We start from the raw sequence: 576,716 nt of genomic DNA, 5'->3' as shown, positions 1-576,716 counted from the left end.
TTTTTTGACAAATCCGCGAAAAATGTGGCAAAAAATTATAAAAATACCGAATAACGGGAGATACCGTTATGTGGGGACTATACCAAAACGTGGACCTAACATACAACGTTTCGCCACCTGAGCTAGACTATATTGTGACAACATATACCAATTTTTAGACAAATCCTTGAAAAAATTTGGCAAAAATCATCAAAGCACCGAATATCGGGGGGACAGACAGACAGACGGACATCGTTAAATCGACTTAGAATTTTGTATTGAGTGATGAATATATATTCTTTATGAAATACAATTACGATACTACAAGGACTATATAGAAGCACATCAATTTTAATCGCATAGGTGTTATACATAGTATGCTTTTATGTTACCTTATGTTTTGCCAGTCTTCGCATGGTAGCTTCTGAATGAAGTTTTCGCTACGAACAATAATTCTTCATCCTGATGTATCATCTTTAGAATTTTTTATTTCTCAATCTTGTGCATGCCGAACACCGCACACTGTTCTCCCACATGCAATGTTAAACTGGGTATAAGTGGATATGTCCCAACTAAAGGCATCCATCCACTGCTACCTTTCAATGGGAGGGGGGCAAAAGGAATGGTTATGGCCATACACATTTTTACTTTATCTCCGTTTGCTGACATAATTTTTTTAGTCAATTCCTGTAATCTTCCTTTTTTCTTTTCACTTTTTTTGTTTGTTTTGTATTATTTTCTTTTTTTTAGTACATCCTTATATGACAGGCCATATCCATCTCCCTTTCATGCAATGGTCAAAGTATTGCTACACATATGTCGCCGCATACACACATATGTGCATTGAAATCTATGTGGATTGGAAAGTATGTGTGCATGTGGGACTGAAAATGTATTTAAAATTTTTCTATAATTGGTTCTAGGGGAAATTGCAGTTTTGAGTTTAACTTCCGTAACTTAATGAATTGTCAAATGGTTTTTACCCAACTTGTCTACACTTGGCTATTTTAGCTGCTTTTTTTGTGTTTTTGGTTTCCTTGTTTTAATCTATTTGCGTGTGAGTGTGTGCGCGGTATTCGGAGAAATGTATGGAGAGAGTTGAGAATTTGTTTGAATGGATTTTGTTAATGGAAATTTCCCTTTTTAAGTAAATTACTAAAGTGGACTTAAATTATTTTTAGAATTATTATGGATTGCTCGACAGCACTCAATACTAAAAAAAAGGTCATCTCATTTATTGTCGATGTTATAATTGGCGAATAGTTTAGACTTTAATAGACATTTGATATTAAAAATTGAAGTTTTTGTAAATGTTAAGAGTTTGCTAATGGTTTATTTGGTCAGATAAAAATCATGAGAGGTAAAAGCATGTATGTGCCTGAAACTTACCTAATCGTTCAAAATTTAGATATAGCTCCCTTATATATCTTCGTCCGATTTGCCTTTTATTGTGCACCAAACGTGTAATATCAGTCCGAATTTTGCACGTACGATCAGATTGGACCTGAAAATAAGTATGCCAAATTTGATCGAAATCGGTTCAGATATAGCTATAGCTCTCATATATGTTCATCCGATTTGCTATTTTTGTTCTCCGCAGCCGTAATATGCACTCTGTAACAACAATATTTGGGGAATTATATCAAATACAGCTCAGAAATACATTTGCTAAATTTTATCGAGATCGGATATAGCTCAGATTTGAATATAGCTCGCATACATAACTTCGTCCGATTTTCCTTTGATTGTGCACCAAACGTCTAATATTTGTCCAAATTGGATGAAATTTAGCACTTACGATCGAATTGAGTCTAGAAGCTAGTATGTCAAATTTGGTGAAGATCGGTTCCGATATAGCTTTAGCTCCCATACAAACTGTTCATCCGATTTGTTATATTTGTTACCCACAGCCGTAATATGCACTCCGTAACAACGGTATTCAGGGAAATATATCGAATACAGCTCAGAAATGTCTTTGCCAAATTTTATCGAGATCGGTTCCGATTTGGATATAGCTCCCATATATATTTTTATCCGATTTCAAATTAATTGTGCACCAAATGGGCAATACAAGTCCGAATTTAAAAGATACAAATGCTTCGGCATATTTAGTCCTTTGAACTTTAAATTATAATCATAGCGTGTATGATTGAATTCTCCCATAAAAACTTTTAATTTGTTATCCGCAGCTCTACTAAATTAGCAAAGTGGTGTAGGGTATCATAAAGTCGACCCCGCCCGACTTTAAGTCTTTTTCCTGGTTTATTATATATATGTGTGAGTGTTTATATAAACAAATTCAGAAAAAAAATTAATAACATCACATTTACTACTTTTTGTCAGGCGATCTTTAAAAAAAATATTATGTATATATTCTATAATAATCCCAAAAAAATCCATATCTTAAAAATATTCAAAATATTTTTTAAAAAATCCTCGATTTTTCTCCCGTAAGGATTTTAGTAAAGACAAGTAAAAAAGGTACTTTAATATCCCCGACCATTAGGAAGGAACTGGAAAAAACTTACAAAAAATCTTCGAAAAATCTTCGAAAAAGACCGTTTAAATGAAAACGTTATATGGGGCAATACGAAGACAAGGCTGCATAGACATAGGCTGTAGTACCCACTTGGACTTTCAGATACGAAATGAGAAAAAATTCCGATGAATAACGTCGCTAGAATCATCAAAATACCCAATATCGGCTGGTATCGTTGTATGTTGGCTATACGAAGATGTTGACCTGCTTACGCAATTTTTTTCAGAGGCACGATAAATCTTGAAGGAGTATCCGATTTGGTCCAAACTGGGTACATCGTAATATTTTTGTCAAACTTAGATCGAGTTCGGAGATGGGCAATATCGGTTCTCTCCTTCTGGTACCTCCCCCACAAAAGGTCGAAATTTTCAAAAAAAAATATATTTTTTGCACAGAAAGAGAATGTATGATCCGATTTTGCTCCAACTATGCAAAACTTAATATTTGCGTCAGTGCTAGGTCAGGTGTGAAAATAGACAATATCAAGTACCTCCCCCAAGAATGGTAAAAATTTTGAATAATTACACCTCTCACAAAATGCGATGTAAGAGTCTGATTGTCTTCAAATTTCACACATTCCAATATTTATATTAACTCAAGGTCTGGTATTAAGATGGAATATGTCGGTCCACTCTTTCTGGTACCTCCCCCACAAAGGTCGAAAATTTCAAAAAATATTTTTTTTTTTGCACAGAAAGAGAAAGTGTAGTCGGATTTTGCTCCAACTTGCCAAATTCTAATATTTTCGTTAGTGCTAGGCCAGGTGTAAACATCGACAATATCGGTCCACTCCATCAAGTACCTCCCCCACGAATGGTAAACATTTTGAATAATTACAACTCTCATAAAATGCGATGTAAGAGTCCGATTGTCTTCAAATTTCACACATTCCAATATTTATATTAACCCAAGGTCTGGTGTTAAGATGGAATATATCGGTCCACTCCTTATGGTACCAACACCACATATGGTTGAAATTGTCAAAAATATATATTTTTTGCGCAGAAAGAGAAAAAATAATTCGATTTTGCTCTGACTTTGCAAATACTAAGATTTGCGTAAGTGCTAGGTGTGGTGCGGAAATGGACAATATCGGTGCACTCCTTTAAGTACCTCGCCCATAAACTGTCAAAATTTTGAATATCCATGAAGTTCATAAAAAGCGAAATCAATATCCGATTCCATTCCACATATGGTACATCTCAATATTTGCACAAGATCTGTTATAAATATGGTAGAGATCGGACCATTTCTTTTGCTATCTGCTCCACATGGGGTTCAAGATTTTGAAAAAATATAACGCTCAAAGAAAGTGAAATAAGCTTCCAACTCTCTTCAAATTTCACAAATACAAACATTTTTGCTAACCCCTTCTGGTACCTCACCCACAAAATTTCGAAACAACTCAGCGATTCTTTACAACTTGCTATATCTTAATATATGTCTCTCAACCAGAATCCTGATATAATTATGGAATTTATGGTTTTCCATAAATTGGATATAAATCTACGATTTTCTTATATATTTATAATAATATTTATATCATATTTATTTAGGTCCGATACGAAATGGACAATATTGATCCATTATTTCAAAATCCACTCCGCTTATTTCGCATTTCAAAACTTTGAATCCATACTGAGGGAGGCACCAGATTTTGTGTTCATACAAATATTGCCATATGTAAAATTTGAAGAGAAGCGGATGCCTACTTCGCGTTTTATGGGGGATATAAAATTGTGACCAGTTGTGGAAGAGGTCTAGTACCTCTGTCCGGAGGAGTGGTCTGATATATTACATCTTCACACATCATCTTGTGTTGATAGGAATGTTGGGACCTGACGAATTGGAAAGAAATCCTCTGCTCATTTCGCGTTTTATGAGCTCCATGGTTACTTAGGATTTTGACACTTTGTGTTGGAGGGGTGGGTTTATATTGCCCATAACTGATACAAATAATAGAATTTGCAAAGTTTGTTCAAAATTGGGCTATCGTTTCTTTTTTTATGCTCTACATGATTTTCTATAAAAATGTTAAACTTTTGTTTTGGAAAGGTACTTGAGGAAGTAGATAAAGGAAGTAGATATTGCCTATCTCCGATCTTAGTATAAGTTTGACAATAACATTGGAAATCGGATAATCTCATTTGGGAGTTATCGTGTGCACTAACCAGAAACTCGGACACCCCTAAATGAACTTCGAAAGTCCTAAAACGGATTTGGCCCAAACAGGCCTGGGGGCCAAAACCTTTATTTCATCAAAACGATATATAATCTCCGTAGGCTGTGGCCTGAGGATAAAGATACAAAAATTGGAGGAATATCGGAAAACATGGATCCATTTAGAAATACATTTACAAAATTACATATGATAAAATTTCAGCTACATTGGTTGCAGGAAATTCTGTCAATTCTAGAGATCTCTGAAAGAATTTATATCTCTATTCAATATTGTGACCCTGTCTTGACTTCAATAGACAGACTGACCTCTTTAAATCGCCTATGAATTATATTCTGATAACTAACCTTATAGGGTCTCCCAAAATTGTTTCGAGGCAATGGAAATGGAATGACCAATTTATAACATTCCACATTTTTTAGGTTGGATCGCCAAAAATGTATAGATAGAACATACGAACAGATACGTACTGTTAATAATATTCTGATCGTAATTCAAAGTATCTGCAAATTTCTAAGACTGGCATTATAGATCTTCTTATAGAAATCATTAAAATTTAGACACATTTTCTGAACTAACATCAGTTCAACTTACATCATGTGTAAAGGGTTTTCTACAATATGCACACACGAGAGTTTATTAAAATTCCTTCCTAATACATTCTCGAAACATCCTTCCTTGCATATGATTTACAACTTTGATCATCCAAAAATATTCTAAAAAAATGTACTCACTTTCCACCAACCTCAGAACATGTCATTAAATTCTTTCACTAACCCTTTCCAAATGTGCCAACACTATATTGTCCTCGCAATGTGGTCTCTGGAAACAATTTATCTTTGGAACAACAAAAAAAAGCTCTTTTACAACTGCATAATAAATGATGTTCTTTTGGTAATTTTTAAAACATTAACAACAATTGTTACTGCCAACGAGAGAGAGAGTCAAAGGCAAAGCCTCGGAAACCTGTTTGTGTAGCGGTTAACGCCCCATTTTTGGCGAACACCGCTGCAGAAAGAAAAAACCCGAAATGGAACAAACCAACAACGAATGGTGGTCATAAAAGACAAATGTTTTCAAATCAACGCCCAGTTGTCCAGTGACCGGGCACAAATGTTGTTTGGCTGCAGTTTTTTTCCAGTTTTCGTTTTCGTTTTTGTCACAGTTCCATAACGATTTCATAATTCATTTAACAAACTAATAAAGCTGATGTCGCGTATTCTACAGCAACAACAACATCAGCAGCAGCAACCACACACAGTAGCCACATCATCCAGGAATGGCGAGGAAAAATAGCAAAATCATAACCACGAAAACCCCTCTCGAAAAAAGGGTTGTAATACCAAAAGAATTACAAAAGTCCTTTTTTTTTTTGTTCCGCTACTACGCTTGCAATTGTTCACACACTCATTTCGAACACGCCTGGCCAAATGCATGGGCAAACAACGGGCATTTTTATCATTAGCAAGTGATTTGTGCAATATTTTGATGCCTGTTAACTGCCAAACAAAGAATCCAATTCTCTGAGCGTTGCCTTGCAATTCGATGCTCGACGGCATCAATGGTGCGAACACGAGGAACATGACATCCGTTTAATGTCTGATTATAAGTTTATTACCATCACCACCACAACCGTAACCATCCGTTGAACCCTTTTTTAGTTTTTTAATAGTTTCGATGTCTTGTTACTTTATAGTGAAATTTATTTCGGGTGTGATGGGTGCACAGTGGTTGGAAGGTATCTTGAGGGTACAGGAGAGAACAAGAAATGAAGAAACCTCATTTTGTTGGAGTCGTAAAAATCCCCGACTGCTTCTCCGAGTATATCTTCCATTTTGCAGATAATTATTAAAAATATTGGTGAATTCTGGCAGGAAAAAATGTTGATTAAAATTTAACTACCAATTTCCTGTTAGCGGACGGTGATATGGGGCCATAAAATAAAAGTTTGGTTTGTATACTCAAAACCTATTTTGTTTTGAGCTGCACGATTTAAATGTTTTACCCTCCAGAAAATATCGATCAGAAATGTGGACTAGAAATGCTTTATTGTGTGGGGCTTATTAAAAAATATCGTATACATTGAAAATCTTAAGGTAGGTTTTCCACCCCTTTTAAAACAAAATACAAACTTATAGCCATAGTGATCGAAACAACTAAAATCTGGACAGGATATCGTTAAATGAGGTCTACACCGAAATATTTATCTGCGTTGACAAATTTCTGTGAAGACAAGCTCTTCCACCTTAGAAGCCAAAATGTTACACTAAAGCCAAATCGATTGGAAAAAGTCTTCTTGATCCTCAAAATGGCTTAAAATATAAATTTTTTGTAACTTTTTTGCAAAGAACCCAGAACAGCAAAATTGTGAGGAAATTCGTACTAAAGTACGAAAATGTACAAAAAATTTAATACTTTGTATTGAAATGAGAGTCACTGGTGAAGTTCAGAATATATGCACCAAAGGTTTTGTAGAAATTCAAACTTTAAAGTTACAAAAAGTTCTAAAATGGCAATACACTTTTAAAATGGTACTATTCTGTGAACGGTTAAAACCAAAACCTTGAAATTTGGTATGCGAATTAAGGTTGAAAAGTGATTTAGATATAGGAAGATGGTTTTGGAAATGTGTACTAAGTTTGAGAACTGTGCTAAATAGTACTAAACAGGAATTTCCTAAAATTTTGTATTGGGGTTGCTCTTGGAGGTAGGTTTGTTAAAAAAGGTACTTTTGGAAATAAAAACTATTTTATTTGGTACAATTTGGTACTGGATGAACAGACAGTGCCCGAAATCTGAAATTTAGTAATAGGGTAGCTGCTCATGCATATCCTGCACATATGGACGAAAAGTATTAAACAATACTATATGTGGTACAATTGGATAATGGGTGAAGAGATAATGTTTGAAATATGAAATTTGGTATTAAGGTGTGGCCTGGACATATGGAGGTGGTTACGGAGATCCTTACATATTGTACGAAAAGTACTAAATGGTACTAAATTTGGTGTTGGTTGAAGGGATAGGAGTACAATTCTGAAATTTCATGTTTAGGTTACTGAACCTACCTGTTGCTGGTAGGTTTGTGATTAAGAGTGGGGTTTGGAAATGTGTACTACAAGTGCACGAAAAGTACTAAACAATACTATATGTGGTACAATTTGGTACTGGATGAGCAGATAGTGCTTGAGATCTGAAATTCATCCATCATCCAATATTTGTACGAAACGTACACCACTACCAGAATTAGTGGTAATTAGAAATATTGGGATATCCCAAACTTTAAGACAATTGGGTCCTTATTTCACAATCTAAGTCTAAGTTTGATAATAATACTACGAAATACCAAGTTTGGATAAAATCTGCTACTTTCTTCTATAGTTATAGTGCGCACTAGGCAGACAGACGGACGGACGAACACCGCTAGACCGATTCCAAATATCCTGAAATGGATTTGGTCCAAAGAGTCCTAGGGTCTAAAACCGTTCTTTCGATGAGGTTTGTTTTGGCCGTATCAAATGATATACAGGGTGGGATAAAAAACTGCAACGAAGTCAAACGCCAACATTAGTGCCAACCTTGCTTTCCAAAATACTCCAGACACAATAGTTCAACAGATTGGTATCCAGAGATTTTGGTGGCCATGGGTGACGCGTGCGGCCAAAGTGTTTGCGTTGCTTTAATAAATCCTCCAGAGTATTTATCATATTCGGCATTTATTCTGATGCCACGGTCGATTAATACGAGCGGAGTGCGAACATCGGGTGTTATGGCGGCCCACAAAATCACCATCACCATGGCCGGCGCTTGAGTTCTGGTGGCCAACCGAAGGCGCACATTTACCGCTGACCTCTTTGGCAAGTTAACACGATAATTTTGTTTGTTTACGAACTGCTGGACAACAAATGTTTTCTCATCGGAGAAAACTAAATTCGGCAGTTCACCACTTTCGGCCAAGCGAAGCAACTCTTTAGCTCTTTTGAGTCTATTTCCTTCTGTTGCGGTGTAAGTTTTAGCTCTTTTTGGAATTTCAATGGCTTCACCCCGAGCTCATTTTTCAATATTTGCCGAATGGAGTACTGCGACATGCGTGGCACTGCGACGCGGTTTTCGATCAAGTCGCCTCTTTACTTTTCGAACCATTTCTGCTGACATTGCTGTTTTTTTTTTCGTCCACTTCCTTGACGTCGGTCTACGCTTCCAGTATCACGGTAAGGAGCGATGGTACGAGACACAAAAAATTTTTTCACATTTAAATGCTGGAGAGTGCCCTAACGATAGCCATTTGTGTTTTTCCAGCCAAATATAAAAAATCACACTATCACACTTGAATTCCATCACGAATAATTTTTCATTTCTGGAAAATTCTCACCAAAGTGCTCTTGTACGCTTGTAAACAATTTAATGAGCTGTTACTGGAATAATTTTAACAGCTGTCGGACGAGTGGCCTAGAAATGACAGCAGTCTGAAGTTGCTTGCATTTTTTTCATTTCACCCTGTATTTTGCTCAGGAGCGCGGTTCGCTTGAATTCGAGTGAGTTTCACACTTTGAACAATTTCGAGCGAGTTTTCGGAGCCCCGGGGAAAAATCATTAAAATGCCAAATATCGTTAGGGACTGTTATATGAAGGCTTCAAAAAAATCAATTACGAACTTTAAATATAATATTTAAAATAATCCGATAGAAGTGTTTCATAATTCGTCACAATACCGAATATCGGGAAGTATCGTTATATGGGGGCTACACCATAATGTGAAACATCATGGAACAGTTTTTGTAAGATTGTTTTCCACCTACCCTTTTCCATGATGACTAAAACGTAAAAAAATATCTTCGGTCGCACATCACGGATATACGGGACCTATATGACTCATTGTAAATGGACCTAAAACACATTTTATTAGTATTTCATTATCCTACTTCATAGGTTCCGGAAAATAGAGAGATTTCCTTAGACAGACGACATACGGATAGACGGTCGGACATGGCTGAATCGCCTAAAATTCTTATATTGAGGTGTTACAAACGGAATGACACACCTAATATAACATCTGTTGGTGGAGAGTATATATGTATGAAAATCAATATGATGAGTTGATGATAATCCGCTCAAAATTCTACATTGCCTGTTTATATTACAATATATGTTCGGTAATTTGTACATAAGAATGTGTTCCAGGACTTGGTTCTTCTGTTTGTAATTTCATTCTCCTCCTAACTACTGTGCAATTCTCTAGAATTTCCCAAAAATCTACGCGTTATTGCAAAACAACCCTTTCTCCCAGGACTACAGGACGAACTATTCATCCATAGCGTTTAATAATTTTTAATCACGTGTCTTCGTGTGTTTTTTTTATTCCTTCGTCCTTGTCATCTGACATTATGTGGAAAATACAAAAGGCCGCGACAACCACGATAATGTTAAGGATATTTTTCATTTTATTACAGGACGAGAGGCAGAGAGAGAGGGAGAGACAAAACAAATAACGTGGTATAGAGATAGTTACCGCCAGTTACTGCCTCCACTCACTCAACCCTCTCCTCGTATCCTTTGGCTGCCGTTAATGTTGTTTAATTAATTATGTAAACATAGCGCTTTGGACAGGGCAACAACAAAAAAGGGGTTTTATGCCATCATTTGTCTGTTCTAAACCTAAACGCAAGCAAGAAACTAACGGCAGGCTGGCTTTTAGAGCGAGCGTTAAAGCGTTTATGGAAATTAATTTGCAACTTGGGTGGAGGTACGAACGCACGCCTTTGATGGGCTATGTGTGAGGGTCGCTTCTGTTACCGACGAATATTTGCTGACATTCAATAAATGTGGATAAATGAAGAGATTAACATTTCTCGTGCCCATGATAATGACAATATCTGTGTGGAGTGCATGTGTGTGTGTGATAGCGAGTGTTGCTTTCTATGGGCCATGTGAAATTCGAAATTGTTTCAAAATGAGCCATAAACCCTTTATAATATTCAAATATGCATTTCCTTATTGTCATTTTAAGCATATCTAATGGGTTTTGGGTGGGTTCCGCAGTTAATGGTTTTAAATAAATATTGGTTTTTAAAAACGTACATGAAATTATAATCCTTTTTGCTTGAGTCCGTGCTAATTCAAAATGCAAATATAATCAATATTGTTTGATAATACGGAATCTAGGAATTAAAGATTTTATTTGCGGATGAACGGCATATCTACATAAATCATTATCAACCCTAAAAATCAGAGCCCAAAACGAGGATTTTTTTTAATAATTTTTTCCAAACACCAACAGAGCCAGAAACGTGGATTTTTTAAAGAATATTTTTTCAAACACCAACAGAGCCAGAAACGTGGATTTTTTAAAGAATATTTTTTAAGGACCAACAGAGCCACAGATGTGGATTTTTTAAAGAATATTTTTTCAAACACCAACAGAGCCAGAAACGTGGATTTTTTAAAGAATATTTTTCAAAGACCACCACAGCCAGAAACGTGGATTTTTTAAAGACCACCACAGCCAGAAACGTGGATTTTTTAAAGACCACCACAGCCAGAAACGTGGATTTTTTAAAGAATATTTTTCAAAGACCACCACAGCCAGAAACGTGGATTTTTTAAAGACCACCACAGCCAGAAACGTGGATTTTTTAAAGAATATTTTTCAAAGACCACCACAGCCAGAAACGTGGATTTTTTAAAGACCACCACAGCCAGAAACGTGGATTTTTTAAAGAATATTTTTCAAAGACCACCACAGCCAGAAACGTGGATTTTTTAAAGAAAATTTTTTCAAACACCAACAGAGCCAGAAACGTGGATTTTTTAAAGAATATTTTTTCAAACACCAACAGAGCCAGAAACGTGGATTTTTTAAAGAATATTTTTTCAAACACCAACAGAGCCAGAAACGTGGATTTTTTAAAGAATATTTTTTCAAACACCAACAGAGCCAGAAACGTGGATTTTTTAAAGAATATTTTTTCAAACACCAACAGAGCCAGAAACGTGGATTTTTTAAAGAATATTTTTTCAAACACCAACAGAGCCAGAAACGTGGATTTTTAAAGAATATTTTTTCAAACACCAACAGAGCCAGAAACGTGGATTTTTAAAGAATATTTTTTCAAACACCAACAGAGCCAGAAACGTGGATTTTTTAAAGAATATTTTTTCAAACACCAACAGAGCCAGAAACGTGGATTTTTTAAAGAATATTTTTTCAAACACCAACAGAGCCAGAAACGTGGATTTTTTAAAGAATATTTTTTCAAACACCAACAGAGCCAGAAACGTGGATTTTTTAAAGAATATTTTTTCAAACACCAACAGAGCCAGAAACGTGGATTTTTTAAAGAATATTTTTTCAAACACCAACAGAGCCAGAAACGTGGATTTTTTAAAGAATATTTTTTCAAACACCAACAGAGCCAGAAACGTGGATTTTTTAAAGAATATTTTTTCAAACACCAACAGAGCCAGAAACGTGGATTTTTTAAAGAATATTTTTTCAAACACCAACAGAGCCAGAAACGTGGATTTTTTAAAGAATATTTTTTCAAACACCAACAGAGCCAGAAACGTGGATTTTTTAAAGAATATTTTTTCAAACACCAACAGAGCCAGAAACGTGGATTTTTTAAAGAATATTTTTTCAAACACCAACAGAGCCAGAAACGTGGATTTTTTAAAGAATATTTTTTCAAACACCAACAGAGCCAGAAACGTGGATTTTTTAAAGAATATTTTTTCAAACACCAACAGAGCCAGAAACGTGGATTTTTTAAAGAATATTTTTCAAGGACCAACAGAGCCAGAAACGTGGATTTTTTAAACAATATTTTTTCAAACACCAACAGAGCCAGAAGCGTGGATTTTTTAAAGAATATTTTTTCAAACACCAACAGAGCCAGAAACGTGGATTTTTTAAAGAATATTTTTTCAAACACCAACAGAGCCAGAAACGTGGATTTTTTAAAGAATATTTTTTCAAACACCAACAGAGCCAGAAACGTGGATTTTTTAAAGAATATTTTTTCAAACACCAACAGAGCCAGAAACGTGGATTTTTAAAGAATATCTTTTCAAACACCAACAGAGCCAGAAACGTGGATTTTTTAAAGAATATTTTTTCAAACACCAACAGAGCCAGAAGCGTGGATTTTTTAAAGAATATTTTTTCAAACACCAACAGAGCCAGAAACGTGGATTTTTTAAAGAATATCTTTTCAAACACCAACAGAGCCAGAAACGTGGATTTTTTAAAGAATATTTTTTCAAACACCAACAGAGCCAGAAACGTGGATTTTTTAAAGAATATTTTTTCAAACACCAACAGAGCCAGAAACGTGGATTTTTTAAAGAATATTTTTCAAGGACTATCAGAGCCATAAACGTGGATCTATTAAAGAATATATTTCAAGGACTATCAGAGCCAGAAACGTGGATTTTTTAAAGAATATTTTTCAAGGACTATCAGAGCCATAAACGTGGATCTATTAAAGAATATATTTCAAGGACTATCAGAACCACAAACGTGGATCCCTTTAAGAATATTTTTCAAGGACTATCAGAGCCCCAAACGTGGATCTCTTAAAGAATATTTTTCAAGGACTATCAGAGCCATAAACGTGGATCTATTAAAGAATATATTTCAAGGACTATCAGAACCACAAACGTGGATCCCTTTAAGAATATTTTTCAAGGACTATCAGAGCCCCAAACGTGGATCTCTTAAAGAATATTTTGCAAGGACTATGGATCCACAAACGTGGATCTTTTTAAGAATATTTTTCAACGACTATCTATTTTTTCATGGACTATAAGAAACGTAGATTTGTATAACATCACCCCTCAAACACTTATTTTTTCAAATTATTGGAATATTACTTTTTGGAGAAATTTATGACCGAACCCGAAATTCATTAAATAACAGGATATTAACAAAACATTAAAATCAACAACAAATTAATTGATTTGCTTCCTCTTCATGTGTCTTTCATAGCCAAAAATGAAAAAAAGACAAAACAAATTGTGACAATCCTTAAAATTCCAATTCATGACACAATCCATCTAAATTGAAATGAAAAAAGGGGGCGATGCCAAAAATGACCAGCGGCTATTAAAATGAAAACGAATGCGAAAGGACGCACATGTGTTATTCATCAAAATACATGGGTACAACAAATAGAGGACCTTCGAAGCGATGCCATTCAAATATTGGGTACAAAAAGCTTAAAGCTACTACATAAAAACTCAATTAGATTTGTTACACGCCCAATTATCAGGCGGGCAAAGACACACACATTGACAGTCCACCAAAATTCGGTTTTATCAAAATTCGCCTGATCTCCAAATGTTGCCCCAAAGATATCCTCAATATTCGCATAGCTATATAAAATGTTAAGGACATCATGTTTTTGTCTAATTGATTGCCCGAATATCCTTGTTTCCTGTTGGATAATGAATTTCTATAAAAATTAATACAACAACAAGAAAATATTGTTTACAACAATACATTGGCAAGGTAACGGTAGTGTGGGTGTGTGTATTTTAGAGAATTGATGGAGAGCGAGAAAACTTGGCCATAACTACGTTGTACAGGTTGCCAACAAAATTTGTTGGCCACACAAACACCCTCGTAATTTTGGCCAACAAATATTGGCTTGTTAGCTAAGGTTATTTATCACCAAGGAGAACCGTTGCAACTTGTCTTGTCCAATCGTAAATTAGAAAATGCGGATAATGGGAAAGAAGATAAAAATAAATGACTTTACAATAAATAAGTTCACAGTACTGAAGCCAAAGGAAGGAGATTATATTGCATAATTTACAAGCATTGCCATGGGTGATAAACCCAATTTTGCTTCGAATTTCAATAGCAAATCAGCGACCTCAAGAAGGTCTTCTGTCTGTAGAAGAACTGTATTCTGACTTTAGAAGACCTGTAGGAGGTCTTCTGTCTATAGACGACCTGTAGCAGGTCTTCTGATAATAAAAGACCTGCAGAAGGACTTATGTCTTTAGAAGACCTGAAAAAGGTCTTCTATCTATAGAAGATCTGGAGAAGGTCTTCTATCTATAGAAGATCAGGAGAAGGTCTTCTAACTATAGAAGACCTAGAGAAGGTCTTCCATCCATAGAAGACCTGGAGAAGGTCTTCCATCTATAAAAGACCAGGAGGAGGTCTTATATATAGAAGACCTGGAGAAGGTCCTCCATCTATAGAAGACCTGGAGAAGGTCTTCTATCTATTGAAGACCAGGAGAAGGTCTTCTATCTATAGAAGACCTGGAGAAGTTCTTCTATCTATAGAAGACCAGGAGAAGGTCTTCTATCTATAGCAGACCTGGAGAAGGGCTTTTATCTATAGAAGACCTGGAGAAGGTCTTCTATCTATAGAAGACCTGGAGAAGGTCTTCTATCTATAAAAAACAGGAGAAGGTACTCTAGGTCTTCTACTTATAGAAGACCTAAAGAAGGTCTTCTATCTTTAGGAGATCAGGAGAATAAGGTATTCTGTCTATAGAAGACCTGAATAAGGTCTTCTGTCTATAAAAGACGGGCCTTCTATATATAGAAGACCGGTCTTCTATCTATAGAAGACCAGGAGAAGGTTCTCTATCTATAGAAGACCTGGAAAGGGTCTTTTATCTATAGAAAACCAGGAGAAGGTCCTCTAGGTCTTCTACCTATAGAAGACCTAAAGAAGGTCTTCTGTCTATAGAAGACCTGAATAAGGTCTTCTGTCTATAGAAGACGGGTCTTCTATTTATAGAAGACCTGAAGAAAGGCTTCTGTCTGTTCATAGAAGAAAGGTCTTTTATACATATAAGACATGTCTTCTATTCATAGAAGACAGGTCTTCTTTTTATAGAAGACAGGTCTTCCATCTATAGAAGACAGCTCTTCCATCTATAGAAGACAGGTCTTCTATCTATAGAAGACAGGTCTTCTATTTGTAGAAGACAGGTCTTCTATCTGTAGAAGACAGGTCTTCTATCTGTAGAAGACAGGTCTTCTATCTGTAGAAGACAGGTCTTCTATCTGTAGAAGACAGGTCTTCTATCTGTAGAAGACAGATCTTCTATCTATAGAAGATCTGCAGAAGACCTGCAGAATGTCTTCTGTTTATAAAAGACAGAAGTACTTGGAACAGCTGCTGCTGCAAAACTTATTAATTGTTGATGAAATCACCCCATCTGTGAATTCCGATATTGACCTCTCACTTGAGCGGATTAAAGTGGATTTAAATTAATTTTTAAATATAATTCAAAAACAGCAACACTACTTTAAGTCATATCTTCATGCTGGATCTGTTTTCGAACAACTGGCAGCATCACTTAATCCTTTAGATTGTCTGCCGAATTTGTTTACATTTTCAATGACCCATAGCGGAAGACAAACACTGGCGTTAATTGTTGCCTCACTAACTCCTTCGTCTTAGAAACGCCGAAATTAACACATCCAAACATTAATAACTTATAAAACAATAAAACAACTTGGGAACATTTGTTGCATGCCTCCTCTCTCTCCCCCTCTTGACTTAAGTATTGGGGGATTAAATTAGTTGGCGACTCGTGACTTGTTTTAAGTGGAATGGAACATTCTGTTCTAAATATGTTTATTTCCCACTCAATGAACGGACCTCCTCCCCTCCGTAACCCACGTTGAATGATTTGTCTGCTGTGTGTTTCGGTGTTTGATGTTCCAATAAGAAAGACATCTCCAAAAAGGATGGCGGGTGGTAGGATTAAAAACATTGACACCAACAATGACATCGGTCCCATCACTATCATTGCCCCAGTAACAATGACATCCTAACACCAGCGCCCTCCCCACCCCCTCTTGCTATACCAACGTCAAGTGTTGATGTGGAATGACAAAAGTGTGGCACCCGCCACCTTTAAGGAATGCCTCCATGGCAATGACGACAATCGCAGAAGTGTGTCACATTTGACGCTTCAATGGTGTACAACAAATGTATGTTGTCTCTTCCTACAACCCCCTCTTCCCCTCATGCGTGTAAAGTGTATGTCGACAATTAGTTGAAGGAGTTCTCTTTTGGGGAAGGGGTGGCAATGTGAAACTGTTACCTTAACTCCTAAGTTTCCTAAGAGTTTGGAAATATTTTTTTTTTTTTTTTTGGAAAAATTTTGTATACATTTTGGGGTGATAGGATTTTTGCCCGGCGGAAAAGAGATGAATATACCATACATTTTAAATAACATAAAAGTGGCGTTCAATATTGGTCGTTTTTTTGTCTTCTATGAACAGATAAGAGACCTTCTTGAGATCTACCAAAGCATGATCGATATTTAATGATTCTGGAAAGATTTCATGATAAAATGTTTCTTACGATTTTCTACATCGTAGATATTCGCATTATTAAAATTTATATTCAGGTATGCAGCTGTAGGTTTTTCCAGGCATAATATGTATTAATTTGAAACAGTTGAAGATATTTCCTTTTTTTACTAAAAATCGGTCCTTCGAAATTATAATGGGGGTCCTTGCTCTTTACCTTTTCGTAAAAAGGAGCTAATAAAAAATATGTAAGCTGTCTTTGATTTTAAAATTATTGAATTGAGTAAAAATTATATAAATCATATATAATCTTAAATATACATCATAAAATCTTCTACATTTAATCAGCCGATCGAGTAATAAGGAGGGCTGTCACGCGCTAAGAAGGAACAATGGGGAAGCGTGGAATGAAGGTGGTTAGCACTTGTCACCAACAAGTGTTCCCCTCTTCAATACTCAGAGTCAGTCCACTTCTGTAAAATACGATTGCCTGGAATCCCTATGAGAACTGAATTATATTTAAATCTGATCATACTAAATCAATCTGAAAATCGCTTGAGTGTACATGGGGCAAAGGAGAATCCCTGATTGTGACTAGTTCTAACCGACGTAGTCAAAAATGCGTTTCGAACCCAACAAACCCAACAAAAAATCAAGTTTTCAAGCAAAATTCGATAAAATGTACAATTTCTATGGAGCTAAAACAGAAGGCACCGGGGTTCAAAATCTTCAGTAGTATTTCATGTTTTTATACCCTACACCAAAAGGTGGTCAGGGTATTATGTCTTTGTGCATTTGTTTGTAACAGGCAAAAGGAAACGAGATAGACCCATAGTTCCTTTTGATGATCTGCATAGAATCACATTCTGAGTCGATTTATGCATGTCCGTCTGTCCGTCCAAGTATTTTTATAAACAAAGTACAGTTAGCAATTATTGCCCTATCCAATGAAATTTTGCACAAATCATTTGTTTGGCCCAAGGACGAACCCTATTGAAATTGGAGATAATCGGTCAAAATTTAGATATAGCTCCCATATATATCTTCGTCTGATTTGCCTTTTAAGATATAGCTATAGCTCCCATATATATTGTTCTTCCGATATTTTATTTTTGTCCTTCGCAGCCGTAATATGTACTCTGTTACAACAATATTTGGGGAAATATATCAAATACAGCCCAGAAATATATGTGCCAAATTTTATCGAGATGGGTTCAGATTTGGATATAGCTCCCATATATAACTTCGTCCGATTTACCTTATATTGTGCACCAAACGTCTAATATTTGTCCAAATGGGATGGAATTTGGCACCTAGGACCGAATTTAGACTAGAAACTAGTATGTTAAATTTCGTGAAGATCGGTTCAGATATAGCTATAGCTCCCATATATACTGTTCATGTTACCCACAGCCATAATATACACTCCGTAACAACGATATTCAGGGAAATATATCAAATACAGCTCAGAAATATCTTTGCCAATTTTTATCGAGATCGGTTCCGATCCCATATATATTTTTATCCGATTTCAAATTAATTGTGCACTAAATGGTCAATACAAGTCCGAATTTGAAAGATACAAATTTTTCGGCATATTTAGTCCTTTGAACTTTAAATAATAATTATAATCGTAGGGAGCTCTACTAAATAAGCAAAGTGTTGTAGGGTATCATAAAGTGGGCCCGCCCGACTTTAAGACTTTCTTTACTGTTTATTTTTATTTTTTTTTTTTTTTTTGGAAAATGTCATAAAAAAAGCATTCTGCATCAGTTTTCATCGTGAAGTTAAAAAGCAGCTAAATTCAACCTGGCCCAGTTTTTATTATCCTCCACCATTTTGAAGGAAGTTCAAAATTTGAAAACAAAAAAAAAATCAGTAGAAAAATACCTTTAAAATGAAACCCTTTATATGGGGGCTATACGAAAACGTGTTCCCTCAAAAGAATTTTTTGTGATAGGCTGCAGTAAGGATATCAAACTTTAAATACGAAATTTGAAACAATGCCTTTGAGTAATGCCGCTAAAATCCAAAATACATAATATGGGAATGTATCATAATATGGAGGCCATATGAAGATGTAGACCTGCATAGGTAATGTTCTGTCATAGGCTGTCATACCCATTGCGAACTTCAAATATAACGGCGGTACCGTTATATGGGGGCTATACGAAGACGTGGACCTGCACAGACAATTTTTTGTCATAAGCTGCAGTATTCATTCCGAACTTCAAATACTAAATTTGAAATAGTTGAAATAGTAAAAATTGTCGCTAAAATCATCAAAATACCGAATATCGGGAGGTACCGTTATATGGGGGCTATACGAAAACGTGGACCTGCACAGACAATTTTTAGTCACAAGCTGCAGTGTTCATTGCGAACTTCAAATACTAAATTTGAAACAATTCCGGTAAATAATTTTACTAAAAGCATCAAAATACCGAATATCGGGGGGTACCGTTATATGGGGGCTATACGAAGACGTGGACCTGCACAGACAATTTTCTGTCTTAGGCTGTAGTATCCATTACGAACTTCAAATACTAAATTTGAAACAATTCCGGTAAATAATTTCGCTAAAATCATCAATATACCGAATATCAGGAGGTACCTTATATTTAATGTCTTAGGCTGTAGTTTCCATTACGAACTTCAAATACTAAATTTGAAATAGTTGCGGCAAATATTGTCGCTAAAATCATCAATATACCGAATATCAGGAGGTACCGTTATATGGGGGCTATACGAAGACGTGGACCTACATGGCCCATTTTCAATACCAAAAGCCCTGTAGACAAAATACACATTGCAGAAAGTTTTTATCAATTTACTTCATTTCGTTCGGAAGCTAGAGTGATTTCCTCAGACGGATAGACGGGCATTGTTAAATCGACATAAAATTTTATGCTTCTAGGTCCCCAACATACCTTTTGTAGATCTTTAAAAAGTCTTCTATAAAAAGTAAACAGTTTTAAGATTGGCTATAGGGAGGCATTTATAAAAAAAAATTAAAAAGAGAGTCCCTTCTAAAGTTCTCCTATAGGGATTTTCCGTTCGAATGGTGGAATCCAGTTTGGGTTACCCTTTTTCAATGAATTGTATGCGTGTTTATTTGAGTTTTCTCATACCATGGAAATGAGTGGTTGAATGGGGGGGTGTGGAATTGTAAAGTGAAACATTTTTCATAAATGTCATATTCGTCCGCACACAAACATAACCCGGTGTTGCATTGTCTCCCCCACCCTGATAAAACTTCAATATGTTTTGAAGTTGTATCACAACGCTCGTGTCACTTTCTTATTATGTCAGACATATACATATAGTTTTGATTATGTTGCAGCACGCACTGTTTGAGTTGTTGTTGCTTCTTTATCCCGCTTGGAGCGTGAATTTGTTTATTTTTGGGTTTGTTGTTTTGTTGGTGTTATTAAATAAATATACAAAGATCAGGACAATTTTACATTAATTTCTGAGTGCAAGTCTTTTCGCCTTGTAGAAGAAGAAATGGAGCGGGTTAAAGTGTTACAACATTGTTTCAAGTGTTTGGTAGTTGTTGTCGTGTGAATTAGTTACAGTATATTAGTCTGAAATTTAAGGAAAACTATTCGGTTTTACATTTTTTCTAACACGACAAAAGGAATATTTCCAATTTTGAAAAAAATCTCTTACAAGTTTCAATATAAACGGCGTCTTAAAGGGGAGTTATGAAATATCATATTTTATGGTCCATAAAAAGCAATTGTCTGTTCATAGCAAAAGGATAGACAGGGGAAAAGTAATTTTCAGACACCAAAAACCCCTTAGAGGTAAACTCTTTTTAATCGGAAAAAATAAATATTAAAAATCTCTAAATAATGTTCAATTAAAATAAGTAACGAATTATTCTTGGTTTTTTTTTGGAACCATAGATATTGTAGTAAAAATATAATCTTAATTTAAATTTAATTCAAAATTAAAATTTAATGTAAATTTAATTTAGGTGGGAGCCTGTACAACCTTGCTTCAGAACTGTATTTTAATAATTTTTAAATTTTTAAATTTGGTTTTTTTCTATTTAATATCTGCTAGATACCTAATTTTATGAAATAAATTTAAAACAAGTTAGAAAATATCAGGTGGCTTTGCCGAGAGATGTATACACTCAGCCAATGTTCGATTATTTAAATATTGTATAGAAAAATTGTAAAGAATCGCCGATTTGTATCGGAGATTATGACAGATAAAAGTATTGAAAATTGTGATCGTTTGTATTAGAAGGGGTTCGCAGATATATATCATCTTCACAACAGACTTTGTGGTAGCAAAAATGTTTGTGTGTGTGAAATTTGAAAAAAGTTGAATGCTCTCTTTGTGTGTTTTGTTTTTCAAAATCTTGGACCCTATGTGGGGGATGTACCCGAAGAAATGGTCCGATTATTTCATATCTATAACAGATCTTGCGTAGATGGAAATATTGAGATTTACTAAGCCTGAATGAAATCAAATGTTGATTTCGAGTTTTATGAGCTTCGTGGATATTCAAAATTTTGAAACTTTGTAGGCAAGGTGCCAGAAGGACCGATATATCCCATATTCACAGCAGACCTTGTGTTAGTAGAAATAATGGGATGTGTGCAATATGAAGAGAACCGGATGCTTATTTCGGATTTTATAATCGTTTTGGTTACTGAAAACTTTGACCCTTTGTGGGGGAAGTACCAGAAGGAATAGTCCGATCTCTAGCATCTTTATAAGAGATCTTGAGTTGATGGAAATATTGGCATGAACCAAGTCTGAATGAAATCCAATGTTAATTTCGCGTTTTATGAGCTTCGTGGATATTCCCAATTTTGAACCTTTGTGGAGGAGGTACCAGAAGGAGTGGACCGATATATTCCATCTTTACAGCAGCTCTTGTGTTAGTAGAAATAATGGGATGTATGAAATATGAAGAGATCTGCAAGCTTATTTCGGATTTTAAAATCGCTTTGGTTATTCGACCCTTTGTGGTACCAGAAAAGGATGGTCCAGTAGCAACTACAAAACCATGGTTTGTTTGGGGTTTTGGTTCCTAAATATTTTGCTATCATCTCTTAAAACAATAGGTTTCTATTCTGAGCCTAACCCCATGTAATATTTCGTGAGGATCGGTACCAGAAGGAATAGTCCGATCTCTACCATCTTTATAAGAGATCTTGTGTTGATGAAAATATTCAGATGTGCCATGTCTAAATGGGATCGAATGTTAATTTCGGGTTTTATGAGCTCAATGGATATTAAAAATTTCGACCTTTTTTGGGGGAGGTTCTAAAAGGAGTGTACTTATATATTCCATCTTAACATCAGATTTTGGGTTTTGCGATGTGTGCAATTTGAAGACAATCGGACTCTTGCATCGCATTTTATAAGAGTTGTAATTATTCAAAATTTTGACGCTTTGTGGGGGAGGTACTTGATGGAGTTGGCCGGTATTGTCCATTTTCGCACCTAATGTAGCACTGATGCAAATATTAGGATTTGCAAAGTTGGAGAATTATTGATTCTCTTTCTGTGCAGAAAATATTTTTTTCTTCCAAATTTCGAGCTTTTCTGGACGAGGTACAAGAAGTAGTGGACCGATGTATTCCATCTTAACACCAGAAAACAATCCGACTCTTACATCACATTTTATAAGAGTTGTAATTATTCAAAATTTTGACCTTTATGGGGGAGGTACTTGATAGAGTGGACCGATATTGTCTATTTTCGCACCTAACCTAGCGCTGATGGAAATATAGGATTTTCAAAGTTGGAGCAACATCGGATTATCCTTTCCTTTTCTGTGCAGTAAAATATGTTATAGAAAATTTCGACCTTTTGTGGGATAGGTACCAGAAGGAGTGGGTCTATATATTCAACCTCACACCAGACCTTAAGTTAATAGAAAATATTTTTATGTGTGTGATTTGAAGATATTCGGACTCCTACATCGCATTTTATTAGAGTTATAATTATTCAAAATGTTGACCCTTTGTGGGGGAGGTACATGATGGAGTGGCAATTGACAATTTTGCCACCTGACCTAGTTTGATTATCCTTTTTTTTTTTTTTTTTGAAAATTTCGACCTTTTGTGTTGGGGGTACTCCGAACTCAATCTAAGTTTGATAATAACGGACGGACACCTCCAGATCGACTACAAATGTCCTGATACGGATATGGCCCAAGGAGACCTAGTGTCTAAAACCTTTATTTCGATTAGGCACGTTTTGGCCGAATCAAATGATATGAACCCTATCTAGGCCATATGGTTAAGGATATAAAAACCCCCTAAGCTCATGCATCTAATTATTCTCGAGATTTGGGATTAGAAATATTGTTGCATAAATTTAGTTTTGAAAAGCCTTATTTCCGACCTTATTTGCCTCAGACCAACTTAAATGGTGAACGACTCTTTTTTTTCAATTTATAAAATAGGCATTTTCTTTTCAATCTCTTTGATTTTATAAAATAAACTTAAAAAAATCACATCAATTCTCGAAGATTAGTTTATCGAAACCCCAAGTTTTGAAATCAAAATTCACTCACCTGCAAATTGATCGACCACAATTGAATCAAAATCCAAAGTAGGTGTCAAACCTCAACAATAAAATGCAAACGCATTTAGCAGCAGCAATCTGCAGGCGACTGCTGCTACTCAAATCAAATCCTGTAATTGAATATTGGATTTGAAGTGAAATGAAATGACAGTGGAAGTGTCGGCTCGACAATGGTCATAGATGTAATAAAAAATAACAACAACTGTACCAACAACAAACTGTCACACACATATGGTCACATAGAATGCAAGAAATAAAAATGCAATAACAAAAGGAAAAACAAAGAAATTTCCATTGGTCTAGGATAAAAATCGCAATACAAGAGAGAAGTGATAAAAAAATGAGAAGAAGAAGAAAAAGTTGGCAGCCCTTGTCAATTGCATTGGCAAAAGAAAGAAAAACGCAAACAAAAAAGGCAAACGAAATCAGTTAACAAGAGTTGCGGCCAAACCAAAAGAAAAGAAAAGAAAGCAAAAGCTTTTTCCTTTGTAAAACATCGCAAGCAACAGCAAAAAATTCAGAACCATCAAATGCCAATGATAGAAATACAAACAACCGGCAACAACTCAGAATTAACAAAGAAATTGCAATACACGCAAAAAACTGGCCTGCAAATAACAGCCAACACAAACAAAATGTGACGTGACGTGGTCCAGGACAAAAGCTAAACTGCAAAGGACTACAAAAGCAAGAAAACAAGTGAATACCAATTCGATTTGGTCTTCCTTCCAATAGGAATGCATAATTTACATGTGTATGGGTGTAGGAAGGACAGGAAAACTACGAGGATGGGTTGGAGAAGAATATTTTTCAAGGACCAAGAGAGCCAGAAACGTGGATATTTTTCAAGGACCACCACCGCCAGAAACGTGGTTTTTTTAAAGAATATTTTTCAAGGACCAACAGAGCCAGGAACGTGGATTTTTTAAAGAGTATTTTTCAATGACCAACAGAGCCAGAAACGTGGATTTTTTAAACAATATTTTTCAAGGACCAACAGAGCCAGAAACGTGGATTTTTTAAACAATATTTTACAAGGACCAACAGAACCAGAAACGTGGATTTTTTAAAGAATATTTTTTAAGGACCGACAGATCCAGAAACGTGGATTTTTTAAAGAATATTTTTTAAGGACCAACAGAGCCAGAAACGTGGATTTTTTAAAGAGTATTTTTCATTGACCCACATACCCAGAAACGTGGATTTTTTGAACAATATTTTTCATTGACCCACATACCCAGAAACGTGGATTTTTTGAACAATATTTTTCAAGGACCAACAGAGCCACAAACGTGGATTTTTTATAAAAATATTTTTTCAAACACCAACAGAGCCAGAAACGTGGATTTTTTGAACAATATTTTTCAAGGACCAACAGAGCCAGAAACGTGGATTTTTTAAACAATATTTTTCAAGGACCAACACAACTAGAAACTTGAATTTTTTAAACAATATTTTTCAAGGACCAACAAAGCCAGAAACGTGGATTTTTAAAAAAATATATATTTTAAGGACCAACAGAGCCAGAAACGTGGATTTTTTTAAAAAATATATATTTTAAGGACCAACAGAGCCAAAAACATGGATTTTTTAAAAAAATATATATTTTAAGGACCAACAGAGCCAGAAACGAGGATTTTTAAAAAATATGTTTTCAAGGACCAACAGAGCCAGAAACGTGGATTTTTAAAAAAATATATATTTTACGGACCAACAGATCCAGAAACGTGGATTTTTAAAAAAATATGTTTTCAAGGACCAACAGAGCCAGAAACGTGGATTTTTAAAAAAATATATATTTTAAGAACCAACACAGCCAGAAACGTGGATTTTTAAAAAAAATATATATTTTAAGGACGAACAGAGCCAGAAACGTGGATTTTTAAAAAAATATATATTTTAAGGACGAACAGAGCCAGAAACGTGGATTTTTAAAAAATATATTTTTAAGGACTATCAAAACCAGAAACGTGGATTTTTAAAAAATATATTTTTAAGGACTATCAAAACCAGAAACGTGGATTTTTAAAAAATATATTTTTAAGGACTATCAAAACCAGAAACGTGGATTTTTAAAACATATATTTTTAAGGACTATCAAAACCAGAAACGTGGATTTTTAAAAAATACATTTTTAAGGACTATCAAAACCAGAAACGTGGATTTTTAAAAAACATATTTTTAAGGACTATCAAAACCAGAAACGTGGATTTTTTAAAGAGTATTTTTCATTGACCCACATACCCAGAAACGTGGATTTTTTGAACAATATTTTTCATTGACCCACATACCCAGAAACGTGGATTTTTTGAACAATATTTTTCAAGGACCAACAGAGCCACAAACGTGGATTTTTTATAAAAATATTTTTTCAAACACCAACAGAGCCAGAAACGTGGATTTTTTGAACAATATTTTTCAAGGACCAACAGAGCCAGAAACGTGGATTTTTTTAAACAATATTTTTCAAGGACCAACACAACTAGAAACTTGAATTTTTTAAACAATATTTTTCAAGGACCAACAAAGCCAGAAACGTGGATTTTTAAAAAAATATATATTTTAAGGACCAACAGAGCCAGAAACGTGGATTTTTTTAAAAAATATATATTTTAAGGACCAACAGAGCCAAAAACATGGATTTTTTAAAAAAATATATATTTTAAGGACCAACAGAGCCAGAAACGAGGATTTTTAAAAAATATGTTTTCAAGGACCAACAGAGCCAGAAACGTGGATTTTTAAAAAAATATATATTTTACGGACCAACAGATCCAGAAACGTGGATTTTTAAAAAAATATGTTTTCAAGGACCAACAGAGCCAGAAACGTGGATTTTTAAAAAAATATATATTTTAAGAACCAACACAGCCAGAAACGTGGATTTTTAAAAAAAATATATATTTTAAGGACGAACAGAGCCAGAAACGTGGATTTTTAAAAAAATATATATTTTAAGGACGAACAGAGCCAGAAACGTGGATTTTTAAAAAATATATTTTTAAGGACTATCAAAACCAGAAACGTGGATTTTTAAAAAATATATTTTTAAGGACTATCAAAACCAGAAACGTGGATTTTTAAAAAATATATTTTTAAGGACTATCAAAACCAGAAACGTGGATTTTTAAAACATATATTTTTAAGGACTATCAAAACCAGAAACGTGGATTTTTAAAAAATACATTTTTAAGGACTATCAAAACCAGAAACGTGGATTTTTAAAAAACATATTTTTAAGGACTATCAAAACCAGAAACGTGGATTTTTAAAAAATATATTTTTAAGGACTATCAAAACCAGAAACGTGGATTTTTAAAAAACATATTTTTAAGGACTATCAAAACCAGAAACGTGGATTTTTAAAAAATATATTTTTAAGGACTATCAAAACCAGAAACGTGGATTTTTAAAAAATATATTTTTAAGCACCAACAGAACCAGAAACGTGAATTTTTAAAAAATATATTTTTAAGCACCAACAGAACCAGAAACGTGAATTTTTAAAAAATATATTTTTAAGGACTATCAAAACCAGAAACGTGGATTTTTAAAAAATATATTTTTAAGCACCAACAGAACCAGAAACGTGAATTTTTAAAAAATATATTTTTAAGCACCAACAGAACCAGAAACGTGAATTTTTAAAAAATATATTTTTAAGGACTATCAAAACCAGAAACGTGGATTTTTAAAACATATATTTTTAAGGACTATCAAAACCAGAAACGTGGATTTTTTAAAAATATATTTTTAAGGTCTATCAAAACCAGAAACGTGGATTTTTAAAAAATATATTTTTAAGGACTATCAAAACCAGAAACGTGGATTTTTAAAAAATATATTTTTAAGGACTATCAAAACCAGAAACGTGGATTTTTAAAACATATATTTTTAAGGACTATCAAAACCAGAAACGTGGATTTTTAAAAAATATATTTTTAAGGTCTATCAAAACCAGAAACGTGGATTTTTAAAAAATATATTTTTAAGGACTATCAAAACCAGAAACGTGGATTTTTAAAAAATATATTTTTAAGGACTATCAAAACCAGAAACGTGGATTTTTTAAAGAATATCTTTTCAAGGACCAACAGAGCCAGATACCTGGATTTTTTAAAGAATATCTTTTCAAGGACCAACAGAGCCAGATACCTGGATTTTTTAAACAGTATCTTTTCAAGGACCCACAGAGGCAGAAACGTGGATTTTTTTTAATATTTTTCAGAGATCATCAAAGTCGGAAACGTGGTTTTTTAAGAATGTCTTCTCCAGGACCAGCAGAGTCGGATACCTGGATTTTTTAAACAATATCTTTTCAAGGACCCACAGGGGCAGAAACGTGGATTTTTTAATATTTTCCAGAGATTATCAAAGCCAGAAACGTGGATTTTTTGTAATATATTTCAGAGATCATCAAAGTCAGAAACGTGGATTTTTAAGAATATTTTCCAGAGACCATCAAAGCCAGAAACGTGGAATTTTAAGAATATTTTCCAGAGACCATCCATGTTTTCTGTACCGATCATATACCTCTTTATAAATCCAACCCCCCACAAATCTTAGGCAAACAATATGGAAATTTCAAATTTTATTGGTATGAAAAGGGCTCCGGCCACCAATCCAAAGGAAAACTGCAATAAAAGCCCTGTGTTGCGCTAACAAACAGTGGATGGGAAAAAAATTGAAGGAAAAAACCCCATGTCATGTCAATGTGATGTTGCAGTTTTTTGACATTTTTTGTTGTTTTGGAGTTGCAAGGATGCTAGCGACAACCTGCTTCCACCAAAAAGGTTTTTGGGCAATGAATGACAGCCGGCCGTTTTCAACCCAGCATTCATCTCTTCAAATTTGTGACCCGATGAACAAAACAAAATCGAAGAGGAGACAGCAACATATTGGTCTTTTGCATAAGCTGCATTAATGGAAAGGATGTGCAAAAAAACAGCAACAACAGCAACAAACATCCTGATTGCAGCCTGTAAAAAATGCCAATAAAAACACCAACCAGCCAACAAAGAAAAAAAAATGAAACAAAGGCGTGAAAAAAGTACTCAACAAAAATTCAAAATTGCTATTTGCACTCAATAACAACAACCGTCAGCCAACAAACACCCCATCATCCAAGGACCATTTGTTGGTCGGAAAATGTTGCACTTGAAATGTTGTTGCACCCGCTTTGCCACCCAGTTATCGGCAGCATTATCAACGCCAATGGTTCTACGACACGCACACATACACACATGCATGAATGTTTGAACGGTTGGGGTTTATTGCTTTCTGTTGCTGCTGCTGCTTCTGTGCAACTGCAGTGGCAATAGTATTGGTTAAGGCATAAAAACAACAACACCAACAAACATGTCCAGCGTTACAACCAGAACCATTCTGGCCACAAGCGCTGACCCAACTATATTGGATACCCACAAAAAATGCTTGAACAACCAACATTCACAAAACACAATTGGGTAACACACAGTGTCATTCACACACACACAGGCCGGAGTGACATGTGTAAGTGTGTGTGTGGGGAGAGAGATGGTGTGGGAGCATAAGGTTTGGTTAATGAAGATTTCGAAATGATAGAAAGTCAAGAGCAGAGATATAAGCCACTTATACAGGGTGAGATGAAAAAAACTACAACCAACTTCAGACTGATGTCATTTCTAAGACACTCGTCCGACAGCTAAAAAAAAATATTCCAGTGACAGCTCATTATATTGTTTACAAGCGTAGAAAAGTATTTTGGTGAGAGTTTTCCAGAAAAAAGGTTATTCCTGATGGAATTCCAGCGTGATAGTGTGATTTCTTTGAATTAGGCTGGAAAGCCACAAGTGGTTATAATTAGGGCACTCAAGTATTTAAATGTGAATAAATCCGTGATGCTGGTAGCCCGACATCAAGGAGTGAAAGGAAGAAAACAGCAACATCAGCAGAAATGGTTCGAAAAGTAAAGAAGCGACTTGATCGAAACTCGCGTCATGGGAAATATTCTTAAAAATCCAAGTTTTTGGCTTTGATGGTCTCTGGAAAATATTCTTAAAAATCCACGTTTTTGGCTATGATGGTCTCTGGAAAATATTCTTAAAAATTCACGTTTTTGGCGCTGATGGTCTCTGGAAAATATTCTTAAAAATCCACGTTTCTGGCTTTGATGGTCTCTGGAAAATATTCTTAAAAACCCACGTTTCTGGTTTTGATGGTCTCCTGGAAAATATTCTTAAAAATCCACGTTTCTGGCTTTGATGGTCTCTGGATAATATTCTTAAAAATCCACGTTCCTGGCTTTGATGGTCTCTGCAAATATTCTTAAAAATCAAAGTTTCTGGCTTTGACGGTCTGTGGAAAATATTCTTCAAAATCCACGTTTCTGGCTTTGATGGTATCCTGGAAAATATTCTTAAAAATTCACGTTTCTGGCTTTCTTAAAAATCCACGTTTCTGGCTTTGATGGTCTCCTGGAAAATATTCTTAAAAATCTAAGTTTCTGGCTTTGACGGTCTGTGGAAAATATTCTTCAAAATCCACGTTTCTGGCTTTGATGGTCTCTGGAAAATATTCTTAAAAATTCACGTTTCTGGCTTTGAAGGTCTCTGGAAAAGATTCTTAAAAATCCACGTTTCTGGCTTTGATGGTCTGTGGAAAATATTCTTCAAAATCCACGTTTCTGGCTTTGATGGTCTCTGGAAAATATTCTTAAAAATCCACGTTTGGGCTTTTATGGTCCCTGGAAAATATTCTTAAAAATCCACGTTTCTGGCTTTGACGGTCTGTGGAAAATATTCTTCAAAATCCACGTTTCTGGCTTTGATGGTCTCTGGAAAATATTCTTAAAAGTCCATGTTTGGGCTTTTATGGTCCCTGGAAAATGTTCTTAAAAATCCACGTTTCTGGCTTTGATGGTCTCTGGAAAATATTCTTAAAAATTCACGTTTCTGGCTTTGATGGTCTCTGGAAAATAATCTTAAAAATCCACGTTTGGGCTTTTATGGTCCCTGGAAAATATTCTTCAAAATCCACGTTTCTGGCTTTGATGGTCTCTGGAAAATATTCTTCAAAATCCACGTTTCTGGCTTTGATGGTCTCTGGAAAATATTTTTAAAAATCCACGTTTCTGGCTTTGATGGTATCTTGAAAATATTCTTAAAAATCCACGTTTCTGGCTTTGATGATCTCCTGTAAAATATTCTTAAAAATCCACGTTTCTGGCTTTGATGGTCTCCTGGAAAATATTCTTCAAAATCCACGTTTCTGGCTTTGATGGTCTCTGGAAAATATTTTTAAAAATCCACGTTTCTGGCTTTGATGGTATCTTGAAAATATTCTTCAAAATCCACGTTTCTGGCTTTGATGGTCTCTTGAAAATATTCTTCAAAAACCACGTTTCTGGCTTTGATGGTCTCCTGTAAAATATTCTTAAAAATCCACGTTTCTGGCTTTGATGGTCTCCTGGAAAATATTCTTAAAAATCCACGTTTCTGGCTTTGATGTTCTCCTGGAAAATATTCTTAAAAATCCACGTTTCTGGCTTTGATGGTCTCCTGGAAAATATTCTTAAAAATCTAAGTTTCTGGCTTTGACGGTCTGTGGAAAATATTCTTCAAAATCCACGTTTCTGGCTTTGATGGTCTCTGGAAAATATTCTTAAAAATTCACGTTTCTGGCTTTGATGGTCTCTGGAAAATATTCTTAAAAATCCACGTTTGGGCTTTTATGGTCCCTGGAAAATATTCTTAAAAATCCACGTTTCTGGCTTTGACGGTCTGTGGAAAATATTCTTCAAAATCCACGTTTCTGGCTTTGATGGTCTCTGGAAAATATTCTTAAAAATCCACGTTTGGGCCTTTATGGTCCCTGGAAAATATTCTTCAAAATCCACGTTTCTGGCTTTGATGGTCTCTGGAAAATATTCTTCAAAATCCACGTTTCTGGCTTTGATGGTCTCTGGAAAATATTCTTAAAAATCCAGGTTTCTGGCTTTGATGGTCTCTGGAAAATATTCTTCAAAATCCACGTTTCTGGCTTTGATGGTCTCTGGAAAATATTCTTCAAAATCCACGTTTCTGGCTTTGATGGTCTCTGGAAAATATTTTTAAAAATCCACGTATCTGGCTTTGATGGTATCTTGAAAATATTCTTCAAAATACACGTTTCTGGCTTTGAAGGTCTCCTGGAAAATATTCTTAAAAATCCACGTTTCTGGCTTCGATGGTCTTCTGGAAAATATTCTTAAAAATCCACGTTTCTGGCTTTGATGGTCTCCTGGAAAATATTCTTCAAAATCCACGTTTCTGGCTTTGACGGTCTGTGGAAAATATTCTTCAAAATCCACGTTTCTGGCTTTGAAAATATTCTTCAAAATCCACGTTTCTGGCTTTGATGGTCTCTGGAAAATATTCTTAAAAATCCACGTTTCTGGCTTTGAAGGTCTCCTGGAAAATATTCTTAAAAATCCACGTTTCTGGCTTTGATGGTCTCTGGAAAATATTCTTAAAAATCCACGTTTCTGGCTTTGATGGTCTCCTGGAAAATATTCTTAAAAATCCACGTTTCTGGCTTTGACGGTCTGTGGAAAATATTCTTCAAAATCCACGTTTCTGGCTTTGATGGTCTCCTGGAAAATATTCTTCAAAATCCACGTTTCTGGCTTTGATGGTGTCTCGAAAATATTCTTAAAAATCCAATATTTTTAAAATTCCACGATCCACCGCCACAAAAACTCGCGTCGCAGTGGCCGAACATATAGCAATATTCCATTCGGCAAATATTGAAAAATGAGCTCGGGGTAAAGCCATTGAAATTCCAAAAAGTGCAAGAACTTACAACGCGACAGAAAGATGAGAAAACATTCGTTGTCCAGCAGTTTACAACCAAACAAAATGGTCGTGTTTACTTCCCAAAGAGGTCAGCTGAAAATGTGCAACTTCGGTTGGCAACCAGAACTCAAACGCCGGCCATGGTGACGGTGTGCACCGCCATAACAACCGATGGTCGCTCTCCGCTCGTATTAATCGAACGTGGCATCAGAATAAATGCCGAATATTATCGCGAAAATATACACCCTTCAGAATATTTTCGCGATAATTAAAGCCTTGGGCACGCAAACATTTTGGCCGCAAACCTTGGACATTCCAATAGCATGTGATGGCGTGGGCTGCCGTAACAGCCTATGGTCGCTCTGCGCTCGTATTAGTCGACCGTATTATTCTGAATAAATTCCGCATATTATCACGAAAATTTTCTGGAGGGAGTATTAAAGCTTTGGCCACGCAAACATTTTGGCCGCAGACCTTGGACATTCCAACAGGACTCAGCACGCGCCACCCAAGAATAGTTGCAAAATGAAGTTCTTCCCTTCATTTCAAAATCTCCGGATACCAATCCGTTGGACTATTGTGTCTGGAGTAGTTTGGAAAGCAAGGTTGGCACTAAAAAATACCAAAGTGTCGATCACCTCAAGCAAGCGCTTCGCGGGGAATGGGCCAAAATATCGCAGAGCAACATTCGGACATCGTGTGACGGTTTCATTGGCCGTTTGAAGGCCATATTTCGTGCCAAAGGCGATCAATTCGAACAAATCGACTTCTTCTAAAATTTGATGCTATTTCCGAAATTTGTTGCTTTTATTCAATAAAATTAAAAAAAAAAAAAAAAATATATATATATATATAAAAATTATGTCGTTTGACTTTGTTGCAGTTTTTTTATCTCACCATGTATTTATCTAATAGATTCTTCAGGCTCCTGATAGAAAATTTAAGAAATTTAAAATTCCCCCAAATTATCATACCAACCCCCTCCTGTTGGGTGCACTTTCTAAATTTTTTACAGAAAAACCCCCAACGACTGGACGCAAAGTGCAGGCAATAAAAAATAATAAAATTTCACCAAATCTTCCAAAAGAATGGCTTATGGCGGAGTGCAAATCTATTCACAAGTGGACTTTGTGTGTTGGGCCCCTCTCTCTCTCCACCACCTGATTTTTTGCCGTTTCTCGGTTTGGGAAAAAAATATAAAAAATTGGGAATTGTTTTAGACGCAAACTACTAGTATGGCCACGGGACAGACAGCGAGTACTACAAAACCCGGTATCAGGAAAACCCCAACCAATTGGAATGGTTGTACGACTAGTACCGGAATTTGTTGGCGTTGAAATTCCACTGCGTTTTCCCCCTTTGCATATCTACGAGTACATGTATGTATAAGTGTGTGTGGTTGTATGGATCTGCTGTTATTTTTGTTGTCATGCCATGTTTTAAGATTCTAAACAACGATTTCGTTGTTTAAGGATATTGCAGTCCAGTATTGCTTGTTCCTGTTCTATTTCATGGTTGTTGCTGTCGCTGTTGTTGTCATTTTTATTTGTTATTAGAATTGCTACAAGCGCACTTTTAGTCGCCCTACAATTGCAATTGATTGTTGCAGAGGCTGGGGTGGTGGGGGTCCATGTCACAAAAAAATAAGGCAACACCAACCCAATCAAATGGTTTTGAGTTTGTGGTGCAGATATGTTCATATGTATGTGCAGTGCACTGGATGTTGTCGAAAAAGTAATAAAGTGGATTAATTGACATGAGTTTTAAATTAAAGGATTTATGAAGAACTGGAATGCATGGGACACATAGCGGCGAACATATATTACTTTTATTTTGAATGTAATGGGGGAGTTAGAATTGGATTGGGAAAATTGAGATATTTTGCAAATATAAATATGGATTCTGCATTCCAATTACAAGGTGGACTGGAGATTAATATTACACTATGCAGCACAAAAACACAATAACTAGAGAAGAAACTTAGCAGATTAGGAAAGTGGAGATATAAATAAACACGTACAAAGGCGTGGATTTTTAACGAATATTTTTCAAGGATTATTAAGGACAGAAAATATGATTCTTTAAAGAATATTTTTCAAGGACCAAACGTGTTTTTTATAACATATTTTTGAGGATCAACAGAGCCAGAAACTTGGATTTTTTAAAGAATTTTTTTGAAGGACCAAACGTGTTTTTTAAAGAATATTTTTCAAGGGCGAACAGTGCCATATAGGTGGAGTTTCTAAAGAATATTTTTCAAGGACTACCCCAGCCAGAAACTTGAATTTTTTAAAAAATATTTTTCAAGGATCAACAGAGCCAGAAACTTGGATTTTTTAAAGAATTTTTTTGAAGGACCAAACGTGTTTTTTAAAGAATATTTTTCAAGGACCAACAGTGCCATATAGGTGGATTTTCTAAAGAATATTTTTCAAGGACTACCCCAGCCAGAAACTTGAATTTTTTAAAAAATATTTTTCAAGGATCAACAGAGCCAGAAACGTGGATTTTCTAAAGAATATTTTTTAAAGACCAACAGAGCTAGAAACGTGTATTTTTAAAGAATATTCTTAAAGGACCAACGGAGCCAGAAACGTGGAGTTTTTACAGAATATTTTTCAAGGACTATAAAACCACAAACGTGGATTTTTTAAAGAATATTTATCAAGGACTAATAGAGGCAGAAAAGTGGATTTTTTAAACAATCTTTTTCAAGGGCAAACAGAGCCAGATATTCGGATTTTTTAAAGAATATTTTCTAAGGACCAACAGAGAGAGAGATTTTCTTAATGAATATTTTGCCGAGCCAGAAACGTGGATTTTCTCAATGAATATTTTTTAAAGACTAAAAGAGCCAGAAACTTGGCTTAAAAAAAAATATTTTTTATATGCTAATAGAACCAAAAATTGGATTACTACTACTAGCAGAGGCAGAAATGTGGGGTTTTAAGGAATATCTTTTCAAGGACTATCAGAGCCAGAAACGTGGATTTTTGAAAGAATATTTTTCAAGGACCAATAGTGCCAGAAACGTGGATTTTTTAAACAATATTTTTCAAGGAATTTTTTTCAAGGACCAAACGTGTTTTTAAATAATATTATTCAAGGACGAACAGAGCCAGAAATATGGATTTTTTAAAGAATATTTTTCAAGGACTAACAGTGCCATATAGGTGGATTTTCTAAAGAATATTTTTCAAGGACTACCCCAGCCAGAAACGTGGATTTTTAAAAAATATTTTTTCAAGGACTATCAGAGCCAGAAACGAGGATTTTTTAAACTAATTTTTTCAAGGACCAACAGAGCCAGAAAAGTCGATTTTTTAAAGAATATTTTTCAACGATTAATAGAGTCAGAAACATGGATTTTTTAAGAAGAAATTTGAAGTAATACCCACAAATCCGGATTTTTTGAGAAAAAAAAAATTCCAGGACACTGAAAACATTGAAATATTGAGATGTGGCAAGTTTGAATGAAATCGGATATTAATTTTTCGTTTTATAAACCTCTTGGATATTCACAATTTTGACCGTTTGTGGGGGAGGTATCTAGCTCGAATTAAATCGCTGACTTGTCTTGCATTTTATGAGAGTCGTAATTGTTCAATATTCTAACCGGGAGACACACCGGATCTTGGTTTTATAAAAAGATTGTGATATCTGAAATATGAAGAAAAAAAGTTAAAATTATTTAAAGTTTTGGGAGGTACTTGATGGAGTTTGCCGATATTGTCAATTTTCGCACCTGACCTTGCATTGACAAAAATATTGAGATTTTCAAAGCTTGAACAAATTCGAATGATCCTTCCTTTTTCTATGAGATAATTTATTGTCTTGAAAATTTTGATCTTTCCAATACTGCCCATCTCCGAACTCGAAGATTGATAACAATTTTAGGATGTACCAAGTTTGGACTCAGATGCTCCCTTCGAGAGTCATCGTGCGCACCAGCCAGGCAGACGGTCGGATACCCCTGGATAGACTCCAAAATTTTGAGACGGATTTGGTCCAAAGAGAACTGGGATCCAAAACCGTTATTTCAATGAGGCACGTTTTTTGCCGTTTCAAATGATATAGACGCTCTAGCCATATGGCTGAGGGTATTAAAAGTATGTGGAAAATCAACATAATATGGATTAGTATATTTTTAAATTTTATTTTCAAAATATTCTAAATAATAGATTTAAGGTAAGGTGTATTACTATCCAAAGGTAAATGTTACTCTAATAAATATGAGATTTATATTATCTGTAATTTGGGTGATGTGAGCGCCAAGGCACAAAATAATCTGACGTAATCTTCACGCTCCCAAAGTTAGTATTGGTTCTTCACGACTCACTTGTTTATAATGACCAATATTAAAGGCCTACGAAGTCTCCCGCAAATATTTGAAGGCATCAATCGAAAATGCAACCTTTCCTTGTGGGAGAAATCCCTTAGAAGGTCATGTTGAAAGCACCCTATCTGATGCAGTGGGTCCGTGAAAGCAGTTTGTCTACCCCTTTATAGAGATAGCGTCCATAAAAGCTTTTAAGTTTTAAGGAAAGAGTTCTAACTCCTAATGAAGATAAAAATAAAAAAATAAATAAATAATAAAATAATAACGCTCCCTTTGAAGCCCCTTCTCTAAGAAAAAGGGATCTTAAAGATTTTCTGGGAGATGGATAATGATTTAAAAAAAGAAAGCACCCGTTTTCAGAGGAAGTTTCATTATTTTCATGAAGAGAGGAAGTCTCGTACAAATTCCTAACATAAGTCTTCTAAAAAATATCATACTCAGAACTCCGAAAATGTAACCTAGATTTTTTTCCAATTCATCTCTTAATAACTTAGTCAAATTTTCCCTACAACATGCCATAAAATCTGTACTGGCCTTTGCATACAAAAACAATTGGGCCAACATTTTGTCAAGCTACAAATGCAACACCCCAGGAGTCCATTTAATTAATTTTTCCCCAAAGAGAAAAAAAACTCACCATCATCACATCTACCGGATACAAAACATTGGCGGCCATCGTATCCTGGAAATTTCGATAAGAATTACCACACATATGAAATTAGTTGAAGCTGCTTTCAAATTACAAACGAAAATCCAAAATCCGACCACACAATATGGTTTTTAATTAAAAAATAAACTCCAAACGAATGGACGAACATTAATGAAATGAAAAAGCTTATCATCGGGCAAACATCAAAAACCACATGTGGACACACAAGCACAGCAGCAGGCACACACACACATGCAAACATATCTGTCATCGTATATGTGTCCAAAAAAAACTAAAATCAAGTTAATCCCAAATATTAGGCTAATTACATTGTCAAATGTTTACATACAACGTCCATAGTCCGCACAATCCTTTTTCCCCTAAAGCCACTCTCTTTGACTCTCGCCCCTGGGGGAGGATGTGAGCAACAGGAAATGCTGCACAGATTAAAAGTGAAAAGTCAACGGAGGTAGTAACGCAAAGGGTTAATTATAATTAAAAATTTCTCAAATTCTTCCAAAAATAATGGAGGAGTTGAAGGTAAAACAGGATGGGATCACAGTTAGTCCGTACTTCACAATAAAATCGAAATGAAAACACCAACAGCCTCCTGCCTCCTGCTACAGTTTGATCTACTTTCGGAACGAATGGGCGATTTGTTTGAAACTAAAGCCCCCGGATCGTTGCTAAACTCCGTTTTCCGCCATCGTTTAAGCTTCAAACGTCGTGAAATCGTTGTGGAACGAATTTTTAAAATCCAGGATTTCTGCTGATCTGGCAAATGCACCAGTTTTACGCCCACATCAACAAAACTTCCCAGAAGTTTGCTTTAGGGAAATGCGATTTCTTTTTACCTGGGGTGTGCATTTTTCGTGTGACCGTTTTGATTTAATCCCTAGGGAAATTGACTTCTTGTTTTAATCCTTTGACAAATGTCCTTTAAGCCTTTCGCCTGGCAAGGATTATCCAAATGGTCAGATTATTGACAAATCTTGCTTCCGCCCGCCCACAAACTCAATGAGTTCTCGTTATTTAAGGAGTTAAATCCATTACGACAATTTGGAAGTATAGGATCGGTAACGAGGAAAAGAGAGGGAAATAGAGATCATATTTCCTAAAGGATTGTGAAGATAAATGCTTGAAAATGAGCACACGGAAGAAATGACAATGCTTGTTGTACGAGTAAAATACTGCTACGAAGAGTATTATAAAGGAGTAGGTTTGCGTAGTCATTTTATAAGATACTAGCAAATACTCGAAGTAGCGGGTATGCGGAAAAATGGATTTATATTAAGTGAATTTATGTATAATCCCAAATCAAAAAATTATCTCACTCCTACCCACCAAAAATGAACCACATGAGCAATTTTAAAATTCTGGCTTCAGCCGCTTCGTTTTGTACAATTTACCAAATTTTGTATCTAATACCAAATTTAGTACCAATTGGTACTAATCGTACATATAAAAATTCATACCAAAACCATTTTATATCTCAACGCTACAGAAATTCTGACACCAAAGCCAAAATTCGGAAATCCAAAAATAGATTATATTTTTGCAATATTTAATATTGTACAATATTTAATATTGTACAATATTTTGCCTTTTGCTCTATTGTAGTACTTATTTTCAAAAATAATTCCAAAGTTCAGGACTTCAGCTTTATAGGTTCACCTAAATCTAATTTGTTCAAAATGTAGTTCAATTTAGTGTTCAAAGTCTCCTACATACCACAATCCTATACTCCCAGAGTAACTCCAATTGTAAATTTCGCGATTTTATCCCAATCGGTTCGCCTTACTAAAAATTGTACCAAATTTAGTACCATAGCATAGATCATTCTTCTATGCTTCTACACTTCAACAGTAATCCAAATTCAAAATTTCAGGATTCCAGGTCTACACCCAAATTATACTAAATTTAGTACATTTTAGAACATCTTATTTTCCAATTGCAGGAATCCAACACTACTGGTCCACCAAAGATTTGAAATGTTCCAAAATTAGTACCAATTAGTATACATAAGTACGAACTTTTACCACTTCCTTCATATATCATCCTATCTCCAAATATCAAGCTTCCATATCAATTGAATCTCCCAAAAAAATTAAATTGTACCACATTCTATTAGAAAACTTATTTTAAAATTTTCTGGATTCCAACCCTCCCGGTTCAACCAAAATTTAAAATGTACCAAATTTAGTACCATTTAGTATAGATAAGTACGAATTTTCAAAACTTCGCACATACCTCATTCCCATAATGCAATAGTATTATTATCTCCAAATTTCAGTGTTCTAACAAAATTTAAATTGTACCAAATTTAGTACATTTTAGTACAAATAAGTACACATTTCCAAAACTACCTACATCATACATTCCGATCGAAATCTTACTTTCGCATTTCAGGATTCCAACTATACCAGCTGTCCCAAAATTTAAATTGTACCAAATTTAGTACCATTTAGTTCACATAAATTCGATTTTCCAAATTGCCTACATTCCTCAGTCCTAGCAATCAATAGTAATTTTATTTCTAAATTTCAGATTTCCAGCTCTAACGGTTTAACCTAATCGAAATTTACCAAATTTATAACCCTTTTGCAGTTTTCGTGCAACTGAGTACAAATTTCGAAAACCTCCCGCTTATTAAAATCCTGCACTCCGCCAATAATATAAATTTCAAATTTCAGGATTCCAACTCCGTCTGTTCCTCCAAATTGTACTAAATTTAGTACTGTTTAGTACTTTTTGTACGCACTTCCAAAGCTACCTCCTTACATCGATCCTACTCTTCAACCTTGATGCTTATTCCAAATTTCAAGTTTTTAGCTCTAATGTTCCACACGATGAGAAATGGTACCAAATGTAGTACATTTTAGTACTTTTCGTAAATTGGTAGTGTACATTTCTTAAATCCCTTTGGTACATTTATCGTACAATCCATTAGTGACCCTCATTCCAAATTTAAGCTAGCTCTTCTCATACCGTTCTACTAGAAATTTCCAAAAACCCAGCCTTATCTGGCCCCTTCGGGCTTGCTTTAGCCAGATGCTTGCTTTAGCCGTTTCATCTGGGCGTTGATGAATTGTTAGGTCAGTCAGTCTGTAAATTACTTCACTTTTTTATTAATTTAGCTAGAAATTTAAGAACAGATTTTTTTCGGAGATGGGCAATATCAAATAATATCAAATAATAAAAATATCAACAAATCAAATTTTCATAGAAAATAATTGAGGTAATAGAACAAGAAAGGGTCATCTAATTGTGTTAAAATTTTTCAAAAATTATATTTTTATCAGTGCTAGGTCTGGTGCGAAAACGGACAATATCAGCCCACTCCATCAAGTACCTCCCCCACAAAGGGTTAACATTTTTAATAATCGTAACTCTTATAAAATGTGAAATAAGTGTCCGATCGTCTTAAAATATCAGACATTTCAATATTTCTATAAATTTTGATTAATCAGAAAGCTCATAAAACGCTAAAAGATTCTTGGCTATTTGATATTCTATTAGCTTAAAATCTGGTGTGAAGATGGAATAGAACGAACGACTCTTTCTGGTAACTCTCACACGACGGGTCAAAATTTCTCTTCTATATCTATAAGAGGAAAATCTTTGTACGTTTGTTTATAAATTATGGACCCAAACGAATATACATTTGCCAAATTATATTGAAGTCGGTTCAGATTTGGATTTAGCTCCCATATATATTTTCGACCGATTTCGTTTATTTGATGCACCAAACACGATATGTATGTTCGATTCCAATATGATTTGGAATTTGATCAGAAAATATATTTGACAAGTTGTATAAAATCGGTTCAGATTTAAATATTTGGTACAATAATAAATTCGCCAAATTATATTGAAATCGGTTCAGATTTGGATATAGCTCTCCTATATATTTTTCGCCCGATTTCGTATATTTGATGCAGAGATTCCAATGACACTCGGAACGGGTAAGGGAATTTGGAATAAAAATAAATTTTCCAAATAATATTAGAATCGGTTCAGATTTGGACATAGCTCCCATATACTTTTTCCGATTTGGCAATATTTGATGCACCAAACACGATATGTATGACCGATAAAACCAAATAGGATAGCGAGACGCACCGGGCTCAGCTAGTCTCTCATAAAATAAGAAATAAGTATCTGATTCTCTTCAAATTTCACACACCTAAATATTTTTTTATTAAAAAACATAAAACCGTTAGTGAATATCGTAGATATCGGCAAAATCCTTCTGATAAGGGATAAACATTTTGAATAATCATGAAGCTCACAAAACTTGAAATAAGCACTCTATTCCTCTCAAAAAGGGCACATCCCAATACTGCTATCGACACAAGATATGTTGTGAAGATGGGATAAAAGAGGCCACCTTCTGGTACCTCCCCCAATAAGGGGTCAAAATTTTAAATAATTTTATCTCTCATAAAATACGAAATAAGCTTATGATTCTCATATCTATATATTTCTACTAACATAATATCTGTAGTTAATATCGTAGATATCGGCCAATTCCTTCTGGTACCTACCCTATAAAAAGTCAGAATTTTGAATATCAAAAGCGTTCATAAATAAGCATTCGATTCTCTTCAAATTTCACACATCCCAAAACTTTTAATAACGGCAGATGTGCTGTGGCCGATTTTTATTGGTTCACCGCTTTTAGTACCTCCCCATAAATCGTCATACTTTTCAGTACTTATATCTATTATTATAACTTGCGGAACAAGTCTCTCAACAGAATATGGCATTTATTGGTCCGCACCATCGGGCATTTCCCTCACCAAAAGGGTATTTGCAATTTTTATACCAATATATTTATTATTATTAGATGAAGTGAAATACTACGGTCCGCCAAATCTGAAACCTCATGCACATTTCAATATTTTATAAAAATTATCATATATTGCATATAATTTGATGGAAATAGTCGATTCAGTCCAAATCTGGCATGTTGTAATATTTATAGCAAACTTATGTCTGATACCCAATTGAAAATATTGCACCACCCTTTCGGAACCTTTCCAAGTCAAAAAAAGTCAAAATATATATTCAAATAAACAGACATTGGCTGAGGGTATTTACTTCAATTCGCCACGAAGACGAACGAAATTCCAACTCTGTGGTCCTTGGAACGTCGTTGAATGTAAAGGCAATTGCTAATATGCCAAAAAAAAAAGTAATGATGAAATTGAAATAATTTTGCAATATTTGGCTGAATGATTTATCGATATTTCAAATCAATTCCGTCAATGCAATTCCGTTTTATTTGTTTTCCTTTTTTTTTTTTTTTTTGGTTTTGCATTCTACTTTTGATTGAAGTGTCGTAATTTGTTTGCAATATGACGGCTTGTTGTTAAAGTTTTTTTTTCGTTTCTTTTTTTGTTTTGCCAATTGTCAGTTAGTTAGCTTGACTTTTCCTTTGGTAGGGGAGAACACACACACACAGGAAGCAGAAGAAGGGCTTACGGTAAATTCTTTGTCAGTTGAAAGTATTTCCACAAACCACTGACAACTTGAAGCAAACAACGCCAAAAATTAGCCTTGAATGTTTACCGTCAGCAGCCACCGAATTTGTTGTGAAGTTTTTGAGGCGAAAAGTTATGGCTCCGGTGGCGGAGCGAAATTGGAAAATAAATAAGAACTGTCAAATGTTGATTAACATTTGACAACCTCCTGGCAAAGGCAGTAGCGGGTAGTAACGAAGGAAAAACAACGAACAAACGATTGTGATTATTGCGAAATTGTTTAGCTGTAATAAACTGGAGTAGGCTTGGAGAAAGGGTGAAATATTTTGATTTTTTATGAAAGGATCCAATATTTGGTGATGTTTGTAAACCAGTAAAGAAAGTCTTAAAGTCGGGCTGGGCCGACTTTATGATACCCTACACCACTTTGCTAATTTAGTAGAGCTCCGCATAACAATTAAACGTTTTAATGGGAGAATTCAATCATACACGCCATGATTATAATTATAATTTAAAGTTCAAAGGACAAATTATGCCGAAGCATTTGTATCTTTTAAATTCGGACTTGTATTGCCCATTTGGTGGACAATTAATTTGAAATCGGATAAAAATATATATGGGAGCTATATCCAAATCGGAACCGATCTCGATAAAATTTGGCAAAGATATTTCTGAGCTGTATTCGATATATTTCCCTGAATATCGTTGTTACGGAGTGCATATTACGGCTGAGGAGGACAAAAATAACAAATCGGATGAACAATATATATGTGAGCTACAGCTATGTCTGAACCGATTTCGATCAAATTTGGCATACTTATTTTCAGGTCCAATCTGATCGTACGTGCAAAATTCCATACTATTCGGGCTGATATTACACGTTTGGTGCACAATAAAAGGCAAATCGGATGAAGATATATATGGAAGCTATATCTAAATTTTGACCGATTTTCTCCAATTTCAATAGGGTTCGTCCTTGGGCCAAACAAATGATTTGTGCAAAATTTCATCTGGATAGGGCAATAAATGCGAACTGTACTTTGTTTACAAAAATACATGGACAGACGGACATGCATAAATCGACTCAGAATGTGATTCTATGCAGATCATCAAAAGGAACTACGGGGTCTATCTAGTTTCCTTTTCCCTTACAACGGATTTCATTTAAGTGGTATTTTTAGACTTATTTTTTTTAATTATTCAAGATCCACCTTGTGGTGTAGGCTATAAAAAGTAAAAGAAGTATATAAACAAGTACATAAGCGGCTAAGTTCAGCCGGGCCAAACTTTTAATACCCTTCACCATTTAGGAGGATCTTGAAAAATTAAAAAAAAAATAAGTCTAAAAATATCACTTAAATGAAATCCGTTGTATGGGGGATGCACGAAGACGTGGACCTGCATAAATAATTTTTGGTCATAGGCTGTAGTATTGATTTCGAACTTCAAATACGATATTTGAAACAATTCCGCTAAATAATGTCGTTTAATATCATCAAATTTGAAACAATTCCGGTGAGTAATGTTGCTAATATCATCAAAATATGAGAGCTATACGAAGACGGGGGCCTGCATAGGCAATTTTCTGGCATAGATTGTAGTACTCATTACGAGCTTCAAACTTTAAATACGAAATTTGGGACTATTCCATTGAAAAAATGTGCCTAAAATCATCAAACTACCGAACATTGGGGTGTACCGTTATATAATATACGATATCGTCGGCCTTTATAGACAATTCTCTTGCAGGGGGTGACGTACTCAGAAGCAACTCCTGGTGCGGATTCAGAGACAATTCCATTAAAAAATGTGATTAAAATTATCAAAATATCGAATATCGGGAGGTACCGTTATACGAAGTCGTGGACCTACATAGACAATTCACTTACAGGCGGTTAAGTATCCACAAAGAACTACTTTTGTAGAATTTCAGAAAATAGAATTGAAAAATGTGCCTAAAATATCAAAATACCGAATATCGGGGGACCGTTATAAGGGGGCTGTACGATATCGTGGACCACTATAGACAATACTCTTCCAGGGGGTAAAGTACTGAGAAAGATCTCCTTTTGTGGATTTGCATTGAAAATTTTGGCTACTATCACCAAAATACCAAATATTCTGGGGAGTACCGTTATATGGGGCCCATACGATATCGTGGTCCGATATAGCCCATCTTCGAACTTAACCTGTGAGTGAGGGTCACTCTTGGTCCAAGGATGTTAGATAAGGCTGGGTTTTTGAAAATTCATGCCAGAATGGTACGAAAAATACAAAATATTGTACCCTTTGCATTTGATGGATGGATGTAGCAAAGGGTTTTTGGAAATTCGTACTATAAGTGTTAGAAAAACACTACATTTGGTACTATTTCAAATCAAGTGAATGGTTAGAGCCAAACAACTTTAAGTTTGGTATGAGAATCATGATTGAGGAATAGGGTCGATGTTAGGAGGGTGTTTTGGAAGTGTGTATACGAAAAGTTCTAGACGGTACTCAATTTAGTACAATTTGAATTTGGACGAACGGATGGGTCTGGAATCCTGAAATGTGAAATTAACATTACTGGCGGAGTCTAGGATTGGGATATGGTGGTAGTTTTCGAGTTTTGTACTTATGTGTATTAAAGGGTACTAAATTTGTTACTATTTCGATTTTGGGTGAACAGATGGAGCTGGAATTTTGATATTTGGAAATTAGATTACTATTGTATTTTTAGAATTGGGGTATGTAGGATGTTTTGGAAATTCGTGCTTAGGTGCTCTAACTGGTACTAAATTTTGGTACAATTTGAATTTGGGTTCACCAAATCCTGAAAGGAGGCCTGAAATTGCGATTACTGCGGTAGTATAGGATTGGGCTAGGTAGGAAGTAAATGGTACTAAATTTGGTACAATTTAAATTTTGGGAGAACCAGCAGAGTTGGAATCCCGAAGTTTTGAAAATAAGATTTCTATGGGATTGTGCGATGTTGTAATAGTCATGGACATTTGGACTTATGTGTACTAAATGGTACTATATTTGGTACAATGTGAATTTGGGTAAACCGATAGAGCTAGAATCCTGAAATTTGGAATTTAGACTACTGTAGATAGGGTATGTAGGACATTTTCGAAATTCGTACTGAGTTGTAATAAATGGAACTAAATCTGATACAATTTTCACTTTGAGAAAACCGCTAAAGTTGTAATCCCGAATTTTTGAAAATAGGATTCTATTGGATTCTATGTGGTCATGGATTGTATGTGGTCACGGGAGAACCGAAATTCTGAAATTTGGAAATAGGATTACTATTGCAATGTAGGACTGGATTATGTAGGAATTCTTAGAAATTAGTACTTGTGTGTGCTAGATGGTACTAAATTTGGTACACTTTGTATTTGAGCGAACTAATAGGGGTAGAATCCCGAAATTTGGTATTAAGTTTACTGTTGGAGTGTAGGATTGGGGTAAGTAGATAGCTTTGGAAAATCGTACTTACGTGTACTAAATGGTACTTAATTTGGGACAAAATGGAAATGGACAAAGCTATGGATCTGAAATCCTGAAATTGTGAAAAAAGATATCGATTGGATTGTAGGTTGTTATGAAAGTTTGTACTTATGAGTAATAATTAGTACTAAATTTGGTATAAATTGGAATTATGGTAAGCAGATGGGACCAGAATTCTGAAATTTGGAAATAGAATTTCGAAGATATTTTATGATTGAGGTATGGAGACATTTTTTAAAATTTGGAGTGCAGGATTGGTTTATATAGGAAGTTATGGAAATTCGTACGTAAGTGTACTAAATTTGGTACAATTTGAATTTGAGTGAACCGATATGGATGGAATCCTGAAATGTGGAATTAGGATTTATGTTGAAGTGTAAGATACAATATTTGATACAAATTGGATTTGGTGATCCCTAAGAAGCTGGAGTCCTGAAATTTGGAATTATTTTTGGAACTAAGTACTACAAGAGTACAAAAAATAATAAATTGGTACAAAATTTGGTATTGATTGTACGGATAGACTTAGATTTCTGAATTTTTGCTCTTGAGGTCAGAAGTGATGTGTAGTGTTGAGATATGGAGGTAGTTTTGGAAATACGTACCGTAGATGTACAAAAGGTACTAAATCGTACTAAAATTGTAATCATGGTCGATATCGGTGTGTAGGGTTGAGATATGAAGTGGTTTTGGATATGAATACCTACGTGAATGAAATGTACCAAATTGTACTAAATTAGCATTTTTAGTATTAGTATTAGCCGCAGCGTGGCGTAGTGTATAATTATACTAGACACATCTTAAGTATTTTGCCAAATTTTAAAGATATGCGTAAAATAATATGGCCTGATCTCTAATATAGGTATATAGGTATGGTGGGGTTAAGAACGATATGACAAATTTGATATACCCTCTTTGCTATACTCCAGGGTATAATGAATAAAAATTTCGGCAATTTCTTAGAATCCTCTCTATTTTACATTCTATGTGTTCTGCAAATTATTAACTACTCTTAAACTAGTTATCCTTTTTCCGAAATAAACAACATGCCCAAGTTACCAGGGAAATTGCATACAAACACATGCGTGTTCCTACTACTCAAAGGATTAGAGACTCGAACACCTCACTCCTTTCTGTTTCATGCCGCTCAAAACTACAACAAATATCGAATTCTAGCCCTTAGGTGTGATATGTAAATTTCTCAATCACTCTCGGCCAGCCCACGCTCTTCCTCTCGCTCCGCTACTCGGCCGCCCGTTCTGTTTGTTTATTTGTTTGTTTGTTTTTCAATCCTTTAAGCCTTTCCCCGTTTAGCCTTTAAAACGGGGTTTAACTTAATTGCCCAAATGACATTGAACTACAAAATTGTCTTAAGCCTTTCTTAACGAACGTTCACAAAGTGATCGCAATCCGCCCTCATTAAATGACCCTTTTGCTGGGCTGACTGGCCGGCCGCTTAGTAGCGATTTTAACCCTACTGCCATAGACACAAGAAATACCTCAGACCTTTTGTCTGTTGCCATTAGGGCCATAAAACGCAAAGGACCACACAAAGACCGGGCAACAACAGCAAACAATGAGGCCAATAAAGTTCACAAAACGAAAGGAGTAAAAGTGTAACGGAACGGAGTGAGCGATCGCTCCATGGAGTACCTGCAAGGCATGCGCGGCCGGATTAATGAACGGATTGAACTCATTAGTTGTGTGGGTGTGCGTGTGTGTGTGTCCGTACTCCGCGTGGGTGGGTAGTATCTGTGAAATGCGAAAGAGTTGAACGAAGAAAAGGGTTTTCCATTTGCTCGCGATTTCTTCAAACAAACTTCGAAGTAATTTGAATAACAATAGACCGACCCCGGAATCCTGATGTTTGAGTGTGAAGAAATGGAATGAAAATGAACGGCGAACGACGTAGGCGGTAGGGTAATTTAGTGCAAGGTCATTAACGAGTTGACACACAGCTGGTGAGAGTATCGACATCTAGGCAATTAGTATCGATATTAGTAGGCGTACATTGTGAATCACCAGATTTAGAGGCGAAAGAAATTCCAGTTTCATCGAAGTGCATGGTGGTGGCTGCCTGCTATGACTGTTAAAATTACTGCCACCAAATTTTTTCTTAAAGAAGTTTATATTTTTATACCTTCAGCCATACGGCTACAGAAGGCATATATAATTTGATACGGCCAAAAACGGTTCAAGACTTAGATCAAGTTCGGAGATGGCCTATATCAGTCCACTCACAAAAGGTCGAAATTTTCAAAAAAAATATTTTACTGCCCACAAAAAGAGAAAGGATTGCCGATTTTGCTCCAACTTTGCAAATCCTAGGTCAGGTACCTTCTCCAGAAAGGGTCAAAATTTTGAATAAATATAACTCCTATAAAATGGGATGAAAGAGTTCGATTGTCTTCAACTTACACACATCACAATACTATTAGTAAGCCAAGATCTGTTGTGAATATGGAAGCTGTCGGTCCACTCCTTCAAGTACCTCCCCCCAGAAAGGATCAAGATTTTGAATATCCATGAAGGTCATAAAACGCGAAATTAAAACCCGATTCCATTCAGACCAGACAAATCTCAATATTTCTATCAACACAAGATACTTTCAATACCCTGAACCTTAGGTTAGGTTCAAGATTGTTTTCTTTAAACTTAATATACCTGTAAGACCGTTTGCATCAAAAAACCATAAAGTGAATGAGGCCGTTATATGGGGTCATACCAAAATGGGGACCTCTATAGGCAATTTTATAATTCAAGGTTTGTCATCTATCAAATCTTCTAAAATATCAAATTTGACTAGGATTATCAAAATACCAAATATCGGTGTGTATAGTTATATGTGCGCTTTAGAAAAACGTGGAACTAAATTACAATGTTACTCCACCGGAGCTAGAACCCATTATGACCCACAAATACCAATTTTTAGACAAATCTGCTAAAAAATCTGGCAAAAATTATCAAAATCTCGAATATCGGGAGGAACCGTTATATGGGGGCTATACCAAAACGTGGACTTATGCATGTAATGTTTCACCACCGGAGGTGGGTTCTAGCTATGACCCACAAATATCAATTTTTAGACAAATCTGCGAAAAAAAGTGACAAAGGTCATCAAAATACCGAAAATCGGGAGGTATCGCTGTTTAAGGTCTATACAATAACGTGGACCTATACATACAATTTTTCGCCACACGAGGTAGAACCCATTATGACCTACAAATTCCAATTTTTACACAAATCCGTGGAAAATCTGTCAAAAAATCATCAAAATACCGAATTTTGGAAGGTGCCGCTATATGTGGGCTATACCAAAACGTGGACCTATAAATGCAATGTTCCGTCTGTGAAACTAGAACCCATTATGATCTACATATACCGAATACATGAAAAAAATGAGGCGAAAATCTTTAAAACACCGAATATCCGGAGGTGCCGTTATATGGCGACTATAACAAAACGTGGACCGATATATCTCATTTTCAATCACAACCATCCTAGACACAATACAAATTGTTCTTTCAAATTTTGAAGGTCTATGCCAAATGATGTGGGCTGTATCGTGATTTCAACAGAGACAGACGGACATCATTGAATCGACTTAGAATTTTATGCTGATTATGAAAATATATACTTTATGGGGTCTATGATAAATATTCAGGGCTGTTACAAACGGAATCACAAACTTAATATACCTTCCTTTCCAAGGTGGAGGGTATAAAAATGGTAGAGATCGCACCATTCCTTCTGGTACCTCCCCCAGAAAATGTCAATGTTTTGAATAACCAAAACGATTATAAATTTCTAAATTATTCCGAATGTTCATATTTCACACATTGCAATATTTTTTATGAACACAAGGTCTGGTGTAAAGATGGGATATATCGGTGAACTCCTTGTGGCACCTTTCCAACAAAGCGTCCAAATTTTGAATATACATGAAGCTCATAAAACTTAAAATTAATTCTGGTACCTCCCCCACATAGAGTTAAAGATTAAAAAAAAAAAAAAACAAGTTAAATAGCAGTGAGTTCGGCCGGACCGAACTTTGAATACTCTCCACCATTTGGAACGAATTTGGAAATTAAAAAAAAAAAAATAAAATCCTTAAAAAATTCTTTTAAATTTTAAAATACCGAATATTGCCGTTATATTGGGGTCTATACGACGTGGACCTACATAGGCATTGTTTGCCATTAGCCATTACCATATTCAAATTCGAAACTTGAAATAAACGGTGAATAATGTAGCTAAAATCATCAAAATATCGTATATAGGGAGGTACCATTATATCGGAGATGTGCGAAGACCTGGACCAGCGTAGACAATTTTCTGTCACAGGCTATAGCATCCCTTACTATCCATTACTCAAATACGATATATCAAACAATTTTGGTGGGTATTGTACCTAAACTCGTCAAAATACCGAATATAGGGAGGTACTGATATATTGGGCCTATACGAAGACCTGGACCTGCATAGGCATTTTTCTGTCACAGACTGTAGTTCCCATTACGAACTCTAAATACTTAATTTGAAATAATTCCGGTGAATAATGTCGCTAAAATCATCAAAATACCGAATTTTGGGAGGTACCGTTATATGGGGGCTATACGAAGACGAGGACCTGCACAGATAATTTTCTGTCATAGGCTGTAGTATCCATTACGAACATCAAATACCAAATTTGAAACAATTCCAGTGCATAATGTCGCTAAAATCAACAAAATACTGAATATCGGGAGTTACCGTTGTATGGGGGCTATACGAAAACGTGGACCTGCCCAGACGATTTTCTGTCTTAAACTGTAGTTTCCATTACGAACTTCAAATATCAAATTTGAAACAATTCCAGTGCATAATGTCGCTAAAATAAAAAAAACCGAATATCGGAAGGTACCGTTATATGGGTGCTATACCAAAATGTAGACCTAAATGGCCCATTTTCAATACCAAAAGTCCTGCAGACATAACATATATTTAAGTAAAATTTAAGTAAAATTTTATCAATCTACAGTGGTGGCCATATCATATGCAACTGAAATCTAACCTTTACCAAAAACCGTGAAAAATTTTTCTGAAAACAAAATTATGCAATTATTTTTTTAAATATTATTTTTTATTGCTTGTAGTTTAAGAAAAAAACATATACTCCATAGATATTCAATTCATTTATAAAAAAAAAATAGAAAAAGATATTCAGTCTTATTATGAAGTGGCCAAAACATATGCAACTAATTAAATCGAGCTCAGTAAAGTGCAAATAAAGTTAATATTTTGTTGCAAATCCGTTGTTGTCGATTACAGCCTGACATCTTCGAGGCATTGACGCTATAAGATTGTCAATGACGCTTTTTGGGATTGATTTCCAGGCATCTTCCAGCCGGCAAAATAAAACATCTAAACTTGTACAATTTTCTCGATCAATTTTATTGTTTACGATTTCCCACAGGTTCTCTATTGGGTTTAAATCTGGGGATTGGGGTGGCCATTCCATTACCGTAACTCTATTATCGGCAAACCACGATTTGACCACCTTCGAAGCGTGTTTGGGGTCGTTGTCCTGTTGAAAGACCCACCGCAATGGCATATTATATTCTGCGAATGGGAGCATTACCCTTTGCAATATGTCTTTATACATAAATCTATCCATAATACCAACAATTCTATGTAGGGGGCCAACTCCAGCACCAGAAAAACAACCCCACACCATTATATTGCCCCCTCCATGCTTGACCGTTTTTTTACAGTAACGTGCTTCGAGTCGTTTTCCTTCTGGTCGCCTTACATAGCACATGCCATCGCTACCAATGATGTTAAATTTGGACTCATCACTAAATAATATAGTTCTCCATTTACTCTCTGTCCAATTTATATGAGCTTTAGCAAATTCCAAACGCTTTTTCTGGTTTCGCTTCGATATCAGTGGTTTTTTTGCAGGACGTCTTGCGCAGAGGGAGGCTTGTAAAAGTCTTCTACGGATGGTGCGAGCAGAAACTGGCAACTGAAATCTTTCCACTATCTTAGAGGAAGATATAAATGGGTCTTTTTTCACGTGTCTGATTATTAATTTGTCCGTCCGATCGCTTGTTTTTCGACTTCGACCACCACGGTGTATAACAGAGACTTGTGAATTTTTTTTGTAATTATTAATGATGCGCGATATGGAGCTTTTATGAACGGTATATTTCTCGGCAATACATTTCTGTGATAATCCAGAAGAATACGCAGTCACAATTCGTTGTCTGAGCTCAAATCCAAATTTATCGCGTGCCATTTTTGACCAAACTCTATTGTAGCTTTGTGAAAAAACAACGCAATAAAAATGTGAAGGTAGCTTTAAATCTCTTTACGCAGTGTCTCTAGCTAATAATAAGAAGAACAATCGAACAAAGGAAATTGTAAAAATGCCGTTATTTAAACCAAATATATAAAGTTGCATATGTTTTGACCACACCAAATTTCATATTTGTCAACAAAACACCTGTGAACATAGAGATATAAACAAAAGCTGCACATTTTGATAATAATTTGAAATCGTAAGAACGTATTGACTATAATTAACCCATCTTTATATACTTCGTTGTGAAATTTACAAATTTATATAGCCTTTTAACGTAGATGAATCTTAGTTGCATATGATATGGCCACCACTGTACATCAATTCGTTCGGAAGCTAGAGTGACGGATAGACGGACGGACATCGCTAAATTGACATCGAATTTTATGCTGTATACTTTGTGGGGTCTAAAATGTAAATTTCGAGGTGTTACAAACGGAATGACAAACTTTATATACCCTCCATACTACGGTGGAGAATTTTACTAATACTAATATGTTTTTACTAATATCCTCCTCGGAAACGGTAAATATTTTTCTCTTGCTCTTTTCGAATAAGAAAAAACTTAAATAATATATAGTTTTGAACAAAAAAATGTTATCAAACTGAAAACAATTAGCAAAAACTTACATGTGATTTTTTATACCCTCCACCATCTAAATACTTATGATAGACCCTGCAAATTGTGTATATTCTGGATCAGCGTTGATTTAGCAATATCCGTCTGCATGTCTATCTTACTGTCTGTTGTAATCATTCTAACTTGCGAAAGAATTGAGATAGAAGGTTAAAAAATTTGTTTTCGTATAGCCCCCATATAACGTTTCCTCATTTTATCACAATTGGTAGTGTGTAGGTTGTAGGCCCTCGCCCACCGCCTGATTTTTATTAAAAAAGTTATTAAAAATGTTTAAAATTACTTTTTTCCCAATGCTTTTAATTTGTTAACAGAGCTCTGTCGATAACATTAAAATTGAACTCTCCCAAAAATATTAAAATTTATCCTCGGGCACATTTTCTCTTCAGAAGTTCTGTTTCCAGTAAAAAGCAATTTGAAGATCATATGTTGTGACCTGGCTGAAGGAGAATTTGTTGCCACCCCAATGGGATATTAAGGATACCGATATGCTTTAAACAAGTGTGTTTTAATGACCCAAATATTTGTTAATAAATTTTATTTCCACAAATTTAAGATTTCAATACTCATTAATTCAAAAGCATAGCTCTTAGATTTTATCCCGCAAGCAAGATACCAAACTTTTGTTATGTAACCATACATTTCCTAATAATACGTTTTAATTTATTTTTCAATATCGCAAAATACTATCAAATTCCAATTGCAAAATTTCTCCAAATGTAATTTAATAAGATATTCATTTCCTAGCCAATCAAAGGGTTGGTCATAACTAAATAAACCCCCCAGAAGCGAAAACATCCATTTTTTTCCTTACCTCATTGTTTTTGTTTTATTCCCGTTTTTTTATTAATGACTCAAATTACAAAGTCCTTTGTCCACACTGGCTGTCATGGCAAAGATTTATCCGATACGTTGGCCAAATGATAAAGCGTTTTCCTTTTTATCTCATTTTTCCTTTATTTTCCTCGCCATGCAAACACATGTGATGGTCATCTTAGGTTATCCTCCGAGTTCCCCTGCATCCTTATTCAACATATATTTTAATTCATTTTATTACCAACACTTACATGGAACACTTGTCCTGTCTCTTGTTCTTCTATGCTTTGTTTCAGGACATCTAGGGTGATTCTGGTTGCTTCCTTAGAGTTTGCTCCTGCATGCATTCTATTCTATTTTTGTCCTGTATATGTTATGGTGTTGACCCGTTGTCATGGCCATAAAAATATGCTCTTTGTGTGCTGTGCAACCCTATGCCAGGAGGACATTAGTTGTGTCCGGTGTTGGCATCGGCCCACCTTTTTTTGTTTTGCCGTTTTTGACCTGAGAATGAGACATGCTTTTAAAAGCCAATTACATGCGTTTTGAGTGTGTAAAATTGTGTAATATGATTTAAAATCCTTTCATTAAATTTTTCTCATCGTCCATTTTTTAACCTCTCGGGCAGCTTTCATGGACACATATGTTAAAGGCCCCGGAACCCCAAAGTCCTTGTGATGGTGTCCTTTTTTTCGCCGTGTGTAATTGAAAAGGTGCATACTCATCGTATTAGTTGTAGTGAGGATAGAATAGCATGTTCATATTGTGGTTGCCAGGATACAGACAGGGTCAGTGCGAAAAATAGAGAAAGTGTGTGAGCGGGAGAGAGTGAGCGATGGAGAATGAGATTTTCTGTGTAATGATGATGATGATGCTGGCATAGAATGTGAACATGACATTTTGTTGTAATCAAATATTTTTGCTTGTCCTCCAGTTATGAGAGCGTATTTATTAATTTAATTTTTGCACTTTATTAAATTTGATTTTATTATCGTCCTTTTCAAGGACTTGCTGCAGGTAATAATTGCATTGTGAGAATATAATATAACAATTGGGGTCATAATAAATTGGTGATAATAAAGAGGGCAAAATAAACTCGCTGTGGTGGGATATGGGTTGACGAAGGTTTTGGGTTGAGCGAGCAGATCGGTCTCATTCAGGAGGAGGTGGCATTAATCTGTAGAAGGATTTTTAAATGTCAGTATATTTTCGGTCATTGTGAGGTAATATTTTTAGTGGTCTCAGATAAAGTTGATGAATAAAAATCTTTGAATGAAACCAAATTGTGACCCTTTTTGGAGGAGATACCTTAGGAGTAGACCAATATTATCCACAAATTCTCATCTGAACTAAGCCTGATATAAATATTACAACGTTCCCGATTTGGACCACTTCCTTCTTTGACTACTTCTTGATTTGACTACTTCCTTCACTTTATATGAGATAGGTGATAATATTTGGAAAATATTGGAAATGTCTGAGGGTCAGATAAAAAAGCTGCAACAAAGTCAAACGCCATAATTTTTAAATTTTTTTAAATCTTATTGAATGATGGCGAAATGTATCGGAAATAGCATCAAATTTTAGAATAAGTTCAGATTCGTAAAAATTGGACACCTTTGGCACGAATTATGGCCTTCAAACAGCCAATGAAGCCATCACACGCTGACGAAATGTTGCTCTGCCGTATTTTAGCCCATTCCCGGCGAAGCGCTTGCGTCCAAGGTCTGCAGCCAAAATGTTTGCGTGTCCAAGGCTTTAATACACCCTCCATATATTTTCCAATAATATTCGGCATTTATTCCGATGCCGATGTGGCGGCCCACACCGAAAGTGCACATTCTCAGCTGACCTCTTTGGCAAGTAAACACGATTATTTTATTTGTTTACAAATTGCTGGACAACGAATGTTTTCTCATCGGAGAAAACCAATTTCGCCAGTTCACCACTTTCGGACAAGCGAAGCAACTCTTTAGCTCTTTTGAGTCTATTTTCATTCTGTTGCGTTATAAGTTCTTGCACCTATTGGAATTTCAATGGCTTTATCCCGAGCTCATTTTTCAATATTTGCCGAATGGAATATTGCGATATGTTCAGCTCAAGAGCCATTTTTCGGACACTGTCACGCAGGTTTCCATCAAGTCGCTTCTTAACTTTTCGAACCATTTCTGCTAATGTTGCTGGTTTCTTTCGTCCACTTCCTTGACGTCGGGCTACGGTACCAGGATCACGGTAACGAGCGATGGTACGAGACATTAAACATTTATTCATATTTAAATGCTGGAGTGCTCTAACGATAGCCACTTGTGGTTTTCCAGCCAAATAAAAAGAAATTACACTATCACGCTTATGAGAGATAAAGGTATTGAAAATTGTGACCCTTTGTTGGGGGAGGTACCCGAAGGGGTTGGCTGATAAATGCCACCTTCACACCATATATTGTGCTGAATGAAATCGGAATCGGATTCTTATTTCGCACTTTATGCGCGTTTTGAAATTCTAAATTTTGACCCTTTTGTGGGGGAGGTACCAGAAGGTGTGTTCCGGCATGTCCCATCTTCACATCAGATCTTGTATTGATAAAAGTATTGCGATGTGTGATATTTGAAGAGAATCAGGTGCTGACTTCGAATTTTAGTTAGTCAGTCATAATTATTAAACATTTTAACCCGTTCTAAGGGAGGTACCAGAAGGAATGGTCCGACATATTGCATAATCACATCTTAGTAGAAATATTGCGACGTGTAATATATGAAGAAAATCGGACTCTTATATCATATTTTGACCCTTCGTGGAGGAGATACCGGAACTCAAAATATTGACCGCTTTGTGAGGGAATGGTCCGACAAATTGCATCTTCACACCAGACCTTGTGTTAGTAAAAATATTGCAATGTGTGAAATTTGAAGAGAATCGAATGCTTATTTCTTATTTTATGGGGGCCACAATTATTTAAGATATTGACCCCTTTGTTGGGGAGGTACTAGAAGAAGTGGTCCCATATACTCCATCTTCACACCAGGTCTTATGTTAATACAAACATTGCGATTTGTGAAATATTAAAATAATTGGTCTCTTATTTCACATTTTATGAGTGTTATAATTATTCCAAATGTTGAACCTTTGTGGGGGAGGTACTTGAGGGAGTGGGCCGAGATTGTACATTTTTGCACCAGACATAGCACAGATACAAATGTTCGGATTTTCAAAATTTGCACAAAATTGGATGATCTCGTCTTGTTATATATGGTAAATTTTCTCTGTGAATATTTTGACCTTTTGTGGGGGAGTTCCAAAGAAAGTGGAGGAATATTGTAAATTTCCGAACTCGATATAAGTTGGATAATAATATTACGATGTAAGTTTGGGCAAATCGGTAAATCCCTTCAAAATTTATCGCGCCAGACAGACGGATGGACGGACAGATGAACTGTCAGACAGACGGATAGCCCTAGATTGACTGCAAATGTCCTGAAACGGATTTTGTCCAAAGAGACCTTGAGTCTAGAACCGTTATATTTATCCTCTGTATCCAGATTTATCCTCTGTATCCATATGGCTGAGGGTGTAAAAAGACTGCCAAATTATTTTGTATAATGGTGTGAATGCTGAGCTTTATCTAATCCATCGGACCGAACAAAATAATACATTGTGTCTTCGATCTAAGGATCAACACTGATTCGAAAAAGGTCAGTGATTCCGACTTCTTTTTTGGAAACTAGACTGAATTCGAACCAAAAGTTAATAAATATTGTTTTATAAAACTCAAAGAAAGAGTTAATATAAAATTACGAATTATTTAATAATTTTCGAATTCCGAATAAATTTAACATGTATAAATTCCTGGGGTTCAGGAGAGATATGTTTTATTGAATTTTTATACCTATAGGAAAATATTATGACAAAACATTTTGCAGGATATTTTTACTTGTTACGTTTCTATTCAAATGAAATTTTTAAGCATTTTTCGAAAAAAGACCACGTTGGAGACTCGCCTATGGATTAACATTTTCAACCATAATAGTGCTTGTATTGCCCCCAGTCATACTGACAACGACACAATATATCTAAAATCTTAATCTAAAAGAAATCTTAATCTAAATATTTCGAATTTTTAAAAATGTGATAATTGACAGATGACTTGAAAAGTATTTAAATAAGATTTGACAAGTCTTCCAAGATTGTAGATTTTTCTATAATTATTTTCAATATCGTTGGTGAAAACTTGGCCACGATAACATAACTTCCTTTTTCCATTTACACCCACAGTACCCTTATCCCATAAAGAAGCATATCAAAATAATTTTAACACACATAAATGTGAAGTCACTGCAATTAAACAACACTTCCCAAGTACGTTATAACTTCAAATGAAAAAAAATAACAATTTCGTATTCATTTGTTTATCTACTTAGCAGATATTTCGCATTTTTATACGCAATAAGACGATAATGGCTAGGATCATAGCTCCATGCATTCACATACAAAAACAAAAGTCCAAAGTACCAAGGGTTATATCTGCTCCAGGCTAACAGCAACAAATTTCCACATTTGTTATTATCCGCTTTAATGGATGATGAGGAAAACAAAACACATAGATTGCGATTTAATACCGCCTTCAGGCTAAACAACATCGCCATCGTCATCCACGTTCCGCGTCATTATGTGCAAAAAAAAAATAGAAAAACAGCCGGAGAACTTTTTGCAAATCCTAAAGGGAGTACTTGAATAAAATGTGTTAATATGTAATTTTTTTTGGATAGGAATGGGGGTTGGATGGATGTTGGGATTTCGCCGTCAAATGTCCACCAGACACGACATGTCCCAGTAAATTTACAAAAAAAAACTTTATAAATATATTATGGAAAGAATATTTATTGAAGGATGGTTTTCTTCATATGGCAAGTCGAATATTTTTTTGGAAAATGTCTTGATATAGATAGGTCATTAAATAGATTTCCTTCCAAACTCTTTTAAAAATCGAATACCTTAATAATGCCCTATATTCACCGAATGAATGCAGAATGTGTATAAAATGGTAGACAGAAGATCTCTGAACGGCCTTCAACAGAGGTAAGAGCACAAAAAAAATTTATGTTGGCCTTCCAATGGACCAATATTCATCAATATTCAAAAAGAGAAGACTTAAAAAGTTGTTCTTTAGTTCTCTAGTTGTTTTCTCTGTAGGTATCTAACAAGTATATTGAATAAGTCTTGGAGGTAGTCAAACTTTTAATGGGAGAAGGTCGCCTATTTATAGAATATCTATGATATTAAAGAAGTCCTTCAAAGAGGTGTCCACAGGAACACTACAATGAGAACAACATCTATTTAAAGGTGCTTCATGAAGTCTTGTACCTAGAGAGGAAATCCAGGGGGTGTTTCAAATAAAAAATATACCAAAGAGTTATTTAATGACAAAAATGCATTCAGAGGACCTTACGGAAGCCTTTCTAATAAAAAAGTGACACAGGAGATCTTTTATCGGGAAAATAACTTCAAGAGCCCTTTTATCTTGAGGAAACCCAAAACAGATCTTTAAAAAAGAGATTACTATCAGAAAATCTACCATCCGTAGGAAAACCACAGAAGGTCTAGAGGACTCAGTCAGAAGAGCTGCAAACTATGAAAGACCCTGAGCATATATTCTGTTTATAGAAGATTTCCAATGATCTACTATCTGGAGAGTGGAGTTCTGGAGAATCTGAAGAGCTCTTCTATTAATAAATAGTGGGTATTTGAACTGAAAAGGACATACAGAAGATCTTTTTAGATTTTATGAAAATGTTCCGAGGGACTTCTCCTGTAGAAGTCATTCAACCTAAAAACATAAGGATATCCCCAATCTACAGACCTTGCTTTCCAACCTTGCTTTCCTATGACCAAACTACAGAAAACACAAGAGAAGTTCTCCGTGAGGTCAATGACAAATAAAAAAGACTGAGTCATCTGTATTTGGAAAACGTTCTGATGGCTTTTGAACTAAAGAGGTCAATGTCCTCAGTCAATAGAAAATCACAAGGACAACTTTTGGCTAGAGGCAACTTTTAGAAGATCATCTAATTTGAGACCATCAGGAGATCTGCTGTTGGTAGACACTTAGATTTTTTTTTTTTTTAAATAAATTTATTTAGAGCCTTCCGTTTTTCCACTATTATAAAAGAGATCAAAAACAGTAACAAAGTCAAACGCCATAATTTTTATTTATTTTTTTATTTGAATGAAAGCAGAAAATGTCGGAAATAACATCAAATTTTAAAATAAGTTTAGATTTGTTCGATTTGGTCACCTTTGGCCCGAATTATGGTCTTCAAACGGCCAATGAAACAGTCACACGCTACCCGAATGTTGCTCTGCGGTATTTTGGTCCATTCCCGGCGAAGCACTTGCTTGAGGTGATCGACACTTTGGAATTTTTTAGTGCCAACCTTGCTTTCCAAAATACTCCAAACACAATAGCCCAACGGATTGGTGTCCGGAGATTTTGCTGGCCATTGTGCGCTGGAAATGAATCGAGGAACCTCATTTTGTAACCATTCTTGGGTGGCGCGTGCTTGGTGCAATGGTGCTGAGTCCTGTTGAAATGTCCAAAGTCTGCGGCCAAAATGTTTGAGTGCCCAAGGCTTTAATACACACTCCAGAATATTTTCGCGATAATATTCGGCATATATTCTGATTCTGGTGATTAATACGAGCGGAGAGCGACCGTCGCCTGTTATGGCGACCCACACCATCACCATGGTCGGCAATGACTTCTGGTGGCCAACCGAAGGTGCACATTTTCAGCTGACCTCTTTGGCAAGTAAATACGATAAGTTCGTTTGTTAACTAACTGCTGCACAACGAATGTTTTCTCATTGGAGAAAACCAAATTCGACAGGTCACCACTTTCGGCCAAGAAAAGCAGTGTAAGTTCTTGCATGTTTGGAATTTCAATGGCTTTATCCCGAGCTCATTTTCCAATATTTGGTATTGGAGTCCTGCTAGTAGATCTGAGATGAAATTCAAAGGTCGTTTTGGAAATTCATACTAAAAATGTAGAAAGAGCAATAAAAAGTACCAATTACTATTCAATCGTCTGAAACGACCGCGAAAAGCTACAGCTCTGATTTTTACACCCTTAGCCATATGGCTACAGAGGGTATATATCGTTTGATAAGGCCAAACGAGCCTCAACGAAATAACAGTTTTTGACTCTAGGTCTCTTTGGACCAATTCCGTTTCCGTTTCTTGAAGGGAGAATCTGATTTGGTGCAAACTTGGTGCATCGTAATATTATTGTCAATCTTAGATGGAGTTCGTAGACGGGCAATATCGTTCCACTCCATCATAGAAAAAAATTGCAGTATAGCACAAGAAAGGATCATCCGATTTTCTGCAAATTTTGAAATCTCAATGTTTGTATTAGCCAAATCCATCAAGTACCTCACCCCACTTTGAATAATTATAATTCTTATCAAATGCAAAATAAACATCCGACTCCCTTAAACTTTCAGACCAAATATTTCCACCACACAAGATCAGGTGTGAATTTGAAATATATCGAATCGCTCCTTCCGGTACTAGCACAACACCTGGTGTGAAAATATATATCTGACCACTCCTTCTGGTACCTCCCTCAAAACGTGTCCAAATTTTTAATTACTTTCAAACTTGACACATCGTAATATTTCCATCAACATAAGACCAGGTGGGAAGAGAGAATATGTCGGACCACTGCTTCTGGTACCTCCCACACAAAGGGTCAACATTTTTAATAAGCAATTTTCCCACTCATATATGAATTTATTTAATGTTAAAAAATCCGCCGAAAAATGTTTGCTGGGAATAAATAATTCCCCACTTAACAAATAAATACGATTTAAACAACCAATCCACAGCAAAAAAAGGGGCAAAATGGTGCCAACCATTAAATCGCAAACGGCGTGCCGAAACACATACGTACAAAGTAACAATCAGCGACAACGAACATTCGCTTGTATTTCGGACCGAAAACTACCTTAAGGCTATAAATGATTTTGCTAATTCGTATTCAACGTATGATGAATGCATCGGTTTCCGTTCATGTTTTCGTCGATTGTTTGCTGGAAACCCCAAAAACGGAAACAGCAGAAAAAAAAACTCAAAACAATGTCGCTCGTATGTGATTCCAAAAAAAAAAAAGAAAAAAATCTGCTCAATAACACCATTAAACATATCTTTTCTAAAAGCATATAAATGACACAACAAATCACACATAAACTTCTTGCGATGTTAAGGCGCTTTCCACAAAGCCTTTTGGCCTGGGGTCATGTCGGCCACATGTCAGTCTTGGAGGAAAGCAGGAAAAAAACTCCACAATGGTTTTTCGAAACAATCATCTAACTTTGCTTTTACGGCCAAAGCCAAAAGGAAGTTAAGTTTTGATTTTTGCGTCGGATGCGTGGGTTTTACATGCGTGTTGCATGTTCGACCATTATTTGTGGCCTTTAAGTATATCCTTTTTGTTGTTATTTTCAACTTTTGTGCGTCTAACACGTTTACACACATACATACTTGCATGTGAGGTTGTTATAATCTTCGTTGTGAGTACATGGCGTTCTTGCTGTTCGTTATATGAACTGAAGTGGTATGGTTGGCTTATTCTTCTTGATTTTTTTGATAGCAATTAAAATCTGCTTAATTTGTAGCACATGTTGTTAGCACTGTGGCAACAGTTCTGGTAACAATGGTAGCAAAGGCAGCCTTGGTAATAATAAGAAGAGAATTGATAATTTTAGACAGCCATAAATAAAGCCATAATATTAAATATTTTATAAAAGAACAAGTTAAAAAGCATTAAATTCGACCGGCGCGAGCTTTGAATACCCTCCACCATTTGGAACAAATTTGTAAATTTTCAACAAAATAAAATTCGTTAAAAAAAAACCTGTTAAAATCTTAGTGCCGAATATTTTTGTTATATTGGAGTCTATACGACGTGGACCTACATAGGCTTTGTTTGTCATAAGCCGTTACCATATTCAAATTCGAAACTTGAAATAAACATTGAATAATGTAGCTAAAATCGTAAAAATACCGTATAAAGTGAGGTACCGTTATATCGGAGCTATTTGAAGACCTGGACCTGCATAGACAGTTTACATCATCTCAAACAATTCGGTGAGTATTGTACTTAAAATCGTCAAAATATCGAATATAGGAAGGTATTGATATATGGGGTCTATACGAGGACCTGCATAGACAATTTTCTGTCACAAACTGTAGTTCCCATTACGAATTCCAAAGACGTAATTTGAAACAATTCCGGTCAATAATGTCCCTAAAATCATCAAAATACCGAATTAAGAGAGGTGTGCTTTTATGTGGGCATATGAAGACGTGGGCCTACATAGACAATATTCCATCGTAGCCTCTAGTACCCATTTCGAACTTTAAATACGAAATTTGAAATAATTCCGATGAATAATGTCCCTAAAATCATCAAAATACCGAATATCGGAGGTACCGTTGTATGGGGGCTATGCGATAACGTGGACCTATATTGACAATTCTCTTCCAGGGGGTAAAGTGCTTAAAAAGTACTTCTAGTATGGATTTTTGACAATTCCATTAAAAAATGTAGCCAAAATCATCAAAATATCGAATATCGGGGGTACCGTTCTATGGGGATTATACTATCTTGTGGACCCATATACACAATTCTCTTTCAGGGGGTAAAGTACTCAGAAGAAACTCTTTCAGACAATTTCATTGAAAAATGTAGCTGAAAACATCAAAATACCAAAAATCGGGGGTTACCGTTATATGGAGGATATACGATATCGTTGACCTATAAGGACATTTCTTACCCAAGGGGAAAAGTACTCAGAATAAACTCCTTGTGAGGATTTTCAGACAATTTCATTGAATGATGTGGCTAAAATAATAAAAAAGGAAGGAAAGGAACCTTTGTATGGGGGTTATACCATATTGTAGACCCATATAGAAAATTATCTTTCAGGGTGTAAAATGCCCCGAAGGAACTCCTTTTGTTGAATTTCACTGGTAAAGTACTCAGAAGATTTTCAGACAATTCCATTGAAAAATGTCCCTAAAATCATCAAAATAGCGAATAAGGGGAGGTACCGTTATATGGGGGCTATACGATATCGTGGACCTTCCAATGGACCTAGACAATTCTCTTCCAGGGGGTAAAAGCTCCAAAGAAACTCCTTGTGTTCATTTTCAGACAATTCCATTGAAAAATGTGGCTAAAATCATCAAAATACCGAATATCGGGGATGCCGTTCTTAGGGGGGTTATACGATATTGTGGTCTTATAAAGACAATTCTCATCCAGGCGTTAAAGTACTTAAACAGAACTCCATGTATGGATTTTCCGACAATTCCATTGAAAAATGTCCATAAAATCATCAAAATACCGAATAAAGGGAGGTTCCGTTGTATGGAGGCTATACGATATCGTGGACCTTTCAATGGACCTAGACAATTCTTTTCTAGGGGGAAAAAAGCTTTGGAGGAACTACTTGTGTTAATTTTTAGACAATTCCATTGAAAAATTTAACTACAATCATCACAATACCGAATATCATCCGTCACCGTCACAATACCGTTTTATGTGGGCTATACGATATCGTGGACCGATATAGTCCATCTTCGAAGTTGACCTGCCCGTAGACAATAGACTGATCTGCACAAAATTTTAGTATCCTGTCTTTATTTGTTTTGACTCCAGCGTGATTACAACAGGCTAAATCGTCTTAGAATTTTATGTTGATCAAGAAAACAGGGTGAGGTAAAAAAACTGCAACAAAGTCAAACGCCATAATTTTGAATTTTTTTTTTTAAATTTTAGTGAATGAAAACCAAAAATTTCGAATAAATTTTAGAATAAGTTTAGATTTGTTCGAATTGGTTACCTTTGGCACGAATTATGGCCTACAAACGGCCAATGAAACCGTCACACGCTGCCCGAATGTTGCTCTGCGGTATTTTGTTCCATTCCCGACGAAGCGCTTGCTTGAGATGATCGATACTTTGGTATTTTTTAGTGCCAACCTTGCTTTCCAAAATACTCCAGACACAATAGACTAACGGATTGGTATCCGGAAATTTTGGTGGCCATTGTGCGCTGGAAATGAAGCGAGGAATCTCATTTTGTAACCATTCTTGGTTGGCGCGTGCTGAGTGCGATGGTGCTGAGTCCTGTTGGAATGTCCAAGGTCTGCGGCCAAAATGTTTGCGTGCCCAAGGCTTTAATACACCCTCCAAAATATTTTCGCGATAGTATTCGACATTTATTCAGATGTCACGGTCGATTAATAAGAGCGGAGAGCGACCAACGGCTGTTATGGCGGCCCACTCCATCATCATGGCCGGCGCATGAGTTTTGGTGGCCAACCGAAGGTGCACATTTTCAGCTGACCTCTTCGACTGCTGGACAACGAATGTTTTCTCATCGGTCACGGAGAGAACCAAATTCGGCAGTTCACCACTTTTGGTCAAGGGAAGCAACTCTTTGGCTCTTTTGAGTCTATTTTCTTTCTGTTGCGGTGTAAGTTCTTGCACTTTTTGGAATTTCAATGGCTTTACCCTGAGCTCATTTTTCAGTATTTGCCAAATGGAATATTGCGATATGTTCAGCTCACGAGCCATTTTTCGGCCAGTGCGACGCGGGTTTCAATCAAGTCACTTCTTTTCTTTTCGAACCATTTCTGCCGATGTTGCTGTTTTCTTCCGTCCATTTCCTTGACGTCTGGCTACGCTACCAGTATCACGGTAATGAGCGATAGTAAAAGACACAAAAGATTCATTCTCATTTAAATGCTGTTGTGCTCTAACGATAGCCATTTGTGATTTTCCAGCCAAATATTAAGAAATCACACTATCACGCTTGAATTCCATTACTTTTTTTCTGGAAAATTCTCACCAAAATGTTTTTGAACGCTTGTAAACAATATACTGAGCTGTCACTGGAATAATTGTAACAGCTGTCGGACGAGAAGCTTAGAAAAGACAGCAGTCTGAAATTAGTTGCAGTTTTTTCATCTAAGCTGTATATTCAGGTACGCTTGTACCTGAAAACAATTTAAATAAGCTTATATTTTACCACAGGTTATTAAAAATATGTTTCTTTTTATTTTAATTAGCCCCAGGAAAAATTATGGAGACATAAAAGATAAAGCTAATTACTTAGGCAAATGAAAACACAACATACCTAGAAGCTGAAAGTGTTAAAACATGACAAGGAGGAAATTAAAAACAAGAGCAAAAAGTCATGCTGTGATTTGTATAATAGGGTGAGACAGAAAAAAATTATTAATAATTGTTAAAAAAATTATGATACGATTTTAAAAACAATTTTGGAAAATTAATTTTTTAATGCTGACCTAAAAATATTTTTTTGTATTTTTTTTTTAATTTCCTCACAAATAAAAATAATTATTTTTGAGTTTTGCGAGATTAGGGTGAGATAGAAAAAATATTAATTATGGTTAAAAACTTATTATACGATTTTAGAAACTATTTTGGAAAATTAATTTTATAAAGCTGTCATAAAAAATTAATTTTTTGTAATTTTTACTAATTTCTTCACAAACAAAAATAGTCATTTTTGAGTTTTGCCTTGTTGAGATTTATTCCTATAATTTTTAGTTTTCTTCTTCATTACTCCCCAATATAACACTTTTCATACGAAAATCAACTTTATGAATATTTCAGCTATGAATTTAAATTTTCCACATCGTTTCCCACTTTTAATGAGCCACAAATATGTAATATTGGTGGCAAAAGTGTCATTTTGACACACATACACACACCATCACCCCATATTCAAACAATTTACACATACATATATACACCCACCAACACATGACAACTTTATGATAATATTTACTTGAAAAAAAAAACAGAAAACACGAAATATAAAATAAATTAAAATTAATATATGTCATGTTATTATTATTGGTGGCATCAATAAAATTGATTTGTTCATAAATTATTTAAAATATTTTTATAAACTTCTTGCAATTGCATTATTATTTGGATATCAGCAATATATCTGAAAATTTTTTTTGGAATATTTGGCCACCGACAAACAAAAACCAAGTGTTTTAACATAAAACTATTAAAATTTAATTTGGTTTTAATGTCATTATGTAGATGACTGTGTGTGTCGCACACACACACACACACATTATTGGCTGCATTTTATGGGGGAAAATAGATAAACAAATGCAACTTTATTTTTCAGGGTGCAGAATATTGATGGACAAAAATTAATTGTATGCAGAGCTAGTAAAACCCAATAAAAGTAGAGTGAAATGAATTTGATTTTATGACACACATACATAGGTTAATTTTGCGATGATATACATATGCATTTTTTAAAATTTTATTGAATGAAAGCAAAAAAATGTCAGAAATAGCATCACATTTTAGAATAAGTTTAGATTTGTTCGAACTGGTCACCTTTGGCACGAATTATGGCCTTTAAACGGCCAATGAAACCGTCACACGCTGCCCGAATGTTGCTATGCGGTTTTTTGACCCATTCGCGGCGAAGCACTTGCTTGAGGTGATCGGCACTTTGGTATTTTTCAGTGCCAACCTTGCTTTCCAAAATACTCCAGATACAATATAGGGTGAGATTAAAAAACTGTAACCAACTTCAAACTGCTGTCATTTCTAAGCCACTCGTTCGACGGCTGTTAAAATTATTCCGTAGATAGCTCATTATATTGTTTATAAGCGTACAAACGCATTTTGGTGGGAATTTTCCAGAAAAAAAATATTCGTGATGGAATTCAAGCGTAATAGTGTGATTTCTTTATATTTGGCTGGAAAACCACAAGTGGCTATCGTTAGAGCACTCCAGCATTTAAATGTGAATAAATATTTTGTGTCTCGTACCGTTATACTGGTAGCGTAGGCCGACGTCAAGGAAGTGGACGGAAGAAAACAGCAACAACAGCAGAAATGGTTCGAAAAGTAAAGAAGCGACTTGAGCGACACCCGCGTCGCAGTGTCCGAAAAATGGCTCGTTAGCTGAACGTATCGCAAGTTAGGCAAATATTGAAAAATGAGCTCGGGGTAAAGCAATTGAAATTCCAAAAAGTACAAGAACTTACACCGCAACAGAAAGAAAATAAACTGAAAGGAGCTAAAGAGTTTCTTCGCTTGGCCGAAAGTGGTGAACTGCCGAATTTGGTTTTCTCCGCTCCGATGAGAAAACATTCGTTGTCCAGCAGTTTGTAAACAAACAAAATGATCGTGTTTAGCTGCCAAAGAGGTCAGCTGAAAATGTGCACCTTCGGTTTACCACCAGAACTCAAGCGCCGGCCATGGTGATGGTGTAGGCCGCCATAACAGCCGATTGCCGCTCTCCGCTCGTATTAATCGAATAAATGTCGAATATTATTGCGAAAATATTCTGAAGGGTGTATTAAAGCCGTGGGCACGCAAACATTTTGGCCGCAGACCTTGGACATTCCGACAGGACTCAGCACCATCGCAATCAACACGCGCCACCCAAGAATGGATACAAAATGAGGTTCCTGGTTTAAATTCAGCGCACAATAGCCACCAAAATCTCCGGATACCAATCCGTTGGGCTATTGTGTCTGGAGTATTTTGGAAAGCAAGGTTGGCACTAAAAAATACCAAAGTGTCGATCACCTCAATCAAGCGCTTCGCCGGGAATGGGCCAAAATACCGCAGAGCAACATTCGGGCAGTGTGTGACGGTTTCATTGGCCGTTTGAAGGCCATAATTCGTGCCAATGGTAACCAATTCGAACAAATCTAAACTTATTCTAAAATTTGATACCATTTCCGAAATTTTTTGCTTTCATTCACTAAAATTTAAAAAAAAAATGTAAAAATTATGGCTTTTTTGCAGTTTTTTTACCTCACCCTGTAGATCCACGATATCGTAAATCCCCCGTATAACCGTACCTCCCGATATTCGTTAATTTGATGATTTTCGCCAATTTTTTCAATGGAAGGTGACCAATTCGAACAAATCTAAACTACACCAAAAGGAGTGCACCGATATTGCCAATTTTCGCACCTGAAATAGCACTAATGCAAGTATTTGGATTTGCAAAGTTTGAGCAAAATCGGATTTCTTACTGTGGCAACGTCTTGAAAACTTCGACCTTTTGTTAGGGAGGTACCAGAAGAAGTGGACCGATATTTTTCTTCTCCGAACTCGATCTAAGTTTGATGATAATATAAAGTTATTGTGTGCTTCAGCCAGACATACATACGGACCTACATCGCTAGATCGACTGCAAATGACCTGAAAGAAACCTAAGGTCTAAAACCGTTATTTCGATGAGTACATTTTGGCCGTATCAAATGATATATACCCTCTCTAGCCATATGGCTGAGGGTAGAATAATGTGATGTGAGAAATATTCAAAGAACCGAACTCTTATATCACATTTTATGAGAGTTATTATTAAACAAAATGTTGACATCTTGTGGGAGGCCTAAAAAATCTGATTATCCTGATAAAAATCAGATTATCCCTTTCTCTTGCTGTGCAGTATATATTTTTTTTTAATTTCGACCTTTCGTGGGCGAGGTACCAGAAGGAGTAGACTAATATTGTTCATCTCCGAACTCGATCTATGTTTGATAATAATATTACGATGGACCAAGTTTGTTTTATTTTCGTAGTTGGCAGCAACAAGGATATTTCCTTCGTATTTTATGGGATTCAATATTTTTCAAAATATCGACTACTTGTAGGGGAGCTCTGTGAGAAACTTTGAGTTATAGACATAAGACAAAGGGTATACAATAGTTAGCCCTTTACGGGGAGGACCGAAGACTAGATATGATGGACGTTTATTAAAATAAAAGAAATAGTGGAAATTAAATATTCCCACGGTGTTAGCTCCCAATAGGGTAGAAGCTTCGAACATGTCAATATTTATATATAAGGTTATGCCAGGCTTAAAAATCGATAATATAGGTTTAGCCTTTCCGGTATCTGGTATGCTGTTCTGTTTAGTACGGCGATGGGATATGCCGTTCCCCTTCTTTGCTACGGCCCTCATTTCTGCTGGTATTTACCCAAAAAGAGAGGATATCCGCTCCAAACTAAAGATGTCATGAAATTTACCAAAAACCTATAATGTAATAAAATTGACATTGATTCGTCTATTAATGCTGCCATAAAGCGTCGAACGATAATCGGCAATTTGTTACAATACGAAGAGTTTAACCGGTCCTAATTTTACACATTGTATTATTTGTATATCTTAAGGACGGTTCGAAGTAGGCCTGCTTGTTCTACTTCTACTCTCCCCACTCAATATGAAGTAATGACTAGAAGGACAACGGTGGCATATTTTCTATCGAAATTAAAATTTTGAAGTCCCACATCTGTAAGCATGGAAGACAACCTTTATTGCATTATAAATACAGTTTTGGCTTTTTTACTCAACTTCTGTGGACATACTTCTTTTCATACAATTTACGATCCATGACTTTTACCAAAATGGTGTCCTTATCCTTTAATTTTATCCAAAAATATCTTCCAAAATTTCCCCCACATCCTTTAAAACCCAAAAAGCTCCCACACTCATAAACCTTGAATTTGGCATTCCAAACATACATCCACACATTTCACAATCACAATGTATCCACAAAAGCCTAAAAATTTGTAAGTTTGTCGTTCGCTTCATTTTTTGTCGGTCTGGCCGCAATTATTAGGACAAACCAGAATACAACGTGTCCATAATGCATGCACTTAACAACACTACTCTACCCAGCAAAATGCAACTCCCACAAATGGTCTGCAAAGGATGATGGCCAACAAATGTTGCATTTTTTTCACGAACAATTTAAATTGCGTGGGAAGGCTGGCGGGGCCGGCGAGATATAGCCGAAAAAAACAAAACGAATGAAAATGATTTTTTTACGTGTCCACATAAAATTAACACACACTCAAAAAATGTTTATAATGTTTCCCAATGAAATGTATAATGCACAAAGGACATGCTGTGAACATGTACATATACAAAAACTTTCGGTCAGTTAGCCATACACACAAACACACACACACAATTGCACTTGTCCAAAATGGCAAATGCATGGATGGCCAAAGTGCGTACATGTGGGTGTGTTGTTTATGATTTTATTTTTACGTTTTCTTTTTGGGCCACAGCAACAAGAAACAGACACCATTTGCTATACTTTTGTGGTGGAAAAAAGAAAACCAAAAAGCCCGGTAACATCAACCGAAAACCAGTAAAAATTGAATGCTGTGAAATAACAACATGTGTGCATCAACAACATAAAATTTTTTGGTTTGAACTGAAAAAGTGAGGAAAAAGGAGAGAGAGTTAAAATGCGGCAAAAGTCGGCGATCTTGACAGTGATACCTCTTTACACAGTTAGATATTTTGCAGAGATATATTCTGGAGGTAGGGACGATATGAAGAAAAGGACCATAAGAATATATCGGCCATTTATTCGAATCCAAAAAACAGTTTCGATCTGAGTATGTTACACACAATTATGTCAAGGTCCTCGGAAAAATATTGTTTAAAAAATCCAAGATTTTTGGTCCTTAGGTCCTCGAAAAATATTGTTTGAAAATTCCAAGATTTTTGGTCCTTAGATCTTCGAAAAATACTGTTTAAAAATTCAAAGATTTTTGGTCCTCGAAAAATAATGTTTAAAAAATCCAAGTTTATTGGTACTTAGGTCCTCGAAAAATATTGTTTAAAATATCCAAGATTTTTGGTCCTTAGGTCCTCCAAAAATATTTTTTTAAAAAATCCAAAATTTTTGGTCCTTAGGTCCTCGAAAAATATTCTTTAAAAAATCCAAGATTTTTGGTCGTTAGATCCTCGACAAATATTGTTAAAGAATCCAAGATTTTTGGTCCTTAGGTCCTCGAAAAATATTGTTTAAAAAATACAAGATTTTTGGTCTTTGGTCCTCGAAAAATATTGTTTAAAAAATCTAAGATTTTTGGTCCTTATGTCCTCGAAAAACATTGTTTAAAAAACCCACGTTTCTGGCTTTGATAGTCCTTGAAAAATATTTTTAAAAAAATCAACGTTTCTGGCTTAGATAGTCCTTGAAAAATATTTTTAAAAAAATCAACGTTTCTGGCTTTGATAGTCCTTGAAAAATATTTTTTAAAAAATCCACGTTTCTGGCTCTGTTGGTCCTTAAAAATATATTCTTTATAGGATTCAATATGGTTTATAGGTTTCAATATCATTTAAAAAAACCAACTTTCCTGGTCTATAGGTCCTTGAAAAATATTTTTTAAAAAATCCACGTTTCTTGGTCTATAGGTCCTTGAAAAATATTTTTTAAAAAATCCACGTTTCTTGGTCTATAGGTCCTTGAAAAATATTCTTTAAAAAATCCACGTTTCTTGGTCTATAGGTCCTTGAAAAATATTCTTTAAAAAATCCACGTTTCTTGGTCTATAGGTCCTTGAAAAATATTCTTTAAAAAATCCACGTTTCTTGGTCTATAGGTCCTTGAAAAATATTCTTTAAACAATCCACGTTTCTTGGTCTATAGGTCCTTGAAAAATATTCTTTAAAAAATCCACGTTTCTTGGTCTATAGGTCCTTGAAAAATATTCTTTAAAAAATCCACGTTTCTTGGTCTATAGGTCCTTGAAAAATATTCTTTAAAAAATCCACGTTTCTTGGTCTATAGGTCCTTGAAAAATATTCTTTAAAAAATCCACGTTTCTTGGTCTATAGGTCCTTGAAAAATATTCTTTAAAAAATCCACGTTTCTTGGTCTATAGGTCCTTGAAAAATATTCTTTAAAAAATCCACGTTTCATGGTCTATAGGTCCTTGAAAAATATTCTTTAAAAAATCCACGTTTCAAGGTCTATAGGTCCTTGAAAAATATTCTTTAAAAAATCCACGTTTCTTGGTCTATAGGTCCTTGAAAAATATTCTTTAAAAAATCCACGTTTCTTGGTCTATAGGGCCTTGAAAAATATTCTTTAAAAAATCTACGTTTCTTGGTCTATAGGTCCTTGAAAAATATTCTTTAAAAAATCCACGTTTCATGGTCTATAGGTCCTTGAAAAATATTCTTCTTCTATTCTTTAAAAAATCCACGTTTCATGGTCTATAGGTCCTTGAAAAATATTCTTCTTCTATTCTTTAAAAAATCCACGTTTCTTGGTCTATAGGTCCTTGAAAAATATTCTTTAAAAAATCCACGTTTCTTGGTCTATAGATCCTTGAAAAATATTCTTTAAAAAATCCACGTTTCTTGGTCTATAGGTCCTTGAAAAATATTCTTTAAAAAATCCACGTTTCTTGGTCTATAGGTCCTTGAAAAATATTCTTTAAAAAATCCACGTTTCTTGGTCTATAGGTCCTTGAAAAATATTCTTTAAAAAATCCACGTTTCTTGGTCTATAGGTCCTTGAAAAATATTCTTTAAAAAATCCACGTTTCTTGGTCTATAGGTCCTTGAAAAATATTCTTTAAAAAATCCACGTTTCTTGGTCTATAGGTCCTTGAAAAATATTCTTTAAAAAATCCACGTTTCTTGGTCTATAGGTCCTTGAAAAATATTCTTTAAAAAATCCACGTTTCTTGGTCTATAGGTCCTTGAAAATATTCTTTAAAAAATCCACGTTTCTTGGTCTATAGGTCCTTGAAAAATATTCTTTAAAAAATCCACGTTTCTTGGTCTATAGGTCCTTGAAAATATTCTTTAAAAATCCACGTTTCTTGGTCTATAGGTCCTTGAAAAATATTCTTTAAAAAATCCACGTTTCTTGGTCTATAGGTCCTTGAAAAATATTCTTTAAAAAATCCACGTTTCTTGGTCTATAGGTCCTTGAAAAATATTCTTTAAAAAATCCACGTTTCTTGGTCTATAGGTCCTTGAAAAATATTCTTTAAAAAATCCACGTTTCTTGGTCTATAGGTCCTTGAAAAATATTCTTTAAAAAATCCACGTTTCTTGGTCTATAGGTCCTTGAAAATATTCTTTAAAAAATCCACGTTTCTTGGTCTATAGGTCCTTGAAAAATATTCTTTAAAAAATCCACGTTTCTTGGTCTATAGGTCCTTGAAAAATATTCTTTAAAAAATCCACGTTTCTTGGTCTATAGGTCCTTGAAAAATATTCTTTAAAAAATCCACGTTTCTTGGTCTATAGGTCCTTGAAAAATATTCTTTAAAAAATCCACGTTCTTGGTCTATAGGTCCTTGAAAAATATTCTTAAAAAATCCACGTTTCTTGGTCTATAGGTCCTTGAAAAATATTCTTTAAAAAATCCACGTTTCTTGGTCTATAGGTCCTTGAAAAATATTCTTTAAAAAATCCACGTTTCTTGGTCTATAGGTCCTTGAAAAATATTCTTTAAAAAATCCACGTTTCTTGGTCTATAGGTCCTTGAAAAATATTCTTTAAAAAATCCACGTTTCTTGGTCTATAGGTCCTTGAAAAATATTCTTTAAAAAATCCACGTTTCTTGGTCTATAGGTCCTTGAAAAATATTCTTTAAAAAATCCACGTTCTTGGTCTATAGGTCCTTGAAAAATATTCTTAAAAAAATCCACGTTTCTTGGTCTATAGGTCGTTGAAAAAATTCTTTAAAAAATCCACGTTTCTTGGTCTATAGGTCCTTGAAAAATATTCTTTAAAAAGTCCACGTTTCTTAATCTATAGGTCCTTGAAAAATATTCTTTAAAAAACCCACGTTTCTTAATCTATAGGTCCTTGAAAAATATTCTTTAAAAATCCACGTTTCTTGGTCTATAGGTCGTTGAAAAATATTCTTTAAAAAATCCACGTTTCTTGGTCTATAGGTCCTTGAAAAATATTCTTTAAAAAATCCACGTTTCTTGGTCTATAGGTCGTTGAAAAATATTCTTTAAAAAATCCACGTTTCTTGGTCTATAGGTCCTTGAAAAATATTCTTTAAAAAATCCACGTTTCTTGGTCTATAGGTCGTTGAAAAATATTCTTCAAAAAATCCACGTTTCTTGGTCTATAGGTCGTTGAAAAATATTCTTTAAAAAATCCACGTTTCTTGGTCTATAGGTCGTTGAAAAATATTCTTTAAAAAATCCACGTTTCTTGGTCTATAGGTCGTTGAAAAATATTCTTTAAAAAATCCACGTTTCTTGGTCTATAGGTCGTTGAAAAATATTCTTTACAAAAATCCACGCTTCTTGGTCTATAGGTCGTTGAAAAATATTCTTTACAAAAATCCACGTTTCTTGGTCTATAGGTCGTTGAAAAATATTCTTTACAAAAATCCACGTCTCTTGGTCTATAGGTCGTTGAAAAATATTCTTTACAAAAATCCACGTTTCTTGGTCTATAGGTCGTTGAAAAATATTCTTTACAAAAATCCACGTTTCTTGGTCTATAGGTCCTTGAAAAATATTCTTTACAAAAATCCACGTTTCTTGGTCTATAGGTCGTTGAAAAATATTCTTTACAAAAATCCACGTTTCTTGGTCTATAGGTCGTTGAAAAATATTCTTTACAAAAATCCACGCTTCTTGGTCTATAGGTCGTTGAAAAATATTCTTTACAAAAATCCACGTTTCTTGGTCTATAGGTCCTTGAAAAATATTCTTTACAAAAATCCACGTTTCTTGGTCTATAGGTCGTTGAAAAATATTCTTTAAAAAATCCACGTTTCTTGGTCTATAGGTCGTTGAAAAATATTCTTTAAAAAATCCACGTTTCTTGGTCTATAGGCCGTTGAAAAATATTCTTTAAAAAATCCACGTTTCTTGGTCTATAGGCCGTTGAAAAATATTCTTTAAAAATTCCACGTTTCTTGGTCTATAGGTCGTTGAAAAATATTCTTTAAAAAATCCACGTTTCTTGGTCTATAGGTCCTTGAAAAATATTCTTAAAAAAATCCACGTTTCTTGGTCTATAGGTCCATGAAAAATATTCTTTAAAAAATCCACGTTTCTTGGTCTATAGGTCCATGAAAGATATTCTTTAAAAAATCCACGTTTCTTGGTCTATAGGTCCTTGAAAAATATTCTTTAAAATATCCACGTTTCTTGGTCTATAGGTCCTTGAAAAATATTCTTTAAAATATCCACGATTATTGATCTATAGGTCCTTGAAAAATATTCTTTAAAAAATCCACGTTTCTTGGTATATAGGTCCTTGAAAAATATTCTTTAAAAAATCCACGTTTCTTGGTCTATATGTCCTTGAAAAATATTCTTTAAAAAAAACACGTTTCTTGGTCTATAGGTCCTTGAAAAATATTCTTTAAAAAATCCACGTTTCTTGGTCTCTAGGTTGTTGAAAAATATTCTTTAAAAAATCCACGTTTCTTGGTCTGTAGGTCATTGAAAAATATTCCTTAAAAAATCCACGTTTCTTGGTCTATAGGTCCTTGAAAAATATTCTTTAAAAAAATCCACGTTTCTTGGTCTATAGGTCGTTGAAAAATATTCTTTAAAAAATCCACGTTTCTTGGTCTATAGGTCCTTGAAAAATATTCTTTAAAAAAATCCACGTTTCTTAATCTATAGGTCCTTGAAAAATATTCTTTAAAAAATCCAAGTTTCTTGGTCTATAGGTCCTTGAAAAATATTCTTTAAAAAATCCAAGTTTCTTGGTCTATAGGTCCTTGAAAAATATTCTTTAAAAAATCCAGGTTTCTTGGTCTATAGGTCCTTGAAAAATATTCTTTAAAAAATCCTTGAAAATGTAGACAATTCCAATATAATTTTCATAATTTCACAAAGTAGGGTATGTTACACACATTTATGTCCAGTTGTCAAAAAACAGCACAACGAAGCAGTAAAAAACTCAACTCTACTTAAAATTCGACCAAATCGAAACGACACAAAATAAAAAAAACACACCACACAAAACAAACAAATCCCAACCAAAATCAGCAACAAAAAATTCTTTTTATGATGAACACATAGACAGACAAACAGACAGACAATGTGCATTACTTTGCAAGTTCCATTCCATGTTTTTTTTTTTTGCTTCCCAGCTTCGATTGCAAAGTCCATTTGTTGGCTCTAACAAGTTGCAAATTTGCTTATAGCATAAAATATACATTCGTTTGCCCAGATACCACAGCAAGGACTCACAAAGATACCCCCCTAAAAACCATATATGGATGGCCGCAAAAAAGTCCACCACAAAGTTAACAAAACTACAAAAACCTATACAAACACACGTAAGCACACACACACACATACATGGCAAGGATGATAACCATAAAAAATATCATAACAATGTTGCGACGAACAAAAAAAACTACTGCACTTTAAGTGCAATATCAACTTTGCCTTTTTTCCTCTCTGTTGCATCGCATACATTTACATTTCAATATATGTGGGTGAGTCTGAGAGTGTGTGTGTGTGTTTGTGCGGTTGGATGTGTGTTAAGCACTTGATGTTGTATTCATCATCAATTCGAAGTTCATCAGGCTGAACAACACATCAGATGTTGCACCACACATTTACGTCGAAACTTGGACGATGAACAAAACCAACAAATCGTGGCAACAAATGGAACATATTTGAAATATTTTTGAAAGGAGGGAGGAGGAAAAGTAAAAAACCAATAAAAAAAATTAAATCCGGAGTTATTAGTCTTAATATCCTTGAAAAAATCAAAAAATTCACGATTATTGGTCTATAGGTCCTCGCAAAAAAAATCAAAAAAGGTCTGACTATTGGTCTATAGGCCCTCGTAAAAAAAAAAAACAGAAAACCTCTGATTATTGTTCTATGTGTCCTTGGAAAAAATATTTTAAAAACGATTACTGGTCTATGGGTCCTCAAAAAATATCCTCGATTGTTGGTCCTTGAAAAATGGTCTACAGGTCCTTGAAAAATATTCGTTAAAAATTCCACGATTACTGGTCTACAGATTCTTTAGAAAAATATTAAAAATTTCGGGTAAGATATAATCTTAAAAAAATTCACGATTACTGGTCTACAGATCGTTTAGAAAAATATTAAACATTTCTGGTAGTCCGGGAAAAATATATTCTTAAATAAATCCACGATTACTCTAGACCAGTAATCGAAATTTTAAAAATTTCTGGTAGTCCTTGAAAAATATTCTTAAAAAATCCACGATTACTGGTCTGCAGATCCTTTAGAAAAATATTTAAAATTTCTGGTAATTCTTGAAAAATATATTCTTAAAAAAATCCAGGATTACTGGTCTACAGATCCTTTGGAAAAATATTACAAATTTCTGGTAGTCCTTGAAAAATATATTCTTAAAAAAATCCACGATTACTGGTCTACAGATCCTTTAGAAAAATATAAAAAATTTATGGTAGTCCTTGAGAAATATATTCTTAAAAAATCCACGATTACTGGACAACAGATCCTTTGGAAAAATATTAAAAATTTCTGGTAGTCCTTGAAAAATATATTCTTAAAAAACTCCACGATTATTGCTCTACAGATCCTTTAGAAAAATTTCTGGTAGTCCTTGAAAAATATATTCTTAAAAAAATCCACGATTACTGGTCTTCAAATCCTTTAGAAAAATATTAAAAATTTCTGATAGTCCTTGAAAAATGTATTCTTAAAAATATCCACTATTACTGGCCTACAGATCCATTAGAAAAATATTTAAAATTTCTGGTAGTCCTTGAAAAAAATATTCTTTAAAAACCTCCACGTTTCTGGTTCTGTTGGTCCTTGAAAAATATATTCTTTAAAAAATCCACGTTTGTGGCTCTGTTAAGTCCTTGAAAAATATATTCTTTAAAAAATCCACGTTTCTGGCTCTGTTGGGTCCTTGAAAAATATATTCTTTAAAAAATCCACGTTTCTGGCTCTGTTGGGTCCTTGAAAAATATATTCTTTAAAAAATCCACGTTTCTGGCTCTGTTGGGTCCTTAAAATATATTCTTTAAAAAATCCACGTTTCTGGCTCTGTTGGGTCCTTGAAAAATATATTCTTTAAAAAATCCACGTTTCTGGCTCTGTTGGGTCCTTGAAAAATATATTCTTTAAAAAATCCACGTTTGTGGCTCTGTTGGTCCTTGAAAAGTTTTGTTTAAAAAATCCATATTTCTGGCGCTGTTGGTCCTTGAAAAAATATTCTTTAAAAAATCCACGTTTCTGGCTCCGTTTGTCCTTGAAAAAAAATATTGTTTAAAAAATCCACGTTTCTGGCTCCGTTGGTCCTTGAAAAAAATATTCTTTAAAAAATCCACGTTTCTGGCTCTTGTAGTCCTTGAAAAAAATATTCTTTAAAAATTCCACGTTTCTGGCTCCATTGGTCCTTGAAAAAAATATTCTTTAAAAAATCCTCGTTTCTGGCTCCCTTGGTCCTTGAAAAAAAAAAATTCTTTAAAAAATCCAAAAAATAAATATTCTTTAAAATATCCACGTTTCTGGCTCCGTTGGTCCTTGAAAAATATTGTTTAAAAAATCCACGTTTCTGGCTCCGTTGGTCCTTGAAAAATATTGTTTAAAAAATCCACGTTTCTGGCTCCGTTGGTCCTTGAAAAATATTGTTTAAAAAATCCACGTTTCTGGCTCCGTTGGTCCTTGAAAAATATTGTTTAAAAAATCCACGTTTCTGGCTCCGTTGGTCCTTGAAAAATATTGTTTAAAAAATCCACGTTTCTGGTTCTGTTGGTATTTGAAAAATATATTCTTTAAAAATCCACGTTTCTGGCTCTGTTTGTCCCTGACATTTTTTTCTTTTCCAACTCCTTCCTCCACCGCCCCTCGTCGTTTCGTCATCTGTTCAAAAATATCCTACAAACACTCTGAACATGTCTGTGTATTTTTATATATCACTGCAAACATAGACAGCCGTCATTTATCGTGGCTATAATGGTGGTCATCAACACGATTGCCACGTTTTCGCTTGTCTCTATAACTCCACCAAAATCCTCAAATAAAATATGACCTAACCACCACAATTTTCTTCTGACGTCTTGTCCATGGACGTGCCGTGTCCGTGTCGATGTGCCAACGTGTAGTACATCATCGGAACGGAAGTAGACTCTACAAACATTGATTTCGGTTATTGCCATTGTTATTCTTAGTGTTCGTTTTGGTTGCATTTCCCCTGGACATGTGGTGGTGACTAGATGGATGGACGGAACTGGATGCAGTCTGACCAGCATAAGCCATTGTTTGCTGGTTTTCTATGCATATTCCGTTGCGGTTTAAAAAATTTAATAAAACCCCCTCAGGAAAACGATTGTCTTTGGAATGGGAGGTCAGGAGGTTTGCCAGACACGGCAGGAATTATGTGCTGGCACATGGTGGAAGGAAGGGGATGTAAAGAGTAATGGCTGAGAGGGGTCTTAAATTAAGATAAGAATTTATTTAGGCAAACAAAGCGGAATGGCAACTAAGACCCTTTTTAGAAGAAGATGGGCTTAATTTTTGATTAAAAAAAATTAAAAAATTACTATTTTCTCAAAAATAAAATTTTTCCCTTCATCCAGAATCCGGAAGTTTTAAATGAGAATCCTTGTCAAGGTTATTTGTAAATTTTCAGATTGATAACTATTGCATCGCAATGGATCCCGTTTTCCATAATCTTAGCTCCTTACGAGCATTCAAACTCACAAAGGTATATCTTCTTTATTCTAACGCCAAAAATGTCCACCTCCATGTTTTTGACACCAATAAAATTCATCCGACACCTAAACATTTACAAATCATAGTTACACCACAGTAATGACCACTTTATGATGACAACGTGAAACCATGATTATATTTTGCAACCCCAACCCTCATCCACACCCTCTCTCACACACACAAGCCAATGCAACCACCTTTGGACCCCACCCAAGGAAAACTATACTTCCCAACTTACTACCCAATTTCCATAGAAACACCCTCCCACACATTCAAGTACTATAGGCCTGTTAATCATAAAATAGATTTATTTGCTAATGTCTGGGCACAATTCTGCTGGTAATATGGCTGACCAGATACAAATACAATAACACTTTAGCTTTTCCCCCCAAAAACAAAAACCAACAACTATGTCTATATTCATATACAAACCCGCATTTGGATATGGACACACATACACGCATGAATGAAATCGGCAAATTACAGCTAACGCATGTCTCTGAGTTAAGTGGTGTTGCTCATTGGGGTAGTTGGCTTAATTTTGGGGGTAACATTCATTGAAGAATGTTAGTAATGTCCAGTATTAATGGTAGCAGAGATAGGCAATATCACGTTTTTATCGATTTTTTTTAAAGAATTTTCACTGAATCTAGTAATATTTCCGAAAAGATCATCTTAAAATTCTGAATTCGTTCCAACAGTTCGTGTGTTTTTATACCATCAGTCATAGGGCTTGAGAGGGTATGTATCATTTGATACGGTCAAAAGTGCCTAGTCGAAAAAAGTCGACAAAAGGTCGAAATTTTTAAACACTATATTTTCTGCACAGAAAGAGAAACAATAATCCCATTTTGCTCCAACTTTGCAAAACCTAATATTTGCTTCAGTTTTCGGTCAGGTGCAAAAATGGATAATATCGGCCCAGTCCATCAAGCGCTTCCCCCACAAATGGTCAAAATTTTGAAAAATTACAACTTTCATAAATTTTGATGTAAGAATCCGAGTGTCTTTAAATTTCACAGAATCTAATATTTATACGAACCCATGGTCTGGTGTTAAGATGGAATATATTGTTCCACTCCTTGTGGTACATCCCCCACAAATGGTCGAAATTTCCAAAAATATATACTTTGCAAATCCAAATATTTGCGTCAGTGCTATGACAAGTGCAAAAATGGACAATACCGGTCCACTCCATCAACAACCTCCTCCACAAAGGGTAAAAATTTTGAATAATTACAACTCTTATAAAATATGATGTAAGAGTCCGAATGTCTTCAAAAAAGGTCACAATTTTGAATATCAATGGAGCTCACGAAATTTACATCCGATTCCATTTAGACTTGGCACATGTGATTATTTGTATCAGCACAGGATCTGTTACAAAGACGGTAAAAATCGGACCATTCCTTCCGGTACCTCCCCCACAAAGGGTCAAAGTTTTGAATAATTAAAATATTTATGAAATCCGAAATAAGCATCAGGTTCTCTTTATATTTCACACATACAAACATTTTTGCTAACACAAGATCTGTTGTGAAGATGGGATATATCGGTCCACTTTTTCTGGTACCTCCCCGACAAAGGCTCAAAATTTTGAATATCCATGAAGCTCATAAAAAGCGAAAACAACATCCGATTTCCATTTAGACTTGGCACATCTGAATATTTATATCAAAGGATCTGTTAAAAAGATGGTCGAGATCGGACCATTCCTTCTGATACCTCCCTCACAAAGGGTCAAAGTTTTGAATAATTTAAACCTTTATAAAATCAGAAATAAGCATCAGGTTCTCTTTATATTACACAATTACATCGGTCCACTGATTCCACTAATACCTCCCCTAAAAAGGCTCAAAATTTTCAATATCCATGAAGCTCATCAAAAGCGAAAACAATATCCGATTTCCATTCACACTTGGTACAACTCAATATTTTCATCACCCTTGTGGTCTGTTCTGTTATAAAGATAGTAGAGATCGGACAACTTCCTCTGGTACCTTCCCCACATAGGGTTCACGATTTTGGGAAACAAAAGCCTCAAAGAAAGCGAAATAAGCAAATTCACACGTGCAAACATTTTTGCTAACACAATATCTCATCTGAAGTTGATATATTACTGCAAACCCCTTCTGGTACCTCACCCAATATTTATATCAAGTTTGAAACTTGTTATATCTAAGTATTTCTCTCAACCCGAAATCAGAGATGAAAATGAAATTTATGATTTCGTATAAAATTGGATATAAATGTTCGATTTTCTTATAATTTTACCTATACCAATATTTTTATCTGTATTAGATGAAGTATTGAAATGGACTACTTCGGTCGACTATATCTGGTAACTCATGCACATTTTAATATTTTCTAAAAATTAACGCATATCTCATATAAAGTTAAGGAAGTAACCATTATAGTCCAAACCTGGCACATCGCCATATTTATATCATATTTATTTCGGTCCGATACGATATCGTCAATATTAGCTCATTTCTTCGAAACTTACTCCATTGAGGTTCAACTTGAGATTTGAATAATCATAACACAAGTCAAAATATATGTTATTAATCGAACATTGGCTGAGGGTATACATCTGTCGGCAAAACCTACTGATACCTTTTAGATTGTTTTTTTTTTAATTTACTTTTTTTCAATCCGAAAAAAAGTATTTTGACCTCAAACCCCTTTAAAATAAACGGTGACGCATAAAACAATAAAAACAACACGCATAGACACAAATGACCAAGTGACACATGAGTGGTTTGTCCAATAACGTGTCTATGCAACCATGCAACAGAACAAGAGCAACAACTACAACAACATATCGGCTGTGATGTCTACTCTCATCCACAACTTGTGGTATAACCATCCAGACGATGGCATTTTTTGGATGGCGGCGTTTCATTCACGGAAAATTGTCGTAGAAAAGTGTCAAGTGATCTCAAATCAGATGCAATTGCAGTGACACATACGCGTTGTCGTATGTATCTCCCCACCTCCCCCTTTCACAGCAACGAATTGAATGCCATTACCGCATGCGGAAAAAAATACACATCCATAATGGTTTTAGTTAGAGCATCGTTTGGTGAGATTTTATTTTTCTTTGGTTGACGATAGTATCTGTTGTTGGCGGGGTATAGTCCTTTTTTGGGGGGTTTTGAAAGGCGGGGGTTGGGGAAAGGAATTTCTGCATTGGTGTTACCATAAAATGCACATGTCGCTTCATGTTCTCACACAAAACAATATTTAAATACACGGCAGATTCTTTATTTGTAACGGTTTAAAAGTTACAAAATATGGTACCCTTTGTATCAGTAGAGCTAGAACTCTTAAATTAATGAGGGTCACTGATGAAGTGAGGTGTACCAAAGGGTTTTTGGAAATTTTGCATTATAAGTGTACGAAAAGCATTAAAATGTACTAAATTTCGTATCATGTGAACGGTTAGAGCTTAAAACTTTAAATTTGGAATGGGGATCGAGGTTGAGAAGAGGAGTTGATGTACCAAAAGTACTAAACGGTACTAAATTTGGTACAATTTTAATTTGGAGGAACGGATGAAGCAGGAATCCTAAAATAAGATAATAATGTTACTGGTGTAGTGTAAGTTGGGGTTATGGAGAAAGTTTCCGATATTCGTACTCTTAAATTTGGAATGAGGTCCACCGATTAAGTGTATGACAGATGTACCAAAGGGTTTTCGGAAATTTTGCATTATAAGTGTACGAAAAATACTAAAATGTACTAAATATGGTATCATGTAAATGGTTAGGGCTAAAAACTTGAAATTTTGTGTGGGAAAAGATGTTAAGGAGAAGAGACGATGTACCAAAAGTACTAAACGGTACTAAATGTGGTACAATTTAAATCTGGACGAACGGATGGATCTGGAATCCTAAAATAAGAAAATGATGTTACTGGCGGAGTGTAGTATGGGGATATGGAGAAAGTTTTCGATATTCGTACTTATGTGCATGAAAAGTACTAAATGGTACTATTTCGTTTTTCGTTAACCGATGAAGCTGGAATTCTGACAGTTGGAAATAAGATTATTATTGCATTGCAGGACCGAGGTATGTAGGTAGTTTTGGAAATTCGTACATAAGTGTACTAAATGGTACTTAATTTGGTACGATTAAATTTTTGGGTGAACCGGTATAGTTGGAATCCTGAAAATTGAAAATGAGATTTTTATTGGACTGTATAATGTAGGTAGGTATGAAAATTTGTACTTAAGTGTACTAAATGGTACTAAATTTGGTACAATTTGGATTTCCGTGAACCAATAGAGCTGGTATCCTGAAAATTGTTGGAGTATTGGATTGGATTGGGTTATGTAGGAAGTTTTGGACATTCGTACTCCTGTTTACCAAATGGTACTAAATTTCGTACAAATTGGAATTGTGATGAACCGATGGAGCAGGAATTCGGAAATTTGGAATGAAAGTCACTGATGGAGTGTAGGATAGATACACCAAAGGGTTATTGGAAATTTGAACTTTAAATTAACTAAATGTTCTAAAATGTTACTAAACTTCTAAAATGGTAATGGTATGGTGGATGAACAGATAGGGCTTGAAGTCTAAAATTTGGTATTGGGGTAGCTGCTGCCTGGACATATGGAGGTGGTTTCGGAAATGTGTTCTATAATGGGACGAAAGGATGAAGGAATAGAGATACAATTCTCATATTTGATATTTAGTTTACTGATGATATTTGTGTTGGAGACTTGACGGAGGTTTGGAAATGTATGAGACACATTTTCAAACCTTTGGACAATAAGTACTAAATGGTACAACATTTGGTATAGGATGAATGTGAATGTTAAGATGAAATTAGGTATTGGCTGAAGGGATAGAGCTGAAATTCCAACATTTGATATGAGGTCTCTGTTGGTATCTGGGATTGAGATAGTAAGGTGGTTTTTTAAATGTGTACTTCAAGTGCACAAAAAGTACTAAATAGTACAATATTTGGTACAATTTCGTATTTGGAAAAGAGAAAATGCGTGAAATCTGAAATTTGGTATTGGGGTGGCTGTTCATATGTGGCCTGGACATACAGAGGTGATTTCGGAAATGTATACTATAATTGTACAAAGAGAACTAAATAGTACTAAATTTGTTATTGGGCTAAGAAATAGAGCTGAAATCTTTAAATTTAATGTTGAAGTCTTTGTTGGTATCTGGTATTGAGGTATGGAGGTAGTCTTGAAAATGTGTCCCAATATTTGTACGAAAAGTAATAAATCGCACTAAATTTGGTATTTGGTAAATTGATATTGGTTGGTTTCTGGAATTAAAATATGGAAGTGGTTTTGGAAATGTGTACTATAACTTCACGAAGAGTACTAAAAAGTACGATATTTGGTATTGGCTGAAGGAATAAAGCTGATATCCTGAAATTTAACAAAGATTTCACTAGAAAGGTGTACTATAAGTGTACACAAAGTAGTAAACAGTACAATATTTGGAATTGGTTGAAGGAATAAAACTGACATTCAATATTAGGTCAATATTAAGGTGCCTATTGAGATATGGAAGTGGCCTTGGAAATGCGTCCAATATTTCTACAAAAGGTACGATATAGTACTAAATTTGGTATTGGTTAAAGGAATAGATCTGGAATCCTAAAATTTGAAATGAATGTCACTGTTGAGGACCTGTTTTTGGATATTCGTAGTATACTTATTCTAAATGGTACTAAATTAGGCAATGTAGGAAATTTCAGGGCTGAAATCCGCACATTTTTACGAATGTGGTACTTTTTCCGAATTCGCTGAAAAATTTCCAATAATTTAAAGATAATTTAATTAAATTCATGTCCGCCCCGAATCCCCTCCAATTGACGCATTGGAAGGTAACATTGAGGGATTTATTAGTGAGACACCGCTAAAATGTTGAAAAGAGTCTGCCAAAATTGGAGTAAGCGGAGGGACCATTTGGAGCGCAGTCGCGGTCTCCGGATACCATTCCGTTGGACTATTGTGTCTGGAGTATTTCGGAAAGCAAGGTTGGCACTAAAAAATACCAAAGTGTCGATCACCTCAAGCAAGCGCTTCGCCGGGAATGGGCCAAAATACCGCAGGGCAAACTTATTCTAAAATTTTATGCTATTTCCGATATTTTTGCTTTCATTCAATAAAATTTAAAAAAGAATGTAAAAATTATGGCGTTTGACTCTGCTGCAGTTTATTTTACCATGGGTTACTTGATCGAATAGACCGATAGTGTCCATTTTCGCACCTGACCTAGCACTGATGCAAATATTAGGATTTGCAATGTTGGAGCCAAATCTAAATATTCCGTCTCTTTCTGTGCAGTTACTATTTTTTTTTTTTAATTTCGTACTTCTGTGGGGGAGGTACCAGAAGGAGTGGACCGATATTGCCCATCTCCAAACTTGATCTTAGTTTGACCATAATATTACGATGTTCGAAGTTTGGACCAAATCGGATGCTCCCGTCGAGAGTTATCGTGCCCACCAACCAGGCAGATAGACTGATTGACTCCAAATGTCCTGTAACGAATTTGATCCTAGATCTAGGGTCTAAAATAAGGCACGTTTTGGTCGTATCAAATTATATATAGCCTCTCTAGCCATATAGCCGAAGGTATAAAATCCAGGAGTTGATTGAAAGGGTTTTCTGAGGTTATTACCATTATGAAAACTTGGACCTTTGAAATCGTGTTTTGGATGCGAATTCGAAAAAGTGCTTTAAGTTGGTTGATAGTCTGGATGAGATTTAACCAGGAGTCAGTTTAGTTTGTTTGCTGGTGTAATAGTAATTATTATCAGTTTAAATTCCAGTTATCCAAATTTTGTTCGATTTTCTTAAATTTGAATCGAACTTAGAACATTTTTTCAAATGTTGTTCAAATAAGTGGCACTTCCAGTTAACTTTGTGTTATCTCCACACACACACACACACTCATCACTCTTAGTTTACTCAATCAATTAAAATCGAATTTGGAGCATATCAACGTATCCTAAATTTCAGCTCTTTTGTTTCGCTATATCAAATTGTTGCATGACGGCAGGTGGACACACACTCATACACACACACACATCCGAACATACATTGATGGAAATGGACATGGAAAAGTGTTCTCACAACTCACTGGGAAAAATGTCTACTAATTGCAGCAATTTAGCAACTGTCAACAAAGAGATGAGTGCAACAAGAATCGCATAATCAGCCACAACCACCAGCAATTGCAGCAGAGTTAAATTGCAAATGGCAAGAGCAAGAGCACAACACGAACATGTAAAGATACCATGGCAACCACAAATGTATGCAGGAAGCAATAGAGAGAGAGGGGGGGAGAGAAAGGTAAAAATCAACTGTAGCAGTTCAAAACAAGAAAAAAGTTTTGCAAATAAAACACTTTTTTTCCGAAATTGTAACAAATTTTCCTCAAAACAACACATTCCCTCCCTGACATGTTAGCCACCTTTCCATCCTCCCCACTTGCCAACCAACCAACCAACCATTCATCCATTAGAACAAACCAATGCAACCCGAATGGCTGTGCAGCTAAATGACTGACTTATGTGCAAAAGTTAAAAACTTTGCAAAGTTTTAGTTTTGTAAAAAGGTTTGCAGCCAATAATTAGTGTCGGACTCAGGCTCTGGCATTACCGGCAAAACCCCAAGCAGATAAATGAACGTTATCTGATTGCAATGGTCTGTCACTAGGCAGTTTGGTTGACATTTCGTAATGGACATTTGTGTGGAAATTTGGAGAGGAACTTTGAAATACAGGCAATTTTTTTTGGTTGAGTTAAGGAATAATAGGAATATTATGTAGGAAAGAATTAGCGGATTTATATGACTGAGGGTACAGCCTTTGAACCTAATTTATATTTCTAAGACAAATTAAAAGCCAAAATTCTCACAATATTCTGATATTAGTTGCTATTAGCGTTTATACATAAAATAGATGAAAATACCAAAATTTGGGAAAATGAAATGAATTTTCGCTCATGACTAAAGTGTACAACACACTTCAAATAGGGTTATTCTTTTAGATCCTTTAAGATCAACATAAAAACTTTTTCAAAAAAAAAAAAAAAAAAAACAGGTAATTAAAAAAAATTACTAGACCTTTATTTCAATTCGTTCGATATTATTTAATATTTGAAGATTACCAAACCAAGAACCAAATTCGGCAGTTCACCACCTTCGACCAAGCGAATCAACTCTTTAGCTCTTTAGAGTCTATTTTCTTTCTGTTGCGGTGTAAGTTCTTGCACTTTTTGGAATTTCAATGGCTTCACACCGAGCTCATTTTTCAATATTTGCCGAACAGAATATTGTGATATGTTCAGCTCACGAGCCACTGCGACGCGGGTTTCGATCAAAACGCTTCTTTACTTTTCTAATAATTTCTGCTGATGTTGCTGTTTTCTTCCGTCCACTTCCTTGACGTCGGGCTACGCTACCAGTATCACGGTAACGAGCGATGGTATGAGACACAAAAGATTAATTCACATTTAAATGCTGGGGTGCCCTAACGATAGCCACTTGTGGTTTTCCAGCCAAATATAAAGGAATCGCATTATCACGCTTAAAGTCCATTTTTATATAAAAATATCAAACGTGGATTTTTTAAAAATTATTTTTATATAAAAATATCAAACGTGGATTTTTAAAAATTACATTTATATAAAAATATTAAACGTGGATTTTTTAAAAATTATTTTAATATAAAAATATCAAACGTGGATTTTTTAAAAATTATTTTTATATAAAAATATTAAACGTGGATTTTTTAAAAATTATTTTTATATAAAAATATCAATCGTGGATTTTTTAAAAATTATTTTTATATAAAAATATCAATCGTGGATTTTTTAAAAACTATTTTTATATAAAAATATCAAACGTGGATTTTTTAAAAATTATTTTTATACAAAAATATCAAACGTGGATTTTTTAAAAATTATTTTTATATAAAAATATCAAACGTGGATTTTTTAAAATTTATTTTTATATAAAAATATCAAACGTGGATTTTTTAAAAATTATTTTTATATAAAAATATCAAACGTGGATTTTTTAGAAATTATTTTTATATAAAAATATCAAACGTGGATTTTTTAAAATTTATTTTTATATAAAAATATCAAACGTGGATTTTTTAAAAATTATTTTTATATAAAAATATCAAACGTGGATTTTTTAAAAATTATTTTATATAAAAATATCAAACGTGGATTTTTTAAAAATTATTTTTATATAAAAATATCAAACGTGGATTTTTTAAAAATTATTTTTATATAAAAATATCAAACGTGGATTTTTTAAAAATTATTTTTATATAAAAATATCAAACGTGGATTTTTTAAAAATTATTTTTATATAAAAATATCAAACGTGGATTTTTTAAAAATTATTTTTATATAAAAATATCAAACGTGGATTTTTTAAAAATTATTTTTATATAAAAATATCAAACGTGGATTTTTTAAAAATTATTTTTATATAAAAATATCAAACGTGGATTTTTTAAAAATTATTTTTATATAAAAATATCAAACGTGGATTTTTTAAAAATTATTTTTATATAAAAATATCAAACGTGGATTTTTTAAAAATTATTTTTATATAAAAATATCAAACGTGGATTTTTTAAAAATTATTTTTATATAAAAATATCAAACGTGGATTTTTCAAAAATTATTTTTATATAAAAATATCAAACGTGGATTTTTTAAAAATTATTTTTATATAAAAATATCAAACGTGGATTTTTTAAAAATTATTTTTATATAAAAATATCAAACGTGGATTCTTTAAAAATTATTTTTATATAAAAATATCAAACGTGGATTTTTTAAAAATTATTTTTATATAAAAATATCAAACGTGGATTTTTTAAAAATTATTTTTATATAAAAATATCAAACGTGGATTTTTTAAAAATTATTTTTATATAAAAATATCAAACGTGGATTTTTTAAAAATTATTTTTATATAAAAATATCAAACGTGGATTTTTTAAAAATTATTTTTATATAAAAATATCAAACGTTTTTTCCTGGAAAATTCTCATCAAAAAGCTTTTGTACGCTTGTAAGCAATATCATAAGCTGTCGCGGGAAAAACTTTAACAGCTATCGGATGAGTAGCTTAAAAATGACAGCAGTCGGAAATTGGTTGCATTTTTATCATCTCACCCAGTATATAGTCCAATCCTGGCACATCGCAGTATTTACATCACAATATGAAATGGACAATATTAGCCCATTCCTTCGGAAACTACTCCACAGAGGGTCAACATTTTGAATAATCATAACACAAGTCAAAACATATTTAAACAATCGAACATCGGCTGAGGGTATACATCAGTCGCCTAAACCAACTGATACTTTTTAACTTGTTCTTCTTTAAAATCACAGTTCAACCGTCTCGACAGCACTATATCCTTCGATTCTGCCATCCATCCAATTGTTCTCCACTTAATCTCTTTGATTTACAATGACATCGGCCTTTTGTAAACTTTGGCCAAATAATGCCACCACAATTCGCGAACATACATGGAATTGTCCGATCTCATTGGCACCCATGACCAATGCCAAATGTTATCGATTCATGTCCGGACATTGAAAATAATGTGGCCGCTGTAAATTTTGTTGCTGTTGGTTGTGTCCTTGCTGCTTCTGCTGCATCTGTTGCTCCTGCGAGAAAACAACAATTTCAGCCAACACACATAACTCATTAATCATTTTCATAAATCCTCAATAATACCAACTTCATTCAACATATCAACGGCGCTGGACCAGATGTGTTGACATATTTTTCCATTTTTTTTTGCAGGCCTTAAGTTTTTGTGTGCGCGTTTTTCGGTGTGGTTAGAGTGAAGAAAATGGAAACAAGTTTACGAAGAAGTGGAGCTGCATGGCCCATTTACGAACTAACGAACCTACCTACCTGGCAAAATACACATAGGTGTTAAATTTTATACTTTATTATCGAATATCGCTGGGTACCGTTATATGAAAACAATAGGCCAATATGGACAATGTTTTGGAACTGGTTGTAGAACCCAGTAAAAATTACAAATGCCAAAATACCGAATATCGTGCGACCGAAGCTAGAATCTTGCACAAGGTTCAGTCGTGGTGCGTGGGCTGAAGTGCAAGTGTAATAAGGCTGGGTTTTTGAAAATCGTACTAGAAGGGTACTAAATTAAAAATTTAATACTTTGTATTGGACAAACGGAATTGTGAAATTTGGAATGAAAGTCGCTGATAGACTGCAGGATTAATGTAATATTGGGTTTTTAGAAATTAGAACTTTAAGGCTATAAAAAGTTCTGGAATGGTACTAAACTTCAAAAATGGTACCATTGGGTATTATGTAAACGGATAGAGCTTAAACCTTGAAATTCGGTATGAGAATCAAAGTTGGAAAGTATGTTTGATATATGAAGGTGGTTTGGGAAATGTGTACCAAGTGTGCAAACTGTACTAAATGGTACTGACTTTGAAATGGTTTGGTTAAGGGTGAACAGATAAAGCTGGAGTTTAGAAACTTTGTATTGGCTTCCCTGATGCTGGTAAGTTTGTGATGAAGAGGAGTTTTCGGAAACATGTACAAAGTTTGCGAACTGTACTAATTGGTACTAAATTTGCAAGATTTGATTTAGGGTAAACGGATAGAGTTAGAATTTTGAAATATTGAATTGGGGACCATTTTCGTGGTAGGATTGTGATAAGGAGTTGGTTTTGGAAATGTGTACTACAAGTGCATGAAAAGTACTAAATAGTACTATATTGGGTACATTTTGGTATTGGGTTAACAAATAGAGCTTAAAATATAGCCTGGACATAAAATTCTAAAATTTGATATTTAGATTACTGACAGTATCTGTGTTTGAGATTTGCTGGTGGCTTGGAGTACGTCCCATATTTGTACGAAACGTAAAAAATTTTAAAAAATTGATATTGGGTGAAGGAATAGAGCTGGAATCCCGAAATTTGATATTGAGGTCTCTGTTGGTATCTGGTATTGATTGGAGGTGTTTTTGAATATGTGTACTATATTTGTACGAAAAGTACTAAGTGGTACTAAATTAGATGATGGGTCAAGGGATAGAGCTCGAATACCGAAATTTGATGCTGAGGTCTCTGTTGGTATCTGGAATTAAGATATGCAAATGTTTTCGAAAATTTGTACTAAGTAGTACTCATTTTGGTATTGGGTGAAGGAATAGAGCTAAAATCTTGAAATTTGATATAGATAGATCTATAATGCCGAAAATTGATATTGAGGTCTCTGTTGATGTCTGGTATTGATTGGAGGTGTTTGAATATGTGTACTATAGTTGTACCAAAAGTACTAAGTGGTACTAAATTGGATGATGGGTCAAGGGATAGAGCTGGAATCCCGAAATTTGATACTGAGATCTCTGTTGGTATCCTGAAATAAGATATGCAGATATTTTGGAAAATGTGTACTATAATTGTACTAATAATACTAAGTAGTACTAATTTTGGTATTGGGTGAAGGCATAGATCTGAAATCATGAAATTTGATATAAATTTCTCTGTTTCTGTTTGTGGTTAAGATATGAAGTTGGTTTTGGAAATGTGTATTATAATTGTTCGAAAAGTACTAATTAGTACTAAATTCGGTATTTTGTGCAGGCACAGAGCTGGGATCTAAAAATTTGATATTAAGGTCCATGAGCTTGTAAGAAAAGTACTGAATAGAAGTAAATGTAGTATTAGAGCGTATATCCCGAAATTTGATATGAATGTCTCTATGGCTGTTGGTGTTGAGAGAAGAAGCTAGTTTTGGATATGCGTACTATAATTGAACTAGAGGGTACTAAATTTGGCAATGAGGGAAATTTAAGAGCTGATCTTAATTTGATCTTAAGGTCGCTGTTGGTATCTGAGGTTGAGACATGGAGATTGTTTTGAAAATCCGTACTATAATTGTTCGAATAGTACTAAGTGGCACTAAATTGGCCATTGACTGAGGGGATAGAGAACTTGAATCCCTAAAAATGTTATTGAGGTCTCTGTTGTTGTCTGGTATTGATTAGAAGTGTTTTTGAATAAGTGTACTATAATTGTACGAAAAGTACTAATTGGTACTAAATTGGATGTTGGGTCAAAGGAAGAGGTGGAATCCTGCAATTTGATATGGATGTAAATGTTTGTGTCTGTGGTTGAGATCTGGAGGTTATTTTGCAAATGCGTAAAATTATTGTTCGAAGGGTACTAAATGAAAAAAAAAATAATATCTGAAATTAAAATATACAGGTGATTTTGGAACTGTGTACAATTATTGTACAAAGAGTACTAAGTAGTACAAATTTTGGTACTGGGTGAAGGAAGAAATCCGAAATCATGAAATTTGATGTTGAGTTTACATTTAATGTCCGTAGTTAAGATATGGAGGTGGTTTCTGTACGATAATTGTTCAAAACGTACTAAATGGTACTAAATTGGGTATTGGGTGCAGGGATAGATCTATAATCCCAAAAATTGATATCTAAGTCTCTGTTGGTATCTGGAGATTGTTTTAGAAATGTGCAATTAGTGTGAAATTTGAAGAGAGTTGGATGCTTATTTCGCTTCCATTGAACCCTCAAATTCTTGAACCCTATGTGGGGGAGGCACCTGAAGTAATGTTCCGCTCCATACCATATTTATAACAGATCTTGTGTCGATGGAAATATTGAGATGTAGCAAGCCTGAATGGGATCGGATGTTAACTTCGCGTTTTATGAGATTTATGGCTATTCAAAATTTTGATCCTTTTTTGGGGAGGTACCGGAAGAAGTGGACCGATATATCCCATCTGCACAATAGATCTTTTGTTAGTGGAAATAATGGTATGTGTGAAATATAAAGAGAATCTGATGGTTATTTCGGATTTTATAAATGTTTTGGTTATTCAAAATTTTCACCCTTTGTGGGGAAGGTACCAGAAGAAATGGTCCGATCTCTACCGTTTTTATAACAGATATTGTGTTGATCGAAATATTCCTATGTGCCAAGTCTAAATGGAATCGAATATTAATTTCGCATTTTATGACCTCACAGGATATTCCAAATTTCGACCTTTTGTGGGGAGGTACCAGAAGGAGTGGACCGATATATTCCATCTTAACAACAGATCTTGGGTTTATAAAAATATTGGAATGTGTGAAATTTAAAGACAATTGGTTTCTTGCGTCACATTTTATAAGAGCTGTAATTATTCAAAATTTTGACCCTTTGTGGGGGAGGTACCTGATGGAGTGGACCGATATTGTCCATTTTCGCACCTAACCTAGCACTGATGAAAAAATAAGGATTCGCAAATTTGGAGCAACATCGGATTATCCTTTCTCTTTCCGTGCAATAAATTATTTTCTTTGAAAATTTTTACATTTTGTGTGGGAGGTACCAGAGGGAGTGGACCGATATTGCCCATCTCCGAACTCGATCTAAGATTGACAATAATATTACGATGTACCATCTTTGGATCAAATCGGATACTCCCTTCGAGAGTTATCGTGCGCACCAGCCAGCCAGACAGACAGACAGACTGACATCGCTAGATCGACTCCAAATGTCCTGAAACGGATTTTGTCCAAAGATACCTAGGCTCTAAAAACGTAATTTCGATGAGGCACGCATAGCCATATGGCTGAGAGTATAAAGAGGATACTGAGCTTCACGTCAATCCATAAAAAATTCTTTATTCCATGTAGTTGCATATAAAAGATCAGATTTAGCATACCCACTATATCCTAAAGAAAAGCAAGATATACAAACCAACCGAATGCCGCATCATTTGTGACCAAATAAAATGCAGTTGTCATGGAGAAAAACACAAAAAAAAACGAAAAGCAAAAGCACACAACAAAGGAGACAAAAATCTGGACAACCATTGAAGAACGTTTTATGACAAAGACACAAGCGAGCCAGCAACCGAACCAACAAAAGCCGCCAACCGAACACAACACACAAGTCGGAATGGCGGCGCATTGCATTGCAGCAGTCAAAATGAAAGACATTGCCAAATAAAAATCCGGGCGCTTTATCACAGTGATTATTATCAATAAATGCTTGGACAGCAGCAACAACAACAACAACAACAACAACAGCAGTGAGAACTACAATATCATTTGTCCCAAAATGAAAAAAACAACTTATGGCTGAAATAGCTATGGCCAGTACCGCCTGACCTGCCTTCCTTGTCTACCCGAATAAAAATAACCACACACTATAAGGCAATAACCTGACGGACAACTGGCTCTCAGCAGAAAGAACAAAACCCGAATTCTCAACTTGGCATGACAAAATGCCTTAACAACACAACCACACACTACTGAGGCTGTAGTTGTTGTTTGTTGCTGCTGATGCAGCTGATGATGACGATTCGTATGATTCCACTTCCATGAAAGCCATGGAACAATGCAATGTCGTCATAATGGTTTCTTTTTTGGTACCATAGCCTGATACCCAATGATGACCAACAACAATAATGGTTTGAAGCTTCATAGCTCCTCCACCATGAGCTGATGTTGCTCGCTCGCTCTCCACTTGTATTCGCTGATTTTTTGTTGTGGCAAAACCCAAAAAAAAAAGAAAAAACGACAATATTCGCCAAAAAATGGAATGCAATATGGCGACCGCAATACATACGCACAACGCAAAGATTTCGCAAATAAAAATGAGAATAAAAACAAAACAAATGAAAACCCCGAAACGGAAAGAAAAATCCCCACTGTTGGTGTGTGAGACGCGTATGCCTGGATGAATGGTGGACGACCGACCCACCATTGCAATTGACAAAGGACAAAAATAATGAAAAACAAAGAAAGAAAACTCACCAAAAACCACGAGACATTGTACAAACAGAGAACAAGCATTTGCATGGATCCATTGATACTCCATCCTTTATTTTTTTCGTTCGTTCGTTGCATTAAAACGCAATAAATGCATGGCAGTTTGGGTTGGACAATTTACTGTAGGCTTTTACAGCGGTCAATATAATTCATAATTTAGTTGATATTTGGAATTTTAAAGAAAAAATTTAAAAATACTTACTCTTAGAAATATACAAATGGATCACTGTTGCTTTAAAGAAATAAAAGGGATTTTAGGAAATTCATGCCGAGAGCCCCTTGAAAACTTTTCAACAAAATTCATGATTCATAATTTTAAAAAATTATAGATACCAAATAACTCACCAGAAATGCCTAAACACTTCAATTTCTTCCTTCATTAGAATTTCTAAAAATATACTGAGGTTTGCAAAAATTGGACCTAATCGGAAAGATAGAATTAGTAGAACAGGTTGCAAACAATGGACAAACATTTAAATTTCCTTCAAATTCGAGGTAAATGAAAAAAATCCTTCTTGAATTAAATTAATTCTTATAATCCTTAAAAATATTACCCGTGTGTATGTGAGGTACTTGAAGTATTAACACTGAATATTCCAGTATGGCACTCTATCTGACTAGGGTAAAAATATTGGAATGTGTAAAGTTAACAAAATAAAAAGTATCAATCGGTTTTGCCCACAGATGTATACCCTCAGTCAACATTCGATTATTTAAATATATTTTGACTTCTGTTATGTTTATTCAAATTGTCGATCCTCTATGGAGTAAGTTCCGAAGGAAAGGGTCAATAGTGCCAATTATGATAAAGATATTGAGACGTGCGAAGTTCAACCTGATATTGGCAAAATTACCAAAAATTTGAACATTAATACCAATTCATATATTTTTTCTGGTTGAGGGATGTATTTAGATATAGCAAGTTGTAAAGAATCGCTGAATCGCTAAAGAATTCGTAAATGACAAATAAAAGTATTGAGAATTGTGACCCTTTGTGGGTGAGGTACCAAATACCTTCTCAGATATATATCATCTTTACAACCGGTCTTGTGTAAGGAAAAATTTTTATATGTGTGAAATTTGAGGATTATGATATTCAAAATCATAAAGCTCATGTGGGGGAGGTACCAGAAAAAAATTATGCGATCTCTATCATCTTTATAACAGATCTTATGTTGATGAAAATGTTGAGATATATCAAGTCTGATATATCAAATAATCAAAATTTTGACCCTTTGTAGGGAAGGTACCAGAAGGGGTGAACCAATACATCCCATCCCATCACAGCAGATCTTATGTTAGTAGAAATAATGGTATGTGTGAAATATTAGGAAAACAAGATGCATATTTCGAATTTTATAATCGTTTTGGTAATTCAATACTTTCACACTTTGTGGGGGAGGTACCAGAAGGAATGATCCGAGCTCTACTTTATCTATAACAGATTGCCGTCTGATAAAAATATTGACATGTGCCATGTCTGAATGGAATTGGGTGTTAATTTCGCGTTTTATGAGCTTCCTGGATATTCAGAATGTTGGATCTTATGCAGGGGAGGTATCAGAAGGAGTGGAGCCATATCTACCATCTAAGGCTTTTTTAAAATTTAAATTTTAACCTTTTGCAGGGGATATACCAGAAGGAATGTTCCGATCTCTACCATCTTTATATCAGATCTAGTGTTGATAAAAATATTGAAATATGTCAAGTCTTAATGGAATCGGATGTTAGTTTCGCGTTTTATGGGCTTCATGAATATTCAAAATTTTGACCCTTTGTAAGGAAAGTTAACCGAAGGAGTTGACGGATATATCCCATCTTCACACCAGACATTGGGCTAATAAAAATATTGTGATGTGTGTAATTTGAAGAGATCCGGATGCTTATTTCGGATATTATGATCGTTTTGGTTATTCAAATTTTAAACCTTTGCAGAAAAACGGACTCTTACATCACATTTTATAAGAGGTATAATTATTCAAAATGTTGACCCTTTATGGAGGAAGTACTTCAAACGGATAATGGAACCGTCACACGCTGCCCGAATGTAGATCTGCGGTATTTTGGCCCATTCGCGGCGAAACGCATGCTTGAGGTGATCGACACTTTGGTATAGTCCAACGGATTTGATACTTCCACTATTTGGAAGAAACTTGAAAATTTTCAAAAAAAAATCCCGTCAAAAAATATGAAACTCATCGAAATACCGAATATTTGGTAGTACCGTTATATGGGGGCAATACGATATCGTAATCCTGTATAGGCAATTCTCTTTCAGGGTGTAAAGTACTCATAAAGAACTCCTTGTGTACAATTTCAGACAATTCCACTGAAAAATGTCGTTAAAATCATCAAAATACCGAATACCGGGGGCTATACGATGTCGTGGACCGATATAGCCCATCTTCGAACTTGACCTGGCTGCAGAGAAAAGACAGATCTGTGTAAAATTTTAGCTTCATAACTTAGTTCGTTTTGGCTCTAGCGTGATTACAACAGACGGACGGATGGACAGGGCTAAATCGTCTTAGAATTTTACGCTGATCAAGAATATATATATTTTCTTGGATCTAAAATTATTATTTTGGAGAGTTACAAACGGAATGAAGAACTTAATATACCCTCCATACTATGTATTGTGGAGGGTATAAGAACATTCGTCAGTCAGACCAGAATTGGACTAGGTCAATATTAACCACTTGTGTTACAAACAGAGTTATTTTTAAAAATTTTGTTTTTGTTTTTTTCCGAGTTCATGCCATAAATGGTACATCCATCAATTTGAAATTGGAAGACTTAGTTTGAAGGTGCAAGCTTCTATCATTTTTACCCAAAAAAAAAACAATTTATGTTTTGGTTGCAGGACAAATGTCCCTTCAACCTTATTTCGACCAGTTTGCTGATTTTCGTTTTTTTTTTTGTGTCATACAGTCAAGTTTGTCTAGGTCTTTAACGAGGTATCATTATTTTATTGAGGTATCCTAATCTATGTTGATTTAAGGATTAAGATTCTAGCAAGCTTAATTATCCTTAATCATTCTTTCCCTTCAATATAATAACAAACGAGTTATGGACAATGTGAAAAACTTCTTGAAACACACATTTTGTTAAATTCACTTCATCTCAAAAGAATTAAATCCAATAATTGTTGTCAATTTATGGAAAGGCAACAAATAATAATAATAATTATAATGACGATGATGATGCTGATGACGATGATTCCGGTCATGGCGTAGCATGGCATTGCCTGCCATTGGACGATTCTGTTAAAAAATTAACTTAAAATAAAGAGTAAAACCGCACTGAGTGCGGTTATTGTGGTTAACAAAAAGGATTAAAAATGACAATATGAACAACTACAAAAACAGCAACAACAACAACGGCCGCCGACGCCGCCACAATGGACAACGTGTCGGGTGGGTGGTGGCAGCTACAATGCCGGCAATACCGGCAAAAGTTCTGCGGCAAACGGATCAAACAAGCGGCAGCAACAATAATACGAATTAAAAGGTTTTTGCATTGACAACTTTTTAATCACTTAATCAATATAATCAAATTGAATGCGGTCAAAAGGATTTATAAAAACCCATTCATATACCGCAGCGGCAGGCGGCAATGACAGCAACAGCAGCAGCAACAACTACAAACAGCCAACCAAACAAATATTTATTGGAGAAAGCCAAAGGCAAAAAGTATGCCAGAGCTAAAGCGCGTACAAACAACGCACCGGAAATAACAGAAATCGCATGAATTCAATAACTGTCAGAGTGACAGACAAATGGACGAACCAACGAACACATCACTTGATGAGGTGACATATTGCAAAAAAGCCATTCAAAGAGGGGATTTATGTTCGACGAATTAAATTAATTAATATCGGCCATAATGAATAGAAATTCATTAATCGAATCATCTGACAAGGCCAGCGATTAACTGTCACTACTACAATGGACGGTTGAACAAAACAAACTTTAAATGTTCAATGTCAGATGTCAATATGTAATTAAAAAGCTATTTTTGGGCAAGGGAAGGGGTTAAGGTGAACTTTGGGATTATTTTGGAAATATTACAATTAGAATTTTCCAGAAAAAAAATTATTCGTGGTGGAATTCAAGCGTGATATATATTCTTTATATTTGGTTGGAAAACCACAAGTGGCTATCGCTAGAGCACTCCAGAATTTAAATGTGAATAAATCTTTTGTGTCTCATACCATCGTTCGTTACCGTGATACAGGTAGCGAAGCCTGCCGTCAAGGAAGTGGACGCAGGAAGAAAACAACAAGATCAGCAGAAATGGTTCGAAAAGTAAAGTAGTGACTTGATCGAAACCCTCGTCGCAGTGGCCGAAAAATGGCTCGTGAACTGAACATAGCGCAATATTCCATTCGCAAATATTGAAAAATGAGCTCAGGGTAAAGCCATTGGAATTCTAAAAAGTGCAAGAACTTACACCGCAACAGAAATAAAATTGACTCCAAAGAGCTTAAGAGTTGCTTCACTTGACCGAAAGTGGCGAACTGCCGAATTTGGTTTTCACCGAGGAGAAAACATTCGTTGTCCAGCAAAATGTTACTAAATTTGGTATTGAGTGAATTTATACAGATGGAATAACGAAAATTGTTATTGAGGTCTGTTTAGGTATCTGGTGGTGGTTTTGCAAATTCGTACAGTAATTGCTCGAAATTCTAGGTCACTATTCTAGTATCTAGGGTTTACATATGAAGACTATGAAATAGTTTTAGACAGAAATATTGGATGTTGGTCCATTGTGCAATGGCTTTATTAATAAAACTTCAAACTGAAAGGTTTTGAAAACTTTTTGAAGTATAAGATAAACACTTTCCCATTATTCTTTCCGAAAAAGAAAAATTGAGTAATACGAGTATATAAAACTTAGAAAGTCTGAAAATTTGGTGCGATGTATGTTTTTGTACTTTTGATTGAAAACCTAACAAATTGTTTATTTTGGGCCAATTTGAACGAATCTTAAATGGTAAAGTAAATTTTTCGCTGACGAAGTAACGGGTACTTACTGGTAATAAAAATGTATTAGTCTACACTTTTGGTACCTCCATCACACAATTGGTCAAAATTTTGAAAAGTCATAAAAATGATGTACGATTTTTTAAAGAATATTCTTGCAAGCTCTTCCCGGACAAATATTGTCGGTTTTTTTAATTTTGTGTTCAAGATTTTTCCGAATAGGAATATTTATTTATACAAGGCCATACAGGGAAAATACTGTGATTTTTTTCTTCCTCGACGAAAATCTTTTTACTGCAAATTTCAGATCATTAAGCTCGTCTCGAAAGAGAAAACAAACACGAAAATCTCGAATGTTTGAAGATATATTCTCCAATGGAAAATGTGGATTATTTTATATACTACTTTCGAGATATACCCGTACACAAATCTTGGAATTTATTTTAAAGTATTTTACAGGCCATTCCGAATAAATCTTGTATTTTTTGAAGGATTTTTAAAAATGGTCCCGAACAAAAATCTAGACTTTTTGAAGAACATTTCTACAAGGTCTTTATTTATAAAATCGTAGATCTTTTTGAGTATAGACTAATCTAAACATTCAACATGTATAGTAATTTTCAAAATATAACCCTTCCAACTTTAAACAACCAACTTGCCTGAGAGAAGCCTAAGGAATTATTTTTGCCGAAATTTTATACCCCGTAGAAGAGGCTGTGAACAAGGAAAAGTGAATATTTGTTGGAAGTTTACAACACATGGATCCTCTGAAGAGAATTGAATTGCTCCTTGAAAGATTTACACTATTGAATTCCCTAGTAGAGACGTAATATGGACCGAAACAATCAAATTGCTGGCATTATGTATTATACATCAAATTATATCAATAACATATGTCAATATGTAAAAACTATATTTAAATCTTACCTTTCTTTTTTTAGTTTTCGTAAAAATCGATGAATATCTTTAATTATTAAATATTAAAGTTTAATACATTTATTACTTTGAAAGAAAATGCTCCAAAAATATCGTGAGAATGAGAGAAATTGCAACTCCAACAATATGTAAACAGAGAGAGAGCACCAAGGTAGATGTACTAGCAAGGTAGATCTAACAGGTAACCGCATCGGCGAATTGCTACAACAAAGCAACTTTTGTGGTCCCCTCAAATGTCAAAATTGACATCTAAGGCGAAAAACATAGATTCGCCATGACATTTAAAGGTTGCGGCAAATTTGTTTCAACCAATCAGAAACGAGGTGTTTGTTTACATTTTATTTTGTGTGCCTCTCGTCGTAAACGAACTTCGCAATAAAAGTTTTTATTGTAAAACAAATAAGAGTAAAATAAGTATTAATTGTAGTATTGCGATATTTTTTAAACCAAGAAACTTTTAAGACTATATTTTACTGGTTTAAACCGAAAGTTTTCCGGAACTGCAAATGACAAGAGTGGAATTCTTGCACTACTTCCCGTGATGTGCTTTGGGAATCTTAGATGTTGAGGCTAACTTAATTCTTAAAGCTGCACTCCATTCTATACTCCTTCCTTCATTTTCTTTTAATTATTTTTACTGGTTTCACTCTTAACTTGCTCTTATATTATTTGAAATATTACAAAAATATTTTTAGGGAAGACAACATAAACAAATTTGTTGTTGCATTCATTTAGGGCGAATTCTTCATTACAACAATTTGTTTTGACATTTAATGGTGCCGTCAGCTGGGCTGATGCGATTACCTAGTACACAAGGTAGATGTACTAGGTAATCGCATCAGCCCAGCTGACGGCACCATTAAATGTCAAAACAAATTGTTGTAATGAAGAATTCGCCCTAAATGAATGCAACAACAAATTTGTTTATGTTGTCTTCCCTAAAAATATTTTTGTAATATTTCAAATAATATAAGAGCAAGTTAAGAGTGAAACCAGTAAAAATAATTAAAAGAAAATGAAGGAAGGAGTATAGAATGGAGTGCAGCTTTAAGAATTAAGTTAGCCTCAACATCTAAGATTCCCAAAGCACATCACGGGAAGTAGTGCAAGAATTCCACTCTTGTCATTTGCAGTTCCGGAAAACTTTCGGTTTAAACCAGTAAAATATAGTCTTAAAAGTTTCTTGGTTTAAAAAATATCGCAATACTACAATTAATACTTATTTTACTCTTATTTGTTTTACAATAAAAACTTTTATTGCGAAGTTCGTTTACGACGAGAGGCACACAAAATAAAATGTAAACAAACACCTCGTTTCTGATTGGTTGAAACAAATTTGCCGCAACCTTTAAATGTCATGGCGAATCTATGTTTTTCGCCTTAGATGTCAATTTTGACATTTGAGGGGACCACAAAAGTTGCTTTGTTGTAGCAATTCGCCGATGCGGTTACCTGTTAGATCTACCTTGGAGAGCACAAAACACACCGAGAACGAACGTCGACGTTGACAGAGAGAAAAACATAACACCGGCATGAAGGAGACCGCAAGTGCATTTTTTTACAAGCAGTTCACATTATTAAGCATTAAATTCACAATTTCAACACTGATAACACTTTCAAAAGATATTTAGCACTTCAATTAATCACACTGACTCGAATTCACATGCAATAATTACTTAAAAATAACCGAAAATACCGAACGCGACGCGAGCAACTGATTTTGCAAACTGTTGCAATGAAAGTTCAAAATAAACTGAAGAAAATGAGAAAATAATGTTGTCAACTTTCATTTTTATATTAAAAACTTCATGCGAATGAAGTACAGTATGACTTCGATAAATAGCATGTTCGGGACTAGACGAGTTAAGGCGGGGTACAGCAATTTAAGTTCCTTCTTATAATTGATTATGAAAATATTTTGTTTTTAGTTTCAAAACAATATTACATAACCAAAATTGGCAGAAGTCGGGCACATTTAGAAAAAAAATTGTAATCAGCTGTTAGCTCTACCTTACCTTTTTAATGTACCATGGTTAAAAATATTTCAAATTCTCTTGTACCAAAAATTCATATTTTAAACTTAATGAGAAATAAATCTTACAATTATTGTTTATTATATTGTGGAAAATAATCGAATAATTCCATTCCTATTTTGTCGGACAACCTTTAGGTTTATCCGCCTAATAAGGGTACTCCCTAATTTTCGGTATTTTTAAAGTTTCTATCCCTACGTCTATGCATTGTGTGTACACAATAGATTATAAACCCTTTTCATAACCTCCACCACAGTAACACCTCGAAAAATATATTTTAGACCCACAATGTATATATATTCTGGATCAGCATAAAATTCTATGTCGATTTAGCGATGTCCGTACGTTCTAGCTTCCGACGAAAATAAGTAAGTTGATAAAAATAAATATTATGTCTGCTGGACTGCAGGTAATGAAAACGGGCTGCAGGTAGGTGCACGTTTTAGTATAGCCCCCATATAATGACACCTCCCTATTTTCGGTATTTTGGTGACTTAAGTGAAATTATTCACCGGAAATGTTTAAAATGTGGTATTTAAAGTTCGTAAAGGATATTACAGACTATGACAGGAAATTGTCCGTGAAGGTCCACGCCTTCGTACAGCCCCCATTTAACGGCACCTTCCGATATTCGGGATTTTAGCTACATTTTTTCCGGAATTGTTTCAAATTTGGTATTTGATATTCGTAAAGGATATTGCAGCCTATGACATAAAATTGTCTGTGCAGGTACACGTCTTCATAGATTCCCGATAGATTAAGACAGAAAATTGCCTGTGCTGGTCTAGGAGGTACCTATTCGGTATTTTGACGATTTTAGCTACATTATTTACCGATATTTTTAAGTTTCGTATTTGAATTTTGTAATGGCTTATGACAAAAATTCCTCATCGAATAGACCCTAATGTAAGCACAACATTCGGTAATTTTAAGATTTTAACAGAAGTTTTAATGGATTTTATTTATTTATTTATTTTTTTTTTTTTTTGAAAATTGCCAAATTGGTTCAAAATGGTTAAGGGTATTCAAGGTTCGGCCCTATCGAATCTACAACTTTTTTACTTGTTTTATTTTTCAAAAAAAAAATTATTTTTGTTCCATATGGAAGATACTGTGAAGATTTTAGAACATATTATAACTCTATATTCTGGGGTTTTATTTGAAAAATTACAAGGTTGGGTACTTCGAAAAGGGATTGCCCTATTGCCCTATTGGAATTGGAAAATCAGGGTATCTATATGCTTTCGATATGATTATCTACACCTAATAAGGTATACAAATTTCAAAATTGTCTCAATTATTATAATATATTTCAATTACAAAAATTTATTTTTTTGGTATTATTTCTATATATTTTCAACACACAAATAAATGTATTGTCCAATGTCTATCTTAAAATTGTTGAACTTTGAAGTTTCATATATACGACGTATTTGGGTAATTTCATATAAAAACATGTGTTTTACTTGTGTTTTGAAAAATGACGACTGAGTATGTCGAATTTTAGGTAAAGCTGATATATCTAAATTAGTTTTTGAAGTTTTTATAAAAATGGACTATAATTTTTGCTGAGATTTTTTTAGAAGCATTGCCTTTTTAACTAGTTTTTGTGAAAAACGTTTCAAGATATACATTAAATGTAAGAAATTGAATATTAAGGGAAATATTACTAACCCAAACTTTTGTCCCTCATATCTCCCTCTTCATGTTTTCAATTTGGACAATTTTCTATGTAGTTTAATTTGTTGTAGTTTTGCTTGTTTTACCTTGTAATTATTATACTATGACCTAAAATTTATGATTTATAGTATAATTTATATATTCAGTTATACCTGCCTAATAATAGCTATCCCTATTCTACGTATTTTGTTTACAAATGTTTAAATCAAAGTAAGTTGACAACATTGTTTTCTCCTATTCTTCAGTTTATTTTGAACTTTTGTTGCAGCCGTTTGCAAAATGTGATTGCCGTGACGCGTTCGGTGTTTTCGTGAAATTTAAGTATTTATTTAACATAAATTCGTGTCAGTGTTATAAATTTAACTGCGAAATATCTTTTAAAAATAATATTATTGTTGAAATAGTGAATTTGATGTTAGAAAATGTGTATTCCTTGTTAGAAATTAATTTGTTGTCTCCTTCGTGTTGGGTTTTCGTGTTTCTTTCTGCCAATGTCGTCGTTCGTACTCCGTGTGTTTTTTGCTCTCTGTTTATATTTTGGGCTTTTGATCTCTCTCGCTCTCGGATTGTGAAATTGAAAAGGTATGTAAAAGAATGCATTTTTTATATGGAGCGGGTCATTGGGCTTAGCTTATGAATGCATATTTTAAATTGTTACAATCGAAGAGGGAGGGTGCGTCTTTGTCTAATACATACGATATTATTTAAGAATTGAAATGAAAGAGCAAACGAAAATCGTTCATGGAGATTGGCATGTAACATTTGTGCAGGATAATTTTCATAGGGCTATATTTCTTTAGATTTACGAAACATTGAATTTTTCTTCAAAATAACATTGGTAAACCTAGGACAATCATGAGAATCGACATCATCGCTCGCTACTTGTTCCGCTATAACCCTGGTAGAAGAGTCTCATACCGCATTATCAGTCGAGTTGGCATTGAATTCTATGCAGGCATTTTTCAATGTTAAGAGCAACATTGCCTTTTCATCAAGTTTATGCCAATTCCCTAAACTTTTTAGATTCACAAAAATTTAAACAATTGAACATTTAGAGAAATTCTGTCGCTGTCAAAACATATCATATGTTTTGATCTCCCTTATGTTTCTTTTAATGCATACCATTTTCTGTGTGGATCTTATTTAATTCAATTTGTTGTTATTTTACCTTGTGATTATTATATTATCAACTAAAATATATTATTTATACCTCTCTATTAATGAACAAATATCTTGTAATAAACTAAACGCAAAAATGTCGTAGGGTAGAAACTTCCGCCCTGTTCTATTTTTGTTCCTAATTCTTAAATCAAAGTAAGTTGACATCATTGTTTTTTGCTTTTCTTCAGTTTATTTTGAACTTTCGTTGCAGCCGTTTGCAAAATGTGATTGCCGTGACGCGTTCGGTGTTTTCGTTAAATTAAAGTATTTATTTAAGATAAATTCGAGTCAGTGTTATAAAATTTATTGCGAAAAATCTTTTAAAAAATTTATTATTGTTGAAATAGTGAATTTAATCTTAGAAAATGTGTATTCCTTGTAAGAAATTAATTTGTTGTCTCCTTCGTGTCGGGTTTTCGTGTTTCTCTCTGTCAACGTCGGTGTTCGTACTCCGTATGTTTTGTGTGCTCACTGTTTATATTTTGGTCTCTTGATCTCTCTCGCTCTCGGATTGTGAAATTGAAAAGGTATGTAAAAGAATACATTTATTAATGAAGTGGGTTTTTCATTTTTTTAATGAAGGGGCTTAGCTTGTGAATGAGTATTTTAAATTGTTACAATTGTAGTGGGAGGGGTACATCTTTGTATAGGTACATCGATATTTTGTAGAATTGAAAGGAAAGAGCATATCGAAACAAATCGTTCATGGAGATTGGCATGTCTTTAAAATGTTAACATGACAAGTTACATATTTTCAAAAATTTATAATAATATTAGATTTTTGTTAGATAATTTTAATAATATTCTTATAGATCTTTGATTTTTGATTAATGTTGAGATTGAGAACAAAATATTTGAGAGATCTTTCAAAAATTTGATTAAAGACACAAATGTTTGCCCAGTAGTAAGTACCAAGCCCAATTTTTGTGCAGGAAGATCTATGAAAATGGTTTGGTTTTTACATGTGCAATAAGAAGCTAAGAATTCTATGGATACGGTTTTGAACAATTCATAATTCTTGAACCGAAAGTTGATGTTGTTGATATGTCTACCTACACACATAATGTCTTCGGCAATAATACTGGCAACGATTACAGGGTGAGATGAAAAAACTGCAACCAACTTCAGACTGTTGTCATATCTAAGCAACTCGTCCGATAGCTGTTAAAATTATTCCAGTGACAGCTCATTATATAGTTTACAAGCGTACAAAAACATTTTGGTGAGAATTTTCCAGAAAAAAGTTATTCGTAATGGAATTTAAGCGTGATAGTGCAATTTCTTTATATTTCGCTGGAAAACCACAAGTGGCTATCGTTAGAGCACTCCAACATTTAAATTTGAATAAATCTTTTGTGTCTCCCACCATCGCTCGTTACCGTGATACTGGTAGCGTAGCCCGACGTCAAGGAAGTGGGCGGAAGAAAACAGCAACATCAGCAGAAATGGTTCGAAAAGTAAAGAAACGACTTGATCGAAGCCCGCGTCGCAGTGACTTAAAAATGGCTCGTGAGCTTAAAATATCGCAATATTTCATTCGCAAATATTGAAAAATGAGCTCGGGGTAAAGCAATTCGAATTCCAAAAGTGCAAAAGAAAGAAAATAGACTTAAAAGAGCTAAAGAGTTGCTTCGCTTGGCTGAAAGTGGTGAACTGTCGAATTTGGTAAAAATTGATGCTATTTCCGACATTTTTTGTTTTCATTCGATAAAATTTAAAAAAAAGTTTAAAAACTATGGCGTTTGACTTTGTTGCAACTTTTTTTATCACACCCTGTACAACGTATGACAGAAAATTGTCTATTCAGGTTCAAGTCTTCGTATAGTCCACACATAGCGTTACCTCCCTTTATTCCGTATTTTGATGATATTGGGGACATTATTCACAGGATTTTTTCAAATGTTAGTATTTGAAGATATTAATTGGTGCTACAAAAATTACATAAACAGATGCAAGTCCTCGCATAACCCGCATATAACGGTACCTCTTGATATTCAGTTTTTTAATAATTTTAGGGACATTAGTCAACGGAATTGTTTCAAATTTCGCATTTGAAGTTCCAAATGGGTACTAAAACTTATGACAGAAAATTATCTATGTAGATTCTCGTCTTCGTATAGATCTAATATAACGGATCTCATTTAAGCGGCTGTTGTAGTTTTTCTGAAAAATTTTCAAATTTCTTCCAAATGGTGGAGGATATTAAAAGCTGTTTTTTACTTGTTTCTTCTATATATAAATCTCAGTTAACTATCAGAGGCTTGTAATAATGTCCCTTTGTGCATTAAACTTCAACAGAATTCAAATATTCTGTACAAATATTTCATTTGTCAACTGAATCCATCAGCCTTTTGTTTGAACGTCAATATGATTTGTCGAGTTCAGTTAATTTTGCAAATGAATCACACAAATATAGATTGATTCTTGAACATTTGTTTCCAGTTTCTCGCATTTTCAAAGGTCGTCCGTGTATATGAGCATTTTCATTTAAACGAATTGAAAAGCCAAACGAAAATCCAACAGATTAATAGTGTCATGTTGACATCAATTAAAAAAAAAATACCCAGGATTAACAGTGTTCCACGAACTGCATGATTGGGGGGAGAGCCTAGAGATGATGTTACTCCACACATCTAAAACTTCACCAATCATATTGATTGGAAATCTATTGCACCTTTGCCTTTTTTCGGACGGTATTCTAACACGGATACATTCTGATTGAATCAAATGGTATCATGCTTTAATAACTAAACGATATGAGAGTCCTTGCCAAAATCTGTGACTATTCTTCCCAAAATCTCTTCATTACATCCATGTTGGAATTTGTCATCTTGAGTGAAAAGTTTTGCCATTGCGATTATTGGAATGGTTCTTCAATGATGCTTTCTGCAAAGGATATCTAGTTTATGAACCTCCACAACTCTAGGATGTCTCCTCTGGTTCTTTATTAACTACAACTATTTTTGTTAACACAAAAAATTCTTGTGTTTACCCTTATGTGGTGGGGCGGGGTTGACAAATGTTTCCAATGCTGATGATGACGACGATGATGACAATGCTCTGTTGATGCCAAAAATTGATGATGACTTCTGGAAGTCAGTCATTCCTTTACTCAGTTAACTAGTCATTGTCGCATCTCCTCAACTAGCATTCGAACCATCGGAGCAGTTATAGTAAACTTGTAGTTCAGATGTTATTTTGATTCTTGTCGTTGCCGTTGTTTTTGTTATTGTCCTTAACTCTAGTTAGTTAGTTAGTTAGTTCATGTTAATTGCTAATTGGCACTACAAACATTGACTCAATGGCTTTAACGAATTGGCCAAAAAAAACTGACAGGGTGTATCATCTGCACCATGGAAAGCTTTACCAGGAATTTTGGTATTAACAATGTTATCATAAACGTATGTAGTGCATGTTTGTGTGTGTATGTGTTTGCAAATTAATTTGAAGGATAACAAGTGTAAGGGAATTATGTTAATCATGGGATTGTGAAAAAAAGGGGATACTAAAGTTCGATGTTATGATTTTAGTTTGGAGAGATTTAGGATTTAGAAACTAAAATTGAACCAAGAGAGTATCAGTTGGGTGTGGGTCTCGGTTGGATCCAATACTATCAGGCGGGGTATCGGAACACAATAATATTATAAAAAATTTGAAATACAGCCCAACAAAAATTCCCATTATCAAAATATGGCTTCCTTAATCCATTTCTGGTCCATTGTTTATTTTAATTTTGCAAGGTAATATCCCCCAAAATAAGTAGTTATTTTTGTTCAATGTGGAACAGGGTATTATGTCTTTATGCATTTATTTGTAACAGGCAGTTGGAAATGAGATAGACCCATAGTTTATTTTTATGATCTTCATACAATCACATTCTAAGTCGATTCCCAACTTACCAAAAATACAATACAGCTTGAGAATAATATTATGAAAATAGTTTATCATAAGAATTTTTCAACAATGCAAGGGAAACACTTTTTTGCACAAAATTTTGTAATTTAGGACCATTTCCGGACGAAACTCTAAGGTAATGATGAATAATAATTCTGGGAATCTGTAGTATATATTATTTCAATCTCATTTCAGAATAGAGACGTCAAAAAAGTTGCAAGAATTCAAGAGAAGTGAAGAATTAGTGGAGGAGATGCAGAAGCTCAAATAATGGGAAAGAAAGCATCTAGGTACCAAGGCAAAAGGAGGCAGTGAGAGTCAATGAATGAAATGTGTAAAATAATTAAAAAAAATGAAAAAATAACTATTTTATAACATTGAAAAAATAAGCTTGATATAATAATACTTTCGTAAGCTTATTCTGCAATTACAAGAATAAGCTTATGAATAAGGGTTCCGTTTCGATTATTCTATAATTGTTAAACAAGCATTTCTCAATACATTCTCAAGATTTTCTTAAGCTTAAGGCTTATGTTTGTAAGCTTATTAAAATATTATTCTCAAGTCAATTTGGTATGTTGGGTTTATTCATGTTCATCCTTCTGTCTGCCAGTCTGTCCATGTATTTTTGTAAACAATGTACAGGTATTAATTATTAAAATTTTAATTAAAATTATTAATTAACAATGTACAGATATTACGTATTAATTGTCCAATTCAGATGCAATTTTTCACAAATCCTATGTTTTTCCCAAGGACGAATCCTATTGAAATTGGTGAGAATCGGATAAGATTTGGATATAGCTCCCATATATCCGATGTCCGATTACATAAACATTGTACACCAAATCCGTAATATCAGTCCGAATCAAATATATTTTAGCACACAAGGCCAGATTCAGTCCAGAAGTAGGTCTGGCAATTTTGGGAATATTGATTCAGATTTAGCTATAGCTCTCATATATATTTTAGTCCGATCTCAAGTTAATTTTGCGCAATATATGTAATGTTCGTCCAAATGAAGTGGATTTAGAGAAAATCGATTCAGATACAGCTATAGCTTCCATATATACGTTTCATCCGATTCTGTGTTTAATTTTGGTACTAAATATCACTTACAGCTCAGAAATACCTCTGACATATGGATCGATATCGGTACAGATTTGAACATAGCTCCCTATACATATCTTGATCCGTTTTGACCCAACAAATTAAATATATTCTGTATCAGTGAAAAATTCTAAGTCGATTATTCGATGTCCGTCTGTCTGTCCGTCGGCCTCTTGCAATCACGCTATCTATCGAACGAATATAGATAGAAGGCTAACATTTTGGTAGTTGGTTAGGTTAAGTTCGTAAATGCGTCCTGTAGGTCCATGTTTTCGTATGGTACCCATGTAAAAGTTCCTCCCATTATTCGACATTTGTATGGTATAAGAGACATTATAAACTGGAATTGTTTCAAATTTCATATTAGAAATTCCTAATGGATACTACAACCTATGACGGAAATTTTTCTATGTGGACCTACATTATCACCTTAGCACCCACATAACGATACCACCCAATACTCGGTATTTTGATGATACTGGCGAAATTATTCAGCGCAACTGCTTCACATTTTGTATTTCAAGCTCCTAATGGGCACTGCAACCTATGACGGAAAATTGTCTATGTAGGACAACGCCTTCGTATAGCCCCCATATAATGGTCCCGATATTCGGTATAATTATGATTTTAGTGACAGTTTTTACCGGAATTGTTTCAAATTTCGTATTTGCCGTTCGTAATAAGACGGACAATTGTCTATGCGGGTCCACGTCCTCCTAATCCCCCATATATAAAATATTAAGTATTTTAATACTACTACTAGCTTCTTCTTTATACCCCAGCCATATGCATAGAGAGAGTATATATCATTTGATACGGCCAAAACGTGTCCCATCAAAATAACGGTTTTTGAATGTAGGTCTCTTTGGATCAAATCTGAGAATACTTGAAGTCGATCTAACGATGTCCGTCCGTCCGTACGTCTGGCTTGCAGACTGGTGCGCACGATAGGACTATCGACTCGAAGGGACTATCGGATTTTGTTCAAACTTGGTACATCGTAATATTATTATCAAACCTAGATCGGGTCGGAGATGGGTAATATCGGTCCTCTCCTTCTGGCACCTCCTCCACAAAAGGTCGGAATTTTCAAAAAAAAAAAAAAAATATTTTACTGCACAGAAAGAGAAAGAATAATCCGATTTTACTCCAACCTTGTAAATTTTAATATTTTCATCAGTGCTAGGTCAGGTGCGAAAATGGTCAATATCCATCAAGTATCTCCTCCACGAATGGTCAAATTTTTGAATATCCACGAAGCTCATAAAACGCGAAATTAAGATCCGATTCCATTCAAACTTGGTACATGTCAATATTTCTATCAACACAAAATCTGTTATAAATATTGTAGAGATCCGAACTTTTCTTTTGGTACTTCCCCCACAAAGGGTCAAAGCTTTAAATAAACAAAACGATTATAAAGTCCGAAATAAGCATCTGGTCTCTTCATATTTCACACATCCCATCATTTCTACTAACACACGATCCGCTACGAATATGGGTTACATTGGATGGGTTACATTTCTTCTGGCATTTCTCCCACAAACGGTCCAAATTTTGAATATCCATGAAACTCATAAAACGCGAAATTAACAACTGATGCCATTCAGACTTGGCATATCTCAACGTTTCTATCAACAAAAAATCTGTTATAAATATGGTAGAGATCCGAACATTTCTTCTTGTACCTCTCCCACAAAGGATCAATGTTCTGAATAACCAAAACGATTATAATTTCCGAATTTCATATTTCACACATCCCACTATTTCTACTAACACAAGATCTGCTATGAACATGGGATATATCGGTCTACCCCGATATGGGGTTCAAGATTTTGAAAAACAAAACGCTCCAAATTTCACACACACAAACATTTTTGCCAATATAAAATCTGTTGTGAAGATGATATATATCTGCGAACTCCTTTGAGTACCTCGCCCACAAAGGTTCACAATTTTCAATACATTTATCTGTCATAATTTGCGAAACACGACAGCGATTCTTTAGAACCTGTTATATCTAAATATTTGTATTAACCAGAAACCTGAAATATGGAATTAATAATTTCACATAAAATTGGATATAAATGTTCGGTTTTCTTGTCATTTTGCCCAAACCAATATTTTTATCTGTGTTAGATGAAGTATGAAAATGGAATACTTCGGTCGACTATATCTGTTACCTAACGCACATTTTAACATTTTCTAAAAATTACCACATGTCTCATATTTAATGAAGACAGTTGTCGATATAGTGCAAACCTGGCACGTAGCAAAATGTATATCATATTTATTTAGGTCCGATATGAAATGGACAATATTGGTTCATTCCTTCGGAACCTACTCCATAGAGGCTCAACTATTTAAATAATCATAACAGAAGGCAAGATATATTTAAATAATGGAGCATTGGTTGAGCGTATATATCTGTCGGCACACCGTCTGATACTTTTTAACTTGTTTATCTGTGAGGTCAATTATTTACTTTGAAAATTTCGACCTTTTGTGGGGCAGGTACCAGAAGGAGTGGACCGATATTGCCCATCTAAGAATTCGAATTAAGTTTGATAATAATATTATGATGCACCAAGTTTGGATCAACTCGGATACTTCCTTCGAGAGTTATCGAGCACACCAGCCAGACAGACAGACGGACGGACGGACATTCCTAGTTTTACTCCAAATGTCCTTAAACGGATCTGGTCCAAAGAGATTTAGGATCTAAAATCTTTATTTCAATGAAGTACGTGTTGGCGGCCAGAAAGACAGACGGATACCTATAGATCGACTCCAGATGTCCTGAAAAGGGTTTGGCCCATAAAGACATACTGTCAAAAACAGTTATTTCGTTGAGCCAGATTTTGGTCGTATCAAATGACATATATCCTCTCTAGCCATATGGCTGAGGGTATACAAATTACGTTTTGTCGCACAGTGTTATTGTTTAAAATAATGATTTCTCCATTATACTATTTAGTAGAATCGAGTCAGAAGCTTTAAAATAACCCCTCAATATATTCCTCTGTAATACACCTGCCAAAATTCTATGAAATGATGTAACTATTTCATTCTGAAAGATTTGGGCTCGCGCATGTATAATAAACAACAAATCCGAAATAAAAATTTTTAGTGTAAATTTACCATTCTGAATTGAGTGGGTATTGCACAACAGCTCCAACAGCTCTACAAAGGTATCTGTTGTATCGATGGTACACAAAGTGAAAGAAAGTTTTACAGAAAACAAGCAAAACATGCCTGTCGACGAACAATTGCATGGTAGTCGAAACGCTCTCTGGATAGCTGGCTGGCTGACTGACTGGTTCACTAAAGCCAAAAGCAGCGCATGTTACAAAACCGCGACCACAATGAACGCAATGCAACGCGTGTTCCATGGAAACGCCAAAATGTTCACAAAAAAGCACCACAACGGAAAGGAAAATTGGGCAAGGGTGTTAGCTTGGTTGTGCCTCTCAGCGAGGGGTGGGGGGAGTACGGGGGAAAATCGGAATTCTGAAACTGATCGTATCGGTGCTGCTGATGGAGTTCACAAAACAAAAATATACAAAGGGATTGGGTGCTGCTGGAGAATTGCAAACAAATACAATGATTGCAAAATGGAGTGAAAGTATATCTGAGTGCCTTGCTGCGGGGTGCATTGAAATGCATTTTAAAGCACCTCCATGTCCCTACCCATCCTACCCAAAATCAATACAAAGACAAACGAAAAAATGGAGGCGCAAATTTTCGGCTTGTATTTGGTTACCAAAACAACAATGCCCACTACCACCACCACCACTAGCAGCAGCAACAACAAAAACAATGGCACACAACAACATTTCGCGAAAACGCGAACCATCATCATACAACAACAACAACTACAAACATTGTTTTACTTGCTGCCAAATAAAATCGATTTTGAATGTTGATTGTATTCACACAAAGGGCCAGGGGAGAGGAGCAATGGGGCGGAGGAGAGAGGCACAACGACATCCATCCATTCACACAAAACCCAGGCATGAATCCCTTTCACGGCAAGGCCTTCATTCCATGCCAAATGCACTGCACGCCAATGCAATGCCAGCCGCCATCGTGTGATGCATTTTCGCAATTAAATGATGGAAATACATGGCAAGAACAACAACAGCAACACTAATACCAACAACAGATAACGCCAGGCCAGGCCATGTCCTGTGACAGCGGCATTGGCTGATGGCTGCTGGCAAACACAAAATAAACCAAAGCGCATAGCGACACCACAGAAAACGCACAAATTTCAAAATAAAAGTAATTGAAGCACTCCACTTACTATTCATTCGTCAGCCAAACACAGAGGAGGAACACAAACAAAAAAATTTAAATGTGAATGGCCCCAATGAGGATAAAAAGAACGGGGAGTGCGGGGAAGGATAACCAAATGGAGGATACCGATATTTTATTTGAAGCTGTTATTCTACCTCCAGGTATTTTGCAAGGTGTTTGGGTAGGTCCTTCAGAAGACCAACGAATTTGGGAGAGGAAATACCAAGAAGTAAGAAGAATGCACATATTTTGTGAATTTAGTGGTTTACAATGTCTAACTGCAGACTTTTGCATAAACAACAGATAGAAATAAAAATCGGAGTTTTGACGGCAAAATACATTCCATCCATCATAGGATGGAGGGCTATTTATACCCTTCACCACACTGTCTTCAGGGTACTATGTCTTTGTACCTTTATGCGTAACACAGAGAAAGAAGCAAGATTGACCCATAGTTCTTTTTGATGGTCTGCATAGAATCGATTTTTAAATGTCCGCCCGTCCGTCTGTCCTTGTATTTTTGTCACATTTATTGCCCGAACGCTCGAAATTTTGCACAAATCATTCGTTTGCCCAAGAACGTACCCTATTGAAATCGGTGAAAATCGGTCAAAATTTAATTATAGCCCCCATATGTATCCTCTTCCGCTTTGCTTTTTATTGTTCGCCAAATGTGTAATATTAGTCCAAATAGGATGCCAAGTACGACTACATTGAGCCTAGAAATAAGTACGTCAAAATTGGCGAAAATCGGTTCAGATAAAGCTATAGCTCCCTTATATATAGGATGAGATGAAAAAACTGCAACCAACTTCAGACAGGTATAATTTCTAAGCCACTCTTCCAACAGCTGTTAAAATTATTCCAGTGACAGCTCATTATATTGTTTACAAGCGTACAAAAGCATTTTGATGAGATTTTTGCAGAAGAAAAGTTATTGGTGATGGAATTCAAGCGTAATAGTGTGATTTCTTTATATTTGGCTGAAAGCCACAAGTGGATATCATTAGAGGACTCCAGCATTTAAATGTGAATAAATCTTTTGTGTCTTGTACCATCGCTCATTACCGTGATACTACTAGCGTAGCCCGACGTCAAGGAAGTGGACGAAAGAAAACAGCAACATCAGCAGAAATGTTTCGAAAAGTAAAGAAGCGAATTGATCGAAATACGCGTGGCAGTGGCCGAAAAATGGCTCGTGTGCTGAACATATCGCAATATTCCATTCGGCAAATATTGAAAAATAAGCTTGGGATAAAGCCATTGAAATTTCAAAAATTTAAAGAACTTACACCGCAACAGAAAGAAAATAGACTCTAAAGAGCTGCTTCGCTTGGCCGAAGGTGATGAACTGCCGAATTTGGTTTTCTCCGATGAGAAAACTTGACAAAGAGGTCAGCTGAAAATGTGCACCTTCGGTTGGCCAACAGAACTCAAGCACCGGGCATGGTCATGATGTGGGCCGCCATAACAGTTGATGGTCGCTCTTCGCTCTTATTAATCGACGGTGGCATAAGAATAAATGCCGAATATTATCGCGAAAATATTATGGAGGGCGTATTAAAGCCTTGAGCACGCAAACATTTTGGCCGCAGACCTTGGACATCCCAACAGCACGCTCCACCCAAGAATGGTTACAAAATGAGATTCCTCGCTTCATTTCCAGCGCACAATGGCCACCAAAATCTCCGGGGTCAAAATACCGCAGAGCAACATTCCGGCAGCGTGTGACGGTTTCATTGGACGTTTGAAGGCCATGATTCGTGCCAAAAGTGACCAATTCGAACAAATCTAAAATAATTCTAAAAATTATTCGCGCCACCCAAGAATGGTTACAAAATGAGGTTCATTTCATTTCCAGCACTCAATGGCTACCAAAATTTCCGGATACCAATCCGTTGGACTATTGTGTCTGGAGTATTTTGGAAAGCAAGGTTGGCACTAAAAAATACAAAATACCTTCGCCGGGAATATGCCAAAATACCTCGGAGCAACATTCGGGCAGCGTGTGACGGTTTCATTGGCTGTTCGAAGGCCATAATTCGTGCCAAAGGTGACCAATTCGAACAAATCTAAAATTATTCTAAAATTTGATGCGATTTCCGATATTTTTTGCTTCCATTCGATAGAATTTAAAAAAAAAATGCAAAAATTATGGCGTTTGACTTTGTTGCAGTTTTTTATCTCACCCTGTATATCATTTGATACGGCCAAAACCTGCCTCATCGAAATAACGGTAGGTCCCTTTTGTTTAAGTTTCAGGACATTTAGAGACAATGTAAGGGTGTCCGTCCGTCTGTCTGGGAGCGGTAATTCTCCAAGAGAGCATTAGATTTGATTTAAGCTTGGTACATCGTAACATTATTGTCAAGCTTAGGTCGAGTTTAAAGATGGGCTATATAGGTCCCGGCACTTCTGGTACCTCCCCACAAAAGAACAACATTTTCATGGAAAACAATTTTTCGTACACAACAGGAACCGATCATCTAAATGTTTTGAAATTTTGCAAATCCCAATATTTATGGCAGTGCTATATAAGGTGCGAAAATGCACAATATCGACTATCATGTACCTCCTCCAAAAAGGATCAAAATTTTGTATAATTATAACTCTAATTAAATACGAAATAAGCATCCGATTCTCTTTAAATTGCATGCCTCTAAATATTTCCAACAATGGAAGTCCTGATATGAAGGTGGGATATATCGGTTTACTCCCTCTGGTACCTCCCCTTCGGAGGGTCAAAAATTTGAATAATCCTTTCTCTTTTAATTTGCGAAATAAGCATCAGATTCTCTTCAAATTTTATAAATGACAATATTTTTGTCAACACATAATCATGTGTGAAGATGGAATATATCGGTTCACTCCCTCTGGTACCTCCCCCGCAAAGGGTCTAAATTTCGAACATTCATGAAACTCACAAAAAACACGAAATTAACATACTATTCTATTCAGACTTCAATTTTTACGCTTTCCAATGTTTTTATTAACAAAATATCTGCCTGAAGATGATAGATATCGGTCCAACCCTCTGATTTGCTCCAAACCTGGTAAATCGTAATATTATTGTCAAACTTAGATCTAGTTCGGAGATGGGTCCACTCCTTCTGGTACCTCCCACACAAAATGTCAAAATTTGCAAAGAAAATAATTTACTGCACAGAAAGAGAAAGGATAATCCGATTTTGCTCCAACTATGCGAATCCTAATATCTACATCAGAGCTAGGTCAGGTGCGAAAATGGACAATATCGGTTCACTCCATCAAGTGCCTCCCCCACAAAGGGTCAACATTTTTAATAATTATAACTCTTATAAAATGTGATGTAAGTGTCTGATTGTCTTCAAATTACACGCATCAAAATATTTGTATTAACCCAAGGTCTGGTGTGAAGATGGAATATATCGGTTCACCGTTACTGGAAGCTCCCCCATAAAGAGTCAAAATTTTGAATAAATATTTTTCTTGTAATTTGCGAAATAAGCATGCCATTTTCTTCAAATTTCATACATCCCAATATTTTTGTTAACACATAATCATGTGTGAATATGGAATATATCGGTCCACCCCTTCTGGTATCTCCCCCACAAAGGGTCAACATTTTGAATATTCATGAAACTCATAAAATACGAAATTAACATCCGAATCCATTCAGACTTGGCACATCTCGATACTTCCGTCAACTCAAGATCTGTTATAAAGATTGTAGAGATCGGACCATTCCTTCTGCTACCTCCCCCACAAAGAGCCAAAGTTTTAAATAACCAAAATGATCATAAAATCCGATATAAGCATCCGGTTTTCTTCATATTTCACACATTCAATTATTTCTACTAACTCAAAGTCAGTTCAGTATTTATATTTTAACTTAAACCCCTTGCCTAAGCCTCATTCATATTATTGTGTTATTCCTTACTGTTTCGGAAAAGTATAGAACAACATCCACATGTTGATCTTGGGTTACCATCATGCTTAGCTTTTGATTGACACGGCCGGTCAACCAACCGAAAACATGGAAAGAGTGTGAATTTGTATTCGGCTTGATTTTCCATTAAAGTATTCATTGAATATATAAATTTTTTGGCAATTCTTTCTTTTAGCCGAAAATGTTTTTGTGTCAGGAATTTAAAAACGAAAAAAGTGTGCCGGACACAAAAGCACACACAACAACAACGACAACAAAATCTCGATTTGCTATCACATAGCTCATCACCAGAGTCCATAGATTTTCAGAGGTTTATATTTTTCGCAGAGAGCTTTCTTTCTTTCTCTTTTTTGTTGTAATGTAAAATGTAAATTTTCATTAATTAAATGCATTTCTATTTGATGCACACATACACATGCGAACACTCATGTATGTGTGTGAGAACATTCATTCACATCCTAGTACAATTACATTCTGTTCAACCGGTAGCGTCAACTATTTGCTTGCCTTTGTGTGATGATGACATATTGGGGTTTGACTAAAAGGGACTTTTGTGCGGTGGCCGTTTCACACATATGTAAGGATCCGCTGTATCCCCAGCTTTGAGATATCGTGTGTAATGATAAAACAAATGTATCTATGTGTCCAACAGCTCCAATACTTAGAGTGTCACATTAATGCATTAGTGTCAAATGTGTGGAGATATGATATAGTTTTGGTGATTTATAAAAAGTTCAATTGATATTTGGCTCTTCATTTTCCTTAAAATAATTAAATTTTTTTGTAAAAAAATAATTTTTAACGAACTGTCGTTACTAGTTTTGTGTTGTGGTTCATGTAAAATTATGTGTAATTTTCTTCTAACTATGTGAATTATTACGAATTTAGACGAACGAAGAATTGTTTTCGCTTTTGGAATGGGAACGGACACACAAGAGTGCCTCGATGAATGTCATATCAAATATCGAATTTTTGGCTAAAATATAAGTTCACTAATAAGTTCATCTTTTCGAACATGACAAACATTTAAAGTGATACGTCATTTTGATTCTCAAACAGGAGGGAAGGTTCTACTCCAATTTTTAAATTAATATGCTGTAGATCGGAATTTTGTATTCTCTGTATTTTTGTATTGGCCGGATCCGGTCAATTTTGGATTTTTTGAGATCTTGTAGTCTATAATTTTGAAATATTTCAGAAAAAATTGCTTAATAAAATGGGCTAAGGTGTTCAATTATGATATTACTCCCATCTGTTATTTTTGTATAATTTAGTAAAACGAGTGGCTAACGCATAGTGTGAGATCCTCAAAAGCTGAGATTAATTCAGGGAAGAATTTATATTATCCCTAGCATGGTTGATATTAAAATTGGGACATATCGATCCACGTTTCTGTATGGCCCCCATATTGCCTGATTTTTATTAATTTTAATATTTTGACCACAATTTTAAACGAAATCATGTGCTACTTCACATTTCGAGTTCTGAGTAGATATAATCTTGCTCCAGGTATAGTCACAAAATTACAATTTTAAACCCAATCGTGAGAAATACGATATTTTGGTTTAAGAACTGACAGAATCTCTCCCTGCTAAATTTTCCTCTATTATATATAGGCCCTATATAACGTTATTTGCTAATTTTAGCGATTTAACTATGTCCGTCCGTCTGTGGAAATGACTCTAGCTTTCGAACGAAATAAAATAGGTTGATAAATTTTACTCAAATGTATATTATGTCTGCAGGATTTTGTGGTCCACCTAGGTCTACGTTTTGGTAGAGCTTCAATATAATGGTACCTCCCTATTTTCGGTATATTGGTTACTTAAGCGAAATTATTCACCGGAAATGTTTCAAATTTGGTACTTGAAGTTGGTAATGGATACTATAGTCTATGACAGAAAATTGTCGGTGTCCCCGCCTTCGTATATTTTGATGATTTTAGCGACATTATTAACCGGAATTATTTAAAATTTCGTATTTTATGTTCGTAACGGGTACTACAGCTTATGGCAAAAAATTTCGTATGCAGGTCCAAGTCTTTATATAGCCTCCATATAACGGTACCTCCAGATATTCGGTATTTTCATGATTTCACCAACATTATTCACCGGAATCGTTTCAAGTTTCGTATTGGAAGATCTTATTGGTTACTAAAACCCATGACAAAGTTTTCCATGTCTTCCTATATCCCCCCTATGACGGTTTTCATTTAAGTGGTAGTTTCCGATTTATTTTTTCTTCAATTTCCTTCGAAATGGAATGGAGGGTATTAAAAGTTCGGCCCGGTCGAACTTATCTGCTTTTCTACCTATTATACTTCATCTAATACAGATAAAAATATTGGTATGTGCAGCATTTAAAGGAAATCGAACATTTATATCCAAAATTATGCGAAATCATAAATTCCGATGAATTACATATTCGTATCAGATTTCTGGTTAAGAGAAATATTTAGATATAGTAAGTTGTAAAGAATCGCAGACCAGTTATGACAGATATAAGATAATTGGAAATTGTGACGCATTGTGGATAAGGTACCAGAAGGGGTTGGCAGTTTTTTATCATCTTCACAACATGCGTTAGCAAAAAGGTTTGTATGTGGGAAATCTGAGGAGATGATTTTGTTTTTAAAATCTTGACGCATTTTGAAAGCATTGAGCATTTGTTTTTTTAATCTTGAACCTATGTGGAGGAGGTATCAGAAGAAATGGTGCGGTCTCCAACATCTTTATAACAGATCTTGTGTTGATGGAAATGTTGAGATATATCAAGTCTAAACGGAATCGAACGTTATTTTCGCGTTTTATTGTGACCCTTTGTGGGGAAGGTATCAGAAGGAGTGGACCGATATATCCCATCTTCACAACAGATCTTGTGTTAGTATAAATAATTGGATGTGTAAAATGTAAAGAGAACCTGATGCTTATTTCGCGTTTTATGACCTTCATGGATTTGCAAAATGTTGACCCTTTGTAGGAGAAGTACCAGAAGGAATGGTCCGATCTCTATAGCAGATTCTTTATTGATAGAAATATTCAAATGTGCCAAGTCTAGATGGAATCGGACGTTAATTTTTCATTTTCAATTTCGACTTTTTGTGGGGGAGGTACCAGAAGGAGTAGACCAACATATTCCATCTTAACACCACACCCTGGGTTAATAAAAATATTGGGATGTTTGAAATGTGACAATCGGACTCTTACATCACATTTTATAAGAGTTGTAATTATTCAAAAGTTTTACTCTTTGTGGGGAGGTACTTGATGGAGTGGACCGATATTGTCCATTTTCGCAACTGACCTAGCACTGATGCAAATAGTAGGATATGCAAAGTTGGAAAAGAATCGGATTATGTTTTTTCTTTCTGTGCACTAAATTATTTTCTTTGAAAAAGTTAACATTTTGTAGGGGAGGTACCAAAAGAAGTTGACCGATATTACCCATCGCCGAATTCGATCTAAGTTTGATAATTATATTACGATGTACGAAGTTTGTTTCAAATCGTATACTGCCTTCGAGAGTTAATGTGCGCACTAGCCAAGCGGACAAATGTCCTGAAACGGATTTGGTCCAAAGAGATCAGTTCTAGGAAATGAACAATACCATCAAGTACCTCCAGCACAAAGGGTTAACATTTGGAATAACTATAACTCTTATAAAATACAAAATGAGTGTCCGTTTCACTCATCCTAATATTTTCACTAACACAAGATCTGCAGTAAAAACGGGATATATATGTCCACTCGTTCTGGTACCTCCCTCACAACGGATCAGTAATCAGCATCCGATTTCTTTAAAACTGGGAATATCAAAATATATCTATCAATGCAAGATTTGTTGTAAAAATTTAACATGTCGGACCACTTCTTCTCGCACCTCCTCCACAACAGGTCGAATATTTGAATAATTATATTCTCATTAAATGCGAAATAAGCATCCGATCCTCTTCAAATTTCACAGAACCCCACATTTTTGATAACACAAGATTTATCATTCTGGTATCTCCCCCACAACGGGTCAAAATTTTGAATACTCACATCTCTTATAAAATGCGAAATAATTATACGCTTATCTTCTTCTCTTCTCAGCGATTATATTCAAACTAAATATGTTATAAATATTTCTGCAACCAGACATCTGATGTGAATATGGAATTTATCGGCTTATTCCTTCTCGAACGTGCAAAGGTTAAAATTATGATTAACACTTACTCCCAAGAAATTGGTTGATATCCGATTTTCTTCTACTTTTTCACATCCAAATATTTTTATCAGTATTAGATGAAGTGGAATGATTTGTTCCAATAAATCTGTTAGCTCACGCGTATTTCAACAGTTTCCAAAAATGGTCATATATATCAAACAATGTGAGTCGAAACATGTTTTATAGACTAACATTGGCCGATAATATATATAATGTTTATCTGTCGGCAAAACCGACTGATTTTTTTAACTTGTATTAGATGCACTTGAAATTTAAATAGAATATTTCTTATTACAATTTTTATCCATTTAAATAGTTAAAACAAGCTTTCGCATTATTAAACACTTGTCTACACGCCAAAGTATTTAATTGTTTGAAGCCCCTAAGTAGCCACATGCCGGCCCGACGTGCAAAAGTCTTAACGGTCACGCAAAGAAAAAACTAATTGTCTTGAAAAAGTTGAGCCTGAATGTTGGTGTGGGTGTTATACGCCATTGATCTGTTTCACAATGTAAGTCGTTGAAAAGCTGGCTCATATTGAATTTTTCATTGTAAGGTTGTGTGTCTAGTAGATATGACATTCTGTTTGAAACCACAGAGCGAGGACTGATAATAAATTCTGAAAAAAATGTGTAAGGATGGTGCTAGTGTTTAAGTTCGACTACACGTATTTCAAAAAATTTCCAAATCTAGCAGAAACTCTTTATAAGACATCCGGATAAGAACAGTATTTCAGTTGGGTCCATCAAATTTTTATCATAAGGCCAACTATATTTAATGTTGGCCTTTTTCACCTCCCTCCATCATAGATAGTATAGAGGGTATGTTAAGTTCATCATTCCGTTTGTAACTTCCAAATAATAAGTTTGGACCTAACAAAGTATATACATTCTTGATCAGCGTCCACCTGCAATCTGTTGTAATCACGATATAGTCAAAACGAAATAAGATAAGAAGCTAAAGTTTGGCTCAGATCAGTCTTTTGTCTGCAGGCAGGTCAAATTCGAAGATTGGCTATATCGGTCCACCATTTTTCAATGGAATAGTGGGAAATTCTACACAAAGAGTTATTTCTGAGTAATTTACCCTTAGAAAGGTCTACGATATCAAATATCCCCCATATAACGGTACCTTCCGATATTCGGTAATTTGATTATTGTAGCTAAACTTTTTAATGGAATTGTCGTAATGGCTATTGAAAATTTTGATCCGATGTCGGGGAGGTGCCAGAATAAGTGGACCGATATATTCCATCTTCAGACCAAATCTTGGTTTGGAAATATTGGTATGTGCAAAATTTAAAGAGAATCAGGTACTTAATTCTCATTTTATGGGAGATATAATTATTCCAAAATTTGATCCTTTGTGGGGAAGATGCAAGAAAGAGTGGTCCTATATATTCCATCTTGACACCAGATTTTTTTTAGTAGAAATATTGGAATTTTTGAAATTTTAAGAGAATCCCCATTTTATGATCGTTTCTGTTATTCAAAATGTTTGACCCTTTGTGGCGAAGGTACCAGATCTTGTGTGGAGATATATCTAGATGTCACGAGTTTGAAAGGAATCGGATGCTCATTTCGCGTTTTATGAGCTTCATGACTATTCTAAATGTTTTACCTGTTGTGTACGAGGTACCAGAACGAGTGGACCGATATATCCCGTCTTCGCACCAAATCTTGTATTAATGAAAATATTAGGATGTGTGAAATATGAAGACAATCGGTGCCTTTCTTTTTTTGTGAGGTAAATAATTTTATCTAAAAATTTTGACCTTTTGCGGGAGATATTTCATGGAGCGGACCGATATTATCGATTTTCGCACCTGATATAGTACTGATGCGAATATTAGGATTTGCAAAGTTGGAGTAAAATTGGATTATCCTTTCTCTTTCTGGGCAGTAAAATAAATATTTTTTTTTTGAAAATTTCGACCTTTTATGGCCTCTCCCTTAGAGGAGTCTCCGAACTCGATCTAAGGTTGATAATAATATTGCGATATACTTAGTTTACACATAAGCAGATATTTCCTTCCAGAGTTGTCGTGTGCACCAGCCAGCCAGATTCACACAAGGAGTTCTTTTTGAGTACTTTACCACCTAGAAGATAATTTTCTATATAGGTTCGCGATACCGTATAGCCCTCAAATCACGATACCCACCGAGATTCGGAATTTGATGATTTTAACGACATTTTTACCAGAATCGTTTCAAATTTGGTATTTGAAAGTCGTAATGGGTACAGCTTCTGACAAAAAAAATGCGTGTGCAGGTCCATGTCTTCGTATAGCCAATATACCTCCCGATATTCGGTATTTTGATGATTATAAGGACTTTATTCACCGGAACTGCTTAAAATTTCATATTGAAAGCTCGTAATGGGTACTACAGCTTATGACAAAAATTGCGTATGCAGATCCATGTCTTCGTATAGCCCCCTCGTATAGCCACGATACCTCCCGATTTTCGGTATTTTGATGATTATCGGGACATAATTCATCGGAATTGTTTCAAATTTTGTATTTGAAATTAGTAATGGGTACTACAACCTATGACGGAAAATTGCCTATTTAGCCCAATTACCTTCATTTGGCCCACATATAAGAACACAAGCCCTTATTCGGTATTTTGTTAATATTACCGAATTGTTTTAAATTTCCTATTTAATGTTCATAATGGGTACTACAGCCTATGTCAAAAATTACTTATGCAGGACCACATCTTCGTAAAGCCCCTAAAACCCGTTTTCCTTAGAGCGGTATTTTCGACAGATTTTTTTATTTATTTATTTATTTTTTTTTTTTTTTTGAAAATTTTCAAGTTCCTTCGAAATGGTGGAAGGTATTAAAAGTTCGGCCCAGCCGTACTTTGCTGCTTTTACTTGTTTGATTTAAAATAATTTGTTTCCCACCTGCGTCCCATCTCAACCATCTAGTCCGTCGTTCTTCCTTCAAATTAGCAGAAGTCTAACATTCCACTTCGTCTAGCATTCAATGAAATTTAGCTGCTGCAAAAAAAGGAAACCAATATCTTGGTTAGTTTTGCAAACCATTCGTTGTTGATGGTCGTAGTGGTCTTGGCTGTGGTAGCCCCACATGTGGTTAGGTATTTTAATGCTCTTAACCACTGATTCCAAGTCTACAAGACATATCAATGAATTCTAGTTGGTTAGGGTAGATACGTCCCCCTTTCCCGCTCAGGGCATGACATTAGTTACAAGACCACCATTAGAAATGTCATCGAATATTGAACAACTAATCCGCATTAGTTGGGGTTTCGTCTATTAAATCTGTGTTGTAAACATTTAATTTGTCAATTACATTGTTGTTCGTGTTGTTGTGGAAAATTCCACCTCCTACTGTGCGAAGGAAAATTTCCCAACAAAAGAAAAATCAATGTAGCTACTGTTATTTGAGCTTTGTGACAAATTGCGTAAAAGTAGCTAATAAAAGATTTAGATCTGCAATGTGTCTACTTTGTGCTTTGGACATTTGTTAGTTGAGTTTTAATGCAACATTCTAGTATTCCGCATAGAGAGGGGATGGGAAAGGATGTAGTAGCTTCGATTAAATTCTTTCGTTAAACAAAAGTTAATACTCAACACTTCAATTGTTGGCTAGGAGCGATTTTTTTTGCTCTGTTTCGTTTTATTTTTGTAACTTTATTTGAGCTCTTGTTTTATTTTGCTTTTATTTCCTCCTCTCTTGTTTTATTTTTTGTGCTGTTATTTACAAAACTTTTAGAATAATTCTCAATGGCCATAGAAATTTACCAAGTGATGTGGAAATTAATGATGGTCATATTTATTGATGCATCATCGGCAGCAACAATCTACGGTTCAGCAAAGCTGAAACCTGATGTGTGCTCTGAAACAAAAATCAATCATTGTTAACCCTTTGTTGTGGGGCGAAATTCATTTTTGGGGAAAATATATAAAAAGTAAACAAAACAGGTCAATTAAAGGTTGACCTCAATAAACTTTTCCCTGTCGTCCTGGGTTGTTCCATCGTACCATGCAATTGGGTGTCCAATATTGACATGGAGTTCAGTGGATGACACCAACAAATTTTGGAGTTTTTCGTAACAAATTTTGACGGCATTTCAAACATAAAAATAATGAATGGACCCGAATAGTTCGCAAGAATTCTCAATAGTTTGAAGGTATGAAATATGACAAAGACATTTACTAGCTAATTTGAAAATTAGCCACGTATTCAAAAAAAAATGTGTCGTATATATGAGATAAAGTTTGCTATATATACAATATCTTGGATATCAGCATCAATGTAACGGAAATGTAAATGGAAATTTTTGCATATCCGATTTGGTCCAAACTTGGTACATCGTAATATTTTTGTCAAACGTAGGTCGAGTTCGGATATGGGCAATATCGGTCCACTCTTTCTGGTATCTCCCCCACAAAACCGCGAAATTTTCAAAAAATATATTTTTTGCACAGAAAGAGAAAGGATAACCCGATTTTGCTCCAACTTTGCAAATCCTAATATTTCCATCAGTACTAGGTCAGGTGCGAAAATGGACAATATCGCTCCACTTCATCAAGTACCTCCCCCACAAAAGGTCAAAACTTTGAATAATTACAACTCTTATAAAATATGATGCAAGAGTCCGATTGTCTTCAAATTTCACACATCCTACTATTTTATGAACCCTAGATGTAGTATTAAGAAGGTCCACTCCTTCTGGTGGTACCTCCCTCACAAAAGGTCGAAATTTTAAACAACCATTAAGCTCATAAAACGCGAAATTAACATCCGATTCCATTTAGATTTGTCACATCTGCATATTTCTATTAACACAGGATATGTTATAAAGACGGCAGAGATCGGCCCATTCCTTCTGATACCTCCCCCACAAAACGTTGAATGAAAGCGAAATAAGTAATTAGAATAAGTTTAGATTTGTTCGAACTGGTCACCTTTGGCACGAATTATGGCCTTCAAACGGCCAATGAAACCGTCACACGTTGCCCGAATGTTATTTTGGTTCATTCCCGGTGAAGGGCTTGCTTGAGGAGATCGACATATTGGTATTTTTTAGTACCAACCTTACTTTCCAAATACTCCAGACACAATACTCCAACGGATTTGTATCCGAAGATTTTGGTGGCCATTGTGCGCTCGAAATGAAGCGAGAAATCTCATTTTGTAACCATTCATGGGTGGTGCGTGCTGAGTGCGATGGTCCTGAGTCCTGTTGGAAAGTCGAAGGTCTGCGGCCAAAATGTTTGCGTGTCCAAGACTCTAGAACGTTTTCGGCATTATTTATTATGCCACGGTCGATTAATACGAGCGGAGGTGAACATCGGCTCTTATGGCGGCCCACACCATTACCATGGGCAGCGCTTGAGTTCTAGTGGCCAAGCGAAGGTGCACACTTTCAGCTGACCTCTTTGGAAAGTAAACACGATCATTTTATTTGTTTACAAACTGCTGGACAACGAATGTTTTCTTATCGAGAAAAATAAATTCGGCAGTTCACCACTTTCAGCCAAGCGAAGCAACTCTTTAGCTCTTTTGAGTCTATTTTCTTTCCGTTGCGGTGTAAGTTCTTGCACTTTTTGGAATTTCAATGGCATTACCCCGAGCTAATTTTTCAATATCTGCGGAATAGAACGCTGTGATATGTTCAGATCACGGCCATTTTTGGCCACGGCGAGGCGGGTTTCGATCAAGTCGCTTCTTTACTTTTCGAACCATATCTGCTGATGTTGCTGTTTTCTTCCGTCCACTTCTTTGACTTCGGGCTACGCTACCAGTATCACGGTAAGCAGCGATGGTACGAGACACAAAATATTTATTCACATTTAAATGCTGGATTTCTCTAACTATAGTCACTTGTGGTTTTCCAGCCAAATATAAAGAAATCACACTATCACGCTTGAATTCCACGAATAACTTTTTCTGGAAAATTCTCACCAAAATTCTTTTGTACCCTTGTAAACAATATAATGAGCTGTCACTGGAATAATTTTAACAGCTGTCGCACGAGTGCCTTAGAAGTGACAGCAGTCTGAAGTTGGTTGCAGTTTTTTCATCTCGCACTCAATACCCAAATTATTACCACTTAGTACGTTTTAAACAAGTATAGTACACATTTCCAAAACCACCTCTATATCTTAATTCCAGTTACCAACAGAGACTTCAATATAAATGTGTAAGGATTTTAGCCCTATCCCTTCACCCAATACCAGTTAGTGCATTTCGTACAAATTTAGAACGCATTTCCAAACCACCGCCAAATCTCAAACTCAGATCCCGTCATTAATGTAGCACTCAATATCAAATAAAGCTCGTGCTCTTGTAGTACACATTTTCAAAATCACCTCTTTGTCACAAGGGACCCCAATACAAAAATTTCAGAATGCCAGGTTTATCCGTTCACCCTAAACCCAACTGTTCCAAATTTGATACATTTTACTGCAAATCGCAGACTTAGTACAAATGTCCAAAATTACCTACATGTTTCAATTCGAAATACCAACAGAAACCTCAATATCAAATTCGTAATTATAACACTACCCCTTCAACCAATGGCAAATTTAGTACCACTTAGTTATTTTCGCACATAGTTCCAAAGCCAATTTTAATTCTCGAACCTACCACCAACAGAGACCCCCGTGCAAAATTTCACAATTCCACCTTCATCCGTTCACCCCAAATCAAAATGCTCTAAATTAAGTACAGTCGGCACACTTATACACATTTTCAAGACCATATTTATATACTTCCTTTCAAATCTTGATTCTCATACCAAATGCCTAGTTTATAACTCTATCCGTTTAAATAATACCAAATGGTACCATTTTAGAACTCTCGGTACTCCATCGAATTTTTAAAAAACCTTTAGTACATAGATCCTGCACTTTATGAATCCATTTTTTAATAAAGATTATTACATTTTTAGTATATTTTAGTACTTTTCGTACCCTTTTAGTATATATCTCACGTCTGTACACCAATACTCGTCTTCGGTCAAAATTTCAAGATTAAAGCTTCAGCCATTTTATCTGGACGTTAATTCACGGTCAACATTTTGAAAAACCAAAACGATTATTAAATCCGAAATAAGCGTCCGGTTCTCTTCAGATTTTACACATCCTATTACTTCTAATAACACAAGATTTTGACCCCAACAAAGGGTCAAAATTTTGAGTATCCATGAAGTTCATAAAACGCGAAATTAACATTCGATTCCATCCAGAATTGGCAAATCTCAATATGTCTATCAACGCAATATCTGTTATAGAGATGATAGAGATCGCACCATTTCTTCAGGTAATTCCCATTATTCCCCACATTTCTCCCCAACCAAAATGGGTTAAGACTTTCCCTGAAATTCTCCATATCATACATGTAACGAGTCAATCGACAAAAATCACAAAAAAAGAAACAAAAACTCTTATTGCTGTTGAATTTCTACACTTAAAATGTGGATGAGGCTCAACGAAAAAAGAGAAAACAACAAACACAACAATGAACAACAAAAATCTATGGCAATAAACACTGACAATTTACGTTTAGCAGCAGAGTTAACATTTCAAGTGGAACTGGAAACGTAAAATAAACTCTCAAACTGGACATAAGCAACACTTGGCGTTGATACCCTCTAGTGAAGGCAGGTTCAGTTCCGCACTCTTGTTCCTCAAAAAATATTACAACAGTAGCAGCAGCAATCAAAAACAAAAAAAAGTACTGAACGGCAATCAGGATGATAACCAGAAAAAAAGCGGACAAGGACTATAGAGCAACAAAAAATGAAAACAAGAATACCTAACTTTGATGAAGAGGAGGAAATCACAACAAAAACTCATGGAGAAGAACGAAAAGCGGAAAAAAATTGTTAGGATTTGGTTAAAACGGAAAATCCTTCAAGTGTTGCCAAACAACACATGAATGAGCGGCAGTGGCAGCAGCATCGAGCATTGGTGTTCGCCAGCATCAGAAATAAAGGCAATAATATTTTCTAAAAGTCAGCAAAAAACTACTGATACCAACAACAACAACAATGTGGACTACCAACATTGCCATCAATTTGTAGTGGCAGAGAAAAAAATTATAGACCATCATTGGTAACACACCGCACCGCCCGAACCGACCCGACTCGGCACCACAGCATCAGCCACCAACAGTTTGGTTAACATTTTTATAAATTGCCAGTAAAATATCAGTTGAGACCCATATTGGCCTCAGTGCAGTGGCCAGAAATGTTGATGACCATAATACGGACAGTTTTTTGCTGCTGCTGCTGCTGCTGAACGTTTTTTTTTTTTTTTGTTGCTGTTGCTTCTGTAATGCTCCTATCAGACAATGAGTTGTGGACAACAACAGCCAACAGCAAAGCTAGCCGTGGTCATGCGGATAGACATGAAATTTCATGCTGAAATTGTAATGAATCAATCATTGACTGATTTAAGCCTATGACCGACCGAACGAACGACCCATCAAACGATTTAACGGTTGTTGGTTTGTTAAGTTTTACAATTCGTTCATTGATTTATTTACGACCTTTTTACAGACGGATATTTTTTTATAAACAAGAAGTACTCGGTGTTGTTATTTGCTTTGCATCGCATCATGTATGGTCAAGAAGTTATATTGCAATTGAAAAATATTTTTAAAATTTAAATGATTAAAATTTTTAATATGGCACGGAATTTTTATACCCTACACCACATAGTGGTAAGGGTATTATGTTTTTGGGCATTTGTTTGTAACATGGAGAAGGAAACGAGATAGACCCATAGTTACTTTTGAGGATATTCATAGAATCACTTTCTGCGTCGATTTATGCATGCCAGACCTTGTCCATGCATTTCAAAATGCAGGTCGCATTTATTATCCGATTGAGACGAAATTTTCCTAAAAATATTTGTTTGGCCCAAGGACAAACCCTGTTGAAATTGGTGAGGATCGGTTCAAATTTATATATAGGTCGCACCTATATCTTCAACTATTTCAAGTTAATTGACCAATATCAGTCCAAATGTCCTGAATTTTGGCACATCCGACCGCATTCAGTCCAGAAGCAAGTACATCAAATTTGGAGAAAATCAGTTCAGATATAGCTATAGCTCCCATATATATATTTCATCCGATTTCGGTTTAATTGTGCACCAAGTTTCCAATTCCGTCCAAATGTCCTGAATTTTGGCACATCCGATCGCATTCAGTCCAGAAGCAAGTACATCAAGTTTGGAGAAAATCAGTTCACATATAGCTATAGCTCCCATATATACATTTCACCCGATTTTGGTTTAATTGTGCACCAAATGACCAATTTCAGTCCAAATGACCTGAATTTTGCCCGAATTCAGTCTGGTGCTTCAAATTCGGTATAAATCGGTTCAGATATAGCTATAGCTCCCATATATATACTTCATCCCAACACACAATATGCACTCCACAACAACGATCTTTGGTACCAGATATTCGATACAGATCGGTTCAGATTTAGATAAAGCTCTCATAAATATCTTTAACCGATCTTAGGTTTATTGTGCACCAAATAGCTAATATCAGCCCAAATTGTTTCTGGCTCTGCTGGTCCTTGAAAAATATTTTTTAAAAAATATTCTCCTTTGGTCCTTGAAAAATATTATTTAAATAATCCACGTTTCTGACTCTATTGGTCCTTAAAAAATAAAATTTAATATTTCTGACTCTATTGGTCCTTGAAAAATATTTTTTAAAAAATATTCTTCTTTGGTCCTTGAAAAATATTATTTAAATAATCCACGTTTCTGACTCTATTGGTCCTTGAAAAATATTTTTTAAAAAATATTCTCCTTTGGTCCTTGAAAAATATTATTTAAATAATCCACGTTTCTGACTCTATTGGTCCTTGAAAAATATTATTTAATATTTCTGACTCTATTGGTCCTTGAAAAATATAATTTAATATTTCTGACCCTATTGGTCCTTGAAAACTATTTTTTAAAAAATATTCTTCTTTAGTCCTTGAAAAATATTATTTAAATAATCCACGTTTCTGACTATTGGTCCTTGAAAACTATTTTTTTAAAAATATTCTACTTTGGTCCTTGAAAAATATTATTTAAATAATCCACGTTTCTGACTCTATTGGTCCTTGAAAAACATTTTTTAAAAAATATTCTCCTTTGGTCCTTGAAAAATATTATTTAAATAATCCACGTTTCTGACTCTATTGGTCCTTGAAAAATATTTTTTAAAAAATATTCTTCTTTGGTCCTTGAAAAATATTATTTAAATAATCCTCTATTGGACTCTATTGGTCCTTTAAAAATATTTTTTAAAAAATATTCTTCTTTGGTCCTTGAAAAAAATTATTTAAATAATTCACGTTTCTGACTCTATTGGTCCTTGAAAAATGTTTTTTAAAAAATATTCTTCTTTCGTCCTTGAAAAATATTTTTTAAAAAACATTCTTCTTTGGTCCTTGAAAAATATTTTTTAAAAAATATTCTTCTTTGGTCCTTGAAAAATATTGTTTAAATAATCCACGTTTCTGGCTCTGTGGGTCCTTGAAAAATATTTTTTTTTAAATCCACGTTTCTGGCTCTGTGGGTCCTTGAAAAATATCTTTTTTTTTTAAATCCACGTTTCTGCTCTGTTGGTCCTTGAAAAATGTGTTCTTAAAAATCCACGTTTCTGCTCTGTTGGTCCTTGAAAAATGTGTTCTTAAAAATCCACGTTTGTGGCTCTGTTGGTCCTTGTAAAATATTTTTTTTTTAATCCACGTTTCTGGCTCTGTTGCACCTTATTTTTTTAAATCCACGTTTCTGCTCTGTTGGTCCTTGAAAAATGTGTTCTTAAAAATCCACGTTTGTGGCTCTGTTGGTCCTTGAAAAATATTTTTTACAAAATATTCTTCTTTGGTCCTTAAAAAATATTATTTAAATAATCCACGTTTCTGTCTCTGGTCCTTGAAAAATATTATTTAAATAATCTACGTTTCTGACTCTGGTCCTTGAAAAATATTGTTTAAATAATCCACGTTTCTGGCTCTGTTGGTCCTTGAAAAATATTTTTTTAAAAATCCACGTTTCTGGCTCTGTTGTTGTTTGAAAAAATATTCTTTAAAAAATCCATGTTTCCTTTAAAAATATTGGTTGAAAAATAATAATATTCTTAAAAAAAATCCACGTTCCGCCTTAATCCTTAATTCATATTATTGAAAATTAGAGATTTTAACGAGTGTAGTTCTTCAAAAAAAAATTGTTAAGGTCCTCCATTCATTCATCCAATATCCCTGGACAAAAATTTTGCCACAACCATTAGAAACACGACATGAGTGACAACTCTTGACAAAAGTCATTTAATGTCATTAGCCATAAAAACTCACATTAACACCATATTTAACAAAGAAAGGAAATCCTTTTTTATTTCTTAATCTAGGAACATACGAAGGTCGTGGCAACCTCTTGGGGTAAGCCACAAAATTGTACGGCTAGTTGGCCAGTTTTTTTTTAATAAAATCGTAAACTATGCAATCAAGGATATCCAGCAATTACAAGGTTAGCAAGTGTTTAACAGCTGATTTACACACAACACACACATACAGACAAGCAGAAGACGAATTGCATTTAGCAGTCAAGGACATTGCAACAAGATTGTTGTTGCCACGCATGACTTTCTTCGTTTGGGTTGGTTAATCGATAATTTGTATTTCTTCGTTGCCATTGTGCGCCATGACGTTCGTCGCCTGTTGTCACAATGTGTCATGTTGTGTGGTTTATTACGTTATGCCTTAATACAACTTTATGTTCGGAATTATAGTTTTGATGGTCAGAGGAAACCTCAATGGCCATTGGCCATCCAGGGAATCATGTGTCGTTTTGCACCCAGGACTCATTGACGAGCATTATCTATTGCAAGCCGTGACACTCCGGCTCGGAATCGTTAATTGAGGTCGTTATACTAATTAATGTGTTGCATTGTTTCACTAATTGTCCACCGCTGTGATTTGTTATTGGATTAACTTTTCCATTTGTTTTTCACATTTTTTTCAGCAAATGTCGCCGTTCCACCACACCGCAGGTTCCTTTCTGGATCATGGCGATTTCCATAGTTTGAACTGATAAAAGAGTAGTCCTGCCACGGTTTGTTAAAATGTGTTATCGCGCCATTGATTTGTTGCTCTCTCTATCTCTTCTGTGGAGTTGTGGTGTGGTCTGCCATTTGGTTTGCCATATATGTGACCCTGGATATTTCGATGGCCGATAATATTCGCTGCTGGTGAGTTTTGTCCAAGAGTTCTATTGCAAATTAGTTTGGTCACATAACATGTTGCTTAGCTGGAAGTCCATTGCCGATCATTGGCTATGGGATTTTTCCACATCCATAATTGGTGATTATCTCTATTAATTGTTTTCAATTTATAGTCGCCCATGTTGGCCAGGGCGGAGGCTGAATGTAATGTTTTTCGTTATGCTCATTACGATGTGGTCGTATTATTGGTGGTCAATTTTCTCGGGATTAATGTGACCTTTAATGGCCACATTAATGTGGCATAGCTGACTGGCTGACAGACTTTGACTGGTTGCAATGACAGCACTGGAGGTTTGTCCGGCATAAATATGACAGTTATTGCATTAAATGCATCTGCTTTGATTATCCGCACACAGTGTGGTTATCCAAAATCGTATCGAGCATGGTGGGTGGTGACATTGATTTTTGGTTTTTGAAAAAGGAAATGTCCATGAAATTTATTAACAATTTTAAACGATTTAATAAGCGATTATTACCCGTAACGTCCTTGAATTATATTCTTTAACATTTCGTGATAAAGACGTACAATGCTCTTCAACAATATCCCTTTAAAATCCCCAAAAATGGACTGATGGAAGAATTATTAAATAATCCAAGATTCATAACAACAATCCTTTAATACTCCTTGATAAAATATCTAAAAAATCTACGTAATTTAAAAACCTTAAAGAGTCCTCGAAAGAACATTCCTAAAAACTGTGTTTCTTTTTTTTTAAGTCTTTGCTAAAATATTCTTAAAAATCCCCTATTATGGCTGACTCTGCTCTGAAAAATATGTTTCAATAATCCTTCTGGCTCAGATAGTTTTTGAAAATATTGTCTCTAAAAAATCCACGTTTCTGGCTCTGACAGTCCTAGTCTTTGGAACTATAATCACTTGATCCCTTAAAAGTCCTTGAATAATATTCTTTAAAAAATCCATGTTTCTGGCTCTATTGGTTCTTGAATAATATTCTTTAAAAAATCCATGTTTTAGGATCTGTTGGTCCTTGAAAAAATATTTTTTAAAAATCCACGTTTCTGGCTCTGTTGGTTCTTGAAAAAATAATTTTTAAAATCCACGTTTCTGGCTCTATTGGTCCTTGAAAAATGACACTTTTTTGGGAAAATCGACTATTATAGCCTTGAAAGTTGTTCGAAATAAATTTTTAAATTATCCGCAATTAAGCCTCGAAAGTCCTTCTAAATACCTTTTTTATACATTTATAGGCTTGGAAGTTCTTAAAAATAATTTTGTAATAAATTCGCAATCATTGACTTGACAATACTTTCAAAAAAATTTTGTTTAAATATTCACAATTATAGCATTTGACATATTTTTTAGTTTTAAAGGTCCTTCAAAACAAGTTTTCTAAATATCCGCGACTATAGCCCTGAATTTCATTCAAAATGAGTTTAAAAAAATCCCCGATTGTAGCCTTGAAGGAATTTCAGAATGAGGTTAAAAAATAACCACGATTGTAACCTTGAAGATCCTTAAAAAAATATCTGAAGGTACTTTAAAATAAGTTTTGAAAATATCCGCGACTATAGACTTAAAGGTCCTTCAAAATAAGTGTTTAAAATATCCACTATTAAAGCATTGATGGTCCTTCAAAGTATATACGATTTTAGTATTGAAGGTCCTTGGTGAATATCCGCGATTGTAGCCTTAAAAATTCTTTAAAACATTTGTTTAAGCTTTCAAAATTGAAGATCTTTAAAAATAAGTTTTTAAAATATCGACGACTATAGCCTTGAAGGTCCCTCAGAAAAATTAAAATATGTACGGCTATAGTCTTGTAGATCCTTTAAATTTGTTAGAAAATTCATATTTTTAGAAGTCGTCGATTCCATCCCTAAAAGTCTTTTCAAAAATTTTAACATATCTACGATTGTGGCCCTGCAATTTTTTTCAATTTTTTAATTCATGATTGTGGCCTCCTAAATCCTTCGTAATTGAATGTCCTTCAAAAATAAATTAAAAAAGCACAACTATTGCCTTAAACGTCCTTTCAAATACATTTTTAATCCACATTGCAAGTCCCAGCAAATATTAAAAAAAGTCATTCCAAATATTTTTAAATCCACAATTATGGCCTCAAAAGTCCCATAATCTAAATTTAAAACCAATGCACGATTATAGCCTTAAACATGCACTAAAAATCTAAGTTTATGACATAGAAAGTGCTTCAAAGTATTTCTTAAAATTTATAAAGTTAGCAGAAATGGTTCGAATAGTAAAGAAGCAACTTGATCGAAACCCGCGTCGCAGTGGCCGAAAAATGGCTCGTGGACTGAACATATCGCAATATTCCATTCGGCAAATATTGAAATATGAGCTCGGTGTAAAGCCATTGAAATTCCAAAAAGCGCAAGAACTTACATCGCCAGAGAAAGAAAATAGACTCAAAAGAGCTAAAGAGTTGCATCGCTTGGCCGAAAGTGGTGAACTGCCGAATTTGGTTTTCTCCGATGAGAAAACATTCGTTGTCCAGACAAAAATTATCATGTTTACTTGCCAAAGAGGTCAGCTGAAGATGTGACCTTCGGTTGGCCACCAGCATAAATACCGAATATTATCGCGAAAATATTCTGGAGGTTGTATTAATGCCATAGGCACACAAACATTTTGGCCGCAGACCTTCGACATTCCAACAGGACTCAGCACCATCGCACTCAGCACGCTCCTCCCAAGAATGGTAACAAAATGAGGTTCCTCGCTTCATTTCCAGCGCACAATGACACCAAAATCTCCGTATATCACTCCGTTGGACTATGGTGTCTGGAGTATTTTGGAAAGCAAGGTTGGCACTAAAAAATACCAAAGTGTCGATCATCTCAAGCAAGTGCTTCGCCAGGAATGGGCCAAAATACCGCAGAGCAACATTCGTACAGCGTGTGACGGTTTCATTGGCCGTTTGAAGGCCATAATTCGTGCCAAAGGTTACCAATTCGAACAAATCTAAACATATTCTAATATTTGATGTTATTTCCGACATTTTTTGCTTTCATTCAATAAAATTAAAAAAAATGTAAAAAATTATGGCGTTTTTTTGTTGCAGTTTTTTTTTCATCTCACAGCCTTGAAGCCCTATCAAAATAAATTATTAGTTCAAATATCCACAATTATTTTTCTAATCTTTGAAATGCTTGATTGTGCCCTTGCAAATTCTTCTAAAAATATTTTTAACTTGTCCATATATTTGTTCAAAAATTGTTTTTTTAAATACCTCCGATTATAGCCTTAAAACCCCTCAAAATAATATTAATTCCTCAATTATAGCCTTGAATGACCTTCAAAATATATTCCAGCAAATCCACTGACATTGGCCTTTACTTCTCTCAATCTACTTTTAGTCATTAATAGTCCTTAATTTTTTAATCGTCCTGCAAAATGTTTTTTCCCAAAAATCCCATTACGGAACTACAAATTCCAATAATATTTATGGCACTTGAAATTTACAAATATTATGCCTCATTTTCCCAACCCACTTCCCATGAAAATTCTCAACTGATTTCTCTTTGCTCTACAGGAGCGTAAATTTTCTCACATTACCCCGTACGACTAACTGCTTGCTACTCTAATCTAAATGGTGATAATGACAAAAAAAGGAACTGTAACTCGAATCCTTTAAATTGTTATTACAACACTCGTTTGGATCAAGTGGCCGAAAGATGAGTATTGTCAAGTGGCCAAACATACCAACAATGCCACCACCACCATTCAACTTCTTCTAATGGCAATGCTCCTCATTTTTTCGTAACCCTGCAAAAACAACAACAACTACGGCAATGAATTTGGGTTTCCATAATTTCCATAAATTTATGAAGTTCTCACGGCTGCCAGTACATCAACAGTAACTGAGAACAAAAAGGACTTCTTGTCTTTTCCCAATATCCACAGTTGAGATGAGAGGCACAAACAAGGATACTTTTGTATGTTTGCATAACGTTTGTTCATAAACATAACGTTCCGAGCAAACAGGACTTATAAAAAATACAGTTTTTGGTAAAAATGGAGTTCATCATTTTGCGGCAAATGCAGATATCGAGTAGACATGTCTGTCCAACGTGACTGGCTGTCTGTCCATCTACTTCAATGCAATGTTTATACATTCATACATATATTGATATGGATGTACTCATGGAGTGAGTACATCAGAAGTCACTTCATTTGTTTTGCTACCCTTAAAAATGTATCTTCTTATGCCATTGTAGTTGTTGTTCTTGTTGTTGTTTATTATTATTATTATTAAGGGGTGAATATTTTTGTAATTGAAGGGCCCAACTAAAAACTCATTCATTCCATCATTCGCTCATGTTTGTTATTCACCGATGATGTGTTTGTTTGCTTAGGCATTGTTCCAACAAAACAGAAAAATATTAAAACAATTTTGAATAAAATTACATTTTGATTAACAATGGCGGCGGCGGTGGTGTTGTAGTTTGCTTGCTTCGAACTAGTTTTCTAGTAAATATTGTTTGAGGCAATGTTTATTTTGTTGCTTTGTTTTCTCTCCGCTGCGAGTTTATAAGATTTTGTGCTTAGAGGATTAAGGGGCAATTAATGAAAATATTGAAAATTGAATGAAAATAGTATTTGGATATGAGCAAATGTAGAGTCATAACGACGTATCTAAAAATTTGAAATTAAAGTATAGTAAGCGTGTATAGTTACTTGTGTTGGCAATAGATGGCGTTGAATGTCATAGAATGTACAACTACAGCGAATTGTATACATAAAAAAGAATATATATATATATATATATATATATATATATATATATATATATATATATATATATATATATATATATATATATATATATATATATATATATATATTTATTCCCTCCACCATAGTATGGAGGGTATATTAAGTTTGTCATTCCGTTTGCAACACCTCGAAATATACATTTTAGACCCCATAAAGTATATATATCCTTGATCAGCATAAAATTCTATGTCGATTTATCGTCTTTCCGTCTGTGGAAATAACTCTAGCTTCCGAACGAATTGAAGTAGATTGATAAAATTTTACTCAAATGTATGTTATGTCTGCATGACTTTTGGTATTGAAAATGGGCCATGTATGTCCACGTTTTGGTATAGCCCCCATATAGCAGTACCTCCTGATATTCGGTATTTTGATGATTTTGGCGACATTATTCGCCGGAAGTGTTTCAAATTTGGTATTTGAAGTTCGTAATTGGTACTACAGACTTAGCCAGAAAATTGTCTATGCAGGTCCATGTCTTCGAATAGCCCCCATATAACCGTACCTCCGGATATTCGGTATTTTGATGCTTTTACCTCATTATTCACCGTTTATTTCAAGTTTTGAATTTGAATATGGCAATGGCTTATGACAAACAAGGTTCACATCATAGAGACCCCCATGTAACGGCTTTATTCGGTATTTCTAAGATTTTAAGGGAATTTTTAACAGATTTTTTTTTTTTTTTGAAAATTTCCAAATTCGTTCCAAATGGTGGAGGGTATTCAACTGCTTTTTAACTTGTTTTTATAGTAAAAGATTTTTTTTTTAAATTTCTTAACTGATGGTTATTTTCACAGCATTGTTTTAAGGCAAAAATAATGCCATTTTCACTAAAAAATGTTTTCATTGTAATGTAAATCACATCACTTTTTAATGTTTTGAAAGTCCAAAATAAATAAAAGAAATACCACCTACCAGTAAAAATAAGAAAATCAGGATTTTGGTGGGATTTAAATATAAATATATTTTTGGGTCAAACATTGCCTACCTATCCATTTGAAAGGCAAAATTGAATATACCTTTTTGTGCAGCTCCCTCAATAATTACAACAGAAAGACGAATATTTGTAATTTGGTATATCAAATTCTCAGTTAATTGGAATCTTCCTCTACACAGTTATACTTTAAATCAATAATATCTTAATTTAAGAAATTGCCATATATTTCTATTTTTTACTTTTTCTTTCGGTTATTTCCCCAAAGTCTTGCTCTGTATGTCGGTTTCGGTACGGATTTTAAGAAATTGATTTTTTAAATATTTTTCTTTTTTTTTAGCTTCCTCGGTTAATATTTCATGTTAAGAGTATTGGAATTATTTGTTATTGCTCAATAAAATGGCTTTCAAAACATGTCATACAAAATAAATATAAATTCTTAAAATATGTTTTTGTAAATTATAACAGAATTTGACATTTTTGTACAACAATTACTCAAGAGCCCGTATGTTGAGTATTAGCAGAAATTGCTGGATTCATTATAAAAAAGAGAAGACTTAGCCCACCATGGCAGGTTTTTGAATAATATCGACCTAAAAATTACTGATCATCGGAAATTCGAACACCATGAAGGAAGCAATAAAATGTCGCTCAGTAGGGTGATATCCTGAAAAACGGAGATTTATTCAGAACAGTATTCTATCACTTAGAAATTTTGCTGAGACATTTATATTACCCCTAGTATGTTTGGTATTAAAAATGGGACATATCGGTCCATGCTCCGCTATTGCCCCCATATAGCGTTACTTCCTGATTTTTGGTATTTTGAATGTATTGACCAAAATTTTGTACCAAATCATGTCTAACTTGACATTTAGAGTTCTGAGTTGAAATTATCTCACCATGCTAATAAATGTCAAGATTACCCCACTTTTTGGTATAGGCCCCATATTACTGTAACTCCCAATTTTCGGTATTTTAAACGTTTCGACTTGAGAATTTAAATTCTGAGAGGATGGAATCTGTCCCAGTTGAATTTTTCGAAGATAGGTTCACTTTTATGTACAAAAAATATAACACTTCTAAAAATAACGGTACTTCCTTATTTTAGGTATTTTGAGGATTCCAGGCAGAGTTTTCTACAAGCTTATTATCTGGTATTTTGTTATCAATGGATAAGATCTTCGCAATATAGGATCAGAATTTATTTAGGTCTCTGTATAATTCAAGTTTAGCTACTGCCAAAAGGTCATTCTGAGTTGGTGAGAATTGCTAACATCAGTCAGGCGGTTCTTGACTTTCTGACTGTGAGATCGGAAGGGCACCTCTAATTTTTTAATGGAAAACTTCCTATTTGTTATGTAAAAAAACCCACACTTAATATTATTCGATGCTCATCAAAATTGTAATGCTTCTGCCCAGCCTAAAACTCTAACCCTCTAATAACGAAATATAAGTCGTTTTCTTTTTTATTTATTTATTATTATTATTATTTATTATTTTTTTTTTTGTTTATTAATGTGTATCACTTTTGTTGACCTTTAATAAATGTATTTTTATATTTTATTTTATATAACACAAATTCGTCTTTTTATACCCTCAGTCATATGGCTACAGAGGGTATATACAATTTCATACGGCCAAAACGTGCCTAGTCGAAATAACGGTTTTAGACCCTAGGTCTCTTTGGACCAAATCCGTTTCAGAATATTTGGAGTCGATTTAGCGATGTCCGTCTGTCTGTCTGACTGGCTGGTGTGCTCGATAACTCCGATTCGGTCCAAAGACTTGGTATATCTCAATATTTCCATCAATACAAAATCTCTTACAAATATTGTAGAGATCGGACCATTTCTTCTAGTATCTCCGCCACACAGGGTTCAAGATTTTGAAAAATAAAACGCTCAAAGCATCCAACTAATGATGATTATGGAATTTACGATTTCAGATAAAATTGGATGTAAATGTTTGATTTTCTTATAATTTTGCCCAAACCAATATTTTTCTGTACTTCGGTCGACTATATCTGGTATCTCACGCAAAATCTAACATTTTCTAAAATTTATAACATATCTCACATAAAGTGAAGGAAGTTTTTCGATATAGTTCAAATCCTGCACGTCCGATACGAAATTGATAGTATTGTCCCATTCCTTCGGAAGCTAGTCCTAAGAGAGTCAACAATTTGAACAATCATAACAGAAGTCAAATTATATTTAAATCGAACATTATCTGAGAGTATACATTTGTCGGCAAAACCGACTGATACTTTTAACTGGTTTTTAAATATTTTATATAAACAAATTTTAAGACAATTTTTTTGTGGCGATAGAAAGGATTTATTTTCTAAATCAAACCTATTTTGTTTTGAACTCACAGAAATAAACAACATCTTTTGCACATTCTCTCCTACATGCCCACTTTGTATTATCCGCAATTGACATATTATTTGTTGGAGAAAAAATTTTTAAATAAGACTCTTAATTTTTTTTAAGTTTTATAATTTTTTTAAGTATTAAAAAACAAGCTGTTAATTTCAAAAAAAGGTTAATGTATTTAAGAAAAATGCAAAAACATCAACATGTATTTAAGCCAGTTAAACGTCTTCTTTCGTCTTCAACTTGAAAAAAATTCAGTTCGTAACTGGAACTCCATGTTCCTGCTCGAATGGCGACCAGAATCAAGAACTTGAAGGAAGAAGGAAACTTTAACATATCAATTACAATCGAGTGTCAAATTCACTGATCTGCTTTTGAGTTGTCAGAAAATCCCCAAGAAAATTAGCAAAATCGCAGTCTATATTCAAAATAATTTTCCTTTTGGTCACATCGTTTTTTTTTTTCATAACAAAACACCACAAAATTCGTTCTCATATATTTTGTCATACAAGAAAATCTTATATTAATAAGTCCGATTTCCGTCCGTCTGTCAGCTGTCGTTATATTATTATTAAAATAAGATCGAGTTCGAAGGTGATCAATATCGGTTCACTCCTTCTTTTCTTATATCAATCAGTGATGTAAAATGCTCTTTTAATTCAATAGAACAATGAATGGGACACTTAAAACCAATTGAAAAAATTCTATCTCTAAACTGATAGACTAAAACTTAATTTAACTCGACTTCGATGAACTGCTTTCGTTTCTTTTTCATTTTCGATTGCCTTAGAAAAACTAGACATAAGTGAGTTTTTCACAATTTCGAACTGTTATTTTTATATAAAAAAAATTGAAAATTGAAAAATTCACATGGAATTGTTGTTATTTTTGTTTTTGAGCATAAATCAAATATTTGAAAAGTTCACACTCTTTTTTTAATAATCTCTCACTCTCTTTCGAGGCACATAAATAGACACTAGGTATACATTTCCGTTGCAAATCAATTCACCGATAAACAGTTAATATTTTTTGCTTAATTCGGTTAATTTGTCAATCTTGGTAATCCAATCAAATTCAATAATCCATTGATTATTATTTATATATTTATTTTTGTCTTTTTTATTTATATTTATTTATTATTATTAGTAATATTTTTTTGCAACCACACTTATTTTTTTTTTTATTTCCATGAAATTCTTCAGAAAATTATTATTATTTTTTTTTTTTTTTGTAAACATTTTCACTTCATTTTACATTTTCTTATTCAAATAAGCAGTTATAATTTTCACTTTATTATTATTATTATTTTTATTATTGTTATTATAATTGTTATTATTTTTTTTATTTTTTTTTTTTGTTCACTTTTCTGTGATACCTCATCCCAAATTCTTCAATTTTTCCCATAATTCCCAATTAAGAACACCATGAAATAATTTTGTTTTTGTAAAAATATTTTGTTTATATTTTCTTTGTATTTTTGTGTGTTTTTTTCGTTATAATTGTCAACTATTATTTTTTTTTTTTCGATAAAACTTAACTCTATAATACAATTGAAAATTTACTTAAAATCTAAAAAGAAAACTAAAGGAAAAATTCGTATTTACAAAACAATTAAACATTAAAAGGAGGAGAATTGAGAAAAAATTAAAATCAAACACTTCCCTTGTTCGTTTTGAGCAAATACAATTTTTAAACAATTTTCTGTGGGCAAAAAATTGTTCTTGCAAAAATTCGTTAAACTAAAAAAATTTTTTTTGGAAATAATAACTAAAAGAAGATGACGAAAAAAAGGACTGTTGCATCGACGATAGAACGAATGAACGAACTCAACGTACGATTTTATGAGTCGAGCATAAAAATTCGCCGGAATCCATGTTTAGAAGGAGAGGAGAATTTTTGTTTAGAGAGATGTAAAGGTGAGTAGTTGTTGTAGATTGTTGCAATAATCCCAGTATAAGGAGTCTTTGAGCCTTTTGATGCCATTCCAGGGGGAAACTTATATAACTATATCACAAGCATTTATGTTTGGGATAATGGATGAGGAGGAGACAGGATTTAGCCATATTTTGTTGAAGAAGTCCAAGCTCCTTTTTTATCACAAGTTTTTTTGTTTTTTCGTTTTTGAGTACCAAACAAGCAAACCATGAAGGCGGTGATATATCATCGTGTATGTGTGTGTAACTGGAACACTATTTCAGTGTTTTGCCGTCGGCATAATGAGAACTCCAGCTATCCACATAATGGTTCCGTTTGAACGTGATCGCTTGATTGTTTTGGTGCTGCTGCTGCTGCTCAGGACACGCAATTCAGCTTAAGATTGCCAAAGAGCGAGAGATTTTGGCAATTCTGGTTGCTGGTGCTGCTGCTGCCGGCAGGCAGACATCTCAAATGCCGCCGCTTTCGTTGGCCATTAGAATACGCTTCCATGCCAATTCCTTGGCAAGCCGTAGTAAATGAATTGCAATGACGATTTCTTTCGCCATCGTAACTTCTCAGTATGGGCGCCAAACGGTCTTCTGTTGGCTGGAAGCATTCTTTAGTTTGGTGGCAGCGGGCAGGGTGGTTTCGGGAGAGGTGGACTGGCGTGAGGATGATTCGTGATAGTAGGGCTTCATGGCGGAGGGGGCTTTCAGGTCGCAACGTTGACGGCCCAAGGGTTGAACGGGTGAGGAACGGGCCGAATCCAGGGATTTGTCCAAATCTTCAGTGGATCCATTCAGGCTGGGCACCTGGGGACGGAGTATGGGCACAAAGGCTGATTTGACAACATCGATTTGTTCATCATCCGAATCGGCATCGGAGGCAGATTGTTCGTGCAAGGAGTTGCTTTCCACCGAGGTGTTCAATTTGTTGTGCAAGGCTTGATGGGTGGGTGAGGACGATGAGGGCCGGGATGAGGCAGGGCTAATGTGAGCTGGACTAATGTGTTCCGTTGAGGAGTGCGATCCCAACGAGGTGTTGTGCAAATGGGATGGACGACCTCCACGCAAAGCGGCCAAGTTGTAGGGATGGAAGGCATGGGCATGGGCTGGCTTCTGGTGAGGATGCAACAAATCTGGATGAGCTGATGCAGCAGCGGCGGCGGCAGCAGCTGCCACGGGATTGAAGGGGAATTGAGGCATGCTATAGGTGGATCCTGGAGGCGAGGGAATCATGCTGGTGGCGGGGATGGCATTGACTCCCGATGGTGGTGGTGTAATTTGGCTGGGCAGGCGGTATTCATTGGGTGAACCGGCGGCGGCAGCCTGTGGTGGCGGAACCACAGTTTGGCCATTGGGCAAAGATGGTGAGGTCTTGGCCAAGGCAGGATGATGGACGGCAGCGGCGGCTGCCTGATGGCGGAAGTAATCAGCATAGCCGTAGGTCATGTAGGCGGCATCCAACCATGCTGGATTCAGCATGAATGGATTGAAGGCGCCGGGATGAGGATATCCATAGCCTAAAAAGAGAAAAAGAAAAACAAATCATAAGTATAAGGTTGTCAAGGGTTTAGGTTGATGCAAACAAAAAACATAAATGAAGGAAACTTAAAAAACGCTGCTGGCCAACTTTGGAGGACTTCAACAGAACCCCTCCATGCAGCATTTGTTGTTGCAAAAGAAACAAAAAAGATAAAAAACTAAAAACTTACTTTGCTTACTTCTTGGCTCCCGAGGTCCATCAACGGTGACCTTAATGGCCTTGGTGTATGAGGCAATCTGCACGGGATAGGTGGCAATGGTGATGGTCAGGCTAAAAGACTTGCCACGTCCTGAACGACCCACAAATCTCAAGTCATTGAATTTGGCAACTTGATTCTTCATGATGGCGGTGGCATTTCTCAGTTCGCCGCAGTAGTTCTCATCATTGCCGCACTTGATGGTGACCAAGGTACCATCGGGTACATCATCCAAAGCAATGACTTTGAAGGCACCGGGCAGGGATTTGTTGGAACGCCAGTGATTGGGCAAAGCGCTGCAGAGGATGGATGGTGAGCCGGTCTGGGCCAGTTCGCCGTGGTATTCTTGCAACATTTCGTGGAGACTGGCAAACATGTCGGTCATGGAACTGGGCATTTTGGCGGCATTCGAGGTGTTATCGGGCGTTGAGGAACCAGTGGAACTGGCACTGTTGGCGCGATTGTTATTCGAGTTGTTGTTGTTGCTGGAGGGCAAAGCCTGGGCGGGGGCAGCAACCATGGTGGGACCAGCAGGCAAATGCATTTTGTTGAGGTTTTCGAAAATCACGTTTGACAAGTAAGAAAAAATAAGTAATCCAAGTTTTTGATGGCTGGCGGTAATCCAAGTAGGGCGCGCGCGTTTTTGGTCTTTACACTTCGACAAACGTTTCAAGACTGTTTTCAAAATTTGCTACACAGTTACACTGTTTCACTTTTATGAGATTTTTCTTTCGTTCTCTTTTCTTCTTCTTTTAAATTGTGCGTGTTCGTTTTTAAGGAGATTTTCTTATTCTTTTTTTGTTGTTATTGTTTTCAAATATATGTTTAGGTCGTTTCGTTTTTGTATGAGTGTGTGCGGTTGGTTCTCATGAAAGGAAAATCGAAATTGGTTTTCTTTTTTCTTTTCTCGGGTTGTTATGTGTTTTTGTTGAGTGTGTGTTGTTAACACGTTCAAGTCGCTGAGTGAACTGACTCTCTGCTGCGATCATCAGCAGTATTTGAAGTAAAATTGTGAATCGCTTTATGGGTCGTTGTCAGTCCGTCCGCGCACACACACACACACGACAGGCTGCATACCCTTGTTGGCTGGCGGGTTGGCCAAGAGCAGCAAACGACCCCTTGTGCACACATTAAGGGTGCACAGGCAAACACGGACACACACACATACACTCACTCACCAAGGAGAGGCCGAACAACCAAAGCAGGTATCAAGCAACCACCATTGCCGCAACAACAACCACACAACAACAGCAGCAGCGGCGAGCGGCAGCAGTAGTCGTGGTAGCAGGAAAAAAATTTCCCATTTTTCCATTGTGGTATATATACGACACCAACAAATATAACAACACCAACAGCAATGGTAATAAAAACAATAACAGCAACAACAACACCGCCACCACCGCTGAGAACTGAGCACGCAAGTAACATTAACAAGCCAAAGGAGCAGGGAAACAAATGAAATGTTGCCACCACCACCACCAACAACAACTCAAACAAAAAACCTCAATTGCCAGCCAAAAAACTCCTCTTTTGTGAAATTCAATAAAAAAAAGCAGGAACAACGAAGGAAGACGACAAGACGAAGAAGAAAAAAACACAACATTTGGAGCCTGGAAAAATTCCTTGTTTTTTCCGCTACTCCAATTTATTCTCCACCATGTTTTTTTTTTTCTTTTTTAATTTTCCCCCATTGATGGCTAGCTGGCGGAGTAAAATCCCCTATAAATGTGAGCAGAATTTGTTTTTTACTCACTTTGTTGCTTTACTTTTTTTCCGCCGAGTTTTGTTGGGGGTTGGGTCCATCATCATAACACAACCCAGGCAAGCCGTTAAAAAATGAACCATTTTTTATAGGTTTTTCCCCGCATATGTGGGTGTGATGTTGTAGTTGTTATTGGATGAATGGATGTAAAAAAGCTCGCTCGCTCTCTTGTCTGCTCTTGGAGAGCAGTTGTTGAGATTTTTTTATGTTTTTTTTTTTTATCGAGGCATAATTTTCCCTTTTTTAATTTCTCTGGTCAGCTGTGGTGGCCGTTTTCGGTTTGACCTGTAAAAAAGTTGTTTTTATTGTAAAAATCGGAATATCTCAGTAGTACAACACTTGGCTACAAAATATTGAACTGGAATAATTCTGTGTACGACTACAGATGTAAAGAATTTATTGAACTTGTAAAAAAACACAGATCTGCAAACTCAAAGAAAAAAGTCCATGCTAATAAAATGAAAGGATGAGAGAAAATATCAGAGTAAATAAAAAAAATTAATTATTATTTATCATTTTGCAAAAACATAAATTTATTATTTTAATTCGTTTTTAAGAATGATTACGTATTTAAGAAAGAAACGAAGGTTGTAGATATACTAAGGAATCTTTAAGCATGTTCAGCTATATAATATTTGAAGTAGTGTTGATGAAATGTCCTTCAAAAACTAAATATTAAAGGTGAATTATCTATAGAATAATTGTAAATACTCATCCATGCATAAAATACCCTCAGAGGACCTCGTAAAATATATCCAGAACTGGATGTTGCATTCTCAAAATGCACCATTTTTTGTAAATATTGAAAAATGTTTAAAAAAAGCCAGTAATGATTATTTCCAAAAAAATGTCAAACAATATTTTACAGTTTTCTTCCAGGCAATTTTTGGGTCCTCTTCAATCACAAAGCCCTTTAAAAAACAGCAATGATTATTTCCGAAAAAATATCCAAAAAATATTTTACAGTCTTCTTCCAGACTAATTTTGGGTCCTCTTCAATCATAATGCCTTTCAAAAAAGTCAACAAAAAAGACTCTTTAAAGAGTATCAAAATTTTAATGAATATCACAAAAAGGTATTTTCCAGGAGGTATTCTCTAAGCTATGAAGGGTGTTCTGGTGTATTCTTCACACTCAAAAATCTTTGAAATATTGTAAAAATCTCCCAGAGGTATTTTCCAGGAAGTATTCTCTAAGCTATGAAGGTTGATCTGGTGTATTCTTCACACTCAAAAAACTTTAAAATAATGTAAAAATCTCACAGAAAACAATCGTATTTTTTATTGCCGTGAAAAAATATATATAGACATATATACAAATAGACATATGACAAATACTTATTATATAAATAATTTTATAATTATATTAATTTTAATTTATATTAATTAATTTTAATTATATTAATTATATAATTATAATAATATATATAATAAAAATATTTAATAAAGGAATTAACATCATATTATTGGAAAAAACTGATAGTTCGTTTAATGCTTCTTAAATACGCTTTACATTCTCATCCGTCTCTCCGCAATTGTCCTGCACAAACCCACCTGTAAAGAGTATAGTCCTTCGAGGTTTTTTTTTGCAAAATCCGTTTTAAAACGTTTTTTAAAGTCCTTCTAAAAATGAAAAAATATTTGAATATATAAAAATATTACAAAAATCAAGGGTTACATGCAAAAAAAAAAAATATTGAAAATCAAAAGTCCATAAACAAACACAAAGTCCTTTAAAGAAGTTTTTTAACAATGTAATCAAAAATAGGAGAATATATTCAAATATCCCTAAAAACTCATGGAATTATTATATTGCAAACACTTTTGAAAAATATTTAATATTTTTTCTAAAATTGACAAGCAAAAAAGCTGGGCCAAACTTTGAATACCCTCTACCATTTGGAATGAAATTGACAATTTTCAAAAAAAAAAAAGAAAAATCCGTAAAAAATTCTTTAAACTCTTAAAACCCCGAATGTAGCCATTATATTAAGGTCTATACGATGACGTGGACCTGTATAGGCTACTTTTACCAAAAACCATTACAATAGTCAAATGCGAAACTAAAATAATCAAAATACCGAATATAGGGAGTTGCCATCATAATGGGCTATGCCAAAACGTGGACCTGCACAGATAATTTTCTGTCATAGGCTGTAGTATCCATTACGAACTTCAAATACCAAATTTGAAATAATTCCGGTGAACAATGTCGCTAAAATCACCAAAATACCGAATATCGGGATGTGCCGTTATATGGGGGCTATACGAAGGCATGGACCTTCACGGACAATTTTCTGTCATAGGCTGTGGAATCCATTACAAACTTGAAATACCAATTTTGAAACATTTCCGGTGAATAATGTCGCTTAAATCACCAAAGTACCGAAAATAGGAATTTGCCATTATATGGGGGCTATATCAAAATGTGGTCCTTCATGGCCCATTTTCAATACCAAAAGTCCTGCAGACATAATATATATTTATGTTAAATTTTATCAACATACTTAATTTCGTTCATATGCTAGAGTAATTTCCACAGACGTACAGACGGATAGAGGGACGGATATCGATAAATCGATATAAAATTTTGCGCTGATCAAGAATATATATACTTTGTGTGGTCTAAAATGTATATTTCGAGGTTTTACAAACGGAATGACAAACTTAATATAATATACCATCCATATTATGGTGGAGGGTATAAAAATAATTATGTTGTTATTGTTATTTTTAATTTTTTGTTTATTTTTAATTTATTTTCATTATGTTTTTTTAACATTGAATGGCTTTCTTGACGTTTTCATTGAACATTTTCATAGAACAAGAATTTAATTGATAGTCAATAAAAAAATATATTTAAAATCTAATTATTATTCTCTGAACATGAAGATTATTGACTGATTTCCATAAAATAGCTATGTTCAGATTTTAAAATCCAATATTTTCAAAAAAAAAACAAAAGCAGTCTAAAAATTCCTTTTTTTGTTTTGTTCCTAAATACTTTCAAAATGATTAGGTTCATATTTCGAAAAAGAATTCAAAAAAAAAAAATAATTCAAAAATTTAATAAAAATAATATTTTTCCGGAACTATTGTCTTCCTTACTTAGAGTCCATTACTAAATGAATTTTGAATTTATAGTTAAAAAAACGCCAAATCTGAGATTATTACTGAGAATTTTGAAACAACGAACGCCAAATCTTTTAGAAAATATTGCAAATTCTTGGATATTATCTCTTAGACTTCAGAGAAAAATTATTGATAAATTGTGGATACAAGAAGAGAAATAGTTTTAAAGGCAGTATTCGAAAATGTCTTAATATTTTCCCTCTTGGTTCTTGCAAAGAGGATTAGGATTCAATTAAAGTATCTATGATTGTAAGGAAATCAGGAAAATATTATTTTAAGAATACTAAATTTATGTAAGAAGCATCCAAATACGAAACCTATATTCGAAACATCTTCTGGAAATTATCCCTGAAATACCATGGAGATATTCTAAAAAAAAATAATTTCATTCATGGATTATTTTCATTATTGGTGATCCGCATCTAATCATATTTAAAATCTCAAGATTATTTTCAACATTTTTTGATCACGCCAACATTTCCTGTATTAACCTCGAACACAGGTTTGCAGATCAATATTGAAAAATCTATATTAAATCCAGTCAAAGGAGGGGATTAATAAATTAAATCTTAAGGATAATCAACCACAGGTTGGACATAGATTACAGCTGGACATATGGATGTGATTCAATCCAGTGGAAGAGATATAAGAACATATCAATATGATTTGTACAAATTTTTAAATACTAGATTCTTAAATAAAATTGGTTTATCTTGATATTATGTTCGATCTCCATAACAATTGAAACAAAAAACAGATAGACATATATAAAATCGTTGCTTTCATATGCAATCCACCTCATTGCGATCCAAAGGAAGATTTATGAGAAAATATTGATATTATTTGTTGAATTTTTTTTTAATTCCAAATTCTCGAATACTTTTGGCTCATCTTTAGATTATTTTGAATTTTTTTTCGAAATAATTAGTTAAACATCGAAAAACTATTGAGCGAGCCAAGAAGGCGCGCGAGCAATGTCGCGTGACGTTTAAAAGGTGCACAGTAGGGGTTAACGTATTAAAGTAGTATTTTCAACTGAGAATTACAACAACAGTATTTTTTTTATCCAACTGTTTCACCGAGATAGCAAAAACGGCGGTGTTCCAAGACGTGGGACAATTTTTATCAAATTAACACTTGCCATGCTGTTCACTCGTATGTGGCTCTCATATATAATCTGTCCTTTTCTACTCCTGTATGTATGGCTCGATGGCTGGCTTGCATGGCAAAAGGACTTGGCAAAAGCCAGAGGAGAATTTCTTAGAAATGTTCACAATACTGCTTGCTGTATTGTTTCCGGAGTTTAGGGAAGACAAAACTCCTACATATTGTAGGAGTAGTTGTTGTTGTTCTTCTTCCTCGTCTTCTACTTACGGCAGCAGCAACGGCAGCTCGTACGTACGAACGATCGATCGGTCGGCCCGTCTTGAGTAGGAGTACGTTATTTACAGGAGCAATTTTCACGCTTGTCGTCAATTTTCATTCATTGCCGCCTGCTGCTCATCATGGGTCATTTGTTGAACACAGCGGCGGGCGACAATTTTCAGTTTTTCTTTCTTTGTACATTTTTTCCATTTCTGCTCGTAGACCCAGCAGTTACTGCTGAGCTCTGGCCGTGTGAGCATCGAACGGTCGATCGTGCGTTCGTACAGATCGTACAGCATTTTCATGCCGTACGTAAGAGATGCACATCCCAGCGGCATCATGCCGTTTAGCTGTGTGTAATTATCAGCTTGTTAGAGCTGTAAACGAGCGTATAATTTCTGAATCTTGTAGATTTTCCAAATTAACATCGTTCCCGTGTGCATTAAATGAGAAAATTATGAAAAATGTAAACATTGTGTCCCTTCAGGTTGTCGTTGCTGAAAATTTTGAGCGGAGATGTGAAATGGCTTTTGGGTGTTTGGCAAAATGGTCATGTTTAGTTAAAAATCAATTTAAATATTTAGTGGATTGCCCTTCTAGAAAAAATAGACTTGCAGAAATATAAGCAAATTAATCGAGCTGTGGCCAATGAAATGCAGAATTTGTCTTGACCCTCAAAAGAAGAAATGCAGGGGGCTAAATTCTTTATCTATGTAAACGCGATATTGAAAATTTTTGTTTGAAAAATTAATACTGGCATGACAAAATGTAAAAGCATGAGATTCAATTAGGGATTTATCCAGAGCATTGCATTCACACTATGAAGCACTGAGACTAAATATCTAAAAAAACCTATCAAATTGAGGACGATCAACGTAACCAGAAATGAATTTTGCGGGACCCAATGGACACAATAGGCCATTTTTAAATCAAATTGTTCCCAAAGGTTCTAAATTCCAATTTCTGTTAGGAGTCAGGGATAGTTGTCTAGGTCGGCGTAATTTGAAATATTTGTGGAAGAGGATCCAAAAAGAGCAAATCAAATACTCGCAAATTAGGCAAGTGCTCCAAATAAAATAAAAATTTGTTTTAAAAATTAAAACGTCTAAAAAGAGATTTTACATTACGTCAAAGAGGGGGCAGTCTAAAGTCTTGTCTGAAAATGTGTTTTCGGCATTATTTCGGAGTAACAAACAAATATAATTGGGCATATCTCCATGTTCTTAGCGGCTAAAATACCGACAATTTATATTGGTCCCTATGTCCTTTTGGGATTGTGATAAAGTCGCTCCCAGTTATCTTATTCACCAGCCATTCCTGCTGAATAATTCATCCAAATACATCGTATATGTAGCCTTCCTCTATATGACCTCTAAAAGTAAATTTCCCAAAAGGGGTTTTGAAATAAAAAAAAAAACATTGGAATCAAAATTACTTTTACTTTCCGACAAATTTGAGATATTGCTTGAGGAATTCTAACATGCTTGAAACATTTATATTCGGATCAAGGATGGCCTGGGCAATATGCCCATTTCGGAAATGATTTTGATAAACATTTCTTGCTGTGATTTAAGTTTTAAAATCTCTTTATTTGAATGCTATGAAAAATATTTTGAAAAAAATCAAAAACTTTGGAAACCTGTCGAAATTGGTTAAAGCAAAGTCCTCTTGGACCTTGATGTCAAAAAAATTAATATATTTAAAATCATCTAATATCATTGATTAAACCTATTTGACGTTGAATATGAAAACCTTGGAATAATATTTGAAAAAAAAAAACCAAAAATTTCTGTAATTTGAATTTTTGCAACCCCATAAAAATTCCGAAACCAAAAACGCTTTCTCTCTTGGAAAAATAGAGTAATTATTTGAAAAAAAATTAATAAAATTTATTCAAATTTACTATTGAAAATAGTCTCGATGCCTTCTAATATCTGAAAACATTGTAAACAAAAACTCGTTTCAAAATCTTTCTTTTATAGAAAAAATTTCAGTTTAAGGACACTCTGACTAACTCTTTGACACAATAGTTTACAATAATTTTAATTATTATTACACTGTGTGACAAAGTTCAAATTTTACAATAATTGCAGGAAGACCTTAGTAGATTATTAAAGCAGAGCTAAAAATAGAAGACACGTGTATCGGTGTTTTGAAGGTTTAGATCACCAAATAACCTAAATAGAGGGGGTTCCATTTTTTTTAACTTAGATTCCCTGGAATCCTTGCCTTCGACAATAATACTGATTACAAAACGAGGATAGTCCGCAATCGAGTTTTTAATCAAATGTTGAAAAAGAGTCAAAAAATACCCCTTTGGCGCCTCACTAGAAGATTACATTTTTATACCCTCCACCACTTTTAACACCTTTACGTATAAAAATTTAGATCCCGCAAATCATAAATCTCTAAATTGATCAACACAAAATCCTTGCTCCATCTGAGGAAATCTCTCAAGCTTTCGAACGAAATGACAAAGGTTGATAAAATTTTACTCAGATCTGTGTTAAGTCTGCGGATTTTTGGTATTGAAAATATATGGCTATATAATTCCACATTTTGATATAGCCCCCATATAACCTCCACCTATTCGGTATTTTTATGATTTGTTTTACACTTTTTACTGGAAATTTCTCAAATTTGGAATTTTTAAAGTTCCTAATTGGTGGTACATTCTATGACAGAAAATTGCATATGCAGGTCCTGGTCTTCGCATAGCCCCCATATAACGGAACCTCCTATATTCGGTATTTTGAATATTTTATCGACATTATTCACCGGAATTGTTTTAAATTTCATATTTTTGATGTTCATAATGGGTACTTCTGTCTGTGACAGAAAATTACATATGGAGGTCATGGTCTTCGTATAGGCCTCCCTATACTCACATTCCTCCCTATATTCAGTAGTGTGATGCTTTTAGCGAAATTATAGACCGTAATTGTTTCAAATTAAATATTTTTTAGTTCCTAATGGGTACTTAAGTCTATGAGAGAAAATTGTATATGCAGGACCAGTTGTTTGTATAGCCCCCATATAACGGAACCTCCCTATATTCGGTATTTTGATTTTTTTTATCGACATTTTTCAACCGGAATTGGTTTCGTTTTTCGTTTTTGACTATCCCCATCATATATGACATAAATTGCATATGTAGGCTTAGGTCCTTGTATGGGACCCAAAATAACGGTATCTTCCTATCTTCCCTATTTTTTATAAATTTATTTTTTTTAAATTTGCAAATTTCTTCCAAATGGTGGTGGTTATTTGATTTTCAGACCGGTCTGGCAGTAAGTTCTGCTTTCTTACTTGTTTTTGCCAAAATAATACCGGTACTGCTATTCCAAGGAATCGAAATCCAAAAAAAAATTTAAATATATATGGAAGAGGAAAAACTTCCCGAACTTCCAAAAAGCCGAAAAGCCCTTCGAAACCATTTCGGGAAAAGTTATTCTAATTTTTTTAATTAACCATTTGGAGGGATCGCTAACTGCCCCCTAACTATGTCGGTGTTCTAAGATTTGTCTCTGTTTTGAGTTTTAAGCTTTTTTAGCACTATTCCACCAAAATTTCCATATTCTGCTAACTTCATAATTTCCTAATCAAAAAAATTGTGCTCTTCCCTGGGAACCTAAGAAATTATAGAAGAACATATTTTCCCTCCCATCTTTACCCTTTCATATACCCTTTATTTTTCCTCATTTATTTCACTTTTAAAATCAAAACAATTTAGTTTAAAAATTTTCACACCTTCCAGTGCCATAATTTTTAACCCTTCGCCAAAACTCTTTAAAATTTCCACGAAATACTCTCTTAAAATTTAAAACGTTCATAAAACTTTCCCCTTTTTATGACTTAACCTAATAAAATTATACAATTTACCCACAACCACAAATATTGCTCTAATAAAAAATATTGTTACAGTTTTTGCCTGATAATGCCACCAGCAAATTGCACAGCAGCCGGACACTACCTGCTCTAATTAAAACACAATTCTCCATCACCACACATGGAACAGGTAGATTTACGTAGTTGGGTGGGAAAAAATCTAAGCCTTTACTTATAAAAGTCAATCCCCAGCCTAAAGGGTTCCAAAACCAAGTCTAGGCTTTTGGCTAACTTTTTTAGGAATTTACCTAAGCCTTTCGTTGTTGATCGTCTCCTACTTTTTTTGGAGTTTCTTAATCGCAACCATAAACCCTATCATAAATTGCTTGCCTGTTGGCCGGCGGCCTGTGGGTTCAATCCAACTTCAAGCATGTCTCTCGCACCTTAATCGCCCGCTATAAAACAATGCTGGTCGGTTGGTTGGCTGCCAGAGCCACGGCAATAATAAAAGAACCGCGGTTTTCCACCAACGTTTACCTGCCTTTGTTGTTATCATAAAAATTGGTTCATTTTATTGGATTACTGCGGACGACGACTGTCATCAGCCATCTACGGCCCTGAGAAAAAAAATTAGTCAGCAGCAATGGTCGTGGGTTTAACAAGAAATCCTTCAAGGATTAAAAACTCGGAGTGTGATTTAAATGCAGTGTTGATACTTAACTGGCGATTTGAAAGGGTTTAACATGGGATCATCCAGGACTTGGCCATGATTTTCAAAATGAAAATCCAAACATTTGTAGATTTTGAGTTAAATGCTGGGTTTAGCGGAGGATCATGCACATGGCGTTGCTAAATTGAAAATTGATAAAAAAAATTTAGGCAAACCAAAAAACCGTCGCTATTTCACTATTTTCCTAAGCAGTAGATCATTTCTAAAATTCCCCCTTTGCTATTAAATAATATTGGGGGTTGTTTTCATACTCTCTCTATCTCCTTCTGAACCCATTTTCCCTCTCTTTTCCTCCTTGTTTGTTGTTTGTGTATGGATCACTACCGATCATCATACATACATACAGTCATACCCCTATGCTATTTGTTTACCAAGGAGTGTGCACATTGTCTGCATGTGTGTGCGTGTATGTCTGTTTGTGCGTACATTTAGGGCGTTTGTTTGTCTCTTGGACATTCTGTGCACCCTAGCCAACGTTCGCTTGTTTGTTTTGCTAGACTCCGCCTTAATTTAAACCAGTAAGGAAAGCTCAAAAGTCGGGCGGGGCCGACTATATGATACCCTACACCACTATGCATATTTAGTAGAGCTCTCGTAAAAAGGTTTATACAGGGCATTTCAGAGCTCTATTAGATATTTGGTACAAAATCAAAATCTATCTAATTCTATCGTGCATTTTACGAACTATAGCTATCTCTGAACCGGGTTTCTCCAAATTTTACGTATTAGCTTCCAGACTGAATTCGGTCTTATTTACGAAAATGCAGGTGATTTGGGCTGATATTGACCATTTAGTGCACATTTAACCCGAAATCGGATGAAGACATATATGGGAGCTATATCCACATCTGAACCGATTTCGATAAAGTTTAAAACAGCTATTCCTGTGCTCCATCTAATATCTGGTACCAAATATCACGGTTGTGGAGTGAATATTACGAATGTATGGGACTAAAACACTAAATCGGATGAAACATATATATGGTTGCTATATCTATATCTGAACCGATTTTCACTAAATTTGATATACTTGCTTCTAGGCTGAATTTGGTCCGATGTACTAAAATTCAGTCCATTTGGACTTATATCGGCCATTTGGTGCACAATTAACCCGAAATCGGATGAAGACATATATGGGAGCTATATCCACATCTGAACCGATTTCGATAAAGTTTAAAACAGCTATTCCTGTGCTCCATCTAATAGCTGGTACCAAATATCACGGTTGTGGAGTGAATATTACGAATGTATGGGACTAAAACACTAAATCGGATGAAACATATATATGGTTGCTATATCTATATCTGAACCGATTTTCACTAAATTGATATACTTGCTTCTAGGCTGAATTTGGTCCGATGTACTAAAATTCAGTCCATTTGGACTTATATCGGCCATTTGGTGCACAATTAACCCGAAATCGGATGAAGATATATATGGGAGCTATATCCAAATCTGAACCGATTTCGATAAAATTTAAAACACCTATTTCTGTGCTCCATCTAATACCTGGTACCAAATATCACGGTTGTGGAGTGCATAGTAGGAATGTGAGGGACTTAAACACCAAATCGGATGAAAGATATATATGGGAGCTATAGCTATATCTGAACCGATTTTCTCCAAATTTGATATACTTGTTTCTAGGCCGAACTCGGTTGGGTGTGCCAAAATTCAGGTAATTTGGGCTAATATTGGCCATTTGGTGGTCAATTAACCCGAAATCGGATGAAGATATATATGGGAGCTATAGCTGTTTCTGAACCGATTTTCTCCAAATTTGTTGTATTTGCTTTAAAGGCTAATCTCGGTCACATGTGCCAAAATTCGGGCCATTTGGGCTGATATTGGCCATTTGGTGGTCAATTAACCCGAAATCGGATGAAGATATATATGGGAGCTATATCCAAATCTGAACCGATTTCGATAAAATTTAAAACACCTATTTCTGTGCTCCATCTAATACCTGGTACCAAATATCACGGTTGTGGAGTGCATAGTAGGAATGTGAGGGACTTAAAGATCAAATCGGATGAAAGATATATATGCTAGCTATAGCTATATCTGAACCGATTTTCTCCAAATTTAATATACTTGCTTCTAGGCCGAACTCGGTTGGGTGTGCCAAAATTCAGGTAATTTGGACTGATAGTGGACATTTGGTGCACATTTAACCCGAAATCGGATGAAGATATATATGGGAGCTATATCTAAATTTGATCCGATTCTCACCAATTTCAATAGGGTTCGTCCTTGGGCCAAAAAAATATTGTTTGGAAAATTTTATCTCAATCGGATAATAAATGCGACCTGCATTTTGTTCACAAGAATACATGGACAGACGGACGGACGGACGGACGGACGGACGGACGGACGGACGGACGGACGGACGGACGGACGGACAGACGGACGGACATGCATAAATCGACTCAGAAAGTGATTCTATGAAGGTTCTCAAAAGTAACTATGGGTCTATCTCGTATCCTTCTCCATGTTACAAACAAATGCACAAAGACATAATACCCTTACCACTATGTGGTGTAGGGTATAAATATAAATATTTATAGACAGACGGTTTTCGGGAATCTCATTATCCGTACACACAAACACGTCAAGCGTGTACTGTGGTGCATTATTTGCGTCTGTCTATCCGTCGTGCCTCAATGTAAACATCTGGGATTTTTTCTTCCTCTGCTTGTTCGATTTGGCCAGACGATCATTTTTTTGGAGAATGGAATTTGGAAATTATTCTATGCAATTTTATTTAAAAACAATATATTAGAAACCTTTACTAACATTCAATTTGGCTTTTTTTAAACCAAAATTTTAAAAAATAATTCTAATTAAAAAATGGGTGTAATAATTCGTCCTCCCGTTTGGAAAAATTCAAAATATTCGTCGGAAACCTCACATATTCCCCATCAGCCCAACATTTATGATATCCATAGAAAACTCAATTTTTAACGAAGAGCTTTGGTCCACCCCATGATATTCCTCCTATTATACATATTTGGTAATGAAAATGGACCATATCGACCCACCATATGGAATAGTCCTAATATTATGTTACATTTAGATTTTTTGGTAGTCTGAGGTCTTATCCACAATTTCTAAGCCAATTGACATTTATTAAGATTTTCCTTGGATATAAATTTTGTGATAGGTTAAATAACTTGTAAAGCCCTACTATCCATATGTATTTCAGAATCTGTGGCATTTTCAAGGATTCAGCCTTATATTTGTATACCCTCCATCATTCTAAGGAGGATATATTATTAATTAACTTTGTTGGGTCCTACAACCCTATACTCTGGATCAGCGTAAAATTCCAAGTTGATTTAGCTATGTCCGTATGTTTGTTGTAATAAAGATATATTTTGAACGAATTGAGTTAGAAGGCTAAAATTTTCAATATTCGGTATTTGATTATTTTAGACACATTATAGACCGGAATTGTTTAAAATTTCGTTTTAAAGTTTCAAAGTCGGTATTACAGCCTATAATAAAATTTTTGTATGCAGGTCCTCGTCTTCGTATAACCAATGACAAAAAAAATAACAATGCAGTTCCACATCTTCGAATAGCTCCCTTCCTACATTCGGGTAATTTGTGATTTCGGAGACATTATAGACCGGAATTGTTTCAAATGTTGTATTTGAAGTTAGGACTCGGTACTACAGCATATGACAAATTACTTATGCAGGTCCTAATACATATCGATAGCTCCCTTTATTCTGATTTTTATTTATTTATTTTTTTTATTTTATTTTTTTTATTCTGATTTTTTTATAATTTTGGCGATTTTATTAACCAAAATTGTTTCAAATTTCGTATTTGGAGTTCGTAATGCATACTTCAACCTATGACAGAAAATTGTCTATGCATAACCGCACCTCCCTTTTTCGGTATTTTGATGATATTTAGCGACATTATTCGGCGGAATTATTTAATGTCGTATTAGAATGTCCAGAACCACGTTTTTGTACAGCCCCCATATAATGGTTTTCATGTAAGCGGACATTTTCGTCGGAGTTTTTAATTTTGTTTTGAAAAATTTCAAGTTTCTTCCTTCCAAACGGAAAGGGTTTTAAAAGTTCGGCCTGTCCGAACTTAGCTGTTTTCTTACATGTTTTTATAATCTGGTTAAATTCCTGCATTCCTGTTAATAGACATTCTCATATTTTTGACGGTTTGGAGGCTCAACCGAGACAACACTTCCTCCCAAAAATTTTGTAACTCCTGCAAGTCTAGCTTTTTGCTATTGTTTCGGTGTTGGTGTTTAAAAAAATGAGCTAAGGTTTGAAATTTTGGTAGAGAAGTAGCTAAAAGATTACTCTGAAGAATTACTCAAAATAGCGTAATTTTTCCATATTAATGGACTTTTTTAAGAGTAATGAGGCAAATATCATTCCCTTTGTCCGCATATGTATTTTTTAGATAGGTATTCATAGCTTATGACTAATTATTTATGTATGTACCAAAATATATGCGGTTTGTATCATTTTCAAATGCTAAAGAAATATGGGCTGATTGGTTGGTCAAAGTAATGCCAATCAAAATCACTTCTTCAATTTCAGAATTCGAAATAAGTAACCAGAAGCTACAGATTTTTTATCATTATGAATATCATTAAGACTCCTCCGAAATGGTTATTATTCTGACATCTTGCACACGTTTTGCATGGACATTTTTTTTATCAGTAATGCCTGAAGGTATATCTGCTCAAGTTTGTTTTAAAAAATAGGAGACCACATTCAGTCTTAATGCAAGTTACCACTGTTTATAATTTGGCTCTTTGTGGGGGAGGTACCACAATGGCGACTTTTAAGGGGAAGGGACTATATAAACATATATATTTTTTTTCTAATTTTAAAAGTATTTAGAGCCGCTTTAATATCCTCCGAGGGTAAATATAATTTGATACAACTAAAATTTGCTGGAGTCGTTTCAGTTGTATCCGTCTGTCTGGATATTACAACTCCAACTCCTTTCTTCAAACATCATGTGTCTCAATATTTCTGTCAGCCATAGATCTAATGTAGATACGGGATCAGTCGGTTTACTTTTTCTGGTACCTTCGCCACATATGGGGAAAATTCCAACATTAACGTGCCGAAGTACAGCTTATTTGATTAGAAGTTGTGGCTTAAAACTTCGTCATATCAAATACCAGGAGGCATCACAATATGACGGCCCATATTGAAAATGTTTATGTCCCCTGGGAACTTGCAACGCCAAATTTCAATTTTTTGGAGAACCTAGAAAGACTTCAAATGTTGAAGGCTCCGTTATATTTCGGGAAGATAAGTTCATTATAATTCGCAACTTTAGATATGACAGTTTAAGAAAAAAAATGAGATTAAATTTTACATTCCGATTCGTAAAGAAACGTTTACTGTCAATTTTTATATCCCACAACACTATATTTTAGAAGATTCTCTCAAATTATCTAGGGCTTAAAATGGAGAAAAACCCAAAAAATTGTCTGGATTTTTCAGTCGCGTGGAATTTTTTATGTGGTTAGAGTTCAGGCCACCGATGAAGCCTTACATTTTTTGATGCAATATACCACAATTTTGTGTAAAAAAAATACCGAAATCAAAAAAAAAAAAAAAAATACGAGAAAGGCGCACACCCTGCCAATTTTTAGAATGTGAAATTTCTTCTAAAGAGCGATTTAGGCATTTGACGTTGTAGCAACATTGGTTTCGAGAAACACCGATGTTTTTCAGAGATCGTCTGTTTTTGGAAAAATATTGATTTCTTATCTCTAATGATTGTGGGAATACCTAGGTTTTCGGAATGAGCCACCAATCCTCTTCAGTTCCCTCGCTTTTTGTCTGGAATACTTTCCCCATGAGTTATTTTAAAATAACCCTTTGACCAAAAACTTTTTTTGCCCAAGTGACGAGCTGCCAAAGCAAGGGAACTGATGACTATTGGAGGCTGTTTCCGAAACTTAGGTATTCCCTGCCCTACACCCTAGTAAAAATTACCATCTTTCTTCTCTAATGAACAAACGTTGTTTTTATTAAAACAACAATAATGGTATTAAGCCTAACTATTTTGTGACAACAAAATACTAGAGTATCCCGAACAAACATGGCAACACTTTTCTATTCTCAAATATTTTTAAATTATTTAACTATTTTTAATAGGAAACACCTAAAAGTATTGCTTTGATCTAAAATTCAGTTTGAGCCTTTCAGAAAAGTTAGAAAAGAGTAAAAAAAAAAAAATCATATGGAGCTCTATAGCATGATACCGATGACTTATCGACCGATTTTACCGACATATGTATGCCCTTAGAATATGACCGTTTTCTAAATATAGTTTAACTTGTGTTAAGATTATTGAAAGGGTTCAATCCTTTAGGGGTGGGGGTAGAGTACGAAGAAGTCGCCCAGTATTGTCCATTTTCGCGCCAGACCTAAGTCTGATCTAAGTGTTACGATGTGCTAGGTTTCAACTATATCGTGATCTCCATTCACTGCTTTTTTTCCAAAAGCAATGGACCGATATTACAGAGTTGCAGAAAAACTATGTGGTAAATGTAGTAAATTTTTCGATATTTTAGAGAATTATGCTTGAAATTCTCTCTTTTTTTGGAGATTGGACTTTAATCCATCTAAAAATTAAAAAAGATGAATTTTCCTATCCTTTCAACTTTGACAAAAATTAATGTTACATATTGTAAATAACTACTCGACATCCAAAAGTAGAGCAAAATCATTGAATTCTCTTACTTCCGAATTGCGTATCAATTAATCAAACTTTTCTCAATTTTTGTGTGGAGAATGTCACATAGCTTGCCACGTTTGTGACAGAAACAGGCTCGAAAATCATTGCGCTCATTTAAATTTTTTATTTATCAAAAAAGAGAACAAATGTTTTTTTATTGTGACCATTAAAAAACAAAAAAAACTCCCTGAACTCCACTCAGTATCCCGCCTCACCACGGAAAAAAAAACCAATGACATTTCCCCTTCATTGCACGAAGAATAAAAAACCAACTTTACCAACCATTAATAAAAATTTCCCTTGCGCAGGGGAAACAGAAAGCCAGGAAAAAAATCCACATTCGTAAAAATATCCCACTTTGATGAATGTATGCCTGTGTGTGTGACAGTGTGTCCACCACCAACCAACCATGCAACAATTCTTCCTTGAACTGCTGTTTTCCACCGTTTGAGTGAATTGTGGTTTGTTGGTTGGGTTTTTGTGTGTGCAGCGTTGTGCCACTGTCATAGAAGCCAGAAATCAACCGAATAGAGGAATAGCCGCCATCCAGCCAGCCAGCAAGCAGTTACCGTTGACAAGACTACGGCTATGACGACGACGGCGACGACGAAAACATTCAACCACCACCATCAACGCAGCCACATAGCCACCATTTAAAGAACCACAGAAAAAATTGTTGTGTGTTTGCACACAAACACAGGCACTCACCAATGCTGCCACACAAACCCGCGGCCACACTCAACACAACCCAACGATTTGTAGTTGTTGTCCACTCATCCTCGCTCGCACACACTGAGTTAAGGGGAAATGTGTGGAAGGCGTTGAAAAAAAGTCACGAGAAAGAAAAAACACAAATTTCCCTTATTTCCAATGGAAGGCCGAGGCAATCTTTGGAAGTATGAGTGAGTGGTGAGTGTCATGTAAAAAAGTCTACTCATTCCCGTTATTGCTCAGAGCGATGGAAGAGCGAACATCAACATGGGGGTTGGTTTAACGTTCTGAGTGTTTTGTTGGTAGGGAAAATGGTTTGATGTTGGCTGTTGAGTGACATCTTTTAATAAAAGCAAAACCATGACTTGCGGTCCACACACTCGACCGATACGGGGCCCAATTTTTTTTCCTTGAGTTAAAGATGGAAGGAAAATAACAACAACAACAACATGTGGCCACAACCATGGGAGAAGAGAGTAGTGTTGGTTGTCTTCTTGTGGCCTATTGCTGTCTTACTTTCTCTCACATTGTTTTGTGAAAATAAAAAGGGGAGCACTCTTTATAAAAAAGAGAAAAGAATTTTCTTGATGAAATAATTTCCCTCCTCAACTTGGTGGGTATTTTCCTTGTCTCTTGCTACAACAACCACAACATCTTTGCAATGGAGCCACTTGGAGAGTTTGTTGTTCTAGTGTCGGTGATATCCGTCGTCGTTGTCGTCGTCTACCTCATAAATTGTGCTAAACCATGTTATAATTGCCCGTGGTTGTCCAAATGGGGGGCGGGTAGGAGAGCATACCAACAGTTTTCCACTCATTTCGGTGTTTGTAAGTGTGGCCACTGTGGAAAATGGAAAATTGACGTATGGCAGTGGTTTTGCACAGTTTTCACTTTTGAGTGTTTCGTTATGGTTGGATGTGGTGGGATGTGTTGTTATCAATGGGCCCGACAACATCCGTTGGCTGTTGCCGATACTATGGCCCAGTTGTTAGTTAGTCAGGTGGGTGGGTTGGTATGTAAGTTTAGATGCTGCTGTCTTTTTAACCAACGACATTGTGAAAACTTTGGCCTAGGTTTGGTTTTCTTTTTTAGAATTTCTAGGCTATTGTTACTGTTCTTGTTCCGTTGCGATACCAATCTACGAGTTTTTTTTGTTCACCTCAACTCCTTTGTTCCGGGATGAAGACAATATCTGTTGCTACAAATTGGCATCAATCTCGTCGACGCACCACACCACCCACTAACCTACCAGCCAGTCAGCCAACCAGCAGAACTTATTTTGAGGTTAAATCTTTAACCAAATAGGTATCTGCAGTTTGAGCGGGGGGCAAAGCCACAATTCAACAACTATGTGGAGCTCCGCAAAAGACACAAATTATTTACACATCTACTTAGTGTTTCGTTTGTAGGTTTGAGATGTTCGTCCTTATTATGAACGAAATTATATGCGTATTAGAAAGAAGGTTAAAATAAGTGGTTTTAAAGTTTCAAAGTTAAGAGACTTTTAAGGCCGATTGATTAGTAACTATTTTTTAAGCTTTTGTAATATAGAATTTTTGAGAATAATTTTGTTGGACTATCAGAGTCAGAAACGAGGATCTCCGAAAAATGTTTTACGTGAAGCTGAAAAAATCAGAAACGTGATTTGTTTAAATATATGAAGAACATTTACCGGATTTTTTATGAATAGGTATATTTTTATAGGAATACATTTTTAAGCAGATTATTTAACGGACTATCAGAGCCAGACACGTGGAATTCTCAAGATTTTTAAAGACCAATAAGGCCTTAAAGAATATTTTTGGAAAACCAAAAATACGGATTTTTAACAATAGACCTTTTCAAGGGCCTTCAAAACGAGAAATCTGAAATTTTAATGAATATATTTTGAAAAGTTTGGAATCAAAGACGTGGATTCTTAAAAATATTTTTTAAAGGATTATAGGACTTACAAACGCCGATTTTTTTAAATATATTTGAAGGACTATCAGATTTTTTTTTAAATTTTTGAGGGACAATTGTTATAAACGTGGATTTTTAAAATTATATTTTGAAAATTTCCGATTTATATTTTTTTAAAGCTAAAGGATTTTAGAACTTGGGTTTTATTTTTTGGAAGACTTGCAGATTTTTAAACATGTATTTTTTAAAGACCTACAAATTTTTAGCCTGGATTTTTTAAAAATATTTTTTGAAAGACCTACAGATCTTTAAACGTGGATTTTTTAAAAAATATTTTTTGAAAGACCTGCAGACTTTTAATCGTGGATTTCTTAAAAATATTTTTTGGAAGAACTACAGATTTTTAACCGTGGATTTTTTAAAAATATATTTTGAAAGACCTACAGATCTTTAACTGCGGATTTTTTTAAAATATTTTTTTGAAAAAAACGTGAATTTTTTAAAAATATTTTTGAAAAAAAGTTGATTTTTTAAAAATATTTGTGAAAAAAGTTGATTTTTTAAAAATATTTTTGAAAAAACGTGAATTTTTTGAAAAAAAGTTGACTTTTTTAAAATATTTTTTGAAAGACCTAAATATCATTAGCCGTGTATTTTAAAACAAAATTTTTTGATAAAATGTGGATTTTTTTTAAAATTTTTTGAAAGTACAGATCTTAGCCATGGATTTTTAAAATTTTTTTTTTTTGCAAATACGTGGTTTTTTTTAAATATTTTTTGAAAGACCTACAGAAGGCCTTTCGGATCCATAACCGTGGATTTTTAAAAAAATATATTTTTATGTAACAATCAGACGTGGATTTTTTAAATATTTTTTCAACAACAATCAGACATATTTCTTTTATTATTTTTTGAATAATAATCATACAGGGATTTTTTTTAATATTTTAAATAATAATCAGACTAGGATTTTTTTTGAAATGTTTTTTGAATAATAATCAGACATGGATTTTTTAGAAAAAAAAAAAAAAGAAATTAAAATGAATTTTTTGAAATTACTTTTTCAATATCAATCGGACGTGGATTTTTAAATAACAATCATTCTTGGATTTTTTTAAATTTTTTTTTCAAATAACAATCAGACGTGGATTTTTTAAAAAAAATCGTAGACGTAGATTTTTTAAAATATGTTTAAAGGACCAATTAAACCAGCAACTTTGACTTTTAAGAATAGATTTTTAAAAATCAAATGGGATAGGCACGTGGATTTTTCGTAGAATTGTTGTTAAAGCTTTAACAGGGAATATGCCTAAATTTTTTAGGAAACTTTTAAATTGTCAAAAAAAAAGAAGATGTTTTTCAAGGACAAAAAGACCCAAAAGCGTTGCCTTTTGAGATTATTGTTTTCGAAAGACTATCAGACTATCTGGGCAACAAACGTGGATTTTTAAGGGACTATCAAAGGAATAATCTGGATTTTAAAGGCATATTATGTAAAGCCGGAAACGGCGGTTTTTGTAGGAATACATGGCGTAAACATGGATAAACGTGGAGAAATATATTTTAATGCCTTTAGAAATTATTAAGATAATTTTTTAAAGGGTATAGGGTCATAAATTTTGACTGCTAAGAATGATTTTAGCCAAATCTTTGTGTACTGAGAAAAAAATCGAATTTTTAAGTTTTGTGGGGCAACCATTTTTTGAAGTACCTGGGGAGTTTAAATCGTGGACTTGAAAAAAATATTTTTCAATGGCTTTTTTAAGCTAAAATTTCTACTTTCTTTGATATTATATTATGGACTTTGGATCCAAAAACTGGAATAATTAAAATGTGATAGCTTTTTCCGATTTTATTTCAATTAGCCTTTTCTGTAATATTTTGGTCTGAAGTAAAAATGTTGAATATTTTAAAAAAGTTTTTTAGAAATTGCGTTTAAAAATCATTTAAGACTGTCTTAAATATTTAATATAAAATGTATTGGAAAAAATTCCTTGAATCCTTAAAACGTGGACTTTTTTAAAAAAAAATATATATATTTTAAAGGACTCTGAGAGAGATAAAAATAGCTGTCATATTTTTGTGAAACAAAAAGAGCTAAAAATGTAAGATTAGTAGAAATTCTTTGGAAGGTACAAAGTTGTTTTTGATCTAACAAAGTAGCCTAAAACAGGAAGGTTTTTGAAACGACTTTGTGGCATAAAATTAAGGCTATGTCTTGAATTTTTTAAATTTTCCTTTCGTTAGTGCCTGTAATGTTTTATTCCTTGAAAATATAAAGGCGGGAGCACATGTCAAATAATACGATTTAACTGTATTTTCAATCAAACAGCATCACTGACACCTTCCAAACAATGATTATCCCTTTGGATGCTTCATTGCACAGCTTGCCGTAGAGTGTGCCTCGCAACATAACGCATACCATCGTCATTAAATATTGTTGTAGGTATTTGCCTTAACTGACATTCACAAACATTCACTTTCACAAAAAAGCAAGAGCCGAAGTGATTCAACATCTGCTCCGATTAAACACATACGGAGGCATTTTAAAGGTTTGTTCCTGCCAGCTATGAACGTTTTAATGGCAACAATATCAAATGTAACGTAACAATTCGTCCTGGCAGTTTGGACGCTCAATGAAAGGTTTTTATCATTGTTTTGTCACTTTCTTTTGCTAGTTTGTTGTGTGTTTCAAGAAATTGTCTTAGAAATCATCTTTTTATGATTATTTATCGTTTGTTTTTTTTTTTTTTTGTATTCTCTCTACTTTGTCGATATCTTAATTGTTTCACAAAAAATGATTTTGGACAAAAGAAACATGTCATCACTTCACAATTTTCCACCCCTCCTTTTAAACACCAATTTTGTTTTTTATTCTTTTCATTGAGACGAGTCCACCATCCATCCGTCCATATGTGCCATTGAGAACGGAACGTGGGTCGTTCGTTACATACGTACATGTGTGAGCCCCTAAAAAAATGAGGCTTGTTAACACACCTGGATTAATGTCATGCTCCAGAATTGGGTAACATCTTTCATTGCCAGTTTCCTTCTTTTTGTTCTCTCTTAAAAAAGTGTCATTTATGTCTTGTTTTTGTTTTTTTTTTTACAAGAAAAAAGAAATTATTTGAAGTGCAGAGTCGTAAAAATGTTATTGTTTAAAATTAATGTTGTTATTTTGATATGTCCAAATGGAGTCAAGAAATCGAAATATTGTTTTTGGTAGGTATACATGTTTAGGTTGCTCACTGAACGTTTGGGAATTAATATAAAATCGAAGATGGGAATAAATCAACTATTAAGCCACGAAATATAAAATTTCAAGGAAATAATTCTGAAAAACTATGCTATCTTTAATTAAAAACAAGTAAGCAAAGGCTATATTCTTGCGGGCCCGACCTTGTGATACCCTATAATGCTACAATATGTTCGAAGTCTCCTTATGTCCAAATCCATTTTGGAAGATTTCATTATTGAAGTAATGTCAAAAATAATGTCCCTGTCTTTAGTTTTTTATTGTGGCCTATAGAGCGATTACAAAATTAGAAAAATTTGAATTTTTTAGTCCATTCGAACGTCTAAATGTCCCTATTAAGAACAATAGGCTTTAATTCTGACCCAGACCCGACCCCCATGTAAAATTTCGTGAGGATCGGACGATAATTGCGAAATGCATATTATACCCTCAAAACATAGTGTTGCGGAGTGTAAAAATTTAGAAAATTTACAATTCAAAATCGTAAGTCAAATAGAAAAAATCGCGTGCGATAAAAAAATATGAAAAAAAAGTTGGAACAAACTTTTTATTGATAATTTTTTCGACGATTTTCTTAGATGTTATCCTTTTCTGGCAAGTGACCATTCCAAATATATGGGAATTATGAAAATCGGCCCAGCAGATCTTGACTTATATGCAGCATAAATATGATCTTTTTCATATATCTTGTACCTATTTTGCTATATATCCGATTTCTTGTCTATCAGCATCACTTTAATGGACAGAAGTGACTTTTAAATTTATTTGTGATTTGGTTGATATTAAAAAAATTCGCGGTTTAGTGGAAATTTTCGTATTTTGTTAAATAAAAGTTAGGGTCTATTTTGCCCAGTAAATATTGTCCGATGGCTATCCAAATTGGTAGGCTTCTTCCCAACCCCAAACTTTAACACCATGCTAATTTCCACGTCGATTAGTTCATAATTGTGGTCTATTGAGCTATGGGAAAATCAGTAAAATTTTGTCAATTTTTGCAATCATCTCCAAAAACAATACGGTTCTATTCTAACCCTAACGCCACCTCCACTTTCAATTTCGTGAGGATCGGCCATTATTGCGACCTTTAGCTTGATTACAAATTAACATGGACAGACGGACGGACGGACATACATAGCTAGATCTATATATACTCTCGATGTGGGAAACCAATATTTCCAAGTGTTTCATAATTTTTGGCCCCAACACATATTGTGGGGTATAATAAAAAATAATTAAAATTGTACAGTTTTGGACCAAGAGACCCCAAAAATTCATTTATGCAGAAAATAGTTGTAAAAATTGACATTTTTGCCTCCCAAAGTCTCAAGAATTTCCAAAAAATGGGAGCTGTATAACCTTTTAAAATATGAAATATGTGATTAAGAAAACAGTAACAACAGCAGAAATGGTTCGAAAAGTAAAAAACGACTTGATTGAAACTCGCTCGTAGTGGCCGAAAAATGGCTCGTGGGGTGAACATAGCGCAATATTCCATGCGGCAAATATTGAAAAATGAGCTCGGGGTAAAGCCATTGAAATTCCAAAAAGTGCAAGAACTTACACCGCAACAGAAAGAAAATATACTCAAAAGAGCTAAAGAGTTGCTTCGCTTGGCCGAAAGTGGTGAACTCCGATGAGGAACTCGCCAAAAATGTCAGCTCAAAATGTGCACCTTCTGTTGGCCACCGGAACTCAAGCGCCGGCCATGGTGATGGTGTGAGCTGCTATAACAACAAAAGGTCGCTCTCCGCTCGTATTAATCAACCGTGGTATCAGAATAAATGCCGAATATTAAAGCGAAAATATTCTGGAGGGCATATTAAAGCCTTGGGCACGCAAACATTTTGGCCGCAGACCTTGAACATTCCACCAGGATTCAGCACTATCGCACTAACCACGCTCCACCTAAGAATGGTTACAAAATGCGGTTCCTCGCTTCATTTCCAGCGCACAATGGCCACCAAAATCTCCGGATACCAATCCGGTGGACTATTGTGTCTGGAGTGTTTTGAAAAGCAAGGTTGGCTTTAAAAAACTGTCGATCACCTCAAGCAAGCGCTTCGCCGGGAATGGGCCGAAATACCGCAAACAACATTCGGGCAGCGTGTGACTGTTGCATTGGCCGTTTGAAGGCCATAATTCGTGCCAAAGGTGACTAATTCGAATAAATCTTAACTTATTCTAAAATTTTATGCTATTTCCGACATTTTTGCTTTCATTCAATAACAATTTTAAAAAAAATTTAAAAATTATGGCGTTTGATTTTGTTGCAGTTTTTTATCTCACCCTGTATATATGCTCTGTTGGGTCTAACATGAGTATTTCGATTTTTTTTTTTTTTTTTTTTTTTGGTGTTTTTACTAGTAAAGAACCTTGTCATAAATCCATGCTCTTGACACCAGAATATATTTCTGAAATTATTTAGAAAATATCTATTAAAACAATTACGTTATTGGATCTTTGTATTGGGTCCCTATTTAATTAAAAAAGCAAAATAAGTAGAGAAACTTCTATTTTTAGCATTTAAACCATCCCAAAAATATTCTGAAAAAAATCCAGTATTCAGCTTTATAAATATATTTTTGGCTCTACAAAATATTTAAGAACTACAAACGTTTAGCTCCTCCAAAAATATTTTTAAATCCAATTTAAGTATGTTTTACCCAAATTTATTAAGAAAATTCCCTTCTGTAGATCCTCAAAAATATTCTAAAAATAACCAGCATTTAGCTCCCCATATATATTTTTGAAAATTCCCATTTTATGTCCACAAAAATTCCCGTTTTAGCCCTTCAAAAACTACACGCGTTTATTTGCTCAAGAAGTATTCTAGTTCTTCCAAAAACATTTGAAAGTTCCACGATTGTAGCTCTTCAAAAAATATAAGAAAATCCGTCTTTAGGCTTTTTAAAAAATATTTGAAATAAAAATGATGATTTTAATTCTTCAAATTTTTTTAAAAATACGTTTTTCGTTTTTTTTAGTTCCTCAAAAATTTTTAAAAATCCGTTTTTCGCTTAAAATTCTTCCAATCGTCAAATGGAAACACACAAAATAATAATACCTCACAATAATCAAATATTATACCAAGATGATATCGAATAACTTCGAGGGATTAAAACTACGTGGGGAAAACTTTAACTTTCATTTTCCACAACTCCACCCCTTACAAGCGGATTTAATTGAAACTTGAAAACTTGGTATTCGTACATAACATAACGCATAACGTCCATATTATTAACATTTCCAAAGGCAGTTAACAATGGGAACAGCTCATTTGCAAAGGAGGGAGGGGGAACCCAGGCAAACGTCATATGTACGGATGTAACCATTAATGAAAACCGCCATATTTCTTTCTTTTTTTTTCCGTTGTTATTTTGCGTGCTGCGGCAAACCCCTGACTGACTGTCTGTTATGGCAGGCCGGCTTAAGAACGGAAAGGGGAGGAGGGAGGGTGGTGGTGCTGGTGGTGGGAATGTACGTACTTACAATGTGAAGTCCTTGTTGTACTCTCGTATCATTAAAATTCATAAATTAAAAATCAAGTTTATCAAAAAATCACACGGGACTAAATTACGCACAACAAAAACGCAGGCCATACACACAGATGTACGTGTGTGCTCCTGAAGGATGCAAGGCCATACACAATAGCAGTGTGTGTATGTGTGAGTATATACCAATTTCATTTTGCCTCTCAATACATGTGAACCTTTAACCCTTAAAATCCGATTGTTTGACTTATCGTCGTCTACGGTTTGATATTCCGCATTTCCCATTGAATGAATGGCAAGGAAATATTTGGCGAAAACCAAACCAAGGAACCAAATGAAATTTGTTACTGTGGCAAGGACCTACTACTACATCTCTATATGCCTGTTGGACGCAATATGTGCATAGCGGAGTAGATATGTATGTGTGTGTGCGTCCGTTAATTTTCCCTTTCTTTTACCGTCGTTGTATATTTTATGCCACATGAAGTATAGCTGTCATAAGCACCCTTTCCTGCCCAGTTGGTCGGTCGGTCGGTCGGTTGGATATCAAACTCATACCACACTCGTCAGCAACACCCATCAAAGGGGTGTTATTGTGCCAATGTTGGTAGGAACGGCAATGGTGCCTGGTGTGTTGGTAATGGTACATATATGTGCCATGTGGTGGTGTGTGTGTGCCAGGAAACACAGAAACTCGTATATTTTTTTTTTTCAATTTTCTTTTTTTATTCCAAGATTTTTGTTGCAAAGCTTTATGCCATAACAAAAAATAACCAGAACGCAAACTTGCATTATGTTGAACGCGTGCACAGCTCACTTTGATGAGAGCTTTTTGGTCACAACCATGGTTACCAAAGGCCACGTCCTCCCGCTTGGATTTCCGGGGAGTATGTTGTTGCATGAGGTTATTTGCTAACGAGGGTAACAGTGGGGGAAATGTTAAAAATGGATAAAAAATCTTTAAATATGTTTCAATTCTCTTCAATTCTCTCATTCAAGCTTGGAATCTATGATTGAATTTTATTTGGTAGTGTAAGAATTTTAAATGCAGGGTTTTAACAAAGTTCACGCAGATATATTTCTGCTACCTCGCAGAACTCCTTCGTTTTGAAAGAGAATCGACTCATAGAGATGAATTGCAACAGTAATGCGACAAGGCGTGAAAGGATTTGTCGATTTTGGCTGATCAGCATTCTTTTTCTGTGACCAATCATACTTCGTCGGACAACATGTTTCTATCCCGCCCCTTCAGAGTTTTACTTGTTATAGAATTAGAGTATCCCAGCAAAAGTTTTGGATCTTAATGTATATTTGTTCCTGCTTGGGTCGGGAACAATGAGAGAAACTGATATTGTCTGAGTTCGTAATAACTATCATCGAAAAATTACAAAAGGTTTTGAAAATCCCAGACTTTTGTCCTGAAGTCCCTAAAAACGGTTTTAACGAAAAATCCTAAATGTTTTTACCAATTAGGTTCCAGAATAATATCGGATTCACGTTTCTGGACATTTCTGTCTGTATGTTCGTCTGTCTGTTGAAATCACTATACACCCCACATTAGAACTTTAAAATTTGGTACAGTAGTCTGTATGGTATTGAAAATAAGATATATCGGTCCACGTTTTGGGTTAGCCGCCAAATAATGGAACCTCCTGGATATTCGGTAATTTGATAGTTTCCGCCGTATTGTTCCTCCAAAATGTCTAAAAGTTTGTATTTGTAGTTCGTTATTGGTTCTAGTTCTAGGGCGGAACATTTTATGTCTAGGTCCATGTTTTCGTGTAGCCCCCATGTAACGGTACCTCCCGATATTTGGTATTTTCATTTTTCTAAAAATTGGTGTTTGTAATGGGTTATAGCTCCGATGGCAGAAAATTTAGTATGTAGTTATGCTTTTTCCTATTGCGCCCATATAACGATATTCGGTATTTTGACGATTTAAGCCACATATTTTCCAATAGACTTATTTGAAATTTGGTATTTGTACATCATAAAAGGTTCCGGTATCAACGTCTTCAATATAATGGTACCCACCGATAATAATCCTAGCCACATTAACCCACGAAATTGTTTTAAATTTGGTATTTAAGACTCGTAACTGATGGCAATCCTTGTAGTATGAAATAGTCTATATAGGTTGATTTCGGTATGGCCCCACATAACGGTTCCAGCCACTTTTTTATTTTATTTATTTATTCATTTTTTTTTTTAAACTTAAACTGCATTCTCCTACTGTTGTTACTGGTGTTTGTAGTTTACAATGGAAAACGTTTGTTGGAGGGAATTAAACGTTCGGCTCGGCCGAACTTAATGTCTCTTTACTTTTTTAATTTTGTTTAAGTGACAGAAGAAGTAGGAATAGTTTGGTATAGCTGGGTTGGGGATATTTGGCGGTCTTAAATTATATTACGGTGATGCGATCCTGCAAGCTCTTTATACATTCTAATTCCCATGTAGGAGGTCCTTTTTTACATAATCCACGACTATTGATCGGTAGGTCCTTCAAAACGTTACTGAAAAAATGTGCGATTTTCTGTTAATAGGTTCCTGGTTCCACTATTTTTCTTAAAAATTCACTATGTTTTTCCATGAAGAGTTTATAAAAATATTTCTAAAAATCCAGGATATGGTCTAAAAAATATACTTCTAAAATCCGAGACTTTCATCCATTAAAATCCATGATTTATATCTTGCCGGAAAATTTTCAAACAGAAAAGTCCTTAAAATAAGTTAAAAAGTATCAGTCCGTATTGCCATAACTACAGTTACAGTTAAACTACAGTTAAATTATATAATGACCCGTTGTAGGGATGTACTAGAAGTAGTGGTCCGACCTATCCCTTCTTCACACCAGACTTACAGTTGTTACAAATATTGGAATATACGAAATTTCAAAAAATTTGGACCATTATTTCACATTTTATAAGTGTTAAGATTATTCAATTTTTTACCTTTTCTCAGGGAGGTGCAATAAGGAGTGGGTCTACAGGGTGAGATAAAAAAACTGCAACAAAGCCAAACGCTATAATTTATACATTTTTAAATTTTATTGAATGAAAGCAAAAAATGTCGGAAATAACATCAAATTTTAGAACAAGTTTAGATTTGTTCTAATTTTTGGAATTGGCCTTCAAACGGCCAATGAAACCGTTACACGCTGCCCGAATGTTGCTCTGCGATATTTTGGCCCATTCCCGGCGAAGCGCTTGCTTGAGGTGATCGACACTTTGGTATTTTTTAGGACCAACCTTTCTTTCTAAAATGCTCCAGAAAAATAGTTCAATGTATTGGTATCCGGAGATTTTAGTGGTCATCGTGCGCTGGAAATGAGGTGAGGAACTTCATTTTGTAACCATTCTTGAGAGGCGTGTGCTGAGTGCGATGGTGCCGAGTCTTGTTGGAAAGTACAAGGTCTACTTAATACAGCCTCCAGAATATTTTCGCGCTAATATTCGGCATTTATTTTGATGCCACGGTTGATTCATACGAGCGGAGAACGACCATCTGTTGTTATGGCTGCTCACACCATCACCATGGCCGGCGCTTGAGTTCTGGTGGCCAACCGTCATTTTCAGCTGACCTCTTTGGCAACTACGCACGATCATTTTGTTTGTTTACAAACTGCTGGACAAAAATGTATTCACATTTAAATGCTGGAGTGCTCTAACGATAGCCACTTGTGGTTTTAAAGCCAAATATAAAGGCATCACACTATCACGCTTGAATTCCATCACGAATAACTTTTTTTCTGGAAAACTCTCGCCAAAATGCTTTTGTGCGCTTGGAAACAATATAATGAGCTGTCACTGGAATATTTTTAACAGCTGTCGTACTAGTGGCTTAGATATGACAGAAGTCTGAAGTTGGTTGCAATTTTTTCATCTCACCCTGTATATTGTCCATTTTCGCGCCTAAATGTACACTAAAACAAATATTACAATTTTCAAATTTCGAAGAAATTCGGATGATCATTTCTTATTCTGAGGCAAACTATTTTCTGTGTAAATATTGTCTTTTTGTCGGGGAAGGTACCACAAGGAGTGAATCGACTCTGCCCATCTCCGAAGTCGATATAATTTTGATAATAATATTACGGTGTACCAAGTTTGAAGCAGATCGGATACTCCTTTCGTCAGTTATTGGCTCCAAATGTCCTGAAACTGATTTGGTATAAATTGTTAGCACCTGTTTAAGTTTGGCAAATATATTTAGATGCGCGAAAATAGGACCCAGTCAGACTTCTCGATCGCACTATTCGATATTCATGACTTTTCCAGGTTTGTTATTTGAAGAGTGCGGGCATTATTCAATTATTGTGGTACATGTGTTACTATGTGTCAAGTTTGGACTATAACTGATAGACAATTTGCTCTGAAGGAGGTACCAGGAAAAATGACAATTTTCGAAAAATGGACCAAATCCAATACTCATATCGAGAGTACGTTTGTCATCTAACAACGCAGGCAGACTGACAGATGGACATGGTTAAAATGACAGCATATGTACTAAAACTGATTCGTCCAAAAAAACTTAGGTTCTTAAGTCATTATTTCGAGTTGGCAAATTTAGTCCATTTCAAAGCCGTAGATTTGAAGGTTAAAAATTATTTATTTCATAAAAATGAAATATTCCCCATTGGCTAAAATATGTATGACACATCCTAATATTTGAATTAGATCAACGATCAATTCAAAAATCGTTATTTTAGTCAATATTTTCCGAAATCATGTTCGACGATTGTCACTTCCTTTGTACTCATTTTGGTTGCTCCCTTTCGGAGATTTTTATACCCTCCACCATACTATGGAGGGTATATTAATTTTGTCCTTCCATTTGTAACTCCTCGAAATACTCATGTCAGACACAACATAGTATATATATTCTTGATCCGCATAAAATTCTAAGACGATTTAGCCATGTCCGTCTGTCTGTGTGTCTATCTGTCTGTTGTAATCACGCTATCATTCGAACGAATTGAGATAGAAGTCTAAATTTTTGCACACATGTTTATTTTGCCAGTAGGCACGTTAAGTTTCATGTATGTCCACGTTCTCATATAGCCCTCATATAACGGTACCTTCCGATATTCGGTATTTTGATGATTTTAGCGACATTATCCACCGGAATTGTTTCAAATTTGGTATTTGAAGTTCGTAATGGATAATACAGCCTAAGACAAAAACTGTGTGTGCAGACCCACGTCTTCGTACAGTCCCCATTTAATGGTACCTCCCTATATTCGGTATTTTAATGATTTTAGTGACATTATTCACCGGAATTGTTTCAAAATCGGCATTTGAAGTTCGAAATGGATACTACAGCCCACGGTAGAAAATTGTGTGTACAGACCCATGTCTTCGTATAGCCCCCATATAATGTTTCCTCCCAATATTCGGTATTTTTATCATTTTAACGTCGTTATTTACCGGAGTGGTTTCAAATTACGTATTTAGAGTATTTAGAGACTACAGTCTGTGATAGAAAATTTTGTATGCAGGTCCATGTCTTCGTATAAGCCTCATATTTCAGTACCTCCATATATTCGGTATTTTGACAATACTCACCGAAATTGTTTGAGATGTCGTATTTGAAGTTCGTAATGGATGATACAGCCTGTGACAGAAAATTGTCTATGCAGGTCCAGGTCTTCGTATAGCTCCGATAAAACGGTACCTCCCTATATACGGTATTTTGATGATTTTAGCTACCTTATTCATCGTTTATTTCAAGTTTCGAATTTGAATATGGTATGCCTAACAATGCCTTTGTAGGTTCACGTCGTAGAGACCCCAGTATAATGGCTATATTCGGTATTTTTAAAATTTTAGCAGACTTTCAAATGGTGGAAGGTATTCAAAGTTCGGCCCGGCCTAACTTACTGCTTTTTTACTTGTTTAAGAATTCCAGGGTAAAAATCCTCAGTTAAATTTTATTCGGAATTCTCTGTTTGCTCCAATATTTTAAAGTTGTATCACCCCAAAAGGCTTCTTTAAAGTTTGAAAGAAAACCCGATTTCCACCAATACTTTCATTTTCCATGAATACAACCTCGCCCAATGTGTGCATCACACTTTCTATCATATTCTTCTGTATGTGATGGTGTTGTTTTGAGATTTTTACTTTTTTCTTTGGTCCTTATTGCAAAAAAAAAGAGGCAAGAGGAAAAGGGTGTCCACGGAGAGGTGGTTTTGTGGGTTAATAACAGGGTTGATATCAAATGTGGGGTGTACAGAGGCAACAGCATTGGGAAAACTTTTTTTCGCCGATGTTGGGTATTTTTGTTGTCAGCTGAACATGCTGTCACTGTTGATGGCTTTGGTTGCTCCTGTTGTTGTTGGGAAAATGAAATTATTGTAATGCTTTTGCAATGAGTCTTCCAAACAACTCTCTGGGGATATTTTTTAAGGATTTCGTTTCGTTGGAAACAGGACATGATTTTTTAACCGTTTTGCAATGTGAAGAGAAACAGGAGATTAACAACGATGAGAGCCAGTGAAAGAGAGCGAGAGCAACAACAAACTCATTGATATGAATAACAACAAAGAGCTGGGAATATAATTTATACAGAGACGCCATTGTGTCACAAAGAGTATCACGGCTATGATAAAGAGACCATCCAACCAACCACGCAATGCATTTGTATTGAATTAATCCTCTGAGGGATTCCACATCGTCGTCGTAGTCGTCGCCGTCATCATCATCTCTAAACCTTTATGTGCGGTATTGGTTTTCAACCATTGCAAACATCTACGACGGTCGTCGAAAAAAATATGGTTGCACTTCGTTTGGCTGCGAGTGTCAGAAAGAGACACGTGAGCGGGGAGGGGGGTACACATTTCTGATTATATGGTGGGGGTTGATTTCATTGGGTTACTTACTCATTTCTCGCTTTTTTTTTGTTTTTTTTTTTGTTCTGGGTTGTGGCAGTGGCGGCTTGTTGTGTTGATGAGTTTGGTTTCACTTACGGTTTGTGTTTTTGGCTATGAAAGTTTGGCTTTTCGATGGTTACCCATGATTACACAGAGCGCGAAATACATACATACTCACATGAATTTAGACTGACTGTTTTGTTGTTGTTATATATAAGCAGGGTTGTAAAGTCCCTCCCCCTCTTGGGTTTTTCTCGGTTATGTTTTCAACAGACTGCTGTAGCTTTGACCGTTGTACAAATGAAATTATAAATTAAGGGTTACAATTGCAAAACGAAAGGAGACGAGTGTTTCAATGGTTTGAATTATTTTTTGCCCGTGGAAATTTTAGGTTAGATATGAAGTTGCTGATGAGACAAATGATGAGGAATAGTTGCAGATACTACATTGCTATATAAAATTATGTACTTAGGTCTCACGTGAAAACCAAAGATATTTTTCAGTGATAATAATTACAAATATCTCAATCATTAGCTTAGAGCCTGTAATTATGACTGCATTCTGGCATTTTTCTCAAACTGAAAATGTGAGATTATTTTAAATTGGTTGAACTGTAGAAACGAACTGCAGGTCGTGAATTTGAGATTCATAGTTGGCAACCTAAGAAAACACACAGCGTATTTTTTTTTTAAGTAAAAACCAGTAAGGAAAATTTAAATGTCGGACGTGACCGACCATATGATACCCTACACCACTATGCATATTTAGTAGAGCTCCCGTAACAAAATAATTTATTAGAAGTAGGTCATACCACCTATCAACATTTGGCTTTAGAGCAGTTATAGTTTACATGTGCATGATATCATTTGGATAAAGATTATATTAAAAAATATATATCGGAGCCGAGTTGCACAAAATGGAAACATACGTCCCGAAATTTACCCCATTTGGCCTGATATTAGCCATTATTTGCACAATAAACATGAAATCGGATTAAATATATATATGAGAGTTTTATAAGATATCTGGTACCAAATATCATTGTTGTCGAATGCATATTTCAAATGTAAGGGACTTATATATATTTGAACCGATTTTTTTTTTCAAAATTGATGTACTTGCTTCTAGACCGAATTCGGTCGGATATACCAAAATTCAGGATTTTTTGACCGATATTGGCCATTTGGTGCGCAATTAACCTGAAATCGGTTGAAAATATATGGGACCTGTATCCAAATCTGAACCGATCTTGATTAAATTTGGCACAGGTATTTTCGAGCTCTATAAGATATCTGGTACCAATTATTGTTGTCGAATGCATATAACGAATGTGAGGGATTAAACATCAAATCAGATGAAACATATATATGGGAGCTATAGCTATATCTGAACCGATTTTCACCAAATGTACTGGCTTCTAGACTTAATTCGGTTGGATATGCCAAAATTCAGGTCATTTGGACTGGTATTGGCTATTTGGTGCATTATTGACCGGAAATCGGTTCAGGATATATATGGGAGCTATATCCAAATCTGAACCGATTTTTACAAAATTTGATACACTTATTTCAGAGCTGCATGTGATATTTGGTACCAAATATAACTGTTGTGGAATGCTTATTACCCTTGTGAGGAACTTAAAACACCAAATCGGATGAAACATATGTATGGGAGCTATAGCTATATCTGAACCGATTTTCACGGACGGATATACATAAATCGACTCAAAATGTGATTCTATGCTGATCACGTTTCCTTCTCCATGTTACAAACAAATGCACAAAGACATTATACCCTTAGCTCTATGTGGTGTAGGGTATAAAAATGAAGCACCGCAACTTGATAGAAGACCAAGAAAAGAAATTATACATGCCTCGCCAATTTTCCATATCTCATCAATTTTTGCTGTTTTGGGACCCCAACATTTGGGGCCTTAATGCCGAAGGAATCCACTTGTAAGGCTCATATCTTGCAACCTCTTTCTAGAGCTATGAAACCCTTCTAAGAAGGGTTCTTTGAGGTCAAAAACACACAAAGCGGTATCATGGAACATTCTTATACCAATTTTTATACCCTTAGCCGACCAAAACGTGCCTCATCGACATAACGGTTTAAGATCCTAGGATTCTTTGGACCAAATCCGTTCCAGGACATTTGGAGACGATCTAGCGATGTCTGTCAATCCGCCCGTCTCTCCGGCTATCTAACTGGTCCGCATAATAATTCTCGAAAGGAGTATCCAATTTTATCCAAAGTTGGTACATCGCAATATTATTTTCAAACTTAGATCGAGTTCGGAGATGTGCAACATCGGTCCACTCCTTGTGATTCCTCCACCATAAAGGGTCAAAATTTTGAGTATCCGTGTAGCTCAACGCGAATGTCTGTCAATCCGCCCGTCTCTCCGGCTATCTAACTGGTCCGCATAATAATTCTCGAAAGGAGTATCCAATTTTATCCAAAGTTGGTACATCGCAATATTATTTTCAAACTTAGATCGAGTTCGGAGATGTGCAACATCGGTCCACTCCTTGTGATTCCTCCACCATAAAGGGTCAAAATTTTGAGTATCCGTGTAGCTCAACGCGAATGTCTGTCAATCCGCCCGTCTCTCCGGCTATCTAACTGGTCCGCATAATAATTCTCGAAAGGAGTATCCAATTTTATCCAAAGTTGGTACATCGCAATATTATTTTCAAACTTAGATCGAGTTCGGAGATGTGCAACATCGGTCCACTCCTTGTGATTCCTCCACCACAAAGGGTCAAAATTTTGAGTATCCGTGTAGATCAACGCGAAATTAACATCGCAATATTATTTTCAAACTTAGATCGAGTTCGGAGATGTGCAACATCGGTCCACTCCTTGTGATTCCTCCATCACAAAGGGTCAAAATTTTGAGTATCCGTGAAGCTCATTAAACGCGAAATTAACAGTCCGTTTCCATTCAGACTTGGCACATCTCAATATTTCCATCAGCACAAGATCTGTTATGAAGATGGTAGAGATCGGATCATTTCTTCTGGTAACTCCCCCACATTGGGTTCAAGATTTTGAAAAAGATAAGATGAGATAAAAAAAACTGCAACAAAACACCATATTTTTACTTTTTTTAATTTTAGAACGAAAGCAAAAAATGTTGGAAATAGCATCATATTTTATAATAAGTTTAGATTTGTTCGAATTAGTCACCTTTGGCACGAATTATGGCCTTCAAACGGCCAATGAAACCGCCACACGCTGCCCGAATGTTGCTCTGCGGTATTTTGGCCCATTTCCGGCGAAGCGTGATCGACACTTTGATATTTTTAGTGCCAACCTTGCTTTCCAAAATACTCCAGACACAATAGTCCAACGGATTGGTATTCGGAGATCTGTTATAAAGATGGTAGAGATCGGATCATTTCTTCTGGTACCTCCCCCACATTGGGTTCAAGATTTTGAAAAAGATAAGATGAGATAAAAAACCTGCAACAAAGTCAAACGCCATATTTTTACTTTTTTTTTTTAATTTTATTCAACGAAAGCAAAAAATGTCGGAAATAGCATCAAATTTTAGATTAAGTTTAGATTTGTTCGAATTAGTCACCTTTGGCACGAATTATGGTCTTCAAACGGCCAATGAAACCGTCACACGCTGACCGAATGTTGTTCTGCGGTTTTTTGGCCCATTCTCGGCGAAGCGCTTGACACATTGGTATATTTTAGTGCCAACCTTGCTTTCCAAAATACTCCAGACACAATAGTCCAACGGATTGGTATCCGGAGATTTTGGTGGCCATTGTGCGCTGGAAATGAAGCGAGGAACCTCACTCAGTAACCAGGGTGGCGCGTGCTGACTGCGATGGTGCTGAGTCCTGTTGGAATGTCCAAGGTCTGGGGCCAAAATGTTTGCGTGCCAAGGCTTTACTACGCCCTCAAGAATATTTTCGCGATAGTATTCGGCATTAATTCTGATGTCACGGTCGATTAATACGAGTGGAGAGTGAGCATCGGCTGCTGTGGCGCCCCCCACCATCACCCTGGCTTGGGTTTTGGTGGCCAAGCGAAGGGTCACATTTTCAGCTGACCTCTTTGGCAAGTTAACACGATCATTTTGTTTGTTTACAAACTGCTGGACATCGAAGGTTTTCTCATCGGAGAAAACCAAATTCGGCAGTTCATCACTTCCGTCCAAGCGAAATAACTCTTTAACTCTTTTGAGTCTATTTCCTTTCTGTTGCGGTGTAAGTTCTTGCACTCTTTGGAATTCCAATGGCTTTACCCCGAGCTCATTTTTCAATATTTGCTGAAGAGAACATTGCGATACGTTCAAATCACGAGTCATTTTCGGCCACTGCGACGGGGGTTTCGATCAAGTCGCTTCTTTACTTTTCGAACCATATCTGCTGATGTTGCCGTTTTCTTCCGTCCACTTCATTGACGTCGGGCTACGTTATCAGTATCACGTAACGAGCTATGGTACGAGACGCAAACGATTTATTCACATTTCAATGCTGGAGTGCTCTTACGATAGCAACTTGTGGCTTTCCAGCCAAATATAAAGAAATCACACTATCACGCTTGAATTCCATCACGAATAGCTTTTTTTCTGGAAAATTTTCAGCAAAATGCTTGTCACTGGAATAATGAGCTGTCACTGGAATAATTTTAACAGCTGTCGGACGAGTGGCTTAGAAATGACAGCAGTCTGAAGTTGGTTGCAGTTTTTTCATCTCACCCTGAATTTCGGAAAACCCGACTGATACTATTTTACTTGTTGTATTTGTTTTTGATTTCGAAATGCCTCTTTGCATTAAATCAGCTTTAAATAAAACTCTATCCTTTATAAAAATATATTTCCTTAATGCGTATAATGCCAAACCATAATCATTTAGTTAACCAAATTTTAATTAAAACTCTATTTACCACAATCTGTAGCAACAATTACCACACCGAAACCCACACACATACCAACACACTTTCAGAGAGAGAGCTTATATTTGAGTTAAAAAGCATTAAAACATAACAGTTAATCAAGTCATTATTATTATTGTTGTGATTGTTGTTGTTGTTGTTGTTAATGGTGATGGCCAAATGGCGGTGGCGACTGTGGGCCCAGTTACTGAGGTTTCGCTGATGTTATTTAATTCGTTTTTTTGTTGTTGCTGCCGGCGCTGCTGCTTCTGTTGTTGTTGCTGTATTTCGCTATGGCAAGTCAATATTTTTATAGCGGTTAAATGTTGACAAAGTTTATTTTGTGTAAAACACTACAACAACAAAGTTGTGAAAATCGGCGTGTGAGAGTGTGTGTGTGTGAATGTGTTTGTGTGCGTATGCAAGTATTTGTATATATTTTTCATGACCAACAACGGTTAACCAGAGAAAAGGCCACAAAAATGCCACGAAAATCCCCAACTAGCAAAAAAGCGTACAAAAACAGATACTCACGCACACACACACGTATACATATGCCGAGATACAACACCACAGAAAACACCAGTCTCCCAGTAATAACAACGGCGTCAACAACAACTCGATTGGAAATTCACAATAATCAGAGAAGCAAAAAAAAAAAACAGACAGAAAATAAAACAACAAATTATAAACAAACAAATGATCCAACAACATCCAACCCCAATGCAACTATTTGGGGCATCATACGAGTACCCCGATATCCTTTTGTATAAAATAATCAAAGTCACCATTTGAACAAATGTACAATTATTTTTTACTTCGAGTGATGTTTTTTATCGCATTGCGAGAATAAGGAGTCCGATCTATGTTTGATACTAAAGGGGGCGACGTACTACTACTTTTTCCATTTTCTAAAATTAGAATATTTTTTATTCACCTCTTTATAAATACATACAGGGTGATATAAAAAATTGCAACAAAGTCAAACACCATAATTTTTATTATTTTTTAATATAAACAAAAAATGTCGGAAATAGCACCAATTTTCAGAATAAGTTTAGATTTGTTCGAATTGGTCAAATTATAGCCTTAAAACGGCCAATGAAACCGTCACACGCTGCCCGAATGTTGCTCTGCGGTATTTTGGCCTATTCCCGGCGAAACGCTTGAGCTGATCGACACTCTGGTATTTTATAGTGCCAACCTTTCTTTCCAAAAAACTCCAGACACAATAGTCAAACGGATTGATATTCGGAGATTTTGTTGGCCATTATGCGCTGGAAATGAAGCTAGGGACCTCATTTTGTAAGCATTCTTGGGTGGCGCGTGCTGAGTGCGATGGTGTTGAGTCCTGTTGGAATGTTCAAGGTCTGCGGCCAAAATATTTGCGTGCCCAAGGCTTTAATACACTTTCCCGGATATTTTCGCGATAATATTCGGCATTTATACTGATGCCATGGTCGATTAATACGAGCGGAGAGCGACCATCGGCTGTTATGGCGGCCCACACCATCACCATGGCCGACGCTTGAGTTCTAGTGGCCAACCTAAGGTGCACATTTTTAGCTAACCTCTTTGAGTTAACAATAATGTTTTGTATGGGGGTAAAATTTCAAGAGAGTTGGATGATTATTTTGATTTTTTTGAGCGTTTTGTTTTTTTTTTTAATCTTGAATGACCCGATCTCAACCATTTCATAACAGATGTTATGTTGACATAAACATTGAGATGTACCAAGTCCGAATGGAATCGGATGTTAATTTGGCCTTTTATGAGCTTCATTGATATTCAAAATTTTGACCCTTTTGGGGGAGGTACCAGAAGGAGTGGACCGATATATCCCATCTTCAGAGCAGATCTTGTGTTAGTTGAAACAATGGGATGAGTGAAATACGAAGAGAACCGGTGCTTATTTCGTATTTTATAATCGTTTTGGTTATTATATCAAAACTTTGGCCTTTAGTGGGGGAGGTACCAGAAGGAATGGCCCGATCTGTACCATCTTTGTATTAGTTCTTGAATTAATGGCAGTATTGAGGTGTCTAGTCAGAATAGAATGGGATGTTAGTTTAGCGTTTTTTTAGTTTCGTGGATATTTGAAATGTTGACCATCTAAGGGGAATGTACCAGAAGGAGTGAACCGATACATTCAATCTTCCCACCAGACCTTGAGCTAATAAAAATATTGTGATTGGTGTAATTTGAAGACAATCGGACGCTTATATTACATTTTATAAGAGTTATAATTATTCAAAATGTTGATCCTTTGTGGGGGAGGTACTGGACGAAGTGGACGGATATTGTCCATTTTCGCACCTGACCTAGCAAAAAATTATCTTTGAAAATTTCGACCTTTTGTGGCGGAGGTACCAGGAGGAGTGAACATATATTGTCCATCTCCGAACTAGATTTAAGTTCGATAATAATATTACAATGTACCAAGTTTGGGCCAAATGGGATACTCCCTTAGAGAGTTATCGTGCACACCAACCAGACGGACGGACGGACATCGCTAGATCGTGTCCAAATGTCCTGAAACGGATTTGGTCCAAAGCGACCAAGGGCCTAAAACTATTATTTTTATTAGGCACGTTTTGGTCGTATCAAATGATACATACTCTCTCTAGCCATAATGATTTAATTTAAAAATTCAATACAGGATCGGCCAAATATACATTTTTTTTTGGTAAATCGAATGTATCTTCGACTGCGTGGCACGTAGCGCCATCTTGTTGGTATCAAACGTTGCCAATATCGTCCTCTGGCCAGTTGTAACAATTGCATTTTTTTTAACCCTCAGCCATATGGCTACAGAGGGTATATCTCATTTGATACGGCCTCATTGAAATAGCGGGTTTAGAGTCTTGGTCTCTTTGGACAAATTCCGTTCCAGGACATTCAAAGACGATCTAAGGGTGTCCGTCCGTCTGGCTGGTGTGCATGATAGCTTTCGAAAGAAGTATCGGATTTGGTGCAAACTTGGTACATCTCAATATTATTATTATTATTAAACTTAGATCAGTTCAGAGATGCGTCCACTCTTTCGAGTACCTCTCCCACAAAAGGATCATTCGTTTGTTTTCAAACTTTGCAAATCTTAGTATTTATGTCAGTGCAAGGCCAGGTGCGTAAAAGCTGAGAAATACTTCTTACCATGTTTTTTGTTTGGTTAGATTTTTTTTTTAATTTTAAAAATTTTATTTTCATATTATCCAATATTTTGATTGTTTTCAAAAATCACCCAAAATATTTTTCAAAAATGTCATTGCCCATTGATCTTTCTTTACTACGATCTGAAGTCAACTCTGAAATACCCATTTCTTGGCACAGTAGCACCACCACAAAAAAAGAGAATAAATCTTAATAGGGCATCCTTAAAAAAACTCCCGCAAATTATCTTCAAGAAAATCTCCTTATGAGAAATATGGCCTGTCTTCTTCCAAAAAACCATAATTGGTCTAATGATGTGCAAAAAAAATGGTTCAAGACGGCCACACAAAAAATTCGCACAAAACCATAAAACATGATCTAGTTTTTTGACCAATTTTTAGTGCAGTTTTTTGTTGCCTTGGCCTTGCACTTATTTTTTTGCGTTTACAAACAATGAAATGTTCGAATTTCCGTAGAACTAGGAAAAAATTACGCAACAAGGACGCAATAGTGTCGTAAACACAATTACCAAGAAACTGTTTTTAATGTGTATTTTTATAAGGCCATAAGGACGTATCGTTGGGCATTCGTTACGGTCGAAACAAATGGTATTTTTTGCGCGAAAAAACTAACACAATGACACAAAGGTAAACATAACGCAGGAACATGCAAATATGACAGGTCATTGTTGCCAAAATATTTGTATTTGTGTCTGTCAGCCTATCTAAGAACACTATTGAACTAAAAATAAGGAGATGCAACATTTTTGTTGTACATTTTTAAGAGAATGTTATTTTTTATTTAATATTTATTCAATTATATTTCAATATACAATAGTACCTAATTTTGTATATATACCCAATGTCTCTGTGTTTTTATGAATTTAGTGAATATGTTACTTTAAACAGAACTTTCACGCATGTATTAGAAATATTGCAGATTTTTAGGTTGGGTTTTATATTTTCCTAGACGAACGTCTATTTGGCAAGTGTTGAACCTATCATCAAATCAATGGACTAAAATTAACTTTTTTACTAAAAATATGCAGTGATGTGTAAAAATTTTAGGATTGCCGGTTTTGGGTTTAATCTCTTCCTTGGTACCTAATAGATGACCGTTGTTAAAATTTTTAAATATGTCCTTTGTTCAAGTGAATTATTGGCTCACCCACTTCTCACTACGGCTCAAAGAATCAATATTTTGAATAATTACTCTTATAATGTGTGACTCTATGGGGCCGACTATTTGGTACTCTACACCAGAAGGGCTAATTGTTATTCTGAATTTATTTCCACAAATTTTAATGGGGAGAAATTTTCTTTGAGACAGATAGATGGGAGCTATGGCTACATCTAAATATATTTGATCTAAACTTTGTAGACTTTATTCTAATCGGAACTTTATCGAATGGGCAAAAAGTCAACCTTATATTATATATTTTTTCGGAAATAGTAATTTTCAAGGTATTTGGTAACAGAACGCAGTCACAATTAACGGTGACTAATCAGAAAAGGTTTACTGTCCAATTTGGTCACAACTTTTTCGAGCTCCCCCAAAGTGATGATTATTCGTCGTATAAGCATGTGCGCACATCGTATAAGATCCTATCCCGTCAAGGATGTACCACCACAATTTACGATAGGAGATGATGCAAATGTTATCGGCAACTCTAATGCATCGAAAGCATTGAGCCCTCAGGCGTGTGTATCTCACCCTCTGGAAGTGAGTTTCTCAATTAAGTTTTCGACCTGTCTTTAGTCACCCACAGCGTTTCCGAAGCCTAAAAAATGAGTATTTCCGCTAATCAAGCCAGACAAGGATTTTAGCAAAGGCAGATCTTATAATCCGATTTCGCTTATATTGCCAGTAGCAAAGAGTCTTGAGGTTTTACCCCTCCCCAGCATCAGAAGAAGTTGAGATGTGCTGACAATCACGCCACGCTGTTCTAGGACGTTGAGAAGACTACCCTTCGTTCGGGTTTGAAGCGTTGGCTAAAAAATCGCCAACCGGAACAAGAAGTCCAAACTCTGTGAAGTAAAACAGGAAGTTCCCCAAGGTAGGGTAATATCTCCGGAACTGAAACATATCCGGACATCAAACTTAGATCAAGTTTGGAGATGGGCATTATCGGTCCACTCCTTCTGGTACCGTCCCCACAAAAAGTAAACATTTTCACCGAAAAAAAAATTAATAGAATAAGATAGGACCATGCATTTTTGTGCAAACTTTGCACATCCCAACATTTTTATCAGTCCTAGGACAGGTGCGAAAATGATCAATATTTGTAAACTCCATCAAGTACCTCCACTTTAAAATTTGTAATAATTATAAATCTTTAAAAATTTGAAATAAGAGTCAGATTGTCTTCACATGCCAATATTTCTACCAATTGGTAAAAAGATGGAATATATCGGACCACTCCTTCTGGTACCTCCCCCACAACGGGTCAAATTTTTAAATAACCACGCAAAATGACCAACCGTTTCTTTTCAAACTCGGCACATCCTAATTGCTCTATCAACACAAGATTTGATGTGAAGATGAAATATATATAGGTCAACTCCTTCTGGCACCTCCCTCACAAAGTGCCAACATTGTAAATAACAAAAACGCTCATAAAACGCGTATTAAGCATCAGATTCTCCTCAAATTTCATACAATTTCCAATATTTATATCTCTCCTAACTTGCGAAATAATTCGACAAAGTTTCGAATATGTACTATTCATCAGACACAAAATTTTTTGGTTGGGTCCATGTTTGGTCCATGACGTATGTGTGTAATAGCCTGTTGTCTGTTATAGCAAACATACGTTGGTACTTTCCCATTCTGGAATTTGTGTACCCTCCATCATAGTATGGAGGGTATATTAAGTTTGTCATTCCGTTTCTAACACCGTCTGTGGAAATCACTCTAGCTTCCGAACGAAATGAAGTAGGTTGATAAAATTTTACTCAAATGTGTATTATGTCTGCATGGGTCATGTAGGACCACGTTTTGGTATAGCCCCCATATAATGGTACCTCCCTTTTTTTGGTATTTTGGTGATTTAAACGACATTATTCACCGGAAATGTTTTAAATTTGGTATTTGAAGTTCGTAACGGATAGTACAGCCTAAGACCGAAAACTGTCTTTGTAGGTCCACGTCTTCGTATATCCCCCATGTAACGGTACCCCCGATCGATATACGGTATTTTGACGATTTTAGCGACAATTTTCACCAGAATTATTTCAAATTTGGTGTTTGAAGTTCGTAATGGATACTGCGGTCTATGACAGAAAATTGTCTGTGCAGGTCCACATCTTCCACGTATAGCCCTCATGTAGCGGTACCTCCCTATTTTCGGTATTTTGATGATTTTAGCTACATTCGCATTTGAATATTGTAATGGCTTATGACAAAAGTAGCCTATGCAGGTCCACGTCGTCGTTAACTGAATTTTTAACGGAATTTTATTTTATTTTTTTTTTTTTTTGAAAATTGCCAAATTCGTTCTAAATGGTGGAGGGTATTTTTAACAAAAAATATCATTTTGAGATAATTGATGCATTGCGGATCAATTTACCAAATTTACTATTTTTGTTGGATATCATTGAAAGAATAAGTAAAGGTTGAGTACGAATAGATATTTTGTCATATTTTATTTCTCATATGATCCGGATATACGATTTTATATTTTTTAAACGTCGAAAAACTATTTCATCATCTGTTGGCAAAACTACAGATCTAAAAGAATAGGAAATCAAAATTTTTTGCCCTTTCGGAAATAATTTTTTGTACGCGATTTCCACTGATTTTGGGCCTCCCGGCGATCTGACTATAACACATCATTTAGGATCCCCTGTTTGACAACATACATATACATTATGGATCTGGACCAAGAAAAATCCTCATGGTATCCTTCGTGGATTGATTAAATAAGTTTTATTCGTGGTTAAATTTAACCCATTCCTCGCTCTTCATGGTCTAAGTGTCACCACATGACTTACCTTGTCTCTCCCCGACAGTAGCGATGCCACAAAAAAAACTCAATGAACTCACACAGGAAGAAGAAAGAAAAAAATGTGTCAATTTTTTGTCAATTGCATCGCCCAATTCAAAAAAAATGACCTGGGTTCTTCGTCTTAAAAACCATAATCGTTTTTAAACTATGGCCAAAAAACTAGGGCAAGACGGACACCAGAAAAAAAACTGACCCAAACCATAAAACATGATCTAGTTTTTTGACCAATTTTTAGTGCAGTTTTTTGTTCCATGGCCTTGCATTTATTTTTTTGCGTTTACAAACAATGGAATAATCTAATTTTCTGGGAACTAGACAAAAATTACGTAACATTGTGTCAGCGAAACAGAGTCATAAACCGAAACTAAGGTTGCCATAATTATAAGGAAACTATTTTAAAAATATCTTTTTATAAGGCCATCCATGTGGGAGGCGAAGACAGCCAGACAGACGGATGGACAGACAAAGAAATTTGTTACGGCCTAAATAAAAAGTCTGAGGATGATTTCGCGAAAAAACACATCGCCCAGCAGACGGCAAAAAGTAAAAACGATCATAAAAATCGTGGCGTGAATGCGCTAAATGCAAATGCGGCAGGTCATCACGGTTACGTCATATCTCTGGCAGCCACTTAGGCCGTTGTCTGTCCGCATGGCCTAAAAACACAATTATTGCGAAAATAAGGACACATTTGTTGTGGATATTGTGTTTTTTGGGTACGCACACACACACCCTCAAACAACCTCACCTTATTGCTCTTGACATATCCTGTCGTGGACAGCGAAAAAAGGAAATAATAATAAAAACGTTGATCCCTAGAAAAAAACTGTAACAAAAAATTATAACAAAAATCGTAAAGATTTTTGGAATTCCAAAGAAACGCCGCACATTTTAAGGACTCGTCGTCGTTTTGTTGTTGTTGTTTTTATTTGTAAATATTACATAATAATTTGCATGTTTTTTGTTTCCTTCCTTTACAGCCCAGTTCAGCCTCATTTGGTAGGACCTACTTACCTACCAAATTGTAACACAAATGCTTGGGAAATATGAGAAACATGGCCGTAATTGAGGCATGTTTTATTTTAGCATGGATCCTGCTGTTTTTACTTGAGAATTTTTATGGCCACAAATCGCAATGCAAAAACCGATCTAGTTTTTTGCACGACTTTGGTAAGCTGGCATTATTGTTTTGTAATTTTAGAACATGTTTTATGTAAATTTTTATGATTTCCGCGAAGTGCATCGTAGAAAATGGAACAAATCGATTTGGTGTGTCCAGAAATCAAGTGAATTTTTAGAATAAACAAAAATGTTTTGGGAATATTTTTAGGTCCTGCTGCAGATTATAAAACTCTGTGGGATGATTTTTAGGAAATCATTACATTTGAGAATTCATGTTGTTGTGGATAATTATTCGATCTTCTTTGGTAATCATTTTTGATTTTTTACTCACTTACATTGAAATGAGCTTCACATATCCATATCCATACAACAATTAAAATTTAAAAAAATCGTGGTACTTTACCTCCAGTTTGAGCAACAATTCCCTCTTTGAAGAAGTAAGGAAAGTTACTGCCACCGAACCGTAATTGTGACCCTAAAATATAAGAAATTTTACAGATTTTCATAACTTTTTTTTGTTAAACATTTTAAAATTTATATTTCGAAAAACTAGAAACAGTGATTTCCTAGGAATTTAAGGTCAAGGATCAACTTTGGAATATTATAAAAATAATTCTTGGCCAAAAGTTTAACTAGAAGGAGTGGACCGAAATATCTATTAGATCGATGGTTAACAAAAATCTTGAGATACGCGAAGTTTGATAAAAATCGCTGAATTATTTCACATGTTATGAGAGATAAAATTATTCAAAATTATGACCCAGATCTTGTGTTAACAAAAATACTCGGATGTGCTGAGTTTAAAAGGAATCTGATGTTCATTTTGCTCTTTATGAACTTCACAATTCTTTGAAATGTTGACCCGTTGTGGGGGAGGTGCCAGAAGGATTGGTCCGGCATATTGCATATCCGCATCAGATCCAGCGTTAATAAAAATATTACGAAGTGTGAAATTTGAAGAGAATCGGATGCTTATTTCGTATTTTATGGGAGCCACAATTACTCAAAATATTGACCCTTTGTGGGGGAGGTGCCAGAAGGAGTGGTTATATATTTTTCATCTTTACACCAGGTCTTGTTTTAGTAGAAATATGAAGATGTTTGAAATTTGAAGAGAATTCGACGTTGAACTCGCGTGGAACAAATGGAGTGGAATTTCGCATTTTACAAGAGTTATAATTTTTCAAAATTTCGATCCTTTATGAGGGATGTACATTATGGAGTATAATAATATTACCATTTTCACACCCGACACCCGAATGATCGTTTAGGTTATTCAAAATTTTGACCCTTTGTGGGGAGTGGGTGTTGTACTTGAGGGAGTGGCCGATAGTGTCCTTTTTCGCAACAAATATCGTGCGCCCCGGCCACGCAGACAGATAAACGGACGGACAACCCTAGATCGACTCCAAATGTCCTGAAACGGATTTGGACAAAAAAATCTAGGGTCTAAGTCCATTATTTCGATAAGACACGTTTTGTCCGTATCAAATAATATATACCCTCCGTAGGCATATGGCTGAAGGTATGATATGAAAATTAAAAAAATCTATAGGTCTACATTTTGGTATATCTTCTTTTATTTGTCTAACCCTAGTTTGTTCGAAACTGTGTTTGGCAGTATGTGGGGAACATCCTTGCATGGGATTGTTCAAATAGGTGCAAGTTTTGTTATTGTCACCATATATCTATTCGCTATCTTGACACTTTACCCCAAAATAGTATAAAATTCGATTTTTGAAGTTTGTCATGGGTCATACCTCCAAAGACAGAAAATGTCCTATACCTATCCACGCCTTCATTTAGCCCCCATATAACGATTCTTTTCAAAATTAGGTACTTTAAGGATATGGGCTACATTTTTAACAGAATTATCTCAAACTTGCTATTTAGGGTTTGTAATTGGTGCCGCCTTCTTCTCTGGCAAATAATTGGGTGTAGAGGTTTACGTTTTTATATAGCCCCATATGTCAATAAGGTAAAGTACAATTACGTCATCAGAATTGGCTTATCCCATGATTTTGGAGAGGCGTAAAAGCCATGATTTTGAATAGGGGACCTTAAACTATTATGATGATCGCTACTCCTACAGCGGCAAAAATTTTCGGAAAATTTATAGTTATTTTACGAAAAATATTTTTATCTTCAATGTCCCCATCCCTAAAGGCGTGTTTTATGGGATTATTGATGAGGCCAAAACACGCCTTATAGAAATAACGATTTTGGATGTGAAGGGTCTCAGTCAGTCCAAACGCCTGTCTGGGTGGGTGGTTCGCACAACAATTCTCGAAGGGAGTTGCCGATTTGGTCCAAACTTGGTACATCGTAATATTCTTATCAAACTTAGATCGAGTTTGGAGATGGCCAATATCAGTCCAATCGCTTTGGTACCTCCCCCCACAGAGGGTCAACATTTTCATAGAAATATTTTACTGCACAGAAAGATAAGGAATAATCCGATTTTGCTCCAACTTTGAAAATCCATATATTTGCATCAGTGCTAGATCAGGTGCGAAAATGGACAATATCGGCCCACTTCATCAAGTACAAAGGTTCAAAATTTTGAATAGAATCCGATTTTCTTTAAATTACACACATTACAGTTTTTTTTATTAACCCAACCCATATGTAAGCATTTTCTAAAAATTATCCCATGTCTTTTATAAGATGAAGGAAGGAACCAATATAGTCCAGGTTTGAAAATATTTTTTTTATAATTGGTGATATTGGTTCATTCCTTCGAAACATGGAGGGTCAACAATTTAAGTAATCATAACAGAAGTCAAAATATATTTAAGTAATCGGTCATTGGCTGGGGGTACACATCTTTTGTCTAAACCGACTGAACCTTTTTACCTGTTTTATTTATTATACCCTCCACCCTCCACATAGTATGGAGGGTATGTTAAGTTTTTCATTCCGTTTTTAACACCTCGAAATATACTTTTTAGACCCCACAAAATATATATTCTTGATCAGCATAAAATTCTATGTCGATTTAAAAATGTCCGTCCGTCTATCCGTATGTGGAAATCAATCTAGCTTCCGAACGAAATGAAGTAAGTTGATAAAAATGTACTCAAATGTGTCTGCAGGTCTTTTTGTATTGAAAATGGGCCATATAGGTCCACGTCTTCGTATAGCCCCCACAAAACGGTACCTCCCGATATTCGGTATTTTGATAATTTAAGCGACAATATTTACCGCAACTATTTCATTTATAGTTGAGTTCGCAATGAATTCTACAGCCTATGACAGAAAATTGTCTGTGCACGCTTATGGCAAAATTTGCGTATGCAGGTCCACGTTGTCGTATAGACCTAATATACGGCTACATTCGGTATTTTTAAGATTTTAACAGAATTTTTAATGGATTTTAATTTTTTTGAAAAATGCTAACTTTGTACCAAACTTTTAACCAAAGTTCGGCCCGACCAAACTTACAGCTTTTTTACATCTTACTTTTTTATTATTTATTTCAAGTTTTGTTGTATTATGGGAACTGCATTCAATTGTTATGGGGAAAAATGTCAAATATGGCTAGGCTAATCTGTTTCATAAAAATTATTACCCGAATTTTTGGCAGTAATATTGCCGAAAATTTCAAAAATGTATATATATGCGTCCCATTTTGGTTATCTCCCGATTTTAACATTTAAAACGCCTATACGCGTGTCTTCTAATTTTAGATGTACTATCATAATATTTCGAAATTGGAAATTTTTAATTTTGTTTCACAGCTTTATTTAATATCGAATTAGATAACTTGAAATAAAGAATAGTTTTGACCGAGAACATTGACTTCTCATTCCATGTACGAATTTGTAACTTTATGTAAAAAGTGCATATTCAAAAAATATCCCGAAATGATTTTTTGTTCATATTTCTAAAATTCATAATCTGTATGGGTTCCATAAAGCTTTGTATATGGCGGAGAACTTAACAATATGTTGAAGGTGAGTCATTCTATAATTCCTTCTTTCGTTATCCCATGTGTTTAAGACACACAACTGTCTTCCTTATTTCAGTCAAACACAAGCTAACTAATTCTCTAAAAAATATGAAATTTGGCTACGGCTGCGTCTATATAGTTGTTGGTAATTTATTTTGTAAATATAGACGCGGCCGTAGCAATACATCAGGTGGTCTCGTCATCATGTAATACCATGTAATTTTTAAATACCGAAGATACCCAAAAAACCTTTCTCCATAGAAAATAACATTTTGTAATATTAAGCAATCCTTTTACGACGAAAAACCCACAAAAAAAGAAAGAGTCAAGGTCTACATCGCCGCGGAATTTATAGAAATGCCATAACAAATTCCCGGAATTCTTAACCTTTTTCCATATTAAATAGACAATTTTGCACGCAAATATTAACAAAATACTAAAAAAGACGACAAGCAATGTTAAGCAACTCTTGCTTTTTTTTTTTTGAATTTTATGATGAATCCTTTTTTCCGGCGAAAGGCTAAAGGCAAATCCTTTCGCGAAAATATTTTCTCAGAAATAACTCATTTTTTACTCCTTGTAGCCTTGTCGAAAAAAAAAACAAAACACATGCTTGATTATCATTATCATGTAATATTAGTTAGGCCAAAACTTTTCTGCCTTAGGAATGCGCGAAGGACCGCAACAGCAACAACAACACAGATATCGTCATTGGCTAAAAAACGTAATCATATATAATGTTGCGTTTTGTTTTGCAAAAACCATAAAATTCTTGGCATTTTTCCCTTCGTTTTTTACGACAAGGCTCTGTGGCGGCGGTGGCGATGGCATTGTTAACAACAAATTACTTAACTCGCCAATGCAACAACACCAGGCTTACCTTTATGACGGGGTTGTAATAACCCCGTTAGACAAAAGGTAGTGAAACTCGCGAAAATTACGAACAAACGCACACTCTCTCAAACCCTCTCCATGGAACAACACTTTCCACTTGGTTAAATCCTTTTTTACCACTTTCTCTCCTTCTCCGGCTCGGCTCCTGCTGCTGCTTCTACTGATGGCAGTAAAAATCATAATAAATGAGTATGTTTTTTTTTGCACACAATGCCTGCCTTTTGTCAAAGGACAACAGAAGGAAGAGTCGTAAACATAAACCCTCTCACAAAGGTTCTCAAACCCATTCGTTGCTAGTTATTGTTGTTGTCCTTTTTTGCTGCTGCAGTTGGTTGTGCGGACGAAGGAGTTGCGTTGCATAAATGCACAATCATAAAATGTGGCATTCACCGGCGTTGTTTTTAGTGGCGTTGTTGTTTTTGTTGCTGCTGTTGCCGGAATTCGCAATTACTTTAGGTGTCGTGTTTTTTTTAGACAGAATACTCGGCTACCTCTTTTGTACTTCGTTAGCGTTGTTTTGTAATTTTACACAACTCGACGCTTTGTTTTGCAACACACAAGGTCTGTAAACAAATGCTTGTCGCTAATGGTTGAGACAAGAAAAAAACGAAAGAGTGAAAGCAAAGAATTTAAAGGACTTGCGAATGTTGTTGTTATTTTTATTTGCAAAGGAAACAAATTTTGCCAGAGAGTAAGAAGAGAACTATACATACAGCTGATGTTGCGGTGATAAAAAAATGGCGAATTAGGACATTCATTTGCATTTTCGATAAATTGATTGCTATATGAAGAATAAGGAGAAATTAGAATTTACAATACATGGGCAGGAACGTATTTTAAGAGAATTCTTATGAAATTAAGTATGAAATCACTTTTCGGGATATAATCAATAACAAATAACACACTACAGGACAACCGAGTAGATAATAAAGGTAGTGCTAAAACAATAAATATGTGTTCAGCGTTACGAATGGTTATATCAGAAAGAAACAAAAATAAGTTCCGCCCCTTTTTTGGCATTTTAAAAAATGTTAAAGTAAAGATTCCTTGGAATTCATGCTTTTTGGGTATTTTAGTTAGACACTATGTTTTCTGCAAGAATTAATTCCGAAAATTTTCCCATTGCTGCGATAGCATTTTTTGTTATATTTTCAATATTTTTGATACTCCGTATCGTTGGAGATGGAGTACGATTTTTAATTATATGTTAACCATTCTTGTAAAAGAATTTGATTTGATATGATATTCGATATCTATAGATTTCGAAATTTACCTGAACACTCAATCTTCTTCTGTAAAAAACCTCTCAGCTATTTCCCAGAGGACCTTTTGCTCTTCAGTAGACCACTTGGTTTTTTCCAGCATTGTCTGTCTGGCTAGCGCAGACGACAACTCTCAAAGGTAGTATCCCATTTAATCTAAACTTAGTATATCGTAATATTATTGCAACATTAGATCGAGTTCGAAGAAGAGCAATATCGGCCCACTCCTTCAGTACACCCACCCCAAAGGTCGAAATTTTCAAAAATATTTTACTGCACACAAATAAAAAGGAAAATCCAATTTTGCTCTAGCTTTGCAAATCCTAATATTTGCGTCAGTGCTAGGTTAGGGGCGAAAATGGACCAAATCGGTTCAGTCCATCAAGTACCTCCTCCAGAAAGTTTCAAAATCGTGAATAATTATATCTCTTATTTCGCTTTCTTTGCTCGTCTTGTTTTTCAAAATCTTAAACCCTATATGGAAAAGTTACCAGAATGGTCCGATCTCTAGCATCTTTATAGCAGATCTTGTGTTGACAGAAATATTGAGATGCACCAAGTCTGAATGGACTCGGATGTTAATTTCCTGCTTTATGAGCTTTATGGATATTGAAAATTTTGAGCCTTTGTGGGAAGGTACCAGAGAGAGTTAACCGATAAATCCCATCTTCACAGAAGATCTTATGTGAAGTGGAGAAGGAGTGAACCGATAAGTCCCAACCCCATAGAAGATCTTATGTTAGTAGAAATAATGGGATGTGTGAAATATGAAGAGAACCGGATGCTTATTTCGATTTTTACAATCGTTTTTGTTTTTCAAAATTTTGACCCTTAGTGGGGCAGGTACCAAAAAGAGTGGACCGACATATTCCATCTTTACACCAGACCTTGGGTTAATAAAAACATTGTAATGTGTGTAATTTGAAGTCAATCGGACTCTTATTTTTTAAGACCCTTCGTGAGTAGGTACTTGATGAAGTGGACCGATTTTCGCACCTGAGTTGAAGCAAAGTTGAAGCAAGATCTGATCATCCTTTCTCTTTCTGTGGAATAAAATATTTTCTCTGAAAATGTCGACTTTTTGTGGGGGAGGTATCAAAAAGAGTGGACCGATACTGCCCATCTTCAAACTCGGTCTACGTTGGACAATAATATTATGATGTACCAAGCTCGGACAAAATCGGATACTCCCTTCGACAGTTATCGTGCGCACCAGCCAGACAAACGGACGGACATCGCTACGTCGACTCCAAATTCCAAAGAGACCTAGGGTCTAAAACCGTGATTTCGATGACATACGTTTTGGCCATATCAAATTATATATACCTTCTCCTGCCATGTGCATGAGGGTATAATTAACCCAAGGTCCGATGTAAAGATGGAATATATAGGTCTACTCCTTCTGGTACATCCCCACAAAGGGTGATGAAGCTCAAAAAAAGCGAAACCATCAACCGATTCCATTTAGACGTGGCACATCTTAGCATTTCAACCAAACAATAGATATGTTATAAAGATTCTTCTGGTGAATAAGCAAAACGATTATAAAATCCAAAATTTGCCTCCAGATGTCTTCATATTTCACACATCTCATTATTTCTACTAACGAAAAATTTGGTGTAAACATGGGATGTATCGGCCACCCCTTCTGGTACCTTTAGCCACAAAGGGTCAAAATTTTCGATACAAGTCGACGAATCTTTTTACACTTGGCATCTCTTTATATTTTCTAAACACAAGGCCTGATGTGATTATTTAGATTAACCGACCAACTCCTCCTGTTACCACCTTCAGAAAATTTCAACATTTCAATTATTCGCATAAAATTTGATATGAATGATCGATTTCTTTAAATTTTGCACAAACCAATGGGAACTTCTCAACAGTTTGAACAATTGTAACGCTAGTCTGAAGGTATACATCTGTTGGCAAAATCTACTGATGCTTTTTAGCTTGTTCGGAAGAAATTTTGATCCTCTCTTTGAACACCTAGAATACTTTACTATTGTTTTCGATAAGAATTTTAGTTCTGTTTCTTCCTACGAATGCTACCTTTTCGGCTTATTTATGAAGACACTCTAGTCTGCCCCAAGAAGTTATTCAAAAACGGTAGATATTTCCTTTTTTTAGATTGAGATTTCCTACCTTATGCCTAATTACTGTCATTATAACAGCAAAACTAAATAAAAGTGGAACATATCCTGCCTGTCCGTCTGTTCATGTATTTTTGTCAACCAAGTACAAGTCGCATTTATTTCCCGAACGAGATGCCCGAGGACGAACTCTATTGGTATTTGGAGATGATCGGTCAAATGTTAGATGTAGCTCCCATATATATATATTCGTCCAAGTTGTCTTTTATTGTGCACAAAATGTGTTATATTAATCCAAATGTTATGGAATTTGATGCATACGACCAAATTGAGCCTAATATGCCATGTATGTAAAATTTGGTAAAAATCGGATCAGATATACCTATAGCTGTCATATATATTGTCCATGCGATTTGTTATTTTTATCCTCCACAGCCGTAATCTGCACTCCGTAACAACGATATTCGGGGAAATATATCAAATGTAGCTCAGCAATATCATTGCCAAATTTCATCGAGATCTGCTCAGATTTGGATATAGCTCCCGTATACATCTCCATCCGATTTCTAGATTAGTGTACATCAAATTGTTAGTAAGTATAGGCCCGAATTGAATGAATTTCGGCATATACGACCGAATTCAACAGAAATGGAAGAAAGTCTGTCAAATTAGATGAAATCGGTTCAGATATAGCTACATGTCTCATATATATGTTTCATCCGATTTAGTGTTTAAGTCCTTCTCACCCCTAAAATACCTTTCACAACAACGATATTTGGTGCCTGGTATCAGATACAGCATAGAAATGCTTCTGCTAAATTTTATAGAGATCGGTTCAGATTTGGATATAGCTCTCGTTATTTAACTTCATCTGATTTCATGTTTATTCTGCCTAAAGGTAGAAATCAAGGATATACTACCCATATATTAGTTGCTTTCGGCTTAAAGCTGCACCTAAGCCATAATACCCATCCAAAACGACCATAGTTTGTATCATTAAATTTTCATAAATTCCTCATAAAAATGTTTATTTGTTGTGAATAGCTCCACTAAATATGCAAAGTGGTGTTGGGTATCAAATATTCGGTCCGCGCCCGTCTTGTGGCATTTTTTTCGTTTTTTAATATGAATAGGTTAAATTTTGTATTCATTTAGTGATACATTACTGTGAGATAATATAGCAGCAGTTGTTGGACTTATATCTCTCAATACTCATAAAAACCAAAAATTTCAACGACATTTTCTTTTCAATTTTTTGCCTGTCCGTACAAATACCAATATTATATTTGTTGTTGTGATTGCCCTTATTACATAACCTACGTTGCATTATGCCTTCAATTTGTCTTATGACTTGAAAAAAATCGAACAAAAAATATCTACCTTGTTGTAAATTTTTTGCGTCACGCTATTTATGACTGCGAAATTTCCATTCCATTCCATTTTTTTTTGTCTTGTGATCTCTCCTCCTGCTCCTATAAAAAGAAAACTAAAACACAGACTCAATTTTTTTCGGAAAATTATGTCACAGGCATTTATGACCGTTTATGAGGTCATATAACTAGGGCTTAGGGCACCGGAGATTTTGGGAAGTTGCGTAATTTATGACTGTGTTGCGTAACGCGACGCAGAGTTCCTGGGAAATTGTTGCCATTACCTAACAATGGCAGTTTGTTACAGTTTTTTACAGAACAAAAAAACTGCACTAAAAATTGGTCAAAAAACTAGTGCAAACTGTTTATGGCAGAGGGCACGAGGAGGCGGTCTTTTTTATGTTTAGAAGTTAACGTGGTTTTTTAGGAAGCTGTAAAACAACGGAGGAAGAAAACAATGGAGGATAATAAAAAAAAAAACAATTCCACAAAAACGGAAGAGAACTAAACTAGAGTAGATTAAACAAAACGTCCGGGGAGACCTGTTGTCTGGCGGAGATTTCCTCTCTATGGAAATTTAAAAATTCCAGGATATACAACGCCCACTCTGACTTTTTGGCCTAATTATCCACCCAAAACAAAAATATGTCTGCCTGTCTGCCAGCAAAAGGCTTAGACGGTCGACGTATCCAAAATCCATATCATTCTCCCTCTTTAGCGCACTGTGACTAAGTGCCGTTTTAAGCAAAAGTCAAAGGATTATCCTGGAGATTGTCGGCCTTTGATCCATCCACGCACACACACACTCGCTGTCATACCCATGAAATTGCCCGAGTTTTAAGCAAAAGGGGTGTCACTTTGTTTGCAAAATATACAAATTATAAATATGCTCAAAGCCAGAGGATATTTGCAGGAAACATCTCAAATGTGGGTGTCCCCCTCTCGCGTACTATTCTTAGTATTTGTTATTAGAGATGCCGCTTGACCAAATGTGCGTGCGCACATTCATGCCAATAATTTTAACGGAAAGTAAGCGTAACCTTCTTAAGTGAAAGGATTAAACTGGAAAAGTCAAACATTTTGACTATCCCACCAAAATAAAATGTCCTTTTGCATTAGCTATCGTCGTTGTTGTTGTTGCTATTTTTGTTTGTCCACTACCGAATGTCCTGGCATGGCTTTGTGATCATTGTTTGTTGTTAATTGTCATTTTATTGATCTGGCTTTGAGTTTGACTTTAAGCCAATAGGATTAAACATATTTGCAAGGACATTCTAAGTAAAGGATTAGAAAGGGTTTAAATTTCGCTACGATCTGTATTGGAATTAGAGATTTTTTTGGGTAAAATGTCAACAACAAAAGTGTATAATTTTTCCAATGCGGGCAACAGGAAGTGAAAGTTAGGTGAACCTGTTTAAAGGTAGGTTTAGGGTGAAGAGATAGAAATACAACATAATAGGATACAATTATGGTAGTATGGAGTTTGAGATTTGTTCTGTTCTGGAAAAGGGAGAATTATTTCAATATTTATACTTTACAACACTATATGTTGGGGGTGTTATAAGTTTGATTGGGCCAAAAATTATGTAACACCTCGAAATATTGGTTTCCCACATAGGATAGTATATATGGATGTTCCTATCTAGCCGAGCTGAGTCGATCTAGCTATGTATGTCCGTCTGTCTGTCTGTCCATTTTAATTTGTAATCACTCTACGGGTCGCAATTATGGGGCGATCTTCACGAAATTTAGAATGGAGGTGGGGCTAGAGCCAGAATAGAATCCTTTTGCTATTGGAGATGATCGCAAAATGTTCGGGGTTCAAATGAACCAGAATCAGAAAAAATGACCTGATCACATAATTGATGTCAAGGACAGGGAAGAATTTTAGCATTTTGGATGACCATTGGATTATATTTAGCTGTAAAATGGACCACAAGAACTAACAGCACGACGGAGTGCGTAAATATTGGGCAAATGTCCCTGTCCAAAATTGTAATATCTGGGCAGTGCTCCGTGGCATAATTTGACAAAAGTGAAATCTTCCAAAATGGATTTGGACATAAGGGGGCTTTTAACATATTGTAGTGTTGTAGGGTAGGCCCCGCACGACTATAGCCTTTGCTTACTTGTTTTTTTTAATTTTAATATCAAATATTATTATTTAATTAGTCAGGGAGAAAGAAAAATAATAAAAAATTAGAGTATTTTTTATTGCTGAAACTAAAATAATATATTTTGCCTGCCTCGAACGAACTCAGGACTTTATGACCCAAGCGAGACGGCTAATTCCAGAATCTTGAAATTGTTCATGTAAAGCAAAGTTGGGGTGTATGAGGACTAAGCTTTTCAAATTTCGAACTATTAAATATGGTTGATATAAAGAGGTGCTTTTTTAATATGTATTCATGGAGTAGGAACCGTTCTAAATACAAGGTGTCGCAAAAGTAATCCTCATATGAAAAAATGCTATTAATTTTACGATTGGCCCCTAATGTCTTAATTACAGCCAAAAACATAGGAATGTGTGGCAAGAAAATATGCATGTGGTGCAAAAGTAAACTTCCGATGTTTTTTGGCCGCAATTAAGATATTAGGGGCCAATCGCAATATTTATAGCATTTTCTGATAGAACAATTATTTTGTAGTACTAAATTTGGTAGAATTCGGTTTTTGGGTAAAAGGATGAAACTGAAATTTTGAAATGTTGGTATTAGGGTCACCGCTGGTGGATAGGGTTGAAATAAATATGTGGCTTTAGAAATGCTATCATCAGGCGTACCAAGAGTATTTAATGGTACTAAAATTGGTATTGTGGAATGAACAGAGTTAGAAATCTAAAATTTGTTATTGGGATAACTTTTTGTGCCGTGGAGTCAACACATGGAGGGGATTTTGAAATACGTTCGGCAATAAGGAAATAAGTACTACTATTGAATTTCGATGGAGGTGGATATGTGCAATTATGAAAATTCAAAATCCACAAAACTTGGTAACATTTGGAATTTCGTGAACGGAACGGTATGAAAATCAATTTCCGGAAATGGAGTTGATATACGGAGGTGGCTTTGGAAATACGTAAGGACTGTACTAAATTCCGTTTTTGGGTGAATAGAAGAAGCTACAAATTTGAAGTTTCGGTATTGAGGTCCCTGTTGGTGGTTTTGGAAATCTGTACTACAATTGCACGAAAAGTACCAAATAGTACTATATTTGGTACAATTTGCTATTGGGAGAACAGATAGTGCTTGAAATCTGAAATTTGGTGGTGTGTTCATGTGTAGCCTGGATATATGGAGGTGGGTTCGGAAACGTGTGCTATAATTGTACAAAAATTACTAAGTGGTACTGTTTTTGGTATTGAGCGATATGGCTGAAATCCTCAAATTTTATAGTAGGGTCTCTACTGGTACCTGAATCGAGATATGGAGGTGGATTTGGAAATGTGTCCCATATTTATACGAAAAGTACTCAATTGTTTGCTATTGATAGGGATAGAGATGGAATCCTGAAATTCTATATTGAGGTCTCTGTTGGTATCCGGGATTGAAATAGGGAGGTGATTTGGGAAATGTGTACTATAATTGATAAAGTTTGAATCCTGAAAATATGGATATCACTGTTAGTGTCTGTGGTTGAGAGAAGGGCTGCTTTTGGATATCTGTAACATAATTGTACTAAATGGTACTAAATTTTATAATGAGGGGAAATTACGGAGATGAAATCCTCAAATTTGATATGAATATCACTATTGGTATTGGAGGATGAGATATGGAGATTGTAGGATAGGAAGGAAAATGCGTACTATATGTGTTTGAAAAGTACTAAATTGAACGAATTTTGGTGAAGGAATAGAGATGAGACCGTGAAAGTTTATACTGCAATAATTGTTGGTGTCTAGGATTGAGGCGTGAGAGGGTTGTGCAAATTAGTTCTACAATTATACGAAAATAACTAAAAGCTACTAAGTTTGGTATTGAGTATACAGGATGAGATGCAAAAACTGCAACCAACTTCAGACTGCTGTCATTTCTAAGCCACTCGTCCGACAGATGTTAAATTATTTCAGTGACAGCTCATTTTATTGTTTACAAGCGTACAAGAGCATTTTGGTGGGAATTTTCCAGAAAAAAAGTTATTCGTGATGGAATTCAAGCGTGATAGTGTGATTTCCTCATATTTGGCTGGAAAACCACAAGTGGCTATCGTTAGAGCACTCCAGCACTTAAATGCGAATAAATCTTTTGTGTCTCGTACCATCGCTCTTTACCGTGATACTACTGGTAGCGTAGCCCGACGTCAAGTAAGTGGACGGAAGAAAACAGCAACATCAGCAGAAATGGTTCGAAAACTAAAGAAGCTACTTGATCGAAACCCGCATCGCGGTGGCCGAAAAATGGATCGTGAGATGAACAATCGCAATATTCCATTCGGTAAATATTGAAAAATAAGCTCGGGGTAAAGCCATTGAAATTCCAAAAAAGTGCAAGAACTTACACAGCAACAAAAGGAAAATAGTCTCAAAAGAGGTAAAAAGTTGCTATGCTTGGCCGAATGTGGTGAACTGCCGAATTTGGTTTTCTCCGATGAGAAGACATTCGTTGTCCAGCAGTTTGTAAACAAACAAAATGATCATGTTAAATCGTCAAAGAGGTCAGCTGAAAATGTGCACCTTCGGTTGGCCACCAGAACTCAAGCGACGGTCATGGTGATGGTGTGGACTGCCATAACAGCCGATGGTCGCTCTCCGCTCGTATTAATCGACCGTAGCATCAGAATAAATGCCGAATATTATCGCGAAAATATTAAAGCCTTGGTCACGCAAACATTTTGGCCGCAGACCTTGGACATTCCAACAGGACTCAGCATCATCACACTCAGCACGCGCCACCTAAGAATGGTTACAAAATGAGGTTCCTCCCTTCATTTCCATCGTGCAATGGCCACCAAAATCTCCGGATACCAATCCGTTGGATTATTGTGTCTGGAGTATTTTGGAAAGCAAGGTTGGCCCTAAAAGATACCTAATTATCGATCACAAGCAAGCGCTTCGCCGGGAATGGGCCAAAATACCGCAGAGCAACATTTGGGCAGCATGTGACAGTTTCATTGGCCGTTTGAAGGCCATCATTCGTGCTAAAGGTGATCAATTAGAAAAAACTGATTCTAAAATTTGATTGTATTTCCGACATTTTTTGCTTTCATTCAATAAAATTTAAAAAAAAAATGTAAAAACTATGGCGTTTGACTTTGTTGTTAATAACTTTCGTAAAACTTCGCAGGTGTCTCAAGAAGCCTACATGGCAAAGAAGCTCCTAATACCACCCTTCGAAATTCTAGGTCCGCTTGTTATCCTAGTATCAATCACAAAATATGTTATCGTAGTTTCGGTAGTTTTTTTTTTAACGTGGGATAAAACTTGTTTTCACCCTCAGAACGAATATTTTTTTTTTAATTAGCTGAAGAGTCCATACCTGATAAAAATGCCTTTCATATATATCCAGCCTTTTGGTATTCCAATTTTTACGGAGTCGAGTATCATACAGTATTTTCTAGAAATAAGCTAGGTGATAGTTATGTTTTTTTTTAATATTTTCATTTTTATGTTGGATTGTTGGTCTTTAGTCTTCTTTGTGCATTCAACGACATAATATTTACAAATTCATGAATCAGACATTTAAATCTGTTACAAGAAACTTTCTGCCATAATTTTTCCTCTCAAAGAATCCTCTTCCTTAAATATTGATATACCTCCATCTAAGCTATATCCTTTAATTCATGACTGATATGACAACCCCTTTTTGTATTTCGTCATTGTCATTTCATAAATTTCAATTAATTATGTATGCCGTTGAAGAACATCCCAAGAAAGTAAACAACCATCATTTGTCTCAAACCCTTTGATACTCTTATATGGATCACACCTACTCCACCTTCTCCACCACCCCCTCCCCAAACTTCTTGTCTTACGGAACTTATAAATTATTCTAAAGGCAATGCCACCAAATGGCGGCGGCATATGCGCTCGGGTTGCCAGCAAACACTCCGGTAATAGATTAAGAGGCGACACCTTATAATTAATTCACAACCAGGAATTAAAATAATTTGCTCGCGAAAGACTAACACTTTCGTTATCCTGTCTGTAAGACATTTTAAATCCCCTGGCAGGCGGGGCAGGCTCTTGCCAACTTTTCAGATAACTTCATTTCTTGGCGGCACAGGAATATGTCACTTAGCCCAGGGAAAAAGTTTGGCAACAACTCGTTTTGTGATGGTGGAGAGGTGAGGGAGTGAGGGAGGAAACTTGTTGGTGAATAAGTTATTTGTGACTCTGAAAGGGTTGCTTATTTGGGATGTTTGTCAAGCTGTAAAATTCAAGGTTATCCCTTTTGTTTCGTTCCCACACTCTCTTCGAAAAAAAAAACATACACACTCGTACCCAGAAGGATAACCACATTAAATGGCATTCATGTGATTCCTTTTTTTGGGGGGGAGGGAGTACTCTCATCTTCGGTACACATAGAAATTGCCTCATAAAACGCTTATCATAAACGCTTTGTCAATATTCGTAAAGCGTATTAAATAATGGCAATCTATTACGGCTCAATCTTGGTAACTCTTCTAGTACTTGTCGTTTGCTATGCTTTGTTTTTTGTTCCCTCTCCTGCCGTCATCCTAATTTATATTTATGGGATGGATCAGTTGACTGGGTGTGTCAATTTTTTCTGGTCTTTGGTATTGGGTTTTAATTCATGCCCAGCAAAGTACCACCGTCATTCACTCCTTTTCCTCTGACAACGGCGTTGTTGTTGATGCGCTTCTTTTTGTTATCCTTGCACTGGGGGGAGTTTTCCATCATGTAAATGTGGCATTTTAACTCGAGACGAAGATGAAGTTGATAGAAAGGATTTAATGCATATGTCTGGGCTGCACGCAGGACTACACGTGTTCGATTCAATCTCTGGCGAAATTGAAAGGGTTTAACGCGACTGATGACTTACTTTGAGGATCTTCGTATAATGTGACCTATCTCACAAAGGGCAGATAGAATATTTTTTGACAAAAGAAGTTGGTGTCGTTTAAAAAAAGAAATAAGTTAATTCTCATTGACTATTTTCTTCATCAAAGGCAAAAATTATGCAGATCTATATAACTGATTTGCGCTATAACTAACTTAATGAAATCGTGAATGTTTGTAGATTGGTAACTATTGGGATATAACCTGTCACAAGGCGGGGCCTTTGGAACTTCGTGTCAAAAGCCATTAAGAAGTACTTACCAGCGCACTCACAGGGCAGCATATGATGTGCGGAATTGTTGCTTTAGAAAATCATTAAAAAATGGTAGAATTATATATTCAATTGTGCTCCGTTGCTATAACGTGATCTAAAAAAGTAGAACTCTAAACATACCCATGACCCTTAGCTTATGATAAACGAACTGAAAAGGCATAATGCAATGGGTGGAAAACCCCTTCGTGTCATTATACCCTCAGCCTAGTGTCATTATACCCTCAGCCTAGTGAGTTGATAGGCCAAAACGTGCCTCATCGAAATAACGAGTTTGGATCCTAGGCCTCTTTGGACCAAATCCATTTCAGGATATTTGGAGTCGATCTAGCGATGTCCGTCCGTCCGTCTGTCTGCCTGGCTGGCTGGTGCGCACCATAACTCTGGAAGGGAGTGTTCGATTTGGTCCAAACTTAGATTGAGGTCGGAGATGGGCAAATCGGCCCACTCCTTCTAGTATCTCCCACCAAAAGGGTCTAAATTTTCAAAAAAAAAATTGTTTACTGCACAAAAACGAAAGGGATGCTTCGATCTTGTTTTAACTGTGCCTATCCTAATATTTGCATCAATACTAGGTCAGGTGCGAAAATGGACAATATCGGTCAACCCCATAAAGTACCCTTCCCTTCAAAATTGTGAATAATTATAACTTTTATAAAATGTGGTGTAAGAGTCCGATAGTCTTCAAATTACACACATAACAATATTTTTACTATCCATTTTTCTGGGGTGAGAATGGAATATATCACGCCTCTCCTTCTGGTAAATTAAATATATCTGCAAACCCCTTCTGGTCAAAGGGTCACAATTCTCAATACTTGTATCTGTCACTTGCCAAACAACAAGTAGTTCTCTTTCGTATTATTGTGCGGAATAGACTACATGACAATAGCCTCAGACTTATGACGACACACGGATTTTAGATCAAAAAATTGTTTCACAGAAAATAAACTATTAGACCCAACATTTGCTCTGACAAATTAAAATCTATTACGATTTGCGCTGATTCGGCAAGGTATTCTGGGTGGTAAGCACGGTAAATCTTGAAGAGAGTATCAAAATCGGTAAATCAAATAAGTAAATCAAATTTACTTATGTCCATCAAACTATTTTCAAAATGTTTTTTATTTAGGTTCTGAACAGAATCTAAAGATCGAATCAACGTTTTCTTATACCCTCAACCACATGGTTACAGATGGTACATATCGTTTGATAGGCCAAAACGTTCTTAATCGAAATCAGAAAATAAATAAATCGTATAATAAACCGACATCCATATCAAAATTCAGGATTCCTCCCCTATCCCTTCACCGCATATCAAATTTAGTACTATTTGGTACTTTTCGTATAATTATAGTATACATTTCCCCAATAACCTAAATTCCAGATATTCAGTAATTTTCCACAATTATAGTACACATTGCTGAAAATTCCTCCAAGCTTAACCACAGACACAGACACCGACAATGACATCTATATTAAATTTCAGGATTTCATCTCTATTTCTTCACAAAGTTCCAAATTTAGTACTATTTGTAAAATTATAGTACACATTTCTAAAACCACCTGCATATCTCAATTCCAGCTACCTTATTACCAAATTTGAGAGTCTCAACCCGATATAAATTTTAGTACAATTTAGTACAAATATAGGTCGCATTTCTATACCACCGCCAAATCTCAAACACAAATTGTACCAAATAAAGCACTACTTAGTACTTTTCTTGCACTTTCACCACCAGTAGGGACCCCAATAAAAAATTTTAGAATTCCAGCTTCATCTGTTCGCACTAAAGCAAGCTGTTCCAACTTTAATATCATTTAATACAGTTCGCCACTTAGTACACATTTTCAAAACCCCATTAATATATCAAAATTAGTTTTCATCCTTGATTATCATACCAAATTTCAAGTTTTAGCTCTTTCCGTTCACATTTAATGCCAAACTGTGCTATTTCAGAAGTTTAGTACAATTTTAGAACTTTTCATAACCTTTCCGTTTGTTCAAGAAAAAGAAAAAATATTCAATTTGTAGTACATTTTAGAGCTTTTCGTACCGTTTTAGTACGAATTTTCAAAAACCCAGGCTTATTACACCTAAAATTTCAGAAATCCAGCCTAAGCCGTATCGTCTGGCCATAGATTCTAGATCAGTCAATCCGTTATCTCACTACATTTTTATGCAAATAGATAACTCCTCGAAATACTCATGTCAGACCCAACAAAGTATATATTCTTGATCAGCGTAAAATTCTAAGACGATTTAGTCATGTCCGTCTGTCTGTCTGTTGTAATCACGCTATCTTTCGAACGAATTGAGATAGAAGGCAACAATTTTGCACATATGTTTATTTTTCCAGTAGGCAGGTTAAGTTCGTAAATGGGCCATGTAGTTTTCATATAGCCCCCATAAAACGGTACCTCCCGATATTCTGTATTTTGATGATTTTAGTGACATTATTCGCTGGAATTGTTTCAATTTTGGCATTTGAAGTTCGAAATGGATACTACATCCTATGCCCATATAACGGCACCTCCCGATTTTCTGTATTTTGTTGATTTTAGCGAAATTATTCACCGGAATTGTTTCAAATTTGATATTTGTAGTTCGTAATGGATATTGCAGCCTATGACAGAAAATTGTGTGTACAGGTCCACGTCTGTGTATAGCCAGCATATTTCATTCGATATTTTCATGATTTTAGCTACATTATTCGCCAAAATCTTTTTTCAAGTTTCGCATTTGAATATTGTAATGGCTTATGGCCTAAGTTCCACATTCGGAATTTTTAATATTTAAATAGAATTTTTAACGGATTTTATTTTTCGGAAATTGTCAAATTCGCCAAAAGTTCGGCCCGGCCAAGCTTTCAGCTTTTCTACTTTCGTTTTTTTTTTTTTGAATTTTTTCAATTTTTCGAGAAGATACCATGGGCGGGGGCTAATATGTCCTATATTTCACCGGATCCTGAACAAGTAGATGAATCATCATGAGATTTACAAATGTTTAAAATTGTAAGCCCTAATGGGTTGGGTATCGTAATGAGTGGATCGATCTCGTTCACTTTGATTCGTGATCTAATATTTGATGCAAATATTACGCCGATCGATCAAATCAGACATTCCGTTCACTTTTCGCTTGAAATAAGTGTTTTTTTTCTCGAAATTTGCGAACTTTTGTAAATACTCTCTTTAGTCAGGAGGCAGACGGCCATGGTTAGAACGACCTCAAATAACCTGGAACGTATATCGTTAATGGAGTCTGAAACCGTTATTTCTCACACATTGGCCTACGAGCACTTCGTTTTCTCAATATAAAATAATTGTTTATAAATTGTCTCCAACACCGAATTCTCTTCGGTGAATTTTGGCGGATCTCCACTACTAAGGCTGTATGTGTTCGACATAAAAATACTATTCTCACATTCAGTCACGGAAATTTTCAAACGAATGTGTTTTGTATTTTCTAAGAATTTCGATACCACAATTTTACGCAATATCGCTACTTGGTTCGTGGAAATCTCTAAAAAACTGCACTAAAAAACATAGAACTAAAACAACCAATGTAGACGAGACCCTAGATACGCATATTGGTTGCCATAAAGAAACCAATATTTTTTTTACAATACTTTATTACCCTGCCATGCAAATAGGTTGCAGTGGCAACCTTTAAATTGAATATAATAACATTTTAGCAGAAAAATGAATAAAGACGAACCAAAATAAAGAAATACCAAATTCCCAAATAAACGGCAATTTAATAGGCCCGACTAAATTCATTTGAATTTTTTAGAAAAATTGAAAAAAGCAACAACACCAATCACTAGTTTTTTACAACCTTTTCGCAATGGTCGTACGCATGCACATCCTCTCGCTGTGACATCCTTTTGTTAAACCTTTTCATACTTTCGCCACGGTGTGGTTATAAAATATTTTCTTTATTTTTTTGACGTAAGATTACATTTTTTAATGCAAAGGCAGTTAGTGACGTAATTCCAGTGAAAAATTGATAAGGCTACCTTCGCTTTATGGCGTGTGCACACACTCATGGGCAAAAGGACCTTTTCGCGTGCGCTTGCCTCTGTTTTACGTAATGTTGCGCATGCGCGACCTTTTTTTGCGCGCCTTAGAACTTCTAGTTGCGTGCGATTTTTAGGTGACATTGTTTTACATCATAATTTTTTATGATTTACGTAATTTTTTATGATTCCTAGGCATGACGACCCGACCAATGGCGAAAAAAAAACAAAATCATTTTTTTTTTTGGCCACGAATTCTGAGAATTCTGTGTTTTTACGCTCTTGGCCTACGACAACGGTACGGTTGTTACAAATGTTTTTTAGATTTTCAGTTTTTTAGTTCGAAATATATTTTTTTATGATTTTGGTTAGTTTTTTTGGGCGAAGCAAAATTGCATAAGAAGCTGGAACTCTTGGGTTTATGGCACTCGCCGCGGTTGCGTGAATATGGAATTTAAAAAATGCAATTTCTGTCTAGAATTCCTAGAAACAATGAATGACGGCAGCCAATGAAACCCCGGGTACCCGCTGTTTTCAAAAGAGAAAATTTTCAAATCATTGTTGACACTAGTATCGTAGATATTCTCAAATTACATAATAGTTCATCACCATCATCTATCATTTGTTGTTGTCATTGATGTAGGAATTCAGCAACACCCATTTATGGCGGGTGCCAACAACAAAATGTCAGTCAGCAAAAAATGTGGAAATTATTACTAAAAAAATGTCACTGACCAACCATCCTCCATCCATCCATCCATCAATAATGAAATTTAAAGAAACGGAGAAAATCGTCTCAATTGAAGGGAAAATATTTTGGTGGGTTGGTAGGAAGATACTAAGGGCCCTTACTTGCCTTTTGTCACACGGCCATCATCACCAACAGCCAAACGCCTGAAATCTGACAAATCCCCATCAAAATTTTAACTAAACACCAAATTTAATACTGGACATACATATGACCGATGATGATTAGGACGGCTGCCACTTCAGCGAGGGGGAGGTTTTAGATATTGCAACAATATCTATATTTTATGGCCGAGGGTTGACCAACGTTGGTAAGCCCAGTGCCCAATGTGCGACAATCACCATCACCACCACCAGTTGTCATTATCGAGAGAATGATATTTTCATTTGGTGGATAACCATTCAAGAATTGTTGACTTGTATTCGAGTAGTTGTGCCAACAAATTATGAAGATAAACGTCACATATTTAGTTGACATTTTAATTAATTTTTTTTTCAGGGGATTACGATTTTACTCGAGTGGTAATTATAGAAATCCATGACTCATAATTCAGTAAAATTAAGCCAGTAGCTACAATAATTAAGTATAGAAATGCATGAACTATTTATTTAATTATTATTATTATTATTATTATTATTTTTTTTTTTTTTTTTTTGAGAGAGAGAAAGAAATTATAAAACACTAATGGCCCTCCAATAATGAAACAAATTATATACAGCTACAAAGTGGAGCAATTTTGAACAGACTCCGACACCTCTGTCTTTGAATTTAAAAAAAGAAAACATCTAATGATTCTTCTGACATTTTTTAAACCACTAAAAATTACTTTCCCATTCCCTACTTCGCGAACTTTTCAGCAAAAAACTGCAAATAATAAAGACAAGAATTGCAAATAATAAAAACAAGTAAGAAAGCAGCTAAGTTCGGCCGGGCCGAACTTTAAACACCCACCACCATTTTGAAGGAACTATGTGGGGCCTATGCGAAGATGTGGATCTGCATAAGTACCTTTTTGACATAGTCTTTAGTACCGATTCCGAGCTTTAAATACTCAACTATACGAAGACGTGGGCCTGCATATTTATACCATTTTCTGTCATAGTACTGCAAGCTATTTCAAACTTCAAATACGAAATTTAAAACAATTCCAGGATGTAATGCCTCTAAAATCACCAAAAACCCGAATATCGTTATATTGAGGTTATACTAAGACATGGACCTGCATATGCAATTTTTTGTCGTTGGCTGCAGTACTTATTAACATTTTTAAATACGAATTTTGAAACAGTTTCGGTAAATAATGTCACTAAAATCATCAAAATGTCGAATATTGGGAGGTACCGTTATATGGGGGCTATACGAAAACTTGGGCCGACATGGCCCATTTACGAACTTAATCTGGCTACTGGCCTTTTTAGCCCTTTATCTCAATTCGTTCAAAAGATATCGTGAGTACAATAGACAGACGGACATCGCTAAATCGACTTAGAATTTTGCGCTGCTCCAAAATATTCAAATTATGTAGGGTCTTTCATAACTATATCGAGGAGTTACAAACGGAATGACAAAGTTAATATATGCAATTTTAATAATTTTGTCTGAATGAGATGTAATTTTTCCACAATTATTTGTTTGGTCCAAAGACGAACCCTATCGAAAATTGGTGATAATAGTTCCCATATAGAGTGTCGTCCGATTTCATAAGTATCGGCCACCAAATACATAATATCAGTCCGAATCAAATGAATTTTAACACTCACGGCCAAGTTCAGTCCAAAAGTATGTCTGGCACATTTTGGTGAATATCGGTTCATATATATTTTCGACTTCGATTTAATTGTGCGCCATATATGTAATATTCGTCTAAATAGAATAGATTTCAGCACATCCGATCGAATTCAGCCCTGTAGCAAGTACTTAATATTTGGTGAAAATCATTTCAAACATATGGGGGGTTTAAATCCCTCAAATTCGTAATATGTACTCCACAACAATGATATTCTGAACCAGATATCAGATGTTTTTCACACATACCTGTGCCGAATTTCATCAAGATCGGGGTAGATTTGGATATAGCTCCCATATATATATATCTTTATCCGATTTTGAGGTTTATTGTGCACCAGTTTTGTAAACGCACAAAAATCGTTGAAGTGCTCGCCCTGTTTTTATTTTTTTTTTCGATGGATTAAAGTTTTTATCACGGTTTAGGCTTATTAAGTTGTTTTTCATGAACTCCCGGCAGATATATGCCATATTTTTCTACAAATATTTTGCAACAGCTTCCTTCAGAAAAATCGTGGATTTGAAGAATATTAGTACAAGGTAGTACTCGAGTTTGGCCGAGGAATCCAACCTCGTGAATGTTTAATAACTTTTTTTAAATAATCATCACCAATAATCGAGAATTTTTTCAAAAAGATTTGAAAATTGAGGTTTTAGTTATTTTTTATAAATATTTTGAAATATATTTTTTAAAACTTGCAAGAATCGTGTATTTCTAAAATTATATTTCAAGATCTCCGTGACAAGATATAGTTTTAATGACCTCCCGTCATATATATACCATGGTTCCGGGTATGGTTTTCCGATAATGGTTTTCTGAAAATATTTTTTTAAGGACAAGAATCGTGGATTTTAATACATATTTTCAAGGACTTCCTGCCTCGGGAAATTTTTTTTCAAGGACTTCCGCTTGAATACATATCAGCTAAAAATCGGGTTTCAGTAATTTTTTATATATATTTTGAAAATATTTTTGCTTTAAATCTTACAAGAATCGTGGACCTTTTAAAGTGTATTTCAAGAACATCTTATCAAGATATACCTCATGGATTTGCGAGTTTTAAGGACCTCCCTTCAAATATAACTGGAGAGTTTTTAAGATCTTTTATAGCAAAATGTGTTTTTTGAGAAAATTTTTTCAATGCCGGATGACGGATATAGCCCATTTCGATCTGAGTTTGGTAAAATAATGTAGCCATAACGCCGAGGTTCTAAATTTTGCTTATGGGACACCTTTAACTGTGGCCAGATTGTATACTTTCAAAATGTATCAGATCCTGTATTTTTTTCGTACTCCACAAGGCGACATATGAATAAATGGGGAGTGATGGCATGAAAGAAGATTCTACTCGGATTTTTTTCAAAGTTTTTAGCTTATTAGCACACAGTTCTGTTTTTCTCTACAGAAAAAAATAAGTGAAATTTTAAGGGCAATCGGTAACATGTCAACTGCATAAATCTCGCCATAGCTGAAGTATTCTAGGGACCATTAAAAGGAGAGCCCTTCTAACTACAGAGAGGCTCAAGGAGGTTTTCTAGCTATAGAAGAGCTCAAGGAGGTCTTCTAGCTATAGAAGAGCTCAAGGAGGTCTTCTAGCTATAGAAGAGCTCAAATAGGTCTTCTAGCTATAGAAGAGCTCAAGGAGGTCTTCTAACTATAGAAGAGCTCAAGGAGGTCTTCTAGCTATAGAAGAGCTCAAGGAGGTCTTCTAGCTATAGAAGAGCTCAAGGAGGTCTTCTAGCTATAGAAGAGCTCAAGGAGGTCTTCTAGCTATAGAAGAGCTCAAGGAGGTCTTCTAGCTATAGAAGAGCTGAAGGAGGTCTTCTAGCTATAGAAGAGCTCAAGGAGGTCTTCTAGCTATAGAAGAGCTCAAGGAGGTCTTCTAGCTATAGAAGAGCTCAAGGAGGTCTTCTAGCTATAGAAGAGCTCAAGGAAATCTTCTAGCTATAGAAGAGCTCAAGGAGGTCTTATAGCTATAGAAGAGCTCAAGGAGGTCTTCTAGCTATAGAAGAGCTCAAGGAGGTCTTCTAGCTATAGAAGAGCTCAAGGAGGTCTTCTAGCTATAGAAGAGCTCAAGGTGGTCTTCTAGCTAGCTTTAGAAATGCTCAATGAGTTCTTTATGGGCGTTTTGTTATTCAAAATGCTCATGCCGTTTTGGAGTAGGTACCATAAAGAATGGTCCGACATATTCCATCTTTACCCCACCTAATCTCATTCACACATTTCATTTCCAATTTAATGAGACAGACGGACGGGCAACCTTAAATCGATTATAAAAGTCCTGAAACGGATTTGGTCCAAAGAGAAATAGTGTCTTAAGCGTTATATCAAAATATATATACCCTCTGCAACGATATAGATGAGAGTATAAAAACATATTTTCATGCAATGTTTTTTTTAACCGAAATTCTGGTCCGGCAAAGTACCAAGAAATGCATTCTGAAATCATTTTAGGGTGATGTCCAAGGATATTTGTTCGATGTGGGGTAGATCCACATAAACCTTGGATGTTGGGACTACAGTTCACAATTTAGTCTAGTCGAAATTAAAAATTCCTACGAAGCTGAACTTTGGTACGGAGCGAGTGTTTACTTTTACAAATAAATCAAAGGTCCCCATAATTCCTATGTGTGCAAAAAAGGTCATTTGGGGTCTCAAGTCAAAATTTTGTGGATTGAAAATGTATTTCAGATCCGTAGAATTTTTGTTATTGAAATTTTATACCGCCCAATTTAAAGCATTTTTGGGGTTTTTCAGGTTTTTCAACCGATTGTGCGAATTTGAAAGTTTGTGTTCCTAGCGGATAAACCCTGTAATTTGTGCCTCAATTTCAAAATAACTTGCATTTGAATTTTCCATTTTTGGATGTAAAATGTTGTAAAACTATTTTTGCTTGATGTAAGGAGACATCTTTACATCGACGTGGCTTCTTGAGAAATTCTGTCAGATGTTAAACGTGATTATCTAAATGAATTGCTTTTGTACTAAATGCCAAAAATCTGTGATCCTTTAACAGTTTTAGTCCGTAATGGTTGTTCACTTAACAAAAACGCTGTTTTAGCCTCAAACTAATCGAGGGTGGCCACAGGTTTAATAAACACACAACCTGCTTCAGAGAAAACCAGCTGCTCTTCTCCATTGAAAAACAAAAAAACTAGACAGAATGACTTAATTAAGAAATGGAAATAATTAAAAACAATCAATGAAAGGTAGTACTGCAGGAGACAACTGAAGACAAACAAAAAACCAAATGACTAAGGGAATTATTCTTCAAAAATATTCGGAAAATTGTAGAATTAAACAAATGAACTCGGCGAGTGGTTAAATACTTGACATTCAAGTTGAGACAACAGTGCAATGACAAAAAAAAAAGACGCCACAGGATAATATTCCGAGACGAGATTAGATTGGCACTCGACATGATTAAAGGACACTTGCCCTAACAAAACACACGAAAAAATAACCATCCAAACAGACCACGAATAATACAGAGATTCGGGTAAATTTTGATGAACTACAGAGTGTTTTGCAAAAAATTATTGGAAAACCTGCAGAGTTGCAGAATGCGAAAATAGTTCTCATTTTTTAGATATGTTCTGTATGAAAACATGGCTTACCACCACTACCACTTCCTGTGCGCGCTTCAGCGTGTTATTGAGTGTTTCGTGAATTTTGGAAAGAAAGGGCACAGCTTGATAACTCTTCAATGGTATTTTTTCGTCTGTTTATTTTCATGAAATTTTTCCACTGAGAAGATAATTAAAATGCACAAAAGTGAGAAAACAAAACAATGAGAGGTCCCCCGTCTTCAATGCCGAACCATCCATCAACCAGCCATGCATTCAGCCCTGCAGGGCTAGTTTAGTGCCAATGTGCCAATTTTTTAACACTCTTCAATTTGGTTGCCAAAGCCGAGCATGCCAGCAAGATTGAGTGACTGACTGAATGACTGGTTGACTGACTGTAAAGGTAAATATTTTATGAAAACAACGCAACAGGATGCCAATTGAAAATTATTATGATTACACAACAACAATAATAACACATTAGGACAACAACAACAAATATTGCACACACACACACACACTCTCAAGCAAGCGGAGGGGCATTGCAGGACGGTTTTTTGTAAAGGCAAAAAATTATTTTGACATAATACGACATTAGAGTCACACAAACGCTCACACACACACACACCCTCATGTTCATACTGGTCCATTGATAACTGTAGTATGTACTTATGTTAAGCAGTGTAACTTCGACTTACAACCATATATACTAGGGATTTTGGTAGTACGCTCCAACCCCGATTTAGCCTGAAGCGAAATGCACAAACAGATGTATGTATGAGCGGTTAACGAATAGGCATGACAGATTCCAACCACTACTGTTGCAACGGGTGACATGGTTCGAAGGTATAGTTGACGTTGCACAGTGGTCTAACAAATTTTCTAGACAAAACTTTGAAGTGTATATAAGCCAAATAACCCATCTCAAGGGGTCAGAAATAATCTACTCTCTGCATTACGGTGTGTAAAAAAATTAAAAAAAAAATTGAATAATTACAGGAAAACCCCATTTGTTTTTAAAATTAGAGCTAAAAAACTTGTATCACGTTTTGAAATTTCACCTCTCAAAATAGTCAAATAAAAGATACAGGTTCCGCATTTTCTATTTTTTTTCAAACTTGGAATTCCTTGGAATCCTTTCATTTTCAATATATAGTGTGTTCGGTAATATTATGGATACGAAAATTATTTTGACGTACATTTTAAAACTGGAAGCGAGTCAACAAAGGGGGGTTATTGGTCCTCTCTACAGGGTGGGATAAAAAAAACTGCAACTGCAAAGTTAAACGCCATAATTTTCACATTTTGTTTTTTAAATTTCATTGAATGAAAGCAAAAAATATCGAAAATAGCATCAAATTTTAGAATAAGTTTAGATTTGTTCGAATTGGTCACCTTTGGCACGAATTATGGCCTTCAAATGGCCAATGAAACCGTCACACGCTGCCCGAATGTTGCTCTGCGGTATTTTGGCCCATTCCCGGCGAAGTGCTTGCTTGAGATGATCGATACTTTGGTGTTTTTTAGTGCCAACCTTGCTTTCCAAAATACTCCTGACACAATAGTTCAACGGATTGGTTTCCGGAGATTTTGGTGACCAATGTGCGCTGGAAATGAAGGAAGGAACCATTATTGAGTGGCGCGTGCTGAGTCCTACGAGTCTCTACGGCCAAAATGTTTGCGTGCCCAAGGCTTTAATGCACCCTCCAGAATATTTTCGCGATATTATTCGGCATTTATTCTGATGCCACGGTCGATTAAAACGAGCGAAGAGCGACCATCGGCTGTTATGGCGGCCCACACCATCACCATAGTCGGCGCTTGAGTTCTGGTGGCCAACCGATACACCGGTGCACATTTTCAGCTGACCTCTTTGGCAAGTAAACACAATCATTTTGTTTGGTTAAAAAACTGCTGGACAACGAATGTTTTCTCATCGGTGAAAACCAAATTCGGCAGTTCACCCCTTTCGGCCAAGCGAAGCAACTCTTTAGCTCTTTGAGTCTATTTTCTTTCTGTTGCGGTGTTAGTTCTTACATTTTTTGGAATTTCAATGCCTTTACCCCGAGCTCATTTTTCAATATTTGCCGAATGGAATATTGCGATATGTTCAGCTCACGAGCCATTTTTCGGCCACTGTGACGATCAAGTCGCTCCTTTATTTTTCGAACCATTTCCGCTGATTTTGCTGTGTTCTTCCGTTTACTTCCTTGACGTCGGGCTACGCTACCAGTATCACGGTAACGAGCGATGGTACGAGACACAGAAGATTTATTCACATTTAAAGTCTGGAGTCATCTAACGATAGCCACTTGTGGGTTTCCAGCCAAATATAAAGAAATCACACTATCACGCTTGAATTCCATCACGAATAATTTTTTTTCTGGAAAATTCTCACCAAAATGCTTTTGTCCGCTTGTAAAAAATATAATAAGCTGTCACTGGAATCATTTTAACAGCTGTCGGGCGAGTGGCTTAGAAATGACAGCAGTCTGAAATTGTTCATCTCACCCTGTATAGTAAAATTTGATGAAGAATATTTTTGTCTTTGACGTCATTCTTCGAAAATGATGCTTTAATTTTCGCACAAACTCCCACAAAGTACACTTAAACACTAAAATGTGTTTTTTAAATAAATGAATTCTGAATCTGTAGTAAAATTTTTTATTTACATTTTACAAATAATTTTGCTGAAAAATTTGAATTGATACGATCCCGTTTAAAGCGAGTTTTAACCTTATTTTAACAAAATTACGAAAAAGACACTAAATATGCCAACACACGAGTATCATATTTTTAGCTGTAGTTTCACAATTTAATTATTAATTATTTAATTATTTTGATGTTGCACATTGTTATTAAACATTGGTTTGTTAAGGGATATTTTTCAAGGGTATTTTATACCACGAAATTTTTTAACTGATCGTGTTATTTTCTCTAAAATAAGATAATATTTTTGAAATGTAATATTTTTCATTTCTTACAATTCTACCAAAATGTAACCACTGTACTTCTTTCCAACACTCTTCACACTTTGTCCGCCAAATTGCCAAAGTCGAGTGCCTCTTGTTGACATCATCGTCAGTTGCTGCTACTTTATTATTAGTAAACGTAACTGGTACCAAAACACTAACACCACCACCAACACCATTGTCCACATTGACTGGAAAACGGGAGGAAACAACTACTAATTGCTGGAAATTATATAAATTCGAAAACAGAGGGACGGACAGACGTACAATATCATTCCCAGTTATTCATTCATTCACCCGATTGAACCATCCATCCATCCGAAAAAACAGGGTATCAATGATATGTTTTTGGCCAAATTTATCCCATTTTTGCACATTTGTATCCTGAACATATGCCGACTCTTTGGGCTCAGCTGTCGACTTTAACTGTAAGTGACACACAACGACCCGACAACCGTTATGCTGTTCTTCTTTTTCCTTTTCATTACAGTTTTGCCAAAAAAAAATGCAACAACAACAGTAACATCGAATTGGGCAAATGCGCTTAGGCCTTCGATATTTGACAAGGGTGGCATTTTCCTCTGTCCAACTCAGCCATTATGCGAAATGATGACAGTTTTGAAAACAAGCAAAAAAAAAATCTTGAAAAGGTCAATCTATTGTCAATAGCCAAATGCCAAACAAACTGTCAATACATTTGATGACTTACTAAATGAAACCAATAACAATTACTTCCTCCGACCAAGCTATCATTGCAAGATAAAATGGATTAATTGAAGATTCGTTATTTTTTTGGGAAAAGGAATTTTTTTGCACAAAATGTGTTGGAGTTTGGAAACGATCGTAGGTGTCATTACATTTGAGGTGGCAAAAATAGAAAATGCTATGAGTTGGACAATTTCAGACAGTATTACCGACAGCTGTATCCTCTCAACCTATGACTATAAATATAGTAACAATTTATTTTTTCTCGTGCCAGAAGGAGGGCACGGACCTTTTTGGGTTGTTAATTTGCGATTTTAGTACTATACTAGTTTTAATATATGCAATATTGAAGGAAATTTGCAAATAAACTTATTATTAAAAAACGTTCCTCCATTGCGGGGGAGGTGCCACATAAAGTGGCACGATGCTGTTGGACCTGACCTTATTCTGATACAAATATTTTAATTTACATAGACACTGCATATGATTAAAAATTCCACCGATTTCAGTTACCTTCTAAGAATAATACATCCACAACTGCATATTTGAATATTATGTACAGGTGTGCACCCACATTATATTTTGGAGAAGAGACCCGAACTGCATGTACATCAAAAAGTTCTACAATACTATAATTTGTTTCGAATAAAAAAAATTAATGACCATAGCTTTTTGGAATCCCCTAGAAATTCCGATTTCAATATGTCAGCACCTTTTAGGGTAAATAGCAAGTGTTCGAAATTTCATCAGCGATAAGTTCACCTTAAAATTTTAGATTCCTGCCTTTTTATATATTGAGATAGAAGCTTAAAATTTTGCGCACATGTGTATTTTGCCAGTAGACAGTTTAAGTTCGTTAATGGGCCATATCGGCCCACGTTTTCGCATTGCCCCCATATAACAGTACCTCCCTTTATTCGATATTTTGTTGATTTTAGCGACATTATTCGACGGAATTGTTTCCAATTTCGTAATTAAAGATCTTAATGAGTATTACAACCTATGACAAAAAAAGACCTATGCAGGTCCATGTCTTCGTATAGCCCCCTATTTTTCCGTAATTTTTGAAAATTTTCAAGTTCTTTCCAAATAGTGTGGAGGGTATTAAAAGTTCGGCCCGGTCGAAGTTACCTGTTACTTAATTGTTAGTACTTAAAATGCCCAATTTGTTTAGTTTGACAATTTTTTTTTTTATCAAAACTTCATACTTCGAACTATATTTTCCGAATTTCAGGGTGTTATAGATTCTTCAAGTTTTTCATTTTTCAAAAGGAATAATAGGAAAATTGTTACGTAAAGACTTAAAAATCTTTCAGTTTGAAGTTTGCCGAGGAGGATATTGCACAATATATCCACATGTAATTTTTCTGTCCAAACCCATTTCAACGTCTCCATATGTAAGAACTAGAAAACCCAACAGTGTCCCATACATTAAATTTCAGAATTTCAGCTCTATCCAAAAACCCAATTCAAAATGTATTAACATACTTTTCGTACACCTATACTACGCATATCCAAAACCACCTCTTCTCCCCACCGTAGACTCCAACAGTGACCTCGATAACGAATTTCAGAATTCCATCTCTTTGCCAACACCCAACGGCACATTTTGTGGCATTTTGCCCTTTTCGTACGTTCGTAAGACCCATTTCCAAAACCACCTCCTTCACTCAACTACAGGCACCAACAGTGACATCGACATTAAATTTCGGGATTCCAGTACCTTTCAATTCAGTACCTTTCGTTCAATTATACCACTCATTTGAAAAACCACCTTCATATCTCAGTACCAAATACCAACAGAGAAGTCAATATAAAATTTCGGGATTCTACCTCTATCTCTCCACCCAATACTCAAATTAGTACTTTTCGAACAATTATAGTACATATTTCTAAAACCCGACTCCATATCTTAACCGCAGACCACAACAGTAACCTCAATATAAAAATTTTAGAATTCTCTTCTTATCCCTTCATCCAATATCCAATTCAGTACCATTTCGTACAGTTATATCTCAGTCCCAGAGACCTGAATATCATATTTCCGGATTCTATCTCTATCCCTTTACTTAATACTCAATTTAGTACCACATAGTATTTTTCGAACAATTTTATTACTCATATCCAAAATCTCACCCATATCTTAACCACAGTCACCAACAGTTTTCCTTCACCCGAATGCAGTACTATTCGAACAATTATAGTACATATTGCCAAAATCGCCTCCACATCACAATTCCAGATACCAACGGAAATTGCAATATAAAGTCCAGCGCAATTCCAAGTTTAATGCCATTTAGGACTTTTCGTAAAACTGTGGAACGCATTTTCAAACCACCGCCATATCTAAAAAACGGATACCATCTGTATTCTAAATATCAAGCTAACGCCCAATACCAAATATATTACCATTTAGAACTTCTTATACAATTATAGTCAACATTTCCGAAACCACTTCCATATTTGCAGGCTACACATGAACAGGGACCCTGATAACAAATGTCAGATTTCAAGCAGTATCTGTTCATTTAATACCGACTTTTACCAAATATGGGACTATTTAGTACTTTTCGTGCACCTGTAGTACACATTTCCGAAACTACCTCTTTATCACAAAGCAAGGACCCTAATGCGAAGTTTCAAGATTTCAGCTGGATCAGTTCACCCTAAAACGAACTGTAACAAATCAGTACCATTTAGAACAGTCCTTCATATATCAAACTTAAATTAAACCTTAGTTCTCACACCAAGTTTCAAGTTTTCAGCTCTATCCGTTACCCTGTTTGAAACCTTAAATTCAGTACAATTAAGTTCTTAAGTTCCGTTCACATAAAACCTGTTTGTAACCTTCAATTCAGTACAATTAAGTTATTTTCGAACAATTATAGCACATATTTCCAAAACCAACTTCATATCTCAATTCCAAATACCAACAGGGACCTCTATATCAAATTTGAGGATTCTAGCCCTATCTTTTCACCCCATACAAAATTTAGTACCATTTACTAATTTTCGTACAAATATAGGATCCATTTTCAAACTACCGCCAAATGTCAAAATATGTACCATCAGCAATATAAATACAAATTTTAGAATTTTATCTCCATCTCTTCAGCTAATACCAAATCTCTTCAGCCAATACCATATATCCATGCTACACCTGTACAGCGGCCACAATAGGTAATTTCAAATTTTAAGCACCATTTATTTATTATTTTCATGCACTTGTAGTATACGTTCCCCAACCACCTCTTTATCTCAAACCTACCAATAACAGGGTCCCCTATACAAAATGTCACGATTCCAGCTTTATCAGTTCACCCTAAACTAAACTGTTTCCAATTCAGTTCCAGTTCGCACACTTAGTAACTTTTTCTAAACCCCCTTAATGTATCAAATTTACTTTCCAACCTTGATACAAAATTTCAAGTTTTTAGCTCTCCATTCACATAATACCAGACGGTACCATTTGAAAAGTTTCGTAAAATTTTAGATTTTTTTGTTACCTTAAAGTTCGAATTCCAAAAAAACAAAAATTGGTACATTTATCCTGCACGCCATCGTGTGATACTTATTCCAAATTTTTAGAATTCCAACTCATTCCGTTTTTTTTTTTAATTTTTAGTACATTGAGGTACTTTTCGTACCCTTTTTGTACGAATTTCCAAAAACCAAGACTGAGCCTCTTGCAAAATATCAAGATTCCATCTTCAGCCATTTCGTTGGGTATTGATTTTCAGTCATTAATTTCACTGCTTTGCATTGAGAATTTAGACTTATGCTACCCAAAGGATACACTTCAGTACCTTCCTCGGTACATTATATGTTTCAACTATAAAATGGCAGATAATTATTTTGAAAAACTGATACGAGTTAAGGCATTTTTACCTGGTTGGTTACACTAAGAACTAGACATCTTCCACGTAAATTATTTTAAATTATCCTCATTACAAGATGACGATGACAAAAAGCCTTTTTTTCAGCAAAATAGCGATATTCCCATCTACGCTCACATATATTGAAATATCTTCCATAAAATATTTGCCATTAGTCTAAGATATTTTTAAATACATCTCATATCCAAAAGAATACTACAACCACTTCGAAAACTAATAAATCAATATGCAGTTTTATAAAATCACAACATTTATGCTAACTCGCCTCCTAGTAACCCCCATTTAGTAGCGACAAACAAAAAAGGCAACACCATTGTAATCTCTAGGCTAAGGCCCGATAACAAGGGATGCACTTCGATTTCAATGTAATTTCCAAATCAAAAGTCATTACCAGCGAACTTCAAATAATAATTCAACAAAGTCATAAATAAAAGTGGAACTAAACAAACTCTATTAGTTCGGATGGCCGGATAAAACAAAAAAAAAAGGACACCAACAGCAACTGCAGCCAATAAATTATTGGGAATGTCAACAGAAAAACGAAAAACAAAACAAAAAGAATCTAAAACCCGGGCATGAAATTGCAATTCTGCAATAACGGCCAGCGAACCGGCTTCCGTAACAATGTGAAACAAGAGTGTTGGCAGAGACAATTGAAGCTGTCCCCTGAAAACAACCCCTCCCCATGGCCACACCAGACAACTAAATGTTTATATCAAAAAAAAATCACCCCAAATACCAAAGAAAGAAAATTTCCCAACAAAGCCAGAAAGACCTCACAGAAAATTAATAGAAACCTCTCTCGCCGCTTCTGCTGCTTGTTGGTGTCCTTGTCATCATAATTTTCCTTAACCATGATCGGCAAATACTCGCTGCAAAAGAAAAGTGACAACTCATTTAGCATTGAAGGGCCAATGTTAATGATATCATTAGCACATGGCCAAGACATTAAAGACATTCCGAATATGGCAACGAGAAACGAAACAAAACGAAAGGAAACTCTAAAAGAGGTGACACATCAAAGAGGTAAACGCGCTCATGGCAATTGTGACGTGTCACTCTAGCCAGGAAACTGCTGCGAATTTGCCAAGTCATGGATGCTCGCCTGGCGTACTTTCCTACTGTGTGCTAAACAAATTCTTGGAGTTATAATTGTTAACTTTGTCCTTTGGCAACACTTCCCAAAGGAGGTTTGCAATTTGAAAGGATATTTTTCTGGTATTGTTTCTCTCTCGCTCTATCCTCTCTCTTTTATTTATAATGAAAGGCTTTTACCATAAATATTTAGCCGCTTTTTGGTGTAAACATCATTAACTTGTCTTAAACATTGTTTTAGGCTAATACGAGTTCAGCGGTGTGTTTTTGATGGTCGGTTTGTCACAAAATTGTCGGTTTGCTTTGGTGTTGGAGGAATCATTTATTTATTTTTGCCGTTATTTTGACTTGGGAAAATAAAATGAATAGAATATGATTTGCAAAAAAAGTCAAATTATTTTTGATTCTTTGAATTGGCGGAAAATCGCAAATACATTTAGTTCTCATGATTATGAGTTTTATTTTTATTTGGAGATTTTTCAGTGGAAAACTTTTGAACCGTTGAATAAACATTAACTTTTTTACCCATCAACGTCCGGACAAAACGGCTGAACCTAGAATCTTAAAATTTTGGATGAAGGTCACCCTTGGCCCAAAGGGGTCAGGTAAGGCTGGCTTTTTGGAAATACGTACTAGAACGGTACGAAAAGTATTAAACGGTACTAAATATGGTACCCTTTGTATTTGACGAACGAGAAGATCTAGAAAAGAAAAAAAAAAGAAAATAAATTTGGAATGAAAATACTAAAAAGTGTTACATTTGTACCATTTCTTATCATTCGAAGGGTTAGAGTTAAAAACATAAAATTTAGAATAGGAAGATTGAAGAGCATAGTCGATGTAAGGAGGAAGTTTTGGAAAAGTGTAGTGCAATTTAGATTTGGAGGAGCTGGAATCCTGAAATTTGAAATTACTGAAATAACATGTGTAGAATTAATATATGGAGGAAGTTTTCGAAATTTTTACTTATATGCACGAAAAGTACTAAATTTGGTACAATTTCCATTTGATTGAACCGTTAAAGCTGGAATTCCGTAATTTAGAAATAAGTTTACTATTGCATTCTAGGACTGAGGAATATAAGTAGAGGAAATTTGTACTTATGTGTACCAAATGGTACTAACTTTGGTACAATTTAAATTTTTGGAAGAACCGATGAATTGGAATCCTGAAATTCTAAAATAAGATTACCATTGCATTGTAGGAATGGGGTCTGTAGGTTTTTTTTAACTTCTGTACTAAATTTGATAGAATTTTAATTTTGGGTGAACCGGAAGAGTTGAAATTCTGAAATTTGAAAATTAGATTTCTTTCGCCCAGACGAAACGGCTGAAACTAAATTTTGAGTGAGGGTCACTCTTGGTCCGAAGGTGTCAAATAAGGCTGAGTTTTTGGAAATTCGTACAAGAACGGTACGAAACGTACTAAAAGGTATTAAATATCGTTCCGTTTGCATTTGACGTACCAGTAGAGCTCAAACTCTTAAATTTGTAAAGAGGGTCACCGATTAAGTACATGAAGAATGCACAGAAGGGTTTTTGCAAATTCACACCATAATTGTACGAAAAGTACTAAAATATACTATATTTGGTACCATTTCGAACCAAGTGAGTTTGAGGTAGGTGAGGTCGATGTAAAAGAAGTGAAATAAATGAGTGAATAACTGATCTAGAATCAACGCCTAGACGAAACGGCTGAAACTAGAATCTTGAAATTTTTTACGAGGGTTGCGTGTGATAAAGCTGAGTTTTTGGAAATTTGTAATAAGAAGGTACGAAAAGTACTAGAATCTACAAAAAATTTAATTATTTGTATTGAACAAAGGGAATGAGCTAGAATTCTGAAATTTGGTAAGAGAGTCACTGATGCAATGCAAGATAGATCTACCACAGGGTTTTTGGAAATTTGAACTTAAAAGTTACGAAAAGACCTAAAATTGTACTAAACCTCTAAAATGGTACCATTTGGTATTATGTGAACGGAATTTTGGCATGTTATTTATTGAAATTTCATACGAAAATCAAGGTTGAAAAGAAATTTTGACATATGAAATGTGTACTAATTGTGCAAACCGTACTAAATTGTACTGAACTTGGAATAGTTGTATTTAGGATGAACGGATGAAGCTGGAAGTTTGAAATTTTGTATTGGGATAAAGATGTAGTTTTGTAGTTCTATATTTGGTATTGAGAGAACAAATAATGCTAGAAATCTGAAGTTTGATATTAGGGTCGCTGTTCATGTGTAGTCTGGACCTAAGGAGGTGGTTTCGAAATTTCCCGAAATATCCCGAAATTTCATATTGAGGTCTCTGGAATTTAGGTATGGGTGGGGTTTTGTAAATGTGTACTATAATTGTACAAAAAGTAATACATTTGTTATAGTGTGAAGGGATTAAGCTGGAATTTCGAAGTTTTGCTATTGGGACTCCTGTTTTGGGTCAACAGATAGTGCTTAAAGTCTGGATTCTTGAAGTCTGAATTAGGGTTGCAACACAAAATAAAGTGGTGGGGCTGAAATTTTCAAATTTAATGTTGAGTATTCGGTATAGAGATATGGAGGTGGCTTAGAAATGTGTACTATAATTGTACGTTAAGTACTAAACCATATTACATTTTGGTATTGAGTAAAGGATTAGAGATAACATTCTGAAATTTGATTGAAGTGTCTCAGTTAGTGTCGTGGCTTTGGAAATGACCTACACTTTTCTGCTTTGGGTTAAAGTAAATAGCAAAAATTTAAAAATCGCAAAATCGCAAAAATTTAAAACTTCTGAAAGTAAACGACCTTCGGCCGGGACTTGAGATTCTTTCGTCTGGGGTATTTCCAACCCGGCTACGTATTCCATAGTTTTTCTACAAATTATAACTTTTTTAAATAGCCGGTTTTTTGGCCGGTGCTTGAGATTTTCTACTCTGGGGTATGTCCAACACCGTCTACGCCATCCACAGTTTGTCAAAAAATTTTAACTTAAAAAAATATCAATCAGGGCATTGCCTCAACTTAAGCCCTGTTCTCTTTCCCCAAAGCTAACGGTCATACTTCCCATGTGGATTATATCCGTTTTGGAAAGGTTATAACTAAAAGCTTAACAAAAAAAAAAACCGGACTTCATTTTCATAATTTCAATAGGGATTATGTCCGTGGGAATTATTTCCTGACACCAGTGGCATTACCTATTTCAATAGCACAGTTGGATTAAATTGGAAAACACTTCGAAAATTAGCAAGCACGATAGAAGAACGGACCGGCATAAATTCATCGACTCTAAATGTTCTGAAACGTATTTCGCTCACCGGCCCTAAAAATTATTATTTCGACGTTGAACATTACACCCTACCAAAAGATATATACCCTCTGCCGCCATCAGGATAAGGCTAAAAAAGAGAATACGTAAAGTATCCAAAACTTAAAAATAACTATGCAAATTTACTGTGCGATCAAGAATATCACCATTCACTTATTGTGTTCAAAACCTAAATCATCCTTTGGCCAATGTGATCCCTCACCAACAACAACAACAAAAATGTCTAATTCCCGTTGTGAGAAAATTCATAAATTGCTCGGCTAATTGGTGGTGCCTTTTCTACCCAAACCATCAGACGGGTGATAGCATAACAAATCTCTGTTTGCTTTCAAAAATCTGTTAAATCATTAAGCGAAAGCAAATAAACAGCAGCGACAGCAGTCAAAAATTGAAATTGATACATTTCAAGGTACAAATAAACAATTCCTTGAGGAGGCCCTGCTCTGTGCTCGCACCCCACATCAAATGAGGCATATGTTAATGTCAACACGCCAAGACGCATAGAAATCTGACATAGCAGACAAGGAGACGAAAGATGTTTTAAACAGGGGGATGGCGAGTGAGTGTGTGATTCATGTCTGTCTGTCCGCCTCACACTTCGGCGGCCCAAGACATTTCGAATTCATATCAAAATCCAAAACTATAACAAGGATATTAACAATTTGATAAGGATATCAAGCAGAAAGATGTTATAAGACATCACTGTTATGTTCTTCCCTTTGCCACCATTCTACAGGGATATAACAACAACACGGAGTACCTATAACTGGGACATTAAGATCAAACAATATATAAAAGACAAATCATAATAATAAAAAAAGAACGAACTGGAAATACACAAACATAAGAAATGCCGCCACTTTATGCTTCATTGACGTAGCAAATTACCGCTTCCTTATGACGAGGATGATGAACAACAGCAACAACAACAAGCGTGCTTTGTTACAGTGGCTAGATGTAAATGTAATGTGCGATGAACTGACATAAGACGGGGACATCATAATGTGGGTTATGATTTTCGTCATCAATTAGGGGGTAATGTTGCCATCTGTTGGGTATTTTGGTATTCAGATAGTCCTGGAAAAAATATTTTTAAAAAATCCTCGCCTATAGTATAGATAGTTCTCAGAAAAATATTTTTAAAAAATCCACGCCTATAGCATAGATAGTCCTGGAAAAAATATTTTTAAAAAATCTACGCCTATAGCATAGATAGTCCTGGAAAAAATATTTTTAAAAAATCCTCGCCTATAGTATAGATAGTTCTCAGAAAAATATTTTTAAAAAATCCACGCCTATAGCATAGATAGTCCTGGAAAAAATATTTTTAAAAAATCTACGCCTATAGCATAGATAGTCCTGGAAAAAATATTTTTAAAAAATCCTCGCCTATAGTATAGATAGTTCTCAGAAAAATATTTTTAAAAAATCCACGCCTATAGCATAGATAGTCCTGGAAAAAATATTTTTAAAAAATCTACGCCTATAGCATAGATAGTCCTGGAAAAAATATTTTTAAAAAAATCCACGCCTATAGCATAGATAGTCCTCAGAAAAATATTTTTAAAAAATCCACGCCTATAGCATAGATAGTCCTGGAAAAAATATTTTTAAAAAATCCACGCCTATAGCATAGATAGCCCTCAGAAAAATATTTTTAAAAAATCCACGCCTATAGCATAGATAGTCCTGGAAAAAATATTTTTAAAAAATCTACGCCTATAGCATAGATAGCCCTCAGAAAAATATTTTTAAAAAATCCACGCCTATAGCATAGATAGTCCTCAGAAAAATATTTTTAAAAAATCTACGCCTATAGCATAGATAGTCCTGGAAAAAATATTTTTAAAAAATCCACGCCTATAGCATAGATAGTCCTCAGAAAAATATTTTTAAAAAATCTACGCCTATAGCATAGATAGTCCTGGAAAAAATATTTTTAAAAAATCCACGCCTATAGCATAGATAGTCCTTAGAAAAATATTTTTAAAAAATCCACGCCTATAGCATAGATAGTTCTCAGAAAAATATTTTTAAAAAATCCACGCCTATAGCATAGACAGTCCTGGAAAAAATATTTTTAAAAAATCTACGCCTATAGCATAGATAGTCCTGGAAAAAATATTTTTAAAAAATCTACGCCTATAGCATAGATAGTCCTTGAAAAAATATTTTTAAAAAATCCACGCCTATAGCATAGATAGTCCTTAGAAAAATATTTTTAAAAATCAAGGCCTTTTGCTAAGATAGTCCTCAAAAAAATATTTTTAAAAAATCAAGGCCTTTTGCTAAGATAGTCCTCAGAAAAATATTTTTAAAAAATCAAGGCCTTTTGCTAAGATAGTCCTCAGAAAAATATTTTTAAAAAATCCACGCCTATAGCATAGATAGTTCTCAGAAAAATATTTTTAAAAAATCCACGCCTATAGCATAGATAGTTCTCAGAAAAATATTTTTAAAAAATCCACGCCTATAGCATAGATAGTTCTCAGAAAAATATTTTTAAAAAATCCACGCCTATAGCATAGATAGTCCTCAGAAAAATATTTTTAAAAAATCCACGCCTATAGCATAGATAGTTCTCAGAAAAATATTTTTAAAAAATCCACGCCTATAGCATAGATAGTCCTCAGAAAAATATTTTTAAAAAATCCACGCCTATAGCATAGATAGTTCTCAGAAAAATATTTTTAAAAAATCCACGCCTATAGCATAGATAGTCCTCAGAAAAATATTTTTAAAAAATCCACGCCTATAGCATAGATAGTCCTTAGAAAAATATTTTTAAAAAATCCACGCCTATAGTATAGATAGTCCTCAGAAAAAATAGTTTTAAAAAATCCACGCCTATAGCATAGATAGTCCTGAGAAAAATATTTTTAAAAAATCCACGCCTATAGCATAGATAGTTCTCAGAAAAATATTTTTAAAAAATCCACGCCTATAGCATAGATAGTTCTCAGAAAAATATTTTTAAAAAATCCACGCCTATAGCATAGATAGTCCTTAGAAAAATATTTTTAAAAAATCCACGCCTATAGCATAGATAGTCCTTAGAAAAATATTTTTAAAAAATCCACGCCTATAGCATAGATAGTCCTTAGAAAAATATTTTTAAAAATCCACGCCTATAGCATAGATAGTCCTTAGAAAAATATTTTTAAAAAATCCACGCCTATAGCATAGATAGTCCTTAGAAAAATATTTTTAAAAAATCCACGCCTATAGCATAGATAGCCCTTAGAAAAATATTTTTAAAAAATCCACGCCTATAGCATAGATAGTCCTTAGAAAAATATTTTTAAAAAATCCACGCCTATAGCATAGATAGTCCTTAGAAAAATATTTTTAAAAAATCCACGCCTATAGCATAGATAGTCCTTAGAAAAATATTTTTAAAAAAATCCACGCCTATAGCATAGATAGTCCTTAGAAAAATATTTTTAAAAAATCCACGCCTATAGCATAGATAGTCCTTAGAAAAATATTTTTAAAAAATCCACGCCTATAGCATAGATAGTCCTTAGAAAAATATTTTTAAAAAATCCACGCCTATAGCATAGATAGTCCTTAGAAAAATATTTTTAAAAAAATCCACGCCTATAGCATAGATAGTCCTTAGAAAAATATTTTTAAAAAATCCACGCCTATAGCATAGATAGTCCTTAGAAAAATATTTTTAAAAAATCCACGCCTATAGCATAGATAGTCCTTAGAAAAATATTTTTAAAAAATCCACGCCTATAGCATAGATAGTCCTTAGAAAAATATTTTTAAAAAATCCACGCCTATAGCATAGATAGTCCTTAGAAAAATATTTTTAAAAAATCCACGCCTATAGCATAGATAGTCCTTAGAAAAATATTTTTAAAAAATCCACGCCTATAGCATAGATAGTCCTTAGAAAAATATTTTTAAAAAATCCACGCCTATAGCATAGATAGTCCTTAGAAAAATATTTTTAAAAAATCCACGCCTATAGCATAGATAGTCCTTAGAAAAATATTTTTAAAAAATCCACGCCTATAGCATAGATAGTCCTTAGAAAAATATTTTTAAAAAAATCCACGCCTATAGCATAGATAGTCCTTAGAAAAATATTTTTAAAAAAATCCACGCCTATAGCATAGATAGTCCTTAGAAAAATATTTTTAAAAAATCCACGCCTATAGCATAGATAGTCCTTAGAAAAATATTTTTTAAAAATCCACGCCTATAGCATAGATAGTCCTTAGAAAAATATTTTTAAAAAATCCACGCCTATAGCATAGATAGTCCTTAGAAAAGTATTTTTAAAAAATCCACGCCTATAGCATAGATAGTCCTTAGAAAAATATTTTTAAAAAATCCACGCCTATAGCATAGATAGTCCTTAGAAAAATATTTTTAAAAAAATCCACGCCTATAGCATAGATAGTCCTTAGAAAAATATTTTTAAAAAATCCACGCCTATAGCATAGATAGTCCTTAGAAAAATATTTTTAAAAAATCCACGCCTATAGCATAGATAGTCCTTAGAAAAATATTTTTAAAAAATCCACGCCTATAGCATAGATAGTCCTCAGAAAAATATTTTTAAAAAATCCACGCCTATAGCATAGATAGTCCTCAGAAAAATATTTTTAAAAAATCCACGCCTATAGCAAAGATAGTCCTCAGAAAAATATTTTTAAAAAATCCACGCCTATAGCAAAGATATTCCTCAGAAAAATATTTTTAAAAAATCCACGCCTATAGCATATATAGTCCTCAGAAAATATTTTTAAAAAATCCACGCCTATAGCATAGATAGTCCTTAGAAAAATATTTTTAAAAAATCCACGCCTATAGCATAGATAGTCCTTAGAAAAATATTTTTAAAAAATCCACGCCTATAGCATAGATAGTCCTCAGAAAAATATTTTTAAAAAATCCATGCCTATAGCATAGATAGTCCTCAGAAAAACATTTTTAAAAAATCCACGCCTATAGCTCAGATATTCCTCAGAAAAATATTTTTAAAAAATCCACGCCTATAGCTCAGTTAGTTAGCTCAGATAGTCTTCAAAAAAATATTTCTAAAAAATCCACGCCTGTAGACCAGGTAGTCGTCGAAAAAATATTTTTAAAAATCCACACCTATAGCTCAGATAGTTCTCGAAAAAATATGTTCAAAAAATCCACGCCTATATTTTTTAAAAATCCACGCTAGTTAGTCCTTAAAAAAATATTTTTGTCATTTTATATGAATTTTAAATAAAATGCCGAAAACTGAAGGTGGCAACTCCTCTTTGCAGTACAAATTGTTTATTTTTCCCAAAATGGATGCTGACAAAACTTGGCTAATGAAGACATCAACAACTTCCATCATATCAGCATCATTACCACACCAGTGAGCATTCCCTTCTTACCCCTAAGCAACATCATAATGATGATACTGATGGTGAAGTTCTTCATGAACTTACCCACTGCTGTGATGTAATTCCCCCAATACACTTTAGTATTTTGTGTAACACCAACAGCAAATCTCAACTTCTTGTTATTTTGTCTTCATAAATTTATGCAGATTGTTTTGAAGGACCAAATTCGTTTTTTCCTTCCGCATTGGACAGGTATGTAAATACAAACTGGATGGATGCCTACTGTTGGCTTACTGTAAAAAAAAAAAACATTGAAAGCGGAAATGTTACCCTAGTATGCGATGGGATATGACGATAAGCTAATTGTAACTTGAATAATATTTCATGTTCTTTTTTTCTTCTTCTCGTTGTGTTACCAAAATATCAATTGTCTTCTGTGAATGGCACATTGTGTCCTGGTATGATTTAACAACAATGGTTTACAATTTGATAAAAATCACGGAAGGTTGAATGGTACACTGAAAGGAAAAGTGTTGCCGTTCTTATGAGAATTTTGGTTGAAATCTAAGAATTATTTAAAAATATATATTTTTAAATGAAAATGTCCAATCCTTTACAAAATGGTCTTTAGCGTAGCAAAAAGTCTTTGATCGGTATATTTTTTGAGCCACTCAGGTGTCGGAGTCGAGTTCGAAGCCCAAATTTTTTTACACATGAAAATTATTGTTTTGAGGGGGGAGCAATTCGGTCGATCCTCTAATACAAAGTGTTACCCTCAGATATATCACAAAAAACTGCTAAGTATAGTTGGAGAACATTGGAGAAGGAATATATAATAAATACCTCTACTGGCTATCGAAATCAAGTTAGTCGACTGGGACTTCGGCTCGGATAAAATTATCGAAATATATAATTTTGGGGATTTGAGGGATATATAGATATTATTCCATCATGATTAAGTTTCCGGTATTTTCAGAGCAGCAGCAGAAATGGAGTTTTTGGAAAATATTTTTAAAAAGTATATTTTTATAAAATATTGGAATCATTATCGGATATATAATCAAGTTTCTATTTACGGCTTAGACAAATTTTTTGAGACGAATATTTGCATACCTTTTAGCCCAGCCTTGTGAAAATCATATGATCACACTGATCAGTTTGAATGTTCAAATAAATGTTCCTACTTTCCCGTTTTTATATATTATTTAAGATTTTCTTTTTCGGAAAGAATAACAGTTATTCCGAAAAATAAATTTTGATATTATAACTAAATATCAAAATTCAGAATATTATCTCTATTCCTTCAGTCAATACCAAATTAAGTACCATTTAGTAATTTTCGTACACATCCATATCTCAATCCCAGATATCAACGGAAACCTCAATATCAAATTTCGGGATTCCAGCTCTATCCCTTTACCCAATACCGAATTTAGTACCTTTTCGAACAATAATTGTACACATTTTCAAAACCACCGCCACATCTTAGCCACAGACTAAACCAACAGCGACCTTAATAGAATTTTTCAGAATTTCAGCTCTGTAATTTCCCCCATTACCAAATTTTATACCATTTAGTACAATTATAATACGAATATCCAAAACCACCCCCTTCTTTCAACCATAGACACTAACATTGACATCCACATTAAGTTTCAGGACTCCAGCTCTATATCTTAACCCGATACCAAATTTTGTACCATTTAGTCTTTTTCGTACAAATATAGTACACATTTTCGAAAACATGTCTCAATTCCAGATACCAACAGCGACCTCAATATCAAATTTCCGAATTTTATCTCTATCCAATACCAAAATTAGTTCTATTTTGAACTATTCGTACAATTATGGTACAGTTATGGTATGATCCGATCTCACCTCCATATCTCAATTCCAGATACCGAATGAGACCTCAGTATCAAATTATAAGATTCGAGTCCTATCCCTTCACAAAAGCCCAAATTTAGTACTATTTAGTACTTTTTGTACAATTATAGCGCACATTTCCGAAATCACCTGCGTATGTCCAGGCTATACATGAACTGCGATCCTTATACCATATTATAAATTTTAAGCACTATCTATTCATCACAAATACCAAACATAGTACTATTTAGTACTTTTCGTGTTCTTGTATTACAGGTTTTCAAGACCACCTCTTTATCACAGACCTACTACAAAATTTCAAAATTCCAAATAAGATTATTCCAGCTTTAGTTCATTTAGTACAGTTCGCACACTTAGTAAACGTTTTCTTTCCTACCTTGATTTTCATGTCGAATTTCAAATTTTTAGCTATATCCGTTCACATAATACCAAATTGCAACATTTTTGAATTTTAGTACAATTTTAGAAATTTTCGTCAGTTATTCCACCTTTTTATATATTAATAGATTGTTTTTAATATATTTCTAGGATTACCCTTCATCATAGATGGGTAGATTTTTAAAATATTTTTCAAAAATATCTCGGGTATATAAATCGTGTCTTTATACCCTACAACACTATGTGTTGGGGGTATTATAAGTTTGATTGGGCCAGAATTTATGTAACACCTCGAAATATTGATTTCCCACATTGGAAAGTATATATGGATCTTCCTGTCTCGCCGAGTTGTGTCGATCTAGCTATGTATGTCCGTCTGTCCATGTTAATTTGTAATCACTCTACAGGTCCGATCCTCACGAAATTGAAAATGGAGGTGGGGTTAATGTCAGAATAGAACCCTATTTCTTTTGGTGATGATCGCATAATATTTAGGGGTTGAAATGGACCAAAAACTGAAAAATTTCCTGATTTTGCAGTTGCTCTACAGGTCACAATTATAGACCAATCGACGCGGAATTTCGCATGTAACTAGAGTTTAGGGCGGGGAAGAAGCCTACCAATTTGAGTGGTCATTGGATAATATTTAGCGGGTAAAATAGACCATATCTTTTGTGTTGAAAAAATTCAAAATTTTTTCAATAAACCGCGAATATTTTAATTACCGGCGACATCACAAAGCCATGACAAGGTTACTTCTGATCTTTACATTGATGTTAACATCCAACAAATCGGATATATAGCAAAATATGTGCGATATATATGTCTATCAAAGAAGATATGCTTGAAAGATCTCTTATATGTCGAGAACGGCTGAACTGATTTCGGCAGTTCTCATTAATTCAGAATAGCCTCTAGGCAGGAAAGAAAAAACGTCTAAAAAAATCGCATAAAAATATCTCTCTGAAGATGAAATTATTGATTTTTTAAAATGTACTCATATTTTTTCAAATTTGTCATATTTTTGGCATATTTTCATTTTGAATTAAACATTTGGTAATATTTCTACAGCTAACAAAACTAAGTAGTTAGGATATGAGGATATTATATACAGATCGCATATATGGCCCGATCCTTACGAAATTTTGCATGGGGATAAGATGAGGGTCAGAATTGATGCCTACTCTTTTTGGAGATGATCGCTATATATTTAGGGGTTGAAATGGACCAAAAAACGCCAACTTTTGTAGACTAAATACGAAAATGTCCATTCCAGTGACATTTTGGAAAATTCACAAATACAGGAAAGACGCACTTCTGACTATTTCGTTAACGCTGATTTCGTTAAAGAATATAGTCAAATGTCTGTATCTCATATAGATGCGTTTCAGTCAAAAACCAATAATAAATGTTAATCTTTTGCCACTTCTGAGAGATTATAGGTCTTTGGGAAATATTGGTTCCAGATCTAGGAAGACCATTTAATTACCAATAAATTGGAAATGAGAAAATTAGTTTAAGTTGCTATTATTCGAAAATTAGAGAACGAAACCTGATGGTTTTCTTTTATTATTTGTCACAATATCTTGTGAAATTCTTTCGAGTATCTCGCCTATATAAACTGTATCGTTTATTATAGTGTTGTAGGGTATTCAACGGTCGGCCCCGCTCGACTGTAGCATTTGCTTACTTGTTTTTAAATATATTTCAAAAATTTACAATTTTGCAGAAAGCATATTTCAAAATATTTTTCAAGGACATCATGGGTATACACATGCAATATTTCCTAAATATTTTCATGGACATGACAGCTTTATCAAGCGTGGATTTTTTTAAAATATTATTTAGGGGCTAAGTAGGCTGTACGAAAATAGCTATTGAATATCCGACTGATACATTTAAACTGCCAAAAACTTGATCGATATAATAGTTTCAGGACGGTTGTAAAACATCACTCCTTAAGTCAAAGTTGTATAACAAAGATCCCAAATTTTAAATATTCATAGCTCTCATAAAAAGTGAAAATAGTCCTGGACGAAAATTAAATTTTCTACTTTAATATTTTTAAGTTCGAGTGTTATTAAATTAACAGTTTTTTTTCGGAGATCTTTTAATAGATTTTTATAAACTTTTGTAAGGGCTAACCAGAATACACTTAATTGTTTTTTATTATATATTATCTTATTATTTTTTATTATAATTTCTCTCAGTGCATTTTGTCAAATTCCTTGAGGCACAACCGACAATTCATGCAACACAATCAAAAGAACGCCTAAGGACAAAAGTATTATGATAAACATCTTTATCAACATAATCAGCATCCTTAACATTGATATCTGCTATCTGATATCATTTTAAATCATTTTAGAAAACGACAAAACGCACCCGCTGGAAGTGAGAAAAGTGTAAGAGGATTTAAGAAAAGTAAGACTTAATCTGTTTTTCCTCACAATTTGGAAATACAAACATTACGCACACACACACACACAACCAGGCTCAACAATGGCTAGATAAATATTGGCATGATTGCATGAACAAACGTTTTTCTACTGTTAGCTCCTCTTCTTAACGATTATCACAATTGATACACCCAGATCATCCTATCATATCATAATACTCTAACAAAACAAAGAGACGACTTTATTCATGCCGAAAGGGCAAATTATGTCCAAACAACATATTTCCATTCACATTTCTGCTTAGCGGAGAGTTCATTTATGCTGTAGATTTACGGCTGCGTTTTTAGATTTGAATGAAACAGAGACGTCTTTTCATCTTAGAATTGTCATAAATTTCTTGCAGATATATTGGGCTAATAAAAATCTGTCCCACTCCCCACTAGTCCTCAAGATGTAAATCGCTTTCGTTTTTGGCGCATTATAATTTTAACGATGTTTATGTCAAGTGTGTGCAAAAAATAAAGAAGGGAAAATAAAAATAAGCAGGAACAGTGGAACGAGGATTGGAATTTTTTATAATATATTTTATAACGTTGTTCCAAAGAACAAGTTCATCTAGTTCTTCAAATCCTCATATAGACTTAAAAGTATCTTTTAAGGATCAGAGAAAAAGTCGGGATAAGGAACACAAAATACAAAATACATCGTGAATTCGGTTATCTTTATATTAGACCTATTATTTTTCAAAATTATGTCCTTTTGTGGGAAGAGTGCCGGAGGAAAAGGAAAGATACATGCCGTATTAAACTCCATATATTAAAGTAATATTCAAAGTTTAATGTAAACTGGAGAGCTATTACGTATTTTATAAGAGTCATGAATATTAAAAAATTGTGACATTAGGAGGAAGAGGAGAGATATCAGAACGAGTAGGTTGTGACTTCCGCAGCTGACCTAAGTGTGATAAAAATATTTTAATACGAAAAATCGAATTCATAATATTCAAATTAAAAATAATAATAATAACAAGTAAAAAAAAACATTAAGTTCAGCCGGGCCAAACTTTTAATAACCTCCCCCTTAGGGTAAAGGAAACATTAGAGCCCATTATGACCCACATATACAAATTTTAAGACATATTCATTGGAAAAGGTGCCAAAAATCATCAAAATACCGAATATCGGGAGGTACCGTTATATGGGGGCTATACCAAATCGTGGACCCATAAATGCAATGTTTCGCCACCGGAGTTGGAACCCATTATGACCTACAAATACCAATTTTCAGACAAATCCGTGAAAAAATGTGGCATAAATTATGAAAATACCGAATATCGGGAGGTACCGTTATATGGGGAATATACCAATACGTGGACCGATATATCTCATTTTCAATACCAACACAATACAAATTGCTCTGCTAAATTTTGGCGCTCTACGTCAAATAATGTGGGCTGTATCGTGATTTCAACAGACGGACAGGCCGACAGACAGACAGACGTCGTTAAATCGACTTAGAATTTAATGCTGATTATGAATATATATACTTTATGGGGTCTACGACGAATAAATAGACATGTTACAAACGGAATGACAAAGTTAATATATTCTCCTTTCAAGGTGGAGGGTATAAAAATATACAAATCGAATACATAATACAAATTTCGACCGGGTGTATGAGAAAAAATAGCCCGGTATTGTAGATTTTTACAGCTGACCTATATCTCGATAAATAAACGCTCGCCTTCTTACGCTTTACAAGAGATGTATATATTTTTTTATCCTCCACCATACTATGGAGGGTATATTAACTTCGTCATTCCTTTTGGAACTCCTCGAAATACTCATGAAACCCAAGAAAGCATATATACTCCTAATTAGCGTAAAATACTATGTCGATTTGGCGATGTCCGTCTGTCTATTTCAATCACGCTATCTATCGAACGAATTGAATTGGAAGGTTAAAATTATGCACTTGTGCCTATATTGCCATTGACCAGGTTAAGTTCGTAAATGAGCCATGTCTGTCCACGTTTTCGTATAGCCCCCAAAAAAACAAACCCTCCCGATGATTATTTTAGCGGCATTATTAACCTGAATTGTTTCTAATTTCGAAGATGAAGGGCTACACAGCCTATAACAAAAATCGTGTCCACGTTTTCGGATAGCCCACACATAGCGATACCCCCCTATAGTCGACGATTTTAACAGCATAACTCACCGGAGTTATATTAAATTTCGGTATTGCGTATATCTGTGACATCCGTTTTTCTTCAACACTCGGTATGCAAAAATGTTTGACAATATCATATTACATCTGGATATAAAAGGTGAAACTGATTTAATAGCGAAAAGTACTAATGTTTATACAGGGTGAGATAAAAAATTGCAACAAATTCAAACGCCATAATTTTTGCATATATATTTTTAATTTTATTGAATGAAAGTAAAAAATGTCGGAAATAGCATCAAATTTTAGAATAACTTTAGATTTGTTCGAATTGGTCATCTTTGACACGAATTATGGCCTTCAAACGGCCAACGTAACCGCCACACGCTGCCCGAATGTTGCTCTGCGGTATCTTGGCCCATTTCCGGCGAAACGCTTGCTTGAGGTGATCGACGCTTTGGTATTTTTTTAATGCTAACGGTATTTTTTTAATGCTAGTGGTATTTTTTTAATGCTAGTGCAACGGATTGGTATCCGGAGATTTTGGTGGCCATTGTGCGCTGGAAATGAAGCGAGGAACTCCATTTTGTAACCATTCTTGGGTGGCGCGTGCTTGGTGTGTGGTGCTGAGCCTTGTTGGATTGTCCAAGGTTTGCGGCCAAAATGTTTGCGTGCCCAATGCTCGCGACAATATTCGGCATTTATTCTGATGCCACGGTCGATTAATACGAGCGTAGAGCGACCATCGGCTGTTATGGCGGCCCACACCATCACCATGGACGGTGCTTGAGTTCTGGTGGTCAACCGAAGGTGCACATTTTCAGCTGACCTCTTTGACAAGTTAACGCGATCATTTTGTTTGTTTACAAACTGCTAGACAACGAATGTTTTCTGATCGAAGCGGAGAAAACCAAATTCGGCAGTTCATCACTTTGGGCCAAGCAAAGCAACTCTTTAGCTCTTTTGAGTCTATTTTTTTCTGATGCGCTGTAAGTTCTTGCACTTTTTGGAATTTCAATGGTTTTAGCCCGAGCTCATTTTTCAATATTTGCCTAATGGAATATTGCGATATGTTCAGTTCACGAGCCATTTTTCGGCCACTGCGACGCAGCTTTCGATCAAGTCGCTTCTTTACTTTTCGAACCATTTCAGCTGATGTTGTGGTTTTCTTCCGTCCACTTCCTTGACGTCGGGCTATGCTTCAGTATCACGGTAACGAGCAATGGTACGAGACACAAAAGATTTATTAACATTTAAATGCTGGAGTGCTCTAACGATAGCCACTTGTGGTTTTTCAGCCAAATATAAAGAAATCAAACTATCGCGCTTGAATTCCATCATAAATAACTTTTTTTTTCTGGAAAATTCTCACCAGAATGCTTTTGTACGCTTGCAAACAATATAATGAGCTGTCACTGGAATAACTTTAACAGCTGTCGGATTAGTGGCTTGAAAATGACAACAGCCTGAAGTTGGTTGCAATTTTTCCAAATCACCCTGTATACATAGTCATTATGTCCGGGCACCGACGTTGAAATAGTTTTTGGCAGAAACATCCTTTGTGCAAGGGTTTTTATAATTTCCTCCTTGGTTATATTCAAGATGAAAGATTTGTACGACTTTTTGGTATAAAAGGTAATTATTTTACTATTATTCTTTCCGAAAAAGAAAAACTTGAATGATATATAAAACCTTGAAAGTCGGAATATATAGAACGATATATGGAGATTTTATTAAAAAATGTTCTCGAACTTAAAAAAATGTGTGCATTTTGAGAACATAAAGGCCTAATACGAACTGTTGGAATGATTCCAAAATTTGAAGGACTTTTCGCTGATGAAAATGCGGGCTAGTATTTTTATGTTAGTCATGGCTAAGGCGATAACACAAAATTCTACTCTAATTTTATATATACGCTATTGAGTCGAATCACAAATTGGATATATAATTCATTTTATTGTGGAAGGTATCAAAAAGGTGTTTTTAGACGCATGCCACCCATAAATCGTCTAATATATTTACCTAATTTTTTGGTTACCTTTGTTTCGATAGGTTTATTATCAAATTCCTTATAAAAATTGAAAATCGAGGATGACAAATAATGTTTTTTTTTTAATCTCCAATCTCGATGCGCCCCTTGAATTTCCTTGATGGAAAGTCCATGGCAAAAAATCATACAAAATTAAAATTTGTATTCTCTTCCACCGTCCAATAGAAATGATGTAGCATATTTCCCACCAACCCCATATCGCTTTTCATATTTTTCCGTAAAAAATAAAAAAAAAACAATTATAATGACTTTGCCAAAGTGTGGCCCACACTCATGTTTTCTTTTCGCTGGTATTGTTGGTTAGATAAAGGCGCCGGCACATTGTAAAAACAGCACCCACAGATTGTTGTAGTCGTTGCTGTTGTTATTGCTGTTGTGGGCCATATGCAAATCTGGCCAGGCACATCAAAGAAAGTCAATTTTCCATGGCATTTAATAAAACAAAAAACAACATCGACAACAACAACAAAAAGCGTTGTTGTTACGAGTCCATTGCATTTAATGTAAATAAACATTGTAAACTGTAGACAATTTGTATAAACAGCGGCAACTTGTTTATTTTTGCATGCTGCCGGAATATTTTGATGGCTTCTATGACCACTTGTAATATCACGTTTTTCAGTGCTTTGCCCAATGTTGTTGCTGACTTATAAAGCAAATTTCTATAGAAATAAAAACAAATATTTTTTGATTTGGATTTTTTTTTTGATTGGCAAAATATTGACATGCATGGGTGATGTCATATTCGAGTAAATCATGCAAGGTTGTGAAAATGCATTTCGAAAAATTAGTAATATAATTTTAATTTATATAGAATGGGCTGCGTCATCGAAATGTAAAGCAATTTGTTCTTAGTAATATGGTAATATGTGATTTTCACAGAAAACCCTTAGTCGGATGTCAGAAGAGGGTGTATATATTTATTTTATCACACGGTCATAATGTCTGCTTGGTTGTCCAAAACTATACACCATAATATTGGCTTGTTCGCAGTGAGCGAAATTAACATTCGATTTTCTTTATTGAAATATGGAAAATATTGACCCACACCACACAAAAAATTAAATATTAAATAAGTTAGAAAGTAATAAGTTCGGCCGGTCCGAACTTTGCATATCCTCCACCATTTGGAACATTCTAAAAAATTTTCAAAAATTCTATTAAAATCTTAAATCTTCTGTTAAAATCTTAAAAATACCAAATATAGCCGTTATATTGGGCGAGTATATGGGGAGGTTCCGTTATATCGGAGCTATACGAACGCCTGGACCTGCATAGACAATTTTCTGTCACAATTGTCATTCCGTTTGTAACTCCTCGAAATAAGCAGTTTAGGCCCCACAAAGTATATATGTTCTTGATCATTGAATCTTATTACAATGTCGATTTAGCCATGTCGGTCCCTCTGTGGAAATCACCCTAGCTTCCGACTGAAATGAAGTAGGTGGATAAAATTTTGTTGAGATGCATTTTAGGTCCGTAGGTCGGCATTGAAAATGGGTCATGTGTGATCTACATTTTATGTAGCCACCATATAATTGTATCGCCTGATATAAGGTGGTTTAGCTGCTTTGGTCAACATTTTTAACAGAATTTACTGCAAATTGGCAGTATTGCGTAATAAGTATTTTTGCAAAGACCTGCCAATATAGATCCAAGTTAAGGTACAGTCCCGATAAAACCGTACCACTCCGATATTCATTATTTTCTCAATTTATGTTACATTTTTCACCGGAATTGCATCAAATTTGGTAATTGGTAGTTCGTAATAGATACTGCCGCCATTGGCAGAATATTGCTTATATAGGTCCACGTCTTAGTATAACTCCCAAAAACTGACCCTGTTTGGTATTTTAATGATTCTAAATCCACTTTTTACCGAAATTATTTGAAATTTAGAATTTGTAGTTCGCTATGACAGAAAATTATTTTGTATAGGCCCCATACAGAGTGAGATAAAAAAAAACTGCAACCAAGTCTGCAATGAAAGCAAAAACTGTCGGAAATATCATCAAATTTTAGAATAAGTTTAGATTTGTTCGAATTTGTCACCTTTGGCACGATTTATGGCCTTCAAACGGTATCGGCTATCATATACAGCTCTGAATTAGTGTATCAAATTTTGTCAAGATCGGTTCGGATTTGAATATATAATCAACCGATTTCGGGTTAATTGTGCACCATATAGCCAATAACAACCCAAATGACCTGAATTTTGGCATATCCGACCGAATTCCGTCTAGAAGCAAGTACATTAAATTTGGTGAAAATCAGTTCAGGTATAGCCATGGCTCCCATATATGTTTCATCCGATTTGGTTTTTAAATGCCTCATATTCGTAATAAGTATTCGACAACAATGATATTTGGTATCAGATATCTTCAAAAGCTCGAAAATGCTTTTGCCAAGTTTTATCGAGAACGGCTAAGATTTGGATTTCAGGTTTTTTGTGAAAAATAATGGCTAATATCAGCCCAAATGAAGTTAATTTCGGGGCGTACATTTCCATTTTGTGCAACTCGGCTCCGATATATATTTTTATACCCTCCACCATACTATGGAGGGTATATTAACTTTGTCATTCCGTTTTTAACTCCTCGAAATACTCATGTCAGACCCAACATAGTATATATATTCTTGATCAGCGTAAAATTCTAAGTCGATATAGCGATGTACGTCTGTCTGTCTGTTGTAATCACGCTATCTTTCGAACGAATTGAGATAGAAGGCTAAAATTTTGCACACATGTTTATTTTTTCAGTAGGCAGGTTAAGTTCGTAAATGGGTCATGTAGGTCCACGTCTTCGTATAGCCGCCATATAACGGTACCTCCCGATATTCGGTATTTTGATGATTTTAGCGGCATTATTCACCGGAATTGTTTCAAATTTGGTATTTGAAGTGCAAAATGGATACTACAGCCTAAGACAGAAAATTGTCTGTGCAGGTCCACGTCTTTGTATAGCCTCCTTATAACGGTACTTCCATATATTCAGTATTTTGATGATTTTAGCGTCATTATTCACCGGAATTGTTTCAAATTACATATTTAGAGTTCGTAATGGGAACTACAGTCTGTGACAGAAAATTGTCTATGCAGGTCCAGGTCGTCGTATATGCGCCATATATCTACCGCCCGCCCCCCTATATTCGGTATTTAAACGAGTTTATGTACAATACCCACCGACATTTTTTGAGATGTCGTATCTGAAGTTCGTAATGGATGCTACAGCCTATGACAGAAAATTGTCTATGCTGGTTCAGGTCTTCGCACAGCTCCGATATAACGGTACCTCCCTATATGCGATATTTTGATGATTTTAGCTACATTATTCACCGTTTATTTCATGTTTCGAATTTGAATATGGTACTGACTGATGACAATCGTCGACCTAGTATGTACACAAATATAACGGCTATATTCGGTATTTTTAAAATTTTAACTGAATTTTTTAAGGATTTGATTTCCAAATTCGTTCCAAATATTGGAGGGTATTCAAAGTTCGGCCCAGCCGAACTTACTGCTTTATAACTTATTTAATATAATCCTGATATCATGCACTCTATAGCAAACTAAAACTGTTCTAAAGCCAAATGTTGGTGGGTGTCATAATCTACTTGAAATAAATTCTGGAGTAGGGTATCGTATAGCCGGCCCTGTCCGACTTTTGACTTTTTCTTACTTATTTTTTTTTTTAATTTTGCAACGTAAAATTATATGATACTTAAAGGCATTTTTCACAAACTATATCGCCCTATAGAAATATTTGACAGCCAGACATCCTTATTTTAAATTCCTGTCCCACTGAATGCCTCATAACAAATAATCGAACAACCCCCACCATAGCCAAAAACCTCCACTATCCATTTTATATATGGAAATGTTATGCAAATTATACAATCATTTGGAATTCTACAAATCATTAATTTTTAGACGGCAACAACATGCATGCCATTGTAAAATGACAACAAAACAGCATCCAATTCACATTTGTTACGCCTGTCTACACATTACGATTAGTTGAGTAGCAAACTCAATGAATGTGTGTGTGTGTGCATGCCACATTACTATTTTTGAATCGCATCAATTGCTGCATCCATGTCTGTCTGCCAGTCCCATCAAAGCATTTGAATCATCCCCTTTTTTGGAAAAAAAAACAAGAATTTATTTCAAAATTAATTTCTTCATTATATGCGTCGCGCCATTTTCCATATGCAGAACTATCATCTCCAATGCACAGCTCGTCCAATTGTCGTCGTCCATTGTTGTTGGTTTTAATGGCCAACATTTTCAACGTTTTATTTTTTTTTCTGTTTCATTTGCGTTTTGGAAAAATGCCGCTTGTTTTGGGTCATTTGTGTTACCGAAATGTTGGTTTTTACCCCGGTTTACCCAAAAAACCCTAACGTTTGCATTCATCAGCGGCGGCAGCAGCAAAAACAAGAACAATAACATTTGCATAGTTATTGTTGTTGTTGGTGCCATGGCTATACTCCACTGATATTTTAATGAATTCAATGTTGGACAATTGGTCTACCGATTTCATTCAGTCAGTCGCGTTGCGTTGCGTTGCCTTTCGTCCTCCATGGCCCAATGAATGCATTTATAATAATAAACGTGGCGAATTTCAATGTGCCAACACACACATACACACTCATACATGTGTGTGCGATTCAAAGCCTCGCTATCACCCATTCGGATCGTTGACATATCCTTGTTGACATTGTTCCCTCTAATGTGTTGGTCCTCCAAAGCATTCGAAATTATTGTTGTTTAAGGTTCGTAATGTGTTATTTTTATATCGAACGACAACACACACACATGCATGCCCAAGTATGTGTGGTTGGCTATTTAAATAATATGCTTATTAGTATTGTCAATGGTGTTAGATTTTTCGCATTAGCTACAGATATGGATACAAATTTTTGAATGGCACTCGACATGTTTTTAGGAGCCAGTGAGTTGAAAAAGTGATGTTATTTTTGCAAATAAGAAAATACCAAAGATTCTCAATACATTTAAGATATGTTCTTTAAAAAATATATCAAACGCAAGTGAATAATATGTGAGACTCTGACTTGTATATAACTTCAAATCAATGTTCCGATTTTATTTGCGAGTGGTAGAGCTCAAAACAAACAAGTTAAAAAGCAGTAAGTTCGGCCGGGCCGAACTTTGAATACCCTCCACCATTTGGATCGAATTTGGGAATTTTCAAAAAATAGAATCCTTAAAAAATGCGGTTACAATTTTAAAAATACCGAATATAGCCGTTATATTGGGGTCTATACGACGTGGACCTACATAGACATTGTTTGTCATAAGCCATTACCATATTTAAATTCGAAACTTGAAATAAACGGTGAATAATGTAGCTGAAATCATTAAAATATTGTATATAGGGAGGTACCGTTATATCGGAGCTGTGCGAAGATACGAATTCTCAAACATTTTCTGTGGGTATTGTACCTAAAATCGTCAAAATACCGAATATAGGGAAAAAATGATATATCCGGCCTATACGAAGACCTGGACCTGCATAGACAATTTTCTGTCACAAACTGTAGTTTCCGTAGCAGGTACCGTTATAAGGGGGCTATACGAAAACGTGGACCTGCACAGACAATTTTCTGTCTTAAGCTGTAGTATTCATTTCGAACTTCAAGTACCAAATTTGAAACAATTCCGGTGAATAATGTCGCTAAAATCATCAAAATACCGAATATCGGGTAGTATCGTTATATGGGGGCTATATGAAAACGTGGACCTACACGGCCCACTTCTGAACTTAATCTGCCTGCTGGAATAAATAAACATGTGCACAAATTTTTTTATTATATAATATATATTTTATTAATCCAAGGTCTGCTGTGAAGGTGAAATACATCGGTGCACTCCTTCTGGTACATCCCCCACAAAAGGTCGAAATTTTCAAAAAAATATATTTTCTGCACAAAAAGAGAAAGGATGATCCGATTTTGCCCCATCTTTGCAAAACCTAATATTTGCAACAGCGCAAGGTCAGGTGCAAAAATGGCCAATATCGGTTCACTCCATCAAGTACCTTTCCACAAATGGTCGAAATTTTCAAAAAATATATTTTCTGCACAGAAAGAGAAAGGATGATCCGATTATGTCCGAACTTTGTGAATCCTGAAATTTCTTAAGTGCTAGGTCAGGTTCGAAAATGGACAATATCGGTCCACTCCACCAAGTACCTCCACCACAAAGGGTCAAAATTTTGAATAATTATAACTCTTATAAAATGTGATGTAAGGATCCAAACTTCTTAAAATTTCACACGTCCTAATATTTCTATAAACCCAAGATCTGGTGTTAAGATGGAATATATCGGTCAACTCCTTCTGGTACCTCCCCCACAAAATGTCGAAATTTTGAATGCCCATGTGGCTCATAAAACAAAAATTAACATGCGATTCCATTTAGACTTGGCACATCTGAATATTTCTATCAACACAAGATCTGTTATAAAGATCGAACCATTTTTTCTGGTACCTTCCCCATGCATAGGGTTCAAGATTTTGAAAAACAGAACGCTCAAATAAAGCGAAATAAGCATCCAACTCTCTGCAAATTTCAAACATACAAAAATGTTTGCTAACACAAGATTTGTCGTCAAGTTTATATATATCTTCCAACGCCTTCGGCATTTCACCCACATAGTGTCACAATTTTCAATAGTTTTATCTGTCATAACTTTCGAAAAAATTTAGCAATTCTTTACTAATTGCTATGCCCAAATATTTCTCTCAATAAGAAGCCTGATATGAATATGAAAGTTATCGGAATTTATGATTTCGCATAAAATTGGATATAAATATCCTTTCTTGTAATTTTACCCAATATAAAAATGGAGTATTTCGGTAGACTATATCTGGTACATCACGCACATTTTAACAATTTCTACAATCATTACATTTTTTATATAAGACGAAGGTGTAAGTCGATAATCCATACCAGGAACGCCGCAATATTTATATCATATTTTTGGGTCCGATACGAAATGGACAATATTGACCCATTCATTCGGAACCTGCTGCACCACCTTTGAATAATCGTAACACTAGCCAAAATATATTTAAATAATCTAACGTAGGCTGAGGGTATATATCTGTCGGCAATACCGACTGATACTTTTTAACTTGTTTTTATTTGTGTCTACTCATAGGATATACAGATAGTGAATTTTTGCTCTCTTGGAGTAAATTTTTAACAATTTTTTCCTGAGATTTTTAAAATTTTTCAAGGTTATGGTAAAAGTTGTTTTTTTAAGTTTTAAAAAAAAAAAATAATTTTAAACGTTTTCCGAAACAAAGATCTGTGATTTTTGAAGTATATTTTTTCCAAGGATATTTTAAATATTTTTTCAATGTCTTTCAAAAACAAAACTGAATTTTTTTAATAATATTTTCACAAAATCGCTCCAGACATGTATCGCAGGTTTTTAGAAAATATCTTTTCTTCAGTCTTCATTGACAAAAATCAAGATTTTAAAAGTATAATTTTGAAAAAAAAAAATTGGACAATCTTTGTGTATTTCCTTAATACTTCTAATTATTCTTTTCAATTCAACGTAATTTTTTAATTCAATAATAAATTTTAAAAGTTCTTTGAAGGAAAAAATCAATGATTTTTAATAATAAAGTCTTCTCCAAAAAATATGAATTTTTTGAAAATATTTTCCAAAGTTTTCTGAAATAAATATCTTTGTTTTTTTGAAAATAGAAATACCCTCCACCATTTGAAAGGAATTTGCAAGTATTCAAAAAATCCGTTGATTAATAGAACTAATATCATAACAATACTGAATATATGGAGGTACCGTTATATGAGTGCTGTACGAAGTAGTGGACCTGCATAGACAATGTTCTGTAGTACCCATTTTCTGTAGAACTTCAAAATCCATTTATGAAACATTTACAGTGAAAAGTGTGTCACAAATCATCAATATACCGAATACCTAGAGGAGGTACTGTTATATTGGGTCCATTCCAAAATTTAGAACTTTATTGGAAGTTCTATGCAAAGATGTTTCTTACATAACGGAAACACATACTGGCAAATTTACAGCATATTCAAGTAAAAATTGTGATTAAAATACGCAAAAAAAAACTTAAATCTTTCGGCACACTTATATGGGGGTCTATACCAGGACCATAGTTTAGCGAAGTCCGTCCGTCGATCCGTCTGTCAGTCTGTGGAAATCACTCTAGCTTTTGAACGAAATAAAGTAGGTTGATAAAATTTTACTCAAACGTATATTATGTCTGCAGGACATCGGTACCTCCCGATATTCGGTACTTTGACAATTTTAGAGACATTATTCGCCAGAATTGGTTCAAATTTGTTATTTGAAGTTCGTAATGCATACTACAGCCTATAACTTACAGCTTTCTTTACTTGTTTACTGTTAGCCTTATACCATTGTAAAAGCGTTGTGGGTCAATACGTCTTAATAAAATCATATCCCAATCTGAAACGATTTCAATATAATTTGACAAAATGTACATTTAAACCAAATTCCGTCACTCCTCCATATTTCATTGAAATTGGAGGTACATACCTTGTTTGGTACATCAAATATGTTAAATCGGTCGAGAATATATATGGGAGCTATATCCAAATTTTACCCGATTTCTAATTAATTTGTCAAAATTATTATTGTATCCAAATTCCGCCACACATTCTAAATTTCATTGGAATAGGACATACATATGGTGTTTGGTACATAACATTCATGAGATCGGCCGAAAAATATATATGAGAGATGTAACCAGACCTCAACCGATTTCAATATAATTTTGCAAATTTATTTTTGTACCAAATTTAGTCACTCATGTAGAATTTTATTAGAATCGGACATACGTATCTTGTTTGGTGCATCAAATACGTGAAATCGGACGAAAACATATATGGGAGCTATATCCAAATCTGAACCGATTAAAATATAATTTGACAAATTTATTTTCTGATCAAATCCCATCATATGTTTCAAATTTCATTGAAATCGAACATATACAGCGTATTTAATGCAACAAATACATGAAATCGGATAGAGCTATATCCAAATCTGAACCGATTTCCATATAATTTGGCAAATATATTTTCTAATCAAATCCCATCACCTATGCCAAATTTAGAGACTGTATCTGTAATCAATCAATAGATATGTGCATATAAAATCCAAATTTTTGTGAGGTACCTCCTCCGAGTGGAATTTCAAAAAAATTTTATAGCCTATGTTACTTTCAGGCGATGTTGTTGTTGGAAATTTTCAGGAAAATCTGTTCAGCGGTTTTCGAGTCCATAAATTACAAACAAACAAACAAACGTACAAACATTTTCCTCTTTTATAGATATAGAAGAAAGATATACTTCGTGGGGTATTAAATGTTTATTTCGTGGTTATACAACTTAATATACTCGCCATACTGTAGGGGAGGGTATTAAAAGGGCTACATTTAATAATTTCTGCGAGAAAGTTTTCCTTCATTAAGTCGACTGGAAAATGTGACCAGGATATTAAAAACATCTAAAGACGACATGTGCCACTATTGAGACAAAAACCTACTAATACCCGGAAACATGAACATCAGGAGGTGCGCTTACATTGTTGACCTGTACCGAGAAATTTGTTGTAACCAGAAATTATATCCAATGAGAATCCTATATCCCAAGTTTAGGATCACTTTTCTGAAACTAGTGATAGAAATCCTCAAAATACTGAAAATCATGGGGTATGGAGGAAGCAAATATTTAGAACCTAAAGAATAATTTTTTACTAAGAGAAATTGTGCATAACTTATTGAAAGTGATTCAGGTGAACTTGTGACTGAAAACTTCAATATACTTAAAATCAGGAGGTACAATTATATTGGTTTTTTATCTAAATGTGGACCGTTTAAGTCAATTTTTTACATCCTAGAAAATGCTTACACTTTATTTCAACAGACAGATGGATCAACCACAGTTGTCGTTAAATAGATTCAGAATTAGATGACGATGAAGAATATATAAATTTTGTGGGGTTCTCTACCAATTTTTCGATGTGAAGTGAAAACACAGTGGCATATTTGACATACCCTCCGATTTTATAGTGGAGAAGTAAAATATTAATGGTGTTGCCTAAAAATATGCAATAGATATCGATTTAATCACCATTTAATGATAATTAATCATCAATCACTTATGACAATTAAATATAAAAATTCAAATAATATATGATTTTTCCTACATTCCTTCAGACCTACCTGCACCACAAAAATGCGTGTCTGTCCGCCTTATTGTGCCACATAAATCTTCCAATCAAAAAAGGGTTCATATCCACATCACCTACAACGACGCTTGTTTACATCACACGTCTGTCTGTCGGGATCGTTCGATCGCTCGCTTGGTTGGCTACATCGTTGTTGGTCAATTCGGTTGGACGAACAAACAAATGTTTTTGGGTAATTTTTTTTTGGGTTTATTGTAACAACAGCAACACGCATGCGCAGTGTTGGAACTGTTGTTGTTATTTGTCATTAGTTAGTTCTAATTTAGCTTCTTAGAATCATTTGCTTGCTACCGCAAATATTACAAATAAATGTGAAAAAGAAAGGATTCTCTCGTTTCGATTGGATGGATGGATGGTTTGTTGGCTGGCTGGCTGTTGTTGTCTCCGTGACAAGCAGAACAAACGAACAAATAGACCGACGAATTTACATATTCCAATGATAGACAGACACATTGTTTTCCTCATCGTGTGTCTCTGTCCCTGTCCCTGTCTTGTGTGGTTTTTTAATTTTATTATTTATTCTTGGAGGTTCCTGGAATTGCATGTACCTCGTTTCTTTGGCATTATTTAGGCCTAGTTGATAGTTTATTCGTAAGAAAAGAGTTATGTTTTTCTTCAAGCATATGCTAAAGAAGGATTTCTTCGACTTTCACGCTTTTAGCAGGGCAATGATATGTTTGTGTTTTCTTAAGGCCCCTGGGTTCGACAACAAGTCCACACGCATTGCTGCCTCTGTAAATATTCATCTAAATATATTTTTGTAGTAACCCTTTTCTCGGTTAAAGAAAAATTTCGAAAATGCTTGGTTTTTGGGTTAGCTATTTATTTTGCCACATTGAATATTTAAATTTGGGGGGGGGGGGGGCATATTAAAATTGTATCAGGACATAGAGATAGGATTTTGATCGGTTAACAAGTTGAAATTTGTAATTTATGACAGAGATCCCAAAAAGGCCATATATATTCCTGACCACAAACAAATTATAAGGCGATTAAGCGATATCCGTCCGTCTGTCTGTTGAAGTCACGATAGGGTCCACAATTTTTTATCTATGGCTTTGATATTTGGCACAAGGTTAGGTTAAAGGATGCGCAGATGCTGAGCAACCGCTTCACTCGGAGACCTGCTGGTCCATTCTGATAGAGTGAAAAATAGAGAGAGCAGGAAAAAGGTTATATCCACAAAGAATTTATGGTGGTGTCTTTAGCAATTTTAGACTTCTAGCTAGCTGAAAAATAATTGACGGCTCAGTATTGGAGAATGAAGACAGATCATGCTGAGTTTGCTTACCCGTGAGCCGTGAGCCTCAATCTGACTTTAAAAACAGTTGAACACAGAGTAAGTGTTCCGCAGGTTATATTTCTTCCTCGTCTTGATAGTCAGTATCTTCACCCCCTACTTGAAAGTCATTACAGTGACCTACTACATGTTTTAGGTCCGATTTCGCCATGGAAATGAGTGATAAAGATCTCTTTACGGAGATTACTGGCCATATTTTTGAAGGCAATACAGCCTCTTGTATTTTGGCAGTTTTGCTGAAATCTTCCAGAATAGTGTTTGTATATAATAGGGAAGAAGTGATACAAGGGTGGTTTCACTGTATCACTAGAACAGTTGACTCGGAGCCGCTTGATGCCAATTCATCTGCAGCTTCATTGCCAGAGATTTGCTATGACCAGAAACCCTGTAAAACATAATTAAGTACCTTACTTTTTCCAGAGCAATCCTGCACTCTAGGACTGCCATAGATTTGATGGTGGATGAATTTAGCGCTTTCAGGGCCGCTTGACTATCGACATGTATAGTCACCGGTCCATGCAGTTCAACTGTTCGATTCATAAGCAATTCTGCTGATTCGATTCTACCCGAAATACGCTACAATCTTTGTTGAGTTTGAATGGATTCCAGATATTCAGGCTTTTGCAGAAAACACCTGCACCCGTTCCACTTTCCATCTTAGAGCCGTCGGTTTAGATAGCTATACCGCTGAAAGGTGGAGTGTTATGGGGCTAAGTGTTTCTGCAAAGTTTATATGGCACAAAAGTTTATATTATATGCAGGCTGATTGGTATTTCAAATGGACTATATGTAGGTATAGCCCCCATAAAACGATACCTCCAGATTTTCAGTATTTTGAAGGTTTCTTCCACAGTTTCTTATAAAATCTGCGAAAATTTTACATTTAGGGTTCTTGGTAGGTCTTTTCTCTCCAGAAATATTCGCTACAGGTCCAGTAATTGGTACCTCCCGATGTTCGGTTTTTCAAAGATTTCTGCCACAATTTCCAGCCAAATTAGATAAAAATGGTAATTGGTGTTCTTGCGAAAAATGTTCGATTCAGGTCCATTAATTGATATAGCTCCCACATAACGATATCTCCAGAAATTCGGAATTTTGAGGGTAATTGTCACAATCATCCAATCAAATCAACTGAAAATTTACATTTGGGGTTCTCCCTTTGCTATTGGTCACCTAAATAGTATGGCCTCCATGAAAACCCCGATTTTCAGTTTTTTGAAGGTTTTTGCCACATTTTCCAACAAAATTAGCTGAAACTTGACAATTGGGATTCTTAGTAGGTCCATTCACTCCTTGCAAAAAATGTTCGATTCACGCCCACTAATTTGTATAGTCCCCATATAACGGTATCTCCAAACAAACACAATTTCCAACCAAATCCGCTGAAAATTTACATTTGGGATTTTTTCCGTGTAAAAAATATTCGCTACAGGTCCCCTAATGGGTATGGGCTGAAACTTGACAATTGGGGTTCTCGAAGCTCTTTTCCTCCAGATCCACTAATTGCTATTGTTCCCATATAACGATTTCTCCCGATTTTCGGTATCCTGAAGGTTCCAGCCACGATTTGCAACCAAATTAGATTAAAATTGGCAATTAGTGTTCTGGGTAGGTCTGCTCCCTTCTTGCAAAAAATGTTCGATTCAGTTCTACTAATTGTTAAAGCCCCCATATAACGGTATCTCCCGATTTTAGGTATCATCAAAACTTGACAAATCATCTAAAACTTGACACTTGATGTTCCTGAAAGGTCTGTTCTTTCCCTGCGAAAGTTATTATTCAGGCCCACTTAATGGAATGGCCCCAATCGAACGGTTCCTCGCGATTTTCGGGATTTTTGAGGTTTTTGCCACAATGTTCAACCAAATCACCTAAAACTTGACACATGATGTTCTTGAAGGCCTGTTCTCTACTAGCGAAAGATGTTCGATTCAGGTCCACTAATTGGCATAGCCAACATATAAAGCTACCGTCCATTTTTCGGGATTTTTAAGGTTCCGCCACAATGTCCAACCAAATCAGCTAAAACTTGACACTTGGTTTCTTGAAGGCCTGTTCTTTCCTTGCAAAAATATTCGACTCAGGTCAACTAATAGGAATAGAAGCTATATAACGATACCACCCAATTGTCGGTATTTTGAAGATTTCTGCCACAATTTCCAACCAAATTAGATTATAATATGGGTTTCCAAATTTTAGTTATTATACCCTCAGCCATGTGGTTACAGAGGGAATATGTCATTTGATGCAGACAAAACATGCTTCATCGAAATAACAGGTCTAAAACTTTCCCTTTGGACCGAATCCATTTGGAGTTGATCTAGGAATGTCGGTACGTCCGTCTGTCTGACTGGTGCGTTCGATAACTCTCGAAGGGAGTGTCCGATTTGATCCAAACTTGGTACATCGTACATCAAGTTCGGAAATGAACAATATAGGTCCAATCCTTCTAGTACCTGTCCTACAAAAGGTCACAATTTTAATAAAAAATAACTTTCCATATAAAACACAATAGTATCATCCAATTTTTTTTTAAATTCTGCAAATCCTAATATTTGCCTTAGGGCTATGTCAGGTGTGAAAATGGACAATATTGACCAATCCCTCATGTGCCTCCTACACAAAGGGTCAACATTATGAGTAATCATATCTCTTACAAAATGTGATATAAGAGTCTGTTTGTCTTCAAATTTCACAATTCCCAATATTTATACCAACACAAGATCTGGTGTGAAAATGGATATATTGGGGCAGACCTTCTGATACCTCCTCTACATCGGCTCAAATTTTTTAATATTTATACATATCAAAAAATGCGAAATAAGTACTCGACTCCTTTCGCACACATTCCAATATTTTTACCTACACAATATCTGGTATATTCCGGTATATCCCATATATATCGGCTTACTGCTTCTGGTACGTCCCCCATAAAGGGTTAAATTTTTGAGTAATCATAACTCTTATAAAATGTGAAATAAGAGTCCGATTTTCTTAAAATTTCGCTCATCCCAATATTTCTATCGAGACAAGGTCTGGTATGAAAATAACTACAACTCATATAAAATGCGAAATAAGTAATCGATTCTTTGGAAATTTCCTACATTCCAATATTTTTAATCACGCAAGATGTGGTGTGAAGATGAAATATGTAGGTTCACGTCTGCTGGTACCTCCCCCATAAACATCTTAAATATTTTCTATTCTGGATTGAATAACAGATAGAACAGACAACCACTTATGGTACCTACCACAAGTCAAATTTTTGAATAACCACGAAGCTCATAAAACGCGTAATGAACATTCCGATTGCTTTCAAACTCAGCACATCCCAATATTTCCATCAATACAAGATCTGATATGACATCGGCCCTTCCCTAACAAAGGGTCACAATTTTGAATAAAATAGATCATATAAAGCGAAAAAAATCGATTACAATATTTTTACTAACGCCAGATCTGGTGGGAATGTATAATACATCGGCCAAACCCTTCTGTTACTTCTGCCACAAAAGTGTTATCTCCCATAAAGGTCAACTAATCTCATCTGGCCTTAGGTTGATTTATATATTAATATTTATACAAAATTTGAAAAATCGGATACCCACTTAAATTAATTTTTTTGAAAATATTGACTTTTTTGTGAGGGTGGTACCGGAAGACGTTGTCAGATTTTGCTAATTTTTTTGTACTCGATCTAAGTTTTATAAAAATATCAGACATTTTCTTGCAGAGTTATAGTTCGTACCAGCCTGAAACATATATCGCTCAAAGAGTCATTGAGCCAAAATTCGCTCCATTTGTTACGACCAAAAAAGTGTCTCGTCGAATCTTGGTTATATCAAATGATATATACCCTTTGTAGCCATCAGGCTGAGGATATAAAATATGGATAGTCTTACTTTCCGCTTTTAATGAGATGATCTGTACCTCAAAAACATTCTTTCAAATTACGCCTAATTTGGGTTCGATTTTCAACCACCTATGTGGCAATTTTAATGCTGAAACAATGACACCACATGTCTAATCCTTTGGTGGACTTGCACATGTTAGAAATTGTAATAATGCTGCCGCTACTGCCGTTTACGATTGACATTGAAGTTGTTGTAGGTAATGGAAAATTTTGCTATCTGCTCGCTTCTGTTGATTTTTCACGTTCTAATAAAACTTGTAAATAATAAAAGAGAGTAACAATGGGTCGACAACAACTGTTGAGCATGCGCATTGGCCAGTCGACACAATTATCCAATGTCAAAAATAGAGAGGGAAAGAGTTGAGAGTTTAAATATTTGTCGGAAGCCCTTGAAATTCTAAGAAATTTCTGCGTACTTAGCAACAGAAAGAATTTCTTTTCGTTGTTGTTATTGTTGCCATGGCTCAAAATGTGTGTGCGTGTGTGAGTTTGTTCATTACTCTGTTATTTTTAGATGGGCAATTGTTCTGTAATTTTCTTCGGCTTCGCATGGGGGTGATGTGTTTACAAGCCTCCGCTTTTGCTTTTATGATTCAATTTTCACTTGATCGTGTTAAAAATTCGGCAATGGGTTTATTGGTTGGTGGCCGTAGTGGTGGTGGTCATGAATATGGCGGCGGCAGCAGCTAAATGTTGCTAAATTACATCCTTTGGTAGCAATATGCTAATGATGCGTACTGATATGCAATTCCTTGTGGGCTTTTGTCGGCACCGGACAATTGCATCTGCCTTAGACAATTGTGGCTATTTTTAACTGTTCGGCTATTTTGAACTTTTCGTGAAATGAATTGTCGGCATCCTTGGCCTTTGATTAGGTAAACCATTAATAATTGCCAACAATCGATGAAAGAGTTAGATGCGCAGGATACTTCCTAGTTATGGCGGTGCCTTTAGGGATATTTTTAAATTTACATAGCAAATTTTCTATGATATGGCCCACAATTTGTGGCCACTCGAATTCTTTGATCATTCCGTTAATGATTCATTTAGGCCGGCTTAGCTGTAAAATCTAGGAAATCACAGCATTGTCCGAAATGTTGTGGTATCTGGTGAACATTTTTTTTGCCTCAGCCGCATGGTAGGATGGGGCACATATCATTTCATATGGCCGAAACGTGAGTCACAAAAATAACATTTTTAGATCCTGTGTCTCTTTGGAAAAAAATCGATTCAATAAAAATGAAATGAGTTAGACTTCTAACATGTTGAAAAGCAGTAAGTTAGGCCGGGCCAAAAAATAAAATCCTTAAAAAATGCTGTTAAAAATTAAAAAATACCGAATATAGGCGTTATATTGGGGTCTATACGACGTCATAAGTCATTACCATATTAAAATTCGAAACGTGAAACAAAGGGAAAACAATGTAGGTAAAATCATCAAAATATTGTATATAGGGAGGTACCGTTATATCGGAGCTGTGCGAAGACCTGGACCTGCATAGACAATTTTCTGTCACAGGCTGTAACATCCATTACGAAGTTCAAATACGACATCTAAAAGAATTTTGGTAGGTATTGTACATAAAATATAGAAGGTACTAATATATGAAGCCTATACGAAGACCTGGACCTGCATAGATAATTTTCTGTAGTTCCCATTACGAACTCTAAATACGTAATTTGAAACAATTTCTGTGAATAATGACGCTAAAATCCTCAAGATACCGAATATTGGGAGGTACCGTTACATGAGGGCTATAGGAAAACGTGCACCTGCACAGACAATTTTCTGGCTTAGACTGTAGTATCCATTACGAACTTCAAATGCCAAATTTGAAACAATTCCGGTTAATAATATCGCTAAAATCGTCAAAATACCGAATATCGGGAGGTACCGTTATATGGGGGCAATATGAAAACGTGGACCTACATGGTCTATTAACTTAAAATAAGCATGTGTGCAAAATTTTAGCCTTCTATCTCAATTCGTTCGAAAGATAGCGTGATTACAACAGACAGACGGACACGGCTAAATCGACTTAGAATTTTTCGCTGATCAAGAATATATATAATTTGGTGGGTCTGACATGAGTATTTCAAGGAGTTACAAACGGAATGACAAAGTTAATATACCCTCCATAGTATGGTGGAGGGTATAAAAATTGGAATGAAAGTAACTAATGTATTGTAGGATAGATGTACCAAAGGGATTTTGGAAATTTGAATTTTAAGATTACGAAAAGTTTTCAAATAGTACTAAACTTCTAAAATGGCACCATTTGGTATTATGCGAACGGATAGAGCTTATAACTTGAAATTCGGTATTAAAATCAAGATTGGAAAGTAAATTTGATATTTCAAGGTAGTTTTGAAAATGAGTACTAAGTGTGCGAACTGTACTAATTGGTACTAAATTTGGAACAGATAAGTTAGGGGTAAACGAATGAAGCTTGAATTTTGAAAATTTATATTGGGCTCCCTGGAGGTAGGTTTGTGCCAAAAAAGTGGTTTTAAAAATTTGTCTATATTTTGCTTGAAATTTGAAAATTGGTATTAGGGTCATTGTTCGTGTGTAGACTGACCATGTGGGAGTGTTTTACGGAAATGTGTACTTTATTTGTATGAAAAGTACTAAATGATAATAAAATTTTGTAATGGGTGAAGGGATAGGGCTGGAGTCCTTAAATTTGATATTCAAGTCTATGTGGGTATCTGGAATTGAAATATGGAGGTGGTTTTGGAAATGTGTTCTATAATTGTACGATAAGTACAAGATAGTACAAAATTAGGTATTGGTTGAAGGAATAGAGCTAAAATTCTGACATTTGATATAGATGTCACTGTTGGTATCTGCGATTATGATAACGAGCTGGTTTTAGAAAATTTTCCAGTATTTTGTACCATTTAAATACGAATTTCCAAATATTTCACCTTTCTTTGTCAATTTCCAATTTTAGCTTTATCGAATACCTCAATTACAGTGCTGTACAATCTTGTACTATTCTGTAGTTTTCGTACCCTTTAAGTGCAAATTCCCAAAAAATCCGGTAATATATTACCTTTACATTACATCCAGTGTGAGAAGTATTCAAAATTATGAAGTTGTAACTTTCGTAGATGGGCCGATAACTATGTGCCACTTTGGACCTTTCAATAGTTTAAGTACGAACGTCCAAAACGCAGCTTTTCTATATATAACTCCACCTGGAGTTATGATTATTAAAACTGTTCACTCTTTATTGGGGAGGTTCCGAAGGAATAGAGCCAATATTGACCAATTCGTTTTTGACCTAAGTCTGATACAAATATGACAACGTGACAGATTTGTACTATATCTACTACTTAGTATACCTTATATGAGATATGTGCAATATTTTTAAAAATGTGGAAATATGCGAGAGGCAGCAGATTTATCATTTCGTCATCTAATCATAAATTTTGATAAATCACATATTCATCTCAGGTTTCTTGTTGGGAGAAATATTTAGATATAGCAGATTGTAAAGAATCGCTGACTTGTTTCGACAGATAAAAGTATTGGAAATTGTGACCCTTTGTGGTTGAGGTACCAGAAGGAGTTCGCTGATGTATATCATCTTCAGAACAGATCTTGTGTTAGCAATAATGTTTGTGTGTGAAATTACAAGAGGGTTGGATGCTTATTTCGCATTCTATAAGCTTTCTGTTTTTCAAAAATTTTGAACCCTGTGTGGGGGAGATACCACAAGAAATGGTCCGATCTCTACCATCTTGATAACAGATTTTGTGTTAATGGAAATATTAAGATGTACCAAGTCTAAATGTAATCGGATTTTAATTTCGCGTTTTATGAGCTTCATGATACCAAAAGGAGTAGACCGATATATTCCATCTTAACACCAGATTTTGTGTTAGTAAAAAATATTGGGATGTGTGAAATTTGAAGACAATCGGACTCTTAAATCACATTTTATAAGATGACCTACATTGTCCATTTTCGCACCTGGGAGGTACTTGATGTAGTGGACCGATATTGCCCATTTTCGCATCTGACATAGCACTGACGCAAATATTAAGATCTGCAAAGTTTGAGCAAAATAAGATTAAAAGTTCAATTTCTGAGCAGAAAATATATTTTTTGAAAATTTCGACCTTTTGTGGGGGAGGTACCAGAAGGAGTGAACCGATGTATTCCATCTTAGCACCAGACCTTGAGTTAGTAAAATATTGGGATGTGTGAAATTTTAAGACAATCAGACTCTTACATCACATTTCATGACAGTTGTAATTATTCAAAATGTCCACCCTTTGTGGGGGAGGTACCAGAAGGAGTGAACCGATATTATCCATTTTCACACCTGAATTAGCATTGACGTAAATATTATAATTTGCAAAGTTGGAGCAAATTCGGATTATCGTTTCTTTTTCTGTGCATAAAATATATTTTTTTGAAAATTTCGACCTTTTGTGGCGGAGGTACCAGAAGGAGTTGGGTTAGTAAAAATATTGGGATGTGTGAAATGTGAAATCGGACTCTTACATCACATTTTATGAGAGTTGTATTTATTCAAAATTTTTACCATTTATTTTCACACCTGACCCTGCAAATATTAGGATTTGAAAAGTTGGAGAAAAATCGAATTATCTTTTCTCTTTCTGTGCAAAAAATATATATTTTTGAAAATTTCGACCTTTTGTGGGGGAGGTACCAGAAGGAGAGGACAGTATTGCCCATCTCCGAACTCGATCTAAGTTTGACAAAAATATTACGATGTTCCCAGTTTGAACCAAATCGGATACTCCCTTCGAGAGTTATCGTGCGCACCAGCCAGCCAGCCAGACAGACGGACGGACATCACTAGATCGACTTCAAATGTTCTGAAACGGATTTGGTTCAAAGAGACCTAGGGTCTAAACCCGTTACTTAGACTAGGCACGTTTTGACCACATCAAATTGTCTATACCCTCTGTAGCCATATGGCTGAGGGTATAATGAGTACTTTTATTGAGCGCCATTCCTTGGTAATGTTTTGATAATCAAAGTTGTAACGATTTTTAATTTGGAAGGTGCAAAATGTAAATCTTTTGTCTTAACATCTTTGGAACATAGCTTGAATATCCCATTATTCAGAAGTGCATATACACTTTGCTAATTTATTTTCTCAATAACTTACAAATAATTTTATTTAGATTTTATTAGTATGTTTATACTTTCCACCATTAAATTTGTCATTCCGTTTGTAACACCTCGAAATATACATTTTAGACCCACAAAGTATATATATTCTTGATCAGCATAAAATTCTATGTCGATTAAACAATGTCCGTTCGTCTATCCGTCTGTGGGAATCACTTTAGCTTCCGAACGAAATGAATTAAGTTGATAATAATTTACTCAAATGTGTATTATGTCTGCAGGACTTTTGGTATTGAAAATGGGCCATGTAGGTCCACGCCTTCCTATAGCCCCCATATAACGCTACCCCGATATACTATATTTTGATGATTTTAGCGACATTATTTATCGGAATTATTTCAAATTTTGTATTTGAAGTTCGTAATGGATACTACATCCTATGACAGAAAATTGTCGGTGCAGGCTTATGACAAAAGTTGCGTATGCAGGTCCACGTCGTCGTATAGACCCTAATATAGGGCTACATTCGGTATTTTTAAGATTTTAACAGAATTTTTAATGGATTTTAATTTTTTGAAAATTGCCAAATTTGTACCAAATGGTGGAGGGTATTCAATGTTCTGCCCGGCCGAATTTACAATTTTTCTAATGGTTTTTATTTATTACTATTTCTTACTGGATGCATTGATTTTTAATTTTATTTCTGCAATCAATTTCGTAATCAGTTGGGAGTGCAAACAACGAAAAGCAAGGAACGTGCCTGAAGTGAAGTGTCCCACTTAAAGATTATTTTTAGCTAGAATTTATGACATTTATTATTGCGTATGATTGTTTTATTGACAACATTGTTGTAACAACGTTTTATCTTTAAAATAATATATTTACTTGTAATTGCATTTTTCATTAATAACTCGCCCAACATTTCGACCTTGAATTGTTTGTGTGCACTCACTTTAATATGATAAGATGAAATAAATTCTGTGGAAGATCCAGCTTCTGATTATTGATCATGAAAGCGGCATTATATAGAAATGATTATATTTTACTACAAACATACTTATATTTTTATGCATACTTATATTAATATGAACAAAAACAGTCCAGTCAGTTAAAGTCCAATATTTATTTTCATCCAAAGTCAAATATTTAGCGTGCCAATGCCCTGTTGACACATGACTGTGCACAAACCTATAGAAATTGAAAAAAACTCTTAAACAACGAAGCCAGTTGAACACTGGCGACAACTTTCATAGACGGGACTAGGTTAGTTCATTGCAAATCACAAAAACATTTTTATTTATTTTTTTTCCCAATTGTTATTCGCATGTCGTCATATCGCCACACTTTACTATGTTAATGTAGGTTGCACATTGATTGCTAGGTGGGTATTTTTTTAATTCTTAAAGGAAAGTAAGACCAATTAACTGCAATAACCTCTCGTGGGCTTATCTGAATTTATAAAAGCAATTTAAACATTTTTAGAAAACTAAAGTAACGGACTATATTTTTTAATGAAACTATTGTTGGTAGAGATACATTTTTGGTTACGCCTTACATTTTTTTAAATTTATGCCACACGGCATATTAATCTCTTGACAGAAATGTGAAGTTTCCTACTTTTTTACCCTCCACCATAGTGTGGTGGGTATATTTAGTTTGTCACTCAGTTTGTAACACCTCGAAATATACTTTTTAGACCCTTCAAAGTTTATGGATTCCTGGTCAGTATAAAATTCTCCGTCGATTTAGAGATCTCCGTCTAGTTTCCGAACGAAGTGAAGAAGGTTGATAAAATTTTACACAGCAATGTTTAAGATCTGCAGGGCTTTTGGTATTGAAAATGGGCTACATAAGTCCACGTTTTGCCAAAGACGCCATATAAGTGTTCCTGCTAATATTTGGTCATTTAGGTCACAATTATAGCCCGAATTTGCTGTAAATTGACATTTGTGTTTCTAGTATGCAGGGAACATCCATGCATAGAACGGTCTGTATAAATCCAAATTTTGATATAGTTCCTATATAGCTGTACATACACATATTATTTCAAAGCGAAGCAGATATTGACCATTTTCGCATCTGACCTAGCACTGATACAAATATTAGGATTTACAATGTTTGAAAAAAATCAGATGATCCTTTCTCTTTTTTGAGGTAAATATTTTTTTTATACCCTCCGCCATATGACTTCCGAGGGTATATATTATTTGATACGGCCAAAACGTGCCTCATCGAAATAACGGTTTCAGATCCTAGGTCCCAAATTCGTTTCAGAACATTTGAATTCGATCTAGAGGTGTCCATGCGTCTGTCTGTCTGGTTGGCTGGTGCACACCATAGCTCTCGAAGGGAGTATGCGATTTGGACCAAACTTGATACATCATATTATTATCAAAGTGATATCGAGTTTGGATATCGGCCCACGCCGTCTGGCACCTCCCCCCACAAAAGTTAAAATTTTTCACGTAAAATGTCTTGCTTCTTGGAAAGACTGAAGATCATCCGATTTTGCCCCAACTTTGCAAATCCTAATATTTTCATCAAAATTAGTTCGAGTTCGTAAACAATATCCCCCCCACAAAATGTCGAAGTTTTCAAAGAAAATATTTTATTGCACAGAAAGAGAAAGGATGATCCGATTTACCTCCAACTTGGCAAATCCTAATATTTCCATCAGTGTGCGAGGTCAGGTGCGAAATTGGACAATATTGGACCACTTCTTCTGGTACCTCCCCCACAAAGGGTCAACATTTCGAATAATTATAAATCTTATAAAATGTGATGTAAGAGCCTAATTGTCTTCAAATTCCACACATCCCAATATTTTTATTAACCCAAGGTCTGACGTTAAAATGAAATATATCGATCCACTCCTTCTGGTACCTCCCCCACAAAAGGTTGAAGTTTTCAAAAAAACTATATTTTCTGCAAGGAAAGAGAAACTATAATCCGATGTTGCTCCACCTTTGCAAGTAAGAATATTTGCATTAGTGCTAGGTCAGGTGCGAAAATGGAAAATATCGGCTCACTTCTTTTGGCAACTCCTCCACAAAGGGTGAAAAGTTTCAATATCCATGAAGCTCATAAAACGCGAAATTAACACCAGTTTCTATTCAGACATGGGGCATCTCAATATTATCATCAACACAAGATCTGTTATAAAGATGGTAGAGATCGGGCCATATCTTCTGGTACCTCTCCCACAAAGGGTCATTTTTTTTGAAGAACCAAAAAGTATATTATATCCGAACCACGTTCTCTTTATATTTTACACATCCAATTATTTCTACTAACTCAAGATATGCTGTGAAGATGGGGTATATCGGTCTACTTCATCTGGTACCTCCCCCACAAAGGCTTAAAATGTTGAATATCCATGAAGCTCCTAAAAAGTGAAATTAACATCCGATTCTATTCCAGACTTGGTACATCCCAATATTTCCAACCACACAAGACCTGTTATAAAGATGGTAGAGATCGGATCTTTTTTTTTACTACCTGCTCCATATAGGGTTCAAGATTTTGAAAAACGAAACGCTCAAAGAAGGCCGAAATTAGCAGCCAACTCTCTTCAAATTTCACACATAAAACATTTTTGCTAATACAAAATCTGTTGTGAAAAAAATATATATGTCTGCGAACCTCTTGTTTGAAGGAAGTTATCAATATAGTCCAACCCTGACACATCGCAATATTTATACCGTATTTATTTAGGTCCAATACGAAATGGACAACATTGGCCCATTTTTTTTTAGAACACATTCCATAGGGGGTCAACAATTTGAATTATTATAACAGAAGTCTAAACATACTCAAATAATCGAACATGGTCTGAGGGTCTGTCGGTAGAACCGATTGATTATTTTTAAGTTGTTTTTATAATCCTTTCGATGTTTATATGTTTCCTTTTCAAAGTAAATTTTATTTGAAAAGGTAATAAATATTCAGCTCAGCTCCTGGGAACCCTCGTTTCCAAACAAAATTTAACACTTCCCAATTTTTTTAGAACTTAAATTCAATATTTTCAATTGATCAATTCCCATTCCCCCTCAAGAAAAAAATCTCTAACTCTATTGGCTCTAACTATTGAAACACACACACATTTGTTTAAATTTATCAATAACTATTAAACAAATATTGTTCTAAAAAAAATACCAACCACTCTGTTTTTATTTCATTGTGGCATGACAGGTGGCTTATTTTTTTCGCACGAAGTTCCAGAACTATTTTGTTTGATTAAAAAATGCCTTATCAAAATGTGTTGCTTTAAAACAAAGATTAATTACCCCAAAAGAAAATTTGTACCGAAAAAAGATAAACTATAAAGAATAATAATAACAAAGAATGTCGATTTGTTTTAAAAAATCGTCATTCCTAATCTATTATCAATTCCACTGAATTCATTAGAAAATAATTAATTTTATTAGCACCCACAATTATGGCTTGATTACAGTTAATGTAAGAATAACGTTTTATAATTATTGTTGCTTTGTCATTTCAGTGTTTGGCCCCTATTGCCAATTATTAAAGTAATTTTAAACTTGTGTGAAGAAATAATATTTCATGTGTGGTTTTTTCTTGTTTCTTCTATTTTTAGTTAATCCATGGTGTCGGACAACTTGTGAATGCATTGAATTACATGGTGTCAACGCCACCATACATCTAGGTGAGTATGACTTTGCTTCATCAAAAGTTTACAGTTATAATAATAATGTTTGAAAAATATAAATTGTCGAACTTATCATACTAATTTTACTTGAAGCTAATATGACAAGGTAGGTCCATTTTTATCAACATTGAAGAACATTCTTATAATACTCTCAGCCATATGGATACATAGGTTATATATCATTTGATACGGCCAAAAGGAGCCTCATCGAAATAAAGGTTTAAAACCATAGGTGTCTATGAATCAAATCCGTTTCGGGACAATTGGAGTCGATCCAGGGGTGTCCGAGTATCCGATTTCGTCCAAACTTGTAACATCGTAATATATATTATATTAATATTATTATCAAACTTACATTGAGTTCTAAGATAGGCAAAATAACCCCCCCCTCTAAAAAATGACGACATTTTCAAAATAAAATATTTTGCTTCTTAGAATGGGAAACTATCATCCGATTTTGATCCAACTTTAAAAATACTAATTTTTTCATTAGGCACGATCAGGTGCGAAAACAGAAAATATACACCAAGTACTTCCTCCACAAAGGGTATACCTAGTCCACTGTAACTGGTACATCGCACAAATTTTAAAATATTTTTACATGTAATATTTATATCTGGCTTAGGTGGGATATGAAATAGATAGACCAACATTTCCCGAACCTTTAAAGGCCCAGAAGCTTGATCAATAAGTCATTATACAGGGTGAGATGAAAATACTGCAACCAACTTCAGCTTGCCATCATTTATAAGCCACTCGTCCGACAGCTTTTAAAATTAATCCAGCGACAGCTCATTATCTTGTTTACAAGCGTACAAAATAATTTTGGTGAGAATTTTCCAGAAAAAAAGTTATTCCTGATGGAATTCAAGCGTGATAGTGTGATTTCTTTATAATTGGCTGGAAAACCACAATTGGCTATCGTTAAAGCACTCCAGGATTTAAATGTGAATAAATATTTTGTGTCTCGTACCATCGAAGTCAAGGAAGTGGACGGAAGAGCAACATCAACAGAAGTGGTTCGAAAAGTAAAGAAGCGACTTCATCGAAACCCGCGTCGCAGTGACCGAAAACTGGCTCGTGAGCTGAACATATGGCAATATTCCCCTCGGAAAACCTAGAAAAATGAGCCATTAAAATTCCAAAAATACAAGAACTTACACCGCAACAGAAAGAAAATATACTCAAAAGATCTAAAGAGTTGCTTCGCTTGGCCGAAAGTGGTGAACTGCGGAATTTAGTTTTCTCCGATGGGAAAACATTCGTTGTCCAGCAGTTTGTAAACAAACAAAATGATCGTGTTTCTTGTTAAAGAGGTCAGCTGAAATTGTGCACTTTCGGTTGGCCACCAGAACTCAAGCGCCGGCCAGGGTGATGGTGTGGGCCGCCATAACAGCCGACGGTCATTCTCCGCCCCTATTAATCAACCGTTGCATCAGAATATTATCAAATAAAGAATAATTATAAATATTCTGGAGTGTGTATTAAAACCTTGGGCATGCAAACATTATGGCCGCAGACCTTGGACATTCCAACAGGACTCTGCACGCGCCATTCACGAATTGTTACAAAATGAGGTTCCTCGCTTCATTTCCAGCACACAATGGCTACAAAATCTGCGGATACCAATCCGTTGGACTATTGTGTCTGGAGTATTTTGGAAAGCAAGGTTGGCACTAAAAAATACCAAAGTATCGATCACCTCAATCAAGCGCTTCGCTGGGAATGGTCCAAAATGGCGCAGAGCAACATTCGGGCAGAGTTTGACGGTTTCATTGCCCATAATTCAAGAAGGTCATAATTCATGCCAAAGGTGATCAATTCGAACAAATCTAAACTTATTCTAAAATTTGATGCTATTTTCGACATTTTTGGCTTTCATTCAATAAAATTTAAAAAAAATGTAAAAATTATGGCATGTGACTTTGTCGCAGTTTTTTCTCAACCTGTATATCTGCGAACTCCTTCTGGGTATATTTATCTCCCCTGAGATGATTATATCGCATAAAATTGGATATAAATGTTCGATTTTCTTATAATATTATCTGTACCAATATTTTTATCGGTATAAAATGAAGACGAAAATGGAATACTTCGGTAGACTGGAAACTCACGCACATTTTAACATTTTCTAAAAATTATCACATATACCATACAAAGTAAAGGAAGTAGTCGATATGGTCCAAACCTGACACGTCGCAAAAATTTTATCCTATACGAAATGGACGATATTAGCCTATTCAGGGCCAACAATTTGAATAATTATAACACAAGTTAATATATATTTAAGTAATCGAACATAGGCTGAGGGTCTGTCGTACTTTTCGTACTCGTTTAGTAAGAATTTTCAAAAACTCAGGCTGATCCTTGTGCTAATATATTTCCTTAAGCAGTATGACCCTTTCTTCAAAGATTTGTGCCCTGTATTTTTGTATATTTAAGCAAAGTCCCCGAGATGAACCCTGGGCTAAATTTCAGTACTTTTTGAGCCCCGATATTTAAAATATATTTCAATATAGGTTGTGTTAATAAAAGTAAATTTTTAAGGTTACTTGCAAAAACATTTCAGTTTTAAGATATATAACCTGTAACCCTGGTTTCAAATAATTCAATATTGTTGAAAAACATGTAGTACATTATTGGTAGTGCATGTGTAGCAGGAGTTTCCAAAACTGTTTCCCCATACAACAATGGTAATCGTCATTTCATTATACCCTACACCACAAGGTGGTCAGGGTATTATGTCTTTGTGTATTTGTTTGTAACAGGAAAAAAGGAAACGAGATAGACTCATACTTCCTTTTGATGATCTGCATAGAATCACATTCTCTCTGTCCGTCTGTCCATGTATTTTTGTAAACAAAGTACAGTTCGTATTTATTGCCCTATCCAGATGAAATTTTGCACAAATCATTTTTTTGGCCCAAGGACGAACCCCTTTTGAAATTGGAGATAATCGGTCAAAATTTAGATATAGCTCCCATATATATCTTTGTCCGATTTGCCTTTTACTGTGCACCAAACGTGTAATATTAGCCTAAATATTATGGAATTCTGCACATACGACCAGATTAGGCCTGAAAATAAAAATGCCGAATTTTATCGAAATCGGTTCAGATATAGCTATAGCTCTCATATATATTGTTCATTCGATTTGTTATTTTTGCCCTCCTCAGCCGTGATATGCACTCTGCAACAACGATATTTTAGGGAAAATACCAAATACAGCTCAGAAATACGTTTGCTAAATTTTATCGAGATCGGTTCAAATTTGGATATAGGTCCCATATATATTTTATTCCGATTTGCCTTTTCTTGTACACAAATCGTCTAATATTTGCCCAAATGGGATGGAATTTGGCACATGCTGCACATTTGAGTCTAGAAGCTAGTGTGCTAAATTTGGTGAAGATCGATATAGCTATAGCTCCCATACATATTTTTCATCCGATTTGTTGTATTTGTTACCCACAGCCATAATATTCACTCCGTAACAACGATATTCAGGGAAATTTATCAAATAGAGCTCAGAAATATCTTGTTGCCAAATTTTATCGAGATCAGCTCAGATTTGGATATAGCTCCCATATATATCTTCATCTGATTTCAAATTAATTTTGCATCAAATGGGCAATACAAGTCCGAATTTAAAAGAAACAAATGCTTCGGCATATTTAGTCCTTTGAAGTCGACCCCGCCCGACTTTAGGCCTTCCTTTACTGGTTTTTTATTAATTTATACTGTCAATCAACCAATGAATAAAATAAGAAAATCCTATCAAACAGCGACTTTAAAATATTTAAGAGAAATAGGCTCTTAATCGCCTGATCACATGTATAAGTAGTAAAGTCTAACTCAAACCCATCTATCTGGCAACTCTAACATACCGATCTCATCTCATCCCGAATATACAATAAATGGGAAAATACAGCAAAACAGAGCATACAAAACAAACATACATATGTGTCTCTGAGAGCAAAGTCTCTCACAATGTTTCGCTGTGCATGAATCATAACACGAGACGAATTATGAATCTCCGACAAAACAAAACTCAACGAAAGTGACCTATTTCTGTGCACAATGTATCAACAAACATGCAAACATACTTAGCTATATTTTTATATGGCAATCGAATATAAGAGACGCAGACGAACGAACAAACTTTGTTTTTTTTTATTTTTAAAAATTTGCCAAAGTGAATGAACGAAAAAATAAACACAAAATATTCACTATCTCTCCCCGCGATTCCGATTAGACGGCTAGTCAACAGTGTTTCGGTGCAAACAAAAACAACAATTGTATGATATTGTCAAAACGAAAAAAAAAAACTTGTAACCAAGTCAGCGACAACAACAATACGAACTAAGTGTTTGTTGTTTTTGTTGCGATGAACCAAACCCCAAACAAATAGGCACGTACTCACAGGTGTCACACACACACACACACACCCCGCACAGTGGAGTGGAATATAAACGAAATATAAAACATCTGATTCTTCTTGGATTTATTCCGCGGAATTGTTTATATTCAGCGAAAATATACTAGGAACATGTAGCACATGAGATCAGTAAAAAACGAATAACCCCTAAAGATCAAAGTAAACAAACATTCTGCATTACCAGTATGTGAAAAATAATTGGTTATTACAAGGAAAAAATTACCAAATAATAAGTCAGGTCATACAAAATTATTGCAGGAAAAATCAAATAGATTATGAAAGTAAAGCTAAAATAGAAGCCACGCGTATCAACGTGTTTAAAGTTTATATCGCATAGTTACCTAAACAGAGGCGGGCTGGTTCCCCTCTTCCACATTCTTGGAATATTTAGAATTGAGATTCCTTGGAATATATATTTTAGGTATATTACCGATAAAAATGCAAGGGTAGAAATTTTTAACCCTCAAGCGATTTACCAGAGATTTTTAAGTTCTTTTTTTAAAAATTGGTTAAACGGGATTGTAGCAAGTTAATACATTATTTGTCAAAAAAAAGTCCATAAACGAAAGGAAGTCATATGTATTACCAACACATTTTAGGGTTAAAACCGTAATTTATGTAAATTCATGCTAAATTCTCCTACAATGACAAAAATATTTTTCATCAACTTTCACAATAAGTTATCGAAAAAATTTCTATTTTCACTGAATGTAAAGAAAATATTTCCATCAATGTTGCCAAAAAACCCGAAAATATGTCCTATTTTTATACCCTCAGCCATATGGCTACAGAGGGTATATATCATTTGATACGGCCAAAACGTGCCTAGTCGAAATAACGGTTTTAGACCCTAGGTCTCTTTGGACCAAATCCGTTTCAGAACATTTCGAGTCGATCTAGCGATGTCCGTCCGTCCGTCCGTCCGTCCGTCCGTCTGTCTGTCTGTCTGTCTGGCTGGCTGGTGCGCACGATAACTCTCGAAGGGAGTATCCAATTTGGTCCAAACTTGGTACATCGTAATATTTTTGTTAAACTTAGATCGAGTTCGGAGATGGGCAATATCGGTCCACTCCTTCTGGTACCTCCCCCACAAAAGTTCGAAATTTTCAAAAAATTTAATTTTTGCACAGAAATATAAATTATAGTCCGATTTTGCTCCAACTTTGCAAATCTTAATATTTGAGTCAGTGTGAGGTCGGGTGTGAAAATGGAAAATATCGGCCCACTCCATCAAGTACCTCCCCCACAAATGGTAAAAATTTTGAATAATTACAACTCTCATAAAATGTGATGTAAGTGTCCGATTGTCTTAAAATTTTACACATCCCAATATTTATATTAACCCAAGGTCTGGTGTTAAGATGGAATATATCGGTCCACTCCTTCTGGTACCTCCCCCACAAAAGGTCGAAATTTTCAAAAAAAAAAAAAAAAAAAAATATTTTTTTTTTGCACAGAAAGAGAAAGAATAATTCGATTATTCTGCTACTTTGCAAATCCTAATATTTGCATCATTGCTAGGTCTGGTGCGAAAATGGAGAATATCGGTCTACTCCTTCTGGTACCTCCCCCACAAAGGGTCAAAACTTTAAATAATCACAACTCTCATAAAATGTGATGTAAGAGTCTGATTGTCTTGAAATTTCACTCATCCCAATATTTATATTAACCCAAGATCTGATGTTAAGATGGAATATACCGGTCCACTCCTTCTGGTACCTCCCCCACAAAAGGTCGAAATTTGCAAAAAATATATATTTTGCACAAAAAGAGAAAGGATAATCCGATTTTGCTCTCACTTTGCAAATCCTAATATTTGCATCAGTTCTACGTTAGGTGTAAAAATGGACAATATCGGTTCACTCCTTCAAGTACCTCCCCCACAAATGGTCAAAATTTTGAATAATTACAACTCTCATAAAATGTGATGTATGAGTCCGATTGTCTTCGAATGGCGCACATCCCAATATTTATATTAACCCAAGCTCTGGTGTTAAGATGAAGTATATCGGTCCACATCTTATGGTACCTCCCCCACAAATGGTCGAAAATTTGAGATATATATTTTCTGCACAGAAAGGAAGCAATAATCTAATTTTGAAAAACATAACGCTCAAAGAAAGCTAAATAAGGATTAAACTCCTTTCAAATTTCACACATACAAATTATTTTTGCTAACACAAGATCTGTTTTGAAGATGATCCTATATATCTGCGAACAACTTCTGGTACCTCACCCACAAAGAGACACATTTTTCAATATTTTTATCTGTCATAAATTGCGAAACAACTGAGTGATTCTTTACAATTCCTATATCCATCTGCTATAATAATATTTATATCATATTTATGTAGGTCCGATACGAAATTGACAATATTGACCCATTCTTTAAAAACCCACTCCATAGAGGGTGAAGAGGGCTGAGGGTATACATCTGTCGGCAAAGCCGACCGATACTTTTTTACTTGTTTTCAATACATTTTCTTCAGTCTGTTTTTGATTTGATGCATGAATGTAAAATTGAATGACTTTTTATGTAAAAAGTGTCAAAATAAGAAATATTTTAACAAATAAAAAACCAGTAAGTTCGGCGGTTCTGACTTTGGATATTCTCCACCATGATATACTCAAAGTTAAAATGAGGAACTACTTTAACAAGTTTTTGTAAGGCAGCAAAATTGGGGAATTATGGGACACTTACCACAATGTGGAATGTTTTTTACAAGGGTCCTAACGCACCTAATCCGTAACAACCTTCAAATTCCAAATCCGAGAAATAAGGGAGTACCGTTATATGGGGGCTATAAGAAAAATTTCCCCTATACAGCCAATCTTCGAACTTGATCTAATTTCAGACACAAAACGCACCAATTCCAGCACTCTATTGCAATTCCTTTGAGAGATAACGTGATTACAACAGACAGATGAACATGGCTAAATCAGATTAGAATCCGATTTGGTCCAATCTTGGTACATCGTAATATACAGAGTGAGATAAAAAAAAACTGCAACAAAGTCAAACGCCATACTCCTTACATTTTTTTACTTTTATTGAATGAAAGCAAAAATGTCGGAAATAGCATCAAATTTTAGAATACGTTTAGATTTGTTCGAATTAGTCTCCTTTGGCACGAATTATGGCCTTCAAACGGCCAATGAAACCGTCACACGCTGCCCGAATGTTGGCCCATTCCCGGCGAAGCGCTTACTTGAGGTGATCGACACTTTGGTATTTTTAGTGCCAGCCTTGCTTTCCAAAATACTCCAGACACAATAGTCCAACGGATTGGTATCCGGAGATTTTGGTGCGCTGAAAATGAAGCGAGGAACCCCATTTTGTAACCGTTCTTGGGTGGCCATGCTGAGTGCGACGGTGCATACTCCTGTTGGAATGTTCAAGGTCCGCGGCCAAAATGTTTGCGTGTCCAAGGCTTTAATACACCCTCCAGAATATTTTCGCGATAATATTCGGCATTTATTTAATTAATACGAACGAAGAGCGATCATCGGATGTTATGGCTTCCCACACCATCACCATGGACGGCGCTTGAGTTCTGGTGGCCAAACGAAGGTGCACATTTTCAGCTGACCTCTTTAAAAGTAAAAACGATCATTTTGTTTGTTTACAAACTGCTGGACATCGAGTGTTTTCTCATCGGAGCGGAGGAAACCAAATTCTTTAGCTCTTTTGAGTCTATTTTATTATTGCACTGTTTGGAATTTCAATGGCTTTACCCTGAGCTCATTGTTCAATATTTGCCGAATGTAATATTGCGATAAGATCACGAGCCATTTTCGGCTCGGATTGCGATCGAGTCGCTTCTTTACTTTTCGAACAATTTCTGATTATGTTGCTATTTTCTTCCGTCCACTTCCTTGACGTCGGGCTACGCTAGTATCACGGTAACGAGCGATGGTACGAGACACAATAGATTTATTCACATTTAAATGCAGGAGTGCTCTAACGATGGCCACTTGTGGTTTTCCAGCAAAATATAAAGATATCACACTATAATGCTTGAATTCCATCACGAATAACTTTTTTCTGAAAAAATTCTCACCAAAAATGCTTTTGTATGCTTGTAAACAATATAATGAGCTGTCACTGGAATAATTTTAACAGTTGTCGGACGAGTGACTTAGAAATGACAGCAGTCTGAAGTTGGTTGCAGTTTTTTTATATCACTCTGGATTTTGACATGTTGACACGCTTGAGGATTGAATTTTTTTAACCAAAATAATCCACCAATTTTTATCTGCAATATTGACAAAGCCGCTATTTATAAAAAAAGACGGATTCGGATTGAGCTTTATCCAAAAGTTGCTAGAAGTGTGGAATATTGGGATCTTGCCCCCTATTTTGGTTCCTTCACGATATAAACTTTTAAATCGCCGATACACTTTTTTTTGTATTTTGTTATTTAAAATAAAGTGGAAACGCTACTAGAATGAAATATAGGTCCAAGTTTCGTAAATAACAACAAATTGAGTATTTTGATTTTAAACCTTCCGATAGAAATTATTATATAATCGAAACAGAAACTTCTATTCTTTCGTGACTCTTAGTGAAATTTGATGAAGAATTTTATTTTAGTCCTTGAGGTCATACTTTTAAAAGCATGCTTTGTAGGAAAATTTTGAATATACCCTTGACTTGAAGTCCTGTTTTTAACTCTTAAATTTAATTCTTATATATTTTTGCATTGCTGCCGATTAGCATCTATAGTAAACATATATGAAAAAAATGTGTATGCCTAAAATACCCAGTGTCCAATGAAAATTAATTCGAAAATTTCCAAAAAAAAAATTGATGAGTGTAGAATTTGCCTTCTTCTATTTAGGGTTTAAGCTTAAGCTGTAAGCTTTTCTATTTCCTGCACTACTTTAAAAATCTACTGGATTTTCCTCCATTTATTTTTTGTGCTGCATCGCGAAATTTACCTGATTTTGAAAGGCCTATCTGTCCAAAAAATCCATTTTAACAAATGTCCCTAAACTTAAAGCAACATTATCTATTATTTTCACCCTCAGTTCTCTTTAACAATATCGCTATCCCACCACAATTTTTTGTCCAAATTTATTATTGATTTGAAACACTGTCCAGCTCATTGACTGTGAGTCATCTCGAACACAAAATTGTTTTTGTTTTCTTTTTTAATTTTGTTTACACCACTGTACCCAACATGCCTGCCTACAAAACACACGCACATAATCATCCCCATCCACCATCAGGCCACCCGGTTCAAAATGCAAAACTGATAACATATCATTTCGTAGGTCCCCACCATTCATACATTTGTTATGATTTCGATAAAAATATAAACGAAAATGAAACGCTGCGTAAGTAGGTAAGTATTTTGCAAGCTCATCGGAACTCCAAACTAACAACAAGGAGGGCGGGCTACGTCATAATTTCGAGAAGCTTCTATCTTCAGTTGTGGTTCCATAGAGATTGTCGCTTTGAGATATAGAACTAACAACTTGCGTCGAAATAAAACACAACACACAACTTTGTTGTTATATTTTTTTTATTTTTTTTTTTTTTTCGTAAAAAAACTTGCTTTGTTTTTAGTTGTTTTTTTTGTGTTTTAAAATCTAAATTAGTTAATTAATCAGTAAATAGTAAAAAATGTGTGTGTATGTATGTGTTTAAGTTCCTATAACTAACTAAATTTCAACAAGTTTTAAGTAAATACCACCCTCTTGCGTTAGGAGAGCGTAACGCTTATCAAACTTGATGCTACTGACAGTCTTATCACAGCATTCAACGCGATGATGCTTCAAAAAATGTATCAGACCCAATTTCACCTGCAGCAGCGCAAATGGCTGGGCAATACACTGATGGGGTCCAGCGCCGAATGGCAGATATGTCATGGGTTTGTGTGATTTCTTTTGTTCCGGCGAAAAGCGTTCCGGATCAAAGAGGTCTGGTTCGGGCCAATACTGAAAATAAAATAAGAGCATAAAAAAATAATAAATTTAATATTAGTAAATTTTGTTAAGAAAATATTGAAAATTATATATTTTGTAAAGGGAAAACGTGACTTTCGTTATAATTAATAATAATAAATAATAAAATTAAAAAATACATCAAAAATTATTACCAATTTTGAATTGGTTAATTACCTTACCAATCCCCATATAGGAGCGAAATATGTACCGGCATCATCCAAAGTGGCTACGGAAAATCCATATGTTTTGGAATCCATCTTGTTAAAATGTTGGTCATCAAATAACAGCATCACCCTGCAAATGTTTTTTCTGGCCCTTGTAGAAAACGATCCTGAAATGCGGTAGTAGGCTCCAAAGACCCGGTTGTTAACAAGTATTCATAGGAAAAAAATTCAGCCGAACGAGTTCCAATTTTTTTTCGCGAAAAATACAATTCTCTTTTCATCAAGTCGATATGGTCCTTGATATTTTCAACAAGATTCATAATTGTTGAAAAAATTTGGTCCTTTTTAAATTGTGTTTTACATTAGACCAACGTATCCCTAGTTCTGATGTTACTACAAATATTGCAATGTTGGAAGAAAACACTTGCTCTATTGGGATCTAGTGAGCTTGAAGCAAATCGGCCAATTTGGACACTCTCTTATACCCTCAGACATATGATACTAAGTCTCATTGGACCAAATCTATTTCAGAACATTTGGAGTCGATCTATCGATGTCCGTCCGTCCATCTAGTAGACTAGTGCGTACGATAACTTGTTATATTATTGTCACACTTAGATCGAGTTCGCATATGCGCAATATCGGTCCACTCCTTCAGGTACCACCCACACAAAAGGTCGACATTTTCCAAGAAAATAGTTTGTTTCTTGAAAAGAGAAAGAATCATCCGACTTTGCAAATTCAAATATTTTCACCTGGCGCAGAACTGGACAATATCGAACCCCTCCATCAAGTACCTCCCCGAAAAGTGTCAACATTTTGAATAATTATGACTCTCATATGTGAAATAAGGGTCCAATTGTCTTCAAAATCTAATATTTTTACCAGCACAAGACATGTTGTGATGATGGAATATATCGGCCCACTCTTTCTGGAAGACTTCTTTTCTGGTACATCTCCCACCCAATTTTGTTCAAATTTTGTAAATCCTAATATTTGCATCTGTGCTGGGTTAGAGGCAAAAATAGGCACAAAGGTCAATTTTTTTAATAATAATAACTCATATAAAATGTGAAAATAAGAGTCGAATTTTGAACCTATTCCAAATTTGGACCCTTTGTGGGGATATTGTCCCTTTTCGCACCTGACCTTCCACTAACAAAAATATTGGGATTTTTCAAGTTTTTATAAAATTGAATTAGGTAAATTGTTTTCATGGAAAATTCTGACCTTTTGTGGGAGAGGTAGCAGAAGGAGTGGACCGCTGTTGCTCATCCTCGAACTCGGTCTTAGTTTGATAATATTACGATGCACAAGCTCAAAATGACCTGACCTGACCAAAGAGACATTGGGTCTATAACCGTTATTTTCACTTTCGCTGTTTCTGAAAGGCATTTTTATACCGCTTCAAAGTTTAATAAATTATGTAAAATTTTCCTTTTTTGGAAAAAATAACAGGAAAATATTTACCTTTTACACAAACAACTCCTCAACATCTTTCAGTTTGAAATTATTCCAGGAGGATATAAGTAAAAACCTTTTCTTGTCCAAAACTTTTTCAACGTCTTCCAATGTAAACGTCAGATCCTATTTTAGGATTTAAACTTTATCCATTTATAATTTAGTACTTTTTGAGCAACTGTAGTGCGTACCACCTCCAAATCTCAACCTCACATACCAACAGCTATCAAAATATCAAATTTCAGCTCTATCCCTTAAACAATACAAAATTTACACCAAAAGTTATAGTACATATTTCTAAAACAATTTCAGATACCAACATAGCACACATTTTCGAAATCACCTCCTTATCTGAACCTTAGATACCAACAGAGACCTAAAAACATAAAATCCAAGCCCTATACCTTCACCCAATACCCAATTTAGTAACACTTAGTACTTTTCAAACAATTATAGCAAATATTTCCAAAACAACTCAAGATCTTTACCACGGACAGAAATGCTAACAGAGACCTCAATATCAAATTTCGGGATTCCAGATCTATCCCTTCGGCCAATACCAAATTTAGTATCGTTTAGTACTTTTCGTACAAATATAGAACGCATTTCGAAACCATAACCAAATTTCAAACACAGACATCATCAGTAATCAAAATATCAAATTTCAGCTCTATCCCTTAAACAATACAAAATTTACACCAAAAGTTATAGTACATCTTTCTAAAACAATTTCAGATACCAACATAGCACACATTTTCGAAATCACCTCCATATCTGAACCTCAGATACCAACAGAGACCTAAAAACATAAAATCCAAGCCCTATACCGTCACCCAATACCCAATTTAGTAACACTTAGTACTTTTCAAACAATTATAGCAAATATTTCCAAAACTACTCAAGATCTTTACCACGGACAGAAATGCTAACAGAGACCTCAATATCAAATTTCGGGATTCCAGATCTATCCCTTCGGCCAATACCAAATTTAGTATCGTTTAGTACTTTTCGTACAAATATAGAACGCATTTCGAAACCATAACCAAATTTCAAACACAGACATCATCAGTAATCAAAATATCAAATTTCAGAACTGTATCTATTACTATTCAGTACTTTTCGTACAATTACTGCAGACATTTCCGAAACCATCTCCATATGTCCAGACTACACAAAAAAGCGACCCTAATACCAAATGCTAGATTTTAAGCACTATCTGTTCAACCAGTACCAAATTGTAGCAAATACATCACTACACTATTAAGTACACAGTAGAAGGAATTCCCGAAAGATCCTACATAACTCAATCCTTTATCCAACAGTTATCTTGATTTCACATTTCAGTATTATAGCCGTATCAGTTGGCACAAATCCAAAATGTACCAAAACGTCCTACATACCCCAATCCTACACTCAAAATTTCGAAACCTACCTCCATACCTCAATCATTGAATCCCATATTTCCAAATGTCAGAATCCGAGCTCTATCGGTTGCCCATAATTTCAGTTTGTACCGAATTAAGTATCATTTAGTAGACATAAATATGAATTTCCGAAGCTTCCTACATATCCCATTACTATACTCCCAGAATAGTCCCAATTCAAAATTTCACGATTCCACCCTATCGGTTCGCCCAATGCAAATTGTACTGAATTTAGTATCATGTAGTACGCATAAGTAAAAACAGGATTCCAACTCTATCGGTTTTCTCAAAACTAAATTGTACCAAATTTAGTAGTTTTCTGTAAACATAATGTAATGATAACTAGTTTAATATCCCCATCTTACACTCCGCCACTAATGTAAATTTCAAATTGAAGGCATCCAGTTCCATCCGTTTCTCTAAATTCGAATGGTACCAAACTTAGTACCGTTTAGTACTTTTCGTGTACATAAGTACAAATTTCGAAAACTTCCTCCATATTCCATTCCAGCACTCCGCCAGTAATGTTTATTTCAAATTTCAGGCTTCCAGCTCCATTCGTTCCTTCGAATTCGAATGGTACCAAATTAAGTACCGCTTAGTACTTTTCGTATACATGAGTACACACTTTCAAATCTACCCCCTTACTTCGATTTCCAGTTTTTATCTCTAACCGTTCACATAATAATAAATGATACCGTTTTAGAAGTTTGGAGCTATTTTAGAACTTTTCGTAACCTTAAAGTTCGGATTTCCAAAAACCCTTTTGCACACCTATCCTGCACTTCATCAGTGACTATCATTGCAAATTTCGTTTGTCCAATAAAAAGTATTCAATTCTCGTATTCTTTCCGAGTTTCCAAAACCTCAGACTACGCACACAGTCTAACCCTCGTGCAAAGTTTCAAGATTTTAGCTTCAGCCTTTCCTCGGTGCATTAATTCTAGATTAGTCAAATAGTTATTTCAATACTTGTTTTTAAACATACAAAGAAAGAAAAGTGTGTCGACATGTTCTAACACCCTCCTCCATTGGGATTTTGAATATAAATTGACCTGAACGATAAAACTGGTATTAAATATTCTATTAGAAAAGGTGAGTTAAGTGAGTCAATCTGTTTAAAATATCAAACTATACAATAGCGCAATAGAATAATGAAAATGTTAACTGCCCATGATTAACATTTCGAGTATGAAAGTTGTTTGGGAAAACATTTTGAAATGGGACCAAAAAGTGGACCTAACCACAAAACCCAATTAGAAAAAAAAATTAAAACACATCAAAAAAAAAAAACCTAGAAGAAAACGAAAACCTGAAATAACTAGAAATAAGAATAATTCAAAATTAGTTTTGAAATTCACGTTTCCCGAATATTTGAATTGAATATTATGCGAAACTAACTGACTGACTCAGCAGCAGCTTTCAAACAAAACCTTATCCGCCGTCAACTTACCTGAGGATCATAATGTAAAGCTAAATTAGATATGTACACAGGCATGCCTCGTCTGGCCATGCATTCAGCATTCGGACGGAATGATACAAATCGTTTGCGATTCAATGGCGTGCATTCTCTTTCCAAAAATGGCACAATCGGGTACTTGCGTAGCGTCTCATCCACCACCATAGCCAAATAGGTCATACGTTCAACATGTTCATAGTCCAGGGCGTTACCGTGCAAATCGGCGAGGGTCGTGGTTATTTCTAAATGCAGGCGTTCCTGTATTTTGGGCTGCCGGGCCAATTCGTAGAGAGCAAATGCCAGGGTGGCCGATGACGTTTGTATTCCAGCCAGCTGGAAGACAGCCGCCTGGGCGACCAAATACTCCTGTTGATGGGCAAAGTGCGATTTGTCCGGATTCAGTTCGGCCTCTTTCTTGAACGTCAACAGTGTTTCGATGAGATCATTGCGCAAGATGCCGTCACGTTCACGGTCCTCCAGGATGCCAATAACTAAACGCCGTATAAATTCGGTATGTTCAGAGGTAAAGAGTTGGGGTCGTAGAAATCTAACTAACTTGGGTATGATAAAGATAAGGCATAGGTCGACGGCTCGCCGATAGGTAATGGAAAACATCTCGCGACTATGACCACCCAGCTGGGAGCGCATGGTATTGCGCAGTGAATAGCTTTTCAGGCCGAATGCAATGCTGGCAATCATATCAGTGTTGTAGAGGTCGCACACGTCCTTGATCTGTACTATGGGTCCATCGCTGTTGTTTTGCTTCATATCTTTGGTAAGTTTAGCCAAATACGTCTCTAAGTCATAGCCAATCTGTTGTTGTTGGATGGAATATGGATGCCGGAGGAATGCATGACATGATAGGGGAAGATAAGAATTGGAAGAATAAAAAAATTGTGGATTTTCGTCAACCTAGTTGGTGTGTGTGTGTGTTCATTGGAACGAGAACAAAAGAGGGATGAAAAAAAGTGCAAAACAAAACACAAAACAATAACAGAGAGCCATGCATTACGAGAGATGAAAAGATCAAGAGAATGTGAAAAAGATAAAGAGCGAGAGAGAGAGACCACTCAAGATCTTTATGATGCCAACAGAGATGCCATATTTTGTTTTTGCATTACGCTTTTGCCTCTTTTTTTGTTTACCTCTTCCATTAGGGAAAACATTTGCCTCAGCTTTCCCGTCGAAAATACCGGAGACATTTTTGTCCTTATGTCACGCCATTCAGGGTTGCGGGCAAAGAATAAATTCAAAGCTCCCATTTTATCCTGATGCCGATCACATTTCGAAAAACGATGGGAAAAATTCACAAAATCCTCTACCAACACCTGTCGTATCGCCTGCAGATCACGCAACAACAATGCCGGCTGATGGAACAGATAAATGCCAACTAAGGGCTCACGTGCAAAACGCTCATTGAAATAGAAGTCGCGCAACTGCAGCGCAAAGGAGTTTTGCATTTTGATGACATCTTTCAGATTGCCCAGCAGGTGGTGGGGCCGCACGAATTTCACTCGTCTGCGCTGCCAGTAGACATAAGTACGCCGCGACCAAATGAACACCGCCGTCAATATGGTAATAACAATCAAGAGAATTGTAGTGGCATCTACCATGGCCACCGCCAAACGAGGAGGAAAATGTGATCACAAACAAACAAGAACAGCAACAACAACAGCTTTCGAATCACAACAACTCAAAGAGACAGACATAAAATTGGAGGGTAAAAACAAAGAAAGCACAATAGCTTTTCCTCTTTTTTTCTTTCTTTCTTTTCTTGTTGTTGTTGGTCAGACACTTGTTTTTCACTGATTTTCAATTCAAAATTTTCTTCTTAATTCACAATCAATTTTGCAGAATTTTTCTCCAATTTTGTTGTCGTCAGATGCTTTACGTTTTTTTTTTGAAACACAGCACACGAAACGTATAATGGGAAGAGGATAAGAAATGTTTGGGGGAAAGGCAAAAAAATAAAACAAATAGGCACGGCACGGCGCGGCGCGTCTTCGTCAACGAAACAACTGACCAAAATATTTTTTAATTATTTTTAATAAATAATAAGAACGTCTGGTTCTGAACCGAGAACCACGCAGACTGTCAATTCTCTTTTGAAATTTGACAAACAATTGCTGCTGTTGCGGCTGTAGATCGCTTACGTACGACCGACATGCTCACACTCAACGTACGTACACGTCACAACAACATCGGTCGCCGTCTTCGTCAACAGCTTTTTTGTATTTTAGTAGTAAAAAGCCAAGCATCGTTGTGGGGGCAGAGCTCAACAACAACAACAACAACAACAACAACACGGGCAAATAAATACCTACCACCACACAAACGACCACAGAAACCGCAAAACTAAAATCTCAAATAATAATATCACCAGCGGTAGCAACAACAACAACACCGCCACTATCGCCAACAATAACACGCCGGCAACATACCCAGCTCTCAACCGAAACTTTATCAATTGAAAGTTAGTTCGCACACTGCCGCCACAAGTATAAACAATTTTGTAGATACGTACTCTCTTCTCTTTGCTCTCCAGTGCTCACTCTCACTTATTGCGAACCAGAGGAAAACCGGTCGTCTTGTTGTTGTGAGAACTTTAATATAGTTTGCTTTGCTTTGTTGTCTTTATGGATCGAAAACAATTACTGGGCTGCCTTTGTTTGATAACGAACGAAGAAAGCATGCTAGGGAGACTTAGAATAGGGAAGTGGGATCACTTTCGCAGAAGAGAATATCAACAAAAATATGTAAAAAAACAGCTAAGTCCGGCCGGGCCAAACTTTTAATTCCCTCCACCATTTGGAAGGAACTTGAAATTTTTCAGCAAACTCTGAAAAATACCATGTAAATGATGATCTTTATACGGAGGCTATGCGAAGACGTTTTTTGCCAAAAGCTGTTGAAACAAATCCGGCAAATAATGTCGTCAAAATCATCAAAATACCGAATAAAAGGAGATAACGTTATATGTGGGCTATCCGAAGACGTGGAGATGTATAGACATTTTTTTGCATAGGCTTCAGTACCGTTATATGGGGGCTATAAACTTGGACCGACATGGCCCATTAACAAACTTAACCTGCCTACTGGCAAAATACGCATGTGTCCCAATACGTTCGAAAGATAGCCTGATTACAACAATCGTCTTAGAATTCCACGCTGATCCAGAATACTTTGTATGGTCTACCTTGAATATTTCGAGGAGTAACAAACGGAATGACAAAGCTAATAAACCCTCCATAGAATGGTGGAGGGTAAAAAAGAACAGATATATTCCATCACTTTCATTATACATGTAAGGTATGAAGAAGTTCACGAAAAAACCAAAGCCCAATGAAAACGTCCCGACGAGCCAAGACCGAAAACAGTTCTCCAAGTTCGGTCAAAAAATTTAAATTTTAAATTAAATTGGGCCAAAAATGATATAACACCTCGAAAAATTGGTCCTTCACATAGAAAGCTATATATGGATCTTCCCATCTTGCCGAGCTGAGTCATAGCTAAATTGACTCTGGTGCGTCCGCCGTCCCTCTGTCAAAAAGTTCATGTTATACGAAATCATAAATTCCATATTCATCTCAGGTTTCTGGTTGAGAGAAATATTTAGATATAGCAAGTTGTAAAGAAACGCCGACTTGTTTCACAAGTTATGACAGATAGAAGCATTGGAAATTGTAACCCTTTGTGGGTGAGGTACCAGAAGGGGTTCGCAGATCTTTACAACAGATCTTGTGTTAGCAAAAATGTTTGTATATGTGACATTTGAAGAGAGTTAGATCCTTATTTCGCTTTCTTTGAGCGTTTTGTTTTTCAAAATCTTAATCTCTATGCGTGGGAGGTTCCAGAAGAAATGGGCCGATCTTTACCCTCTTCAGAAGATATCTTGCGTTGGTGGTAGTATTGAGATGTATCAAGTCTGAATGGAATCGGATGGTAATTTCACGTTTTATGAGCTGAATGGATATTACAAATTTTGACGCGTTGTGGGGGAGATGCCAGAAGGAGTGGACCGATATATCACATCTTCACAGAAGATATTGTATTTGTAGGAATATTGAGATGTGTGAAATTTCAAGATAATCAGATGCTTAGTTCGCGTTTTACGAGCTTCATGGCTATTCCAAATTCTGACCCTTTGTGAAGGAGGTACCAGAAGGAGTGGACCTATATATTCCTTCTTCACAGTAGATCTTGTCATAGTGGAAAGAATGAGATGTGTGAAATATTAAGAGAACCGGATGCTTACTTTAGATTTTATAATCGTTTTGGTTATTCAAAATGTTGACCCTTTGTGAGGGAGGTACAAGAGGGAGTGGACCGATATATTCCGACTCCTCACCAGACCGTGGGTTAATAAAAATATTGTGATGTGTGTAATTTGAAGATAATCGGACTCTTACATCACATTTTATAAGAGTTATAATTATTCAAAATATTGACATTTTGTGGGGGAAGTACCAGAAGGAGTGGACCGATATTGTCCATCTCCGAACTTAATCTAAGTTTCACAATAATATTACGATGTACCAAGTTTAGATCAAATCGGATACTCCCTTTGAGAGTTATCGTGGACCTACATCGCTAGATCGTCTCCAAATGTCCTGAAAGGGATTTGGTCCAAAGAGACCTAGGGTCGAAAATCGTTATTTCGATGAGGCACGTTTTGGCCGTATCAAATTACCCTCTCTAGTCATATGGCTGAGGGTATAATAATTTACGCTTTCCTAGACGCAGTTGCAATCGTTTCCCTATTTGACGTAGCCACTGAGTTGGAAGTTGGCTTTGATAGCATTTCATATAATTTTCGTAGATTCTTAAAGAAGAAATCAGAAAAGACATAACCTTGCTGATGATCGACCGGATTCAAAGAAGGAAAAGAATTTTACAAATCTGGGTTTTTTTCCAAGGGTTTTGGCGAAATCCATATCATCTTCTAATTTGGTTGAAAATTGTTGCAGAAACCTTCAATATATTGTATATCGGTAGGAACCGTTATATGGGGCTATAACAATTAGAGGGCCTGAATAGAAAATTTTTTTCAGGGAGAGAACAGACCCACCTCAAAAATGTTTTGTTTTACCTGATTTGGTTGGAAATTGTGGCAAAATACCGAAAATCTGGAAGTACCGTTATATGTGGGCTATGCTAATTAGTGAACTTGCAGCGAATATTTTTCCCAGGGAGAGAACATACCTTTCCTCTGGATTAAATTATGTGGACTCTATCGTGGCTGTACCCTCCAATGGCTATATCCTCCAACCTCGAACCAGTTTATTTAAATAAAAAATATGCTTTTTTACTAAATATATTATTTTCTTCTTACAAAAAAATCGATATCAGATATCATGAATTCAGATCATTTAGAGATCTGACACTATTTAAGTAAATAGTTTACAGAAGAAACATCTTGTTAACATAGGTCTCCTTGTTACTCAGAGTATATTTGAGGCACAAGACGCTCTTGTGGAGAATTGAAATAATGAATGCCCTACACGAAGCATTTAGGTTCTACATTTTCTTATTTTAACTTGTTATCTTTCATTTTCTATAATTTAAATCGGGCGGTATCTATAGATATATATATAGTTAAATAAAATCCGCACAAATGGGTCAGTACTCATAGCATAATGCGATGGAGGTTCAGTAGAGATATACTATATTTCTCAATCTTCCACCAATCGCTAAAGGGTATAATGGTGTCTACTCAATCCAATTTTTATGTTGGCACCCAATTTATGTTAATTTGCTGATAACATTAGGGCACGTGCTCTCGAACCAACTAGAAACTCAACATAGTTCATGTTGATCTTTACACTTTCCAACTGTAATCTATGATTAGCTTGAATAAGTTGTTGTTTTTGGATGAGACCACTCTAATTTGTTTTAGAAGGTGTGTTCATTTTTGTAGGTAGGTATGTAATCAACCTTGTGGTCTTTACTCTCGGACTCTCACTTTCCCCTCAGGCAACAGTTATTGAGAGTATACAATTTGTAATTGGCTTTTATCACCTCTCATTACAGACAGCTGAGATCAATGCGAAATGTGCTTACTCATTTTTTGTAATGAAATATAATAATACCTCATTATTTGATGATGCTAAAAATATATAATTTATTTCGATTTAAAAAAAAGGAGTACTTAAAATATTTTGCTCTTGAACACCTCAGTAGTTTTTTTTATATTTTTGCAACCAATAAATAAGGGTAGGAACATGCAAATAATAATAATGAAAACCAAGTGACTGACTGACTGACGTACAAACACCAGGGGTCGCTTTATATCCAAAAAGTGCATTGACCCCAAGAGCAAAGTTCGGCTCAATGCGCCGCTTGTGGGTAGGTAATTGTCGAAGATCTTAATTGCATCATTCGAATGATGCGTCGTTGCAATTGTGTGGTTTATTAATTTTAAATGCGTCAATGAAAACACTTCATATATTTTTTTGTTATTTAAATGCTTTTAAATGTTGCTCTTATCGAGCAGTAGCTGCGCTTTGTAAACACTTTTGACGATCATTTATTTGCCAATGACCACAAAGTGACTCCCAACTGGAAAGTGTTTTTTTGCGTCATTTTTTCCTTTTGTTTGGTTCACAACAGCTCCGTGAGTTGGGCACGTAATTCATGCGAACTTAAACATTTGTACACCACTGTCGCAGCATAAAAACACAAACAACAACGACTCACATATTTGTGGCGCATTAAATGTGAGTACACATTCGAAGCTGCAAACATAGGAACTGTATTTTATTTTTACGACTTGACGAACAACGACTCACTCTCACTGGGACTCTTGTGAGAGGGAGAGAGAGATCCAGAATTTTTATAGTATGTTGAATTGTGAGCTTTTAGAAGTGCGATCGTTGAGTGAAGTACTAAAATGAGAGCAAGTCCAGTGTTACCCCCAGCAAAATGTTCAGGTTTTGAATTCAGTTTTTATTTAGAGAATATCAACTTTGTCATTTTGTTTGTTAATCCTCGAAATACTCGTTTCTGATATATATCTTGATCAGTGTAAAATTATAAGTCGATTCGATTCGGCTGTCTGTTGTAATCACTCTATCTTTGGAACGAATTGAGGTAGAAGGCTAGAATTTTGCGCGCATCTGTATTTTGGCTGTTTGCAAATTAAGTCCGAAAGTGGGCTAAGTTGGCCTAATTTTTCATATAGCCCCCATATAACAATACCTCCCTATATTCGGTATTTTGATGATTTCAGCGTCATTATTCACGGAAATTGTTTCAAATTTCGTTGAAGTTCGGTTTCAGTATTACAGCCTATGACAAAAAATTACTGATGAAGGACTACGTCTTCGTATAGTCACCATATAAAGGGTTTAATTTCAGAGGAATTTTCCTGCGGGCTTTTTTATACCTTCAGCCATATGGCTAGAGAGGGTATATATCATTTGATACGGCCAAAACGTGCCTAGTCGAAATAACGGTTTTAGACCCTAGGTCTCTTTGAACCAAATCCGTTTCACGACATTTGGAGTCGATATAGCGATGTCCGTCCAAACTTGGTACATCTTAATATTTTTTGTCAAACTTAGGTCGAGTTCGGAGATGGGCAATATCTTCAAAAAATATATTTTCTGCACAGAAAGAGAAACAATAATCCGATTTTGCTCCAACTTTTCAAATCCTAATATTTGCGTCACTTCTACGTCGGGTGCGAAAATGGACAATATCGGTCCACTCCATCAAGTACCTCCCTCACAAATGGTCAAAATTTTGAATAATTACAACTCTTATAAAATGTGAGTTGTAATAGTCTGATAGTCTTCAAATTTCACACATCCCAATATTTTTATCAACCCAAGGTCTGGTGTTAATATCGAATATATCGGTCAGCTCCTTCTGGTACCTCCCCCACAAAAGGTCGAAATTTTCAAAAAAATATATTTTTTTCAGAGAAAGAGAAACGATAATCCGATTGTGCTCCAACTTTGCAAATCCTAATATTTACGTCAGTCCTACGTCAGGTGTGACAAGTAAAAAACATTAAGTTCGGCTGGGCCGAACTTTTAATGCCCTCCACCTTAGGGCAATGGAAACATTAGAACCAATTATGACCCACAAATACCAACTTTTAGACATATTCGTGGGAAAATGTGGCAAAAATCATCAAAATACCGAATATTGGAAGGTACCGCTATATAGGGCTACAATGGAACTAGAACCTATTATGACCAACAAATACCAATTTTTAGACAAATCCATGAAAAAATGTGGCAAAAATCATCAAAATACTGAATATCGGGAGGTATCGTTATATGGGGGCTATACCAAAACGTGGGCCTATACATGCAATGTTTCGTCACCGGAGCTAGAACCCACTATGACCAACAAATACCAATTTTTAGATAAATCCATGAAAAAATGCGGCAAAAATGATTAAAATACCGAATATCGGGAGGTACCGTTATATGGGGACTATACAAAACGTAGACCGATATATGTCATTTTCAATACCAACTATCCTAGACACAATACAAATTATTCTGCTAAATTTTGGCACTCTACGTCAAATAATGTGGCCTGTATCGTGATTTCAACAGACAGACAGATAGACGGACATCGTTCAATCGACTTTGAATTTTATGCTGTTTATGAATATATATACATTATGGGATCTACGACGAATATTTAGACATGTTTGAATATTTAGACCGAATGACTAAGTTAATATACCCTACTTTCCAAGGTGGAGGGCATAAAAATGGACAATGTCGGTCCACTCCATCAAGTACCACCCCCAAAAAGGGTCAAAATTTTGAATAATTGCAAGTCTTATAAAATGTGATGCAAGAGTCCGATTATGTTCAAATTTCACCCATCACAATATTTTTACTAACACAAGATCTTCTGTGAAGATGGAACATATCGATAAACTCTTTCTGGTACCTTTCCCACAAAGGGTCAAAATTTTTAATATCCATCAAGCTCATAAAACATGAAAGTAACATCCGATTCCGTTCAGACTTGTCATGCACTACATCGAGAATCACTCTTGACTGCAAGAAATCCCTTAAGTTTAAGTTTTTTTGGGTTCCAAGAGATAGCAATTCAGTGGAGAATAAAATTAGATCGAGGCGGATCCCAGTCGAATGATATGCCGTTGGATGAGACTGTTACATATGATATTATTTTAGCTGCTCCAAAAAAATCTCTAATAGAAGAAGCTGGAAGAGGATGTCACTTGGACAACGTTTGAAGGGTCATCTGGCCGGTAATCTCGAGGAGAAGCACAAATTGCCTTCTATCAGTAGGTCTGATCTAAGAATCGTGATGGACATACAGACTAGTCACGGCAGTATCAGATATCTGACCTCAAGATGGGACAACAGAGTATCTGACTAATGTAAGATGAAGAAGAGGTACTGACGATTGAATATGTACTTTGGACATGTCTCATGTTATCCAACAATATACATAGGCTATTTTGGTCCAAAGGTGTATGATAAGGCTGGGTTTTTGGAAAATCGTACAAGAATGAAATATGTTAGTTTTTGTATTTGACGAACCAGTAGAGCTAGCATTTTTAAATATGGAATAAGTGTCACTGATGGAATGTATGATTGATGTAACAAAGGGTTTTTTTATGGATTTGGAAATGTACGAAAAATACTAAAATGTACTAAACGAAACTAACAATTTGCATTTTGAGGAATGGAAGGGGCTGGGATCCTGAAAATTGAAATTAGCATTACTGTTAGAGTGTAGGATTGGGATATGGAGGTAGTTTTCGAAATGTTTACTTATGTGCACGAAAAGTACTAAATGGTACTAGAAGTACTTAATGTTACAATTTCGATTTGGCTGAACCGATAGAGCTGGAATGCTGAATTTTCGAAATAAGACTATTTTTGCATTGTGGGACTGAGGTATGTAGGTAGTTTTAATTGGTACAATTTAGATTTTGGGAGAACCGATAGAGCTGGAATCTTAAAATTTGGAATTAAGGTTAAGGTTGGAGTGTAGGATTATGGTATATAGGAAATTTTGGAATTTCGTACCTTTGTGTACCACATGGTACTAAATTTGTACTTAAAAAACCAATAGGGTTAAAATCCTGAGATTTGGAATTGGGTTTGCTGTGGGTCCTGAGGTATTTGGGAAGCTTTAGAAATTCGCGCTTATATGTACTAAATGGTACTAAATTTGGTTTTTGGATAAACCAGTAGAGCCGGAATTCTGAAATTTGGAAACAAAATTTCTTTAGCCTTGTATGATTGAGGTATAGAAGTACTTTTGGACATTTGGAGTGTGAGATTGGTGTATTTAGGAAGTTTTGGAAAATCGTACATACTTATGTGTACTAAATTTGGCATAATTTACCTTTTGGTATTTATTGATGCAGCTAAAATCTTGAAATTTGGTATAAAAATTTAGTTTGGAAAATAATGATGATATAAGAAGGTACTAAATTAAATGCGAAAGGTACTAAATTTGGTATGGAGACTGCCTGAAAACTGAAATTTGGCATAATATCATTGTTACGGTGTAAGATAGTGATTTGGCGGTGGTTTTGGAAATACGTAAATAAAAATTACTAAAAGGTAGTAAATTTGGTATTTGGGTAAGGGATTGTGTTGGAAGTCTAAATTTGACATTAAGATCACGTTTTGTGCGATGTGGTTGATTCATGGCAGGGATGTGGATATACGTACAAAAAAAGTACGAAGAGTACTAAATAGTATTAAGCTTCAGGTTTGGGGAAGGAATAGATCTGGAAATCTGAAATTTAGAATGCGAATCTTTGATGTTGTGTGAAAGAATTTTTCGGAATTCGGAAGTGTGAATTATTGTTTTGGGGTCCACCAAAAGGGATTTGTGATGAAGAAGTGGTTTTTGAAATGTCTACTACAAGTGTACGAATTGTACTAAATAGTAATATATATGTTTGAAATCTGAAATTTTGAATTAGGGTCGCTGTTCACATGTAGCCTGGACACATGCAGGTGGTTTCGAAAATGTATACTAGAATTGTACGAAATTAACTGAATGGTACTTTATTTGGTTTTGGGTGAAGAGATAGAGACAAACTTCTGAAATTTGATATTTCGATTACTGATGGTATATGTGTTTGAGAGTTGGAGATGGTTTGAAAATGCGTCCTATATTTGTACGAAAAATACTAAATGGTAATCAAGAGAAAGGGTTGGAAGGTTTCTAGAATATAGATAAGGTGGTGTCCAAATTTTATTATGAACGTACGTTCAAACAGTTTTGACCAGACATTTTTTCTGTAGAATATACTCTGCATAAAATTTATTTTCCTCTCAGTATATGTTGTGATGTCCTTTGGAGTTGAATTTCGAAAAAGGGAAATTTGTGCTGAATTGTGCTAGGTTTGTGCTCAATAGTGCATATTTTTTCAAAATTAGAAAAAAATATATGAGTTATTCGAAAAAAAATATTTTAAAAATTCGGAGAGAATTGCAATTTTCGAATTTTGAAAAAATTAAAGTTGTGCCGAATAATACTTGGTTTGTGCTCATTTGTGCCGTTAACATTTTTTTCGATAACTCTTACCAAATTCGAAAAAACGATAAATTCGAAAGTATGCCAGAATTGCATATTGGTTAATGTAAAATAAAATGTATTTATAAAATCCCTTTCGAATTTGGAACTGATTCGAGTTTATTCTGCCACATGCTGTTCTTTAAAATAAATTAGAATAAAGGTTATATGTATTGCTGCTGCTCCGTGTGATTTTTATACCCTCCACCTTGGAAAGGAGGGTATATTAACTTTGTCATTCCGTTTGTAACATCCTTAAATATTCGTCTTAGACCCCATAAAGTATATATATATTCATAATCAGCATAAAATTCTAAGTCGATTTAACGATGTCCGTCTGTCTGTCCGTCTGTCTGTCTGTTGAAATCACGATACAGCCCACATTATTTGACGTAGAGCGCCAAAATTTAGGAGAGCTATTTGCATTGTGTCTAGGATGGTTGGTATTGAAAATGAGATATATCGGTCCACGTTCTGGTATAGTCCCCATATAACGGTACCTCCCGATATTCGGTATTTTGATGATTTATGCCACATTTTTTCACGGATTTGTCTGGAAATTGGTATTTGTAGGTCATAATGGGTCCCTGAGCGTGTGGCAAAACATTGCATGTATAGGTCCACGTTGTGGTATAGCCCCCATATAAAGGTACCTCCCGATATTCGGTATTTTAGTTTTTTTTGCCACATTTATTCACGGATTTGTCTAAAAATTGGTATTTGTGGGTCATAATGGGTTCCAGCTCCGGTGGCGAAACATTGCATGTATGGGTCCATGATTTGGTGTAGCCCCCATATAACGGTACCTCCCGATATACGGCATTTTAATGGTTTTTGCCACATTTCTTCTAATGTTTCTTTTACCCTAAGGTGGAGGGTATTAAAAGTTTGGCCCGGCCGAACTTTATGTTTTTTTACTTGTTTTACCTCAAAGTCCAGCCATTGGCCTCGAAGTCTATAATATGCATTTCATAAATTCCAGCCTTATCACACACCTCTGCAAGAAAACCAAGTCTCGTGTATGTTATCAAGATGCTGGCTTCTGCCGTTTTCGCCTGAACTCAGATGAATTTTTTAAGCACTCAGCTTTTAGATACGTGTGCCAATGAAAGATCATTTTTTCTTTCACTACAAAACTATTAAAAGATTGTCGAACTTTGTTTTTGGAAGCGACAAATGAAATATTTAAATTATTTTTTATTTTAATTCTTAAAAATGCAACAACACAACTTGTCAAACGACCCGCATGACATTTTGACAAAGCGGTCCCATAATCTCTATTCTATCATTGCAATTTTTTTTAGTACAATAATAAATGACGCAAGCCACATAGAGTAGTTTGTCAAAAAAATATGAATGATAATGAAATAAGTAAAGTAGCCTACAAAGAAATTATTGCGTTATATATTATTCTACCAAATCTGTTCATATGGCGCAGAAGTGGAGGACAAAGTTCATTAAAGCCGAAAAGATAACGCACACGAAAGTTCCTGAATTTAATGTAGTCTTTTGTTTGATTTTTTAATGATTCGGAAAGCAATGAACAGATGTAGTAAATTCAAATACTTTTTAAAATTAAATAAACCCCCAAAAAAATCGAAAAAAAATCAACTTAAATGGGCAAGGCCGTTCATGTGACATACTAAACTGAAGACCTCTTGAAAATAAAACACACGCCAATTAATTATTTTTAAAGTTCACACCTTATGCACACAAAAGTGTTTACACTTGCCTGATAACAGTTTCATAATATCAAATGAAAAAAAGTCCCCATTTCTTTCGACTTTGAAGGAGTGATTTAGATTGCATTGGTTAACCTAATTATATACCTATTTACCACTTTGCCTATTTTCATTGATTTGCTGGGGGTATAATATTTTTTTTTGCAATCGTTATCAAATTAAGGTCGTTCAGTATCGCCAAAAATTAAATGCCCACTTATATAAGCAAATAAACGGACAGACATATTCTATTTTGCCATCAAAACAAAAACAATATTTGGCCCATTCAGTACCTGTGCGGCGTTGTCACAATAAACAAATAAATATATTTTCATTCTAATCCATGTGGGGTAAATTCTTTTCTTATCGAAATTAATTTAAAATCGCCAAAAAAAATCAACATATGGTGCGGAGCTATATATTTTTAAAAAACAAAAGCCGATTTTAATGAGTCTCATAAAAACAAGCAAAAAAGCCTATTATCGCGTTACTAAGCATGTGATAAAAAACGGCACTGACAAATTAAATTAAAATGAATACTCACAGTTTGTCAATAAAATAATTATATTCCAATAAATTATTCTTTGCATAAAAAAGAGAAAATATCACCCTAAAATTTAAGATTCGCACAATTTGTTCAGTTTCACACCATTTGTTAATCAAAATTTCATACATCATACTAAATCTTCAAATTCTAAAGGTTTTTTACATTATTGAAGATTTTCGATTTTCGGAAAGAATAATAGAAAAACAAGTAAAAAACATTAATTTCGGCCGGGCCAAACTTTTAATACCCTCCACCTTAGGGTAAAAGAAACATTAGAAGAAATGTGACAAAAACCATTAAAATGCCGAATATCGGTAGGTACCGTTATATGGGGACTACACCAAAACGTGGACCTATAATTACAATGTTTCGCCACACGAACTAGGACCCATTATGACGCACAAATACCAATTTTTAGACAAATCAGTGAAAAAATGTGGCAAAAACCATCAAAATACCGAATATCGGGAGGTACCGTTATATGGGGGCTATACCAAATCATGGACCCATACATGCAATGTTTCGCCACCGGAGCTGGAAACCATTATGACCCACAAATACCAATTTTTAGACAAATCCGTGAAAAAAATGTGGCAAAAAAAAAACTAAAATACCGAATATCGGGAGGTACCTTTATATGGGGGCTATACCACAACGTGGACCTATACATGCAATGTTTTGCCACACGCTCAGGTACCCGTTATGACCTACAAATACCAATTTTCAGACAAATCCGTGAAAAAATGTAGCATAAATCATCAAAATACCGAATATCGGGAGTTACAGTTATATGGGGACTATACCAGAACGTGGACCGATATATCATTTTCATTTACCAACCATCCTAGACACAATGCAAATAGCTCTGCTAAATTTTGACGCTCTACGTCAAATAATTTGGGCTGTATCGTGATTTCAACAGACAGACAGACAGAAAAACGGACATCGTTAAATCGACTTAGAATTTTATGCTAATTATGAATATATATACTTTATGGGGTCTACGATGAATATTAATGGATGTTACAAACGGAATGACAAAGTTAATATACCCTCCTCTCCAAGGTGGAGGGTATAACAAGTAAGCAAAGGCTATAGTCGTGCGGGGCCGACCATGTGATACCCTACAACACTGCAATATGTTAAAAGCCCCCTTATGTCCAGATCGATTTTGGAACATTTCACTTTTGAAATTATCTCACGGATCACTGATCTGACTAGGGACATTCACCCAATATTTAATCACTCCGTCATGCTGCTAGTTGTTGTTGTCCATTTTCCATCCAAAATGCTAGAATCCTTCCCTGTCCTTAATGTTCTTCTCAGGCATGTCGATTGGCTTGAATTGTGTGATTAGGAATTTTTTTTCTCTTATTGGTTTATTTGAACCCCTAAATATTTTGCAATCATCTCCAAAAGCAAGAGACCCCTCTGTATCTCCAAATTTAGACTCATCTATATGATTTGCTTGTCTACGATATTTGACTATATTCGTCAACGAAATCAGCATAAAAAAGCCAGAAGTTCGCCTGTTGTGTATTTCGGATATCGCCTGTAAGTAATGTTGGTATTTTTTCACACAAAAATAGTGGTCCATTCTATTCGCTGTCTTAAATTTTCTAACTTCATGCGAGATTTCGTGTCCTTTGGTTTCTATTTGTGACCTAAATAACGGCTTCAAAATCAGGAACATTTTTAGTTTTTGGTGCATTTCAACCTCCAAATATATTACGGAAATCTTTAAATCCAATAGGCCTATCCCTTCTGAGCCTTACTCTACCCTTGTGAAAATTTTCGTGAGGATCGGATAATAACTGCAATCTGTATATAACCCCTACCTGTGTTGTAAGGTGAAAAAATATTACAAAATGTACACTTCAAATTGAAAAAATCGCATGCGATAAAAATTATGAAAAAATAAAAAAATCTCACAAAATGCTACAAAATCTATATGAACATCATTATTCGCCTTTTTTTAATGCTTTTTTTTTGTAGATTTTATACTTTTATGCCAAGCCCTAAGCTCTAGCCCCATGCTAACTTTCGTTTGGATTGGTCTATAATTGTGACCTTAGGGCAACTGCAAAATGAGGACATTTTTCAGCTTTTGGTCCATTTCAACCCCTAAATATTATGCGATCATCTCCAAAAGAAATAGGGTTCTATTCTGACCTTAACACCACCTACATTCTAAATTTCGTGAAGATCGGGCCATAACTGCGACCTGTAGAGTGATAACAAATTAACATGGACAGACGGACGGACGGACATACATAGCTAGATCGACTCAGCTCGGCGAGATAGGAAGATCCATATATATTTTCCTATGTGGGACACCAGTATTTCGAGGTGTTACATAATTTTTGGCCCAATCAAACTTATAATACCCCCAACACGTAGTGTTGTAGGGTATAAAAAGTCGAATATTGTGGAGAATATAAGTTGTAACGTGACAGTTTCAAACATCGCTTTTAAGACACATTTTGAATATACCCCATTCATAATATTTCCCACTTGTCATAGCAAATGTTAGCTTCATCACAGTCAACGACAATCCCATCTGATAATAATTCTCATTTACTTCGTGTGACTACCAAAATATGTATTTTGCTTTTATCCAACTTCCAGCGCTTAGCACGCTCCCAGCTTTTTACAAGCTCCCAGCTTCTTAACAAACTCCCTGCATCTAATAAGCTCCCAGCTTTTAAAAAGTTCCCAACTCTCAGGCACCTTAATGCACTTAGCCAACTCCCACTAAACGATCTATTTCCCTATGGCCACTCGATTACCCCGGACCGACAACAATCCGAGTAGCGCAGAGCCGAGCCACATACACGACAACATACACACACCCGACTACTCGAATCAGCAGCCATCGATGGGTACAGAACCGAACCAATAACATCAACGAGACTAGATAACTAACAGAACACCATATCCATGGCCCATTCCGGGCGAAGCGCTTGCTTGAGGTGATCGACACTTTGGTATTTTTTAGTGACAACCTTGCTTTCCAAAATACTATTGTGTCTAGTCCAACGGATTGGTATCCGTAGACTTTGGTGGCCATAGTGCGATGGAAATGAAACGAGAAAGCTCATTTTGTAATCACTATTGGGTGGCGCGTGTTGAGTGCGATGGCGCTGAGTCCTGTTGGAATGTCCAAGGTCTGCGGCCAAAATGTTTGCGTGCCCATGACTTTAATATACCCTCCAGAACATTTTCGCTATAATATTCGGCATTTATTCTGATGCCACAATCGATTAATACGAGCGAAGAGCGACCATCGGCTGCTATGGCGGCTCACACCATCACCATGGCCGGCGCTTGAGTTCTGGTGGCCAACCGAAGGTGCACATTTCAGCTGACCTCTTTGGCAAGTAGACACGATCATTTTGTTTGTTTACAAACTGCTGGACAACGAATGTTTTCTCATCGGAGAAAACCAAATTCGGCGGTTCACCACCTTCGGCCAAGCGAAGCAACTCTTTAGCTCTTGAGTCTATTTTATTTCTGTTGCGGTGTAAGTTCTTGCACTTTTTTGAATTTCAATGGCTTTACCCCGAGCTCATTTTTCAATATTTGTCGAATGGAATATTGTGATATGTTCAGCTCACGAGCCATTTTCGCCTACTGCGACGCGGGTTTCGATCAAGTCTCTTCTTTTATTTTTGAACCATTTCTTTTGATGTTTCTGTTTTCTTCCGTCCACTGCCTTGACGTCGGGCTACGCTACCAGTATCACGGACATAAAAGATTTATTCGCATTTAAATGCTGGAGTGCTCTAACGATAGCCACGTGTAGTTTTCCACCCAAATATAAAGAAATCACACTATTGTATTGTATTCCATTGCGAATAATTTTTTTCTAGAAAATTCTCACCAAAATGCCAATATATAAGCTGTCACTGGAAAAATTGTAACAGCTGTCGGACGAGTGTCTTAGAAATGAGAGCAGTCTGAAGTTGGTTGCAGTTTTTTCTTCTCACCCTGTATATGGACGGACAGACAGACTGACATGCATAAATCGTCTCAGAAAGTGATTCTTTGAATTTCCTCAAAAGTAACTATGTGTCTACCTCGATTCCTTCTCCATTTTACAAACAAATGCACAAATACCCTTACCACTATTGGGTGTAGGGTATAAACATTGCACCATGGCCCCACATACAATTTTTCAGTCCAAAACTTTTTCTACGTCTTCATATCTAACCCTAGAAACCGGATTTTAGCTCTATGTCTTTTTTTTTCTTTTTAGTACTCATTGTTCAATTATAGTACACATTTCCAAAACCACCTCCATTTATCAATTGCAGTTACCAACAGAGACCTAAATATCAAATTTGAGGAATCTAGCCCTATCCTTTCACCAAATACCGACTTTAGTACCATTTAAAACTTTTCGGGCAAAAATGGGACTCATTTCCAAATCAACGCCAAATTTCAAACAATTAAAAAATTCTAGCTCCATCCCTTCACTCTTAACCAAACTGTTTCCATTTAGTACAGTTCGCACACTAAGCATATGTTTCCACAACTACCTTCGCATATCACACATTTTCTAACATAACACATATTCTAACCTTGATCCGCATACAGAATTTCAGGTTTTTAGCTCCATCCGTTCACATAATACCAAATGGTACCATTTTAGAAGTTTCGTACCATTTCTGAACTTTTCGTAACTTTAAAGTGTGGATTTCAAAAAACCCTTCGGTACATCTACCCTGCCCTTCATCATTTCATTGCATTTTGATACAAAGTATTGAATTGCTAATGAATTTCAGTACTTTTTTGGAAATCTGGTCTGTTTGTCTGCCTGGATGGTGCGAACGATAACGCTCGAAGGGAGTGTCCGATTTGGTCCAATATTTGTATATCGTAATATTATTATCAAATTTAGATCGAATTCGGAGATGGGCACCTCCCCCACAAAAGGTTGAAATTTCCAAAAAAAATATTTTACTGCACACGAAGAGAGAGGATAATCCGATTTTGCTCCAACTTAGCAAATCCTAATATTTGCATCAGTGCTAGGTCAGGTGCGCAAAAGATTAATATCGGTCCACTACATGAAGTACCTACCCACATCGGGTCGAAATTTTGAATAATTGTAATTCTTAACATCTGCTGTGAGATAATGAATATCGGTCCACTCCTTGTCGCACCTCCCCAACAAAGCGTAAAAAGTTAGAATTGGTACATCTCAATATTTCCATCCACATGATCTGTTTTAAATATATTTCTTCTGGTACCTCCCCCACATAGGTTTTAAGATTTTGTAAAATAAGAAGCTCAAAGAAAGCGAAATAGGCATACAATTCTCTTCAAATTTCACACTCACAAACATTTTTGCTAACACAAGATCTATGTGAAGATGAAATATATCTGCAAACCCCTTCTGGTACCTCACCCACCAAGCGTCACAATTTTCAATACTTTTATGTGTCATAATTCTCGCAATAAGTCAGCGATTCTTTACAACTTGCTATAACTAACATTTCTCTCAACCAGAAACGAGAGATGAATATGGATTAAGGAGCTATATATGGGAGCTGAGCCGAACTTGAAAAAATTCGATACATTTATTTCAGAGCTGTATTTGATATCTGGTACCAAAGATCATTGTTGTAAAATGCATATTACGCTTGTGAGGGACTTTAAACCTCAAATCGGATTACAAATTCATATGTGAGCTATAGCTATATCTGAACCGATTTACATCAAATTTGAAGCACTGGTTTATATTATGAATTCTGTCGCAAATGCCAAAATTCATCGGATAAATATATATGCGAGCTATATCCCAATCTGAACCGATCTCGATTAAATTTGACAGAACTAGTTTCGAACAGTATCTGATGTCCGGACCAAATATCATTCTTCTGGAGTGCATATTACACATATGAGGGACTTAAAACCCCAAATCGGATGAGACATATATATGGGAGCTATAGCTATATCTGAACCGATTTTATTCAAATTTGATTAATCTGCATTCGGTGGGATGTACCGAAATACAGATCATTTGGACTTCTTTTGGCCATTTGGTGCACAAATAACCCTTAATCGGTTGAAGATATATGGGATCTATATATAAATCTGATCCGATTATCACCAATTTCCTTGGACGTACGGACGGACAGACGGACTGACATGCAGAAATCGATTCAGAAAGTTATTCTATGAAGGTCCTTAAAAACAAGTAAGCAAAGGCTACAGTCGAGCGGGGCCGACCGTTGAATACCCTACAACACTACAATAAACGATACAGTTTATATAGGCGAGATACTCGAAAGAATTCCACAAGATATTGTTACAAATAATAAAAGAAAACCATCAGGTTTCGTTCTCTAATTTTCAATAATAGCAACTTAAACTAATTTGCTCATTTCCAATTTATTGGTAGATGTTGCACGTAAATGGTCTTCCTAGATCTGGAACCAATATTTCCCAAAAAAATGAGAAACAGACATTTGACTATATTCTTCAACGAAATCAGCGTTAACGAAATAGTCAGAAGTGCGTCTTTCCTGTATTTGTGAATTCTCCAAAAAGTCACTGGAATCGACATTTTCGTATTTTGTATACAAAATTTGGCAAACTATTTCACACATTGAATATTTTTGGATGGCCATCCAAAACTGCTTGGCTTTTGTAATGTCCGGTAACCCCCATTCAAATGTGCGAGAGGATCGGTCCATTTCAACCCCTAAATATATGGCGATCATCTCCAAAAAGAGTAGGCTTCTATTCTGACCCTCATCTTATCTCCATGCAAAATTTCGTAAGGATCGGGCCATAAATGCGATCTGTATATGATATCCTGATAACCTAACTACTTAGTTTTGTTAGCTGTAGAAATATTACCAAATGTTTAATTCAAAATAAAAATATGCCAAAAATATGACAAAATTGAAAAAATATGAGAAAATTTTACAAAATCAATATTTTCATCTTTAGAGAGATATTTTTATGAGATTTTTTTAGACGCTTTTTCTTTCCTGCCAAGAGGCCATTCTAAACTAATGAGAACTTTCGAAATCAGTTCAGCCGTTCTCGACATATAAGAGATTTTTCAAGCATATCTTCTTTGATAAACATATATATCGCACATATTTTGCTATATATCCGTTTTGTTGGATGTTAACATCAATGTAAAGATCAGAAGTAACCTTGTCATGGCTTTGTGATTTCGCCGGGATTTAAAATATTCGCGGTTTAATGAAAAATTTTGAATTTTTTCAACACAAAAGATATGGTCTATTTTACCCGCTAAATATTATCCGATGACCACCCTAGAAGAAGTAGGCTTCTTCCCCGCCCTAAACTCTACCTACATGCGAAATTCCGCGTCGATTGGTCTATAATTGCGACCTGTATAGCTACTGCAAAATCCGACATTTTTTCAGTATTTGGTCCATTTCAACCCATAAACATTTGGCGATCATCTCCAAAAGAAATAGGGTTCTATTCTGACCCCAGTCCCACCTCCATTCTAAATTTCGTGAAGATCGGACCATAATTGCGACCTGTAGAGTGATTACAAATTAACATGGACAGACGGACAGACGGACAGACGGACGGACGGACATACATAGCTAGATCGACTCAGCTCGGCGAGCTAGGATGATCCATATATACTTTCCTATATGGGAAACCAATATTTCGAGGTGTTACATAAATTCTGGCCCAATCAAACTTATAATACCCCCAACACATAGTGTTGTAGGGTATAATAACTATGGGTCCATCTCACTTCCTTCTCCATGCAACAAACAAATGCACAAAGACATAGTACCCTTACCACTATGTGGTGTAGAGTATAAACATAAAGGAACTCCCGATATTCGTTACAATTGCCAAATTACCACTCTGACACCTTATCCTTCAGACTCCTTCTAAATATTAGTTAAATTATCCTACTCCTTAAACACTCACAATTACTTACAGAGCACTTCAAATGCTTCTTCCTATTGTTGCAGTATTTTCACTAAACGTTTGTCTGTTGTCTGTTGAAAAGCGTAAAAACGTTACAACTTCACCGTCAACAATTCGGATGAGAACTTCCGGTTTTGAATGACACTCTGGCAGCGAGTGTTGTGAGTGCAGCCCAAAAATTGGTCTGAGGGCAAGACAACTGTGTAAGGCAAGTTCAATGCTTGGGCAATTAGAGCTCATTAAATGTAGTATAGCTGGCTTTCCATGTGAAGCGATCAATTTTGTGAGCAAGAGGCCGAAAATGTATTACAAAGCAATTTAATTTAATTGTTATTTGCATGAACTGTTTTTTCGGCCGTTGCATGCTCTCTCCCGGCCACCAAAAAAAAAGTGAAATGAAAGCCAGACCATAGGGTTTCAAAAAGAATTTTATTATCTACCAATTTTCTTGTTGTCACTGTTGGTCGATTGGTGTTGTTTGGTGTCAGGTTGTTGTAGGCTAACAATTAAGCCATTGACATGGCTTGGTTGATGTTCCTTCCCTCAAATTTGATGGGGGGTTGTGAGTGTGAGTGTGCGAGTGTGGGTCGTTCAACTGGCCAAAAGTGTTGACCACCAACGTTTTTTCGGTGTGGGTCTAAACAATAATCAACAACAGGGGTCAATAGTAAAAAAGAGCCGTAGCAATAGCAACAACAACAACAACCATGACCGTAACCATAGACCATACAACATTTTGTTTGAACTCGAACATGTGCTCGTTGCATGGGTATTTTGTTTTCTGGGTTTGAATGCACTTTGCCCTTTATTAGCCGGTTCAGGTTTATTTGTCTCTCGTGTTTTTTTTTTTTTTTAAGGGGGGATGAATGGCTTAGTCTGTGAATCAGCCCTCGTTTATGAAGTTGTTGAACCATCCGCTTAATTAATACTAAATGTCTGTTGTTTGTTTCATTTTTAATTTTTCAATATTGATATATTTCAATTTTTTATGTATTTCGGAAATTATTAACAATAAATTTGTCCATGGCATTTAACGATGATCCTTTTTTTTTTAATGGCCCATTGAAACATGTCTATTTTGAGTCCCTCTCTTTCTATCACTGTTTGAGATGTACTGCAACATATGGCTGTCTCCCAATTGAGTTGTGTTGAGATGATCAGGTGTAGCCTCACGAATTAATGGATAATTACAATATCCGGTATGTCTGGAGGTCTAAATATGACATCAGTTTTAACAAGTGGCGAGATAAAGAAAATAAAAGTTATTTTTTTACTAATAAATTTAATTTGCTTTCTAATTATATTTTTTATGAAATTGGCGCTAATATTTGAATGTGTCAGAACGTAACTCTTAATCTTCTTCTTTTCCATTAAAACCGGTCTCTCAAATTGAGTTATATTCTAATTTTAGCATTTGAAAGTAAATATAACGTTTATTGACTTTTATTATACCCTCCACCATACCATGGAGGGTATATTAACTTTGTCATTCCGTTTGTAACTCCTCGAAATACTCATGTCAGACCCAACAAAGTATATATATTCTTGAGCAGCGTAAAACTTTAAGTCGATTTAGCCATGTCCGTTTGTCTGTCTGTTGTAATCACGCTATCTTTCGAACGAATTTAGATAGAAGGCTAAAATTTTGCACACATGTATATTTCGCCAATAGGCAGGTTAAGTTCGTAAATGGACCATGTAGGTCCACGTTATCATATAGCCCCCATATATAAGTACCTCCCGATATTCGGTATTTTGAACATTTTAGCGACATTATTCACCGGAATTGTTTCAAATTTCGCATGTGAAGTTCGTAATGGATACTTCAGCCTAAGACAGAAACTTATCTGTGCAGGTCCACGTCTTCGTATAGGTCCCATATAACGGTACCCCCGATATTCGGTATTTTGATGATTTTAGCGACATTATTCACCGGAGTTGTTTCAAATTTGGCATTTGAAGTTCGAAATGGACACTACAGCCTAAGACAGAAAATGGAACATGTAGGTTCATGTCTTCGTATAGCCCCCATATACCGTACCCCCCTCATATTCGGTATTTTGATGATTTTAGCGACATTATTTACCGGGATTGTTTCAAATTTCGCATGTGAAGTTCGTAATGGACACCTCTGTACAGGTGTACAGGTCCACGTCTTCATATAGCCCCCATATACCGTACCCCCCGATATTCGGTATTTTGATGATTTTAGCTACATTATAAACAGATTTTTCCTCAAGATTCGCATTTAAATATTGTAATAACTTATGACAAAAGTTGCCTATGCAGGCCCACGTCGTCGTATAGACATTCCGTATTTTTAAGATTTTAACAGAATTTTTAACGATTTTATTTTTTTTTGTTTTTTTTTTTGAAAATTGCCAAATTTGTACCAAATGGTGGAGGGTATTAAAATTTCGGCTCGGCCCAGCTTTTTTACTTGTTAAGAACTAATTATTGCTGCTAATAACCTGGACAACAAGATGGACAGTATATAAGCTTTGTCATTCCGTTTGCAACATGGCGAAATATTTGTCGGAGACACTGTAAGAAAAATATCGCTCATTTAATCACAAAGTGTTAAACATCAAAAAATTCCGTTGTAAGAAAACTTGCCGAACACAAAAAGTGATGTAACAACCCTCACCATTATTTGCAAGGAGGTCACCAGATATCGCTGCAAAATTTATGTGCAATATCAGGAATTACACTGCGAGATATATTTCAATAATTGCGGGGAAAATCCTATATGATACCCAATACCAGCAAGCGTATATAATTGAGCTCTCGAAAACAACTATTTCGGGAATTTATGTGAAGTAGATAATACCTACAATGAACATCATTTAAACGAGTCATTTTCATGGCAATTTTCTGTCTTAGGTTATGGTATCCATTACGAACTTCAAATGCAAAATTTGAAACAATACCGGTGAATAATTTCGCTAAAATCATCGAAATACCGAATATCGGGAGGTACCCTTATATGGGGCTATACGAAGACGTAGACCTGCACAGACAATTTTCTGTCTTCGGCTATGGTATCTATTACAAACATCAAATACCAAATTTAAAACAATTCCGGTAAATAATGTAGCTAAAATCATCAAAATACCGAATATCGAGCTATACGAAGACGTGGACCTGTACAGACAATTTTTTGTGTTAGGCTGCAGAATTCATTGCGAACTTCAAATACAAAATTTGAAAGAATTCCGATGAATATTGTCGCTAAAATCATCAAAATACGGAATATCAGGAGGTACCGTTAAAAAAGCCCAGCAGACATAATATACATTTGAGTAAAATTTTATCAATTTACGTCAATTCGTTCGGAGGCTAGAGTGATTTCAACAGACGGACAGACGTATATACGGACAGAAGGACGTACATCGCTAAATCGACATATACTTTGACAAATGATGACAAACTAAATATACTCTCCATATAAAAATATTTATTTGAGCAATAGATGTACCGGACCGAGTTTCACTAAATGGAAGAAAAATCTATCCAATTTAGGCTGATATTACATTTTTATGGTGAACAATAGCGGTAAAATCGGATGAGTATATATTTAGAAGCTATATAAAAATCGGAACCAATCTCTGAATTTGATCGAGGTAGTATTGAGCTGTATCTAATGTCCGGTATCAAATATCATTGTTGTGAAGTGCATATTACGAATGTGAGGGACTTTAATCGGAAGAAACATATATATGGGAGCAATAGGTATATCTGAACCAATTTTCACCAATATTTGAAGTACTTGCTTCTAGGCTGAATTCCGTCGGATGTGCCAAAATTCAGGTCATTTAGGCCGATATTGGTCATTTGGTGCACAATCAACACGAAATCGGATGTAGATATATATAGGGGCTCTATCTAAATTTGAACCGATTTTTACCAATTTCAATAGGGTCCGGCCATGGGACAAACAAATATTGTTTGGAAAACTTCATTCACAAAAATACATGTACAGGCCGACTAACGTACATAAATCGACTCAGAAAATGATTCTATGGAGATCCTCAAAAGTAACTATCGGTCTATTTCGCTTCCTTCTCCATGTTACAAACAAATGCACAAATACATAAATTTCTCAGAATCCGGTGCATTTTAGGTATACTCGTCTAGTGTCTTCGGATATATTGCAGACAAAAAACACGAGGAATATTTTGGAAAGCAAAGAAAAATTTTTTCAAATATGGTTAATAAATTCGCGTTAAACGGGATCGTACAAAATCAAAATTATTGGTCATAAAATTCTAGAATAGTTTCTAAAAGACATTAAGAGCCTAAGAGCCCATGCATGGATCCAGATAGCCGATTTGGCCATTAATTAGGTTTTCACGTGGTGTAGGGTATAACAATTTCGGCCCAACCGACCTTAACGTCGTTTTTTAATTGTCAAATATTGATATTTGTTGAGTCATTTAAAGCTCTAATTAATTTCCATTCAAAGCTCATATGACGCAACTTTGTTTTTTTTTTACGAATATAAACATGCTAATGAGCCTTCTTTTGAGAATGTCAGAATATCTTATTCACATAGATTCCGGTTCTAACGTCAGAAGATATTTTGACCTACATACATACACACATATATTTTGTAATAAATATACCAGGCAAATATTTTCAATAGCGTGGAGTAATCCGCAACCATTTATGAGCATTTATTTAAGGTCATTAAGATCTAACTTTAATACAAATATTGAAAGGTGTGAAGTTTGAAGAAAATATGGAAATCATTTTGCATTTTATGACCCCTTCTACGGTGGATACCAGATGGAGGGAGCCTATAGTGGCGCACCTGACCTACGTTTAAGCCGAATATATCCTTACCTTTTTTGAGATATTTGGCACTTTTGAAAAGTTTGATTTCTAAGGGGGTGACACCGGAAAGAGAGGATGGATATATCACATCCATACGTGAGAGGTGTGAATAGAATCGAACACTATTCATAGTGTTTAGACCTTATTGGACTCCCTTCTTTTTATATGCGACATACTTTGATACTTTCAGCCTTAAGGCTACTGATGTTATATATCAAACAAATTCTGACTCATCAAAAGAAAATAGCTTAAGACACCAACTCCCTTGAATGAAATCCACTTTAGGATTAAGTAAAAATTAGATAAAATCTGTATATTTTATGGGTGTCATGTTTATATATTAAAAGATATGTTGCATTCGTCTACTCCTGGTAGATCTGCTAAAAACGTTCTATTTTTTTTAAACAATCACACGGGCAAGTGCCAATCTGGAGAATGGGAAGTGATACTAGTAGATACTAGTAGGTCAAAATTCCAAAGAGTTTTGAGTTCCAGGCTAAACTTTTTTGTTGTGCTCTTTATAGAACCCTTGACCATACACAAAGAACTTTTGGATTATACAGAAAAAACAAAGTCAAACCCTACAATTTTTACATTTTTTGTTTAAATTTTACTGATTGAAAGCAGCATCAAATGATCGGAAATAGCATCAAATTTTAGAATAAGTTTAGATTTGTTCGAATTGGTCTTCTTTGGCAAGAATTATGGCTAAATGAAATCGAAACGGCCAATCAAACCGTCACACGCTGCCTAAATATTGTTCTGCGGTATTTTGGCTCATTTCCAGCGAAGCGCTTGCTTGAGGTGATCGATACTTTGGTATTTTTTAGTGGTGGAGGTTTAACAGTCTCATCAAACGGTTCATCCTCCACTTCATCCTTACCAAATTGCTATGTTCTGGAGCCCAAAGAAGCTTAATGCGTGCGTATTTCGTGGCCCATATTTTGGCCCATTCCGGGCGAAGCGCTTTGCTTGAGGTGATTGACACTTTGGCATTTTTTTTAGTGCCAACCTTGCTTTCTAAAATACTCCAGATACAATAGTCCAACGGACTGGTATCCGGAGATTTTGGAGGCCATTGTGCGCTGGAAATGAAGCGAGGAACCTCACTTTGTAACCATTCTTGGGTGGCGCGTGCTGAGTACGATGGTGCTGAGTCCTGTTGGAATGTCCAAGATCTGCGGTCAAAATGTTTGCGTGCCCAAGGCTTTAATATACCCTCCAGATTATTTTCGCGATAATATTCGGCATTTATTCTGATGCCACGATCGATTAATACGAGCGGAGAGCGGCATGCGGCTGTTATGGCGGTCCACATCATCACCATGGCCGGCGCTTGAGTTCTGGTGGCCAACCGAAGCTGCACATTTTCAGCTGACCACTTTGGCAATTAAACACGATCATTTTGTTTGTTTATAAACTGCTGGACAACGAACGTTTTCTCATCGGAGAAAACCAAATACGGCCGTTCACCACTTTCGGCCAAGCGAAGCAACTCTTTAGCTCTTTTGAGTCTATTTTCTTTCTGTTGCGGTGTAAGTTTTTGCACTTTTTTGAATTTCAATGGCTTTACCCCGAGCTCATTTTTCAATGTTTGGCGAATGAAAGATTGCGATATGTTCAGCTCATGAGCCATTTTTCGGCCACTGCAACGCGGGTTTCGATTAAGTCGCTTCATTACTTTTCGAACCGTTTCTGCTGATGTTGCTGTTTTCTTCCGTCCATTTCCTTGACGTCGGGCTACGCTACCAGTATCACAAAGACACAAATGATTTATTCACATTTAAATGCTGGAGTGCTCTAACGATAGCCACTTGTGGTTATGCTGGAGTTGTAAAGAAATCACACTATCACGCTTGAATTCCATCAGGAATAACTTTTTTTCTGGAAAATTCTCACTAAAATGCTTTTGTACGCTTGTAAACAATATAATGAGCTGTCACTGGAATAATTTTAACAGCTGTCGGACGAGTGGCTTAGAAATGACAGCAGGCTGAAGTTGGTTGCAGTTTTTTCATCTCAACATGCACATAATATAATATGCCCTCCATAACAATGATATTCGTGGCAATATATCAAATACAGCTCAGAAATACCATGATTGAAATGATTTAAAAATCGGTTCAGATATAGCTACAACTCAACATCATATCATGGACCCTATAGCAAAGGACTTTGGTACCTCTCATACAAATTCTTACCGCAGATTTAGTGGAAAACCATTTACAGGTTACATGTAATTTTATCCAAAGATTAGATTACAAAATTCTAAAATTTCCTTGCCTATCGCGCTAGTTCGGTGGAGCGGGCCTATAGACGAACATGTATCAAATTATTAAATGGTAAAAATCATCTTTGTCCATGTCTGCCCACCATTATCTTTTATTACATGTTCGATGGACATTTACATAAATAGTTTGTATGACAAGCGCCGCTGACAACGATTTGTCGGTGTGTTTTTTTGATAACCGGGGGAAAACAATCAAACATCAACCACAGGCGTTGACCACTGAAATTCATGTTAATCACCCAACAATCAACATTCATAATCACTTCTGATACCTCAAACTTTTGATAAGAAAGTTTCCCACTAACAACAACGATAGATGAGATGAGATATACAAACCACTAACAAAACATACCGACCGACCGACACATATCAATTAATTAACGCCCGAAAAAATTGGAAAGAAAAAGAACCAAGCAACGCATATCACTGAAAAAGAAAAACACAACAACAAAAACAAAAGACCAGAACTAAGGAATCTTTGATGAAAGAAAACAGGCCATGACCATCAAAACTGAAATCGAAATCACAGGTGTGACTAATTTTCAACAATCGCTCTCGTGGAATCAAATGAGACGGATAAAGATCTAATGACTTAATTTGCGGCCAAATAGCTGGAGGTTACTGTTGCTGTGGTGTTGATTATTGAATGCTCTGTCGGCTGTTTAATTTCCAAGATTTGTGTTGCTCGTAGCGGCTTCTTATTTTTGAAGTAGCCTTTGGCGGACAAAGAAGGTGTAACAAAATTTTGACTTATTTTGACAGTTATTACTAGAACTAAATATGGAATGGTCGTCGGTCAGCCCATCAATGGAATTATCATAATTTCAAATAATGGAATTGTATGGGCATGAAATCAATTTAAGAAAATTAAACAGATTTTTTATTCTAACAGATTTTCTATTTCAATTTTATCAAAGAAATACCGGAGGCTACTTTACAAAATTTGTCTGCTAATGAGAACAAATCATCTGCCATAAAATTAAGGTATTTGTGGTTAAATTCTTTTTATAGCAAGAGCTGTTGCCTTTAACGATTTAAAAGATTTTGGGAGAGTGGTGCACATCATTGCTCTCTAAGAAAATAGAATAAGTTCCAAACTTGGTACTTCGTAGTAAGTTTTTTGTTTTGTCAAACTTTGATCAACTTTAAAGATAGGCAATGTCGATTCTCTTTTTCGGGTATTTCTCCCACAGAGTCCACATTTTGAGAATCATTGAATCAAATATAAAGCGAATCCTGGACAATTTCTAGGTTTGCTCTAAGTACACTCTTTTTACACGGGCCTCCAACAGACCAAAAACGTGGATTTTTCAAGGAACTTCAAAGCAAAAAATCGTTGATTTTTAAAGTAGATTTTTCAAAGAAAAAACATGGATTTTTTACAAAGATTTTTCAAAGCAAAAAGTGTGGATTTTTTAAAGAATATTTTTCAAGGACCCAGAAACCAAAAAAATGTGGATTTTTAACATTATTTTTCAAGGACCAACAGAGCCAGAAACGTGGATTTTTTAAAAAATATTTTTCAAAGCAAAAAACGTGGATTTTTTAAAAAATATTTTTCAAAGCAAAAAACGTGGATTTTTTAAAAAAATATTTTTCAAAGCAAAAAACGTGGATTTTTTAAAAAATATTTTTCAAAGCAAAAAACGTGGATTTTTTAAAAAATATTTTTCAAAGCAAAAAACGTGCATTTTTTAAAAAAATATTTTTCAAAGCAAAAAACGTGGATTTTTTAAAAAAATATTTTTCAAAGCAAAAAACGTGGATTTTTTAAAAAATATTTTTCAAAGCAAAAAACGAGGATTTTTTAACAAATATTTTTCAAAGCAAAAAACGTGGATTTTTTAAAAAATATTTTTCAAAGCAAAAAACGTGGATTTTTTAAAAAATATTTTTCAAAGCAATAAACGTGGATTTTTTAAAAAATATTTTTCAAAGCAAAAAACGTGGATTTTTTAAAAAATATTTTTCAAAGCAAAAAACGTGGATTTTTTAAAAAATATTTTTCAAAGCAATAAACGTGGATTTTTTAAAAAATATTTTTCAAAACAAAAAACGTGGATTTTTTAAAAAATATTTTTCAAAGCAAAAAAACGTGGATTTTTTAAAAAATATTTTTCAAAGCAAAAAACGTGGATTTTTTAAAAAATATTTTTCAAAGCAAAAAAACGTGGATTTTTTAAAAAATTTTTTTCAAAGCAAAAAACGTGGATTTTTTAAAAAATATTTTTCAAAGCAAAAAACGTGGATTTTTTAAAAAATATTTTTCAAAGCAAAAAACGTGGATTTTTTAAAAAATATTTTTTAAAGCAAAAAACGTGGATTTTTTAAAAAAATATTTTTCAAAGCAAAAAAACGTAAATTTTTTAAAAAATATTTTTCAAAGCAAAAAAACGTAAATTTTTTAAAAAATATTTTTCAAAGCAAAAAACGTGGATTTTTTAAAAAAATATTTTTCAAAGCAAAAAAACGTAAATTTTTTAAAAAATATTTTTCAAAGCAAAAAAACGTAAATTTTTTAAAAAATATTTTTCAAAGCAAAAAACGTGGATTTTTTAAAAAATATTTTTCAAAGCAAAAAAACGTAAATTTTTTAAAAAATATTTTTCAAAGCAAAAAAACGTGGATTTTTTAAAAAATATTTTTCAAAGCAAAAAACGTGGATTTTTTAAAAAATATTTTTCAAAGCAAAAAACGTGGATTTTTTAAAAAATATTTTTCAAAGCAAAAAAACGTGGATTTTTTAAAAAATATTTTTCAAAGCAAAAAACGTGGATTTTTTAAAAAATATTTTTCAAAGCAAAAAACTTGGATTTTTTAAAGACTATTTTTCAAGGACCTTCAAAGCAAAAAACGTGGATTTTTTAAAGACTATTTTTCAAGGACCCTCAGAGCAAAAAACGTGGATTTTTTAAAGAATATTTTTCAAGAACCTTCAAAGCAAAAAACGTGAATTGTTTAAGGAATATTTTTTAAGGAACTTCAAAGCAAAAAACGTGGATTTTTGAAGAATATTTTCCAAGTACCTTTAAAGCCAAAAACGTGATTTTTTTAAAGAATATTTTTAAGCACTTTTGAAGCCAAAAACCTGGATTTTTAAAGAATATTTTTCAAGGAGTTAATGCCAAATACGTGTTTTTTTTTAAGAATATTTTTCAAGAACATTTAATGCCAAAAACGTGGATTTTTTAAAGAATAAAAAAAACGTGTATTTTTTAGGAAATATTTTTCAAGGACCTTCAAAGCAAAAAACGTGGATTTTTTAAAAAATATTTTTTTAAGGACCTTCAATGCAAAAAACATGGATTTTTCAAATAATACTTTTCAAGGACCTTCAAAGCAAAACACGTGGATTTTTTAACGAATATTTTCAAGGACATTTAATGCCAAAAACGTGGAAATTATTAAAGGTATCTTTGGACTAAATCTGTTTCAGAACATTTGGAGTCGATCTTATGTCAGTCCGTCTGTCTGCCTGACTGGCTGGCTGTACAAATTTGGTACATCCTAATCAAGCTTAGATCGAGTTCAGAGATGGACAACGTTGGGCCACTCCTTCTGGTACCTCCCCCACAAAAGACCGAACTGTTCAAAGAAAATTAATTACCTAATAGAGAGGTAATGATCATTCTATTTTATGCAAATTTTGTAATAACCAATATTTTTGTAAGTGCTAATGTCAGGTGCAAAATATCGGACCACACCATCATGTACATTCCCTACAAAGGGCCAAAATTTAGAATTGTCATAAAACTTGTAAAACACGAAATGAGCATCCTATTCCTTTCAAACTCGGCACATCTAAATATTTCTATCAACACAAGATCAGTAGTGAAAATGGCAAATATCGCCGCACTCTTTTTCGTAGCAACCCCACAAAGGTTCACATTTTTAAAGAACCAAACTATCATATAATACGAAATATGCATTCAATTCATTCTAAGCTTCACACATTCCAATATTTTCACTAACACAAGATCTGGTGTGTCCTTTTGTTACCTTCCCCACAAAGGGTTAACATTTTGGATAATTATATCTCTCATAACATGCGAAGAAAATCAGCAATTTTTATCAAACTTGGTTTATCTAAATATTTCTCTCAACCAAATATCTCATGTGAATATGGAATTTGTGGTCACAGAACTTCTGGTGCCTCTCTTACAATTGGTCTGAATTTTGAATAATTACAACCCCTGGTGAAACAAGTCAGCCATTTTTATCAAACTTCGTGTATGTCAATATTTCTGCTAATTATAGACCTAAAAGCTATTTTGGTCCACACCAATTTTTGACTAACAAATAAATAAGTGTTAGTGCCTGCCCAGCATGCACATCACATTTTTGTTAAAATCTACTCACAAATACCTAAATGTGTCCTTAAAATATATATCAAAACTAACCTTAAAGTCTTACTTTCAGGAACATAAAAACGTTGGCACAATCCCGAACCATTTCGTACGCCTTTTGAAGTGTCTATTTTGATATCTTATTTATTTTCGGATCGGATGTGCTACTAAGACGGATCTCTGAAGAATACCACAAATAATATTTGATAACTCAGACATTTAGTTTTCAAATAGCATGCAAAAATGTATATACTTTAAGAAACAAGATAGTTTTTCACAAGGCAAAAAATTTTGTAGGTGGTTATTTTTTGCTCAAAGTAAATTCATCTTCAAACGGCCACTTCGAAGAATTCCCTTTTATACAATGCAAAGGTTTAAAAAACATAGCATGTCACCGTCTTTTTAGGGCATATTTGCAATTAAATGTCATAAAATACCTTATTTTTAAATGTGGCCTTTTTAACCAACCAATATTTTCACCTTTTCACCACATGTATATTTTCCTAAGAACTAATGCACTAAATGTCCTAGAAAATGGAAACCAATGCAGTTTTTTAGAACAAGAATAACTCTTTTTTTATTGCTAACCCCTTAATTCCCTGTTAAAGGTTAGACTAGAATCGCGAGCGGCTACTAATTTTTTTTGTCTCTTTTTTTCATGTGAGAGAGTGGGAGTGACAGGAATGCTGAAAGTCATAAAGCCATTTTTTGGGTGATAGTCATAAAATATGCTGGGCGGTAGGACTTTCCGTTTAAATATAAGCCAATATTGAAGTCAATAAAAACGACGAAAAAACAGTGAGTTTTGCGAACCTCTTTTTAAACCATTCGAAGGTCAGAATAACAACAAATGGAGTAAATATTTACAAGTGATGTGCTACTCTCTTGCCTGCTTTTCTAAAAAGAGAGAGAGACCATAAAATAAATAGCAGGAAGGTAAGGAAATCGACTAAAGTTAATTATAAAAAATAACTAAAATAATAAGACCAAAATTGTGTCTGGGTTTGACTTAATGGCCAAGGTGTTTATTGACCTAATTATAACTCGAAATTAAGTCAAGGTCATAGTAGGGCCATAATTGCGGATTGACTTATGGTATTTGACTACTTGTTTATTGTTAAGGTTTTGTGGCTTATTCGTAAAAAAATCGAAAAATCGAATCGAATCGAAGTATTAACTGTAGAAATTGCAACAAATAATATCTAAATATTTTTATCCCTATTTTCGATTTTTGTGGCTTTTGAGAATTTTAGTTGCTCTTATGGACTTAAAGATCCTTATATTCCATCTATTAAGGCTATACATTTCTAACTTTTTTCTTCCTGTTTGAAAATTATATTAGAAAAGTTGTTAAATGCTCGAAATTCTTCCTTATGACCAAGGCATTTGTTGACCCAATTATAGATCGGAACTAGGTCAAGGTTACTTCATACCAGAATTTTCAATTTTGTGTGTTCAGTTTGTGGTTTTCTTGAATTAACACTAAATCTTACTTCAATTCGATTTGAAATATTTATGTAATCAACGCGCAAAAGAAATGGCTAAAGCTAGAATTTTGAATTTTGCACGAGGGCCAGTCTGGTACTGGGCCCCCGATAAGGCTGGGTTATTGAAAATTCGTATTAATAGGGTACGAAAATTACTAAAATGTACTTAAAATGTAATTCTTTGTATTGGACACACGGTATGAGCCAGAATTCTCTAATTTAGAAAAAGTGTTACTGATGGGGTGTAGAAGTTTTTGAAAATTCGAACTTTAAAGTTAGAGAAAGATGAAAATGTTTATAAGTGCGGTTGTAAGATTTAGAAGACTTTCCAAAAGAATTTTAGTTTTATATAATTCTTTGGTTCCTCTTCTATTGAGCTTACGATCTCGTCACTTGAGTAAAAAAAATGTTTTTTGTCATAGAAGTTATTTTTAAAATAACTTCTGGGGAGAATATCCCAGACAAAAACAAGGGAACTGATGAGGATTGGTGGCTCTTTCCGAAACCTAGGTATTCCCTGCCTTACCCCCTGGTAAACATTACCATCGTTCTCCACTAATAAACAAACGTTGTTTTTATAAAAACAACAATAAAGGGATAAGCCTGACCATTTTGCAACAACAGTTACGAAAAATTCTAAAATAGTACTATACTTCTAAAATGCTACCATTTGATATTTTGGGAACGGAAAGAGGCTGTAACTTAAAATTTGGTGCGATGTTGCAAAGTAAGATTGATATACGAAGGTGGTTTGGGAAATGTGACTCAAACGAACTAAAAGTGTGCGGACTATACTAAATGGTACTAAGTTTGGTTAAGGGCAAATAGATGAATCTGGAATTTTGAATTTTTTTATTGTGGTATCTGTTGTTGGGAGATTTGCAATAAAGATGGCTTTCGAAATGTTTACTACAAGTGCACGAAAAATACTAAATAGATAATGCTTGAAATCTGAAATTTCGTATTTTGGTCGCTATTTATGTGTAGCCTGGTCATATGGAGTTGATTTCGGAAGATTGTACTATAATTGTACGAAGAGCACTAAGTTGTGCTATATTTGGTATTGAGTGAAGAGATGCAGATAAAATTCTGAAATTTTAGCAAAGGTTTGGTATACGTCCTATTGTTGTATGATAAGTACTAAGTGGAAATAAATATGGTATTGGGTGGAATGGTCAAATTAAATATTGAGGTCTCTTTAGGTATCGGGAATTAATATATTGAGGTGGTTTTGGAAATGTGTGCTATAATTTTAAGAATTATACAAATTGGTACTAAATTTGGTATTGGGTGAAGGGATAGAGCAAGAATCCCGAAATTTGATATCGAGTTCTCTGTTGATATCTGGGATTGAGATATGGAGGTGATTTTGGAAATGTGTGCTATAATTGTAAGAATAGTATAATAAGTGGTACTAAATTTGGTATTAGGCGATGGAACAGAGCCGGAATCCTGAAATTTGATATAGATGTCACTGTTAAAGTCTGTGATTAAGATACCGAGGTGGTTTTGTATTAAGTGGTACTGAATTTTGTATTAAGTGAGGGGATAGAGCTAGAACCCCGAAATTTCATATTGAGGTTTCTGTTGGTATCTGGGATTGATGTATGGGGGTAGTTTTACATATATGTACTATAGTTTTACGAAAAGTACAAAATAATATTAAATTTAGTAATATGAATATGGTTGGAATCCTGAAATTTTATATAGATAACACTGTTGGTGTCTGTGATTGAGAGAAGGAGCTGATTTATATATGCGTACTATAATTGTACTAAAGTTTGTCCTGGGGAAATTAAAGAGCGGGGAATTTGATATCGTTGTCACTCTTCGTGTTTAAACTTGGGAGAAGAAGCCTGGTTTTGTGAATGCTTATTACAAATGTACTTCATTTGGCAATGGCTGAAATTACAGAGGTGATTTGTTGCAATTTGATATTAAAGAGGTTGAGGAATGGAGATTGTTTTGAAAATGCCTACTATAATTGTTCGAAAAGTGCCAAATGCTACAAAATTTGATTTGGGTGTAGGGATAGAGCTGGAATTCTGAAATTTGTTATGGAGGTCACAGTCTGCATATAGTTTTGAGAAAAGAAGGTGGATTTGGGAAGATTTTTGGAAAGTGCTAAGTGGTATTAAATTTGCCATTGAGTGAATGTATACAGCTTGAATATTAATATTTGATATTGAGGTCAGGATCTAGGATTTTTCCAATTTTTTATTATAAAAGGAAGTTGAAGCTGTTTTGACCAGAAAAAATGGAGATTGCGCAGGGTATCCTTTTCCGTAAACTTCGAAACAAAAGACTTTAAAGACTTTTTGTTTCAAAAATTAATAATTTTTGATTATCTTTTCGATAAGGGAATAACAGGTTATTACGATGCATGAAGTTAGAAATTTTGTCCAAGAAATAATGAAAATGTACAATTTCATTTTGAGTATAAAAATTAACAGGAACGAATTCAAAATTTTATGGTGGACTTTATATTGATTTTTCGCCGACAAAGTAGTGGGCACTTGCTAGTAATAATGTATAATACATTTACTCAATGCGTATCAATCAGGTCCGATTGCCATTCCCCTTCGATATGCAACTTTTGTATATCTTAGATGAAGAAATTAATTTTTTAATTAATTCGTCCATAAATATAGATTTGAAAAGTTTACGTTACTAGTCAAAATTTCCAATTCCAAGAATATGTATATTTCGAAAATTTCATAGAAAAATGAAAAGAGTTAAAAAGACCATGACAGCGTACTGTTTTTTTTTTTTTGACAATAATAAAAAAATATTTGTCAAGGATATTCACATTAACAATATTGTCAAGGATATAAAAATTACCACAAGGCCAGGTATTGGTTAAAACATGACATATGCACTAAATGTCCTAGAAAATGAAAACAAATGCAGTTTTTTAGAACACGGAATTTTTTTATTGCTAACCCTTTGACACACTAAGCCGTTGCAAAATACAAAACCTTTTTTTACCTGATTTTCCTTTTGGTCATGGAGGGCTCATAAAATCAAAAGGACACACTAGATGTCAGATTTCTGAAAACACATTTCCATGGAAATATAAGTCAAAACTAAAGTTAATTATAAAAAAGAATTAGAACAATAAGGTCAGTATTGTCTTGGATGGTAGAGGTTGACTTTATGGCCAATGTGTTTATTGACCTAATTTTGCCTCGAAATTAAGTCAAGGTTATAGCTCGGCCAGAATTGTGGTTTGACTTTTGTGGCAATGTTTTTTATTCAGGTCTTTCTTAAAATATCAAAATATTGATAATTAAATATTTATTTATTTTTTTTTTAATAAAAAAAAATATCCACGATATAATGAACAAAAATGCCAACGCTGTTTTGAAAATTATAAAAAATAATTTTTTTTAATACAAGATGAAAAGAGATGGATACGAAATTCGTATCTATAGTAAACTGCTACTGATCTATTAGTTCTTATTTATATTTGTGTCGGTCATGGTATGATCATTATTGATCATTTTAAGGCAAATTATGAATAGCATAGTAATCGGCACAAAACGGTGGAGAGAAAATATGCCCTAAGAACCGTTAGCCATTGTATTTTACTAACTTAAAAGAATTGGATTCTCTCCAAAGTTATTTTTATAGGATTTCAAGCCATTAATATCCTCCGATTAATTGTAATAATCTTTCAACAAAAAGTGAACTATTCATATCATATTCGACTTCTAATTGCACTCTAGAGAAAGACGCTGACATATTGGTTTTCCAAAATTAATTTTTATTTTATTATAGCCCATTTTGCAGGTACTTTTTATACACAACCTTCGTTTTTTTCATGTCACCTTTGAAAAAAAAAAAACAAAAATTAAAATAAAATGCCCTTGAAGTTTTAATGTCAAGATCTGTCCGCTTAAAAGAGGCTGGGTACATGAACTGAATGTCCTAAAAAGACAAAGAAATTCAGTTTTTTAGAACAAAACTAACTCTTTTTTACAACTCCTCATCTTGTTTCAAGGTTCATTGCTGCAGAAAAATTCCAAAAAATGTCTTAATCCTTTTTTGCGAGTTTTCTTAGAAGAAGGGTTATAAACCATCTGAAAAGGCAGTTGTCTTTAGCTCTTTTTTTTCTAAGTTCCCGTAAAGTCAAATTTGAAGGTATTTTTAAATTTTCTAGAATAATAAGGGCACGATTCTTTTTTTTTCAGGAGGTTTGACTTTATGGCCAAAACATTTATTGAACTAATTTTGTCAAAAAATTAAGTCAAGGTTATTCGTGGTTTGCCTTCTACAAATAAAGGTTTCAGATTCCTAAAAAAACAAGAAAAGGTTTTAATATACGTGCCACCATTAGCTGTGACTTTAATTGCATTACGTCAATGAACAATGTCATTTAATATAATAATATAATTTTATTTGCGGTCTATAGGTATAATGAAAGTTTAAAAAATCTGAGAGTATATCGCTGGAATTTCAAATCTCAAAAATTCAGTTTAAAGAAATAGACATTTTAGATTATTGATTGATTTCTGATATAAGTTGTATTATTTTTTAGTCTTTTCTGTCGGAGACATTCTGAAGCATAACCGAGTAAGTTTTTTTACTTTATTGTTTAAATGATCAACCCTTATTGTCTGAGGAAAATAAGTAGTATTGATTTTCTAATATCTTTAGGTGGATTTTTTTATAGAAATAAAAAAGCGTTTATATATCCTGCTCTTCATATGAAACCTAAAAATATTTTTTAAATAGTATTCTATTCTATGGCGTTTATGAACAGATAAGATGTTAGCAATTTTTGAAATTAGTATTTTTTGCTTAACCTTAAATTGTAAAAAAAATTAAAATTCCATATATCTCATATAAAACAAATGTGGTGACTCAGGGGCGAACAGTGACTCACTGATTCTCGAACACTACGTTAGTGCCCGATTTTCTTCAAACTTCGCATATCATATGAAGAAGTGATATGTAATTTCACTCCTTCTGATACATCTTCCATAAAGGGCCGGAATTTTTAATAATTTGGCTATTTATAAATCGCACATTGTAATATTTCTACTAACAATAGATGCAGTGCAAAGATGTGAAATTTAAGGTCCAATCTTGATGATACCTCCTCTAGTATCTTTATGACATCTCTTCTAGTATGCATAAATAAATTGTCTAAATTGATGTTTTTTTGGTATTAAATTACGAGGTGCCAAATATTGACCATAACGGATGCTCTTCATTAGTTAACGGATTTGGCCCAAATTTGGCAAGCGTAGCTTCTAAGGAACACACAACTTTTCATGACATATTTTCATATCTTCTGCTTTAGGCTGGGCTTGTAAAAACTGTTTTCGACCCTGGGTCGCTTTAGACAAAATCCGTTTAAGGACATTTGACATGCCCGCCTGTCGGTATAAATTTGATAAATATTTTTAATTCAACTTAAACGAAAGTTTAATTTTACAGAAAAAAATGAAAAGCTCAAATGAAGCAATAGCAGCACCCGCTATACTTTGAACTTGGCACTTCGTAGGATCGAAAATGGACAATATGGGTTCAACAATCCCTGCGTCTTCCATATAAAGGGCCCCTCAACCCTCAACGATATGGCTACGGAGGGTATATATCATTTGATATGGCCAAAACGTGTCTCATCGAAATAACGGTTTTAGATGCTAGGTACCTTTGTATCAAATCCGTTTCAGGACATTTGGATTCGATCTAGGGATGTCCGTTTGGCTGGTACACGCGATAACGCTCGAAGGGTGTGCTTGTAATATTATTGTCAAACTTAGATCGAGTTCGGAGATGGGTAAAATAGGTCCACTTCTTCTGGTATTTTATCTCTTATAATTTACGAAATAAGCACTCGATTCTATTCAAATTTCACACATCCCAATATTTTTACTTACACAGGATTTGGTGTGACGATTATAAATATCGGTCCACCTCTTCTGGTATCTTCTCCTCAAAGGCACACATTCCACAATGCTTATATCTCTTAAAATTTGCGAAACAAGTCAGCGATTCTTTTTGAGAAAACTTGGTATCCCTAATTCTGATTTGAATATAGAATTCATCGGCTCACTCCTTCTGTTACCTCCCCCACAAAAGGTTCATATTTTGACTTATTATCCGCATAAATTTGGAAATTAATGTTCAGATGTTCATCCCAATATTTTTCAGTATAAAATGAAGTGGAATAGTTCGGTCCACAATCTCTGATACCTCACACACATTTCCTAATTTTCCAAAAATTAATACATGTCTTATCTTAAAATAAATGAGGTAGTCGATATAGGCCAAATCTGGCACATTTATACCAGACTTAGTTCAGAAACGAATATCAAATATTTTGACTTCTGTTGTGATTATTAAAATTGTTTAACCTCTATGGTCAATATTGATCATTATTATAAAAAAATATAAACATTGCGAGACATGTGATAATTTTTAAAAAAGGTTACATGCATAGTAATAGCAGATATAGCCGAAATATTCGATTTTCATACTTCATTTAATACAGATAAAAAATATTGTTATAGACAAAGTTTTAAGAAAATCGAACGTTTATATCCAATTTTATACGAAGCCCTAAATTCCATATTCATCTCAGGTTTCTGGCTGAGCGCTGTTGGTGCTGGTGCTGTTTTCTTCTGTAAACTTCCTTTTAGCCGTATCAAATAATATATACCCTCTCTAGCCATATGAGAGGATATAAAAAACGGTATACATCTATCGGCAAAACCGACAGATACATTTCAACTTGTTTTCCAACCGTTCAATAACTTTGCTATTGTCCGCCCACTTCATAAATTTATAACAAGATAGGCTTTTTATTATTATGCTATATAAACCCTTAATATTGTAATTTCGACTAATTCAGAGATTTTATGCTGATATTATATTTTGTGAATTTTCAGGGGCCGTCCTACCCTGCCAAATTTAAATTTTACAAACATATTATTGGCATGATGTAAACTCGATAGTCTCCAATATATGAAGTAAGTAAATCCAAAGACTATTATTCTTTTGTTAAACGTATGTTTTTCCAAATTGGTTTTTTTCAAGTAGTATATACCTTGTTCCCGGAAACATAGTGAAAATTTTATACAAAATGTAATATCCTAAATTACTGCATGTGACTTTTTGGCCAAAGTCAAAAGTCATTGTCATTTGTAAAAATGAAAAATCAGTTATTTTCTTAGAAATATTTTTTTAGAACAATTGGATCGTTTTTTAACCCTATTAACAGAGTTTACCCTAATTAAGCGAAACTACGGGCAAAAAAACTCATAAAACATGGTGGTAGCAGAATTACCTGTATACAAAGGACAATGGACAATTTCTTGGCTACAATTAAACAAACTGAAACATTTTTTAACTCTTTCGCGACTTTAAAATTATTCCTAGAACAAGGATATGTCTCCTTTTTTAGTTGAACTAAAAATCCAGAAACTCTAAATATTCAAAAAAAGATTTCACATTTTTTACAATGCGTTACAAATGTTTCAGCCGAATTCCAACAATGAAGAATAGGAATATCTTTAAAAAAAATACAAAAAAAACTCATCTCTAAGGCCATCATAAAGGCAATTGTCCCGACAGTGGCCACGAATGTCGATCGTCGTTTTCCAAGGAATAAGCAATACTTTGACACAGTCCACCGAATAATCCTTTTCTACCCCTTTTTTCTTGATCTATTTTTTATGAAGCCGTTTAGGTAAAAAAACTCATTGTCCTTTGCACACTCACACACAAACACACAACTCTAATTTGCCACATCATCTGTTTCCAGGATATAACCCGTTAACACAGTTTTCACTTCGTCTTCACTTAGTTTCATTTAAAAAACAATTGCAAATTGTATTTGTAGGTCACCCAAAAGGGCCATAAAAATCGAGCCCACACGAATAGCAGCAGAATGAAGGGGTTAAAAAACCGGAGATGACTTTCATGTTTTACCAAAACTACCAAAATCATAAAACAATAAAATTGTAAAAAAAAAACACAAACGTACAACAAAACTGTTAAAGGGGTGCGAGCCAGACCTTGAATGGGTTAAATGATGGCTAACGTCGCTTTATGACCGTCTCGGCAGACACGGGATATGATCTGCAAAATTAAAGAACAATTATAGATTTGTAAAACAGAATCTGTTTGCTTTCGTTTTGTTGTTTTAAAAACCAATCGCTTGTCCATATTTTTAAGAATTTTGAATTTTTAACTCTTTTTTTAGAATATGTTTCCAAGAACTTGCCAATACTTACAATTTAACATATGTATGCTACGGAAATTTTACTGAGTTGGTCTTCTAACGAAAAATGCGAAAACTGATAATTTTAAGGAAAAAACTCATTTTGACTTTAAAGGGTTGACTTTGAAACCAAAGATTTTTATTGAACTAATTTCGTTTGGAAATTAAGTCAAGGCCAAACAATAATTTTGGTTTAACTTTTTTGGCCAGAAAAATACTTCTGTGCGACTGATGTATACCCTCAGCCACTGATCGTTTATTTGATTATACATTTTGACTTACGTTATGATTATTTAAACTGTTGACCCTTTATGGGGAGTGTTCCATAGTAGGGGGCCAATATTGTCCATTTCGTATCGGACCTAAATAAATATGATGTAAATATTGCGACGTGCCAGGTTTGGGCTTTATTGCTTATTACCTTCACATTACATGAGATTTGTGATAATTTTTAAACCAGTAAAAAAAGTCCTAAAGTCGAGTGGGGCCGACTTTATGATATGACGAAGTTATATATGGGAGCTATATCCAAATCTGAACCGATCTCGATAAAATTAAGCAAAGGTGTTTCTGAGCTGCATTTGATATATTTCCCCAAATATTGTTGTTACAGAGTGCATATTACGGTTACGGAGGACAAAAATAACAAATCGGATGAACAATATATATGGGAGCTATAGCTATATCTGAACCGATATCGATCAAATTTGGCATACTTAAGGCTTAATTTGGTTGTGTATGCAAAATTTCATTCTATTCGGGGTGATATTACACGTTTGGTGCTCAATAAAAGGCCAATCGGACGAAGATATATATGGGAGCTGTATCTAAATTTTTACCGATTATCTCCAATTTAAATAGGGTTCGTCCTTGGGCCAAACAAATGTTGTTTGCAAAATTTCATCTCAATCGCATAATAAATGCGACCTGTATTTTGTTCACAAGAATACATGGACAGACGGACGGACGGACTGACATGCATAAATCAACTCAGAAAGTGATTCTATGGAAATTCTCAAAAGTGACTATGTGTCTATCTAGCTTCCTTCTCCATGTTGCAAACAAATGCACAAAGACATAATACCCTTACCACTCTGTGGTGTAGGGTATAAAAATGTCAGATATAGTCGACCGAAGTATTCCATTTCCATGGCGATGATTCATCTAATACAGATAAAAATATTGGTATGGGCAAAATTTGCAAAAAATTGAACATTTTTGTCCAATTTTATGCTAAATTATAAGTTCTATATTAATCTCTGGTTTCTGATTGAGAGAAATATGTACATATAGCAAGTTGTAAGGAAGCGCTGACTTTGTTATGCAAGTTATGATCATATACGAGTATTGAAAATTGTGACCCTTTGTGGATGAGGTACCAGATATACAGGGTGAAATGAAAAAACTGCAACCAACTTCAGACTGCTGTCATTTCTAAGTCACTCGTTCGACAGGTGTTGAAATGATTCCAATGACAGCTCATTATGTTGTTTACAAGCGTACAAAAGCATTTTGGTGAGAATTTTCCAGAAAAAAGTTATTCGTGATGGAATTCAAGCGATTCAAGTGATTTCTTTATATTTGGCTGGAAAACCACAAGTGGCTATCGTTAGAGCACTCCAGGATTGAAATGTGAATAAATCTTTTGTGTCTCGTACCATCGCTCGTTACCCTGATACTGGTAGCGTAGCCCGATGTCGAAGAAACGGTTCGAAAAGTAAAGAAGCGACTTGATCGAAATCCGTGAGCTGAACATAGTCCATTATGCAAATATTGAAAATTGAGTTCGGGGTAAAGCCATTGAAATTCCAAAAAGTGCAAGAACTTGCACCGCAACGGAAAGAAAATGGACTCAAAAGAGCTAAAAAGTAGCTTCGCTTGGCCGAAAGTGGTGAACTGCCGAATTTGGTTTTCTCCGCTCCGATGAGAAAACATTTGTTGTCCAGCCGTTTGTAAACAAAAGAATTATCGTGTTTACTTGCCAAAGAGGTCAGCTGAAAATGTGCACCTTCGGTTGGCCACCAGAACTCAAGCGCCGGCCATGGTTGCTATCCGCTCCTATTAATCGCCCGTGGCATCAGAATAAATGCCGAATATTATCGCGAAAATATTCTGGAGGGTGTATTAAAGCCTTGGGCACGTAAACATTTTGGCCGCAGACCTTGGACATTCCAAAAGGACTCAGCACCATCGCACTCAGCACGCGCCACCTAAGAATGCTTACAAAATGAGGTTCCTCGCTTCATTTCCAGCGTACAATGGCCACCAAAATCTCCGGATACCAATCCGCTTCGCCGGGAATGGGCCAAAATACCGGTGAGCAACATTCGGGCAGCGTGTGACGGTTTCATTGGCCGTTTGAAGGCCATAATTCGTGCCAAAGATGACCAATTTGAACAAATCTAAACTTATTCTTAAATTTGATGCTATTTCCGACATTTTTTGCTTTCATTCAATAAATTAAAAAATTGTAAAAATTATGGTGTTTGACTTCGTGGCAGTTTTTTTTATCTCACCCTGTATATATATGATATTTTGAATAGAAAACATTGATAGCTTTGACCCAATAATCCCAATACTTCATTATATTTATAACTATATATATTATATTCAAAAATGTATTATAACCTATATAGTCCACTAATAACCAACATATAATTCGAGGGTTCCTGAAAATGATCCCAACTTTCTCCCTCATATCAACTGGACGTAGCCCTCGGATACCGTTTAGTGGGATCGGCAAAAATTGATAAACACCGTTAATTCCATACCAATCCTCGTTATTTAAAATGGATTTCTGGATTAGGGATCATGCTGTAAAAAATTTAAGGTTTTGCGAGGAATTTACAAAAAAGAGAAGGTCAATGTTATTAAGTTTTAAATCGACCTAAACTTGGTTAAAAGCATTGAATTGTTTATTAAATTATAAACGGTGAAAAAAATCTCCGATGTCCCTTAAATTTGGCACATTCCAATTTTTATATTATATCTTGATTTACTGTGAAGGTGCTCTACTCCTTTGGCTACCTGTCTTAAACAGACAAAAATTTTCAAAAATAACTGTGTACAAAGTTCTCATCCATATGTAATCGTAATTATTGACATATATTTCCTTTAAGAAAATTTAATATATAGTAACATCCCCATTTATTTTTATACACAGAAGTCAAGTCGCGTATTAATCAACATTAAATTTTAAGTCAATTTCTGGTGGCATTTGTACAAAAACATTAAACCAAGTATTGGAATATTCAGCCTGTTAAAATTGAAAAATAATTTTTTAGCTACCATCAAGTACACCTTTTCCCCAAACTTAAAATTCTTTGAATCCATGCCATTGGGTTAAAACGAAAACCAAGCAGTCTTACAAAAAACTAAGTTTGTTGTTCATTTCATGGACATTTAGTTCAAACATATTTAAGGAATAATAAACCTTAATGCCTTCTACATAGTTTAGAAGGAACCTCAGTCCTTTACACTCAGGTACTGTTATTTTTTGTAAAAAAGGATTTTATTACTTTATGATCAGTTTAAAAAAATATTTTGGAATATTCCGGTCATTTCCTACAAGGGCGTGAACTAAATGTCCTAGTAAACGAAACGAAAGCAGTTTTTTAGGCTAACTCTTTACTTTCGACCCTTTGCCTACGTGTTTTATGACGGTCAATAATATTCATATTTTTTATAGCATTTTTCATTTTGTAGGTAGGTTCACGGTTTCCTAGAAATATACTGGGAACCTAGATTTTCCGCGGAAACTAAAGTCAACCTTGCAGTTAATTATAAAAAATAAGTAAAACAATAAGTGCAGATGTCTTTTTAAATATCAGGTTTGACTTTCTGGCCAACGAAAATTATTGAACCAATTTTGAAGAAAAATTAAGTCAAGGTCGGAAGTGCTTGGTTTTGTGGTTTGACTTGACATCCTTCCAAGATGTTTCTCATAACCAAAAGTCATACCAATTGTTTTTGTAATTAACAGGACTACTTATAGATAGGCCTTCCAGGTCTCCAATAGGCAATGGAAGACCTCCATGTCATTTATAGACCATAGAAGACCCTAAGGTCTTCTATACAGGGTGAGATAAAAAACTGCCACAAAGTCAAAGGCTATAATTTTTACATTTCTTTTTTAAATTTTATTGAATGAAAGCAAAAAAACCATAACCATGGCCCAAACCACCACCATGGCGCTCGAGTTCTGGTGGCCAACCGAAGGCGCACATTTTCAGCTGACCTCTTTGGCAAGTAAACACGATCATTTTGTTTGTTTACAAACTGTGGCTTAGAAATGACACCAGTCTGAAGGTGTTTGCAGTTTTTTCATCTCACCCTGTAGACCCCAACGTCTTCTATAGGACCTTAAGGTCTTCTATAGAACCACAAGGTCTTCTATAGGCAATAGAAGACCTGAAGCTCTTCTATAGCCAAGAGAAGACCTGAAGCTCTTCTATAGCCAAGAGAAGACCTAAAGCTCTTCTATAGCCAAGAGAAGACCTGAAGCTCTTCTATAGGCAATAGAAGACCTGAAGCTCTTCTATAGCCAAGAGAAGACCTGAAGCTCTTCTATAGCCAAGAGAAGACCTGAAGCTCTTCCATAGCCAAGAGAAGACCTCAAGCTCTTCCATAGCCAAGAGAAGACCTCAAGCTCTTCCTTAGCCAAGAGAAGACCTCCAGGTCTTCCATAGCCAAGAGAAGACCTCCAGGTCTTCCATAGCCAAGAGAAGACCTCCAGGTCTTCCATAGCCAAGAGAAGACCTCCAGGTCTTCCATAGCCAAGAGAAGACCTCCAGGTCTTCCATAGCCAAGAGAAGACCTCCAGGTCTTCTATAGCCAAGAGAAGACCTCAAGCTCTTCTATAGCCAAGAGAAGACCTCAAGCTCTTCTATAGCCAAGAGAAGACCTCAAGCTCTTCTATAGCCAAGAGAAGACCTCAAGCACTTCTATAGCCAAGAGAAGACCTCAAGCTCTTCTATAGCCAAGAGAAGACCTCAAGCACTTCTATAGCCAAGAGAAGACCTCAAGCTCTTCCATAGCCAAGAGAAGACCTCCAGCGCTTCCATAGCTAATAGAAGATCTCCAGCTCTTCCATAGCCAAGAGAAGTGCTCAAGCTCTTCTATAGCCAAGAGAAGACCTTAAGCTATTCTATAGCCAAGAGAAGACCTCAAGCTCTTCTATAGCCAAGAGAAGACCTCAAGCTCTTCTATAGCCAAGAGAAGACCTCAAGCTCTTCTATAGCCAAGAGAAGACCTCAAGCTCGTCTATAGCCAAGAGAAGACCTCAAGCTCTTCCATAGCCAATAAAAGACCTCAAGCTCTTCTGTCGACAATAGCATTGCCTACAATTCAGTACTCATATTTTTCCTCTTTATTAGAAATATCCTTAAAACACAATCGAATAAATTATATTTCTGCCAAAATGTGTTGTTGTCATGCAACGTTGTTTAAACAAACTTTAAGGTCAACCATAATGTACAGTGACCAAGTGTCCAAGCATTTATCCAAGTACCCACACATTTGGTCAATTAATGTGGCCAAATCATGAGGGCAACTGACTGCTGGCCTGAAGTATCGGTAGGCATTTGGGTTGTTATTGCTGCTTTAGATAAAGCCAGAAAATCTTCCTTAAGTCCCAAGTTTGTTTGTGGTAACAAAGTTCTTCATAGACAGGCATAGATGCATGTAATGCTCTCCGGTACCCTCCGGCTACGGCATAGTTTATTTTGCATTAAGGGCCAGTGATTCTTCTTTTTTTTTTTTTTGCCTCGGCTAGCCAAAGCAATTTCCAAAGGCATATCAATTGAGTTTTCAGTTTGAATGCACATCACAGCAGAATGCAGGATGTTAAGGAAGTTTCGACCGAAACCGATAAGCACACAGAAATGTGTGTGGCACCACAACAGACGAAGCCGACGAACCGACCATACAAACAAACAAACCGAAGCAAAAAGTTTTTCTTAATTTAAGGCTTTATTAGGATGTTGATGCACTTTGACTCCTGGTCTTGGGTGCACTCAATGTGTTCTTGTTTTCATGGCTGAGATTTTTTTTGGGAAACCTGGGGGGTTTGATACGGAAAGGATAAATTCCCAAGATTTCCTCGTGTTTACTAGAGGCAATAGTAGGAAACATTCACATTTGCATTCAGCAACATCCTGACAATATGCATTTTGCGGATGTGTTTTTGTGGCCAATTTTTGGCATTTTAGGCTTGGCCAAGTGAACAACAACAACTACAGCTGTTGCAAGCACACCACTAGGGTAAGAAAGTTGGTCAAATCTTGTGAAAATTTGTTTTGTTTTTTGGATTGCATCATTTGAATTGCATTCGTTTCGATCAGGTCTTCCGATGTGTTTTGCTGTTTTTTTTGCTTCCTGGTCCAAAGACCGCATACAAATTGTAAATGAATTGTTTCACTTTAACACACACACACGCTCACATGATTTGGTGTTAAACACTTAAAGCAACTTGTTTTCACAATGTTTTCATTTGTAAAAAAAATGTACTTTTGGTCTGTCTGAATGAGGGAAGCAGGTTGTGATTTATGTTGGAGAGAAGTTTTGGAAAATAACTTAAAACAGTGTTTGGAAAAAAATCGAAAATCGAAAGAGGTCTTCTATATGTGTTTGTAATACTTCGAAAAGCTTAGAGATTTTTTCAATAGAAAAACTCCGTCGGGTGTTTGTTTAAAGATGGAATACATTCCATAACTCTTTTATAGCTGGAAGTTTTTGTAGGGTTATTTCTTTTAAAAATAGAGGTCTTTACTCTATATAAGGTCTTCTAGAGTTCTCCTATAGATGGAAGACTTTTCGGGGTAAGACAATCATTTCCTTTTTTTTGCTATTGGAAAGCCTTCAGAGGTGTTCTATAAAATGAGGTTTTTGTAGACATCATTATAAGTGAAGGACCTTTCAGAGACCTTACAGGGTGAGATAAAAAAGTGCAACAAAGTCAAAAGCCATAATTTTAACATTTTTTTAACTTTATTGACTGAAAGCAAAATATGTCGGAAATAGCATCAAATTTTAGAATTAGTTTAGATTTGGTCGAATCGGTCACCTTTGGCACGAATTATGGCCTTCAAACGGCCAATGTTGCTCTGCGGCATTTTGGCCCATTCCCGGGGAAGCGCTTGCTTGAGGTGATCAACACTTTGTTATTTTTTAGTGCCAACCTTGCTTTTCAAAATACTCCAGATACAATAGTCCTACTGATTGGTATACGGAGATTTTGGTGGCCATTGTGCCCTGGAAATGAAGCGAGAACCTCATTTTGTTATCATTCTTGGGTGGCGCGTGCTGAGTGCGATGGTGCTGAGTCCTGTTGGAATGTCCAAGGTCTGTGGCCAAAATGTTTGCGTGCCCTCCAGAATATTTTCGCGATAATATTCGGCATTTATTCTATCGGTCGATTAATACGAGCGACCATCGGCTGTTATGGCGGCCCACACCATCACCATGGCCGGTGCTTGTGTTCTGGTGGCCAACCAGCAGTCAGACAGCGGTCTGAAGTTGGTTGTATATCAGTTACTTTCAGGTATTTCAATTACCTTCTAGGGCTCTATGAAAGATAGGAGGACCTATGGTAGATTTTTCAGAGGCTTTCTATACATAGGAATCCTTGGAGAGAACAGGAGACAAGGAGTAGACTTTTTAAAAATGTTTTTTGTAATAGAAAAATATCTAGAGTTCTTTATGAATAAAAGGCTGTATATAGATAAAATACGTTGTAGGGCCTTTGAAAGATAGAAGAGACCTATACGATATTTTACAACTCTCCTCTAGTAAAAATTCTGCGATTTTTTTTTAATTTTTTCCAGAGGTAGGTAATCCACATTATGGCCCTTCCAAAATGCTTTCCCAAAAAAAAGATTTTTTTAAATATTAAGCTCTTTTAGATAGCCGGCCTTCTTCCCAGCTTATGGGTCTTATCCTCTAGGTATGTCCAACGCCGCATACACAAAGTAACGTTTGTGCCCGGGTTTCGGGCACCAGGGTGCGTCCCCTAGGAAAAAAATACTTCCCCGGAATCAGGGTACCAGTACCTACCTCTGGACAAAATCCAAAAAAATCCGAGAGTTTTTACTAAGCTAGAGTTAAGCCAAACTATGGTTTCCCTGATCTTCTAAATCTAGACGACCTTTTAAAGATCTTTAGATGAAACAGAAAAGCTAATATGAATAAAGAACTTTTCTCATGGTTTCTATAAATGAAAGACGTTCCAAGGGGCTTCTTTAAATGAAAGACCAACCACAGATATGGAAGACCTTCTTATTTTTTATAGAAAGGCGACCTTCTAGAGGCCTTCATTGGAAAGAAGTTTTTCCAGATGTCTTCTACTAACGGAAGATATTGTAGAGCTCTTCTGTAGACAGAAGACCATATCGAGGTATTCCACTTTCTAGCGATTTTATGTAGAAGGATGCTTTCTAGACAAAAGTCCTTCGTTTGGGCGTTTATATGTTCTGGATGTCGCCTATAGATAACAGATTTTCTCCGGGCTATCAAAAAATATATGGCTTTTTTGATGTCTTTTAGAGGTGATTTAACTGCATGAGGGCATTCTTAGATGTAGGTAAGAAGACGTCTTTGGACGACTTTTTCAATGCCTTTTAAAGTTAGAAGTCTTTCTTTTTAAATTATAATACATTGTTAGATATTCTACAGCAAGTAGATCTTCTCCGCGCCTTGAATAGGTATATCTTTCCATGTTTTCCATTGGTAAAAAATCTTCTTAAGATCTTTTATTCATAAAATTTTAAGAACTTTTTCAAAGTGGGTTCCTTTTAAGGTCTTCTTTGGATAGGTGATTTTTTATGAGTCTTCGTGCAAGGTAGATAATCGGATACTATGACATAGAGACGTCAGGTTGTTGACAATTGATGCTTGGGTTGTACATATATCGAATAAGTTATGGGGAATCGCACTCCGGTTACAGACGATTTGATGGTGATCAGAAACTCTGATGGATGTTCTTCGGATGTTGAGAAGTTGAAGATAATAGGGATTTTAGATGTTGGTTTTCGGATTGTAGACGATATCCGGATGTTGATGCCATTTGGGAACTTTGATGAGTGGACGTCGGATGTTTAACACTGAGGGTAATCAGGAATGTATCCCATCCCCACTAAATCTTAGGTTGGTGGAAATATGCTTTTAATTACCGTCATGGTTTTTATACCCTACACCACAAGGTGGTCAGGGTATTATGTCTTTGTGCATTTGTTTGAAACGAGATAGACCCATAGTTCCTTTTGATGATCTGCATAGAATCACTTTCTGAGTTGATCTGTCCATGTATTCTTGTGAACAAAATGCATTTATTATCCGATTGAAATGAAATTTTGCATACAACATTTGTTTGGCCCAAGGACGAACCCTATTGAAATTGGAGATAATCGGTAAAAATTTAGATATAGCTCCCATATATATCTTCGTCCGATTTGCCTTTTATTGTGCACCGAACGTGTAATATCAGCCCGAATAGTATGGAATTTTGCACATACAACCAGATTAGGCCTGAAAATAAGTATGCTAAATTTGATCGAAGTCGGTTCAGATATAGCTATAGCTCCCATATATATTGTTCATCCGATTTGTTATTTTTGTCCTCCGCAGCCGTAATATGCACTCTGTAACAACAATATTTGGGGAAATATATGAAATGCAGCTCAGAAATACCTTTGCTAAATTTTATCGAGATCGGTTCAGATTTGGACATAGCTCCCATATATAACTTCGTCCGATTTATCATTTATTGTGCACCAAACGTCTAATATATGTCCAAATGGGATGGAATTTGGCACATACGACCGAATTTAGTCTAGAAGGTAGTATGCCAAATTTGGTGAAGATCGGTTCAGATATAGTTATAGCTCCCATATATATTGTTCATCCGATTTATTGTATTTGTTACCCACAGCCGTAATATGCACTCCGTAACAACGATATTCAGGGAAATATATCAACTACAGCTCAGAAATATCTTTGCCAAATTTTATCGAGATCGGTTCCAATTTGAATAAAGCTCCCACATATATTTTTATCCGATTTCAAATTAATTTCGCACCTAATGGGCAATACAAGTCCGAATATAAAAGATACAAATGCTTCGGCATATTTAGTCTTTTGAACTTTAAATTATAATTATAATCATAGTGCGTATGATTGAATTCTCCCATAAAAACTTTTAATTGTTATGCGGAGCTCTACTAAATTAGGAAAAATGGTGTAGGGTATAATAAAGTCGGCCCGCCCGGCTTTAAGACTTTCTTTACTGTTTTTTTTTTTAATTATGATCTATTTAGGGGATGTACCAAAAGGAGTTGTTCGGCCTATTGATTCTTCATATCAGATCTAGTGTTGATAAAGATATTGAGATGTGCGAAATTTGAAGAAAATCGGACTCTTATTTCACATTTTATAAGAGTAAATAATTATTCAAAATTATGACCCTTTGTAGAGGAGGTACTTGATGGGGTGGGCCGATATTGTTCCTGATCTAGCACTGATGCAAATATAAAGAATTTTTTAAGTTGAAGCAAAATCAGATGCAAAATCTATGAAGTAATTTTATGGGGGAAGTACCAGAAGGAATGTGCTGATATTGCCCATCTCCGAAGTCGATCTAAGTTTGACAATATTATGAGGATGCACCAAGTTTGGAACAAATCGGATACTACCTTAGAAAGCTATTGTATACTCCAGCCAGTCAGACTGACGGATGGACACCCTAGATCGACTCCAAATGTCCTGAAACGGATTTGGTCCAAAGAGACCTAGGAGAACAAACTGACTTCTCATGTATACTTGGGTTGGTTGATTTTACTCGCATTGCCATTGATAATTCCTCAAAAGACAGAACGCCGTATTAAAGCTATTCTTTAGGTAAGGGGAAAACTTTCAAACGACTCCACTATGTTGATGGTAATCTGGATGACCTTCTGGAGGTGCTATCTAATACACCTGTCATGCGGCCTTCTAGAATAGTTTCTAGTTTCAATTTATAGATACGAGTCCTCTCACAGGTCCTTATGTGACGGAAGGCCTTCATAAGGTCTCCTACTGATAGAAGACAGGAAGCCGGTTACTTATAGTTATGAGATATTTCAAAGGACTTGTTCAGATATTGTTCTCTTTTATTAAACCCTATTGCAATACATTCCACAAATAAACTTCTCGATATCTTCTGTAAGCTTTCGATATAGTAATCATAAATTTTAGGCCGATATTCTAGGAATATAAAACATGACTTTCAATTAATCGCTTAATCTTATTTTCCATTAAAAAATTTTAAAGTCGAAATTTATTTGGCTTGTCGTAAAAATCGCTTTGATGAATTTTTATCTTGTAATCTCGGATTTTTGGTTGAATCATTATTTTTTAAGAGGTAAACTTTGGGATAAGAAGAGAAGATTGAAAATCGATTTCTTAGATTTCTTGAAGAAAATCAATGGACCTGGAGTTGAATTTTTATTTACCACAACTGTCTAAAATCGTCTTTTGCTTTCGACTACATATCCCTATTTAGTTCTATGTCCTGCAATCATAATTTTCCAATTTGTACCATTGTTTCAGAACATCTGTGCAGCTGGCACCTCTTTAATTTTGGTTTGAAGTAAACTACTAATATTAATGGCTAGTTCCAAACGAAAATATCATTTTTAAAGGTCAGCCTGCCAGGTTGGAAATTTGACAAATCTACACACACACACACCCTACTTACACCCATTTGCCCAACATTCAACTCTTTCAAATCAAGCCATTACCCCCCAAAAAAAAAATCCAAGGAACATTTGCACATAATTTACTGGTGAACATGTAAGTAACCCCTTCTGTAACCAATCAGTCTGTGTTGGCCAAGTTAACAAATACAATAGACAGCTAAAACAAACACATGCACTCTTGGGACCATAATATGAAGGCATTTGGAAAACTACTCCACACACAATGTGGCATACACACACGCAAACACACAACCATAAGTGGCCAAATTTTTTGGCTAACCATGTTCAAAGTTAAGTCCTATATCCTAAACGTCATGGTCTACACGCATGATGTAGTTGTGGATACGTATGTGTGTGTGTGTGTTTGGTTGGATGTTTGCGTGCCCATTTGTTGGCCATAAGTGACGGATCCTTGTCTGGTTGTGTGTGTGTGTGAGTGCGTGTGTGTTGCCGGAAATGTAGGAAATTTGTACAATTTTGTAAGTTCTAGTTGGAGAACATGATTAAGGAACAAATGTTGGTTGGTCATGCCATGTTGACGTGTTGCTTGCCATGTCCCCTCTTTCTCTCTTTCTATATTCTCTTCAAACTGAAAGTGTTTTTATCAGAAAAGGCCCATAATTTATGTTTAGTGATTTTTACGAGTGGATAATACGGACATTGGAGCACTTCTTTTCGGGAGATTTCCTCGAGGATTTTCCTCATTTCGTTTTGGGGAGTAAATTTGTTAACACTTAAGTTAAGTTCGAGTGATTTGTAAGGGGAGAAAGCATTTGGGGAATTCTGGGCGAAACAATGATGTTTTCGAAATTGATAACAAAAAACAATTAAGTTGAAACAGTGTTAGAAGAATGCCTTTGGGAATTGTTTTGGCAGATTTTTTTTAATATTTTGAAATAAGTGGGCAAACTTTGATAGAATCATTCCACCATACTAATGCCATAGAAGATATTATCACCAGAAGAATTTTTATATGCGGCTTTTATAAACAGTGCAAAAATTAGAAATAATGCTCCATTCCTTCATAATAATTTAAAAACGTGATTTGGTAAAGAGTGATTTTCAAGGAACACTTTTTAAATGCCCTGGCCAAAGGATATCCTAAAATGAATGTCCTTAACTGTAGTGGTAAGTATTTGTCCCCTGATTCCGGGAAAGTATTTTCCGGATACCCGGAAGTCCAGGTCCAGGATTCGGATCTACAAAACCGATATGGATATTATACACATAATTTTGAAGCTAATGAAAATATCTATCCAACAAGTGGTCACAGGATAATATGGGAAGTTATTATAAAAATATAGATTTTTTGGATCCGTATTTAAAAAAAAAACCAGTAAAGAAAGTCCTAAAGTCGGGCGGGGCCGATTTTATGATACCCTACACCACTAATTTAGTTGAGCTCCACTTAATAATTAAAAGTTTTTATAGGAGAATTCAATCATACTCTCTCTGATTATAATTATAATTTAAAATTTAAAGGACTAAATATGCCAAAGCATTTGTATCTTTTAAATTCGGACTTGTATTGCCCATTTGAGGCAAAATTAATTTGAAATCAGATGAAGATATATATGGGAACTATATCCAAATCTGAACCGATCTCGATAAAATTTGGCAAAGATATTTTTGAGCTGTATTTGATATATTTCCCTGAATATCGTTGTTACGGAGTGCATATTACGGCTGTAGGTAACAAATACAACAAATCGGATGAACAATATATATGGGAGCTATAGCTATATCTGAACCGATCTTCACCAAATTTGGCATACTACCTTCTAGACTAAATTCGGTCGTATGTGCCAAATTCCATCCCATTTGGGCAAATATTAGACGTTTGGTGCACAATAAAAGGTAAATCGGACGAAGTTATATATGGGAGCTATATCCAAATCTGAACCGATCTCGATAAAATTTAGCAAGGTATTTCTGAGCTGCATTTGATATGTTTCCCCAAATATTGCTGTTACAGAGTGCATATTACGGCTGCGGAGGACAAAAATAACAAATCGGATGAACAATATATATGGGAGCTATAGCTATATCTGAACCGATTTCGATCAAATTTGGCATACGTATTTTCAGGCCTAATTTGGTTGTATGTGCAAAATTTCATACTATTCGGGCTGATATTACACGTTTGGTGCACAATAAAAGGCAAATCGGACGAAGATATATATGGGAGCTATATCTAAATTTTGACCGATTATCTCCAATTTCAATAGGGTTCGTTCTTGGGCCAAACAAATGTTGTTTGCAAAGTTTCATATCAATCGGATAATAAATGCGACCTGCATTTTGTTCACGAGAATACATGAACAGACGGACGGACAGACGGACAGACGGACTGACATGCATAAATCAACTCAGAAAGTGATTCTATGCAGATCATCAAAAGGAACTATGGGTCTATCTCGTTTCCATTTGCCTGTTACAAACAAATGCACAAAGACATAATACCCTGACCACCTTGTGGTGTAGGGTATAAAAATCCTCAAAAGATAGACATGGCCACATTTTGGGAATCCATGGAATATATATATAAACGGGTTGTCCGGGTTCAAAGACCCATATCTCTGGCTCCAGGAAAGATAAAAGTACATATTGTAGCGTTTTGGAAGGATTGGAGTGCCACCTATAATTTGGCATATTTTATAAGGATTCCCATTATGGACTCTTTTTCTCATTTTTCGGTGTTTTATAAAAAATCGGGTCCAAAAATGATAGTTCATATATAACTACCGAATCGTTTTAAATAATGGGACCCCTTGTTTGTTAGTCCAATTTATGCATGTTTCTTCCAACATTTTGGCCGGTATCTCACGAATAATTCTTCTCTCAATGCGTCAATTGAAATGAGCTCTTCAGTAAGAAGAACAACCTTAAGGAGACAATTGGCACGGCTGGTCCCGAAAATGAAAGAAAAAAATCCATTGTAACGCGTGCTGTGGCATGCATTCAAGCTCTTGAATTTTGAACAAAAAAGTTGGATTTTTATCTCACGGTAGCACTCCCAGTTCACATTACTATTCGCAGCATCTTTGAAGAATATCGGTCCAATGATGCCACCAGTTCATAAACCACCTTCTGACCCAACTGTAATTTTCTCTGATCTTCACACCAAAAGGGACACATCTGCTTATTTATGTACCCATTAACCAAAAATGAGTTTTGCTGCTGTCTGGCCATAAAACCTAAGAATTTAATGGTTAAATGATGTTTGATTGTTTTGAACACCGTTCCCGTACCCGGGAAATTGGTGAAAAAACATACACAAGTATGACGTTCTCTTTAACAATTTTCGGCCAAGTAAAATAGTAACAGAATAATTTTCAGTTACTGCGGGTTGATATGTTGATTACCACTAAAATTTTTGTCAGTTTTTTGGGGAATTCTTGTTTTACAATGAAAACTGCACGGCGGGACACAAGATACATAAATATTAGTATTTCAGCGACATCTAGAAATCACTGCTTGCACTGTTGTCTGGTAATCCATATTTTACCTGAAAAGTACTGTACAGTATTTTGTACAATAGAGTATCGACCTCTTTTTATTCGAATCTTACCTTTCTAGGGCGAATAGATGTCGCTCGCTATACCACGTAGAGCAAATTTACAAAATTTACTTTCCAGCATGTGCAAATCTTTACTATATTTCCCATCTTTAATTGTTGTAATCCCGCTATCTTTCGAACGAATTGATATAGAAGTCTAAAATTTTGCACACATGTGTATTTTGTCAGTAGTCAGATTATGCTCGTAAATAGGACATGTTCCTCATGTTCGTATAGCCCCCATATAACGATACCTCCCAATATTCGGTATTTTGATGATTTTAGCGAAATTGTTTACCGGGATCGTTTCAAATTTCGTATTTGAAGATTTTAATGGGTACTTTAGCCTATGACAAAAATTGCATTTTTAGGTCCATGCCTTCGTATAGGTTCCAATGTAACGGTACCTCCTAATATTCGCTATTGCTATGCTCTTAGAGATTTTATATATTGTTTGAAATTTTGAGTTTGATTTGTAAACTAACTATGACAGAGAATTACCTATGCATGTCCACGTCTTCTTATAGTCCCCATACAAGGGTTTTTTATTTAGGCGCTGATTTTCCACGGATTTGTGTTTTGTTGAAATTTTACAAGTTCTATCCCAGTTCAGCTCGGTGGAACTTAGCTGCTTTTTTACTTGTTATCAACATTTCTTCCAAGGTTATAAACTTTTAAAAAATTAAGTAATTATTAACAAAAAATAACGAAGTCTTTGTCCAGAAGGAAACATTTTTTTAAATACATTATAAGTTTTTAAAATTTCCTGTTGATTTTTAAAAATATTTTCCACAGACTCCCAGATCAAAATAAAGATTACTTACCAATAAAAAATAAATATCAAAAACTAACTTGTCATAAACTAGAATTTTTGGAAGTATTTTCAAAGGACATAACATCCTAGATAAACGTCCATAAAATGTTGTCATCAATTGCATTTACACCCCGGCAAGGCACATATTGTATGTTGAGGATATTTTAAAAATGGACGAGAAGTATATTTTTCTAGGATTCTTTGCTATAAATTTTTAAGCAGTCGTCCGGTTAAAAAATTATGGATTTTTTTAAAAATATTTTTTCCGGTGTTTTCTTGAACAGAACCCGACATTTTTAAGATTTTTGTAGTGGCATCATGATTAATAATTGTGGATTTTTTTAAAAACATTTGTTTAAGCACTTCCTGGGCTATTATGGTATTTATAAGGTCTTCCACCTTTTTAAAAATTATGATTTTTTTTTTTAAATGTAAGAAAGAAGTATTTTTCAAAAATATGAAATATTTTCCAAAAAATTCTTTTTAATAATCAGGGTTTTTCAAAATTTATTTCAAAATCTTCCTAACCACAAATAAGGAATTTTTAAAATATTAATTAAAATAGTTCCTGACCATACATCGTGGAGTTTATAAGAAATATGTTTCAAGGAGCTCCCGGCTATTCAAACGCCGTGGATTTGTCGTCGTAGGTCCTACAGGATAAGATTCGTTAAAATAGTTTTAAGTCATGGGCTATAAAAATAACTTCTGCGAAAAATCGAGTATTGTAAGAAATATTTTCGAAAGCTCAAAAAAAAAAAAAATTAGAAAAATTCGTCAGAAAACTTCTGGTCCACGTCTTCGTATAGCCCCCATATAACGGTACCTCCCGATAGCCGGTATTTTGATGATTTCAGCAACATTAGTAACCGGAATCGTTTCAAATTTCGTATTGAAAGATCTTGATGGGTACTACAACCTATGGCAAAAAATGTTCGTATGCAGGTCCACGTCTTCGTGTCTTCACATGACGGTACCTCACGATACTCGGTATTTTCATAATTTTTGCGACATTATTCACCGGAGTTGTAACAAATTTCGTATTTAAAGTTCGCCTATGAAAAAAAAGTTTCCTCCTGATATTCGATATTTTAATGATTTTAGCGACATTATTCTGTTTCAAATTTCGTATCTAACGTTCGTAATAAGTACAAAAAAAATTCGTAAGCAGTTTCAAGTCTTCGCATAGTCCCCATATAACGGTTTTACGGATATTTTGAAAATTTTCAAGTTCCTTCCAAGTGGTGGAGGATATTAAGATAACATTATTTTTTCGTTGTCGTTTTTGAAAAAACGCCTTTTTCTTAGAACTTTTTTCAATGACCAATAATTATGAAGTTTTGTATCCTTAAGCAAAAACAAACATCAAAAATCTTTTTTGATAATTTCCCGACTAGTGGATTTTATGCGACCATTGTTTAAAAGGATTTCCAAGACAAAAATCGTGGGTTTTTAAGAAAAGAAATGTCTATGGTTTCCATTAACTATAACAAAGATGTCCCGGTCTAAAAGAAGACCATAAAAATATGAATTTGTAGAAGAGTTTTTATTTTTTTAATGTGAATTAAAATGTTTTGTTAAAATATTAAAAAAAAAAATCTTGGAAAATCATTGCATTGTTAACAATTCGTATATGGTTGGATTTTTTTAGATTAGTAGGGATAGGCCGTTGATACGGCCTTTCTGGGCTTGTGAAGTTTAAGAGCTTAAAGTATCGGTTATTATTTATTAAAATCCTTGGTAAATTGTCTTTAGCTGATAGTATAGATGACATATGAAGAATTCGCAGTCATGGAACTGCCAGCGGAAAAAGGTACGAAATCGAGTTTAAATCTCCAACGAAATTTCCCCAGATTCAGAAAATGTTTTAAAAAAAACCTAGCCATGAATTTTGAACGTTTTGACGCTTAAAAAGGTTTGAGTCGATTTCTTTTAGAATTGTTTCCAATTCTAACCTTTGAGAAGAAACATTTTTTAATTTTATACATACACAAGATGTATTCACTTGAATTTAAAGGCAATTTCTTACATCCTAGTCCCAAGAGAAAGGTCAACGTTTAATTTTAAGTTGACAATAACATTTCTTCCTCTGCTATCAAATGTGAACAACTTATGCAATGCCAGATTGTATGTTTGGCACAGATTGTCACCAACTTGGGTCGGATTAAGGAGAACACAACAGAGTCCCGCTACCACCACCGAATAATCAGTGAAGCGTGCAGGCGACCTGAAAAGATATGTCAACAAATGCAAATAAACTTTTCTCCCATTCAAAAGGTCTCAAATGTTTACTTTAAATATTTGCTGAACTGAAATGCTTAACGCTTACGACGGACGGGTGAGTGAGTGACATATGATGATTACACACATTGAGACAAACCGAGAGACAGACAACCAGGCCCGGCTGGCAAATATTTAAAACGAGAGACAGCCAAAGATCATTTCGAAAACTGAACCATGCCGGCAACAGTTCGTGGCGTTTTTCATTTCATTTGTCTGTTTGTTCAAACACTTAAATCATTACGAAACGAAGGTATGCAAATAATTGAAATTAGTGAATGCTCTTTTTTTGGTGGGGTGGAGTGCTGGGGATGAGGGTTATCGATGTAGGGTGAGTATAGAATGAAATCTAACAGCTTTGCTGATGAAATAAATACGAATATTACAGGATGAGATGAAAAACGTGCAACCAACTTCAGACTGCTGTCATTTCTAAGCTACTCGTCCGACAGCTGTTAAAAATATTCTACTGACAGCTCATTATATTGTTTACAAGCGTATAAAAGCATTTTGGTGAGAATTTTCGAGAAATAATGTTATTCGTGATGGAAATCAAGCGTGATATTGTGATTTCTTTATATTTTCGATACCGTGATACTGGAAGCGTAGCCCGACATCAGCAGAAATAGGTCGAAGCGAAGAAGCGACTCGATCGTAACCCGTGTCGCAGTGGTCGAACAATTGCTCGTGAGTTGAACATATTGCAATATTCTATTCGCAAATATTGAAAAATGAGCTCGGGGTAAAGCCATTGAAATTCCAAAAAGTCCAAGAACTTACACCGCAAGAGAAAGGAAATAGACTCAAAAGAGCTAAAGAGTTGCTTCGCTTGGCCGAAAGTGGTGATCTGTCGAGTTTGGTTTTCTCCGCTCCGATGAGAAACCATTCTTTGTCCAGCAGTTTGTAAACAAACAAAATGATCATGTTTACTTGTCAAAGAGGTCAGCTGAAAATGTGCACCTTCGGTTGGCCATCAGAACTCAAGCGCCGACCATGGTGATGGTGTGGGCCGCCATAACAGCAGATGGTCGCTCTCCGCTCGAGTTAATCGACCGTGGCATCAGAATAAATGCCGAATATTGTCGCGAAAATATTCTGAAGGTCGTATAAATGCCGAATATTTTCGCGAAAATATTCTGGAGGGTGTATTAAAGCCTTGGGCACGCAAACCTTTTGGCCGCAGACCTTGGACATTCCAACAGGATTCCACCATCTCACTCAGTACGTGCCACAAAAAAAAATTGTTACAAAAAGAGGTTGCTCGCTTCATTTCCAATGCACAATGGCCACCAAAATCTCTGGATACCAATCCGTTGGACTATTGTGTCTGGAGTATTTTAGAAAGCAAGGTTGGCACTAAAAAATACCAAAGTGTCGATCACCTCAAGCAAGCGCTTCGCCGGGAATGAGTAAAAATACCGCAGAGCAACATTTGGGCAGCGTGTGACGGTTTCATTGGCCATTTGAAGGCCATAATCCGTGCCAAAGGTGACCAATTCGAACAAATCTAAACTTATTGTAGAATTTGATGCTATTCCGACATTTTTGCTTTCATTCAAAAAAATTAAAAAAAAAAAAAACAAGATTAAAAGCAGTAAGTTCGGCCGAGCCGAACTTTGAATACCCTCCACCAATTGGAACGAATTTGAAAATTTTCAAAATACAAAATTCTTAAAAAATTCTGTTAAAATTTTAAAAATACCGAATACAGCTGTTGTATTGGGGTCTATGATACGTGGACCTACATAGGCATTGTTTGTCATAAGCCATTACCATATTCAAATTCGAAACTTGAAATAAACGGTGTCACAGGCTGTAGCATCCATTACGAACTTCAAATACGACATCTCAAAAAGTTTCGGTGGGTTATGTACCTAAACTCGTCAAAATACCGAATATAGGGAGGTACTGATATATGGGTCCTATACGAAGACCTGGACCTGCATAGACGATTTTCTGTCACAGACTGTAGTTCACATTACGAACTTCAAATTCCAAATTTAAAACAATTCTAGTGAATAATGTCCCCAAAATCATCAATATACCGAATATCGGGGGGTACCGTTATATGGGGGCTATACGAAGACGTGGACCTGCACAGATAATTTTCTGTCTTGGGATGTAGTATCCATTGCGAACTTCAAATACCAAATTTGAAATGATTCCGTTAAATTATGTCTCTAAACTCATCAAAATACCGAATATCGGGAGGTACCGTTATATGGGGGCTATACGAAAACGTGGGCCTACATGACCCATTTACGAAGTTAACCTGTCTACTGGTAAACTATGCATGTATGCAAGATTTTAGCCTTTTAACTCAATTCGTTCGAAAGATAGCGTGATTACAACAGACAGACGGACAGATAGACGGCCAACGCTGAATCGACTTAGAATTTTACGTTGATCAAGAATATATATACTTTGTTGGGTCTGACATGAGTATTTCGAGGAGTTACACACGGAATGACAAACTTAATATACCCTCCATAATATTGTGGGAGGTATGAAAAGTAAAAATTATGGCGTTTGGCTTTGTTGCAGTTTTTTATCTCAGGGTTGTACAGGGTTGTTTGTAACTAAACATGTAGTTAAATATTTGCAAGCGGCTTCCTTTGCTTTTTTGTTTGGTAAGAAAAAAAAATAAGTAAAAACCGTTTAAAATTTTACATCATCGAGATTTAATGGACCGGATAAAAATTTGGAAAATCCTTGCGATTAAAACCCAGAAAGTGGCCAGCCTACGGGAACCTAAATACCCTCTAGAAAACAATGGCAATTATAGGGTTTTTATCATACATTACAACACATAATAACACACATCGATGATGTGTAATTTCATTTTGGAGTATGAAATCCAAATAATATATGTGTTGCCTTTTTTATCATCAATTTAGATCGACACATGTGCCTTTGATTTCTTTCTTTGAGCCGGCCACTCTCATCTGGACAGACTTACAAAACAAAAGACTTAGGCAACAAGCGTGACCTATTTAAACCCTACACAAACTCAATGCAAAATCCAAAGGCTCTCTCGTCTTTGTACCTCTCTCTCCCTCTCTCACACACTCCTTTTGAGCAGAACCTACACACATGCCCAGGATATGTAACAATCTTCGTATGGGAAAACACCTCGGCATCTTTTATCCGTTGTTTTGTTTTTTTTTTTTCGCCCTGTTCATCCTCCTTGTCTTAAGTAGTTTAAATGTATCTTTTTTGCTCATCATCATCATCACTATTTTTTATCGAACTCATATGATCTCCTTTTTTTTTGTAGTTATTATCATTGTCATCAGTTGAGCGTATCAAGATTTATGCTATGCTTCAGCTTCACATCCATCAGCATGGCAGCATTGCTAATTGAAACTGACAGATTATTATTGGCGTAACATTAATGTCAAATTACGTATGTTTTGTTTGCACCTTTCTTTAGGTGTGTTTTTCTTTCTCTTATGGGATGGATATTTGTTTTTAATTAGAACAAATGTGCCGACGATCTTTTGTCGGCTCATAGGTGATTGGCGTAATTTTGCATCATGTTTTGTAATTGAAGGGGATTTGATGTTAGTTGGGATAAATGTTATAAATATTTAAAACAGAAAAAAAAATGAAACAGTTCGTTACAAAAAATTAGAACCTATGATTTGGTTATACCACCTACCAAAATCATGTTATGCTTTAATTACAAAACGAGATAAATATACTTAAAAATCCTGTGAGTCCTGTGTGAAGTTTAAAAAGCTTAAATAAAAAAATTAGCTTAAAAATGTCTCGAATGTTTCGGTCAAGAAAGTTTATGAAATTCATTAGAAAGTCCTTAAAAAAGTACGTCCCAAAATTCACGATTCTTAAAATGAAAATCTAAAAATCGAAATCTTGAAATATACACAATTTTTTTAAAAAATATCTGATATTTACTAAGATTTCCTTACAAAAGTTTATAAAAATTCTAATTTTTTTGTTCGGTATGACTTGAAAAATATTTTTAAGAATGATTTTTCTAATTTTTCAACAAGAAGTTCTTGAAAAATTCATGATTTCCAAATTTTCACAAAATTCTATAAAAACCTTTTTTAAAAAACAAATAACAAGTAAGCAAATACTAAAGATGTGCGGGGCGACCATGTGATACCACACAAAACTACAATGTTTGTAAAGTCTACTTACGTCAAAATCCATTTAGAATGATTTCTTTTTTGAAATAACCTCATACATCCCTACACAGATGTTACGTTCAGTTTTTGACCGGGGTCAATAGTCCAATATTTACGCCCTCCATCCTGATGTAATGAATTCATAAGAAAGTTGTGATTCATTTTACAGCTTAATATAATACAATGGCCATCCAAAATGCTCGTCCCTAACTCTCTTTTCATTAGAAATTACGTGTCGATTTGGTTTTCAATTGTGACCTGTAGAGTGACTGCAAAAGAAGGAAAATTTTAATTTTTTGGTCCACTTGAACCCCAAAATGTGTATTTTCAAAAACAATAGCCTTAAATTCTAACCTTTACCCTATCCTCATGCAAAACTTCGTGAGGTTCGGACGATATTTGTGACCTGTATATAATACTCTCAACAAAAAGTGTTACAAGATGTAGAAAAACTTTAGAAAATATACAATTCAAAATTGTAAATCAAATTAAAAAAAAAAAAAACACTTGCGATAAAAAAATATAATAGAATTTGAAAAAAAGGTAAACAAATTTATTTTTATTGGCATATTTTTATGTGTTTTTCTTAGATATCATCCTTTTCTGGCAATAGACCATTCCGAATTGTGGAAGATTGTGAAAATCAGTCCAGCGGTTCTTGACTTTTAAGCAGAATAACTAATTATTTATTTCTTTTAGATATATATTGTACCTATTTTGCTATATATCCGATATCTTGGCTATCAGCATCACTGTAACTGTCAGAAGTGATCTTTTAATGTAGTTGTGATTTGGCTGGGATTAAAAATATTCGCGGTTTAGTGGAAATTTTCATATTTTCTTACATAAAAGTTAGGGTCTATTTTACCCGCTAGTTATTGTCTGATGGCCGCCCAAATTAGGTTTCTGTAGGTTATGTAGGTTTCTGCCCACTCCTAATCTCTAACTCCATGTACATTTTCGTGGCCTATAGAGCAACTGCAAAATCAGGAAATTGTTCTGTTTTTGGTCAATTTCAACCCCTAAATATTGTGCGATCATCTCCAAAAACAACAGGGTTCTATTCTGACCATAACCCCACCTCCATTTTAAATTTCATGAGGATTGGTTCATGATTGCGAGCTGTAGCTTGATTACAAATTAACATGGACAGACGGACAAACATAGCTAGATCGACTCATTCCGGCGAGATAGGAAGATCCATATATACTTTTCCTATGTGGGAAACCAATATTTTGAGGTGTTACATAATATTTGGCCCAATCAAACTTATAATACCCCTTACACATAGTGTTGTAGGGTATAATAAATACATAAATCAATAAAATAAAATAAAAAAATAAATAACAAGTCAAAAAGTATCAGTCAGTTTTGCCGACAGATATATGCCCTCATCCAATGTACATATATTAAAATATATTTTGACATGATTTTTGATTATTCAAAATGTTGACCGATTATGAAAGGAATTCCGAAGAAGTGGACCAATATGTTCCATTTTGTATCTGATCTAAGTATGATATATATTCTATACAGGCTGAGTCAAAGCCGTAACAAAGTCAACGCCGTAATTTTTACATTTTTTATACACTCCACCATACTATGGAGGGTGTATTAGCTTTGTCATTCCGTTTGTAACTCCTCGAAATACTCATGTCAGATACAACAAAGTATATATATTCTTTTAAGTCAATTGAGCGATGTCCGTCTCTCTGTCTGTGTGTATCTGTCTGTCCGTCTGTCTGTCTGTTTTAATCACGCTATCTTTCGAACGAATTGAGATAGAAGGCTAAAATTTTGCACACATGTTTATTTTGTCAGTAGGCAGGCTAAGTTCGTAAATGGGCCATGCAGGTCCACGTTTTCATATAGACTCCATATAACGGCACCTGCCAATATTCGGTATTTTGATGATTTTAGCGACATTATTCACCGTAGTAGTTTCAAATTACGTATTTAGAGTTCGTGATGAGAACTACGGTATGTGAAAAAAAAATTGTCTATGCAGGTAGAGGTCTTCTTCTATTTAGAGTTCGTAATGAGAACTACGGTCTGTAACAGAAAATTGTCTATGCAGGTCCAGGTCTTTGTATAGGCCCCATATATCAGTATCTCCCTATAATCGGTATTTTGACGATTTAAGGTAAAACACTCACCGAAATTGTTTGACATGTCGTATTTGAAGATCGTAATGGATGCAACAGCCTGTGACAGAAAATTTGCTATGTAACTCCAGGTCTTAGTATAGCTCCGATATAACGGTACCTCCCTACATATGGCATTTTGATGATTTTTGCTCATAATTCACTGTTTTTTTAAGTTTTGAATTTGAATATGGTAATGGCTTACGACAAACAATGCCTATGTAGGCCCAAGCCGTATAGACCCCAATATGTTTTTAAGATTTTAACAGAATTTTTAACGGATTTTATTTTTGGAAAATTTCCGAATTCGTTCCAAATGGTGGAGGGTATTGCAAAAAGCCGAACTTACCGCTTTTTAACTTGTTTTTATTTATTTTTTTTTTTTTGAATGAAAGAAAAAATTTTCGGAAATAGCATCAAATTTTAGAATAAGTTTAGATTTCTTCGAATTAATCATCTTTGGCCTTCAAACGGCCAATGAAACCGTCACACGCTGCCCGAATATTGCTCTGCGGTATTTTGGCCCATTCCCGGCGAAGCGCTTGCTTGAGGTGATCGACACTTTTGTATTTTTTAGTGCCAACCTTGCTTTCCAAAATACTCCAGACACAATAGTCGAGCGGATTGGTATCCGGAGATTTTGGTGGCCATTGTGCACTGGAAATGTCATCTTGTAACCATTTACGGGTGGCGCGTGCTGAGAGCGGTGGTGCTGAGTCCTGTAGGTATGTCCAAGGTCTGCGGCCAAAATATTTGCGTGTCCAAGGCTTTAATTCACCCTCCAGAATATTTTCGCGATAATATTCGGCATTTATTATGATGCCACGGTCGACTAATACGAGCGGAGAGCGACCATCGGCTGTTATGGCGGCCCACACCATCACCATGGCCGGCGCTTGAGTTCTGGTGGCCAACCGAAGGTGCACATTTTTAGCTGACCTCTTTGGCAAGTAAACATGATCATTTTGTTTGTTTACAAACTGCTGGACAACGAATGTTTTCTCATTGGAAAAAAAACCAAATTCGGCAGTTCACCACTTTCGGCCAAGCTCTTTTGAGTCTATTTTCTTTCTGTTGGGGTGGGGTGTTCTTGAACTTTTTGGAATATCAATAGCTTTACCCCGAGCTCATTTTTCAATATTTCCCGAATGGAATATTCAGTTCACGAGCCATTTTTCGGCCACTGCGACGCGGATTTCGATCAAGTCGCTTCTTTACTTTTAAATTCTATTCACATTTAAATTCTGTACTGCTCACACTATCACGCTTGAATTCCATCACGAATAACATTTTTTTCTGGAACATTCTCACCAAAATGCTTTTTTTTGTACGCTTGTAAACAATATAATGAGCTGTCATTGGAGTGTGCTGTCGAAAGCAGTCTGAAGTTGGTTGCAGTGTTGCATCTCACCCTGCATGTATTATGTAATGATTAATTTCTAAGAACGGCGAAGTATGTTTATTTCAATGACAGTTTCCAATCTGATAATGGTAGTTTTGGTGGTGGTGGTAGATTAAAATATTGTAATTTAAATCTTGTAGTGAAGACCGCCATCTAAGTTTTTCTCTAAATTTGGTTTCAATTTAGGCAATTTTATACGTCCTGGCGATTTTCTAGCATGTTTTTATTTTTTCAAATCTTGTTTGACCACATATTATATAAATGCATGACATTTAATTCGGACAAGTGTAGAAAACTCAGTAAATATTTATACATCTATTTTGACACAATCAAGGGCAGATTACAGCTTTATGCAATTTAGAAATGCTGAAAAACAATTACCAACCCCTCATAACATACATATATCGATGCTCTAATAGTAATGACCATAATTCTAAGCTTACACCGTCTCCCCACCCCGTCTTACATCTCTACCCACATAACCTTTGCGGTTATGCATTTGCCCTTATCCTCGCCGCGTCCCGGATTAAAGCAATGTTTTGATTTAATTTTCTCTTTCTCTCTCCTCCTTGCGATGCATAGCAAACAATTTTTAATTGTTAGCAAATAATCGTCCAACTTGTTTATGACGGGGCATGGCGTTTTGGAATAGTTGCACATTTTCATGTTTTTATTTTCGCATCATCGGATTATCATAGATAATGATGACAAACACAAGTTCATGTTCACGGTTCCAGCCGCCAATTGCCAACAACACTTCAGCGGTGTGTGTGTGTGTGGGAGAGCGTGTGGGAGTTTAAGCAGGTGGTTTTGTGGGTGGTGTAGTTTCCGGTGGATGGTGGTGAAAATCCTTTGAATCAACAAAACATTGAATTACAGTGGTTTTCCATTAAAAACCATATGTTTAAGATTAGACGGTGTAGTGAAAACAGGATTTTCATTGAAATCAGTGTTGAAGGAAGGAAATAATGCCTAACAATAATAATAATGTGGTGGTTAGTTTATTACGAAAAATTAATTGTATCTTGTGTGTTTAGCTCTCTCAGAGATCCTTAAGAGAAACGGAATATAATTCAATGGAGGTTCTACATCAGCGGTGCTCAAGAATAAATATCTCTTTTCAGTCAAATAAAAATATTAAAAACAATTTAGAAAGTATTATTTGCGTTTTTATAAGGCATGTGTCCACAGCCTTTGACCATATTTTTACTAACCAAATCAGGAAGTTGGCGATGACCAACTGTAAATTAAAATATTTTTTGATAATTTTCTCTTTTGAGTTGAGCTTTTTAGACTAGCAAGTGCCAGCTTCTTTGTCAGCGAAAAGTCCACCATCACATTTTACATTTTGTCCTACAGTTGGCTTTGGACGTTTTTAACATTCTACATCGCTCCATACTGGACACCAACAATGGTCCATAAATAGTACCATTAAGTACTGTTAGAACAACTATATTACGCATTTCCAAACCCACCCACAAATCTCAACACCACATACCAAGAAAGACCTAAATATCAAACTTTTCTTCACCCAATACTCAACTTAGCACCACTAATTAAAATTTAAAAAATTTAAATATCAACACCAGATATGAATAGAGACATCAATATCAAATTTCGGGATCCCATCTTAATCCCTACACCAAATACCAAATTTACTTTTCCATTTAATTTTTTTTTCACCAAAACCACCTCCATATCTTAATATTAATTTGTGGACTCTAGCTTTTATTCTTCACCCGATATAAAATTTAGTACTAATTTGTACTTTTCGCACAAATATAGGAGTAATTTCCAAAACCACATCTATATCTCACTTCCAGATACCAACAGAGACTTTTCAATTTTGAAGATTTCATACCCAACCTTTCACCCAATTCCAAATTTAGAACCATTCAGTTCTTTTCCACGGAAAGCACCTCCAAAAGAACATCGTTCTAATACCAAATTTCCGCACTATCTGTTCGCTCAATACCAAATCGAACCCAATACAGGGTGAGATGGAAAAAACTGAAACCAACTTCAGACTGCTGTTATTTCTAAGCCACTCGTCCGACAGGTGTTAAAATTATTCCAGTGACAGCTCATTATATTGTTTACAAGCATACAAAAGCATTTTGGTGAGAATTTTCCCGAAAAAGAGTTATTCGTTAGAGCACTCCTGCATTTAAATGTGAATAAATCATACCATCGCTCGCTACCGTGATACTGGTATCGTAGCCCGACGTCACGGAAGTGGACGAAAGAAAACAGCAACATCAGCAGAAATGGTTCTAAAAGTAAAGAAGCGACTTGATCGAAACCCGCGTTGCAGGGGCCGAAAAATGGCTCGCGAGCTGAACATATCGCAAAATTCCATTCGGCAAATATTGAAAAATGAGCTCGGGGTAAAGCCATTGAAATTCCTAAAAGTGCAAGAACTTACACCGCAACAGAAAGAAAATAGACTCAAAAGAGTTAAGGAGTTGCTTCGCTTGGCCGAAAGTGGTAAACTGCCGAATTTGGTTTTCACCGATGAGAAAACATTCGTTGTCCAGCCGTTTGTAAACAAACTTAATGATCGTGTTCACTTGCCAAAGAGGTCATCTGAAAATGTGCACCTTCGATTGGTCACAAGAACTCAAGCGCCGGCCATGGGGATGGTCTGGGCCGCCATAACAGCCTATGGTCGCTCTCCACTCGTATTAATCGACCTTGGTTTCAGAATTAATGCCGATTATTATCGCAAAAATATTCTGGAGGGCGTATTAAAGCCTTGGGCATGCAAACATTTTGGCCGCCGACCTTGGACATTCCAATAGGACTCAGCACCATCGCACTCAGCCACCCAATTAATTTCCAGCGCACAATGGCCACCAAAATCTCCGGGTACCAATTCCTTGGAGTATTTTGAAAAGCAAGTTTGGCACTAAAAAATACCAAAGTGTCGATCACCTCAAACAAGCGCTTCGCCGGGAACGGGCCAAAATACTGTACAGCAACATTCGGGCAGCGTGTGACGGTTTCATTGGCCGTTTGAAGGTCATAATTAGTGCAAAGGTGACCAATTCGAACAAATCTAAACTTATTATAAAATTTGATGTTATTTCCAAAATTTTTTGCTTTCATTCAATAAAATTAAAAAAAAAATTTAAAATTATGGTGTTTGACTTTGTTGCAGTTTTTTATCTCACCCTGTATATATCAGATACGCTTTCAGATGCATCAATATCCAACATTCAAAATACTTTGTCTGAAATATGGAAAGTTTTGGAGATATGTCCCCCTGTCATGACGAGTTACAAGTAAATCTTACTAATTATCCCCCATTTTTAACCAGAATAGATAAAATCATTAATAACCCATCTTCATCTCCCCTTATATTGTTTACACTATAACACTTACTCCCAATAAGTGTGTTTCCGGAAGTGGAGATATCTCCCCATTGCCTTGCCATAATCACAGGGATATTTAAAACATGAATATATGTTTGTATCCGTGTGTGCCCACAACAACCACATATACATGGTCGGAGAAAAGTAACATCAGCGCATCTGTGGCAACAAATAACATTATGGCTGTGAAAGTATTACCATCATGGCCGACAATATTATCAGCCAAGGTCTGTTTGGTGATGTGGAGGTTATGATGGCGATGCTGATGATGATGCTATCGATGTTGCAAAATCACATAACTATTTATGGTATGTTCATATGTTTGCCAGCGAAAATTGCATGTTATTTACCCCTCCCCCTGCCATCCATCCATAAATATGTATGTGCACTGTAGATATATATGAATTTGTAATACATGATGCTTTGCGCGTTTTCATTATAACCAAATGTTGCCATGCCGCAAGTGTGACTAAGGTATTACTATGTTGCACCATTATTGGCATAGCAAAGATGCGTTTTTAACGCGCACCCAAATAAAGTTAATGAATATTTTTAATTTTCTGAATACATTTGCATGGCGAGGAGGGGAGTGGGTGCTGATGCTATTCGCCTGTCCGCGAAACCGTTTAATAATGTTGAAAGCATTTACCCGGGAGTTTATTTTTGCGGTAGATATTTATAACATTTTAATTAATTAATTTAAGATGCAAAGGTAATTTATACGATGATACGATTATGCGTATGACGGTCATCGGAAGCAATTAATTGATTATTTTTGTAGCATCCTCCAGTGTATGCAAGGTATATTTAACTCATGGGCATAATAATTTTATGATTCATATGAAATTATAGAAAAATTTGAAATAGCTATGCCCATTTCAAAAAAGATAGACGTTTCAATTTCTAAAAATTTGAAAAGCTGCTTTTTCAATATTTATGCGTATTTGATCCTTGTTCCCCGTACCTAAAATTTTTTGAGCAACATTTTTGGAAAACATATTAACGATATAAAATTCAAAATTTAAAAATTAAAAGAAATAAAAAATTCAAGGATAAAAGACGAAAACAATAATGGAGTTAAAGGAAGGGATGAGATTTTGCAAAAAATTGTATTTTGATCTGATCTCAAAAATTAGCTACAAGCAGATATATAAGCCGATTTCATGATGCACTTCGGTGTCGGAAACGCAAAATTTCCCACCCCATAATTTGGATGTTCGATATACGGGGAATTTTTCTTTCGGTGTTCTTAATATGCTCACCAAGACCTTCCATACCAAAAAGAGTTTTCAAACCTCCCAAATTGTTTGTTTGAATTTGGTTACTTTTTTATAGCTCAACAATTCTATGGAGGGTATATATATTAACTTCGTCATTCTATCTGTACCTACTAGAAATACTCCTCATAGACCATACAAGGAGTATGTGTTCTGGATCAGTGTAAAATTCTTCGATTCGATTTAGCGATGTCCATCTGTTCGCTTGTGCACAGCTTCCGCAGAAAATGAAGTACAGGGTTACCCATATTCGACGGACCCATCTGGCAACACCATAACTTTTGACAGAGATGTCACATCGTTTAATGACATACTGCGTTTGAAGCGTCAGTCTAAGCTGATTTTTACCATGAACCAATACACGCCACGCGAGCGCTCTGAAATAGTTGATTCAACAGAAGAAGTCAATTGTGAAAAAAAAAATAATGTGAGAAGTGCGCCTTCTAAGAACACCATTAAGCGTTTATACGAAAAATTTTCGACTGGTAAGGCTCTTTCTAATCCGAAGAGGCCATATAAAAGTCGAACAAGGCGATCGGCCGAAAATATCGCTGCCGTACGAGCCAGTGTTGAGAGGTCTCCAAGAACATACCCAAAAACGCCGTTCTCAGCATGGGCATGGCTCGGTCCACTTTAGAACGGATTATTCGCATTGATTTGCATTTGTTCCCGTACAAAATTCAATTGACACAAAGAATGTTGCCTGCGGACAAGCCTCGTCGATTGGAATGGGCCCAAAGGTCCGTCGAATTTGGGCAACCTTGTAAGTTGATACAATTTTACTCATAAATGGTTAAGGCCTGCAGATCTATTGGTATTGAAATTGGGCTATGTAGGTGTACGTTGTAGTATGGACCCATATAACTACTCCTCTCGATATTTGGTATTTTATAATTCTTGAGACGTTATAGATCGGAATTGTTTCAAAATTTCGTATTCCAGTTCGTAACAACTGTACTTAACTACATGTGCTTTTACTCAAGGGATATTGCTTGAAATCTGAAATTTGGTATTAGGATGACAGCTAGTGTGTACTACTGATATTTGGAGGTGGTTTCGGAAAAAAGTTCTAAAAACCACTAAATGGTACTAAATTTGGTATTTGGCTAAGGGTATATGTTGGAAGTCAAAAAATTGGCATTAGGATCACCTTTTATGCGATTTGATTGAGGCGTGACAGGAGATTTGGAAATACATTCTAAAAAGTACGAAAATTACTAAATAGTAATAAATTTGGTATTTGGGAAAGAAATAGGGGTGGGAAAGAAATGGGGTTTGGAGTGAGAGTCTTTTGTTTCGTAGGGTGGACAAACTAAAGGGGTTTTCGAAATTCATACAATACGTGTACCAAAAGTACTAAAATGCACTAAATTTGGTACCATTTGGAGTTATGTGAACGGATAGTGGAAAAATCCTGAAACTTGATATGAGAATGAATTCTTGGATATGTGATTGATGTAAAGAGGTGGTTTTGAAAATGTGTACTATAAATTTTTCGAAAAATACTACTAAATTGGGCAATGATTAAAGGGATGGAGATGTAATCCTGAAATTTTGAGGTTTCTGTCGGTACCGGAAATTTATATATGGAGGTGGTTTTGGAAATGTTTAAGTTAAGTTATAAATGTTAAGTTTGTAAATGGGTCATGTCGGTTAACGTTTTCATATTAACGACGAATTCACCGGAATTGTTTCAAATTTCGTATTTGAAGTTCTGAATCGGTACTACATCCAATGACAAAAAAATATTTATGCAGGTTCTCGTCTTCGTATATCCCCATACAACGGTTTTCATTTAGCCGGTATTTCTCGACGAATTTCCTAAATTTTTTTCAAGTTCCTTCCAAATGGTGGAGAGTATTAAAAGTTCGACCCGACCAAAGTTTGGTGATTTTTTACTTATTTTTCCTAAATTTGCGTAATATCGCGCCACTTTTCAAATATTTTGAAAATCATTTTACTGTTATGACCCCATCAACGTCATAAGAATGTGGAGCAATTATCAAAATAACGATTAAAATTTCAGCCAACAACATTTTTTTTATTTATTTATGGCGCCCAATTGTTGTGTAAATATTTTCAATTCACTTTGGTCTAATGTTTAGATTAAAAGGTAACCCAAAAAAAAGAGTATTGAAAACAAAACAGTTTTTTATGATTTGTTTCTGTTTTCACAACAACACATGGGCCATAAAAAGAAGGGGGTGTCTGGACTACTGCAAATAAACTCTGCACTTTGTTTGGAAATCAATTTTCCTGGGTGAAGATATTTCCGCAGGTTGATAGACGGATACCCTGCCTGTGTGTGAAATTTTATATTTTCAACTCATTATAAAAATTTTATAGTTTATTTTGGAGGCTGGTCATAAAACATTTAACCCACAGCCATGATTTGTGAACACCTCCAATTCGTAATGCCAACATTATGGTTAGAAGTATTCAAATAAACATTAACTGAAATTTGTTTTCTGGCGACTTTATTAGGTTCACCTAAACTAAGGGTCTGTCTAGCCTTATATCATGAGGATAATAATAATGTTGGCGAGACTTGCATAAATATTTATGTTAAAAAATCCCCAATCTAAAATTAAGAAATTGATGCCATAGTTGAGGGAAGTGAATCAGAGACCATAAATCAAATCAAATTTTATTTATTTTCACACTTTTTCTTATGTTTTCAGTGTTAACCATAATGAAAGTGCAAGATGTTGGAATAACATTGGTTAATTCAATTTTAATGTGATTAGGAGAAATTCCACAAAAAGCCAAAAAAACATATTTGAATCTCATGAAAGTCAATGAAATTCGCAGGGGGTAAGCTCAAAGATTAATTATCCTTTTTGTAGAATTTTGAGAAACATAACGACATTACGGCGAATATAGATTTCGAGAACAAAACAAGTTAAAAAACAGGAAGTTCGGCCGGGCTGAACTTTGAATCCTCCACCATTTAGAACGAAATTGGAAATTTTCAAAAAATAAAATCTGTTAAAAATTCTTTTAAAATATTAAAAATACCGAATGTAGCTTTTATATTGGCATTGTTTGCTATAACCCATTACAGTATTCAAATTCGAAATTTGAGATAAACTGTAAAAAATGTAGCTAAAATCATCAAAAGACCGTATATAGGGAGGTACCGTTATATCGGAGCTATACGAAGACCTGGACCGGCATAGACAATTTTCTGTCACAGGCTGTAGCATCCTTTACGAACTTCAAATACGACATCTCAAAAAATTTCGGTTAGTATTGTCCCTAAAATCGTCAAAATACCGAATACAGGGAGGTACTGATATATGAGGCCTATACGAAGACCTCTACCTGTATAGACAATTTTCTGTCACAGGCTGTAGCATCCATTACGAACTTTAAATACGTAATTTGAAAGTACTCCGGTGAATAATAACGCTAAAATCATCAAAATACCGAATATTGGAAAGTACCGTTTTATGGGGCCTATACGTTGACCTGCACAGAACATTTTCTGTCACAGGCTGTAGTATCCAGTACGAACTTCAAATACCAAATTTGAAACAATTCCGGTGAATAATGTCGCCAAAATCATTAAAATACCGAATGTCGGGAAGTACCGTTATATGGGGGCTATACGAAGACGTGGACCTGCACGTGGACCTGTCATAGGCCGTAGTATTCAGTACGAACTTCAAATACCAAATTTGAAACAATTCCGATGAATAATGTCGCTAAAATTATAAAATACCCAATATTGGGAGGTACCGTTATATGGGGGCGTGGACCTGCACAGAAAATTTTCTGCCATAGGCTGTAGTATCTAGTACGAACTTCAAATACCATATTTGAAACAATTTCGGCGAATAATGTCGCCAATATCATCAAAATACCGAATATCGGGAGGTATCGTTATATGGGGGCTATATGAAAACGGGGACATGCACAGAAAATTTTCTGTCTTAGGCGGTAGCATCCATTTCGAACTTCAAATACCAAATTTGAAACAATTCCGGCGAATAATGTCGCCAATATCATCAAAATACCGAATATTGGGTGGTACCGTTATATGGGGGCTATACGAAGACGTTGGCCGGCACAGAAAATTTTCTGTCATAGGCTTTAGTATCCAGTACGAACTTCAAATACCAAAATTGAAACAATTCCGGTGAATAATGTCGCTAATATCATCAAAATACCGAATATTCGAAGGTTCCGTTATACGGGTGCTATACGAAGACGTGGACCTGCACAGATTTTCATTTCATTTTTAGCCTATGGCCATTTTATTAATTCAAGTCTTAATACTAACATAGGTTAAATGGCTTAAACCTAACTATACTATAAATAAACATGTATTTGTACAACGCCTACTTTACGTTAACAAAAAGTGTCACAACAAGTTTGTGATCACAACAAGCTACATTATGCCTTATGGCTACAACTTAAATTATGCCCCGAAAAATAGAATAATATAAAAAAAGGGCTATGAAAATCTTACGAACTAGGTGGAAAAAATTAAAACTAAATTAAAACTAAATATTTACAATACAGGACCTGCACAGAAAATTTTCTGTCATAGGCTGCAGTAACGAGTACGAATTTCAATTATTAAATTTGAAGTACCGTTATATGGGGGCTATGTAAAATGTGTACCTTCATGGCCCATTTACGAACTTAACCTGCCTACTGGCAAAATAAACATGTGTGAAAAATTTCAACTCAATTCGTTCGAAAGATAGCGTGATTACAACAGACAGACAGACGGACATCGCTAAATCGACTTAGACTTTTACGCTGATCAAGAATATATATACTTTGTTGGGTCTGACATGAGTATTTCGAGAAGTTACAAACGGAATGTCAAAGTCAATATACCCTCCATGGTATGATGGAGGGTATAAAAATGCTACCGAATGAAAAAATATTTCCAATTGAAAATTTCTACAAAAAGATGTTCCTTTCCTTTCCCCCAAACATGTCAATATATCATTACAATAATGCCATTTAAAGTGAACACATGTCACAATATCATGGAAACAACCACCCCCCCCCCCCCCCCCCTTCATCAATTTACTCCACACATTGAGCGTTTTCATAGAAAATGCATACTCCCACCACTACCACCCCACTTTTCCAAGCAATTGATTTTGATGTTGTCTGTTCCCTAAACTGTGACGTGACATGAAAACAAAAGCCAGTAGAAGAATTCGCAAAAATCAACACGCTCCCAAAGTTTTCTAAAACGCGCAAAAAAAAAACTGAAAAGGGGAAGCAAAAAAGGAACAGGCCGCAAATAAGGCGTTTCGTTTGTCACTCACACATCAAAAAGACGTCCTTGGAGAGATCCTTTTTTTTGCGTATGCTATTTTTTCTTTTTTTTGCAGAACTCGGTTAATGATGATTACAGACATCAGGGGAGCACATGTGTTTGTAACTGTCAATATTACATGCAAATTGTCATGTTCAATCAGTGATGTAGGATTTTTGATTAGCCTCATTGGAAACATTAGACAAAGGATATGTAATATTTGCTCTATTCCCTTCTTTCAGAGAGAAAATATTTGGAAAAGAAATTAATGTTGGGTACATGTTTAGATAAACAAAAAAAAAAAAAAAAACATAAAATAAAAAAAAATAAATAAAAAAAACATATAAAAATTTTTAATATTTAGGAATTAAGAGTCATTTTAAAATATCCTGTTTCATTCAAAAAATCAATGAAAAACATGCTAAAACTCCTGAAATGTCAATTTTTAAAAAGTTTAAAAAACTTAATGAAAATCAGTAAAGAAAGACATAATAATCTAATTAAGTAGAGCTCCACATAACAATTAAAAGTTTTTATGGGAGAATTCAATCATACACGCTATGATTATAAATATAATTTAAAGCTCAAAGGACTAAATATGCCGAAGCATTTGTATCTTTTAAATTCGGACTTGTATCGACCATTTGGTGCAAAATAATTTGCACCAAATGGAAGATATTTCCAAATCTGAACCGATCCCAATAAAATGTGGCAAAGATATTTCTGAGCTGTATTTCATATATTTCCCTGAATATCGTTGTTACGGAGTGCATATTACGTCTGTGGGTAACAAATATAACATATCGGATGAACAGCATATATGGGAGCTATAGCTATATCTGAACCGATCTTCACCATATTTGGCATACTAGCTTCTAGACTCATTCGGTCGTAAGTGCCAAATTCCATCCCATTTGGACAAATATTAGACGTTTGGTGCACAATAAAATGTAACTTGGACGAAGTTATATACGGGAGCTATATCCAAATCTCGATAAAATTTAACAAATGAATTTCTGAGCTGTATTTCCCCAAATATTGTTGTTACCGAGTGCATATTACGGCTACTGCGGACAAAAATAACAAATCGGATGAACAATATATATGGGAGCAGTAGCTACATCTGAACCGATTTCGATCAAATTTGGCACACTTGTTTTCAGGCCTAATTTGGTTGTATGTGCAAAAGTCCGTATTATTCGGGCTGATATTACACGCTTGGTGCACAATAAAAGGCAAATCGGACGAAGATATATATGGGAGCTGTATCTAAGTTTTGACCGATTATCTCCAATTACAATAGGGTTCGTCCTTAGGCCAAACAAATGATCTGTGCAAAATTTCATATGGTTAGGGCAATAAATGCGAACTGTAATTTGTTTACAAAAATACATGGACAGACTGACAGAAGGACGGACATGCATAAATCGACTCAGAATGTGATTCTACGCAGATCATCAAAAGGAACTATGGGTCTATCTCGTTTCCTTTTTCCTGTTACAAACAAATGCACAAAGAAATAATACCCTGACCGAAATGTCAATCTCTAAGGAGTTATGGCCATTTTAAAATATCCTATCTTTCTTATTCAAAAAACTCAATGAAAAACATACTAAAAACCCCGAAATATGAATATGTAAGGAGTTATGGCCATTTAAAAATACACTATTTTTCCTCTTTGAAAAACTGAATGAAAAAATATGTCAAAATCCTGAAATGTGAATATTTAGGGAGTTATGACCATTAAAAATACCCTATTTCCCCCTTTAAAAAAACTGACTGAAAAAAAAAAAAACATTGTAAAACCCCGTAAAACATTAAAGCTCCCCAAATTTCCATATTTAAATAGTAATGGCCAACTTTTCCCCTTTAGAAAACACAATCAAAAAATGCTAAAAATCCCGAAATCTCAATATTTAAGGAGTATGAATGAAAAAACATGTTAAAACCCCCAAAATCTCAATATTTAAGGAGGTCACGAAGATTATTACACCAATGTGCCACTGGTGGAAATCATATTTCGCACACTTTGTGTCGATCTGGCCAGTTGACGATTAGCTTCAAACTTTGCACATTGTGACTTTCTTAACGTCAGGTCAGGAAATCAGACCATTCCTTCTACCTCCTTCGTAAAGAAAACAATATTTAATTACACTGTACAACAAAGTTCATTTTTTTCAATAATTACAGGAGAAATCCGGGAGATTATGAAAATAGAGCAAAAAGAAGATACGTGTATCGACGTACGAATGTGTACATCGAAAAGTAACCAAATAGGGGGAGTATGTTCTCTTCAACACTTTTTAAAATTTTTTGATTAAAATTCCTCGGAAACAATACATTTAAGGTATAAACAGGGTCAGATAAAAAACTGCAACAAAGTCAAACGCCGTAATTTTTACATTTTTTTAAATTTTATTGAATGAAAGCAAAAAATGTCGGAAATAGCATCAAATTTTAGAATAAGTTTAGATTTGTTCGAATTGGTCAACTTTGGCACGAATTTTGGCCTTCAAACGCCCAATCAAACTGTCACACGCTGCCCGAATGTTGCTCTGCGTTATTTTGGCCCATTCCCGGCGAAGCACTTGCTTGAGGCGATCGACACTTCGGTATTTTTTAGTGTCAACCTTGCTTTCCAAAACGCTCCAGAGGCAATAGTCCAACGGATTGGTATCCGGAGATTTTGGTTGCCATTGTGCGCTGGAAATGAAGCGGCTGCTGAGTGCGATGGCGCTGAGTCCTGTTGAAATGTCGAAGGTCTGCGGCCAAAATGCTTTCCTACCCAAGGCTTTAATACACCCTCCAGAATATTTTGGCGATACAATTCTGCATTTATTCTAATGCTACAGTCGATTAATAAGAGCGGATAGCGACCATCGCTGTTACGGCGGCCCACACCATCATCATGGCCGGCACTTGAGTTCTGGTGGCCAACCGAAGGTGCACATTTTCAGCTGACCTCTTTGGCAAGTAAACACGATCATTTTGTTTGGTTACAAACTGCTGGACAACGAATGTTTTCTCATCGAAAAAAAATCTAATTCGGCAGTTCACCACGTTCGGCCCAGCGAAGCAAATTTTTAGCTCTTTAGAGTCATTTTTTTCTGTTGCGGTGTAAGTTCTTGCACTTTTTGGAATTTCAATGGCTTTACCCCGAGCTAATTTTTCAATATTTGCTGAATGGAATATTGCGATATATTCAGATGTCGAGCAATTTTTTGGCCACTGCGACGCGGGTTTCGATCAAGTCGCTTCTTTACTTTTCGAACAATTTCTGCTGATGTTGCTGTTTTCTTCCGTCCACTTCCTTGACGTCGGGCTATGCTACCAGTATCACGGCAACGAGCGATGGTACAAGACACAAAGATTTATTAACATTTAAATGCTGGAGTGCTAACGATAGCCCCTTATGGTTTTCCAGCCAAACATAAAGAAACCACATTACCACGCTTGAATTCTATCACCAATAACTTTTTTTCTGGAAAATTCACACCAAAATGCTTTTGTACGCTTGTAGCCGATGTAATGAGCTGTCACTGGAATAATTTTAATAGCTGTCGGATGAGTGCCTTAGAAATGACAGCAGTCTGAAGTTGGTTGCAGTTTTTTCATCTCACCATGCATGCTTTCGACAACAATGATATTTGGTTCCAAATATCTTATAGAGCTTGGAAATACCTTTGCCAAATGTTATCGAGATCGGCTAGGATTTAGATAAAGCTCCCATATATTTCCGATATCCGATATCAGGTTTAATTTGCAAATAATGGCTAATATCAACCCGAATGGAGTGAATTTCGGGATGTAGGTTTCGATATAATCTTTCTCCAATTATAACTGCTTTAAAGCCAAATGCTGATAGTTAGTATGATCTACTTTAAATAAATTTTTTTGTTACGGGAGCTCTACTGAATATGCATAGTGGTGTGGGGTGTCACATAGTCGGCCTCGCCCGACTTTTGACCTTACCTTAGTGGTTTTCTTTACAAAAAAAAAAAAAAAACAAGTATGAAAAACCATGCTGAAAAACCCCGAAATGTCAATATATAAGGTCATTGTGGTCATTCTAAAATAACCAATTTTTCCTCTTTGAAAAACTGATTGAAAAAACCCGAACACCCAATATTTAAGCAGTGTTGACTATCTTGACTTAAATTTTATAACAATATTATGATTTTTAATGTCTGTACGATGTATTTTTTAATATTTTGAATTTTATGATGGAGGTATATATTTGTCCTATATTTAAATTAATAGATTTCGTGGTATCAAAGGAAGTGATTCCGATCTCGCTCAAATATGAGTGACCATATTTTCCTCGATTTTGAGTGGGAGCAAATTTTTTTTTCCAAATCGAGCGGGTTCTACTCTTTTCGATCACTCTTTCTATTTTTTTCATGCCACTGTTATGTTTTTATGTATGCGTTTTTTTCTGCACAAGATATAAGATATAATATAAAAAAAATATATATAGAAGATATAAAATTATATAAATTGTATGAAAATAAGTTCACTAACTTCCTAACAATAACTCTTCCCCTATACTTTCTTAACATTTATCTCTCACATCTTAATTCAATATCCTTTCCCCATTCTCCTAACTAAGACCTCCATCAAATTCCCTATTTCAATTTATTCAAAGTAAAACTAAATAGATTTCCATTTATTCTCCCCCATTTGGCTGTCATGCCACGGCTGGAGTTGTGTCAACCCCGATTGGCTTATTTGGGTTAACCATAAGGATACCAGAAAATGAACCGATATTTGAATATAAATTGCCTCAAATGTGAACATAAATTTCCAAAAGGATTTCTGTTTTGTTCTATCTGATTTTTTATCACCGTTGCCAATGTCTCAATTTAAGGCAAAGATATAACAACACAACCAAACACACACTCACTCACACGCATATCCTTGTCAATATCGAAACTTAACGGAATAAAGATAAACAGCTGGCAATTGCCAAGCCAATCGGAAATCTACCCAAAATCTATACCAAAATGATGGGGTTACACAAAGACGTCAATATTGGCAAATTCGTTCTGGTTGCTTAAAGAAAGAAGACAAATTTTGTTGCAATTTTTTTCGCAGCTTCTAAGGGGGTTGGGCTACAGCAAATTCATTGCTTACCTCCCTTCCTGGCTGCCTGCCATTATATGAGGCATAGAAAATTTGCAAAAATTTACTCTAAACGAAAGCGTAACCAAAACCATTAAATTTGCAATAAAAAGAGGCCTTCCTTTGCCTTGAATTGCTACGAAGATGTTTAGTTTCTTCTGAGATGGGTTTTACAGGCAAAAAGGCTAATGGCTGGCTCATAATGGTTGGAAGTAAAATAAATTGAGACAAATTTGCAATAAATTTGTTATGCCCTATAATTAAGAAATCACGGAACAAATAATACGTCGATGAATATTGCATTAAATCGAACGTGGGAATTTATGGGCGATCGAGAGTATTGAAGTGGAGTAAAGATTTTCAGTATAAGAGTAAAAATGCGTTTTACAATGCGTTTATATACAGGGTGAAATGAAAAAACTGCAACCAACTTCAGACTGCTGTCATTTCTAAGCCCCTCGTGCAATTTTGTGAAAATTTTCCAGAAAAAAGTTATTCGTGATGGAATTCAAGCGTGAGAGTGTAATTTCTTTATATTTGGCTGGAAAACCACCAGTGGGTATCGTTAAAGCACTCCAGCATTTAAATGTGAATAATTTATCGTACCATCGCTCATTACCGTGATACTGGTAGTGTAGCCCGACGTCAAGGAAGTGGATGGAAGAAAACAGCAACATCAGCAGAAATGGCTAGAAAAAGAAAGAAGCGACTTGATCGAAACCCGCGTCGCAGTGGTCGAAAAATGGCTCGTGAGCTGAACATATCGCAATATTCCATTCGGCAAATATTGAAAAACGAGCTCGGGCTAAAGCCATTGAAATTCCAAAAAGTGCAAGAACTTACACCTCAACAGAAAGAAAATAGACTCAAAAGAGCTAAAGAGTTGCTTCGCTTGGCCGAAAATGGTGAACTGCCGAATTTGGTTTTCTCCGATGAGAAACATTTATTGTCCAGCAGTTTGTAAACGAACAAAATGATCATGTTTACTTGTTAAAGAGGTCTGCTAAAAATGTGCACCTTCGATTGGCCACCAGAACTCAAGCGCCGGCCATGGTGATGGTGTGGGCCGCCAGCCGATGGTCGCACTCCGCTCGTGTTAATCGACCGGGAATCAGATATAATCATCAGAATAAATATCGCGAAAATATTCTTAAGGGTGTATTAAAGGCTTGGGCACGCAAACATTTTGGCCGCAGACCTTGGACATTCCAACAGGACTCAGCGCCATCGCACTCAGTACGTGCCACCCAAGAATGGTTACAAAATGATGTTCCTCGCTTAATTTCCAGAGCACAATGGCCACCAAAATCTCCGGATACCAGTCCGTTTGACTATTGTGTCTGAAGTATTTTGGAAAGCAAGGTGGGCTCCAAAAAATACCAAAGTGTCGATCACCTCAAGCAAGCGCTCCGCCGGGAATGGGCCAAAATACCGCAGATCAACATTCGGGAAGCGTGTGACGGTTTCATTGGCCGTTTGAAGGCCATAATTCGTGTCAACGGTACTCAATTCGAGCAAACCTAAACTTATTGAAAAATTTGATGCTATTTCCGACATTTTTTGCTTTCATTCAATAAAATTTAAAAATAATGACGTTTGACTTTGTTTCACTTTTTTATCTCACCCCGTATACCGAAAATGCACGTATTCCGAGGAATCTTTATTTTAACATTTCCAAAAATGTGCAAGAGGGTGGAACTTGCCCCCTCTATTTAAATTACTTTCGATGTTTAGCTCTACTTTCATAATTTGTCGGATTTTCCCCGTAATTACTTTTTGTCGGTCTCACTTTTGGTAGAGCCCTCATATAATGAGTACCACTCACTTCAGTTATTGCAAGGGTCTGGACCATATTTTCCATCTTACAACAGTCCTGTTCTTTTACTTCGTTAGCTTGATTTTATACCTTTACCGACGCCTACTTCTAAAATCGCACCCTCCGGTTTTCTGGTCAAATATACCCAACAATGTATATATATTCTGGATCAGCATAAAATTCTTTGTCGAGTTAGTCTATCCGTCTGTGGAAATCACTCTAGCTTCTGAACGAATTGAAGTGGGTCTATAAAATTGAACTAATATATGGGTTTGGTCTGTAGGACTTTTGGTATGAGCTATATAGGTCCACGTTTTGGTAAAGCCCCCATATAACTGTACCTCCCTATAATCAGTATTTTGATGATTTATTATTCACCGAAAATGTTTCAATTTCGTATTTGCAGTTCGCAATTCCAGGTCGTTGTGTAGCCCCCATATAACTGTACCTCCATATATTCTGTATTCTGATGGTTTTAGCTAGATTATTCACATGATTTTTTTTCGAAATTCCTATGTAATGTACCTAATGTGTACTACCGTCTGTGACAGAAAATCTTCTATGCAGGTCCGTATTGCTCCCATATAACGTCACCGTTATAACGAGATTATTCACCGGAATATATCGCAATTGCCTGACAAAAATTGAAATTCCTTCGAATTTAAAGTTTCCGGCCCGGTCGAACTTTTTCATTTTTTAAATGGCCCCTTCATGGTGATATATTGTTTTTTTTTTTTTTTTTTTTTTTTTTTTTTTTTTTGTGATATTAACCTCAATTTAATAGTTTTAAGCCTTGGTTACATTTTCTAACCGATTTGGATAGAATTTAAATTTTCGCAGTTTTATTGGTTTATTTTGTTGACGATATTCCGAAATAATAAGATTCGCTTGCAAACCAATTATAATATTTGCAATATTAGTATCCTCACTCCTGCTCGACACATGCTTATTCTGTTTCATGTTTGCTGATAGCATTACAACATTTTCCATCCTCTTGAATTCTGAATATTTTTTTTTTTTCATGTAAATTTGTTTACTTAAATGTTTGTGTCTTGTGTTTTTGTATATACTACTCCTCCGCTCGAAACGAAAATGACTTCAGAGGATATGCAAAATTACATTCACGTCTCTGGCTTATCTTTAATGTCTTTCTGGTTGGTAATGTTTGGCATGAACCATGGGACTGATTGAAATTCGCGGATAACCTGTAATGGATTTTTCTTTTCCACAATTGCTTTGGTGGCAATATAATATGCAACAACAACAGCAACAGCCAACAACAACTTAACAAGGACCCTGGTGAAGTTAAAGAAGACTGGCTGTCTTTCAAAGAGAATACATTTAAGTGATGGCATTTAAAATGAAAATATCATTTCTCAGGCCAATTCAATGTTGAGATTGGTTTCATTCGAATTTCCTCACTCTTCCTTCTAATGGTGGCTTTTCCTTGAGGAAACGTGTTCCTTTGGAGACACCCACGCATATTTCCAGCAGCAGAGCAGTTAAATAAAAACCCCCAGTGGTAAAATGTCATCGCAAGACCTCCTTCTGGCTGACATTGTGGCCTATGAATCCAAATGCCAATAGCGGTAGATGTTGTTAAATAAAGCTTTATTTTAATGTATTGTTTTCTAAACAAACGACCGGCATAAAAGCTGGAAAATCATAAGACGCGCACAGCAAATAAGGATGGATAATGTATGCGTCGTATTCGTAGCTGGTGTTATATTTAAAAAAGTACACACAAGGATATGTGTGTGTGTGTCTGTAAAGCAACGTCTCCACTGTCATCTCATCAGCAATGCATGAGGGAGTTCCCTTGGATTTGAATAGAATTTTTTATGTTGTTTTTTTTTTTTTTTTTGGCATTCTGCTGAAATGATACATCATCACATCGAAATGATACCCATATAAAATTTATGTCCTAACTGATATATGATGTTAAAGTCTTTGTGTGAAGGAGGAAGGGGCAAAGACGACTTTGATTTTCTTTTATTGGTAAATCAATTCCCGGCGCGAAGACATAGATTTAAGTCAAATTTGCAAATGAATGCTTTAAAAATTCGTTGATTGAAAAATATTGAAATTTCGGTTGTGGACTTTAAGAGAAATGAATTGGAAATACAAGGCAATGGGGTAGTCTGTTAAGTAGAAGTGAACTTTTGAGGGCCTTTGATCTGCAAAAGTTTGTCCTTGTTTTTTTTTTTCTGGTTACCATCTCTACATAGACTTCAAAACCACCTTCATTACTCCAAAAAAAAAAAAAAAAAAAAAAAAAAACATTGTTTAAAACAATGTCACAAAACGATTACGAATTAAAAAGACGTTGTAAAATGTTGTTGAGCGAATTATCTATTAATAATTAAAAATGGACCTTCAAACATTTTCCTACCGAAGGCTATAGCGGGAAACCATCTGTCGTGATGTGATACATTAATTAATAAGGCTTATATAGGAAAGAGCTGGCATATTAAAGGGTAAATAGGGTGAGACCTAAGAGTCTATTCTATAGGGCTAGGGTTATAAGTTATTAGGGTACGAAGAGAATAAAATGGTACCAAATTTGTTCTCTTGTGATATTGAGCGATTGAGCTCTGAATTTTTGTATAGATTGGTCCATGATTGGGAATTTCGTACCTAAAATATAAGGGAAGTAATAAAAGGTACTACGAGTAAATAATTTACAATTCGTATAGAGCGATCGAAAAGAATTATATCTCCGATACACAAAAATGTGTTTGGAGCGACCGTTCTGAATTTTTGTAACGTTTGGTAATGTTTAATAAAACGGTGTACTGGTAAAGAATTTGAAAATTCTTACAAAAAAAGAAAATACAAAAAGGCGCTAGGTAGGTAGTGACTGACTGATTGAGACAACACCGAAACAAAACGGCTGAAGCTGAAAATTTTGTACGGGGGACAGCCTTGGTTCGTAGGAAGGAAGTGTACTAAAAATTAAATACATTGTATTGCACAAACGGAACGAGCTGAAATTTGGAATCAGAGTCCCTGATGGGGTGCAGGATAGATGTGTGATAGGGTTTTTGGAAATTGGAAATATAGGGCGAATATTGAGGTTTCTGAAATTGAGATATAATATCTGGATTTGGATTTTGGAAATGTGTACTGGAATTGTTCCAAAAGCACTAATAAGTACTAAGCATGGTATTTGGTGTAGGAATAGATTTGAAATCCTGCAATTTGATATAAATACTAAGGTACTAAATTTGGTTATGGTGTAAAATTCGGATATCTGATGGTTAGATAACTGTTGCTGTCCGTGGTTAAGAGAAGGAGCTGGTTTTGGATATGCGTACTATAATTGTACTAAATGGTACTGAATTTGGTAATGGAGGAAATTACAGAGCTGAAATTCTGATATTTTTATATTGAGGTCACTGTTTTTATCTGAGATTGAGATATGTAGATTTTTTTTTTGAAAATGCGTACTTATGTTAGATAAATAGTACTAAATGTTACTAAATTTGGTATTGAATGAAAGTTGAGAGCTGGAATCCCGAAATTTAATATTAATCTGTTGATATCTGGTGGTGGTGTTGCAAATGCGTACTATATTTATTCGAAAAGTATTAAATAGTACTTATTTTGGATTACTAGTGGGATGGAGATATATAGATTATTTTTTTTTTTTTTTTTGATAAACGTACTAAATATTACAAAATGTTGTATTGGGTGAAGGTATTGCGAAAAATTTGGGATTATGTTTTAAGATAGAGCTGGAATTCTGAAATTTGATATGGAGGCCACTGTTTGTATATAGTTTTGAGAGAAGAAGGTGGATTTGGGAGTGCATACTCGATTGTACGAAAAGTGATCAATGGTACTAATTTCGCCTTTAAGTGAATAGATATAGATTGAATGCTTAAGTTTGATATTAAGGTCACTGTTGGTTCTTAGGATTTAGATATTTTGGTGGTCATTGCTTTTGCTAATATCCTTCTCCGTAAACTTAAAAATGAAAGATTTTGAGCGTTTGTGGGAGAGGTACCAGATGGAGTGGACCGATATGTTCCGTCCTACTGTTAGATCTTGAGTTCATAAAAATAGTAGCATGTGTGAAATTTGAAGACAATCGGATTCTTACATCAATTTTTTTTTTTTTTTTGAGAGTTATAATTATTAAAAATGTTGACCCTTTGGCACTTGATGGAGTGGACCAATATTATCCATTTTGGCACGAGACCTATAACTGACGCAAATATTAGGATTTGCAAAATCAGAGCAAAATTATATTAATGCTTCCCTTTCTGTGCAGAAAATATTTTGTTTTTGCAAATTTCGACTATTTGTGAGGGAGGTACCAAAAGGAGTGGTCCGATTTTGCCCATCTTAACACCAGACCTTGGGTTAGTATAAATATTGGGAAGGGTGAAATTTGAAGACAAAATTTCAAAATTTTGACAATTTGTGGGGGAGGTACTTAATGGAGTGAACCGATATTGTCCATTTTCACTCCAGACCTAGCACTGACGCAAATACTAGGATTTGCAAAGTTGGAGCAAAATAGGATTATCCTTTCTCTTTCTGTTCAAAAAAAAATATATATTTTTTGAAAATTTCGACCTTTTGTGGGGAAGGTACCAGCAGTAGTGGATCGATATTGCCCATCTCCGAATTGGATCTAAGTCTGACAAAAATATTACGATGTACCAAGTTTGGATCAAATCGGATACTCCCTTCGAGAGATATCGTGCGCACCAGCCAGAAAGACAGACGGACGGATGGATGGACATCGCTAGATCGACTTCAAATGTTCTGAAACGGATTTGTTCCAAAGATACCTTGGGTCTAAAACCGTTATTTCGATTACGCACGTTTTAAATTTCGTGAAGCGATTGTAGTTTTTGCAACGAAAATTAAATCGTGCTTGAATGTCGCACAAGAAAGTGTACGAAATACTGTATAAAGCGATCGGAAAGAGCTTTTTGATTTTTTACGTGTGATGCTTTTTATTTATAACAATAAAAATGAAAAACTCGATTTTGGATATTCAAAGGGTACGAAAATTACAAAAAGGTGCTGTTTATTGTTTTTGTAAACAGAAAAATATTTTGGAAAATCGAACAAAAAGTATAAAAGGTACTAACTATGGTACGTGGTAGCGATCAGCGATCGAAAATAAACAGTACACTAACATAGTGTACTGTACCGGTACAGTATAACTAAAAAAATTTTTAGCGGTAGTGTTCCGGTACACTACCACTAAAAAATATTTTAGTGATACTGTACCGGAACACAACGATGATCGTAGTGTACCGCAGTCGGAGCGCTAAAAAATCGTAGTGTACCGCAGTCGGAACACTAAAAAATCGTAGTGTACCGGAGTCGGAGCACTAAAAAAACGTAGTGTTCCGCAATTGGAGCATTAAAAAATCGTAGTGTAGCACATGTACTACATTAAAAAAAATCGAAATCAAAAAACTGATTTTAAACACTCAGCCATACACTGTAAAATATTTAGTTTTTTACACCAAAACTCATTCATTTTTCGGTACCACAAAATAGCAGGTAAATGATTTGCATAATAACCCATTACAATGCAACCACTAAAATACCCTTTTTCGCGGAAAATTTAAATTTTCAATGGATAAATACAAATTATTATGACTTCAGATGTGGTCCTTTTTTATTCTTTCTACCTATTCCCATATTTTTCTACTTTCTTCAATCTTGCAACCAATCTAAACATACATGACAAATAAAATAAATCCAGCTTTTATTTTCATAATATTGAATTATGCTAGTAATTTTTGCATTATCAAAAACATAAAACATCTAATTTTTCTCACAAATCGTAAACAACACACATGTGGTACACTACCGATAAATTATTTTTTTAATGTTCCGCCATGCGGTACACTACGATTTTGTAGTGCTCCGACCGCGGAACACTACGATTTCGTAGTGCTCCGACTGCGGAACACTACGTTTTTTAGTGCTCCGACTGCGGTACAGTACGATTCTTGTTGTGCTCCGGTACAGTATCACTAAAATATTTTTTAATGGTTGTGCTCCGGTACGGTACATTATCTTAGTGTACCACTCCACCTCGGAACGGTACAGAACACTACGGTACAGTACCATACTGTTTATTTTCGAACGCTGGTAGCGATTAAGTAATTCTTTTTTCAATAATGGTTTTAATCATTTTGGATGTACTGACATTTCATAACATTTCATTTGTAATTCGAGAATTCCATTTGTAACTCGATCGGTTTGTAATTTGTAATTCAAATTATGCCAGTTGTAACTGTAACTCCTAACATTTTATTTGTAAATCGAATTATTCAATATGAAATTTGAAAATTATTCAGTTTGTTATTAGGATGTGGGCTGATATCTATCGTTTTTATAACGAACATATAAATATAACCTCATTTCTCTCTTTATAGTAATTTCTTATATACGAGGTTTCCTACGTAAATTTTGAGATATATTCATATACTCTTTTGTACATGGGTTGAGAGATCTATACGTAATGACAAATATTTACGATATTCATTTTGCTAAATATTTGAAATATTTATAAGGGAATTCCCAGTTTTTTGTAGTTATATCCCCACGTTCTCAAGGGATACTGACATAACTTTATTGACTGAGTGCTCCTGCCTGAAAGACGATTAAATCCACTCTGAAGATGACAATTTAAATAATATCTTCAACATTTGATTTAACATCTTCTTCACTGAAACGAATGACAATGTCTTGATACACAAGACAATTTTCTTCTTGTTATATCTTAGCATAACCAAGGCATTCGCGAAGATTTATAACCCCAATGTATCCAAAAGACACCACCAGAATGCATACGAAACGGGCACATACGTTCGCTGCCATTAAGGAAAATTGATGACAATTTTTGCCAAGTTGATCACAAATTTAACTCTATCCCAGAAATGAATACAATAAGAAGCAGTTTTCCCCCTCACAAAAAATTCGAAAGCCAAACCAAAGCGACCAAACCGATACGCCCAATAAATGCATTTGGTATGGGAAAACAGCGGGAAAAGCCTCAGCAGCCTCAATGGCCCGGAGATGAAAGAGTTATTTTTAGATGTATCTTTTATTGGATTTTTGTTCCAAAACAAATTGAAACGAATTGAATTGCATTGAATCACCTTAAACTGGGCCATAAATCTTCTATTAGCGAATGTACGCACGCACACACACACACACTCACACATATGCACTGATGTGGCACCCACACTTAGGCAAACACAAACATTTTAGAATCATTTGCTTTGAATTGCCTTTGTTTAGATTGCTTAGAGGCAACCAAATTGGGTTGCTGTTGTGTTGTTGTTTAGAGAATTTTCAGATTTAGCCACCATTTGCCCATTTATTGGAGGCTTTTATGGTTTCTCCACCAGATGCTGCTACTGCAAATTGTTGTATTTTTCCTTTTTTGCTTATTCTTATTGCTCTGCCATCATTCTCAGCATTAGCCCCTCCATCATCCTGATTCACACTCACTCACTCACACCCATAAAGGGTAGCTAATTAAAAACCATTTGTTTAGCCACTGGCGCCTCTCCTTAGTTAGCTATAAAAAATAATTAAATCATTGTGTTTGCTTTTCTTTAGCCGGCATTAACGTTTACACCATTTGGCGCTTGTTTTATTATAAACTAATTTTTATTGGCAAACGGAGAACTGGGCATGTAAGGCAAAATGTAGTTGCCTATTCTGCAAACTTCTGGTTCTCATGATTGCGATGATTTCTAGATTTGTTTATTTAAAAGTTGTTACATTGATCGTATTTACACATCGTGGGATAGATCGTTTTATGGGAAATAGGAAATTATTTGACATCATGTATATATATTCATTCCAAGATGTAATGGAATGCAGGTTGAAGATTTTAGTGACACTTAACTATCGGCTCATCCATCATCACCATATCATCTATATAATAAAAGCAAGTGTTGAACCTAAGTCCTCCTCCTTTTAAATAATTATCATAGATCTGAAAGCAATATTTTCCAAAAGCAGAGATCTCTAAAAATCATCGATATGTTCTGCTTTTTCGGGATGAACAGACGTTTCACATTCAAAATCATTTTCCATGCATATTGAAAATTTTATTTTACTTCATTCTTTAAATAATGTCACATAGTTCTGCAAAAGTTTTGTCTTGGCTTTTGACCAAAACCATATTTACTCCCTATATTGTGTTAATGGGTATCTCCGATACTTGGCTTTTTTCGTCAATAACATCAGCATCACTGTAAAGATCAGAGGTGCGCCTTTTATGAATTTGCGATTTTGGTAATTTTCACAAATAATTGTGGTCTATTTTCCTAGCAAAATATTATCCGATGACCATTAAAAATACTAGTCTTAAACCAGAAGGAGGGGACCGACATATCCCAATTTTACCCCAGACCTTGACTTAATTAAATTATTGTGATCTGTGTAATTTGAAGAGAGCCGAATGCTTATTTTGTATTTTATGATCGTTTTTATACACTCAGTCATATGGCTACAGAGGGTATATATCATTTGATACGGTCAAATAATAATTTCTACCAAATCCGTTTCAGAACATCTGGAGTCGATCTAGCGATATCCGTCCATCCGTCTGTCTGTCTACCTGGCTGGTGCACACGATAACTCTCGAAAGAAATATCCGATTTGATCCAAACTTCGTACATCGCAGTATTATTATCAAACTTAAATCTTGTTCTGAGTTGGTCAATATCGGTCCACTCCTTCTGGTACCTCCCCAAACAAAATGCCAAAATTTTCAAAAAAATATATTCTACAGCACAGAAAGAGAAATGACAATACGTTTTTGCTCCAGTGCGTCAGTGCTATGTCAGGTGTGGAAATGGACAATATCGGTCCACTCCATCAAATACCTCCCCACAAATGGTCAAAATTTTGAATAATTATAACTCTTATAAAATGTGATGTAAGAATCCGATTGTCTTAAAATTTCACACAACCCAATATTTCCATACCACTCCTTCTGGTACCTGCCCCACAAAAGGTCGAAATTTTGGATATCCATTAAGCTCATAAAACACAAAATTAACATCGGATTTAATTTACACTTGGCACACCTAAATAGTTCTATCAACACTGGATCTGTTAAAAAATGGTAGAGATCGGACAATTCCTTCTGGTACCTCCCCCACAAAGGGTCAAAATTTTGAATAACCAAAACGTTTAAAAAACGCGAACTAAGCATCAGGCTCTTTTTATATTTCACACATCCCATTATTTCCACTAACAAAAGATCCCTTGTAAAGATGGGATATATCGGTCCACTCCTTCTGATACCTCCCCCACAAATGCTCACAATTTTGGATATCCATAAAGCTCATAAAAATTGAAATTGATATCCGATTCCATTCAAGACTTGGTACATCCCAAAATTTCCATAAACACAACTTAGTCCAAACCTAGCACGTCGCAATATTTATATCATATTTATTTAGGTCCAAAAGGAAATGGCCAATATTGGCAACATTCGGGTAGCGTGCGACGTTTTCATTGGCCGTTTGATGGCCATAATTCGTGCCAAAGGTGACCAATTCGTACAAATCTAAAGTTATTCTAAAATTTGATGCTATTTCCGACATTTTTTGTTTTCATTCAAAAAAATATAAAAATTACGGCAGTTGACTTTGTTGCAGATTTTTATCTCACCCTATATTCTAACATTATAGAAAGGTTAGAGTGTCAGATCTGATTTTAAATTTATTTTTTGAACCGTCTTTCTACTTTTAGGGCTTTTTCAAAAATTTCAAAATCGACATAGAAACCTCCTTAATATTCAAAAGCTTTTAACTTATATTGTCTATGTAAGTAAAGCTGAACATGGATTATGAACCGATTCCAAATGACGTCATGGACCTGAATGTGCATTTTTTTGTCATAGGTTGTAGTACCTATTAATATCTTCAAATACGAGATTTGAAATGATTCCGATGGATATGTGGGATCTACAAAGACAAGGACTTGCATATACAATTTTTTGTCGTAAGTTTTAGTAGCTATTACGAACTTCAAGTACGAAATATGAAACAATTCCGGCGAATATTGTAGCTAAAATGGGGGCTATACGAAGATGTGGGCCAGCAGATGTAATTTTTTGTTGTAAGCATTAATATGGAAAAATCCTGCAGTTTTACCCTGTCTAACACATAGCAAGTGTTTCCTTGTTAACGTGGACCAACATTGCGGAGTGACATCCTGTTTTCAAAAGAACAGGAGTTGAAAGTATATGATACATCGAACTGTGAAAAAAACAGTGCGTTATGACCAAATAATATCGGAAATTTCGTTTGTATTCCAAAAGATTCGAATGCCCTTGAAAATTATATACGCCGACCAACAGCCTCCTGTGTCACATATTTCTAATAATTTCATATTTTGGTAGGTTTGTCTTAATAATTCCAAACATGTGCCCTCTATTTCTACTCGTGACAAACATCTGCCTAGTAATACTATCCTACGCTAACCTCTTGATTCCTCAATATTTGTACAAAATAATCGCTTGTAATAATGGCTACGAAGACTATAAACTTCTTAAACGAAACTAAAAACAAAAATATTTTGATAAAAAACTATAAATCAAAGTTAAACAAATACAAGCGACAACAATGTGATCCCCCACTCCTTTTTGTGATCCTGCAATGCTACTAAGACAATGAGAACATTTCTGAAAAAATGTCATTTATTTTATGCCGCCTAACAGAGAAAAGCAAACAACAAAAAACATTCATTGACTTCTCCCTAACGAGCGAGAGAGTGAAAGAGAGACATTAAATATTTCAATAAACTTATGAGCCAAACAATGCCAGGACCAACATTTGGTGACAAAAGGATAACAACAATAGCGTTAGGGCTCAACACAACACAGAAAGAAAGAACGAAAAGACGACTCCTTTATGTCTGGCTTAGATAGACGACCGAGAGCCTAAAAATTGATTTCTATGAAATTGTGCCAGGCAATGATCCTGTTAAGAGACAATAATGTCAACTGTAACTGCTGTAAGGCATTTTTATAGATCATTATGAGAGAGAAAGAAAAACGTTGTAATAAAATCCCCTACCAAAAAAAGGATAAACAATGGCAGCGGAGAAAGTAATCCAAGAAACCTGAATGAAATTGATGTGTTAATCAGAAACTGCTAGACATTGTGTCTACCATGAAAGGATGTTGTTATTGTTGCATTGGCAACTGAATGTTGAGCAAATATTTGTATTTGAGCCTTTTGTGCCAATTTCGAAATGACAAAGCTGTTTTCTTTCGCTCCTTTCTTTATTTCGCAGTAAAATCGAAGACAAATCAATCTTCGGCCAATCATTCCGGTCAAGTGAATTGTGATGAATGTCAGACTAGGTGGTAGGCGATTTGAATGATTTGACAAATGTGAGTTCATTGAAAAATCGTAAATGTCATCATGTTAATGGTCTTGTTTCGTTTTCCTTTTGGCCTTTGTTAGAGAAGTCTATAAAAACCTGTAGAAAAGTGTAACTTAAGTGAAATTTTATTTCAGCGAATTGTTGTAAGCCATTATTCAAAATGTGATTACTTATTTAATGGCAATTTGAAATGGCAATCGATTTGTGTGGCCTGTTACAATTTCAACAAATGTCATTACATTTTGAGACCTCACAGAACATTTTGGGAAACAGTCATTTGGTACATATACAGGGTGAGATAAAAAACTGCAACAAAGTCAAACGCCAACATTTTTCACTTTCTTTTTAAATTTTATTGAATGAATGTCGGAAATAGCATCACATTTTAGAATCAGTTTGTATTTGTTCGAATTGGTCACCTTTGGCACGAATTAGGGCCTTCAAACGGCCAATGAAACCGTCACACGCTGCCCGAATGTTGCTCTGCGGTATTTTGGCCCATTCCCGGTGAAGCGCTTGCTTGAGGTGATCGACACTTTGGTACTTTTTAGTGCCAACATTGCTGCTGAACAACGAATGTTTTCTCATCGACAAAAACCTAATGCGGCAGTTCACCTCTTACGGTCAAGCGAAGCAACTCTTTAGCTCTTTTGAGTCTATTTTCTTTCTGTTGCAGTGTAACTTCTTGCACTTTTTGGAATTTCAATGGCTCTATCCCGAGCTAATTTTTCAATATTTGCCGAATGGAATATTGCGATATGTTCAGCTCACGAGCCATTTTTCGGCCACTGCAATACGGGTTTCTATCAAGTCGTTTCTTTACTTTTTGAACCATTTCTGCGCTGATGTTGCTGTTTTCTTCCGTTCACTTCCTGGACGTCGGGCTACGCTACCAGTATCACGGTAACGAGCGATGGTACGAGAAACAAAAGATTTAATCACATTTAAATGCTGGAGTGCTCTAACGAGAGCCTCTTGTGTTTTTCCAGCCAAATATAAAGATATCACACTATCACGCTTGAATTTCATCACAAATAACTTTTTTTCTGGAAAATTTTTACCAAAATGATTTAGTACACTTGTAAACAATATAATGAGCTGTCGCTGAAATAAATGTAACTGCTGTCGGACGAGTGGCTTAGAGATGACGGCAGTCTGAAGTTGGTTGCAGTTTTTTCATTAATAAATTATATTTTAGATATGTGAAATTATGTAATTTATGATTTGCAAGGATTTCGCATATCCAATATTAGATGAGTTGCGATAATGGCCACTCCTCTTGGAATCTTCTCTAAATATTTAAACTTTTTCGAGTTTAATAAATTCAGATCAAGTTTTTTTATTAATGGAGAACGTAGATTCATTCACTTTTCGTCCTGCACCGCAGAAGGTACAAAATCAAGAAAACAATTTTTATATATTTTCTTCGAAAATTTAGGACAATCTTTTCCCTGCAAAAATCGTGAAATTCCCAATGAATTTAGGGTATCAGATGGATTTCGTACGAAGATTTTTTTATGAAATTGGTGAATGTAATGTAAAAAGTCCTCAATTTTTAGTTTTAAAATCATTCGTTTCGTTATTTCTGATTCAAAAAGTCAAAGGTACAATTATAATATTCATGATTCGTTTAACCCCATGGTCCCCTTTTTCTAACATTAATCGCTTCCGTAGGTATTTCTCATAAACATATAAAATTAAAATATGGCGTCATAATCTCTTCAACAGCATTAAATGATCCCATCCACCGATATTGTATGCACATCAGAATGGACAAACATAAAATCAACATAATAATAACAAACATCTGACAGTGAAGTGCAGTGTTAGGCCATTATGTATGTTCAGTCATACATAACTGTCATTTGATGACAGCATAACGCGGTATACTTGAGAAGACACAAAAAAACACTGACAGGATATTTATCCTTAAGGCCTCAAGAGAAAGCGGATAATTTTGTAGTAGTACTCTAAACAAACACATACTCATGTTTGTTATGCATAGAATTATTTATTTGTATTTTGCAAATTAATCTCGAAATTCAAATAAACATTTGTGCACATTTGAACTACGTTTGATATGCATTCGTACACTGTGGAATATTTGAATATGGTTTTAGAAAATTTTATGTGAGCACATACAATTTTAAAATTAAATTTTAGAACTAAAAACTGATACATCGCATCATATCGATTATATTTATATCGAGCTCGGAGCTGGGCAATTAGATCAGTTATTTAGGTATCGCCCCAAAAAGAGTCAACATTTTTAAACAAAATGTCTTACCTCAAGTGAACATTTAATATCGTTCAAACTTTGAAAATCTCAATTTTTGAATTACATTAATTCAGTATAGAAAATTGACGTTAATGTTTCTGCAGATCTGAAACTCTTTGACTAGAATGAAGATTTCGCCAATATCTACTACATATTAGAGCAAATATTGAACGTGTTAATAAATAAAAAAATATTATCCGATGACCATCCAAAATGGTAGACTTTAAGGCTGTCCTAAACTCTAACTATTAAAAAATACATGTAGAGCGACTGCAATATTTAGACAATTTGTAGGTTTATTGGTCCATTTTAAATACAAAATATTGGGTGAAAATCTCCAAAAAAAAAAAAAAAAAAAAAAATTGTGACGATCGGACGATAATTCAGACCTGAATATGAATTTTTAGGTAAAAAATATTACGAAATGTACTATTTAATATTGTAAGCAAATTGAAAAATCTCTTGTGGTAAAAATTGAAAAAAAAAGAAAATATCACAAAATATTACAGAACAAATTCAAATTTTTATACGATTGATTTTTATTTCTGCCGAAAGGCCATTATGAATTGGTGAGAATTGTTATGTATTTGTGATTCTGCTGGAATTAAAAATATTCGCTGTTTAATGGAGCCCAGCCCCTTTAGCCCCGCACAAAATTCCAAGTCAATTGGTCTATAACTGTGACCTCTAGAGCAATTGCAAAAACAATCAATTTTTTCTGTTTTTGGTCCGTTACAAAAAAAAAAAAAAAAAAAAAAAAAAAAAAAACAATAGGCTTCTATACTGGCCTTACCTCACCTTTTTGAAAAATTTGATGAGGATCAGACCATAATTGTAACCTGTAGCGTGATTACAACTTAACATGGACAGACGAACGAACGGGAGGACTAATTAGCTAGATCAACTCAGTTCGGCGAGATAATAAGATCCATATATAGTGTTCAATATCTTGAACCAATATGTCGAGGTTTTATATAATTGCGGAGCCAATCAAACTTATAATACCCCCGAAATATTGTGTTGAACGGCATAAGCATTTAATCTTTGATTGTTCATAATTTTAAGAAAACCGTTTTAGTTTTCAGGAATATTTGCTTGTATTTTCCCTTTGACCCAAAATTTCCCACCTTCGAGCCCGTTACTTTACCATCAGTTAGATAAACAAGTAAGAAAGTATCGGTCGGCTTTGCCGACAGATGTATACCCTCAGCCCTCTTCACCCTCTATGGAGTGGGTTTTTAAAGAATGGGTCAATATTGTCAATTTCGTATCGGACCTACATAAATATGATATAAATATTATTATAGCAGACGGATATAGCAATTGTAAAGAATCACTGAGTTGTTTCGCAATTTATGACAGATAAAAATATTGAATAATGTGTCTCTTTGTGGGTGAGGTACCAGAAGGTGTTCGCAGATATATAGGATCATCTTCAAAACAGATCTGGTGTTAGCAAAAATAATTTGAAAAGAGTTGAATCCTTATTTCGCTTTCTTTGAGCGTTATGTTTTTCAAAATTAGATTATTGCTTCCTTTCTGTGCAGAAAATATAAATCTCAAATTTTCGACCATTTGTGGGGAGGTACCAAAAGATGTGGACCGATATACTTCATCTTAACACCAGAGCTTGGGTTAATATAAATATTGGGATGTGCGCCATTCGAAGACAATCGGACTCATACATCACATTTTATGAGAGTTGTAATTATTCAAAATTTTGACCATTTGTGGGGGAGGTACTTGAAGGAGTGAACCGATATTGTCCATTTTTACACCTAACGTAGAACTGATGCAAATATTAGGATTTGCAAAGTGAGAGCAAAATCGGATTATCCTTTCTCTTTTTGTGCAAAAAATATATTTTTTGCAAATTTCGACCTTTTGTGGGGGAGGTACCAGAAGGAGTGGACCGATATATTCCATCTTAACATCAGATCTTGGGTTAATATAAATATTGGGATGTGTGAAATTTCAAAACAATCAGACTCTTACATCACATTTTATGAGAGTTGTGATTATTTAAAGTTTTGACCCTTTGTGGGGGAGGTACCAGAAGGAGTGGACCGATATTCTCCATTTTCGCACCCGACCTCACACTGACGCAAATACTAAAATTTGCAAAGTTGGAGCAAAATCGGACTATAATTTCTCTTTCTGTGCAAAAATTAAATTTTTTGAAAATTTCGAACTTTTGTGGGGGAGGTACCAGAAGGAGTGGACCGATATTGCCCATCTCCGAACTCGATCTAAGTTTGATAAAAATATTACGATGTACCCAGTTTGGACCAAATTGGATACTCCCTTCGAGAGTTATCGTGCGCACCAGCCAGCCAGACAGACAGACAGACAGACAGACGGACGGACGGACGGACATCGCTAGATCGACTCCAAATGTTCTGAAACGGATTTGGTCCAAAGAGACCTAGGGTCTAAAACCGTTATTTCGACTAGGCACGTTTTGGCCGTATCAAATGATATATACCCTCTGTAGCCATATGGCTGAGGGTATAAAAACACATTCTTTATATTTCGATTCGGATTTTTTAAAATGGTCTTCCCATAAAACAAAATTATACCCTTATACCATATTCAACTACACTCCAGTGTAGATTTTAAAATTATTCAACACGCGCTTCTGAATTTCAGCCACCCGTCATTTTTTGTTTGTTTTTCTATGTCGTTGATACTTATATATATCCAAATCCGATATATTATTTATGGGCTATGACGCTGTTGTTATTGTTGCCCTTGTCATCTTATCTAAATACAAAATACGTTGTATGTAAGTTAGGATACATTTCACACTCACACACACGCATCTGTGTATATACCAAAGAACATATCCACATCCTGCTGCCCCCTTTGCCAATGAGATCCCTTCAATCCCTTACTATTTAGTGTGGGCTAGTTTGTATGAGTATGTGTGTGCGTGGTGTCATTGTTGTTGCATTATGATCGGTTTTACTTCTATCTGTCTGCTTTTGGGTATTGTTTTAAGGATGACACCACCGCTATCATTATCCTTGTTAGCGGCGCAGTGGTACTCCAGTGTTACCGCTGGCATTGCCACAACAGCCGCCACTACCAATACAAAGCGATTAAATACCACCACCACCACCATCGTCAGTCAGTCGGCTCTATTGCCACCATTGTATCTGATTTGAACGTTACGGATGACGCTCCATGTGAATTTTGTTGTTGTCGTCGATGTTGATGTGTCTGCTGCATTTCAAGTATCTTGATTTGTAGAGAGAGGGGTTACATTTTGGCTACCAAGAAACCCCGGATTTTGGGTATGTGAACGTGTGTGTGTGTGCGATGTGGAAATACTGATTTCCGCCTTGCATAAGTTTTAATAAAATTGCAATGGCCGCAGTTTTTTTGTAGTTTTTACTTGCGTTGTTGTTGTTGTTCCTTAGATAAGTGAGCGGCAATCCGACAACAAAAGTAAAAAAAAACTAAAAAAGTATCTCTTTTCAAGATTTCATTATTTGTTGTGATAATCGCGATAACAATACCCGATGAGCATATCAAAGCGGATGATTGGCGTGAGACATGATTTCGTTTTATTGCGTTTTTTTGTTGTTGGTTTGTTGTTGGTATTTTTATTAAAACAACAATAACACAGCAACAACATTACCATTAAAGTAGGGAGAAAATAATGGTTTGTTCCCTTATGGGAAGTAGTTTCCCATTTTGATGGGAATGCAATGGGAAAATTGGGATATTGCTCCTTGACGAAATCGTATAGAAATCAGTACTTAAGTATTTATGCGATTTCTGTTGCTATTGTTGTTGTTGTTTCGTGTGAACATTATTAACATGGCCGACAGTGGGATATTTTACGAAAGTTTTTTTTTAAGAGGTTATGTTGTGTTACTCAGAGATAATGTGTGAGTTTGACCATTGCAATTTCAGGTCTTTCAGAACTAATCAATTAGTAATATCTTAGTTCAGATGCGAAGATGGACAATTTTCGTCTATATCATAAAATGTGAAGGAGGACTCCGAGATGGCAGCGAAGAACAGAGGATTTTTTTAAAGTCTGGGGGTTTTAATAATATTTTTGAAAAGGACTTCCTTAAATAAATCGTGAATTTTTTAAAATATTTTCTTTAATGAAAAGTAGTTGATTTTTTAAACAACATTTTTTGTAACGACAGAACGATCAAGAATTGCGGATTTTTTGATATTATTATTTATAAGGATTTCCCTACATCAAAAGGCGGATTTGTAAGAAAATTCTTACAATGACTTTTACTAAAAAACATTTAGATTTTGTCATGTTGTGTTCTACACGGACTTCCCCGAAATAGTTGTAGATTTTTTCAGAAGTATTTTTACAAGGACAGCCTGACCAACTATCGCGGATTTTTGAAAAGTATTTTTTCATGAAATCGAAAGGTGACTTTTTTAAGAATATTTCTACAATGAATTTTACAAGGACCTACGCACAAAAACTCATCGGCGCAGGTTCTTGTAAAATTCAACCAAAATCGGACCAAAATCGTGAAACTTTCAAGGAATTCTTGTAAAGTATAGATTTTTCATTTTACATTGCGCCATAGTATTTTGGTTATATTAAGTTCTTCCTTCCGTTTAAAGTTGGTTGGTGGTAAGGATTGTATATATATCAAATTCAGCTCATGTTTAGCTATAGGCCACATACCGAGTAGTCCCTGATTTGAGGATAATTGATGTTACTTTTGCGAAGTGCTTTAACAGACATTGTTTAAACTTCATATTACGGGACATTAGTGGGTCCACACTTTGGCATGGTCCATGCTTTCGCCCGTAATGAGAACTTTTTCTGGTTTTGAAAATAATTATTACAAAATGCCTTAAACATTGTTTTTAGTCCGAATAAGACAAATCCGTAGACAATATATTGGGGCTATACATAGAATGTTCCGCCACAGAAGCTAGAACCCATTACGAACTACAAATACCACATTTTAGACAGATCCGTGGAAAAATGTGTCAAAAATCATGCAAGCATCGAATATCGGGAGGTACGGTTATATGGGGCAATATGTACAATGTTCCGCCACCAAAAGCCATTACGAACTATAAGAGTCAATTTTTTGACAAATCTGTAACAGAAAGTAACTACAACCATCAAAATACCGAATATCGGGAGGTACCTTTATATGGGTCTAAACAAAAATGTGGACCTATAGGTACAATGTTCCACCACCGGAAATGGAATCCATTACGAACCACAAATACCGTGAAAAAATGGAGAAAAAATCATCAAAATACCGAATACATGCCAATACAAATGCGAATTTTTTGGACAAATCGGTGGAAAATGTTGGCAAAAATCATCCCAAAAAGTTGACAAATATATCTCTTCTTCAATATTAACCATCCTAGACACAATACATACTACTGATCCAAATTTTCATTCCATTTAGATCAGAAATACACGAAAAGATCACTTCTGACCATTAGATACCAGCACATATACAATCTACATATAAATGAAAATTATGTTCCTTTCGACTCAAGAACGGCTGGACTGATTCTTACCAATTCAGAATGGCGTCTTCGCAGAATATTATGAAAACTAAAAAAAAAAAAAAAACAATTAAAAAGCAGCTTAGTTCGGCCGGCTTTGAAAGGAACATGGAAATTAAAAAAAAAAACTGACTGCCAAAGTATCGATTCCAAACTCCAAATATGAAATTCGAAACTATTTCGGTGAATAATGTCTCTAATATCATCAAAATACCGAATAAAGGGAGATACCGTTACATGGGGCCTATGCGAAGACGTATATCTACATAGGCAATCTTCGGTCACAGACTATAGCCAACATAAGGAACTTCAAATACGAAATTTTAAACAATTCCGTTGAATAATGTCGCTAAATTAAGAGTATCGGTAGGTACCGTTATATGAGGGCTATACGAAAACGTGGACCGACATAGAATATTTACTACTGTCTGAATACACACGTGTGCAAAATTTTAGCCTTCTATCTCAATTCGTTCGAAAGATAGCGTGATTGCAACAGACAAACGCAAAGACAGACCGGCATCGCTAAATCGACTTAGAATTGTTCGCTTATCCTGAATATATTTACTTTGTAGACCCTACAAAGTATATATATTCAGGATAAGCGTAAAACATTAGTGTTTCAAGGAATTACAAACGAAATGACAAAGTTAATATACCTTCCATAAAATGGTGGAGGTTATAAAAATATGTCAATAAAAAATTTAATATTTTTTGTAAGGTTTTGTAATATTTTTATACCCTACCAAAAATTGGCCAAAAATTATACAACACTTCGAAATATTAGTCCCCGACGTAGGAAACCACATATGGATCTTCCTGTTTCGCCGATCTAAGTCGATCTAGCTGTGTATATCCGTCTGTCGAAGTAAATTTGGAATCAAGCTACATGTCGCCAAATTTAAAATGGGGTGGGTAGGGTCAGAATAAAAGCCTATTGTTTTTGGAGATGATGTTTCGGGATTAAAATGGACCAAAAACAGAAAAATTTCCTGTTTTTACAAGCCACAATTATAAACGAATTGGGCAATATTTAGCTATTAAAATAAACCATAACATTTATATAACAAATACGAAAATTTACACTAAACCTCGATTATGTTTAATCCCGGCGAAATCACAAATACATTAAAAGGTCACTTCTCACCACTACAGTGATGTTGATAGTCAAGATATCGCATATATAGCAAATTAGATACAAGAGAAGAGAGTAAAGGGCATGGAAGAAGTCTAGCATTTTGGATGATCATTGGATTATATTTAGCAGGTGACAACGACTTTCCTGGGAAATGGTACTGAATACCTAACAATAGGAGGGAGTGTGTAAATATTGGGCAAAAGCCCCCGATCAAAAGCTCTTTGACATCATTTCAAAAGCGAAATCTTCCAAATTCAATTTTGGCATAAGGGGACTTTTAACATATTGTAGTGTTGTAGGGTATCACATGGTCGGCCACGCACGACAATAGCCTTTGCTTACTGGTTTTTATTATATTTTTTTGACATGTCTTCGGACGGCATTAATTTTAGGACATTTAGCGGTTTCCTTATGTTCGGCAAAATCGGTCATCTCTTGCCGGTTCTTCCCTTACAAAAGGTCCAAATTTTCAAAGAAAATAATTTATTTCATATAAAATGCTAAGATCATTCAATTTTGTTTAAACGTTGCATAATCCAATATTTTACAGGTGCGGAAATGGAAAATATCGACCCTCTTCTACTAGTACTCAAATGGATAAAATTTTGAGTAATTGAAAAAATATACCCCTAAATGCGACTGATATTTTATAATTTGTTCATACATACATAAACATTTGTCCTCATTTCCAATATCAAACTTCCAATAAATATTACTAATATTTTAGTCAATAATTATTAATTTTTTTGAATCTTAGGTTTCTCAAACCTCAGTCGTAATTATTGGCTGCTGCTCTTGAGACTCAAATTTCAGTCACTGAACAAAGAATCTTGTTATATTAGCTCCATTTAAAATACCTAAGAAAACGTCGAACATCAGCACAATGCTATCAGGGATATACAAAAAATCGAAATTTTGTAAGTGAGAGCTAAGAGCTTTAAAATATTGTTAAATTCAGTAATTGAACGTAACATTTGGTAACCTATGATTGAGACCCCCTAAAAGATATGCCGGTTTTAAATCGATATTAAGCTCTTTTGACTTTACTTTTCTTTATTTTTATAAAAACAAATCAGTCAACCAAGCATTTAAATTTTCCTCTCTTTAAAGACATTTTTTTCGAAAATCCACATATTTTGGAACCAACAACGACACGGTTCAATGACAAATGTCCAAGTATTTAATAACAGATTAGCACCTTGTTTAACTTTCAATCTTTGAAGACATAAATTTCCCTTCTTATTATGACTTTGAAAACATTTTTATAGCATTCTTGGCGTGCATTTTCCAAAAAAACACACACACACATATTATCAATGTTTCACAAGTTTCAAGTCCAAAACATGTGATAAACGCACACATACATCCAAATCTATTCGAAATGTGACACTGGAACATTGGCTTGTTCCAGTTCCTCCTTGGCAATTTGGTGGGGGGAGGGAGGATAAACTGGTACGTGACTTTTAGCTTTAAACATTAACGGTGTGCCTCAATAATTTACATCTGTTGCCAGAATTGAATTGTGCGCGCGGATATACGCAATGCACACACAACACACACACAATGTGTGGCCCCTTCCCCCCCACACACCACCACACTCGCGTAACAATTCTGTGGACTAGTGATATGAAGATATCCGTGATTTTTAGATATTTGTTTCTTTTTCGATGAGTTTGACACGCGCCCCTTTCTATCTGCCGGCAGATTGTCATTGTTAAACAATCCTATAAATCAATAATACATTCCACAGTTTTCACTCTTTGGCTCTGGCAAGCAGGCTGGGAGGCAGGCGAGTGGGTAAGAAGAACGTGTATGTCAATGGGTGGGAGTGAATGGCGTTGAGTCTCTGTGTATTTAGAGTTAAAATTGATTTTCATCTTGTGCCGCCGTTCGCCGTGCGCTAAATTACTTTCAAGTGGAGCATGATGCAGTTTTCAATTTTCTTGTTGAGGAACATCGCCCTTCCAACCATGCGACGTGTGTTCATGCAATCAGCCCTGGTATAGTTTTGAAAAATTAAGGCAATTAATTTTTCATGAGGCAAATCTTTAGTCTAATACTGCTCTTAATATGGGGGTAGGAGAAAAATTTTATTTTCCCTTTCGGAAGTGGAAAGAATGATGGCATTTTGTTTGGAAAGTTGTCATTTATGTTTTGAATTTTATGTTTTTCGAATGTCATTCAAAAGATTTCAAAGATTTTCAAGTGCATTTCAAAAGATTTAGATGGATGCGTTATAAACTCTGCTGAGTAGGATTATAAATCAAAAGGATTAATCTGTGAGTGGATCACAGAAGATGTAAGGTCATAAAAATGTGTCACTCAAAATTAGATTTAAAGTTAAGTCATATTTACTATTATGACAACATATTAAATGGATATTAATAACAAGACATACAGAGAAGGAGGATTATGGTTCGAAATGTTAATTTTATTCTGCACCATTGAATGAAGGGAAGGTTGCATTTCATTTTATTCGGAATATAAATATTTTTATATAAAAAATTGGGATTCAGTACTATAATAAATTTATCAAATTAAAAAAATAATAGGGATTCTTCAAAGACAGATCCAAATCAATTGCCATATATTTTCTAGGAATATTTTGAAAATCTTCTTCAGATTTATAGGTGTGGATTTTTTTCCAGAATTTAAAGAAAAACATTCTTTCGGGTCGTGGATTTTTAAAAAAATTTCAAATATCTCCTTCAAACCGATTTTTAGTTCTTTGAAGAATTTTTCATAGACCATACTTAGGTCAATAGGCGTGGACTTTTTAAGAATTTTTCAAAGACCATATATAGTTAGGTCAACAGGCGTGGACTTTTTAAGAATTTTTCAAAGACCATATATAGTTAGGTCAACAGGCGTGGACTTTTTAAGAATTTTTCAAAGACCATATATAGTTAGGTCAACAGGCGTGGACTTTTTAAGAATTTTTCAAAGACCTTCTTCAGACCAAAAAGAGTGAATTTTTTAAAATTGTTTTAAATACCCTCTTCAGACCATTTTCAAAATACCTCTTTAGATTAATGGCATGGATTTTTTAAACATTTTTCAAAGACCCTCTTCAAACAATTTTCAAAATTTCAAAATTCAGATTGAATTTTTCAAAGGCCCTTTTAGACAAAGGCGTAGATTTTTTAAGAATTTTTCAAAGAACTTCTTCAGACCAAAAAGAGTGAATTTTTTAAGATTGTTTTAAATACCCTCTTCAGAAGAATTTTTCAAAGACCCTCTTCAGACCAAAAGGCGTGATTTTTTTTAGAATTTTTCAAAAGATCCTCTTCAGATCAAAATGTGTCATTTTTTAAGAATTTCTTAAAATACCTCTTCAAATCAAAAGCCGTGGATTTTTTGAGATTTTTTTCAATACCACACTTAGGTCAATGGGCCTGGATTTTTTAAGAAACATTACCATCGTTCTCCACTAATAAACAAACGTTGTTTTTATAAAAACAACAATAAAGGGATAAGGCCTGACCATTTTGCAACAACAAAGTACTACGGTATCCCGAACAAACAAGCCATACTGTTCTAATTTTATTTTATAAAATTTTCAAAAATAACTTCCCAGATAGATAGGCGCGGATGTTTTAGGAATTTTTCAAAATAACTTCTCAGATAGATTTTTTTAAGAATTTTTCAAAATAACTTCCCAGATGGATAGGCGTGGATTTTTTAGTAATTTTTCAGAATAACTTCCCAGATGGATAGGCGTGGATTTTTTAGTAATTTTTCAAAATAACTTCCCAGATGGATAGGCGTGGATTTTTTAGTAATTTTTCAGAATAACTTCCCAGATGGATAGGCGTGGATTTTTTAGTAATTTTTCAAAATAACTTCCCAGATGGATAGGCGTGGATTTTTTAAGAATTTTTACCATCGTTCTCCACTAATAAACAAACGTTGTTTTTATAAAAACAACAATAAAGGGATAAAGCCTGACCATTTTGCAACAACAAAATACTACGGTATCCCGAACAAACAAGCCACACTGTTCTAATTTTATTTTATAAAATTTTCAAAAATAACTTCCCAGATAGATAGGCGTGGATTTTTTAAGAATTTTACAAAAAAGCTTCCCAAATAGATAGGCGCGTATGTTTTAGGAATTTTTCAAAATAACTTCCCAGATAGATAGGCGTGGATTTTTTAAGAATTTTTCAAAATAACTTCCCAGATGGATAGGCGTGGATTTTTTAGTAATTTTTCAAAATAACTTCCCAGATGGATAGGCGTGGATTTTTTAAGAATTTTTCAAAATAACTTCCCAGATGGATAGGCGTGGATTTTTTAGTAATTTTTCAAAATAACTTCCCAGATGGATAGGCGTGGATTTTTTAGTAATTTTTCAAAATAACTTCCCAGATGGATCCAGAGGCGTGGATTTTTGAGTAATTTTTCAAAATAACTTCCCAGATGGATAGGCGTGGATTTTTTAGTAATTTTTCAAAATAACTTCCCAGATGGATCCAGAGGCGTGGATTTTTGAGAAATTTTTCAAAATAACTTCCCAGATGGATAGGCGTAGATTTTTTTTAAGAATTTTTCAAAATAGATTTTCAGATCGATAGGTGTTGATACAGTTCAATAATAATTTAAGAATGTCTCAAAATAATTATTCAGATTGATAGGCATGAATTTTTTAAGAATTTTTCAAAAATCCCTTCAAATTGATGGGTGTGGATTATTTAAGAATTGCTCTAAAATCCACTTCAGATAAATGAATTTTTAGAGATTTTCTTAAAGATTCTTTTCAGATCGATAAGCGTGTATTTTTTAAGAATTTTTAAAAATATCTCTTCAGATCGCGAGGTTTGGATTTTTTTTTAATATTATCTTAAAGATCCTTTTAGGATCGATTGGCTTGGATTTTTTAAGAGGAATCTGATATTAATTTTGGACCAGAAGTAGTGGGCTGTTATATCTCATCTTCAAACCAGATCGTGCGTTGTAAAAAGTGTTCGGATTTGTGAAATTTGAAGAGAATTGGCTTTTTATTTTGGATTTTATATCTCCCATAAAATTTTAAATTTTGACTCATTAAGGGGGAGGTACCAGAAGGAGCGGTGCGACAAATTCCATATTCACACTAGATCTTGTGTTAATAGAAATATTGGGCTGTGCCGAGTTTGAAAATAATCGGATTCTCACGTTTTATGAGCTTCATTTTTATTTTAAATGTTGACTCCTTTGTGGGAGTGGTATCACAAGAAGAGAATCGATATCTACTATCTTCACACCTGATCATGTGTAAGTAAAAATACTAGGAAGTCCGAAATTTGAAGAGAATCGGACTCTTATTTCGCATTTTGACGTATTTGATCTTTGTGGGGAAGGTACATGATGGAGTGGGACAATATTGCCCATTTTCGCACAGGGCATAGCGGTGATACAAATATTGGGATTTCCAAAGTTTATAGAAAATTCGATAATCTTTTCTTGTTCTATACGCAAATCATTTTCTGTAAAAATGTTGACATTTGGTGGCAGAGGTATCAGAATTAGTGGAGCACTATTGCCCATCTCCGAATTCGATCTAAGTTTGATAATGATTTTTTTACAATGTACCAATCTTCGACACTTTGAGAGTTATAGTGCGCCCAACCAAACAGACAGATAGTCACCCCTAGATCCACTCTAAATGTCCTTAAACTAATTTGGTTCTAAAAGACCTAGGATCTAAAAATCCTTATTTCGATGAGGATCGTTTTGGCCGCATCAAAAAATAAATACCCTCTGTAGTCATATGGCTGAGGGTGTAATAAGGCTTGGTTTTCTTTGATATGCAGGTAATATTTAATTTCAAAATTTTTTATTAATACCGATTACTTAGCCTATTCAGAACCCTCATATTAAATGTTCCCTAAAACTGGTCCAATATGGGATAAATATGGTCAGAATTAATTATAGTTTAAGAATATCGTATCGACAGCGACATTGAAGTTTGTGATATCACAGGGATAAACATTCGACTATTCGCTTTGTAAAATTTCCAAATTCTTCCATATTTTTAAACAAAGGCGTCTCAATGTCTCCTTGATGAAATGTGAGCTGAGCTACCAACCCATAATTTAAAAAATATTAATTGAAAATACAAAAATGTTTTGTCATACGATTCCAAGGAAAATTCCAAACAAATTGCCTCACTTCCAAATAAACGAAATCAAAAACGGGCACCGCCTCCGATTTTTTTTCGTCGACATTGTTTAATAATAAGCAGGACAATGGTATATATTTTTTAAACAGAAAACGCCCTTTTTAACAAATTCTCTTACACCGAGCAAGGACTTTAGAATCCTTTTGACACGTTGGCCCAAAACAAAGCAACTATTCCTAAAAACTACGACATTTTTTTACTTTATGAACTACTAATTTTAATTGTAATAATCAATGGATGACTATTGGCCCATACAAATCGAATGAGATCAATTGGTACCGCCTCCTTTTTTTTGTCGGTTTGGCCAAAAACCTATGGCAAATTTGGGACAATGCGTTTTAACCAAAATCCTGAAGACAATGTGGAATTCCGAACAAAAATATCTTTGTTAGTTAGAGCGGCTATTTTTTACAAAACAATAATACTATCCTTAAATTAAAACAACTAAAAATATAGAGTGGTCTAGTGAGACATTTAGTCTAGTTTGGCTTTGTTTAGTTCGTTTCCATTGTTTGTTTCTGACTGACGTCTTGCTGGCTGTTTGTGTAGGGGTGTGATTCTATAGAATTCAATGTTTTTGGTGACAATTGTATGGCATCGCATGATATCTCAATCGATAATGTCGTTTTCTTTTCTTTTGGCCTTATCTGGAAATGCTGTCCTTTTGGGCAACGATTAATTGTGTGCGCGTATAATTTTACTTACTTTATAAATCACAGTCTCTTTATATTTGTTCTATGTGAATCCAGGCGAGGATCATTTGTGTAGTTCGCTCTATTGTAATTTTTTGTCCTGTTTACACAATATTTTACAAACTCAGTGAATTTAATGGAAATCATCAGTGATGTCTTTTTTTAAAAGAAAAAGTGAAAAATGTCAATTGAATCCTTGTAATCCTTGTTTTGGTATTCACAGACAGTTGGGCGTCTCAGATTTCTGTTGCTGTTGGGCTCGCAAATATTTCGTAGAAAATGGAGGGTTGAATTACGTTTTGAGAATGTTTGTTGGACAAAATTATAATACTGACGCAAGAAATGGCGAAATATTTTTGTAGAAATAATTGTCAAATTTTTTTGTTGCAAAATGATCAAGCTTAATATCATTATTGTTGTTTTTATAAAAACAGATTTAGTTTATTAGTGGAGAACGATGGTAAGGGAATGCCTAGGTTTCGGAAAGAGCCACCAGTCCTCATCAGTTCAATTGTTTTTTTGTCTGGGATATTCTCCCCAGAAGTTATTTCAAAACTGATGAGAATTGGTGGTTCTTTCCGAAACCTAGGTATTCCCTGCCTTACCCCTTGGTAAACATTACCATCGTTCTCCACTAATAAACAAGCGTTATTTTTATAAAAACAACAATAATGGGATTAAGCCTGACAATTTTGCAACAGCAAAATACTATGGTATTCCGAACAAACATGCCAAAACTGTTCTGTTAATTGCAAATAATAAAATGAGGCTACATCAAACATTTAATCGAATATTTTGGTTTGAACTCGTATAGCTAAAAAACACGTATAGCCCAAAAAATTCTTAAACACCTCGAAATATAGGACCAAAACATAGGATATTACGTATGGAACTTCCAATCTCGCCGAGTTAATTTGGTCTAGTTGTGGGTAGCTTTCTGTCCATGTTAAATTGTAATGACGCTACAGGTCGATCCTCACGAAATAGCATGGAGGTGGTGTTAAGCTCAGAATAGAAGCCAATATTTGACGGAGATCATTTTCTATAAACCTTTTGACATATTGTGTGTAGGTACCAGAAGGAGTGGACCATTATTGCCTATATAGAAACTCGATCTCGATAGTGCGCCCAACCAAACAACAGACTGTCGCCCCTAGATCGACTCCAAATGTCCATAAACTAATCTGGTTCAAAGAGACCTAGGATCTAAGATCCTAATTTTGATGAGGAACATTTTGGGTGTATCAAATGATACGGGGTGAGATGAAAAAACTTCAACCAACTTCAGATTGCTGACATTTCCAAGCCACTCGCCCGACAGCTGTTAAAATTATTCCACTGACAGCTCATTATATTGTTTAAAAGCGTACAAAAGCATTTTGGTGAGAATTTTCCGAAAAAAAAGATATTCGTGATGGAATTCAAGCGTGATAGTGTGATTTTTTTTTTTTTTTTTTTTTTTTGTTTGCTGGAAAAAAAAAGTGGCTATCGTTAGAGCACTCCAGCATTTAGATGTGAATAAATATTTCGTGTCTCGTACCATCGCTCGTTACTGTGATACTGATAGCTTAGCCCGACGTCAAGGAAGTGGACGGAAGAAAACAGCAACATCAGTAGAAATGGTCCGAAAAGTAAAGAAGCGACTTGATCGAAACCCGCGTCGCAGTGGCCGAAAAAATGGCTCGTGAGCTGAGCATATTGCAATATTCCATTCGGCAAATATTGGAAAGTGGGTAAAGCCATTGAAATTCCAAAAAGTGCAAGAATTTACACCGCAACAAAAGGAAAATAGACTCAAAAGAGCTAAAGAGTTGCTTCGCTTGGCCGAAAGTGGTGAACTGCCGGATTTGGTTTTCTCCGATGAGAAAACATTCGTTGTCCAGCAGTTTGTAAACAAACAAAATGATCGTGTTTACTTGCCAAAGAGGTCAGCTGAAAATGTTCACCTTCGGTTGGCCACTTTCTGGCGCCGGCCATGATAATGGTGTGGGCCGCCATAACAGCCGATGGTCGCTCACCGCTCGTATTAATCGACCGTAGCATCAGAATAAATGCCGAATATTATTGCGAAAATATTCTGGAGGGTGTATTAAAGCCTTGGGCACGAAAACATTTTGGCCGCAGACCTTGGACATTCCAACAGGACTCAGAACGCGCAACCTCAAATGGTTACAAAATGAGGTTCTTCGCTTAATTTCCTGAGCACAGTGGCCACCAAAATCTTCGGATACCAATCCGGTGTTTGGAGTATTTTAGAAAGCAAGGTTGGCACTAAAAAAATACCAAAGTGTCGATCACCTCAAGGAAGCGCTCACCCTGTACAGGGTGAGATAAAAAAACTGCAACAAGGTCAAACGCCATAATTTTTAATTTTTTTTTATTTCTTTAATGAAAGCAAAAAATGTCGGAAATAGCATCAAATTTTAGTATAAGTTTAGATTTGTTCGAATTGGTCACCTTTGGTACGAATCCATTTAGATTTGGTCTAGCGATGTCCGTCTGCTGGCTGGTGTGCACTATAACTCTCTATTATCATTTAGTTTCAGATCGATTCCGCTCTTTTTGTGCCTCCCCACAAAAGGTCAACATTTTCAAGGAATATAATTTACTACAAAGGAATGAAGGAAGGAAAGAGATCAGCAGATATTGTTCAAACTTCTCAAATATCAATATTTTTATCAGTGCTTGGTTTGTTGCAGTCTGAACATGGACAATATCGCCCACTCCATTTAGTACTTCACCTAACTCATATAAAAAGAGAAATAAGAGTTCTATGTCTTCAGATTTCATTTATTCCAATATTTCAAACAACTCTTGATCTGCTTTGAAAAAAGGACATATGTGTACTCCTCTTCACAAAGAGTCAACACTTGGCCATGACGCTCATAAAATAAGAAATGAGCATCAGATTCTATATGGCTACAGAGGGTATATATCATTTGATATGGCCAAAACGTGCCAAGTCGAAAAAACGGTTTTAGACCCTAGGTCCCTTTGGACAAAATCCATTTCAGGACATTTGGAGTCGATCTAGCGATGTCCGTATGTCTGTCTGTGTCTAATATTTGCATCAGTGCTAGGTCAGGTGTGAAAATGTACAATATCGGTCCACTCCAGAAAGTATCTCCCCCCACAAAGGGTCAAAATTGTGAATAATTACAAATCTTATAAAATGTGATGTAAGAGTCCGATTGTGTTCAAAATTCACACATCCCAATAATTCTATTAACCCAATGTCTGGTGTGAAAATGGAATGTATTTTTGCACATTCCAATCCGATTTTGTTCCAACTTTGCAAATCTTAATATCTGCGTCAGTTCTGGGTCAGGTGCAAAAATCGATAATATTGGTCCACTTCTTCCGGTACCATCTCAACAAAGATTGCAGATTTATAATAATTATCTCATGTGTCTTCATATAGGTTCAAAATTTGGAATAATTGTAACTCTCATAAAATGCGGAATAGTTTACCGATATTTCTTTTTACATCGACCAATGCTGTACTACCACCAATATTGGTAACCTTATTTTAACTCCCATAAAATTCTAAAATATTTACCTGTGTTCTTCAAAATACAGTAATTACATAATTTGTATTAACATTAGATTAACTATAAATATTTTATGTGTTGGTCCAATCTTTATTTTATTTCCTAAAGAGGCATGCATAAATAAATGGTGAATTGCTGAGGATAAACCGACTGATAGTTTTTAACTTGTTCATTTTGAAACTGAAGCAAAAACTATGATAATACCAAAAATCAGGAGGTACCTTATGTCGGAGCTATATCAATTAGTGGGCATGTATCGAACTTATTTGTAAGCCGAAATTACACCTAATAAAAACTTTAAGCTTCAGCTTATATAGTTGGTAAATGTGAAAAAAAAAACGAAAAGGAGACATCGGGTGGCTGCAGCAACGGTCCTGATAGATCTTTTTTTGTCCAGCGGAAATTGGGCCTAATGAGAACTCAAAATATTAAATTGCTGCTACTTGAATATTTTCGTTAATAAATTTTCATTTATATTTTTTAAGGGATAAGATGTGAATATTTTTATCCACGATTTTTGATCTTAACAGGCCTTATATTTTGCCATTATTACATTTATTATGTCTTAGATGCAAAATTTTACAATGTATATTTCCGTGAGAAAAGTTTAGTGAATTCCAAAATTTTCTCATGGTTTTACGCATTTGTCGGAAAACAAAGAAATTATTTCACAAATGGTCAACCAATCCGGTAATTCTATTGACTTTTCAAAAAGTGATTTTGCAAAAATGATCTGTCATAATTGAAATGTTTATTCTTTTACAAATTAATGGACAATGCCAGAGATTACATGATTTGAAGACACAAACATGGGAAGACAACAAAACAACACTGGGAAAAACGAGCATGAAACCAAAAAGAAAATTGACAATGGCGGAAAGAAAAACCAACGCTAACAGGAAACTGTGATGACAAATGCAAAGAATTTGTCATCAATGAGTGATGGAAGAATTATTCATTCATAAAGCGAGGAACGACGGACGACAAGGTAAGAAAGACATCATCAAAAGCAAACAGTAGCAATTATTATTGGCATTATTGTTTTGTTCTGTAGCAGCATCTGCAAAGAATAACGTCTAAGAAGATTTTAGATGTTTTTGCTTTGTTTTGCATTTTCTTTTTTGGCTAAATATCCCTGACATTCGGACATACACAAATGGTAATACATCATACGATTAGAATGCTTAAAGAATCAACAAGGTTCCATTTCGCAGGACAATGGCAGCAATTACACATGTTCATATGTCACATACACATATGTATCTCCATTACACAGCCAGTGGCTTCGAGTGTATTGACATTGGCGGCAGTGAAAACCAAACATAATTTCCCATAACATAAAATCCCATATCTCTTCCACATTCCGCTTTTGCAAGGTGCACGTTCCTTCAAGGTTTTCTTTTCCCATTTTGCATGATGACATTTTCCTTTGTTGTTACCGATAATCTGCACTGCCGCTGCTTCTGGTGTTTGTTGCTCATCCTCTTAAGGCATTTAAGATAATGGCAGAAAAAGGGACACTTTCTGCTTGACTTACTTGGGCCAAAAAACAGGCGATCTCAAAAGGTTAGTCAAAAAGAAAATATATGCGCCAAACAATTTGCTTCCCGTTTTTCCTCGGGGTATTCGCAGTTTTGTGAATGAAACTAAGTCCCATGAGAATGAAATATTGCGTGTTCACAAATTGATTAGACAGTGGGACGAAAGCAGAATATTTCAAAATATATTCTTAGAGAAATATTCCAGAGCTACAAAGGCGGATTTTTGGGAATATTACGGAAGGGTTCTTAGATCTAAAATAAAAATTCGAAAGACCTTTAGACGTGGAATTTTAAAGAAAAATTCTTCGAAAGATTAGCAGACCTTTGGACGTGGATTTTTTAAAGATTTTTTTTTTTGTGAGGCCCGACAGAGTATCATACCTTTAGACTTGGATTTTTAAGGAATAATTTTTAATGAATAATTTTTTGACAGAATTTAAGACCTTTAGACGTGGATTTTTAAAATCGACGTGGATTTTTAAAGACTATGTTTTCAAAGAATTTCAGACCTTCCGACGTAGATTTTTAAAGACAATTTTTTCCAAAGACTGTCAGACCTTCCGACGTGGATTTTTAAAGAAAAAATTTCAAATCGACTTGGATTTTTAACGACAATTTTTTTGAAAATTGTCAGTCCTTTCGACGAAAAATTGTTCGAAAGACTATTTCCCCTTCCGACATGGATTTTTAAAGACAATTTTTTTGAAAATTGTCAGTCCTTTCGACGAAAAATTGTTCGAAAGACTATTTCCCCTTCCGACATGGATTTTTAAAGACAATTTTTTCGAAAGACTATCGGACCTTCCGACGTGGATTTTTAAAGACATTTTTTTCGAAAGACTGTCAGACCTTCCGACGTGGATTTTAAAGACATTTTTTTCGAAAGACTGTCAGACCTTCCGACGTGTATTTTAAAGAATTTTTTTTCAAAAACTATTTCCCCTTCCGACGTGGATTTTTAAAGACAATTTTTTCGAAAGACTACCAGACTTTCAGAGCTATAGAAGTGGATTTTTATATACTTGGATTTTTAAAGAAGGACTTTCAGAGTTATAGATGTGGATTTATAAAGAAGGTCTTCTTGAAGGACTTTCGAAGCTATAGACGTGAATTTTTAAAAAAGGACTCTTTTGAGAGACTTTCAAAGCAATTGACGATGATTTTTAAAGAAGGACTCTTTTGAAAGACTTTCAGAGTTATAGACGTAGATTTTTAAGAAGGACTTTTAGACTTATAGACGTGGATTTTTAAAGAAGGACTCTTTTAAAGGACTTTTAGACTTATAGACGTTTATTTTTAAAGAAGGACTCTTTTGAAGGACTTTTAGACTTATAGACGTGGATTTATAAAGAAGGACTCTTTTGAAGGACTTTTAGACTTATAGACGTGGATTTTTAAAGAAGGACTCTTTTGAAGGACTTTTACACTTATAGACGTGGATTTTTAAAGAAGGACTCTTTGAAGGACTTTTACACTTATAGACGTGGATTTTTAAAGAAGGACTATTTTGAAGGACTTTTAGACCTATAGACGTGGATTTTTAAAGAAGGACTCTTTTGAAGGACTTTTACACTTATAGACGTGGATTTTTAAAGAAGGACTCTTTTGAAGGACTTTTAGACCTATAGACGTGGATTTTTAAAGAAGGACTCTTTTGAAGGACTTTTAGACTTATAGACGTGGATTTTTAAAGAAGGACTCTTTTGAAGGACTTTTACACTTATAGACGTGGATTTTTAAAGAAGGACTCTTTTGAAGGACTTTTACACTTATAGACGTGGATTTTTAAAGAAGGACTCTTTTGAAGGACTTTTAGACTTATAGACGTGGATTTTTAAAGAAGATCTCTTTTGAAGGACTTTTAGACTTATAGACGTGGATTTTTAAAGAAGATCTCTTTTGAAGGACTTTTAGACTTATAGACGTGGATTTTTAAAGAAGATCTCTTTTGAAGGACTTTTAGACTTATAGACGTGGATTTTTAAAGAAGGACTCTTTTGAAGGACTTTTAGACTTATAGACGTGGATTTTTAAAGAAGATCTCTTTTGAAGGACTTTTAGACTTATATATAGCCAAAATAAAACTTTAGCTTTTTTATAATATTTTCTCGAGGACCAAAATAGAATGTGGATTTTTTAAAATATATTTTTCGTGGATCAGAGTTCCATAAAAAATATTTTGTTTTCAAAGATTATTAAAGCCATATTTTTTTCATGGATCAGAACGGGGATTTTTTAAAAAATATTTTTTTTCTCGAATCCAAACGGGGATTTTTTAAAAAATATTTTTTTTCTCGAATCAAAACGTGGATTTTTTTAAAAAAATATGTTTTTCGCGAATCAAAATGTGGATTTTTTAAAAAATATTTTTTTTTCATGGATCAAAACGTGGATTTTTTAAAAAATATTTTTTTTTCATGGATCAAAACGTGGATTTTTTAAAAAATATTTTTATTTTCATGGATCAAAACGTGGATTTAAAAAATATATATATTTTTTTCATACATCAAAACGTGGATTTAAAAAATATATATATATTTTTCATACATCAAAACGTGGATTTAAAAAAAAAATCACGAATAAAAACGTGGATTTTTAAAAAAATATATATTTTCTAGTGGATTTTTAAAAAATATTTTTTTTATGGATTAAAAAGTGGATTTTATAAAAAATATATGTTTTCATGAATCAAAACGTGGATTTGAAAACGTGGATTTTTAAAATAATATATTTTTTTCATGGATCAAGAAGCGTTCAACCTGGATGCGACAGAGAAAATGTCTGAGTTTTTATTTTCGTTGATGTTTAAAAAATATATTCTAAGGGAGTATCAGAGCAATTTCCCAAGGACCAAGAGATCTCAAATAACGTTTTTTCCAAGGACTATTTGAGATATTTTTTTAGGACTAATAGATTTATGCTTGGGCTTTTTGACATTTTCTCAAGGACAATCGTGGATATTTTGTTTAAATAGTTTTTAGCTATAATATTGAACTTTTCTAAAATATTTCTCAAGAGTAATCTGATTTTTAAACTAATTTTTCTAAGGTTGTTGGCCCTTTTTCAAAGAATTAATAAATCTATAATTTTCAGTATTTAAAATCACTTTCAAAACATTTTTAAAGTTATGCTCCCTTAAAAATTTTAATGTTTTTGGAACATCATTTATTGTTGGGTAATTTTCTCTCAAGAGTATCAGAACTATAATCGCGGATATTTTCTCTCTTGCCCCACTGTCTCATTGAATGATGAAATTGCAACGACCTGTGATGATGTCACAAAGATGCTAGCTAACACGGCTTAATGTAAGTGATACCATTAGTGGTGCTCATGAGAAATTTGGCAAACCTGTCACACACTCACATCGCTGTCGTGTCGGGTCGGTGTCACCAAAAAAGACGACAAGTTGAGATTGATTACGGATTAGCTGGTGATCCTTCTAATGCTATTTTCCTAACTAAAATGTCTTAAGGCGATTTGCTGAAAAGACAACAAACAAAACAAAACTCGGCCTAAGGATCAATGTTTTTTTTTTTTTTTTTTTGCAAAAACTACAAGGGCTGCTTTTGCGACACATGATTTTGATTTTATTCGGGTAATCTTTAATGCCGCAAGGTGCATAAAATAAACAAGGAAGGCATACGAGCAAACAGCACATCAAAGTGTGTTCCGAGATGTGAATGGGAACAGCAAAAATAGTGCCTTGGAGGTGTAACCACACCTGCTAAAATAAAGTTTATTTAACTTACACTAATTCTATGCCGCAATATCAAAATTGAAAAAAGCGTGGATTTTTAATTTTTTTAAAGACTCATCAGACCTTAAGTCGAGTATTTTTAAAACATATTTTTTAAAGACTATCAATCATTTGGACGCAGATTTGCAAAGAATAGTTTTTCGAAAGACTATGGACTATTAGAGAAAATTTTTTCGAAAGACTATCAGACCTTCCGACGTGGTTTTTTAGAAGAAATATTTTTCGAAAAACTATCAGATCTTTCGACGTGAATTTTTAAAGAATTTTTTTTCGAAAGACTTGCAGACCTTTCGACGTGGATTTTTAAAGAACATTTTTTCGAAAGACTTCCAGACCTTTCGACTTGGATTTTTAAAAAAACATTTTTTTCGAAAGACTTTTAGACTTTCCGACTTGGATTTTTAAAAATTTTTTTTCGAGAGACTGTCAGACCTTCCGACATGGATTTTTAAAGAAAAAAAAATGTGACAGAATTTAAGACCTTTAGACGTGGATTTTTAAAGAAAAAAATTTTCGAAAGAATGTCAAACTTTCCGACCTAGATTAATAAAAAATCGAAAGACTTTCCGACCTGGATTTTTGAAGAAAAAAATGTTCGAAAGACTGTCAGACCCTCCGACGTGGATTTTTAAAAATATCAGATCTTTAGACTTGGATTTCAAGGATTTCTAAAAAGGACTTTCAGAGCAATAAACGTGGATTTTTTAAAGAAGGACCATTCCTAAAAAGGACTTTCAGGGCAATAAACGTGGATTTTTAAAGAAGGACTTCTTGAAGAATTTTCAATGTTATAGACGTGGATTTTTAAGGAAGCTCTTCTTGGAGGACTTTTAGAGTTATAGACGTGGTTTTTAAAAGAAACTCTTCTTGGAGGACTTTTAGAGTTATAGATGTGGTTTTTTAAAGAAACTCTTCTTGGAGGACTTTTAGAGTTATAGACGTGGATTTTTAAAGAAGCTCTTCTTGGAGGACTTTCAGAGATATAGACGTGGGTTTCTAAGGAAGGACTCTATTTTAAAGGAATCTTTTAAGGGACTATTTGAAGGACATTGATTTTAAAGGATGCGAATTTTTAAAGAAGGACTCTTAAAGAATAACATAATTTTTAGAAAATATTTCTGAAGGACCGTTAAAGGTATAAATGTAAATTTTCGAAAAATATTTTCTTAAGGATAAAATAGAATGTGAATTTTTTAAAAATATATTTTTAATATATATATTTTGCTTTTTAATAATATTTTCTGAAGGACCAAAATAGAACATGGCCTTTTTTATATTTTCTCAAGGACCAAAATAGAAAGTGGATTTTTTAAAAATATTTTCTAAAGGACTAAATTTGGATTTTTAAGAATATTTTTTCAAGGATCAAGCACAACCAGTATTGTTGAAAAAAATATTTTTTTGTGGATTACAAAGCCATAAACGTGGAATCTTAAAAAAATGCATCATACGATTATTTTTTGTGGATTATGAAAGCCGGAAAAGTTGTTTTTTTTTTTTTAAATATTTTTTCAAGAATTATCAGAACCATAAACGTGGATTAAAAATAAATATTTTTTCGAGGATTATCAAAGCCATAAACGTGGATTTTTAAATAATATTGTTTTTATCTGTCGAAAGACCACAAACGTGAATTTAAAAAGAATATTTTTTTCATCTAACAAAGAGCCACAAACGTGGATTTTTAAAAAAATATTGTTTTTTAAAAAATATATTTTTATCTATGAAAGAACCATGAACATGGACGTTTAAAAAGTATGTTTTTATCTATCAAATATCCATAAACGTAGATTTTTAGAAAATATTTCTTTATTGTTTTTAAAAAATATTTACGTGGATTTAAAATATTTTTTTCGACTATCAAAGAGCCATAAACGTGTATTTAAAAAAAAAAAACACTCTTTTTGAGAATCAAAAAAGCTATTATTTTTCACTATTTAAAACCATTTCTATAAACGTCAAGATTTTAGGATTTGTGGAATTTTATTTATATTTAATTTTTTCTCAAGACTATCAGAACTTTAATCGTGGATATTTTATTAAGTACCTTCAGAGTGGCATTTTTTGTCCATATATTACACAGGTATCAAAATTATTATCTCTTGTCCCACTGTCTCATTGAATGATGAAATTGCAACCACCTGTGATGATGTCACAAAGATGCTAGCTAACACGGCTTAATGTAAGTGATACCATTAGTGGTGCTCATTTCTTTTGCCCTGCTGCCCAGCATATCGTTCACATGTCATGGGAAAGTCATGAGAAATTGGCAAACCTGTCACACACTCACATCGCTGTCGGGTCGGGTTGGGTCGGTGTCACCAAAAAAGACGACAAGTTGAGATTGATTACGGATTAGCCAGTGATCCTTCTAATGCTATTTTCCTAACTAAAATGTCTTAAGGCGATTTGCTGAAAAGACAACAAACAAAACAAAACTCGGCTTAAGGATCAATGTTTTATTTATTTTTTTTTTTTTGGCAAAAACTGCAAGGGCTGCTTTTGCGACACATGATTTTGATTTTATTCGGGTAATCTTTAATGCCGCAAGGTGCATAAAATAAACAAGGAAGGTATACGAGCAAACAGCACATCAAAGTGTGTACCGAGATGTGTATGGGAACAGCTAAAAGAGTGCCTTGGAGGTGTAACCACACCTGCTAAAATAAAGTTTATTTAACTTACACTAATCTCGTACCGCAATATCAAAATTGAAATTCTTCTTCATCCGGAATTGCTGTCATTGTCCTTTGTCTTTGATATGTGGCAAAAGTTTACCTTAGCTAAAAAACTAAAATAAGGGAGGGGTTTGAAAAAAGGGATTTCTAAGCAGGTTGTCAACCTTTCCGAAATTTTAAACCCTCCTAGGCAGTTGTAGCATACTAGACTTCTTTATCACACAATTGTGTGCGCTAACTGCTAGCAGATTCCTAAAACTCCAAACGAAATCCACATCCAGTAACAACTTTTTAACTCCCCCAAATCTTCTAAAGGGGTTAAACACCTTAAACCTCATTTCGTTAATTTATTCCATAATAACCGGTTTTGTTAATCTGCAAGATGTTGTGTTAATTTATCTCTTTTATTTCACTTAGGCTTTGAAATTATCTATAACCCCTTTAAAACGCCCTCTTCCGCATCACATCGTCGCTGATGCTGATGATTCTCTTTTTTTTTTTAACTTTTTATGCCTCCCCTCATCGTCATCCCCAAAATTTAGTGGTAATTCCCGCATATTTATCATCATCACCCTCATTTTACATTAATGCCAACACAACAAATTGAAAAGCAGGTCTAAGCAGCAGCAACAACAAAAAAAGAAGCAACGAAAGGATTGTCTTAACCATTAACAATAATGCGTTGGTTAAAAGCTATCCTTTGTTTTGTTAACAAAAAAAAAAAAAAAAAAAAAAAATTTTTAATTGTTTTTCATGGCGCGTTTATTGCGTGAATGGCAACAAAAGCAAACAACCGAGACGTCAAAGAAAAAAAGGCCAACGTGAAATGGTAACACTCTAGCCAAAGATTGAAAACAGAAAACGGAATGACGGGAAGCTGTGTTAATGAATGCGCTCTTAAGGTAATGAAAATCTTAGAAGTGTTTAAGAGCAAAATAAAAAAAATAATAATATTTAAAATTAGTGCCTTGTTGGAAAGGCGTTTTCTTTTGAAAATGATTAAATCTCATCAATGATATATTTTGCAGAAAAAAAAAAATCAGCTTCAGCTTTGTCTAAAATCTATAAGAAAGTTAAAAAAATATATATTTTAAACATTAAAATAAATCAGAGTTTAATAAATTGTTATTTTGGGCCAAAATAGACTTCATTGTTTTAATCATTGGCCAAGTGTAAATTAATCTGAATTATTTAAAAAATATACCTCTGGAATTGATTGTAATCAAGTCGTTGGGTTTGAAATCTGATGGCATACAACACCATCATTTTCATTTCACTTAGTGACAATAAAATGTTTAAACAAAAAATAAGCTTGACGTTTGACAAAAATCGACAGATCGGTCACTTCTCTCCAAAAAAAAAAAAAAAAAAAAAACACATTTTCCGCATATCTATATTCCTTAAAATAAACATTTTTTCGACGGACAGGAATTGCTTCTGTCTTCACAATATGCCCCAGACAATATTCCGAACTCGTTATCGTATTTCCGTTACGGCAATTTTTTTAAACTTCGCACATCGCAATGTCTCTGCCGTGTGAGGTGAAAAAACTGCAACCAACAGTGACAGCTCATTATATTGTTTACAAGCGTACAAAAGCATTTTGGTCAGAATTTTCCAGAAAAAAAGTTATTCGTGATAGACTTCAAGCGTGATAATGTGATTTCTTTATATTTGGCTGGAAAACCACAAGTGGCTATCGTTAGAGCACTCCAGCATTTCAATGTGAATAAATCTTTTGTGTCTCGTACCATAGCCCCTTACCATGATACTGGTAACGTAGCCCGACGTCGAGGAAGTGAACAGAAGAAAACAGCAAAATCAGCAGAAATGGTTCGAAAAGTAAAGAAGCGACTTGATTGAAACCTGCGTAGCAGTAGCCGAAAAATAAGTCGTGAGCTGAACATATCACAATATTCCATTCCACAAATATTGAAAAATTGGGGGAGCTCGGGGTAAAGCCATTGAAATATCAAAAAGTGCAAGAACTTACACCGCAGTTGAAAGAAAATACACTCAAAAGAGCTAATGAGTTGCTTCGCTTGGCCGAAAGTGGTGAACTGCCGAATTTGGTTTTCTCCGATGAGAAAATATTCGTTGTCTAGCAGTTTGTAAACAAACAAAACGATTGTGCTTACTTGCCAAAGTGGTCAGCTGAAAATGTGCACCTTCGGTTGGCCAACAGACCTCAAGCGGCGGCCATGGCCGATGGTCGCTCTCCGCTCGTATTAATCGAACGTGGCATCAGAATAAATGACGAATATTATCGTGCAAATATTCTGGAGGTTGTATTAAAGCCTTGGGCATTTTGGCCACAGACCTTGGACTCAGCACCATCGCACTCAGCACGCGTCACCCAAGAATGGTTACAAAATGAGGTTCCTCGCTTCATTTCCAGCGCACAATGGCCACCAAAATATCCGGATTCCAATCCGTTCGACTCTTGTGTCTGGAGTATTGTGGAAAACAAAGTTGGCACTAAAAAATACTAAATTGCCGATCACCTCAAGCAAGCGCTTCGCCGGGAATGGGCCAAAATGCCGCAGAGCAATATTTGGGCAACGTTTGACGGTTTCATTGGCCGTTTGAAGGTCTTAATTCGTGTCAAAGTTGACCAATTCGAACAAGTCTAAACTTATTCCGACACTTTTTGCTTCCATTCAATAAAAAAAATTAAATTAAATTAAATTAAAAAATTATGGCGTTTAACTTTGTTGCAGTTTTTATCTCACCCTGTGTGGGGGCTATGCGAAGACCTGAGCCTGCTTAGACACTTTTCTGCTATACCCGAAAGAACTTCAAATACGAGATTTGAAACAATTATGGTGAATAATGTCGCTAAATTAAAAAAAACGAATATGGAAGGTGCCGTGGGGGGCTATACAAAAATGTAGGCCTGCATACCCATTTTTTCATGGACTGTAGAACCCATTGGGACCTCTAAATACGAAATTTGAAACTATTCCGGTGAATAATGTCCCTAAAGTCATAAAAATACCGAATATCGTTGTATGGAGGATACATGATATCGTGGACCAATCTTCAAATTTGACCTGCCTGCAGATAAAAGACGGACATACGGACGGACTGACAGGGCTAAATCGTCTTAGAATTTAACGCTTATCAAGAAAATATATATTTTGTTAGGTCGAATGTTATTATTTCGATGAGTTACAAACGGAATGACAAACTAAATATACCCTCCATTCTTTGTATGGTGGAGGGTATAAAAATTACATTAATCTTTTTTATAATAGTGAATGCTTGTGGATTTTTTAAAAAACTTCATGGGTCTTCTGACATTAACTGCCGATCCTTATTAATTTTACTGGTAATACCTCATGGGTCTTCTTAAGACTTAAAAGGGAAAAGATTTTTTTTAAGATTTTTGTTATACACTTCATGTCGAAGAATCGAGGATATTGCAAAAAAAATTTCTTGGCTTCCTGGTAAAAAATCTGAATCGAATGGTTTTTAAGTCTTTTAATAATTTGGGTATTATTTATTTATATAATCAATACCTTGTATGCGAAGTTTTAAAGGGATTCAACCAAATCTGTTTCTAAATTGTACATTTTCCGATGGTAAAATGTATCGAAATCATTTAAGGCGCTCAAAAGTCAAAGAATTATTTGTTTCACAAGAGTCATATGAGCTCACCCACCTCTTATGGTACACATGCTGAATATGACCCTTTGAAACAAAACATGAAAATGGCTACCAGCCAAATCGTCCCACACACCAGCAATATCGCCATTAAATTCCTTGCCACCGGTTTTTTATCTTTTGTTTGTCTCAATAAATAAATAATATTTGAATGTATACTTTTATTTATTGACTGTCAAGTCAAAGATTAAAAATTTCGTTTTCTTGCGACATTTTCATAAATTTTCTTTCCGCAAAATATTGCGGCTTACCAAATACATGGGACTCTATTAAAGACACACAAACTTGTGCCAAATTTTTTAATATTTATTTTTTCCTTTTTTAATAAAAATAATTTAGATGGTGAATGGACACATTATTTAAATTTTTTCGAAAAAAAAACAACTTCAAAGATGGTTGACATTTTTTGATCATCTGCTGTTCTTTTTTCTGTCGAACAAACGACAATTTATTGAAACCATTTAGCAATGAGAAATCGGTTTATTTGCATTTTTGAGGATAACCAAAACATTAATTAAAGCGAGAGCGTTGCGAACAAAAGAAATATCTGCGACAAATACCACAAAAAAGAAAACTGAACTGAAATACTGCTAGAAAACAAGAAAGGTCTGGATGTGAACAATTCCATTGTTTGTTTATTTGTTTTCTCCACCCACTTGTCAAGATCTTAAGAAAAATAACATCAGTAACAAAATGAACACAGAAATCATTAACATTCAACACCAATGATTGTGGCACGGGTTCTACGACACCGGATTGACCCGAAACAACAACACTCCAGTTTCGGCCAGCGGCTGCCAACCCAGTGTATACATGTTCGTGTTTGTTTATTTTTCTGTTTTGGGAGCAGCACATCCCGGAATGCTTGCTCCGGATTCTTTTGGTCCGTGCCGGGCTTGAGGAAAACCCCGGACCATGGTTCTGTACGGTTTGCCAAAACACCATCCACCATAGATCAGTCTCGGTGCGATGTAATGGATGCAGAGGATGGGTGCACTTTAGAAATTGTTCCGGTTTAACCCGGTTGCGAGACTATAGCGATAGGGACTATGTTGCTTCGTGCTGCACCAACGTAGTCCCCAGTGAGTCCACGACCTCGTCGTCAACTTCCGAGTCGTCGTCGGAGTATGGAACTCCCCCGCAGTCTCCAGAACAGCAACCTTTACCGCAGCACTTAACGCCACATGTTGCTGTTCCAATTCCGGACAATGCATCGTTCTTGCAGTTCAATTGCAACGGACTCCGAGGTAAAATTGATGAGATAGTGGATTTTATGAATCGGAGGAATATCAAGATCGCAGCGGTGCAGGAAACCAAGCTCAATGAAAATTGTAGCTTACAACGTTGCAATGGTTACAACGTATTGAGGAAAGATCGCACCAGAAGTGGAGGTGGGGGATTAGCGTTCCTGATACACCATTCTGTTCAATACAGACCTATCTCGCTTGAGCTAGCCTCTAGTGACCCGTACATGGAGTGTATGGGGGTAGCAGTCAAGTGTGGTACTGCCGAGGTAGAGGTGCTTAATGTGTATATCCCGCCGGTTAATAGCTGTGAACCGCGTTACTTGCCTAATATAAGCCCACTTTTGGAAGGCAATAACCGCCTGGTACTAGGGGACTTCAATGCCCACCATGAGTTGTGGCATTCCGTCCTAGGTAATGACCAGAGGGGATCAGCGTTGGCAGAGCAGATTGACTGCTCCACATTTTGCACGGTAAACGAGGATGCCCCCACCCGAATAAGAGGAGAGTGTCACAGTTCGCCAGACTTAACCATCGTGTCACCCGGTCTGATAAATGACGTGACTTGGCAACCCGTCATTTCTCTTGGCTCAGACCATCTCCCGATAATCGTCTCCATCAGCAGATCGCCCGATTTCATAACCTCTGAACGCCGCACTTTCCTTAACCATGGGAAAGCCCACTGGCCCGAGTTCAGAGAGTTCACCAACCTTCGCTTCAGAGAACTGCCCAATCCTTCTGATGTTCGGGTAGCTGAAAGGATTTTCCGGGACATCATCAAAGCTGCAGCCGCTCGCTATATACCTGCTGGTCGAATACCCGAAGTAAGACCAAATTTCCCAGCAGAGGCAGCGGGATTAGCGAATGAGCGTGATGAGCTCCGACGTACCAACCCTACTGATCCCAGAGTCAGTGAACTGACAGTGGAAGTCAACCGGTTGGTACAGGAGCATAAGCGGAAAAAGTGGCTAGACCATCTGAAGTGTTGCAACATCGGAACCGATTTGAGTAAACTGTGGGTAACGGTAAAGTCACTCTCGAACCCTGGGAAAAAGGATGATAGGACAGCAGTCACATTTAACGACGTAACTGTGACTGATCCGAAGAGGTGCGCTGGCTGTTTTAACCGCCAATTTGTCGAGCACCCCGAGAGTGATAGGGCGAGGCGAAGAGTACTACGTCGTATAAGAGCTCTTCCCGCCGAGGATGTACCTCCACAGTTTACGATGGGTGATGTTGCGAATGTCATCCGAAACGCTAAGTCATCTAAAGCGTTGGGCCCGGACGGAATATCAATGGTAATGTTGAAGCAACTGGATACGCCGGGAGTTGAGTATTTAACCAAAGTCCTTAACTTGTCGTTAGCCACCCACATAGTTCCCGAAGCCTGGAAAATGGGCAGGGTGGTCCCGCTACTGAAGCCTGGCAAGGATGCCAGCAAAGGCGAATCATACAGGCCAATTTCGCTTTTGTCGCCAGTAGCAAAGACTCTCGAGGCCTTACTCCTCCCCAGTATCAGAGGAAGCTATTCAGTTGCTAACCATCAACACGGTTTCCGTCCACTACATAGCACTACAACAGCATTGCACGCCATATCCACACATATCAGTCGAGGACTCAACCAGAACAGGCCGTGCCACAGAACAGTAGTGGTGGCTCTCGACCTATCAAAGGCCTTTGATACGGTCAACCATGCCACGCTGTTCGAGGACGTTGAGAACACTACCCTCCGGCCAAGTTTGAAACGTTGGATAGTCAACTATATGTGTGGACGCCAGTCGTACGTGGAATTCCGGAATAAGAAGTCCAAGCCTCGTAGAGTGAAACAGGGAGTTCCCCAAGGTGGGGTGATATCTCCGGAACTGTTTAACCTCTACCTTTCCGGAATTCCGCGCCCACCAGACGGCATCGAGATCGTAACTTATGCGGATGATTGTACGATCATGGCGTCGGGTCCTGTAGTTGATGACATATGTGTCAGGGTGAATAATTATCTCGCGGAGCTTGCCGCCTTCTTCCACGCGAGGAATATGAAAATATCCGCCACTAAATCGACGGCCACACTATTTACCACATGGACTGCGGAGATGAGAACACAGCTGAATGTGCAGGTCGAGGGGCATATAATTCCGACCACCAACTACCCCAAAATTCTTGGGGTCACATTCGATAGCATGTTCAAGTCTTCCGCGCAAGCCACAGCTATTTGCGATAAAATGAAAAGTAGGAACAAGGTCCTCAAGGCGCTAGCCGGCAGCACTTGGGGTGCGGATAAAGAAACCTTGTTGACCTCTTATAAAGCGATAGGTCGGTCTGTGGTTAGCTATGCGGCTCCAGTGTGGTCGGCGAATACAAGTGCAACGCAGTGGAAATGTATTCAGACCTGCCAGAATGCCGCCCTGAGAACTGCAACAGGGTGCCTCCTCATGACGCCTGTGGACCACTTACATGAGGAGACGAAGGTTCTTCCCTTACGTCAGCATAATCATATGCTTTCGTTGCAGTACCTGCTTGGGTGTTATCGTGGGAGTCACCCTAACCACCATATGGTGGATAGAACTCCCCCACCCAGGCGTGTCAGGAAGGACCTGCACGATCTAGAGAGAGAGGTCCAGCGATATAAGAGAGAGCCTCTAGATCATGAAGCCTATCAAGCAGGTCTGAATAGCATTCATACTGATGCAGTCGCAGAGGTAGTCAATAATTACAGTATGAATGCCATACTCGGAGTCCACCCCCCATCCATTGCAGCTGAAGAACGTCGGCTGCCTAGGCAAACCAGGGTAGTTTTGGCCCAACTACGTTCAGGATGGTGCAGCCGTCTCAATTCGTATTGGGCACGAATTGATGAGGATGTGCGGAACGCCTGCCCAGCGTGTGATACAGGCCCGCACAACACGCTGCATTTGTTTAATTGTCCTGCCAAGCCTACCCAACTCCGTCCAGAGGATCTATGGCTACAGCCCATAAAGGTAGCAGAATTCCTAAACCTGGACATTGAGGAAGAACCAGATTAGTCGGAAAAAACAACAGAACGTGTAAAACTGCTACAACAACAACAACAACAACCAATGATTGTAAAATGGAAATTTCTTCGACGATAAAAAATCTTTGCAATATATAGATATTTTTTTGCTTGTACCCTATAAAATAGTCATGCAGAATTGGTATATAGTTTGTTGCAGATTTTTTTGTGGTCGTTATGGATATGCATAATTCCTTTAGCTTAATTTTTTTGTATACGTTGCTATATGTTTAACATTTGATTAGGAAATTTAATAATATTTCGAAATCAAACTTGTAATGCTTTAAGTGGGTTAAAATATTAAGAATATACAGGGTGGGATAAAACAAGACTGCAACAAAGACGAACACCATATTTTTTGGATTTTGTTTTTTAATTTTAAAGAATAAAATCAAAAAATGTCGGAAATAGCACCAAATTTTAGAATAAGTTTAGATTTTTTCGAATTGGTCACCTTTTCACGAATTATGGCTTTCAAACGCCCAATGAAACCGTCACACGCTGCCCGAATGTTGCTCTGCCGTATTTTGGCCCAATCTTGGCGAAGCGCTTGCTTGAGGTGATCGACACTTTGGTATTTTTAAGTGCCAACCTTGCTTTCCAAAATACTCCAGACACTATAGTCCAACGGACTGGTATCCGGAGATTTTGGAGGCCATTTTGCGCTGGAAATGAAGCGGGGAACCTCATTTTGTAACCATTCTTGGGTGGCGCGTGCTGAGTGCGATGGTTCTGAGTCCTCTAGGAATGTCCAAGGTCTGCGGCCAAAATGTTTGCATACCCAAGGCATTAATATACCTTCCAGAATATTTTCGCGATAACATTCGGCATTTATTCTGATGCCACGGTCGATTAGCGGAGAGCAACCATCGGCTATTATGGCGGCCCACACCATCACCACGGCCAGCGCTTGAGTTCTGGTGGCCAACCGAAGGTGCACATTTTCAGCTCACCTCTTTGGTTGCTGGACAACGAATGTTTTCTCATCGGAGCGGAGAAACCCAAATTCGGCAGTTCACCACTTTCGCCCAAGCGAAGCAACTCTTTGCCTTTTTTTAATCTATTTTCTTTCTGTTGCGGTTTAAGTTCTTGCATTTTTGGGAATTTCAATGGCTTAACCCCCAACTCATTTTTCAATATTTTTCGAATGGAGTATTGCGATATGTTCAGCTCACGAGTCATTTTTCGGCCACTGCGACGCGGGTTTCAATCAAGTCGCTTCCTACTTTTCGGACCATTTCTGCTGATGTTGCTGTTTTCTTCCGTCCACTTCTTTGATGTGGGGATACCCTACCAGTAACACGCTAACGAGCGATAGTATGAGGCACAGAAGATTTATCCACATTTAAGTGCTGGAGTGCTCTAATGATAGGCATTAGTTGTTTTCCAGCCAAATATAGAGAAATCACACTATGACGCTTGAATTCCATCACGAATAATTTTTTTTCTGGAAAATTCTCACCAAAATGCTTTAGTACGCTTGTAAAGAATATAATGAGCTGTCACTGGAATAATTTTAATAGCTGTCGGACTACTGGGTTAGAAATGACAGCAATCTGAAGTTGGTTGTAGTTTTTTTTTTATCCTAACCTCTATTCAAATGGAAAACTTGTAAAATAAAATTCGGTAATTAATATAGCTATAACGTGGACCTGCACGGACAATTTTTCAACCATCCACACTTTAAAAACAAATTTGAAAAATAAAAAACTTCGTTGCAAATGCAGCTAAGGTTTTAAAAATACCGAATATCAGGTGCTACCCTATAAGAAAACAACCATAACCAATTTTTTGCCAGAAAGAGCGGTGGCTATTACGAGCTCCAAATACCAATTCTGAGATAATTCTGTGGCAAAAAGGTGGATAAAATCATCAAAATACCTAATTATGGGAAGTGCCGTTATATGGGGGCTATGTGAAGACGTGGATTTTCTCTCATAGGCAGTAGTACCAGATGCGAACACAAAATTCTAAATTTCATCGAAATTCCAAATATTTGGAGGTATTTTTATATGGGGGTTATTCGGAGACGTGGACCTGTATATGCAACTGTCTGTCAGTGGTGGTGGTATCCATTACGAACTACAAATCAAATTTGTTATTTGGAGTTCGTAAGGGATACCGCCTCCACTGACAGAAAATCGCATATACAGGTCCACGTCACCGAATAACACCCATATACCTCCCAATATTCGGTATTTCGAAGAAATTTAGAATTTTGTGTTCGCATCTGGTACTACTGCCTATGAGAGAAAATCGCCGATGCAAATCCACGTCTTCACATAGCTCCAATATTTGACGGGCATCGGAACGGCATCTACCATAATTAGGTATTTTGATGATTTTAGCTACCTTTTTGCAACAGAATTGCAACTTGGTATTTGAAGTTCGTGATAGCCACCGCTCTCTCTGGCAGATAATTGGTTATGGTGCTCCATATTTTCTTATAGCGTAGCACCTGATGTTCGGTATTTCCCGCTAAATATTTCTTTTCTATTTTCAAGGTTAACATAGCTCATATAAAAATATGAATATTTCTAAATTTTCTCCTAGCTACTTAATATTTAGAAAATCGCCAATTTTTTAAAAGGCCTTAAAATCGTACTCAACCATAAAAATGTGCAACCTTCTGGCCTCTTTGAATTAATTAACAAACTCGCCGTAGTTCGCACTTCAGTCTACCATGCCTCATTTCGAGAAAAAATAATGTCCTCCTCATTGCTTTCGATAATAAGGACAAACAACGGCGAACAATTGTTTTCATTCGCCAACTGTTTAACATAATTAAGCAATTAAAAATCTTTGTATCTTATTAACGCCCCCAAGCAGTAGCTTGGCAGCAGCAAGTGCCCTGTAAATAGAAATGTCGCTAACGTCTTGAGGTTGAATGGTTGAAAAGCCACATTCACCACGAAACGAATTAAAAACAATGGAAGTGCAAAAAAAAAACGAAAATAGAAGAAAAATGTTCTCCAAACTCCCAGCAACTGGCCGGCCTTACCAACAACATACTTTTTACCAACCATCTCATTAAAGTGCACCCAAAAGAGAGCGAAGAGAGGAGATGGGGTGAGGCTCATTAAAACAAAAGTCATTCCCTTTGGGTCCTTTTCTTTGGAAACTTTCCGCCATTGAAATAAACTGTGAAAATTATCATTATCACTGTGGTACCGGGAATTGTTTTAAGACATTTTCCAGGACTTCATTTCATTTCTGGGGGTTTTTACCCAAAAAAAATGAAGAAAACACAATACATTTCCCCAAAATGTTGCGGAAAAGATGTAAACTTAAAATTAATGTTGCTTTCAGCTGAAAATTGTCTTCAGTCTCCACCACCGCCACTTGCATTTAATTAACACTCGCTCTCGTCCTTTGTTGCTGTCTTCGTCATCTTATATGGCTGTAAAATTTATTAACGCCATGAACAAAGTTTTCAACACCAACGCCAGAGGAGAGGACTGGGAGAGAAAGAGAGGAAGAGAGTCGTATCTACTTTGGTCGGCCATAAATGTGGCCATTTGGCCACTTTGATTTATTGCAACGGAATGTTTAAAATACCCCCGCGCAATAAAATATGAAATAATTAAATTATTGTCAGTAGTGGAGAATATTCATCATGAGGTTATGGCTTCTATAAATCTTTTCATTATTTTATGGTTGCAGCCACTATGGGATGAAAGGGTATAGATATTAATTTTAATTTTTTTAATTTATACAGAAGCTATAAAGTCGCTATAAAGAGGTTCTCTTATTTACAGTTGTCGATAATTCGACGTAAAATAATATATAAATTGATATGGGTGGGATAAATCTTAAAAGTTTTAAAAATTAATACTTATTCATAAGGGGGAGTCAACAATTATTGAATACACTCAAGTAAAGGATCGCCTAATCAAGGAGTCAAAGTATTGAGTTTGAATGTGAATTTTTAACACAATATCACATGGAATATGGACAATAAATTTAAAACGTTACATCCTAAGATTCTTGAGTTATGTTACTCTTTCTCTCTCTCTCTCTCTCAGCATTGCTCATCACATTGACATAAATTCCCTGAAATGCTTCTCTCGAAATACAAGTTTTTACTAAAATTCACTGGCTTAAAAAAGCTCTTTTCGACGAATGACAGCTTACGTTCTTGAACAACCCATATAAGGGCACTGTATATTTTGAGGTAGTATTTATCCACCGAAGGAACTGAAATTCATCATTCTATGTAACTCCTTGAAATACTCATATCAGACCCTACAAGGTACATATATTTTGCATCGGCGTAAAATTCTAAGTCGATTGTCCAATTATCGACGTCCGATGATTCACGTGACATTATTCACAGGAATTGTTTAAAATTTCATATTTTAAGGTCTTAATGTATAGCTTTAGTACCCAGCCTATGACAACAAACTGGGTATGCAGGTCCTCGTCTTCCGAGCTCAGCTTAAGGGTATTGAATTATTGAAGCAATATTCATTTGCTGAGAAAATTCTATTTCGTCTAAGGCCTTCTCCATTAAATGAAGGGTAGAATAAATCTGTCATTTCCAGTGTAACATCTCGAAATAGTTGTCGGAGACCCCATAAATTTTATATATTATCAGCGTGAAATTCTATTGCTATTTAGACCAGAGCTACAAATTACTTGCTGATTTGTGTCGGTTAGGTTCACTGGTTTTTAAGGTGGCTCGAAGCCTGATCTTGATTCGGTTCGGTTTGTAAATCCCCATATATAAACGAACAGTGAAATAATTGGCTGGCTTATCTAGAACAAACGCCAAGAAGAAACGGCTCAAGCTAAAATCTTGAGGCGTGTGATAAAACTGGGATTTTTTCGGAATAGAAGTGAAACTTCATACTAAAAGTGTACGAAAAGAACTAAATATTTAATTATTTGTTTTGGAAGAAAATGAAATGTGCTAGAATTCAGAAATTTAAAATGTGTGTCATTGACGGATTGCAGAATAGATGTAAGGAAATTCGAAATTTAAGATTACGAAACATTATAATATGGTACTAAACTTTTAAAATGGTACCATTTGGTATTATGTCAACGGATAGATATTAAAACTTGAAATTTGATATAAGAATCAATGTAGGAAAGTAAATTTAATATATGAAGATGGTGTTGGAAATGTGTAATATAATTGTACAAAATGTTCTGAATAATTCTTACAAGTTTTCTCGGACTAGAATGTGCACTTAAATGTACTATAAATTAAATATTTTGTTTCGGACAAACGAAATGAGCTAGAATTCTGATATTTGAAATGAAAGTTACTGATGGAGTGCAAGATAAATGTACCTAATATTACGAAAAATTCCTTTATGGTACTAAACTTTTAAAATTGTACCATTTGGTATTTTGTGAGCGGATAGAGCTAAAAACTTAAAATTTCGTATGAAAATCAAGTTTTGAATGTAAATTCGGAAATGTGTACTAAGTGTAGTAAAGGTACTAAATTTGGAACAATTTGGTTTACGGTGAACTAATAAAGCTGGAATTTTGAAATTTTGTATTGGTTTCCCTCTTGGTGTTAGGTTTGTGATAAAGAAGTGGTTTTGGAAATGCACGAAAAGTACTGAATAGTACTATACTCATTCATTTGATAGCCTGAACATATGGAGATGTTTTCGGAAATGTGTACTATAATTGAGCTGGATTTCTGAAATTTGAAATGAATGTTACTGATGGAGTGCAGGATAAATGTACCTAATATTACCTTTAAAATGGTACCATTTTATATTATGCGAACGGATTGTGAGAATCAAGTTTGGAAAGGTTGATATACGAAGGTGGTTTGGAAATGTGTATTAAGTACAAAAAGGTACTAAATTTGGAAAATTTTGGTTTAGGGCGAAACTGTAATTTTGAAATTATGTATTGACGTCCCTGTTTGTGGTACGTTTGTGATAAAGATGTGGTTTGGAAAATGTTTACAACAAGAGGACGAAAATTACTAAATATTATTTATTTGGTACAATTTGGTATTGGGTAAACAGATAGCGCTTAACATTTTGTATTATCAGTTGATCTCGAGCCTGGACATATGGACGTGGTTTCGGAAATGTGTACTTTAATTTTAGGAAAAGCACGGTACTAAATTTGGTATTGGGCAAAGGGATAATAAATGGCCCAAAATTTGTTATTGGGTTAAGGGATAGGGATTGGAATCTTCAGATGGGATATTGAGGTCTCTGTTGGCATCTGGAATTGAGATATGGAGGTGGGTTTGGAAATGTGTACTATAATTGTACTAAATGGTACCAAATTTGTCCTCAAGATAAATTTCCGAATTTTGATATTGAGACTAATGATAGTATCTCTGGTTTAGATTTGGCATTGGGTCGGAAATGTGTCCTATTTTTGAACGAAAAGTACTTAGTGGTGTTATATTTGTTATTGGGAGAAGGGATAAAAATATAATTTTTAAATTTGATATTTTAAGGGATATGACGGAAATCCTCAGGTTTAATATCGAGGTCTATGCTTGCATCTGGAATTAAGATAAAGAGGTGTTTTTCGAAACTCGTACTATAATTGTACGAAAAGTACTAAGTGGTACTAATTTAGGCATCTGGTGGTGATTTGGAATTGGAATCTGTGGTTAAAATATGGATGTGGTTTTAGACATGTACACTATAATTACTCAAAAAGTACAAAATGGTACTAATTTTGGAATAGGGTAAAGGGATAGAGCTGAAATTCTGAACTGTTTGTATCTTGTTTTATAAATGCGTACTATTATTGTACGAAAAGTACTAAATGTTACTAATTCTGGATCTCTGTTGGTGCCTAGGATGGAGAAATGTGGATTGTCTGGGATATGCGTACTAAATTGTTCATTGGGTGAAAAGATAGCGCTAAAATTCTGATATTTAATATTGAGGTAATTTTCGGTTTCTAGGGCATATGGAGAAATGGTTTTGGACAGAAAAATTGGATCTAGATCGATTTTTCAATGGTTATACTAATATTTAACCGCTTCGGTTCTGAGTCGGTTTGCAGCCCTGATTTAGTCATGTCTGTCTGTACGTCTGTTGCTAATGCTTTAATAGTTTGCACCGATATTGATTCATAGGATGATTGGTATTGTAATCCCAAGCAACGATAATATATATTTTGTGGGTTTCTGTTTGAACTTCCAAGACAATTTCAAGGTGGAACCACTTTTTGGCATGCCCACCTAAAACGGTCTTTATTCATTTTCGGTATTTGATACTGTTGGTCCGAAAGTGCAGCCAAATCCAACATATCAAGTTCTTCTTTGACTGTCGAAGTGAAATTTTGGGACGTATTTTATGACGGTAAATTTTACTTCCACTTAATTTAACCAAAAAAATGTATTTAAACATATTTTGGATAATTATTTGATAAAAAAAAGGTACGTACGTACTTTTATTGATCGCAGAGAGAATTTCAACAAAATGTGAAGAGAGGATAAAATTCACCTCCACCTCATTAGTTAAAGGTTAATGTAACAACAAGGATTTCCGAACTTCTATGTCATCAAAAGTGGTGCCCAACATTTGTAGGGTTTTCTAGTACATTTTCTTTTATTGTTCGGAATACTTTTAAGGACTGTGAAGCTGAATGTAAAATTATTCAGAAGCATCATGAATTTCATGAAATATATTCCATAATAGTTATACTAAATTTTTTTTTTTTTTTTTAAATTATAAGTATAATTAAATTTTGTGACAGCCGAAATAACAAATCGTAGTAGGTTAGACAATTACGTAAACAAAAATTCCTATGACCCATTAATAATGTCGTTGAGTTCAGTTCAGCTCAGTTTAAACTAACAACACTGCATTGCAATGTTGCAACAGCAAAATTGGTCAACCGCAACCGTTTAATGGTGAATACTAAGAACAAAAAACTAACCAATCAACCAATAACACAACATTTGGTGACCATACCAACCGAACGCCACCAAAAAATAAAAGAAAAGGAAATACACAACAATTTGGACAAAAAGGGGTGCGTACTCAGCGACCATAGTATATGGGGTATATGCATCGATGAATAAGTGCATACCTTTTCTTACACCATTGCATTGTTTAACAATTTTATGGTGACAATATAATTGCTTAATTAGTTAATGAGCTTGAAACGTAAAAGAAAATTGGGAATCGAACATATTTATGATGTAGAGGAGAGAAGAAGGGTGTAAAAACACAGTGGACTAGATACAAACTCATTTATTAAAAAAATAACAAAAAATCAATAATAAAAAATATAATAATATGCAATATCCACACTTTTACAGATACAGAGAGTATACATAATCAGTTCCAACCAACATGTGCCTCATCAAAATAACACCTTCCAAACCCATGAATCTCTGAACGAAATTCGACATTGGCTAATGCTACGCCTCCAAGTAGTCTAAACTTTATACATGTCAATGTTTTTATCAAACTTATATCGAGTTCGAAGATGGGTAATATCAGTCCACTTCTAATTGTGGGTATAAATAAAAGCGAAGCAAAATATCCGATTTGGCAGAGACATAGATCAGGAAGGAAAATTATCAATATTCGTCCACTACTTATCGTAATTCCTGTCCAGCCGACTATTTCACTTTACTCTTATAAAATTTGAAGGCAATGTCCGATTTTTTCAAACTTCGCACTTTTCCAATATTTTCGATATAATGTGAATATGTAACAATTAAAATATATTATATATTTAAACTTCGCGCTTCTAAACACTATTGACCTATAAACAATGTTCCGCTACCGGAGCAAAAGCCCATTACGAACTACAAATATCCGAAGTTAACATTATATGGGGGCTATAGTAAAACTTGAACCTCCAAAGACAAAGTATTATCACAGGACGTAGTGCCTTTTTATACCCTCCACCATAGTATGGAGGGTATGCTAAGTTTGTCATTCCGTTTGTTACACCTCGAAATATACATTTTAGACCCCACAAAGAATATATATTGTTGGTCAACATAAAATTCGATGTTTGTCCGCCTGTCCATCTATCCGTGTGTCCGTCTGTGGAAATCACTCTAGCTTCCGAACGAAATGAAGTAGGTTGATAAAACTTTGCTCAAATGTGTACTATATCTGCAGGACTTTTAGTATTGAAAATGGGTCATGTCCAAGTTTTGGTATAGCCCCCATATAACGGTACCTTCCGATATTCGGTATTTTTATGATTTTAGCGATATTATTCACTGGAATTGTTTCAATTGTTGTTTGTTTCAGCCTAAGACAGAAAATTGTCCGTGCAGGTCCACGTCTTCGTATAGTCCCCATATAGCGGTACCTCTATATATTCAGTATTTTGATGATTTTAGCTACATTATTCACCGAATCCTTTTTTCAAATTTAGCATTTCAATGTTCTAATGGCTTATGACAAATATTGCCTACGCAGGTCCACGTCGTCCTATAGACGACTACATTCGTTATTTTTAAGATTTTAACAGAATTTTTAACGGATTCAATTTTTTTTGAAAATTGCCAAATTCGTTCCAAATAAAGGAGGGTATTCAAAGATCGGCCCGGGCGAACTTACAGTTTTTTTTACATATTCGAACGCAAAACAACAGGTTTGGAACAATTCCGTGAAAAAATGTGGCTAAAGTTGTCAAAATAGCGTATATACCGAGAGGTAGGAAAACGATATACCTTATTTTTAGTACTAAACTTACTAACCACAATGCAAACGATCGTGCCCTAAGTCAAATAATACAGTGTGATTTAATTTTAACCGAAGGACGGACATAGTTAAATCGACTTAGAATTTTATTCTGATCTTGGGGTCTACGACGAATATTTAGAGGAGCAACAAACGGAATGACGCATTTAACATACCCTCATTTCCATTGTGAAGGTAGTCAAAAACAGTGAATTTCAGGCCTAAAATCGTCAGAAATGTAAATCCGTTTGTTTGGGCTTCCTGCTAAAAAATGTGGTCTCATAAGTTTTTCCTTGCAAGGACTTCATGAAAGAACTTCTTTATAACTTTCCGATTGAGAATATTTTTATACCCTCAGCCATATGGCTAGAGAGGGTATATGTACCATTTGATACGGCCAAAACGTGCCTCATCGAAATATCGGTTTTAGACCCCAGGTCTTTCTGGACCAAACCTTTCAGGACATTGAGAGTAGATCTAGCGATGTCCATCGTCTGTCTGGCTGGTTCGCACGATGACTCTCAAAAGGAATATCCGATTTGGTCCAAACTTGATACATTGAAATTTTATTATCAAGCTTAGATTGAGTTTGGAGATGAGCAATGTCGGTCTACTCCATCAAGTACCTCCCCCAAAAAAACGTCGAAATTTTCAAAAAAAAAATTACTGCACAGAAAGAGAAAGAATAATCCGATTTTGTTCCAAATTTGCAAATCCTAATATTTGCATCAATTCTAGGTCAGGTGAGAAAATGGACAATATCGGTGTACTCCATCAAGTACATCCCCCACAAAAGGTCGAAATTATCAAAAAAAAAAACAAACAAAAAAAAAAAATACTGCACAGATTAAAAAAGGATAATCCGATTCGGCTCCAATTTTACGTATCCTAATATTTGCATCAGTGCTAGGTCAGGTACGAAAATGGACCATATCAGTCCACTTCTTCTGATATCACCCCCACGATCATAAAATCCAAAATAAGCATCCGGTTCTCTTCATATTTCACACATCCCATTATTTTTGCAACAAAAGATCTGCTGTGAAGATGGGATATATCGGTCCCCTCTTTCTGGTGCCTTCCCCACAAAGCCGTGAATAGCCGTGATGCTTACAAAACGTGAAATTAACATCCGATTCACATGGTACATCTCAATATTTCCATCAACACAAGATCTGTTATACAGGGTGAGATAAAAAATTGCAATAAAGTCAAATGCCATAATTTTAACATTTTTTTTTTTAATTTCATTAAATGAAAGCAAAAAATGTCGGAAATAGCATCAAATTTTAGAATAAGTTTAGATTTGCTCGACTTGGTCACCTTTAGCACGAATTTTGGCTCTGCGGTATTTTGGCCCATTTCCGGCGAAGCGCTTTCTTGAGGTGATCGACACTTTGGAATTATTTAGTGCCAACCTTGCTTTCCCAAATACTCCAGACACAATAGTCCAACGGATTGGTATCCGGAGATTTAAATGGCCATTGTGCACTGGAAATGAAGCGAGGAACCTCATTTTGTAACCATTCGGGTGGCACGTGCTGAGTGCCATGGTGCTGAGTTCTGTTGGAATGTCCAAGGTCTGTGGGCAAAATGTTTGCGTGCCCTCCAGAATATTTTCGCTATAATATTCGGCATTTACTCGACCATCGGCTGTTATGGCGGCCCACACCATCACCATGGCCGGCGCTTGAATTCTGGTGGCCAACCGAAGGTGCACATTTTCAGCTGACCTCTTTGGCAAGTAAACACGATGTTAACAAACTGCTGGACAACGAATGTTTTCTCATCGGAGCGGAGAAAACCAAATTCGACAGTTTACCACTTTCCGCCAAGCGAAACAACTCTTTAACTCTTTTGAGTCTATTTTCTTTCTTTTGCGGTGTAAGTTCTTCCACTTTTGGGAATTTCAATGGCTTTACCCCGAGGTCATTTTTCAATATTTGCCCAATGGAATATTGTGATATGTTCAGCTCACGAGCCATTTTTTCGCTCACTGCTACGCGGGTTTCGATCAAGTCGCTTCTTTATACATGATGACTAACTGAATTGAAAGAAGATAATATTTTCCGTTTCAAAACACTGTTTCCCAAAAAACATACTTGTAAAATAATCAACTTCCTAAAGAGGTATCATTTTAAATCGATCTTCGTCTTAGGCCAACTTAAAACAATACCTCGTCCTCGCTAAAAGATAAACGGAAAATGCCACCAAATGATTAAACAATGAATTTTTGAAGTTAATTTTTGGTGGGGGCACACAGCAAACACATGTTACGCATATTTTCCATGGCATGTCACAATGACCTGACGTTGGTTGGTAAGAGGCATGGCTCTTGGTGCCCTTTGACTGGTGTGACTGACTAACTAAATTGCTATAGTCAAATTTAATGGTGTTGCAAATTTTCGCGCTTTTAGCGGAACGTTGAGTTTGTTGTGCAGTAGCAACAGTAGAACATGCTGTGACGGCGGTGGCTCTAGCTGCTGCTGTTGTTGTTGTTAACGTTGATAGTGTGTTGCCGTTGCAGTTTTTTGACATTTTGACGAAGAGGAAATGTCACGTCACGTCGTGTTTTGCCGCACACCTCCAATTTCCGGTTGAGCGGGTTGCCAGCAATGAAGTCAAATGGCAAAAATACAAACCAACATTCCAACCAACCAACCAACCAGCCAGCGAGTCAGCCAAACGTCATCCACATTCACACGAACTTTCACGTTGTAATTTTACAACATCAACTTTATGGCCGCGATGTATGTTGCTTTTGTTGTTGTTGGTGGTGGTGGTGTTGTTAAGCATTTGATGTGTGTGTGTCTGTTTGTAGCGGGAATGGGGATGTATGTGGATGAATGCAACTTCAACTATGCATTTTATATGGAACATGCTTTCTCTCTCCTCCCACTCTCTAACGAAATGTTATATCCCGAGTGTGTGTAAGTGTGTATGAGTGTGTACTCACACAGGGGTGAGGGTGTCAAACGACATGCAACTTTGTGTCAAACATTAACGCTGTTTTAACGCTTGACATTTCCAGTCATTTTCAGGCTATCCCGCCAAACGACTGCAACATGAGTGCGCGATTGCATGGTGGCTTATAAGCAGCCAAAAACCAAAAGACCGACAGACACAGACAGACCGACCGACACACTTAAGTGCATTGTGTAAATTTTGGCTTCAATCCTTTTAATAAAATATCCCCCTAATTTCCTCCTGTGATCTCTGTGTCGATTTGGTTTTTGGTAAAAAAAAGTTTGCCTTAGAACAATACCAAATGTTAGTCTAAAGTCATGATAGCAATGGTGGTGCGTGACAATTGTTATTGGAAGGTTACATATGTATATGTACATGTGTACACATACGCGGATCTGTGTTTGTCTGAATTTGACATGCTGCTGTCGTGGTCTAAATCTAACAATTTTTTTTCGGCGAACAAAAATCCCTATTTACTTTGTTGGGAACTCAGTTTGGAGGAGTTACACTAAAGAAGCTTAATATTTGGGAAACTTTTAATGATATGAGGAGCGTTGTGATATTGATATAATGTTTATACTATTAGTTTCAAAAACGATTACCGCACACATTATATTCTGAATCTACAATTAAAAGAATTGTCTATCATTGAGGTTAAACAAGTAAATAAGTAAAAAGTATCAGTCGGTTTTGCCGACAGATGTATACCCTCAGCCAATGTTCGATTATTTCAAAATATTTTGACTTCTGTTATGATTATTCAAATTGGTGATCCTCTATGGAAATGGTTCCGAAGGAATGGGCCAATATTGTCCATTTCGTATGGGATCTAGATACATATGATATAAATATTGCAACGAGCCAAGTTTGGACTATATCGACTACTTCCTTCACTTGGTATGAGATATGTGATAATGTTTAGAAAATGTTGAAATGTGCGTAAGGTGCCAGATATAATCAACAGAAGTGTTCCATTTTCATAATTCATCTTGTATCTGATCTCAGGTTTCTGGTTGAGAGAAAAATTTAGATATAGCAAGTTTTAACGAATCGATGACTTATTTCGCAAGTTATGATAGACAAAAGTACTGAAAATTGCGACCCTTTGTGGGTGAGGTACCTGAAGGGGTTCGCAGATATATATCATCTTCACTACAGATCTTGTGTTACCAAAAATGAGCTTCCTTTTGTGGGTGAGGTGTCAGAAGATGTAGACCGATATATCCCATCTTCACGGCAGACCTTGTGTTAGTAGAAATAATGGGATGTGTGAAATATGAGGAGAGCCGGAGCCATATTTCGGATTTCATAATCCTTTTGGTTATTTAAAACTTTAACCCTTTGTGGGGTATGTTCCAGAAGGCATCGCCAGATCTCTATCATTTTTTAACAGATCTTGTGTTGGTGAAAATATTCAGATGTACCAAGTCTGGAATGGAATCGGGTGTTCATTTCGCATTTTAAGAGCTTCATGGATAAGCTTTGACCCTTTGTGGGGGAGGCACCAGAAGGAGTAGACGGATAAATTTCATTTTCACACCCAACCTTGGTAAAATAACCGGATACTTGTTTCGGATTTTATAAACGTTTTGGTTATTCAAAACTTTGACCCTTTGTGGGGGGAGGTACCAGAAGCAATGGTCCGATCTCTACCATCTTTATAATAGATCTTGTATTGGTGGAAATATTGAAATGTGCCAAGTCCGTGTGTCCGAATGGAATCTGATGTTAATTTCGTGTTTTATGAGCTTCATGAATATTCAAATTTTTGACCCTTTGTGGGGGAGCTACCATAAGGAGTGGACCGATAAATTCTTCACATCAGTTCTTGGTTTGATAAAAATATTGGTTTAATAAAAATCGGATACTTACATGACATTTTATAAGAATTGTAATTATTCAAGATTTTGACCCTTTGTTGGGGAGATACTTGCTGAAGTGGACCGATATTGTCCATCTCCGAACTCGATCTTGATCGATATTACGATGTACCTAGTTTGGATCAAATCGGATACCCCCTTCGAGAGTTATCGTGTGCACCAGCCAGACAGACTGACAAACAGACGGACGGACATCGCTAGATCTACTCCAAATGTCCAGAAACGGATTTGGTCCAAAGAAAACTATGTTATAAAACCGCTATTTCGATGGCCGTATCAAATGATATATACCCACTGTAGCCACATGGCTGAGCGTATAAAAAGAAGACAGGTGTGTCGGCGCTTTGAAAGTTACCAAAAAGGAGGTGGGAAGTTCCCACCTGCCCCCTCTTCCACACTTATGGAAATTTTTTGATAAGGATTCTCCTTTTAGGTATAGAGTCTTTTCGTCGGAGACCCCAAAAAGTATATATATTCCTGATCAGAATACAATTATAAGACGAGTTTTATATTATATTCAGGATGATTATAATCGTGATTTAAGTACAGCCTCCATATAATGGTACCTCCAGATTTTCGGCATTTTGACGGTTTCTGCCACAATTCCCAACCAAATCAGCTGAAACTTTGCATTTTAGGGTTCTTGACAGGTCTTTTCTCTCCCTGTAGAAAATATTTGCCACAGGTCCCCTAATTGTTTTGGTCTGTATGTTATGGTACATCCCGGTATTTTGAAAGCTTTTTCCACAATTTTCAATCAAATTTGAAAAAAAGGGCTAACATTTTTGTAAGGTATGTTGCTTTATTGGAGATTTTTACACAAACTCAAAAAAGTACTTAAATGTGTTTTTAATGTATATTAATTCCGTTTAGGTAAGTCTTATACTTTTAATGTCTTCTATGACCTTTAGTAGAACTTCACGATAAATCATTTTGTAGCATAGTCTTTCTTATTTCGATCCCGTTTAAAATAAATTTTTATCCATATTTTAAATAAAAAAGACCAAAAAATTACTTTATTGACTCGCTTAAGGGTTATAATTTCCGATCTCGTTTTTTTATTTCCCCGCATTTTTATTTTGCAATATTGTCGAATTTCTTTGCTTAGATTTGTTATATCCAGTCGCTATTTTAGTTTAGGCCAATATCATCGCAGTCTCAAAATAGTGTCTGGTTTTAGTTTCCAATGCAGATATATAACTGAAGGACGTTCTCTTCTTTCAAAATCGGCTTAGAGTTTACAATTTAATTCACCCAAGCAATTCTTAAGACTGATTTCTGTGAAACCAGTACGAGATGAAGGGTGTGAGCCTTCACAAAACTGGCCACCCTGAATACTTCAATATAACATGCAATTTGGAATCTCTTTTCGTAAATTTCAAAGCATAGCATATAAGACAAAAGAATAACAAACTAAACAAAACAATTTTTTTCAAGAGTCACTTCAGGAAACAATAATTTCCTGGACGAATTAGCAAATGCACAGTTGTTATGACCACAATGTCACAAAACTGTCGCCTGTTGTTCTTTTGTTGCAGTTAACACCTCAAACTGTCCATTGATAAATTTTACGCTTGCAAAACGATTGCGGGTGGTTGAGTGCAGGAGAACTGTCTTTATTAAGAGCAGTAATTATGTCGTCAATTTAGTTTGAAGATTTTCTCCTTTTCTCAAAAGGTGTATTGTTGCATTTTGGACAAAAATCAACCATAATGTGTGTGGTCTAAAAATTCTAAAATTCTGTCGAGAATGGGCAGCTGTGAAGAGTTTTCAGCAACTCAAAAAAAATCTTAATTCTTAATATTTTTTGTAAAAATAGGTAATATTTGTTTAAATAAATTAGTTTAACTTAAAAATTAACTCTAATTTTAATCCAAAGTAAACTTTTCAGGAAGTCAAAAAATTATATGTCACCTCGTTAACAATGATATTCCCAAGATTATTTTAGAAATCTATTTCATTTAAAATTCTTCTTCCCCTTCAGGAGCTTTTTGAACTTAGTTATCTATCAACAAGTATAAAAGAAGCTTAGTTCAGTTGGGCCGAAATTTTTATGCCATCCACCATGAGGAAGAAACTTGAAAAATTTCAAAAAAGAAATCCGTCGAAAAATACCACTCAAATGAAAACCATGACATGTGGGCCATAAAAAATAACTTTAAATAACAATTAGCTTTAATTCCGATAATAATGTCGCTGAAGTCATCAAAATGCCAAGTATCGTTATATAGGAACTATAGGAAGACGTGGACCCGCGTAGAAAGGTTGAAGTACCCATTACGAACTTTGAATACGAAAGTCCGGTGAATACTGCCGCTTATATTTGGCTGGAAAGCCACAAGTGGCTATCGTTAGAGCACTCCAGCATTTAAATGTGAATAAATTTTTAACCGGAATACTGGTAGCGTATCCCGACGTCAAGAAAGTGGACGGAAGAAAACAGCAACATCAGCGGAAATGGTTCGAAAAGTAAAGAAGCGACTTGATCGAAACCGGTGTCGCAGTGGCCGAAAAATGACACGTGAACTGAACATATAGCAATATTCCATTTGGCAAATATTGAAAAATGAGCTCGGGGTAAAGCCATTAAAATTCCAAAAAGTGCAAGAACTTACACCGCAACAGAAAGAAAATAGACTCAAAAGAGCTAAAAAGTTGCTTCGCTTGGTCGAAAGTCGTGGACTGCCGATTTTGTTTTTTTCCGATGAGAAAATATTCGTTGTCTAGCAGTTTGTAAACAAACAAAATGATCGTGGTTACTTGCCAAAGAGGTCAGCTGAAAATGTGCACCTCCGGTTGGCCAACAGAACTCAAGCGCCGACCATGGTGATTGTGTGGGCCACCATAACAGCTCGTGTAAATCTACCCAAGGCTTTAATACACCCTCCAGAATATTTTCGCGATAATATTCTGGAGGGTATATTAAAGCCTTGGGCATGCCAACTTTTTGGCCGCAGACCTTGGATATTCCAATAGGACTCAGCACGCGCCACCCAACAATGGTTACAAAATGAGGTTCCTTGCTTCATTTCCAGCGCACAATGGCCACCAAAATCTCTGGATACCAATCCGTTGGACTATTGTGTCTGGAGTATTTTGGAAAGCAAGGATGGCACTAAAAAATACCAAATTGCCGATAACCTCAAGCAAGCGCTTCGCCGGGAATGGGCCAAAATTCCGCAGAGCAACATTCGGGCAGCGTGTGACGGTTTCAATGGCCGTTTGAAGGCCATAATTAGTGCCGAAGGTTACCAATTCGAACAAATCTATACTTATTCTAAAATTTGATGCGATCTTCGACATTTTTTGCTTCATTCAATAAAATTAAAAAAAAAATTAAAAATTAAAGCGTTTGACTTTGTTGCAGTTTTCTTTTTATCTCACCATATATATAGAGAGTTTTCTTCCAGAGGCAAAGTACTTACAAAGAACTCCTTGTGTAGAATTTCAGAAAATTCCATTGCAAAATATGGCACCCCCGATTATCGGGGGTATACAATATCGTGGACCGATATAGCCCGGCTTCGACTTGACATGCTTATAGATAAAAGACTGATATGTGTAAATTTTTACCTTCCTCTCCTTATTCGGCTTGATTATAGCGTGATTACAACAGACGGATGGACGGACAGGACAAAATGGTCTTAGAATTTTACGCTGATCAAGAATATACATACTTTTACAAAGGGAATGACGAACCTGGTATACCCTCCATACTATGTATGCATGTAGGGTGGAGGGTATAAAAATTGTATTATATACCCTCAACTCTTTTTTATCTATTTCGTCTACTTGAAAGGCATACAAAAAAAGACTTATACCCATTTAACTACAACATACAACCCGTCATTCGCTTGCGTGTATGTAAAATATATTCCCTAACAAAACTTTACCCACACACTACACCTCAAAGAGAATTCATATAGCTGACCGCAATAACGATAACCGAAAATTGGCCAAAAAATTCCACCCACAAAAGAAATCACCGCACACACCAAAACAATGAAACAATAAATGACGGTAACAGAAAAACACACTCCAGACCAACACAAAGAGACATAAGCCAACCAACCACACAGCCCTGGCGAACAAAACTTTTAGACAGACAGCTTTCTAACTGTAATAATGATCCATTTTCAACTGGTCGGGTTAATATTTGTCGTTTTTTCTGTTTTTTGTTTCGAGAGCGAGATTTTTTTCGTACCATTTGCCATTGTAAAGTTTTCCATTACCAAATTGCCATTTTGCGTGCAACGTAACACTCAAAAAAATGAAAGCAATCACCAGACACACCGTACACAACGCACTGTCAGGGAATGAGGGAAATGTTTTGAAAAAGAACGAAACGAGCATGCGATATATTCGGGCAACCCAATAATTCCCACCCACCCACAACAAATGGGAGGTGTTTTTTTTTGTGTGGTAAAAGTGGGGACCCGACAAAAATCACAACACTCAACTTAAATATTCTCTCTCAAAAATATATAAATTTGTGTATTTTTTAGATTTCTTCTTGGGATGAACACCCCAGTCTCATACCAATACTCACATGTATAAGCTTCAGTACACCTCCTCGTGGATATCATATGCATATATTAGAGTGGGTTGGTGGATTTTATAAGTAATTCTAAATTAGAGAACCTTAGTAAAAATATGTTGTATGTTTTGTTGACAATCGGAGTGTGACTGTATTATGTCACCCGAAAGGACCCATAATTTCTTTCGTTAATCTTCATAGAATGACATTCCGAGTTGATTTACTCATGTTCGTCAGTCCGTTCATACATGAATTTTCGTAGAAAATCGGTATAGATTTTAGTATAGCTTCCTCATATATCATAATCCGAATTTTGTTTTATTGTGCACCAAATTCGTAATGTATGCCCAAATGAGACGCATTTGAGCACATTTGACCAAATTCAACCTCGAAGTATATCTGTAAAATTCAGATATAGGTCGCTTATATATTTTGCAGTCGATTTAAGTTTTAAGTTTTTTTTTTTATATTTTTTTTTAAGTATCTTTGAAAGTCTCCATTTCGACTTAAAGAAATGCCCGACCCCAAACTGTATATATTAAAATGACTTCCCCATGACTTGACGGTGGACAGCCAGACATGGGTATATAAAAAGGCTATGACTTTGGGATATTACAACATTTTTAGTTCAAAATCAACTTCTTATTAGGAGGAGGCACGGCCCGACATTGGTATATTAAAAGGCTATAATTTTGAGATGTTACAACATTTTCAGTTCAAAATCAACTTTTTATAATTAAAAAGATCCAAAAAAAAAATTTTTAATTTCTTACAAAAATTATATACTTTAGAATTTTTAATTAAATTAATATTTTATAATTCACTGTTTAAAAAAAATACATTAATTTGCTTTTTCTTTGTTTCAGACATTTTGGAGCATCCGATCTATAGACTCTAGTGTAGCTGATAACGGATCTTACATCAGACGATTCTAGAATGGCTTTATACTAATAATACTCTTTTATTTAATTCATCTGAAGCTTTATGTTAAAATATATACATTATAAAAAAATTTAATAAAATGAATAAAACAAAAAAATAATAATAAAAATATAAATGAATATTATGTGAGTCCACCGCCTATAATTCGCAAAATGTTAATATTACATACCAAAATAGGTATATAGTGGTATAGTAGCTATAGTTTTGAATTTTTAATAAATTATGTACAGAACTGTGAAAGCAAAAATTGCGGACTTCTGAAAAAAATATTTTCCAATCATATAATAAAATAGTGCGAAAAAATCATATTTTTTTAAGAAATTACGAGGAGATCCATCAGCGAATTGGGAAAGAGTGCAGCTAATCGGGAAAGAATCAGATTTGGGCTATATCGACTGCCTTCTTCACTTTATATGCGCATCGCTACGCTTTTGATTTTATATGCATTCAAAATTTTATATACGAATATTCGTTGGAATTTGTTGAAAAGAATGAGGCAAATTGCTTGGTTGACCAACGCGTGAACTTTCCAGGAACAGCTGACCATGAGAAAAGCTTAATATGCCAAATTTAGTCCCTCCGTGTAGGGCTTGTCCTTCGGATTTATTAATTTCATAACAAATACCAACAGTTCAGTAGACTACAATCTTTTAAAGTTGAGTGGCAATTCTGTTACAATTAGAGAATTCGAGGTAGCAGTAATAATCGTATTCTCAATTATATTGTTGTGTAGTTTTTTGCTGTAAGTCTAATACCATTGACAAGGCGTTGTAGGTCAATGTTTCTTAAAAAAATCATATCTCAGTTTAAACCGTTTTCAATTAATTTGACAAAATTTATTCGTGGACCAAATTCCGTCACACCTTCCATATTTCATTGAAATTGGAGGTACATACCGTGTTTGCTGCATCAAATATGTGAAAACGGCCGAGAAGCTATATTCTTAACCGATTTATAATTCATTTGTCAAATTTATCATTGTAACCAGATGCCGCCACACATTCTGAATTTCATTGGAATCGGACATACATATCGTGTTTGACGCATAACATACACGAAATCGTCCGAAATATATATGGGAGCTATACCCAAACCTCCACCAATTTCAATATTATTTAGCAAATTTATTTTTGTGCCAAATTGAGTCACTCATGTCGAATTTTATAGGAATCGGACATACATATCGCGTTGGGTGCATCAAATATATAAAATCGGTGAAAATATATTTGGGAACCATATCAAAATCTGAATCGATTTCAATATAATTTGACAATTTTTTTCTAATCAAATCCTGTCACACAATCCAAATTTCATTGGAATCGAACATACAAAAACTAAATGTTTGGGAGGTACCTCCGATTCCGAGGCTATATCTTCCGTTCCAAGTGGAATTCCAACAATTTATATAGCTTATGTTACTTTCAGACGATGTTGTAGTATACTTGGAAATTTTTACGAAAATCTGTGAAGCAGTTTTCGAGTACGTAAATTACAAACAAACAAACATACATACATGTCCATATTCGATATTGTCCATTTTAGCACATTACCTAGCATTGGAAAAATTATTGGGACGTGCAAAGTTCACACAAAATCGAATGATATATTATCTTTCTATGGTGGAGGTACAAGAAGAAGTGGAACAATATTGCCGATTGATCTATATTGCCGATTGATCTAAATTTGACAATACTATTATGATGTACCATGTAGTAGATAGTCTGATTGCCTTAAAATTTCACACATCCCAATATTTTTATAAACTCAAGATCTGATGTTAAAAAGGTCGAAATTTTGAATATCCTTTAAGCTCATAAAACGCGAAATAAACATCCGCTGCCATTTAGACTTGGCACATTTGAATATTGCCATTAACACAGAATCTGTTATAAAAACGGAAGAGATCGGACCATTCCTTCTGGCCCCTTCCCTACAAAGATTCAACATTTTGAATATCCATGAAGGTCATAAAATGCAAAATAAGCATCAGGCTCTTGTTATATTTCACACATCCGATTATTTTTACAAACACAAGATTTGTTGTGAAGATGGGATATATCGGTCCACTTCTTCGGGTACCACGAACACAAAGGTTCAAAATTTTGAATATTCATGAAGCTCATAAAAAGCGTAATTAATATCCAATTCCATTCCAAACTTGGTACATCTCAATATTTCCATTAACCCAAGATCGGTTATAAAGATCTATCATTTTTATAACCGATCTTGGGATCGGATCGGACCATTTCTTTTGCTATCTGCCCCAAAATTTGCTACATGCTATCTGCCAAAGCGAAATAAGCATCCAACTCTCCTAAAATTTCAGACATAAAAACATTTTTGCTAACACAAGATCTATTTTGAAGATGATATATCTGTAAACCCCTTCTGGTACCTCACCCACAATTTTCAATAATTTTATCTTTCATAACGTGCGAAACAAGTCAGCGATTCTTTACACCTTGTTATATCTAAATAATTCTCTCAAGCAGAAACCTGAGATGAATAAGGAATTTATGATTTTATATAACTGTTAGGTTTTCTTGTAATGAAGTATGAAAATGGAATACTTCTAGAGACTACTTGTGATTCCCATTCCGTTGGAACCTGCTCCACAGAGGGACAACAATTGGAATAATCATAACAGAAGTCAAAATATATTTAAATAATCGAACACTGGCTGAGAGTATTCATCTGTCGGCAAAACCGGCTGATACTCTTTAACTTGTTTTATTATCTTTCAAAAAATATTTTTAAATACATTGGAAATACAATTAATTATTTAAAATACAATTCTAGATATATTCTTTCAAATATTTTCTGACTATTTCGATTTCTGTCAACTTAATTAACTTCAATAAGAGTTTTCTAACCAAAAGTATATTCACCCACTTTTGTTTGCCTGTTCATTTATTCCACACTCCATGGCATTTGCGTGAGAACGAAAATTCTCGTTCATTTCCCTTACAACTCAGAGAGAATGGCCCCAAAAAGCTATAGCCCATACCACCAAAATTGTGGGTGGGATAGAACAACACATATGTACGAGTGTGTATGCCCGAGCTACTGTGTGGAGACCACAATACAACGACGATATGTGAGGCTGACTGACTGGCTGCTTGTGAGCATGTGTGAGAAAACTTCGTCTTTTATCTTTACAACACAGAGTGAAAAACGAACGAATGCTCAGACCCCACATGTGTCAGAGTGTTGTGTGTGTGTGTTTTCCCCTCCCGTTTTTTATTTAATTTGAAGTCTTTTATTTTTAGCGTTTTTCAACGACACCCCGACAAAAAACTGTAAAAAATAATAAAAAACGAATGCAAGTCACAGCGATAACAGCGCCATCTTTGATATTCATTTGGGATCATAAATGGCTTTTGGACGCTGCCATCTGGCAGTATTTGAAAAAGCTCTTTTTCCAGTGTGGCCAAAAGCCTAAAGGGTTGAAAGAAAGAGTTGTTTAGGTTGTCGTTATACCCAAACTCATTCAAATTTGGCTGAACGACGTGTTGACGGTTAGAAACTTGAAGAAGGTGTTTCAAAGGACTTTTCCTTTGAATAACAAAGTGGCTCTTTTTTGGGTTGTTGGCACTTGTGAGTGACGTGTTCGGTGGCATTTGTAAGTATGTTAATGGCAGGGCTTTATGATATGCGAATAACCCTTAATAATTTTGAAATGGGGGATATGTCCTGGGGAGTGGATAACTGTGGTTGTGTTTTTGTCATTGTTATTGTTTCCATCATTATGAATTCGTGTTATGCGTATAACACGAAGCTCGCAAAGAAGTGGGAGGGGTGGGTGACAAGTGATTGGTGGGTAAGTAAGGTGTGTGGAATTCTAGTGGGTGGGTGGGTGTTGGTGGTGGTGATACTGATTCATTTTCGGTATTGGTTGATGTTTTTGTTTGTGAATGATATTTTGTGGTTTCTTGTTATGAAGAAAAAAAAAATAGAAATGGTTTTGATGTAACTAAACATTGTGGAATTTTTGATAATATTTTCAAGGACTATTATAGCTTTATAAATTTGATTTTTATAAAAAATGTTTAAAAACCATCAGAGTATAACAGTAAACTTCTTAAGAATATTTTTAAGGACTAAGCTATTTTCATGGACATTTTAAACAATATTTTCAGAAGGACTATCAGATACTAGAAGTAAATATACTTTTCAAGAATTATCAGGTACGCGATTTGGAATTTTTATTAAATATTTTATAGACCTATTTAATAATATTTTTAGAGGGAACTATTAAGGCTACGTTTGAGGGACGTTTTAGAGCAATAAGCAAGGATATTTTAAGAATATTTTTTAAAGCAATTTTAGTACAATAAACATCGATTTTTAAATAACATTTTAGAGTGACTCTTTAAAGAACTAAACAAGATTTTTTGAGAATATTCTGTAAAGCTTTTTAAACAAATAAACGAGGATCCTTGAGCATTTTTTTTTTAAACTTTTGAAGCAAGCATACTTGGAAATTTTGAACACTTTTTTAGGGACTTTTAAAGCAAATGCATGCATTTTTAAGGACTTTGGTTAGCAACAAAAAAGAAATTTTTAAAAATATTTTATGCATTATGAAGAGTCATAATAGCGGTTTAAATGATTTTTTTTAAGAAATATCAGACCTATATTTATTGATGTTTAAAACTGTTTTTCGAAATACTATCAAAGCACTAGTCTTGGATTTGGAAATATTTTTTTAGGTACCATCAGGGAAAAAATTGCAGAATTAGAAATTAATCCACAATCGCGGATTTGTAAACTAATTTTTTTGAATTTTTAAAAAATATTTCTTGAAGAGTCATCATCGTGGCTTTTGAAAAAAAAAAAATACTTTTTGAGGAGCCATCATAGAGGATTCTTAAGAAAAAAATAATTTAATAATAATTTATTAAGAACAGCCATCATCGTGGGTTTTTAAAAAAATGTTTTTGAGGAGCCGTCCCTGCGGATTTTTAGAAAAAAAATATTTCTTGAAGAATTTTTTAAGAAATATCAGAGCTATATTTATTGATTTTTGAAACGGTTTTTCGAAATACTATATAGGTACTATCAGGGCAAAAATTGCCAAATTAAATATATATACTCAACCCACAATCGTGGATTTTTAAACAAATTTTTTTGAAGAGCCATAACCGTGAATTTTAAAAAATATTTTTTGAAGAGCCATTATCGTGGGTTTTTAAAAAAAATACTTTTTGAGGAGCCATCATAGAGGATTCTTAAGAAAAAAATAATTTTTGAACAGTCATAATCATGGATTTAAAAAAAATAGAAGAGCCACCATCATCGTGGATTAAAAAAAAAAAAAACAAAAATTAGAAGAGCCATCATCGTGGATTTAAAAAAAAAATTGTAGTCATAATCGCGGTATGAATGAAATTTTTAAGAAATATCAGAAAAATTATATTTCGAAGTACTATTAAAGCAGTAGTCTTGGATTTAGAAATAATTTTTTAGGTACTAAATTGCGGAATTAAAAATATACTCATCCCACAATCGTGAATTTGTAAACAAATTTTTTTGAAGAGCCATAAACGTGAAGTTTTAAAAAAATACTTCTTAAAGAGCCATCATCGTGGGTTTTTCAAAAATTCTTTTTGAGGAGCCGTCATCGTGGATTTGCAAAAAAATATCGTGGATTTAAACAGAAAATCTTTTTTAAGGAGCCATCATCGTGGGTTTGTAAAAAATATCGTGGATTTAAAAAGAAAAATTTTTGAGGAGCCATCATTGTGTATATTTAAAAAAATATTTTTCAAGAAGCATCATTGAGCATTTAAAAAAATATATATACATATTCTTTGTATTTATTTTGCAGAGCCATAATCGTAGGTTTTTAATAAAATGTTTTTGAGGAGCAGTCACTGCGGATTTTTAGAAAAAAAATATTTCTAGAAGAGCCACCATCATCGTGTATTTAAAAATTGGATCCGGGTCTAGTCGAGGTCTTGAACCCGGAATTTCGGGTCAAAAATCTGGGGTCCCGGGTCCGTCCCCAAAGAAAAAAATAGTTTCCCGAAATCAGGGTAAAAATACCTTCCCCTGGAAAAAATTTCGAAAAATCTAAGAGTTTTTATTAGACTAGAATTGTTCCAAATATGTTTTTAAAGGTCGATTGTAGCCTTAATCCTGAATTTATAAAAGGGTTGTATGGTTCATAAAAAAGGTAATTTTTAATTAAAAAAAATGTTTTTTGAAGGACTCCTACTTTTTTCAAATGTTTTTAATACCATGAAGGAATATCAAGCCACAATCGTGGTATTTTAAAAATGTGCTTAGAAGGATTCTTAATTTAAAAAATAAAGATTTTAAAAATTTTTTGTTCTTTTTAATGGAATATTTTTTAAGGGAAATTTCAGATTTTTTAGGGAACTGAAGACTATATCTATTGGAGATACAGAGATGGACGTTAAGGATGTATCAGAGTTTGGAAGAGGAGAGGGCCGTCTCACCATACTTTTTATTTATTTTTTTTTTTCAAAGCAATGACTACATTGAAAATTGTGTATGGTGTCGTATTTCCAGATTCTGAAATTTCACTTTAAAAACTGCAATTTTTTATCCAATAGAAAGCAATAAATAAATAAATATAATTCCCATGCTTAACTCATAATCTCCCCCGCGTGCCCCTAACCATAGCACGTTCGAACAACAATGTGTGCCACATTGCTTCGAGGTTCAATTATTAATGATCTTTAAAAGACATGGCTCCCTTCCTATCCCTCCAATAAAGGATAATAAATCAATTATCGAGTTAACGACAAAAAAAACAACGCACAACGGAAGACGAGGGGAATGATGAAAACTCGAGCTAAAAAGACCCATAAAACAATATATTGTTATTGGTTCCGGATCATTCGTTTGCTATGTGTCAAATGATCATCATGCTCATGCCAAATGACTGAGGAGGATCAACAACCAACAACCATTTGTCAGTCAGGCATCAGCTTGACTGACAACAACAACAGCAAAATTATGAAATTGTAGGCAAAACAAAGACATCACGCACCAACGTCTATAATTAGTGAAGTATACGTTCCCGGACATATTGCACAATAAAATTCCTTTCAGTTTCTTTAAAGGAATTTACCAAAATATTTTATTATCCTTTTTTCGGGGGGAGAATTTTTATAATCCTTTTTCTAACATATTGTTAATATCTCAATAAACAACTCGTGCTCCCTTCCGTCTTAACGGTTTTGCCCCCGCTCGCAGCACATGTTTTCTTAAGCAATCACCAATTAACAGTTACCTTTGAAATATCCTTTTTCTAGAAAACTTTTCCTTTTTTTTTGTTTGGTGGCGTTACATTTTTTATTGGTTACTTTTTTGTTGGCGGTAGGGTTAGGCACGAAACAAATGTTTTGATATCCTTTTATTATCCTTAAACGCCTGCTGTCTTGAAGTGTTTAATTTTACCGTTTAGTTTTTTTTTAAGCCGCCCTCTTTTGTAAAACAATTAGTTAATTGATGTAAAATAAATACCATCGAAGGGCAAACCAATGCCACCAGATTGTGACTGGATCAACCACACCACACACGTTGTGGGCAATACCCCGGCATGTGTGTGTGCATGGATTGGTTTTCTTTCATCTTATTCTAATCTGTCTTAGTATCCTGTTCGACATGTGTGTACGTAGGACTATGCATTCCATATATGAAGATTATCCTTGCGTGTGTGTAGTTTAAATACAATCAATGGTATTTACATTCCGTTAAAGGATAAAAATCTAGTTTATCTATTCCAAATAATCTTGATATGAGCTAGAGATATGGGGTTTAAAATTCTGACCATGATAACACATGTAACAGGATTTGTATTAATGAGCATGTGTAGTCTTTGTTTTCGTTCTAATATTAAATAATATGATCAAATTTTAAGTCCTTTTGTTTGGAATTCCAATTTTGCAAAATAATGGACATAAGTCCGCAATGAGTGATAAAAATTATGGGTTTCAAGTTCAAATAATAGATATTATTCTGTTTTTTTGTAAGTCCTCGCAAGTAATCGTCCCACTTTCGGTACTAAGCAGAAAATTTCATATTACAGGCAAATTAATGTCAGAAATGTAACTATTTCGGATGGGGTCCTGCTTTTGTCAATTTTGCTCGATATTCGGTACTTTGAAGGGTTTATCAGCATTATTGGACTGAATGCCTAATATTTTCCATTTTATATCCTTCGGAATCTCCTTTTAAACTATGGAAGTAGGCTCTCTTTTCGGTATAACCACATAATTTAAGGGGGAGTCCAAAATCCAATATTTTGCAGAGTTTTCTAAAAATTTTTAAAATTATTTCACTGGTATTTTTTAATGGAAATACTGATATTTTTAGGGGTTTTATCACGATCAGGATATTAAAAATTGAATCCTACCAAGTTCAACGTCTGGTATATAAAAAAAACTGCAACGAAGTCAAACGCCATAAATTTTACATTTTTTTAAATTTTTATTGAATGAAAGCAAAAAAATGTCGGAAATAGCATCCATTTTTGGAATAAGTTTAGATTTGTTCGAATTGGTCACCTTTGCCACAATTTGTGGCCTTCAAAAGGCCAATGAAACTGTCACATGCTGTCAAAATGTTGCTCTGCGGTATTTTGGCCCATTCCCGGTGAAGCGCTTGTTTGAGGTGATTCACACTTTGGTATTTTTAATTGCCAACCTTGCTTTCCAAAATACTCCAAACAGCAATTGAAACCGTCACACGCTGCCCGGATGTTGCTCTTCGGTATTTTGGCCCTTTCCCGGCGAAGCGCTTGCTTGAGGTGATCGACACTTTGGTATTTTTAATGCCAGCCTTGCTTTCCAAAATACTCCAAAAATGAAACGAGGAACCTCATTTTGTTACCTTTCTTGGGTGGCGCGTACTGAGTGCGATGGTGCCGAGTCCTGTTGGAATGTCCAAGGTCTGCGGCCAAAATATTTGCGTGCCCAAGGCTTTAATACACCCTCCAGAATATTTTCGCCATAATATTCGGCATTTATTCTGATGCCACGGTTGATTAATACGAGCGGAGAGCGACCATCGGCTGTTATGGCGGCCCACACCATCACCATGGCCGGCGCTTGAGTTCTGGTGGCCAACCGAAGGTGCACATTTTCAGCTGACCTCTCTTACAAGTAAACACGATTTTGTTTGTTTATAAATTGCTGGACAAGGAATGTTTTCTCATCGGAGAAACCCAAATTCGGCAGTTTACCACTTTCGGCCAAGCGAAGCAACTCTTTAGCTCTTTTGAATCTATTTGCTTTCCGTTGCGGTGTAATTTTGGATTTTCAATCGCTTTACCCCGAGCTCATTTTCCAATATTTGCCGAATGGAATATTGCGATATGTTCAGCTCACGAGTCATTTTTCGGCCACTGCGACGCGGGTTTCGATCAAGTAGCTTCTTTACTTTTCGAACCATTTCTGCTGATGTTGCTGTTTTCTATCGGCCACTTTTTTGGCGTCGGGCTATGCTACCAGTATCGCCGTAACGAGTGATGGTACGAGACACAAAAGATTTATTCACATTTAAATGCTGGAGTGCTCTTACGGTACCCACTTGTGGTCTTCCAGCCAAATTTAAAGAAATAACGCTTGAATTCCATCACGAATAACTTCTTTTCCGGAAAATTCTCACCAAAATGCTTTTGTACGCTTGTAAACAATGTAATGAGCCGTCACTGGAATAATTTTAACAGCTGTCGGACGAGGGGTTTAGAAATAACAGCAGTCTCAAGTCGGTTGCAGTTTTTTCATCTCACCCTGTATATAAAATCAAATTATTGGATCGGTACCTAGAGATGATACTTGATTTAAGTTTGTCAAAGGCTTTATTTGGTACGAAGACTGGATGAGACGCGTATTTTTCGAAATAACGGTTCAAGGCCTAGATCTCTTTGGACAAAATCCGTGTCAGGATATTTAGAGTCGATTTAGGGGTCCGTCTGGCTGGTGCGCAAAATAACTTTCAAAAGGAAAATCCGGTTTGGTCCAAAATTGGTACATCGTAATATTATTATTGATCCAAGGAACGATTTTGGAGATGGAAAGTATTGGTCCAGCCCTTCTGGTACCTCTTTCACCAAAGGTAAACATAATCAAAACAAAAATATTTTACTTCATAGAGAAAGCGAAATCCGATCTCCTTCGAACTCTGTAAATCATAATTATAACACTTATGAAATGTGAAATAAGAGTGCGATTGATATCAAATTTAATAGATCCCATAGAATAAAAATCGATATGAAAAATAGATAGAACAGACTACTCCTTCTTTTACCTCTCCCACAACGGGTCAATTTTTACTACCTCCACGAACTGTCAAAATTTTGAGTAATTATAACTCTCATAAATGGTTCAACATTTTGCATAAAAAACGTTCAAAATGCGTTTGATCGATTCTCTTCCAAGTTAACACATCTAAACTTTTTTTATAAACGCAAGATTTGGTGTGATCTGGCATCGATACCTATTTTGTGGTCTAAAAATACAAATTCAATCACACATTCCAAATTTCAGTGAAATGTGGTGCACGCAGCGTGTTTAATGCGTCAACTATATTAAATCGGCCGAAAATATATATGGGAGCTATATCTAAATCTGAACCGATTTCAATATAATTTGGCAAATTTACTTTTGTTCCAAATTCCCTTACGTATTCCAAAGTTTTGAGACTGTATTTGTGATCGATCAACAGATATGTGCATATAAAATCTAAATTATTGGAAGGTACCTCCGGTTCTGATGCTATATCTCCAGTATCAAGTGGAATTTCAAAAATTTTGTAGCCTATGTTTCTTCCAGGCGATGTGCAGGGGTTTTGTGTGACAATATTTGTATCAAGAAATTAAGAACACATTCACTAACGCTCGTTAATCTTAGCCGATCTGAATATCCTTCTACTTGTGTGAATTAAATATATTCATTCACTTTAAAATATGCAATTCTCATTTTAAAAATGCTTCTATCTAACATAGCTGTATGCTTTAGCTTCAAGTCTTTACTACTCCTTCAATTTTTCACAAATAAGTTAATTAATGGAATTTCCCATTCTTCACACTTCAGAGAATGCTTCATATAAATTACCAAGATTTAGTTAAAAACTTCCCCAAAAAATTGGTCCTTCTCTTTATCTCATACTGGGATGTGGCGAGGTGAGAGGGGGGAGCGAGTTTGTACATGAAATCGTTTTTTATGTGACATTAAGTAACATTAGAAAACTCAAACTTAACCATGGCTGAAATAAAGAAGAGATGAGACAAGAGACAACCACAGCCGACAATGGAGGACCCTTCTGCTCGCATGGCTGGGCAACTTGCATATGTGTTCAAGTGAAAGTTTGACAAATTACACAGGACATCAAATGTGACATTGAATGGTTGGATGTTTGGTTCGTCGGTTGGTTGGTTCGTTGCTTCGTTGGCTGGGTAATGGCAGAAAAAAGTAATGTTGATGGTTTGTCTGATGTGTGTCCCTAGTGTGTGTGCGTTTGATGGCCGATGGGTGATGGGTAGAGCGGTTACCTCAAAAACTACCGAAAATTCTCGATACATATATGTTGTTTGTGTTTAAGAAACTGCAAGTAAAAAGGTCTGAGATTTGAAAGTTTTTGGAAAATAGCGACATGATTAATGCATGACAGTAAGCAGACAGACAGACAGTCAATGAAATGGAGGGTTGAAAATTACTAAAATTTCATTTAGACACATTTTAAGATGAGAATTATTAATTAAATTGGTAAAAGTTTCTTATTTCATTTTTTGCTAGGAAATATTTCAATACTGAATTGAAAGCGATAATAAATGAAAATAGTTTAGTTTAAAAAACTATTGTTCATACCAGATCAAGATGGCGCTATAATTAATGTATGGCTTCATAATGGATTTATATAAAGTGACATAAGTGCAAAATAATTTGATATATACCCAAATAGAGGTCGTATAATATGGGACGCACACAAAATTGCCTTTAGAAATCATTTTGGATTTATGTCTATTTCTCCAACGGTCGAATACGAAAAACAATGTGTTATTTGTATCACAATAAGGTCAGTTGGGAATAAGGGTCAGTATCGGCTGAATCTTTTTTGTAACTCCCCCATAATTGTGACCAACATTTGAAAAAATCATAACTCTCATAAAATATGAACACTTTTTTCGAACTTGGAATAAAGGATGATTTTGGAAAACTTAGATCCCACCTCTCTGCTACCTTTCCGACAGCGGTAAAATAATGAAAAAATACTAATTTATCCGCAATGCATTCTATAGCAAAGATAATATGGGATCAGAAGAATAACCCATATAACTTATTTTCAAGTCAGTTAGATTTATGTATAGGTCCCATGCATATACAGGATGAGATAAAAAAAAACTGCAACCAACTTCAGACTGCTGTCATTTCTTAACCTCTCGTCCGACATCTGTTAAAATTATTTCAGTGACAGATCATTATATTATTTATAAGCGTACAAAATCATTTTGGTGAGAATTTTCCCGAAAAAAAGTTATGCGCTATGGAATTCAAGCGTGGTAGTGTGATTTCTTTATATTTGGCTGGAAAACCACAAGTGGCTATCGTTAGGGCACTCCAGCATTTAAATGTGAAAAAATCGTTTGTGTCTCATATCATCGCTCGTTATCGACGTCAAGGATGTGGACGGAAGAAAACAGCAACATCAGCAGAAATGGTTCGAAAAGTAAAGAAGCAACTTGATCTTGAACCCGTGTCGCAATGGTCGAAAAATGGCTCGTGAGCTGAACATGTCGCAATATTTCATTCGGCAAATATTGAAAAATTTGCTCAGGGTAAAGCCATTGAAATTACAAAAAGTGTAAGAACTTACACCGCAACAGAAAGAAAATAGATTCAAAAAAGTTGCTTTGATTGGCCGAAAGTGGTGAACTGCCAAATTTGGTTTTCTCCGATGGGAAAACATTCGTTGTCCAGCAGTTTTTAAACGGTCGTGTTTACTTGCCAAAGAGGTCAGCTGAAAATGTGCACCTTCGGTTTGCCAACAGAACTCCAGCGCCGGCCATGGTGATGGTGTGGGCCGCCATAACAGCCGATGGTCGCTCTCCGCTCGTATTAATCGACCGTGGCAACAGAATAAATGCTGAAAATTATCGGGAAAATATTCTGGAGGGTGTATTAAAGCCTTGGGCACACAAACATTTTGGCCGCAGACCTTGGGCATTCCAACAGGACTCCATAGCACTCATCAAGCGTCACCCAAGAATGGTTACAAAATGAGGTTCCTCGCTTCACTTGCAGCGCACAATGGCCACCAAAATCTCCGAATACCAATCCGTTGTACTATTGTGTCTGGAGTATTTTGGAAAGCAAGGTTGACACTAAAAAATACCAAAGTGTCGCTTCGCCGGAAGTGGGCCAAAACACCGCAGAGCAACATTCGGGCAGCGTGTGACGGTTTCATTGGCCGTTTGAAGGCCATAATTAGTGCCAAAGGTGACCTATTCGAACAAATCTAAACCTTTTCTAAAATTTGATGCTATTTCCGACATTTTTTGCTTTCATTCGGTCGCTGTTCATGTTTAGCCTGGACATATGGATGTGGTTTCGGAAATGTGCGCTATAATTACACGAAATGCACTGAAGGGTACTAAATTTGGTATTGAGCGAAGGGATAGAAAAAAATCTGGAAATTGGTATTTAGCTTGCTGATGGTATCTGTGTTTGATATTTGGCGGTAGTTTGCAAATATATCCTATATTCGTGCCAAAAGTACTGAATGGTACTGAATTGGGTACTGTGTGAAGGGATATTACGGAAATCCGCAAATTTGATACTTGGGTCTCTGTTGGTTTATGCAATTATGCAATACTAGAATTGTACGAAAAGTCCTAAATAGTATCAAATTTTGAATTGAGAGAACATATGATATGGATGTCACGGTTGGCGGTTGTAGTTCGCAGAAGGATGTGGTTTTGGAAATTCGTACTATAATTGTACTAATTGGTACTAAATTTGGTAGTGGTGAATTTTCAGAGATGAAATCCTGATATTTCATATTAAGCTCACTGTTGGTATTTGAGGTTGAGATCAGGCTGGAATCCTCAAATTTGGTATTCAGGTCTCTGTGCGTATATGGAATGGAGATATGGTTTTAAAAATGTGTATTACAGTTGTACTAAAAGTACAAAATTTGGTATTTGGCGAAGGAACAGAGCTGAAATCCAAAATTTTGATATAGATGTCACTGTTGTGTCTGTGGTTTCGGAAATGAAAGTACACACTTGTTCTAAAAGTACCAAAAAATACTACATTGGATATTGGGTCAAGTGATAGAGCTGGAATCCCGAAATTTGGATATGGATGTCACGGTTGGCGTCTGTAGTTGGCAGAAGGCAAATTCGTTCTATAAGTGCACTGCATTTATAGTGAAGGGAAATTTCAGAACTGAAATCCTAAAATTTGGTATTAGAGTCATTGTTGGTGTCTAAGGTTGAGATATGGAGATTGCTTTACTACTTAGAACTAAATGCTACTAAATTTGGTATAGGCTGAGGGGATAGAGCCAAAAATTCTGAAATTGTAGAAAGAATGCCACAAAATGTGCCGTTGGAATTGAAATGAAATTCTGAAATTTGGTATCAAGGTCGCTGTTGGTATCTAGAGTGGAGAGGAGAAGCTGGTTTTGGTCTGTACGAAAAGTATTGGTAATAAATTTAGTTCTGGGTCTTAGGATAGAGTTGGAATTTCGAAATTTGATATGGTGGCCACTGTTGGCACAAAGCTTTGTGAGAAGGAGTTGGATTTGTAATGCGTACTATTATTGTTCGAAAAGTACTAAATTTGCCGTTGAGTGAATGCATAGAGCTGTAATCCTGAAATCTGATATTAAGGTCATCGACTTAGCCAGAGATCCGGATCCCCTCCGAAGTCGGAATTTTTATATATGGAGTGTATATTAAGTTTGTCATTTCGTTTGTAACACCTCTTGATCAGCATACAATTCTATGTCGATTTAACGATTTTCGACCGTCTGTGGAAATCACTCTAGCTTCCGAACGAAATTAAGTAGGTTGATAAAATTTGACTCAAATATATATCATATATGCAGGACTTTTGGTATTGAAAATGTAGGTTCACCTTTTGGTATATCCCCCATATAATGGTACCTCCCTATTTTCGGTATTTTGGTGATTAAAACGACATTATTCACCGGAATTGTTTCAAATTTGGTATTTGAAGTTCGTAATGGATATTACAGCCTGTAGAAGAAAATTGTCCGTGCCTGTCCACGTCATCGTATAGCACCATGTAACGGCACCCCTCGATATTCGGTATTTTGATGATTTTAGCGACATTATTCACCGGAATTGTTTCAAATTTGGTATTTGAAGTTCGTAATGGAAAGTACAGCCTATGACAGAAAATGGTCTGTGCAGGTCTACGTCTTCGTATACCCCCCACAGCGACATTATTCACCGGAATTGTTTCATATTTGGTATTTGAAGTTCGTAATGGATACTACAGACTAAAACAGAAAATTGTCCGTACAGGTCTACGCCTTCGTATAGCCCCCATGTCACGACACCTCTCGATATTCGGTATTTTGATGATTTCAGCGATATTATTTTCCGGATTTTTTTTTTAATTTTGTATTTGAAGTTCGCAATATATACCATAGCCTAGGACATAAAAAATTGTCTGTGCAGGCCCACGTCTTCGTATAGCCTCCATACAACGGTATCTCTCGATATTGGGTATTTCGATGATTTCGGCGACAATTTTCACACAATTTTTTTTTTTCAAGTTTCGCATTTGAATATTGTAATTGCTTATGACAAAAGTTGCCTATGCAGGTCTACGTCGTCGTAAAGACCCTAATATAGACGGCTAAATTCGGCATTTTTAAGATTTTAAGAGATTTTTTTTAACAAATTTTATTTATTTAACAAATTGCCAATTTCGTTCCAAATGGTGGAGGGTATTCAAGGTTCGGATCGGCTTTTTTACTTGTTTTTTATATTTTTATGCAACTTTGTTTGAAATTCTCAGTGTTTTTGTGGGTTGGGCCACCGAAATAGTTTAGAAAGGCATTTCTGGCTACGTCGGTGAATGAGGGGTTTACATATGGAGTTGTTAAAATAGTTTTGGCCAGAAAACTTGGATGTGGAACCATTGTGCAAGGGTTAACTAATAAACTCTTCTGTAAACTTCAAAACGAAAGATTTTGAAGACTTTTTAGTGCAAAGAGTAATCATTTTTCGATTTACCTTTTTGATAAGTGAGGTAAGTTATATGATGGATTTTTTATACCCTACACCACAAGGTGGTCAGGGTATTATGTCTTTGTGCATTTGTTTGTAACAGGCAAAAGGAAACGAGATAGACCCATACTTCCTTTTGATGATCTGCATAGAATCACATTCTGAGTCGATTTATGCATACCGTCTGTCTATGTATTTTTGTAAACAAAGTACAGGTCGCATTTATTGTCCGATCCCGATGAAATTTTGCAAAAATAATTTGTTTGACCCAAGGACGAACCCTATTGAAATTGGAGATAATCGGATAGATAGATTTATAGATAGATAATTCCAATAGGATGGAATTTGGCACTTACGATCAAATATGTCAAATTTGGTGAAAATCGGTTCAGATATAGCTGCAGCTCCCATAATATTGTTCATCCGATTTTTTTTGAATTTGCACAGCCTGCAATATGCAGTCCTTAGTAACGATATTCGGTGAAATATATCAAAAACAGCTCAGAAATACATTTCCGAATTTTATTGATATCGGTTAAAATTTGGATATAGCTCCCATATATATCTTAATTCGATTTGAAGTTAATTGTGCACCAAATTGGTAATACAAGCCCGAATTGTAAAGGCACAAATGCCTCGGCATGTTTAGTAGCAATCGATTCGGAGAAGGATATTCCTTTAATATATTTGTTCCTTTGAACTTTAAATTATAACTATAATCGTAGTTGGTATGATTTAATTCTCAAAAATTCCCCATAAAAACTTTTATTTGTTATGTGATGCAAAGTGGTGTAGGGTATCATAAAATCGGCCCCGCCCGACTTTAAGACTTTCTTTACTGGCTTTTAAATGTTTTCCAAGAAAAATTAACAAACTCTGCATTTGCAGTACTAAAATTTACTGGTGGAACGAATCTAAAATTTTAAGGTGGAATTTTTGCCGACGAAGTAGCGGGCACTTGCTAGTACATCACCAAATGCTATAACTTTACGCAATTTCAATTTTTCCAAATAGGAAGGTTATATTTAATTATCCTTTGAAATATCCAAATACCTAACCAGGTGTTTAATTTTATTACATATCTGATTTTCGACGCTCTCTTTTCTTAAAGTAATCGCTCCATCTTTCAGTATCTTAAATATTACACTAAACACTTACAATCTGTGTATCTTAATTCTTATCTGAAAATCAAATTGTCATATGTGAATGAGTGCAGAATTAAATTATTTCATTAATTTGTCTTTGTCAGGTTCTTTTAATTTGTGCAGGATTTTTTTTTTCTTCTTCTTTGGACAAAACAACACAAAAATACCTCACATTTATTTTGCAACTCCATTCGTTGTTATCTACAACAATCTGTAGTCCTTTGGCGCATCCAGTAGAAGGACACACACCAACTGTCTTAGGAAGTAAATCCACTTAGTTACCTCATATACAGATAATTCTCAAAGTACGAACATCGACAGTGTTCAAGTGAAAGGACATTTTATACAATTTAACATACTGATAGCAATCAGGACGTATGCACTCACTCTCCGACTTGCCAGGCTGACATTACTCCCTCTCCATGTGATATATATCGAAAATAGAACACTCACACACATCATTTAGAATAAATAAATTCTGTTGTTGTTGTTGTTTTTTGTGTCCCTGCTTCTTCTTTTATTTGTTGCTTTGTTTTTTCTGCACTGAAATTTGCATTTAGTTGGGTATTCATGAATCCGTCTGTGATGTGGTTGCTTAGAATTGATTACGAATCCTTTTTCTTCTCTGCTCTCACAACTAAGTACAAAAAAATGTGAATGTTAACAAAATTAAAACCGGATATAAGGTCTTCTTGGCATTCATTAAATCCATATATATAACACACTCACATACATATCTATGGACATACGTTCAGTCAGTTGTACGGACAACCCCAAATTCGCCTACATTCCTCAGCCACCGTAGAGTGCAATTTCCAATCGATTTATTTTTGTACAAAGGCAACAATGAATGTAGTGAAAAAATCTCTTTCTTTGAAATTAACATTAAATACAGAGACTGTGGTATAAACGTTGGTCCTAAATAGATCATTATATGTGAAAAGATCAATTTCAAATATTATAAAGTACAAGATATTTTTATAGGGCACTTTTTCAACTACTCTATCACTTACCTGCTACAAACCGGGTTAACGTGCCAAAAATTCCGCACTTAACCTGTCCCATTTGGTCCTTAAATTATGTTTCACATTATTATGTTTTTTTGTGGTACCTACGAAGAGACAAACATGAGGATACATAAATATCAAATAAATGGATGCGATTTTAGAAATAATTTGGCCTAAAATTTGTCTATCGAAAAAATTTGCCAAAAATATATTCAGTTTGAATATAAAGCCATATTCCTGATTGAAAATAGGACTGGTCTAAACTCATTGACATGAGATTTTTTTCCTTCTTTTGTTACGTCACCCGCCTGCAAGTTCGCCGCTCAAGTCTAATCGAAATTTTAAGCAATTGGCGTAAATACTTTAGGAAAGCTGAAACAAATCTGCAGGATGAGTTCATATACTTTGAGAACCACAATGGGCAAATCACAAATAATTTGGTAAGGAAATATCCTTTAAGATTCCCAAAATCGAGACTTATATGAAATTATGGATGTATTGAAAATTTTTCAAACAAAATGAAACAAATTTAGAAAATTTTGGCTCGCCTTAGCCGCTTTTGGACATGAGAGAAAACCTCCGGCCGGAAACTTACAAAAAGTTTTAAATTTAGAAAACTATGGTTCGCGTTAGCCGGACATACCCAGAGAAGAAAAAAGTTTAACATTTACTAAAAGGTTAAAATTTAGAAAACTTTGGTTCTAGGATTAAGATATGGTGGCGGATATTTCAATTTGTGAACACACCCGTTTATGTCCGCATTCGTTTAGGACTTACCCATAATTACGGGAATTATCTCCGCTACATCCTGGGGATTATGACCGATTTTTGCTTGGACATGATCCTGATTCCATTATGGGGGTTATTACCGAAACATAACTGTCATAGTCCCCAGGATGTATCGGACATAAACAACATAATAAACGTGTGTGCGAACCAACTCAGATATCCGCCAACACATCTTAATCCTAGAAACCAACAGTGACCTTAATATCAAATGTCAGAGTTCAAGCTCTATCCATTTACTCATCTGCAAATTTTGTATTTTTTAATACTTTTCGAACAATCTACTGACTCAATCCCAAATTTAGTAGTTTTTAGCACTTTTCGTACAATCATAGTACACATATCCAAACTCACCTCCATATCTCAATCCCAGACACCTTCAGTGACATCTTTATCAAATTTCCGGATTTCAGCCCTATTCCTTCCCTTTCAAGATATATAAAAGTCGAAATTTTCAAAAAATATATTTTCTGCACAGATAGAGAAACGATAATCCGATTTTGTTCCAACTTTGCAAATCCTAATATTTACGTCAGTTCTAAGTCAGGTGTGAAAATGGACATTATCGGTCCACTCTATCAAGTACCTCCCCCACTAAGGGTCAAAATTTTGAATAATTACAACTCTTATAAAATGTGATGTAAGAGTCAAATTGTCTTCATATTTCACACATCTCAATAATTTTATTAATCCATGGTCTAGTGTATAGATGGAATACATAGGTCCGTCTCTTCTGGTACCTCCCCCATAAAAGGTCGAAATTTAAAAAAAAAGTGCAAATAGCACAGCACAGCAATAATCCGATTTTACTACAACTTTACAAGTCCCAATATTTGCGTCAGTTCTAGGTGAGGATCAAAATTTTGAATAATTACAACTCTTATAAAATGTGATGTAAGAGTCCCATTGTCTTCAAATTTCACTCATCCTAATATTTTTATGAACCCAAGAACTGGTAGTGAGATGGAATATATCGGTCCTCACTTTCTGGTACCTCCTCAACAAAAGGTCGACATTTTCAATATCCATTAAGCTCATAAAACAGGAAATTAACATCCGATTCCATTTAGACTTGGTACATCTGAATATTTCTATCAACACAGGATCTGTTACAAAAACGGTAGAGATCGGACTATTCCTTCTGGTACCTCCCCCAGAAACGGTAAAATTTTTGAATAACCAAAACCTTTATAAGATCCGAAATAAGCACCAAGTTCTACTTATTTTACACGCATCCCATTATTTCTACTAACAGAAGATCTGTTGTGAATATGGTGTTAATTAGAATAGGGCCCAATCTCCCTCTTCGATTGTCAACTCTATTTTCTATTCGGGATGAGAAAAGAAAGAACAACCTCATTCCATGGATGCAGTTTCAATTCTCGATCCGGCTCGAAGAATCTCACTTAAGTGAGAAATGAGTCCAATCTCCCTTTTCGGTTGTCAACTCTATTCTCTATTCGAATTCTGCTAGGAGGATCAATGTAGAGAATGAGAATTGAAACTACATCCAAAGAATAAGGTTGTTCTTTCTTTCCCCCACAAGTGCTCAAAATTATGAAATGTTCGATTTTCTTGTAATTTGCCATACTAATATTTTTATATGCATACCGATCCGGATATTGCCTTCCAGAGTTATCGTGCGCACCAACTGGAGATCCATATATCGACTCCAAATGTCCTGAATCGGATTTGGTCCGATATTTCGTGGTATCAAATGATATATACCCTCTATAGCCATATGGCTGAGGGTATAAAAATACAAGCTTTCATGTTTTGCCACCTACGGAGAAAAACAGTTTCCAGAAAAGCCAAAATGTACGAAAATTGCGAAAAAACAGGGTTTAAATGTGCTGCTCCTAAATGCAATAAAAGGAAAAGTGCAAAAGATCTGACCATTTTTATTACGTTCACTGAAGGAGTTTCTGGAGGATAAAGCAAGGATGGCTCATACGAGTAATTCTATTTAAACCCCAAGTTCTCCATTGATACCACTGTATTTGTTGTTTACCAAACTTTGCCATGTTTGCGTTGCGATAATGAGGAAAAAGTAACTCATTACACACGATTACTTTGGCTTTAGCTCTTCCATTTTTTTTGTTGCTGTTGTATGTGGAAAAAATTTCGAAATCTTTTTAGCTTCAAGCCAAGTCATATACAGACATTCATACGAACGTTCGTTTGGTTGGCTTTGCTGTTGTTGGTCTGATTGTTCGCAAAGAATTTATAAAATTTCGCATTAATTTCTTTATCTCATGCCATCATCATGGGGTATTGGTATTTGTATTTTTTCGAAATTCACTAGGATTTTTTTTCGTGCCTGCAAAAGAGGAAGTATGCAAAATATGTTTGCCATACATTCTTCATGGCCTAGAACTTTGTAAATCCAAATAAATTATGCTCATTTGGAAGAGTCTAGCAAAAATATATGTACAAAGTAGCACCGTGGAAATTTATGTGCATTTCAAATTAAGGCTTATATCCTTTTTTTTCGTCCAGATCGCATTACTTCCGATTCAACTTGATGTATTCCAAAGAGAATGAGAGAGACCTTTTGGCCTTGTTGAAGAGGAGTCCACTTATGTGGTCCCCACTTAGCCTTGTGGTAATATAACACCTTTTGGTATTGAACTAAACAAAAGACACCCACATCGCAAAACTCCAGTCTACCTTCTGTGTCTGCCAAGGCATGACTAGAAACTATCAAATCACTCGCCCACAGACCCCATTTCCCAAGATTATTAATGTGTGTTGTCGTCTTTTGTTTTTATGTTTTTCCAGACAGCCTGTCGTCTTCAAGTGGATTCTGTGTCTTTGTCACTTCAAGTGTTACTTTTGGTGTCCTGCTTGGTCCTCTCAGAGTCTTAGACTTGCATGTGGCCACTTGAAGCCGCCACAATGTCTAGCATGTTAGTTAGTGATTGTTTGTTTCCTTAAGACATAGTCGAGTATCCTAACTGTCTGCACCGACCTAGACCTCACACACGCTCAGCTAGTTATGAGTTGAAGTGGAGGTATAGGATTTCCCTCAGTTTGTTGTTTCACATCATCTGCTATTGTTTTTCTAATGTGACATTTAACATATTTTCCTGACACGTTTATGTTTTGGGGGGCGGTCTCTTTTAATGTTGACAGTCAACCACCCGGAGTAGGAGTCTGAGAGTTGGGAAATGTCCGGTTTTTGGCGGTCAACCGTGTTGTAATGAGAGTAGGCGGTTACGTTTGATTTGCCATTGAAGGAATTTTATTATTTTTCCAAATCAATTGCTTTGTCTGTTGTTAAAAGTGGCCGGAGAGGGAATTCCGTAGTTCCCAAACAAATCGCCCACTTTAGAAGATACCTCGCAATTTGTTAGGCTTAAATTGATTTTGGATGTAATCATGTGAAATTATCCCTGGCAATGGATAATTGTTCAATAGGAAGTAATACTTAGTACTGTGAAATGACATTTTCTGGATATCAATTTCTTAAATACGGCATTAAAAAGAGAACGGAGAAAACATGGTATAGCGGAAGTACTGCTTCAAACTCAAAACCAATTTTCGAAAAGTTTTTACGAACTTATTTTTTTTAAATTTAACCATTCAGGAGAGACACTTAGATTAGTTCAATAGGAATAAATATGTGAAGAAACGATCAATTCGGGTAAATCTCTCTAATACCAGGCAGGGCCAACCGAGAAGAAATAAGATTTCTCAAGTGAACTAATTAGAAAACATCTAAAAATTTACAATTACGTGTACCACGATCCCTTCCCTTTACAATTCTGATATAAATATTTTGATATGCGATTTCTGTCGCTCCGTCTGTGGAAATCAAACAACAATTTTTTTGGGATGCAATTTAGGTCCGTACAATTTTTTGGTATTGAAAATGGGCCATATAGATCCCATATAAATGTACCGCCAGATGTAAGATTTTTTTTGGCTCTTTTAGTATTATTTGTTTGGTGTAAATTAGCATTTTGTGTTCCCGATATATGAAAAACATATATGCAAGTTTAGGTATAGTCCCCATCAAATTGTACCTCCGATATTTTAATGATTTGGGCCATATTTTTCATCAGAATTGTATCAAATTTGGTATATGGTGTACGTAATGGATAGTGCCTACGCTGACAGAAATTTGCTTATACGAAGGTTATATCAAGACATGGACCGCTACCTCCGATATTCGGTACTTTGAAGATTTGTGCCACATTTTTATAACGGTTCCTCCATATATTCGGTATTTTGATGATTTTAGCTACAATTTACAATATAATTATCTCAAAGTTGGTATTTGGAGTTTGTCAACGCCCACGCTGGCAGATTATTAAACTTTGTGATCTACGCTTTCCTTTAGACTCATATAACAGTAACAAAATTTTAGCGACATTTTTTAAATTTTGGAAGTTCCTTACAAATGACAGAGTGTAATAAAGTTTCAGCTCTGCGAAGCTTAGGTGATTTTTAATTTGTTTTATTTAGAGAGTCTTGGAGATCTTCAAAATTCGATCTATGTTTGGTCTTACTATTCCGTTATACTAACGTTAGTAGAACGATTCCCTGCTGGATTTATTTTTTTTTTTTAATTATTGTTCCTTACACTGTTTCTTAAAGGCTGTCATTATAAAAACCCTCGAATAAAGCCTAAAAAATCTAAGGTTAAGGTGATAGTCTTTGAAACTTATTATTTTAAAAATCCACGATTATTGGTCTAATAGTCCTTTAAAAAAATATTACTTTAAAAATCCACTATTATTGCTCTGATAGTCGTTGAAAAAATAATTTTTAAAAAATCCACGATTATTAGTCCTTGCAAAAATAGTCCTTGAAAAATATTCTATAAAAAATCCACGATTATTAGTCCTTGCAAAAATAGTCCTTGAAAAATACTCTTTAAAAAATCCACGATTATTAGTCCTTGAAAAAATATCCATTAAAAAATGTTCTTTAAAAAACCCACAATTATTAGTCCTTGCAAAAATAGTACTTAAAAAAAATATTCTTTAAAAAATCCACGATTATTAGTCCTTGAAAAAAATATTCTTTAAAAAATCCACGATTATTAGTCCTTGAAAAAAATATTCTTTAAAAAATCCACGATTATTAGTCCTTGAAAAAAATATTCTTTAAAAAATCCACGATTATTAGTCCTTGAAAAAAATATTCTTTAAAAAATCCACGATTATTAGTCCTTGAAAAAAATATTCTTTAAAAAATCCACGATTATTAGTCCTTGAAAAAAATATTCTTTAAAAAATCCACGATTATTAGTCCTTGAAAAAAATATTCTTTAAAAAATCCACGATTATTAGTAATTGAAAAAAATTTTCTTTAAAAAATCCACGATTATTAGTCCTTGAAAAAAATATTCTTTAAAAAATCCACGATTATTAGTCCTTGAAAAAAATATTCTATAAAAAATCCACGATTATTAGTCCTTGCAAAAATAGTCCTTGAAAAATATTCTTTAAAAAACCCACAATTATTAGTCCTTGCAAAAATAGTACTTAAAAAAAATATTCTTTAAAAAATCCACGATTATTAGTCCTTGAAAAAATATTCCTTAAAAAATCTACGATTATAAGTCCTTGAAAAAATATTCTTTAAAAAATCCACGATTATTAGTTCTTGAAAAAAATATTCTTTAAAAAATCCACGATTATAAGTCCTTGAAAAAAATATTCTTTACAAAATCCACGATTATTAGTCCTTGAAAAAAATATTCTTTAAAAAATCCACGATTATTAGTCCTTGAAAAAAATATTCTTTAAAAAATCCACGATTATTAGTCCTTGAAAAAATATCCATTAAAAAATGTTCTTTAAAAAACCCACAATTATTAGTCCTTGCAAAAATAGTACTTAAAAAAATATTCTTTAAAAAATCCACGATTATTAGTCCTTGAAAAAATATTCCTTAAAAAATCTACGATTATAAGTCCTTGAAAAAATATTCTTTAAAAAATCCACGATTATTAGTTCTTGAAAAAAATATTCTTTAAAAAATCCACGATTATAAGTCCTTGAAAAAAATATTCTTTACAAAATCCACGATTATTAGTCCTTGAAAAAAATATTCTTTAAAAAATCCACGATTATTAGTCCTTGAAAAAAATATTCTTTAAAAAATCCACGATTATTAGTCCTTGAAAAAAATATTCTTTAAAAAATCCACGATTATTAGTCCTTGAAAAAAATATTCTATAAAAAATCCACGATTATTAGTCCTTGTAAAAATAGTCCTCAAAAAATATTCTATAAAATATCTTTGAAAAATAGTCCTCAAAAATATTCTTTAAAAAATCCACGATTATTTGTACTTGAAAAAATAGTATTTGAATAAAAATTCTATTAAATGTCCACGATTACTGTTCTGATAGTACTCGAAGGACTTTTCTTTCTAAAAGATCCACGATTATTACTCTGATATTCCTTGAACAAATATTCTCTAAAATATCCACGATAATCGATATAATATCGGTAGTTCTGAAAGTCCATCAACAAAAATCTTCAAAAAATCCACGATAGTAGATCCGAAGGTCCTTCCACAAATATCCTTAAAACATCCACGGATATAACTCTGATGGTCCGTCAAAAAATATTCTTAAAAAATCTACGAATATAACTCTATTGTCCTACAAAAATTTTTTCTTTCAAAATATACTCCTTAAAAGATATACCATTTTCCCCTAAGAAAATTGTTTTTACAATCCACGATAATAGATGTTAGGTTCCTTCTAAAAATATTCTTTAGAATCCATTATTGTATCTCAGACGGTCCCCCTTGTTATTAGTTCTGATTATCTTTCACAGAACATACTCTATAAGCCCATGATCTTAACTCTGGTGGTCCTTTAAAAAAAAATTTTAAATGTACATGGTTGTATATCAGATGGTCCTTCAAAAATATTCTTAGAAATCCTCGATAATATATAAATATATTTTTTTAAATCCAGGATTTTAGCTCTGATGGTCTTTCAAAAAAGATATGCCTTTATTGCTCTTTTGCCCTCAAAAAGTTATTAAAAAATCCATAACTTTAACTCTGATGGTCCTTAAAACAAGATTCTGCAAAAATCCATGATCTTGACTGTACTGGTTCTTTAAGAACTGTTCTTAAGAAATCCAATATTAAAGCTCTGATGGGCCTTCAAAAAATATGATTCAAGGTTCCTAATAATGGGTCTTGCATTCCTACAATAGATATTCTTTTAAAAATATTCTCTTAAAACTCAAAGGTTATTACTCCTATTGTCCTTTAGATACCAATTTTTAAAAACGCTGAAACTCCTTCAGCATTCCTTTTTTAATGCATCTGGTGGTGCTTAAAAAATAATTCACAATTTTTTCTATAAATCCACAGTAAAAATTCATATGTCCTTCAAAAAATTCTCACGAAACATTCTCTGAAAAGCCATCATTAGAGCTCTAATTGTCCTTCACGGAACATTCTCTAAGAGTATAATATTAAGCGTTGTGACACCTCAAATATATATTCCTAAAAAATCACCGATTTCAGCCGATATCGCCGCTTAAATAATATTTTTATATAAAAATCTTATGGTCTTTCAAAAATTATTCTTAGAAAATCACGATTACAGCTCTGCTGGCCCTCTAAGAATATTATTTAAAGTCAAATTTTAAATTACATTTTTTGAGATCCGTTTAAGATTTTAAAAACAATGATCTATGGAAATGAATGTGGTACAGATTGTCAAAGAAAATGACCATTGGCGCCACTTCATTTCAAGTGACAGACACATAAACATCAATTGTGTCTATCCCGGACACAAACCATGATTACCGATCGTCGTAAATAATTCACAATAATAAGTGAAGCTAATGACTTACTCAATATGTACAAGAGCGCAGTTAAGATTCTGACGTCAATGAAGATCATTGGCGAAGTTCAAGCAAAAATAAAGCATATCTTAAGGCGCCAATTACGAAAATCAAATGTGTTCCCCATTGATCTCAAAACCATGCAATAGTTTTAAAAATATATTTTAATATTTAGAAATATTTCCACTGGCAACAAATTCAAGTGGCAAAACTTCAACAAAACTGTGAACAACAGGCAGAGCCACAAACAGCAAAAACAAAAAAAAAAGAATTAATTCCCATATAGACTTCAACTTGACCGCACTAAACAACCGCTGATGAGACCGAAAACAATAATAACATGCGGCTAAAATGAATGCAAAAAACACACACATACACAGAAGAACAACAACAAAACAGTAAAATCGCAGGCAAAACAAAACACAAAAATACAGAAAACAATGGAAATGATATTGAAAATGTAAAAATGGGAAAGGTAGGTAATCCAAACAAATGAAGGGGTTTGGTTGGCCATTCATGAGATGTAGATGTCGCCACTATGATTTGTATGGCCTCCCTGGACAACAATGGTGAATTCTAATTAGAATAACGAAGTATGTATTTTGATAGTCTAATCAGTACAAAGGGTCAGTTAGTTAGACGTTATGCTGTGTAATTGGAATTCAAATTAAGTAAGGGGTAATGAATGCTGCTGGGAGGAGGGGGAGGAGTTCTAAAATGTAATGAATTAAATTTCTTTATTGTAATTTAGAAAAAAATGTTGGAGTCGTGTGCCATAACACGCCTCTGTTTGAGCCTAGTTTACTTAAGGATTTATGTAGATTTTAAGCACAATAGCCTTAAAGCTTTATTAAAATTCTTAGAAAAAGGCAAATAATTTATGATCCTTTTTATTCCGCAACTATGTTTTTGAAGCCTTATAACAAAAACTAATTTTATTTTATCTTTGGAATGGTCAATTGTGCGATGACCAGAAGCATTCGAATCCCTTGTCCACTTAAGTATGTGAATGTATGTTATGGTAGTCTGCCAGCCTATCTTAGGTAGATATGGTCATTCTGAGAAAGGAAAAGGGGTTGACTTTACTGGCCATAACATACGAACACACACATAAACAAACCACTGTCCAGATTTCAAAATATGATGTCTCTCTCTCCCCAACCCCACCACCGTTTTGCAACATTTAACCCAAATGAGATGTCGGCAATTGTTAACTTTGCCTTTCCAAAGTTGACCTTTTTATCATAACAAAACAGGTTTTTGTCCTCCAGTGAAAGTGGTAGTAATTTCCCACCCTCAACGGCCAGTGGACAAGGACTTTGGCTGCCCTGTTGGTCAATATTAGAAAATGAAGAGTGTTTAGATTTTTAATTGTGTTGAACAGGCATGACAATGAAATTCGGCGATTGGGGAGGGCGGGGGAGAAATGTTATGAATTTATGGTATTCTAAATAAATATTATATTGGATGGGCTTTGTTCTTAGTTTTCGGCTGGGAGAGAAGATTTTGAAAAAGGGCTAAATAGTTGGTGAAACAAACATGACATAATACTGGGGGACATTGAGTTGGAAAAGTTGGACTTTGGAATGATAGCAATTATTTAACCAAAATATATCCTATTGGTCAAGAAGAGTATTATCGTGGATTTTTTAAAAAATATTTTTTGGAGAATTTTTCAAAGAATACTTTTTCAAGGATTATCATAGCAATAATCGTGGATTTTTTACAGAATTTTTGTAAAGGATAATCATGGATTTTTAAAGAACATTTTTGAAGGACTATCAATAATCGTGGAATTTTTAAAGAATATTTTTTGAAGGACTATCAATAATCGTGGATTTTTAAAGAACATTTTTGAAGGACTATCAATAATCATGGATTTTTTAAAGAATATTTTTTGAAGGACTATCAATAATCGTGGATTTTTTACAGAATATTTTTTGAAGGACTATCAATAATCGTGGATTTTTTACAGAATATTTTTTGAAGGACTATCAATAATCGTGGATTTTAAAAAAAAAATATTTTGTCAAGGACTATCAATAATCGTGGATTTTTTAAAGAATATTTTTCTAAGGACTTTCAATAATCATGGATTTTTTAAAGAATATTTTTGAAGGACTATCAATAATCGTGGATTTTTTAAAGAATATTTTTTGAAGAACTTTCAATAATCGTGGATTTTTAACGAATATTTTTGAAGGACTTTCAATAATCGTGGATTTTTTAAATATTTTTTGAAGGACATTCAATAATCGTGGATTTTTTAAAGAATATTTTTTGAAGGACTATCAATAATCGTGGATTTTTCAAAGAATATTTTTTGAAGGACTATCAGAGCAATAATCGTGAATTGTTTAAAAAATATTTTTTCAAGGACCATCAGAGCAATAATCGTGGATTTTTTAAAGAATATTTTTTGAAGGACTATCAGAGCAATAATCGTGAATTGTTTAAAAAATATTTTTTCAAGGACCATCAGAGCAATAATCGTGGATTTTTTAAAGAATATTTTTTGAAGGACTATCAGAGCAATAATCGTGGATTTTTTAAAGAATATTTTTTGAAGGACTATCAGCGCAATAATCGTGAATTGTTTAAAAAATATTTTTTCAAGGACCATCAGAGCAATAATCGTTGATTTTTTAAAGTATATTTTTTCAAGGACTATCAGAGCAATAAACGTGGATTTTTTAAAGAATATTTTTTCAAGCATTATCAGAGCAATAATCGTTGATTTTTTAAAGAATATTTTTCCAAGGACTATCAGAGCAGTAATCGTGGATCGGTGCAGTAATCGTGGATTTTTTAAAGAATATTTTTCCAAGGACTATCAGAGCAGTAATCGTGGATTTTTCAGAGCAATAATCGTGGATTTTTTAAAAAATATTTTCAGAATATTATCAGACCAATAATCGTGGACTTTTTAAAAAATATTTTCAGAATATTATCAGACCAATAATCGTGGTTTTTTTAAAAAATATTTTCAGAATATTATCAGACCAATAATCGTGGATTTTTTAAAAAATATTTTCAGAATATTATCAGACCAATAATCGTGGATTTTTTAAAAATATTTTCAGAATATTATCAGACCAATAATCGTGGATTTTTTAAAAAATATTTTCAGAATATTATCAGACCAATAATCGTGGATTTTTTAAAAAATATTTTCAGAATATTATCAGACCAATAATCGTGGATTTTTTAAAAAATATTTTCAGAATATTATCAGACCAATAATCGTGGATTTTTAAAAAATATTTTCAGAATATTATCAGACCAATAATCGTGGATTTTTTAAAAAATATTTTCAGAATATTATCAGACCAATAATCGTGGATTTTTTAAAAAATATTTTCAGAATATTATCAGACCAATAATCGTGGATTTTTTAAAAAATATTTTCAGAATATTATCAGACCAATAATCGTGGATTTTTTAAAAAATATTTTCAGAATATTATCAGACCAATAATCGTGGATTTTTTAAAAAATATTTTCAGAATATTATCAGACCAATAATCGTGGATTTTTTAAAAAATATTTTCAGAATATTATCAGACCAATAATCGTGGATTTTTTAAAAAATATTTTCAGAATATTATCAGACCAATAATCGTGGATTTTTTAAAAAATATTTTCAGAATATTATCAGACCAATAATCGTGGATTTTTTAAAAAATATTTTCAGAATATTATCAGACCAATAATCGTGGATTTTTTAAAAAATATTTTTAGAATATTATCAGACCAATAATCGTGGATTTTTTAAAAAATATTTTCAGAATATTATCAGACCAATAATCGTGGATTTTTTAAAAAATATTTTCAGAATATTATCAGACCAATAATCGTGGATTTTTTAAAAAATATTTTCAGAATATTATCAGACCAATAATCGTGGATTTTTTAAAAAATATTTTCAGACCAATAATCGTGGATTTTTTAAAAAATATTTTCAGAATATTATCAGACCAATAATCGTGGATTTTTTAAAAAATATTTTCAGAATATTATCAGACCAATAATCGTGGATTTTTTAAAAAATATTTTCAGAATATTATCAGACCAATAATCGTGGATTTTTTAAAAAATATTTTCAGAATATTATCAGACCAATAATCGTGGATTTTTTAAAAAATATTTTCAGAATATTATCAGACCAATAATCGTGGATTTTTTAAAAAATATTTTCAGAATATTATCAGACCAATAATCGTGGATTTTTTAAAATATATTTTCAGAATATTATCAGACCAATAATCGTGGATTTTTTAAAAAATATTTTCAGAATATTATCAGACCAATAGTCGTGGAATTTTTAAAAATATGTTTTCGAGGTCTATCGGAACAAAAATCTGTGAATTTTTAAAAATATGTTTTCGAGGTCTATCGGAACAAAAATCTGTGAATTTTTAAAAATATTTTTTCGAGGTCCTTTGGAATAAAAATTGTGCAATTTTTAAAAATATTTTTTCGAGGTCCATCGGAAAAAAATCCGGAAATTTTGAAAAATATTTTTTCCAGGTACTTCGGAACAAAAATTGTGGAATTTTTAAAAATATTTTTTCGAAGTCCATCAGAACGAAATCGTGGAGATTTTAAAAATATTTTTCGAGGTCTTTCAGATCAAAATATCGAATTTTAAAAAATATTTTTTCGAGGTCCATCAGAACAAAAATCGTGAATAGTTTATAGAGTATATTTTTGTTCTTGGACCACCACGGGAATATATTTTTATAAGAACAGCAGAGTTATATATAATCGTGGATTTTTTGAAGAATTATTTCTAGATCCACCAGATCTGGGTAATTTCAAAGATTTTTTGGATTTTCTAAAGGTTTTCCAGTACCATCAAAGCTGCAACGATGGAGTTTTTAAAGAACGATTTGCTATGGCCACCAGTGCCATATTCATGGTTGAAAAAAAGGCTTGGAGGACCAATGGAGTTATAATCATGGACTTGTGGTCATCAACGCTGAATCGTGGTTTTTAAGGACTTCTTTCTAAAACCAATAGACCAAACATTATTCAATTATTTTTTTAATTTTATGCTGGGACCATGTCTTCAAAAGTGGAAAGTGTCTCCCAAAAGGCTTTCTAAACACTAACATTATCCGAGTTTTTCACACCCCAAAAAAGACTCCCCTTTTTACGGATATGCATATGTTTAATGTTGTCCCGGGCATTATAATTTTTAAGTGTCTGATGAGTTAAATCCTTTAAAATAAATGTTAATTTATAAAAATTCTTTAGGCAAAGCTAGCGTTTTCCTAGTTAAACGACACAAAAGAGGAAGTTAAAGTGTGGCATAGCATAGGAGGAGCTACACAACTTTCAGCAATGCCTTTCTGTGATGCTGATGATGCCATGGCGGTAAAAACTAATTGAAAGTCACTCAGCCGTACGGGGGCATTTTGAAATAAACGAGTCGGTTCGGGTGGTGAGCAGAATCAGTCAGTGAGTCTGTTGGTATCGTCGTAGTTGACGATGATGGAAAAAAGTTACATGCAGTGAAAATTTGATATTTTTCTAAAAGGATTTTAATTAGAAAATAAATACAGTAACTTTAGAGGAAACAATTGCAACAACAACAGCGTGCAGCACAGTAAAAAACCTCTAAAACGTTGAAAGCATTTTTACTGGCAGCCATTAAAACTTAGTTAAAATTAAATACACAACTCTCGAAATTGGCTAAAAGCAACAGAATTTGGTCAAGAAATAGTGTATTGTTGTTGCTTTTTAATCCACAATGTTGTTGCAAGTTTACTGAAGTACAATAACAACAGCAGTAACACCAACAACAAAAATGAAATTGAAAGCTTTTAATGACCCTTAGATCTTGCAAAGAAATAAATGCACATTGCAAATACTAAAAAATTTAAGCAGAATATACACAGAAACGTACATACACACATACCAATACACACTACACACACTAAGGCCAGTTGAAACCCATTATTTGTCAATGATAAAAAAAAATAAAAAAGAGAAGGAAATAACTTAAAATGGTGCTATGGTGAGGTAGGGACGAAATATATTTACACTTCATCAAGTCATAACATTAAGTTCATCAAAACACATGATTTGGAAGGATATTGTCTGTGAGGACCAGCTTTTGGAGCCTCAATATGAAATATGGACTGGAAAGCCCTTGAATACCATCAGAATCAAGATTTGTTGCTGGAAGGTATTCAAACAAATAAATTTACGACTCTTGGGTAGGACGACTTTTTATAAAAAGTATGATTTTTGGTCATGAAGTCTTTTAAAAAACATTATCGCCTGAAAGTCCTTTTAATTATGTTCTTATAAAATCTATAACTTCGGCCTTAAAATCATTAAAAATTAAATTTCCTGGAAAATCTTCAAAATTGTTTTCAAAATATAAGATTTTTTAAAATTGGTTCGCAAAATTCTAGGTAATTTCTTCACGAGGTCCTTGAAAAAAAAATCCTTAAAAAAATCAATCATTGTTGTCATGAAGCCTTTGATTAACTTTTGCTAGCAAAAAATCTGCTAGATTCGAATCAAGGTCCTTGAAAAGTGAATTCTTTGTGAGAAGGTCCTTTTAAGAATAACTTTCAAAGAATTAAGAGTTCTTCCTGAAAGGCCTTGTAGAAAATATCAACGATTGTTACATAACCGGAAAGTTTTTCGAAGGGTTATAAATTTAAAATTTCCTTGATCCTTTTCATTAAAAATTCACGATCCACAGGAACACATTGTTATCAAGATTCAATAATCATATCCAGGGAAACACTAAAAAAAAACAATTTAAGAAGCTAATTATTTGTATTAAGTCCTAAATTCCTTTGAAATTCTCTAAAAAATTTACAATTCAAAAGGATTAAAATTTTTTCCAGAAGACTTTGTAGAAAATATCCATGATGTTTATATAGCCGAAAAGTCCTTAAAAAATAGGTTTCGAAAGCTGATATATCTTGAAATATCTTTAACAATTTAACGAATTTTCGTCAGGATATTTTTGAAAATATTTAAAAAAATTACTATTTTTGGTCACGAAAAATAAATAAAACATCCACGATTTTCATTTATGATCGCATTATCATCAACATTCGTAAAATCTATAATTTCTTTATAGGCCAAAAAGAAAATTGAAAAATATTTTTGGAAATCAGGGATTTTTATTTAAAAATGTTAAAAAAAAACATAATTTTTGACAGAGATTTTGAAAAAAGATTCGATTTTTTCTCACGATTTTCTTTAGAATAATAAAAATTGGTCAAGGAGATATTTAGAAATATTCGTTAAAAGTTAAGTAACAAAATATTCTTAAAATCAATTCTTTTTGTATAATCCAAAAGTGCTTAAAAATGTAATTATAAATTGTTAGTTTTGGCCAGGAAGTTTTTGCGAAAAACATTTTAAAAAATCCATGATTCATACCCTGGATGTCTTTGAAAAATATGTTTCAAAAGTCCACGATTTTAGGCTAGCATGTCCTTTTACACATTTTAAAAAGTTTACGATTCTTGGTCAGTAAGTCCTTAAAAAATATAGTTGGAATATGCAAAATTTTTTATAGAAAGTCCCCGGAAATTTTTTTTTAAATCGGCTATTCTTGGCTGGAATGGCAATAAAGAAATGCCTAGAAAGTATATTTTTTAATCGGCTATTCTTGACTAGAATGGCTTTAAGATGTGTCCAAAAAAATCTTTCTTCTTGGGTAGAAGACCTTGAAAATTAAAAATCTACGATTATTTGTCAGGAAGTAATTGAAAAATATATTTGAAATATTTACGGTTTTGACAAATATTTTTGAAAATATGGGATTATTAAAAAATTCCATTATTCTGGCCAGAAAATCCTTGGAGAATCAATGATTTTTATTTATTATTATTTTATTTCTAAAATCGAAAATTCTTGGCTGTAAAATCCTTAAAAATATGTTTAAACAAATCCACGATTTTGGGAAAGAAAGTCCTTGAAAATGCGCTCAAAACGCAAGATTCTAGACGGAAAGTCCTTGAAAAATATTTTTGAAATATCTATGATTTTTAATCTGGAAGTCCTTGAAAAATGTATTTGAAATATCTATTATTTTTAACATGGAAGTCATTGAAAATTATGTTTAAACATCCACGATTCGTGGTCAAGAAATTTTTGTGGATTCACCAATTCACCAATTTTAGCCAGAGCTGAAAAGATGTTTAAGATTCTAAAATTAAATTCTTCACTCAGGAATTCTTGAAATGATTTTGTAATGCAAATATTGCGATCTGCAAAGTTGGAGCAGAATTGGGTTATCCTTTCTCTTTCTGTGCAGTAAATTATTTTCTTTGAAAATGCTGACATTTTGTGGGGGAGGTACCAAAAGTAGTGAACAGATATTACATCAGTGTGAGGTCAGATGCGGAAATGGACAATATCGGTCCACTCCATCAGGTACTTGGTCAATCTTTTGAATAATTATAGCTCTTATAAAATGTGGTGTAAGAGTCAGATTGTCTTCAAATTACACACATCACAATATTTTTATTAACCCAAGGTACGGTGTAAAGCATAGATGCCCAGTAGTGGCTGATTTCAGCAATTTCAACTCACACGTATTCTTACGCTCTTTTGTTTGATCGCCAATCAACCAATAGGAAAGCAGAAATATGAGTGGGAGAGACAAGCTACACAGGCAGAAGTTCTGTGTAATATTAACATTTAATCGTAATCGAGACTGCTGTTAGTGAACACATAAACTGAAAATTATTGCGATATGTCAATGATGTCATTTGAAAAGTATTTTATGATACAAAATGCTTTTGATGATATGCAATGTTTTATATGTTATAAGACATTAAAAAAAATAAGAAATATAATTTAAAAAAACATTTTGAAACTACTTAAATAAATGCATTTATCAAGAGTATTACTAAAACATGTATATTCATTAATTTTACATTTCATAGAAAAAGAAAAAAATGACGACACCCGCCACACATATGCTTTCGTCGCTATCCCGTTGACGACTAAATAAAATGAATAGAAAAATCTTTTCTTCCAGTGTTATTTTGTCGCTCTCACCAACACTATTACATTGGGCATCTATGGTGTAAAGATAAAATATATCGGTGCCCTCCTCTTAGTACCTCACCCACAAAGGGACAACATTTCGAATATTCATGAGAATCATAAAACGCAAAATTAATATCCGAGTCCATTCAGACTTGGTACATCTCAATATTTCCATCAACGCAAGATCTGTTGCAAAGATGGTAGAGATCGGAAAATTCCTTCTGGAACGATCATATAATCTGAAATAAGCATTCGGTTTTCTTCAATTTACACACATCACAATATTTTTATTAACCCAAGGTCTGGTGTGAAAATGGGATATATCGGCCCACTACTTCTGGTACCTCCCCCACAAAGGGTCAACATTTTGAATAACCATAAAACTCATAAAATGCTAAACTAACAACCGATTCCATTCACCCTTGGTTCAATTTAATATTTCCATCAACATAATATATGTTAGAAATGGTAGAAATCAGACCATTTCTTCTAGTACCTCCCCCACATAGGGCTGGGGATTTTGAAAAACAAAACAAAAATATGTATGCCAATCCCTTCAGGTACCTCATCCACAAAGGGTCACAATTTCCAATACTTATACCTCTCATAACTTGCGAAACAAGTCGGTGCTATTTTACGACTTGCTATATCTAAATATTTCTCTTAACCAGAAATCTGGTACGAATATGGAGTTTATCGAAATTTATGATTTTGCATAAAGTTGAATATACATATTTGGGATTTCCTTATCTCATATAAATTGTAGGAAGTAGTCAATATAGTCCAAATCTGGCACGTTGTAATATTTATGGCAGTCTTAGGTCAGATATAAATTGGTCAATATTGGCCAATTGCTTCGGAAAGGGTCAAGAGTTTGAATAATCATAACTCATGGCTGGGGCCATACATCTGTCGGCAAAACCGGACTAAGTTTAATAATACTATTTTAATGTACCAAGTTTGGACCAAATCGGTTCTACCTCCGAGAGTTATCGTGGATCGACATCGCAAGATCGCCTCCAAATGTCCTGAAACGTGTTTGGTCCAAAGAAACCTTGGGCCTAAAACCGTAATTACGGCACTTTTTGGCCGTATCAAATGATATGTACATTCTCTCGCCATATGGCTAAGGGTAGAAAAATATTATGGTATTCCAAGTTTGAATAAGTATGGAATATTTTAAAAATACTGGCAGTTTGTAGGAGAGACTCCAAAAAGGATAACCACATACATTCATCTAATTTCCGTAGAATTATTGTGCTAGCTTGCTCATTTTCAAGTTTCTAATTTCACCTATTATGAGAGTTATAATAATCCAAAGGTTTGACATGTGTGGTTGTGGTACCTCCAAGAGTGAGTTCGTTTTTCAAATAGATCTGATATTGTAAAAAAAGAAAGAAATTAATTAATATTTAAATAAACAAATAAACCTAGCTTAAATAATCCTAGCAATAAACCTCAAGCTCATTTTCTGGAAAATTGGAATTGTTTGGAGGTATTAGCCATGTCCGAAGCTTTACATATATCGTCCGGTCTTTTAATAGAATTTTAGATAAATGTGGCATTTAAGGTACGCCCTAAAATTTGCTTAAATTTCATATGATATCCTTTATATAGGGCACACCATGTAAAGATCTCATAAGTTCAAATTTCAGGAAATAATGACAGATACAAGAATTTTAGACCCATTCATGGTGACCGATTTTTAGGAAAAATATATTTCACCTCACAGCTGAATGTAGGGTATCAAACTAACACAATTCTTAAATAAACATAAAAAGGAGAAAAATATCACAAAATATAATTGCAATTGCTGCCGTGAGGGTGAGGACGGAAGATTCCTTTGCCAAAAAATGAACTCTATATAAAAAGGAAATGTTACAAGACTTAAATCTAAAAAATAACAGCAACAACAACGGTGGAATAAAATAAAATTCGAGGAAACTACACTGAAAAGCTTTCATCGCTGTACCCGATGAGAAGAGCATTTGTTTGTTCTCGTCTTACATCATCAAACAGCATTGAGCTCTAAGAAAACCGCAAAATCGTCTGCCATAACTAATTAATGCAACACCCGGAGCTTTGTTAGTTTTTCCTGAAGAACAGCAGCAGGATTGGCATACACACACAGAACACCCACGCATACCTAACGGGATAGCACTCGAAACACCCACCCAACTACATACACAGGCGAAATAAATAAAATCAAGCTCTTGCAACCCTATTACCCTCATTTTCTCTGGGCAAAATCGAAATTTTTCTAAAAAAAAAGAAACATCAAATCCTCATTTTTTAGGGAGTCTCCTTGACTGTTTGCGTTCCTCTTTTTGTTGTACCATTTTTCATTTGGTAGCATTTCAAATCAGCAAATGAAAATGCTGGAAAATGTTGTCGTTTTTTTGTAACTCGTTTTGTTGCTCCTTTGCATTTCTGTGTTTCTGTTCTTGTTTTTGTTTCTTGCACCACTTATTTCTGTAAATTTATTTCCTTATTTTTTTTGTTGCGTTTGTCTTGCATTTTTATTTGAGTTCTTTTTCCGCTGCGAATTAAAAAACTCTGCGCATGACTTAATGCAGTGTACATTGGCTTTTTAATGCCTCCGCTTTTTTGTTTTTGTTGGTGTTGCATACTTTTGGCCTCCATGGTGGCTGGTGGCGGCGGGCCACCCACTCAACTGTCGTTCGCTGCCCCGAATGCATTTTTCTAAATGTTTTGTAAACAAAAGTCTAAAAAGACAGCTCGTCGTCACTTGTAGTTTATCTTTTGTTTTATCACTTCACTGTTTTTTTTTGTTGTAATTTGTTTTTTTTTTTTCGTCCGATTTTTTGGATGCAGAGCTCCGCCTGTCACACGTGCCTTATTTGTAAATTGTTTTTCTTTTATTAGCAACAACAGAATGTTCTCATCTCATTGAACTCTGTAGGATTTTGTTGCAGTTGCTTGCACTCTGCAATTATTAGCTCTCTGCAAATGCTATAGGGAAAGAGATGTAGTTGGGATCTCTTTGAATTGCAGCAATGGCTCTGAGATTAAAAAATACCCTTTCAATAGAGTGAATCGTGGCATTTGTGTTATTTCTCTAATGAGCGCTATTAGCCAACCATTTCTAAATTTTTGCGATATATTCATGGTAAAAATCTAACCATATAAATCTTCCATATAAACGTCAAATGGAACTGTATTACTTAACTATTTTATATCCGAATTTTATGGTAGATGTGTAGAGTAATTCATAATTCAATTTTCTTAAACAATACTCTATTTTTGTACTCACCGACAAAACTAAATAAAACTAACGAAAAAATAATTTGAAAAAAACCTTATTTTTAAAATTAAAAATAAAATTCGAAATAAGCATTCCATTAATCCTACGCGAAACAACTCAGCGATTCTTTTCAAACTTGGTTTATCTAAATATTTAATCTCAACCAGACATCTAATGACAATATGGAATTTATCGATCCTCTCCTTCTGGTACCTCCCTCAAGAGAGATCAACGTTTTGAATAAATATGACAAGTCAGGAAGAAGCCGATCTAGGCCAAATATGGATCATCTGGCAGATATGAAATGGACACTATAAGCAACTCTTTCGGAACCTCCCCATACAGGGAAAAAACTAGGAAAATCATAACGAAAATCAATATATATGTAAATTAACAAATATTAACTTATGGTATGCATCTGTCGGCAAAACCGGCTGACATTTTTTAACTTGAGGACTACACCAAAACATGGATCCTAATAAATTACAGACAATTTGATATTAAAATGTTTCCAATTTCGTTCGTTGTTATATTAGGGTTATTTCAAACCTCAATATTTTTTTGGAAGGGTATATTCAACCTGATGAATTTCCAAAATCAACCATTTTAATGGAGCCTAGTCACTGCGAAACATCCATATTCGGCACGACCCGCTATATGAAGCTTATTAGGAAATGCAGACCAATATTCAGAAAAAATCACAACGCATTCTGACTTTTTTATCCGATTTTGAAATTACAACGAAATCTTCAATATATCTTACATCAGGATAGCCATATACATCATGAAGCCAACATTATTATTATTTTTTTTTTTTTTGAAGAGCCTGGAAAGTCAAATTATAATACACCTGAGACATTCGAAATACTTTAGATCCGTAGGAGAGGTTATTTGGGGATTATACAAAATTATCATAAAATTGAGAACCTGAAATGTGAAATTCCATATAATTGAATTAAATATTTTAGTTAAAATCTTCAAAACAGCGGAAATTGAGATTTACTCATATATGTGGGTCAGACTCCAATGTGAATTGTGTAGCCTATTTTCAATACGAATTATCCTAGCCATATGGCTTTACGAGGTATATGACATTTGATACTGCCAAAATAATTGTAGACCCTGGGTCTCTTTAGACGAAATCTTTTCAGGTTATTTGGAGTCGATTTAGCGATGTCTGTCTCGAAGGGAGTATTCCATTTAGTCTAAATTTGGTGCATCGTATTATTTTTGAAGATGGATATCGGTCCACTTCTCCATGTACGTCCCCTATTAAGCCTTAGGATAAGAAAATGGACGAACTAATTTTACTCCTTTTAGTACATGACAATGGGTCAAAAATTCCCGTCCGTTACGTACTCTAAATACCAAATTTGAAAAAAATCCATTAAAACTAATTCCGTAATGCGACACAAATCATTAAAATACCGAATTTCGGGAGGGGGTCTGTATAAAAACGTGGACCTCTGTATAATGTCGCTTAAATTATCAAATTTTCGAATATAGGGATGAACAGTTATGTGGGGGCTTTGGAAAAACCAGAATCTGCATAGAAAATTTTCTGTCATGTGAGATAGTACCCATTATGAGCTTCATATGCCAAATTAGAAAAAAAACCGGTGAAAAGTGTGGATGATCTCATCAAAATGAAGATTTTCAATGTATACCAAAACTTGGATTTGTTGCGTAGAACACATTTTAGTTCAGAGATACGTTTTTAATTTCATTATCCTTTTTTAATATAAGGCCCCTTTATATAAAACATCTTCTGTCGGAAAGATTTCTATCCATGAAGAAAATACTATCATTCTAGTACCTCTCCCACAAAGGGTCCAAATTTGTAATATCTAAAATGCGAAATATGAATCAGATTTTCTTAAATTTTCGCAAATACAAATATTTTTATCATTAAAAAAATAGGGTGTAAAAATGGAGTATAGCGGACCACTCCTTCTGGTACCTCCTCCCAAAGGGTCAAAATTTGAATAACCAAAATGCTCATAAAAAGCGAAATATGCATCCGATTATTTTCAAACTTCGCACATCCCAATATTTCTACCAAAGCATGATATGATGTGAAGATGGGACATGTTGGACCACTTCTTTGAATACCTTCGATACAAAGGGTCAAAATTTGGAATATCTAAAACGCTCATAAAATGCGAAATATGGATCAGCTTTTCTTTAAATTTCGCACATCTTCTAATACCTCCCCCACAACAGGTCAACATTTTGCATAATAATAATTATTACAAAATGTGTGTACGTGTCATCAAATTTCCCACATCCAACATGATCAGGTATGAGGAACGGATGGAACGAACTTTGCCTTCTAATACCTCCCCCACGACGCATCAATATTTTGAGATAACAAACATTAGGCAACTTGAAACAACATTATATTACACAAGATCTATTATGGAGTATTATATCTCCATCGGTACACAATAGGTGAAATTTTTGAATAATTATTTATTTTCTTTAAATTGGGCATATTACAATATGAGATCTGATCTGAATATGACATTTATGTGGCCACTCCCGTTGGTACCTTCCCCACTTTTTATGGGGTATGTTGACCCACCCTTTCTGGAGACTTCCCAAAAAAGTTGAGCTTTTTCAAAAAGTTTATACACATTAAATGGACAATATTGTTCTACTCCATCGGAGGGTCAAAATTTTGAATAATAATAAAACATGTCAAAATATATTTGAATAAACGACTGATACTCTCTATTTGTTTAGCTCTAATTTCATAATTTACTAGATTTTTTCCGTATTTATTGAAAAAATTGAAATTTGTAGCACAGTGTAATAACGATGTGTTTTTTTTTTTCTAATTTTTTGAAAGATTTTGCCTTATCCAATGTATTCTTTAATTCATTTCTTTCTATACCACCAGTTTGTGCATAAAATCACACAAAGTACTGCTTTCCAAATTGAATGTCGGACCCTGTATTTTTCATGTTACAATTTTCAAAGAGAACTCCAATAAAACATAAAGTGACCGGCAATATGAGAACGAGAATACAATCTGCAAAGTAAGTCTGCACAGCATAAAATCCACGAAAAAGGGGTGATGAAGAGAAAATCTCTTCGTAACCAAAGCCAGGCAGCCAGCCAACACGTGGCGTTTAAACATCAAAGGAGACAGCAGCAGCAGAGGCACGCAACATACACGGTATGTAAACAAATCATAAAGCAACAGACCGGCGGTAAACATACATGCAAACATAAATGCCACAGCGACACACGCACGCACACACACACACACTCTCTCCAAAGAAAGTATTAAGAACAATAACGACATGTAGCGCGGTTAGGCTACAAAGGATTAGATGTGACAATAAAATTCATGTGAAAATTCCTATAAAAATTACCGAAAAATACACTAAAACAAAGAGACATCTGCGGAAATGGGCTTTGAGCAAAAATCAATTAAAATTTTTAAAATTATATAAACAACAAGAGAGAGGGAGGATGATTTGTTTGAGATTAAGGAAAAATTAAGAAAAACATAAAATTAAACACATTTACATTTATGTTTTCGACTACAAATGATAGACATTACTTTGTAGCATAAATTGCATGAAAGCGCACATCCATCCATCCTCACATTCTATTTATTCTCTAAGCCATAAAATTGAGTAAGCCCATGTGGGTGTGTGTGTGGTTTCAAATGTAGCCAGGTTTGTAACTGTGTAAAACAATGGTTCTTATTAAATTAACACGCATGTTTCATCCAACAACAACAACAAGTCATATGTTGCTTCGACTGTTGCAACCCCTCCTGCCGCAGCACTTATGGTGTTGCTAATGACAGCTCTTTTAAGAGTGATGGCATGAGCAAAGGTGGTACTATAACAACAACAAGTGGAGTACTCCCTTGCCAATGAAATGGAATTAGACATACATATATGCTAATGCAGCAGGATGAGTACTGAATTTTAATTGTTTTTTTCGTTTGTTTATTTTATAAAAAAATGAGAAGTAATGAGAACTCCTTGGCAACTTCTAAGAAATGGTCTAATTTCAAACAGGAAACTATAGTTTCATTAGAGGCATTTCATGGAAAACAGCACATGCCATATTTACATGGCAGTAGGATTTAACTACGGAAGTTGACAATGACTACAAAAATAATTATAAAATTCAAATTTTTACCGAAGTCCAAAAGGAGGAAAGTATTACAAATTTTCTAAAAAATGCCTTGTAGGATAAAACCAAGCAGAAAATACAGGACAGTATTTGCTTCCATATTTCAATAATTTTGACTTTATTACATAAATTTAAAAGGGAAAAACTTCTGAAATGCAGTCTCTTTAATATTTCAATTTATAGAGAAGCAAGCGGAGTATCAGTACTAGTACATCTTAATATTTTAATTAATTTTGGATATACTGATACGAAAATCGGAGTTTGAATGAAATATATTGACCGATATTTCCCATTTTAGCACCGGATCTAAGTTTAGGACAATTCTATTCGACGTAAAAAAATTCCTCAAAATCGTTCTTCGCCCAAAAAAAAAAATCTTGTCGTCATATCGGCTAAAATATATATGTTAGCTATACGATATTGTAATTGTATTTTTTTTAGGTCCAAAACTATTTCAACGTCTTTATATGTAAACCCAACATTTAATACACATATCCAAAATAATATACCTTTCTCGATCCCAGGCACTTTTCGAACAATTATAGTACACATTTACAAAACCACCACCAGATACCGACAGAGACCTCAATGTCAAATTTCGAGATTCCAGTTCTATACCTTCACTCAATATCAAATTTAGTAACATTTCGAACTTCTTGTATAATTTTAGCACTCGCTTTCAAAGCCGTTCCATATCTAAATCCATGACACCAACAGGTAACGCAATATAAAATTTCACGTTTTCATATCTATATCTCAATCCCAGATACCACAAGAGTACTTTTCAAACAATTATGGTACCTCCCTTTTCCAAAATCGCCACTTTATATACAATTTTTGGTATTTGAGATTTATTCCCTCACCCTATACCATTTACTACATTTGGTAGTACACATTTCTAGTACCAACTCCAAATAATAAACCCAAACACCAACGGAGAAATCTATATCAAATTTCAGGAGTTTAGATCCAATTTTTCACCTACAATAAAAATAAAATAAAGGATTTATTTGCAAAACCACCATCAGTATCAAATTTCGGGATTTCAGCTTTTTCGCTTCACCCAATACGCTATTTAGTACATTTCGTACAATTATGGTTCATATTTTAAAAACCACCTCCAAATCTCAATTCCCAATATGTTCACCCAATACCAAAGTGTAGCACTTTTCGTACAATTATAGTACACATTTCCGAAACCAAATTTCAGATTACACCCAATATAATAATATTTAATACATATTTATCACAAACCTATCAACAACGTGGACCTCAATACAAAATGTTAAAAATTCGAAAATTCCATGAAGGGATGAACTTCAACTTAAAATATACTGTTCCAAATGTTGTACCATTTAGTAGAGTTCGAACACTTGGTACATATTTCCAAAACCACTTTTATTTAACAAACTTACTTTCCAATTGTGATTATCAAACTACATTTCAAGTTTTTAGCTCTATCCGTCCACAAATGGTACCATTTTAGAAGTTTAGTGTCATTCAAGAACTTTTCGTAAAAAAGCTCTTTGGTACATCTATCCTGTACTCCATCGGGGGCTCTCATTCCAAATTTCAGTATTCTAACTTATTTCATTTGTCCAATTTATATTAAATTCTACGTATTTCGAAAAACCCTCTCTTGTCGCACTCCCACGCACCAAGATTGACCCCCGTGCAAAAATACTGGATTCTAGCTTCAGCCGTTTCGTCTGGACTTTGAATCTCAGTCAGTCTGTTATTTCACTGCTCTGTTGTTAATATACGAAGAGAGATTCAGTGTAACTCCAGAATGCACTTTACATTAGGTCAGTAATAATTGGAAGAAATCAGCACCACTACGTCATTAGCATAAGCGACTGCCTTTTTATCGAAATTCACAAGTATTTCGTTAATCACCAAAATCCAAAGCGAGAGAACTCCTCTCTGCGGCTTCCCTCTGCTGACTGTCCTTCCTAAGCTCGAATTGATTTTTTTCTTTTTAACAAACATCAATTCATTCAATCAGGATAGAATACAAATACCAAAGAAATAGAGAGCATTATGAATCGATTCCAACTTCACATTCTTAAAAACACCCTCTATTTCGAGGAAATCAAAGTTGGAGTTTTCTATATATATATCTTAATGTATCACACAACTTCGCGTTGGGCTGTATCCGCTTGTCGATCTTTGACATTGGCATTTACAATTAAAATTAAACAAATTTTCATCTCCAGTAAAAAAGGAAGGAAAAAAAGGCTAATCTGTCGATAGTCTTTGGGTAATGTCTGAACATGTCCCCCGGCTTTGGGAACAAAGGACAATAACTTCTTTCCACAGACTAGGAGTGAAGCACGACAAAACAAACCTTTGAAATCTCCTGCAAGATGGCATAGGGGTTGGCTATGTATCGGGTAAAAGGTATTGTCGTCCATCAAACTTTGGAGTAGCTTGTTATTCTCCTATACCCCCTCTTACAAAAGCTAATCAAAGATCTACGTTTATGCTTCTTTAACACACGTTAGAATAAGTAATTAGTTTTGCTGGCCCTATTATAGGACCTCCTTCCAGTTCTCCGAAGAAGAGCAACGTCCATACTCCACCAAACCCGGTGAAATTTTCTCCCTGGTTAATGACCTAACCATGATTTCTCATAGCTTAAGCGCAGGACACTTGTGGCAACATTCACTGGTCTCTCGACATCAACTCTGATGTAAGGGTTTTTATTCATATTGGAGAAAGCGATATCAATAAAATTCCATCCTACGCTATTTTAAATGTCGGAGTGTTACCCTAAGATTATTGTTGGAAAGGTGTTGCAAGAATACTTCCTATGCCATGGAACCAGTAAGGCCCTTGTAGATCAACTTAGGGACAAAAATGAGACTAAAAACTTTAGAAATTATACGATCACGCACGATTATGGGGAACCAATTTTCTTATCTTGAAGTCTTTTGAAAAATGGATTTCATTCGATTTACAACATGATCATTTGATACGACATCATCGAAATGACAGGTTTAGACCCTAGGTTTCTTTGGACCAAATCCAGTTCAGAACATTTGGAGTCTATATAAGGTTGTCTTTCCGTCCGTCTGTCTGTCTGACCGGCTAGCTGGCTGGTGCGCACGATAACTTTCGAAGAGAGTATCCGATTTGGTCCAAATTTGGCATATCGTAACATTATTGTCAAACTTAGATCGGGTTCGAAGATCAACATTTTCAAAGAAAATAATTTACTTTATAGAATAAAAAAGGATAATCCGATTTTGTACAATTTTGCAAATCCTAATATTTTCACTAGTTTAAGATCAGGTGCGAAAATGGACAATTTAGGCCCTCTCCATTAAGTACCTTCCCCACAAAGGGTCAAAATATGGAATAATTGTAAGTCTTACAAAATGTGCAATGAGAGTCCGATTGTATTGAAATAACACACATTATAATACTTTTACCAACTCAGATCTGGTGTGAAGATGGGCTATATCGGTCTACTTCTTGTGGTACCTCCCTCACAAGGGGGAAAAATTTTAATATTAATAAAAGCGAAATCAGCATCCGATTACCTTTAAACTCCGCATATTCCAATGCTCGTATCAATACAAAATCTGTTGTGAAGATAAAATATATTCCCCCATTCCTTCTGGTACCTCCCCCATAACTCTTATAAAATATAAAATAAGAGTCCGGTCATCTTCAAATTTCGTACATCTCAATATTTCTGCCGACACAAGATCTGGTGTCTGGTGGGAGATGGGATACATCGGCGAATTCCTTCAAAGTCGTCAAGATTCTGAAAAACAAAACGCTCACAAATGCGAAATAAGCATTCGATTCTCTTCAAACTTCACTCATTTCAATATTTCTTCTAACGCAAGAATTGGTGTGAAAGTGATAGGTGTCGGCCTACTCGTTCTGGTAGCTCTTCCACAAAGGGTAACAACTTTCAATACTTATATCTATCATAATATGCGAAAAAATTATTCACATAACATTGAAAATTTTGGAATTTTTTTTTTTAAATTCCGCTATATGAGGTACCTCACGCAAAATTATGAAATATCTCAAATAAAATGAAGGAAGTAGTCGATATGTTCCAAATCTGACATGTTTTAATATTTATATCAGACTTATGTCAGATACGAAATGGACAATATTGGCCCACTCGTTCGCAACCGCTTATAGAAGGGTAAATAATTTGAATAACGCATGCAAAATATCGAACATTGTCTGAGGGTATGCAGCTGTCGGCAATACCGATTGATTCGATTTATATTTTTCTTACTACAGTCTACAAGCATTTTATTGATCTAATTGTCGTTTAACAGTTATGCCTAGTGCTGACATATGTGGATAATTATTACATCCAATTAACCCCCCCCCCCCCCCCACCTTTTTCTAAAGTATAACAAAGCTATATACAAACCAAAAAAAAAAAAAAAATCAAAGAAGGGTGTTTCCTTTTCCTTCCATTTTTTTGAAAATAAATGTTGAAAAATGAGTCTAATTTCTTTATCGAAAACAATGAAAAATAGTTTAGCTCAACCCCAATTTTTGCGACGCGATGTTAATGTCAAAAAGTCCTCGGTATACAAAACTACACTAGTTTTTCATAAACTTAGCCATATCCTCAGCTATCCTGTTAACAAATTAACACACGCATGTACAAACATGCATATGAATCCTTCGTGTCCATGAATCCTTGTAGTTAATGTAATTCACGCACTCGGTGCGACGACGATCTCAAACAAAAAAAAAAAACTTGCAGACCAAACTGGTTTTAGTCCAATTTGGAGTTGGCCCAACTTCCTATGCTTTGTCAGCAGTATTTGTGTGTGGACGTGGTATGCATGTGAGTGCGTGTGTGTGTGTGTAGGTCTCGTCGGAATGTTTTTAAAGTCCTTGCTTTTTTGAGTTTTGTGAGTTTTAAATTTAACCCTTTTTATTCGACAACAATTTTTCACTTAAAACTCATTGAAGTTCCAAACAAATCTGTGTTCAACAACAATAACAACAACAAGGCCGGCAAGTAGAACAACATTCGCACAATAGCCGGGAAATTACTTATTTGCCCATTACTACTACATCCGCATCCTTCCACAACACTTGTCCTCCACAACATATACACACACGCTCACACACACACACATATATGACACATATCGTGCGTGCATGCATGCATCCAGTTGCCAGTTTTATTCTGAAGGAAGGAGTTTTTTTGCTTTTGGATTTATATTCGCTGCTGTGCGTCAAGCCTTTCCTGGATACGCATTGTCGTTTTCCAGAAACGAAAAAAAAAACAGAAACAGAAACAGAAACGAGGGAAAACAAAGCCTACTTTATATGGTTGGATAATTGCTGTTGTGTTGCGTTGCCGCTGCCCGACTTCATTGTTGTTGTGGAGTTTTACTATTACGCGCCATCTACTTGGCCATGACGTCCACAATTGCCAACATCACGGCTGGACAGGCATTCGGAGTTGTTGCAACAACATGAAAATTCCAAGTTTTCTCAACGTTACGCATTACGCTTCACTGTCATGGCGGTATTGGCGGCCGTGTTACATCAGGAAGTTACTTGTGTTTCTCGATGTTTCAGGTATTGGATTTAAGTCTGGATAAATAGGCAACAAATGTACCCTACCTGCCTATTTAGAGTAGAGTAATTTAATTGACTGACTGACTACAGTATTCATCAAGGCCCAGATGAAATCTTAAAATTTTGGGTGAGGTTCACTCCTGACCCGAAGTGCTAGGTTTCTGGAAATTCGTACTAGAACGGTACGAAAAGTATTAAAAGGTACCAAATATGAAACCCCTTGTATATGAGGAAGCAGTAGAGTTGGAACCCTTAAATTTGGAACGAGGGTGACTGATGGAGTGTGTGATAGATGTACCAAAGGGTTTTTGGTGTACGAAAAGTACTAAAATGTGCTACATTTGTTACCATTTCGTATCATGTGAACGGTTTGAGCTATAAACTTAAAATTTGGAATTCTAGGAGGTAGTTTTGGAAGAGTGTACTAATGTATACGAAAAGTGCTAAAATGTACTAAATTTAGTACAATTTGTATTTGGTGGAACGAATGGAGCTGGGATCCTGAAATTTTAAATTAACATTACTGGCGAAGTGCAGAATTGTGATATGGAGGGAGTTTTCGAAATGTATACATATGTGCACGAAAAGTACTAAATGGTACTAAATTTGGTACCATTACCATTTGGATATGGCCGGAATACTGAAATTTGAAAAAAAGATAACTTTTGCATTGTAGGACAGATGTATGGAGGAAGTTTTGGAAATTTGTACTTATGTGTACTAAATGGTACTTAATTTGGTAGAACTTTAATTTTGGAGAACCAATTGACTTGAAATCGTGAAATTTGGAACTAAGATTACTATTTCATTGTTGAACTTGGGTATGTAGGTATTAGAAATTCGTCGCCACAATTTTTACATTTTTTTAAATTTTATTGAATGAAAGCAAAAAATATCGGGAATAGCATCAAATTTTAGAAAAAGTTTAGATTTGTTCGAATTGTTCACCTTTGGCACGAATTATGGCCCTCAAACGGCCAATGAAACCGTCACACTCTGTCCGAATGTTGCTCTGTAGTATTTTGGCCCATTCCCGGTGAAGCGCTTACTTGAGGTGACTTTGGTATTTTTTAGTACCAACCTTCCAAAATACTCCAGGCACAATAGTTCAACGGATTGGTATCCGGAGATTTTGGTGGCCATTGTGCGCTGGAAATGAAGCGAGGAACCTCGTTTTGTAACCATTCTTGGGTGGAGCGTATTGCGTGCTGAGTCCTGTTGGAATATCCTTAATCTGCGGACAAAATGTTGTCTGTGTGCCCAAGGCTTTAATTCACCCTCCAGAATATTTTCGCGATAATACCCGGCATGTATTCGATTAATACGTGCGGAGAGCGACCACCGGCTGTTATGGCATCCCACATCATCACCCTGGCCGGCGCTTGAGTTTTGGTGGCCAACCGAAGGTGCACATTTTCAGCTGACCTCTTTGACGAGTAAATACGATCATTTTGTTTGTTTACACACAGCTAAACATCGGAGAAACCCAAACTCGGCAGTTCACCACTTTCGGCCAAGCGAAGCAACTCTTTAGCTCTTTTGAGTCTATTTTCTTTCTTTTGGCTTTACCCCGAGTTCATTTTTCAATATTTGCCGAATGGAATATTGCGATATGTTCAGCTCACGAGCGATTTTTCGGTCACAGCGACGCGGGTTTCGATCAAGTCGCTTCCTTACTTTTCGAACCATTTCTGCTGATGTTGCTGGTTTCTTCCGTCCACTTCCTTGATGTCGGGCTATTCTACCAGTATCACAGTAACGAGCGATGGTACGAGACGCAAAAGATTTATTCACATTTAAATGTTGGAGTGCTCTAACGATAGCCACTTGTGGTTGTGGTTTTCAAGTCAAATAAAAAGAAATCACACTATCACGCTTGAATTCCATCACGAATAATTTTTTTTCTGGAAAATTCTTACCAAAATGCTTTTGTACGCTTGTAAACAATATAATGAGCTGTCACTGAAATAATTTTAACAGCTGTCGGACGAGTGGCTTGGAAGTGACAGCGGTCTAAAGTTGGTTGCAGTTTTTTCATCTCACCCTGTGTATAAAAATCACATTTTAGGGTTAAAGCCGCAATTTGTGTGAATTTGTGTAAAAATCCATAACAAATTATCATTTTAGAAAGATAACATCAAATACAAAAATATTTTTCATCAAAGTTTACCATAAGTCACCCAAGAGAAGAAATCTCTATTTTCCATTATATGCCGAAATATTTGCATCAATGTTCCGAAAAAAAATGATTTTAAAAGACAAAATATATTTAAGCCCATATCTCAGGATTTAAAAAGGATAGGCGTATATTGTTAGAAAGACGACTCTTTCTTCTTTCCGAATATGCGTTTACATAATTATTTCATTGTAGAAATTTTGAGAAAAAATCTTTTTTTGAAAAAATCGATTTTAAAGGTTATATTATGTGTCAGCCAATATCTCAGGATATAAAAAGAATACGCATATATAGAAGGCATCGTTAAATAGGTGATTCCTTCTACTTTCAGAATATGTAAGCATTTCATTGAAGAAATTTTGTGAAAAATTTAATTTTTGAAAAAGCGGTTTAAAGGACAAGGCATGTTTTGGCCAATATCTTAGGACCTAAAAACTATACGCGTATGTGAGAAACTGCCGCGGAAAAATGTGGCTAAAATCAATCAAATGCCAGGAGATAAATGGGGTTTATATCCTGGACCCATACAGTTACAGACAGTTTTTTCAAGGATGTTTGACATAGAATGTTATGTAAATATCGTTCTTTTTTCAATATGTTACAAAACCTTGATCCAAAACAATTTTACAAAATCACCAACTGTAGTGGTGAGAATTCAAAAAAAAAAAAATACACTTTCCACCCACACATGTCAGTTGGGTGGTGTTTAGCGGTGGTCTCTTCTCTCTTTCGAGTTTTTTGGTTTTTTTTTTTCCTAAATATTAACCTGCCACTGTGTGTTTCTCTAATTCATTAACCAAAAAGTGCGCTAGGTGTGTGCGTGCATGTGTGCTGCTGTTGTTGTTTGAAGTTGGAAAATTACTTTAAATTAGAAATGTCCGTTGCACGCATCTTGTCTGTTCGCAAAACTTTGCAGTTCTGTGATTTGATTTAACTCTTTTCGAAATAAACTGCATTCATATATGTATATAATATATGTCTATATATACGAATGCATATATATATACTTAATAATGATTGTTAATACATATGCAAAAATAAGGAGAGTAAATAAGTGTGTATGAATACGAGAAATTAACCTGCAAATATTATATGATGAACAGTGGGATCAATTTTATTCAGCAATTAATTCCATTATATTCTATAGTCAGCTCTTAAATTGAGCTACGGTCTTGGATATTTTCTATAAGGATATAGATATTTTCTATGAGTAGAAAATATCCACATCCACACCGCAAGTTGGAGAATAAATACCATCCATCACACAGGTGTTGGTGGACTTTTTTTACCCTCAGCCATATGGCTGCCGAGGGTACATATAATTTGATAAGGCAAAATCGTGTATTATCGAAATAACATTTTTAGACCCTTGGTCTCTTTGGATCAATTCCGTTTAAGGACATTTGGAGTCGATCTAGGAATAGCTGTCCGTTCGTCCCTCTGATGGTAATATTATTATCAAACTTAGATCGAGTTCGGAGATGGACGATATCAGTGCACTCCTTCGGGCACCTACCCCACAAAAGGTCAACATTTTCACAGAAAATAACAAAAAAAGAAAGAGTCTTCTAATTTCGAGCAAACTTTGCAAATCCCAATTTTTGAATTATCCCATTATTTGAATTATTTTGTGGAAAAGTGGGCAATATAGGTCCACTTTTGGGGAGAATTTTCCAGAAAAAAGTTATTCGCTATGGAATTCAAGCGTGATAGTGTGATTTCTTTATATTTGGTTGGACAACCACAAGTGGCTATCGTTAGAGCACTCCAGCATTTACATGTAAATAAATCTTTTGTGTCTCTCACCATAGCTCGTTACCGTGATACTGGTAGCGTAGCCCGACGTCAAGAAAGTGTACTTAAGAAGGACGGAACAGCAACATCAGCAGAAATGGTTCGAAAAGTAAAGAAGCTACTTGATCGAAGCCCGCGGCGCAGTGGCCGCAATATGGGTCGTGAGCTGAACATATCGCAATATTCCATTTGGCAAATGTTGAAAAATGAGCTCGGTTACCCTGAGCCATTGAAATTCCAAAAAGTGAAAGAACTTACACCGTAATAGAAAGAAAATGGACTCAAAAGAGCTAAAGAGTTGCTTCGTTGAATTGCTGGGCCGATGAGAAAACATTCATTGACCACCAGTTTGTAAACAAGCAAAATGAACGTGTCAGCTGAAAATGTGCACCTTCGGTTGGCCACCAGAACTCAAGCTCTGGCCATGTTGATGGCGTGGGCCGCCATAACAGCCGATGATCGCTCTCCGCTCGTATTAATCGACCGTGGCATCAGAATATTATAGCGAAAACATTCTGGAGGCACGCAAACATTTTGCCCGCAGACTTTGGACATTGCAACAGGACTCAGCACCATCGCACTCAGCACGCGCCATCCAAGAATGGTTACAAAATGAGGTTCCTCGCTTCATTTTCAGCGCACAATGGCCACCAAAATCTACGGATATCAATCCGTTGGACTGTTGTGTTTGGGGTATTTTGAAAAACAAGGTTGGCACTAAAAAATACCAACGTGTCGGCAACCTCAAGCAAGCGCTTCGTCACTACCGCAGAGTAACATTCGGGCAGCGTGTGACGGTTTTATTGGCCATTATTCGTGCCAAAGGTGACCAATTCGAACAAATCTAAACTTATTCTAAAATTTGATGCTATTTCCGACATTTTTGCTTTCATTCAATAAAATTAAAAAAAATGTAAAAATCATAGCATTTGACTTTTTTTTATCTCATCCTGTATTTATACCAGATCTTGTGTTGATAGAAATATTGAAATGTGCGAACATCGAAGACAATCGAACTATTATTTCGCTTGTTAAAAGATTAATAATTATTCAAAAATTTGACCCTTTGACCCCTTGTGGGAGAGGTACCAGAAAGAGTTATCTTCCATATTCACAACAGATTTTGTGTAAGTAGAAATATTGGGATGCATGGATCGGCTGCTTATTTCGTATTTTATGAGAGATATAATTTTTATCAACATTTACCAGAAGGAGTCGTCCTATATATTTCGTCTGTACAGCAGAGCTGGTGTTGGTAGAAATATTGGGATGTGCGAAATTCAAAGTCAATAAAACTCTTTTTTCAAAGTTTATAAGTGTTATGACTATTCACAATATTGACCCTTTTTTCGGGAGGTACTTTATAGAGTGGACCGATTTTGTCCATTTTCGCACCCGACCTGGCACTGAAAAGAATATTAAGATTTGTAAAATTGGATGATCCGAGAAGTACAAATGTAAGACACATTGGTTAGATCAGAAGTGTCGATCCAATCCTTCTGCTGCATCCACTAAAAGTATAAAAATTAAAAAAAAGGATCTCTAAATACCCATATCTTTAAATGGGTCTAATTGTTGCTGAAAACTCAAAGTAATAAACCAAACCGAAGTAAGTCTATTCCTCATTCTTCCACAAAAAACCGGTGTAATTTTGCATAAAGACTTGGGTCTTACGGAGCTATAAAGTTTAGCCAATACAGAAACTCAAGCCGGCCCATCATCAAAAACGTCTTGTCTTTGATTATTGGGTTCTTGAAATCTAATAAAATTATGCGAAATTCCATTAATAAATAACTGACTAATGGGGCACATTACTATTCAGGTAAGACCTTACTTTTTCGAAAATGAGGTTGAATCGACTGCTAGATGGATGGATTGCCCTCTAAAGAAATTAGTAATTTTTTTATGATCGAAGTCCAATAAGAAGGAGGCATGTTCCAAAAACACATTAAAAAAGTCCCTATTGCAGGAAAAGTTTTCGGGCCGTCTCATTTCTCGAAGGGGTGATTACAATTGGCCACCGCTACTTTGTGTTTTAACACCTTGCATGATAAAGTTTGAAAAATTGTATTAAAAGTATATGGCTCTTATTAACGGATTTACTTTCCCTTTATTAAAAAAAAAATAAATAAAAAATAATAAAATTTATTATGAAATAAAATAAAAAAAAAAATGTGTACGATTGCCACAATAACACCTCTTTTTGGAAAACTCTTTATACCCATGAATATGGTCATATGTTGAGGATATATATCAGTCGGCACACCAACTCATGCTAAGTGGCAATTGACTTTCAATCTTCACAAGCATTTATTTATTTATTATAAGAGAAGAAGAAGAAGAGTTTTGAGACAAAATGTAATTTGATGTTAGGACATAATTAATTTTCCTCGGGAGCTTTTTTACCCTTCACCATACATAGTATCGAGGGTATATTAAGTTCGTCATTCCGTTTGTAACTCATCGAAATAATAATTTGAGACCTACAGAAGTATATATTCTTGAGCAGCGTTAGATTCTAAGACGATTTAGCCCAGTCCGTACGTCGTTTCACGCTTTATAATCATAAATTAAGATAGGAAGCTAAAATTTTGCACAGGTCAGTCTTTTGTCTGCAGGCAGGTTCGAAGTTCGAAGATGGGCTATATCGGTCTACCATATTTGGTGCCCCCCGATATACGGTATTTTGATGATTTTAGTCACCTTGTGTGAATACCTAAACAAGAAGTTCCTTTTGAGTACTTTACCCCCTGGAACTTTACCCCATACAACGGTACCCCCCTATATTCGGTATTTTGATAATTTTAGCCACATTTTTCAATCGATATGTCTGAAAATTAACACAAGGGGTTCCTTTGGAGTATTCTACCCCCTGAAAAAGAATTGTCTTTATATATACACGATCATCCCTCATATAACGGTACCCCCCGTTATTCGATATTTGATGATTACATTTTTCGACAATTTTTTTGGCATTTTCAAGTTCTTTCAATGTGGGGACGCCCGGTCAAACTTAGCTGATTTTTTACTTATTATATCTCTGTTGGCCATATTTTATCTCTCTGGTAGAATTTCAAAAATTATTTTGAAATAAATTTTAATTTCCGGAAAAAATAAAATTCAATAATTTTTTTCTCTGCACATTCCACTGTATTATCTTCTTAAATTTTATATAAATATATTAATGAAGAGTACTTGAATAATAACTAAAGATTTATCCCGATATTCTATTTATGTGCGAATTCTTGTAAATGTGTGTGTGTGCTTTTCAATTAAAGAACTATACGAATCGAGCAACGAACGCTTTGTGTGTTGTTCTGTTAATGACAGATTTTCGAATAGTTTTGTCATTTTCAAAACTTTAATTACGAATATTAATAATACAAAAGTGAGATAAAAAAGAGCTTAAAATTTGAGAGAAAAGTCAGAATTCCACTCGAAGTCACATTAGTCTAAAGGGTTAAAATATACTCGCCTCTGTATGGCATGGCGATTTTTTCCGGCTGTAAATGAGTGGAAAATATTCTGAACAACAATAAACCATGAAATTTTTGCTATGTAAACTAACAGTGAAAAACTAGTTTTTTTTCTGCCCGGAGTATATAGAGAATGTTCGGAATACATATAGATATACACACACATACATACATACCCTCATACACAATACAGGACATTAATATCCACTCTTGCACTACAACAAAATTTTCTACTCATTCTCCTCATTCCCATTACGAATTTATTGCATTTGCAAATGTTAAAGGAGTTATTGTTGCTAGAAAATAACTAGCAACAACAACAACAACAACACCAATGCCAAGCAGTCCTGTGAACAGCAGCCACTATAACTATCATTACTAAAGTATGGACATTCACACACTCACAGACACGCACAGATACATGGACATGAAGTAAAATGAATGTAGCCTCAAACTATTGCTGCTGTTGATTATGGATGTTGGCCATTAACGTTGCTGTTCCAGCAGGAGCAGAAGCAGCCCCTTTGGCTGCCTTGTGTATGTGTGTGTGTGTGTGTATGTGTGCCTCTGCTTATGTGTTTATTATAATGAGTTGTTGTTGTAGCCCTGGGTGTTGGGGTTGGAGGTTGCATGTGGAGCTCATTGAATCTACACGCAGGTTTTCTGTGTATGTGTGTGCGTGTGTGTTTTGTGAATTTTTAATTCTCTGTCAGCCAGTGTATGTGTGTGTGTGCGTTCTCGATATTGCCATCTCTTTTTGGTTTTATTTTTTCATCAACAGATCATCATCATCGGCAGCAGCAAAAACAACACTGCTGTTGTTGTTTGCCCACATTAATGGGATGGTCCTATCCTTTATATAGCAGTAGTAGTAGTAGTGGTGTTATTGTTGTAACGCCTACTGCGCTGTCACAGCAGCCGCTATTTTGCTGCTAACAAAATTTACACTATTTTAATGGAGTTTTTACCCACATTTAAATGAGCCATACAAAAAGAAATGTTTTCGGAAAAACTCAGAGCAACAAAAAAAAAAAAATGGCATAAATAAATAGATGAGTGGCGTATGAATGAACACACGTCTGTCTATACATATAAATATGTATTTAAATACATATGTTTGTAAACTTGTTTTAAGAATATTCATATAAGTAACAATGCATGTTAACTTAGTGTTGCCCTTTAAGTTATGAGGGTATTTTCGTTCCGTTGGAAGGGTTAATTTAAGACATTGTTGCTGCTACCGTTCGACCATATGCATGTATGTACATAAATACACATTGATGTGTGTATGTAGATGTGATGTCCTCTGTCCATAATAAGGTTAAAATTTATACATTTTATGTAGAAATTAAAACCAGATTTTTTTTGCCATGCTCAAATAAGTTAAATTAATGCTTTCGTTTTTATGTGAGAATCTAACGAGGGTATTATGTTGATGGTGGTAACAATGATTGTGATGACGAATTGATAATTATATTACCTATCGCTGTGATTGTTTTTGAATTCCTTAGTATTGAGTGTCTTTTTGAGTTGTATAAAAGAATTAATTTATATGAAATGCTTACCGATGACTTTCATCCAATTTTCTGGATTTTTTTTAATTTGATTTTTGATTTGATTTGTTTAAACCCACATCTTCTACAAATGACCCTTGATTTCCTACATTTCAAGATCTGTAGCAAAATGTTATGAACTCACATACAAACGGCGAACATTTTCAAAATTCAGAATCCTAAATGAGTTCTGGATTCTTAGGCCAAATGAGTTGTTATCATTATACAAGGTGGCGCAAAAGTAAGAACGCGAATTATAGTTGACTATTTATTTGAGTCGGTGACTTTGGCACAGCGTAAATTTGGTCGCAGATTCCATGGCCGTCCAACCTCTACTGATGAAACACTGCGACTTTTAGCCGCTCGCCTCAGAGAGACTATCACAACAACATATGCTGCCAGGCGTGGTAAACCCCGGAATATTCGTTCTTCAGAGAATATTGCTGATGTAGCCGAGGATGTCATGGAAGCGCCGTCGACATTTACCAGACGACGTGCCACGCAGCTGGGTAATGTAGTCGACGGTCTTTACAGCGAATTTTGGTACAAGATTTGAATATGTTTCCGTACAAAGTCCAGATAGTGCATCATCTGTTAGCTGCTGACCGTCAATCGCGTCTAACATACGCCATCCTTTATCACCACCAAGTAGAAGATGGTTTTTCATCAAAAACAACCCACGAAGAGCCATTACACCTGCTCAAAGTCACTGTAAGTTTTCGCTGGAGGAGTCATCGGACCTTTTTTCTTCGTAGACGTCGCGGGCCAACCGATTACTGTGAATGGTTAGCGCTACAAAGCTAACCATTCACAGTAATCGGTTGGCCCGCGACTTCTTTTTGCCGCAACTTGATGAGTTGGGATTGAAAAATATGTTGGAACCACACAAAACGGTGCAACGGCACACACTGCAGGTGACACAATCGATATGCTGATATGTCCCGGGCGCCTAATATCCTTTTTGTGAGGCTTTTTGAAGTCGCGGGTTTAGGTCAAGAAGCCTTAGACTCTTTCAGTTCTTAACGACAATATCTATTAAGAATGTGAGGACCTTTCGCTGAAAGCTTTGGCCAAAGTTATTGAAAATGCCATAAAAAAGGCTCAGATAACTATATTATATAGTCGACTTGATGTAAAATAACAAAAAAACGACTTAAAGACCAAATAAAAATAATCCACTAGTGTTTTTTTTTTAATTACAGCTAAAAACATCGGAAGTTTTCTTTTGCCTCACCTTGTATGCACTTGAATCGTATAAGAAACAAATAGTAGCATTATGAAGTACATATTAGGTTTTGGGAGGACATAAATGTCATGGTCTCAATTGATTTTCACCAAGTTTCAAAAACATTCTTCTAGGCAGAATAAGGTTATATATGGCAATACTTATTATATTTTGACAGGGTTTATAATTTGGTGCACAGGAGGAGTTGTATACAGATCTGAACCGATTACCAATAAATTTTCATAGGCAAAAAAAAAAAAATCCGATCCATTCTACCTTGAAATGATCATTCAAGAATGGCCAGATAGTCCTCAAAAAAAAAAAAAAAAAAAAAAAAAAAAAAACACGGGGCCATACCAAAACGAGAACCTCTATAGACAATTTTATATTTCAAGGATTGCCAAATCTTCTTAAATACGAAATTTGAAGCAATTTCGTGGGTAAATGTGATTATGTGCGCTATAGGAAAACGTGGACCAAATTTTCAATGTTCTACCACCGGAGCTAGAACCCATTATGAACTACAAATACATATTTTTAGACAAATCCGTGGAAATATGTTCTAAAATTCATCAGAATACTGAATATCCGGAGGTACCATTATGTGGGGGATATACGAAAACGTGGATCTATACATACTATGTTCCACCACAGGACTTCAAATCCATTACGACCTACAAATACCAATTTTGGAACAAATCCGTGAGAAAATGTGACAAAAATCATGAAAATACCGAATATCGGGAGGTACCGTTATATGGGGACTATACGAAAGCATGGAGGTATACATACAATGTCCCGCCACCGGAGCTGAAGCCAATATGATCTACATATACCAATTTAAAGACAAACCCATGGATGAATGTGGCAAAATCATCACAATATCGAATATTGGGAGGAACCGTTATATGGCGACTATACCAAAACGTGGACCGATATATCTCATTTTCAATACCAACCATCCTAGACACAATAGAAAATTTTCTGCCGAATTTTTAAGCTCTACATCAAATAATGTGGGCTGTATCGTGATTTCCACATACAGACGGACGGACATCGTTAAATCGACTTCAAATTTTATGCTGATTATGAATATATATACTTTACGAATATTTAGGGATGTTACAAACGGAATTACAAAGTAAATATACCCTCCTTTCAAGGTGGAGGGTATAGAAATATTTTTTTGAAAATCCAAAATTATTAGGCGGTTTGTTCTTGAAAGATATTATATTCAAAATCTACGTTTTATAGCCTGTTGGTCCTTGATAAATAAACTTTTCATAATCCACGTTTCATAGTTCGTTGGTTCTTCAATAATATTCTTTTTCAAATCGACGTTTTGTAGTCCATTGGTTCTTAAAAAATATTCCACACAAAATCTACGATCTACGTGAATGGGTACTGGTAAAAATGTTTTTAAAAATACACGATAATTGGTCTGAAAATCTTTGAAAAATATCCACGAGTCTCTTTATCCTTAAAATAAATGCTTTAAAATCCTCGATTACTGGACCGAAAGACCTATAAATAGTCTTTAAAAAACAGCGATCATTGGTCTGGAAGTCCGCTATACTACTCTTTAAAAAATTCAGGATTATTGGTCTGAAGATCCTTGCATTTATTTCTTAAAAATTCAAAGACTTGAATCAGCTGGTCCTTGTTCCTGCGTATATTAGTGGTGGAAAAATATTCCTTAAAATCCAAAAGTGTTACAAGCTTTAAAAAATGTTCTATCAAAAAAAAAAATCCCCGGCTGTTTCCGCTTTAAAAAATATTCTTTAAGAAATTAACAATTTTTTATCCGACAGTCTTCTTAAAAATCCAAGATTACTAGTCTCAAAAAGTTTTTGAACAACAGAACATTGGACGATCTCCATATTTATAGACATTTTGATGAAAGTCTTTAGAAGACATCCTTTAAAAAAAGGCATCCTAATATTAGTCTTTTGGTAAATAAAAACAATTTTTGAAAATCCTTGATTATTGTTCCGAGCGTATTAAAAAATTACTCTTGAAAAATTCCACGATTACTGGTCTGAAAGTCCTCAAAACTATTTTTAGAAAAAAATCGCTTTTAGTGATCTGTAGTTCCTTGGCCCTTGAAAAACATATTTTTGAAAACAACTCACCATCATTAATCTGGAGGTCTTTAACAAATATTCTTCGAAAAATTCATGGTTATAGCTTTCTTGACGCTACAAAGAATATTCCTTAAAGATCCACAATTATTGGTCCAAGAGAAAATATTCTTTAAAATTTCTTCGATTGTTGGCACTTAAAAATATTTTAAAAAAATCCACGATTGTGACACCAATTCTTACATTACTTCAAAATTGAAAACACTTCTCTGCCCTACCTCGTATCCACTCACATTTGTTAATCTATAAATTGGATACAACCATGCCGACCATATGTGGAGGGTAGCGATTGAAAATCATTAGACGTTTTAAAACTCACAAAGAATTTTCAAGAAACAATAGAGGAGGCACACATTTGATTCTCATTTAAACAAAAATAAAAAATCACCCTTTTTTGCGATGCTGAAAACTGGTGTGTTTTGCTGCCATACTTAACATTATTTCCATTCCTCATGTTGTTGTAGTTTTTTTTTTTCGTGAAATAATCATTTGTTGTAGATTTTTAACATTTTATTCATTTATTTTAAAATGTATTTCCTCGTTGTTGCGCTCGCTCACACACACACACAAAGTAGATTTTAATTTGCATGAATGAACCTGTCTGTACAGACAAATAGAGGAGGATATGGAGTTGGCGGATAGTCCGTAAAAGTAGGGGGTTGAAGAAATGCGTAGTTACACTACTGGTCAGCGAGGAATAGGAGTGATGCATGTATATATGTGTGTGTCCGTTTTGAACTGACCATCATTAAATGCTCCGCAAGTCTCTGCCGTCGTTTCTGTCCGTTGTTGTTTTTTGTTGCCCAGTTCTTTTTTGTTAAACGTCAAACAGACTGAATTCGCATTTTTCATTTCATTTTACTGTTTTGCCTGCATACGCACTTTGTCTGCTTTGCTCGCATCGACATACAGATGTATGTAAGGGTGTTTGTTTTCAATGCCGTCTGAACGCATGTTGAACGCATTGAATAAATGACTTTTAAATGTTCATATCCGCTTTTATTTTTGCGTAAATCTGTGCAATGAACAGTGGAATAAGTACACAGTTGAATTCTATTAAGAATTTTTAGAAAGGACATTTTTACAATATAAGGACTTGGACCCAGCAGTTAACAGTTTAAATAAAAACAGGAAGGTCCCTAAAAAAAGTATATGTCCAAATAAGTGTTATCCAGAAGGCACTATAATATGGCATCAGATGGTGCGTTTCGGCACAGACCAATCAAGAAAGAGGTGGACGAAAAACTTAAAAAAGGGATAATTTTATTAAAAAACAAGTAAAAATCAGCTAAGTTCAGCCGAGTCGAACTTTTGAAAGGATCTTGAAAATTTTTAAAATTCCTTAAAAAATTTCACTAAAATATTAAAAATTCAGAATATTAGGTGTTACAGTTATATGGGGCTATACAAAACGTGGACCTCTACAGTTAATTATCTGGCAGAGAAAGTGGTGCATATTACGACCACCAACCCCTAGCTAAAATCATTAAAATACCGAATATTGGCAGATACCGTTACATAGTACCTATATCAAGACGTAATAGTACACATCACAGACTCCAAATACCAAAATTGAAACATAGCCGTTGAAAAGTGAGACACAATCATTATTAAAATACAGATATCTAGAGGTACAGCTATATGGGGGCTTTACGAAAACGTGGACCTTCATAGCCAATTATCTGCTAGAGAAGACGGTGCATATTACGAACTCAAATTAACAAGTTTGAGATGATTCTGTTGAAAAACGTAGCTAAAATTCTTAAAAACCCGAAAATCGGGAGGTAAAATTCTACAAAGATATCATTAGACAAATATATATATAAAGTTCCACGATTCTATGTAAGCTGATCCTTGAAAATGCTGTTATAAAAGCACAATTTATTTAAAAACAAAGCAAATATTTCTTGGGGGGGACCTAAAAAATGTGGCCTTTTGTTAACAGATAATTCTTTTTTGTCGTGAGATCTTTGAAAATCATTTCAAAATTCCAATATTTTTCGTTAGGGGGTTCTTAAAATATGTTGCTAAAATATCTATCTTGTCGAAAGCTTCAAGATTTTTCGTCAAGAGTTCCTTAAAATATTTTGCTATAAATTCCAGCATATTTTGTCAGGAGGTCAAAAATAAAATTTTAAATAACCAATACTTTTCTTTTATCAGAAGTTCGCTAAAAATTGCTGCAAAAAACCTTTTTTTGTTAAGAAGTCATAGTGAAATTTCCGAGACATTTCCGAAAACATTAGGAAGTTTTTTTACAAACTATATTTAAAAATGCTCGGTGTTTATAAAAATTAACCTACATTTCTTGTGATCACTTAGTTATTATGTTGTTTCGGAAAACCCAGGCCATTATTGTTCATTCTTGGAGATTTATGTTAAACATTTATAATTTTTGGTCCTTAGACCTCCTGACAGATGTATATGTATAGGCAATGTCTGTTTGTTTACATATATATTGCGTGGCGTTATGGGGGAGGTTCCGAAAGGGTAGGCCAATATTGGCCATATCACATCTGATCAAAGTGGAAAATGTGCGCGATGTACCAGATACAGTGGACAGAAGTATAATATTTCATCTAATGAGATATAATATTGGGAGGTTTAAAATTTCAAGAAAATTGGAGACTTATTTACATTTATATAGGAATAATTGTTAGTCAAAAGTTTAACCAGAAGAAGTAGACCGAAAAGTTTAATAGATACAGGGTGAGATGAAAACAAAGTCAAACGCCATAATATTTATTTATTTTTTCTAATTTTCTTAATAAAAGCAAAAAATGTCGGAAATAGCTTCAAATTTTAGAATAAGTTTAGATTTGCTCGAATTGGTCACCTTTGGCACGAATTATGGCCTTCAAACGGCCAATGAAACCGTCACACGCTGCCCGAATGTTGCTCTGCGGTATTTTGGAACATTCCTGGCGAAGCGCTTGCTTGATGTGATCGACACTTTGGTATTTTTTAGTGCAAACTTTTCATTCCAAAATACTCCAGGAGATTTTGGTGGCCATTGTGTGGTGGCGATGGTGCTGAGTCCTGTTGGAATGTCCAAGGCCTGCGGCCAAAATGTTTGCATGCCCAAGGCTTTAATACACACACTTCAGAATATTTTCGCGATAATATTTAATAAATATATAAATATTTATTCTGATGCCACGGTCGATTAATACGAGCGGAAAACGACCATCGGCTGTTATGGCGGCCCACACCATCACCATGGCCGGCGCTTGACTTCAGGTGGCCAATCGAAGCTGCACCTTTTCACCTGACCTCTTTGGCAAGTAAACACGATCATTTTGTTTGTTTACAAACTGCTGGACAACGAACGTTTTCTCGTCGCAAAAAAACCAATTTCGGTAGTTCACCACTTTGGGCCAAGCGAAGCAACTCTTTAGCTCTTTTTAGTCTATTTTCTTTCGTGTTTGCTTTACGCCGAGTTCGTTATTCAGTATTTGCCGATATGTTCAGCGCACGAGCCACCCGGTTTCGATCAAGTAGCTTCTTAACTTTTCGAACCATTTCTGCTGATGTTGCTGTTTTCTTCCGTCCACTTGATGTCGGGCTACACTACCAGTATCACAGTAACGAGCGATAGTACGAGACACAAAAGATTTATTTACATTTAAATGCAGGAGTGCTCTAACGATAGCCACCAAATATAAAAAATCACACTATCACGCTTGAATTCCATCATGAATAATTTTTTTCTGGAAAATTCTTACCAAATTGCTTTTGTACGCTTGTAAACAATATAATGAGCTGTCACTGGAATAACTTTAACAGCTGTCGGACGAGTGGCTTAGAAATGACAGCAGTCTGAAGTTAGCTGCAGTTTTTCATCTCACCCTGTATATTGATATTCACGAAGTTTGATGAAATTCAGTGAAATCTTTCGCATATTATAAAGGTTGTAATTATTTAAATGTTGGCTCCTTCTGAGGTAGGTAACAGATGGAGTGAGCGAGAAATTCCATATTCACATCAGATCTAATGTTGGAAGAAATATTTTGAGAAACCAAATTTCAAAAGAATGGCTGACTTGTTTCTGTTTTGAACATTTGTGGGGAAAGCACCAGAAGTAGCGAACCGAGATATTCCATCTTTCCACAATGTCTAGTGTTAGTGGGAAAATTCGAATGTGTGAAGCTTTGAATTAATGGAAAGCTTATTTCGAATTTTATGATCATTTTGGTTATTCGCAATGTTGACGCTTTGTGGGGGAGGTACCATAAGGAGTGGGCCGATATCTACCACCTACCCAGCAGATCTGGAGCTGTTAGAAATATTGGGGTTTGACGATTTTGAAAAGAATCTCATGTTCATGTTGCGAGCTCCAAGGCAATTTACAGTTTTGACAGGTTATGATGAAGGTACCAGAAGGAGTGAACAGATGAATCCAATCCAAGATCTGATGTGAAGATCTTCTGTTAATAAAAGTATTGGGATTAAATTCGAAGACAATAGGACTCTGGTTCCATATTTTATGAGAATGTGGGGAAGGTACAAAGGACCTATTACCCATCTCCGAACTCGATCTAAGTTTGGTAATAATATTACTATGTGGCAAGTTTGAACCAAATCGGATACTCCCTTCAAGAGTTATCGTGTGCACCAGCCAGCCAGGCAGCCAGACGGACGAACGAACACCTCTAGATCGACTTCAAATGTCCTGAAACGGATTTGGTCCAGAGAGACCTGAGGTCTAAAACCGTTATTCGACAAGGCACATCTTGGCCGTATCGAATGAAATAAAAGCTCTGTAGCCATATGGCTGAAGGTATAAGAAATACGAGAAATCTACGAAAATTTACAAAAATCAGAGATTTTTCGGCGAGTTGTTCTTAAATACTTTTTTCAAACTCCACGATTTTTGGTAAGAAAAATTTAAAAAAAATAGTTATAACTTCAAAATTTAAGAAAAATGTTAAGAATCCACGATTTACATATAGTCGGAAAGATCCGGAAATAATAAATAAAATTAAAAATCCACAATTTATATCTGAAAATTGTAGCAGCTGGTTATGATTTGAAAAACATGGGTAAAATGTACATGCATCGGAGTTCTCTTTCGTATTACACGATAGTCATATTTTTTAATTTCCCTTTTTGTGAGAGAGAGAGGTGACATAAGAAGTGGACCAACATATCACATTATCGTATTTCATCTTATTTTCGCACTTCATCATATTTTGTGAAAATTATTGGCACATTCATGAATTTGGAAAAAACTAGAGATTAGTTCCCAGCAATTTCAAGAAATATGAGGACTAAATACACATATGTTGCGGCCCCATAATTCAGGAGCCATGTCTGATGCAGACTCTAAAAAAAGATGCCAATATTTGCAATTTATTTCTGAAAATTTTATTGGCTCTAAAATACTGATATATGAAATAAAGAACCGGACTTAGTTTAAACCTGAAGAGGTAAAATGCTGATTTATGTTATAAAAAACTGAGCTTATTCTGATCCTGTGAGGTAAACCGTTGTTGCAGACGTTTCGATTCCTTAGGTGTCTACAAAAGTAAATCCGAAGATATTTATAGGAAAATCTGAAAAGCTACTTAAAGCCTTTAACTTTGTCAAAGTCCATTCCATATCTTTAGGTTTTAAATATACTTCCACATCACCTTTGTCCACTGTTCATTTGCTGATTACGCATAGCGTCAGCATTTTCTGTTCATTTTTTTACATGCGTATGTAATTCCCGCGTAACCTGTCGCCCTATGTGCGTTGTGCAACCTCATTTCCGTCGTATTCTGGCATATGACATATATGGACACACACACACAAGGAAAAGAACTGGAATCAATGACGGACAAACAGAAAGATAGCCGGACGGACAGACAGACAGGCGGTTATATCAAGGATGGCGGCTGTTGTGGTGGTTGCCGGTGATGGCAGAGGTGGCGGTGGTGCTACGGCTGCTGCTGGTGATGATGATGATGACGACGACGATGACCATCATATGGTGGCTATGACTGTGGTGGCCATCTGGAAAGTGGAAATGGAACACTACGGAAGTGTTGATGGAGTAAACAAACACCAGTAACATACCGACATATCCACAGCCACTTCCACATCCACATCCTTCGTTGCCATATTTTGCAGCAGCCTCAATTCATGTGTCCACACGTATGTGTGTGTGTGTATGGACATGTGTATAACGCGAATATTATTGTTTACTGAACACTGATGACCAGGCTCGTGGCCCACAAACCTGATAGATTTGTTGGCAATTGCCTTCGCAAGAAAAACAAAACAAAAGGGAAATTAAAAAATAAAAAAATATTTAACAAAAAACAAAAAAAAAATCCTAGATTTAAGTTTGCCTTGTTTTGCAAAAACACTTTTAGTTGTAGGACCAAAAAAAAACTTTGAATTTTGAAATGTTTCCGTTTGGGTTTTGAATTTGAATAACAGCAGCAGTTGTTATTCACACAAATAATGTTAGGAATTTTTCTCTTCCAATTGGCTCCCACGGCTGCCACACAGTCTGCACAAAGTGATAATGTCTGCAAAGAGCAAGAGAATGTTTGCAGCTGAGATTGGTTGGAGATGGTGATGATGATGATGTTGTTGCTCTTACTGGTTGGTTTCAAACACTCCACCCACCTCCATTGTTCTAAGTAAAGCGTGTGGCCACGACATGAGTGGCTATGTGTGTGTCCTGGGTAAATAACTTGGGGTATGTGTGTGTGTGCGTGTGCTGTATGTGTGCACGCCTGTGACTAGGTAGTAGATTTAACTCTTTCATTTCATTTGAGCTTAATTTTTATTCTCATTATTTTGGGGCGAAAACTAACTCAAAACATGTGCATAAAACTCAGCATTAACACATTTATATGCTGTGCTGCTACCCCACCCCTCTTTGGCCAGGATATTTGTGAATGTATGTAAATTATATCCTTACTCACACACACATGCATTTATCTCATTCATATGTAAGTATGCGTGTGTGTGTGAAACTGGTTTGGTTTGTTGTCGTTTTCCTTGCAACGGAAGGTTGGCAGGTTGTTGTTATTTGTTGGTGTTGTTGTTGCTGCTTTGCTGCCATTGTATGGTGCTTTTCAAATAGAAATTTGAAAAATTTTCCCTATGAAAATTTCAAAATTTCCAACTTGTATTTTGGTGGCAGATATTTTGTTATCACATTTGAATTTGTGAAGTGAATACGGACGAAAGGCTTACTTCGGGTTTTCCGCGTTGCTCAAAAACTCCAGCTACAGATACCCACCAACGGTACTCAGTCATCAGGGCTGCATTGGAAATAGTATATCCGAGATTCGTTCGTTTGGCATGTGTGGCATAGGAATACAACATTAATGCGCTCCAACTAGTAGCTACGTGTAATCAAATTGCTAAACACAATCAAGTCGCGGGCACTCACACACACACGCACTCGCAAAAAAGCATCCGATTTTACGATTTTTTGAATTTCAAGCTTTCTGCTTGCTGATTGCTGAACGGTCATCCTCGGTCGGTCGGTTGGTTCATTGCAATTGCAAACGTGCATTTTAACGGAACAAGTGATTAAGTTGCCTCAAAACGAACGGAACGGATCCTTGGTATCCTCCACGGGCACCCAATTATTTTTTGTTGTTGTGCAACCCAACAACGTGAAACGGTTTGGCATCCTTTCGGTCACTCTGTTTGTACGTGGAAGTGCATACACGTGTATAATCACAAAGTGAGTGTGCGGTATTAAGTATTTGCTTTAACGTGGCCATCTTTATGGTGGGATATTTTTCCTGATTTTCGTGGCCAACAACAACACTAACAACATCCTCGCATCCCTGTGTCCGAAACGCATCTAACGTGTTACATTGAGTTATGTGTCACTTTACATTTTGACCACTAACTCGGCGGCCGTATTTCCGGTTCACAAAATTTTCCATAATTAACACTTGGCTGCTAGGTGTGTTCTACGTATGTTGCATGTATGGCATGCTAGCTTGTCTGTGAAACGATATATCAACACAAAATGTCAATAGAAAAATTGTGCAGAATTTAAAGTTAAAAGTTCGAAAATTAAGGAAGAAATTGTTAAAGAAAAAATCAAATCAGTGGCAGTTTTCTTGCGAAGCAAAATAAAAATCTATTACAAATTTGAGAAATAGAATTTTAAAGAAGTGAAATATATACTTGAGGTGAAAATATTCAATTGAAAATTCAATTAAAATCGTTAATCGTTAGCTGATTTGTATAAAAAGTAAGTTTCGTTTAAAATTTGCCTAAAAGTAGACTATATTTAAAAATGTTTGGAGATTCCTAAAACTATGCTTTAAATTACAAACATTAGAAATTTCATAAATTTTCTTAAACAAGTTTTAAATGAAAATGAATGTTAAATATTGCGTAAAAATATTTTTGATAATAATATACGGAAAAAAATTACGTTCTGCTCATATTTTTCGTAATGTTAATATTTATATCAAAACTCATAGGGAAAGTGTATTTTATATTACTGAAGTGTTTTTCTTGTGATGTTTTTTTTTTTAAATGTTATAATATCCCGATTGTATTTAAATTTTCAAAAAAATTAAGAAAAGAATTAGAAAAAGAAAAAATTTATTTTGTAAGTTCTAAAATAAGATCGATGTCGATTCTTTGGAGGATTCACCTGATTTTTTTTTCTGAAGTGATTTTAAGTCTCTCGGATAATAATATATTGAGTGTAAAATTTTTTCTCACAAAAGTGGGTTAATGTAAATAAAATAATTTAGAAAGAACCGGTCGGATAGCAGACCGCTCAGCCTACTCAGGTAACTACTCTTTTGTGAGATAGACTCCAAATTGAGCAATACCTATATGTATATCCCAACATAGTTATACCCTCAGCCATGTGGCTATAAAGGCTTCATCGAAATAACGGTATTAATAATACCCCAAGTTTTTTTTGGACCAAATTCGTTTAAGGACATTTGCCAACGATCTAGTGATGTCCATTTGTCCGTCTGTCTGTTTGATCCGCACGATAACTCTTTAAGGAAGTAACCGATTTGAATCAAACATGGTGCATCGTAAAATTTTTATCAAAATTATATCGAGTTCGGTGTTGAGCAACATCGGTCCACTCCTTCTGGTACCTCTTCCACAAAGGGTCAACATTTTGAATAACCATGAAGTTCCAAAAAAAGGTGAAATGAGCATCTAAATCCCTTCTAACTCGGCACATTTCAATGTTTTTATCAGCAAAATATGTGGCGGGAAGAAGAAATATATTAGACTTATATTTTTGGTATCTCCTCAACAACGGGTCAAAATTTTGAATAATTGAAACTCTCGTTAAATGCGAAATAAGCATCAAATTGTCTTCAAAGTTCACACATACCAATATTTTTTTATTGGACGAATATATCGTAACACTCCACGTCGAACCTCCCCCAAAACAGGTCAACATTTGGATAACCATGAAGTTAATAAAACGCGAAATGAGCATCCGATTCCCTTCAGACTCGGCACATTTCAATATTTCTTCTAACATAAGATGAGTTGTGAAGATGGAATATATCGGTACACTTCTTCTGATATTTCCCCACGAAGGGGCCAAATAATTGGAACAATTAAAACTTTAAAAACTAGCAAAACTATTTAAAAAAATGTTCGAACTTTGTTTATCACAACACATCTTCAATACTGAGATCTGCAATGAATTATGAATTTATCGGCACATTTCCTCTAGAATCTTCCCCATTTTGAGTATTTATAACCCTCATACATGCGAAAAACAAGTAAAAACAGCTAAGTTTGGCTGGGCCGAACATTCAATACCTTCTACCATGTTGAAGGAACTTAAATTTTTTCAAAAAAAAAAAAAAAGAGCTTAAATGAAACCCGTTATATGGGTCGCAAATATCATCAAAATACATAAAAAGGGAGGTACGAAGACGCGGACCTTCATGTACAATTTTCTGTGATAGGTTGGAGCATCCATTACGAACTTCAAATACGAAATACGAAACAATTCCGGTGAATAATGTCGCTAAAATCATCAAAATACCGAATAAAGAGCCTACATATGTATACACTCAGCCTACGACGCTTTGTCACCTCACCATAATTATATACAGATTATACCCTCAGCCATATGGCTCAAAATTGGTGTTTGGTCCCTGCATATGGGGAGGAAAACATTCGAAAGGAGTATTCGATTTGGTCTGAACTTTTTTTATTTTTACCAAAATTATTGGAGTTCGGAGCTGGGCAATATCGGTCAACCTCTCTGGTATCTCCTTCAGAAATGTTCAAAAATTGTGCATACAAATATCAAAATCTTCCCTTGAGGGAAAGGAGATATACTCTAAAGTTGGCACATAATAATATTTACACCCTCAGCTATATGGCTAGAGAGGGAATATATAATTTCATACGGCCAAAACGTTTTTCATCGAAATAATCATTTGAGACCATAGGACCAAATCCTTTTCGGGGCATTTGGTGTCGATTTAAGGGTGTTCGTTCGTTTGTCTTACTGTATGTACCAAACTTGGTACATCTTAATATTATTATCAAACTTAAATCGAGTTCGTAGATGAACAATATCGGTCCACTCCTTCTAGTACCTCCCCCACAAAAGGTCGAAAAAATATTGAATATGAATATTGAAAACCAAAACGATAAAAAAATGCGAATAAGCTTTCAACTCTCTTCAAATTTCACACATCCAAACATCTGTTGTGAAATTTTTAATAATTATAAATACATAATTCTCAATACTTATATCTGCGGAACAAGTCAGCGATTCTTTATACTTACTATATCTTTCAACCAGAAACCTGATATGATGTTCGATTTTCTGTATTAGATGAAGTGTGAAAATGGATTACTTCGGTCAGCTATATTTGCTACATCACCCACATTAAAAATGTTAATTTTTTCCCAGTCTTTTAATGTTGGTAAAAAGTATGAAGAAATTTATCGAGTCAATTTTAGTTTTGTAAGACAAATGTGTTGAACAATGCACCTATATTTCCAATCAGTGAACTCTATGCAAGTTTGTCAATTTATTGCGATGTGTCATCGCGACAAACGGATATATTTAGAATGCCTCAAAAATGTGAAACGGATATTTTCCAAGAAGATGGAGAGTATAAATCCGTGGTCCAATTTTGTTCCATAATAAATGATATGTGAATTCTGAAAACTATCGGCCTGTGGTGCAATATGGGGTTCATGTCAAAGGCTGGACCTATATTAATTTTTATACCCTCCACCATACTATGGAGGGTATATTAACATTGTCATTCCGTCTGTAACTCCTCGAAATATTCATGTCAGACCCAACAAAAGTATAAATATTCTTGATCAGCGTAAAACTCTAAGTCCATTTTGCGATGTCTGTCTGTCTGTCTGTATGTGTACCTCCCGATATTCGGTATTTTGGTGATTTTAGCGTCTTTATTTACCATTTTTTTTCAAATTACGCATTTAGAGTTCGTAATGGAAAGAACAGTCTGTGACAGAAAAAATGTCTATGAAGGCCCAAGTCTTCGTATAGCCCCCATATAACGGTACCTCCAGATATTCGGTATTTTGATGATTTTAGCGACATTATTCACCGGAATTGTTTCAAATTTAGTATTTGAAGTTCGAAATGGATACTACAGCCTAAGACAGAAAATTGTCTACCAAGGTTCAGGTCTTCGCGCAGCTCCGATATAACGGTACCTCGGTATTCGATATTTTGATGATTTAAGCTAAATTATTCACCGTTTATTTCATGTTCCGAATTTGAATTTAATAATGACTTATGACAAACAATGCCTGTGTGGGTCTACGTCGTACAGGCAACGATATAACGGCTGTATTCGGTATTTTTAAAATTTTAACAAAATTTTTTCAGGATTTTATTTCCAAATTCGTTCCAAATGGTGGAGGGTATTCAAAGTTCGACCCGGCCGAACTTTCTGCTTTTAAACTTGTTTACTTTTAGACTATCTAGACTACTGATATATAAAACAAATATACCTAATTTCAAAATTCTAGGTTTATTCGACATACTTACTTTGAACTGAACATCTTTCTTCCTTTTAAAAACATAATCTGAAAATAGAAAAAAAATATTATGCAGAAAATTGTATCAGAGGTTAATTTGATGTGAAAAGTTATAAATTGGTAATTTTTAAATCAAGCATAGAAAAATTTTAAAATTAACGAATAGAAACGCCAGGTCGAACTTTTTATATCGTCCACCATAAGGTACAGAAGAAAACCCTTAAAAATTAGAAATCGAGATTAGAGTCGGCGATTCTTTACAACTTGCTATATCTAAATATTTTTCTTAACCAGAATTCTGATATGAATATGGAATTTATGATTTCGCATAAAATTTTTTTAGTGTTAAAATGAGCGTGAAATCTTGAACCTTTTTGTAAGGAAGCACCCAGAGGGAATGTGTTAGTAAAAATAATGCCATGTGTTAAATTTGAAGAGAACCGGATTTTATTTTATTTCGGATTTTATGATGTATTGGTCATGCAATAATTTGACCCTTTGTAGTGGAGGTAGCAGAAGAAATGGTCCCATTTCTACCATCTTTATAATATATCTGGTGTTAATGGAAACATTGAGAAGTACCAAGTCTGAATGGAATCGGATGTTAATTTTGCCTTTTTAGGAGCTTAATTGAAATTAAAACTTTTGACCCTTTGTGGGAGAGGTACTAGAAGAAATGGAGTTGAGGTGTACCAAATCTGAGTGGAATAAGATATTATTTTCGCATTTAATTCAAAACGTTGACCCTTTGTGGGGGAGGCACCAGAAGGAGTGGATCGATATATTCCACATCAGACCTTGGGCTAATAACTATATTGTAATGTGCGTAATTTAAAGAAAATCGGACTCTTTAATTACATTTTTTAAGAGTTATAATTAATTAAAACATTGACCCATTGTGGGGGAGGAGGGACTTGGTTGAGTGGACCGATATTGTCCATTTTCGCATTTGACCTAGCATTTATGCAAATACTAGGATTTGCAAAGTCGGATAAAATTATATTATTTTTTCTCTTTCTGTGCAATAAAATATTTTTTGGAAAATTTCGACCTTTAGTGAGGGAGTTGCCAGAAGGAGTGGACCGATATTGCCTAGCACCGAACTTGATCTAGGTTTGATAAAAATATTACATAGTACCCTTCGAGAGTTATCGTGCACACCAGCCAGACAGACAGACGGACAACGCTAGATCGTTCTCAAATGTCCTGATACAGATTTTTTCCAAAGAGACCTAGGGTCTTAAATCGTTATTGCGATGAGGCCGTATCAAATGATATTTACCCCTACTAGCCATATGTCTGAAAGCTATAATAATGTACAAACAATGACAAGCAACTCATTTTGGCATCGAAATTTGATTTAAAATTTCCAAATTATATTCTGCTGAACCATCGACATCAATAATTTTATTCCAAGTTTCCAACTTTATTTTTCAATATTTCAAAGTAGGACCGCACACATCCCCGCCCATATAATTCATAATATTTCAAATAATCATCATGCTGATTGTACATTGAGGGAGAGTGAAATCATCAATCATCGAATAGTTATTATTACCTTTGCTAAATTTGATTTGCTGCTCCGAAAATCGCATTCAATTAAAGCATTGCATGAAAAAGTAATCAAACCATGTCTGCTTTTAGGCGTTCGTAACGCGTAGAATATAAATTTAATTTTGTCTGTATGCAGCCAGGCTGGCTGTTCGCTACTCTGCTGCATTATAATAAAGCACCATATGAACCTGAATTTAAAATACAAATAAATGTCCGTTTCAGTCTGTCCATTTGACTGAAATTTTACCGGTCTGTCCATTATTATTGCAAAGGTTCGTGTTTTATTTTTTTCATTCTATAGAAAATGATGATGATGGTCCTGATGAGGATGATGTTGATGATATGCTGAATATAATGCATAGAGCTAAAGGAAGCAAAAACTACAACAACAAGTACAACAAAACGGCTAGTAGCCGCGAAAATGAAATGAAAATAATTCTAGAAATGTGCGTATGAAAATAAATGAGATTTTTGCCCCAACACTGCTTCGCCGATGCCTGCAAATGTTGTTTACATACTGCGAATTTATTTCATTTTCATTTGCATTTGGCCTTTTGCTGGGTATTTGTTGTTGTCGTTGTTGTTGTTGTTGCTGCTGCTGTTTGCCGCTGCTGTTGGAGCTTTTCCATGCGCTGCCCACGAGTTGTTGATTTTCATGCGTAATGTGCATTAAAATTAAATCGATAAAAATGCCTGCCAACATTTATTTGAATTAAAAACAGAATCGTGCTTTGCAATTATAACAACCCAGCGGTGGTAACCCGCCGGCTGCCGGTATTTTACAGAGAAAACAAACAAACAGCCAAATGCCTCAACAGGCATTCGGATGCATGGCACAAAAAGGAAATGAGAAAATATTCATCGTATACTGCATACGTTACATTCATGAGGAAGTAATATACATTTGTTGGATTTTCCGAATGCCTAAAAGGCCAGTGATAAATATTACTGCAACAATTTTTTGTCCACGGATAAAAAATGTCCTTATTATTAATAATAGTTGTAAATATGATTTTACATTAATGTTCCAAAAATCTTAAATCCTCTCAAACAGGTTCAGCCTTTATAAGAATTGAAAAAAAAAAGAACTATGGCCAATTTACCAAGTTCGCATAAAATGAATAGGACCATATCAAACGACTTAAGGCTTTGGACTAAGGTTCCCAATAGGGTTGACAAATTTTTTTGACCAAATCCACAATTGAAAAAGGGACAGTTAAGGTCAGTAACCATTTCGAGCTAAACAATCGTTGATTTGGCCAATTTGCCGGCCAATTCGATTTTTTTTTTTTGAAGTTTGAGTAGAATATTGAAAAAGTTTAACAAATTTTGATAGTTATTCCCTATAATAAGTTTGATTGGGCCAAATATTATGTAAAACCTCAAAATATTGGTCGGGCATATAGCATGTTATATATGGATCTTCCTATGTCGCCGAGCTGAATCGATCTAGTTATGTATTTCTGTCCGTCTTTCTATGTTATTTTGAAATAGTGCTACAGGTCGCAATTATTACCAGATCCTCACGAAATTTTGCATGGAGTTGGGATTATGATCAGAATAGAGATGATACTTTGGAGAATATTTAGGGATTGAAATGGACCAAAAACACAAATTCAAATACATAAAAAGATATCGCATATATAGCAATATATACACAATTTCATATATCAAAAAAGGGAATGGACTGATTTTTACAATTCTCACCAAATAGAATGGGCTTTTGGTTTAAAAGAATAAAATCTAAAAAAAAAGTTAAAAAGTATCAGTCGGTTTTGCCGACATCTTATGTTGATGGAAATATTGAGATGTGCCAAATCTGAATGGAATCTAATGTTAATTTCGCGTTTTAAGAGCGTTATGGATATTCAATATTTTGACCGGCTGTGGGGGAGGTGCCAGAAGGAGTGGTCGGATATATTTCATCTTCATACCTGATAATTTGTTGATAGAAGTATTGGGGTCTGCGAAATTTGAAATCGGATGCTAATTTTGCAAATTATAAGATATATAATTATTATAGATGTACCAGAAGAAGTGAAGCGATATTGCCCATCTTCAAACTCGATCTAAGTTTGATAATAATCTTACGATGTACCAAGTTTGGACCGAATCGCATATTTTCTTTGAGAGTTGTCGTGAGCCCCAGCCAGACAGACGGACGGACGGACATCGCTAGATCGACTTCAAATGTCTTGAAACGGATTTGGTCCAAGAAGACCTAGGGCCTAAACGGTTATTACGATAAGGCACGTTTTGCCGTATCAAATAATATATACCCTCACTAGCCATATGGCTGAGGGTATAAAAAATGCGAAAAACACAAATACATAAAAAGGTCACTTCTGGCATGGACCGATTTTCACAAATCTCACCCATTTAGAATGGCCTTTTGGAAGAAAAGAATTAAATCTAGAAAATCTAAGAAAAAAGATGCCACAAAAAGTGAATATTTTTTCTCTGATATTTTGTGATAGTTTTTATACCATCCAATGGATTCTATGGATTGTATATTAACCTACAAAGTATATATATTCTGGATCAGCGCAAAATTCTAAGACGATTTAGCGATGTCTCTCTGTCCGTCTGTCTGTCGTAATCACGCAATCAATCAATCAATCTTTCGAACGAATTGAGATAGAAGTTTAAAATATTGTATACAGGTATAGTTTACCAGTAGGCAGTTTAAGTTCGTAAATGGACCATGTCGGCCCACGTTTTCGCATAGCCCCCATATAACGATATATCCCGATATTCGGTATTTTCATGATTTTAGCGACATTTTTTACCGGAATTATTTCAAATTTCATATTTAAAGTTCGTAATATTTACTACAGCCTATGATAAAAATTTTTTGTATGCAGGCCCACGTCTTCGTATAGCCTATATAACCCACATGACAGTATCACCCGATATTCGATATTTTGATGATTTCAGCAGCATTATACGCCGAAATCGTTTAAAATTTCGTATTGAAAGACCTTAATGCGTACTACAGGCTATGGCAAACGATTTCGTAGCCCTCACATGACGGTACCTCTAGATACTCGGCATTTTCATGATTTTTCCTAAGAGGAATTGTAAAAAATTTCGTGTTTAAAGATCATAATGGGTACCACAGCCTATGACAAAAAATTTCGTAGCCCTCACATGACGGTACCTCCCGATATTCGATATTTTAATGATTTTAGCGGCATTATTTACTTTAACAATTTCAAATTTCTTATTTGAAGTTCGTAATGTGTACTATAGCCTATGACAAAAAATTTCGTAAGCAGGCCCACGTCTTCGTATAGTTTCCATATAAAAGTTTTCGTTTAAGTGGAGTTTTCGGAATTTTTTTGAAAATTTTTAAGTTCCTTCCGAAAGTTTAGCCCGGCCGAACTTAGTTTTTTTTACTTGTTTATTTTTATACCCTCCACCTTGGAAAGGAAGTCGTTATAAAATTTTGTTTGTAATTTGTCTGTCCGTAGGTTGATAAAATTTTACTCAGACGTGCCTTAGGTTTACAGGACTGTTGATAATGAAAATGGGCTATAGGTCCACGTTTTTGCCATATGCTCCATATAACGGTACCTCCCTATATTCGGTAATTTGATGATTTTAGCGACACTATTAACCGAAATTGTATCAAATTTCGTATTCGAAGTTCCTAATGTGTACTTAAGTCTATGACAGATAATTGCATGCACCGGTTCACGTCTTCGTATAGGCCCTTATATAACGGTAACTCCCGATTTTTGGTATTTTTCATGAATTTTTCAGAATTTTTCAATCATTTTTTTTTTCAAAATTTGAAAATTTCTTCCAAATGATGGAGGATGTGAAAAGTTACCACTTTGGAATGGAAGGTATATTAAATTTGCCATTCTGTTTGTAACATCCCTAAATATTCATCGTAGACCTCATAAAGTATACAAATGACCACATTATATGTGCAGTAGAGCTTCAAAATTTGACAAAATAACTTGTATTGTGTCTAGGATGGTTGGTATTGAAACTGCGATATATCGGCCCACGTTTTGGTATATCAGCCATATAACGCAACCTGCCAGTATTTAATATTTTAATTATTTTTACCACATTTTTTAACGAATTTTTTGGTTCTGTTTTTTTTTTTTTTTTGGTTCGACCCCATATTCGGTATTTTGATGGTTTTAGTCAACTCTGTCCGCGGTTTTGTTTGAAAGTGGTAATGAGTTCTAGCTCCAATGGCAGAATATAGGTCCACGTTTTGGTATAGCCGCCATATAACGGTACCTCCCAATTTTCTGCATTTTTATGATTTTTACCACATTTGTCCTCGGATATGTTTAAAAATGGTATTTGAAAAATGGTTTGAAATGGATTCTAGCTTCGTTGGCAGGACATTGAATATGTAGATCGACGTTTTCCTATAACGAAAATAAAGCGGTACCCACCGATATTCGGTATTTTTAAAATCATAATCACACTTACCCCCAATATATATAACCAGCAATATATAACAATCATTGTAATATAATATTTTTTATATAGGTTACCGTTTTGGTATGACCCGACTCCACCCTCTTTATTTATTTATTTTTTTAATTTAACTGCATTATCCGAAAGTTCTTACGGGTATTTGTTATTTAACATTTCTTTACCTATTGGTGGAGGGTATTAAAATTCGACCCGGCCGAACTTAATGTTTTTTTAAACTTATTTTTCATATTTTTTATTGCATCAACATTTTTAATTTGACTTTCAATATGAAATTGTATATTTCAAATATACTTTTCACATTACAACATTATGTGCTGGGAGTAATATATTCAGGCCCCAAATATCGTCCGATATTCACGAAATTCTGCATGGGGGCAGCCTTTTTTTTTTTTTTTTTTTTTGTGGAAGTTGTTCGCAAATTTTTTAGGACCAAATGGAAAACCTTAAAATTGTTTAGATTTTTTAGTAAGGAATTTTTTGAAATGATGTTGGATGGACACCGGATAATATTTAGCTGGTGATAAAACCAAAATTTTGTGTAAAAATGAAAAAAAAAAATTAAGGAAGTCGCAAATACACGAAAGACGCAATTTTGAACTTTACATTGATGCAGATTTCGTTGACGAATATAGCCAAATATCGGAGATATAGGAAATCAAATAGTGGAGTCTAAATTTTCAAATATTGTTTTAAATATCCATTAACATCCATTCGGTCAAACGACAATATACATTTTTTTGCAGGGATATGTGAAGAATGAAAAGAAAATCAAATGTGCAGTAAAAATGAAAAATATTTTTAAATGTGAATTTCAGTTCTATCCGATAGAGCGAATTAGGTTTTTACTTCGTTCCATATCTATAATGGTTATTCAAAAAAAAAAAAAAAAAAAAAAAAAAAAAAAACACTAAGCTTCAATATTTGATATTATTAAGTATTAGATATTGGGATATTTCTTGGAGGAATCTTGATTGTAGTCAAAAGGTTTTCAGAGCTGCAGAAACTTTACCGCAAATTGTAGTGTTGTAGGGTATCAAATTGTCGACACAACCTGAATTAAAATTTTTCTACCCTCTTAGGTACCTGAATAATTCATCGTAACACACAAAGCTATAAATTGATTAAATATAATTAAATCTGCATAAATTTTTATTTTTTCCTACCTCCATTTAATTAATAAATCCAATTTTCTTCATTTTCTAAGTTAGCTTTTAATACAATAAGGGTTTTTAAATGTTTATTTCAAAACGGACTCAAAATAGAACATTTAATTTGTGTTTAATTGTTTTGGCCCAAGGCGTGATGGTCTTTGTTAAAATATCCAATAATAAATATTCCATGACAATGTTGTTTTTTTTTTCTTTTTTGTTTTGTATGTTTGTTGTCGTTCCACATATATATGTATGTATAAACCATAATGTTTTTATTGTAATTGTATGCGGTCGTTGAGTTGGTTGACCACTTGTTTAACTCGTCCTTCTAAAAAAGTGTACAAACAAAACCATAAAAAAGGGCACGACATCAACTTCATTTGTCAGGAGAATTAAAAGAGGGGGATTTGTGAGAGAGACATATTTTGTTTAGTGTTATGAACAACACATTACAATTATTATATAATATATATAACGATGATTTGATTTTTTGACATATTAAAGAAAACTGCCATACCCGTCGGTATAAGTTAAAAATATAAATGATTAAATTAAAATTATTTCGATTGACATACAAATGAACGTGTAAGTTCAAAGTAACTCATTTTAAAAATGATTTTTTTTTATAGTTAAAACACAGAATTTGGGAATTTAAAATGAGAAAAAAATATTCATAAATTACTCTTAAGGATAAGTTACTTTTCAAAAAAAAAAAAAAAAAAAAAAATCATTAAAAACTCAATAAAACATGAATTTTAGAAATCTTCGAAAACAATGATGTGTGATCGGGTCGAGCTAGAATGGAGGCCAATGTCATTAGATACTGTTTCATTTAATTCTTGAATTTTTGGTAGTCTGAACTTTAATCACGTAAAATGTAACATACATGTTACTACTCTAAATTCTCTCTGATTAAAAACGAATTAAAAAGAAGTTAAACATATCAGTCCGTTTAGCCGACAGATGTATACCATCAGCCAATGTTCGATTATTTAAATACATTTTGACTTGTGTAATGACTATTCAAATTGTTGACCCTCTAAGGAGTGTGTTCCGAAGGAATGGGCCAATATTGTCCATTTTGTATCGGACCTAAATAAATATGATATAATTACTGCGACGGTCCCGGTTTGGGTTATATCGACTACTTCCTTTACTTTATATGAGATATGTAATAATTTCTTGAAAATGTTCAAATGTGGGGGAGTTACCAGATATATAGGACGGACGGAAATTTTCCATTTGCATACTTCATCTTATACATGGACAAAATTACAAGAAATTGAAAAAAAAATCATAATTTCCATATTCATCCCAAGGAGTCGACTGATATATTCCATTTTCACACCAGACCTTGGTCTAAAAAAAGTATTTTGATCTGTGTAATTTTGAGACAATCAGACTCATACATCACATTTTATAATTTATACAAAAAATTTGATCCTTTGTGGAGAAGGTACCAGAAGGAATGGTCCGATCTCTACAGTCTTTGTAACAGATATTGTGTTGATGGAAATATTGAGATGTGAGAAATCTGAATGGAATCGGATTTTAATTGCGCGCTTTATGGATATTCAAAATTTTGACCCTTTGTGGGGGAGGTACAAAAAATAGTGGACTAATATACTCTATCTTTACGCCAGACCTTGGGTTAATAATAATATTGTGATGTGTGTTATTTGTTATTTGACAATCGGAATCCTACATAACATTTTAGTGCAGTAATAATTACTCAATATTTTGACCCTTTGTGGGGGAGGTACTTGATGGAGTGGACCGATATTGTCCATTTTCTCACCTGATATAGCACTGATGAAAATATTAGGATTTGCAAAGTTGGAGCAAAATAGGATAATCCTTTCACTTTCTGTGGAGTAAAACATTCGTTTGAAAATTTTGACCTATTGTGGGGGAGTTACCAGAAGGAGTGGACCGATATTGCCCATCTCCGAACTCACTCTAAATTTGACAATAATATTACGATGTACCAAGTTTGGGTGAAATTGGATACTCCCTTCGAGAGTTATCGTGCACACGAACCAACCAGCCAGACAGACGGACGGACACTCTCAGATTGACTCCAAATGTCCCGAAACGGATTTGGACCAAAGAGTATTTTTTAGGTATATCACATCCTCCGATCAAGTTTATGGATTTGGACGCTAAGCGGATCGTTAGATTACTGTTATATGGAATTCTATTTTATCGAAATATATTGGTACGAAATATAGTGGTACGAGATGCAATACTACGTATAAAATCCCCATACATAGCAGTGTATCAAAACGTGTAACGATACAAACAATTTTTGAAAAGATGTACGATTCTAATATAATCGTTTTACAACTTCAAAATTGAATATAAAATATACGATTTTTAGGACTTCTTTACTTCTACTTCCCGTCGAGCATATACACCACTACTCCCACCCCTCAGTAGCAAATGCCTCATTACATTAACATCCATTTGCCGGTTTGACGTTGACCTTTCATTTCATTTGTACTTTTTTGTGGAAGAAACTGCTCATATCAACGGCCGTGGTCGGGTAGTGGTTCAATTTTTTAATGCTCTCCTCTTTTTTGAAGAGCTTTTGTTTTGTTTCGTTTTTAAATTCTCATTTCACGAATAGAACAAATGTTTGTTGTGGGGCTGGCTATCCGCCGGCGAAGTGGATTCGTTGAATTGGAGTATTTGTATATATACTTTTGTTGTTATTGTTTTTTTTGTACATTTTTTATGAATGCATGTTTATCATTCCGTGCATACGTTCGTTTTGTATTCAATGTTGTTGTTGCTTTTCTTGTTGTCTTTTTGTTTGTAATTTTTATGTTTTATTTTTTTCGCTGTTGTTTGGTTTTGTTTTTGTACAATCGACAATGTCCTTTATTTTGTGTTTGTTTTCATAGGCCTGTGTTGTGGTTGTTGTTGTTATTGTTGGTTTTTTGGGGGACGCCAGCACTGATTGGTATTTGATGTGGGGTTTTGCTGTTTACAACGGCAACGCCGGTGGTGGCGTTGATGTTGATGACCATGCCGATGCCACTGCCGTTGCCGTTGTTGATGATGGCGGTGGCTCTGTTGTTGTTTTTTAGTTGGTCAACCGTTGAATTATCAATTTCGTGGTGTAACTTGTGGTAAATAAGTGCGGTAAACTTCAATGATTTTTCAAGGTTTTGTATCGGTGATTGGCTGGGAGAATGTGTATGTGTGTGTGAATGCACTTTTGTTTTGTGAACGTTTGTAGTTAATTTTTTAATAAAAATAACAATAAATATAAATGCTGTTTTGTTTTGGTCGGCTGTGATTTTAATTTCATTCGATTGTGTACATTTGTATTATTGTTTTGTAATATTTATTCCATGTATATGGACATCAAGTGTTTAATTAAAAAAGTACATCTCCTAAAAGTATGCAATGTTTTAATGTTAAACTGCATCGCCTTTTCAATAGGCAATTTATTTGAAGTCTTGCTACAATTTTATTCTTTTTTTCATGAAAATAATTATATTAATTTAATATGTTGAAGATTTTATTAAAAAAAATTTCAGATTTCGAATATATGACAATTGTGCTATAAGTAGCTGAAATACTCTTTATTTCTTTTTTTATACTTTTCAGTAATATTAAATATATTATTTCCAATACCTTAAATTAACAAGTAAAAAAGTATCGGTCGGTTTTGCCGACAGATGTATACCCTCAGCCCTATTCACCCTCTATGGAGTGGGTTTTGAAAGAATCGTTCAATATTGTCCATTTCGTATCCCACCTAAATAAATATGATATAAATATTATTATATATAAAACTAATTATATATAAAAATATAAATTATAGTAGATGGATATAGCAATTGTAAAGAATCGCTGAGTTGCTTTGCAATTTATGATAGATGAAATTATTGAAAATTATGCCCGTTTGTGCGTGAGGTGCCAGAAGGTGTTCGAAGATACATAGCATCTTCACAACAGATCTGGTGTTAGAAAAATTATTGTATGTGTGAAATTTGAAGAGAGTTGGATCCTGATGCAAATCTGATGCAAATCGGATCATCGTTCTCTTTCTGTGCAAAATATATATGATTTGCAAATTTCGACCTTTTGTGGGGAGGTACCAGAAGGAGTGGACCGATATTGTCCATTTTTACACCTAACGTAAAACTGATGCAAATATTAGGATTTGCAAAGTTGGAGCAAAATCGGATTATCCCTTCTCTTTCTGTGCAAAAAATATATTTTTTGCAAATTTCGACCTTTTGTGGGGGAGGTGCCAGAAGGAGTGGACCGATATTGCTTATCTTAACACCAGAACTTGGGTTAATATAAATATTGGGATGTGTAAGATTTGAAGACAATCGGACTCTTAAATCACATTTTACGAGAGTTGTAATTATTCAAATTTTTGACCATTTGTGGGGGAGGTACTTGATGGAGTGGACCGATATTGTCCATTTTCACACCTGACCTAGCACTGATGCAAATATTAGGATTTGCAAAATTTGGAGCAAAATCTGATTTCCCTTCTCTTTCTGTGCAAAGAATAAATTTTTTGCAAATTTCGACCTTTTGTGGGGGAGGTGCCAGAAGGAGTGGACCGATATTGCCCATCTTCGAACTCGATCTAAGATCTAAGATTGTCCTGGATTTGGATGAGTTATGAAACAATTTATTGAGCCCTCCTACGATTACATGGACGTTCCACAATGTTGATGAGTTAGAAAAAAGTTGATGAGTTAGAAGAAAACGGCGAACAAGTGACAACTGTTATTATTTTATACCCTCCAACATTCTATGAAGGTTTTATCATCTTTGTCATTTCGTTTGTAACTCCTCGAAATACCCATACTATACAGTACAAAGCAAATATATTCTGGATCAGCATAAAATTCTAAGTCGATTTAGCGTTCTGTCTGTCTGTAGTAATCATGCTATCTTTCGAACAATTAGAGATAGAATGCTAAAAATTGGACATGTGTGTAATTTTTTCCAATTTTGTATTTGAAGGGTCATACAGGTCCACGTCTACGTATAGCCCCCCATATAACGGTTTTCTTTTTAACATTATTTTTCGAGGGATTTTTATCGTTGGAATTTTTCAAGCTTCTTTCAAATGGTGGAGGGAATTAAAATTACGGCCCGGCAAAACTTTTCTGGTTTTTTATTGGTTTTTAGATATTTGTACTCCTTTGAAATAAAACAGAACATCACAAGTCTAAATCCTCCCAAAATGCCGGGAATATATACTAAGAAATTTTGGGTTAAAGCCGTAATTTATTTGAAGAAAGATGACGTCAAAAAACTGTTTTATACTCTCAGGATTGCTGCTGAGGGTATATTTTATTTGATACAGCCAAAACGTGCACATGGAAATATCGATTTTAAACCCTGAGTCTGTGTACCAAATCCGTTTCAGGACATTTGATTCGATATAGGGGTGTCCGTGGGTGTAGCTGGCTGGAGCACACGAAAACTCTCGAAAGGAGTATCCGATTTGATCGAAACTTGGCACATCATAATATTATCATCAAACTTAGATCGAGTTCGGAGTTCAGTACACTCCTTCTGATACCTCCCCACAAAAGGTAGAAATTTTCAAAAACATGTTTTACTGCACAGAAAGGGAAAGGATATTCCGATTTTTCCTAATAATTCCCAATACTTGTATCACTGCTAGGTCTGGTGCGAAAATGAACCGTATCGATCCACTTCATCAATTACTTCCCCCACAAAAGGTCAAATTTTTGAATTATTATAACTCTTCTGAAATGGTGTGAAAATAACCAATATCGGCCGATACCATCAAGAAACTACCCCATCAAGCAAAGGGTCCAAATATTGAATATACATGAAGCTGATAAAATGCGAAATTAACATCGGATTCCATTCAGACTTGTTATATCTCAATACTTATATCAACACAAAATCTTTTATGAAGATGTAGAGATGGGACCATTTCTTCTGGTACCTGCCCCACAAAGGGTCAAAGTTTGGAATAATCAAAACGATGATAAAATCCAAAATAAGCAATCGATTTTCTTCAAATTTCAAACATCCCATTATTTTACTAACACAAGATCTGCTGTGAAGATGAGATATTTTGACCCACTTCTTCTGGCACTACCCCCAAAAAGGGTTAAAATTTTGAATATCCACAAAGCTCATAAAATGTGAAATTAACATCGAATACTATTCAGGCTTGCACATCTTAATACAGGGTGAGATAAGAAATTGCAACAAAGTCAAACGTCATAATATTTACATTTTTTTTAATTTTATTGAACGAAAGCAAAAAATGTCGGAAATAGCATTAAATTTTAGAATAAGTTTAAATTTGTACGAATTGGTAATCTTTGGCACGAATTATGGCCTTCGAAAGGCAAATAAAACCGTCACACGGTGCCCGAATATTGCTCTGCGGCGAAGCGTTTGATTGAGGTGATCGACACTTTGGCATTTTTTAGTGACAACCTTGCTTTCCAAAATACTCCAGATACAATAGTGCAACGGATTGGCATCCGGAGATTTTGGTGGCCATTGTGCGCTGGAAATGAAGCGAGTAACCTCATTTTGTAACCATTCTTGAGTGGCGCGTGCTGAGTCCTTTTGGAATGTCCAAGACCTGCGGCCAAAATGTTTGCGTGCCCAAAGCTTTAATACACCCTCGAGAATATTTTCGCGATAATATTCGACATTCCATGGTCGATTAATACAAGCAGAGAGTGACTATCGGCTGTTATGGAGGCCCACACCATCACCATGGCCGGCGCTTGAGTTCTGGTGGCCAACCAAAGGTGCACATTTTCAGCTGACCTCTCTGGCAAGTATACGCGATCATTTAGTTTGTTTACAAACTGCTGGACAATGAATGTTTTTTCATCGGAGAAAACCAAATTCGGCAGTTCACCACTTTCAGCCAAGCGAAGCAACTCTTTAGCTTTTTTTGAGTCTATTTTCTTTCTGTTGCGGTATATGTTCTTGCACTTTTTGGAATTTCAATGACTTTAACCCCGAGCTCATTTTTCAATATTTGCCGAATGGAATAATGCGATATGTTCAGTTCCGAGTCATTTTTCGGCCACTGCGACGCGGGTTTCGATCAAGTCGCTTCTTTACCTTTCGAACCATTTCTGCTAATGTTTGCTGTTTTCTTCCGTCCACTTCCTTGACGTCGGGCTACGCTACCAGTATCACGGTAACGACACAAAAGATTTATTCACATTTAAATGCTGGAGTGCTCAAACGATAGCCACTTGTGGTTTTCCAGCCAAATATAAAGAAATCACACTATCTCGCTTGAATTCCATTACGAATAACTTTATTTCTGGAAAATTCTCACCAAAATGCTTTTGTACGCTTCTGAACAATATAATGAGCTGTCACTGGAATCATTTTAACAGCTGTCGGACGAGTGGCTTAGAAGTGACAGCAGTCCGAATTTGGTTGCAGTTTTTTCATCTCACCATGAATTTCTATCAGCATAAAATTGGATACAAATGTCCGATTTTCTTGTAACTTTGAGTATGGAAATGGAATGCTTCGGTCGACTATATCTATTACCTAAAAATTATCACATATCTTATACGAAGTGAAGGAAGTAGTTTGGACTACCTAACACGTCTCAATAGTTATATCATATTTATTTAGGTGCGATACGACATGGACAATATTGGTCCATTTCTTCGGAACCTACTCCTTTGAGGGTCAGCAATTTGAAAAATCACAACCGAAGTCAAAATATTTTTTAATAATAGAGCATTGGCAGAGGGCAACATCTGTCGGCAAAACCGGTAGATACTTTTAACCTTGTTTTTTTATTTAAATTTCTCAATGTTCCTCCTTATTTCATATTTTCGATAGCCTGGGAATTTTATATGTATGCGCAATTCCTCCCCTATGCCCTCTGAATGGATACAACAAAAAAACATTTACCCCACCTAGAAAATTATTTAATAAAAACAATTATCTTAACATGTGACTTTAACAGTTTTTCCCCAACTCTCCCTCTCTTTCCTGCCACACAGTCAGTGACAGACAATGGCCACTATTCTCTACCCATTTTGGCCACTAACGTAACCACAAACAAATTGAATTAATTTTGTTCAGTAACGTGAAAATTGATCGTCCGAAAAGACATAAATTGCGCGATGGTCGTGAAACCAAAACCAAAGTAAAGCTCAAAAAAATAAAAAAAGCTAAAAAAAAAACAGAGAAACTACCATAGAACGGGGAATTAAATTAACACCATAACACCGAGTATGGGGCGGAACACTCCCAACGAAATTAATATTATTGGCAATGTGGATGAAAACCACAACCAGGTCCTTATTAATAACGGTATAATTTTCTCAATGCGTTACGGGGAGTGGAATGCATTTTTTTCCATTGGCCCTTGCATTGAGGATTATCGGCAAAAACCATCAACAAATTTATGCTGGTCATTAGTAGAGATCAGCCAGGACCTATACACGTTGCAAAAACATACATTGCATCAGGATTGGTATGCAGTAGGCTGGCTCTTGTATCGATAACAGGAGTCCTACTTTTTTAACCACAACATCAGCCATGTGGCAGAAACAATAACTATACTCGAGAATAAATTTTGCAAAGATGTGGTGTTGAGTGGGTCGGCCGACCGACCGACCAACTTGCCTGCAAGGTAGGTAGTTGGAAAAGCCAAACGTTGCGTGTATGTACACATATAATGTTCGCATGCTGGTTGTTATGGTCAACATACTCATTAATAAGGTATGTAGTTATAACGATGGACAACGTGGAAAACCGATATTCATAAATGTATGGAGATAGAGACGAAGGGGTTAAACTGTTTAAAAAGTTATTAAAATTCGTCTTAAAGTCAAGATGTTCGATTCCACCATATCATTTAAAATATATTTTTTGGCTACTTGAATCCATTTTTCTTTTCTTGTAGTCGGTGGCAAAAAATTAAATTTTCCATGCAAAATGTACAAAAAATGAGAGAGTTCGGTAACTAGGACCCGCAGCCTGCTTGTAGTGTAGGTCCACCCTAGGATCACTGATTTAGGCAAAATATTTCAGTTTCAGATTTTTTTAAAGGCACATGTTTTTTCCATTGCACCTCTGGCTACCTCGGCCAATATAATTTAATGTTTTCAGATTGATTTTAATTAAATATTTTTTGTTTTCGAATGTAAAGAATATTTTGGAATTTATCGCAAATATGAAAAATTTTGTGCAGATTGTGAATATGGAGAAAATAAGCAGAAGCGGAGACCTTATAGTAGAGTGATCAATCACTGCCTGATTTATCAACGCCCATTTAAAAGAACTGAAGCAAAAAAGCTAAAATCTTGAAATTGCCAAGTTGGAGTGTAGATGTGAGCATAGATAGCCACGTCAGTAACCCTAAATAAGAGTTTTTGACAGAAACACGTTTAAGCTTATATAATAACAAGTTAAAAAGTATCAGTCGGTTTTGCCGAGAGATGGATACCCTCAGCCAGTGTTCGATGATTTAAATATATATATTGCCTTTTATTATGATAATTCAAATTGTTGATCCTCCATGGAGTAGGTTCCGAAGGAATGGCCCAATATTGTCCATTTCGTATCGGACCTAAATATGGCGAAGTGCCAGGTTTGGACTATATTGACTACTTCATTCATTTTATATGAGATCTGTGATAATTTTTTGAAAATGCTAAAATGTGAGTGAGTTGCCAGATATTTTCAAAGAAAGATTTCCATTTTCATACTTCAAAAAAAAAAAAAAAAAAAAAAAAAAACAGGTAAAAATATTGGTATGGGCAAAATTATTAGAAAAGCGGACATTTATATCCAAGTTTATGCGAAATCGTAAATTTCATATTAATCTCAGGTTTCGGGTTGAGGGAAATATAGTAGAAATAATGGGATGTGTGAAACATAAAGAGAACCGGATGCTTATTTTGGATTTTATAATCGTTTTGGTTATTCAAAACTTTTACCCTTTGTGGGGAAGGTATCAGAAGGAATAGGCCGATCTCTACCATATTTATAACATATCTTATGTTGTGCAAAGTCTGAATGGAATCGAATTTTAATTTCGCGTTTTTCGAGCTTCATGGATATTCAATATTTTGACCCTTTATGGGGGAGATACCAGAAGGAGTGGACCGATATTAAAATTATCCTTAGATTAATTAAAATTATATTGTTAAATAATAAAAATATTGTGGGGTGTGTAATTTTAAGATATTCGAGATATAACATCACATTTTATAAGAGTTTTAATTATTTAAAATTGTGACCCTTTTCGAAAGAGGTACTTGATGCAGGGAACGATATTGTCAATTTTCGCACCTGACCTAGAACTAATGCAAATATTAGGATTTGCAAAGTTGGGGCAATATATAATCAGATTGTGCTTTCTTCTTTTCTCCTTTTATTGCCAATCTCCGAACTCGATCTAAGTTTACGATGAACCAAGTTTGGATCAAATCGGATACTCCCATCGAGAGTTATCGTGCGCACCTGCCGGACAGATAAAAAAGATCGCTAGATCGATTCCAAATGTCCAGAAACGGTTTTGGTCCAAAGGGACCTAGGATTGAAAACCGTTATTTCGATGAGTCACATTTTGGCCGTATCAAATGATATATACCCTCTCCAGCCATTAGGCAAAATAGGTCATGTAGGTCTACTTTTTGGTAAACCTCCTGCACACTCTGTGATAACTTTTCACAAGACTTGGGAGTGAGGAAACTAAGTTCTTTTGCTTTGTAATATCAGAGGGAAACCCCATTAGTTTAAAACTGCTGGTAAGGCAGAACGTAGTTTAAGTGGCTCAGCTCGCAAATTTACGCTAGAGCACAAATTGGTCTCTTAATTTTTATACCCTCAGTCTTATGGCTGATATGGCCAAAACAGTCTCATTGTAATAACGGTTTTAGTCCCAAGGACTCTCTGGACCAAATCCGTTTCAGGATATTTGGAGTTTGGCTGGTGGGCACGATAACTCTCGAAGAGTGTATCCAACTTGGTCCTAACTTGATGCATCGCAATATAATCAAATCAATCTTAGATCGTGTCTGGAGATGGGCAATATCGGTCCACTCTTTCTGGTAACTCCCCCACAAAACGTCAACATTTTCAAAGAAAATAATTTAATCCGATTTTGCTCCAACTTTGCAAATCCTAATATTTGCGTCAGTTCTAGGTCAGGTGCAAAAATAGACAATATCGATCCACACCATCCAGTATTTCTCCCAATTCTGAATAATTATAACTCCTATAAAGATTTTCTTCAAATTACACACAACACAATTTTTTTTAACCCAAGGTCTGGTGTGATGATGGAATATATCGGTCCACTCCTTCTGGTACCTCCCCAAAAAAGGGTTAAAATTTTTAATATTCATGAAACTCATAAAACCCTAAAGTAACATCCGACCCCATTCAGATTTGGTACCTCTCAACACCTCCATCAACGCAAGATTTGTTTTAAAGATGGTAGAGATCGGACCATTTCTTCTGGTATCTGCCACACAAAAGGCCAAAGTTTGGAATAACCAAAACGATAATAAAATCCGAAATAAGAATTCGGTTCTCTTCATACTTCACACATCCCATTATTTCTACTAACACAAGATCTGCTGTGAAGATGGAATATATCGGTCCACTACTTCTGGTACCTCCACCACAAATGGTCATCATTTTGAATTCCCATGAAGTTCATAAAACGCGAAATTAACTTCCGATTCCATTCAGACTTGGCACATCTAAATATTTCTATTAACGCAAGATTCGTAAAAAATGATGATACCTACCCCCACATAGGGATCAAGATTTTGAAAAACAAAACGCTCAATGAAAGCGAAATAAGTTTCGAACTTTCTTCAAATTTCACACATTGAAACCTTTTTGCTAACACAAGATCTATTGTAAAGGTGGTATATAACTGCGAACCTCTTCTGGTACCATACCCACAAAGGGTCACAAATTCCAATACTTATATCTGTCATAACTTAGGAAACAAGTCGGCGATTCTAGAACTGGTTTATTTAGAACTCGCTAAATATTCCTCCCAACGTGAAGTCTAATATGAATATGTGATTTATCGAAATTTATGATTTCACATAAAATAGGATATAAATGTTCGATTTTCTTGCAATTTTGCACATACCAATATTTTATCGGTATTAGATGACGAATGAAAATGGAATACTTCTGTCCTCTGTCCTCATATTTCCACATTATCCGAAAATTTACACATATCTCACATAAAGTATAGGAAATATGGCACGTCTAAGGTCCGATACGAATTGGTCAATATTGGCCAACTGCTTCGGAACCTCCTTCATAAAGGGTAAACAGTTTGAATGATCATAACTCAAGGCTGGAGGTATAAATCTGTCGCAAAACCGACTGATATTATTCATCTTGTTTTTTTTTTTTTTTTTTTTTTTTTTTTTTTTTTTGAAAATATTCAAAATTCTTCAAAATGGTGGAAGGTATTAAAAGCTCGACCGGGACGGACTTAGCTGCTTTTTTTAATTGTTAGAAATCAATTTGAAAAACCTTATAATTTTTGGAATAGCTTTTTATGAGCATGAAATTTCTAATCTTTTAATCTTTTTTTTTTTTAATTCCGTCTGAGTTTAATAACCTCTTGTGATCTGAAATTTAAATCTGAATTATGTATTATACGTTAATAAAGAAACCAAACTTTATATAGTTTCATGCATCCACAGCACATCTGTTCGCTGAAATCTATAAAAATTGAGAGAAAAATAATCCCTGGCATTCGAACGTTTGAACAATCAGGACAGCGATGATGATGATGATGCGTTCCATATGTGTTATGATGTTCTTTTTAAGTGGTTTTAATTGATATAGTTGTTGCCGTTGCTGGTGTTGTTGTTGTCATTGGAATGCGTCCAGTACAATTTACAATAAGCTGATCCTGCCTCCTATATGTGTATATCACTGCTCGTGTATGTCCATGCGGTTGGTTTGCTTTCTGGGTGCGTTTTAATGAATATTGAGGATTAAAGGAATTTGCGGATTTTTATTGAATTATGTTTTCGGCGGCGATTTTCAACAGAGAGCGAGAGCCAGAGCGTGGAGCTTTATAAAAGCTATGGCAGCAGCAGCAACATCATTACCGCCGTACTGGCTACCGTGGACTGAACAAATGGGACAGACTGCCTGCCACTATTACATTTAGTGGCGGCATAAATGGCAACAATGCAGAGTCCTTGCTACAATCAATGATAATTCTTCCTCTTCCACTGTGGTGTACGGCCAATACTATTGTTGCTGTTCTTGTTGTTGTTATTTCGGCAAATGATGATGATGTGGATGATAGCTATCGCTGGTGGGTCATGTTGATGATGGCGGCGGTAGCAGCGGTGATGCTCGGTGGTGATGATGGTGGTGGTCGCGATGATGGTTGTGAGTTGTGGCGTTGCTAGTGGTCATGAGGATGCTTTGGTTTTTTTCGGTTGTGCAACATTAAGTATTTGCTTGTTATTATTCTTGTTGTTGCTACTGTTATTGTTACAAAACGGGACGGAACGGAACGGCATTGCCAGGGCAACATGGACATCTGTTCGTTCTGACGTTCATTCAATTGGCACAATTGGCGAGAACGATGATTTATTAAGTCATTAGCAAGCTAAAACACACATACACGCAAACACACAGACGTACACTTACATATAGCAAACGTCAGCATCATCATCGGTAGTGCCGTCATCACCAACACCATCATCTTCACAACAACACAAATTATCACCATTGTCAGAGAGGGAGAAAGAGAGAGAGAGAGTGGGCGTTTTGTATTTTAAAAACCACAAGGTTTGGTTGTAGCAGCCTTGGTTGGTTGTTGTTGATGTTGCAACTACTACTGTCGGTTGTTAATGCAGCCGTTGAACAACTTGTAATTCTTATTGATTCGCTTGATTGTTGAATATACATGTGTATATACGTATATATGAATATGTATAAGTGTAAATGTCAACAACAACAAAAAGCATAGTTGTAGCATCAGCAGCGGTTGTATTTATTAATTCAGCTTCTGTATTTTCTGGTTACTACTTTATTGTGTTTTGTTGTTGTTATTTTTATGGATTTCCTTGTTATTATTGTTGTTGATGTTGTTGCAGTTATTTACAAACAACCAAAATACACTGCCCCAACCAAATCCTTGCAAAATATTCAACAAGGACCAAATATGCAACAACAATATGCATATAATTTTTTTTAAAACGTTAACTCATCATTAATGCTTACGAACGCCTTTAATAGTGGATGTAATGAAAAAGAATGAGCGAAAGTGTCAATATGGACGATCGACGAATTTTCGAGAGCGGAAGGAAGAAATGTGGAGAATAAATTAATGTTACCGAGAAAAATACAACAGCGGTCTTGATCGGTCGGGATATCCGAATCTTTGATCGTACTAAATTCCATGACGATCATTTTTGGTATGCTGGGTTACAGAGAGCTAGAATTCAGAATTTTTGTACATAAGTTCGCAAGTGATAAATACAATAAAGTACACAAAAAGTAAAAAGTAAAATACCATCCACCATTCGGAAGGAACTGGAAAAAACTTAAAAAAATTGTCGAAAAATACCATATAAAAGAAAACCGTTATATGAAGACGAGGACCTGCACACGCAATTTTTTGTCATAGGCTGTTGGTACCCATTAGGACCTTCAAATACGAAATGTAAAATAATTTTGTTTAATACAGGTTGAGATAAAATAAAAACTGCAACAAAGTCAAACGCCATAATTTTTACATTTTTTAAAAAAATTATTGAATGAAAGCAAAAAATGTCGGAGATAGCATCAAATGTTAGAATAAGTTTAAATTTGTTCGAATTGGTCATCTTTGGCCGTCACATGCTACCCGAATGTTGCTCTGCGGTACTTTGGTCCATTCCCAGCGAAGCGTTTGCTCGATGTGATTTTTAGTGCTTCCCAAAATACTCCAGACACAATAGTTCAACGGATTGGTATCCGGAGTTTTTGGTGGCCATTGTGCGCTGGAAATGAAGCGAGGAACCTCATTTTGTAACCATTCTCGGGTGGCGCGAGCTGAATGCGATGGTGCTGAGTCTTGTTGAAATGTCGAAGGTTTGCGGCCAAAATTTTTCCGTACCCAAGGCTTTAATACACCCTTCAGAATATTTTCCCGATAATATTTGGCATTTATTCTGATGCCACGGTCGGATGCCTATTTCGGATTTTATCATCGCTTTGTTTATTCAAACTTTTCACCCTTTGTGGGGGAGGTTCCAGAAGGAATGGTCCGATCTCTACCAATCATATTGCGTTGATGGAAATATTAAGATGTACCAGGTATGATTGAAGTCGGATGTTAATTACATGTTTATGAGCTTTATGAATATTTAAAATGTTGACTCTTTGTGGGGAAGGACCAGAAGAGTCGACCTTGGACAGACCTTGGATTAATAAAAATATTGTGATGTGTGTACTTTTAAGACAACCGGACCCTTACATCACTTTTTTAAAGTTTTATTTTTATTCTAAATTTCGAACTTTTGTGGGGGAGGTACCAGAATGTCCATATCCAAACTCGATTTAATACAAAGAGGATTTGTTCAAACTCGAATATGTTCGAACTTGCAAATCCCAATATTTTTATCTATGCGAAAATGGATATTTGGAATAATTACAACTGTTAAAGTATGTGAAATAAGTTTCCAATTTTCTTCAAATTTTGCTCATCACTTCTTCTAACACAAGATCTGAAGGAAAACATCAGCCCACTCCTTCTGGTACCTCCCCCAAAAACGGGTCACAATTTTGAATAACAATAGGCCCATTAAATGCGAAATGAGCATCCGATTCAAACTTAGCATCCCAACATTTTAATCAACACAAGGTTAGGTGTGAAAATGGAATATGTTGAACCACTCTTTTTGCTACCTCTCTTACAACGGATCAAGATTTTTAATAATTATATCTGTTATTAAATGCGGAATAGACATCCGATTCTCGTCAACTTTCACACATCGCAAAATTTTTGATAACACAGGGTCTTGTCTGAAAATTGGACACATTGGTTTACACCTTGCGCTACCTCCCTCACAGAGGGGTCAACATTTTGAATAACCATGAACCTCATAAAACCCGAACTGAGCATTCGTTCTTTTCTAAACTTGGAACGTTTCAAAATTTCTACCAACGCAAGATCGTGAAACAAATCAACGATATTTTTCAAACTTGGTAAGTCTTAATTTTTTTGTCAACCAGAACAAAGGTCAGATTTTCTTTAATTTTTTGTTTTTTAATTTAAATGCACATATCAATAGTTTTATCAATATTAGATGACATTTTTATATATATTTTTTTAAATTTTATTGAGTGAAAGCAAAAAATGTGGGAAATATCATCAAATTTTAGAATATGTTTAGATTTGTTTGAATTGGTCACCTTTGACACGAATTATGGCCTTCAAACGGCAAATGAAATTGTCACACGCTGCCCGAATATTTCTCTGCGGTATTTTGGCCCATTAGCGGCGAAGCACTTGCTTGAGGTGATCGACACTTTGGTATTTTTTAGTGCCAACCTCGCTTTCCAAAATACTCCAGACACTATCGTCCAACGGATTGGTATCCGGAGATTTTGGTGGCCATTTGTGCGCTGGAAATGAAGCGAGGAACCTCATTTTGTAAACATTCGATCAAGTCGCTTCGCCATACTTTTCGAACCATTTCTGCTGATGTTGCTTTTTTATTCCGTCCACCTCCGTGACGTCGGGCTACGCTACCGAGCGATGGTACGAGACACAAAAGATTTATTCACATTTAAATGCTGGACTTCTCTAACGATAGCAAGTTGTGGTTTTCCAGCCAAATATAAAGAAATCACACTATCACGCTTGAACTCCATCACGAATAACTTTTTTCTGGAAAATTCTCGTCAAAATGCTTTTGTACGCTTATAAACAATATAATAAGCTGTCAGTGGAATAATTTTAACAGCTGTCGGACGAGTGGCTTAGAAATGACAGCAGTCTGTCATTTTACAAATATTATCACATATCTCACAAAATTAGTCGATATAGCCAAAATTTGGCAAAATCAATTTTCTTTTGGCTTTTCAGAGATTCCTGATATTCAAAATTTGGCGAAACCATTTTTTTTATCTTCTCAGAGATTTCTGATATTCTTTTATAAAATGTTTTGGCCTCAATTTTCAATCCGATGCCGGTATTTTTGCATTATAGATATTGAAGTGACGTCAGATTTCAACGTTACTTTTATTGACCGACCGGAACGTAGGCTATCATTGGATGGTACTTTCAATTCAACAACTAGCTTTTACAACCGCGATTCTATCAAAGATCGTGGGCAGAATCCAGTCACCTCATTGGCTAACTACATGTAATTTGTAGCGATCCGCAGAAACGATGGGACTCGTATTTAGAAACCATTTTTTCCCTGGGACTCTAAAGCTCACTCCAGATTCATATGCGAATTTGCTGTGCCATAATATCAATTATGATATTTTTATCACGCCAAAATCGAGGAAAAAATCTCAAAGAAAAAAAAAATCCCTCAACACAATATTGAGTAGAAATCAAGTAAATCTGATGCCTCAACCATAGAAGGTTGTTTATTTCCTTTTAGTGGCTTAAAAATGTGTGGCATGCTCAGTGAATTTTTATAATAATGAGGAGTTGGTCGGTGGTAATGCTGCTGCTGATGATGATGACGACGACAACAACGATGATAGCGGTGACGGTATTAACATGCAACACACATTCACACTTAACAATAAGTCCACCATAGGCTTGCTTGCTTCTGCTGATCCTTATGGACCTCTAGGCCAGGCATTGTGAGTGAATGTGGTAGAATTACCATGCCATGCATATCCTTTTTATTTATGTTTAATATCCTTTATGAAGAGATGACAACTGCATATGTTGATTGTAGTTGTTATTATAGTTTTATGTGGAGATGTGTTGGTGTTGGTTGTCGTTCGTTGTTGTTGTTGTTTGCATTGTTGGCGGTGGCTAGCACCAGCGTTGCTGAACACTTGTAACAAAATTAATAAACAATGCCGCCCCAAATTGAGGCGTTGTAATGTTGTTGTTGCTTTTGCTGTTTTCTGTTTGTCTGCCAAATGACAGTTGTTTTCAATTTTTCACTTGAGGCTATAACTACTCTCAGGACCAAAACCAAAAGGATCATCATATTTTTTCCTTTTTTTTTTGCGTGAGCAGGCAAGGCAGCATTACGTTTGTTGTGTTGGTTCGGCATTAATGCGACAAATTAACTCAAGCTTTTTGTGTTGTAGTTGTTGTTGCTGATGTTGCCGACTGGCTGTTAACCTCTTGTTTTCGTTACATAAAAAAAACGGATTGTGTTGTTGTTGCTGTTATGTGTTTGCAGTTTGTCGTTGTTGTTGTTGTTGTTGGTTGTTTGTATTGAAGATTTAAAATTTATTAATTAAAGTAAGTAAAAATGTGTACAAAAAGGGGATTTTTGTTTATCGTGTTTTTCATTAATAAATGTGTACGCATTATAATTTGTGAGTCTGTGAGTGTGTGCGTGTAGTTGTTGGTGTTGTTGTTTTTATTGAAGGGTATTAATGAATATGCTGTTGGATGGGCAAACGCGCGTATCGAGACAACGGCAGTTAATTTTAATTATTGACAGTTTATTGTTGGGATTTATTAAAGACAAGCTGACTCCCGGTTTAACTATATCCGCTCGTTAGTTATTTATAATTATGGGTTTTAATTTGATTTAAGAGAGGATTGAAAGAATATTTAACAACAAAAAAAGTTGTGTCGAAAATAAACTATTACCACAGAAATAATTAAAGAAGTTTTTTACACCCTCAGCAATTTGGCTAGAGAGGCTATATATCATTCGTTATGGCCAAAACGTGCCTCATCGAAATAACGGTCTCTTTGGACCAAATCCGTTTCAGGACATTTTGAGTCGATCTAGCGATGTCCGTTCTTCTGTCTAGCTGGCTGGTGCACACGATAACTCTCAAAGGGAGTATCCAATTTGGTCCAAATTTGGTGCATCGTAATATTATTATCAAATTTAGATCGAGTTCGGAGGTGGGCAATATCGGTCCACTCCTTGTGGTACGTGCTCCACAATGGTCAAAATTTCATTCAGAGCGGATAATCTGTTTTGTGCAAATCGTGATATTTGCATTACCGCAAGATTGGGTGCGAGGATGGACAAAATTGAACTACTCCTTCTAGTACCTGCCCACAAAGGGTCCAAATTTGCGATATCTAAAACTCTCATAGAATGTGAAATATAATGCAGATTCTCTTCAAATTTCACACATACCAATATTTTTACCATTACCAATTCGGGTATAAATATGGAGTATAGCGGACCACCTCCCCCAGAAAGGGTCAAAATTTTAAATAACCAAAACGCTTATAAAATGCGAAATAAGCATTCGATGATTTTCGAACTTCACACATCCCAATATTTCTACCAAGACAAGATCTGAGTAACGATGGGATATATCAGATCACTACTTTGAGTACCATCCCCGCAAAGGGTCAAAATTCAGAATATCTAAAACGCTCATAAAATGCAGATATGAATCAGATTTTCTTTAAATTTCGAACATCCCCATATTTTAACCATTACAAAATCGGTTGTAAAGATGGCGGATCACTCCTTCTGGTGCCTCCTTCACAGAGGATAAAACATTTTGAATAACTAAACCGATCCGATAAAATCCGGGCAAGAATCGGGTTCTCATCATATTTCACACATCCCATAATTTCTAGTAACACCAGATATACTTTGAAGATGGGATAAAGGGAAAGGACCCTCTCTGGTACCTCCCCCACAAAGGGTCAACATTTTGAATACCCATAAAGCTCATATAACGAGAAATTAACATTCGATTTCATTCCGACATCCACATCTCAACATTTCTATCAGCACAAAATGTGTTACATAGATGGTAGAGATCGGACCCTTTCTTCTGATATCTCCCCCATATAGGGTTCAAGATTATGAAAAACAAAATGACCAAAGAATGTGTTGCGAATATGATATACAGGGTGATATGAAAAAAACTGCCACCAACTTCAGACTGATGTCATTTCTAAGCCACACGTCCGACAGCTGTTAAAATTATTCCAGTGACAACTAATTATATTGTTTACAAGCGAACAAAAGCATTTTGGTGAAAATTTTCCAGACAAAAAAGTTATTCGTGATGGAATTCAAGCGTGATAGTGTGATTTCATTATATTTGGTTGGAAAACCAGAAGTGGCTATTGTTAGAGCGCTCCAGCATTTAAATGTGAATAAATCTTTTGTGTCTCGTATCATCGCTCGTTACCGTGACAGTGGTAGCGTAGCCCGACGTCAAGGAAGTGGACGACAGAAAACAGCAACATCAGCAGAAATGGTTCGAAAAGTAACGAAGCGACTTTATCGAAACCCGCGTTGCAGTGGCCGAAAAATGGCTCGTGAGCTGAACATATCGCAATATTCCATTCGGCAAATATTGAAAAATAAGCTCGGGGTAAAGCCACTGAATTTCCAAAAAGTGCAAGAACTTACACAGCAACAGAAAGAAAACAGACTCGAAAGAGCTTAAGAGTTGCTACGCTTGGCCGAAAGTGGTGAACTGCCGAATTTGATTTCTCCGCTCCGATGAGAAAACATTCATTGTCCAGCAGTTTGTAAACAAGCAACATTTTCGTGCTTACTTGTCAAAGAGGTCAGCTGAAAATGTGCACCTTCGGTTGGCCACCAGAACTCAAGCACCGGCCATGGTGATGGTGTGTGTCGCCATAACAGCAGATGGTCGCTCTCCGCTTGTAAATGCCGAATATTATAGCAAAAATATTCTGAAGGGTGTATTACAGCCTTGGGCACTCAAACAAACATTTTGCCACAGATCTTGGACATTCCAACAGGACTCAGCACCATCGCACTCAGCATAATCCACAAAAGGTTAAAATGTTCAAAAAAATATTTAACTGCACAAAAACAGAAAGAATAATCCGATTTTGCTCCAAATTTGCAAATCCTAATATATGCGTCAGTTCTAAGTCAGGTGCGAAAAAGGAAGATGATATATATATATATATATATATATATATATATCTGCGAACCCCTTCTATTGCCTCACCCACCTAATATAAATATTGAAATGTGTGAAGTTTAGAAATAATCAGATAATTATTTTTTTTTAATAATATCATTCAAAATTTTGAACCGTTGTGGAATGGGTACCAGAAGGAGTGGGCCGATATATCTCATCTTCACATCAGATATTTTTTCCGTCCAAATATTGGGATGTGTAAAATTTGAAGAGAAACGCGGTGCTTATTTCGCAATTCATGTGAGATATATTTTCAAAATTTTGAACTGTTGTGGGGGAGGTACCTGAAGCAGTGGTCCAATATCTTCGGTCTTCACAGTAGATCTTGTCTTGGTAGAAATTTCAAATTATTTATTTCAAATTTCATAAGAATAATCGTAATAATTAAAATTTTGATTTTTTGTATGGGCCAATATTGTCCATTTTCGCAACTGACCCAGCACTGATGCAAATATTAGGATTTGCAAAATTGGATCAAAATCGAATTATCCTTTCTCTTTCTGTGCAGTAAAATATTTTTTTTTTAGAAATTTCGACCTTTCCTAACTCGATCTAAGATTTATAATAATATTACAATATACCAAGTTTGGACCAAATCGGATATTCCCTTCGAGAATTATCGTGTGTACCAGCCAGCAGACAGGCGGACGGACGGACATCACTAGATCGACTCCAAATGTCCTGAATTATTTCGATGAGGCACGTTTTAACCGTATCAAATGATATATACCCTCTCTAGCCACATGGCTGAGGGTATAATTAGGATGCACCAGGTCTGGTTAAAACCGAATACTTCTTTCCGAACTCCTCAGTCTTTGAAGATAAATTTTAAAATAACTAGCAAAGACACCAACCAATCGATTTTTATAGAATGGTCCCTGGAATCTCAAAATCAGGAAGACAATTCTTTGAAACTCGATGAGTTGCTGCTTTAATAACCACGATTTTCACTATAAACCAACTACTGGCGAAATTCTTGCTATGATCATTAACTTGATGAACCAACCATATCTACACCCACACACATATGTATTTTTACCCTGCCTGCAAGTCGACAGTTTATTAAGAGCATTACTGAAAGTAAAGCCACAGTAGTGTTAAAAAGTAAGTCACTTCATTTTGTTGTCGGGCCCGGCTATGATGACACTCACACACAAATCAAACACACATGCGCACATAAATAGACGGAAGGGTGATGATGCTGGCGATGCTGCTGTTGCTGCTGCTGAATAAGCCTATTAAAAATTGTCATCAACAATGTGCAAATGATTTTACAAATAAAAGAAAAACAAAGTATCAGCAGCAGCAACAACAACAAGCAAACAAACAAACCGAAAACCAGTAAAGTTAACAACAATGGGGAATATCAACACAACATGATTGTACAATGTACTTGCATTTGTATGTAAATGTTGTAATTTTTTTTACAACTTGGGAAGGCAAACACAACAGCCATTAAAGATGACACCTACACACTAGGTTCCATGGCATATGGCAAGAAAATAACAAAAACAAAAAAATCCATAAAAAATGCAATGAAAGAAACAACAACAGAAGGCGCTAGTTAACAAGTACAAACGGATACACCAACCGACCGACCGACAGACGAGCGAACCAACCGACCAACCAACACAAAGTGGAAATTATGGCAAAACCAAAAATCAGCAACCGTATGTGGTCAAGTAAGCGAAAAAGTACATACGCACATATGAGAGCAATAATAAAAACGACAGGCAGCAGGCAGCAGTAATGGTAATGATGCCTATAGCAGCAACGGCATCGGCGTCATACTCCTCCACACCGTCAACATCAGTGACAAGACAACAAATATGTAAATACGTGTATTGGGATCTGAAAATATACAAATGCAATATAATCTTTTACAAACAAGAAATATGTGTTTGTTATTGTTGGTGGTATTTTTGTAGGTTCGTTAAAAAATGAAATTAACATTTAATTCGAAAGATATAAAGGACAGAGTGTCACATCTCGAATAATCCGTTTTTGAAAACAGGGCAAGCGAAATAACGGATTTAGACCCTAGATCCCTTTGGACCAAATTCCATTCAGAACTTTTGGAGTCGATCTAAGGGTGTCTGTCGATAACTCTCAAAGGGACTATCCGATTTGATTCAAACTTGGTATATCTTAATATATTGAGAGATAAGCAATATCGGTCCATTCTCTCTTGTACCTATCCAAAAAAGGTCAAAATGTTCAAAGAAATATTTTATTTCACAGATTGAGAGAGGATCCAATATTGCTCCAACTTTACAAATACTAAGATTTGCGTTAGTGCTAGGTCAGGTGCGAAAATGAAGAATATCGGTCAATTCCATCAAGTATTCAAAATTTGGAATAATTACAATTCTTATAAAATGCGATCTAACAATCAAATTGTCTTGAAATTCCAAACATCCCAATAATTTTATTAAACCAAGTTCTGGTGATAAAAAAAAATATTCAATATTCTGCACAGAAATAGAAGCAATAATCTGATTTTGCTCCTACTTTGCAAATTTTAATATTTGCCACATTTCCCGGTCAGGTGCGGAAATGGACAATATCGGTCCACTCCACAAAAGGTCAAAATTTTGTATCATATCATAACCCTTATAAAATATAATGTAAGAGTCCGATTGTCTTCAAATTACACGTATCAAGGTCTGGTGTAAAGATGAAATATGTCGGTGCGCTCCTTCTGGTACTTCCCCCACAAGATAAGATACGTTTTAAATATCGAGCCATTCCTTCTGGTACCTCCCACACAAAGGGTCAAAGTTTTGAATAACCAAATCGGCCAAAATAAGTATCCGGTTCTCTTCATATTTAGCACATCCCATTATATCTACTAACACAAGGTGTTTGTGAAGATGGATATGTCAGTGTACTCCTTCTGGTACCTACTACACAAGGGAATTTCGAATATCTATGAAGCTCATGAAACGAGAAATTAACATCAGATTCCATTTAGACTTGGTACATCTCTGGTACCTCCCCCACAAAGGGTCAACATTTTGAACAACCAAAGCGATCACAGAATGCGAAATAAACATCGGTTTCTCTTCATATTTCACACATCCCATTATTTTTACAAACACAAGATCTGCTGCGAAAATGGGATATATCGGTCCACTCTTTTATTTATCCCTGAAGCTCATACATCGCGAAACCTCCGATACATCTCAATATTTCCATCAACACAAGATCTGTTATAAAGATGGTAGAGATCGGGCCATTTCCACACAGGGTTCAAGATTTTGGAAAACACAACGCTCAGAGAATTTTAAATAAGCATCCAACTCTCGTCAAATTTTACACATACAAACATTTTTGCTAACACAAGATCTATTGTGGAGATATCTGCGAACCCCTTCTGGTGCCTTACCCACAATGGGTAACAGTTCTAAATTTTCTTATAGGTCATAACTTGCGAAACAAGGCAGAGATTACTACAAATTTCTATATCTAAATATTTCTCTCATCCTCAGATGAAGACGGAATTTATAATTTAGCATAAAATTGGATATAAATGTTAGATTTTCTTGTAATTCTTGCCAATACCAATATTTTTATCTATCACCTACAGGGTGAAATGAAAAAACTGCAACCAACTTCAGACTGCTGTCATTTCTAAGCCCCTCGTCCGAAAGCTGTTAAAATTATTCCAGAGACAACCATTATATTGTTTGGAAGCGTACGAAAGAATTTTGGTGAGAATTTTCCAGGGAATAAGTTATTCGTGGTGGAATTCAAGCGTGATAGTGTGATTTCTTTATATTTATCTAGAAAACCACAATTGGCTATCGTTAGAGCACTCCAGCATTTAAATGTGAATAAATCTTTTGTGTCTCGTACCATTGCTCGTTACCTAGTTACTGGTAGCGTAGCCCGACGTCAATGAAGTGGACGAAAGAAAACAGCAACATCAGTAGAAAGGGTTCGAAAAGTAAAGAAGCGACTTGATCGAAACCCGCGTCACAGTGGCCGAAAAATCGCTGGTGAGCTGAACATATCGCAATATTCTATTCGGCAAATGTTGAAAAATGAGCTCGGGGTAAAATCATTGGAATTCCAAAAAGTGGAAGAACTTACACCGCAACAGAAAGAAAACAGGCTCAAAAGAGCTAAAGAGTTGCTTCGCTTGGCCGAAAGTGGTGAACTGGGGAATTTGGTTTTCTCCGATGAGAAAACATTCGTTGTCCAGCAGTTTGTAAACAAACAAAGTGATCGTGTTTACTTGCCAAAGAGATCAGCTGAAAATGTGCACCTTCGGTTGGCCACCAAAACTGAAGCGCCGCGATGGTCTGGAAGGAGACAATGGATATTCCAACCGGACTCAGCACGCGCCACCCAAGAATGATTACAAAATGACGCTCCTCGCTTCATTTCCAGAGCACAATGGCCACCAAAATCTCCGGATACCAATCCGTTGGACTATTGTGTCTGGAGTATTGTTGAATGCAAGGTTGGCACTAAAACATACCAAAATGTCGATCACCTCAACAAGCGTTTCGCGGGGAATTGGCCGAAATACCGCAGAGCAACATTCGTTCAGTGTGTGACGGTTTCATTGGCCGTTTGAAGCTCATAATTCGTGCCAAAGGTGACCAATTCGAACAAATCTAAACTTATTCCAAAATGTAATGCTATTTCCGAAATTTCTTACTTTCATTCAATAATTGTTTTTTTAAAAATGTAAAAATTATGGCGTTTGAATTTGTTGTCGCCCCGTACCCAGGGCATTGCTTGGCTCTCTCAAACTTTTCTCCATAATACTGAGTAAAAGTGTGTGGATTACGAAAAAAATTATTATAGCTGCATATATCTGCATTTGTGGATCCGACTCGGGTTTCAAAATGTCACTTTGACCTTTAAAATACGGCAAATGTGGGGGTACCTTTATATGGGAGTATATATAGGGTTATACCAAAGAATAAATATTTTTTGGACAATTTGCAGGAAGGTATATATTGTGCTCAGAATCTAAAGAACCATCAAAATGTGTTGAAAATTGTTGCCAACATCTTGAAAAATTCCTCAAATCGGAGGTAGTGTTCTATGGGAGCTATATCAAAAACATTTTCGAAGTTGAAAATTTTCAGCTCATCAAGTTGTTACTTTACACCAAACTTGAAAGTAAAATTTCAGGAAAATCGATTGAAAACAGATGGTAAAAACCCTCCAAAGAAGTAGAAACGGGGGTTTGGTTCTATTGGAGCTATATCAAATTTTGGACCCATATTTATTTATTTATTTATTTGTATAATATTATAATATTTCAGTCTACTTCAACTAAAAATTTACCTAAAATCTTCAAATGTTTTTAAATCGGAAAGTACCGTTCTATGACACGACCAATCTACACAATTTTTTGGTTACATTATTTTTTTACTAATCTTAAATCTACTCTTAAAAAAATCAGATCGATTTCTTGTATAGGAATATTTTTTTCACACCTTCCCTCGACACCAAATATCCTGACTCACGTTTCTTTCCAAGGACACATGCTTGAAAAATGTTGAGGCTCTTCAAATGAGATATATCACCCTTTATCCACTGTCTTCTTTCTGTTCAAAAGACAATACAAAATCAATTCGCTTGTAGGACTTATCGAAATCGTCATCATCAAAGCCATTACCAGATGTAAACGAGCAAATGTCATAATAAAAAAAGAAATGATTGAGAAAAAATTCAACTCACTACCTACAAATATTTGTAACTCCCTCACACACCCACTGCCTGACAGACAATGCCATTTGAGGAAATGCATTTGGCCAGTTGAACGGTTTCCTGTTTCTTTTTCCTCTCTCTCTCTCTCACTCTCTTTCACAACATATCGCCCCAATGCGTGCATGCTTCCCTAGGCCAGGATGTTTGGAATGTATGTTCGCCGTTGCTTTTTTCCTTCGAAACTTTTGTTGTTTCTCTTGTTTTTTTTTTTTGATTTTTTGTATTATAAAGCTGAACCTCTGCATAAAAAGTCAACAAGAATGTTGTGAAAAATGCATTAACACATCATCCTTGCAAACCGAACTGATCAACTGAATTGGGGTCGTGTCGTCGTATGTTGTTACGCAGATGAATATATATTTGTGTTGGTATGGGTGTATGCGTGTGAGCGTGAGTGTGGGAGGATGTACGTGAGAATGTTGGCCAACAAAAGGAAAATACAAAAGCAAAAAAGGAAAAAAAAACAGCGACAATGACCAAACCAAAAACGGTCATGTTAAAGAGAGCAACAACTTTTCAATATACGAACAGATACACACATACATACATCTGTATGTATGTGTGAATCAGGCTGTATGAATGCGTTCATTTAACGGTTGGCAACAATGTCCATGCCGCCGTTATGACATCGTATATTTAACAAAAAAACAAAAGGAAGAAATAAAACGAATCTTAACATCTGTTTCGCTTTATTTCATATGCAAATGCATGCTCATACATGTTTGCCAGAAGTTATGGTTATGCCCGGGGTTTTCTGGATAAACTTCCTGTGTTGGCAACTTCCGGCGGCGCTGGTGGTACATCGAACAATTGCATTCAAACCAACAGAGGCATTTAAAGGTTTCCTCTCTGCTATTTTTGGTGTGGACTTTTTTGCCATTCAAGGAACGAGGGAGGGATGTTCGAAGGCAGATGAAAACTACTAATAGTCGACTATCTATAAAAGACCTCTCACGTCCTAAATCTTCTATTTATCGAGAACCTTAACGCTCTCTATCTAAAGAAGACCTCTAGGGTCTTCTATCCATAGAAGACCTCTAGGGTCTTCCATCCACAAAAGACCTCTAGGGTCTGCTATCCATAGAAGGGCCTTCTACCCAAAAAAGACCTCTGGGGTCTTTTATGGATAGAAGATCTCTAGGGCCTTCTATCCATAGAAGACCTCTAGGGTCTTCTATCCATAAAAGGCCTTTAGCGTCTTCTACCTCTAGGGTCTTCCATCTATAGAAGATATCTAGGATCTTCTATCTATAGAATACATCTAGGGCCGTCTATCTATAGAAGACCTCGAAAGGTCGTCTATCTATGGAAGACCTCTAGAGGTCGTCTATCTATAGAAGACATCAAGGGTCTTCCACCTATAGAAGACATCTAGGGTCGTCTATCTATAGAAGACCTCTAGAGGTCTTCCATCTATAGAAGACCTCTAGAGGTCGTCTATTTCCAGAAGACCTCTAGAGGTCGTCTATCTCTAGAAGACCTCTAGAGGTCGTCTATCTCTAGAAGACCTCTAGAGGTCGACTATCTCTAGACGACCTCTAGAGGTCGACTATCTCTAGACGACCTCTAGAGGTCTTCTAGAAGACCTCTAGAGGTCGTCTATCTCTAGAAGAAGACCTCTAGAGGTCGTCTAACTCTAGAAGACCTCTAGAAGACCTCTAGAGGTCGTCTATCTATAGAAGACCTCTAGAGGTCGCCTATCTCTAGAAGACCTCTAGAGGTCGTCTATCTATAGAAGACCTCTAGAGATTATCTATCTATAGAGGTCGTCTATCTATAGAAGACTTCAAGAGGTCGTCTACCTATAGAAGACCTCTAGAGGTCGTCTATCTATAGAAGACCTCTAGAGGTCGTCTATCTATAGAAGACCTCCAGAGGTCGTCTATCTATAGAAGACCTCTAGAGGTCGTCTATCTATAGAAGACCTCTAGAGGTCGTCTATCTATAGAAGACCTCTAGAGGTCTTCTATCTATAGAGGACCTCTAGAGGTCGTCTATCTATAGAAGACCTAGAGGTCTTTAGGGTCTTCAATCTATGTGTAGAAGATCTCTAGGGTCTCCTCTCTATAGAAGACCTCTAGATTCTTCTATCTAAAGAAGACCTTTAGAGTCTTCTATCTAAAGAAGACCTTTAGAGTCTTCTCTCTATAGAGGACAATCTAAAAAAGACCTCTATATATATAAGACCTCTGGGTTCTTCAATCTATAGAAGTCCCATATGGAGAAGACCTCCACTGCCTTCTGTCTATGGAAGACCTTTAGGGTCTTCTATCTATATATAAAAAACCCTTGGGGTTTTCCATCTATAGAAGACCTCTTTAGTCTTCTATCTATAATAGTCCTCTGGGGTCTTCAACCTATAGAAGACCTCTAGGGTCTTGTGTATAGAATACCTCCAGGGTCTTCCACCTTTAAAAGACATCTAGGATCTTCTATCTGTAAAAGATCTCTGGGGTCTTCTATACATCTATAGAAGACCTCTAGGGTTTTCTAGCTATAGAATACCTCTAGGGTCTTCTAGCTATAGAATGCCTCTAGGGTCTACTAGCTATAGAAGACCTGTAGGGTATTCTGTGTATCTATAGAGTCTTCTATCCAGGGAAGACCTTTAAGGTCTTCAAATAGTATTTCCTTCTGGCTTCAAATTCCCTTCAACTTCCTCAACTTATTACTCTTCCCCGGATTTCACAATGGTCTGCCCCTCTTATGTCCACACCTTTTCATTGCTCCCTTTTTTAATCGTCGATGCATTTGTTTTCTCTTCTCTTTTTCTCCATTCATTCATTTTCTTTGATTTTTCGGTTACTTTTCGTGGCAAAATAAAAATGCAAGCAAACAATAGCCAACCGAAACTATGAGGCCTGTCGCTTACCGAAAGGAGGACGATGAGCTGCAAAATGTTGACGATGCGATGAGACCGCTGGAGCACCAAGTACCGACCGCTGATGCTGGTTACCGACGACGACGATGATGATATGACTGTGCAGTGCTGTGATGAAACAAGCTGTTGTTATCCTGCATGTAAATGTGGCCAGTTTTCGATGGCATCGATGGTCATCTTAATATGCACTTGTCGCCACCATTGTTATTGTGGATGCTGCTGCTGTTGCTGCTTTTGTTGTCATTGTCATCATCATCGCCACGATGATCGGCATTTATGTTGCACTTATTTTGTTACGTTTCAGATTTTTTATTTTCGTATGCATTCCTTTTTTATTTGTTTTCATATTTGCGAGTGTGTGTGTGTGCATCAATGAGATTTCGGCCATACATTCAACATCCACTGGCTCTTGTTATCCTGTTCGCATTGCATCGTCATGCATATGTTCATGGTCTATGAAATGAGCTGGCAAAATATTTTCAAGACAGACTCCACCTCTCATACCTTGTCTCTGGTGCATTGTTTTGGTGTTTTAAGATTTTTGTTTTCACTGTGGCCGAGCGGCCACTTTTTATGCCTTGTGGCCGTGTGTCCGTTTTAAGAGATTGTTTTTTGAGGACATTTTTTCGGTTGTCCTTATCCATTTTTCTTTTTTCTTCTTCTTTTTCGTGGCCATTAATATCCGTGGTGTTGGCCTTTAACGGTCGTACATGGGGCTTGTTTGTCACTTCGGTTCGTGTGGTTTCGCTACAGAGGTGGGTATGTTGGCCGAAAATCGTTACATGCGAATAATCGGGGGTACATGCCACTGCGCTTACTGCAATTTGGACATGAACATTTTGTGGCCACAATTGTAATGCGATAAACAATCAAAAGATGCAGACGCAACAGAGGCTCGGTGGGGTTAATAAAAAGTGAAAAAAAATAAGAAATGTTAAACCATTTAGTGTTAAACGGACTAACCAATTATATCGAAAGGGGGGTGGGAATGGAGTGGAAAAAAGAATTAATGGGGACAGATTGGATGACGAATGAGGTATGTAATTTTTGATATATGAGTGTTTAAGGGAATTATGGGTAAGGAAATGAAACGGAATTGGGTAATAAGTTGAAGGAGAGTAGGAGTTGTGGGGATGTCGTGGATAAAGGGGATTGGGAATAGATGTGGTGTTGTGAAGAAAGAGTTTATTAAAATTTAATTTTTAAATTTAATTTTTAAAAACAAAAGTTATTCGCTACGAATCCGCTCAGATGTTTTTAAAATAACCTCTGTAATATGTTATGAAAAAATATTAGGTTAAAATAGAGAATTTAAAAAATTAAATTTTTAAATTAAAATTAAATTTAGGACCAGAAAAAGTCTCTAACATTGAGCAGGTCAAACTTTTCATACATTGGAAAATTTTTGCGCACCAGCCAGACGGACGGACATCGCTATATCGACTCCGAATGAAACGGATTTGGTCCAAAAGGACCTAGAGTATAAAACAACAAAACGTGCCTCGGCCGCATTAAGTGATATATATCCTCTGTAGCCATACGACTGAGCGTATAATAAAAAATACACAGAGTTATGACAGCTGTCCTAAAATTGTCCTAAAAATTGGGTCACAATAACCCATCTTCACGCCAGAACAAAATATGAGTTTAAACTAAATTTGATGATCCTTTCTCGTTTTATGAGATAAATTATTTTCTTTGAAAATGTCGACCATATCTCTTTAAAATACCAGAAGGATTGGGCCGATGTTGCTCATCTCCAAACTCGATCTATGTTTTGATAATAATATTACGATGTACCAAATTTGGATCAAATCGGCTGCTTCATTCGAGAATTATCGTGCGCACCAGCCTGACGGGCAGAAGGCCATACACAGCCAGATCGACTCCAAATGTCCTCAAACGGACTTCGTTCAAAGGGTCTGAAACTGTTATTTCAATGAGACACTTTTGACCGTATCAAATAATATATACCCTACTAGCAAATTTTAGAATCATTTTAGTACTCAAAATTTAATTATTTCTTGAACAAAAATTCATAAATCGTAATAACTTCCCAGCTGCGCCAGTTCGACGACACTTCATTCATATGCAAGTTCTTTTTCTTCTTTATCAAAAAACATAATCGAAAATGATTACATTGTGCACCAAAAAATTTGAAGTTTACCGAGGTGAAATTTAGTAAAACCATTGGACACAATTTCAATTTTTCTGCCCAAAACTATTTCAGCGTTTCCCACCATACATATCTAAGTCATAGAAACCAACAGTGACCTCAATATCACATTTCAGGATTCAAGCTCTAACAATTCACACACACCGGCAAATTTAGTACTAATCAGTACTTTTTGTGTACGCATTCCCAATTCAACCTTCTTCTCACAAAAATATATGCCAGCAGCGGCCAGTTCTATCCTAAGACCCAATCCCAAATTTATTACTATACTTTCCATAAACTTATACTACACATGTCCAAAACCAACTCCTTCTCTCCACCCTAGATATCCACAGTGACCTCAATACAAAATTTCAGAATTCCATCCCTATGCCAACACCAAACGGCACATTTTGTGGCATTTTCCAATTTTCGTACGTTCAAAGTACGCATTTCCAAAAGCGACTCATTTTCCATATCAAATTGTAAGATTTCAGCTCTATTCCTACACCCAATGCCCAATTTAGTACCACTTAGTATGTTTTGAATAATTATAGTACACATCTCCAAAACCAGCAAACCATCTTAATCGTATACACCAACAGTGACATGTAAAACACATTGCAGGATTTCAGCTTTATTCCCTCATTCAATACCAAATTTAGTACTATTTAGGACTTTTCGCACAACCATAGTACACTTTTCTAAAACCACATCCATATCTCAATCCCAGACACCAATAGCGACGTCAATATTAAATTTCTGGATTCCAGCTCTATCCCTTCACCCAATACCCAATTTAGTACTAACCACGGACACCATTCACATCAAAATTAATTTTCAGGATTTAAGCTCTATTTTTTTCATTTCATTTTTTTCACCAAGTTTAGTACCAATTAGTACTTTTCGAATATTTATAGTACACATCTCCATATTTTAACCACATTCACCCACAGTAATGTTTTTATCAAATTTCAGCATTCTAGCCCTATCGCTTTACCCAATGCCAAATTTTGTAACATTTAGTATTTTTCGTACAAAAATAAGACGCGTTTCCAAACCATCACCAAATTTGGAATACAGATACCATCAGCAATCTAAATATCAAATTTCAGAACTATATCCCTATCCCTTTACACTGTATCTGATATAGTACCATTTTTATCATACAATAATAGTACACATTTCCACTTTTGGAGCACTTGTATTTATCACAAACCAACCAAAATTTAAAAATTTTAATAAAATGCCAAACAGTTTTGTGCCTTCAAGAATTTTTTTTTTGCATTTAGAGCTCTTATTTATAGGTATAGGGGTGTTTCTGAAGAAAGAAAGTCCAACCAATTTTTTAAAATTTTATGCGAATGTTAACCTTTTTCGGAGAGATACGAGAAGGATAAATTGCATATACAGGGTTGTCCATATTCGACGGACCCATCTGGCAATGCCATAACTTTTGACAGAGATGTCACATCGCTTAATGACATACCGCGTTTGAAGCGTCAGTCCAAGCAGATTTTTACCATGAACCAATACACGCCACGCGAAATAGTCGAAATTTACATTCAACAGAAGAAGTCAATTGTGAAAACTCAACGTGCTTTTAAAACATTAAAAAATGTGAGAAGTGCGCCTTCTAAGAACACCATTAAGCGTTTATACGAAAATTTTTCGACTGGTAAGGCTTTTTCTAATCCGAAGAGGCCATATAAAAGTCGACCAAGGCGATCGGCCGAGAATATCGCTGCCGTACGAGCCAGTGTTGAGAGGTCCCCAAGAACATCCCTAAAACGCCGTTCTCAGCAGTTGGGCATGGCTCGGTCCACTTTACAACGGATTATTCGCATTGATTTGCATTTGTTCCCGTACAAAATTCAATTGACGCAAAGAATGTTGCCTGCGGACAAGCCTCGTCGATTGGAATGGGCCAAAAGAGTAAAGGTCCGTCGAATATGGGCAACCCTGTATACATCACATCTTTCGTTGAGGTAAATATTTATTATATGCTTCATCGTTATATCGCTGAGGAACGTTGGTTGGTTGTATCAAATGATATATACCCTCGGAAACAGCTAGAATTCTGAAATTTGGAATAAAATGGATGCACCAAAAGCTTTTAAGAGATTCGAACTATAAATGTACAAAAAATCACTACATTCAGTACTATTTGGGAATTATGGTTGATATAAGGAGGTGATTTTGCAAATGTGTACTAAGTGTAACACCTGTACTAAATAGTACTAAATTTGGTACAATTTTTTTTTGGCGAACGGATGGGCCAAGATTTTTGGTGGTTTGGAAATCCGTATAGTGTAGAAGTTTGTATTTATGTACGGGAATGACTGTGAGTGTATGGAGGTATGGGAAGTACTAACTGGTACTAAATTAGGTATATATATATAAATTGTTGCTTCGAAAAGTCCTACTATAATGTGCACGTGAAAATGTTACAAAATTTGGTGCAAAGTATAGGAATATGGTGTGAGTCTTGATAAGGGCTGGAATGGGATGTAGCTTGAATTTTTAGATAGAAAATATGCCACATGCTAATATATTAGTATTGGTATTAGTGTACATAGTATGTCCGGGTTGGGCCGAATTTTGAATACCTTCCATCATTTGGAAGCAATTTGCAAATAAATAAATCCTTTACAAAATGCTGCTAAAATCACAAAAGTGGCGAAAATTATTATATTATATTGGGTTCTATACGAAGATGTGGACCTGCATAACCAAATTTTTCAGTACCCATAAATACGAAGTTTGAAACAATTCTGGTGAACAATGTAAATATCACTAATCATCAGTTATATTGGCGCTATACCAAAACATGGACCTATATAGCCTATTTTCAATACCAAAAGTCCTGCAGACCAAAACCAACGTATTAACCTTCTTAACTTTGTTCGGAAGCAAGAGTGATTACCATAGACGTACAGATAACGTTAAATCGACATAGAAATTTATGCTGATAAAGGATATATATACATTCTGGGGTCTAAAATGTATATTTCGGGGAGTTTTAAACAGAATGACAAACTTAATATACCCTCCATACTATGACGGATATTATAAAAACTTATACGCCACAATAATACAAAATTAAACAAATCTATCCCTTAACACAGTATTATCGTACACTTATAACACCAATATCAACTTCACTCTATACAACAGGGCTTTAAACGAAGAAAACTAACTTCAAACGTGTAATTAGACAAGTGTAAATTCTTTCCATTTTTTTCTCATATTGCGGACACTAGTTGTCCCATACAGATCCCATATCCAGATATTCAGTATTTTGAAGACTTTTAAAGTTTGTATTTGGAGTTCTCGTTAGGTCCACAAATAACGTAGAAAAACTGGATATATCCCATTTTAGAGACATTTCTAGTGTGTCCATGTTAAGCTACCTAAATAATCCTAAGTAGGGAAAAACTAAATAAAGCTTTTGATAACAATTAGAAAAGACAAACGCATATTTAATTCAAATATAGTATATATAGTGCATATAAATTCACTTGCAAAACACATACACACGCATAAACTGCATTTCAATGTGACAGATATCACTTCAAACTAAAAAATCTTTGAAAAAGTGTCTACCTTAAAAAGGAAACCAAAAATTGAAATCAATAAAGCAATATTTGGTTGATTTTTTAACTCTTAATTCAGTTTACATACAGACGCTGGTGACAAATTAGCCTTTTGGTGGTAAAAAGTCATGACAACAAATTGCAACCAAACTTACATATTATTATAAGAAAAAAATTCTATAAATAAGAAACAATTTTCTTACATATCTATATAAAGATATTTCTGTATCTATGACTATTCAAAGGTATTTCTATTTTAATTTATATATAAAACTATATACATTTACATACATACCTATGCACCGGATTATAAATAGTTTATTGCAATTTTGTGCATTTTTTTTTTCTGAAAAAATAAAAAGCAAACATCAAAAAAACATTATTTGTGGAAAAATCAATGTAAACAACAATAAAGCTACACACAAACACACAGGCAAGTATATGCATACATACATACATACGTTCTGCTCTCTGTGAAAGTAATGGCAAAGGCAATTACAACAGCAACAGAAAACCAATCTATGACAACAACATCAACTTATGGCCTACCAATATTATTCCACACAACTTCAATACCACAAAACGTGGTTAGTTTTTGGTAATAACCGAAAATCTGCATTTGCCACAAAACGTAGTAGATGAGGGGAAGGAGAAAAAACAAACATCAGAAGGAGAGAGAGAAAGGGCGGCACGAAGACCGCCGGACCAGCCTATTGCAAACGATATTACAAAAAATGAAAGTGCAAACTGTAAAAAGTCTTTCAAAAAGCAAACAATACAAAGAAAAAATATTTATTTATTTATTCGGATACAACAAGAGATTGCAAATTTTATATTAGGATGTAGACTTCTTAAGAAAATTTTCAAATTTGCCTAAGTTCTCTGTGTTTGCTTTACATATGGGAGACCTCTGAATCTATTTTACACTTAGACAAGTCATACTATCTTCTGTAGGTTTTAAAGATCTATGTGAAATATCAAAGGTATGAAATGGAATAGGATGTAAATTTCGCTTTTTTATGAGCTTCATGGGTATAAAAAATGTTGAGCCTTTTGTGGGGGAAGTACCAGAAGAAGTGGACCGGTATATTTCATCTTATTACCAGATCTTGAGTTTATAAAAATATTGGGATGTGTGAAATTTTAAGACAATCGGATTCTTACATCACATTTTATAAGAGTTTAAATTATTCAAAATGTTGACCATTTGTGGGGGAGGTACCAGAAGGAGTGGACCGATATTGTCCATTTTTGCACCTGACCGAGAACTGAGGCATATATTAGGATCTGCAAAGTTGGAGCAAAATCGGGTTATTGTTTCTCTATCTGTGCTGATTTTTTTTTTAAATTTCGTCCTTTTGTGTGGGAGGTACCGAAAGGAGTGGACCGATGTTTTCCACCGTTATAGCAGACCTTTGTTTTATAAAATTGTTGGGATGTGTGAAATCTGAAGGTAATCGGACTTTTACATCACATTTTATAAGAGTTGTAATTATTCAAAAATCTGACCCTTTGTAGGGGAGGTACTTAACGGAGTTAACCGGTATTGTTCATTTTCGCACCTAGCACTGACGCAAATATTAGGATTTACAAAGTTGTAGCAAAATCGGATTATTGCTTCTCTAAGTGTGCAGAAAATATATATTTTTGTTAATTTCGACATTTTGTGGGGTAGGTACCAGAAGGAGTGGGCCGATATATTCCATCTTAACACCAGACCTTGAGTTAATTGAAATATTCGTTGGGTCGCTCTCTGCAGAATTGATCTTATATAGGTACAGAACACCTATGTGATATTTTGTAGGAATGGAAGAAATGTAGTCATAAATGATAACTATGACCTTCTATAGACTTCGAGAGTTTTTTTCTTCTCATAGACGATTTGTGAGGTATTTTATAGACAAAGGAGTCTTCGCGGGTCTCCATAGGTATAGGACATCAGTGGTTTGCTATAAATATCTGTGGTCATAGAAGACATCTGCAAAAATATTAGACCACCATAGTTTTCCTGACACACAAGAGGATCTTCAAGATTTCTCGTAAATGTAGAGAGAGAAAATTTAAATTTTGGTAATGAGTTCATGGCTTGTGGGGATGCTTGAGGACCATATTCTTTAAATCTGTAAAAATATTAGACCTCCATAGTTTTCCTAAAATACAAGAAGATCTTCAAGGATTCTCGTAAATGTAGAGAGAGAAAATTGAAATTTTGGTAATGATTTCATGGCTTGTGGGCATGTTTGAGGACTATATTCTTTAGATCTGTAAAAATATTAGACCTTCATAGTTTTCCTGAAATACAAGAAGATCTTCAAGACTTTTCGTAAATGTAGAGAGAGAAAATTTAAATTTTGGTAATGAGTTCATGGCTTGTGGGCATGTTTGAGGATCAAATTCTTTAGATGTTTTTTTTTACATTTTTCAATTTTATTTCAAAATGTGTGATAAGTTTATAATTTATTGGGGTTGTCACAATTAGCACAACTCCTAATGGTTATGGAAGCCCTGACATATCAAGATTTTCGGAAATGGATGACAGTTTTTAAAATTTTTATTAAAAGTCATATTTGAATAGGAACGATTCAAGCGAAAGTACAGGGTGAGATAAAAAAAAACTGCAACAAACTTCAGACTGATGTCATTTCTAAGCCACTTGTCCGACAGCTGTTAACATTTTTCCAGTGACAGTTCAGCTTACATTGCTAACAAGCGTACAAAACCATTTTGGTGAGAATTTTCCAGAAAAAAAGTTATTCATGATGGAATTCAAGCGTGATAGTGTGATTTCTTTAAATTTGGCTGGAAAACCACAAGTGGCTATCGTTAGAGCACTCCAGCATTTAAATGTGAATAAATCTTTTGTGTCTCGTACCATCGCTCGTTACCGTGATGCTGGTAGCGTAGCCCCACGTCAAGGAAGTGAAGAAAACAGCAACATCGGCAGAAATTGATCGAAAAATAAAGAAGTGACTTGATCGAAACCCGCGTCGCAGTGGCCGAAAAAAGGCTCGTGAGCTGAACATATCGCAATATTTCATTCGGCAAATATTAAAAAATGAGTTCTGGGTAAAGACATTGAAATTCCAAAAAGTGCAAGAACTTAAACCGCAACAGAAAGAAAATAGACTCAAAAGAGTTAAAAAGTTGCTTCGCATCGCCGAAAGTGGTGAACTGCAAAATTTGGTTTTCTCCGATGAGAAAACAGTCGTTGTCCAGCAGTTTGTTAAGAAAATGATCGTTTTTACTTGCCAAAGAGGTCAGCTGAAAATGTACACCTTCGGTTGGCCACCAGAACTCATAGTGATGGTGTGGGCCGCCATAAAAGCCGACGGTCGCTCTCCGGTCGTATTATTCGACCGTGCCATCAGAATAAATGCCGAATATTATCGGGAAAATATTCAGTAGGGTGTATTAAAGCCTTGGGCACACAATAACTCGTCATATAAGGTTTTGAAATCCGTAGTTAGGTGTACAGATGGAAGCCCATGGTGTTAACAAAGTAAAAAAAAAAAAGCAAAATCGGATTATCTTTTCTCTTTCTGTGCAGTAGAATAGTTTTTGGAAAATTTCCACCTTTTGTGGGGGAGGTACCAGAGAAAGTGGACTGATATTGCCCATCTCCGTACTCGATCTAAGTTTGATAACAATATTAAGGTGTACCGACAGACAGACGGACGGACATCGCTAGATCGACTCCAAATGTCCTGAAACGGATTTGGTTCAAAGAGAGTTAGGGTCTAAAACCGTAATTTCAATGAGGTACACATTGGTTGTATAAAATGGTAGATACCCTCACTAGCAATATCTTAAGGTCCTTCAAAAAAATCTTGGAAAAATCCACAATATTTTTTTAAAAAATCCAGGTTTGATGGTCTGCTGCCTGAGAGGCAGATTTGGTCGCCTTCAATGCTGTTCTGTTTCTGCGAAATTAGTAGCTCAGCAGACAAGATATCTTTAAGTCCAATCGCTGCAGTTGACTCTGCCTCGTCCACCTGTTGTTTCACCACCTTCTTCATTGTAACGGGTTGTCAATTCCGGGGTTATAGCAGGCTTTAAATTCTTCTTCTTTGCATCCTTTTTGGTAGTCTGCGGTTCCGTAGATTTATCCTCAGAGTCGCCTTCCCTTACTTTAGTGGGTGGTACCTCCGGTTCTGTCACATAAGAACCCTTTTTTGGGGGCTTCTTTGTTACAAACTCCTTCCATACCATCATACGTCGCCTTTTTTGAGGCCTCGACTGAATTCATCTCTGCCCTGCATGTGGGGATCCTGCTCATTGTGAGCACGTCATAAGCACCGCTGGCCTTCGCTGGCAGGCCCACGTTTTTGTATAGCCAGTACAACTGTATTCAATTTTTTTTAGAATTTAGCGCCATTTTTTAAAGATATTTTTTTACATTCTGCAAATTTCTTTCTAATGTTTAGAGAGTAAAAAAGGTTCGGATTTTTTAATTGTTTATTTCAAATTAATTAGATTATGGATTACAAGTTTGAAACTACCATACTAAATTTTGGACTTTAAATGTATTTTTTAACATGAAGAAATAATGTGACCTAATGTTCCTCAAGATTTCATAATAAAACATAATCCTTTATTATGAGTTATAAGAAAATTCCAAATATCTACATCTTTCAAATTGAACAAAGTGAATTACATTCCGACATATACATACATATGTAACACATATTTATGTACATCTATGTATACAGTAGTCGAATCTTGTGGGATTTTGTTGTTTACTTAAACGTGGCTGGCTGACTAGACAGCCAGTCCCCCACCACTTGCACTCATTCATAATCCAAAGAGTTGAAATAATTTTACACAATTTTATGGTAGGCCACAGGACATGTAACACAAATACGACACACACAATGTATGGAGCTGCATGCATTTCGGGTGGCATGTCCGAAACAACAACAGTTTTATTTCAAATGCATTTTTCAACATAAGTTGAAGTTGAAAATGCATTCTCTCCCTCTCCTCGCTCTATTACAACTGCCAAGACTTTTCCTTAACACTAATACACTTATGAAACCTGTCATAAGAGATTTCCAACCTGCAAGAGAGCAAAGAAAATGTCTGCACAAGTATGATGTTTAAACGCATTCATACTCCACCATCAAAAGGGTTGAATGTGTTCTCTAGGATTCTATCATGTCCCCAGAGAATAAATGAGTTTTATTACTTAATTGAGAGCCGGTATGTGTGTGTGTGTAAGAGGACAATTGTCCGCCTCCTCCTACTTTTGTGAACTGTTTTTTCCTGAATGTATTTCTGCTAATCATTCAGTTTTATGTTATGGAGCCAAAGAGTAATGAAGAGGCATTTATGCTCCCAAAGGTACACACACGCAGACATACTCCCACATCATTACAAGAACAAGAACTAATTAAACAGTAGCAATAAAAACAACCACTACAGTGGCAGCATTATTATTAACAGAACCATAACAGAGGCTGGAATTCGCTGTTTCATCAACGGATTGTAGATCGTAAGCCTTTGCACACTCCCCTCTCCTCCCCCCACTCTATAGAAGGCTCCACATGCACACACATATATGTAGGTATGTGTGTGTGTGGCCACGCACAACAAGTAGCAGCAGCCATTCATGCCAACATTTCAGCCAACCAAACAGCAGCCATCATCTGTGCAGACAAAAACAAAAAGAAAACCCCAACAACAAATTCTCTTCTTTTTTTCTCCCTGCATTGGGGGATACAACACTTGCGCTCTTCTCTTTGCTCACAAATACAACTAGAACTGCTCTAAGCATAAACATTGCCGTTTGGTTTTTTCTGCCACACTCTCTTCATGGGGAGTGTGCGTGTGTGTGAGTGGGGCATGCTGATGATATTTCATTACTGGTTGGTCGGTTGGTTGGCTGGCTAACTTTGGGGCCACAAATGCAAACAGCAAAAACGAACACCAACAACAACATCACCAATTGCAGCAATACAAACAGACTGGCTGGCCTGTGTCTGTGTGAGTTGCTTTGCCTGTCTGTTTGCTTGTTTGTGTGAAGTTGGGGGAGCCAGCCAGCCACACATAAAGCCTGAGAAATAAAAATCAACACAAAATTTCCAAACATCATCACTGACTGACGCAACAACTGAACGCATACGCAACACGCAACGTTGAAAACCCTTTCTCGCATTTTTCACAAGTGCAACAAAAGTTAAAGGAAGCAACAACTACAACAACAGCAGCAGCAACCAAAACATTTGCGGATTTTTTTTGTTTTGGTTTTGTTGTTTTGTGCCATACCAACGGTTCTCGTGCATCGGCAAAGACGTCGTTGTCGGTCAAAAAATTCAGTTTTTTTTTTGAAAAATAAAATTAAAAAAACAAAATCGAGAAAAATCACCACTTGGTGGTATCGTGTCTAGTAGCAAACCCCCATTTATAATTTTTTTCCTGCCATCAGCAGCAAAACAACAACAGCAGCAGAAGCGGCGGTATTGAAAACCCAATATGTGTGGCCACATTTTAGTGGTTTTTAAGTCATAACAGACATAAAATAAACGAAACGGAACGGCGCGAAAAGTAAAAAATCTTTGGAACGTCTATTGCAAAACAAATATCAATCCCAGCTAGCCTGCCTGCCTCTAACCAGTGTTTGCGGTTTAAGAAACCAAAAATTAAAAAATAAGGCAATATTTCTAAATATCGACCAAACAAAAAAAAATTGACCTTCTTCAAGTGAAAGTGGAAATTATTTTATAATCAAGGTAATGGACTTTAAAAAATTATAATAAAAATACATAAATAATTTTAAAAAATAATATGACAACAATGAAATCAACTAAATTTTAAATGATCCTATATTTTATGAAAATGACCCAACGTTTATAAAAATTGTGAAATTGAGGGCTCTTGTCAGATATTGCCCCCACATAAAAATAGAAAACTATGAAACACGGTAAATTCACCTTCTAGTGTGGCATATGATATCTTATTCAGTCATGATAGTTTCGTTTTAATAAAAATTTTGATGATGTACATCAACCAACATTAACTCTTTGGAAAACTCATTATAGGTATGTGACCTACAATGAAAAAAAACTGAACGAATAACAAGTTGAGAAGCAGCTAAGTTCGGCCGGGCCGAACTTTTAATATTCTCCTATATTTGGAAGGAACTTAAAAACTTTCAAAGAAATTCCAAAAAATACCACTTAAATGAAAGCGTTATGTGAGAGCTATATGAAGACGTGGACCTGTAATACCGATTCCGTACTTCAAATACGAAATTTGAAACAATTCTGGTGAATAATGTCGTCCATAGAATGGTGAAATGTATAAAAAGTAAAAAAGAAGCTAAGTTCGGCCGGGCTGAACTTTTAATATGCTTCACCATTTGGAAGGAAAATTTTCAAAAAAAAATCCGGAAACTACCACGAAATGAAAACCGTTATAAGGGGACTGTACGAAGACGTGGACCCATTAGGAAGTTCTAATACGAAATTTCTTACAATTCCGGTGAAGAAAAAAAAATCATGAAAATACCGAGTATCGGGAGGTACCTGCATACGAATTTCATTGCCATAGGCTGTAGTCCCCATTAGGATCTTCCAGTACGAAATTTGAAACGAATCCGTTGAATAATATTGCTGAAATCATCAAAATATCGAATATCGGGAGGTACCGTTATATGGGGGATATACGAAAATTTTAACCTGCATACGCAATTTTTTGTCATATGCTGTAGTATCCATTAAGAACTTCCAATACGAAATTTGAAACAATTCCGGTAAATAATGCCGCAAAAATCATGAAAATAACATATATCAAGTGGTGCCTTTATATAGAGGACTATACGATTACGATATTGCCATAGGCTGTAGTACCCATTACGAACTTCAAATACGAAATTTGAAACAGTTCCAGTGAATGTCCCTAAAATCATCAAAATATCGAATATCGGGAGGTACCGTTATATGGAGGAATATACCAAAATGTGGTCCGACATGGCCCATTTACGAACTTAACTTGACTACTGGTAAACTATGCATGTATCCAATCGTTCGAAAGATAGCATGATTAAAAGAGACAGACGGACATCGCAAGATCGTCTTAGAATTTTAGGCTGATCCAGGGTCTGTAGGGTCTATTATGAATTTTTCGAAGAGTTATAAACGGAATGATATATTAATATAACCTCCATAAAATGGTGAAGGTATTAAAAGGTCAAACTGGGCCGAAATCCTCATAATATGAAAACATACATTAGTGTAATATCAGTTGATATCGAAAAGCGTAAAATAATCGGGAAATATGTATAGGTCCTTAAAGGATCTCATTATTGTTCATCTTTTCATATAAATTCAATAATATGTAGCTATTGTCTTTTTTGTTATCAATTTGACCAGGGTTATAAAAACGTACTAGCCAATTATCGCAGCAAGCACAGGTCATTTAAAAGATGTTTTTGAGGAGAAATTTTATTAATGAGAACCCAAAGTATAAAATTTACAGCCGATGCTGCTGAAAATTAACCCAAGTAAAAAACATACAGTTCGTCCGGCCCAAAATTTCAATATCCCTTTCAATATCCAACATTAGGTAAAAAACAGTGAAAAAAAAATTTGGCTAAAATTATCTAAATATCGAATATATATACAATATTCTTCCACCCTAGCTAAAATCCATTACGAACTACAAATACAAAATTGTAAACCAAGGTATATAATATATATACGTCAAAATATCGAAAATCGGAAGTTATATGGGACCATATTAATTAATGGACCTGAATCGAACATTTTTTGGAAGGAGAGAACAAATTTACATAGAACCCCAAATGCCAAGTTTCAGCTGATTTTGTTGGAAATTTTGGCAGAAACCGAAATCGGGAGGTTCCTTTATGGGGGCATTTTTGAACCTGAATGGAAAATTTGGTTTTAAATTGTGGCAGAAACCTACAAAAATGCCGAAAATCTGGAATATTGAGCCTACGTATGAGCCAAGATGAGTGGATCTTGGACTTATATTCAAATCTAACTGATTTCGATAAAATTTGGCATTTGCCATTTCCTTTCCCTTATCCCGATCTCTTTCAAACTTAATACTACTTTCCAAATAAAGGATCCCTTTAAGCCATCAGCCACACCAATTATGCCCACACCAAGGCTGATGAGCCGCTTAGCCACAGTGAAACGTTAGCATAGTGGTGAATATGTGATAGTGTCTGTCTGGCTTTCCTTTTCACTGCAAATTTTAAATCATTCTCTCGTCTCGAAAGGGAAATAAACAAAGAATATTTTAATTTTTCGATATATGTGATCGGATGATTGTTTTATAATAAACGTATATGGTTAATAATGAAAACCAATGTGAGCTAAATTGCACGCTTGCAGGTCCATATTCTTTTAATGAAATTTTACATGACCAAGTTTAAAAGTGTCCACGATTTATTTTTTGCGTATATTTCACATTTCACGTAGCCCCACAGAAAAAAGTCACAAGCAGTAAAATCATAAGATCTCGTTGGCCAATTGTTACCTACTATTTAAGAAATAACATTTCAGCAAAAATCTTAGAAACCCATGGGGAGGTTGCTCAACAATAACTCTACTGTTATCCGTGCTCCACATGGCATAACTTTGTTTGTTGACATAGCTACCGAGGTGGAAAAGGGCTACATGGAAAAGGCTAATTTTCATTAATTTCAGGTACACGATTTTATTGATGATCGGCCGGTCCGATTGAATACTTTTGTGAGCCGAATTTTTTTAAGTCTGAAGACCCAAGTCTTAACCACAATAGGGTATAATGGCATTTTAAAAGTGTCCAAATATCAACAAAAAATATACAAGGGTGAGGTTTCCTCAACACCTATGGCTACAGCTACACATAACTAACTTTTCAAAACTAACATATCAAACTTTGGCGTCAATTTCTGCATAATTTTAAACTTCGCAAATCCTAATATTTGCTTATAACATCTAGGTCAGGTGGGTAATGAACAAAATTGTCATATTATAAGAGTCCCATAGTCTTCAAAATACACACGTCCCAATTATTTTACCAGCACAAGATCTGATATCAAGCAAGGATAGAACGGACCACCTCTTCTGGAACCTCCCCCACAACGGGTCAACATATTGAATAGCCATGACGCTCATAAAATACGAAATAATGGGTAACCGATTCTTTTTAAACATGGAACATCCTAATATTTTCACCAACACGAGGTCTAGTATGGAGATGGGATACATCCGTCTTACCTCACAAATTGTCAAAATCTTGAGTAACTATAATTCGGTAAATGTGAAATAAGAATCCGATTATCTTCAAATTTTGCACATCTCAATATTTTTACTAACACAAAATTTAGTGAAATATGTCGGAACACTCCTTCTGGTACCTCCATCACAACGGGCCAAAATTTTGAATTTTTATATTTCTCAGCAAATGCCAAATAAGTACGCGATTCTCTTCAAACTTCACACATCCCAATATTTGTATTATTGCAAAATCTGGAGTGAAGATAATAGATATCGGCGGTCCACCCCTTCTGGTACCTTCCCCACAAAGGTTCGGAATTTTCAATACTGACATATCCCTATAACTTGCAAAACAAACTTGTAATACCTCAATACCTCCTTGAACCAGGGATCTGAGGTGAGTAAGGAATAAGTTGAACATTTTAATTATCATTTGTTCACATAAAATTGGAAATAATGTTAGATTTACTTTATATTTTGCAAAAACCTTTGTTTTACCAATATTAGATGAAGTGAAATACTTCGGTCCGTCATGTATGGTACCTCAAGCATATTTCAACATTTATTAAAAACAAGTAAAAAAACATTAAGTTCGGCCGGGCCAAACTTTTCATACCCTCCACCATAGGGTAAAGGAAACATTAGAGCCCATTATGACCCACATATACCAATTTTTAGACAAATTCATTGAAAGATCTATCAAAAATCATCAAAATACCGAATATCGGGAAATACGGCTATATGGGGCTACACAAAAACGTGGACCTATACATACAGTGTTTCGCCAAAAGAGCTAGAACCCATTAAGACCAACAAATACCAATTTCTAGACAAATCTGCAAAGAAATGTGGCAAAAACCATTAAAATGCCGAATATCGGGAAGTACTGTTATATGGGGGCTATACCAAATCGTAGACCTATACATGCAATGTCTCGCCAAAGGAGGTAGAACCCATTATGACCTACAACTGCCAATTTTCAGAGATATTCGTGAAAAAATGTGTCAAAAATCATCAAAACACCGAATATCGGAAGGTACCGATATGTGGGGACTATACCAAAACGTGGACCTATACATACAATGTTTCGTCACACGAACTAGAACCCATTATGACCCACAAATACCAATTTTTAGACAAATCAGTGAAAAAATGTAGAAAAAACCATCAAAATACCGAATATTGGGAGGTACCGTTATATGGGGGCTATACCAAATCGTGGACCCATACATGCAATGTTTCGCCAACGGAGCTGGAACCCATTATACTTACAAATACCAATTTTCAGACAATTCCGTGAAAAAATGTGGCATAAATGATCAAAATACCGAATATCGGGAGGTACCGTTATATGGGGACTATACCAAAACGTGGAACGATATATCTCATTTTTAATACCAACAATCCTAGATACAATACAAATTGCTCTGCTAAATTTTGGCGCTCTACGTCAAATAATGTGGGCTGTATCGTGATTTCAACTGACAGAAAGACGGACATCGTTAAATCGACTTAGAATTTTATGCTGATTATGAATATATATACTTTATGGGATCTACGACGAATATTTAAGGATGTTACAAACGGAATGACAAAGTAAATATACCCTCCTTTCCAAGGTGGAGGGTATAATTATCACATATCTCATAAAATGTGAAGGAAGTAGTCGATATAGTCCAAATATTGCACCTTGTAATATTTATATCAGACTTAGGTCAGATACAAAATGAACATTATTGGACCACTTCATTGGAACTTCCCCCTAAAGGATCAACGGTTTTAATAATAATAATGCAAGGCTGGGGGTATATATCTGTCGAAAAAGCCGACTGCTAGTATTTAAATTGTTTAAACATCCATTCACGGAAATTCGGTTCCAACGTTGATTTGGTTCTGAGACATTATTTCAGACCAACTTCTGTGAATATCGTAATGCATCCATTACAGCTTAATATAATTAATTTTATTTGACCTTCAAAAAATAGGCTTGAACAGTGCTCAGCAAATTTTTAAGTGATTTTTGGATCGTAAATTCCATGAGCAACAATATACCACAATTTCTTCAACTTCAGCTCCCAATTTCTGTGTACATATTTTCATTTTTAATATATTGCAGAATTGTAATTTTCTTCTAAGTTTAAAATATAAAATACAAGAAAAATCCAAAAATAAACTTTCTTTCAAATTTAACATCACCTTCAAGCAACATTTTGAAAAGTAAGCCAATTAAAACAAGACCACCAAACCCAAAATGAATCCTCAAACATTTTTGGCTACGACCAAGATACAATATTACACAAATACACTAAATCAAACATCCTTCCTGGCTCTCGGTGGCAAAGGGATGGAGTAAATTTACCGGTAAATGTTTCCTTCTCCACCTGTTACTCTCTTCCCCCTGAGTAAAATATCACGCAACTTCTCTATGTGGAACTCCTCTAACTGCAATGACACTGCAAATGACAACATGTCACAAAATATTCTCCACATCCGATTTGTAAGTGTTCGAGAATAAGATTGAAGTGGGTGGCCGGAGAAGTGTTGGGGGTGGGGGACGAAAACAAACAAAGTGTCAGAAAATGTCACAGGACTTAACACATTGAGAATGCACCTTTGGCATTGCCTGCCATGTTACCGAGGCGTCAATGGAAGATAAGTTTGAGATGAGTCTAAATTAATAATGGGTATTGGAAACACATTCAAACAATGACTTGCAACAGCATTGGGCCGGTATGAGTTGCATACCAACCTACCTACCAATCATGTGTGTTACAAAGTTGATAATTACAAATGCTCGTTACTGTGTGAGAGAGTGAGAGAGGAAGATGGTGAGATTCCTTTTGGTATGACTGTTGTAAAGCAAATGAATAGCTTGATTACGGCAACTGCATTGAATGCAATTTTCCGAGAAAACGAAGGGTGTTGCAATCTTCAATTGACTACACTTTCACTCAGACTACAGCTGCTGCTGCAGAGGGGAATGTTGTTAAAGTTCGGTAACCCAAAAAGTCTTTAATGTGTGTTGGCTTGTGGGTGAATGGATTAGATTTGCAAGTGCGAGGGTGTTTTTCAATATTTTCGAAAATATATTTACAATTTTCTATGAAACAAGCTAGAAAGTATCAGCCTTTTTCCGACAGATGTATACCCTAAGCCAATCGACTACTTCCTTCATTTTATATGATACTTTTTGGAAAATCTTGAAATATGCGCGGGGTACCAGGTATAGTGGACCGAAGCATTCTACTTCATCTTATACGGGGTGAGATGAAAAAAACTGCAACCAACTTCAGACTGCTGTCATTTCTAAGCCACTTGTTCGACAGCTGTTAAAATTATTTCAGTGACAGCTCATTATAATGTTTACAAGCGTACAAAACAATTTCGGTGAGAATTTTCCAGAAAAAAGTTATTCGTGATGGAATTGAAGGGTGATAGTGTGATTTCTCTATAGTTGGCTGGAAAATCACAAGTGGCTATCATTAGAGCACTCCAGCATTTAAATGTGAATAAATCTTTTGTGCCTCGTAACATCGCTCGTTACCGTGGACGGAAGAAAACAGCAACATCAGCAGAAATGGTTCGAAAAGTAAAAAAGCGACCTGATCGAAAAAAGCGTCGCAGTGGCCGAAAAATGGCTCGTGAGCTCAACATATCGCAATATTCCATTCGGCAAATATTGAAAAATGAGGTCGGGGTAAAGTCATTGAAATTCCAAAAAAGTGCAAGAACTTACACCGCAACAGAAAGAAAATAGACTCAAAAGAGCTAAAGAGTTGATTTGCTTGGCCGAAAGTGGTGAACTGCCGAATTTGGTTTTCTCTGCTCCGATGAGAAAACACTCGTTGTCCGGCAGTTTGTAAACAAACAAAATGATCGTGTTTACTTGCCAAGGAGGTCAGCTGAAAGTGTGCACCTTCCGTTGGCCAACAGAACTTAAGCGCCAGCCATGATGATGGTGTGGCTCGCCATAACAGCCGATGGTCGCTCTCTGCTCGTATTAATCGACCGTGGCATCAGAATAAATGCCAAATATTATCGCGAAAATATTCTGGAGGGTGTATTAAAGCCTTGGGCACGCAAATATTTTGGCCGCACACCTTGGACAATCCAACAGGGCCAAATGAGGTTCCTCGCCTAATTTCCAGCGCACAATGGCCACCAAAATCTCCGGATACCAATCCGTTGGACTATTGCGTCTGGAGTATTTTGGAAAGCAATATTGGCAATAAAAAATACCAAAGTGTCGATCACCTCATGCAAGCTCTTCGCCGGGAATGGGCCAAAATACCGCAGAGCAACATTCGGGCAGCGTGTGACGGTTTCATTGACGGTTTGAAGGCCGTAATTCGTGCCAAAGGTGGCCAATTCGAACAAATCTAAACAGATTATAAAATTTGATGCTGGCATTTTTTGTTGCAGTTTTTTATGTCACCCTGTTATTCGAAATTTTTGCCCTGTTGTAGGGGAGGTACTGGAAGGGTACACCAATATATCCAACCATCACAGCAGATCAAACGTGTGCAATATGAAGAGAGATGTTTAATTCGGATTTTATAATCGTTTTGGTTATTTAAAACATCAACACTCTCTGGGGAAGGTACCAGAACGAATAGTCCGATCTCTGCCATCTTTATAACAGATCTTACGTTGATAGAAATATTGAGATGTGCCAATTCTGAATGGAATCGGACGTTAATTTCGCATTTTTTGAGCTTCATGGGTATTCAAAATTTTGACCCTTTATGGGGGAGGTCCTAGAACGAGTGGCTCGATATGTGTCATAGTCACACCATATCTTGCGTTTAAAGAAATAGTGAGATGTGCCGAGTTTGAATGTCATCAGATGCTTATTTTTCGCTTTACGAGCTTTATTGCTGTTCCAAATTTTTATTCGTTGTGGGGGAGGTACCGTAAGGAGTGGTCCGATATATTTCATCTTCACGTCAGTTTTTGCGTTACTAAAAGTATTGGGAGATGTGAAATTTGAAGACCAGCGGATTCTTATTTCACGTGTTATAAAAATTATAATTAGTCCAAGTTTTTACCCTTTGTGGGGGAGGTATTTCATAAAGTGGTTCAATATTGTCCATATTCGCTCCCAACATAGCATTGACAAAGATATTGGTATTTACAAAGTTTGAACAAAATCGAATGATTCCTTCGTGTTCTATACTGTAATTAATTTTCTGTGAACATTTTGACCTTTTGTGGGGGAGTTAGAAGAAGGAATGGTCGGATCTCTACCATTTTTATAACAGGACTTGTGTTGATGGAAATATTGAGATGTAGGAAGTGAGAATGGAATCGGATATTAATTTGGCTTTTTTTGAGCTTCATGGGTATACACAATTTTGACCCTCTATTGAGGAGGTACTAGAACGAGAGGATCGATATCTATCACATTTAAATCAGATTTTGCGTCGAAAGATATATAGAAATGTGCCAAGTTTTAAAGGCTACTCCATATTTTGACCATTGTGGGGGAGGTACCGGAAAGAATGGACCGATACATGCCATCTTCACGTCAGTTTTTGTGTTAAACAGAATATTGGGGTGCGGGAAATTTTAAGACAATCGGCTTCTTATTTCATATGCTATAAGATTTATAAATATTCCAAACTTTGGCTCTTTGTGGGGGAGGTACTTCATAAAGTGGTCCAATGTTGTCCATATTCTCCCCTGACATAGCACTGATAAAGATATTGGTATTTACAAAATTTGAAACAAATCGCATGTTTCCTTCGTGTTCTATACTGTAATCAAGTTTCTGTGAAAATTTTGACCTTCTGTGGGGGAGTACCAAAATGAAGGGTCCGATCTCTGACTTGTATTGAGGGAAATATTGAGATGTAGCAAGTGTGAATGGAATCGGATATTAATTTCACGTTCATTGAGCTTCATGGGTATACACAATTTTTACCCTCTGTTTGGGAGGTACCAGAAGATTAATCCAGACTTTGGGTTAGGAAAAATTTTGTGATGTGTGTAATTTGAAGAAACTCGGATTCTAACATCTAATTTTATAAAAGTTATAATTATTGAAAATGTTGATCCTTTGCGGGGGAGGTACTTGATGAAGTGGACCGATATTGTCCATTTTCGCACCTGACCTAATATGATTCAAATATTAGGATTTGCAGAATTGGGGCAAAATCCTTTCTCTATCGGCGCAGTATTTATACCCTACAACACTATGTGTTGGGGGTATTATAAGTTTGATTGGGCCAAAAATTATGTAACACCACGAAATATTGATTTCCCACATAGGAAAGTATATATGGATCTTCCTATCTCGCCAAGCTGAGTCGATCTAGCTATGTATGTCCGTCCGTCCGTCTGTCCGTCTGTCCATGTTAATTTGTAATCACTCTACAGGTCGCAATTATGGCCCGATCTTCACGAAATTTAGAATGGAGGTGGGGCTAGGGTCAGAATAGAACCCTATTTCTTTTGGAGATGATCGCCAAATGTTTAGGGGTTGAAATGGACCAAATACTGAAAAAATGTCAGATTTTGCAGTAGCTATACAGGTCGCAATTATAGACCAATCGACGCGGAATTTCGCATGTAGCTAGAGTTTAGGGCGGGGAAGAAGCCTACCAATTTGGGTGGTCATCGGATAATATTTAGCGGGTAAAATAGACCATATCTTTTGTGTTGAAAAAATTCCAAATTTTTCATTAAACCGCGAATATTTTAAATCCCGGCGAAATTACAAAGCCATGTCAAGGTTACTTCTGATCTTTACATTAATGTTAACATCCAACAAATTGGATATATAGCAAAATATGTGCGATATATATGTTTATCAAAGAAGATATGCTTGAAAAATCTCTTATATGTCGAGAACGGCTGAACTGATTTCGACAGTTCTCATTAATTCAGAACGGCCTCTTGGCAGGAAAGAAAAAACGTCTAAAAAATCGCATAAAAATATCTCTCTAAAGATGAAAATATTGATTTTGTAAAATTTTCTCATATTTTTTCAATTTTGTCATATTTTTTGGCATATTTTCATTTTGAATTAAACATTTGGTAATATTTCTACAGCTAACAAAACTAAGTAGTTAGGATATCAGAATATCATATACAGATCGCATTTATGACCCGATCCCTACGAAATTTTGCATGGAGATAATATGTGGGTCAGAATAGAAGCCTACTCTTTTTGGAGATGATCGCAATATATTTAGGGGTTGAAATGGACCAAAAACCGCAAAATTGTCTGCAGGTCGTAATTATCGCCCGATCCTCAGGCATATTTGAATGGGGGTTACCGGACATTACAAAAGCCAAGCAGTTTTGATGGGCATCCAAAAATATTCAATGTGTTAAATAGTTTGCCAACTTTTGTAGACAAAATACGAAAATGTCCATTCCAGTGACTTTATGGAGAATTCACAAATACAGGAAAGACGCACTTCCGACTATTTCGTTAACGCTGATTTCGTTGAAGAATATAGTCAAATGTCTGTATCATATATATGCGTTTCAGTCAAACACCAATAATAAATGTTAATCTTTTGCTACTTCTGAGAGATTATAGGTCTTTGGAAATATTGGTTCCAGATCTAGGAAGACCATTTACGTGCAACATCTACCAATAAATTGGAAATGAGCAAATTAGTTTAAGTTGCTATTATTCGAAAATTAGAGAATGAAACCTGATGGATTTCTTTTATTATTTGTCACAATATCTTGTGGAATTGTTTCGAGTATCTCGCCTATATAAACGGTATCGTTTATTATAGTGTTGTAGGGTATTCAACGGTCGGCCCCGCTCGACTGTAGCCTTTGCTTACTTGTTTTTATTTTATTTTATTTTATTTTTTTTTTTTTTTGACAAAAATATTACGATGTACCAAGTTTAGATCAATTCGAATTCTCCCTTCGAGAGTTATTGTGCGCACCAGCCAGCCAGACGGACGAACGGATGGACGTAAGAATACCTATGGAAGAACACCCAAATGTCCTGAAACGGATTTGAGAAATGTACCAGAAGTAGTGGAGGAGGAGTCCATTTCCGAACTCATTCTAAGTTTGACAACAATATTACGATGTACCAAGTTTAGATCAATTCGAATTCTCCCTCCGAGAGTTATTGTCCGCACCAGCCAGCCAGACGGACGGACGGACGGAAGAACACCTGTGGATCGACTCCAAATTTCCTGAAACGGATTTGGACCTAAGGTCTAAAAACTTTACTTCAATGCCGCATGTTTTGGCCGTATTAAATGATATATACCCTCTATAAACCTCTATAACCATATGGCTTAGGTTATAAAAAAAAAAAACACATGCAAATGGGGCCGACCATGTGATATTCTACAACATTTTAATATATTAGAAAACCTACTTTGGCCCAACTCCATTTTCGTTGACTTTTTTTAAATAATGTCATATGCCCTGCTCAAATGTTAACTTTGGTTTTTGACTTTTCTGGACTTTTTCTCTCCAGTCCTCTTTAAATATTTTTGAACATCCCTCGTATTTATTGAGCACTTGCATTTGATCCCTTGAAATAGAAAGTGATTTAATTTGTTAAATTTTCAAGAAATTGCACACAATTCCATGTTGGGGGGATAGGGGGCTGAATACTCAGCAAATAAAAATCAAATGCAACCAAGTGATGGAAATGAGAGACGACTAGACTTGATTTTGTAATGAAGAAACTTGCAAAGAAGTACGAGTTGAATGCAAAAGCAAATCTAAAAGGCAGTCATTCAGACAGACAGCTAAAGAATCCTTTCATCCGTAGCAGTAGTATGTTGGGTACATTATTGCACATATTTGCAGTAAATAGTTTGGGT

General features: G+C 35.2%; 2 protein-coding genes and 1 long non-coding RNA gene across 6 annotated transcripts; 1 reads left to right on the top strand and 2 right to left on the bottom strand.

Annotated features, from left to right (window-relative positions):
• Nucleotides 1-106,464: 106,464 nt before the first annotated feature.
• On the top strand, nucleotides 106,465-441,642 carry LOC131802189 (uncharacterized). 3 transcript variants are annotated; one of them, XR_009342078.1, is made up of 4 exons: nucleotides 106,465-106,759; nucleotides 195,595-195,784; nucleotides 274,137-274,205; nucleotides 330,712-330,793. It is a non-coding gene; the product is annotated as an uncharacterized LOC131802189 (long non-coding RNA). The 3 variants fall into 3 exon arrangements; XR_009342079.1 differs by lacking the exons at nucleotides 106,465-106,759; nucleotides 330,712-330,793 and adding exons at nucleotides 107,552-107,865; nucleotides 441,556-441,642; XR_009342077.1 differs by lacking the exon at nucleotides 106,465-106,759 and adding an exon at nucleotides 107,552-107,865.
• On the bottom strand, nucleotides 147,185-149,766 carry LOC101896555 (segmentation protein Runt). 2 transcript variants are annotated; one of them, XM_020039832.2, is made up of 2 exons: nucleotides 148,761-149,766; nucleotides 147,185-148,559 (listed from the first exon to the last, which is right to left on the bottom strand). In XM_020039832.2, exons 1-2 carry the CDS (start codon nucleotides 149,320-149,322, stop codon nucleotides 147,613-147,615), a joined length of 1,509 nt encoding a protein of 502 aa, XP_019895391.1. In that variant the 5' UTR covers nucleotides 149,323-149,766; the 3' UTR covers nucleotides 147,185-147,612. The 2 variants fall into 2 exon arrangements, with proteins under 2 accessions (XP_019895391.1, XP_005176405.1); XM_005176348.4 differs by having other exon boundaries at nucleotides 148,752-149,764.
• Nucleotides 284,222-291,270, bottom strand: LOC101896204 (probable cytochrome P450 6v1). The gene is made up of 3 exons (XM_005176346.4): nucleotides 290,252-291,270; nucleotides 289,101-289,919; nucleotides 284,222-284,589 (listed from the first exon to the last, which is right to left on the bottom strand). Exons 1-3 carry the CDS (start codon nucleotides 290,717-290,719, stop codon nucleotides 284,314-284,316), a joined length of 1,563 nt encoding a protein of 520 aa, XP_005176403.1. The 5' UTR covers nucleotides 290,720-291,270; the 3' UTR covers nucleotides 284,222-284,313.
• Nucleotides 441,643-576,716: the final 135,074 nt, after the last annotated feature.

The sequence above is a fragment of the Musca domestica genome, unplaced genomic scaffold (genome assembly GCF_030504385.1).
Source record: "Musca domestica strain aabys unplaced genomic scaffold, Musca_domestica.polishedcontigs.V.1.1 2, whole genome shotgun sequence".
Lineage (NCBI taxonomy): Eukaryota > Metazoa > Arthropoda > Insecta > Diptera > Muscidae > Musca > Musca domestica.
Note: the sequence above shows the minus strand (reverse complement) of the source record. Positions and strands in the feature narration are given on the sequence as shown.

Bases quoted from the DNA above. Each gene is read 5' to 3' on its own strand.
- LOC101896555 (XM_005176348.4), bottom strand. From the start codon at position 149,322: ATGCATTTGCCTGCTGGTCCCACCATGGTTGCTGCCCCCGCCCAGGCT. The intron at 148,560-148,751 runs GTAAGTTTTTAG...TTCTCTTTTTAG, and splicing joins GGAGCCAAGAAGTAAGCAAA to GCTATGGATATCCTCATCCC.
- LOC101896204 (XM_005176346.4), bottom strand. From the start codon at position 290,719: ATGGTAGATGCCACTACAATTCTCTTGATTGTTATTACCATATTGACG. The intron at 289,920-290,251 runs GTAAACAAAAAA...CAACAACAACAG, and splicing joins TGTTTTCCCTAATGGAAGAG to ATTGGCTATGACTTAGAGAC. The intron at 284,590-289,100 runs GTAAGTTGACGG...TTTTATTTTCAG, and splicing joins CTTTACATTATGATCCTCAG to TATTGGCCCGAACCAGACCT.